This window comes from Spodoptera frugiperda, chromosome 20 (assembly GCF_023101765.2).
Source record: "Spodoptera frugiperda isolate SF20-4 chromosome 20, AGI-APGP_CSIRO_Sfru_2.0, whole genome shotgun sequence".
Classification (NCBI taxonomy): domain Eukaryota; kingdom Metazoa; phylum Arthropoda; class Insecta; order Lepidoptera; family Noctuidae; genus Spodoptera; species Spodoptera frugiperda.
The window spans coordinates 4,769,743-5,346,458 of NC_064231.1; the positions used below are offsets into that span (position 1 = coordinate 4,769,743).

Genomic DNA, 576,716 nt, shown 5'->3' on the forward strand with positions numbered 1-576,716 from the left:
TATGATTTCAGTAGATTTACGAATGTACTCCTTTTATGGCTTAGTACCCAGTTAAGGATCTCGTAAATAGAGTGGTATTAATATCTGTATTAAGATGGATATTTATGGGCGTGTATTTGTGTACTTATATTTTAATACTAGCTGATGCTCGCGGCTTCGCTTGCGTGGATTACGGATTTTGTGACTAAAACAAAATATTGCATTTTTGCTATTGTATGCTGACCAAGTTACAGGTCAGCATACAACTGATTTATGACATGTTTAATACTGTTTTTAAAAATATGAAAGTAGCCTCAGTTACTCCTTAGTACATCAGCCAACTGTCAATAAAATCGGTCCAGCCATTTCACAGACTAGCCGGACCAAACAAACAGATATACAGACAAAAATATAAAACATAATATTTTGGTGTCCGGTGTATGTATCGTACGTATACAAATGCATGTAGTAAAAAACTATTAAATTAATATTACAAAGAGACACTCCTATTGTATTTGTTGGTTTAGATGCATTTTCAGATTCATTTCTTCTTTCATTTATTCAGATTTCGGATGAAAATTACATGGTTTCATAACCATTTTACATTTAAATAACTTTACAAATAATAAAGACAGGAAACAATATTCACCTATATTCTTATTTAGTGTTGTAATGTTGTATGTTCACACAAAAGCGACAAGAACGGTTAAGCTAGGAACTCGCTCACACAACTCTACCGCACTTAATCAGAGGATGAGACTCATCTAGTAATTGAGTTTAATAAATTAAGGATGTACCATGTATCACCATGTACGTACATACTAACATACATCATCTCTGTGTACCGACTACTTAATTGGTAAAGCGAACAAGAGATCTCTGGGTTTTTTTTTAGAGTTTAGCAGGCTTTTTCGAACTTTTCAGCCATAGGACATAGTTTAGAATCGTAGCTGGTATATTATGGCAATGAGATGACTCTTGAAGAGGTTTTAAATAATAGTAGCTTCTGCTAGCTTTTCGTTCCCGTGGGATAAAAGATATCACCCAAGTCAGCTCATATCCTGTCTGTAGGTATACAAAATTCCATCAACATCCGTTCAGAGTTTGAGCGTGGTTGGCGAACAAGCATTCAAACAAACAAACTTCCAAAGTTATAATATTAGTCAGTGTGACATTGATGAAAAATGATTGTTGAAAAATCGACGATTGAAAAGGAAATATTACATCTACTCATTATACCGACACCAAGCACATCAAGCTAACCAAAACAACCCAAATGATTTAATTAATTAATTATAAGATCTTAAGGTTCAAAATCGATTAACAAAATTTGACTGATTAGGTTATCTTACGTGCTCTGGGTACATCTTGTTTCGTAATTTCCTTTAAAACCGTGTTATATTATGAAAATAGGATGTTACGAAAATATTACCTTCGCTTGATTTGATGAGTTTAATTTGTGTAATTAGTAGCATAATTTGTGATCACTTTAGTTATAACTGCAATCTTAAAGGGCAAGTCTGCATATATTTAGATTTAAATTGCTAATGAGGCGTTTGGATTTTACACTTCATTTTATATAGGTAGGTAACTAGGTATCGATTAGTTTATGACATCGAGATCTTCTAATTATTAATGAAAATAATTATGTATAAAAGTTTTTAGATTCGGTATATTTATATGATTCAATAGAATAACATCTTATAAAAACAATCAAATATTTTCAGTACATATAGTATTAATCTTGCAAAATCGATTACTTAAAAGCACTAATGCTTCCATTGTTAAAATCGTAATATCCAAAAAAAAGTCGTCAGCACAGATTTATTTCGAACTGGAGACCAGTACTTCAACATACCCCAATCTACCAAACTTTCTTCATTACATTTTGAGCTTTATCATTCTAGCAATAAAGCCGAATCTCTATTGAACGTAAGAAGTAGCAAGACGTGCTGGTGTTTGCAAAATATATCCCCTATTCGTGGCCACCCTTGCTTTACGGTCTTTGGTCGTACCACCCAGGGCGTCATAAGTGGAGACGCGAGGATTACGTCAAGTGGATGAGCAGTGTCCATTGCGCTAATACCTTCGTACTAGGGAGAGTTAAATGCTGTGAGAGATGGAATAATGTAATAACTTTGTTTTTGACAAACTAGCCAGAACAGCAACATTAATAAATTATTGGAAAAATTACTTGGTAAAAGTTGATAAAAAATCTTAAAAAAATTGGTTGGAAGTTTGGAAATATGCTGGCTTTATTGTATAACTAGGCTTCAACAGAGTGTAAACTTCATTGAACCCAAATTAAACTTTTATCCTCAAGTTCATTGGAAATAAGGATTTTCAAAAATCTTGCAATAAGATCTTGACATAAGATTTTTTTTTAACTTCAGTAGGAATGAATGAACTACTACTGAATTACTGTTACAAATCTATATCGATCCAGAGATTTTGTATTTAACTGTCGTACTCAGGGTCATTACTGATGACTTAACAGCAATTGTTTTCGGAACAAAATTGTTACTAAAGAATATAGTTTAAACCATCATTCAATGACTGTGAATAGTAGTATAACGGCTATAATTTCGAAAGTATCAAAATGATAGTTCCAATTCATTTACAAAGTCAACTTCAAGGTGGCCGTTTGACCAAAACGAACACCTATAAATAGAATTTATCCAATCTCCATCAATAAACGCTAATCCATAACTGGCTTACATTCACCATGTGTCACCAATATGAATGAAAATATGGAATGTACGTACTGCTTATTATTCTACGCGAGTATTTGTACGAGAGGACAGGTTACTACGCGTAACTGATGGACTCACATCCTGCCAGTATCTGAGCCCAACGTGATCGCACTCCAGCTATGTGAGCTATGCTACCAGTGATATCGGCGAGGTGTGTGGAGTATGTCAATTGTGGCTGTTAGTTTTAGTTTTAATGGGTATAAATCTAGGTGTAGTAAAAAAATAATTATGGGGCATTATGGATGGCCTAAGAATAAGAGGATATTATGCTTTTTTTTGTTTATCGTTTTGTGTAATGTGAGTTAGGCTAATGGAGGCTCAATTACTCCCTTCCCCAATCTTCCCAGTCCCTGATTCCCCAACAACCCTTAAATTCCTAACTACTAAAAGGCCGACAACGCACTTGTTACACCTCTGATGTTTAAGGTGTCTATGGGCGGCAGCGATTGCTTACCATCAGATGATCCGTATGCACGTTTACCGGCTTATACCTAAAAAAATAACATTGGGCCAAGCAAGCACTTCGGAACAACAGTTCAACGTTTCAGCTCGAGCACACCAACCGATCAGTCAATTAAGTTAAAACTAAGTTTTAAGAACAGCTTTCATTCAATTAATTGACTCACACGATCCATCCATCTCCTAACACGTTCCCCTACTGTTACAGTTCTAAAAAAAACTATTCCGAAAAGTGAGAAGTTTTAAAATAAATGGGATTAAAGAGGCATTGTATTGTGTCTCCTATTATACAATGTAAGTAAGTACGTGAAATTAGAGTGTTGCAGGTGTATGGGTACTATGGACAGCTGCACCACACAATAGCTGCTCCGGTTACCGTCTCTTCATCCGAGGGGATTACCGCTTTATCTCCTCAAGCCTCATTGTTACTGTGCCAAGGACCTTTGTTCAGCACCAGATCAGTATCTGCGGGTCTACGTTGCATCATAATATTAGCAGTTCTCTTACTTTCTGGCTAACATTCAATAATTTAAAAAAATAGAGTTTTCCTTCTATGGCATTGTAAGTTGTGATGTAATAATATTTTTAAATGCCAATTGATGATGTTTTCTGATACTAGAACCAGAAACACTCGTAATTCAACATAACGTATCCTTAGAATAAAGTGACTTAACTCAAAATTTCTGTAACATTCGATTTAATCATAAACTGGCGTTATTAAATATGCTCTACAATCAAAAAACTAATCCATAAGAACTTGCAATTTTTGGATTCAGTCACTTACATTGTAAGGGTGCAATAAGATAAGATGTGGGTAAACAGTTAATTCTACGAACAATTGACTACACAATTTGGGCCATTGTTACGAAGGTGATGTGATTTGATGGGACAATTATTTTTGTACCGTACTTTACTACAGATAGTTGTTCCGATTCTAAATATGATGTGCAATTTTCAATATCAATCTAATTAATACTGTAACAAATGACATCAATGACAAAGTAAGGTAGGTAACACGATTGTCTATGTATCCCACCAGTCATTGCTCCATGCCAATCAAACGAAGTGACTAAGTATCCCACTATTGTCTTTTATAGCCTAGACATAAAACAGTTGATACTAAACAAGCAAGTATAAGGTTATTCAATAACCCATACCTCAGCCAATATGAGTCATCATGAAGTAAGTACTTATAATAATGTACCGGATTTGGTTCCTGGATAATAATATAATTCATAATGGCAGTATATTGATGGGTGCGTCGGAAGAGGATGTCTATAGGCAAAATTATAAGTGCCTATAACCGGTCAACCTGTTAGGGATTGGTGAATAAGGAATTACACATAAAAATTGGGATTGGATATTTCGTAGTCTATTAACTCTGCTTTTGGTTATAAGAGGAAATCTTAATCGTCCAATAATACTTGTCCAAAAATCAACTTTAAAAGATAACTAGTGGCGCCATCTCTTGGCGAGCCATTTCCGTCATTCGTTTTTCTCAAAACTATAAAGTAGTCTTATAGATTGACAGATCAATATGATTGTACTAAAAATGTAATACGAATGTATTAAAAAAGTAATTGTTACGATTAATTTACGAAAAAGTCCGCGCTTATTGGTTTTAATCCTGTGTAAAGATATCAAATAATAAATAATTTATGATACTATAAAACCTTTATCCTAAACATTTAGCAATTAATAAATTATGAAAAATAAAATAAATTAAGGCAATAAACAGTTAAACATAAGTAACGACCAATATTTCCTACTTAATATTAATGTTAAGCTAAGTAATTACAGTTAATACAGACATCCTCCACGTTATAATTAGATGAGTTCAAGTGGTAATCGATTCAATTAGTGGTCATAATCTCTCAGCCACTGTTCTCAATGGTCCGTGCAAGCTAAAGGCGAAGGCATTCACGGATGATTAACTAAGTACGTATTTTAATTGCGCTCCAACTATTAATAGTTATAGACTACACTATAAGTGCCTATTAGGCACATTCGTATTAATTTTTTGTACTACACTAGTCTTTTGACCTAATGAAGTGTAAAGTAATTAAAAACATATCCATAGCACTTTATACGTTACAAAATCTGTGTTAAAAGTAAAAAATAATCCACAAAAAAGCAGGTAATATGCAAAAAAGCGCACTAAGTCTTCAATAACTAAGTCCAAAATGACTCATGCAACATAAAACATAGTTTTAATCATTATTATTAAAGTGCTTGTTTAACAAACAGCTGTGCGTAAAGCCCATATGTGACTCAAACGGTCAAAGGGTTACAAAAGCACCCCTTAAAAACATTGTCCCGTATATTATTCCCACATTTTATAATCTGATAACATATAATAACACTTACCTCCATTCATGACACTCTTCAAAAGCATGACATTTACGAACAAAATCCAGAAAGTCTTTTTGAAAACCATCACTGATCAACTATTCACTAAAACTTCATACAAATGTTACAACGCGATGTTTTTTCGAAATTCGAGGAGTAGGACGAACGTGCGCGCGACGCGGCGGTCCGCGGGTTACTGAACAGTGTAGCCACCCCATACATCATGGTGATACATTGTATCGTACGGGCCCGAACATGGGATGCGCGCTCCCAATTAATATTAATTATGTTTCTTCCTTTAATTTTTAGTCTAATAAGAACAATTGAATAGTAAACAGTACATTTAAAAATGGCTGCTGATGGAATTAGCGTGTGAAGTTTGTTAATTCTAGTTTAATTATTTGGTGCTGTTATGTCAAAGTACACAATACCAGTATGTGAAGAGCTTTTAAATTAAATACCACCAATCAGCACTTACATTTGATGAGAAACAGTTTTATGTGTAGTATTTTACTGATGTATGTACCGACTCTATTTACATCGCCATAATAATTTGATAATTGATTTCACTTTAAGGAAAATTGAAGTAGCTCCGATGTATAGGTAAGGAGGTAATAATAATTTTAGTTTCTACTATTTTTTACAATGTCTTCGATACTATCACTTGACTCTGACCTATCTATTAAATATTACACTGAAAATATGAAACTAGTAAAACTATATATGTAAGTCATTTACGCAACTACTATACGAAAAGTGCAACATTAAATGTTTAATTATGATTACAAGATCGTTAGTTTTGAATCACTCAGTACTATTCTTTTGTTTTAAAAAGACAAACGACAAAAGCTCGACAGCTTTAAATAGTTATACACCTAATGCCATCTATACTTTACACACACAAAGTTCCCGACATTGAATTCAAAACCGAAAGCTCACTATGTCAGATGCGTACGAAAGCTCTGTTCAAAAGCTCAATGTGTTAGTAACTTACAATGGTCTCCATAGAGGGCGCTGTTCTTAAATTAGTTTTAGTTTACGTAGTTGATTATGATTTGCTAGATGGCGTTGGTGTATTATTGTGAACAACGCTCTCTGTTGTCGTTAATGCAAACTTTGGTGTTAGGGTTTGTATGAGTTTTATATAAGAGGGGAATGTATTGTGGGGTTCTTTTCAGTCGTGACTCAGATTTCCGATTCCGTGTTTTAGTTTAGGGCGAATAGATGGCAATAGGGGAAGAATTTGTTAACTTTTCATGGTGGAGGTTTAAACTGTGAACTTGACAGATAAAAATCCAAATTTATCTACAGTCGTTAGAGATAGCGTTTGGCTAGTGACTCGTTATTGGTAACTACCAGTAATTCAGTTGGTATCAAAATATAAGTTGTAATTATTATCAAATTTCACAATTGCCACAAGATTGAATATAATGCATACCATAAGTAAAAAGTCTTTTGATCGATTACTAAGTATTATTGGGGTATTTGCAGTTAATAATATCGCAGAGTAGGTTTGAGTAGGTAAGTAGTTTAAGATTATTGCAATATACACCCTCAATTATAGAGCACTCATAAAGTATCACCGGTGTTTTTTCTCACATCAAAGTTGAACACTAGTAAGAACAATACACACTAGTTTAATAATATTTTTTATTTAAACTCTTACCGTTACAATCAATTATTGAATGCAAACCATGATAACTTTATCGCAAATACATTGAAAATTGCAAAATCAAGAGTACTTTGATCCTGCAATTTTCAAGACACTATATTCACACGAAACACTGAAAATTCATGTGATTGATTTCAAATTCAAAGTTAGAATAGCAGTGTTGCCAGCATTGAATATTGATTGCACAAAAGGCGTTTGGCGCCAAAGCGTATTCTCAATTCAAAATTATTCGAGAACCATCGACTCCTTTTGATGGCGCAAAAATATGTAAGTAGCTGAATTCGTCAGTCACATTTTTATTCCGAATAACATTTTCTATTTCGCTTTCCCCCCGTCAAATAAAATCTTCCATCCCTCTCTTAATTTGCGGTACGGAAATTCAAATTTGACGGGTTGGCTCGCCTTTCCGTTGAATTTCGAAGTATAATGAGCCTTTAAAGGTGGAGCAATCAATAAAAATATCAAAGGTTTACTTATTTTACGGAAAGCTTTGACTTGCCTGGAATATTTCACATTTACATGAAAAATTCAGAGGTGAGTGAGGGTAAGGAATTTGGAGATAGTTCTAATTTTCATGCAACCAATATGAAGCTGACTGATAAATCCGACGAACTGACGGACATGTTAAATCAAGCCTTTCATAACAACGTGCAATTACAAGGATAAATAAATAAATACTAATACAATTAGGGCCAATACCAATAGCTCGTAGTCTCCGAAAATAATATACAAACTGCTATCCAATGGAACCGATTATCATAATAGTTTAGCGAGCAAAGTGGATAAAATGGACAAACTTAAGTAAATCCGTATTTGCGGACCGCGGCCGGTTGTTAGAGACACTTCGACAGAGTTTGTGGTGAGCCGCTCAAGTGGTGGGGACTTTTATACTGCACGAGGGAAAATATTGCATAAAGATATTTATTCTTTAGTTTTTTTTGTAAAATCTTCTATGCAATTCTTTTACCAAACAGTTTCTTGGATAACTGACCATAGACCAGAGGATTTTATTTTACTGTGATTGTGCCATTTGAATAGTAATAATTAATTCTTCGGATCGAGTTCATACAGTGTCGGTAGATGTAACTACGTAGATCAATTTGGCATCTAATTTCATGAAACCATGTTAAAAAATGTTATTTAATTCTTTATGATTTACAGTGAACAATATTTCCAATAACTCAATAAAAATACCAATAATACCTTCTTAGAGTCATTGTGGATATAATATTGGCCACCGGACATTTTATTCAATTGCAGTGATAGCATTTTTTGCTCCAATTCCTACTCGATCGTGTCGTCTCCACCCCGGACACATTGAACACCGCACAATTGTCAGCTTGTACCTCATCCAGAGATGTTCCAGTTTAGCACCCACGTCACGTGCTGCAAACGAATGCGGGACGACATCGACGCGTCTCCAATTGTTCGAATCTTGGAGCTTAACTCGATCAAGCGGGTTTAGTTGCCAAGTGATAAACCGCTTACAGACCGCACTTTTTCGGCTCACAATTGATTGAGAATCGATAGCACGTTGGATAGTCTGCTTGCTTAAAGAAAGGTTTAAGTGATTAAGGTGAATGTGTGAGTTGGAATCTGTATTAAGTGGCGGATCTTGAGTACCCATGTTGTTGCGTAGAAACACTCTTGAGCGTACTAAGCAGCTTATTATTATGTGGTTGATCAAACCCTTTACTGTTGAAGAAAAATTAGTCCCTAAATAAAAGATATTTCAGAATCAAAAAGTTTTATATTGGTTCCTAGTAGGTCAGTTTACCAATAACCTTCTATGGGAAAGCAGAAAACAAAAGTATAAACAGCGTTCCTTCTCTCTAAAACTAGAGCGAACGTCTTTTGTTTCATAAAACCCGTGTTCATAATCCTTTCTAATCTGCATTACTTGTGTCATTCCAACTTATTTTACGAGAACATATCTTGCGTCTCTTTCGCACACAACTGTCAACATTCCCACAGACTATGCGCGAACTTCATTAATTTATTTTTTCTCGTCGAATTAAAACCTTTATCTGATTATCTTTTATCGGTTTTTCGTTGTGGGTAATAAATAAAATAAAATAATTTTATTATTTTCGTTCGTACAGTAAGCTGATGTGTTTTCACGCTGCAATGGTTTCGAATGAACGTTTCATTTTTTGACGAGTGATGTTCATTTCGATAAAGCATTATTTAATTGAATATGACCTTTTTGTGGACACAGGTGTAGGAAGCTATGGAACAAGTGTTTATTGATATGGTTGATTTTTAATTAAGATTAATAAAGAAATTCTGTATCTCTTCTATCTATTTATTTATGTTTCTGTGTATACTGAGAGAAGCGGTTATTCTATTTATTTACGAAGTAACTTATATTCAATTTTCCATAGTAACATTATATGAGTACGTCAATGTTCAAAAAATTTTAATCACCCTAAAAATCTGACTCATTTTTACCATATAATTTCAGATTAAGAAATAATCTTAAGGGTTGTTTAAAATAATTTCTAAAAAACACAACTAATGTAACCCATGTGACGTAAAATAGATTTGAAAACTAAGCTCCGTAAGGGCAGTGGTAATCCTATAGATAGGCTAACTGATATAGCATCGCGTTTGAGCTGTGAGCTACGGATATAATCCGCGAACAAGCCCGCCCTACCCTTTAACCAATACGTGACCACAAGCATCATGTGGCCCGATGTCCAAATAATTGGATGTGGTTTTCAAATTTTAAAGAATATAACTATGCTACTCTACTTACTGTTTTCTAACTAATAGTAGTTGTTTACTGAATGGAATATTTTTAAGTTAAGTTTATGGCTTATTAACAAAATTCACCGAAAAGATAAGTAAGCACTAAGAATGAGATAGTAAATAATACATAGTAAAATTTTGTAAGAATGAACCGATCAATTATTATTAAAACAACTGCTTATTGTTAGTCTTGTAAAATAAATCTTTAACAAAAAAAAAATGTTTCAGTAGAAGACGTATCCATAAATATACCACATCCAACATTTCACAATTCGCAACGGGCAGCAGGCTTGTCTCTTGTCTCTCACAATCGGCTCAGTGTCCACCGCACCGTAAAATTGTATTTGACGTTCACTCGGACGCAGGGAGCGCGGGCAAATTAACGCGGCTTAGGAGAAAATCTCCGTGTTATGATATTGTGGCGTCCGTGAGGCGATCATCGCTTTAAGTATGTTACGGGATTTATTAAGTGGATTTTTTGGACAGGTGCGTTTGGGTAAACGGTGTTTTGTTAATGTTGTATAGTTTCACATTATGTGGTAATTGATGCGTCTAGTTATTATGGTATGTTCGTAAGCCATGACAATATAAATCTATTTAATCTTCTAGTAATCTCACCTGAAGATTTTGTATCTTTATGTAGGTAGGCATTGTTTTAAAAGAGATATACTGCCCGAAGCTTTTCAATTATTTAGTAGTCACAACTTACACCATTAATCCGATCATACTGATTGGTCTACTGAAAACAATAGGAACTTAGTGGCTTTATTGATTAAGTATCGAATACTGTTGATTAGTGACATCTGTTTTGTTTCTTCTGAAATATCACTATGTACAGCAAACTACTGAGTACGAAATCTAATGAGCAATAGTCGAAATTTACAATATGTATTAGGTTTTGTATAAGTAATATTTTCTCTCCTTTTCTCCTACCACCAACTAAAACATAGTAACACTGAACTAAATATTCAGCAGCATAATTTCCACGTGCAATTTGTACCGGCTGCATATTTCGCGGCAGTCTGCAGCCGCCTCCCTGGAGGGTTGACAAAAAGTGACGCTAAAACGTCTCTCATTCGGCCGGAGTGGGAAAATCATATTCTGTTAAACTCGTTATGTGTCCACGACTCGCCTAGTGCTGACCTAGCAGCCGTGAGAATAGTGTGGATCTGTTACTACGATATCTTATTTTTAAAGTTCTTCAATATCACAACAAAATGTTTTAATACGGGACTTGCAGCAATGTAAATGATTTGATTGAATTTATGTGTGATAGTAAATTTATAATCATAATAGATACAATGAGCAAACGCATATGCAACGTATATCGTTGCATTGTTTTCCAAACCTCAAAGATTACTTACTAATTCTTTAGTCGTTCTACAAAAACACTGATATTTAGGCCATAAATAATTAGTAGGTAAAGTACCTAGAACTAAAGGTACCCTAGGTAAATTTACAATCAATCTCTTAAATCTTAATCAATCAATTAATCTGAGCTAGAAGTCAATTTAGTTTTTAACCCAATTTTTTAGGTTTTACAGCATTTTTCATATACTATTTTCTACATAGTAAGCTATGATAAATCCGTGTTAGTCCCAACACAGCCACTTCGCTGTGAAAGCAATACTGTATTGAGTTTTTAGCGCTCGCAGGGTTCGAGTGTCGAGCGATAACAGAAAATATTGGGTACGGAACCTTTTTACCGGCGAATGTGGCCGATGATTGATTTTTTGATTGGACTACTATCGTGCCCTACTTAGCCGGCTTCTGTAGGGTGGAAAAACATGTTGTGTTTTCGTCACACAGATTTGAAATGTTGTAACAATCCAACTTTATTTTTTGTATAATTATTCTGCATATATATTTCCAGAGGAATATTTGTATGTACTCGCAGACCTGAAGTTTAAAGTTAGTTATTAATAATTGATTAATATTCCTTTATTATTTAAACGACGAAATTCAACGAGATTTGTCGACTCTATTAATAAGGACGTAAAATCCAATTCTTCGTAAAACATAATTGAACATAATTTCGCACAATCTGGCTAAAACTTCTGCTCTCAGTACAAAACGTACTCAAAACCAATATTCTCACAGGAAAAAACCCGACAATGACCACCGCACTTCTGCGGGACAAATGTCGGGAAAATTAATAAAAAAAACAATACGAAACTCTCCTGAAACCAGTGAGCCGTTATCTCTTACAATTATAGAACATTTTTATTCATTTATTTTGATCAATTCAAGTCAAGCACCTATCGCATTGCACGGGTTGAAAACTTTACCACCATTATTTGCAGCTGATTGAACCTATACTCAACTCTATCGTTACAGCTTTAGGGGTCATAATGCAGTGTCCAAAGTGCTATTATTATGTTGGTATGGGGTGTGTAAGTGGTTATTGGAAAAATGGCTTTTGAAGAACACTTAAAATATTGGTTGAGAGGTTCTCGTTGCAAGACGACACGATTTCGGTATTAATTTAGAACAAAAGAGGTATTGTGTAAGAGGTTTGTTTGTGGGAATTATTTACAGGAGTGGGTTTATGACCCATGTACTTATGTGATATTTAGAAATTATTATTTGTTTTTGATTTTTCTAGAATAATACATTATTTATGCGATTTATTTTTCATAAAATAATAATTATTATGTAGTGGTAGGCTGCCAGTGTTTTTTTTTTTTTTGTTATTCGTATTTAAATGCTTATCTTGTAAGGCAGAATATGCAGTATGTAGAAAGAAAACAACAGTATGCTATGCAACGTCGACGCGTCTGCGCACGCTGCTCATCACGAAGAGTCAGTACATACATATATCTGTGACTCGAAACTAGTAGAACTTTTATCCATTAATGTTCGTGAGTAAACCGTGATTTTTTCAAGTAGAAAACATTACTAAAACAACGAAGGGCTATATCGTTTGCGAAGTTCAAACCACTATTTTGAATCGCCAAACATAATAAATTAAAAAATATTTAAATCGGCTAAACAGTAGCAAATCTCAAAGAAAATTCTAACATTAGCAGGTATAATCATTAGCAGCATACTAATGTCGTTAGATAACTAAAAAAAATTCTTAACAATTCTCACTCAACATGCCCGAAGTATATAAGAAAGATATCCATAAATACGTTAACACAGCGGGAATGGGCGACTCGTAAAATATATCTCGTTAATAACACTCGCCGGCTGCTGGAGTGTGCTGTATGGGAATATTATGACAAACAGTGGCCGGTATGATAACGTGAGATTGGTGGAAGAAATTGTGTGACCTAGAAGTGTATAATACATAAATGATGTATAGAAAAGTTCTTGGTCAAAGTAAGTCAAATTGTATTCTCTGTTCTCTTGTATTCTCTTACTGGAGTTTCTCGCTCGTTCCTCTCCATTCGAAGCTACACTTTGGAACGAGCAGCTAGCTTCACAGATAGACAGACTGACGGACAATTCAATTTGACGTTTCAAACGTGCCTAATTTAGGGTTATATATCAATATGTTAAAAGTCACAAATTCTAAAGCATTTATTTCAATTAACACATTAGACGCCATGTCGGACAACGTTGTCCGACACTAGTGGAGGAATAGCCTTTAACAGTTTTTTGTTGGCAGTGAGAGGCTTTTACCATAAATGGTACTTTTGTAATGACAAACACAGTTATAAAATAATACAATTCTTCTTACAATAAAACTCCATATGTATATATTTAATGCAGAAACATCTAAAATCGTACCTATATAATGATGTGACTAACGCCCGAATACTAAAACACTACTCAATTTTAAGTTGTACATATCGTCTTTTATAAAAAAAAATTATTGACAGAATTATTTCTGAGAGCGTCTTAAAATTTAGTAAAGTTTTTTTCTACTTCTACTAGATGAATTGAACTTCTAGAAGGAAACTCAAATTACCCGTAACAACACAAAACATTCCCAAAAAAATTTCATTGCCATAATATCCTCTCAAAATACACACTAACTACAATAAAACACAAGGTATATGCCCTGCAGTATATAAAGACACCACCAAAACAGCTCCCAGTACGCTAGTTATTAATAAGGTATATATTTTACGGCCGCGAACATTCGAGGGTGTCGGATTTTCGCGCTATCTCCACCGGCCGTGGTTTGACCGACATATTCTTAGCGCTTGCCTTACGAACCCTGGCACAGGACTGTGGAGTCGAATGGAAACTTTATAAATACGTAGGTATATGAATTGGTTTCGCTTTAAATACTGCTGGTTAACGTGTGAATTTTTCTCACACGTTAACCGGTAATCTATTCTTACTGTATAAAACAGTAGCAACGAAATAAAACTTTAAAAAAGTAAGAGAACCGCCTTCAAAATTTAAAGTGCGAAATACCATTTTTTTATTCGAGTAATATACCGTAAATGTTCTCCTTAGTCTGAAAAATACCATCCTAAACAAAATAGGTTTCGTCAAATGTGAGATAATCGCGCACAGATAACAAAGTCATGGACAAAATGAGGAATGAAATGAGGGAATTTTATGCATGTGGCATGCCTTGTGGCAGAATTCAGTATAGCCCTTTATTCAATATTCAGGACACTTTTGGGATATTGGTCGGTACTTATAAACCAAAAGATGAAGGATTGCGGTGCGTGCGTCGTGTCTTGTCTCACAGAATAATTTTTTAATTTGAAGAGGTTAGAAGCTGTTGTTAAGCGAAAAATATGATAGGATATTGTTTCCACGCGTTCCATGTTCAGAAAGAAGGAATATATTTTTACGATTGCCACGCCATCACACTCAATCCGATGAGTTAGTGTCGCAGAGCGCGCGCGACATACGCTGTTCTATATTCAAATTGAACGGCGCGCCGAGACCGTCGCCATTTTGTCGTCGTCACCCGAATAAGATGGCGGACGGTAAGAGGCTTAGAGAAAATGTGCTCGGTATGTTTATTGAGATCTTTTCCAGTTTATTTAAAATAAATTGTTAAAGACGAACTTGAAATGCCTTAGTTGAATTAACATGGAGATTTTTGTTGTCCATTTTTAGCGATTTTTGTTTATTTCTTAACAATTTTTGGTTTAGTGTTTGAAATCATCTTGATATGTTAAATAATATCAATTCGTATAGAGCTATCTCTCTTTCAAAAGAGAAATGAAAAAAGGCAATCACTAAATCTCTTTAAATAATAGTTGTATAACTACCATAAGTATTAAAAAAATAAACTTCAACTTGTATCTCCATATTACACCAGGTGTCAACTGCAACCACCTGAAACATCAGGGTTGTCCGCAACAATATGATGTCATACATTATTAGCTGAATAAACAAAAGCAACGAGGGACGAATGATTTGATGACCCTAATGTTATCCTTCGCATTAAGGTCTTCGTGTTCGATACTCTTGTATTAGATACTTGATTGACAATCGTGTATACCAAAATACATATTAAACACAATTTTATTAAAACGATGCAGAAAAAGTGTAACTGAAAATTGTAAAGAAAGTGCAAGGAGGATTTTGCAACATGTTATCAATAATGGTAAAAACGACTTAGGTAAGTATAAGTTGTAATTCATCTTAAATGAAGATAAAATGTAAGTTATATTTAAGTCTTTATGTTTTAACAAATACTTAGTTTAGGTAATAAACTGAGAGTACCTATTACTCCAACATTAACGAGTATAGCACAAAGGGCGCTAAACAATCGCTTTGTTAAGGCAATGAAGACGTATTAGGGCTGAGGGTAGCAAGCGCACAATATGCAGTGCCACTTTACAATGAGCTACGTTGCAATGATAGAAAATGGCGTTTTACATTTTTTTTTAATATTTACTTAATATTGAACATGGTTGTTACTTTGAAAGTTAGTAATTGAAAATCTAAAACATTCGCGTGTTTTTGTCTGGAAACTAATTTAACAATCTGAAAAAAATATAAATAGAGCTAAGATGGAAATAAAACAGATAGAGAAGAAAAAGAAACAATTATAATTATGAGTAACTATGAACCATTTTCTAAAAAACACCAAAAAAGACCCAGTGATGTAACAAAGATTGTCAACACATTATGTCATTGGCCATTAAGCTAAACTTTTGGACAGCCCTAACCGTGCGTTGAACGTGACAATGGGCCGAGTGAATAGTTATCTGTTTAAACCTGGATTAGCACTCGATAAACCATGATTAATAGTCGCGCCGACGGACCGTACCGTCCGCAGACTAACTTGGAATATTTATTGAGGCTGATCTTAACTTCTCGAGCTATACGTTGGTTAAAGCTTGCTGTAAAACCTACCAATATTAATACTAAGTTTATTTGGCATGAAATGAAAATTACTAATTTGCATTTCTTTTTCTATTTAGAATTTTTCAGCAGCTTCTCAAATAAATCGATTACTTTACCAGTTGAAAGCAAGCTTGGTTTCGTAAGAATCGTATATCAAATTAACACTGAATTGACTTTATATTTTATTTTCGAATAAGCTAGGAAACGAGCAAACGGATCACCTGATGATAAGCAACCGCCGCCGCACATTGACACCCGAAAGACTATAAAGACGTCGGAAGTTTGTTGCCGGCCTTTTGGGTGTTAGAAATTTATCCGTTGTTGTAAATATTGTAAAAGATCTACGCAAAAAATAAGAACCAAATAAGTTTCTTAATCATAAAATAAAAATTAATACCTAAATGAATACCCAGTAACACCTATGTAATTAATTTCCCCTTTAAGAGAATGGTTTTGTTCTCAGTACGGAGTGGTGCGTTCTGGTCGAAGCGCGGAAGGTTGCGGCGTGCAGCAAACAGATAGTGGTGGACCGCCGCAAAACTTGGGATTAGCCGCGCGCGGATAATTTATTGCGCGCCGCGGACATGTGCGGATATTCTTTGCGGAAATTATTATCATTCCATTTCATAATTTGTGCAGTAATTAAGTGGTTGGTGCTGGCTTCTTCATTTGTTTGTCTTAAATTCATATTGCTTTTAACACATTTATTGTTTGATTTTGGTCCCAAAATCGAATGATCTCAAAATTATCTCAAAACAAGTCTTGGAGAAACAAATGGGCTACAATTTACAAGAAAAATTTATTCTTTTTTTGAGAATTTGAAGATATTGTAATGTATCTAATATGCACCCGAAAATAAACAAAAATGAACATGCTACCACATCAAACTTCAATTGGCAAAATATATATTATGTATAGTTTTGTTGGACATTACTCTAGTTTATAAGTTATACAATGTACCTTTTAATATATGTATAAATAAATAAATAATAACCCACATTCAAATCCAATCTACTTTATGTAGTTAGAATATAATAGGTTGATGTGATTCAGAATAGGTTCATCTAAATCTTAGACATTAAATGTATCCTAGACCAACCCTTACTCTGATGGATAATACTCCGGCGGGTAATATTCAATAGGAATCAGTTCAATATTCAACATGTTAATCTTAGATTGAATTACAACGTCGTGTAGGTGCAGGTTCGGAGTCTGAGCTGTTCCTTCGCATATGTATGGAGAAGTACAGCATGGTATTAATATCTCGTATTTTATATGTTTGAGAATTTAGTTGCTATTTTTCTTTGTGTTAAGTATGTTTTGTTAGCCAACTGTATGTATTTAATACAGGAACCATAAAAATGATATTAGAACCACTTTGAAAAAAATCAAGATCATGTCTGTAAACTGAAAATGTATAAATTCAGAATTATATAAAAAATACCAAAAACCATATCTCCTGAGACTAAAAAGTAATAATTTTGTAAAATATATTTATAACTAACCACTAACGACTTGTGAATATATCAAGTTGATTATAGAGGTGATAGAAGATGATGGAGAAAGAGAGAGAGAGTTTAACAACTGATTAGTGATTATGATTGGTAGTCATTCAAGAAATAGTTAATAAGGGTCATTGATAAACTTATTTTAATGATGAATTTTGAAGTACATATGTACTTCTATCACCTCTATAATCAACTCTACCAGCAACCTATCAAAATCCAACCACCCCGTATATCAGAAGACACAGAGCTACACCGGTTTATGTAAACTCAGCCGGTGGGAGCCACATGTCGACCCACACCTGACGGTCGAACACACCCTGTATAATCCTAGCCTTAATTAAACATAGTGTTAATCTGTTTCTCCTGTGGATCAAGCGAATACGTAATTATTTTGTATATGGTTATAGCGTATTAAAGTTTCCGGAGCTGCGGACTACCTAGCGGGTTTACCGGGGCTTCGGGTCGAAAAGCAGGAGAAGGAACGGGGTGGTTTTTAGTCAGTAAGAGTCTGACACTCCCTTTCGCCTTGCCCAAGGCGGGAGAAGTCATTGGATGATTTTCCCCCTCAAAAAAAAAAAAAAAAAAAAAAAAGCGTATTAAAGTTACATCTGATATGTATAACTCGTATCAGAATTGTGGCATAATTTCTGTTAATGAGCCTGCTTTACATAACAGGGCGGACCCACATAACAAGCACGGCTTTGGCACGCACTGGCTTCGAATTGTGGCTACCGCTAGCTGCCAGCGTGCTTACGGCGCGCCGACTACGAGCTGCAAGCGCGCGATGCGATGATGTTTCACTTGCACCTGGCGGGTGGCTCGCCGCCACCCGACTCGCTGTCTGCGAGCAATAAGCACATGGCCCGCGAGTTTACCACTAATCGAGAGGACCACGCGCTGGCCACCTACCGTCGGCTTTTTTGTATTGACGTTATGAAATATATCATACAACATAAGATGACAACAACATAAGATAAGATTTAAATGACAAGATAATTGCTGGTTTGGAGCCGTGCTTATTAAGTGTGTACGTGTGACCTCTTAGTAAGTGTGACCGTTATTTAGCAGGCAGGTTGAAAAATCATAAAATGAAATCAGAAAACGAACATAACTTTCAATCAAAGTAACGATAATACCAGTACCCAAGCACTAACCATAAAACTCATTTAAAAACAACTATTAAAATAAAAATTCAATTTTCAAAAACACATTTAGTATACGATACGACCACCGAAAATCAGAATCGATTGGAAGCACCATTCGTTATAAGTAGATCGCGCGAATGTTCTCATATCGATATGGAATCGAATTAAAATCGTTATTGAATTTGTAAGTATCGAGTTATTCGAGTTCATTGTCCAATGGAGCGTGGAATAATGGCGGTATTATACGAATGTGAGGAACAACTGTTCGGAAGTGAAGAGGACTGAGAAGTGTGGTACACTTGCTTTGAATTTCCTTATTGGATTATTGTGTTAGAAGAAACTGAAGTTTTCAGCACATCCTCATTTGTTCTTTCTTTTATTTTTTACAAAGTACATATAATGGTTTCTACACCTTTGGCTAATATTTCGAAGTCGAAAGTGATGATAAATCTCAATCCACTATTTTACGAAAAGATTCAGCTTTTCGGAGTTTCATCTACGTCCGTTGTCTTCAATACTACCTAAATATCTAACTGCACTAATTAACTACACAAAAATTACGAATATTCCTAGATGACGTATTTATGATAATCGAAAAGTTTTCTATAAGTAATTGCCACCACATTTAACAGTTAATAATTGTACAATTTCAACGTTTCAATTTTGATCGACTAGTTTTTATAATTAGTTAAATAAATCGTTATATTAAGTACCTACTTATTTAGGTTAAAGCAACCACTACAATTCATAAATACTTTCGTGAAATCTATTTGTTCCGAATCAAATGTTCTAAAAACCCTTTGCGTGAATAAATCATATTTAAAAAAAAGTGCCTATCGCTTCATTTGGACCAGTGCATGCCGCTAAACGCGATCAAATCTAACAAAACATAAATTTAAATTTAGAAACGTAGGGTGTAAACCCTTTGTGTTTCAAAAATCAAGCGGTGTAAGCGACAACAGATCAACCAAGCCAGTAATTAAGTCAGAAGTGACAAAATCCCTTAGTTATAGTTACATTGAAGGTTTAAACCTGAATGAATGAACAAAACCTCATACACGCTGAGCAATGGATCAGTAACAACTGAGTGTAGCCGGTTGTATTGCTACGAGACTCGTAGCGGGCTACGTCCGAAGGTTGTGAGTTTAAAACATTTTCAAGCGACGAATCCGCTTCAAGCGCTGTTTTTACAAAAAAGAGTTTAATAGAATTTGGCGTATCTTACTAATGGAACGGTTGCCGTAATGAAATAAGGTATTTCTGCTCGTAATGGAGAATGTTCGAGACGATTTATTAAAAAATCGCTCGTTTTTCAATATGCGGCTGTGATTTGGAATCTGTTGCTTTATTTTTGTTCGTGTTCGATTTTTGCTGTACTAATTGAGCAGGGAATTCTGATTGCTAATTGCAAAAGTTAAATGTCTGTAAGTATTTACTTCTAAGTTTTTTATACTGTTCGTATTATATTTATTTTTAGCTTTTTTATGGGTTTTAGCTTTTTAATGAAATCGACATAATAATATCTTTAGATGTATCATAGAATTTCTCAAAGCAAGTGCTTTAAGACAAAAATAAGATAAAGAAACAAACAACCTTCGACAGCACACCACAACATTTTCTTAAAAAAGCAAAAAAAAACCAAATACGCAAACCCCGCCAACAGGGAATCAGTGGAACAATAAAATTAAGCATTATAAAAACACCTCGACCGAATTATCTTAATCTGCTTCCATATACCAACTGTCAAGTTTAAAAAAAAGAAAAAAATCCTAAAGCTTTATCGGCAATCTCGACGAACAAAGGGGGGAGGATACTTAGCATAATGAGTGACATTCCTCGCACCGTTTAGAGAGAAAGAGATGGGGAGATAGAGAATTGTATAAGGGAGAGAGGGATGGGTAAAGATTTAGAGAGAACAATATCGCAATCTTGTTTCTGGGCCATTTCCTTTAATTAGTAGAGGACAGCAGGATTGCTAGCTTGTGGTGAGTTACTGCCGGATGCGATGGTTCACGTGTGAAGGGTTGACTACTGGAGTAGGGGGGGGAGCTAAGTCACCGATCATATTGATAACAGTAAGTAAACCTGATGTCAATCATTCTTAAGAACTCCTATTGAAGGTAAAAATTATGAAATGCAGCTCGCATTTTTTACTCACTGATCAAGAATTAGATTACAATAGCTTCTAGCTTTCAGCATCCTTTAAAAAACTAAAATATATGAGAAACCACAACAAGTAGGGAATATGTTAAACACTCCCAAAGTGATATGAAAAAAATATATATATTCCACAACTTTGTCGGTTCCAAAGTTTATACAACATAAGATGTAACTCAGCCGTGATTCATGACACCAGTTCATTGGAGACAGAACGCTGATGTGTCAACTGAGTGCGAATGCAAAGCTGTTATGGGCTTATTTATGAGATGTTACAGTGTGGACTTTAACATGAATCAACTGTTTTATGGTTTCATTGCTCTATTTATTATTGTAGGCTTTTGTTCCTGCAGAAATTGCGAAAATGAGATAAATATGGACGTGCCATTATTGAACAAATTTAATGAGTATTTGGCAGGTCCAAATTTAAAGCCCCCGAAGATAATTGTCTATCCTCCGATTACCTTAATAAGTAGAATATTTGTGACATTAACAACCTAAAAGAAAATATAAAATCTGATCCACCTGCTTTAGCCCGAAAAATAAATAGTAGATATACAATAAAATGTATAATCACTTTTCGTTTTCGACGTTTCAAATCTACTTAAAATATAAGCTTCATTCTCTTTACTTTTCAATGCTTTGCAAAATAAAATCTGTCTGCAACAATACAGAATGGTGGCACACAGAGTATCTATCACAGACGATATGTCCCAACATTTTCAACCACCATTAATATTATTAAACAAAGACAACCCGTTTACAACTGCGCGGTTAGCGAGAATCTTTCCATCGAATTAACCCTACAAAACCGACTGTGGGTCATAACGACCGCACCGAGAGGGCGACGCGGTTGTTACATTAAATTGAGACATTTAACATTGAGAGCCTTTTGTGTTAATGGTTAACACGGATGACACCGAGCTTGATAAATACAGAACTGTGTCTAAAGGATATGGATGGGTTGAAATGTGAGCATAATCAGCGTTAAGGACACACGTCAATTCATGCTGATAACTCATGTTAAAGTAGCGGAATATCTACGGCTGTCTAGAATAAATTATTTGTAGTTAGTAGTAGTGCTGTAGTAAGCTATTTTGGGGTAATTTATATTTGTACTAAACAACCATCACCTAGGGTTGAATGATAATCATAATACTATCATGAAAGTTATGATTAAAGTAACACGCAATTTCACTTACAAAAATGAATTCAATATAATAGAATAAGTATACAATATACATACAGATAGAAAATATAAATTAAATAGATCCAACAGTTACACAGCAATGACCATTCAACACAAAGTTGGCAGTGACCAAAAAACTCACCGCCAAAAACTGCAGAATTAATTAACTCAGTTCTATCAATATGCTTTTACATTACTTGGCAGAGTTCAGAGTCTTGGCTGGAGTGGGGAGAAAATCAACAAAAAATAGTTCATAAATCATAACGGGCAGACGGGCGGACCAAGGATTCTGAATACGTAATGAGCTCCCATTCATTTGAGGGTTACCGGCCACATTTTTATCGTTTCGTATGGATTTTTCGCGTTATTTGTGAAAATTATTATGTGTTTTGGCAGTTCTAAGCTGGCATCGCTGCTTATGGGATAAAACATTTTTTATATCACGTAAGAATATGAATTTAATAACATAACATACATAACCTCACACCTGTCTCCCATAGAGGTAGGCAGAGACTATAAAACGTCTATTGTTACGATTCTTACATACTTCTTTCGCTTCATCAACAGTTATCAGTCGTTTCATACATGCTTGTCGGTTAAGGGTACTTTTAATTTGACCCTTCTTTAATATATTATGTCCGTCTAAAGCACCCTCTACAGACTAATTCTAGTTTCGTAGAATCTTTTTACATGTTCAAACCATTCCCGTTTCAATCCTTCTATCACAATAAAAGTATTTGGCCTCGATTTATTAAGCGAGCTACAATATGAGCAAGGATATAGATATAAACTAGCGTTTTTAGTACAAACACACACAGTACACAAGGCGTGTCCTTCTACTCCATTACAGCAAACACTCTTAGCAGGTAAACATTCTAATTACAAATGATCAACAAAAGAAAGCGACCTCCCTCCTTTCCTGTACAATGGGGGGCACTTATTCACGCAGTGTTTCCTGCCCTGTGTTCCGAACCATTGTATTTTTTCCCAGGGAACTTTTTCTCTTCATTTGTTTCCCTTTTTTTCAGCTTCAGGATTTCTTGAACCCATATTTCACGCTCATATTGTCCCCAATTTGCATCTAGACTCTGTAAGTTTGTTTGCTTTTTAAAGGTAACATTTTTAGCTTTTTGTTCGTGTTTTTTTTTTGTCAAGGTTTCCTTTTTGCTTTGTGCGGTTTGAAGAATATTCTATTTAAAAAACAAAGCAAGGAGTTTCTTTCAGGAGCAAATATTAATTTAATCCTTACATAAGACTTTATACGCAACCATTCAATTTCAAATTGCGATGTCAGCACTTTGAACTAAGATTAAAACAGTTTATAGATGCCAATGCAGCACAAAGTAGGAATTCTGCGGATCCCTCGAGCTCAGCATGACATACAAAGCGAGTATCCCTAAACACCACATATGCCTAAGTGGGTCGTCATAATTAAAAGCCGACCACTCGACTTGGGGTAACTTAATGCAATTACAGCTGAATTTTTCGCGACATATGGCGGTAGATGCGCCTGCATAGGGTGCAACTAGTCTAAACGACGTCAAACGAATGAGTGGAGCACGTTCAAGTTTTATGGTTTTTTGATATTGATTTTATATTTTGTTAAATGTTATCTTGTGTGACTTGCGTGTTGCTTTTTTGTTAGATACTAATCACATTTTCCAAAAGATACCAAATCCGTCTTAACAATCAAGGTAAAGAAATATTCGGACCGCATATTTTTAGGAATCGAATGTTTCTTTAGGAATCTTCTGTACACAAAAAAATAAATAAAAATTGTGCTATTTCTATGGTATTTTTGTGTGACACTAGTCTTGTCATTACTATAATAATAGGTATTTCATATGGAACTTTGACACCAACATCCCAAAATCCCAAACATGCCAAAAACAAATGCGTAAAGAACCATAAGGCACAAACCGTATGAATAAAAACTACAAGTGTAACAGTGTGCTTCGATCATTTGACGATATTAAAAGTTCTACTCCATTTTCATTAGCGTAGGGCGTTGTCCCTAGTGGCTTTAAGCCCAAAGGTACATATGGCGTGTAAATGCTCTTCGAATTGAGTAGCCCCCCTCGAGAGGTTCAAAAAAATATTGATGCGGTTGCAAATTGTTGTACAATGTTATTGTGGTTTTTCGATGTATGTCAGTATTTTATCTTATGGCTTTTTGAAGTATGGTGGAAGTAAAGATTTAATAAGCATGGTGTAACCCATTCTCTATAATTAATTTTTACCTCTGGGTCTTATTCCTTTTATTCGTCAGGCTATTGACCATCATCATCACTACTGTCCTATTTTTAAATAACTAATTCATCAAAATATCCCGTGTCAAGTTCTAATGGTATTGTTAGTGACCATGCCAGTTTTAAAACTCATAATACATCAAAAACGTTCAAAATCTGTCTTAACACTGTATTTATAGATCAAATTAAGATTAACAAAAACCAATACCAAATAATGAATTATTTACGCAAACCAAGTCCAACGATAACCTATTTTTGTTATAATAAAAGAAAATATTGAAAACCATTCATGTGGACTTGGAGACCGAGCTCCGGTTGCAATGGTAACTGGCCTGAGGGATGCTGCGCTCCGTGATCATTACACTCATTGTGATCAAATGGCAGCACACCAGCGCATATGTTGACTCGTCGCAACGTGTATAGAACCGATGGGTAAGTGGTTTTGATACTTTATTGCGAATACTTTTGTCAGCAATATTCAAGCTAATGGACTATGCAGAAACTAAGTCTGTAACTGTTTTGAAATAATATTGACCTTTTTCACATGATTTCCAAAAGATTATTTTTATTCTAGTTCCGAAAAATCATATAATTTTATTTAATCTATATCTGCTAAAGTAATAGTAATTTATAGCGTTACAAATATACTTCTTTTCTTTCTAGTATAATAAAAAGAAATATTTAAAAAGATTCTTGATATGAAGTATCAAAACTGTTTCCCTTTGCGTGACTATTCCCCTATTGTCAGAGCATACAATATGCATTATTGCAGCACATTGTCCAAAATGTTGTTTATTTGCGCACGCGCACGTAGCGGTGCAAGTCGACAAGTGGCCACATTATCATACATTGATGGTATTGAAAATGTTGATAGAGGTCAGCTGTTGCTATAAAACTATAACATTTCTAAATATAAAAAGAGCAAGAGAAAAATTAGGTAGGTAGTTGATAGATAGACGGATTAGAATGTCATCTGTTGGTTAATTATAAATGATAATTAAGGAATTTGCGAATAGTAGAAACTGATACTAATAAGTGACTTCATTGAGAGAATTTATTCATACTTTGTCATCCATCGGTTGATTACAAATGATAGATAAAAAAGTTGTGAATAGTAGGAACTTTCACTAATAAGTAACCTTATTGAGAGAGTTTGTTCATACCAATACAACAACGTCAAGAGACCTTACAACCAACACACAGTGCATCAATAAGTCAATGCAAGTTTAACTATAAAAAACCTTTATCTAAAACTTGTTCTACAGAAAAATGAACTCACATCAAACATCTAATATCGATCGCCAACTTTTAAAGGTCAGAGCAATACGAATCTCTTGAAATACGTATTTAACGTGTCGCATATGGTAATGGGGTACCACCATGGGGGCGTATTGTCCAAGTCGGCTCTTACACCATATGGTCCAAAAATTTATAAACAAGTGTTCGCAAAATCCCACTTTAATGCTCACCGATCATTCATTTGAAGCTTTTGAAGACCACAAAACACGAAATGCAACTCTAGTCTATGGAAATAAAGTTGAAAATAAGTTTTAATAAGTATTGAACATTTCATTAATCAAACAGACTAGTGTCCCTGATATAAACCTTAATAACAAGGCGATTAGATTCAAAATAACTAACACAAGTCTAAACGAAAATACAAAAGCATTGAACGCAAGTTTTAAACGCGACAAAACTACTATAAACGCCCTTGTCAATAACTAAACTTTATACGAATGTGAACTTAGAAATGACTGTGATAAAGTTTAGATTAGATTGGGGGTGCAAATAAAAGAATTTTACAATTAATAGGGTGAATGATCCTAAGACCATTGAGAGTACAAAAGGGATGATTACGCAACAGGGCTAAGCAGGGTGGTATTGTTGGTGATCAGAACACCATATGGTATGTTGGTATTAGAACTGTTCAGTATTATGAGGATTAAACTGAGCATATTTTATATGCAGTACAGGTGCTGTTTTGACATTTGAGGTCGAAGTTAGCTTTGTGCATAACACGCAATGTATTGTTGACGGGGCTTACAAGAAGATTATGTATAATGTAACGATATTTTATATTGGTTTTCATTATTTTTTACTGTAAATGATGTTTTATTTTATTTTATAATGGAATGATGTGAACAGAATATCGCTGTGTATTTCACTATTAATAAATACCTACTATGTTTTCACTTTAGCTATCAAAGTCAAATATTATCCGTCCACGTCTTATCCGTTTAACATTTCCATAGTTTGAAATGTATCAAACTTTTATAAAAATTTCATTGCATTGAATTTAAGAGGTTTCGATTTAAAGATTGTTAACAAAAGACAAATAATCGCCAACCTTCTCTTCAACAAGACAAATGCTACAAGCTTCGAAACAAAACAAATTGAAACAAAAGCAATACTTGGAGATTCACACCCACTTCATCATTGTCTGGATGGAATCGACTCAGGTCCTAAGGGACGCGTCACATCGTTCAATCGGAACAGTATTAACAGTGGCGACTAATCTGTCGGGACACGTCCGAGGACCGATCGCAATCAAACTTGCACATGTGAACTTTGCCTCTACATCATCCGTCAGGAATCAGAATTAATTTCTGCGAAGATTTCCATCAACGAGTTAGAAAAGTCTTTTGTTTTTTTATTGGTTATGAAAACGTTTTTGTCAGAACGTGTTATGACAATTAGTTGTAGGTTCATTTCTGTTAGAAAGCATGTTTATCAAAAGCTCTTTCTGGAACTTTTTTCAAAAAAATTCTCGCAGTCCTATTTAACAGACATACCAGCTCAAAGTTCAAACCCCTTTAAATGTTGTATTCAAATCATACATAAAAAAGAAATCATATCATCCTTCCACCCTTACACTCATTTATTCAATTTTAGTTATAAATAATCTTCTAATCTGTTATTTATCATCAAATAGGATTATGTCGGTGCTAAAGCGGTTCGTCTACAAATCCTGGAACTCTGCCGTCCCTCATGGCACGTGTCAGAATATCCGCGGCGTGTGTCCACAATTACTTATCTTACTATTTGTTACCTCTATTGATAAACCATTTAAAGCTCAATTTATTGTTATTTTGACTTTCTATAGTGATATGTTTCGTTGTTTACTACAGTGTGAAATGGCTTAACTGTTGAATGCTTTTTATCCACTTTTGATTTATCATCATCAAAACACTAAATATCAATAATAATATTTCATCAATTGCCACTTTATTTTCTTGTTTAAACTTTAACTTTTAGTAAAGTCTTTATTTCTACTAAAGATTTTCACAAATATTCTACAACATTGTTGCCTCCGTTGTTTGTTCCACAAACAATAAGTGGTTGCAACGTAGAAACTCAAGAAAGTCCATCTTCTTGTAAAGAAAACATCGTTTGCCCCGAAGCCAGTGCTCCATCAATCTCCGTAACAGGCTGACTCGTCATTGACATCTTATTAGGAGTAAACACCGACAAATGTCCTTCGGGTAAAGATTGCTTTACTTGGGAATTCTTTACTAATCAATAGAATATCAAAGTTGTTAAAGTATTAGTAAATCTGTTTGCTCTAAATTTTTAACTTTAATATTATAAAAGATTGTTTAGGGCTTGCACGTGAATAAACCTTAATTACCGGTATACAATAATTGTAACATAATATTTGGCAGGCTCAGAGTCAGTCAGTTTCAAAAAGAACGAAAGTCTTTTTTAAATCATTTAAAACTTATTACCATGGACTAGTTCCATCAGTACATAATACCAGTAACTTATTTATAGAACCACTAGAATATGTGTTCCTTACAAAAACCTCTGCAACACCAGCAAATACAAGCATGGTGAGAAAACATATTATTTTCGCAAAAAAGCTACTCATTTTTAGCTTACGAATCAATTTTATTGTGGCACCGAAGACAAATGACTCGCGAGCCTGGCCGACTCTCGCCGTCTATCGCAAACACATTTTTTACTTGTTCTTTATCATTTTTATACAATCTGTGCACAATGGGTGAATAAAGCAGCTTTATTGTCAGGGTTTTGCGATAACATTTTATAATTTATCATAAATTTTGATCATTTTCGAATGATATTATTTTTTGTGTGGATCAGAATTTTTAACATAGACCTCTTCATCTTGAAACTAGATGTTTAATCTACTTCAATAGAGGAAGAAATTCTCAAATAAAACTAAACAAGATAGCCAATACCACAAAATATCTTAATTTTACTATTTAATTACCCAAAATCACCATAGAAATCCAAATAAAACAATATCCAATACGAATCCTCACTAATCCTCACAATATTTCTTTAAATTTTCTCATTAACGCGCCGCGCAAAATAAATGGAACAGATTTTCATTGAGAGCCAACAAATGGCGAAAAAAATGGCTAAAATCTGACAAATGGTTTTCCTTTAACGTCTGCGCCCATCTTATTATCGTTACCCACTACCGAACAGAACTCATTTGGGTCTTCTTTTAACTTTTCTATACATTGCCCATCAAACGAATTTATGCCCTGTACTCTTATTTTTATGACCGATTTTACTTTGGCAATTTTTTCAGTATTAGCTTCAACGATAGTTACAGGATTTACGGTTTTATTACTTTCGTATTTGAGCTCAATTTCGCCTGTAACATCTTCGAGCATGATATCAATTTGAGGAGAAGCGTCTGTGTTAATAGCATTATTCGCAATCTCATCTATACAGTCGGGGGTTAGGCCGACTATATGAAGTATCATTTTTTATGCGACATATAAAACATATTTATTGCAATCATAATCGTTTCAGCTTCTCGAGTGCCATGTTTGGGTAAGATAAATAGAAGATAATGGTTAGAAAAACTTTTTTATTGATGAACTTAGTTTACCTATTTTTATTTGTTAGTCTACCATTATAACAACTTTATGTTTTACATATTTCGAAAACAAGTTATTAACCAGTTTTTATTTGTTGCCAATTTTCAAAAAGAGTCAATAGAGGCAACATAATTGAAAAGTCAGTGATTTACTCACTGAAACAAAGAACTAAAATTTCAATACCCATCGTAAAGAACAAAATTTTGACAATCTATCGTAAGACGATAAAGGTAATAATTTTGCTGACCGTACACAATGAATAGCGAAATAAACCACAGTTTTCAATATCGCACCGCTATTGTCAAGCTGACCCTACCACAACTCAATGCGCTCTCAATTCACAGCAGTTATTATTATCTTGACCTGGTGATTGAGCTCTCCTGCTCTCTATCGTCGTAACGCGCTCTCATTGGCCGTCCGATTCCTTTCACGCCTCCCGCTCGGCGTTTATTGGTCCGTCTCGCCACGCCTTCACAACTTCAAACGCTCTGTTAAGGGTAGTTCAAAACCCCACTTATATATTTTTCACCCTTATGTTACTCACATTCGTATTGTAGCCGCCGGGTAGTACGCACGCGTCTTCTCCGTGTAACCGCGATATAAGTGCGAAAAGTTTCAAGTTCGTGTGCTAGTAATTAATGACCGAACAATGACAATGGACGTTCAAAATAACTATCAAAATTATAAAGAAACGTCGCCCGACTCCAAGGACACTAATTTAAACATTGAAAGTGCTAGAACTTCACAAATTAAATCCGAGATGCAGTCAACTGTTTTGAATCCTGCGAAAGCTTCCAAGAGATCGTTCGATGTGGCTTTTCTGATGATGCCGGACGAAAAGGTACGACCAAAACCTCCAGAAAGACAACTTAGAGTATCAAAACAGCTGTTCCACAACGAAGAGTGGGAACAGGTGCCGAAGAGGATGCCCGACATTTACAAGCATACTGATTACTCCAGCGACAACACGATGGACCTCAAAGACCACGACGACGACCGGATTGGTGCGAACAATAATATATCGCCGAGCTTCGGGTCAGATATCAACATTGACGTCGGCACAGACGAGTACCCGAGTAAATCTATGTATTGTAGTGATTCTGACAATTCGGAGCGATCACGAAGTCGTCCAAACTCCAATGAAAGTGCCGCCCGCCAGCCGAAGTTCTTACCGGAATATAAGAATAAAATTTTCGACGACCCTACTCTAATTACCATGCAGTCACGTGCAAGGTATGAAAGATACTCCGAGAAAGCAGACAACATGTCACCAAAAAGTGCGTTCACTAAAGTTTCAAACTTTTCAATGAGGTCACCTAATCCTTCGGTCAGCCCCGATAATCTTCTTTACCAGAACTCTGTAAGCCCGCCGCTCTCTGCTGCCAGTCCACCATCAAGCTCATTCAACAAGACGCCAGGGTTCAACAATCTCCTCACTCCAGCTCACCTGATAAACGGTAGCAACTTTTTCAAAGGTCAGAATGTTCCGTCTTCATCTCCAAACTATGTAGAGACATCTATGAGCCAGCGACAGCCCGGATTTAATAAAAATTTGGAATATCAAGACAAACCCGAGACGAAAACACCGCAAATGTCACCGAATAAATTGAATTTTCTGCCCTTTAGACCTGAGATACCATACCTCCAAGCTGGATCATCCTATCCTTTTGGGGTTCAAAACTTCCAGTCCCCTAATCCGGACTTTATGAAATTTCCTGTACCGCCGAGGGAGAATCCATTGATAGCCAATCCAGCGGCGGCTATACTAAGTACGTTGTTGCCGCCAACATTAGCCGCGTTTTCTCTGCCGTCGCAAAATGTTTGTGCGAAGTGCAGCATCAGCTTCAGGATGACTTCTGACCTAGTTTACCACATGCGTACTCACCACAAGAGTGAGTCGGCCATCGACCCGCACAGAAGAAAACGAGAAGAGAAATTGAAATGTCCCGTTTGTAACGAGAGTTTTCGTGAACGGCATCATCTGACCAGACACATGACAGCTCACCAGGACAAAGAAGGTGATTTAGACGAGGTGCCGGCTGGCCATAAGAAAAGTAAACAATTTTATCCTCACAACGGTAGCTCTCTTTTACATAAATAAAAATGTTCTTATGTATTTAAGTGCCGAAACACACGAGTAAAAACTGTTCAATGTATATCTTGGAAATAATACAAGTGAGTCTAATAAAACTGAATGTGTTATAAAGTTAGGGTTCTACTTCGGGATGAGATTCCTCCTACTGCCGCGGGCTTAGTATAAATATTCCTTGTTGTTTCGGCGCTACTATTTCAACAAAATGTATTTAAATTAGTTTGAATATGAATAGGGGAATGCGTGAAGTTCGAGTTGGTTCTATTGTTCGATAATGTTAATTGTTGTTATCACTTAATCTACGTGCAATATTAGTTGTTAAGTATTTATTTTGTAAATATTAGTTATAGTAGTGAATCATTAATTACAGAGATTTAAACGTCGACTATGATTTTTATTTTTCTCTTTTCTAGTGACCACACAAAGTCAAATAAGTCATAAAATATTTCGGTTATTTTCAATAGCCAACTAGAGAGCAATCTGAATTTTATTCAGCACAGTAATTACATTTTAGTCATTTCAAAACTAAAATGAGCCCATGAGGGTAATTAAAACACTGCAAATAAAAATTCTAATTTCCTTTATAGCTGGAACAATAAAACAATTTAGTACCAGCCTCTCTCTCAGCTATCCCGAATGTATCTAATGTTGGGCTCCCCATAACATCACGCTTGCTAACAGGCCGGAGCGTATCGGATTTATGCGTGGGGCGACAGATATAGACGTCACCGAACCCCTGTTTTGGCTGATTTGATTTAAAATAATATTCCATTTGGTTATCTTTACGATTTTATTTCTATTTTGGGGTAAGTCTTAAAGGGTAGTTATCATTCGCAATTATCACAGATGCTATAAATATAAAATAATAAAAGCGTCTTGAAAATACAGTGTTTTGCCCGATTTTTTTTCTGAGACACAGATATTTTTTTTAATTTTTGAGAGCTCTAAGTAAGAGTACTGGAAATCTAAGCCAGATAGGTACCTATTTGGTTTACGGGATCAGCAGCATTAATTAGACAGTTTAAATATTACATCAATTTTGCAATAAATGTTTTAGATAGCGAAGCTTGACTAATAATACGAAGAAAGTTCAATTAGGTTATTAAAACTAAAAACTATATTTACTACAAATATTAAATAAATGTAGCTCTAACAAATCAAAAACCAATAACAAAAATATAAAGAAAACAGAAATAACTAAGTACACTAGCCGCAAGCTAAACAAAACAAAATACAAATTACTCACACACACACATGAAGTTTCCCATACCAACCCTAGTTAAAGACAGTCTAACAAAAACCATGATCAATAATGACATTCATCATCACATCAGTGCGCCCAATGACGCCATGAAAAGTCACATCCCTTCTATAGTTCTGTGGCGGAACTAAAGAGCTGTGACCAATTTCTTGCGAACGTGGCGATTCCCATGTGTTATGGAGTTTAGAACCAATGTAGGTTAGTCCGGTCCGTTGACGGGATAGCCGTGGATAATCCATGGGAAATGTGGACAGATTCTTTGGTAGATTATTAATTTCTGAATAAATAGGATTGGGAAATTAAGGACTTGTATTCAAGGGTAAAAATGAGGTTCTAGTGACGGAGTGTAATATAGTTCTAGGCAGGATAATGTCTTAAGAAGAAAATAATTTTATGAAATCAACCATTAATTGTTTCTGGGTGTCTCCGAATTATTAGTTAGGTTACAAATAAATAGACGTGTTTCACCGTCGAATACATACAGGGTGTAGGCGGAACGCTCCCGAATAACGCCACAAATTGTTTATGTTTTTATAATTTTAATCGTTTTTGTGTTTGTATTATTCATGCTATATTAAAATTCAGCATTAGATTACAACTATTATTACTTAAAATAAACATTGAATTCTTTTTTTTTTTAAATAATACACGTTTTTTACCATCACCTGTTTGCGACGTTTAGGAGCGTTCCGCTTACACCCTGTATAGTGGCTGAGTGGTGCACAATTAAATCAGAACTTTTAAAAGAGAGTGTTCCTTTTGATTTTACATCATCAACTTCTAACAATGTCTTGCACAATATACAAAACAAAAACAGCACTAGACTAACACAACAGCTCAAAACATACATATACAGCTAAAAAGACAAAATCTTGTAACACCAATATTCACCTGCAATACACACAGTGAACTCCGAGACACTCTAACACAGAAACATGACAATAGGAAAACAATACTGAACTTTTTATTCCGACCAATGTCCGAATAACGTGGGATACAAAAAGTTGACAAACATGCACTTGCAAGTACATCTGTGTGTCGTAAATGTGGAAACTTTGGTGTCGGTGTGAGAGGACAATATTTTTGGTGGACTGCCGAAGCGTGAGTAATTCAATAGAAAATATTCATACTGGGGACTGCGACCGGCGCCCTTTGCACGAAGCTATGGTGTGTTGTTTTATTTAAGAAGAAACGATTCTGAATTAAGTTATTAAGTTAAGTAATTTACACTTCCAAAAAACTTGTAACTATTCCTGTTTGTTAGTATCTAAGTTTTGGGAATTATAAAAAGAATAAGACACAAGATATTGCTTGCTAAATTAAAAGCTACGGACTACCTAGCGGGTTTACCGGGGCTCTGGCTTGACGGGCAGGAAGTAGGAACGGGATGGTTTTTAGTCAGTAAGAGTCTGACACTGCCTCCCAAGCCGCCGAAGGCGGGACAAATCATTAGATGATTTCCCCCCTTAAAAAAGCCACCATGATACTCACTTAAAGTCTTATACAATCTAGATTTCCCCGTAATTTAGACTAATTTGTTTAAAACCACATGCATATCATTTTGTTTACAGTAAATGTCATTAAAATTCTCTTTAACATCATCTGTACTTACATAAAAAGATTAGATTTATCTAACAAATTCCAAACAGACTATTTGACTCTTTGTACGAGTATTTCTTTCTTCCCTTTCACCATCACCCTGTAAGTGCGGTGTTAGCAGACGCCAGCAATAAGACGGATGGCTCGCGTAATACTCGGATACATTTGAATACGCTCTGCCCTCACCTCCCTCACTTCCAGATATGTGTGCAGCTTTGAACTGACTAGGTCCTTATGACCAGAGACATATAAAACTTTTTGAGTGTGTTTCCAATCAGAACTTAACGTAAATATTAGAGATATTCAACCACGAACCATTTGCTGGGAATTTGTTGGGAAGAACTTCTAAGCTGTTGTTTTACCTTCAACTTACCTTGGCCTTAATACAATACGCTTAAATGTGTATCTAGTTCGTTGTTGGAATTAAATCATAGAAACGCTTACCGCAGAAATACCAACAGATGGATATAAATGACTAGACAGCTACATGAATCGTTCAAAACATTAGACCGTCATGCATAATCAATGCAAAAGCAATATTTTCCACTCAAATAGCTACACAGAATACGAAAAATAATAAATATGTATTTTGCTGAACGCATTTACAAGATTACAATATTAGCGAGCACGTCCTCACGCTACGAACGCGTCATTACAAATGATAAATAGTCGGCACACTTCGATAATCAAATTCTAATTTCGAATCTGTTCTACCCTCGCGAATATTTTTTTCGCAGCAAGGGAAAGGCGGCAGCCAGCCTGTTTTGTATTGTGAGAAGATTGTGACTTTATTAACCGTGAACGAATGGTCTCTTTAACCGATTCACCACGGAGGCCACGTGACCCGGAACCGATTATGGTTCCGTACCCGATTTGTATGTATTTGTATGTAAATTGGTGCGTGGGGTGACGAGATAACCGGCCGTGCTTGATACGGATCTCTGTTATTGAATTAAGTGTTGGCGTTTAGTGATTGTTTCGATAAATGTGTCTCGTCATTGGAGTTTTTTTTTCTGTCGTATCCGGGACGCATCCTGATGAGCCTTAATATTTACTTGTTTTAGTTTTTCTTTTTCAATGGTAATCTTCTAAAATACTTACAATTTACACACAATTTATTACAACACTTACAGTTCTCCGGTTAACATACAATCGTAGTCTATATTTTTGCCTAGGTAGAACTTACTTTATTAGCTGCTGCTTTTGATTTCAAATAGGTGCCACATGTAAGATTAGGTATAGATAAGATGTTACAACAATCAAACGAGCAATTATAACAGAACCAGTCTTTAAAGTAAACCAAATACAATATCAAGGGAAAAACTAAAAACAATACATTGTATTAATCCAACAATTTACAATTTAAAATAAAATGTTTAATTATTCAAGAGGATGGTACCAGGCTATCATAAGTAAGAGGAACAATAGCAATGAATACTTCCTATGCAGACATAGGGTGGGCAACAAGGCAAGAACAGACGGAAAGCATTGGACACGCTCGCCGAACATAAGATACTGTTCTCCTAGTATTGTTAGGGTACTAATTTGTATGTGCTGTGAGGAATCGTGATATTGTGTAACTATGTTGTGTTTGTTACTGTTTCAATTGCCAATTGCGGTTTTCAGTATTTATCAATTTGCCTAAAAAGAAATATGTTAGGAGTATTCTTGACATTGATATAAAGCTAAATCTTAATGAGAAAATGTTTTATGGTATGCAAACAAGCAGACCTGGTGGAAGGCAACACCACAGAAGCCATAAGGGCGTTACAAACCTCCTAAAATAGAGTCAACTCTTTTCGTTCTTATCATCTATTACTGATATTACTTAGTCAGCGCTTGTTGTTTTACTTGAACTTGATTTCAAAACGGATTACTTCACCCATCTTATACATTGATATAATTTCATATATTGACAAAACGACAGAAAATCACTAAGATATTCAATTGCAATGTTTCCTCATATTTTTGACTTAAATGAGACAATGTTAATAGGTATATTATGTTACTTCAGCTAGTAACTGCCGTACTCAGAGTCCTTTAATGGTTACTTACACTAGTTCTCAGCAATTGTTTTCGATACAAAATCGTTACTAAATAATAGTTTAAGTAATCATTAAATGTGTGAGTGCGGCAGTTACACTTCCTCTTCCATAAAATATTTTACGAAGCATTGTTTTCATGAGCACTATGACTATGAACACCCAATAAATAATTTTTCACCCAACCCTTAGTACAAAGAGTCACCTTACCTACCACATACCTTTCCTAAACCTTATAAGACAAAAGGTTATCGTAAATAAGAGCAACTAACGCACTTCCGTATCCGGTGTGACGTAACTAACAATAGAATTAAATATTTCGGGACCTTCCGATGTACTTCATTGTACACTGCCCTTTATTTTAACTTCAATTTGGGTTAGGAAACTATTATAGTGTTATGGTATGATCATGTGAAAAAGATAGAACGCAATAGAAAATAAAATATTATACAATGGCTTCATAAACCTGAGCTTATAATTTCTAAGTATAAGTTGGTGGTCGTGTGGTGATTAATGCTCAAACCTTCTCAATGTGAGAAGAGGTCTTCAGTCAGCAGTGGTCACTTACAGGCTTTTGATGTGTGATGCTTGAACCTAACAATAATGTGTGTCTTCTTTAGTTCCAGTTGTGTTATGGATGTATGACCTACAAAGCTGTGCCTGATTCTCAAAATACCCACTAAAAGCTTGTACGGGGTACCTCATAAGTATGAAAAATATTTTTAATTATTTTCACTCTAATAAAATTCCACAGAATATTCTCCAAAATAGTATAAATAAATTAGAATATAACGTAGCGACTGTTTTCACTGAATTAGCAGATGGTTGGCTCGGAACGGATACTGTTCAAAATAAACCTGATTTATAACGCCTTATTTACATTTTGGTGGGTCTACATCTTGGAGTAGGACATAACAATATCTTTAAATAGTTACAGTACGTTATTCTATTGTTGAAATACATTATACTGTTTTAATATTTTCATGAATGTAAAGAAATGGTCTAGGATTTTTTTAAGCCATGTTGAAATATATATTTTAGAGCACCTATCTTTGCTTACTAACCCAATGATTAAAACGTAACTAAGCCTGATTATATTTTATATAAGCAATGTCTACGAAAATACATAACTAATTAGATTAAAACATACATTTGGAAAAATCAGCAATTAAATAGTGCTGATTTTTCGAAAACTAGATAACTTCAAACGGGGGAAAAATTAAAATTGAATGAATAAATAAAACGATGTATAAAACTTACCTGTTAATTGAAAAATCAGCCCTAAAACAGCCACAACCTCTAACATATCTACAAAATATTACAAGTACCTTAATTTACACATTAATTTAGGAACATGTCACTCGCAAAACAAACGTGCATCATAACCAAATTAGCACAATAACCGTGCAGTTACTGGCAATTTATAAATAATGGCACTCAAAATAGCGAAACAATAAAGTTGGTAGCGAAATAGCGAACGGTTGACAAAACACCGCATCTATTTAGCATATGAATTAAATACGGTGAAATATGGTTAAAATTAATATGGATGTATGCCGTCGCGTGAAGCTCTCGTGGTGGGCTTCGTTTTGTACCCAGTTTTGTTGGGAATTGATGGATAACTTGTTGTTTACATTGTATTATTTAAAAAATGAAGATACAAAATGAAGTAACATAACATGTTAACACTGTGTTACTTCTCTTAGAAGAGATTGAATAACCAAAACAAGTCGCCTTTGAAAGCATAAAATAAACCATAGATTGCTTTTGTATTCGAATTATTGACTCAATAGGTATTTTTTTATGGGTTAAGCCCGCCACTAACTCCTAGAAACGCTGCAACTCCTGTAAGCCAGTATCTACAGTAGACGACAACCATGAAATCACTGGATAACTGAAGTCGCGAGTATCAGGGACATGAATGACCATCTTGGCAACAAAATAAATCAGAAGATATTATTATAGAAGAAAAATAATTCTGAATAGGTTACTTAACATTTTCATATGCTAAAGAATTTACTAACATTTACGACTGATGGAAAACTGGAATAGCGATACATTTATAGTTGTAAAATTATAAAACTAGACACTAGAACAATTTCAAGCAATTAATTTACTTCACAGCACAGGTGTGATTGTTAGAGGGGGACAAGTGGAACATATCTGAAAGTAAGTCGAAAGTAATAAGCGGGTTCCCGCGAACAATATTCACTGAATACATTATATTCTGTCTTGCTCTACGGTGGAACTTGTAACTATAACTCTTAAGTGATTATTTATTACTAAATATTATAGCAGTATGTGTATCGGTGTCGAAAACGGATGAATAGCTATAGGAAAAATTTCCATTGAATTGCGGAATGTAGACCTATTGACTAACATTTGTTACACATAGAAGATGTAACTGATTTAACATTTTAAATTGTCATCCAAAACGGCCACTCAAGGACAAAACACATATGAGTATTAACCCAAAATCTGTGGATTCTTTTCAGTTGATAAGGATAAATTTTTGAGAGAAAGTCCAAAAAGTAGTCAAAAATCGATCCTATTCCACAGATTTTGGATGGAGTTAGGTAATTAATTTCGACCATAAAATAGGGGCATATAAACGAAGAAGATCCTTACTACCTTTGTCTATAAAAAAACAGAAGTGATAGATAACCATTGCTAGAAAAAGTTAATTTACTAGAAAACAAAGCTTAACTTTAAATCGAACAATCTTCCAAATAGTGCGCGGTGTGAATCGCTCACAAATTCGATGGCTCCTATAAAATTGAATTTAGTGTGATCCATTAAGGTTCGATTTCGGATCGTAAATCGGATATCACATTAGCTTGATGTATGGAGTGACGCGGTGTACTTATATCGGGTGTTAAGGCTATGATTATTCTGGCAGTATGTGAGCGAAATATATGAAAAAGAAGGTCTGTTGAAATGTTGCAATCTGAATTCAGAAGACTCATAACCAGGAAAGCGCATGGTCATATATTTGTCGATTAATTCCATTACTTAAGAAAATCAAGAATGTTAAATTTTAATTGCCTACGCTGCACTTACTATGCAGTTTCATAAGTATGTTGATTTTTCTATACATTAAATCTAAGATTCAAGTTGTAATATTAATACTAATTTTTCTTTACTTATTTTTTTCTAAGTCCTTTATTCGAATCTAATTTCTTACTTCGAAGAATCTCTCCCTTAAATAAAAATATGATTACTAGTTGTCAAACGTTCGCGATGTCGTCTGATCTCTGATTTATAGATTAGTGAGAATGTGCTCAAGTTGATTGTGTGTTTGATAGAGGACGCTGGGAGGCTAATATATCGTCTTGGAAGAAATAATTGGCTTTTTTAGCCATTACTCTTAGAGTCAAGGAAAGTTTCGTGGAAACAGAGTGTTGTACGCGATTGTTTTGTCTTCTGATAAAGATCTGGAATAAAGATATTGAATTCGTCTATTAGGATTAATCTTTTATTACCTGATAAAAAATGAATTTAAGGAAGGTGTTGTTTTAATTATTTAATTAAAAGTACCCTTAAACGACGCGCATCCATGAAAAGACTGTTGATGAAGCGAAAGAGTAAAGAAAAGTAAGAGTCGTAGCAATTGGCGTTGCATTGTCCTACACCCATGTGAGACAGATGTGTGGTTACAAATATGTAAGAAAGTATTGCCAGTGGATTTTGTATCACAATATACTGACTGGTCTAGTTCCTATATATTAATTAAAAAATCATGATTTACTCACGGAAATTAATGGACAAAAGCTCTACTAGTTTCGAGTAAAATATTTAGTCTGTCATTATGAGCTTCTGTGGACGCAGTACTACTTATACGTTTCATGCCTAACTGGTTAGACCGTGCCACCATTAATTTACGTCAGTAAACTTTGATTATTAGTTAATACTGTATGTCCCACGATAGTTATTACAAAAACAAATGTTGTTGTAGCTGTATATAGAGTTTTATTTACCTTTCAAGTATTAGAAAGTTCCGTACACCGTGCCGTATATAACAGTTGACATAAAACAAATATATTCAAGTATCGTGTGGCTATAAAACCAGCGGGCCGTCACGATAGCAGCGTGAAATATTGACAGCCGCCATGCAAATATTGCAACACACTGAAATACTGAAATAAAATGCCGATATGCTGGAGAATCGGAATGTCTTTGTTTGGTTTTATGTGTAGGTACTTTATAGGAAACTGTACTTTGAAATTGGTATCTAGGTTCACTGAAAAATAGGCCTTATTTTCCTAATACATAACATTATTTTTGTCGTTGTAAAAATCACACACATATCTGATGTGCAGTCATTTATAACAGTCAAATCACTGTTATCATTTATCATAAATGGTTATAATAATTTAATAAGCACAAAAGTGAAATCTAACTAATTCAAACCGTATTGTATTCTTAATATTATTATCTACCGATCATAACTGATTTGGGTGCATCAAAAATATTTATTTATTTCATCACAAAAATATCCTAAAAGCCAATAAAGATTGTAAATAAACAAAAGACTCCCATTAATCTCATGCAAAAAGGTGTAATACATTGCTGAAAGCTTTTTTCAGTTGTCACCGGACAGGCCGAGCGCCGGCGGAAACGGCCGAATCGCTGCACTGACGGGATGGCAATTGACGAGTTTTGTCTCACTCTAACCTGTGATGTACGAGAGGGATGCAGTGATTTTAAAGCACAAATTGAGAGAGGTATCGTTGACGATGGCCCGCAGGAAACAATACTCGATTCGCTGAATTAATGACGAGCAGGGGTGTACAACGTGTCGTGTTGTTTTATTTGTTAAAGGAAAGAAAAATATAATGAATATTGTATGGTTACGTTTTCAGCATTAGCATTAAGGTCAGGAATTGTGCAATAATTACCAAAAGAATCGCTGTTCTCACCCACTAAACGCTGATCATGACGCGCGATTTTTATAATATCATAATACAACTATCTTATGCGGTGAATATCGTACGTAAACTGGCAACTCATAACTACGAGTCCCCGACGTAGTGAACAGTTGTGCAATCATAACTACGAGTCCCAATAATAAATTCATTTGTTATAAAAAAAAATTTAACTGAATTATAAATAAAACTATAAATCTACTACAGTTGAGTTACCTCGACAAATAATCTCGTGAACCGAGAATGTTAAACTTAAATGTCCCACATGTGTTGTACCTCTGCATCGCAATATTTCAGTAAAACAATGGCGGCGATACAAAGCGACCGATGCGTCGCTCGTTCGAATCAACCTGCGGATATTACGGCTCGACCTGTAATTACACTACCAACGACAAACGTCACGGGTTCGATTTCCATGTCAGACAATAGTATTGTCTCTGTTGTTATTTGTGACGGCTTCCTTTCTTGTGGTTGTAAAAATTAATAACAGCTTTAAATTAACGTTACTGCAGTACTTGTGAATATTTTTACAACAATATATGTACGTAATTGTGTGTGGTTTTGTAATTTACACACCATCCCCCTTTATTTTAAGAGGAAAATCATCCAATGATTTCTACCGCCTTGGGCGGGATGACATGGAGTATCAGACTCTTTCTGACTAAAAACCACCCCGTTCCTTCTGTTTTTGGAGCCAGTACACCCACGAAATAAGTATGAGCAATCTACAACCTAACATCACCTTAGAATGAAACCGCGAGACGAATCCAATAAAATTAGATAATACATTTAAAAAACTTCATATCATTATGATTACTTAGCATTTATCCTTACATACTTTTTAAGTGTGCCAAAATGTTTAAACAAGTCTGAGAAGCCGTCTCATATTCTTCTGGAGTTTTAGCTACATTTATAGCATGGGCAAATAGACGACAAATTGAAAGAAACGTCTCTCAATAGTAAACACAGTCTGCTACAATGTTAAATATTAAAAACAACCAAAAGTGAAGCTACCTAATACGAATCCCCGTGATTAGCGGTTCGTTCCGGCACGTGTCCGGTGATCGGAATTAGAATGGGCCACCGAACCGTTCCGATCATTACACGTTCCGGACCGGCGACGTAACGGCTAATTGTTGATACACCTTTTGTTTGGCTCGGATATTAGATTAGAATTATGTTCGGCCATCAATTGTTTGCAATGTTTTGTGGCTTCAATTGTTATGGTTATGTTACTGGAAGCTGTGCCTCGCTTTGTGGTGGAGGAGTAAATAAAATTTCATTAGCTAGGTATTACTAAGCAAATTATTTATTTATTTCTTTGTTTATGCCTGCATGAGAGTGCTTTTCCACCAGAGATGTGCTATGTGGCTATGCTTCGAAGATGTAATAGCTAAACTGTGAAACTATGTGACCGTTTCCACTGATACTATGCGGTGTAGCTGTGCGAGGAAGATCCGCAGCTCAAGTTTGCAATGTATCGATAGTAGGGAATCCATAGCGCACGTCAATAACAGGCATCTTACTATATAAAACATAGCTTAGCTGAGTCCGTTTCCACCGATCCTAATCAATGCGCATCCACAGCAACGTAGCACAGAACATCGCTGATGGAAAAGCATCCTGGTCATTTGATGGCAATTGTAATTATGACATGATCGTAGTTTATGTGAAAGATAAAACTCTTCATACAATTTATAACAACTACAGGAATAAAAAAAGTATGTCTCCAGCACATTAGAAACGAATAAAACTAAACCTGTCCCAACCACTAACCACAACAAACATCTTTCTTACCCCTCTCCTATCTCAAAATTAACCGTCCAATAATAATTAAAAATCGTACTAAATCGTCCGAAAGTTAATCAACACTGAACTCGAAAGTTTTCGAACAGAGTCTCGTAGCCCACAAATCACGAACAAAATTGTAACTAGATAAAAACATCATTCGGGAACGAAACCCGGAACTTTCCGCAGTGTAATAACTGCTGAGAGAGTTAATGACTTATGCCGGTGGAGTGTGAACGCACTTTCAATGTTTTTGTGTTCGCCTACCCCTTTAATTTTTGGTTACGTTTGTAGTTTTCTATTAATTGTAGGTTATTTTTTAATGATTCATTGAAGAGAAGGTAATGCGGTGAAGAGGTCATTATAATGTATTATTTTGATTCTTTTAAGTTATTTGAGGAGGGAAAATATGTGAACTGTCACTTAATTTTTTCTGACAAACCATAATTTTGATTTTTTTTTTTGCCAAGTTGCTGGTACTCATAGCTTTGACTAAAATTTTATTGAAGTTTTTTGACACAATCTGATACAATCTGATTTCTGACACAAAATTTATTAGCAAGATGACTTAATCAGGACACAAGTTTACTATAACGACTAAACCACAATCAATAATCTTCGTCAATAACTTACAAAAACAATACCAAAACAATCTTCACATTGCAATAAGTATAAACAAATCCGCAAAGGAAACAGCGAAACATTATGTACTTAAATCGCGGCGAACTATCGCGGTAGGCGGCTCTGCGGCCATTATCTTATCGAACGCGCAACGAATCAGTGGGCACGCGAGTTACGACCGTCGCCGAATGCCACCGAACTTTGGCGAGGGAAACGTTTCAAAATTCGAATCCTAAAAACTGTTGTTAAGGAGAATATGGTGTTTTGTTTTTGGTTACACTAGACAGAGTTATTAACCAACGCTTTCCCATGATGAGTGTGAAATTTAATGAAGCATCTAGCAATCATGCTTTAGCAGAAGTAACGCTCAACGACCTTTTTTTTTCAAGGGGGAAAAATCATCCAATGACTTCTCTCGCTAGGGCAAGGTGAGAGGGAGTGTCAGATTCTTACTGACTAAAAACCACTCCGTTCCTACTCCTGCTTGTCGAGCCAGAGCCCCGGTAAACCCGCTAGGTAGTCCGCAGCTCCGGAACATTCAACGACCCTTGGACTTAAAAACATTCTTAGGTTTGTCTGAATAGTTTTAAGAATATCAAATAACTGATTAGGCCCATAGTAGTATCATGAAAATATAATAGTCAATCGTATATTAACAAATGTTTTCTTCTTACATAACAAAACTTATGAAGTTACTTCACAAAATAATATCACGTACTGGTACTAACTTCGGCAAATCTTTCTACACCACACAATGCATCGAAAAATGCGACCCTCAATATGAAGGAAAATAATGCAAGGATGGAATGTCTTCGCCTTAACCAGTTCACCTGGTAATCGTCACACAGGAGTCCCAACAGTCGCAACAGTCGTACGAGTCGTACGAGCGGAGTGTGTCGACGTGTTAAACCAGATACCGTAATGACTCGAACAAATGGCACGGAACGATTTCAGTTCTTTTATTCTAATGTGAGACTGATTAGTATGCTCTCAATCGTTTTGGGAAATTATGATATTTTACGAAAGTAATCGCAAATCCGTTTAAATATATATTTTTCGAACAGTTACGGCGGTTTGTTTGCAACAAACATATTAAGTGCAACACTCACTTACAAGTTATGTTACCGGGTTCCATTCATTAAGTGGCCAGTTGCCATTCATTGGTTATACATAAGTTACTATTTACTTGCTACAATTTCGAACACCTTGCTTTTTACTAAGAATTTTGATATTTTCAAAAATAAAGACAGCTGAAAACATCGATTTGAGACTACTCGACGAGTCCCTCCTTAGTCTTGCAAAAAAAAACATTTACAACAAAAAAAAATACTGAATTAAATGACATGTGAACGATTTCTGATTTATGTTATAGAATCAAGCATATCAGGTGTACGGCAATTTAAAACTCATTTTGGTAATACAAAACAGTTCAGTGCGTATGATTTCTTTTACTTAAATGTTTATTTTTGTTTTGGTGATTATTTTACTGTCTAGTTGGTTGAGTAGTCGCTCGGTAATTTTCGATATTCCAACTCCATACAAAGTATTTCATTTTGGATTAAGCAATGTGTTTTAAATTGAGAATAATCTTGACTGTCTATCTGTCTGACTACTGGCCCGTAACTTCTCTTTATGGGAAATAGGTCTTCTCTAATTTTTATATTAGACTGTTTGTATAACAAGTTAATAATTCTCATAGCAGGTGTTATTCTAGCCCATAATCTACCTCTGTTCCCAATTTCACACCGATTCCTTCAGCCGTTTAGATGAAATTGAGTAACAAACATATAAGATTACAACACTAAAAAAACTATAATTTCTGCAAACTAAGATGACCATTTTATCTTCGTCCAAAAGTGGTTTAACTGCCGCCAAGTACAGCGGTAACGTGAGCAGTAGATCGTTTTCTGTTTAATATTTATGAGTTTCGCAAAACGCATCATCGTGCGGTTTGTTTAATAACGTTGTTTTTAAACGACTATTTGACGGAGAGAGAAACCCTTTAGGCTATAACTGGGGAGCTGTAGGGTTGTCACCGTGCAGTTTTAAGAGTTGCTGGTTATTCTTGGTTGAATCTGACACCAAACAACTCTTATTAAATACAATCTGACCATCGTTTTTAATAAATTAATATGCAAAGTATTTGTCTATAGATCAAATGCGATCAAGGAGCTTGTTACAACATGTTCTCTCGATAAGAATGGACAATGGAAAGATCTATTCTTAAAAGTGATGTCACAAAATTACATTTACTAATATTTATTACATTGAAATAATATCAGAAATTTCTCATATACGAGCATAAATAAAAACATCGTACCTCCTAAAAAAATTATATTGCACCAGATACAACAAAACAGTTTTAACACCATTACTACATTTCATCACCAATATTTCTAACAGCACAAACAATTGAGAGCCATTACCAACTCCGTGGCAACCCTGTGCACACCAGCGGTGGGCGCTAAACGGTAGCGTACCCGCTGAAACCGCGTTACACTGTCATCTTCCGACACAATCTTCTCTAACTGATTTACACAGCAATTGATATCGACACTCTTTACACAACTATGTTACCGAGTGTACAATACAATAAATATGATGGCAGAAACAAACTAATGTTTGAGAACTTTCTATAGCAAAATCTGTAAATAGATTTTTAGGTATAAGGATTTTTGAGTTTCGGATTTTAGGTAACTTGTCGGGCTGGTATTTTAATATTTCCAAAAAACTCAATTATATCATGAAATTTTATATCAAGCCTCATACCAGCCAATATTCTAGCATTATAGCACTTTCACAAACTGCGTATACCATAAGCACACGATTCATTCAAATAGAAAACAATAATAATTTTTTGCTTCAAACCCTAAAATAAAAACATTGTCAGTCATAGTGGAGCACTTCCATTACACTGTATAACAGGTTAAATAACATCACAACAGTTGTCTAAGTTAAAACGGATCTGCTATTTGCATATTCCAATCTCGTAGCGCCTCGGGCTACGCGCTACGAAGTCCCCGGCTACGCGCTACGCGGCTACGAAATGTATAGCCAGAAGTTTTATCACTATGAGCCTATGTTGATGTAATAATTTGTTTGTGTGGTGTTGTAAATATGATTTTAATGTTGTAGGTTGTTATATAGTAGAACAGAAAAAGTTTTTTTAGTAGTATACAAAACGGTATGCGTTATGGAAAGTAATGTTTAATTATGCATATATTAAATGAATATATCATCCGTCTATCCTCTATCTACCTGCGTAGAGTGCTTGAGTTCTTTAGTCATATGGCCAGAAAAGAATACCATTTAGAAAAACTCACGGTTACCGGATACGGTAACGTAAGAGTGTAATACTATTAATAAGAAATCCCATAAAGAAGCTGGCACTATTTCTTTTGTACTTTTAGCAGTAAATTATTCCACAAACCACAGGGAATCACGACCCTCAGTAATTAGGAACACTATGTGAAGAGAAGAATTCTTTCACTTTAAAACGTTGTATTCACTTGATTAGAACGTTTTAAGAGTGTAACAATATTAATAAGATTTACCATTAGGAAACTGGCAGTATTTCTTTCGTATTTTTAGGCGTAATTTAGTAAGTAAAAATACGTATACCTTGTGATATTTTGCACGCACTTTTTATTTTATTGTTACAGCAATGCTTTTTAACAATTTTAATTGTGTGCCCACTCTATAAGACGTATTCAACAATAAGGATACCATTAGGAAATTAACAGTATTTCTTTTGTACTTTTAGCAGTAATTTAGTAAGTAAAATAAAAATACGTTTACCTTGTGAAATTTTAACATATTTTTAATGTAATTGTAACAGCATTGCTTTTTAACAATTTATTGTATTTACTTTTTAAGACATATTCAAAAACAAAAGCAAGATTAAAAACTTCTTCCTATGTACCATACCGATTACTCTCACTACAACAAAGTACTCAAAAGCCCGCCACATAGTACAAAGGCTGCATGCAATAAACCGCCTATACCATCACGTCAGCCCGCCCGCCCGTTGGGCGCCGCCCTAACTTTTCGTTTCAGACCATTAACGGAAGGGTTTGCCAATTAAACAGTTTTACATGGCTTTGCCTTGATTTTATTGTGGTTACATTTGCATGAAAATAAGCTGAAATGGATTGAGGGTTTGCTTTTGTTATCGCACGATTAGCGGGATAAGTGGAGGGGTTGTCTTAATAATCATTTATTTATTGTTTGGATTCTGAATAACACCACCATTTCAGTACAACTAAACTATAATATTTATAAGAGCCCAGTCCGTGTGCATCCACAACTCTCACGAAGCTATAAATCAAAAGCAATCAAAATATGAAACGTAGTGTCACTGGACTAAACGTCTTCTCCGAATCAGGGGGCAGCACTGAATCATATTTTGTTGTGTAATGAAATGCGGCGAACACCCTAAATGTTCTACGCACTATCCCAGATAAACGTCGGTACGTTACTCTTTGTTTTAGGTAATATCTAATAGTATCGAATTTGAATATCTTTATAAATTCTTTTTAAATTAGCATTGTACTCACACACTATTATTTTTTTCCAAATTATATAAATTCTTCTTCTAATTAGCCGAACGAGTGTAGTTTAGCCAATTAGAAGTATTGATCATTATTATTTTTGTCTGTTTTTATTAGATTTAAGTTCTCCATCGATAATAAATACAAAATACGAAAAATCTAATTTTGAATTTCTTGTATCTCGAAGACATGTCTGCTTAACTAAAGACCGTTCGCAGCTTAAACAATAAGTAAGTCCGGACCATATTTTCTGTTTACTATGTTATTTTATTTATTTATGTAGTAATAGAGTATGGAAAGTATTACTTAATATTTGTTCTATCTCAAACACATAACAAAAAAATATAATTCACCTATAAACTATTAACTTCCTTAACCATCCAAAAACCGCTGCGTTGCACTCGCCCAGTGCGTGTTCCCATTAGCGAATGATGGTAGCAGCGCATCAATCATAGCACGGCCAATTCATTACCACCACTTGGCGCAGATTGCCCGTAAGCATTACCATTATCTACCACTGTCCGATTATGTTCATGGACACTATTTTATTTTTATTCGAACCCTGTGACGTTATAGGCAATATGAAAAAAAAATACATATGTAGACCGTATTTAAAAAAGGAATTGAAACAATGTGTGTTAGGATTATTTAAATTAAATAATAGTGCCAGAGCTGCGTACTACCTAGCTGGTTTACCAGGGCTCCGCTCCGGCTCGAAAAGCAGGAGTAGGAACAGGGTGGTTTTTAGTCAGTAAGAGTCTGACACTGCCTCTCGCCTCGCCCAAGACGAGAGAAGTCATTGGATGATTATGCCATTAAAGAAAAAGTCTGAGATATCCTGAAAGTAAGAAAACCTTGAAAATCCAAGTGACATGTCCAATATTTTCTTCCAAATATTGTTATATCAGAACATGATCGATGTCGGTCCTGACGTATCGCTGTGTTCATATTGTGACGACAACTTTGGCGGCCGCATATGTGAAGGCTCTGACGTCATTGTGCAATCTAGTAAATGGTCAACATGGAGGTAGGAATATACATAGACACTGTATAGATAAATGTGGAGAAAGTCTGGATAACCAACCAAAAACTAAATAATTATAGATAATAAATTATTATGGCCAATGATTATTATAGGCACATACATAACCAGGTGCGATACTCCACAATTTGGTTGTTCAATATGAAATCATTGTCTTATCATTCCACACTAAAAAAATACACATAAAACTGTTTTTGGCTCGTCTTATTTAGGATATTTTTTAATAAATACATATGTATAACTAAACAAACAAATAAAATGTTCATTAGGCGTCAAAGTACTATTAGTACTTCCTCTTATTTCATATCTCAAAATACCTATAAATTACTTTCTCAGTTACCCAAATGAGAAAGTTCAGCTCTTCCACATTTCATTTAAGAACATAACCTAACCTAAAAAATCCTCATGCCACATCCAACAAGCATTTCTCCAAGCTTATCAAATCAGTTGACAGGTCCACTGCGTTCCGTTGTCCAATTTAATTATATTTGTCGGTTCGCCAGCCATTTTTAATATTTCCTCGCATGTCCTGACGCGTACGTATTGTGGAACGTTTGCCAAAAGTTATGTCTACTTTGAAGACAGACTCTCCAGGCTTGGCTATTTTTTGGATCATATTTTCTGGGTCCATATTGAATTAAATTGCAAAATGCATTTGGAATTTTCAGTCATAACTGTTAGGCAAAACGTACAATGGTAATGTCAGTAGCAACAGCGAAAAGCGATTGTTAGATGTCACTTGGTAGATGATGAATTTATTACTTTATGAAATTTTTACTCCTACTCTACAATAAAAATGTTCATTACCTATGCCTTAAAACACACTTAACCATTATGGTACTGGGTCTGATTAACACGAATTTATTAATACAAATAAGAATTTAAATACTTTTCTACATGACTAGTGACAAAATACCTTAGCATCTTCTCTACGCAAGCAAATAGATATTTTCTTCGGAGATGTAAATCACAGTGTACACTAAACAATACGTTGACTACAATAGCTCCATTTAATCACGAAGTAGCTTATTGCAGTAACGTTATTACGACGCGAGCGCCCTCTGCCCCACTGCGATGCAGTAAATTTCAATCAAAATGATGGTAACTGCCGGACGGACCGAGTGGCAGATTCTGGTGACTGTTTGCGATGTAGAGGCGATGTTGTTCAGAATTGTTGCAACTTTATTTATATTTCAGTTCGTAGTTATTAATGTTAGTTAATATATTACCCGAAAGTTTATTCGCTCTTCACCATTAGACTTATATAAATTGGTCACTAGTAACCGCTGCATATAAAAACTATTTCTTCTAAAAAGAAAAAGTTTACAAACGTTCCAGATTCCTACAAATTTTTATTTCAACAATTCCAAATGATTAGTTAAAATTAGGAACAATACTTATGTTACAGCTTTCCAAGACGTAATAAATGTTTTTCTATCACATATACACTTAATTAAGTCACACTACCTAATAATTGTTTTGCTAAAACAAGTTTAACACATAATAAGCCTTACTGCAAACTCTCTACGGTTCCATATTACATTCAGAATATGCCGTCCGGCGGGCGGCGACGGGCGCATGAAATATGCGGCCCGTGTCTACCAGAGAGTACACGACACGACACTTTAAAATATTAACACCCTATATAATATACGAATAACCGGATTATCTGTTTAGTTTGAATCAGTTTAGTTGTATGAAAAATTGTTGTTTTGTTCAGTAGAAACGGGGGCAGTGTTTTTCTTATGTGATAAAAATATTTCTTAAAAATGTGAAGAGCAAACATTTTTTTTCAAAGTTTCATAATATGCATTATGTACCAAATATCAGATCGAGACTCGGGTTATTGTTACGTAGAATTTTCTATTTTGATTTTGAGTCCGTTGTTTCAAAAGTTAGGTAATAATTCTTAACTATGGACTGAATATAAAATCTGAATACATCATTGCTTAAAAAAATATGCGTGTAATCGGAAAACACCAATCAACAAATTATACTTTCCAGTTCCTACCTAATAAAATTGAGACTCAACCAAGCTCAAAACTCCAGCTTATATACTCGTATAAAAAAGCAAATAAACAATATAACAATGATGGAACAGTTATGTGGAGCGCGTATAATGGCGAACAGTTTGTCGGTAGCGCGGCCGAGACATGGGCAATAACTTTAAGAGTTTGTGTTGTAAAGTAGCAGGCGACAATACGCCGCTACTCAGAGGTACACTGCGGTTGACTGGACATTCCAAACATTTCGCCAATTTTGTGAAAAACTGATGTAGTAAGTAGTTAATCATTAACACCACTTGTCTCACTCTTGGTTTTGATTATAAAAATTGATAGTATGTTTTCCATTATTTTAAATTAAACCAACAATGCTTGTTAATTTTTATTGGTATTTTTTGTATTCAAATACATTTATAATAACTATCGTGAGACATAATAAATTAACTAAAATCAGTAGGCTGCGCGACGTCACCGCATTTGCGCACAATGCTCATGATGAAGATTCCCTCTATGACTCAAAACTAATAGAGTTTTCACCATTAATTTGCGTGAGTAAACCGTGATTTTTAGTAATTAAAATGTCTTCTTTCGGTCTAGCTTCATTCAACACTGAGAATGGTCAAACATGACGGTATTAGAAGTTAATTAAGTTCTATTGTTTACAGAATATGGGATTGTGTGAAACTAATTCAAATACAAACTTCTCTATACGCCTTGTTGAAACATATTTCATGTTATAACATATAAGGCATAAAATAGACTCTTTTTTCTTCCCATTCGTACATCGTTGTATAGTTTGGCAACAATATGTGAGAACAATCGGACGTAAAAGCCTGTCCGTATGCTCTCATGTGTAGTAATGTAGACGGCCGGCCGAGGTAACGCATTCCTTATAGCTAAGTAATTGAATACCGAGATGGAAATTATACTCGCACTCCGTACAAACGGATGGATAAAGAACTTCGGAGACATATTTTGGAAGTTTATTTTTCACACAAAGGTTTATTTATTCGTTTTATGGATAACGTTTCATTTACTGTTTAAGTAAAACTGTGTGATTGATAACATCGCAATTCAGTTTAATTACTAAAAATAATACTTAGTTAACCATCCATTTAGTTAACAACTTTAGTACATGAAGTTGTTAGTCATAGTCAAGTAGTAGTCAAGTCATACAAGTGTCAGATAGTTAGAGAATCAATTGCCAATCGCGGCTTTGGATTTGAACGAGAATATAGTAGTTACGATTACATAGAAACAAGTATGTAAAATCAATATTTTTTTATTACTTGACTCGATATTTACGAGAAATGTCGACTTCTACTTTTACATATAATCATAAATAACCCCACAGTATATCCCTGTTACATAAGAGGTATATAAGGCTGAAAATTCGCAATAAACAAGTTTGTGTACCTGTGCCACACATCTATAAAGCACGTGCCGATTCGAGTTCCGTTCCGCCCACGGTTCCGGTGGGGCCCGCGTGGGGCCCGCGCCCCGTATGTAAATGTAACGACTCCTAGATGCCGACTTGTTTATGTGATTTAATGGCGACTCCGTTTCAACGGGCACGACATCTTTATTGCCTTATAATAATGGTACGTTTTAATTTTTATGTTCAAAGAAATTTCGAGGAAAAATAGTTTCTTCGTGACAAACTTTATGTGTAATGTTGCATGTAGGTGATGTTTAATGGCACATGTTTCTTCGAGCTAGCAGTGTTAAAGATCCGGAGCTGCGTACTACCTATTTACCGGGGCTCTGGCTCGAAAAGCAGGAGTAAGAACGGTGTGGTTTTTAGTCAGTAAGAGTCCGACACTCCTTCTCGCCTCGCCCAAGGCGGGACAAGTTAACGATATTGATCACAACTGACACTAAATTCGGACTACTACAGGTAAAGCCTCACAAAACCTGCACGTAATTTTACAACCCTAAACATTGCAAGAACTATTTTCACCTAGAACTTCTTTATACCTATTCACTATTTATGTGGCTGTAGGAAGCCAAATTTTCCTGTTTTTCTCCTGGCAGTTTGTGCTGGGAGAACAAGGCCCTGAAATATGTTATTATCATATTCAAGTCGCGAGCAATGAGATGTCCGTGGTATAGTTTTACGCCCCGACTCCGCCTTCCTATTACCTCTCCGCCCGCGGCTCTTTGGTTACTACGAAATAATACGCAGACGTAGAAAAACTGAAATCGTCAGTAAAACATGGAGATCTAATAAAGATAAAGTAAAATACACACAATTTAATTTAAAGCAATGATTTTCCTGAACGATTTCGGCAAACGTGTCAATTACAACAGTGCTTTGTCATAAAAAGATCCTATAGAAAGGTAAAATTGCATCTAGTACAGCTTTAGTATATAAAAAACTGAAAATGTACTAGGTAAAAGTAGGATAAAATATGTTGCTTACCTTATTTATCATAATATGTACAAAATATCTTGCTAGGAGGATCTTTTGCATGGGGGGTTTAAAACTAATACGTTTATTAGTTAAACAACCAATTACCCCCATTAGGCCTAATTAATCCCCCTTCCCAATTCTAGATTCCCCAACAATCCTTAAACTCCTTACCCCCAAAAGGTATTTCGGGTGTCCAGGGGCGGCGGCGATTGCTTACCATTAGGTAATCCGTCTGCTCTAACAAGTACAATAAATAACAACTCATCTTTAGCAATTAGAACTTAGAAAATAAGCAAGAAACTAATACTTTGGCATTTCCAGTAGTTATATACATATAACCGCTAAGACCCGGTGTGCAAGATAAAAAATAGGAAGAGGTCTGTCGGACGTAAAATATGTAACTTACATATTGGCAGCGGCGGAGCGGCCATATTGAGTGAGCGGTCTACTGATGGCCTTGCCTGGTGTACTTCGTTATACCTTCATATACTTGAGAATAGTTACGTTTTGGGTGAGATATACAAAGAAAACTATCAAAAATGACGTGTTTCTAATCCTGATATCATTTATCATATCATATCACCTATGGAGAAGAACGAGCAAGAATCTCCATAGGTAACTCTTTTTCAATCAGGTCACAATACAATACTTGGTTACATTGTTTCGTTGGTTTAATTATTTGAGAACAATGTAACACTAATATTCAGTCAAAGAGATAGAAAAAGAGATTAACCTTACACACACACGGACATAGGAAAACATTTTTCGCTCAAAGTTTTTAGCATACACTTTTTGATTTTTCTTGCTTGCCTTCCGAATCATGCTTGTAATTAAGTCTTGACTAAATTAAAATTTAACACTATCACTATATTGACTAACATAGGTATCTAAAATATAAAAACAGAATGAAAATGAGCCAATAACTGTAACAAAGTGTTTTCGAAGGACAAGACAAGGGGTCACTACGGATCCAATTTATGCACAATCTTACCTTCCTTAGGATATTGAATATTTTTCGCGAAGCAAATAAGATTGTTCGAACTTGGGGGTCCAGTGATCCCTATTTTAGGATATGACTTTCAAACTTACTTTCTATGTACTATTCTATTATTTTTAAATCAATCCAAATCTGGTACGTTTAGGTAGTAGCCTAAACTTTTCAATTAATGACAGAATTAAGTTTTATGTTTGAAGTTTCCTGTATTTCGATACTTTTGTAAATATCATGATCACGAATGCTAGTTTAGATAATTATGCAACTAAATATTCTGTTCTTAGATCAAATGTTCTAGTGACCAAGTCAATCTCGTCAATATTGGCGATATATTAAAGAAAGACCAAATTAAAAGTACCCTTAACCGACGAGCTTGCATAAATGACTGATGACTGTTGATGAAGCGAAAGAGGTATGTAAGAATTGAAACAATTGGCGTTCCATTGTCTCTGCCTACCCCCATGGGAGACGATTATATGTGTCATGTATGTCAATCTCGTGTTTTTACATAAAAGATGACGTTGTCTTTTTTAGTGTACTTATCATATATTTTAAAAGTAGGTAAAACTTGACTATAAAGTACATAGTCAGCATCTACCTCCAGAACTCGAGTCTTGTTCACCCCAAATACGTATAAATTAAGGCAGAACTCGGAATATGCATAATAATATATGTTATATGAGCTCCGTACAAACAAACAGTTGTTCTAGCGAGTATAACGCAGGAAGTGTGGTAGCGCACACAATGTCTTATGTTCACCCGACTGGATGTGCGAGGAGGTGGGAAAGTCGCGGGCGTTGGAGAAGGCAGTTTTTACTTCTTCAATGTTATATTTTATATGATACAATGAAAGCGTAAAACCACACATACTGCGATGAGGCAAACGAATAAACGAAATGCTAGATTTGCGCTGGTTGTCTAACCAAGCGTGCAACACTGGAGGAGCGTGTCCCCGACCTCTGGAAAAAAGAGGTACGCTCGTCTCTGTTATTGTAATTCAAAAGATGGTTTGTATTCGATTGTTAATTCTTAATTCCTTTATTACATACCTAGCGTTCATTACAGTCAAATTATTAAAATAAACGAACCTGTAAATTAAAGATCATCTTCTGATACGCAGCAAGAATTGGCAATGATTGCCTTGCTTCGATTTACCTAAATGATAGTTTAATTTTCCTCGCAAAGTAACCTTCCTGTCCTTCGCCGTATGGCACTCGTGTCTTAAAAATTTATTTATTAGCAATGCCCTATACCAAACAAAGCAAAAGTAACAAGCAAACCACCACATCCAAGTGTTATCTATGCTCTGTGTCCGCGCCCCACCGCCGCCACTCACATGGGAGTTATGCAGATTCGCTCGGTATTTATCGTGAAACTTCAACAGATATGAGCCGACACCGCGAATCTGATTCCGTTTGTACTATCAACCAGATTTATTGACTGTAATAATGTTATTGGACGTTTGTTTTCTGCCGTACTTTTTCTGATAAACAATAGGTATGGCTGGCGTGTATCAGATTTGCGTACATGATATGTAGATGTGACTGATATCTCCTAATACATATTTGGCCGATTTTTGTTTTTCTCGTGCGGTTGTGTGGTAAAATGGGGGTATGTTAGAAACATTTCTGGTAACTATGGTTTATTTGTGCATTTTCTTTTCTGTTTCATTGCAAAAAGACATCTCTATCTTTATTAAATCCTTTGGTATAATTGTTATGGTCCTTTCGTACACCTATTTAATAAAATTTGAATTCAGGATCCTTATTCCTACCGTAATTAAAAAAAAAAACAATATTTAGGTACGAAAACTAAATAAAAAAATAATTTATGCTAAGGAAAATCTTCCTGAAAAGTGTCACGCCTTTATCAGTGAGCGTGATATTTAAGTTGCTGCGTAGGTACTGTCGTGCTGAGCCCTCTCTCGTATTCAGAAGGTGTTGCCAGTCATTACTCGCGGCAATATAGATGTTTAAGTGAGCATTTAATATTTTATTAGCAAGATTCGCGGAGAACGCGCTGTTCGGTAGGGTTGACGCTAAGATGGCGTGAGACCTATTTTGTCTGATCCAGACAGCTACTCGGTGTCAGTATCTTCACCCTTGGGTAGCTCTGACCACTGTCCCAGAGGATCTCGGCGGATGTGGCGGTACAAGTCAGCAGATTGGGATGGGATGCGATCCTTTTTTGCATCCTATCCTTGGCGGCCTGTCTGCTTCTCTACTGAAGACCCGTCAGCTTGTGCGGATGCCATAACAGGGGTGTTGCGTCAGGGCATGGAATACTACATTCCATTCTCTGACGCGACATCTTTCGGTGGGACTCGTCCATGGTTCGATGCCGACTGCAGACGTGCTGAAGCGCGAAAGCATGCGGCATACTTGGCATGGGCGGATGCCAGGCGTCGTAAGGCTGACGACACTCTTCAGAGGAAGAGAGCCTATAACAGGGCTGCCAAGTCATGCAAAAAGGCATTACGGATGGCCCGGTTCAACCACATTGGCCGAATAGGGAACAAACTGGCTTCTTACCCAGCGGGTAGTAAAGCATTCTGGTCCCTGGCCAGGGCGGTTGAATCGAACTTCTGCCGCCCTTCACTCCCACCTCTCCTGGGGCCTAACGGGACGCTGGCACACACCGCGGTAGAGAAGGCAAACCTGTTTGCTTCTCTATTTGCGGAATCTTCACGTCTTGATACTGGTGGCGCTATACCTCCTTCTCTAAATAACGTATGCGAGACGAAAATGTCGAAAATTCGCATCCGACAGAAGGAGGTGTATAAGACGTTGCGTAATCTCGGAGGTGAACAAGGCCAGTGGCCCCGACGGCCGGCCGTGGTTTTAAAAACCTGTGCGCCTGAGTTGTCTCCAATCCTGACACGCCTGTTTCGACTTTCCTTGGAGACTGGTCAAGTGCCGGTTGCATGGAAGCTGGCCAACGTGCAGCCTGTGCCCAAAAAAGGTAGTCGTGCCGACCCTAACAATTACCGACCAATCTCGGTCACGTCCATACTCTGTAAGAGTATGGAACGTGTACTCAACAACAGGCTCCTGGCATACCTTGAAGGTAACGACCTCCTCAGCGATCAGCAGTATGGGTTTCGCCGCAACCGATCCACTGGGGACCTTCTTGCGTATGCCACCCACATTTGGAGCGAGTCCATCGAGAAGCACGGGGAGGCAATAGCGGTCTCTCTCGATATATCGAAGGCCTTTGACAGGGTTTGGCACGACAGCCTTATCGGCAAGCTTCCTGCATATGGACTTCCCGCTGATCTGTGCAGATGGATTGCAGACTTCCTGAGGGATCGGTCAATTCGAGTAGTCATCGATGGCTGCTCGTCTGACCAATTTGGTATCAACGCCGGAGTCCCTCAGGGGTCAGTACTTTCAGCAACGCTCTTTTTGCTGCACATCAACGACCTGCTTAAGCCCGGTATCTTTGGGTATGCAGATGACAGCACAGTTGTTGAAAGGTATGTGTCCGATGCGCGGACTAGCGGAACACAGATCCAGTCTCTAAGAGAATCCATGGTCGAACGGTTGAACTCGTCCTTGAAGGCGGTCTCCGATTGGGGTGACGCCAACTTGGTCAAGTTCAACGCTACCAAAACCCAGGCGTGTCTATTCTCTGCCAAACGGAGTCAATTTCCGCTGGCTCCTACTTTCCGAAATGTATCCGTTCCAATATCGGATCATCTAGAGCTTCTTGGCGTAACTCTATCGCCAACGCTAAACTTCGGCTCTTATATAGAGTCGAAGGCGCATCTGGCTGGTAGGAAGTTGGGTATCCTCTCGAAGGTGAGACGGTACTTCACACCGAAACAACTGCTGAGCCTGTACCAAGCGCAGGTTCGGTCATGTATGGAGTACTGTTCTCACCTTTGGGACGGCTCGGCTAAATGCCAGCTAGATGCGCTCGAACACATTGAAAGGCGTGCCAAGAAGCTCATCAACGATGATGCGCTTGTGGAGGCCCGGCTTCAAAGCCTTGAACACAGGCGCAAGGTCGCAAGCCTTTCCGTTTTTTACCGGATACATTTCGGAGAGTGTGCGGGGGAATTGCACAACTTGATTCCCCCTAGTCCTTTTCATCATCGAACCACAAGACAATCGGCGAGGCGTCACCGCTTCATGGTAGATATCCCACCAACTCGCACGAAGCGCTTCGCTTCAAGCTTCCTTGTGCGAACTGCTAGGGAGTGGAACTCCTTGCCGGAGTCTGTGTTTCCTGATGGGTATAACCTGGGTGTCTTCAAGGCCCGAGTGAATAGGTTGCTTATGGGCAGACGTGCTCCACCGTAGGCCGCATCATCACTTACCATCAGGTGAGATAGCGGTCAAACGTCGACCCATTAAATGTAAAAAAAAAAAAAAAAAAAGAGTAAGAATTTCTCCTTTATGTGGATTATTTTTCAGGACATTTTCCTAATAATCAAATGTTAAAACGACTGAAATAATGAAAACTGGGGAAAAGAAGCCACTGTTCACTCATAACATTTCGAATTCAGCATTCATCAAATGACCAGTTTCCTGTTACTATTCAGAATTTTTGATCCAAAAGCCTGAGAAGCAACTCAATACACTTCAATTCTCGATTTTGTTGCTTTAAAGTGTAAACCATAATATACTGGCAGCATTATAATTTGTCACTAACGAATTGCGTATAGGATCACCAACAGCTTGGAAGTGCCACTACTCAACAAAAGCCTCATCTCACACGGAGAAGATTTCAGCATTATTTACCACGCTTGCTGAACGGTTGGCGATTTCAAACTTATAACTAGACATTATAAGCCCAGGTTTCCAAATAATCTTAAAATATGTTGAAATCAGGATATTACCAAACTCTGAAGACAATGCCAGGTTACATGTACTTACAACAACAGTTGCTGCAGCCCTGAACCGCAAGAAGCGTACTCCAATGTTATCTAGATCACGTAACGCGGATCGGGCTCGCGCCTTGCATATTCCTCGCCTTTAAACCTTATCGTTTTATATAAATTAATTGCGCGGAACAGAGATTTTGGTGGTTACAACGCTCCCTGTACTTACTGCCGAGGGTCCTAAAACAGCGTATTTGGAAACAACCTAAATAGCATTCATCATCATCATCATCAGCCGAGAGACGTCCACTGCTGAACAAAGGCCTCCCCCTTGGTCCTCCACGTGGATATTGTATGTAATTGTAATTAAATAGCATTAATATAATTCAAAAAAATGATGAGTACTTTAATTTGGCTTTGAAAACGAGCGACATATCAAACTCTTATCTCTGCTCCAAGAATTTTTGTCATAGAGTCACAGAATATAATTATTAAGACATTTTTTAATGAATACAAACTAAAAGTGTAAATCAAAGAAATATTAATTTACAAAACCGTCTCATAGTGTTACGATCAATAGAAGAAATTATAAGTAAACTGTTAGATTGGTCACATGCGCTGATTTCGGTACCACACAAAATTTCTTAGTTATCTAGCTTGTTGGTTAATTGAAACCATTTTGCGTTGATTTGGAGGGACCCTAAAATTTAATATCTACTCTTTCAATTTCGAATATCGAAGTTTGATAGTGAATAATAATAAATTATTTTAAAATTGAAGTCTTTTTTTTGATGGGAGAAAATCATCCAATGACGTTTCCCGCCTTGCGTGAGGCGAGAAGGAGTGTCAGACTCTTGCTAATTAAAAAACATCTTGTCCCTACTCCTGCTTTTCGAGCTGGAGCCGTGGTAACCCGCTAGGTAGTCCGCAGGTCCACGAAAATTGTAATGTAGCTTCTTCATGTAGACTTAGTTTCCAAAATGTTAAGAAATATTTTGTATCTGCTCCTAGGCTAGAGTTTAGTTTACTAATTATAATTGTCTGTTCCTCCACAGCTTTTATTCTGCATTTGGAAGAAGAATTAAAGAAAGATACTTCACAACCGCTAACATCGACATTTACAGATAAAATTATCATCTACCAAAACTGAGAACATTAACATAATCTAAAACAAAGACCAAGGAAACATAAATAGTGAAGGGAAAAATAATAAGCAAAAAGCGATCAAAGTTTGTCACCCCAGCGAGGCAATATCGCGTTTATTGAGAGAGAACAATCCCGCGGGGATGTTATAACTGGCCAATGATTATTTTGTTTCGCTGCGTGAGGGTGGATTCTGGTAGCCCTTTACGAACAACAATACTTATCGGTTTGTTTTTTATAAACAGAAAAGTTTGAAGACTAATAATGTCGCTCACGTCGTTATTGTTTAAAAAATTGATGTTGCAAAGTAACATGAAACGATTAAGCCAACACTTTGTTTTCAAAGAAATCTTTATGTTCATCATATTAAGATAAAGCAACACTTATTATAAATGTGTCTTTGAAGCTAACCACTGACCATAGAAGAATTTATTGGTATAACAGATTGGTTTTTGCCAATACAATGAAGCAAGTAACATCTTAATAAGCCCCAATCTCAGAAACTTGCAAATTAAAAAATTGGACCACCACCAGTTTTTAATATCACATTTAGACATCCGAAACAAATAGACCTAATAACAAAAAGTCCCAAAAGGAATTCGATCAACCCAGAATAAGGACCTTATCACCCCCTACCCCTCTTAAGATGCTCATAAACATGTTTTTGTCGCAATAAAAATGATAAATCATCCGGTTTTTTATATGGTCAATCAGTAGATACAGTGTTTTCGCCATTGACAGATAAAATCTATGGAGTCACAGTTTTTCTTTAATGGAGGAAAAACTCGACGGAGTAATAAGAAAACTCCGATTATGATTGATGGTGTTATGATAAGGGGTAGCTCTCTTTTTATTGGTAAACAGCTTTCGTTGAATTATGATTGTATTTCGAATAAATCGGATCGTGATTTGCAAAAAATAAACAAAAAACTAAAAATCCGTAGCCTGTTTAAATAAGTTCAAATCAAAATTAGATATGATGATTAGAAGGATTTGATTGGATGAAAGTGACGAAGATCACGGACTAAAATAATAGAGATCTCAAACCAAAGGATCAGTATTTTTTTTTCAAAATAGCAGCAAGTTGGTAGGTACTAAGTTACTTCATACAGAGCTAATACTTTTTTTATTACAATAAGCTCATGAAACAGCGTATTCTTTATACCAAGTTAGAAGGTCGCGTGTTTTATAGCCTGCCTATCTCATTTTTCCTAAGGACAATAGCAATAATGTATTACTTATTATGATTATAAATTATGCCGCCGGGCTATTCTGCAAGCAAAGCTTACGTTATGCCTTATTGAATATGCGACGAAAACAATCGATGAATTATTGCAGAATACGACCGCAAATAAGCCTTATATCATATTTTCTTTATTAATGTTAGTCATGGAAATGGAGTCACAAGGTACTAAAGTTTACTGTTTTTTCAAAGCTTTATATGTAGATTCAGAATATTTCCAATTGCCTAGAAGAAGAAGAAGCATTAACTTTAGAGGTACCTATACTTATACTCCATTAAAAAGGCATATAAAAAGGTATACCTATACTTAATTAAGTACATGCTGTAGAAAATAAAAAAGACAGAAAAATAATTGCGAAGTACAATAAACTCGAACAGTTCCAACCGAATCAAGATAAAATGTTTACAGCCAATATAAAAGTAAGACAGTCATGTTTTTTCGACAGCAAACACTAAAACATAATATTTTCGTCCCCCAACAAAAACTAGTTAAACAAAACGATACAATAAGTCTCAACAATAAACAGATAACAAAAATTAACTTTACAACTACTATATAGACATTCCGTTCCTTATTATTTATGCTCCACACAGTTTTCCAAAATACGGCACTGTGTCTCTCTGTGTAGTAATTGTCGGTGCAAATTTTAAAGTAGAGGGCGACACTGTGTTTTAAAGGGGACTGTGTGTGTTTGTAGAAACAGTTTACATTATGGTGTTGGAATCGGCGCCAAGTTTTGATGATCATGGTTTTATTAACCAATATTGGTTGACGGAATGTGGGAGACGTTGGCACCGTGGGGAGTTTGTTAATCTGCGGTTTTAAGTTATTTTCTTGAAGTGGCATTGGTGGTTTTAAGTTTCGTATGATTTTGATGTCTGTAAATTATGTAGCTTTTAATATCAGTAAATTATGTAACTTAAACACAAATTGAAGAGAAAAGTGGGTGTCTTTGTAAAGTGGCATTACGTGTCATAATGTGCCCCTCTGCCTACACCTTTTGTGTTACACACGCACACCTTTTGTCTTGAACAATAAGTGCACAACACCAAAGCAACCTTAACCTTAATATGGCCAGTTTTAAAAAGAAAGTAATCCATTATTTTCATTTTAAGAACAAAATTCGATAGAGAATTAAACCGCCAAGCTAGTACAGATTTAGCGTTAGGTATTTGGTGGAACCGAGCGTCATAAGGTTCCCAAGAGAGCGGTAGTTAGTCGCAGCGTCGCCTCTTGATTGGGATCGTCGTAAACCGATCCTCGCCAACAACATCCAGAGAGATTCGGGACGCTTGTCGATGGAAATGCATTTTTATGATAAAAAGGACATCAGAGATTTATTTATTTATCTTAAACTTTAGATCTATCTTTACAGGCACACCTAATAATTATAATAAATGCAGTATAAATATTTTTTTAAATATCAAATATATAAATATCTGTATGAATATAAATAACCTTAACATTAACATTATCCTAATACTTATGAATTACGATTATACTTACCTAAATAATAGATGCAGATTTTACAGTTGAAAAGATAACGAATCACCTAGGTTCGCCTGATGATTAGGCTTTTCGTAACTAGAAATTGAAGAAATTTATTAGTCTGCAAGTAAGTGCTAGAAAAAACATGTACAAAACATGCGGAAAACATGTATTTTCACCTGAAAAAGTGTAAATAATCATCAAGATCTAGGGCAAGTGACCCGGTTGTGGCCATCGACCCCTTTGTGGCCACTTGGGACTTCAAATATTTATAACTAAGGCATGGACAAATAATTTACTCTGTGATGTACGGTATTTAAAATATTGAATATTGGAGACACTGATACCGTTGGCAGCTTTGATGTGTCAAACTTTACTTCGATGCAACAAGTCATTCTTTTTAGTTGAGGGTGAAATTGTTAAGATCTTAACAAAAAGGCTAAGGCGAGCGGGTGAGGATTCGGTTTTTATTTTTTTAATCTTTGCTTATTGTTTGGATGTTTATGTTAATACTACATGAAGAATATATTGTCTAAGTGGAACTAAAGTTATTTTGTGGCCATATGTTTCTGAAGTGGGATTATTAGAAGGTGGCCACTAATGGAGATAAAACTATGAATTTCTCCATCTTTGGCCACATGGCTGGCCAAAACTTTTGTACATAAACGCCCCACTTCTAGTCATTTATCGTAATTTATTTATTATTTTTCCTTGGCTTTACATATCAACAAATACATATTTTTCATTTTTAGAGATGCAATAAATTGCCTTCACACAAAGGGAGGTCAGTTTACTTTGCAGCTTTTACCAACATCATATAAATGTTGATCTCTTTATTTGTAAGTTAAATTCAAGTGAGGTAATAATATTTCATATTTTCCAGACTAAATGAAAACCATTGTTTCTATAATGTCAAATTTATTAATACATTTTGATTACTTTTATTGTATTTTTTGATGGCCAGAACTGGCACATGACCGTGGCCAGAAATGGCACGAATCTGGCCAAAAATGGCACGAACTCCCTTTTTTTTTTTCTTTTTTATACCGTTATTTTTCTATTGGATGTTCTTTAAAAAAAGGGTTTTCTAAGGCAAGATTAATACATGTTAAATGACTTTTTACAAGAAATATGTTCGTGATAACAAAAACTATAAGTTAAGAAAGCCTCAAAGTCGACAAAATTCTTAAAGTGGCCACAACCGGGTCACTTACGATATTTGATATTTTCGATTCAATCTGGCAACGCGAATTTTTTATGTGTATTTTTTTAAATATGCTAAATGGTCTACTGCCACCCATTTTAAAACAACACAATGATCGTAACTTCGGTAATGAAACCATCGACACCATTCGCAACACTATTCACAGCTTCGAATTCAACAGAGACTAAAATTTTCACCATATTTATACTCTACGACTTTTACACCAAGTTTCTTTTGTTCTACTCATTTTACAACGTTCAGCCTTCTACTAATCCACGTCAGGATAAGTAATAATTATATTGTATTCAGATAATAGAAGTTACTTATATTCTCTTTGTTAAACAAGTCAGACGTTCGTTTTAACAAGATCATCAACAGCCCACATGTGGCCATTGCTGACCAAAGGCCATATATTCTCGCACAGAGAATGTTTGAGCATTAATCACCACGCTTGCTTAATGCGGATTGGCGATTTCAAACTTATACCTCATCAGAAATTACAGGTACCTAAGCCCAGGTTTCCTTACGATGTTTTCCTTCACCGTTAGTCAGTGGTGTCTAAATAAATCTTAGAAAGTAGGTAGGTACATATAACCCAGAAAAAATCACATAGGTAATTATTTTGACGTTGGTAGGTTTCGAAACCGCACCATCATGCAGGAGAAGCGAGCGTCTTAAACCTCCGGGCCACCATGACAACAAGATCCAATAGCTAAATTAATTAAAAGTCCTGTAAAGTCGATAGAAATACTTAGGCATAGTAAAATATCCAAAGTACGTCGTGAGTTGGATTCCCGCACGAAACAACACCTTAGTGCTATCTATTAATTATTTTTCCAGATCTGGATGTGATGTGTACCTACCTATATGATATTAAGTTTTTGTGAACATACCTACAACACTGAAGAAAATCTTAGTGGGACATTTTTTTAATACAAAAAATGACAAGTGACAGTAAAGATTAAAATAATGCTAAATACCTATTTATAAATAAATCGTCTCGTACCCGCATCGTTCCCCATCGCTGTAAACATCCCAGAATGAAATTCTCAAACCGTGAATATTCGGAACAAACCTATGTGTTTTGTTTGACAACTTATTGGCGTAGAAACTGTTGTTGTTCACATTATTTGTAGCGCTTGTTTTTGTTCGCCTGTAAACGATTATGATCTTTTGTTGTTTTGGGAGATAGGTAAACAAGTTTAGTCTTAATTTTAATGTGAGCTTAACTAATAATATAGGTGTGGGTGATTTTTATAAAGTTGAGAGTAGGTAGCTAGGTACTAAAAACTTTAATAAATTGAAGAAAGAGCCTCGAAGTATTCGATTTTGAGCAATTTTCATTTTAGATCATTAAAAATTATTTACGAGTAGAGGTAGCAAAGTATTTTCACTAACTTTATAGGTAGATAAGTTTTCGGTATGCGTAGATATTCCGAGGTTCACAAGTTCGATATGAGTGAGAATTAGTTTTTTTAATTTGTTGACGGATCTAACTGAGATCTGTTCCAGGAGTTTATGGACTGAAATAAGTTTTGTTCAAGTACAAGTTCATATCCTGGCAAGTCGTGGTCAACTATTATTTTGTGAAACGACTAGCTCTCTCTACTGGGCATTATGTGAAACTAACGTTTTACCGCCATCTGTTATCTAATCAAGAAGTGTATTTTTTAATTCGTCAGCACTTTGTTTCACCACTCATCAATAGATGGCGCTGTACAAAACTTCAAATACGTTAGCTTTACACCCGGTTTATAGAAAAAAGTAAAAGCAAAGCAGATGATGTTCAATAATATAATTGTATAATAGGGTAAAAATTATAATAAAATAATTTTAAACATTCAATGAAAAATACGACATACAACACAATCTAACATTTAATAAATTTCTCAAGTATCCTAACATACTGACACATTAATTCTACACAATTATTTAAAATAACACATTTATCAATATTGCTTACTTTGTCTAATGACTCTTTGATACTGTTCAACTTAGTTCTAACCATCGGTGCAATAATGTCATTGAGATTATTATCATGAGAACAGATAGCCGCAGAGTATATCAACCTGCTTACATCCGTACTCTGATCATAGTAGTACTTCACAACTAGTAATAAACCATAGAAATTGTAACTTAGGCCTTTACAATCAATGTACAGGTCCTTGCGCAAACCATGGTTGTTTATAAATGAAATCTGATCCTGAGACAACTTTATTGATTTAGTTTTCAAAAATGCGACCACTTCGTCAAACGTAAATGATACATAATCCAAGTCATTATCGGGTAGGAAGAACCCATATTCTGTGATCAATTTCAAATTATGACTGTCTCCATAACATATGAATACTTGTGTATAAGGATCAAAATCGTTCTTGGTGTATATAGAAAAATGCACATCAGAAAATAATTCTTCACTTAAATTATTCACATTAACATTTGTTATGTTCTTGCTAACCAATAACTTGGTCTCATTTCTCGCATTTGGACTGTGATTAATCATATCTAGGTACGGACATAATGATATCTTTGTATTATCACATATAAGGTTTATAATTGAATGTTCTATATTTTTCAAATCAACCACTTTACTTAAATCCATAAACACACATCTTGTATTCACTGTAAAGTAGGCCCACTCATACGCTGCCAAGGAAAAAGAGCTCTTAAATTCTTGTATTGCACTATCATCACTAATATTACTTACTAAAACATTTTCAAAAATATTAAAGGAGGAATCAATGATATCTTTTTGCTTCGAGATCACAGATAGAATGTCATTATCAATATTTTGTTTCACATCATTTGGCAGAAAGTAAGGTACAGAGTATTCCTTTGGCAAACTTTCTAAATAAATATGCCACTTTGTTTTGCCACTTCGTAGTTTTAAAAATACAAGGTAAAATGCCATCAAAGATTGAAATGAAATAGATTGCTTATATTCTACCAAACATCGTTTGGAGTTTTCGAAAAATATTTTACAAAATAAATTGTCCATCAAAATTGTTGTGACATTGATAGTTAAGTTTAGGGGTAAATTCATAAGTTCCTCTCCGCTCTGTATTTTCTTCTTCGTGAGAACTCCTCGGCCTGTGTCGTTGAACACAGCCAGGGACAACTTGTCGTTGCGTCGCATGCCATGTTTAGAGAGCCAGGAGTTTAGCAGAATGATTTCTTCTTGATTATCGCAAGCACAAAAGTCGCGCTCTTTTTTTATATTCCTTTTGCGACGAGTTCGGCCCATTGTTTACTTCAACGTGCGGCACTCATGTTGATGATAGACCATGAATAAGAAGCTCCAGCTTCTTTGGAATGACCATGAATTACATTACAAATATTTTTCACTGATAATCACTAAATATATTTATTGTGTTTGTTGTCATGGAAAATACTGTGGGTTGCGGCAATCCGCGGTGTGGTGTGTGGTGTGGTCGATTCGATTATTTTTGGATCGTTTTCGTTTACGTTGTCAAAATAAATTTTGACATCTTTACTTGACATTGATGACATTAATTCAGGCATTCAACTTGACAGTTTAGTGTAGTGTTGCCTACAGTGTATGCGTATGCGTATAATAAACAAAACGCATCATATGCACAGAGGAAAGGAGCAGGACTAGACAACAGTTTATTTCCTTTAGTAGCATATATTATCTACCTTAAAAGTAACCTTAATATTTATTTTTCTTTAAGTCCAGGGTCATATTCTCACTTTCTTCGATCAAGACCATATCACATCATATCGGTGCAACATTCAAGAACACGACAAAAGCGCAAAACGGGCAGTGGGGCAGATAATTGTAACTGCCCTGTATGGTAAGGCTATAAGGCTACAAAAATAGAAACTAACATAGGTTAAGTGTTATTAATGTTACTAACCAAATCTATGTAATAAATTAATTGAATTGAATTCCCAAGAACCGAGGAGTTATATCTACCGATGGTGACAAAATTAATTGACAAACCACGTTACGTAACATAACGACAGTGAGGATGTTGAAAAATATGTATTTCCACAAGCTTTCTTTAACTTAAGCGAAATTTAAGATTACTTTTTTCATCAAACTGCGTTTCAAAAAACTAAACGTAGTAGTAACGTTTAGGAATAAGAATAAACAGAAAAAATATTTTATCTTTTGATCAATATTATTGATAAAATATAACTTCGTTAGATCTGTTATTTATATTAATTACTTAATTAAATTATTAGTTTTGTTTGAAAAGACACTAAATAATAAATGTTACGCTACGATTATGACTATTTTTCTTGAATTCGTTCAGAAATATCGGTCGAATGAGATTTCAAAATTCAAGTCAACAGTCAAACGGAACAACGTTCGTTTTTGTGATCGGCTTTTGTTTATTTCAAAAGTTTTGTTTTATAAGATTTTGATCAAATTAACTAATCTTGTTAACTTTTCTAACAAGAGAATAAGTTTTAATTTCATTATCAATTTCTTTGTCGAAATATTTATTAAAAGATGTCTCAACAACAAACTAAAAATTGTATAACTCTGCGAGGATCGGCTCAAATTATTTGTGAATATCTCAGTAAGTATTCATTAAACTAATGATTAAAACAAATTAATGTTGCATATATTTTGTTGGTAAACGACTTTGTTGGTGTTCATATCTTTGAGAAGGTACCTATTTAATATTTAAACATTTTACAGAATTCGCTATCAATTCGGTGCTGTTCCAAAGAGGTTTATATCCACCAGAAACGTTCAAGGCTGAGCAACAGTACGGCATCACGCTGTTAATATCAGAAGACGCTCAAATCAAGAACTTTTTAACAAATCTATTGACTCAAAGTGAAGGTATGTGCGTTCACATCTTTACTACTAAAATAAATAAAGTACTTATTGTGCATTATTCATTAGGTAGGTAGACTCTCATTAATGTTATTGGTTTTTACATTTTATTTTGCACTTTTATTAGACTAAAATGTTATAAAATCAAATTAGAAGATTTTTTCATTTAAAAATATAATTTTAACTCTATTAGATGCAGTTAATTGTTACTACACCTACCTACTTAATTAGTTAAAAATATCGCCACCCTCACCTTCATCACCCTTAGTGGGCCCTATCTGGTCTTATGGCTCTTTGAAGTGCACATGGAATAAATGTGTAGCTACTTACTGAACACCCTATCTTAAAATTTTCAGAATGGATAATAAACAAGAAAGTCAGTAAACTATCACTCATCATCATCAACGTGGCTAATAAAGAAGTCCTCGAATGTTGGGACTTCAACGTGCAATATGAAGACGGTGACGTAGCATTATCAAAAGAGAAAAACGAAACCGTAGGAAGCAAGGACTTGAAGAAAATCCAGCAGGAGATCCGCGACGTAATGTTGCAGGTAGCCGCCACAATATCATACTTACCATTCTTAGACTGTAGGTGTTCATTCGACGTACTAGTTCATGCTAAAACTGATTGCGATATTCCTGACAAGTGGGCGGAAGCGAAACCAGTAGAGATAGCGAACGCACAAAATGTTCAACTTAAAACCTTCTCCACTAGTTTACATAAAATGGAAACTGTTGTTAGTTATAAACTCGTAGATTAGAGTAATATTTAGATTTACCATTTTGAAATATTTCTTTCATACAAGAATACAATGCTGCATGATTTTATTTTCTCTGACATCATCAGTATTAACTATTTGGATGTTATTTAAACCAAAGCTTTCTTTTCTTTTTGTTTAATTTAATACTTTTTATAAGCCTTTTATTCTTTACATCAATTTATTTTTCTTATCATGATATCATGTTGCTGAATAAGAATTAGCTCCATAACTAATTCTTATTTTCATAATTGTATTGCTTGTAAAGTAATAAAATAATTATGTTTCTGTGCAGCTGATAAATTCAAAGATATTTTACCACAGTTTTATTTTTCTGACTACTATTGAATGCATTGTCCGTCACTCCAAACAATGGTTTAATTGAATATTTTTACTATTTATACATACTGTGTATGTGTCTGATTATTACATGTTTGAATGGATTTTTATAGTGAGTTTCAAAGTAATTTTTTGAAGTTGAAATCAGATAAGATACTAACGCCTATATCTACATAATGGACAATCCATGGCTTCTTTCTTACTCCCAAAAGCTTCTTTTCATAAGTCAAAAATTTCATCTGATTTCAAATTTGGAAAACATAATATTCTTATTGGTTAATTTTACCTACATTTAAAATTTATGCTCTTGGGTATTGTATACTGTACATAGTGCATTGTCTTAGTGTAGTAACTGTCGTGTAATAGTAAGATTACCATAGCTTGACTGTACTATAATAGATACTGGCATTTGCACATAAAGTCACACCATAGAGTTCACTATTTATTTTCAACTTTAACTACTTGTAATAGAATTGACAATTGAGTAAATATGTTAGGCACTCTATTTTCTAGTACCCTTCTTGCTTTATTTTATGAGTAGATGTTCAATACTGATTAACTGATGAATACTTTGTAGCTCATTATAAAACATCCATTCACATTGGTAGAAACTTAAGTATAAGTAGTTTAAGTTTTTAGCTGTTGTACATTCCTTTATTCTGTTGTAGATGTTTCTGTACTTAGTAAGTGGTTTTTAATATAATATTAGATTTATCTAATTAGTTTTTGTTTTGCTAATGTTAAATACCTTGTAGTATATTGATATACTGTGGGTATCAGAGTAAATACCATAGTACCTATAAAAAGTATTGAGAATTGTTTTCCAAGTTTGGAGAAGGTAGAGCTTACAGAATCTGCTTTAGACATTGACTAGCAAAACATTTAATAGTTTTAATTTTCTAGTGACTGTGTCATCTTTCAACCAATCAAAATTAATTTCACCATGAAAACAAAACAACAATATTCACATTTCGTTTATTATATAACAAAGCGCTTAAAATTAGCAGTTACAAGCTACAATAAATAACACCTAATCAGCAAATAATACTGTACATGACTGTTAATACAACTTAACATTTTTATAAAAATCCCCTATCGATAATGTAGTCACAACTCAAATATCTAAATACAAATTAAACAAAATTACTAAATGAGATACCTATCTATTGAGTTTGGAGTAGGAGTGACCAAGGGTCTTACTCTTGAATTCTATACTCTTCAATTCCGATCGATGGACATTGATATCATTGTAAAACATACTCTTGAGTTTCAACACTAGCGCTTATTGCATCCGTATTGCGTGGATATTTAATAAACTAAATGTTATTGAATTTGGCTTTATTATATTCCGTACATCCGTACGCTGAATGCTATTTTAAAATTGGGGTTGTATAGTTTTGACATCGAATAATTATTGATATTTTATTAGAATGAAATTGCATTGACATTGAGATTCATTTCAAGAGTAAGCGCCTAGGATCGGTGGTCTTATTAGACAAATTAATAAACTAAATATGAACAATTTTAATTAATGTGTTAAAGAGAGGTGACATTAGCTTTTTTTGCCATCGATCGTTAAATGAATTAGACCCAGTTACAACCAACGTGTAAGACAACCAACCCCAGTCCCTCCTAAGGAGATTATTCTTCTTAATTATAGTATAGAAATTTATTAACGACTTCAAAGATCTTTTTGAAAATAAGGCAGCCTTCAGTTACTTCAGGTCATATTCCTAAAACCTTGTCCTAAGTTTGAAAAATATTTTGCTAAAAACCGCATCAAAATGGATCATGCCAAACGCGAGATAATTGCGCACTATCATGCAGGTTCCTTTTTTGAAAAAAATAACAATATTTCTCAATATAAATATTTCATCACTTTCAAGACATGATCCCTTCTAAACCTAACCGAAAAAAAAAATGTTCGAGTCCTGCTCCTAATTAATAAGAGTATAAAATAAAAATAAATACCTAAATGATAGTTAACATTTTGGATAGTGGTTAAAACTTTTATTTTTGTAGAAAATATTGTGACTTACCATTTGCGGTTACCTGTTCTCTAATTAAAAAATATATCTATCATAAAGCATACTATAAGCTGTTTAGAAAATCATAACTTCTATTGTTATGCCTGCAGTCTTTAGTTTTATTGTCATTGTCGCTAGTTGCTCCATAATATTTCTGGACTCTGAATTGCCGAGTGATTTTGTTGTCGAATTGTCTTGGATTTCAGCAATTATCATTTCCCTACCTTGTCTTCAGATAAACAAAAATCTTATAAAACTAAGCGTTCAAAATTTAGGAACATACATTGGAATCAATTTAGTTAAATTCGCATTTTCAAGCACCACGATATTCTTAAAACTAGATATCGTACAAAATGTAGTACAAAAGTAAGCTTATCTAAAGCACAATACATAATATTACATAGGTACGTGCCTGTACCTATCGGCTGGAGTCCTGTATAGACTGGCAATATTATTATCCAAACCTTTCTTGTTATTTAGTTAAAAATACAAGCAGATTATGGGATACCTAATTAACATTAACGAAGTTCCCTTCCTGCAACAAATACAGTGAGTTTTCTTGCTTTATCTTACCAGTATATCTTATTAAAATAAATAGGCAGTGGGATATCGTGTCTCTAGTTATTGTCCATCGTATTTATAGGCAATAACACGAATATTATATAAACAATTCGCAAAATATCACCTACATCCGATGACATTAATATGCAGGAATGCTTTTTTCCTAATTAATATTTTATATAAAAGTGCCAAAATAACCATATTTATTTATCATTTCAGTCGCACCATTTCGTTATGTTCATCACCACAGTGGTTCGCCTTTACCTGCGTGCAGAAAAAAGAGCGTTATTGATAATGTTAATAGTAACTTTTTTCGCATGCAGTGTTATACCTACAAGTTATTGTTATCTCACAACAAATAGTAAGTGTATAGAAGAAACATGCATTCTGCATGCTTTATCCCTGTATTAGTACCCACGTACATATAAAGCATTAGTAGGCCGTGAGGATATTTAAATGAAAAAATGTAACAACCCGAGATGTGTAGGTACGGTCCAAAATACTAGTTACATTTTTCCATTCATAGAAAATGAGTGCGGACTGTTATACGAGTGCACGACATAAAATAAATTTCGAATATACATACCATTTCAGATTTTCTAATTCCCATGTTCATTCCGTCGCGGTTTAAAGGATTTAGGTGATTGCAAATAAAAAAATAAAAACAGAACATTGTCGCCTTTCTGTTAATTCCAACACTCATTCTTTTATTGTGGTTTTGGTATATCCATTACATTACATGTTGTTCGCGCCTTAATATTTGTTGTGAGAATACAAAAAACTCATGTTAAAAATGTAATGACGTCATTCAAAGGAAATACTGACGTATTTTCCAGCATCTAATACCAATAATGAAATGAAAAGCTTTAAGTACTCTGCTTTACCAAAGTGAATGTGGAAATTAATATTTACCGACGAGTTCAGAATTTTCTCGAACGACGCCATATCATTTCAGACGTATAAATGCCCTAAAAATCCTCAAAATTTTATTAAAAATAAATAGTCGGTTTTCTACTTTAATTACATAATATAAATAGTGAACTTAGATCATTAAGAACTTTATACAAAATGAAAAAAAAAACGAAAACAATTAATTAAAAATGGAAAACTATTGTGCAAGTTTCGGTCCCATATAGCGAGTTAGAAAAAAACAGAGAAATAAAAAAAAATGTTATCGCTATATCCACAACCATACGTCCAATTAGACACACTCGTAAAATTATATATAAATTAATTTATTTATTACTACCTAGCTATAGTTAAAACTGGTATCTGACTAGGTGATGTAACGGACCGGTGAAAATATGGAAATTGCCTTTTTGACTACGATTTTGACCGTACTTGTTATGCCATATTAGTCCTTTTATAGAACTATTGTGTGCTCTGCAAGTTGTAATAACAATACTCGCCTCAAATGTTAAGATACCTAAAGTATGTGAGTAATAGCTCTAAAATCTTTAATTTGTATTATTTTTCTTTGTTATTGAATACTAAGCGATTAATAAATGAGTGCCTATGTATAAATTAGAGAGTCAACCGCATAACAAGTACGCAATGCTATTAACCAGAATTGTATTTTTGTAAAAAAACCCTTACCCTAATAGATATGTACAAAAGTTGCAAGTCTCTTTATCATAATATTACATACTACTAGTTATCAAACCTTACAGTTAATAATAACAATAATAAATTGCAAATATTACAAATAATGTTTAAAATATTTACATCTTCAATAACAGAAGAAATAATGGATTGCAAAAGTCAGCGCTTCTAGTAAACGTTAAAGAAGTAGCACTTTTTGCAATAGTACATACATACAATCTTCAAGTCTTACAATAGACTTTCTGCTATCACGAAAGAAAAATAGATGAAACTTGTGAAATGTTACGAAAAATCAGTTCAATTATGAATAATACAAGTAGTTAATATAAATAATTGTTGGTACATACTAGTAAATGGAAATATGTACTTAAAATGTGTAAAATCTCATCGGGCTGTAGTGAATAGTAGATAATTTAAAGCTCCGTGCAGTTTAAATGATCCTGATTTCAAATAAAGTACATAAGAGTGATAGATATAATAACAAATATAAATGAATAAGTTAGTATATTCAAATCAATTTTCAGACTCGAGGTTCATAAAAACAGATTGATTAAATTATTATTTACAAATGCCACGCACGGCTGCCTACTATATCCTAAGTATTCAGCATACACTGTCACAATATTTATGACAGTTCGTATTTGCAATCATTATTCTCGTATTTTTTCCTACAAACGTTCGCGATGGAATCACTGGGCTTTAGGGCTGTGAAAACTATAAAACTGTAGTCATAAAACAAACTGTAGCATACCAAATAAAAGTGCGATGCCATTAGTATAAATTATAAAACATATAAAAACGTATTTAACATTGATAATTTTAAGAAATATTATGTAAATCTACAAATAGATGCAGATATCTGTCTCGTAAAACGTAAAAGTTTTCTCAGTCCAGCCGAGTGCGTCGGAAAGTCGCGAGCTAAAAATTTTAAATTTAAAATTGGAACGAGGTGGGTTATGCGCCTGCGCTTCGCTGGCTAACAGTAGTACGTGATCGAGAGGCCCAGTTTACATGTGTAGGAATGGGACATACTGCTTCTATTCGATATATCCTTGTTCTCGCAACGCTGCCCGTTGAAGCCTTCCGGACATCTGAGTTCAAACAGAAAATTACGTCAGAAAATGTTTATGAAATTCGTATGTAAAACAATAATGTTTTATTGCTCTCCTCTCTGAATCTAGTAAAATATGCGGTATGTATGCTGGTACTTACTTGCAAGCTTGTTCCTGGACGATTTCGAAGAACAAACAAGTGCCTCCATTGAGGCAGTATGACGACGGGTCGGGCATCGGACATGGCGAGCCCAGCGTCGCTGAAAAAATAATGATATCATTGCAATAACATGATCGACGCGATAGAAATAATTAAATCACAATAACAAGTTATCAAGAACAAACAGAATATTACGATAAAATGTTACTTTGACACAATTCAAAAGTCATAGACTGCTTTGGCAGTCACATACAATAGTCATCCGGTTAGGTACCCAACAGAGCACATACAAAAACGGATGATACAACAAACTCATTATACAATGTAACTGATCACCCTATTGGCCTGTATGTAGACATTGTTTTAAGCGAGATTCGCGGAAGAAGCAGCGAGTTTCCCAAGTGTTCCCAGTACAACGGTATGAGCATCGGTAAACAATGTGACATGGTTTGATATTTTCCTTTGTTTACCTATCGATACTGTTGGATCAATGTGACTACTTGGACTCGAGAGTAGCTACTCAAATCATGCATTATCCATTGACATTTGAACCAAATTAGCAAACTACAAAGAAAGCTACAGAAGAGCATGTTTAGACGTTTGAAATCGACTCGTGATTAGATGTAAATTGTTTACAATTTTGCTTTAGCGTCGATTTGGATATTTGTAGCAAACATTATTTGAAATTACAGTCTAAACAACGACGAGCGTTACTCTCATCGGGAGTCATTCCTTAATTCTGTATTAAAGGATGATTGAAAATTAATTTTCAAGAATTGGAAGTTAATAGATCCGCTAATTAAAGAGGAAACTTACTGGCGTCATCAGGCGCGGCTGTGACTGGAGGTAGAACGCTGACGTTAGCACTGGCGATGGCCGGTGGGCCTACAGCGCCTTGTGCCCTGCATTCGTACGATGCGGAGTCTTCACTGCGCGCATGCCTTATCACTAGTACCGAGCGCCTCCTGAAATATTTCGCAGAGAGTTGAATAAAATGTTCAATTTCCACGATAACTTAATTTTGGTCATTTTATAAAGTAGGCCCAAAGAATAACTTAGTTATCTCTAGATGCTTTTGATCAGGCTTATGTAATTGCTAACAAAGCACCATTAACATGTGCCATATTAGTGTAGACTTAATTTAAACCGTAGTCTTGTGCAAAATATCTAAATCATCATCAAAATGGCCAACGGTCCATGAAATTGTCCGTAGCGCTCAATCATAATAATTACTCTAACGTCCACTTTGTTCGCTAAAGATGTTGCAAAAACTTTAAAACTTCTCTCTAAGGTTGATTCTTGCGTGATTGGGCAGCAAAAGTATTTGAGGATGCACTTCCAGGTCGGTCAATGACAGCTGTCTGCAGTTGCGATTAGTGGAGTAATCGTTGCGTTTAATGTTAGCACCATATGAGTGCATGCCTCATTTGTTTGCAAACAACATTGTTACTATTTAGCTGGAAGTGAGTACTTCTCTAGTACACAAACATGCTCTCATTTTGGATCAAGATCAACATTGCTTAAAGTCAACTGGGTCATTATGGTAGCTGTTTAATAGATAGATACTTTAGATTTAATATGCGTTTACTGAGTATTAATGGTCATTATTATGATTGTAGTTACGAGAACTAACACAGGCGCAGACTTTGCACAGATGATGTGGTTAATGAAATGCTTGGTACGTCTGATGTTAGGTATAATTAGAAAAAATACATTATATTGCATAGGCAATAGGAATAAAGGGAATAGGCTTCAGTTTAAAACGTTGAGTAATTGATAAATAAACGTTTTTAAAATCAATCTCTCTCACCTGAAATTCTGCACCCGGAATCTCCTCAGCGCGATATCGGCGACGGGTTTCCCGTCCTTATACCATGAGATGCGTGGGGGCGGCCGTGCGCTTGCCTTGCACTCCAGTCGCACCCGGTTGCCTCGTGTCGTCCGCACCGACTGCATTGGTTCTACGCGTGCTGGGCTACCTGGAGAAACATTTTCACTCTTAAATGATGTTAGACACTACAGAAATACCTGAAAAATACCAGTAAGACATAAACGCAATATATTAGTACCAGACATTAGATTAAAACATCATGACAATAACGATCGTAACCACTGGTTTAGCACTTTTCCCGAAAATCTGAGTGGGATCTAATACATTTTTTTAAACATTCGTCGTTAATCCAATTCCCAGAAGTCGAGATCCCAGTATCCTACATTCAGTTGCAAAAAATTATACGCTAGTGCAAAACTGAAACAGATAGAGGAATTGGAAAAGTCCGTATCTCCACTCTACTGACATTAAGCATGTCGCCTTCAAAAGTCCCGAACTAAAAATAAGCCGCTGTCATTAGGCCAATGGCCTTATTATTTTGTGTGACGAGTAACATATGTAAGAACCAAAATAAACCCGTATTATCTAAACGGGACTCGTTTGGACAACATCCCATCCACGGGCGACGGAAAAAAAATTGGCTGTGCTTCAGTGTGTAACGCGAAAAAAAACGAAAGCGTTCGTAGTAAATCATTAACTATTTCTTTAGGATGTGTCATTCTTAATGTCTGGTCGGAATAGATAGGATTGCGAAACTCCAAACGCATTTTGTGTTGGACACATAGTTTTATATGAATTCAACTTCCAGGCGTCTCGCGGTTGATGAAAACTTTATAGATATGTCACGGTTTTGTACATTTTGACCAAACATTAACACGTTTTGGCACTGAGCCGCGTTACGTAGAGTTTTGTAACAGCTGCATCTCTTCCTACAATACTACAATTAGATTGTATCTAGGTTCCGATAAAAAGATATCTATAGGTAGACCTTGATTGAATGCGGACAATGTCATTGTTATTGAGCTTCTGCCTAGTTGACGAAGTCAGTGATCAGATAAAAATATTATTTGTAAAACTAAAAGTCATATTAATAACTTTGCTGAACTGTTAATTCAGCAATATCTAATTTCGAAGATGATTATTGAATTGATTGATTTGTTTATTGACAATTCAAATAAATTCCTCCAAAGGTTTGTAGTAGATCAGCCTACGTGGCTTGATGATTAAAAATACCCAACGATACAAATATTCAGCACTATAACCCTTTGACCTCATCATAATGACGTCACCTATTCATTCTCAAGCATACTCACTATTTCATTCATAACTTGTGAGTTTCCAGATTAATGGTATTCTCTGATCGCTCTCTTATTCAAGTGGTTGAGCTAGTTTTTGATAAAACGTTTAGTGATATTTCGTAGAATACATTAGGAACGTGCTCCCCGTTTGTTACTCTGTGCAAGATATAGCCATTAAGATGATCTTCAAGTACCTTCAGTATGATTAAAGACACCGATAATATACAACCCACCTGCTTCTGTCAAAGAATAAAACTTGTACAAGGTTGAAAACGCTATTTCCGAGATTTTCTTAGCGATTGTTATCTCTAGATTTTACCTTTTTACGTGAAATATTTTCACGATTTACGGTTTTATTTTTCACTTAGTTACAATACACAAATCTTAAAAATAAAAAACCTACCCTATTTTCACTATTAACCGTGTACGTGTGTTTCTTCATTGCGTACCGCATTCGCAAAAGTAAAATCATACATTTTCTTCAATGTGACATTAGCACTTTCCATTCAACATTCTTCAAGTTCCTTTTTTACTCAAACTGAATGTAGGCGTTACGCAGTAATTCGGTAACGTTCGTCACGAGTGAATGAAATGCCATAAACCGATATGAATGGGGGATCATTGACATTCATGCCAATCCTACCACCCACGCTAAGCGACTAAACGTCACAGGTCTTTAACCAGTAGTTTTGGATTTATGAATGGGTATTTACGCCATTTCTACCGACGAAAGTGGCAATTACGTCAGATGAAAGTAGCTTAGAGCTGCCAAAGTAAATAGGCACGTCTTAAGGAAATGCGTCACATTTCAGAAGTGCCTACTTACAGACATGTATGCGGACTACTTTTAGATTCTTCACAGGTCATTTTGCAAGCTTCGAAGCCCACGTTGATAACACTATCGTTGTTACCAGTCCAGACAAAGCAAGCGTATTTTCGAGTAGAAAAGTGTGACACGAGTGAATACTTGAAAATAATGCAGAAACCATCGGCATAGATCACCATGTCACCTCAAGTGCCGATTACATCAGACCTCGGCAAAACACCTACTAAAAATCAGTCTACGAGCATAGACCGTGGCTAATCAAATACATCGTCACCTCATATAAATAGTCTGGGAGCTAGGGACCACATCCTGAACGGAAACTGAATTGGAACATCACAGGTGAGGTGAACTGGCTGGCAGCCAAGTGACTCAGAACAGTGTCGTTGGAGACGAACGAATGACAAACAATTATCCAATAATGTGAAGAGCCGAAGGTCGAAGATTCATTACCTGTTTCGTCTTGAGTACTCTTAAGCAGTATTGCTGAGCTGAAAGAAGTGTGGCTAATTAAGAATATGGATGAAGCCGATTAAAAGTTTTCTGCGAAGCAGTGAGTCGCCAGAAACCTTGATATCGTTTTAGTATCTACACCTACTGACTTAACTTAATCTGAAACAGGTGAAGAAAATCTTGTGATAATTAGTATATACCACACAACAGCAGTTAAATGACATGATAAGAAATCTGACCTTTTTACGTCGATATCTATTCATTTAAAACTAAGAGTAATACAGAGATTGGTTCTGTCCGAGGTTCTATCGAATTTATTAAATGACTTTCACTAATACAAATTAGTGTTTTACAAAAATAAATCGAGAAATTAGTAATCTACAAAAATATGATTTTAAATGTTTCAAAGTTAAGGCTTTCGTCACTCAAGTTCCACAGGTCAAAAAACAGATGGCGTTACGTATACGAAAAACAATTTTACCGACTGCATAACCAATAAGTATTTCACTCGAATAATTAAGAATGTTTATGAAATAGGAACTTATTAACAGATAAAAATAAACATAACTGAATTATATTAAAATAACGTCCGCAACAAAGTAACAGCTGAAAATTAATCACAGATTGATATGTTATCCGAATCAAAAGAAACTATAAAACAAATTGTTTACCCAGCAATGAAAATAAGGAGCGTTAGTGTGCTTGCCCGATATAAATATCCAGTGGTAATTAAAGACAGCGCAGACGGGCCGACAGTTTCAAAATAAACGGCTTTTTATTTTTAACTGTGCAGCCACAATAGGTGCAGCTTAGCTTGAGTGTTTAGGTATAGCTTTGTTGATAATCAATTATTAACAGACTTCGAAAGAAGTCGAGATAAAATAGCGTTGATGTACAGATTTATTTCCCTTTTCGGGTATTTGAAGTGCAAATGGGTCAGATCAGGTGCATTTATACCACGTTAAAGTTACATGTTGCAATCTTGTTTATTCAATGATATTTACCTAATTAGAAAATCTTGAATTGATTTTGATTGAATTCAAGATCATGATAATCAATATTATCATGCGATTTATGTTTTTATTTCCATACCAGTAACACGCGGTATTGGAGTCCTTAAACGGATAGGTATTAATTTATTACAGCTTACCTAAATAATGTGTCAATATAAAGTCTTTAATTAAATAATAAAATCCAATTTAAACACCAAGTACTCAAAAGCCTTTAAAGTATGAGATAAAATCTAATTGTCTGGAAGCATCAATACAAACGATCTTCATAATGCTACTTGGTGTTCACTTTTTCTCCCACATAATATAATATCGACAGCAATTTATATTTTACTGGGGATCCGAACCAATCTCCACCTACAGTGGTGGCATCGTGTGTGTTCCGTCGAGAAATTGCGTTACAATCGCCATAAAAACATGTGTTTATATCTTCATTGGGATGATCGGGTGTGAGGGCTCTCTTTATTGCTAATTCACAGTTTTACAGGAGGTAGTTTGTTATCCTTTTAATGTTCAAAATAATAAATTAATTGAAGCACGAAGGCTTTGGTAGTAGATTATAAACGTAAATGAAGTCCTTAATTACTGGAGATCACAAGTTTAATAATTGATTTATAGAATGTAATAAATAGGTACGGAACACGGCTTAAATTGCTCATCAGTATCTTTGTATTTTTTGTGTTTAATTCAAATCTTAAAAGCTAATTGACTAGGTGTCAACTATCTAAAATAATATTAAGTTTTAATGAGCCTTATAATATCTTTTGTTAATCAATATAGGCATATTGAACTGCATTTGCATTCCATTCGTCGATATCTGTCGATAGATTCAGGTTACGTCTTCATATTAAATGCGTCGGTGGTCGATCAGGAGACTCGTCGTAAAAATTTAAGTGCTTCAGTAATAATTCCATAATAAAAAACATCATTCAATCATGGAGCGGCTTGGTTTTCATTATACTTATATTTAGCTTTAAATGAAGGATGGACATTAAAATTCAGGTGGTTATTATACCTATTTTATTAGTATTTTCTCCTGATATATGACTTTCATTAATATTCAGGACACACACGTGGGAGTCGATTAGTAGATTTTAAAGGCCTGGTTATTCAAATGTGTAGTAATAAAAACAGACAATGGGGTTGCTTTGATTAAACCCACATATGTAAAAGTCCCAATTAATGCTAAGAACATTTAAATCAAATCTTAACATAATTATTTACGTAACATAATGATTTAATTTCATTATTTATCAATTATTTATCAAAGTATTCAAACACATAATACAACACGACACACATATTCGCAGATGTCTCAACTACCAAGCCGTTTTTCTCTTCCGAACATCGTAATTACAGTAGCCTATTGCTGTCGGAGTGGCGTTCCAATTTTTAAATTTTAAAATAGTTCACCCACTATAGGTAGTTCCCAAATGACACGAGTGCCGTAAGTCGTGTGCGTAAATTTAAACGTAACGATCGCAACAATAAAATACGCTTCCCTGAGTCACAGGTTTTCCTCGAAGCGCTAACATGTATACTGAAATCTTTCACGGATTCAATGAGCCCTGATTTTCCAAGATCATTCGGATTCTACCTGTATTTGCAAAAAAAAACAGAATTGGACTTCCAACTTGTGATCAATTGTGTTCAGGGGTTAGTCACAACAATAAGTACATTGTATGCATTTTTACATTTATCACTGTCGTTGTAAGGATTTACTTTTTTTCCGAAATATCCCAATGCACAAAGGTCAATACGCTGTAACGCCCACAGAAAGAAAACATCAATGTTTCAAAAAGTAATTACGTACTTAAAAGTTGGCAAATACGCAACCCTATTAATTTAGTGAACGCCCACTTGTAATTTATTAGTGAAAGGGCAAATAATTGAGGGTTCAGATTCAATTGAATTACGAAATGAGCTGTTTCATTGCAGATAGGATAAAAATGTATCCCTGTGGCAATTTTCATCTTGAATAATTATCGTTTCCATCACAAAGCTTTCTATGGCAAAAATTCTTACATAATATGCTTCTACCATCATAATATGTTAGTGTTACACCATCTCGAGTTCAGTCATTTGTCAAAACTCATTCGAACCAAATTGGCACCGTCTTCTCACGTTGATATATTTACCAGTCACAAGCGTCATGTGGACGTCGCGACGTTCTGAGAAAAATAAAGTAAAACATCGTAGTGTAAGGTTTCTAATACTTGGAGCTTTTGCTTCGATACAATTTTATTTTTTCTTTACTAACAAAATAATTTGTGACGAAAATATTATAAAAAAGGAATACGGGTTAACTATCAAATCTAAACATTCGTCTAAGAACTAAAAACCGCACAACAAACTTAGTTGCGATTGGTTTGTTTACGCTGCGTCCGCGCAGGCGAAAAAAGCACGTAGTACGCATGCGCGACGTGCGGAGAGGGGAGGCATTCTACTACGCTACGGCGGCGATGACTTCGTTTTTTACCACAATCGGGTTTCCTTTTGACTTGAGCGCCTGGTTTTTTCGTTAGCGCCCAGTTTGGCGTAGCAACTCCATATACAGTTACACTGGAGAGGCAACCCCGCAGAATTGTTTTTAAATGACGACTGCTTGCGCAGACGACGCGACGCGCGATGCTTTACAGTGCGTCCCTTGTGTGCCCAAAAATATTTTACTTATAGGTACAACAGCACGAGATCATGAGCTTTTTAATACCATAGTGAACACATATCATTTATATAATCATGTATTTCAATTCCAAACTCACTATGTGTCATAAAATTCAAAACCCTCTATTTTATTAATTCACCGCTTTATTACTCAACAACATCGTTAAAAAACCTATAATCGCTATTTTTAGTAAATGAAATAGTACCTTATGTATAAGTAGGTTATGAATTATTATAAGTTACAAGGCTATGTTAGTAACAATTAAACGACGTCAATAAAAAAAAATACAGAAACATTATAATGAAAATGATACGACAACGAAAGCTAAAGAAGTAAAAATTGATACATAGATAGATAGACAATTCAGTTGCAAGATCGCACTGGAATGACGCGCGCGGACTGTAGTCGGCAAATAAATACAATCTTTTGTTCATCCCCACATGGTTCGGAGTTACGATAAGCGAGTCCATATCCCATCCCGGCCGAGGACAGTAAAAGTATCCATTTATTGTTGTTTTTTATTTATTCCATTATACTTGCGTTTTTCCTTATTTTGTGTCAATACGATTTCAAATGTTATAACAGAGTTGCCAGCAAGAGTTTTCACACGTCGCTCGTTGCGGTGTTTGTGTAGCGCGAATAAATTACCGAGTCTATAGAGGAAATGTTGCTGAAAACTATACCGTACGTTTGAAAGCTTCTGTATTAGATTTAAATAGGGAATTACAGGAAAATAGAGGGTCATATTGATAACAATAAGTGAAAATAATATCATAGGATAATTTTATGATTAGTTTAATTTAAAACTTCAATTCAAACATTCCGATTGAATTACGAACGTTTAAGAAACCGATTATTTTAAGCATTCACTTGAAAGTAAAACGCAAGCTCACATTTACCAAATTATCACTATTATAACCGTATAAAAATTCGTATGAAATCATCAGGCCATCGGAATATCTTAAATTCACGAACAATACCAGCTTTAGGCGGTTTAACAATTTAAATATTTATAGGGCACGCGTGGTAGCGAATTTTCGAATAATTTCACTGGATTCCAGTAATCTTATTGTGTATTGATTGTGATCGCGTGATATTTGGATACTAAGGGGCTCCATGAGTTTTGGTTGATTCGGAATGTCTGAACTTAATAATGAATTTATTTAGTAACTAAAAAAGAACAAAATTCCAAATTATTTCCAAATCAATAAAAAAATATATACTTTTAAAATTTTCATTACTTACAAAGCTTTAATTTACTAATATTATCTATAGTTTTCCTTACTTCTAATATTTATTTGTAATTGATGAAAGATTTTCAATGGATTATCTCAACTTTTTAGTGTATTAATCTAAAGTACCAATAAGCAAATATCTGTTACAAATATTAACAACTCTTCCATATGAAAATGTGGCCACACTACCAAAGCGCAGCCCACAGTCCATTCGCACCCTAGTAATTGGCAACCCATTCGGGACGTTAACCGTTTTAGGAAATATTTTAAGGTTCGATGACTCTGGCTTAGAGGTCATGTTAGGTTGCCATGCAGAGGACAGGATGAGACCAATCATGGTGATAGCATGAGACACCTGCCTTTCTCTTACTAATCACCGAATTACTTCGATGTAGAAGATTAGTAGTCTGGAATTGTTTGAATACGTCATGAATTTGTTACTGTCTGGCCTTTCTTTGTTCGTATAACTCTATAATGGAAATGCTTCTATGTGCCTCGTGTATTTATTTTACGTACAGCCAAATAGATATCTGATATGAGCATTTTTTGCTTATCAACTCCATTGATAGTTTCGTTATATTAATCGTGAAATTAATCATGTCACTTACGTTTGTTATCATTTGTTTGACAACCCTTTGAACAAAACAAGCACTCACGATAAACACTTATTGAGATTTTAGAAGCTTCGTCCAAGATATAAATAACATGTTTTAGCTTTACAACGTGTCCTAATTTACACGAATTAGATGCGTAGCTAACGTGCTAGGATACATAAACTACGTGTAATGATTGTTTCTGCTGTAGTGACAGAATATATTGGCGGTATAGATAGATATAATTATGTGAGAAATTGTTTCAGGAAAACATTTTAAAGAATATAATTAAGAACAGTTTCACACACATTTTAATGCTGATAAATAAAAACTGACATTACAAATAAACGTATTTTCTTTCTTTCTTTCTTTCTTACTTCTAAACTTATCTGGAGGTGTCACAAAGATGCTATGAATTTTTAAAAGCATTATTTAAATACGCATAATACAGATGTCATCGAATCTATGGAATGCAGTTTAACCAATTGAACAAATAAACAAGAAACATTAAAGAATACCATATAACTCACCGGTAAACATAATAAGTAGGCGGTTATAATCAAAAAGCCGAAACGTTCCCAAAACAAATATCGACAAATTGTTGAAAGGATACCTTTATATGGCGATGTTTAAACAAAATTTAATTACAATACTGAAACTACTGTTTGAAAACAAATATGTTTTCCACATGGATTGGGCATATTATATAGAAAGGGATGCTGATACAGAATTTGTTTAAAACGAAAAAGGAGAGAAGATAGAAACACTTGAGACCACAGCGGTCTGTGATGAAAGGACGGACAGAATACAAATGAGAGCTGGTGACAATGCAATGGAATCCAGAGCCGGCAACAAGTAGGTTAAAAGGTGAACATGGCAGCTATTACTGTAATTAGAGGTGTGTTGGCATAGTAATGCAAATAGCGAGGCTATGTGGAGCTAGCTTGAACTTCGCCTGGCTTATTGGAAATGTTCCACTGGTTATTGAATTATTCCTACGACTTTCTATTTCTCTACATGACACATGGTTTGTAAATGGATTCTATCTCTCTATATTGCAGTTGATTTAAGAATCACAGACCCATCAACGTCATTTGACAATCGATAATAATTATCCATTTAAAAATTAGTGTTTGTTTGTACTCGTATACAAAACAGTTGTCCATAAAATCACACATTAAAGCTAATAACGATACAAATCGTAACTGATAATACTTAAATGCAATAACAGGCAATTAATTTTACAGACCAGTTCTCTGAACTTACTGAAAGTAAGCCTTTCATTTAAATAATTGTTTTTAAGAAGCCAGAAACCTTAATCCTAACAAAGTTTCTTATTCGGATGCATTTGAAGACATCGGAGAGGTCTAATTAAACAGTTTCGTGAACTTTTTACTGGGGAAGCCATAATCGGCCTTAATCGGTCGGTAATTAAGGCGATTGCTATCGATTCGGCCGTAGGAGATGCCAGCACGACGTAACTGTCTGTGAGGCCGATTTCTTTTAATTTTCCATGAGTAACACGAATTAGCAAATAACTGAAACTTAGACATAAAAGACTTTTGTAGAGATCCACATCATGCTTAATTCTTAACGCCTTGATTAATTGTATATATTATTTATTCCAAAAATATCAATAAAATCAGTTATTTTACAGATGACTCAGACAAACTGTTACATAAAGCTACCTTCAGTGTTTAAAAAAAAATCATATCAATATGCTTCAGGCAATCTGTTTTTCTGTGTTATTTCTTGTAGTTGCGTGACAACTCAACTGTAATATTTTCTCTACCTGTCATTGCTAAATAGGTAGGTTATCTTTAAAATACCTAATGTTTGTCCGTTGTCACGCATTGGCAATTTGCAAACAATTTATTATGTGAATAGTCTTGAAAAATCCAATTTACATAAAGCATACCAGAATGTCACATCTTTATGTGACAATATTATTAGCAGATGGTTCATTATCTGTTTTACTCTACTCATAAAAGAGATGGATAAATGAAAGATAAATATTATTCTAACATTAAACTTCAGAACATTAAACGAAAATGCAATGGAAGTGGCCTCGAGGAATCTAAGAAAACCTTCGATAAACATAATAAAGCTGGAACTATTGTGAAACAACGGAAAGTGGTGAAAACATGACACGTTTTATTTAAATCTCTCATTCAAAATAGTGCGGCGTGGCCTCAATACTGGATGGACGACTATACCAAGTGGGCGGGAACCTTGACACTCTGCATACTGCATTGTCTTCTGATCTTAGGATCTTTGAGGAACTTCGGTTCCTCAACGCACTGAAGAATTTGTCGCCTCTCCAGTACAAACAAATATTTGAATTAACTGCCAAATAGATGTTTCTTACACTTAAAATCTTTTGACGAATTATTTCTTGCCTCTGATTTGAAATCTGCTGACTTGAATTAAGGCACGTGAGTCTTACGTCTTACAAATTAATATGTTAGCAAACGTAATCATAAATTTAAGAAGTAAAATCCGAAATAACTTCAATTGAAACACCCGAAAGAGTACCTAAATCAAACCATTATCTTTATAGAGGCACCGACTTCTCATCCAATTATTGACACTAAATGCGTCAAAAAAATAATAAAAACGAACACAATAAAATCGTTTATCTTTATCGCTGAATCCCTAAATCAAACCCTGGGTTCGGACATCAGACAAAATAAAACCGAAAAGCAATGGATAAAATTGAGATACTGTTAGTTCAGCAAAAAGCATTCCGTTAGTCCTTGCCGGAGGCGCCTTCGCACAAATTCGAGAAATTGAAAGTTGAAAGTGATTTTAGTGCAGAAGGGCTTTGTTATTAAACACTAATGTGGATATAAACTATTTATTGTTACATAAAGTTCACCTATTGTTATGTATGTGTTTTAGTTTTTTGCTGCCAAGGATGGATGCGTTTGAAATGTTTAGAAAAGCTAGGATCGTTAAACTTATGCTGGTGTAAGGTAAATATTCCAGCGAATTTACTTAACCAAGTACATAAGCCCAAGTGCGAAAGCGTCACAACCCGAAAAAGAGAACTTTCCCCTCCCACGGTTTTTTGCCAACTCACATTGTTTTTGGTCGATGGTTGCTGGCATTTTCGGAATTCAGCCATTTACATAAATACCGAGGAGTCTTTGTTGAGCCGCTAAGGCGCCGCAGAGGGAACGGGTTGCGTCGTAGTTGCGTACGCGCCGTTGTTCGTAAATGGCCAACACTGTTTGTTTTCTGTTTTTGCCAGATTCAAAAGTTGTGACATTTGTTTCTCGATATAATATGCCTGTGTTTGTACATGAAAGTTTTCGAAAGTACAAAATACTTATGTTTCCATAGGTTTTCATCAGCTATACTCTATAGGTACATAAAACATATAAAAATCAGTAAATATTTTCTTTTCAATTAAAGCAAAATTTATATTAGTTAAGGTATACGTAGTTCAGAGTTCGATATTAAAATTCTTGTTCATCAAAGCATCTGTCTGCTTAAACTATAAAGTTGAGATATAACAATCGAAATTCTAATTAGTTTTCAATATATTCTGCCCAGGAGTCGAACCCAAACAGGTCATCAATCTTAAAGAGCCATGGCGCCGTCTTTTCACTGACCCAAACACTCGATTTTGGTTTAAAAAAAATCGACCGAAGCTACTATAAAGAATGAACAGTAAAAACCATAATATTCTTCACAAAATCAAATTCGTGTTAGTTGACAAAAATGAACTTTATGTGCCTAAAAATAATGATGAGACTGTTGGCAAAATGATATCGTAAGTTTGGTAATTAGATTCTGACAGTTTGAAATCGGCAAAGAGGCCGACTGTCAAAAAGTCGGCGCCAGCATCGGCGTGTTGTAAATAAAACATTGCAATTCTAAAATTTACGATTCTTAGGTTTGGCACGTTTTGTTTTTAGACGGAGAGCATTAGGCGTATACATAATCATTATATTCACGCGTTTTTATCTTTTGGAGATAAACACAATATTATTGTGAATGTTTATAGGTGGAATGCAATATTTCAATGCATAATTATATTTTTCATGATTTAAATGAATGAATCAGATGAAAAGCAAGCACCTACTAATAAATTACAACTTTCTTTTGTATTCTAACAGCAACTATTGGCACAAGTTGCCAATGATTTTATGGGACAATATTTTTTTCTATTAATACGAGAATCGATTCATCCAGTGCGGTGTTGCCCAGCCTTAAAGCCCACGTAAATATATTACTCACACCGGCTCAAAGAATATACGATTAGTACTATTATTTTTTTCAATTTTAAGATCGCGCGTATATCTTTCTTCTTAGGCTTGTTTAATTTATGTATTTTTAAATCGTTTTGGCGCAATGTCGTCACTAAATTGCTTACATTATGGGTATTTGTGTTATATGTATTATATTAACGTAAATAGACTTAAATAAATGGCTTATGTCCAATTTTTGCTTTACTGGTACAAGGCGAACGAAAAATTAAAACAAATGAAATTGAAGCTTTTTACCATAGTTGAATCTATAATTTATCACTTACTCTTTTAAAAACATATGAAGTTTAAAATCTGGAAATCTGTCAGACATTATAAAACTGTTGGCACCTTTACCCTCAGACAAATCGATCATTTACTAAACTTTCTTCTAGTTGTTATATAAAATTATGAAAGTAGGCACATTATAGCAGTCGTAAATCACAGACCTATGTATTTACAAAACGTTTTCTTGAAGAAAAAAACAATTTGCGAAATTGATAGATGTTTTGTGCTCTGTAATGAAAACGGTGGCTTTGTAATAAATATGTTTATAACACTACGACTATAAATCCATGCCTGATTCAAATTCTTGTTTGAGTTTATAAGTTAATAAAATTATGAGAAGAACAGGAAATATAATTTTACCAGAAAAATATAATTATAATAGCTTTTTAAGTATTTTTCTTCCTATTGTAAAATATAATTTGATTGCTTCATAAAGTAAAGGAACTAGTTGGAAACATGAACGAACTTCATATGTACACAATACAACTATTCGTATAGTATTAGAACACGCTATGACTATTATAAAGTACTACATGCTAAATAGGGGTTTTGAGTTAAGATCAGTTTTAATAACAGCCAATATAACAATAATATAATGTATACGAGTATTTACATACCATATACTAAATTACCTAACAACACAATGAAACCACCACATTTCTGTAGCATACGTATCTAGAAATGCATCGGTCTTATTAATGAACTATACTACAGCACCTGCCTTTGTCTACGATCACCGTTACACTTGTCATTTACCATGTTTGTAGTAACAGGTGAACGCCGTATTGAACTCCCTTTAGCCTTAAGGGATGAACAAGAAAGGAATTATTTTGGTGTTACTAATATTTTTAACTTAGACGATTTACTAGAAGCAAATCTATCTGAATAAAATGTAAAAGCTATCGATAATGAATGAGAAGGTTCTTGTATTGATAAAGAACTGATTCACTTTATCCCCTTTGTTAATTATGGAAGGTAAATGGCAGTTCTGTTAGTATTGATATACAGTCGATTCTAGTGAAAGTAATTGGGAAATGCCTCGGAGAAAGAAAGAAAGATGATATAATCCCTATTAAAGTTTGTGGAGTTCGTCGTTCTTAGATTGTTGTACACAACATAAAAGTAGTTATAGAGCAGTGTGAGTCAAAAATCTCTGCATCGTTAAACCAGGTGGTTATGAAGAACTATAATTTTCTCAAACTTTTATTACCCACTGCAAGTATTTTAGATATGAATTATGTACAAGAATATGAAAATGTATCGTGTTTACTTGTGACTCACGAGCTGACAGCTTACGCAAAAATTGTAGTAGTAAAAAAATGTTTTATACGAGTTTCTAGGTGAAACACAATTCAAAACTTGGTTGCTATGAGAATTGTTTGTAAAAGATTTTATAGCCAAAAGCTAAAGGGATAGAGCAGAATCTCTAATAAAAGATTGTAACACTAAAAGGCTTATATTCAAATTACAATCATTTTTAGGTTATGGAGTAGATAAATACTTTCGTAGCTTAGAATTATATGATGGAAAGGGAAATATGTAGTCAATTTGATAAATATATTAAAAGGACTTGATCACCAAATTCCTTTCATATTCATGAAAGATATCTATAAGATAGGATAAACAGAATTAGATATAATAAATCAAAGAAGACTAAATAAAATAGGATGAAACGGTTCTAAATCTGAATGTAACCTGTTTGTATTTTGTCTGTGAGTAACCACTAGTCATAATTTTCGTTTGCGGAAAACTGACTCAGAATGTCAACTTACACTGTAACGTAGAGCTAGGGTATGCTTTAGTCTTATAGATGTTGATATTCATGTTATTTTAGCTAACTTTATGTTAACTGTACTCTTGATCCTTACGTAGGAATTGATTCATGTTAACTTTAATTTATTGATGGTCTCATTCACTTGACCGTACCTATATTTTTACCTAGTGTTATTGATGATATCGCCATATTCACTCTATTGAACCCTGATAGCTAAATTATTATAAAAATAGATTAACTTCTATTTGTTCAATACCAAAATATTTACATAACCATTACGATTTACGACATCATTCCAAGTCTCTAAAAGCCATTACCAAAAGTCTCGCGCTGGTTCTCCCAGAGAAAAAACTTACATAACAATAATAAATTTTCATTCATAAACTATTCAGCTGCAGTTCATATTCCGTTAAACGCTGGCTCGCTCGTCCAGACGTATTATATTTAGACCAAGTGACTTTTTTCGTCCCGTCGAGTATTTTGGTTGCAAAATACCGTTCCGACTCAAAGTGAGAATGCCTGAGTTATAATTTATAGTGTCATACTATTCCTCAAAATTAATGTGCAATACAGAAAATAATATAACAGAGACCAATAAACTGCTGAAAATGTTTTTCTCTCAGTTCGTGTCGATTCATATTCCGCTGTAATCATCATAATTCCATTCTATTTCAGAAACTGTCTCCAATAAACAATTATTACGTTAGATATCTCCCTACATAATTATGTGTTTGTGTTGTTTTCTCCGTTGTTTATTAGTTCGTTATGTAAAACGATGTCAATAACTCCTGTCTTGAAGTGAATATATTTATTTGAAAAATCTGCTGACAGCTGTTAAAAAACTTATGTCACTTCATGCAATCATCGAGTGCGACATTTTTAACGTGTATAAAGTTATTTCCCTTCCCGTACAACGTGACCCGAATTTTTCAATTTATTCCGAGAAGACGTTGGATATTCTGGAAAATCAATGACGTATTCTTTGAATTATTAAGATGCCAAATATATCACTTGTACACATAATTAAGAAACCTAAATGATGTCATATTCAAATGAAATATTTCTTTTTATATTTGTAAATTGACGATGAAGGAACACTAACAACCCATTCGCGGTCATCAAGACGATATATATTTATTGTGCTATTTTGTTTTTTATTTTTGTTTCATATCCTGGTTGTGCTTTTTCATTATGAATAAGAATAAAGAACATTTTGAGATCGTTATCTAGACTATATAGTTAATGGAAATAGTTATAGGTTTTGAGAAAGCTGACGAATGCGAAGCATTTTTGCACTTTACATCTGTTACAAGTACGATAAGACATGCATAACAATAGAAAAAAAATGTATCCATTTATAACAATTCTATTAAATCTATGATCCGAAATGACACTCCATTCCTCTCAGTCATTTCTAAATCTATGCTTCCTAAGTGCTAGTTCAAAGAACTACCCACTAAATCATGCAACCAAAGTGGCGTATTTACACGCAATCACACTCAAGTGCAAATGTTATGATTTCAGTGATACGGCACGGAGGGTACTTGTTAAAACTTGGTGTAAGGGGACACCCACTAGCCGAACGTTTGTATGGAAGCACGTAATGTCTCAATTTGAATGTGCACTATAAGGAAAAAGAAAGAAGTTCGGTAGAGTTCGCAGAAAAAATTGGAAAACTGGGGTAAAATGGCCATTTTAGAGATCAACCACAGGAATGCTATATATTAAGGCCTGATTAAAGATATTGATTGAATGATGATAATGATCACAATCGCATTACATATTACCGTGCACAATACATAATTAATACATGACTGAAGCTCAATTAAAACAGTTATTAACTCAATGTATGTGCTTGCTAAGTTAAGTCAAGTGATTAACCATATTAGGGTAAATAATAACGTTCGATAGGACATTTCCTAAAGTTTCCACAGTTTTCCTTGCCGACGCTATCGCTCCGACGCGCCGTCTCGGCCGCGCTATTTCGGTCCACGCCCGCCCTGCCAAGTTTATTGACACGACTTAACGCGCTATACTATGCCGGGATTTAACTGCTAATACCTCACGCTGAAGTGCTTGCTAGTGCCGTGCTAATATGTGGTCCCAACTCCGAGTTTGATGTCCTTTTGGAGACAGACTTTCAGACGTAGATATAGCTATGGGAACAGATGTATTTCGAGTACTTTATGTCTGCGTTTAGGATTGCAAAATGAGCAGCAAAGTGAAATAGAAGAAACTCCAAAAGACTGAAAACTCTTTGCGATGTTTTTGAAAAGAATTGGGCACTCTCTAAAACAAACAGTTTGAGATACTGAAGAATAATAAAGAATAAATAAACACAAACAGCAATTCTGATCAAGGAAAATTGGTTGTGCTGAAAATGGAATCATCTTATTTTTCAAGAGATATTGTTGATGCAAACATAAAATGAAGTTTGTTGATACACGTGCGTCGTATATCTACATGCTTTCATTGTACTAGAGATCACATGGAAATGCCTAGAAGTAAGTATCATGTAATGGATGCGAACATTGTTCTTTCACGTGCAAGTGTTACTATACGTTTTTTTGCAAAGTTACCTACGTCAAACGTTTTATTAATAAAATCATGAGGAATTGTTTGTTTTATAAAAGTTTGATGTTGTATATTCACGCAACCTATGTAAATTAGCTGCTACATAAAAATGTTTGGAAACAAAATAAGTAAAATTTATCCACGTAAAATAAATACTTTTTGTATGTTCTCTAATAAAATATTCTCAGACTGAAGTGATATAAGTTTACGAGTCATGGTGTAAGTTCAGTGCACAGAGTCACTGCCCGTCTGCTAGGCAGAGTGAACTGTTTGTTAAATGGAAATAGGAATAGGTTAGACACTGGTTTCAAAGATTTTTAGTAAGGCAAAAATGCCTCCTTTGTAGGAAAAAATTCAATTTACTAAAATTTCAATTATGCCTAAGTGACGATCTTGTTTTAAAGCAAGCTGATTAATAGTTGCTATATCCTAATTTTAATAATAAGATACCTTTAGCCTTAAATCAAATAGAGAGTATCCATATAACAGTTAACAGGCTGGAGATAAATGAACTTAATCCATCATATACTCCCATCCGTTTAGAGGCCAGCTAACTTCACTCGGTCACAAGTAGTCGCGTGCACAGGGCAGATGTTCAAGCAGCTGCGCAGGCGACTCGCGAAATGTAACGAGATCGCGTCAACGATGCGCCGGTGACGTCATAATTATGTTGTTATGACCGTTAATGTTTGTTCTGTTTGTTTAGGTATACTTTTTGTTACGTGTTTTAGTGTGGCGATTAGAGGTGGGGTTATATTTAACTCACACTCATTCGTATAGGCGTATCAACCTCGATATAAATATTTATTTTTAATATGGATATCCGCATAGTTTAAAGGTTTATAATTTATTAGGTCTCAAACATGGAAAAGCTCTACGTTAACTGGCCAAATTATTAAAAACTAAGCTAAAACCTAGGTCATCTCTTTACAAATTAAATTACTCGTATTGTTCCAAACAAATTCGAAAGTTTCTTTATTTAAGTGTATTTATATTAATAGGTATATGCATAAATAAACGTCTATCCCTACTAACATGCTATAGTATACAAGTAGGGCAGCTCGCCGCCAGGTGGCGCAGGTGTGGCCCCGCCCCCCGGCGCCTGCGCATCGAGCTAACGTAAACGATTCACTTTTACGCTAATCATGTATTGATCTTTGTTTAGTTTGGATAATGTTCTCTTTCGATAGGTAAAAGAGAATATTATGGTTTTGGTGAAATGAAGGATATATTTTTGATTATATTAAAGTTAAAAACAAAATCTCTTTTTGTAATATAAATACCATAATAAATATCGGTGTTAAAAATGTTGTATTAAAGAATATGAATGAAATGACTAAAGTCTATTTTTTTCATTGCACCGATTTCCACATCAATTGTTATGATACTGTGAAAATCTAAACCCTATTTCTCTATGTTTATCAGTAAAACGCATTCAAATCCAACGGCAACGTGTAAATCGGTCTCATCGTACGAACTGAGTTAATTAACACTAACCAGTGCAAGGCAGTTCTTGCCGCCATTGTGCCAACAGAGCTATATTCCCACGACCCGCACCACATATACGTACATACAAATTATTATTTATTTTTTATAGTTCCTTTATCTTTCTAAATTATTCTAGGAAGAATTTTGTTTAATTGCAAGATCTCACATGACCGAAGATGGTTCTATTGAACTTGAGTCATGTGGGTATGTTGCTTTCGAATAGGTAATTGTTTCATTTTTTTACAAATTGAAATAAGTTCTAGATATGTTTGGAAATGTCTTTATCGAAATTTTAGAGCAGCTAGAGTTCTGCATAAAACATATTTCATGAACATTTCCCTTAACACCTTAGTATTTCCTATACAAAGAGAGCAAACGCACAACTTCTTCTTCATTCATCAATTAACAATTTAGACATACACCTACGCAAACCTCAGACAAAACTATCAACTAATTTGAAACGAACGATTAAACACATGATCATCCCTTTCTTCTCAGAAGTGTTGAAGCAAGACAAGAGCATGTATCACGTAACACGATACAGGGAGTAGAAATCGCTTCCACGTATTCCATTGAACGTTAAACAGTGTATTTGGGTAACACTGCCAATAGTAATTAGTCGTTAGATAGGTCAAGGTCGTATGTATCGTTTTGCCAACAAACTTGTTTGCTTCGGATATTTGCGGCTCATTTGAGACTAATCGGGTGTGAGTTTGAGACTAATTTATCGAGGGTTGGTCTGATAAAAAGCTTTTATTTTGGACCTGTGATCTTCATATTTTGTCATAAATCCGAACTGTGTCAATCATTTAGTGTTATTTATGTTAAAGGTTATTTGGTGTACGCATAAAATAACATAGCATTCTTCCTCAACCTGGTGAAATGAGGAAGGTGAAAGATAATAGTGCGCCTATATAAATTAATTATTCTTTTCCATAATTTTGTCAGAATTAGGTACTTGTAGTTGAACATCACACAATTTCAAACTGTTAACTAACAACAGTTTTTGGCACTGGTCTCTATTCTCACGCTAGTCAATTCGCAGGGCATGCTACGGTAGGCTACATTTTACCTATGAATGCGGTCTGTTTGTAATTTAATTTCACGGTTCCTTACCGTCACACAATACCACTATATATTATGTGTAAATGTCTATATGTATGTTTACTGTCTAGACTACCGACAGACAGGAAATCACGGTGTGTCATTCAAACCATTTATCTCGTTAATATGATACCTCGACACAGTGTACTGTTTACAGTAGGACAATAAGAATTTTCAGGATAACGAAGTGTATTTTACTGTAAAAGCTTATATTCGAAATCTATCTCTAAGTTTAGGAGAAAATGATTTCTCAGTAGGTGGTATTTCAAAGAAAGAAGTTAGTTACGTACGATGCTAATTCTAAAAATATTAATTTTCTCCACAGTATAAAAATAAATCTCAATCAAATATAGGTTAATGCTGCTATTAAAACTACATTACCTTCATATTTTTAGAATATATATTCGTAGTATAATTTTTTATCGTAAATTTAGCACTAGTTAGGTTAAGTAAATAGATGTCATGAAAAGTTCAGTAACCTAGTCATCCATTACTATTTTATTCTTAACATTAAATTAGTATACTGACTAATCTGCACTGTGTCCTCATCAACGGACACTCGATATGCATTCTTCGCTTTTGTTTATAATCTTTATCGTGTTCCGGAAATTTTGCTAATGCACATGGTAGCAGGTATGCCTACATACATATTTATATAGTTCTTATTTTACATACTACTATTGTATATTTAAAGTACGAAAACTAATATAATTAATTTAATGAATCAAAGAGTGATGGTTTTTAAATATTTTAAAGAATTGGGAATGTCAATATTATTAATTTATCACTGAAAACTTACAAATAAAATGTAAAAATATCATATCCACTATAAAACCGCAAAAAGGAAATACTTATTGCAATAAACTGTTGCATTTATTACAACCATCAATATTCCATGGGAACGCTTCAAACGAATACTTCATGTAAAATTATTTATTTCCAGTACTCGTATGTTTACTTCAACTGACAGTTATAGTTACAAATATGATAGAGATTGTTTGTTTATTAGTTGTGTTGATATGAAAAAACTCGAGTATTTTACAGTAGAGTTCGTTAGAGAATCTTGTGTATGTCGGAACCAAGACTATTCTCCATACCGATGATTTTCTTATATAATATTCACTGTATTGATATATAATTTTATCAGATATATATTTTTTCAATTTTTCATTTCAGAAGACAAAAATAAAATATTAAGACATTACATTACAATAATAGGTACTTATACCACATAACAACAATTACGGAAACAAAATACCAAATCAGTTTCCACAGCGATTTTCCCACAAAGTTCACCGAACTCTAGCGACTTTAATGCCTAACATAAATCGGCCTCACCGATGATAAACACATTTACACCGATCGGGAAAGTAGTTTGTTGTTACCCAATTGTGTAAATCTTTACACGGCGGTAACGATGTAACATTACGAGAGTGTCCTTTGATGTGTCTCATTTGTTTGTGGTTCATTAATCAATGGTTTCTTTGTTGCTTTTTGTTTTAAGAGCAATGGGGAGAATATAGCCGGATTTATCTAGTTGAAGTCATGTGGTGTATCGACATGACTTCGAGTGATGTTACACCTGTCTATTCTTACATTGCGATGCGGAAGTACAATACTTGTCTTCTATTCTTTACAAAATGGATGTAGATTATTTTATTCCATCTTACTATATTTTTGTAGTTGTTTTTTTATGGCTTTCAAAATAGAATTTTTATATATTTTGTTTAGAACGCATGTCTCTTATTAATAAATACTTTTTTGCCGGAGCCCCGGTAAACCCGCTAGGTAGTCCGCTGCTTCGGATCAGGCATCAGCCCTGTTGCGTCTGGTGGCTCTTTGAAGCGCGCGCGGAATGCGACGCTCCGCACGCACGGGTCTGGTTCTGTTCGGGCGTTGAGCTACCCTTGCTCGCCGTCCGCAGGCCCGCACTTACGGTGGCCGGAGATCGTCTCGGGATCCCCTACGCCCGGAGTGTCTTTCGCGACGGCTGGGGCGTGAGGAGGTTTGTTCTCTCACGCGCCCCGCCTCCTCCTTAGCTAGCATGACTGCTTCGCAGAAGGAGGAGACGGCATCCCAGTCCCTCTCGCTCCGCACCATGGCCTGAACCAGTACCAGGCGCAAGAGGTCGCCGTCGCCGACCACATCCCTGAGGACTTGGCGGTGCTCAGCCCACGCAGGGCACACCGCCACCGTATGTTCTACCGTGTCCTCCGGGCGGTCCTCACAATGATGACACCCGGGCGTTTCCTCCCGCCCAATAAGGAACAGGAACCTACCGAAACTATTAATAAATACTTAGATAGAATATACCTATAGGTTGTTGAAACTGTTCAATAGAGAATAAATAATCTAACATGATTTAATTATTTCTCCTCAAAAGTTTTTACCCCACACAATACATTCTTTTATATCCCATACATTTCATTATTACGCACTTAAGATTTGAAGACGTATCGCCTAACATAAAAGTTATTACCTAATTTACGATCTCCTTTACAGTATTTGGATAATATTAATTTGAAGTATTCTTTTGATAGCTCATAATGTTTTTATATCGTGATCAATAAGATTATCTTCGATAAAGTGTGTATAGGTATTAATCCATTTACAGTCTGTTCTGACTGATGACTGGTCTGTAGCCCGTTTAATATTATGTGTAGTGATGGGCGCATTATACGGCCTTGTGGTTAGTTACCAATACAACCATATTTGCAAATATTGGTTATCTTATGTAAATAATTTAACTTTTTAAATATGTAATAATTGGTTAAGGTTGAGTGCAGGTACTAATTAGATCAATAAATAAAAAGGCTGAAGTTTTGAATAAGAGAAAGATTATTAATTACTAAGTGCACGGAGACTAGTTCAGTCTTCTTTAATACGAACAAAGTCTTAAATCTTAAGTTTTCTATACTAACTGCCACACTCAGAGACATTTAATGATTTTTTTTTTTTTTTACATTTAATGGGTCGACGTTTGACCGCTATCTCACCTGATGGATGGTTACTTAAACTATTACTTAGTAACAATTTTGTTCCGAAAACAATTGCTAAGGACTGGGTTTAATAACCATTAAATGACTCTGAGTGCGGCGGTAAGACATGATTTTATAAGATCGTAAAATCTAGTATATATCGTGGACTGACTGTTTCCCACGTGTGAAACCGTTATATAAGATAAATATCTGTGAATTATATACTTGGCAATGTGTTTTAGTTCCGGATTTATACGGGGATTTTGTTCGGGACTCTTTTGATACCACATGTTATTGATATAGGTAATTAAACCTAATTTTAAACATCATCATTATCGGCTAAAAGTTTTCATGTTTCAAAAGCCTATTGCCTCTCAAAGAAGGGATATTAATCACCGTGTCTATTCAAGACAGATTATAATTTTAAAGAAATTAACACTCCAGGTTTGATTGTGGACACATACGTATTTAAACACAAAACACGATGTCAGAGAGATTGTTAGTCTCATTCAGGGTGAGATTTGGAGCTTTCCGAAACTGGAAAAATGGATAAGTTTTTTATGGAAAACTGTGTCTACGTTTGACTATTACACATTGCAATACCCTTTCATTTCATTCATATTTCCACAGTTTCTCAATTTTCCAACCTCATTAACTTACTAGTACTAGTAGTACTCTTATTTCAGTAAGTACAGCTTTATTCTAAGGGTATCCCTATTTCCATCGCTCAGCCACTCGAACGTTGCATGATTCATGTTTCAAGTACGCGTCGGCTACTCATCTGTTATTAGCAGTTTAGTGAAGCGCGCCATCGACAAATGATATTCGATAATATTATTATGTAGTGCCGCAACGCGAGCTCGAGTGCTGCGATGAAAACTGTTATCGATATTTAAGTAGTGTTGTGGGTTTAAAGTGATAATTTGTTCATATTTAAGTAGATATTATATTTTGTTTGTTTCTTCATTGATTTGATTGATCTGGAGATTTGATTTGTGTGTTTTAAATGTAACTGAATTATGTTTGAGATGTTCTTTGAGAAATGAGTAGAAACTGATAGATTCTAGATGTTTTCGCTACGTATTAAAACATGATTAAGAAGACTGTTTTTATTCATGTATTAATTAATATCAATAATCTCAACACTAAAACAGTGATAGTGACTAAGCTCTAATGAATTTAACTACCTAAATATAATTCTTCTGTATGTAGGTACATCAATTTCGTTAAAATACCCCTTTCATATAGGCGCCAAAATTCCACAGTGGACAGGAAACATATCGATTAATCAACAATTAAAATTGTTCAGTGCTTGCCTACCATGAAATACTTACAGACATTCACAAACTTCGTGTTAATAAAAAACAAGAAACTATTAATTACCGTGAACCATTAGTAGTTTTTGTAAACAAAGCGTTGCCAGCTATTAATATTAGTTATCAAATAGACTGACACTGTTTGTGTTGCTAGTCTCAAAAAAGTTGACGTGAGGTCAACGGTCCGTTTAATATCATTTTTCAAAAACAATGATATTAAAATGTTTCATCATAACCAACACTTGAGAATTGTTACATAACATAATGAAATAATTTCAAATTTTCAGATCAATAAGTTTACTATAGAATTAAACATAAACGACATTAGACTGATTAACACAATAATCACTGCAATCGAGTTAAACTAATTCACAACTGGTGGTTAGTCAATTAAAATCATAATCATTAGTGTAGCGCCACCGCGGGGCGGCACTGGCAATAATTAGTGCCGACCGGCTGACTCGGTAGTCAGCGACTAGTCACGGTCGTTTCCGTCGAAAAAAACACGTCACAACAATGTTATATCATCAGACGAGGCGATGGGACCTGGCTTTGGATGTAGGTGGGCTCACAGACAGACTAATTGCTGAGTTAGCTGATGGATTGGGTGTTAACCTCTAGGCCGTACACTCATCCTCTTTTTGTCAGTCTTCGTCATAGTTTAGCCTTTAAACCTGGAAATATCGATAGTATTTTTAACACTACAAAATCTTTTTTAAATTTATTAAACTATTACATTTTTATCGAGTTCCTTTGAGCCTAGAAATCAGAATCGCCATGAACAATACGAAACTATCTACATTTTACTTTATTACTCTGGATTAGTATCTATCATTGTATGGAAGTAGCGATTAATATTGATCGTAAACTATACGACCAACCGATACGTTCTTAATATGTGTTGGCAATAAATGACTCAATAATTTTGATACGTTACATTTAACCATATTACTACGCCATGTCAAAACTTACTTCTTTTAGTTGTACATGTGTTTTTGATACATAAAACAGATAGTTAACTTGATCTAAGTAAACCTTTACCTAATAGCATGTACCAACATTGTATTGTTTCACAATAAATATCTGTATTTTTTACAGAACTGTATAATTAGCATTGATTGTCGGTGTGAACGAAATCGATAGTTAATGCAGTGGAGCGTGGCAACACTTTTTTGCTATTAGTTCCTGCAAGTTAGGGGCGAGTGGTGTTCTCTCAACTGACGTAAATATGCTGCAAGATCATTAGCTTCTGTAACATGCACGTGTATACTTCGTTAATGAAATAAATTATCTCATAGTAAAGTAAATTGTCCATAATAATTTGAAAAGGAAATATTTAAAAAATTGAACTGACGTATAACCGGATGGAAATAATAAAAAATCAAGCAAAAAAAGGAAAAATGTTAGTGTGACATCATACTATTTAATGTAATTATTAGACACAATGACCAGTGGTCTTATAATTAATAAGCTTTAATTAGTTATTAAATTCTTTGAACCTTAACTAATCCTCAGAGCTACATAACTGTAGCATACTTTAATAGTTTTTGCTTGAACAAAATCAACTTAGACATTTCAATGAAAAAACTCTAGTTTCTTAGAAAATCTTTATTAAAATACGTAAGCATACAACTAATGTTTTTTGTTTCTAAGTTATTCACATGGTTATTAAGTTTGAATGAGAATAGCATAGAATGTTATACCTATAAGATATTCGTATAATGTTAATGATGTAACTACTATTGTGTGTAATGGAAAATGTGCAATTATTCTTAGTCTGCCTTTTTAATTCAATCAGATTATGCACTTACAATTTGTGTAATAAAATATGTATGAATTAAAAATTATCAATCTTTTGTACATACCCAAACTAGAGGCTTTTCTCATGATTATAGGCTCATGTGCGATCTTAAGTGATTTCTTAGTTTCCATTATACTCATGCATCTGTCATGCAAACACGTCAGTAACACTGTCTTAATTTCATTAATCACAGTAAAATACTTTAAGAAGTAAATCGTGCGTTATAAATAGCAAGGGCTTTCTTAGTGATAATGTGAGAACTATGTGAAAAGTTTGTCGACATAGGAGCACGTGGTGGCATGAGGTTAGGAATGTTCAGTTACGCGCCTTACGCACAGCGCTCCCGCTCTTTGATCCGTCGGCAGCACATAACTCAGGGAGGTGGGCGGGCGTTAGCATGCGCTTCCAAAATGTTCTAACACATCATCTATCTGTATGTATTAACTGAAACTTGTGGCTGGATTGTTATGCTATTCTCTACTTGGATTAGTCCTTTGTCGAGTAGTTTTATAGTATTTCTTCATCAAAGCAGTGTTTGGTTCCAATCCAATGTTTAATAAACATAGAAAACTTCCACAGTAAATGAAGCTAGGTCAAATCTCAAGTTTTCCACATTTCACTACGTACCTATACAACTGTTTCCAAGCGGAGTGCGCTGAAATACTACAAAATCGAATGTTATTGTTTAAAATGTTCCTGAAGGTCAGTGTTTAGTGGCACCGACAGTGAAGTTTATATAACAAAGAGCTCTATCTCCTGTTTACCTTCTAGTTTAAACAAAAAAGTAATAGTAGAGCACATTCATCTACCTGGCAGCAGTTGGATTTGACTTTTGACTGCTCCTGACCAGTCAGTTTGACGTTAATGAGATCGGGCTGATGGTTACATGTGATTGAGTATATGGGAGAACATAATAATTCACGGTTGAGTGGAACACGATCGAGAACTTTTGGTAAACCAGCAAACGTTTGCAAAAGAAGAATATAACGTCTACATTTATAGTACAGAATTACTCTTAAGTCCAAGACAACAAGGATCAATCGCGTCCATAATGAGTTTCTGTGAGTGACGTCATTAAGTATTAGTAATTATATCGTGTATAGAAGCACCGACATCACGAACAAGACATCTGTATAAACAGACAAACATCTGTCGTATTAGTACGATCGATTCGTGTGATGTAACATTTACACCAAAAGATCACGAGTTCAGCGTATCGACAGGTGTTCTCATTTATACTTCCTAATTATAACAATTCTCATTCAGGTGATAACGACAAATTTAGAACATGCAATCTTTTACAGCTCACATTTTTTAACTAAACTGCTTATAGATTCAGTTTAGGTTCAAAATGTATGTACCATAACCAATTCTGGTGTAACATTGAATGACGACTCAGTGAGAAGTCGATGCACTGCATGCTAATTCTATATAAGCACCAGACAGACATTTCTACGTAGATTATTTCTCGGAAAATGTTAGCCTAGAGATCTTGTGAGCACCTGAGTAGGTGTCAGACTAAATAAAACGCCGTTACGCATGTTTTAGAAAGAAAAACAATATTAGGCCTTTGATTGATTTTAAACGATACATTTTAAGTATCACTGGTATCATAGGCAGTGAGTTAATCAGGATTAAAGTTCATCAGCAGCTCGTGACAGCCAACTGCCGTACTATAGGCCTCCTGTGTATAATAGGGTTTGCTATTGATTAGAGTGACTTAGAACTATTGTTTAACACGTCTCTACTGGCTTTGTACCTTTGTAGTTTATTTATTACAAAGCTTTTATTATAACCATGTAGAGATTGATTTTGTATCCATCGTAGATTTTGAAGCTGCCAAAATTAATTTAATTATAATAGAATATACCGCACAAGATAAATGTGGTTTACATTTCTCCAACAAGATCCTGTAAATATGGCTAGCAGTGGAGGTATACAATAAACACTGTTCCTTCGTTTAGCCATGTTGCCGCTTGGACTACTACCGACTCCGTTGTGTTAAGCGGTATAGCGAACGTCTAAACCAACATTCTTAGCTAAAAATACACGAACGCATCTAAAGCTACTACTGACTGGATCTAATAATAAGTCTAACAAGTCATTCGCTAGGCTGAGTAACTCATCTATTGTTGAATTTGCACTTGCCAATGTTTTAGTTTTTCATTTGGTTTGGCAGCAGCGTGACTAATGTCATTGATCACAAGTACTCTCTGGCGTTACCTACGGCAGCTTTCTTGGCGACAAATGCATGCAATCTGAAGAAACTTCAAAATTATCTTCTAAGTGAACATTAATTTTTTATGCACAATATTATGCATGAGTAGTTCAGTTGGTCGATATAAATTTTAATTTTCTGTATCAATCTACCTGTAGAAACATAGAACGGAAATAGCGATACTGAACTCCACAGCTCGCTGTTGAGTTCGAACACGTGGTTTCATTAATTCAGAATTTTCTTAACACTTACCTACTAACGTAATCGACTATTATAAGATACGTTTATTTATTTAATGAAAGGATGTGCCGAAAATTTCACGAATGTATCTGAATATTGTGATGAAATGTTAAGTAACCTACTCATATTCTAAGTGTAGTGTATTTATGTTCTTGTGTTCGTTTCCATTATTGCTTGTAGGTGTAAGATTTAAATGTTTTATGTTCTCTTATGTCCCAAAGTGTGACGATTGCATTACGTTTTATTACAGAGATTGACATTTTCATATGAATTTTCACCTTATAATGCGATATATCTTCACTTTAATGGTAAATTGGTCTGGCATAGCTCCAGTACGAAATAAAAAAGCGTCTGGATTCACGTTTAGTTTGAAATGTGTGCAATTTCATGATCATGTGTTTCTTTTTTTGGAATTTTCCAACTTCTTTCACCGTTTTTTTCATTTTGCTGACAAAATGTGTGAAAATGTTTTAACTATTTATTTTCAGTTGCGCTTTTAATGGATTGTTTTCAGCACATCGGGCTTTAATGAATTTTTTTATTATATCCAGAAAAAGCAACCTCGGGATTAATCTATTAATTACGTGCTTAAAAATTGTCTTTCACATATAACCCGTTAAGTCTCTCTGTATCTACCTTTAACATTACTCATGTAGATGAGTGATCTTGGATATTGAGCCTTTAACCTTTTGCTCAGCAACCTTCGCCTACTTCACCGGCCGTGTCATACATCACACATCAAAATTACCCCGCATTATCTTGTTTACATGATTTTAGATCATTTATCTTTTCATTTGAATATGATCGTTATCGGAAAAACTGTAAATTGCTCTATTGTTGTATCTATCATCACTTGGGCGTTATATTTGTACTACATTGTGTAGTATACCTATAAAGTTTCCTAAAGAACTAACTATTCTATGGTGCCTTTGCAAGAATTAAGAGTTTTATTTTGTGGAAATAATCAGTTTCTATAACAGGAAGCCCAGCTAAATTGTGGACTGTCGTGTTTTACGCAGTCCAAAACTTCATAATTTCCATTTAAAAATCATGAAATCTTGAACCTACAAGTAAATGTACAGTTTACTAAATTACCGATGTACAAAAAGAGGTAAATTCAGTTGTTTGTACTTATTTATATTTGTCATTATGCATCTCCATTATTGTTTTCCTAAAACTAACAGAATCTAGCAGACGAAGATCAATTAGTTACCAGCGGACACCTGTCGCCGGCTGCCACCGTGCTCAAATATTACGTCACCAGTGCGAATGTCTCGCAAACGTCTTTATAATAAACGTAAATAGACAATCAGCCGAATGATTTATTTCCTTTGTTTCACGGCCCACGGCTCTATGAAAAATAATGGCCTTATAAACGTACAGTTAGTATAGGAAGGTAATGCGCGTAGTAATATTTCTATATACAGATAAATGGACATAAATATGGTTGGATTGTGTATCTGCGATTTGTTTTATCACATTTTTCTTTTATGTTTTGTTTAGTTCCCACGATGTGATGTTAGAATGATAAATTCTATGAACATGATTTAATATGTCAGTTGTATTTTTGGAAGGGTTATTATAAGCTTTGTGAATCTGGGTAGAACGGCGTGGTCAATCAAGCTATTCTATTTTCATAGGTTACCACTGAAAATCCTGCAAGATATTCAAAGTAAAGGGTCCTAGTAAACATTACATAAAGCAAAACTTGAGTACAGTTCTTACTATGTCAAAAGGAAGTAACAATAGTATAAAACTAATCTTATATTTTTAGACCGAACAACAATAAATTATTGCTAACCGCAAATTGTGGTTTTGCTGATAAATAAACGGAACGTATTATTTACACTTTGTAGTACCTTGATCACTTGTATGTAAGTCAGTCAGATTGATATTTAAATAAACAATGGTTACGAGGCGGAATTAAAGTGTATTTCGATAGCTTATTTAATGGTTTTAATTAGACATTGAACCATAGCTTCGCATTAAGAATTTCTTGGTATAAAAGTATACCCTATGCCTGATAGTTTTACACCTATTTTTGTTTAATGCTAAAACTGGAGAAAACATAGGTATGTCTTGTTAGCTAAAATTGTTTTTAATTTAACTATCAAAGATGTCATATCAATAGAGACGTGGGGATAGCTATCTAGTTATCTAGCAATAAGACTTTACTAACTAGTAATCACCCACAAATTCCCATGACATTATTACGCAAAATCAGTTCACCTAAATATTATATAGTCTAGACAAGTAAACTCTAGTATATACGGTTATCTACAGAGCATTATAAAAATGGGTCTGATCTAATGTAAACAGACGGGTCAACGTTTTGTGGCGCGTTGGATTCCGCGAATACTAAATCTTCCGATTCGATATGTTTCTATTGAGCCACGATCAAGGTAAGGAGTCGGTCTATAATTGTTCCATCATATTACGTCACACAGGATACGAGAAACGTTTTCTATGTATAAAGTTTACGTGGGTATTTGTGAGAACATAGGAACGTATGTATGAAAGCTCAAATGTGTAATTCTGGCGCCTCCACGTGCAAAATGGTGTAAAGTTTTGCGGTTGTGCGTCTGGTGTTACTTTTTTGTCTAGTTTATTTAATTTTGAAAATCTGAGTGTGAAAGATTATTTGGAATGTGAAGTATGAAAATTACACATGTATTTTTCTTGTGTTATTTATGTTAAATTAGACAAATAAATCCAATTCAACTAAGAACATCAGTCTATCTAGTTTTAGTACCACGACAGCTCAGTTGAGTCTAACAGTTAATAAAACATTTAATTTATTTATCAAGATGATTTCTTTGTAATTTAAAATTCATAACAAGATAACGCTTCAGTTATGTTACTGCGTTTTCTTAGCTTATCTAATAACTTTTATGCTTAAGTTTTAAGTTTTATGGCCGGTATTTATAAACAAGATGTAACTAGGATCATAAATCATTATATTTTTATGACTATGACGGAAAGTACCGAGTGCTTTAAAATAGTGCTGCCATCAGTCACCCTTTTGAATTTATTACCTTTAATAAAATTATTATATTTAAGGGACAAGGAAATATGAACGAACTTATCTATAGCGGTTAAATATAAATAAACAATGGCTTTATAAGGGTATTGCGCAAGAGTTCAAAGTTACAGAAAAGGATACCAAATATGGTTGCGGTTATACTTAGTCATATGAGTAAAGTCCTTAAGGAATAAAATCGTAATTAACACAACATGGGATTTCCCTGCTAACTAGTAAACTATTTCATAAAACACATACTCATGCCTAAAGAAAATCCCATATTAAAACGTACTTTCCTAAAACATGAGTAACAAACTTTTCTCTTCATATAAAACTTCACCTCAAAGTGTTGCCCACCTTTTATCTGCGCCGAACGCTCAGTTCATTCATTGTTTACATCACTAGTCAGAATATTGGCGCCTATGAGCCAAGATTCCCAGAACATCACGAAACGTATCAATTATTATAAGTTTAGTTCAGAAAGTAAACACAAGAACACCGCTTTGTTTTGGTCCGTCACTGAGCTGAGAATTTATGGGGTATCCTATGTGTGTATTTGGAATGATTTTCGATACCACATGCCTTTAGTTTCGTGAACACTTATCAAGTATTTATGTTAGATTCACTAACGTAAACTAACTCATATGTAGAACATAATCTAGAAACCAAATCTCAGACTGTTCAAAACAAAAAGAAAGCGTCTAGGAAAATAAACGAAAGCTACTCTTTATTGTACTTGCTCTCGTAGTTATTATCTGCCCGTAACCGTATTTACACCTAACACGGTATCCATCTATTTATGACAGTGTAGACTAACATTACGCAAACTTTCAATTGGGAGCAGTTAGAAAGATTAATGAACATGGCGTAGTTACTAACCATTCATAAAATGTTGACTCCGAATACATACACGCTACGATGCTTTGAAGAATTCCCTTCAAATGTTTACATGAGCGCAGACAGAGCAGGGCCGGCTGTTTAGTCTAGTGTTTTGTGAAGTCTAGATGTCAGGTGGAAGGAAAATTATTCGAGAAATTTCTAGAACATTTATCGTCGTATTTGTTTACTTGTTTTGTAAAGAAATGAATTTCCGTGGAAGTTTATGATCTTTGAAGATATTAGGATGCTTTTAAATTGCAATTGCATTGATTTCTGATATTTGTGCGTGGTTATTAAACGGAGAATGATTCGCATTCGCTTGTTTTAGCAGCTGACGTGTCAGATTTATCGAAATCGTCAGCTTATATTCCTCTGCAAGAGCCACGAAGACCTATTTCCCCACTTTCCTAAACGTAGTCTGAAGCCGAGTTTCTGAGAAATACATATTATATCCACGTACAATACATAAATATACGAGTAAGTGACTCAGATGTTATAATATGATACACGAGGAATAGGTGCCAAAATGTACGGCGCCACCCACGATACCAAGAAGTGCTGTGCATCAATTTATCGATTTCTCATCTGCAACGACCCTTGGAAACCGTCCCGGGACAGATTTTGGAATGTTTTGCTAATTACGAACTGTCACCATGTGCTGGGTGTATTTATATTTTGTGAGTTATCAACAGCAGTGTTGATGTTACATTATGCATGAGTAACGCTTTTTGCACGACTTTGGCAGCGGGATTTCCCAACTTTCGGTTTTCTTGACCAATCTTTTTCACCTGTGGCCTACTTACCTAGCTATTCTATAATATAGAAGTTCTCATTGGTATATGGAACTGTGGTTCCGTCTGTTACAGATTTCTAGTAATGCATAAATTACAATTAGACGCACACTGTTACCAAAACAGCGAGCGAGGATATCAACAAACTATATCCACTGTTTTGGTTTCCGAATAGAGGAATGTAAAGTATGCACTAACTATCTGCTTATTGTACCGTGTCTCTGTGGAAATAGGTTACATTCGATGAACTGCGAAGGTAAATCCTGGATTATATTGTAGTGGGGTTATTGATAGTGTTGAAAACTAGCTGATCCCTGGGATGTAGTGGTCGCTATAAATATTGCAAACAAACATAGCTCGGTTGGAAGAGCTAAGTGGCTTTGATGATTTGTGTATATAGTGCATTGTGCATACAAAACCATTTTTTTTTATTCAAACTTAATTTTATTGTCGTCATCTAAAACGAAAGCCATTGCTTTAATCCATTTTCTATCATAAGTTATTTGATACTTGAATCTATAGGTACCATTTAGGTAGTTTTCTATTCAACGAACCGGCCAGCAACGTTAAAGAAACCCTGCAAGTTACCTTAAGTATAGACCAGGATCCACTGAATGTGAGAAGCAGATCATTGCTTAACCTATCCCAATAAAAATGATAACCTGTCAATCAGTGTGAAATAAATAAACCGTCAGATTGCCGGTAAGATCAGTCAGCGCTGACAAATAAACGGTACTTATTTATATAAAAGATTAATGTGTTAATGTCAGCTTGTAACTCTATAAACGTTAGATTGATTGGGACGTGTGGTTGTGGTCCAAGTGATAAGCAACGACAATTATTTCATCAAGAAGTTGGAAATAGAACATATGTGTGAGTCATACGGGAAACAATACAATTAACACGTTAGACATTAAATAATGCAAGTATTCATCTTAGTGTTACGGTTGTCACTTCTAGACTGCTAATTAGTCTAGTGATTACGTAAATTAATTTAGTATTTTTACGTGTTTTTCTTTTGCTTTTAGCGTCATACGTCAGTATGTCCGATTGCTATCGTAAAATAATGGCAAAATGCAAAAACTCTTTAAATAAAATAGTCCACAATAAAATATATTCTTAAAGTAATTGTAATTGGATAGTGTTTATAAGAATGTCGTTTTTATGCTGATCCACTCAGTGATCTTATTTATGTAAATCCTTTGTCCCATCTCGAGTAGGTAAGTATTTGTAGGAAGTACATTTTCCTTCACACTATTAATTAAGTATGTAAAGTTAATGGCTATTATGTGTATATTTGTTTCGAATCCGGATGTTTTTGTTGCGTGTGCCTTGTATTTTTGTATTCTCTGCACGTTTTCTAATGCACTGTGATTCACATCTCACTGGCATACACATGTGCTTGTTAACACCAATAACAGTTTATTGAATTCCAAGTTCCAATTGCCTCAGTTGTCTTAACCATAAGTACCTAGTCATTAATACAATATTATCTAACTATATGAAGCGAAAGAGGTATATAAGATTCGAATTAATTGGCGTTCCATTGTCTCTGCATGCTAGTGCCTTCCTTGTCACTCCCATGGGAGACAGGCGTGATGTTATGTATGAATAGTGTTGTGATTTTTAGTAACATCTATTTCTGTCTAAAGAAGATCTAATTTAGAATATTGGGTATTCTAATAAGAAAAAGGTAATCGCGTCCCCTTTAGTTTTGCACCGCGGCTAAGTGCGACCGAGGTCGTCCATACATATTAGGCACTGGTCAGACTATGTGACGCGCGTTAGCAATGAGCACTCGCCTTACTACTAGTACTACTAAACCTACTACCTACTAGCCACCGAGTACTACTTCCAATCACTATCTTATTTTGCTATCTCAAGGAACATGGTGATATCGAGGACTGTTCAATGTTCATGCGGATTTTCCGATTTATCATCAAAAAGAAGTAATTTTACTTTGCTTATTTTCTTAAATCTGTTAAATATATGAAGTGTTTCATTATGTTGTACGTACGTAATTCGGTTTTTACCCAAATAATAGTTGGTGCGAACTATGTGATAAGATTAGCGAAAATTAATCGAGTTTATTTTATTTTCTACCTATGCAAAAATAGAATGCAATAAAATATTCCAAATTAATATACAAATAGCGTGATAACAAGAAATTTACATTATTACAAATATTTACTAGATGACATAATATTTAATTGTGGGTTTTAAAAGCAGTTGACATCACAAACTATTCCAGTAACTATGTATATTAAAAGGTCCGTCTGATATCAAATAGCCTAGTTGCACGAGATGGATTGATAGCAGAACACTTAAATGTGGTAATTGAATATGTATCATATTTAAGTGCGTAATCAGAAACCAGTCGGTAGTAGTTAAGATGAATTACTTGAGCGAAATTTAGACTGACTTATCGGGTGACTACGGACAAAGGGCGACGTGGTAACAAAACGTTAGAGACACATTATTTTTATATCAGTGATGTGTGTAAGTACGTTTTGACTGAATAGTATTTTTATGATAGCTGTGTATTTCATAGTTATTTATATGTAGTAGAAATTTATTTTGATAATAAGTGTTCATTCGTGGAGTCATTTCACTGACATAAAAGTGCATATTCGTGTTGAAAATTGTGATTGATTTCATACCATAAATTATAATGCGATAATTCTGAACTTAATAATAATTCGTTTGATAAGTATCTCAATGCACCAGGTCTATGTTTGCCGTCGTCAGTCGGTAACCCCTAATTACAAAGAGATTGCACTTTCGTCGACATTTTATTATTTCGGTCGACATTTTCACCCGTTCGGCGCGCCCTGCAATTAATTCTAAATGTCATATGAATCGGCCACTTTAATTTTAACTTAAGTTATTTACTGACAGCGGTTATCGTGGGAATTTGTGTCGTAACGGACGAACATTTTATTTATGTCCGTGTTTTAATTTTACACGTAATATTTTTGTGTGAGTTTCTTCAAAGTGATTCGAAGATAGTTAGTTGATTGTAGGTTATTCATTACTTATATTGCAAAGTTGTATAATAAGTGTTATAATGTTTGTTCAGCGAATTCTGTACTTTATTTCCTTATGTCAATAAGTATGTTTTAGATAAACTAAATATTACATTACGGGTTTAGAACTTAAAAAGACCTAATCATCTTACACGTTCAATAACACTGCAAATGATGTTCCCCGCTTGAGCACCATGCTTGCACCATACATACTCGCCCTCGACATTTGCACGTGGTAAATTTTACCGAAACGAGCTGCAACCCGGTCACCGGTTATGCAATATGTCGGGCATAAGATCGTTCGAGTTCATTATGGAGGGAAAAGTGCACCCGATTTATAGTGGACGGTTCATTTTCCATGTTTTATTGGTTGATCCTTATCATACGATTTGTTCGTTGATTTACAACCAACTTTACAAGTGCTAAATAGCAGTGCAGATGCAATCTCAGTGAGGAATTTGTGTTTTTTTTTTTTTTTATGGAACAAGCCGGCAATCGAGCAGACGTATTACCTGATGGTAAGCAATCGCCGCCGCCCATGGACACTTGAAACACCAAAGGCGTTACAAGTGCGTTGCCGGCTTTTTGGGAGTTAGGAATTTAAGGGTTGTTGTTCGGGAATCGGGGATGGGGAAGATTGGGAAGGGGGGAATTGGGCCTCCGGTAACCTCACTCACACAACGAAACACAACGCAAGCGTTGTTTCACGTCGGTTTTCTGTGAGGCCGTGGTATCACTCCGGTCGAGCCGGCCCATTCGTGCCGAAGCATGGCTCTCCCACACTTAAGAGTACTACAAATGTTACTTACATGACAGCGATATTTTCGTTGAATCCAACGGTTCATTGCTTTCTGATCTTGTCAAAGAACTGTGATAATGGCGAAAAATGTATTTAATTTCGGAGATTATTTAGAATTGCTCAAAGCAGTACCCACTTCACAATCTGTCCAGCTTTATATTAAAAATCGCCGATACTTGCAATAAATGACATAATAACTAAACGCAAGAGTACCCGATGTTTACTGAGGTCGATTACGCATGCGTACAGGTGCGCGAGCCCTCATTATAGTACGCGGGTGGCCACTAATGTCCCCTGTATTACCATACCTCCCTGAATTTAACTGGATAGATAATGCAACTACCTAATGTCTGAGATTGCCAAGCTATATCGACTTTGTTATTGTTAATCAAAATAGCGTAATGAATGGAGATGGAGAAACTGACAGATGGACTTATACAAGATTATTAACTATGAAATCTCTTTTTGTCTACAGATTTTTTATTTCAATAAAAAAATGCCGATAATAAACAGTCGAAATGCGACGCCAGCGCATAAACGCGGTCTAACAGATATCTATAAGGAAAAAACTTTAGCAAGTGTATAAATTCTTTCGTTCCCAATTCAGTATTGTAAACACAATTAGTTTCCGCAAATATCCATATTCAATAATATATAAACAGGCGGCTCACGTCTTACTGATCGTACGATCAGGTAGGCGCCACTCCATAAAGGGATCACGGTTTTTCTAGCGATTCGAAAATTAATGTCTTCACCTTAGATGTAAGTAAGAGGGAATACGTAGCTTAAGAACCGTATATAGACACAATTTGCTGTATTTTAAATATGATTATATCTGAAACAATAACCGTAATCTCCAACCCACTTGCAAAAGGGGATACGGTATGTCCCCAATCCAATATCGCAAAAAGCTCCAATTAGTCGGCTGTTTGTTATTAATAGATATTTTTTTTCTTTCGTCACTTTTTGATAAATCGGGTTAATTCGGTTCAGATGTTCACTTTGGTTTTTCGAGTTCATTATGAATATCTTAATTGCTTCTTGTCTGTACTAGATTCTAATAACTAGGTAACATATTATTTTGACATTTCTGTAGTGACTGTTAATGTCTTCCTTATTGCAGATTGGTACATCTTTATTATTAAATTACCTAGCTTTTGATACATTGTAACGAAAAACGTTATGGTCTTTTTCAGTGAAAAGAATGAAGGAAATTCAGAAGGTTGATGATTCGTAAAATGTGGTTTCGAAAATAAACCAAATTCTCGGTTATTTTAAAACGTACCAGTTTATCATCATAGTAGTTCTAAACCCCATTCCCTGCTCACCTCAGTTTGATGATCAAACGGTCGATTCGCGTTAACTTTGCCTTAAAACTTCGTCCTAGCTTTAATTATAACGTGAGTTGCGTAACATGTGAGTGGTCCGAAGTGAATATTATTTTAGGAGTTCAGAGACCGTGCTCTGCCTTTCCCATCTGTTGCAATACCGACCTTGTCTCCTCAATCATAAAGTTTATTTTGTTCCGTAAAATATGATGGTATTTATGTCCTTTAAATCTCAATGTACCGTCACATGTCGCATATCACTCAACGGCCCGCTTCCTTTTCGACAATAATAAAGAAAAAAGTTTGGACGCGTGAGATTGTAGCCGTTTCAATGAAATTAAAAGGTGATAGATCGATATTTGACGAAACTTTGAAAGATACGTATTTACTTTTCATTCAAATACCTATTGCAAGAAATTAAGAACTACTTTTAGGTACTGGTCCTTAGAGTTTAAAACGGGTTTTGACCTAATTTGGTGATTTAATGCAAAAGATAGTTGTTAATTTTAATAATGAAGTATGTGATCTGGTCTCTATCTTCCCTGAACTGGAAATAAGCTTTTATCTTTCCCGTCAGCTCGCTCTAATAGACCAATAACGTGGTTTTGTATGTTTTTGTATATTAAAGGTGAATCCGATTTATACTTGAGTTTCTTCGCACAATTCTATTGACCTCGTTATAGCGCTTAATTTATTTAGGGAAGATCTATTTTAGAGTGGTATAGTAAAGTTTCTCATCTAGAACGAAATTGGCACTTGCTTCTGTGATCCTGCTTGGATACAACGCATTGTGATTGGATTGTGGTGTTATTTTCATGGATAGTCGCTGTCAAAAACCAAATTCTTTATTTCAATCTTTTCTAATTTGAAAATCGGCCAACGAAATAATGTTTATGATGTGGGAAACTTCCAGCATTATATGCAGCGGAATCAGTAACATGATGGCGCCTAAATAGTGACACGAGATGAACTGACTCATTTCTTAATGCGAAAGTATGCGAAGTATTTTTGAAAATCTTGATTGGAAAGCTTTTAATCCAGAAATAATTATAAATTTTCAACATTCTTTTGTGTATTAGACATCAGGAGAGAATGTTCGTATTTACATCGATCAAATTCCACATAGGTACATTCGATTTGTCTTAACAACGTGTTGGTAGTCATGTATTGAGATGAAATTGTAAATGTATTAGCATTTTTGATTAGACATTTGTTTACATTTTCGTATTAATGTTAAAAGTGGACTGTATTTACCTTGTCATAGTTGTTTTGTATAGCAAACATATTATGACTTGTGTTTAAAGAATAATTGGTTTAATAATCTCCTTTACTAGATCTATGGGTTGTTCTGTTGCAATAACTTTCGTGATATTAATGCTTAACTTTATTAATATAATGCTCTAGATCACGTTTACTATTTCACAGTATAATAGGTACCTTACATTTTCTATCTAGGTATATGAAACAACTGTTTCTTTGGTCTTTTACCTATATCAACGTCAGAAATGGCGATAATTAATACCTCTTATGAGAGGTTTGAGATATTCTACACCTAATCTATACATATAATAAAATCGTAGAAAAGTGCTGTCTGTACATTGAAAATAAAAATAAAAAAAATAGCAGGGGTTATTGTTATGTCGATGTCGAACCCAAAAATGTAATTAACTTTTTTTTTGTCTGTTTGTCTGTTTGTCTGTTTGTCTGATTGCTGTTTGTCTGTGCGTCTATGCGCGCTAATCTCAGAAACGGCTGATCCGAGTTGGATGCGGTTTTCACGAATATATTGTGGTATGCTTCAATTTACATTTAGTGTTTGTTTCATATCAATCGGTTCATAAATAAAAAAGTTATGTCAAATTAAAGAATCACGTCGAACACTATTCTATGCTTATACCATTAATCTCCGCAACTATTAGACGGATTTGGTTGAAATTTGGTACAGATATAGTTTAGAACCTTAGAAAGGACATAGGATAGTTTTTATTTCAAAAATCAAAAAATAAAAAAGAAAAAAAGTAAATAAATAGTAAAAAGGTATGAAAAAAATAATATCAATATAATAAAACTTTTAGTACAAAGAAAATGCCCGAACAGAGTATAAATAATTCTATGTTGATCGTTACACGACTTCGGTTCTATTTGAACAATTTGTCTGTAGAGGTCCTGCTGTTTCGTATATTCTAAAAAAAGGTTTCGTTGTATTTGTCAATTAATAAGTTTATTTGTTGGGTTTTCTGGTTAAATTATTTAAAGTAGGTTTAGTTTGATATCGATTATTAGTAGTTACTGTAGTTAATTTTTTTAATAAAATTGTAAGTCTAATTTATTAATTAATTAGATAGATTAGATTTAAGTCAATTCTTTTAAATTATTTAGTTTAAGCTTGGTTATTATAGCTCTATGCTATAATAACCAAGCTTAAACTAGATTAGTAATAGATTGTAATATAATTTCTTTTTTAATTGTTATAAATTCGTAATTCGTAGCTTTCTTTAGTTTTAAGTTAGTTTTCATCTTAAGTTCGGAAAGATTATAATATTTCTTTAGTTTAAGTCCGTTTTTAAACTATTTTTTCAATGCCCTAAGTGAGTATACATCTATTAAATTCAAACGCAGAGCTCATTATGTTGATTTTTGAAGAGTTCCCTGGAATATCATCTACATCTCATTTTTGAAGAGATTCCGCGAGATCGGGAACTATGTGGTTAAAACCAAAAATTTGCCGGAAGTCACTATTCCACGCGAACGAAGTCGCGGGCAAAAGCTAGTTATAAATAAAATAGATCCAACAGTATAAATGACAAGACATTCATTAAAAGGTAAGACAATTTGGCTGATTCATACCGAATTTTCAAGCCTTTTCCCATTCGAAGACAAAATTAAATATAAAGTTTTTTTATGAATACTTATAAAACGTTATTTCTGTAGTGACCTATCAGTACATGAGTGAATCTGGGGTAAAAAGCCTATAGTAATAAAATGGCGAACAGTAACGGGCCTCGACCGCGCCACTATGTGTGGCAGACGCGTCCAGCAAAAAGTGGGCCTGTCAGTGTTGCCATATTCGTTGATAACGATTATTATGCGGCCAGCAAGCGTTATCAAATGATCGCTGCGACGACTGTTTTGATTTAAATGAAGACTTTTTATCTGGGTGTTGAAAGGAAAATGCTATGGATACTTCTTGATAAGTTGGATGAGGAAAACGTTGGTTGGTCCTTGGAGGCGGAGTTAGAACGTACGGATATCTTGAACAAAGGAATTGCGTTTGGGGAGGTGCTAAAAGCTAGGAGTCATCCACATTTCAATGCTAAATTGAGAACTATTGGAAAAACGGATGCATCAGTCAGCTTGGTAATCTAAGACTAATCCATGTACAAGTTTACATGAATTACGAAGTTGTCAAAGTGCCGAACCTCATGTACTAATTAAAATTTCGAACTCGTAGCAACACGACACTAATTGCATCATACTAAATTCTCCCAGCCTCCAGGAGTTTCCAACAATTACGTAACCACGCAGATCGTTGTCAAACTTTTTGTAGACAGAATAGAGACATAGATAATAAATAGCACTGTTGAACCTGTCAATTGGAGTTAATGGGTAAATTGGACCAAAAAACGTCTCCCAGGGCAATTGTGTAATGTCCAGTACATTTTATTTGCCATTCAGTTTGTATAGGACCAGTGACCTACTCGTTACTTTAACTGCATAGGGAATTGCAGCTTAGAGCAGTTATTTAACCAAACATGTGCTAATTATTTTAACTTTAACTATTTGTACCACTATCATAGCAAGCATGCTGTTTGCCATACTATTGCAGATGTCCACATTTGCAACATTGAATTGGAATTGAATTGCATTACTTCCAACTTTTACGTTCTACTCTCTATTAATCTAGCTATTATCTACCTACTTACATTGCATTGTAGTACAATCAGCTTATAGTGTAGCGAACTTGTCAATCGTTACATTTTAGAATGTCAACTAGTAACACACAATTTATTAGATTTGTCTTCGATACTTCATACATACCATTGAGCCATAACATTTTATTAGCTACTTCTAGTACTCAGATAGACAATAGTCTTAAGAGGCCGCAATGACTGTGTATTTCCTAGGTTAGTTACCCGTAGTCATTATGGTCAATTTAGACATTTAAGTATCAACAAGACTGCTACTTTGTTTGAGTTGATGTAGGTATTAGGTAGGCGTGTATTTTTTGATATTGAGATAGTCTACAGTAAAATGAAACCTAAATTATAAAGCTCGCTCCAATTATACAAAAATTAACACGTCTGTTGCTACAGTGTAGGTAAAACTATCTATATTTTATATCCTTTTCCAATAGCATATGAAAGTAAAAAGAGCCGTGCGTGCGATACAGTTAGATAAACCAATAAGTTCTGACGTAAATACAGAAAAAACAAACGCAAGCGTCGAACCGCACAGACGTCGCGCCGTCTAATTGGACCCGACGAAATACCTAGACGACGTTATGTGACATATAAAAATTCCACAATTTGGATATATCGCCCAGTCTCTGCGGTCTGATAGTAAAACGAATGAAATGTTCTTTTCTTTTCATCTCGTGTGTGTACAACATAAAACGTGATTGCATTTTAAAAATAACAGTGCGGTGCTTCGCGATAACCTAGTTGAAAATACGTGGAGGATGAGAGTATTATAGGATTTGACTGCATTTTTATTTCTTGATAGACAATGTGGTGGGAATTTTATACTACACTTTTGAATATTGTATTTGTAGCACTAAAATGTAATGAGAGGTGATGAAATCATGGGTGATAAAATAAATCTGAAGGACTAAAGGCAAAATGGGTAGTCAGAATGCAAGAATAGAAGTAGATACGTTGCGCGGATCTTAAATGATTTAGGGGTAGACATGTAATATATCGGGTGCGTAAGTCGGAACTGGCAGGAGTAGGAACGGGATGGTTTTTAGTCAGTACGAGTCTGGTACTCCCTTTCACCTCGCCCAAGGTGGAAAAATAATTTGATGATAACCTCCCCTTAAAAAAGTATATGACTCAACGACAAAACCCAAAGTACGCAATCAAAAATAACTGCACTAGATAAACGGAGTCTTTGCTTAAACATAAAAGTAAATGAGTACCTACTTGACCAAGTCATAATAGATGGCTGAGACAAATTGATTCCGACTATGCTAAATTCTAGGGCCGACAACCCCATACTATTAGCTATGGACTCTAAAAACCGATATGTTATTACCAGCTTACCTTTGAAAAGGCGCCTTAAACAATTTATATTCCTTCAACATTAGCTAGGCTAGTTAAATGTAATGAAAACTCGACACTTGTTTCTGAACAAGTGTATTCTTTAGTATTGACTTTGGTTAAAACAACAGAACTAACGATAATTTAAAGGATTTATAGGGCAGTCAGTACGCTTTTGTTTCGAGTAATTTCAAAGAAACAATGCGCCTAGATGTTAAACCAAAGGGGACGGATTATGGGGATGTTAGAGTTAAAATTAAATTGTACCTGATTGCAACCCTACGTTTTAAAATCAAATACACCCACCGAATAAGATAACATTTTTCACAGGCAATGTGGGAGCACTATAAAATTTGTAACAATACCTAGTTATGTCTTACAAAGGCTGCCACAGCAAAATCTAGCGAACTGTGAAAAGTACATCACTTAAATACACATAAGCTGCTGATCTAGCCGAGTGATGCTAGTTAAATTAAGTCTTGAGTTAAAATATTACTAAGAAAAATGCTAATTTATCATACAAACTGCAAAAAACAGCTTGAAAATAGTCATCTAAAACAAAACCTTAGTTCATAACTGCGTAAGGCTCAAAAGTGACACGAATAAATTGATTTAGTTTAATAACTTGACGATACCTTGATACGTTTACATTACATTTAGAAGTGCACTCTATGACCTTATCATATCGTATCTGATGCATTTTCATTACAGCTGTTCATTACGTGGGCTTAGCTACCAATGACACACAATTAATGTAACCGGACAGTAGGGACGCCATGCATTAAGGATTGGGCAGGATAACTCCTAGACCACTTGGATGTTTTAAATATTTATGTGAATGTGAAAGTTTCATGCTTAAGGAAGAAACCGATATAATTATCAGTTCCATAATATTTTCTAATAAGACTATGAATACAACCTTACAAGACTTGAAACTTATTAGAAAAACTATACATATTGGAGTTAATCGATACTCATTAGAATCATTACCTAAAAGACAATGATATACAAGCAGCAAAGGTGTTTCTTAATTTTAAAAAATGTGTATAAATAAATATAAATCAAAAATCCTTAATCCATGGTAGCCCTAAGTTAGGAGGGCGGGTGCGGATATACGCGTTAATTGCGAGGCCACCGTGCCCATAGATCGATCGACACCATTGTCGAACTCCGACCATCGTGTCGCGGGCCCCATGGATCAAACCATCGGTATAGCTAAACCAACTGTTGCTATGAAAACTGCAGTTTTTATTACCAATTATCTATAAGATAGCATACACAACTTTTGCAAAAGAAATTAAGGAGATTTTTTAGTTATTTCTTGCTTTGGTATGCTGGTTTATAGCTTATAGTAATTAATTCAGTCGTTGCAATAAACTTTAGACGTTGTGAAACATGGTCTAACTAGACTAACACAACTCTCATTAAACAAGATGACTAAGTTTGTGCAAGATAAAATTAAATTTGACATCCAAGTAATATAAAATATTTTCGTTTGAAAAACTAGTTAATTCTGTTCTCGACATACAGTAATAGTCATCATAAAAGTTTTACAAAGATATTTTTGTCTTGGGAACACTAAAACCTAAAAATACTCGTTTATTATCATGTCTAATGCACAGACATAGCTTTCCATTATAAACTTTTCCTATAAACACCATTAAAAAAATGGTCGACTGTTAAAATTCCATGGAGTGGAATCCTTGATGCAAAATAATTGTGGCGAACCTACACTTATAACTAGGATTCGTTTCAGACTGATTAGAGAGGTTAACAACAGGTGGAATGCCCTATATACGGATTGTAGATTTTTAAGCATCAGCTTATTTGTGCATCGCTTGTGCCATCATAGACTTCTGATCATGTCCCTGTGATAGGAACTGGATAATGAGCGCTTGTTTCGGTACTTTTATGGTTTGGTTTTTGATTGGTTTGTATTAAATCTAGCAAGAATGATGGATTTATACTTAATAGGTCCATTCATAATTATAAGTGTAATTAAATTACAAATCGTGTGCTTTACTCCGTAAGCACTACATACAAATGAATAAAATGTGTCTTGAATTCTTGATATCTCATTTACAGCAGCAAATGCACAATAACCCCGTGATGATACTAACGAGTGGTGTTTTATAAAGATAGCGGGCGTCGTAAAATATAATAATTTTACGTATGTTAATATATAATAGGACAGTAAAGCCAGCCAAGTGAGACGCGGTAATGGACGTGTGGCAGGGCGGAACGGCGTGTTAACAGCCATAGGTCTTGTACCAAGGAGTTTTAGCGTTCAATTGTCGTGGATTTTTTTTATTATATATTTTATTGAAAACGTATCACGATTGAATTTTGAACTTGTATTGTTTTATGGACCACAATAATTTAAAATAATTAATTCAAACCGATTTTTTATAATTGTGGTAACACCAGAATTTACTGCAATGTTCTATAAAATTAGTTTTTGCTAGCATTATTCATATGTTACTAAAAAATATTTGCATTAAATGCATTAGTAGTGTTACAGTAAATAACGTATGTATACCTAATGCATTACTAATTTACTATTGCTGTATCAACATGCATTCTACATTTAACTTCATCTCACTTTTAAAACAAAATGAAATGGTGACTTAAAGCAGAAAATGCAATAGACATTATGTCACGACGAGGTTGAAGACAAAAAGTTATAACACCAGTTATTCATGTATGACATGACAGGTGCAAATACTCATGCTATGTTAAACTTTACTAAGAAAACGTGGGACTCAAATTATATTGAAGCATGATTAATCATTGAACCTAAGCGGATGATACATGAATTAGACGAATTTGTAAAATAAGGGATCTGAAAATTGTGCTAGTATTAATAAATTTAGAATAAAAACAACTAATACTTTCAGGAATAGTGATTCATAATTAGATGATTAGTAATTGATCTATTGAACTCAGGTACAAGTTCAATATTCCTCAAAAATGTTACAATTTGATTGTGTTACGGATTTTCCTTGTGTACTCATTTTTGCGACATTAGCCATTATTTTAATATTAAGGGGTTTTCTCTTTAAAACACCCAATAAATCACCGAAACGAGGTATAAATCAATAGTTTTGACAATAAAGCAGTAGCCAAAAGTTCACGTAAGAGATCGCAACTGGCAGCGACAAGTCCGAACTAGAGCGTGCAATGACGTCACCCCATTCAGTCGCAGCCGCAACGGATCATCAGTTTATCATTATTGAATTTATATCTTTACGCTCATTTTTATTTCGTGTCATCGGAATTTCATAAAACGTACCTAAACGAGTTTTAGAACATTATGTTCGCGCATTTTCACATTTTTTTGTTTTTCTAGTACCTATTATCTTTTCAGGGCATCCTTATCAGTCATCCAATGTTTTGATTGATTCAATCGTCTGAGACTGATTACAAAAATGTCAGCTACCTATCTAAGTGATATTTTAGTGTTTTACTTCCGATTTCGTATTTTTATTCAACAACCACGTGTTCTATAGTGAACAGTTAATAGTTTTGTGACGGTAGTGAACTATGTGGAATTAATTGATTTGATTGTACACATCTTTTATAGTCGTTTGGTCGTAGTGTAATAATCTTTATTTGTAAAATTTAAGTAATGTTGTCAGTGCGACTGTACCCAGGAAGTTTGTATGTACCTCTACGATAATGAGCGTACAAGATCAAAAAGGTATTTGTAGAAACAATTTTAAGGTAATTAGATAAATGTTCTCCTTTACGAATGCAATTAATTTGACTGTGTGAACTAAGTGATAATTTTCACATGAAAATGATACTCATTGACGTGAGTATCAGTTACGTGGTATCTCGTGCTACTATTAGTGGAAAAGCTTCGCAAAGTGGTATACCTAAGTACAGAGATAAACTTGTCGTACCCACAAATTACAATTAGGTAGGCCATAATTTATTACGCTGTTGTTTTCGATCGGTCTGCGTTTCTACGTTGCTTCTTTGTTTTATGTAGTGTTCTACTTAAAAAATAATTTCGTACCCATTTCGTAATTTTTGAATCTCATCTCATTTTTTTCGTGTTTCATTTCATAAACAAAATGTGTCAAGGATTTGTTAAGAAAAACAACTTTATGGAACTGGAGGTGATTATGTTTCATAACATATTTTCATTGTACTCACAATGAATGATGTAAGTAAGGTTTAAGTTTCGCTTGTGTTATCTGTTTCCTATCCACCTGACCGCTTATGAAGGGTGCATAAATGAGGTCCGGCTTTGTACGAGTAAGTGGCATGCGCTTAGTATGTTTTGCAGCCGACCACGTTTGCCGACCACTATTCACTGCTGAGCCTAAAATGGACTCATAATGGCTACTTGTTCCTACGATACACCTGCTGTCATCGCATATTTGCTGGCAGTATTATTCGTTTTAAAGTTCTATGTACGGCTAATGATATATTCACGAATCGACGCGACTTATTATAGCATGCATGATCACATGGAATCTGATAGAACGTTTGATCGTAAATTGAATTAAAAATTGTGATATCTGTATACCTTTGTACGTGTCTTCAAGTTCCATATGACCGCGCGGCTCGCATCACACCACGTCCTAATAAAACACTGTTCACTCACTGTAACCCGGCTTGTAGACAGCACGAATCCTCTTAACCAACTTGCCGGTCCTCTTGATGGGCGGGCCGAGGGCGACGGCGGAGTGGCCGCGCCTCTCGGCGAACACGATATAGTTCCGTCTATTTTTCAGAGGCACTTCGAACCGACCCGAGCAGTCGAGGTGGTCGGGCGGCAGCTTGAGGCGGATGACGGCGTTCTCGTGCGGCCAGTGGCCCTGGTGGCGGAAGACGCGCTTGATCTGCACGGTGGCGGCGTCTTTGGCGAGCGACTGGACGCGCGCCTCGAAGGCGGCCGGCGCGCGGTAGGCGCGCCAGGCGACGTCGGCGCGGTCGCAGTAGAGGCGGCGCGGCGCGGCGAGGGCGGCACAGCACAGGGACAGCAGAGCCCACAACGCCGCGCGCCTTTCTGTCTTCATCGCGCCATCGCAACAGCGCTCGGTGACTCCCTGCTCGTTCGCGGTGCGCCTATGTTCTCCCGAGAGCGGTCGGCGCGCGACTGGCCCCGACTGAATCATTCCCCGCCCACACCGAAATAGTCGCGGTACGGACCGAGCACGCGTCGCTAATTTATCTCGTCTGATGATTAATTTGCGCTTGTTATATGTAATTAGTGGGTACCATGTCGATTGTTTGATTGGGCTGCTATTGATTCAGGTTCAGTGAAAGTTTTCACTACGAAAATAAGTTTTTGTAAAAGTTTTCAAGAAAGTAGTTTAGTAGTTATTGTTTTTTTTTTAATTTTATTTACGTTATGTTTCTTTAAATAATGCACTATAAAAGAAAGTTAGTTCTTGTCAAATAGTTTGTATGAAAATTGACAAGGTAGTACGTAGAGCGTGTTGCCTAGTACCTAATAAGTTGTTACCCTCTGTAGCCGAGATTTTCAACTAACGACTTTCGCTTCGTAGCGCTGTCTACGGAGACGCTGTAGCGCCGCGTAGACGTACCGTAGCTTTGACCTCAAGCGTAGACTCGCGACCTTGTTGCCGTACTTCAAAATATTCATTATCCTTATCACTTGTATATTATTTAATATTTTGTTATCACTTATTTTACGGCTCTGGTTTTTATAACATTTATTGACCTGAGTCAATAAAAAAGGGCCAATTTTCTTCGTGTTTCCAATTTTTATTTGTAAGGTGCTATTTATTTTTAGATTAACCTCATATTCCAGTTCGATAAAATGGTCCAAGTATTTATTTTACTTTATGACACTGTTCTAAAAGTTTCCTAACAAAATGCCACACGAATGATACGATCACTTCTCCTAACTTCAACAACCACTCGATATACCAGACAAAACTTTACTCAGTGTGTAGACTTTCATACACATGACGTCAATATCACTCTATAGTACAAAATCACAAATTATCCATCTATATTTAAAAAAAAAACCTTCACTTTTCTCACACCACTAAGTCCCACGGGTACGTTTAAAGAGAAACTGAGAATATTTCACCAAGATCTCCATGGGAGCTATTAGCCATTGCCTATTAGCAGTAATTCATTTATAAACGAAGGCCGCCTTCACACCGTGACGCACGTGCTTCTCTCAATAGTACACGACAAAAGGTAAGTTCCGGCCACCAGGGATGGAAGTTTTTGTGTTCGGTGTAAAAAAATCGAGTGCACTTTTGATGTCGGGTTCTGTATTGATTCAATTAAATGTTTGATAGCTAGCAGAAAAGTCATAGATGAAGATTAAAGTGACGTAACAGGAAAATATGTACCTATTTGAATGTCTCATAAAAAATAATGTAAAAATTGTATTTAAATCGCATCATTACCATCACTACATCAAAATTAAACTCTTGATTCGTTAATTTTCTTTTATCACTTTACATTTCATTCAACAAATACAAAATCAGAAGCATTGCCAAGTATAACAAAACAAAAAATTTAATAAAAGGGTCACTTTTTTCAATGACGTCTCCAAGGGACCCCTAAAGGAGCGGTCATTCATAACCACGATGAATGAGATCACCTACCTGAGAGTGCGATCACCGCACAACAACATAGTGTTCACACTGTTTACCTTTTTTTATGTTTCTTACCGGATGTGAGGCAATTGGTCTCAACACCGTTAGGTCTCAATCATTCATCCTTCCTGTGGGAAACGAAGATCCTGATTCCAGGTATTAAGGATATGATTGGAAGCCTTAAATATCGTCTATTGTTATTCGTGTATTTAAAACGTATAATCTTCAACATTGTTTGTCGTTGGTTGTCATACGAATCTAAGATGTTACGGGTAGTTAGATGGGAAAAAAAATTGACAAGGGATTTTACTGATGTGTGGTAGCATTTCTAATGGGTTGTTATTTAAGTCTCAGTACTGTGTAGTTCGCTAAATGTTTGTGATTGTATGAAACAAATATTTTTATTTTTTACAGGGGTGGTTGATTCTTATGTAATAGTGAAGATGTAAAAAAAGATTTTTACACCTCAGTCTACGCCTTTACTTAGTTTTTTGACCAGGTTTGTCGCCTGAACAACTTGTAAGTAGCACATGATCGGCAGACAGCTTATGGCAAAGGGATGATGGAACGATTTTTCTCACACTATTTTGTTACTTGGCTTATTTCTACTTTAAGGCAATTAATAAAATCATATCCCGCGGCATTATAAATAGGTAACACTATTTAATATAACACAAACTAATAGAAAGCAATTAGAGAAAACACAAAAAATAAGAGGGCGCTGCACTAACCCAACAAAAAGGAATTGCTGGCAAATCCGAAACATGTGTTACAAATCTACCTTTCAAATAGTTGGACCTAAGCCTTACTAATTACTAACAGGTGGGAATATCCTTTGTAGGTAACAAAACCCCGAAACTGTTCAAAGGTTTTTATAAAACAATAATATTCAGCTTTAAAGGTGTTATAAAAGAGTATTGTTTGACAACACGTGTTTGTAATTACTGTTGTGGGAACGCCAAAAACAATTGTTTGACAAAAACCGTTTTGTTTTATTTTGTTTTTATGCTCTTTTATTTTGTAAAAGATTTCGGTGCGAACTCACTGTTTATTCTCATGCAGTTGAGTAATTTGTTCTTTTTATGTTTATTTTCTTCCGATTTTGACATTTTCTCGAATTGTTCTGTATTCGTTTATTCACCTTTATTTTTAAATAGATATTTATGTTTCCATCTTTAATTGATACGAATCCGTTAATGCTCTTATCGTGTACACTAATTATATTTAGTACAGTACCTACCTATAAAGTACTATATGCATCAATTAAAGTCTTTTACCTCAAAACCTCCACAGTACTTATGAGACTTCAATAAAAGTTTCGAGTTCGCGTAAAATTGTCCAGATGGTCGAATTTCGTGATGTCTTCATTGCAGCCTGCCTGCGGTAGTAAGTCATCTTAATGCAAAAATGACAAAATAAATTATAATGTTGGTGCGCGCGCAAAACGCTAACATTCGGTGGGCGAGTACGGGTGAAATGTAGCTCTACTTGATGTTATAATAAAGTATTTTGATGATGTCTAGACGTCGTCTGGCAGTGGGGGATCATGATATAAATCTAGACGGGGAATGCACTTATGCTTAGATACCGTCGTAAACCAGACGTATGTATGAACCTAAGACGATATGAAAAAAACATCGGCATTATTTTTGTAGACATCCCAACGTATAGATTTTCTCGCTTGCGTCATTATAGTAAATAGATAAATGTAGGACTTTATAATTCTAGATTTCAATCCCACACTTTCCAGACAATTAAAATCCTTAGATCCCAGGTATTTGACCTAGACCAAGACGTGTGCAACTTATATAATTAAAATAACTCAGATTAAATCTAGATGGGTATGTATGTGAGCTAATTAAGAAATATTTATTTCAAAAATAAAGTTGTAATTAATCTATTTAGTGAGCTATTTAGAAAATTATTTGTTACTAATTTTCGTTAATTAGGTACTAAAAGAATTTTAATAATATTCATATGATAAAATAGTAACAAAATATTAAAATCATTTTAATTTAATTGTATTCTTAAAATAGCTATCGTGAGACATGCTAAATTAACTAAAACTCACGGTTTACTGACATAAATTAATTGAGAAAAAGTTCTACTAGTTTCGAGTCACAGAAGGACTTTTCATCATGAGTGCATGCAAAACTTGATTTTTAGTTTTTTTTCTATATTGTTATTTCCTATTTTTGTAACTACATTATCCCGGTTTAACGTGTGGTGATTGATTTTTAACCTGCTTTTATTTATTTATTTAACACTTTATGTACATTGAAACAATGGTGGACTTAATGTCAATTTTGCAATACTTTTATTTACCTGTAACAGCTTACTTACGAACTACAGAGCATGTAGAGCCACCTCCCAGCCTGAACCTCTCGGCAGGCCACCCTCAGTGACGTTCGTTTCTCGTTAACCGTATAATTGTTTAAATTGTCATAATTTCGCCCGCATAATGTTGCCACATAAATATTTATTTATCGGCCCACTACTGATAACCAAATTGCTGATGACCACCGCTCCTCACTTGATTTAAGACCTTCATAACTGTTCTGCTTTTATTGTGGGAACACGTTATTTAACTTTGAATTAAAATCCAAATAACCAGCTAAGGATATTATGAATTACCGACCTGCCATTACAAAGTAGCAACTAAACTTGATAGTGGTTTCTAAACGTGTAAACGCCGGTGAAATATTGCGACATCGTTGAATTTATTGCTAGGATTAGGTGTAACGTATGGTTTTTATAAATCTCAAACCAATATAATTACTTCAAACATTTGTTTAGAAAACAGTATATCCAATGCACATGCAATATGCAACCAAATTTACACTTCGAAGTCTTCGTTGTACTTTAATATGATCACTTACTTCTACTAATGTTTTCTAACTTTACCCGGGATGACTATACATTATATTCCAGATAATTGCTCGTATATTGGATCCACTGTCACAATCTTTCTCGATGCTTTAACATAGACCATTCTTGTAACTCTAGTAGAAAAGAGTAACAAATATACGTATAAGTACATTGAGCATTTGCTAGTAGCATAGTGAAGTGTAAATGAATAATGATAGTCCTAGATAGCGTAGCATAGATACAAAACGATGTGTATCACCATTGGTAGTTGGTAAGCAGAGCACCATCGGCCGCCAAAGTAACCATCGCATCGGTAGGTCGCGTGTGGTTTATTTCTCTCGCGCCCCGGAGTAAATATAACTCGCATGTAACGGGTGTTACCGCTACTATAGGTGCTCGATTGTACTCGTTCGAAACTTTTAATGTTCTGTAGTGTGTATGAAATTAGTAGCGAAATGTAACACGTTTATGTGATGTTTAGTTTTTCTTATGTTCAAAATAGCCACGAGATGTCCCTAATTATTGTCTCATAAACTTCTGTGTCGACATAATAAAAATATGTCGTTTCTGCATGCAAATTAACTGACTTTCTTAGACGTTAGTTTGGAAAATTTTATACGGGAAAATGAAGCAAGCCACAATATTAACCTTTTTTGAATTCATTATAGAATTAGCTTCTTTGAGCTGAAGAGTCTCACTTCGCCTATTCATCGTAGAGTTAGCTTCGAGTTTATTGCCATTAGTACGGGCCGGTGCTCTCACCTTAACCACGTGACTGAGTGACGTCTATTTTCACTACATTTGTTAGCCATATCAGGGTATTACAGGAGAAACGTATTGGACTGAAGTCTTCAGCCCAGAAGTGAGGTTATGAATTGCAAGTGCACTGGCATGTCATTAATATTCGTAAACACGTGTTTGATAGTTTCTCAACCGTCTTGCGAAGAAATCAGAAACTTGTATACATACTACTTCACTACAAGTAGATTATGTCATATGTGTAAGTAGATTTACAGATAGAATGCAGCTTTTAAATTACATAATACTTAGTTTGTCGTAGATCTCTTTTTATTTTTATATTAATTTTATATTTTTAGTTTTGTGTTTTTGGGCCTCTCGCAATTTTTATAAAAATCTTACAATAAGTGACTATAAACCTCGTACCGAAGTACTAAAATAAGCTAAATAATAATCAAGTTATTTATTACCAAAATATTTTAAACTCCAATGTTACAATAGAAATATTGTACCTACTAAAACTTATAATAAAGTTGAAAAAACTGACAACCCCGCGTACAGAGCTATAGAACGTCTTAAAAAATCGTCTGTCGTTCCAGACTGGCGTTTAATTAAAAAATAAACACCGTAAGGGCGTCTACAGGCGAGCGGCGAGGCGCGGCGTGGTGCGCAGGCGCATCTGCGGCCAGTCGCGTGTCGCACTCGCCCGCCGACTTAATTAGATACCACCTTACTACAATCGTGGAGACTACGCTTATGTTTTATTTTATTTTTGCATACTTTTTTAATATTATTTAGTTTTGATTTTGGTTTTTGGTACTAAAATCAATTAATGAAAAAAAAAAAATTATTGCAGCAATCAAAAAGCTGAAGTGAGGTGAAATATAAATGTGTTATTTTAATAAAAAAAAGGTGGTAAACACTGTGAATTAAAATTAATGACTACGTTTTTATTATGACAAAAAAGTACCGTAGTACAATGAGTAGCGACGAAACTGTTCTTTCTAAAACAACCGCACGTCTTTACCAATCTATCTATACATATAATAAAATCGTAGAAAAGTGCTGTCTGTACATTGAAAATAAAAATAAAAAAATTAGCAGGGGTTATTGTTATGTCGATGTCGAACCCAAAAATGTAATTAACTTTTTTTTGTCTGTTTGTCTGTTTGTCTGTTTGTCTGTTTGTCTGTTTGTCTGTTCGTCTGTGCGCGCTAATCTCAGAAACGGCTGATCCGAGTTGGATGCGGTTTTCACGAATATATTGTGGGATGCTTAAATTTACATTTAGTGTTTGTTTCATGTCAATCGGTTCATAAATAAAAAAGTTATGTCAAATTAAAGAATCACGTCGAACATTCTATGCTTATACCATTAATCTCCGCAACTATTTGACGGATTTGGTTGAAATTTGGTACAGATATAGTTTAGAACCTTAGAAAGGACATAGATATATTTTTATTTCAAAAATCAAAAAATAAAAATAAGAAATAAATTATTTATAAATAATTCTATGTCGATCGTTACACGACTTCGGTTCATGTTATTGTTTTAATTTATCGAAAAAAAGTAAATAAATAGTAAAAAGGTATGAAAAAAATAATATCAATATAATAAAACATTTAGTACAAAGAAAATGCTCTAACGGAGTATAGATAATTCTATGTCGATCGTTACACGACTTCGGTTCATGTTATTGTTTTAATTTATCGAAAAAAGTAAATAAATAGTAAAAAGGTATGAAAAAAATAATATCAATATAATTAAACTTTTAGTACAAAGAAAATGCCCGAACGGAGTATAAATAAATAATCCAAGTTGTCTTTATCCTCGATAGATGGCGTTGGGATCGAAATAGATCGCGCTATGGTTTCGTTACATTCATTTGGTTGGGTATCGGCCGAGCGCTTCGGTACTATCGTAGAAAAAGTGTATTATCAGTCGTATGATTATTTGTCTGTAGTGGTCCTGCTGTTTCGTATATTCTAAATTGGTTTCGTTGTATTTGTCAATTAATAAGTTTATTTGTTGGGTTTTCCTGGTTTTTTGGTTAAACTATTTAACGTAGGTTTAGTTTGATATCGATTATTAGTAGTTACTGTAGTTAGTTTTTTTAATAAAATTGTAAGTCTAATTTATAAATTAATTAGATTAGATTTAAGTCGTTTCTTTTAAATTATTTAGTTTAAGCTTGGTTATTATAGCATAGAGGATAGGTTGTAATATAGTTTCTTTTTTAATTGTTATAAATTCGTAATTCGTAGCTTTCTTTAGTTTTAAGTTAGTTTAAGTCCGTTTTTAAACTATTTTTTCAATGTCCTAAGTGAGTATACATCTATTAAATTCAAACGCAGAGCTCATTATGTTGATTTTTGAAGAGTTCCCTGGAATATCTTCCACATCTCATTTTTGAAGAGATCCCGCGAGATCGGGAACTATGTGGTTAAAACCAAAAATTTGCCGGAAGTCACTATTCCACGCGAACGAAGTCGCGGGCAAAAGCTAGTATTAAATAAAGGTCTCATTTCATTTGATTGTACTACCACCATTAATAGGTATGTTTGGGTGTGTGATGTGTAAGGTTTCGTGCAAAAACGAAATCTAAGCCACTTTTAAATATCAAGTTGCTTATAGCAAATAATATTAATATAAGTCTCCTATAATAGTAATAAAAAATCAATACTTAATAGTAAAATAATATTTGTAAGTCTACTCCACGCATGTAACTGTTCAAACGGTTTCAGTACACCTGTACATTGACGTCTTTAATCGCAAAATTGACTTGTTTTTAATAAATACTTTTTTGAATCCTACGCAAATCCAATTTAAAGGTCCCTGCGACACGTAAAGTTCAAGTTTTCCGGTATTTACATTGCAATCACTAGGTTTGTTTTTTTCTTCATTATTCATTTTTAATATCATTAAAGATTGACTTTTGAACTTAAATCAGTTATTATTAGAACTTATGACGGGATATTTACCATGTTTATTCACTTCGATGAGTTTCCGATATTTCGGCACTGTTGCAAGCGCCATGATCACGAATTAATTTCAACACGTCTATTTCTATTTGTCATTAATGAAATGTTGAAAGTAACTATGTATGTTTAATATGAAAACTTAATACCGTATTAGTCTCTACATATTCCTGTGTGTTCAATGTTCATACACCTGTACATTGAATGATGACGGTTGGGAATGTACCGAATGTACCGAATGTACGCGCTGCTCACATACTTGCATACTTATGATATCAGACGTTATTTTCATAAATTCAGCGGACACTGGTACTGCTGCCCCGGGCTATACGGCTTGAGGGAGGGCACACTGAAAGCTAACATAATATACTGAGATATTTTTTCTTGTGGTAGCAGAAAATTGAAACTGAATATGAATGATTTTATTGTTTTACTTGATTGGCTTTTTAAGTTAAATTATTCTGTAAGCAGTTAAGTAGCTGTGATCAATAGTTAAAGCCAAAGTCAGAGCATTTATTTCAAATTTTCTTTAATTAAGTATGTACTTGAAAGGTCAAAATTAAATTGTCCCTCAGTCTGTCTGTCAGTAAAGTTAGGTGTTATCTATTTGAACAAAATGAACTAAATGTCTATTTTGTTATCAGTACTTAGCTACACCTAATAGGTGTCAGTAGGTATTTTAACCATCTTAATAATTATATCTTCTAACTAATTTGTCACATGAATTAATTTTTAATTTTCTACACTACAATGTAAGTTTCTCCCATTACCTACCTAAGTATGCTTATTTATAAAAAAAATCTGGGAGAAATATAAAAGTAGCTTAGCTATAGCTTTTAGTATGCAAATTCTTAAAATTTCGGGAGGTCATCATTACTTTAGATAATAATCGGGCGGCGATTCGAATCGACATTTAAAATTGTTAAATTCGATATCGTGTAAACTTATCGTTATTCGAATTTCGTATCGATTTAAAGTGTGATGTTGAATTTCGACCCAAATAACTTCACTGGGTTTTATTTATGAAATCTTTTAAATATCTACTGAAGAAGCTTTTTGGATTACAATTTCATGTTTTGATTTCGACAGTTAACAAATAAATTATCTTAATAATATATAAAGACTAAATCCATATTCTTTCAAGAAAAGAGCGTATTCTTTATTAAAAGGCCGACAATGCACCTGTTCCTCCTCTAGTATTGCGGGTATCCATGGGCGGCGCTGATCGCTTACCATCAGGTGACCCGTCTGATTGTTTGCACACTAATCCAAAACAAAAAATGTTAGGTCGAGACTAGGTAAACCAATCGAAACAAAAAGAATAGACAGCGTTAACAATACATCAAGCATGAGTCACAAATACAATAAAAACTAAACAAATGAAAATACAATAAAACATAGTTAGTTAAACCCACATCACTCTGACACTAGCCACTAATTAAAATACTTCTTTGTAAAGAAACATAACTTTAGCGGGCTAAGTGAAGAATCCCAAAAAATATACAAGCTCTCGACTTAGGTGGCAATAGACTTTTTGCTTTTAATCATAAATTAAGAATTTAAATGGTTAGCCATCCTAGTTATGTACCTAAGCTTCTTCGGCCGTAGACTTTGATAGAATAAACATGGTCTACAGATTCATTGTTATGTTTTTCGGCTTACTAACGTAATTATTTGACGAGGAACTCGACTCGAGCAAGTAGCAGCACGACCAGTCGCCGCGTCGTCGTGTGTCGCGGAATGCTGCTCATGAATAGGAGCCTCTGGCATGGCTTGAAACTAGTCGAGGTGCTTGTCAAATAATTAAGTGAGTAAGCCAATAAACATAATAATTAATTTAGTATCACGAAAGTTATACCATAAACATGATCTATAGAAAAACGTGACATCGAGTCTGGTAAAAGTCATGAAGTCTACAAAAAGTATAAAATTCATACCTTTTCGATTAGTTACACAAAATACATATAATCGTGATAAACAATAGTTTCTTTAACACACATAAAACATGTGCTACACTATTTCAACTTTTGTGCAAAATCTTCGAAAAATAATGTGAGATAGGTAATGTAGCCGCTATCTAAGTACAAATTGTTCACCTTTAGGCTCTCTATCTACGTTTTCGTGAGCACCTTTAGTTGACACATTCATAGGATACCTTCGTAGATGCGCTACGCATGACCGGAATGCGTACAGAATGGATTTATCTACTATTTCTACCTGGTCTTAATCAATTGTCTACACTCTAAACGCCTAGTTTCTTGTGTAGAACCTAAGACATGTTCTAGGTTTTCCTTGTAGAGGCCTGAACAATATTGCCACGTAAGTCATACATACATACATAACGTCACAATTTTAAATAAGTATAGGGTAGATCGAGGTGCATCCACACTGTGGACATCCTCATTTCACTATTATGTTTGTCCCACGTAGTAGGGGATGATCTTGGTGCCGTAACATCAAGATTCCAAATCTCATGCTCAGTTTAAGGTAAATTAAAATAACCACACTAAACAAAGGTTTAATTTAATGTGGTTATTTCGGTAAACTACATACCCCTTTACGGCAGTCCTAATAGGTATTGTCCACTCGACCAAGAGTCACCACCTATTTACCACCTACACCAATACCTACTAGTAGCAGCTAGCTGTAACTTGCATATTAATTATGTCTTTAGCCAAATTCCAGACAAACAGGGTCAATTTAAAAGTAGACTTTATTATTAAGCTATAAATCTCATTCTTTTACTTTTTGCATGCATCGGTAGCTATTAAGGGGAAGACTCTTGCAGCGCTTAAAGAAGATGAGATGGTGTCAAATACCTATGTCTAAGATAAAATTAATATAAGTTTTACAGAATAATCAAGTGATCTATGGGTTTTGAGTAACTTGATCATCCACATCAAAGAGGTATGTAAGATTCGTAGATATTGGCGTTCCATATTAGTCTCTGCCTACCTCTATGGGAAACAGTCGTGGAGTTATGTATGTATGTATGATGAAAGCTTCAAAACACATCAACAACAAATATTTAGTGTAGTTAAGGTTACTAGGCACCTTTTAAATATTAGATTTATTTTACCAATGTCTGAGATAAATGCCGCAGAGAACATCCCCTTAACAACAAAGGCTGGATCAAGAACAAAATGCATATAAAATGGGTACAAAAAATATTGGAAAAATGCGACGGGAATGCGTGGGAGTCGGATCAATGCTGTGCTCTGACTCATTTGTATTCGACACTCAAATAGGATGAGTTTTAGAGAGGATTATTCATAGAGACACCTCATTGTATTACAGAAGGATAAATACTATACTACCTTAGTTGATACCTACATTGATCTTATAAAAATTCTGCGTCATCAACTGCGTGAGTAGTCACAAGTGTGATTGTTCACAGTCACAGCAGAAGTTTGGTTCGGAAAAAAGTAGATAATAATTATCTTGCAACCTCTATCTTGTTACCGGAGGCCCAATCTTCCCAATCCCCGATTCCTTAATAACCCTTAAATTGGCAACGCATTTGTAACGCCTCTGGTGTTTCGGGTGTTCATGGGCAGCGGCAATTGCTTACCATCAGGTGATCCATCTGCTTGTTTACCGGCTTATACCATAAAAAAGGGATAAAATAAACTTTAAGTATGTGCCTAACTACCGATGTGCACTTATTTTAATGTATCTCATGTCCGTAATCTCTGATGAAAAAATGTTAATCCTCAACTGAAACCTGGTTTGTAAATCAAACATAGCAATTATGGAACGATTATAAAGATCGGTGGTATCTTAAGATACGGCGTTAGGGTCTGGTGAGCACGAGGGTAGATTTGCAATAAAGATAGTTCGCACAATGGAACAATTCGGGGGAGGGAGCTTTCACTGCACTGTGTTTCACATTGAAAATGTTCTTTCTAAACTGCAGAATAATATTCGAATGACCTTGAAGTGTTGGATGAATTTATAACGTTGATTAAATTCAATAGCTTCCATTTAAGGGGTTGAGGATAATGCGTTACGCTAAAATGATAACCACACTTTCGTATACCGAAACTGATGAGCATGTCTAATAATGAAAGAACTACCATTGCCCTACAGATAAAAATATAGTTGTGGCACAAAAAGTGAATGTGTTTACAATAGATACCAGATAAATAAATAAATAATTGAGAACCTTCACTGTAAGAAGTCTCAAAACAGCATCGCAATTTGCAATCCAATCCAATAACACAGCATTTTTATCCTTATACCGTTCTTAAAAAGGAGTTCCATTACTCATAGGCACTCTAGATCTAAAACAAATAAGAACCTATCGAGATGTAATCAGTACAAAAAATGGCAGAGGTTCGCGTTCACTCCTCACCTCCTCACCTCCGTAGCCCCGTGGCTCCGGTCACACGTCGCGACCTCTCCACGCTCCACGGCACACGCCCCCAGACGAACTAATTACAAACGATAACATCCAAGTCATCCAACGCGTAGAACGCATCCACCGCGACGGCCATCTTGATCGCATGAGAAAGTGGGACTGATTGAAGCTTTTATTACTTTTTAGTTTATTTTTCTATTGTTGCTGTTGTGGTTTTTGCAAGAACGAACTTTATTTATTCTGGGCAAAACAGTAGCTAAATTAATTTGAAATGGATAGGTAGCTTACTCACATGAATTAAGGAAGGAAAACTATCTACAAGTTTTAAGTCATATCGGGATTCACCTTCATGTAAGTCGGATATTTCAACTTATTACCTACCTACTATTCTTGTGTAACAGCTACAGTTTTGCTGTCCAGAATTAAAGTAAATTTGTAGCTTTGTACTGGTTGTGAAATAAACTGATAAAAGATGTGCAGAGTCTTAGTTAAAACAAAGTTATTGAACACTTTAAATCTTACTACTTCATCATGATCATAATCAACTGGCAGACGGCCACTATTGAAAAAGGTCTCCCTAAAGTCCTTCACTTACTACTTAAATTGCCTAAAATAATGTTCAGTATTTTTGTGGCTTTCCTTGAGTGTTCACAATACCTGGTTATTAAAGGCTGGTCCACTAAGAATCGTGCAGACAATGAATTGGTCCGTAAACCTATGATATCATACTTGGCGTCATAGTAAGAGGTAATGGGTTAAATTAGCCTCACATTTAACAAATTACTTTAGAATTATTATTATGTCGATTTGATACGATTATGGCGTGATTGAATTGTTACCTAATCTAGCTATATTTATTGTTCTTGTTTATATTCGCGGGTACGGTACCTATGTAATGGAATAAGCAGAAATACGAGGACAAAATATTTACTATTTACTAAGCAAAGAGGTGACATTACTATTAACTAATTGTTAGTGATCAAACTCAAAACAAAAATTTCCCATTCTAATTTAATTGGCAGTGTTCAGGACCATACTTATTTAATCTATGCTAATATGCAAACAAATTATACCTATTGTATAACCTATTTAAAGGATATAAACATCCCTATTTAACGATAACACACTCACAACACACAACTTCCCACAAGATCTAAAAATAATTAAATTCGACTCAACTATTTTAACACCTATCTCGTTATCTGGTGCGATCAGTTCCCATAGCTCCTAGCCTCCTAGTAGCCACAGAGCAGATGGTAGCCTGTAGGTACAGACAGCGTGCCAGCCTCCGTGGCGCCGGCGGTTACCTAGCAACCAGGCGCCGTAGCGACGCGACCGTCTTTACTATCCACGCACAATGATAGTGGACTCTAGAAGTGCTAGCGTAATTAGTCATTGATATATTTTTTTTTTTTATTTATTTAAAGGGCTTTGTCGCTTGGCGACATTGATATATTTTGATGTGTCAATTTTATAGTATATGAATAATTTCAGCTTGATATCAATTTAAATCAGAAAACATAGGAGATTTACATTATCAATCAATGGGTGTGGTTAATATTTCTTAGTAATGGAATTCTGCAAGCAGCTCTGAAAGAGAGTACTGTTTATGCTGTTGTTAGTTTCTTAAAATATTCGTCACATCATATTGTTAAGTCAACTTTACATTACAACCAGAATTTGCGTCTTCCTCATAAAATACTTTCTAGTTACCTACAGACGTACATACATAATACATTAAAATGTTCGCATCTGCATCTGTTCCATAAATGTAAATTAAAACAGCTACAGAAATGAGACACTTCCAGCAAACTTCTATTGCCAAAATCGTTATGGCTAACATTATAGTGAATTTAAACAGCAACTTTATATCCCTACGCATTGCCCATAATATTGGTCGTCAGTTTACTGGCGGCCATAACGATTTGCCTGTGTGGCGACTTTAACGATACTATCGTTAAAATGTTTCATCAAATTAGTTTTGACAACTCAATGCGCCAGTTTTATGGTCAACTTTATAAGTTGGCCGACTGGTGACTAATGTTTTGATGGTGTTCGATATCATGAGCTCCTATTGATAGCTGAATTGGATAATAGTATCTACTTACATTGGGACAGGTTCATCTATGATCTACTAATAATTAGACACTATTCATGAAAGTGTAACAATAACCTATAGCATTACACCGCACAGTTGTGTCCTGCCTCCCTTTAAACTTCGCAACCACAGTTCTGTACTCAAAGTCCGACTTCCCACGGCACAACGTCACCGTTTTTCACCCCTTCATTACTATTCGCGGCTCCCATACAAGTATCAACCGTATTTCCCTTTAAAACGAATTTATATAAAACCTAAACTTTCCCACATCTGTATACGCGTATGTGGCGGTGAAATGCTCAAATTGGGCAAAGCTGGAAATGGCCAGTGGCCGACCACCCAACGCCATTGTCCAGTGTCGGTCGACCAAGCAATTTACACTTGTGTGCGTATGCTTATTGGCGGGCTACCGGGTGCCCTGGCGGTGTTCGATAGCGCATGCTTTATGGAAGCGAAAATGGTAACTGGCATTTTATTCCTAGTCATAAAAATTCAAATGGTTGTGCTTTGAATTTGTGTAATAAATCCTCATAGTAAAATATATTTGCATTGTCCGTTACGGCATACACATTAGGCAATAGACTATCTACATTACCTAAGTCATTTTCAATGAACATCCCGGTAGACCCGAGAAATTCCATGCATTCAATCTATCAATTTAGATCCCGTAAATTAAAAATCATCCTCAGATTAAACTATAAATAAGAATAATAAAAATTAATACTTAAATTGTCAGATAGAGGTATAGGTTTATTCTAATTATTCTAGAACTCGATGTTTTGAAATTCAACCCTTGCGTAGCATTCGCGCATTCGTATCGAAAGTCATCAGCGCCTACCAAGCTTCGCGGGCGACCGTGGGAACTCGCAGATTCCGTAAGATTAATCCATCGGTCGATGCTTCCCGCCACTTTGCATACTTTATTTATGTCTTTGAGCTGTTTTTGCTTATAACCAGACTGTCGCATACTATGGGAAGATCATTAAGAGATTATACCACGATTTATATGTGCAGTTAGAACAAAGATCGTCTAAATTAATGAGAGCACTTTGTTGTTACGATAACATTAAATGCAAGTCTTACTGCGTGAGTGCTCGACATAAAAAATAACGACATCTTAATTAATTCCTTAACACAACTAACAAAGGAAAATTATTAACTGTATTAGGTTCACAAAGATATCTCTTTTGGTCGTGTATTCCAAATAGAGCATTTAACAACCGCAGCTACAGTACTTGGTGTTAATGGTGACAATATAATTGATACAATATTTATATAAATCGAACTGCTACGTTTGTCGTGGTTGTTATGCCATAAGTTCTGACAGTTATTATGGTCAATACATATTGAACATTTTAAATTCTAGTAGGTTAACTGCGTGCTGTTTAATAAGATAAGTGATGCCAATTGGTCAGTGCTGAAATACCTACTGGTACTGATTGTGGACTTAAAAAAGAGGATACAAAACATTCTATTTTTTACCTTGTGAAGTAACCGCATAAAGCTGATAGAGATGTACCTAGTTCTAAACATCTTAGCCGTGACACAGAATACAGTAATTCTAATGGTCGCAACAATCTTCGAGCATTAGTAACATCAATCCCAATGATCGAACAGTAGAAATATGTGGACACATACGTCACTGGTAATGTGGACGTAATTACTGCGTTTTAAATCTGTTCACACACACAACGTACGTGGAACCGTACGATACCATAATCCTTCACTCGTCCGCGACGCTATTTAAAGTCGGCCCTTACACCGTAGAAGCGAATATTGCATTCTTTGCATACCTGAGAGCCTGGTACAAGTTACAAACTGTTAGACGAAGTTCTATGTCTGAGAATGCTGCAGACAAAATAATTGGAATTGTTTAAGCAGGTTTGTGAAGAGTCAGTGGTAATGTTAACATTTTCTTAACAGCCATATTACCTGAAAAAATATTTGGATACAAAATCGGGGATTATAAAAAAGTTCAACTTCCAGCTAGCCTCAAGCAGTATCATTAAATACCAGACCAGTTATTAATTAGTTAAATCGAAAATATTTATAATCTACTAACTAATGTTCATCCATCGTTTCCCAATATTCATAGATAGCAGTAGAATAGCTAAGAATTGGAAATTTATTTTGGTAACAAGTCTTTGTTGGCGCGTGATAACTAAACAATCTTCATTAAAGTATAAAATAACTCATCGTCAATCCGCACTTATTAATCATTCCCTATAACCTCCTCTCCTCTATATCTTCTAGTTGGGGCCGCACCATAAAACGGCCGATGTGAGAATTTGCATCGAATGGAGTTGGGACGCGGCACAGCCTCTGCTGGGACGCGGTTTGTATGTATTGTGTGTCGTTTTATTATCTTTGATACGCACCTAGATGTTCCACGGATATTGGGAATGCGCTTTACATTTTTTAGTTAGGCACTTATTAGGTACTGTAGTAGGTATTGTTTGTTTGAGTAATTTTGTTACATGGTGTATACAGATAACTATGTTTAGCATCTATCTACGTCTTTCCATCTACAGAAACAATTCGATATAGGTAATGATTAACTTAATCTACTTTTAAGATACTTCTGTCTCTTACGTTTATTTTAAACTATCTCCCAGCAACACATACACAGCAATCGGCATACAAGCAAATTAATAAGCAAATAACAAATGAGCCGCAGCTGTGATGACGGATGTCCCCTAATTGTGCAGTTATGAGTGCAATAAATATCCACGAGGAGATAATATTTCCACTAACACCAATGTCACTCACTCAATTTCACATTCCATAGGATCGTTTAAAAATAATTAAGGTGCTATAAAAGGGAGCTGAGAAGCTACGTGAGTGCCAGCCGCAACCCAAAACGTGTCTTTACCGACTTTTAAGGGATTAAAAAATAAAATTGGTCCCACTACCGGGAACCACCCCATGTCGAATAATACCTTTTGCATTAAACCCTGGCGGGAACACGTTTGTATGGGCTGTCATTGATGATCATTTTTTTGGACGCCACTCCGTTTGTCGGAAGTCACGAATTGACTGCAACGTAATGTGGGAATCGTAGCAAAAGTCGACCGGTAGATTTTTTTGTTTTGTTAAGGTAGGTCCATTTAACCGTTCTGTAGATTTTAAACTATCGTTGTGAGGATATTTTCTAATTGATATTGCCTGTGCGGTGATGACAAAACGAAATAAAGTTGACAACGTAATTGACATGAAATCATGGTATTCCTACCTAGTTGAAGCAATTTTAATTGTATCTATATAAATAAGTTTTACCCATATTTGTTGTTTAAATAAATTAATACCTTATGAATGCAAGGATTAAGAGTCAATAACATACTTACTCCAGGAAGTGAAGCGAAGTTTTAATTAGACACCGAAGATTCTTAAAATAAACATCCAAAATAAGACATCTTGTTACAAGAAAGTAATCCGTCATTACCGTCCAGGAAATGTCGAATGACACCTGTGAATGTTTCAAGTAAGAACCTAATTCAAAACGTATGAACCGTCCTGCCTTGGATTAAGGCCTAATCTCTATATTCTTCTAAGAAATATGTAACAAAGAAGTGATATAGACCAGTATGCCCCTTAATCGGGCGAGACAAGTCCGGCAAATTAATCGGAGTTGCGCAGTGGGTCTCGTTAGGTGCGACGCGCAGGGCGCGGGGAAGACCACCGCTGCGCACGCGGCTCGCGACCACTGTAATATGAACGCAAGGCTTTTGCGCAGGACCTTTATTTGTGTAGCACAAGGGATTTTTAATTAAGACACTCAAACGATGGTTGTTTTAGTTGGTGATTTAAAAAATAAACAGGAGGATAGTCTAGTTCACAGTTTCGTTTTCTATAGCTTAAATTCAAAGTAAAATGTCTATTATTAATTTAATTATTGATCAATGCTTTTTTTAATACATAATCATAAATAAAGCGTGGAATAAAAGGAACGGCACATAACTATGCATATTTAACATCTAATTTTCGTCTATTTTAACAATAGAAAAAATATATTTTATGTCATGAAAAGCTCTAAGCTGTATTTTGACTCCATAATTGGCGCAGTAGTTAGGCAACTGGCTGCTGCGCAACGTGACTTGGGTTCGATTCCCGCACGGAACAATTCTGTGTGATTTACAGATTTTTGTTCCGGGTCTACATAAGTGTCATATGTATGTTTTTAAACGCACCTACGACACAGAAGAAAATCCTATTGTAGGGCAACGTGTTTTTTTAATAAAAGATAAGATTATTAAAGTACTCTATCAAGACATTAAAATAAAATTGAATTCGCGATACCGTTCCCGAGCACACTAATAAAGACCCGTACGACTTTTTTTAAACTTTATTTCCATCGCGCTGTGCCTCCAAAATTGAGTTGTACGGCTTTCGCGGACTTTTTTTGTATTTTTTTCGACTTTTTTCAACTCCCCGGCGGTCGTCGGTAATCACTTGTATGTTTATTTATTTATTAACCGACTTGGAAGACATGGTGTGATGATTTTGACGATGTCGGAGCAGAATCTTATTTTTAATTATTTGTTTTATTACTTATGGAATTGTCTTTTTCGATTACATTAGTTTTAGGTTAGGGTACTTGATTATGTTAGTTGTCTAAAAATACCTTTATAATAATTAGAAAGAGCTATAAGGAACGGCACATGTCTTGAGCCTTCGATAGAAAGAGGAGACTGACACCTACCTTAACAATCATTGATTGTAATTGTCCTGATAATCTCACAAACGGGGCGTTTCATTTATCCTCAGAATACAAAACTCCCAAATAAATCCCATTTCTCTATCTGCCGGTCCAAATGAAAGGCCTGAGACAGTTGCCTTCATGAATAACGGCAAAGCTAAATTATATCGAAGCAGATAAAAAAATTACACAGACTTATCACCGTAACAGTACTGCGATGTTGGTGGCATTCGAGGCTTTTTTTCTCTCCCAAACACCATGTACTGGGGCGAAGAGAAGTGATTTGCAAGGTTTAAAGAACGTGCATTTTTAAGTGGGAGAACCACTTCGCCCTTATAATCCTGATTCACTTTTTTGATAGCAGAGTAGAAAGCTACTGAAACTAACCTAATGAAATTCAACAATCAAGCAACGAATTATTATGTTTCCCAATATTTTCACACAAATAGGTAAAACAGAAGATGTAGAAAGTAAACTGCCAATCATAGAACTTGTGTTCCATTTAATGGGGCTGCATAATCACCCTTTTATACTGACCTTTTCTAGATCCATAGAATACTGTATTGGTTTTGAGAACTAGAAGCAATACCTAATAACTAGACTAAAATGTATGTTCATAGGAGTACCCCAGGGTTCTTTTCTTGGCCCTTTGATTTGCCTGATAATGTGAAACCATATATCTGGTGGCCTTTGGTAGGTACACGAAATATATTATTTTGCGAACACTTATGTACGCGTAAGTACATTATCGGCAAGGTAAAAAGTGGCGGGTAGACATGCTCCCTCCCCGCACTAAGGCAATAAATCATATGTGTAGTTAATTATTTTGATTAAAAGAGAGGGCGCAGTGAAATTGTACCGCCCGATATCTGGGCCACATACCTTACTCACAAATATTTTAAGGGCAAGATTCTCTTGGTTTTTGGTGTTTATTGTGGGAATGTTTGGCATTGAAAGAAAGATGAGCTGGACTTAGCGATGGGTTAAATTGTTTGTGCTAGTTTGAGGTTCCCAATACTCTATAGCAGGTCAGATCATGAGTTATTTATCTTCTGTATTTAAATAAGAAGATAGCTAGGTATCTAAGTGACCTTTTAATTACCACTAATCGTGTCCAAGACGGGCCACACAGGCGTGACAGCCATCCTCATTACGCTTATAATCTCCCATAACAAAAATTTGAAGTCATTAAACACGAAAATAGCGTTATACCACTATAACACACTAGGTACATCGTTAACGGCTGACCCGATTCGCTATACCGAGGTAGGAGCGTTGTAAATAGAACAACATCCACCTGTATTGTGCTTTGTTGTCAAAATATGGTGCTTTATAAGCTGCCTTTTTGTTTGTTGATGGTAACAGATCTGTATTGACAGCGCAATTACTAACAGCTATTACATGCGTCTTTATCGCTTGTAGGGATACAAAGAAAATTGTCTTGATTTGTGTTGTGTGTTGTGCATACTATGGAACTACGTTAAGAAATTAAAAACTGAATTTAACCCTATATTCATTGGTGTATTTTCAATAGAGGTAGGATCCTTATACCAAAATAATTGCATTTGGAATATACCGACCTGTATCGCGGAGCTGCGGACTACCTAGCGAGTTTACCGGGGCTCCGGCTCGAAAAGCAGGAGTAGGAACGTGGTGGTTTTTAGTCAGTAAGACTTTGACAATCCCTCTAGCCTCGCCCAAGGCCGAAGAAGTCATTGGATGATATTCCCACATTAAAGAAAAAAAAATCGCCGTCCTGGCAACCATTCAGTAGATTAGATTGATATTCCTTACCCTTAGCCACCGCACTTAGATGAACACACTAACCTGACGATAGTCTGACTAATATCACATGTCTCAAAAATCTAGGACGTCATCTAAATATAACGCTTACGATCAAAGGGTATTACGCGGATGCGGAAGACTATTGCATATAGATATTTTATCGAGTCGACAACGTAACGGGCCATTAGTGTTTTGGGGTTCAGTCTGTGCGATAAAAAGTTGGATTGCTTTTTGTTGATCAAAACTGTTACTTATAAACTTTGTTGAACCAGTGAGTGGTCGCAAGAGCGAGTGCTTAACGAAAGGTCACCCAGCCTCAGGTTGCATTTTTCGGTACCCTAATAAGTCTATAGACTAGTATTCGACTACTCACTAACTCATCTGGTGGAAAGTGATAAGGTGGCTAATTGAGCATGCCTCATTATCTATCCCAGAATAATACCCTATAATAGGAGGTAGATAGATAGCTATTTTGTATTTACTTTTTTATACTTACATTTGATGAGTCGATGTTTGGCTACAGAGCACGTGCATAAGCAATCCATTTACTCGATTTGTTAAATTAATTAGATTTAAATGTTTTAATAAGTATTGTAAAATTTTGTTAATTATTTCTTATTAGATGCTTTAACTTCTGAATCCTCATATCTTAAAAAAAATCTTCTATCTAACTAAAGCATGTGTAGTTATTCTAACCAGAACCATTTTACTTCGACGAGAATCACACTTACCCCTTTCCGATTTGGATCTTACATTTTTATTGTTAGTAACTACCTAAGTTAGTAAATATTATGATAGTGGGAGATAAAGCTATGAGAAATGATGGTTTTTAGGATTAATACCTAAATATGAAAATATTAAGAGGATTACTTAGGTATTTTAGTGACGAAAGAAAAGAAAAGGTCAAAACTAACAGTATTTAAAAAAGCCAAAAACCATGGATTAGTAGGTACTGAATATTAACAAAAACGAGTACTAAGCTACAAAAACTAATGATTTTTCATCGATATTTTTTTTTTATTACAATCTTTTCTCTTATTATGCGAAATCTTTTGTAGAAAGTTTTTCTGAATCAGAAGCACATTATTCCTGCGACACTTTTTTTTTACTCGATAAATATTTTTTACTTTATTTCAGTTTAATTTGGCAACATTTGGTCGCTGTCAAATCTAAGATCGTTTGACAATCAACGAGCTGTCAAAGGAGTTGTCAGTTTGCCACCATGGCGGCCGCAATGCTGTCAAACAAGAATTTGAGCAAATTAATTCGACATCACATTAAATTCGCCAAATCTTTACACAGTAAGACATTAATTATAGTAAACAAGCCACCGTTAAACGTAACATGTCAACAATGTGCAGCTGCAAGTCATTACAGGGTAATGTTTTGTGTGGAACAAACCCATATTTATTTCGTTACATTTCTTGTTGTTTTAAAGGGTTTTCTGTGAAGAAATGGTGTTCAATGTTAAACTTATTTATTGTAGCATTATTCTTCGTCAAGCCCAAGTCCTCCTGGTGGGCCGGACACGGCGAAAAATGTGTTGGCAGCAGTGTTGGCAAACAAACCTAAAACGGGAAAAATACCTGTTGGTAAGCATAAATAAACAATCTAAACATAATTCTATTAAGAACATACATAGGGAGTTCGAACAGAAAGAAATTGTTCGTATAGAAGTTTCGGGAAGTAAAGTTACATAATATTTTTGGTAATGACCTTGTATGGAGTGCTAATTTAATCATTAGACTACATTGTTACTGTACTTGAATGATAAGCACTAAAATTAAACTTGTGTTAGCTCATATACCAATACACAGTGCTACTACCCACTGATAACAACTCCAGAAGAATCCGACTAGAATTAATAGTAAAACAATATTAATATGAAGTGATGATTTATAAAAGGTGCTTATTATCTCACTTTTATGAATATCAACAGGAGATTAAAGAAGGTCCAAGTCCTATTTATGGAAATTTTCAAATTAAAAGATTAGATATTGTATCTCCTGTCTGTCTACTTCTGATAAAGAATATAAATTCTCGCAAAGATCAAAATTTTATTGGTTTCTATTCTGTATCCTTAGTATGAGTTTAATTTATGTTTAGAGTAATCGAAACGAGAGCTCATTCTACACTGAATGGCCAGCTCGTATACACCAACCAAACAGCGCTGCATGCGCTATCATTACTTACTTTAAACATAAAGTAAACTTGTACTAAGAGTACTGCTACTTGTTATAGTTTTTCCACTAGGATGCTAGGAGCATGTTCAAAATACTTATATTATCTTATATGATCTCTGAACAAACCAATAATAATTTAATGCACCAAAATTATCTGTATGGATCATAAATATTTTACTTTAGTGTAAAAAATATATTGCAATGTCATGTTAGATAATAACTCATGTATCTCATACCTCTATCTAAATGTGTGTGACTTTGCTTAAGATACTGATTACCTATAAAAATGTCTATTCATACTTATTTTATCTTTGCACTGTTAATTAGGAAGATTGCTCTAGAATATGTGTTACATTGTTATCACTGTTTTGTTTGTAAACATTCATTAATTATGACTAGTTTTGTATATGAATAGAATAGAGCATACTTCCGTTATGATTTCTAACTTCTGCGTAATGTTGCATTATCATTGTGAATGTTCATTCGTTAACAATTCACGTAATGCCTGTATATTCTGCTTTCAGATTAAAATGTGCATTGACTACTGTTCGCCATTATTTCGTACTTCGTAGTTTATAGAACTTGCACATAGTTATCAGCTTAGCAAACTGTTGCTACTGTTATTTTTGTGTATTTTTTGTCACTAATACTTGGTTGGAACGCAGCTCTTTGTTTTTCCCCTATGTCCTTTTTGTCCCGCATGTGTCCTGCCCGCTTGTCACCTGTCCTTTCACACATAACCCACATGTATCCTGAATCTTCCTCATTATATTCTCCCCTTCCTAGGTATCCAAAAAAGAGACTGCTTTCACCCAGGTGCCTCTGTTTTGTCTCGTGAAGATATAAACCTGGGGGATGCGAAGCCGGTCTCCGGAGTGGATATGATCCGCGGGATGCTGGAATATGTATGGCCTAAGGTAAGATGTGACATTTATTTTATACACAGCCAATTAAATGGAGCAGCTGGTTCAATACATACAAAGTAAATAAGCCTTGAATATTAATTGGTAACGCAAGATTCATTATCATAATCATTGTGTAGAAATGGAACTTATTACTTTTCATTAGAAATGTTCTTGGTTAAATCATACTCATGATGTACTGATAATTTATTATGAAGAACTTTCATAGCATGGTCAGTTTTAGTTGGTTTAGTTATCACTATCAGAGAGTGTAAAATAGAAATACTTACAACATTCAGTATCACACCTCCATCCAGCTAGATTCTTAACTATTCTTTATTACAATCATATATCTAATCAATCCCTCAATAAAATTACAGGACAACAATATGATCAGAAACCGCGTGATGGTCTCCCTGTCCCTGCTGTTTGGGGCCAAGGTGGTGAACGTGTCGGTCCCGTTCCTGTTCAAGTACGCCATCGACGAGGTGAACGCGGCGGCGGCCACCCCGGCCGGGGACGCGCTGCTCGGCGTCGCCACCGTGCCGCAGGCCGTCGGGACCACGGCCTTCGCGCTCCTGGTTGGATGTCAGTATCTTATGATTTCATTGACTTTAGTAGGAAAAAACCGTTGACCGCTGGGGCGGAAAGGTTCTCGAGTGGAGGTCGCGTGCAGCAGACGTCCACCCACAAGGTGGACACACCACGTGATTAAGGTCTTAAGGTGATGATTAAATTCACATTTGACAGAGACCAGGCAGCAGTGCTCTATAAACTGATCCTTTGAACTGCGATGTCTAGTCTCTAACTCATCAGTGAAGCGTGGCCATTAGTTATTCCATTAGTTTGTTTAATGTGAGAAAAAAAATACATAATTGTTATTTGTTTTTCCAGATGGTATAGCCCGTGCGACAGCTGCGGGTTTCAACGAGTTGAGGAACGCAGTGTTCGCGAAGGTGGCGCAGCACTCCATCCGGAGGCTGGCCTGCAACGTCTTCATACACCTGCATAACCTGGACCTTAGCTTCCATCTCGGCAGACAGACTGGAGCTCTGTCCAAAGTGAGTCCATCATTCTTAATTCTTAATACAAAGGGTTGAAATTGGGAATGTTCATTAAGCTTGCCAATTATTGCCATATAACAATTCCAGACTCCATCCTATTACTGAGAAATTTTCGAAAAGCCTTAAAAAGACCAGTAATACTTTGCCCGACACAGGAATCGAACCCGAGACTCCTTGTCCGGTAGTCGCACTTGCGACCATTCGACCAACGGTCTTGTTGGTCAATTCAATTATCAATTTAATTTACTTTTTTTTCAAATATTTTATTTATTTATCTACAGACAATAGACCGTGGTTCCCGCGCCATCAACTTCGTGCTGTCGGCGATGGTGTTCAACATAGTGCCCACTATCTTCGAGCTCATCCTCGTCTCCACCATACTCGGCATCAAGGGAGGACTGGCTTTTACTGGTGAGGCTTAATATTACTCTACTAATATTATACTGTAAGTACCTAAATATTGTATTTTTATTGGGTATAGCACCAGACTGAGAGACATCTGTAGGCAATTTGCGCCACCCATGGACATTGGACACCCACAACACTCGAGGAGTTTCTAATACTTGTCGGCTTTTTGGGTTGAAAAGGAAAGATAAATTAGGCCGTCAGTAACATCTCTCACATAGCGTTTTGTTTGTATCACGCCGGTTTTCTGTGAAGCCGTACTATCATTTCGTGGGTTAAGAACTAGAGTAGCGTAAGGGCAAAAACTCAAAAAATTTTTTTTTCACCATTCGCTTTTTCAATCCCCATATTTGTATGTGCCGAAAAATTGGAACGATATAGTGTGTAGATTGCTTAGTACAATAACAACGCTTGCCAAAAGGAAGTGTTTCTACTTACAATAATCTTGACATTATTTTGTCAATAAAATTATGAGCACAACGATCGTAACTCGACTTACGATCGGATAGGACACCGAATTATGATTGTGTAGCCTAAATTTGTTTCGTGCCAAATAAACGTAAGGAGCCGTTACTGCTTATGGGTCCTTGTTTTGTACGCGTCTGTAATTTTTCTCCGTGCCAAAAAAACGTAAGGGTGGGTTACGCTACTATTGCACTAAATAATTAAAGTAATGCAGTCCGTTATTATGACGTATGTCAACCAGTTTTAGAAAAATATATATTTTTTTTTTAATTTAACCGTTTTTTTACCATAAATTTACAGTATTCTGTAGCCAATAAATAAAGCTTTATTTTAAGTAAAAACCAGATATACAGATACTATAGATTTTGCCATAAAAGACCTACAAGTTGACGGTAGGTAAATTTGAGTTGTTTTTCGGCTCTCCTGAGAAGTTGTCATTTTGCCCTTACGCTACTCTAGTTCTTAACCCACGAATTACGGTCACCGGTCTATTCATGCCAAATCATGAATAAATATTTCCCATGTATAAATGCTTTTGCAGCTATAAATATATCCAGAGCTGCGGACTACCTAGCGGGTTTACCGGGGCTCCGGCTCGAAAAGCAGGAGAAGGAACGGGGTGGTTTTTAGTCAGTAAGAGTCTGACACTCCCTCTTACCTCGCCCAAGGCGGGAGAAGTCATTGGATGATTTTCCATCCTCAAAAAAAAAGCTATAAATATGTGTTAATAGAATACAATAGCATAGCAGCAATAAATAAGTGGAGGTAATTCACACCGTGGTGTACGATGCAGGCCTGGCGTGGGGCTGCGTGGGCGTGTACGCGGCGTTCACGCTGGCCATCACGCAGTGGCGGACCAAGTTCCGCGTCTACATGAACAAGGCCGAGAACGAGGCGGGGAACAAGGCCATCGACTCGCTCATCAACTATGAAACTGTTAAGGTAATACTTAATATACACGATGTTCTAAAAATTATGGAGGTAGTGTTATGTTTGAAGATAACAATACAAAAATGATTGATTGCAATTGTTATCATTGACGAAGCGACAGAGACAGTGATAGAGAGATAGCTCATCTCTTTTACTGTCTCTGACAACTGTCACTGTTTCATAACAAAAGAACAGGTAGTGGCCTTAGTCTGCTATTACAATTGTGTCAGAATGATCAGTGATCGACCATTCTGACACAATTTTAATAGCAGACAAAGGAACTGGTAGATATTTTTTTATAAAAAGTAAAATCGTGATCAATAATTTATATTTACTATTGTAATCTTCAAATACAACACTACCTCTTGTTTGAGAAACATGTTTATTATGCGTTTACATACGCTTGAGTTTATTATATTTTGAGATTCTTGAGGTTTTTGTGTTTAGCTTTTGAGTTTTGAGAGTTGTTCGTTTCTGGAGGTTTTGTTCTGCGTGTGGCTACAACCCGCAGCCGGCCGCAGCGCCGGCTCCTGTCATGGCGGGCGCGCAGCTGTGTGCGTGCGCTTGCGTTCCGATTCACGTAGAAAATTGTTGTTTCGACACCTTTTATTAAAGCCGTGGCAAAAAAAATTATAACCTTAATATCTCTGAGTAAAGTATCCTCTTATTAGATTGGCCAATCATCATCCAACTTGTAACATTTCGTTTCCAGTACTTCAACAACGAGAAGTACGAGCTGCAGAAGTACGACGTGAGCCTGAAGAAGTACGAGGACGCGTCCCTGAAGACCGCGTCCAGCCTCGCAGTCCTCAACTTCGGACAGCACGCCATCTTCAGCGCCGGACTCAGTATGATCATGATCATGGCCGCCAACCAGATTGCTGAAGGTAATCAATAATAACAAGTTATTTAATTCATATTGCTGATGGCGGGACGAACTCAACAGCTATAGCAAGGATTGACCGCAAAAAGGTTTAAACAGAGAGGAGTGGAAGGAATGTAGGGAGGCCTTTGCCCTGCAGTGGGACGATCATGGCTGAAATCTAATCTAATCTATTTAATTCTGTCTGAAATTTAGTCAGGTAGTGTATATGTATTTGCTCACCAGATGACTCAGTGTAGCGTGAGGTCCTAATACTGAAGGTGTCAAAAATATATTATCCAGGAGACTTAGTAATTCTCATATAATTTTTTGTCTCTATAATATCTCGAATGTTAAGTTTTTGCCTTGAGAGTAGTTCAGTTGTTAAAATGTGACCTCTAATTGAATGTGTTTTGGTCTGTTTTAGAGTAGTCAGATATTTTTTTTTTTTTTTTATTCGACAAAAACTAATGCTTGACTACATCCCACCTGATGGCTAAAAAATGCTAGTCTCAGAAATAAATATAATTTCATAATGTATTATGATGTTGTTCGCAGGTAACATGACGGTGGGCGACCTGGTGATGGTGAACGGTCTGCTGTTCCAGCTGTCCATCCCGCTGGGCTTCCTCGGCTCCGTCTACCGCGAGGTCCGCCAGGCACTCATCGACATGCAGACCATGTTCACACTCATGACTGTACAGTCTAGGATTAAGGTAAACTATTTTGTATACGGCGGCGATGCGAATTAAGAGAAATAAAGGCGCTATATAATACATTTTAACCTGAAATAAAATGATACTGATATACCTAAATAAATAATGAATAAGTGATAATTATTTAGCTTCTAGCCTGATACAGAAACATTAAACAACTAAGTGTTGAATAAAACAACTCCTAATATCGCGTCGCCGGCTTTTTGTGGGTTAGGAATTTGAGGGTTATCGGGGAATCGGGGATCAGGAAGATTGGAAAGGGGGTAATTGGACCTCCGATAACATCACTCACATAACAAATCACAACACAAGCGTTGTTTCACGCCGGTTTTCTGTGAGGCCGTGGTATCTCTCCGGGTATGAGCTGGCTTATTCGTACTGAAACATGGCTCTCCCACACTTAATTGAAATAAATGTCTCATAACGAGTATAATTTCATACTATGAATATTACTTTTCCAGGAAAAAGAGAAAGCGCCGGCTCTAAAATGCGACGCGAAGACAGCGACGATAGAGTTCCAAGACGTGAGCTTCAAGTACATCAACGGCAAGCCTATATTCAACAACCTCACGTTCTCCATACCCGCCGGGAAGAAGATCGGCATCGTCGGTGGATCTGGCAGCGGGTGAGACTGCTTGTATAGTAATAATAAACTTCCTGCTGAGTCAATTCTTTCCAATTTGTTGGAAAACGTTAGTTCAGTATGTGCAAAGTATAGATTTAAATCAGGACAGTGCAAAATAAAGTTTGTGCGGAATTTAAGATGACAGTATATTAAAGCATTGCACGATAAATTAAGCGTGTAACCATGAGCTCCTAGCGTGCTTGAAACTAGTCAAGTAACTTCGAGCTTGCAAGCAAACTGTGCAAAACTGACACTCCCTCTAGCCTCGCCCCAGGCAAGAGAAGAAGAAGTCGAGAGAAGTCATTGGATGATTTTCCCCTCTTAGAAAAAGCGTGGTTAAAACTAGTCAAGTTACCTCGTCGAACTGTTGCTAGTAAACTGTACAAAACAATTATTTTACTAAATTCAATAATCTTGTATATTGCAGTAAGTCAACGATGGTGCGCCTACTGTTCCGTTTCTTCGAGCCCCAGTCGGGCACCATCAAGGTGGCCGGACAGAACATTAAGGACCTCGACCTCACCAGCTTGAGGAGAGCTATCGCAGTTGTACCACAGGTAAATAGTTATTCACTGATTTAAATTCAACAATGTCAAAAATTATCAAAATATTTTTATTCGTTTCGGCAGTAAAACGTGTAGTTTGTGAGTGGGGCCGTCCATTATTGAGATTCTTATTCAGTGTTAACTGTTAAATAAATCTTTAGTTGAAGATTGTTCATACTTTGAAATCTGATTTTAGCTTTCTACAGTACCTAGTTTTAATGTGAATAAAGATATCAAAGACTGGCTTTGTCATCATTCCTCTTGCAATGTTTACTTCTATAAGCCATTCATTAGGAAATGTTATTATTTCCAGGACTGCGTACTATTCCACGACACGATATTCCACAACCTGCACTACGGCGACCTCAGCAAGTCGCACGAGGAAGTCTACAAGGCCAGCAAGATGGCGGAGCTGCACGAGTCCGTCATCACGTGGCCTAAGGTAACACTTCCTTGATCATCATCCCACGTTATCACAAGAAGTCAACTGTCTCACACAGGCCTCGCCCAATGGGTTCTAGATCGTCCGGTTGGAAGTGACCTGCATTCAGCGAATGTCTGCAACCTTAATCACAATAATCATAAGTGTTTCATAGTTTTAACTAACATATTTATTTTATGAATCTTTCCCGATTAGACCTGATGGTGGCTTTTTAGATGGTGGCTTTTTTTTGTGTAGCTAAACACTTCAACCAGTTCTTATTGCACTCAATCACATTCTGAAGAATGACTCAATTGCCAATATTTCCAGGGTTACGAGACACAAGTAGGAGAGCGTGGTCTGAAGTTATCTGGCGGAGAGAAACAGAGAGTGGCCATCGCACGCGCCATACTCAAGGACTCACCCATCATCATCTTCGACGAGGCCACCTCCAGTTTGGACTCTATTACAGAACACGTACGTTTATTTTGCTATGCTCATAAATACTCAAATTACACTACAAAATCGGCTTTTGATGCGATTTCCATATTTGACTACAGTGATTGTTAAAGAGTGTTTGTGCTTAATGCGTAAAAGTTTCGAGTAAAGTCAAAGTCAAAGCATTTATTTCAATTAATCCTAAATTAGGCACTTTTGAAACGTCAAATTGAATTGTCCATCAGTCTGTCCGTCAGTGAAGCTAGGCCTAGCGCCGCTGTCCAAAGTGTTGCTTCGAATGGAGAAGAACGAGTAAGAAACTCCAAACCAAGCAAACCTGTTGTTGCATAAAATTAATTTGTAATGATTTTTAAATTCCAGGCTATCCTACAAGCGTTGAAGGCAGCGACAGTGGGTCGGACGTCAATCTGCATAGCGCACAGACTGTCGACGGTCGCGGACGCGGACGAGATCCTGGTCCTGGAGAACGGGAACGTGACGGAGCGCGGCACGCACGCGCAGTTGGTGGGCAACCCGCGCAGCCTGTACGCGCGCCTGTGGGAGCGCCAGAAGGAGTCGCCGCGCCCCGCCGTCCCCGCCGCCGCACCCACGCCCCCCGCCGCCGCCGCCGCCGCCTCCACGCCCCACGGCCTACCCAAGTGAAACGCACCCTACTCCACTCCCTAGACAATTTCTATCGAAGACCTTTACTTCCGTGATTACTTACTTTGTAAGTGAGGATCACGCTGTTAGATAGTTCAATCACTGACTATAAAAACGTGTCTCGATTACCTGCTACTACGAACTGTGAAGTGCTGGCTTGTTTCCTTTCAAATAAATGCCAAAAATCTAAGTCTAAAAAGAATTGGGTCTGAAATAAAATTGATTTCGTTTAATGATGACGACTGGGATCAGTGCTATGTTTATACCAAATTTATTTTAAGCGCGCCGTCTAAAAGACAACTATGATTTTGTAAACGAATAGCTATATATGGGATATATTTGCATAACATGAAGAAATTCTATAATTTTTGCTTGTGAAAACTCAGTTTTTGTTCAGCAAATGTTTATTGTGTAGCCAGACTTTAACTGGATTTTGAATTTTAGTCTTGTAACCATCTTACTGTGGCTTACGACACACTGCGTCGATGTGTGATGTTCTTGTGATGTTATTTATTGTGTATGTCCAACGACCGTGTGTTCTAAGACCACTATATTCGTAAATTTCGAAGACGACCGTCGCAGATTCGTCCAAAAGTGGCCTTAAAATTGTCTGCCTATTATCACAAGGCAGAGTTAAAACTATGTCCATCAGCGAATTAAACACCTATTTCATGGTTTTAACTCATGTTATTTTTTATTTATATTTTTATTTTTGTCAAACAATATTTAATAGTAAGTAGCATTTATTTTTTCTTAAATAAGGAGTTAAAAGTACAATGCTTATAAATCTTTATTGATTTGACATGTTTAAACTTGTTTTATATTTATTTATTTTATTGTATGAGGCCATTTTTGTGACGTTATGTCTCAGTCCCGGACTTAGCAAACTGACACGAGACAAAAATAAACAAATGTTGAGAATTGTGAAGTGTTTATGTATATAAAAAGTTGATACGATGTACAGTAAGTGACTTGTTGATTAAGTATATTATTTTGGTTACATTTGTTGTGTTTTATTTTAAAATACTTATTAGTTAAGCTGTTAAGCCCATTTTGTACTGTGAAAAGCCGCTAAACTATGTTGGACCTTAAAAATCCATGATGTAAGTTTGGGATGTATTTCTGCCAAATGTTACAAGTAATGAACCATTCACCTACATATTTTAAGTTTTATCTTTTTGACATTCCGCAACTTTATTCAAAAGTTCTTCGCCAGTACCCGTAAAAACAATTTAAAACGTTCACAATCCACAAAACAATGTACAAGTTACAAAAAAGTTACATAATTTATGAATACTGAAGCACTGCAGACTTCAACCACCAATTTTATTGGTAGTCAAGTCGTCAAGCGGATAAAAATAGAACCATAACTAAGTTCGATCTATTTCCACCTCATTTGACACACATACGAGTCATCGACACACATCTATCTATAATAGATAATAGAAATCCAAATGTCGCAACCTGCCAGTATCATTACGAATTTCGAACATATCGATTGACATGTTATCGGTTGCCATAGTAACCAGAGTAACAACATTTGGCTGTCGATTGAATTTATTTTTAGCAATAAATAATTTGCTCGTTTTTCGAGCGTTTGTTTTGTAAAAACATGGTGTTTTGTGTGTGAAAGCGAATGATGTCAGTGCTGAGTCTGATTCCGGAGGATAAACGTAAAGATCAAAGGTAAGTTAGTAAGGAACTCTTTCCTTCTTATTGAAGTTGTAAGGGAATTGTTTTGTTCAGTTATTTCTAGTGTTATTGAGGCGGGGGTTAGTTATTTATTATGTTAGTGATGTTTATTAAAAGTGCAGTTTATTAGGGTAATTCATTGTTATTCTTTATGAGAAAATGTCAAATATTCTGGAACAAGCTGCGTTTTCTGGAATTTACAGAATACAATTTCTGAATGGATTCTTGCGTGGGTTAGGGATTACTAGGTATGATTGAAATAGATAAATGAAAATAGTCACGAAGTATAGTTGGTAGGTATTATTATAAGTCATACATACTTATTAGAAAGCATAGAACCAATGCCATTGTAAAAATACCATGAAACGATCAGTAGGTTCCTTATCGAATATCTTTGAAGAAATTTTACTATATCTACTAAATAGATAGATTACCCACTGACCAAACATCAAGCATTTTTTAAACAGCATTCAATACCAGTTCGGAAATGGAAAATATGTACGAAAAGAGTTTGAACATAAAAGTTTTCGCTCGTCATTGGTAATTGTTATCAATACCTTATAGTAGGTACCCACCCACGATATTTTATACAGTTCCATACAAGCTACCTTCCAATGCTATCTTGCTTAGCGACTATCCTTACACTCAAAGCTTTTGCGTGCTAATGCATCCTATTTGCTCATAACCTTAAGTAGATAGGTTAAGGTTACCTACTTAGATGTCTATAACAGCGTGTTAGAGCTCAATAACCTATGTACATACCTGTCTAAATATATTTTTAAAAGCGATACCTATGTAGGTGTATTCTTTTCTCTCCTGTCTTTTCTTTCTAGGATTTTGAGATACCTAATGTTGCCTGACACTGATGACTGCACGGTTGGCGTAGAGGCTGGGCAACCGGCAGCCTTGCAAAGTGTAGCGGGTTCGATTCCCGCACGAAACAACACTTTGTGTGATCCACAGACTGTCGTTTCGGGTCTGGGTGTCACGTGTATGTAAACTTGTACGTTTGTAAACACACCCACGACACAGGGAAAAAATCCTAGTGTGGGGCAAGGTAAAAAAAAACAAACAAGCTTAGTTACATTATTTGTAAACGCATCCACGACACAGGAGAAAATCCTAATGTGGGGCAACGTTTTTTTTAAAAAAAATTATAGGCAATCTTTGGATCTATCGGATATGTGCATATCTGCCTACTCCTTCGATAATTAACAAAAATAATTTTGACATTCCTATTCCAGAAAAGAATCCCTGGAGAGCGTATACAGCAGTAACTCCCGTTTGAACTTGTTGCACAAGCGCAAGCGAATGAACCCTCTGACGATGGACGCGTCCAACACGTCGCTCGGCAAGTCGGGAGACAGATACGTGACGCAGCGCGTGCTGTCCGCCAAGACACACAGGGTCAAACAGCTGCAGAATCAGCTCTCTGATGCGCATTATCACTTACAGGTATTGTGTTTACCAACATCATCATCATATGATTGCCCAAGGATGCCATAAAGCACAGGCCTTCTTTTTTGAGGAGGATAATCATCCAATGTCGTCTCCCGCCTTGGGTGAGGCTAAAGGGAGTGTCAGACTTTTACTGACTAAAAATCATCCCGTTCCTACTGCTGCTCTTCAAGCCGGAGCCCGGTAAACCCGCTAGGTAGTCCGCAGCTCCGGATCAGGCATCAGCTCTATTGGGCCCTATCTGTGGTAAACCACAGGCCTGCTAGTTCTTTTTGTTTTATGAATTGAATTAATAAACATAATGGTTTCTTTATTTTCTAGGAACTAAGCAACGAAAATAGAGTACTACGAGCTATTCAGAAGAAACAAGAAATTGCATTGCAAAGGTAAGCTAAACAGACAGTTTCATAAAACTAGTCAATTGATATCTTGGTTCTTTCGTTTAAAGATTATATCATAGTGTTTAGTAGATAACGTTTTACCTTTTTCATTCATTGGTAGCGTAAACTTTTAATGCATTTGTTTCATTATAGCTTCTTAGGGTACCTAAAATAATCTCACTCGGCCTCACAGAAAACCGACGCGAAACAACGCTTGCGTTGTGTTTCGTTGTGTGAGTGAGGTTACCGGAGGCCCAATTCCCCTCTTCCCAATCTTCCCAATCCCAGATTCCCGAACAACAACCCTTAAATACCTAACCCCCAAAAGGCCGGCAACGCACTTGTAACGCCTCTGGTGTTTCAAGTGTCCATGGGCGGCGGCGATTGCTTACCATAAGGTGAGGTTACCGGCGTATTTCATAAAATAATCTTTTACCCCAAACAGATACGAGAACTCGAACGCGGAACTGCCGCAAGTCCTGAACTCTCACAACGAGGAGATGCGGATACAGCAGTCGAAGTACAAGCAGCTGAAGCAGCAGTACAAGGAGGCGACCATGAAGCTGAAGGAGAGAGACATGCAGCTGCAACAACTCAAGGATGAGCACCAACACCTGCTGGAGCTCAGTAAAGACAGGTGAGGGTAAAGGTAGATTTTGGAGATTAGACCTAATTTCATATTGGTATAAGGTTTATAGCCATGTGTAGCCATTTAGGGTGCTTTTCCATAAGAGATGTGCTATGCTACGTTGCTGTGGATGCGTTTGGCTTCCACCAATCATATTCATTGGTACACATAGCTTAGCACTGATGGAAACGGACTCAGTTAAGCTATGCTTTTCATATAGAAAGATGTGTGCTATGAATGCGTGCTATGGATGTGTGCTATGGATGCGTGCTATGGATGTGTGCTATGAATGACTTCCCTAGTATCGATACATCGCATACTCGAGCTGCGCATCTTCCTCGCACACCTACATAGCTTAGTATCAGTGGAAACGGTCACTTAGTTTCACAGCTTGGCTATTACATCTTCGTAGCATAGCTGCATAGCACCTCTGTGGTGGAAAACACCCTTAGACTGGCATGTTATATAGATGATTCTCCATCTCGTTAAGGGACTTCATTTTATTAATTAATCATTATCGTACTTATTTTGTGTATTGGAGAACAAAAGTTGATTAGTCGAGTGTTTCGATTACGGGCCAAATATCAGATAAGATATTTTTATGCTAATTTTCCTCCACCTTTTTGCGGAATTGTTGGCAGATTTCCACTTGTATACCCTCCTTTAGTCATACCGACGTAGGTACTCGAAATAACTGATTACCGTTACCCGATTACATTTACAAATAAAGAAATAAATTAAATACTTACGAGACCAATTAGTTAACTGAATGTTACCATATAGACGATAATTGGTCGCTGACTAACGTATTATTCACCCAGGAACCTCCTCGAACGTGAGAAACTCCAGGCACAAGTGACAGACTTGACTTCTAAAGTGCACCAACAAAACGAGACGATCACAATGCTGCAGCGGCGCATAGCTCTCGAAGCGAAGAACTTCAGGCACCAACTGCAGAACGAGATCAACAAGCATAAGGACACGAGACACGATCTGGACCTCGCCATCAATAATGCTGATAAACTTACTACTATTATTGAGGTAAGGTATACATTTTGTCAACTAGTTTATGGACTTAAAACGAGATATCATTAGAACTTTAGAACAAAGTAAGTAGAAATGTTATTAGAACTTAAAACGGGACATTTACGGATTGTCGATTAGGATGAACTGATAATGGCGCTTGCAACAGTGCCGAAATATCGGAAACTCACAAGAACTAATAAACATGGTAAATATCCCGTTTTAAGTCCTAATGATATTACTAGTTACCATGTCAGTTTAAAAATTTATATTGAAATAAGATTTTCGTTGTTTGGACTTGGGTCCTAAACTGCGAATTTTCAATTGGGTACTTAACAGTGTTTCTCAAGCCATTTGCCAAAAATATGAGTTAAAGCAATTCTTTTCCTCGATTTTGTGATTTGCTGCTCAGACATCGGATACTCAACTAGATAGTTCGTTAAATGTCTTAAAAATGTGTGTAGTTCATTCACCATTTAAGTGCAAGACATAACAAAAATAAACACAGGAACAAAGAAAAATCATGGCCAATCGGCTATTTAGTACAAAGGGAAATGTCAACCAATAGATACATATTTAATTCATTTGTTCCTTAACACAGTGAATAGGTTTCTCGACATGTTTTGTTCTCGCCACAACGTCCCGCGGAATCATCGCCTGTCTTATAATGTAATTATTCATTTCACTGTAACTAATTAAAATGTTCATAATCATTGTTCTTGGTTCGCGTTTCGCTTGCTCATTGTTTGTTGAGAATTTCTTGTTTTTGAACATCGTTCTTTTTTGTTGTTGTTATTTTTCCTTAAAGTAGTCATCAGGGTAGGAATCTTGTTTGAACTTATTGATTAACTTATTTTAACCGTAACTGGAACGTAGTATCATTCTTAGTTCGAAAAGACTACCTATACGATATGTGCCTACTGATATTATAGTTTTGAAATTCTCTTTAATAATGTAACACGAATTGTAAACGTTTAGGATTGAGATTGGGCAACGAGTGACCTGTGAGTTTAACTTAAATAGGTACCTACTACATAATAAAGGGGTTTGTCTGGTAAATAACAATTCTGGAATCAAATTTAATATGCTATCATTTGAATACTCAAAGGGTTTAGTTAGGCTACGCTGACCGCTACCATCACGCGGGTCGTACGCTTTGCTGCTACAGATAGTGCTCAGTATAAAATGAATCTTTTCTTGCCAGATGAAAGAGAAGATGCTGAGCACAGCAGCGAGTAGATCGATCAAGTCTCCGGTGAAGACTGCGTCAGGAACCAGCATATCTCTGCCTAAGCAGTCGGTCAAGACCAGGTCGGAGACTGACACCAGTGCCACTAGGGGCAGAGACGAAAGAAGGGAGGACAGACAGATTGTAAGTAGTTGGTTAATTTGGAATTAATTATATTTTTGTCGGTAGAATTTTTATATTGGCTTAGTTTTTATGCAACTTAATTATGACGTTGAATGTCAAAGTCAAAATTTTATCTCCAGTAATCAATTCTACAGGTTCGACGCTCTCATTGGCCGGCTGGGATTTAACAAAGTAACAACCAATCAGAGCGCCAAACGCACTGTCGTTTCAATCTCATTAAAAGTAAAACAAACTCGTAATAAGCTCTGTGCTGTGTATAACTGGCAGACGTAAAACGCAATAGCCTGATTTTTTTCTAATATTAAAAGAACATGGTTTATGGATTTGAATAAAGTAGGATAACGATTCTTTGTGAATATCTAAAGTGCGATTCAAGTATTGTTAGATTTTTATTCTGAAATGAATAAAATTTAATGTAAGTAAGTGGCATTACTAATAAATTTTAAAGAAATGGAATGGACAAACTATACTTCTTGGGAGATCGTGTTATATTTTATTAATCCTATTTTCATTAAGGTTAAAGTTTAGGCCTAAAAATAAAGTAAAAGTTTTCACAGTTCCATGCATAGAATTATACTAGCGTGGATATTTGAGCTGCAAATAGTATAATCCTTGTTAGTTTAGACCCAGATTCTAGTGTTTGTATTGAGATTACGTTGACAAAATCTGTCTCGTCCAATTTACGAATGCGTACATAAATGTTTGCGCGTATTATTTCCCCGGAGAATCCTTTTGTTCTGAGCACACCATTGTTCAATTCTATATGAAACGTGTATCTATTGTCTTTTCTGCCTACTTAGATATTTATTCATGTATTCAAGAGAACCAATGTGACATTCAAGAAGTTGATGTTAGACCATTTATAATGAAGAGATATGATGAAGAGTTACCCTTACAGTGTAAATTGTAATATCGTTTGTATTTCAGGTGGACCAAAACATAATGGCGAAATTATGTGAGAATTCTCGCAGTATCAGCAGTGCTCTGTCTCATGATGAAGAATCGTCGTCTTCCACTGAACCTCGCTCTCGATACGCAAGGAGTAGGACCAGTTCCACCATTTCAAGATCTACTCCTAACCCCGGAACTAGAAAGAGCTCCAAAGAGTCTGATGAAATTATGGAGTTGGCTAAAACAGTGCAGGATGGAATGGCAGACCTCACCATATTTGACGACGAACTAGATTTCAAATCTTCCCCCGACGAACTGCATATGAAAATGGAAGCAATGAAGACAGAACTTATGAAAAAAATAAAGAGTAGTAGTGACGAAGCTCCCTCTAGAAAGACGAGTGCATTAAGAAGAAAATCTACAGAAGAATCTATAGAAGAACAAGTGGAGTTAGAAGACACAGAGCGACCCAAGTCGAGAGGTAGGAGGAACTCTAATGTATCTTTCTTTGAACAGGCAGCCGTTGAGGACTCCATCACAACTGTAGCCGTACATCATGGAGAAATGGAAGTGAAAACTAAACGTGAAAATAGTTCCTTAGAACGAAGACTAGCCGGCAAGCCTTTAGAAAAGTATTGCAAAGATATCATTCAAGACATAGAGAAGAGCAGCAAAGTCATTGACAAACATATGAAATGTTTCAACCAATCCAGATTTGAAAGTGATAAATTAGTACAACAGCTAGAGGCCGTCGATAAAATAAATGAGTTTGTTAACGCGAACGTAGAAATTCCCGAGTCGGCTTTAAATGAATTGAATAATAACTTCAAAATGTTGACGGACCAAGTATTTACTGATGTCGTTCCCATGGGAAGGAAACGATCGATTTCTGGTAGACGGAACTCCAAGACGAATCTACTGGGCGACGTCAATATGACCAACCAGGAGATGTTGGACGACCTACTGGGGAAGAAATGATATACGGCCTTAGAAACAAAACTATTACATTCGGACTGACATTGAGCGCGGCAAATCTCGCTCGTTTGTACTTAGAAAAAACGACTTGACTTGCCGAGAGATTCGCTTCAAACTAATTGGGTAGTTCAGTCAACGCCCGGCGTTCATTAGGCTAAACCAACATTTTTCACTTAATTAACTTGAGTTTTATTCTGAACAGAACCGCCGCTTTTCATAGTAAATTGGAGGTCTCTTGTGATTGTAATTAGAAAACAACTTTGTTGAGAGATTAGACGACGGATTTGTGAGTAAATTTCGCAGAAGTTCTGTAAACTACGAACCCAATAATGTTACATAAACGTCTCTAATTAAATTAACCGGTCACGTAACAGATTTAGCTGCAAATGATGGAGGTAATTGGCTGTGGCAAACTTCAGCTACGCATTACTTTAATCCGACATTTTTGACTAGGTAATCGCTTTTGTTTTAGTACTTATCAAATTAGTTCATAACTTCGGAATTGGTATTTTTGAAAAATTACAGTTAATTTTGCAATTTCTTACGAATGTTACGCTTGCGTAGGAAAATTATTTCCTAGAGAATTTTCAGATAATACAATGCTACATAAAGAGTTTAATCGAAACAAAAGCTTTAGTTACAAATGGAAGGAGATTTCCATTTAAATATTTGAGTCTAGAGACTAGATAGCGCTAGTAATCTCTTTAAATAATAAATAAAATTACTAATCTAACTTAGAAGTACAATGCCTAATTTAGGTAAACCATTTCCCTGGCTAATTCCACTGAAAGTTTTAAAACATTAAATGTCACTTGGAAAACCAAATTAAGGAGTTTGTAGATATTAGAAAACTTGAGAGTACCTAGGCCTAGGTACTTGTAAACATAATCATTAATATTTTCTAGAATTAGACATTAAATCTAGGAATTATTGATATTTTGAAAAGGTAAGGTAGGTATGATTTAAGTATTTATTTTGTCTTATACAATTAGCAATGTGTTCAGAAGTAATTCGGGAATATATGTACGTTGCATTAAAAACTATTTAATTTGTTTTGAACGATTGTAATAAATTATTTTGATTGCTTTTAAAGGAATGTTGGTTATAAATAAAAAGATAAATCATGGTGTAGGTGTAATAAATAGTTTGATTGCAGAAGCGAATACTTATAAGTATTCATCGAGGCAAATTGTGTGTAGATTGTGGGCTTTGCAGAGATCACATTTAATAGGAGTAATGGCTAATTCTAATAACCTATTTGCTAGTAAAGTTTGGGTACTAGACAAGGAATTTTGATTAACCGACTTCAAAAAAGGAGTCCCTAAGTGTGTTTTTCCGCGATTATCTCGCTATTAGCAGAACCGATTTTGCTACGTATTTCAGAAAAAAATTCGTTTCACTTAGGCCAAAAGTCTTTTCATTTTGTATCATGTATTAATATATCTAATTAAAATTGTTTAATTATACCAACAGATAGGTTATTGAATTGACTGTCAGCAGTTATGATACCTATGTATTAAAGAATTCTTTGCCGAGAAACGATAAATATAATTATTATGTACGTACGTACGTATGTATGTATTACAAAGATCTCTTCATCAAGAAAAGATGATGTTTTTATAATAACTATCGTAAATTAACTAAAAATCACGGTTTACTCACTTAAATTAATGGAGAAAAGCTCGTGTTGTGGTGTGACTCGAAACTAGTAGATCTTTTCTCCATTAATTTACGTGTGTACACCGTGATTTTTAGTTAGTGGATGATGTAATGTATTTATAGAGTATATGAGTTATGTGTGATTGTTTCGTGTGAGTTTTTGTATATCGATGTATATCCGAGCTCTTTATATTAATTGTTATTCAATATACCTAACATGTGATTGAATGATGAATAAATATTTTATTTTTGAATATTGTTGAGTTTCTTTTCCTATTTTGATTGTGTTTGGAGAGTTAAATTACTTGATTTTGGTTGATAAGATTTGGTTACTGACCTTTTTTATGGAATTAGCCGGTAAACGAGCAGACGATGAAAATGATAAGCAATCACCGCCGCCCACGGACATCTGAAACACCACAGGCGTTACAAGTGCGTTGTCAGCCTTTTAGGAGTTAGCAATTGAAGGGTTGTTGGGGAATCGGGGATTGGGAAAGGGAGTAATTGGGCATCCGGTAACTTCACTCACACAACGAAACACAACGCAAGTTGTTTCACGTCGGTTTTCTGTGAGGCCGTGGTATCACTCCCATTGTTATACATGCATGTATAATGGTGCTCCCCACAGCAGTTATATAACGTTATACAACATAACAGCATGTAACATACTCTACAACCACTGTTATAAATTGTTTAAACACAAATGTTATTGTTACACATTGTTGTATAACGTTATAATTATAACCGCTGTGTGGGAGCACCATAAAGGTGCTTCCCACACAGCAGTTATATAACGTTAGAGACTGACTTAACATTTGTGTTTAAACAAATTATAACAGTAGTTGTAGAGTATATTACACTCTATTATCAATGTTACACAATGTTGTATAACGTTATATAATGCTGTGTGGGAGCACCTTAACATGTCCCATTGAGACTCATTGTGTCAAGCACCCATTTTAAAATAGTGATAAGAGTACGAACAATATTTTTGAAAGTAATATTTTTAGCAATAGCAGCCGAAACGAAATCAGTTTTAGAAATCTCGCTCCCTGAGTGCCTTCCATTGATCTTATCAATTTTATATTTTTACTTGTTTGAACTTGGATTTTGGACAGAAAGGATAATTCAATAAAATATTGGCACTTTTCGAGTAGAATTGTACCGTCGGAAATCGATGTTGGGCCTTATACAAACCTACTCGCTATTATTTATCTACTTCCTAAGGGCTTACTGGGGCTCCATCTCAAAGCAGGAGTAGGGTTCATATTCCAGGGAGGGTAGATATCCCACCCACTCGCACGAAGCGCTTCGCTTCAAGCTTCCTTATGCGAACTGCTAGGGAGTGGAACTCCTTGCCGGAGTCTGTGTTTCCTGATGGGTGTAACCTGGGTGTTTTCAAAGCCTGAGTGAATAGGTTGCTTATGGGCAGACGTGCTCCATCCTACGCCGCATCATTACTTACCATCAGGCGAGATAGCGGCCAAACGTCGACCCATCAAATGTAAAAAAAAGGGTGGTTTAGTCAGTAAGACTCTGACACCCTCTCGTCTCGCCCATGGTGGGAGAATGGACATTATACAATGCGATTTCTAAAACTATGCCAAGTCATCACCAGTTTATTTCGGAACGATTTTATTATAATTTCAATCCCAAACTAAATTACCAAAACTACTTTCAACAAGGATTTAGTTCAAATTCCATTGATATAAACTGAAAGGTCTGAAGCACTTGAAGTATCAATTGTCCGCATGAAAGCGTAATGGAAAAAGGTTTCAGATTTCAATACATACTTTGAATGTTTGCGTACATTCGTAAAAAATGACTAATGTGTTAGTTTTGTTTGATATATTTGATTTAGGTACACGAGTGGTATGCAATTTGCATAATCGAGTGCTAATGTATTTGTTAAGTAACTTTGCTTTAAAGAAACTTGATATGGAACAAACGTTATAGAAATCTATTAAATTAAATAAATTGTAGGCGTTAATGGTGTTTACTAAATAATATTGTATAAGTTGAAAAAAGATATGAATGTCGCGTTTAACGAAATCGAAGTCACTTTATTTTAATTATTAACAAAATAGATTGCATGTACCTCTTATGTGTAATATCAGTCATGTTAATGCAAATAAAAATATCTTTATCTTTAGATTTGTCAGCGAGTCAGTACCTACATCTGTAAAGACTGAGCAGTGAGAGGAGAGCGAGAAGAAGTATCAGACTCTTAATGACTAAAACCACCCCGTTGCTACTCCTGCTTTTTGAGCCGGAGCAAAGACTACACTGGGTACTCGTTCCGAGGCTAAAACATACATTTTGCACAACCAAGATCTTTCAAACTTCTTAACTTCAATTTTTATACTAAGCACGAGAATCGCTTAGCCACTTTCATATACCACTTTTACTTTGATATTGGGAAGTTGTTCAAGTGGAGGTTCCACTCCATATTTCTTTCACACAATCCTACGGATAGAAAGCAAATATTCCGCATTGTATGTTTATTCGAGGCATGAAAACATACATTGTGTGGAATGAGGTCGCTCAGTTCAGTTTACAGTTTGGCCTAGCTGTAATGAGCGGCTGCTTAGTTGAGGAAATTGTGGCTGATTCATAGTCGTGTCTCGTATGAAGAATTTATTGAATAGTTTTAAATGGGACGTTGGTATTATTAGTTAACCAGGCAATAGGCAGTCGATTGACTTTTTTGATAAAGGAATTACAGGTATCTAACACAACCAAAGATTTTTTTTTTTTATGGAATAGGGCGTAAACGAGCAAGCGAGTCTCCTGATGGTAAGCGATCAGCGCAGCTTATGGACACCCGCATCTCCAAAGGAGTCACAAATGCGTTGCTGGCCTTTGAAAAAGAAGTAGATAATTGTGTTGTTGTACTTATTTTAAGGTCCTCATCGGGGTTATTTTTTAAACTTTAAGGTATAATTAATAGTATCCTCGATCGACGTCACTTTCATTGATACAATCGACTTTAAATTCTCATATCGACGGCTATAAGGTAGTACAGGGACAGCTGTAAAATAAAGACGTCGATATGTGAGAATTCAGCGTATGATAACACGTGCAAAAACTATACCAAGTAAGTGACACTAGTAAAGACTCTAAATCAATTTTATATAGTACTTAAATCTTCCTGTAAAAAACATCTGACTTGTGACAAATTCTAAAGAAAGCTTCTCTCTTTCATTTATCGTATGCAGAAAATTCTTCAAGCAGAAAGACTATGCATACAACGAAATGCATGGCGAGTTCACATTCCACATTGTGCAGATACAGAAATGCGAAGATTTGCCTCGAATGTTTATTTTGAAAGTTCGCCGTTTCAGTAACAGTTGCTAGTTTTAGTTTTAAAACAATACAACGATGTTGCAGTGCGCTGCAGTTTTATTACTATTCAGGTAGAATTTTCGTGAGTTTTATGCATGTGAGAAATATGTATAATACGTTGTTAAAATAGTTACGTTAGTCAGCATCATTTGTAATTCAATGTATATTTTATAAAAGAGACAGGTAAAATGAAACGTAGACATGTACAATGGTCCATAAATATATCTTTTCTTTGTATGTGTGAAAGAGGCCAAGCTTTAGCTGATCTGAGAACTCAAACGATCTTACGTTTGTACTCTATACGCACACACCCTGGAAGGTAATAATATAAATATGTCGGAGATAGGAGATCTCTCACTTTCGATATGTCGGTGAAAGGAGAATCTCACTACTCATGTCAGGAATACTTGTGGGCGTTATGACGAAGGTAGCAGTAAAATAATAAAGTCTTCGATATGGAACTATTGTTTAATTCTGTACATTGCACTGTTACTTTACTTAAGCTACTGATGGGGCCGGCATTTCCTACCGACTACTCTGAGAAGAAATGCCGAAACAAACTCAGAGGTCTCAGTCACTCTCAAAGTGCAAACATGGTTACAAAGTACATGAAAGATAATTAACTGTTACAATATCAAACTAACAGGTTACAGACTAGGTATACAGTTGAAACACACGACGGTTCAATATTCGACCGCACTGGTCGGCTGCTGCACGAGAAGTGATCAACACGCCGCTCAGCCGATGAATCCTTGACTCCGTCGAGCGCCGAGGGTGGACGCCTGTGTTTCAATTCTACCCTCGATCCCGACACGGCCATCCTGCTTGCACACGTCCTCGTGTGACAGCTCATCTGTGACAGAAAATTACACGCAAAGTATCATATAGCTCGGTCATTCCTGACCACATTCCACACACAATTACAAAAACATCAAACTGTTAGGTTCACGCATCACAGCCGTTCTTATCAACAAAAATTACAAACTACTCAGTACAACTCTAGAAACTCCCGAGTAAGACATCTAGTGCGCCCCGGCTCTCTAGCCGACCAGCAATCACATTGCTGACTTCCATCACATGGCCCCTAGCATGCCCTTACTCGAGTCCACGAGCAAGTCACCTAGTGCCCCGGCTCTCAAGCCGACCAGCAATCACATTGCTGACATCCATCACATGGATCAGATCCCTCGGATCTCCCGTGTGTCACCCTCCGGCAACCACACGTATGGCCTCTACAGACCCCGACCTCCGTCAGAGCCAAACGCGTATCGCGCACCGACGGACTCTCGAGGCGACACTCGGAGATTCCGTTTATGACCGGGTTGCGAGTACGTGACCGCTACTGAGGTGATCGAACACAAAACGAACACATACAACCGCCGACCCCCGTCAGAGCCAAACTCGCATCGCGCACCGAACGGACTCTCGAGGCGACACTCGGAGATTCCGTTTGCGACCGGGTTGCGAATACGTGACCGCTACTGAGGTGATCGAACACAAACATACCGAACACAGACAACCGCCGACCCCCGTCAGAGCCAAACTCGTACCGCGCACCGAACGGACTCTCGAGGCGACACTCGGAGATTCCGTTTGCGACCGGGTTGCGAATACGTGACCGCTACTGAGGTGATCGAACACAAACATACCGAACATAGACAGCACAAACACATAATGGCTTCTAGAGTCCCCTTACCCGAGTTTCTACCGAACTTCATTAACTTCATCAAAACCAATCTCGGCTGATGCGTGACCTTCTAAAACTTCTTCATAAAAATGTGACTTAACTCGTTACTATGAATCGAAACAAACCAATAATATCAAAATTATTGTTTAACTACAACGTTCCAGTATCAAAACCAGTAAAACTGACATTTCACAAACATAGTTACTCACAAAATAATTATTCTAACAAGAAACTTAATGCATTCAAGCTTTACAAGTGATCACGGCTACGCACAGTTCAGTACCACACAGTTATTCTGTCTCACGTGAACCCCACATGGGAACACCGAGTCTCTGCTAGACTCCATGGTTTGCACTGAAACCCTCATTAACAAACATCTTTTAAACTACGATCACCTTGCAAACTCAAACACAGGTTCTACTACCTTCAACTACTCTAATAATCTACCCTCTAAGGTATCTGCTATTTGAACTACTTTATCTGAATTATGTCAGTTTAACTTTAATTCGTCGGCATATTTTTCTAAGTACCTACGTGTATGTGAGTGTGTGTACATGATGTAAGTGTGAGTATGTGCTTGTGAGTAAAGACCCAACAGCCATGTTCTTCACGGGTGCGGTCTCAATGCGAGTTTGTGCAGACCCATCGCCACATGGTCCTCATGCGTGCGGTCCGAGTGTGAGTGTGTGCATAAACCCATCGCCTCATGTTCCTCATGAGTGCCGTCTGGTGTGTACACTGACCATCGCCTCATCCTCCTCATGAGCGCGGTCCATTGTGCCAGACCCATTGCCACATGTTACTCATGGGGTGCCGTCCACAATGTCGAGTGTTTAGGGCATGAGTGTGAATGATGAGTGTTGAGTACAAGTAGTAACGATGTGTATAGGAAATTCTACCATTTACATTTCACAAAATTCTCGAGGAACCTGGTGATCAGATATCCTCCTCGTCCTTATTCGTCAGAACTGTACTGTAACTATTCAAAACTATTCAATTTAGATGCACAATCAAAATAAAATGCCGAACCACCGCTTAAACAACCAGTTACCCACAGCTACAACTACAATACTCATAATGGTAAAAAGGTAACAAATGTCGGTAACACCTTTTAAAATAATTTTCAATGTACCTACTATCTTACATACAAAATTAAAGTAATCATGCTCTTACTATGAAATCAATTCTCAAAACATGAAATGTCTAATATCTTTGTACCGTCACTATAAAATATAGACGCACTATGAAATTGAAATAGTGAGCCGTCTCATAACTCCGCGGTTTTCTTTACTACGCAAAACTCGACTTGATCGATTACATCTGGACTAGCCGTCTAACATTATCTACGTACTAAAATCTACTTAACGGAAACGTATCTTATGTCTGGGTACCCTCAATCAAAATCAAATTAAATGATTAGTAACCAACATCGATCGCTTCAAGGTTACCACATGATAGTCACTCGCAAGGACTCCCAAGCCACTACAAGTCAGCTACGACTTGTGTTATGGACTCGAGCCCCTGCCGCAGCAACGATAAGCATTCACGGTGCAGTAAACTAAATCAGAATGTTTGTTCCCTAGACTTACTACCTATAATAATAATTAAGGCTCTAAATATAACACACCAATCCCAAAAATTAGATCACGGTAAACCGATCATGAGTTTGCTCAGGACTTCAGAAGACGTTTCGCATCTAACTTCAATCACGAATCGCTAAGTGAGCAGCTTTTAACCCTGCTTTGTTAAGAACTAACCTTCTCAATGTTCTGTACCACGCTACACCGCAAGCGCATATTTAAATCTACCTCACGTCGCGGAAATCAAATTTCCAACTAAACAAAATCAAAGATTATTTAATTTTGAGATATCACGTATCCTAACAATACACAACACAGAATAACATTACCCAAAAGACGCCATTCTAATGACTCTTCAACTGATCTCGGTTCTCAAACATCACGACTAAGTTTTTATTATGACTACCCGACAAAAGTAAAATAATACTTCTGATCGCAAAATCAACAATTGTAAACTGGAAACGCTGACTCGTTTTCATCCTACAAAGCATTTGGTATCAGAATCATAATAAAAGGAACAAAGTCACCTGAATATTCCCGATGATGGCAGTGTCCAACTGCAGACATCAATACGCTTCTCACCATACGCCGCGCTTACGCTGCGTCACCTGGCCCGCTGTCGCTGCCGCCGCGTTCCCTGGCCCGCTGCCGTCGCTCGTGTACCGGATGACGATGTACTGCGCTTGCCTTGCATCGCAGTTTTTTTTGTTGGGGTCGAATGTAAGTAGTTCTCGATGAATCAGCTCCGATGATTTCAACATCTTCAATCGTCCGGGTCCATCTCACTTCTGATGTCGGAGATAGGAGATCTCTCACTTTCGATATGTCGGTGAAAGGAGAATCTCACTACTCATGTCAGGAATACTTGTGGGCGTTATGACGAAGGTAGCAGTAAAATAATAAAGTCTTCGATATGGAACTATTGTTTAATTCTGTACATTGCACTGTTACTTTACTTAAGCTACTGATGGGGCCGGCATTTCCTACCGACTACTCTGAGAAGAAATGCCGAAACAAACTCAGAGGTCTCAGTCACTCTCAAAGTGCAAACATGGTTACAAAGTACATGAAAGATAATTAACTGTTACAATATCAAACTAACAGGTTACAGACTAGGTATACAGTTGAAACACACGACGGTTCAATATTCGACCGCACTGGTCGGCTGCTGCACGAGAAGTGATCAACACGCCGCTCAGCCGATGAATCCTTGACTCCGTCGAGCGCCGAGGGTGGACGCCTGTGTTTCAATTCTACCCTCGATCCCGACAAATACATGAATCATGGCAATAGGCTCACCCCCTATTACATAGGACTTATAATACAAGTGGGGAAAAGTGGGTGTACATTGTATGTGCCATAATGTGCATCTCTGCCTCTGACGATACGAGAAGAATGATTAAGAAATACTAAATATTAAAACGCAAATCAACTCTATGCACACAAATGCGGAACAAGTATGTTCACGTGTATTTGTTTATAACAATAATTCCTTTCTAGTAAGTAGCAATTAGTTAATGAAACAATACGTTTTATTCTATTATATTACTATCACAAATGGAATTCCTTGCCGGGTACAAACCGGCTGCTTTGATAAGATTTATAGAAAACGATAGAAATAATTATTGAATCTGTAAGCCGGCCTTTTGCGGATTCCCATTGAGAAATCCTTTTAAAGACCAATTAAACTGAATTGCCTGTCGGAAAAGTGATTGGAAACACAAGAAAATTAAAGGGGAACGTGCCTGCTAGTTGTAATTATCTTAAAACAGTAAGTACCGGTACCTACGTAGGTAAGTGTGGGAGAGCCATGCTTCGGCACGAATGGGCCGGCTCGACCGGAGTGATACCACGGCCCCACCGAAAACCGACGTGAAACAACGCTTGCGTTGTGTTTCGTTGTGTGAGTAGGGTTACCGGATGCCCAACTCCTCCCAATCTTCCCAATTCCTGATTCCCCAACAACCCTTAAATTCCTAACCCCCTAAAGGCCGGCAACGTACTTGTAACGCCTCTGGTGTTTCAAGTGTCCATGGGCGAGACGATTGCTTACCATCAGGTGATACGAATGCTCGTTTTCCGGCTTGTACCATAAAAAAAACGTACCTAAGTATTACGTAGTCGTAGTGTAGTTGTGTTGTTGTACCACACTCGGTCGTATTCAGTCACTGTACAAAATAACTAAAATATTGACTCAGGATTTTGAAATTTCCTAGTTTAATAACTACTTTTAGGTCCGAAGCTGCGTAATTCGCTTGCAATCTGCAATGAGATGACAATAAACATGACTGATAAATTTTCACAACCTTAAACTAAGACATGTTACCTTTACAAAGCCTTAAAACCCGTTTTAGCAACACGTTGCCTTCCCTGTCTTAGTACAACATAGGAGAATGCAAATCTATGCAAATATATACGTCATATTAACTGCTGTACCTACATACATGCAAAACAGTTGAATTAAGTCAAAGTCGAATTAACTTTGTGGAAGTAAAGGCGAGAATAAACCTTTTAATCTCGAAGGTCCTATAGTTATCATGCATTTTATATCACGTACATAGGTATTGTTTTTGTTTGTTGAGGTAATATCAATACGACTATACTTACTTGATGAACAATATATTTTATTGCTGTATATAACATTTTTAAATTGTTTTAAAATACATAATTTCACACATCACACTCAGAGAGAGACCCAGAATAATAATAATTTGTCTGAAGATCCTGGTACACAAAAATAATTATGTTCGCAGGGAACAAACCCACGACACGTCATCTAGTCACTGCGCTAACGATGTAGCCATAGTTAAAAAACTTACTAATTTGCTTGTAAAGAAAGCGCAATCTATTGAATCGTGTGTTTCTAAACAAAACCGTCCGCTCGGACTCCGGTACTGGATTCGTTATAACTTTATTAATCGATAGGATTTTAGATTTACACCGATTTCGTGCTACGAAACTTCCTGGTTCAAACTTTAAGGTTTTAAAATGAACACAACCATATTTCTGTATACACTTTGAGTTATATTTCTCAGTAATACTTCTTCGACCAACGAGGCAGAAGTTATCACTCTCATGATTTTTGTAGTAAGAACTAGAACCTTAATTTATCGTAACATCTAACTACCATTGTATTCTTAAAATATGTTAAAATAAATAACTTAAGTTTCTAGACCAAATGTAGCAACTTTTAGTAAATTAGTCTACATTTACTACTGACATTTGACTGAGACTAGCTCTCTAAATTGTCGCCTCTTAATGACGTCGCCTCCACAGACTGTGTAGTACCGCTACGAATTGCTACGAGTTTTTATTTGCTACGACACCGTGCTACGCTGACGCTACGAGGTTATTTTTCTACTTTTGACTTAAATGTTATGAAATCGTTGTTTTTTTATTTTTGACTACATTTGGAACCTGTGAAAAGTATACATGTACGAAAACTATGTTATGTTTAAATGTCAGGCGTACAATGCGACAGTTAAAATTATATCCATACTTTCATAATTTAGATATTATCCAGTAGACCTCTTACTTGCTACGCTAATGGTATATATACATTTTTGATAATGAGTTATTTTTTTCATACAAAATATTTACGTGGTCGTTTCTTATGAAAGTGCTATTTCTTTCACTGTCTCTGTCGCTTTGTCAATGAAAACAATTGCTATCAATCGTTTTTATTGAACAAGCAATGCATCCTGCGAATTTGGGAACCACTTCATGCAGAGTAGTGTCAATGTTTATTTAACTTCTTTATGTTCTCAAATTGAATTAACTGGTTCGGGGTACGAAATTTCTTCACTATTGTAATCTTCGAACACAACACTACCTCCCATTAAAGCCGTGGCAGATACATTTAGAACACCTTATACATATAGAACTTACCTAAGATAAGTTTCAGCCCTAATGACAATTACCAACCCTATCTAAGTTTACCTTACTAAGAACCAATATCAATTTCCTTCTATGTAATTACCTATAAAGTTGTACGCACACACACATGAGTAAAATTAACTAGGAATTAAGATTTTAATAATATAACTTACGTATGTATATGTGTTTTACTAAGATGGAACAAAGCGTTGAGTTTATATGTTTACACAAACCACAGAGCGCCTACTACGATCCTTATGACGCACTTAATTGGCTTTTCTTCATTTCTATATTTAACCTTCTGTACATCTTTAGATTGTTTATTTGAGAGTTTAAAATTAAATACATTAGTGGTGACTCTACCAACTTAAGACCTTAGTCTTGTGTTGATGTCAATATATATCACATCATTACTATATGATATTTACATTGTAAAGTAAAGTTTCAGCGTGTTTGGCGGCCAAACACGCTGAAACTTTACTTTACAATGAAAGTTTCAGCGTGAAACTAGTGAACGTATTTTAATGAATTTGGTATACTACACAGTGTATCCGCTAATTTACGTGATAGGATACTTTTTAAACCATGGGAACGCGGGTGAAGCCGCTGGTAGAAGCTAGTATAATACATTTATCACCAACCCTTCCCACAAGTGACGTAAGAACTAAGGGAAATAAGGGATTTCATATTTGACAGAGAGTGAAGTAGCGCGGTAAGATAAAGGAGGCTCATACTCCGGCAATGAACTGTTACGGGAGCTTATTGTAAATATAACTTATCGTAAGCCATTTTACTCGGAGGCAACCTTGTGACACCACGTGCCGCTCTGGAGCAATGATCCGCAAAACTGATTGTGTCAACGACCTTAATTCCTAAATGTAATTTCTCCGATTTACTTCGAGGCTTTCCTAATTGTTTAAGGAAAACTTTGTTTTGCGTTTGTTCTATCTGGTTTTGGTATTTTATGTTTTTTTTTGAAGGGAGTATAATCATCCAATGACTTCTCCCACCTTGGACGGGGCGGGAGAGAGTGTCAGACTCTTACTGACTAAAAACCACCCCGTTCCTTCCCCTGCTTTGAGCCGGAGTCCCGGTAACCTTTTACGTTGTCCGCAGCTCCGGAGGTATTTTATGTACGATAAATATTTAGCTGTATGAGAAATGATGTGTCGTATTTGATAAACGTATCCTGTACAGTGTAATAAAACAACTATTCCCTTACCACAATATGTTACTATGGCTATTTATTCGCCATAATTGTGTATTTATCTGTTCTTATAGTCCGCTACATTCTTCGTGCGAGTGAAATATGGCGGCGAGCCAACAGTTTGCTCTCGATACTGATTTATATTGTTTATGTTTTATTCGAGAATCGATATATGTTCGATTTGTGTTGCGATTTGAAGACGAGGATTTTGTTGTGTAAGGTTGCGTGCAGAGAGACATATAGCTAGTTATAAATTATTAATTCTCTTGAAATTTGACGCTGTACAATTTTCAGTGTTTTAAAAAAGAAAATTGTGCCAGTTGCAACTATAAAAGTAACGAAAATAAAGTGAGGTACACAACCATTAATATATTATGTGAAACGGTAATAGGTACCTAGGTAACATTTTAGCCACATGTCATTTCAAGGAGGCTAAATATATTATGGAATAAAAGCAATCAGCTACAATTTAAAACATATTATTATCATTTATTTTCAACATCACGTACTAACAACGTACGTAATGGGGCTACAAAACAAATAAATAACTTATCACCACTGCGCCTGTGTGTACCATGCATTAGATTATATTAATACCTATTATAAATGCCTAGGAAGTTGATCTAATATTACAACGGATATGCCATTCAATCGAATATTTATTTGCTTAGAATAAAATTAAAGTGCCATGTACATTGTGATGTTTATTTACAAACGGACAGAAAGTTTTATATAGTTGCTGTATAAATATTATGTTGAAAGTATTGGTGAGGAAATCGTACGAGTATTTATTTTGGTGAATTGCTTTTGTTGGTTTAGTTTAGTCGGTACACTTATGATTGGTAACTATAGGGTGTAGTTCTATTGATTGAGGAAACAATAGTTTTCGGAGTAAATTTTAGAAAGTTTTCGTATAGCATTAAATGTTTTTGTAGGCGACAAACTTTCACATCATATCAGCAGCCGCTGCTGACCAAAGGCCTCTTCTCACATAGAAAAGGTTTGAGCATTAATCACCACGCTTGCTCAATGCAGGCTGGCGAAGAATTTTATTAACTAGCAATAAGTAGCTGAAAGAGTACCTCATCATACATAATATTAATCTGTTCTTTGTAAAATGTGATTTTATCATATTATCCGGCAAACGAGCAGACGGATCACCTGATGGTAAGCAATCGGTGCCGCTCATGGACACCTGAAATACCAGAGGCGTTACAAGTGCGTTGCCTTTTGGAAATTTAAGGGTTGTTGGGGAATCGGGGATTGGGAAGATTGGGGAGGGCCTCCGGTAGAGCGGCACTCATTTTCGTCGAAGTATGCATAGTCCGCTCTACCACGCTCTCCCACGCTCTCCCACCCTTAAAAGATGTACCTAAGCAATATATCTGTGTACACTAATGTATTTATTTATTGAGGTTTTTGAAAATTCATATCGTTCTCAGAAATATGTCTACTTGTCTAGTCCAAAAGCTTATGTTTCTGAAATTGGATATTTTTCTTAGAAAAGTGTAATTTTCAGTAATTGCAGGGGATCCCTGGAGGCGAACAGACATCCAGCTTGACATTTTATTTATTGTTTCCAATTGCTTTATCGTGAAGAATTTCAAAATGATATTAATAAATCATATAATCTTTTGTCAAATAGCCTGAAGAGAAATATAACTGAAAGAAATTTTAATTTATTAGAAGCTTATTCAGACGCCTGGCACAGCATTTATTTGCTTTAATTGACCACACGTGCATTGTGGGTACTGTCACCATACCCACGTACGCCCCCAACATTTCTAGGTAGGTGTTAATTTAATTTGACTTAAGATAAAACTGGCCAGACGAACTTCAATCCTAAGTGTATTAAAAGAAAAACCATTTTATATTGAAACACCCACAAAGCTAAAGCATAATACACACTTATTATATTCTTTCATAATAAATACTTGTGTACACATATGTATGTATAAAAGTAACAAATTAATACTCGGTTTATCGCGAGAGACACGTATCGGCTGGATAATCCAACACAGCGAGTATACTGCTCGTTGTAAGCCTGCTTCAGATTGGCTGAACACGACATTGGGAACGATGCTCGCCGTAATACCCTAAAATCCCAATCTACCCAGTAATTCAGCGTTGGGAAATTCCCAACGTATGGATTCTGGGCTATGAAATAAAGATTTATTCACGCTCAATGCCAATTTACTTGATAACAGTACGGTACGTCTTATACGTGTAAGATTAGCTAGAGGTATACAACATATGGAACAGAAGTAGGTATTATTTGTAAATGAAATATGACTTATAAAAATAAAAGCCCCAACTTAGAACTTAGCCGTTTGTTGACTTTTTTAACCGACTTCAAAAAAAGAACGAGGTCCTCAGTTTGTCCGTGATTATCTTGTGACTGGTTGAACTGGTTTGGATTTAGTGTTCAGAAATGTGTTCAAAAACAAACAGATCAACTTGAAAGAAAGAAATAGGTGAATATATATTTTTTGAAACATAGTTTATTTTTATCTTTAATACCGACGACCGACGTCAATCACGTCAAAACGGCTGAAGGGATTGGGATGAAATTTGGAATGGTCTGGAATATCACATACACACTTTTGATGTCACGTGAACGGGGGCGAAGCCGCTGGAAGAAGCTAGTTGTTCATATGTTTGAACCTTTGAAAAGTTAAATACTTAGTTTTTAAACTAAATGAAACAAGAACGATGAGAAATTGTGATGGTTTTGTTTCTCTAGTAAAAATAGTAGTTATTTTTTACAACTATTTGTTTACTTTTTTGTATAATTAAAAATATTCATTCATAAAAATTCTTGAAGAATTTAGATTAAAATGAGAGACAATAAATAGTGCATAGTACGAGTATTAACGTTTTACTTATTTTTTATTTCTCTATAATATATTGTTCTTTCGAAACGTTTTGTTTTATTCCACTGTAGATAAAGTTGTCTAAACATTAATTTCAATGTATCTCATAAAACTGTAGTTGTAATAAATGGGTAAATATAAAATATAGTTATTAAAGTTCAAGTCTCGAGCGAGCAGTTAAAAAATCAAAGTAGCTGGCGTACATTAATTAGTTCAACTTCGTAGAGAACAGCTTTCAAGTATTCCTGATATTTTTAATTTTAATTAGCTCTAAATTTTTTTAAAGTGAGGAAATTATATCGGTTTATTTTTTGTATCTAACAACACCACATTGTAAAATACAGATACTCCTTTTTAAAAAGGGCCGGCAACGCACCTGTGACTCTGGTGTTGCGGGTGTCCATGGGCGGCGCTGATCGCTTACCATCAGGTTTTGCTCGTTTGCCTCCTATTCCATAAAAAAAATAGAAGAAAATCAAATTGTTAGATTATTCAGTAGAATTTGTGGAAAGGAAACAATAGAGCGACTTGTCGTTCTACGTGGAGGACTGGGGGGGAGGCCTTTGTTCAGCAGTGGATGTCGTACTGCTGATGATGATGATGAAACAATAGAGTTGAAAAGATATAAAAGAAAGATAAAATTTTAATTCGTTTACTGATTACACATATATTTTTGATCTTAAAATACTGTATTAATGAAAAATAACGGTTTACTCAAGCTCTTGTTTTTCTCAATATATTTCTTTTTATATTCTCAATATTTACAAAGGAACTGTTTCCCAGTGGCGACGTCGCGTCGCCTCGACCAGTCCGTCCGACAGAAAGTGACGTCTCACGTCACTTTACTATCTACTCAAAAAGTTACTTTCAATTATGAGTACCTACATACCTATACTTTATTGGCAAACGTAGGCACGTTTATATTAGTACTAGATGTGTGCAATATAAATTGTACGTAATTCACCACGTAGGCACCTAAATTCAGTAGCTATGAGGCAGGTGCGACTATTTGTTGCGTATGAAATGTTTTTATTAAAACAAAATTGAGACAAGATATTACACCAAATGAAATTTTTAAAACAAAAAAATATGAGGGCCTTTTTTAGAATTAATTTAGTTTTAATTTGTAATGCCGACTGTCTCGTTATTAAAACTAGTGGTCGCCTAGTGGTCGATAATTCAAACCATATGACGATTTAATTTACAATACCACTTAACATACGTTCAAGGATAATTTTTACGGGTTTAACTCAAACTCAAACAAACTCTTTGTATAAAACTCTTTTCATATGAGAATGATATTCACTATTATCTGTATCGATTTTGACGTTTTGTCAAATACGATCAGATACTATGCATGTGTGTGTAATCCCAAAGTTTTATTTATTAATTTAAAAAAAACTTTATAAGCATTATTTTTGACAAAAATATTAGAGTGCTGCACTTCTCCTACACATAAACTATAAGTTACCAAATTTTATGCTATTTACGTCCGCGCAATTTTCGTAAAAAAAGCGGTACCAAATTTTATGCATCTTTCACGTATATATAGATGCTAGCAAGAGTGTCCACCATATATGCGATGTCGGTAGCTTCCTACTAGTCTATTGTTTATATTTGTTAAGTTAATACTTTTTACGAAACGTCAATATATTTTCTGCGAATTTGTTTATGTGAGATATTTTCTATTAAAAGAAAAGAGTATTACAAATGTGTTAAATATTGTAACTTATCAAAAAGAAGATATTGTATGTACTATTATTGTTTGTAGGTGTAGTACCCGTAGCTGTGGACTGCAGAGGGGTTTACATGGGCTCCGGCTCGGAAAGCAGGAGTAGGAACGGGGAGGTTTTTAGTCAGTAAGAGTCTGACACTCCCTCTCTTCGCCCTAAGTTGTCGCATAATAATAGTTAAAAGAAAATAATCATAATTTCTTTCGTGAGAAACCAGTAGCTAATTAGGTACTTACCAGGAACTCATAAGATGTAGGAGATACGATACTTCATTATCATTCTCGCTCACTTTATACACGCTGACGATGTCGAATACAATGGATGAGCTCTTGACAAGTTCTTTAAGTAGGTATGGGTAAAATAAGTTAAATAAAATTTTAGATTTATGATAAAGACTTAAATCAACACCATTCGTTTAAAATTAAGATCTTTTAAAAATATTTATGTCATCTCAATTAATTTGTCTACGATACCTAATTATTTATCTTAACGTGACTGTCAAGAACAGATTAGTTTTAAGAATAATTAATTCATTACTTAAACAAAAAGAATTAGGTTGATTGATTGGTTTGATTTCAGCAAAATGCTCATTTGTATCCTATATATGTACCGAAGACTGCATGAGCATGAAGCAAGTTAAGATTCCATTCTGTTATTTAAAAAAAAACACGCAAATCGGTCCATATACCTCGACGTAATTGGTATGTAATTGTCTAGTAATTCAGTCATTTAGGTATGTTTTTAAGCGTATGCTACTGAAAGATTACTAATTGATCTCTAAAACAGGGCTGGGGCTTTTTAATCAAAAAATACTTGTAATTACTAAATACTTCATTAAATTAATTGATAAATCTTACCCATAGAAAACAAGACGGCATCAACACATTTAAGTCTTTTTGTTTGATGGGGCAAAATCATCCAATGACTTCTCTCGCCTTGGGTGAGGCGAGAGGGAGTGTCAGACTCTTACTGACTAAAAACCACCCCGTTCCTACTCCTGCTTTTCAAACCGAGCACATTTAAGTCTGCACTTACCCTTTGCCTCAATTCATTTAGTTCATGACTCCTAAGAGTACCTAACATGGTCCAAATTAGAATGAAAATACCAAACTAATTAGGGCAAAATAATTATAATAACACCATCAAAGACATTTCTAAACCACATTAAGTAAACTTTTATTGCATTATTATTAGAGCTGCTTACATTTTAGAGTGGCTGTCGTGACGGGCCTTCAAAACTTAGTCCAAGTTTGTAGCACTTAAATATAATTGTGTACCAAAATAATTTTGTTAAGTTAAGACTGTAGCTTGGTTCATAGTTAATGAGTGCAATAGCTTTTTATATCGTTATTATTATACCAGTTATGGCAAAGGAAAAGATACTTAAAACAAGTTTAATTTTGACTGGTTGTTAAAAAGCAAGTAAGGATGCTTTTCCGCCAGAGATGTACTGTGTAGCTCTGCTACGAAGACGTAATAGTAAGTTGTGAAAATATACGACCATTTCCACGGAAACTAAGCAATGTTGCTGTGCGAGTAAGATGTGCTATGAAGATGCGCCGCCACAAAGTGGCTGTGTGAAGAAGATAGCCACCAGTGCTAAGCTATATGTACCAATGAATACGTTTGTTGGAAGCCAAACGCATCCACAGTAACGTACATAGCACATTGTTGGTGGAAAAGCACCCTAATCCGCCACTGTAGTAGAATTGTCTGACTAGTACCAAATATTAAATATTAGATGTTGTCTATTAAAAACAATAAGGTTATTTTACAAGAAGTGTAAATACTTAAAAATTACTTTAGAATACATTAATTTATATGTTCGTCTAGTTTATGGAATATCGTTGATGACATCCATTTGATATACATTATTGTAACTTTTCTTTGTATCCTATAATATATTCCGACTATATTATTAAGAAGTAGCATATATAATAAAATGTAGTATCTACATGTGAGTAACGATCGCGACAGACAGACAGACGCACGTAGGCTCGCCAATTAAACTGCAATGCGTTGTTGGTCACGTCCACATTCAATGTACGTACGTGTCACTGTGGTATCTAGCGAAACTGTTGTAACTTTGTCATCTAAACGATCTAGGTATTACTTATGTACCTTTTTTAAAAGAAAGAATTGTATGCCAAGGGCACGCACCAAGAGTCTGTGCCCTTGTCTTCTTCCTCGCCTTTGGTTTTAACTATTTATGTTATACATAACTTTATCATAACTGGTTGAGTAAAGAATTATTGGATTGAAATTCCTATTTAACCGACGTCAAAAAAGGAGGTTCTCAGTTTGACCTGTATTATGTATGCTTGTGCGCGATTATATCGCGTTTGGCTGAACAGATTTGATCAGATGATGCGGTTTTTAGCTTAGTTGTTTCTTTTAAAAAGTTGAGGTTTACAATTGAATTTAAAAGACTAATATTATTACATAACATATCACACTACTTTTAATATTATAAATATCTAAGTTTATTTGTTTGGATGTTTGTCCGTTAATTACGCTGATATTACTGAACTGGTTTTCATGAAATTTGGTATACTTTTTTATTTTTTATTTTTCATTTTGAGGAACAGCAAACAGTTACATTATAAAATCTTACAACTAATATAACAATGACTTGTTGTGGTCATAATGTAACCCACAACGCTATCCACAGGTAAACATAAATATTTAGAAATGAAGAATTCTAATCGCTAGGAACATTAATAGCAGTACGTGTAACAAATAATGAGAGTATTGTTGTGTAAACATGACTATTAGCATAATGTATTTATAAAGAAAGAGGAGTTTGAAGATAAAGACAAAATGAAAAAGTTAAAACTGCTATTATAAAGTGGTTTGGGTATTAAGTAGGGAACTGTGAAGGAGACTTTTGAACTTATTTATGCTACAATTAAAAATATCTATGTCTACAAAGGTGACGTTATAAGTGTCAACCATACGGCGGACAGGTGAACGTAGGCCTGAATTAGTACGACAGGTGTTCAGTGCAAAGAGAGTGCCTGCGCGTACCTGTCGCCTGTGAATGGTTCTAGGTACAGCGTAACAGATCATGTTAGTCAGGTTTGTACAATTAAATCTATTTCTGACTATATTATACAAGACAGTCGCTTCAAGGTACTTTCTTCGAGAGCTAAGGGAAAGGAGCTTGTATTTACTTAGTAAATTAGGATACGGTAGGTATGCTTTATGGCATCTATAATGCATAGCACGCAAAAATTTGTACTGGACATTCTCTACCATCTCAGCGTATTTTTTGTAGAATGGATTCCATACCGAAACTGCATACTCCAGTTGTGAACGAACAAGAGCTTTGTACAAACATAAATACGATGTGGTTTTTTTGAAGTCAAGAGTGGACCGCATGACAAATCCGAAAAGTTGAAAAGCTTTGCTAACAATTTTGTTGATGTGTAAGTCTAGGCATAGTTTGGTGTCGAATATTACACCGAGGTCGCGAACTGATTTCAGTTGAGATAAAGGCTTATGAGAAAGGATGTAAGTGTACTTGATTATATGTTTATTTTTAGTAAATGTGAGGAAGTTGCATTTGGGTATACTAAGCTTAAGTTTGTTTCTATGGCAGTAATCAGACAGGGTATGAGCTGACTTGGGTGATAGGATACTTTTATTTCACGTGAACGCGGGTAAGGCAGAAGCTAGTTCATAAAATTATTAGACTACATAGTGCTTACTGCGAATTATACATGTCTTAAAATAAAATAAGTAGCTTTAAGTAAAAAGTCAGAGGTCGTAAGCAGGCTACAGATAAGCCTAGAATTATGTTCCACCTTCCGCAAAGGCTTTTGTAAAACATTTTTCTATGAATGCTTTGTTAATTTATTTTGTGGTCTTATCATGGAAGTGGTTTTTCTTAGAATAATTTTATACTTTCATCTATGTGGGCGAGTATAATTAACAACAGTTACTTAATGTTACACATATCAAGACAGATAGGAGATATTTATTTTACTAATGACATTATTAGATTCTAGTTTATCTCGTTACCAGCGACTCTGGCGCGGTTTCACCTGCTCTACTCGGCTCCCATTGATCGTAGCGTGATGTTTTATAGCCTATAACCTTCCTCGATAAATGGACTATCCAACACAAAAAGATCCTTAGATACAGTAATGAAGGATGTAGATAGGATGAGATGCCTTCCAACGACGTGATTAGGAGTTAATTTCCTCACAATATAAGTATAGCCATCTTATCGAAAATGAGGGATTGGGAGAATGAAGTATCATTTATCATTCTGAGAATGTAGAAAGACTGCCTGAAACTTTTCTCCTTTGGGGTTGAATATGAGTTAAATTTTGGCAGTTTAACATGCAATCGCTCAGTCGATAAGACGATTAAAAGAAAACTGTTTGCCCCACACTAGGATCTTCTCTTATGTCGTTTACAAACGTCTTCCAACAAGTTCAAAAAAAACAACAATCTTTAACTAGTTTTAATATTAACAGTAGATAAAACGTGTAATAAGTACTGCGGAGTTTATTTTCTTTTAAATTATAATCCTCCGTTTTATCATTTACAAAGCCAAAAGCACAAAGGAGATGAACTCCACAGTATAAGACGTTTGTGTAGGCAGTCTTAATTTAAGTTTCTCATAATATCAGCCGTGTTATAATGAACATTTCTTTTTAGTCTATCTATATTAAATTTGAGTTAAAAATAAGTTCACGGCTTCTGTAACTAGTACGGATATTTTTATATATCTTTTTATTACTTATTTCATTTCAGATTTACTTTATTATCATGTTGTAAGATCGAGAGTAGGTCACAAAGTTTAGTGTGAATTTTATTAACTAAAGTCTAATCATGATTCATTTGACTGCACGATTGACACGGTGTTTCGGCAACTGGCTGCCGTGTAACGGGTAGCGGGTTTAATTCCCGCACGGAGCAACTCTTTGTGTGATCTATAAATTGTTGTTTCGGGTCTGGGTGTCATGTGTAGGAGAACTTGTATGTTTGTAAATGTACTTACGATACAAGAAAAAATTCCAGGGCGGGGCAATATTTAGAAAAAAATTACGTCAGTTTTGTTTTCAGCAAGTGACATATAGCCACCATCTTCATCTTCATCATCAGCAGTACAAGTAAAGGCTTAGTTTAAGTGCTTCCTCGCCCTAACTTTTAGTTAAGTGACAGTTTAGGGGTCATTGGTGTAAAGTTCATATATTCAGTTGTTTTAAATTCCCTCTCTGCTCTCTCTACTGTTTTACTTACAATGAAAAGTAAATAACAGGATTTATGAGTAAAATAGTCGGAGTCTGTAGTTCGTTTGACAATATTACTGAACAAACTAATGATTGGACCCTACAGAGAAGTAGCTTGGCTTTGATTGGACCATTTAATTGGCAAGTTTACACAATTAACTAACAGTCTCTGGTGTCTTGCCTTTGAAGTGACAATGGTATTTTATAGTGGAATTATTGGAGGTTACTTAGTCACGTTTAAAAAAAGAGTAAGGTTACTATACAATTTATTATGCTCTATATTCTTTGAGGATGAGAGGAAGGGAAGACCGAGGCATTGATAAAAAAGTAACATTTTTTTTACTAAGTTATGCTATGTAATGTCATGTAGTATGCAAGCAATACTGACATACAAAGTAATTGAGACATACTAAATTATTATGGTTTTCGGCTTACTCATCTAATTATTTGACGAGGAACTCGACTAGTTCCAAGCCATGCTAGAGGCTCCTATTCATGAGTTGCATTCCGAGGCCTACGACGCGGTGACAATGCTAAACAACTGGATTTTTGTAAATCATCCCGGAAAAAAATACCAATACCAATAAAGTTATTGTGATACTCCAAAAACTTTCAGTTATTTTTAGTAACGAAGTATTATACCTATCTAGCTATATAACGGCACCATACGTTTCTGTTAAATTAATCTGCACTTTATAACAAAACTACAAAGTTTCTTTATTGTATAGCTCTTCAAATAATATGTCTGTTATTTCGAGATATTCTAGTTATTTGTCTACGTTGGTCGACTCGATTGAGACATTGTGCTCTTGAGGCGCACAAGGTCAGTCCCAGTGATATTACTTTATAGGTCTTTGCAAACAACTCCGTGCCTGTGATTTTATCAATCTCATGCTTACAAAGATGTATAGTAAGATGGTTATAGATTATTTAGCATTTGAACACAAAAAAAGAAACTTAATGTGCTATTAGAAAAGCCAGAAAACAGGCCAACAATGACTAAAAAACTTTGCCCCACATTAGGATTTTCTCCTGTGTCGTGGGTGCGTTTACAAACATACAATTTCACATATACATCACACCCAGACCCGAAACAACAATTTGTGGATCACACAAACAGTTGCTCCGTGCGGGAATCGAACCCACTACATGTTGCACGGCAGCCAATTGCCCAGCCACCGCACCAACCGTGCAGTCAGTCCTGTTGCTACGTCCACGGTCCCGTGGGATAAAAACCTATGTGTTATTCCAGACCATAAGAATATGTCACTCTTCTTTCTTCTCTATAAGGACTTGTACTTGTAATATAATTAACAACATCATATGTTTCTTTTAAACCCTACAACGCTTGAGAGATTTATTCGAAGACAGAACAAATTGATCACATTTGGACTTAATGTATCGGTTTCAGATAATATGCGGCTCTACTGCTATAAAACTGCGAGTCATTGAACTTTGAATGTTAGTCTATCGAAGTTAAGGTGCATAATTACTTTTTAGGTGGTACTTGACATCTGGGTAGATCAAGAATGCTCTTAAGGCTTCAATTTATATGTTTTCTTAATAAGTTTTTAAGACGGCTTTAGTTAATGTATTAATGAGAAAATCTGCTCGCGTCGTAGCGTAGACATTATTGAAGGATCTTTCATCTGTATTAGTATTATACAAATATTTATTTTTAAATGTTCAAACCGAATAGGATTTGTAGCTGTTGGAACAAGGTAAACAGTTTCTGCATGACAGGACAGAACAAAAAGTAACTTGTAAGTTATTTTTGTAGTAGAAATTTATTCTGATATTTTGATATAACTAATTAAGTTTTTTTTTATTTAGCAAGAATGCCTATGGCATTAAGCCGTAATTAAAAAGTTAAATAAGTAACTTTAGTGGAACTAAAGTCGTTTCTTATCTCTTATTCCATAAAAAAACTAACGTTATATCGATTGCGTTAAATCCTCTTATGTACAGGAGACCCATTGTTCAGCAGTGATTATCATCGATGATGATGGTTACTATGATAATAATGATTTGTTATTTGAAATGAAACCTTCAATAAGTGCACATAAAGTTTGATTTTCTATACCGTCAATATAGGTACTGCACTTTTTAATGAATGCTCGTTTTACAGTGTCAACATAGTCTCAATTAACGTGCCAATGTTTTATGCTTTTTCGCTCATTAAGAATGACATCATTTAGTGAAAGCTTATATTTTGCTGAAACTGAAATACTGCAATACACTAATGGGTTATGATGCAACGTGAAATGGTGCTATATTTTGTTTAGAACCACTACCTTATTTACCTTCAATCTATGTTCTACCTATATATTTGTGATCAACCTTTGTTATCATGTTATTATTTACCATTTGTTTTGAGCATTAATCACCACGCTTGCTCTGTGAGGGTTGGCGATTTCAAACTTACAATTAGAAATTATAAGCCCAGGTTTTCTTATGAGCCCAGTGTTTATAAGTATGCTATGTATAAGTTGTCTTACTGCCAGACTCAGAGTGATTTAATGATTAAATCAGTCCTTAGCAATCGTTTTCGGGACAAAATTGTTACTAAGGAATAGTTTAAGTAATCATTCAATGTCTCTGAGTACGACAGTTACTAGACTATTACTTGTAAAAATAGTGATATAACTAATTCATAAGACAAAACATTTAAGAATCATTTAACTATTGCATACAGCTCGCGTTAATTTAACTGCAGAATACTAACATTAGGCTGGAGTAGTAAACAGAGCAGTTAAACCAATGGATTTATTACATAAACAGCCACTAAGAGTTACCTATTAGGCCGTAAATCTGTTCAGCCATGTTCCGTGTGAATATTTATTAAAATATAATTCCGTCCATTACGAGTATGTGATGTTATTGTTGCAATAATTTGTTTTCTCTTGTCGGTATGTGAAGTGGAATTATTATTCGTTGATGAGTTGTAGTTGTTTTTAAACGGTTTTGTTTAGCTAAACAAACAAACAGGGGTTGTGTTTGTTTGTTTAGGTCCAATTTAGTAATTAGAATTTTACCCCTTCTTGTCAGATCTGATATTTATTACACACTGTTAATCTTGATGTGAAGGTAAAGCGGGAAGCTCAAGACCGGTCGCGTTGGAGGACTTCTATGGACGCCATCTGACCCCTTTTTTATGGGGGGAAAATGGACGAGGCGAGGCGAGAGGGAGTGTCAGACTCTTACTGACTAAAAACCACCCCGTTCCTACTCCTGCTTGTCGAGCCGGAGCCTTGGTAAACCCGCTAGGTAGTCCGCAGCTCCGGATTAGGCATCGGCCCTACTGGGTCCCATCTGTGGTGGTCTGATAGCTCTTTGAGGCGCGTGTGGAACGCGAGGGACATAGAACATTAAGTCAAGTAAGGCAATCTTGATGACCATAATCCTACTTAATATTATAAAATGCAAAACTTTGTATGTTTGTTTGTTACTCCTTCACGTCAAACGGCTGATGGGATCGAGATGAAATTTTGAACAGGGACAGATTATGGTCTAGTACATATAGGCCACTTTTATTCCACGAAAACGCAGGCAATACCGCTGATAGTAGCTAGTATAATTTTCTTCTAGTATTATCTTCATTATGGGTATTAAACGAAAGGGCTCATTACAATCGTTTAACATAACTGACTTTTTTGTAGTAAATACATATTATGTAATGTATTATGAGTTTTAATTAATACGGACATTGTTACAGTTAATCCTTGTGGGCGTATGTTACAGCTGTGTTAGTTATGACATTAATTCTATTGTAATGAGGGCGCTCCTACCGCTACACCGCAGGCACAGAAATAAAACGTCACGTAGCTTGAGGGCCGACCTTGGAAACCTCAAATCTTACTTCTTACTAATATTATAAATAGGAATGTTTGTGTGTTTGTGTGTTTGTTACTCAATTACGTCAAAACGGCTGAAGGAATCGGAATTAAATTTGGAACAGGAGTAGATATTGGTCTGGAATAACTCATAGGTAACACTTTTTATTCCATGGAACTGCGAGCGAAGTCGCTGACAGAAGCTAGTTTATAATAATGGTAAATTATAATAAAGATGATGACACGGTCAGAATTTATTTTGCTGACTTCAATACTCTTATGTATATTATAGATTTGTAGGCTATCCCTATGTTTTTCACATTTCATTTCGATTCACGCATAGCTTATCGACTATCAATTACTCACGCATTTTTATCAGACAGGTATTTCCATTTAGAAAATATTCGAGTCATATTTTCTTAATATTTCACGTACTTGTGATAGTTGTAGACAGAATCGTTTGAAAAGAAACTTGTAATTTTGAATTCCAAAGTACATTACCTATGTAGGTATGTTTGAACATATTGTAATTTTATTCGTACCAAATAATTTTGAAGTTATCGATGTTGAAACGTTAACTAAGATAGAACATTTATCATATGAGTAGATAATTTGTTTAAAAAAGTTTAGGAATTTAAAATTAAATTTAGTAGTTTGCAATTTAAGCAAACGTTTCTTCAGTAGTTTAGCAGTTATAATAGAGAGAAAGAGATTATTTTTAAATAGCTGACCCAACAAACTTCGTACCGCCTCAAACATATTTTTTCTCACTAACCTTTTAAACCTTCCCTGGACTTCCACAAATAATTCAAGGCCAAAATTTGCCAAATCGGTCTAACCGTTCTCCAGTTTTGGCGAGACTAACGAACAGCAATTGATTTTTATATAAATAGAGATTCGCGACCAAAACAATTTATTTCAATTTCGAAATAAGTAGATAGTAATCAATCTTTTTCCTTCTGTAACGTTTGTAGGTAATTCTGTCTATTCAATAGATACTTCTTGTATTAACTTCGTTGCAGGATCCAAGAGAGTTTATTCAGGCATCGGCTTTAACTCTTAAGTTTGTTGTTCTTTAATCATCTCTTTACATTCTGATTTATAGGAACCGCAGTACAAAGCTCTGTCTAATCTTTTGGCCAAAACAATTGAGGTGTTACCAAATAATCGGTTTTAGTACACAAGGTACAAGTTCTATAAAGGTTTAAGTATGGGAGAGCCATGTTTCGGCACGACCGGAGTGAAACCACGGCCTCACAGAAAACCGACGTGAAACAATTTGCGTTGTGTTTCGTTGTGTGAGTGAGGTTACTGGAGGCCCAATTCCCAATATTTTCAATCCCCAACAACCCTTAAATTCCTAACGCCACCATGCGCATCCGACTCCAGGAAGAGACTACGAGGCCAATCCAGTTGCGGAAGGGCGTGAGACAGGGAGACGTTATATCTCCGAAACTGTTCACGAACGCACTGGAGGACGTTTTTAAGCTCTTGGACTGGAGCGGACGCGGCATCAACATTAATGGCGAATACATCACTCATCTCCGTTTCGCCGATGACATAGTCGTAATGGCAGAGTCGCTGGAAGAGCTGAACACCATGCTCAGCGACCTCAATACCGTTTCCCAACAGGTGGGCCTTAAAATGAACATGGACAAGACGAAAATCATGTCAAATGTCCATGTTGCACCTACACCGGTTGTCGTTGGGAACGATATACTCGAAGTTGTAGACCACTACACATACCTGGGTCAGATCATCCAGCTAGGTAGGTCCAACTTCGAGAAAGAGGTCGCTCGAAGAATCCAACTCGGATGGGCAGCATTTGGGAAGTTGCATGAAGTCTTCTCGTCAAAAATCCCGCAGTGTCTGAAGACCAGGATGTACAACCAGTGTGTGTTGCCGGTGATGACGTACGGTACCGAGACATGGTCCCTAACTGCTGGCCTTTTGGAAAGGCTCAGAGTCGCCCAGCGCGCGATGGAGAGAGCTATGCTCGGAGTATCTTTGCGCGACAAAATCCGAAATATGGAAATTCGCCAAAGAACAAGAGTTACAGACATAGCTCTCAAAATATGCAGGCTGAAGTGGCAATGGGCAGGCCACGTCGCTCGGAGGACTGATGGCCGCTGGGCTAGGAAGGTGACTGAGTGGCGACCGCGGACCGGAAGACGCAGCGTGGGCAGACCTCCCACTAGGTGGACCGACGACATCGTCAGAGTGGCGGGGAGCCAGTGGATGCAGGTGGCGGCTTGTCGTTCTACGTGGAGGACCAAGGGGGAGGCCTTTGTTCAGCAGTGGACGTCTCTCGGCTGATGATGATGATGATGAAAAGGCCAGTAACGTACCTACTTGTAACGCTTGTTTGTAACGGTGTTTCAAGTGTCCATGGGCGGCGGCAATTGCTTCCCGCCCGTTTACCGGCTTATTACATAAAAAAAATCATCTTAATACATCTTAAGCTATACAAATCCAGGTCTCGCGTTTTATTTCTGCACTTTCAACGATCTATTCATATTGGTTATGCATAGCTTGAGGTATAGCCGAGAATGCAATTACAATAGTTACAAAGGTCATTAACCCACGCTGAACGGTCAGAGCGGTGTGTCGAGAACTAAAATTAAAACCGTGATTACACTTGCAAAGAATTTTCGACAATTTACATTAAGGCTTATTGTATGACCACGAATAATTACATTCTTCTTTTAAAATTATTGCTGTTGAAAATTGTTGAACTCCAATGGAGAATATAAAGTCGTCTTTTTATTATATTAATTGCTAATTAGGTTAAAAGGTTTGCTTATGTCATTGTTCGACGTGATATCTTTACTTAGTTTCAAAGTATGATTATGGAACCCTGGCGTGGTTCGAAATGAGTTGAGTAACGAGCAGTAACATGAGTAAACCTTATTTACTAATTAAGTTCATAATATATCTCACGTATATAGGATACATATTCAGTGCAGACTGCTCTTCGGATAACGATTGGGTAATATTCACCCAAACTGCATTTATTAATCAGAATAGTTAGAATGCAAATATATATTAACTGCGCATTGCTTTTCGGATAATGATTAATGTTCATCCAAACTGCGGGGGATTATTCAGTCGGGTGGTTCAGATTCTAGGTTAATTATTTCATTTACGAAATTGTACCAAGTCTAGAACAATAGCTTCACACTTAATTACACTACACTCGGCACATAAAAGATGAAAAGAAGTTACTAGAGCCTACAAAATCAGCTGCATTTTAAAAGGGAATACAGAAACCCACGTACATACTTGTCTGCGATTAATTCCCGCATTTTCATGGCAATCGCATCTATTCTGCAGTGCGCTGAGCCAATCAACCGCTTGCTTGGATCGCAGCCCAGCTCCGAACGAATCTATTCGCGATTGCTGCATTGTGTTCACGAATTAATAACTAGACGTACTCGTGTACGGTTTGGTTTTCAATTATTTTACTTTTCCAATGCTTCTGGTTTGATGGATAAAGTTTCGTCTGAAATTGGGGTTCCCAACCTTTTCCTGGTCAAAGACCACTTTAGATTATATAGATTTACCGGCATGGAATGAGACACTGAACTGAGAAGTGTCCCTCCAAGATATTAACTATAAGCAGATATTGACTATATCAAGCAAATTAGTGGCCTATTGTTGTGAATGAGAGAAAATAAGAGACCACTTTTATATTTATCGTTAAGTTAGGGACCACTATCATTCATTGTTTCCGAAGCTGCGTCAGTGGCATCCTGGCAGGGTCGCCATGCAATGTGGGGACTTTGGGAGCGTAATAAGGAAACGTGTTGTTCTTATGATTACCTTTAATTAACTGTCTTATACAACTAACTTACGACACCACGAGCACCTAGCTTCACTGACAGATAGACTGACAGACTGACGGACAATTCAATTTGACGTTTCAAAAATGCCTTATTTAGGATTAATTGAAATAAATGCTTTGACTTTGACTTTGACCTATTAAGGCGAAGTGTCGCACACACTACACAACTATTACTTTTTCATGTGGTTTCACACTCTGATTTTCTGATGCGATCATAGCAATAGTATCTTTTGAAACATTGAAATCAGTTGCTCCTCTCAGTCCTTTGATGTAAGTTAATTTGAGCTTTAATCGTGGTATTTATTGGATACATGTATAGTCATGTGTATTTGTTTTACTTTTCGCCATTTTTTGTCTTCTGCGGACCACCAGGGGAACCACTGGTCTTTTACTGGTACTACTACCAAATAACATATTAGACGGAACTTTACATTTATAAACTGAATGGTATAAAAACTAGTCTAATCGAGGAAATAGAAAACTGAATGTATGTCGGTTATAGTGAAAACGTAAGCAAGGTTTACCAAATGTCATGCTATCACAATCACACAAACATTTACAAAGCAGACGATAAATCATTCGCTTGTAATCCTTACGATCTTCGTGACCAACCTACGTTTTACAATTCGTGAACAACATTTATGCCATACGAATTTGAACCTAATACCCATTTAGATTACATGTTTAATAGAAAAATATCGCTTAAGCACTAAGATTTGAGCAATTTATTTTTACGTAGGATGTACTAAAGATTGACCTTTCATATCAATTTGGGCGTGATTACATAATATCATGTTTGTTTGTATGTGCGCACGTATCTCGTAAATATTTTAGTACGTTGTCAATAAAAGGTATTGGCTCTGAAAACAATCGTTTGCCTCATCACCATAAACTCGCTGTGATATGTTTGCGGGCCGAGTAATGGGGCGTACACTTGTGAACAAACGTGCTTTCAATTAACTATTTTTTACAATGCTTACATAGTTTATGCTTATTTGTTGGTTGCGAAGATAAATGATTAGACAAGGAAGAACCCGGGGCCTTAGTACGAGTTTGTTTTACGTTTAACGAGATAGAAACGAGAGCGCGTTTGGCGCTCTGATTGGTTGGTTCATTCGCACCGGTAACACAGTAAAGTTTCGATCTCGTTTTCGGTAAACAAACTCGTACTAAGTCCTCTAAAATAGTGATTTAACACGTTGACTGTCCGTGCATTACATGTAAAACAATGCTTTTCTGAAAAAGTACTTCGAATACTGCCATTTATAGATCTAATTATAAAAATAAATAATTGTCCTGATCTTTGAAACCTTTTCTGGATTTTTGCTAGTCAAGAATTTCGCTTACCTAAATCTTTGAATTTCTAAATACAAATACTAGAAAAAATACTGTTTAGCATTATTTACCTTATTCCATCTTGATTTGGTACTACAATCGCATATCAATGTGTGATCCCTAATAATCCGTTCCCTGGATCTCGTATCGTGTTCCTCATTATTGAAGGTTTATCTTCCAAGGTATGTTACCAAAAACACCAGCGCATCAACTTACACTAATCTGTCGAATTTCTGTATTAGATTTTCTGTCTTTTGACTTTGTAATAAAGTTGACATTCCATTAACACAGCAACACAAATACAATACTCAAGTATCGTCTTAATTTTTTCTTAACCCGTTTACAGTCCACGTCTTTTAATATTTTCCAACCAGATGTTACCAATTTGCCAGCAGTGACGTCACTCCTCCGCAGCGACTTTTTCAAGGAGTTCACAATTTTCTCTCGGCTTTTAAAAAGAATAAAATTTTCTCCTTAATTCATAAAAGCTTCCTTTATCCTTTTAATCTGCATTCCATTTCCGTACAATAGGATGATGACGGGGTATGAAAATTAAAAATCTATTAGTCTGTCAGTTAGGTAATTAAAAAATATTAGACAGGATTTTTTTATTTTGTCATATAAGATAACAATACTTAGATAAAACGAATAAAAGTTTACGTAGTGTAAGTGCACTGCTGACCAAATACCTCTTCTTACACAGAGAAGATTTAATGGTGATTAAACCTTCTCTGTGTATGAAAAAGTAAGAACATTGAGCAACAACTTATAATTAGAAATTATAAGCCCAGGTTTCCTCACGATGTTTTCTTTCACCATTTGTCAGTGGTGTCTCAGTATTCTTAGAAAGTACATATTACTTGGAACCAGCCATGCATGAGAAGTGGGCGTCGTAAGTCTCTGGGCCACCACGACACACCATATAATAACGTACATTTAGTAACAGTCTCATTTAATAACACTTTTGTACACGTCAGTACTCATGAACGAAAGCTCATTAGCACTAGACTATGTGATAGGTACTCGTAGAGTAATTCATAACAAACAGGATTACGTAGTAATAAGTACATACATTATTAATATAGTTTTACATCACCGGTCGATTGCTATTACGTGTCACTTATTACATTATTAGCAGACTCTCGAAATAATAGGTTTATTTAATGTCAAAAGTCAAATTGAATCTAATAATATCTAAGAAAATAATGGAAATGGACTCAATCCCTATTAAATGGGGCTCATAACTTGTGAGAAGTGGATTTTACATTGAGTAACTACACTTTTAGCCTCTTTCTCGGATTTAATCCGCGGAGAGGTCGGTCGCAGAAGTTTTAAGTATTTTACTTCTTAAGGTTTTTCTTTGTGAAATCATCGTAAATAGCTAATAGACTATCTTGTGGATATTTAGTCATATCGCTTACCTTTTCAGTTGCGTACGCAAATCCTCCATTGTACTTAATTAGACGAAGTCGGTCAGGTGCGACTTTTAAACGTGGAATGAACTCGTTGTCGCCTAATGAGACTAGTCACAAATAATTCTTATTTAAACCTCACGGAATACAAATAAATATGTAAAACGGTTTTCATGAGCACCACTAATGTAATAGAACATAATCATTATATGAAGACATTAACAAAGATATAATCAGAAATAGGTACCGAAAAATGAACTACAAAAGAAATTTAATCTCATAAGGTCTTTAAAATTAGCATTTTAATAGCTAATTGAAAGAGAAGAATATACTTTTATGGCACGATCCTTATCCAGTAAGCCATCAGTCTGTTCTAGGACTAAGTAGGAAATAATTACAGATTTTATTACTTTAGTACTTATTTTTCACTTAAAACTCGATTTGGAACGAAAGAAATTTAAAGAACGTCGAACTTAATGATTTTTGGTCGTGATACAATAGGTATTTTTGTAATAGTAATATAGAGGTAGTAATGGTCTATTGTAGGTGCCTTATTATTGTACAGTTTTGTTAAGCTAGAAACTTTTCAATTATTTTGTTTCGGTGAAGCGATATTTGTAGTTTGTAGGCATCATTAGTAGTAGTGTCGTGTTCATTAACCACCTCGACATCGACAAAAATAATTTCTATTCATTTCTGACATTAGTTACTTAGTGTATATGGGTCTTAGTCAATAATCTTTTTTTTTAAGGGCGGAAAATCATCCAATGACTTCTCCCGCCTTGGGCGAGGCGAGAGGGAGTGTCAGACTCTTACTGACTAAAAACCATCCCGTTCCTTCTCCTGCTTTTCGAGCCGGAGCTCCGGTAAACCCACTAGGTAGTCCGCAGCTCCGGATGTATAAGGGCATCTAAACTAACCCTTTAATTGTTCTGTTAAATGTCATTTAAAGGTTGGTAAAAACAAAAATGTATTTAAGTGTCACCTATATTAGTTTAGGGGTTCTTTAAAATTTAAAAGAAGTTGGTGAAAATGAGCGGACATGTTGTATACTTCACGTTGTCATATCTTACTTCCAATTTTGAAAGTGATTGGTGTGTCTCGGAAAGCACGTACCTAAAGGCGTTGGTCCTGCACCTGACCTCTTTCTGGTCGTATTGGTCTGCCATCCCATCGGATTTAGAGAGTTTAGGTACCTGTGTTTGCACACACACTTGTGCACTCTATTATATCCTAGTCTAGTGAAACTTGTCACTATTATGAAATCGATCGGGAGGTTTTATTTATTTATTTTATTTCCAAAAAACGTATCACAATAATTATGTCTCTAGATGTTACCAGAATTTTATTTCGTCTAGTAGCAGCCCACTTACTTATTGCTACACTTAGGAGCAAAGAAGCGGAGCCACCAGGGTTTATTCTTTTCGTTGCTTAATAAATATTTCCTGATAAAAGTATTTTATTAATTGGTAACTTATGTCTTATGAGAGACTATTTAATTACCTTTAAAATAGGAGTGTTTGTTATAAAACAAATATTTTTTTAAAGCTTAAGGGTGCTTTTCCATCAGAGATGTGCTATGCAATAGTTAAGCTGTGAAACTATGTGGCCGTTTCCACTGATACTAAGCTATGTAGCGGTGCGAGTAAGATGTGCTATGAAGATGTGCCGCCGCAAAGTAGCTGCACGAGGAAGATGCGCAGCTCGAGTATGCGATGTATCGATAGTAGGGAAACCATCCATAGCACGCATCCATAGCACGCATCCATAGCACGCATCCATAGTAAGCATCTTTCCATATTAAAAAATAAAAAAATCCATAATTATCTTAATGGGTTGGCGGAAGCCAAACGCATCCACAGCAACGTAGGATAGCTTATCTCTGGTGGAAAAGCACGCAAAGAGGTTTCTTTAATATGAGAAACAAAAATCGCTAGTGCCTCCGTTTCTTTGCTCCCAAGTGTACTTATACTGCCATTCCCAAAGCAAGTCGGTGTGAAGTTATTGTCACACACTAAGTACAATATCATACGCCGTGTGATTTCTCAGAATTTTCAATGTCAACACGTTTTCCGACATGAAAATCAAAGTGAGATATTATGTTGAGATGCTAGCAGGTGAACTTACTACTATCTGAATTTCTGTATAAGATTTTCAACTTTATTGTTTTGCTACTATAAAGTCGAAAATCCAATGAAAAAATTTACGGATTAGGGTAGCTTGATCTGCTGCCGTCTGTTCAGAAGTATGAAACGACAAAATGTTTTCTTTTTTAAAGACAAGTCCGGAGTCTAGACTGATTTTCAAGAAGAGTAATAGCTTCTTAGAGAGTTAGTCTGCAACTATAAGAACAATTTATTATTTTGTGAGTTGTAGACGTATTGTGGTAATAAATCATTCGCGGTCAAACTTGTGATGGTCACAACTAGACATACCATAGAACTTTGATGGATGTTCAGTACAACATGATAATAGACATGTTGTAGTAAGAATCTTACGTTATTTTGTGTATTTTAATTTCGTAAAATTGGAATTCTTTTAATCAAAATTAAAACATTAAGAAACATCTAGACACACGGCAGTGTGTCCGCCAAGTTCGAGCAAAAAAACCGACACACCGGCCGTGGGTTATATTACACGAACCATTTCGGGCCAAGTTCGACCCACCTATAACTCAAAATCTATTTTATCTACGCATATGAAATTTCTAGTATCTGTCGAGATCTACTTACTTATCTAAAATACAAAATTTCATTAATGTACCTATTGTAGATCTTAAGATATTGACGTCAGAAAATCGCTATTTTTACTATACACTCACTGACTGACTGATTGACTCACTCATTCACTCATCAAAAACCTAGACCACTTCCAATGGTCGTATTGACTTGAAATTTGGCATGGAGGTAGGTCTATAGGTCAAGGTAAAGGAAAAAATCTGAAAATGGCCAAGTGTGAGTCGGTTGTAAAAATAATGAAGGTGTAAATTCATACCCCTAAGGAACTAAAACAAAAAAATTATCTATATCTTCCAATGGTCGTACCGACCTAAAATTCGTTAGGATTATTTGTATTTAGTCAAAGTAAAGTAAAATAAGAAAAAAAGAAAATAAACCTTACAAAAATAAATGAAATCCCACCCAAAACATAAATGTGAAAGGCTGCCAAGTTCGATAATATTGGAATGCTTCGCCTATAAAAGAAGTGAGATCTAAATAAGTACCAAGTTCCATACACAGACCTCAGTTAAAAATGATATAACTTGGCAAGTTTTAATAGAAAATTATATACTTGACTCATTGCGTTTAATAGGTTTATAACAAAGTGTGTGAAAACTTGCCAACTTGTTATATCATTTTTAACTGAGGTCTGTGTATGGAACTTGGTACTTATTTAGATCTCACTTCTTTTATAGGCGAAGCATTCCAATATTATCGAACTTGGCAGCCTTTCACATTTGTGTTTTGGGTGGGATTTCAGTTACATCCACAATCATTATACATACCTTGATCCGAAACCTCTAACTTACTCTTAGATAATTATATATGTATAATTACAAACAATTGATACGAAAAACTTTTTTTCTTATACGATTTTAATGTGTATGGTCATCAATAGAGTGTGTACCAAAAATCAGATTGATCTGTAGTCAAAAAGCGAGAGAAATTCCAATTCCAACAAAAAACATATATGAAAATTCAAATTTCCAGTAAGTAAGTATCCAGAAATTCTTAATTCCTAAAATAAGGAACAGCCAAAAAAAATAGTAGGTTCATCAACTTCGCCAACAGATTTACTTCAACCAGTTGTGAATTTCAGATGAAACAGGGATTTCAGGTTTACGTAAATGACTTTAAGCTTAAGCTTGAGCTGCATTGCTTAGTTGTAGCCGAGCTGAGCTGTTTATTTGAGCCTTATTTTAATATTATAAACTCACTAAATATTATAAGCAAAGAATATTCCTGTTTTGAAACTTTTTAGCCTGTCACATCTTAGTGGACTGATAGTCCTTACTTGCTCTGTTATTAAACACATTTTTTATATTTAGATACGTTCATCAAATGAAAATTTTATGATAATCCCTACTATTACCAAGTGGATTGAGGATTACTGTTAGATCACTGAAAATTTCAAGTGCCACTCGGAGGTGGGTTGCAGTTGTGAGACGCAGCTGATGGGTAATTTTTACTTATATTGAAACAGTAAAATTACTATATTTATTTTATCTACACTTCTGTATATTATATTATAACATACGATGAAGGACCTACTGCCGGGTGGCATTCTCTAACAACCATTGAGTGATGTGCAACAATGCGTGTACTATAACTTTTTCTTCTGGTGTGTTGATACAAAAATACCAAAGGTCAATATAATATTGAATAAAGCATTAAAAGTATAATATGATCCTATGCACTATAATATATGGAATCTAACTACAATACTAAATCTTCCCTTACAGCTATTCAAGGCTCACTTCCATTGAATAAGTCCAATGTATAGAAGATTCTATTGTCAGTCCGTTTGTTGTGAGCGAGGCAATATTTCCAGTGTTTGATTCTAGACTGAATCAATTGTCAGCCTTTCGGTAACTAAGCTACGGATCATAATGTCTTTGAAAGCTGGTATTGGGATTTTGATTTCTGAAATACTGAAAAGATACACTACATAATATAAGAATCACGTATCGCATAATTGATAAATTAAATGGAGCAAGAAGTACAATTTTTTTTGTGGGGTTAAAAAATAGAATATGATTGACGAAAGAGCCGCGGACAACTTAATTAACCGGTTATCGGGGAGAGTCAGACCACTACAGATGGGGCACAGTAGGGCTGATGCCTGATCCGGAGCTGCGGACTACCTAGCGGGTTTTCCGGGGCTCCGGCTCGAAGCAGGAATAGGAACGGGGTGGTTTTTAGTTAGTAAGAGTTATGACACTCCCTCTCGCCTTACCCTAGGCGGGAGAAGTCATTGTATAATTCCCCCCTCCCCCCAAAGTGTTGCATTTCAAAGATTGTCAACCTTCGTAGATTAGAAGTGTGATATGATATGTATTATGTATTAGACGAAAATATTTATGTAAGTTCAATTTTTTTCCAAACTTTGAAATTGCCCGTCATACAGGGATTCCATTAAAAAGTTACATAAAAGCGACATTCGATGAATAGTAGTTTTTAACTTTGAAATAATATTAAAAAGTTTTGACATTTCTCTATAAGATTGGATCAATTCATTTCGCGTCCCATATTGGTCACTTTGGTATCGTCACATTTCAATGAATATTTTGCGAAAATGGACCTTGCAACTTGTTGATAGAACATTAATCACATTGTTATTAGTCAGAAAAATCTCTGATTCAATGCATTCCAGACTCAACAAAAATACCTTTATATTAATTACTGTCTAAAATCTCATATTTATATATCTGTTGAAAATCTAAAGTAACGCCTGTGTTTACATTCAATTGCTAAACAAAACGTTATAATAAACTATATAGCCTTCAGTTTACTACAAAATTAAAATGTAAGAAAACTAATAAAAAAGCACATAAAATGTTCACAATTTCTCCTGCACTGAATAAATAAATCATCAACGAAAGCGTTAACAAAATGCACGGAGTCGTGAAAGCTAAGAAAATTTAATCTTTCAAACATACACAAATCTAGGAAGTAAATACCGTGTAATCTAACAAAATATTTGCAAGAAGCATTCACAATGAATACAAAAATACATTTAAAATACATAAATATGATCGTAAAGTCATGTAAACAAGTTTCAGTTTCGTTTCAGCGGCTTTCAGTTGCTCGCGAGCCAAGCTTCAGTGACGACGCATTCAACGTACGCGCTGACGTCACAAAAGTTTACGTGCGAGAAAAAAAATATAGAAACATATCTAGTGCTGTGAATACGAATATTGTGAAATATGGTTTTTGGAAAAATTAAATAATTTCGTGATTTATTTTCGGCATTTTTTTTTGTTTTCAAAAATACAGTTCGCGTGTGAAAGAAAGTGATTTTAGTTTTGGAAAAAGTGTAACTGAAATGCTTGATAACTTTTACTAGTGTTAAAAATAAAGTCAAATAGTTTGCACAGTGGTCAAGTTTTAAGTTACAAAGAAGCTGCTAAAAACTTTTGGAAGGTATTTATCTTATCTTACTTATTTATTACTTACTTATCAATTATGAATTGAACACTTAAAACTATTTAAAAGTATTTGAGTCAAATACAAATTTTATTAAACGCCAGTCACTGTCAACTATTGGACTATGTACCTTCTCTATAAAACAGGGATAGCAATAAATAATTTCCACGCTTGACAAAAGGAATACTGATCGCAGTTTAAAAGGTTCAAGTTTACTGGAAAGCGCTGCTGTTCCGTCCCTGTTAAATATATTATAATAAACTTAGTAAGATATATTTTATTGGGTTACATAAACAATTAACTGCCGATTTTAAAGTTAGTCAGTCGAAATAATTATGTTAAACGACCACAGATTATTTATAAATTTTAATTAACTCAGCTGCCACTGCTACTGCCTTTACCTTTAGCCACTAAAGGAGTCTTTACCTTTAGCCACCGCGACGAGACCATAAGGGTACTTTTCGACCAGACATGTGCTAAGCTAAGTTGCTGAGGATGTTTGGCTACCACCAATCAACTGAGATATTTATTTATTTCGATATTTTTGTACAACGTTATTAAAAATATGTTTTTTATATGGAAAGATGTGTAAAATGGATGCGTGGTATTGGTGGTTTCCCTACTATCGATACATCGCATTCGCATACTCGAGCTGCGCATCTTCCTCGTGCAGATACTTTGCGGCGGCACATCTTACTCCTACGCTACATAGCTTAGTGTCAGTGGAAACGGTCACATAGTTTCACAGCTTAGGTATTACATCCTCACAGCAACGCCACTTGTAAAAGAAAATATGTGAGAGTCGCACATATTTTCTTTTAGAAAAACTTGTACCTACCTAAGTTTTTACCTGCCTAGTTCTTTGCCTTTTTTAATTTGGTAACTTATGTGTAAGTATGTCAAAGGTTAAATTCGGGATTTTTTACTTTTGCATGTGGACTTAACGTCTTACACTTTGAGGCGTAATCTGCTAAAATAACCTTTAGAGAAATACGTAGGCAACCCGTAGATTTATTATGTTGGATTATAAGATTTCTAAAATAGGTAGGTAAGGTGTAAGTTAAGTGAAAGAGTGATTTTTTTATATAATTTACAAATTCTTTAACATTGAAGATAATAATATAATTATGGTCCGGACCAACTAGTAAGACAAGTATGAATAAAAATATCAAAGAATCTCACATTTGACAATCTGACAATCTCATACTATTGATACGAATATAATGGTTTTCATTTAAAAAAAGTTCACCACACTAGGCTTTCCTCCTGTGTCTGTGTGTTTACAAATATACAAGAAATAACAATTAGTGGATCACACAAAGAGTTATGTCGTGGAATAGAACCCTGCGCGGCACCCGGTTGCTGTGTTCATTGTTATGAGTCGATCTCTTGTTAATTACATGATTTTCATATCTACATGTAAAGATTGCTAAAAAGTCGAATATCTATGATGAGACGCAAACGAATTTAACAATCGAAAAAACATTTTGTAAGTTTATTGTTATTAGAGTTTCTATCCACATGTTAATACTCAAATGCTTACTATACACTGGTGTGAATCAAATTTCTCAGTACCACTGTTTTTCTAATAAATCTCGATTCTAGGTATAATATTTTAAATCTTGAGATACTTTTCCTCGTTAGTTTCGTAATAAGGAAAAGTTGTGGTTTTCCGTGATGGGCTCCATATGTTTGTAAACCCCCAATCACTGTCACTCTATAGTAAATCACACGGTACTAAGAAACTTACTGTAGAATAAATCATTTTCTTTGTACAAAATCAAATAATTTATACCAATTAAACTATAAATAGGTTTACCTACCTACACTGAAACATAACAAATAAAGAAATAAATAATATTCTGTTCGTCAATGAAGTTATCGATCTCTCGGATCTCTTTTTCATGGAATAAGTCGGTAAATGAGCACACGGATCACCCGATCCGTAAGCAATCGCCGCCGCCCATGGACACTTGAAACACCAGAGGTGTTACAAGCGCGTTGCTGGCCTTTTGGGGGTTAGGAATTTAAGGGTTATTGGTTAATCGAAGCTCAGTAAGATTATTAAGGCGGGTAATTGGGTAATCTCTTTTGTTTAAACAGTTTTAGTGCGTGTTCGTTTTAGCCTAATGACCTGTTTATTATCGACTGCTAGGGCTTGTTTATGAGGCAGTAATGGCAACTACTGAAGAAGAGTCTTTGATTGCACGGTTGGTGGAGTAACCAGGCTGCTGTGGAACATGTTGCAGGTTCAAATCCCACACGGAGATTGTTGTTCCGTGACTGGATGTCATGTGTGAGAAATTGTACGTTTGTAAACGCATTCACGACACAGGGCAAAATCCTAGAGTGGGACAACGTTAAAAAAACAAAATCGTCTCGATTCTCAAGTTCAAAAAGGTAATATGTACTAGATTCGGTTTCCGAAACTTTCGAGTCCGTAAGCTCCGGTAAACCTAGTAGGTTTCGACTCAAAACCAGGAGTAGAAACGGGGTGGTTTTTAATCAGTAAGAGTCTGATGCTCCTTCTCACCTCGCTCATAGAGAGAAAAGTCATTGAGTGATTTTCCTTCCTTAAAAGAAAAACGGTCTTTCGGTTTTCCGAAAATTTCCAATAGTAGCGAACAGAGAAAATGTACCTCGTTTATAGCAATAAGCTCACTTTAATACCGGCCTCTTTAACATAACTGGTCAAGAGTGGGTGTTACATTAAACACCTGAACCTGTGACGTTCACACAATTTGCACGAACTTTACAGAACGACAAAGGACTCGTCATACTTTACGGCAGTGTATATGACAGCGGACCATAAGTTCTCAAATAGAATTTCCTGGAAGGCAATGGCCGACAACACTAACATATAAATGAGAACCTTTAAAGTAATGGTATGCTGTTCCTTATTACCGATTGCTTTGTTGGTCGAAGGGTCGCAAAGAATCGATTTTTTTTTGGATCCTCTCCTTTTTGGTGGTGCATTTACAAATATACAAGTACACATACACATCACACCCAGATCCAAAACTATTTGTGGATCACACAAAGAGTTGCTCCGTGCGGGAATCGAACCCACTACACGTTGCATGGCAGCCGGTTGCCCAGCCACCGCATCAACCGTGCAGTCAGTCAAAGTCAAATTACCGATTGCTTTGCTTTGATTTTCTAACATGAATGTTCATATACACATCACACCCAGGTCCGAACCAACAATTTGTGGATCACACAAAGAGTCTCTCCTTGCGGGAATCGAACCCGCTACACGTTGTGCATCACGCCAATCATGCAGTCTGGGTCTGGCATATTTTGGTTTTCGCTTTCGCTTATTGTATTACAACAGACTTGACTTTAGTAAGGGGTAACTTTAATGAGTCCTATGTAATCTACAACTTATTTCATAAGTGACAAAAAGATGTCGTGACATTCCAGTACTATAAGCCAGACGGTATTAAAACGTTTGCCTTCTGTGTTTTTATAGGTTTCAAAAAATATATAGCGGACCCAACGCTATGTGATGTTTGTTATCCTAATGCTATGAGGAGCGTGTAAAAATGTTGATCCGACAATTCCGACGAAGATTTACGACCCTCATTATGAGTAGGTACAAAAAGGTCTGACAACTTGTCTAGCCTAGCATGTCGCCGTGTCCTCATACGTACATTATGTATACCTAAGCTATAGTAGCTTCATGAAAATGTCCAAGCGTTAAACGACTCAACTTACTCAGTTACAATGTACCTAAGGATTTTTTAAACAACACTTAAAATCTGATTTTCCGGATTTCTATTAGTTAATTCTATTGACATTTTGACGTTAAATCTCACATAAGTTAACAGCAACTTAATACGTCATTGTGAAACAAAATCATATACCTATTTATGCCCGGTTTACATTATTCCAGTCCAGCGATCCAGTCCAGTACTGGATTGCTTTCTGGACTGGATATGTTACGTCTACATTATTCCAGTTATTTAGAAGCCGTTGAAATGAACACTACAGTGACAATGATTTCAAGAAGAGATCAGTTTCGAAAATGTTTTAAACGTGCTCAATCACTCTTGCTACAAGAAGTTATTAATGAGGTTGATAAGGAACTAAAAAAAAAGGAACGGATTTGGGTGAGAAATTGGATCAGCGAAAGAGATCAAAAAGGAGGGTCAGTAATGCTTTTGCAACAACTGAAGGTAGAAGATCCCAATGAATATAGACTGGCACTGAGAATGACAGCAGAAAACTTTGAAGAACTGTTATCATTAGTTTCTATTAATATCCAGCGTAAGAATACGTTGTTCAGAGATGCTATACCCGCAAAAATAAAATTAGAAGTCACTATTTCTTTTTTAACTATGTTAGCCTCAGTCGTATGTTTCGATTGCCAAAACTTCTGATAACTTCTTCACCATTGTTAAATCCTTTTTCTTCGCAAAAAAAGTCTGCAAAAACCACCAACACGTGTGTACTTCGTCAGCACTGGAATGGCACTGGATTGGCCGTCTACATTATTCCAGTTGCACTGGATTGATCGCACTGGACCGAAAAGTAGACCGCGAATCCAGTTACTGGACTGGAATGCTTACTGGATTCAGTTCATTCCAGTGCCGGTTTACATTTTTCTAGTAAGCAATCCAGTACTGGACTGGATCGCTGGACTGGAATAATGTAAACCGGGCATTACTTCCAAACGCATTATCATCCTATCTACCGATATATTTACATAAACAAGATCAATAAGAGCTACAATAGCTTGGCACTGGCTCCTAAGTATTATCCAATAACAATCTAGTTTACGCCAGTTCTATCAAAATGATATAAACAGACGTCAAACAACCTTGATCTCTATAAATTTTTGTTCCAGCTGTAAAAGATTAAAACTTTCTTTTAAATCAATTTAATAGCTGCGCTGTGTTTAATTAGTTTCCCATATGCTACGGTTTAAACAATTAAACAATTCGTCGATATATCTAGAATTAATGACGCACGGAACTGATCGCGTTTGATATATTGTTACTATGCTGATTTGGGAACGCATTTGTATAGTCAGCTAAGCTAGTATGGAGGTAAGAAAATAAAAGATTGATTCAGAGACATTAGTAAAAAAGATGAGGCTTCGTTATAAAGCCTATTTTTTTTTGAGGGGGTAAATCATCTAATAACTTCTCCCGCCTTGAGTGAGGCGGGAGGGAGTGTATCGTCGATGCGTATCATGATCGCATATGTGGACGGGGAATGATACGCGTATCATGATACGCGATCTCGATACGCTGTTATGATACGGCCCGTCCCATGTCATGTCGGTTTTTGTCCGATCATCAAAGGTGATACAGATACGGACGTGGGTCAGTCTGGACGCGTCATTAGGTCTCTCATCAAAGCTCTTCCTCCAAGTCTGTATCTGTTTCTAAATAATTCCGTTTGCCACCATCGTCTCTGTTTTGGTTTTGAAGTTAGAATATTGTGAATGACAATAAAACAGGCACATGAAATTGCTAAATTCTCGTACACTGCAACCATCAATATGGTCAGTCACGATATCCTTTTAGCCATCCTATCCCATCTTGCGATCTCTGGCAAATCACTTGAATGGTTCTCTTCCTATCTTCAGGAGCGTCAGCAGTCGATCAAGCTGGATGAGACTTCATCTGGCTGGTGCGAATTAAAAACTGGCGTTCCTCAAGGCGGCATTCTATCTCCTCTTTTATTTTCCATCTTCATCAATTTCATAACTTCCGAACTTCAGTGTGCGTACCATCTTTACGCTGATGACTTGCAGCTTTACTGTCAGGCTGGTGTTGACGGTTTGTCTGACGCCATCTGTAAGATCAACGGTGACTTGGCAGCCATTAAGAATTGGTCTGAGAGGTTTGGCATAGCGGTGAATCCACTGAAATGCCAAGCCATTATCCTAGGAAGCACCCGTACGCTGAGCGGGATTGACAGGGCCAATCTACCGGCTGTTTCCTTTAATGATGTGGCTATCCCTCTGAGTAGTGAGGTAAAGGATCTGGGGCTGTGCATTGATTCAAATTTGAAGTGGCATGCACAGGTCACTAACGTATGCAAAAGGGTCACCGGATCACTGCGGGTGCTATACAGACTGAAGAACTTGCTTCCTTCCGCTACGAAAGCTATGCTGGTGCAGGCCTTGGTTTTTCCTATTTTTTTATCGATTATGCTGATGTTTGTTACTACGACCTGAATGCAGATCTCCTCAATAAACTTGACCGACTTCTGAATAACTGCATTCGATTCGTATTCAACCTGCGTAAATATGATCATATTTCTGTTCGCACCACTACGGGATGTTAAAATAAGTGGACTGTATGCTGTTGATAGGCGCGGTTTATTCGCTTCCCAATTACAAGTTTGGATAATCCCGGACAAACAAAATGAATTTAAATTAACGAGTGTCGACCGTCGTCCGGTGGAGTCCGAGAGCGCAAGATGTTCTATGCCCCTCTCGCTGCGCAAGACCTTTTATGCCCCACTCGCTCCGTCGCCCCTCTCGCTCCGTCGCCCCTCTCGCTCCGTCGCCCCCCTCGCCACACCGCGCTCCGCTGCGCCGCTCACCACGATGACTCAGCCGAAATAGGCACCGCGCCGCTAGCGCGGCTGCCGAGGCTATGTTGGGTTTGATTCCCAACATGCTCCCCGGGTTGAAGTGACTTCAAGACTCTGGAAGGGGACAAATATTATTAAAGGCCCTCCTGACAGTGCCCCTTTTCGTTAGGACCTCTGCGACTCTGGAAATGCCGTCGCTGCCAGGATACACTTTGGTCACTCGCCCTAGGCTCCAAATTGAAGGAGGAAGTGCTCTATCCTTTATCAAGACGAGGGAGCCTAGCTTAAGCTCCGTCTTTGTCGAGTGCCATTTTACTTTTTGCTGAAGAAGAGCCACGTATTCTAGGGAAAAACGGTCCCAGAAATGTCGACGAATGCATTCGATTCTCTTGAAGCGTTCCAGGCGGTTGATCTTCCCAATGTCTACATCAGAATCCTGTGAATGAGGTAGAGCATTAAGTTGTCGGCCAATTAAGAAGTGGGAAGGTGTCAGTGCGGAAAAGTCAAGAGGATTTGAGGAAAGAGGAGTAAGAGGACGGGAGTTTAAAACAGCTTCTATTTGAGCGAGGCATGTAGCCATTTCCTCATAGGTAAAATGAGTGGTATGTAACAACCTTTTTAAATGGTGTTTTATGGAACGAACGGCTGCCTCCGCTAAACCGTTGAAATGGGGACTATATGCAGGAATGAATTTAAATTCAATTCCCTCAAGAGCCAATTGACCTTCAAGGTCAGATCTGGCAAGAACCTTTGATAGTTCACTCGATGTTCCGACAAAGTTTGTGCCATTGTCCGACGTGATACTTTGTGGTTTCCCACGACGTGAAACAAAGCGATTGAGCGCGGCTATATAAGCTTCACTGGATAAAGCCGTAACGAGCTCGACATGACATGCTTTAGTGGCATTGCAGACAAAGATTGCCAAATAAGCTTTAATTAGCTTGCAACCTCTGCCTTTCCTGTCCGCTATCATCACTGGTCCTGCGTAATCAACGCTGCAATGTAAAAACGGATATAATAATTCAGACCGTGAAGATGGTAATTGCCCCATGATAGGTTGAGCACATTGCGCCTTGTATCTACAACAACGAACACATTTTGCCACAATGTTCTTGGCAAGGATTCTACCGCCCAAAGGCCAATAACTTTGTCTTATATTTGCTAATAAGAGCTGGGGACCAGCATGTAAATATTTTAAATGATAATAATGAAAGATTAGTTTGGTAAAATGATGCTTGCTACATAATAGGATGGGATGCTTAGTATCGAAACTATACGGAGAGTTATCAAGCCTACCACCCACGCGTATGAGGTTGTTTGAGTCTAAATAAGGAGACAAGGAAATAAGTCTATTCTTATTTGGTAAGGATTTCTTGGCTTTGAGAATAGCATATTCTTCAGGAAACATTTCCAACTGAGCTTTGTGCAACAGTAAATATAATGAGGTTTTAAGTTCAGTGACTGAAAAATGACCGGTTCGTTTGTTGGATTTGTTTCTAAAGTTATAAATAAATCTTTGTAAATATGCTATTGTTTTTTGTAAATAAATAAGATTAGATGTGTTCTTAATTAAATTACAAATAGGATCTACATTAGTACTACAACACACGACAGAACATGAAATTAACTCCGGTAGATCGTGTTTTTCTTTTTGATTGGGCATTTTTGGCCACAATACTTCATCTTTCAACAAGAAAGTGGGACCAGACCACCACAATGATGAATTGCTGATGGAATCGGCCTTCAGCCCGCGGGAAACAAGATCCGCCGGATTGTCTTTCGACGGTACGTAGCTCCACAAGTGACCCTCTGTACTCTCCTGAATTTCGTGAACACGGTTGCGAACGAAATGTTTTAGCTGCATTGGTGATGTTGTTAGCCACCCCAGCACAATGGTAGAGTCACACCAAAAGTGACATTTGTCAACTTGGAGAGTTAAAGAAGATAATACCTTAGTGCACAACCTTGCAGCCAATAAAGCTCCGCAAAGCTCCAAACGAGGTATCGTCATGGGCTTTATGGGCGCTACCTTACATTTAGATGTAACAAGTGTTACATTTACTGACCCTGAACGCTGCACGGACCTTATATATAAACAAGCGCCGTACGCGCTCTGTGACGCGTCTGAGAAAACGTGTATTTCGTACCGTTCACAGTTATCACTGAGAACCCAACGTGGAATTTTCAGCTGATTTAGACAAGGTAAGGTGTCAGAAAATACGATCCATGAGTCCAATATGTCTTTAGAGACTTCATCATCCCATTGATATTTATTTATCCACAATTTTTGCATGAGAATTTTGGCTTCTATCACGCACGGGGACACAAGACCTAACGGGTCAAAGATCTGACTTATGACAGAAAGAATGTGTCTTTTAGTTATGGTTTTGGCGGGATGCTTAATATTTATTGAAAACGACAAGATATCAGAATCACAAATCCAATTGAGACCTAAAGTTTTACAGGTGTTAACTGTAGTACTGTCTGAAAGGTCTAAAATTTGATTGGAATTATTTGAAGAGGGAGAAATATGATCTAAAATTGTTTGATTATTGGATTTAAATTTTCTTAAGTTAAATTGTGCTGATTTTAATACTGAAATGACTCCCTTGCACATACTAATGGTTTGATTTAAAGAAGTAGAGCCTCCTAAATAGTCATCCACGTAAAAATCTCTCTGAATTGACTGTTTGACGTCATCATCAAGAGCATTAGACGCTAAACTCACAAGACACTTAGTGGCCAAGTATGGAGCAGATGCCGTGCCATAAGTCACCGTATTGAGAGTGTAAGTTTTAAGAGGTTCGTTGGGATTAAAGCGAAAAATAATTTGCTGTAAATGCCGTTGAGATGGATTGAGCTCTATGGCTCTATACATTTTTTCTACATCGCCAGTAACAACATATTTATGTTGGCGAAAACGTACCAAGATGGAATATAGGTCATCTTGTACAGTTGGTCCGACCATTTGTATGTCATTTAAAGACAAACCTGAAGAAGTAGTGGCCGATGCATCGAAGACTGTACGAAGCTTGGTTGTAGAGCTTTCCTCACGGACCACGCCATGATGAGGTAAGAAGAAATTGACATTGTCACTACGGCTAAATGAAGACGGCATGTTTTCAGTCATATGACCTAAACGTTCATATTCATGCATGAACTCCATGTATCTATTTTTAAAGACAGGGTCTCTTTGAAATTTACGCTCTAATGACAAGAACCGACACTTCGCCTTTTGATAGGAATCGCCCAGGACTGAAGGATCCTTCTTCAGCGGCATAACAACGACGAAGCGCCCGTCGTCCTTACGAAAGGTGTTTTTTATGAAACTCTGTTCACACGCCTGCTCCTCAGGAGACAGGGCGTGCGTGGTTGCTACGGAATCTAATTCCCAGAAACGAGCTAAGTCTGGATCGGCCTTTTCACTCAAAAAATTACAAACAAGAGGAGAAGTGTGTGACTTATGGCGGGCAACGTACCCTGACACCAGCCAACCCAGTTTCGTTTCATATAATTTGGGTTGATTTTTCCCCAAATCAATGGAATTATTGCATAAGACGGACCAAAATATATCGGCCCCAAGTAAGATGTCTACTGCTGACGGAGTATTAAATGAAGGGTCAGCTAGACTTATTCCTGATGGGAGGGGAATATTATTTATGTTAATAAAAGAAGACGGTAAAACTTTGGTAACGTGAGGTAAAATATGACAGTCCACTGGAAGTCTATATTTCTCATCATAATTGGAAATAATAGTAAGGCTGCAAGATTGTGAACTATGCGAAGTATTATTATTTATACCTGTCACTGTGGTGCTCGTAGCACGTCGTGACAAACCCAGCTTACCGCAAAGGAATTCTGACACGAAGTTGGCTGTACTGCCATTATCGAGCAGTACCCGAGCTGTGTGCACGTTGCCCTTGCTGTCCACCACCCTCACGAGCGCTGTGGAAAGCAAAACAATCGGAGGAGTAGTCGTGTCCAGAACATCTGTTGAGCTAGAAAAACTATCTAAATTGCTAACTGGAAGAGATGGTTGAACGGTAGTTTCTGCCTCATGCATGTGAAGCAGCGTGCTATGCTTTTTCTTGCAATATTTACAAGGAACTAGGTTACATCTTGTTTCAATATGCCCTGGTCGTAGACAATTGAGACATACCTTAGCATCTTTAGCCTTCTGTCTACGTTCTTCAATTGAAAGAGATCTAAATGCTTCACAACTGAATAAGAAATGATTCTGATTACACATTGGGCAAGTTAAGGATTTTTTATATGTATTGTTATGTTTTTTATTTGTATTATATTGTAAATATGTATTTTGAGTGTATTTTGTAGATGTAGGTTGATTGTAATGATTTTTTATTGTATCTAATGAATTTTTATTGTGTATTTTAGTTTTACTTTTATTTTCTTGTAAAGTTTCCAATAAATCTGCTTTGTTACTAAGAAAAGTTATGAAAATTTCTAAAGATGGAGGATTATTTAAGGTGTTTCTATGTTCTTCCCATTCCCTATGTGTAACACTATCTAACTTCTCCGCCATCATATGAATGATAAGCGTGTCCCAGTACTGAGTTGGTTGATCCAACGTCGACAACGCACGTAAATTTTTATTAGTTACGTCTATAAGATGGCGTATTGCTGAACATGATTCATGTTTTATGTGTTCAACATTAAATAATGCGTGAACATGATTATTCACGAGTAACCTTTTGTTGTCGTACCTACTGCACAATAAATTCCAAGCGGCCTCGTAATTTTCTGCTTTAAAATCTAAATTATCAATAATTAATAGTGCACTACCTTTAAGTGAAGCTCGCAGATAGTGCAGCTTATTTATGTTATCTATGTCTGACCTTAAATGTATCAATGACAAATAAGTGTCCCTAAACTCAAGCCAGTTTTGATAGTGACCATGAAAAGAGGGTAAATTAATTTTTGGCAATCTAACGCAATTGGATTTGAAACCACCTGAGCGTCCATCCCCGCAACTCGCCACGGATTCATCCGGAAGTTGAGAAGACTGGTGAGGGCGAGCACCGAGTAGTCTCCGCGCCGCCGCCACGAGCTTGTAGTACTGATTCTCGAACTGCTCACGCTCCTCGCCTTCATCGTCGGGTTCCTCCGACAACATCTCGATGTCGCACTGTAATTTGTCGAAATCATCGTATAAGCTACCAAATCTGTTGAACCTTGTTTCTAAGTCTAAAAGCTGTAAACTGCTAAGTTCATTGCAACTTTCTAAAGTATGTAGGTAGTTACCAAATACTGTCAATTTAGACTTCATACAGCTACGTCGTTTAACTAACTTAGCAATCTTTTCGTCAGCCATGTTGATGGAAAATAACTGATTGCAATGAAGTTTAAATAATACCGGACAGTAAAAAACCGGTTACTCTGCAAGCAAGGTATAAGCAAAAAACATGCGCAAAAAATATACGATGCACTAACGACTTGACGCCGAGAACAATAGATCACCTGTTGCACGGCTAATGACCCTGACAGCTGTTATAGATAAGACACTGCAAGTATGTCTTATTTAGATGTATTTGAAAAGATGAATAAGCTTTGTAAGCAGAAGCAGTGAATGTACGGAAATATATGGCTTTGAAATGAAGAATTACAAACGTAATTGAAAAAAATATGGAAAGAACTCACTAAATATTGCTTTTTAAACATAAACTAGTGAAAAAAGAAAGGAAATAATTGGAACGAACTCACAGAATGTCTAAACCATACACAGGATAAACGATGATCTGCAATTTTTCGTCCTTCTTTGTCTTTGAAGATGACTTGTCACTTTCGATGGGTCCAAAGTCCGTCCAACGGTCAATTCTCCGTTTCTCGAAACTTATGTATGCGGTTGCGTTGCGAATAGTCTTCGTCAGGATATTGATGACTCCTGCAGGAACTGTCGCTGCTGAAGACCGCAGATGAAAAGGGCTTCGAGACCGAAGTAGTAAGATGATCCCGAATTCTTCAAACCTCGTAACTAGGCTGGCGAGTTCCACAAAGGACCATGTTCGCACCACTACGGGATGTTAAAATAAGTGGACTGTATGCTGTTGATAGGCGCGGTTTATTCGCTTCCCAATTACAAGTTTGGATAATCCCGGACAAACAAAATGAATTTAAATTAACGAGTGTCGACCGTCGTCCGGTGGAGTCCGAGAGCGCAAGATGTTCTATGCCCCTCTCGCTGCGCAAGACCTTTTATGCCCCACTCGCTCCGTCGCCCCTCTCGCTCCGTCGCCCCTCTCGCTCCGTCGCCCCCCTCGCCACACCGCGCTCCGCTGCGCCGCTCACCACGATGACTCAGCCGAAATAGGCACCGCGCCGCTAGCGCGGCTGCCGAGGCTATGTTGGGTTTGATTCCCAACACATAGGTTGCAATTAAAGTGGTTGCCCATTCGCCAGCGCAGGGAGCAAAGGGCGCTAACCACTCTATTCTCCTTTCTAGATACTCCTTCTTCGCCTAGTTATCTATCCCCCTATTTCCAGTACATCTGCGCAAACCACAATAAACAACTCCGTTCGTCCCATAACCGTCTTCTCCAATGTCCCACTCATCGCACTGACTTTCTCCACTCTTCCTTTTTCGTGCAAGGCATTTTTCTGTGGAATGCGCTCCCCCGGGATATCAGGATGGTGTCAAGTCGTTTAACTTTTAAGAGGAAGATTCGCGAGCTTTTACTAAAGAGGTTGGCTGATTCATCACATTGACTATTTTCTGCATGTAGTATGTATTATTTATGTGTATATATATCTTTATATATATTTATATATATATATATATGTATATATTTTTATGTATGTATCATATTATATTATATCACTATTATAAATATATGTTTATAGGACTAGTATGTATTATTGCGTATATGTTCGATATACATCGTATCATTTCTCATTTTAAATAATCTATCATGTTCCATGCACCCGCCTGTTATGTTCTCTGCACCACCCAAGGGTCAGACAGGTAGAAAATGCCAACGGCATTATGTCCACCCATGTACTTGTGCATAAAGCTTTAAATAAATAAATAAATAAACTGCGACGACATGTTTAATCGAGAGCAGAAACTGAACTAAGCAATTTGATACGCGATCATGACTATTGTGAAGATACGGATACGGAGCAAATCGGAGGCGTCCAAAACTTGATACGGGGCTTGATACAAACGCAGATACGGATACGGTGATCGGATACGGTGATCGGATACGGTGATCGGATCGGGCAAATGATACATGTCTGGACCCGCCTTAAAACCCACCCCGTTCCTTCTCCTGCTTTGAGCCAGAGCCCCGGTAACCTTGTACGTCGTCCGCAGCTCCGGAGCATACTTACATAAATAATCACATTTTAATATTAGTAAGAAACTCCGAGCATAGCCCTTTCTATGGCGCGTTGAGCGACCTTGACCCAAATAAAAAAACTAGGAGATCCGCAAAAATACAAAAGTCACCGACATAGGCCAGCGGATAAGCAAGCTGAAGTGGTAGTGGGCAGGGCACATAGCGCGGAGAACCGACTGCCGCTGGGGCAGAAAGGTTCTCGAGTGAAGATCGCGTGCTGGCAAGCTCAGCGTAGGATGTCCACCCAAAAGGTGGACAGATAACCTGATTAATATCGCAGGGAACTAGAATGGGTGGTTTTTAGTAAGAGTCTGACACTCCGTCCCGCCTCGCCCAAGGCGGTAGAAGTCACACACACACACAGATTTTACGACACACAGAGAGATTTTTTTCGAAAATCCGAAAAAATCCCAGTAATACCTACTTTGCCCGACCCGGGAATCGAACCCGAGACCCCTTGTTCGGCAGTCGCACTTGCGACCACTCGACCAACGAGGCAGTCCATGATTTTCCCCCTCAGAAAAAAGGGAGCCGCTGGATGCAAATCGCTTCCAACCGGCCTATCTGGAAGTCATTGGGGGAGGCCTATGTTCAGCAGTGGACGTCTTATGGCTGATATAATGAATATTAGTAAAGCTTTCAAAAACTGACAACAGTTCTAAATTATCCAACATTTTCATTAATTAATTATTAATCATTAATAATTACGTAGCATTCAGGTATTAATTAATTCATTGACGGATTGCCTGTTATACCCTTTGTAAGTCATAATCCCTATTAATTATGACCAAATTGGAAATGCATTGTACATTATACAAGTTTCAGTTCAGTAGGAGAATCCCGGCTTATTAGTCCGGCGAATAATACAATAGTATTCTAAATGTAGAACTGAAATATTAACGTACAGCGTGATATTTTGTGTGAAACCAATACAAGTGCGAGTACCTGCAAAACGGAATTAAATCTGGGTTTATTAAACATTATTAGCAAAATGTTACTAGTTAAATGTTACTACTAAAACGGGGTGAATAGATAATTAGATACAGAATATAATTTAACACATTGAACGCCGTGGTGGGCACCGGTGACCGATGTTAGCGGAGGATTTGCCTTCAACAGTTTTCTATTAGACTTAAAGATATCATTTATAGAAGAGGGATGATTGATTTAATTTTGCATGTGTTGCAGGCGTTCATAGGCTGTGGCCTCAATGGCCATCAAGTGGGCCGTAGGGTTTTTTGCCACCGTAGTGATACATAAAAAATACTTCTATTCACCCTATTCCTGTATCTATTCATTCATTGAATTCTATTCATTCCGTTTGATATCGTATTCGCACATTTAAATCTAAATAAAAGTGCTGATAAAAATGGCGATGAGTTATGACTCGTATCTATGCTAATATTCTTGCTCTAACAAAAGTAGATCCTATATTTTAGTACATTGACCTCTATTGAGAGAGCTTTTCTACCAAAGATGTGCTATGTAGCTATCCTACGAATGTAATAGCTGAGCTGTGAAACTGTGTAACCGTTTCCACTGATACTAAGCTATGTAGCTGTGCAATGAAGATGAGCCGCCTCAAAGTATACGATGTATCGATAGTAGGGAAACCATCCATAGCATGTATCTCTCTATATAAAAAAAAACATAGCTTAGCTGAGTCCGTATCCACCAGTGCTGAGCTATGTGTACCAATGAATATGATTAGTAGATATCAAACGCATCAACAGCAGTAGCATAGCATATTTCTGGTGGAAAAGCATCCTTACTTCGAGGAATAAGAAATATGATATTATGTTTTATGTTCATAATATGAGAAGAATAATTCATCAAGTATTACAATAGTCGAAGTGATGGGTTCTCATAAAATGAACTATGTAATTTGCTCGCTATATAAACTTGGAGATATTTTTAATTTCATTCCTTTATGTAATTTTTATGTGTAATATTTCTAGCTTCATAGGAATTTTGTGATAAATAACTTGTTGACAGAGTTTAATATCGCTTGCAAGATCGTCCTTACTTGCGGAATTTTGATGTTATTTATTACGGGGTTTTTTAATAAAATCTGCTTCGCGACAAAAGGAATCCATCCTAACTTTTTTTTTATTTTTTATTATTTTATTTTTTTTTTTTTTTTTTTTTGAGGGGGGAAATCATCCAATGACTTCTCCCGCCTTGGGCGAGGCGAGAGGGAGTGTCAGACTCTTACTGACTAAAAACCACCCCGTTCCTTCTCCTGCTTTTCGAGCCGGAGCCCCGGTAAACCCGCTAGGTTGTCCGCAGCTCCGGATCAGGCATCAGCCCTACTGGGCCCCATCTGTGGTGGTCTGATGGCTCTTTGAGGCGCGCGCGGAACGCGACGCGCCGCACGCACGGGTCTGGTTCTGTTCGGGCGATGAGCTACCCTTGCTCGCCGTCCGCAGGCCCGCACTTACGGTGGCCGGAGATCGTCCCGCGATCCCCGACGCCCAGAGTGTCTCTCGCGACGGCTGGGGCGTGAGGAGGTTTGTTCCCTCACGCGCCCCGCCTCCTCCTTAGCTAGCATGACTGCTTCGCAGAAGGAGGAGACGGCATCCCAGTCCCTCTCGCTCCGCACCATGGCTTGAACCAGTGCCGGGCGCGAGAGGTCGCCGGCGCCGACCACATCCCTGACCTGAGGACTTGGCGGTGCTCAGCCCACGCAGGGCACATCGCCACTGTATGTTCTACAGTGTCCTCCGGGCGGTCCTCGCAGTGATGACACCCGGGCGTTTCCTCCCGCCCAATAAGGAACAGGAACCTACCGAAACTCCCATGTCCGGTAAGCACCTGCGTCAGGCGGTAGGTGAGGACGCCGTGGCGCCTCTCTAGCCACTCCTCAAAGAGGGGACTTACCGCTGCAATGACAGCGAGCCCAATCCATCCTACCCTGACAGGATGATGGCGCAACTTAAAAAACTTTATTCTTTTATTCATCTTCACGTCTTTGATCCTTGAAGGGGTAGGCAGCGGTGCACATTGCGGCACATGATGCCGCTATACAATGTACATCCTCTTTTCACCATTTGTGTTATAAGTCTCATGTAATAGGGGGTGAGCCTATTGCCATATACTGGGCACAATTCCAGACTCCGTGCTAGTACTGAGAAATTTTTGAAAAACCGAAAAAAGCACCCGAGAAAGTCAAACCCGAGGCCCCTTGTTTGGCAGTCGCACATGCGACCACTCGACCAACGAGGCAGTCAGTCAGCAGTAAATGGTCCGCAATTTACTTATGCCACGTTTGGTGGAAAAGTCAATGACACCGTCAGTGTTAAAGAATTTTAGAATATACGTCATCTTTGAGCGTGAAAATGTTGCGTGCTAAACATAAGTGCTACTTTATTACCTAAGTACTTACCTACTGAATACATACAACCACTTAAGCAATGTTTCAGGTAATATAAATTCTAGGCATTAAAAGATCAAATAAAAATAGTTATACCATTTCTCGAACACAACTTCAAATATAGAACACTCGCGAACGTTTTCCAAATTCCAAATGAAAAAAAACGTTTAGCAATTAAAATCGTAAAGCGAATATTGCTTGCTGTTGGTATTTAAAATTTTAAAAAGAACGATCGTTTATTCCATATTCAAATATGAATGATAAAAAAATGGCTGGCGTTTTGCTATACCACGTCAACATACCTAAATAGGTAGACAGAGATGTACAATAAATGTAATATCACGGAATACAGAAACTAGTAAAATATTATATACGCATTTCAATAGTAATGGTATAAGTGGAGAGTAAGTGGCGAGTCTATTGCCATATAGTAGTTAAAATTCCAGATTCAGTATTATAACTGAGAATTTTAGCCGGTAGACGGACGCCACCCATGGACACCCGAAATACCAGAGGCGTTACTAGTGCGTTGCCAGCCTCTTGGGGTTAGGAATTTAAAAAATAGGGAATCGGGGATTGTGAAGGGGGATATTCGAGCCTCCGGTAACCTCACTCACGCAACGAAACACAACGCTAGCGTTGTTTCACGTCGGTTTTTTCAAGAGGCTGTTGTATCACTCCGGTCGCGCCGGCCCATTCGTGGTGAAGCTTTTAGCACTTCAACACAAATCTTTACCCAACTAGAAAACTGGAGCTAAAGATCCCCTTGCTTATAGATCAACGTAGCAATTCGGTATTTTATCCCGAACAAAAGGCAATTATTAGTTAATCCAATCACTTTACTGTTAATAAACAGTAAGTAAGTACCTCTATTACTGTTGCTCGGGAACTAATCGTACGTTCAGCCGAATTATTGGACCCGTAACGATTCGGATAAGCATCGCTTTTGTTCAATGATCTGATACTAGCTAATTCTCTATTAGACGAAAAACGAGAAGATCACACTAGCGCCATCAGGTGAGCAAAAAATAAGTAGGACCCATTCTTATAACAATTACGTATATGATTAATTGGGAGTATTACTTCGATCCGGAGATCGATACACCCTAGGACTCATGGGGCAGTCTGCACCAGCTTTATAGATATTTATTGTATTATTTTTACTTCACGGAATGCTATTTTTAAACTTATTTAGGTATAGAAAAAAACATTTATCAGTTATTATATTTCATTTATTTTATTTAGAAATAAACTACGACAATAACAAAAACATGAATAACAGGACAGTTCTTCTGAATTGCGCAAACATTTCGGCAATTCTTTTTTATTAATTTTTTTATAGACACAAATTGTATTTTTATACGTTTTTATAATTCAGTGTTATATTCCTTCTGTACCTGAAAAATTCCATTGATGTTATTTTTATGCTTTACTTTCAGTACTGGGCTATAATAATATGACTGAACTACCTACATTCTACTATGTGTAACATAATAAAATACGATAGTAAACATTTTAAATGGAATATAGTGAGGAACTTTATAGTTACAGCAAATTTCTTTTCACTGCTACGCTATACGAGTACTTATTACAAAAATGCGTACTTACTGAGATAAGTAGAGCAACCGTGCATCCACACAGCCGTTAACTTTACTGGAGCAACAAAATCTGTAACTTATGTGGCTTATAAATAACTTTTTGCTGTCGGATGTTGCTGAGTAACATTTGGAAAGGTTGATCTACAAAAAGTAACTGCGTTGTGGATAAGGTTTTTCCTACGGTACGGTTCCTACGGTAAGGGCTTTTCTAATATATATATTTCTATTAAAAGTTATGACTGGATAGTGACATTTGTACAATAAAAGTTATCTTGTTGCCTAGGGATAAACATCAAATTACGTTTTTATTGAAAAGAAATAAGACATTTGTTTCAAACTAGATGTACGGGTTCCAAGGCCAGTGTCTGACACTTAAGCACCTACTTAATTTCCCCGATCGAGCACTATTTTACATTCGATATTAAATAGCTCGGTCTAAGTGGGCGGTGATACTTGACGGTCTCTCAAGGAAAAAGTTTGACCTTATATTGATAAAATATTTTCAAATATTACAATATTTCCTTGTTCATTTTCTTGTTCGAAAACTTTTTGATTGCCATTGAAAATAACCTACTTCCGCACTCAGAGACATTTAATGATTACTTAAACTATTCCTAAATAACGATTTTGTATCGAAAACAATTGCTGAGGACTGGGTTAAGTAATCATTAAATGACTCTGAGTACGGCGGTTAAGGTTACATGGCAAACGTAGTTGAAATACTTAAATATCTACAATGGAAAAGGTCTTATATTTACATATGAGTGACGTAATAGGCCTATTACAAATAATAAGTATGAGTAAACAAAGATTATCCCGTCCATTAGGCGTCGGTCGTCAAAATGTTTGACAACCTTTAATAAATTATGCAGTCGCTGCTTAAATTATAATCTACATTTTAAATAATGTACGTTTAAAATTGTTGTAGGGTTATATTATTCAAATGTAGTTAAAATAATATTGTTTTAGTATAGACCTTTGATACCAATGATGAATTAAAGCGAAATGAGAGCTAGGATTGATCCACAAAAGCATACTCTTTAAAAGGATATCTTAGTTATTACAAACTTACAAGTTTAATAGAGAGTTTCCAAAAACATACAATATTACTAACATATACATATTTAACCTGTGACTTATTAAAAAACAAAATACCTAAATAAATCATTGATCCCCTCTGCTCTTTTGTACATACCAGATTGAAAAGTTATAATAACAACGCGAAATATTTTCCAATCTACCAGACTAGACACTAAATAGTGCTCAAAATATAGACTTATTAGTACACAGTTTGTAACCCACCTAATATTTTATAGGCCTACAAATCCAGAGCAACCAATAAACTCTGACCACAAGTGCTCATAATATTTGATCTATCGCCGATTCAAGATTTATTATTATTGTGGTTTTTCTTTCATCTAACACCAGATGCTATATTAGATACCTATTAAATAGATACATATGGAATTTTTGAATCGCATTCGTATATTCCATGTAAAAATATTTATTATTATTATATCGTCACGCCTTTTATCCCCGAAGGGGTAGGCAGAGTGGCACATTGCAGCACTTAACGCCGCTATACAATGCACACCCACTTTTCACCATTTACTTTGTAAGTCCCATGGGCACATTTCCAGACTCCGTGCTACTACTGAGAAATTTTCGAAAATTCGATAAAAGCCCAGCAATACTTCGCCCGACCCGGGAATCGAACCCGAGACCCCTTGCCCGGCAGTCGAACTTGCAACTACTCGGCCAACGAGGCAGTCCATGTAAAAATATTTTCGAATAACAATTTCGAGAAGGATTTGTTTGGTACAGCAGGTGCTTGCCAAAAAGATTTATTATTTAAATCAAATGCAGTTGTTATTGCTTGGTATTTTGTGTTATTTCTTTTTATTGTGTTTGGAAAATAATATCACGTAGAAATTGATGAATGTGAACGAAACGACAGAGGTTAGTCGTACGCAACATTTTTTATCTCTTTTATACACAGCTACGACGGGTTTAGCTTTAATGTACTCGTAATGTATACGTATGTAGGTATATATGGACAATGGTATTGTGAATCTAATTGAAAAAGAGTAACCTATGGAGTTTCTTGCTCATTTTTCTCTATAGGAATCTACACTTTGGAATGAGCAAATAGCTTCACTAGAGAACTGACAGACATTTTCAATATGTTGTTATTGTTAGTTATAAGTAATTTTGACTTTGAATTTAAATTCTACGTTTTGTTGTTATTCAGCTAAATTAAATTACTCAGAATTAAAAGCAGCTTTGTACATCAAAATTCTTTTTATTTTGAAATTCTTAGAAAACGTATTTAATTCAACTTTACTTTAAATCTATTAGTCCGGATGTTCTTTATTAGATAAAACCTCGTTACGAATTACAATTAGTTTATTCATGTGACATGGAAGCAAGCTGATTTTGTTTGTGTTAAAGAAGTTATTTGTTTATCTAATCTTTACATGTTTATTGGACTTATTATATATAAAATAAGAGTTTAATTTGAATGTTTAAAATCCTGAATATGCCTAAGGATTCTTTTTTTTGTAAAAGTCAAGATTAAAAGAAGTCTCGAGGTAATTGTATAATGGCAATGAAAAATAAATTATAAAACCAATAAATTTGATCGAAAAAGCTTTTAAAAATAAATTGGGGATCTATACGAATATCCTGTGGAAATTTGTTCTCGTCACGTTGGGTGCGAATTCTTGGAAATATTCGCGTCACGTATCTCTGGTACCGACTCAGTGTAGATTTTTGTTCATTGGGTGAGAATTAAACATTCTTCGAGGTTTGCTGTTCTGCATGAAGTTGGGCGAATTATACGAAGGAGAGACAAGTTGTTGACAGTGTTTTTAGCGTGGTATTTTTTCTGTGATTGCGGAGTAGTGGAGAGATTGTTATGACGTCATTATCTGAGTTACCCATATAGATAACTTTGAGTGTCGGTTATACGTTATTATGTCTTAAGAATATTTTAAGGAATTCTGGGGGAACAGCGCGAACGCAGTTCCCACTACCAAAAATTACGCATCCGAGTTATCCACATTAGGGATAATCGCAGGGGTCAACCCAATCGCAGTGCAATGAGAGGATCTCGCCCTGGGGGAACCGCCTTCTTGATCACGGTATCCCCTATGCCAGGTAAGTATGAATTCACTGCGGCGCGCGGCGAGGGTCGTTCAACGGCGGAGAATCTTAACACCGCGATTCAGAAAATGACGTCACGGCATAGTGACATCTGTTGGCGAATTTTGTAAGCTGTTTACAAAGCGACCCCTCGCGGACTTGGTCGTAACTAAAAATGAGGAGGGGAGATGCCCTGTTAACTCTAATTTTGCTTACATTAGAAAGGACGTAAGTGAGTACAATACCACGGTCTCTATGACATTGGAATTGGAACTAATAAGTATTTAGGACTTAAATCTTTCGTCAGTCAGTCCAAAGTGAGTTAAGAATATGTAATTCCAAAACAAGGTGTCATTCACATTTATGATTGGACACACATAAATATTTCCGGTTGATAGCAAGACTGTTGAATTTATAATGTATAAATTCATTATTATTTTTTAACAAATGGGTTTAAAAACTAAATGAGAGAGCTCTGTCCATCTTCTTTCACAGTTTACAATGGTAAACACCACTAGTCTCTTTTAATGTTCCGATTTTACTGCGCAATTTGTCTATAAGCGTTCTTAGGATTTTTATTGTACTTTTATTTATTTCCAAAGCAAGCATTAAAAGCCAAATCATTATTAATGATTTCCTGTTGTTAGTATTTTAAATTTAAAAACTTCCAGTAGCAACAAGTTAGTGTATGGAAAAATATTTAGGATCTATTCTTTCTTTAATCCGTACGGGTACTAATGGAGTCTTCGAGAGAATTAAAACTAAATATTTATATCATAGTAATTACGTGTATTATACATTATGTAAAGAGGTTTTAGAGATAGGTTAACCTCTGTTGCAACTCTGTTGCCTAATAGGAGCATAGAGACTACTCTATCCAAAAAAGTATTTTTGTATCCTAAACCTCCGTCCTATTCAATACCGTTGCGACTTCTGTGAGACCGTGTTTGTATCCTTAATGGCTTTCCTCCTAGTAGGGAAGCCATCCAGCTATCCATCCAGCACGCATCTTTCCATATAAAAAACATAGCTTAGTTGAGTCCATTTCCACCAGTGCTAAGCTATGTGTAGTAATGAATATGATTGGTGGATGCTAAACGCATTTACCAAATTCTACCATGACATCGAAATTCTCTGAAAATAATAGAACGTGTTAACCTAAGCATTATATAAAAACGCGACGTGTAAGTTACAAAAGAAATCAGCTTACATAATAACGTTAAATATAGCTCACAGGGAAACTTAATCCAATTTAATTGCTACACGTTACTTTGATTGGAAAGTGTTAATTAGTATTAAGCTTACATCGTGGCGCGTGGTGTTTTATAATATAAAGGAGGTAGCTCCTATCAACGGATTCGCTCACGTTCCCGGGATAAAAATTGGCCTATGTTTTATTTCAGATTATACTTAATCCATCTCTGTACCGATGATCACCGATGATCCGTTTCGTGGAAGAGTAAAAAAAACATTTTTTTTTATAATAACTTTCGTAAGACATAGATACTAAATTAACTAAAAATATAATGGTTTACTCACGTATATTAATGGAGAAAAGCTCTACTTGTTTCGAATAGACTGTGTGATGTCGCCGCGTCTCCGTACGCTGCTCATGATGAAGAGTCCCTCTGTGACTCGAAACTAGTAGAGATTTTATCCATTAATATATGTTCGTGATCGTGATTTTTTAGTTAATTAGTAACAAATATACGTAATATACATTTATAAAAAGTAGAATATAAGGAACAAATTATACCGTGTGTATAAAAATTGTTAGTCTTGTTGGTCGAATGGTTTCAAGTACGTTTGTCTAGAAAAAGACTTAGGGACTCTGTTCTTAGGAGAGACTTTAGGTAGGTACTGAATTTTTCAAATTCTTTATCGACATACATAGATTTAAGTCGTGAATTGTAGGTACTCGGTGCAATACCACCCAAAAGTGCCAACACTTCGGGGAATAAAACAAATGACTAAAATATTAGACAAGGATCCACTTGGCTTTGTACTTTCTTTACTTTTTTTTTTTGTTTTAGAGTCTCTTGTTGTACTAGAAAACTTAATGTCATCTGAATATATGGATCATAGATAGGTGATAACACCCAGGTTCCTAATACAGGGGTCTCATAACATAATAGGTGAAAAGTATGTGTATCTTTTAGTACGTGTTTTTTCCTACTCCTTCGGGGATTAAAAGCATCATGTCTTCTATTCTAAGTCGAATTCCTTAAATGTATTAACCTAACTATACCTTTAAGTATGACATCGACAGCCTATAAATGGCCACGACTGACCAAAGGCCTCTACTCACATGGAGGTACGAGTATTAATCACGACGCTTGCTTAACGCAGGTTGGCGATTTCAAACTTATAATTAGAAATTATAAGTGGGTGTCGAACCCGCACCCTCTTGCATGAGCAGCGGGCGTATAGTTAACTACAAAAGTACAGATATAAACAAAACTAAAGCACTAGTTTGTTGATCAATCCATCAGTCGAATAGTAAATGTGCTGCATGTCACAAATATTTATTCTATCGAATTTTAAATTTCGCCGAACAAATATTTGTGAGTTTGGCTGTACCTCGCTACGAGTTTAGCTTTATAATGTACTGTAAACATGTTTTTTTTTATGAAATTCTACTATTTTAGTAATATTAGGGAGCCTAGTCAATACAAGGTTATGCCCGTGGCTTCGCTTGCGTGTATTACGGACTTGGTATCTAATAAAAGTATTGAATGGATTTAAATTAAAATAGCGATAAATTATAGTCAGTATTAAAACGAGTAGAGACATACATAACAGTTGTTACCTTAGGTCTTATGTAAACAGTTTTTTTTTCTTATTAGCATATCATATTTTTTTCTGACATCTATTTCTAACGTAATAGGGTCGCTCCCTAAGTCAGCATTTCATGTTAGAATATTTTCTACGTATTGTAAATCCAATATATATGTATATGGGAGAGAAAAGACCATTGATAATAATTATTTAAGTTTAAGAATATGTCACAGTCAAAGTCAAAGCATTTATTTTAATTAATCCGTACGTTAATTAGGCACTTTTGAATCACATATAGGCACATCTGTCTGGCAGTGAAAATAGGAGCTTATTCCAAAGTGTAGTTTCGAATGGAGAAGAACGAGAGAGAAACTCATTAGTTACAGTTTTCAACAAATGTTAATAATCTCACTGATGCATTTGATCCTTTGCTATCATTCATTACTATCCACAACTTTAGCCTACATAATATCCTGTGTTTAAGTAATCATCTCATCAGTACCCTTAGTATGAGTTTGCGCGTTCGGCGCTCTGATTGGCCGGCTCAAATAAACCAACCAATCAGAGCGCCGAACGCACCCTCGTTTTGATTACTTTAAACGTAAAGCAAACTAGTACTAAGGCTTACAGTACCAAAGATTTAAACTTTGAAATAGGCTAATTAATTCCTAAGGTTGATTAAGAGAACTATAACACAAAGCCAGGCACAATTAATGAACGTTAAGTTGTTTTATGTGGTTGCAAATTGAACCATTTGTATTACAGTTTAAAGTTAACAATGCTATTTCACTTGGCAAGAGTGCTGGTAACTTAAGTTATACTTACGGTTTAGGTTTTAGAATATTTATTTTGTAGTCTTGTGTTTAGAACTGATCCTGTGAATAATAACAATATTAGGAAGATTTCATAATTAAGATCTTAACTTTGTTAGTACTGCTCTCCACTGTAACAGAATCCGATCAATCCGAATCAAAATCACATCTGTACCCTTAGTACGAGTTTGCCAGTACGAATGAACCAACCAATTAGAGCGCCAGACGCGCTCTCGTTTCTATCTCGTTAAACTTAAAACAAAATCGTACTAAGCCCTCTGAATATCTGCATTTATCGAACACTTCTATCGATTTGGTAATTCTGTTCGACTTAATATGAACCAATTTAAAAACACACGTTGTCTACCTACATTCGTAGTACAGTTTTGGTTTTAAATAGTTCTAAAAGTACAGACAAAAACGGGTGTTTCCTTATCACGCACACACCCTGTTTTCAACCTTTTTCTGAAAAGATGCGTGATATAATCTATACTATTGACGTGCCGGCATCAAAACTGATGGTCACAACATCAATGATTAATGGAACTGCGAGAAAGAAATAAACTAGCGAACTCAAATAAATCGGGTTATTTGGGATCAAGGTCGCGTTATGTGTTGTTTTTATATTTATTGCATCGTTATATACACATTATATAAATACGTTACATAAAGATCTATGTCTCTGATGACACTTTTATGATCGAAGATGATGTTATCGTAGTATGTTTACGTAGTATCGCGAGAAAGTGATCCGGTTATATCAAGATTTATCCGGATCAAGACTTGTGAAGTTGAAATTAATTTTTGTTTATAAAATACTTGCCTCAATTTCTGAGTCACTGGTGTTATGAGTCAGCCAAAAAAATTGTTGGAATTATAAATGATAAATGATATTTATTTCTGTAAATAGGTTATAAAACAACACTTTTACACGTCAATATTTCAAATAGCTAGATGAGGCCGGCAATATATAGATTTTAATGTTTGAACAACCCATTTTTTTTAAGTTTAGAATATAGGGATTCTTATTGGGTCACTAAAAAGTGTAAGAAGTCCGAAATTATTAAGCGTGTCACGGTGACTGGTCGTATTTTTACGAACGAACTTGAGTCTACTACGTCATGTAGTACAACTCACAGCAAAGTTTAAAATTTCATAGGTTTGTTTTCCATCACGTCTAACTAATAGCCTAGTGAAAAGTATTTGTTCCATTTCTTATTCATTTTGTTAAAGAAACTATTTAGCTCCGATAGGAAATGCCAGCCTTATCTAGTTATTTAAGAGATTGACGTGTAAAAGTGTTATTTTATAACCTATTTGCAAAATAAATATCATTTATCATTTTGCATTTATCATTTATCATTTATCACTTATAGCTCTGCTAATATACACTTTAAATGCTATATACTACGGTATATAGCTGAGTATTTCATTATAACGGACTGATGGCTATCTCAGCTTAGTACATGGTACACAAAGTGACCATATTCAACAATGTATAGTTTAGCTCGTGATATCGTTAGTTTTGGCGAGTTTGCCTGTATGCCGAGCCAAAAGTTCACAACGATAACGACTGTTGGATACTATTCGTCCGTTTATTGCATGAAGTTTAAACTGGTATCGATGGATTTATTTAAAATTTTCGGTTTTAGTTTAGTAGGCAAGCTGTTATGGATAGTAAGTTTATACTAGTATAAGTAAAGCTTATAAAATAGAGAGCATCCATTTGTATACCTTTATCTTATTAATTTTCGCTGCGCGTTGAGTTTATTTCAACCTTTGTTGTTGTTGCGTTGAGTTGTACCCTTAGTGCAAGTTTTCTTTACAAACTTTTCACATTCTTGTTCCATAAAAAACCCTTGCTGTCGTTACGATCTCGTTAAACGTAAAGCAACCTTGTATCAGCAAGTATCCTTGTAGCAAGCATCTGTGTATAAGACTTTATGCTTTTAATTGTTCTATAGAAAATGTCCTTCGAATATCAAAGCGTGTATCTATCAAAGAAGTTTGAAACAAGACGTCCTCAGTACAAATTTAGACCCTTCCGCTAAACAAAAGACAAAATTCTATTCAATATCGTACAATTATAGTATCACAAACAACTATGACGTCATTCTACAGAAACTACAAACCTTCGTATCATTAGGGTGACAACCCTATGTAGGTTGCCGTTGGAGCTTTATTCTAGGAACACAAAAACAGATGGCAGGACAATCGCTTTTCATAGTTTCATAGTTGCTACCATTTCTATGGAACGGTAGCCTTGTAGGTACTACAAAGGTACAAAGAAATATGCTCACTTGTAGGTCGGGGAGGTGAAATAGGTAGAATCTCACCCTCTAGTCTCTCTCTTCAAAAGATAGGCTATACCTTTTGAAGGGTTTTCTCCCATTGTGTCACGATAAATTATGTGATCTTATGTGAACTTATTAAGGTTCAAGATTTTTATCAATTCAAGTTACATGTATTTCTTTTTTATAACCAGAAAAAGCATTAGTAAATACGCATCTAATCTATAAAAGCTATGGCTGCCCCGCGTGTCGAGTGAACGAAAGTATCGCTGGGCATATTTTTTTGCTTTTCTCAGTAGTGGCACGGAGTCTGGAATTGTGTATATATGGCAATAGGCCTCCCCTTACCCTCTATTCCGTGGGACTTATAACACAAATACTGAAAAGTCAGTGTACATCGTATAGCGGCATTACATGTCGTAATGCGCATCTGTGCTTACCCCTTATAAAATATAAGGTAGTATACTCAACATAAATAAAAATTAATCGTAATTTTCATTGCAGGTACTAAAATAGCAGCCATGTTTCCCGTCGCGAACACTTGAGTGAGATCGAGCCAAGATGAGTTTGAAGAACTTGAACTCGACTTTTGAAGTGGGTTGGAATGAGTCGGAAGTATGGGGGGTACCGCAGCTGGACCTCGATGTGTTCTATAGACCCGATGTGGTGATTATTGTGCTATATGTAGTCGTGTTGACTGCTTCGCTGTCCGCAAACACACTACTCATCTTCATTGTGATTAAGTTCCAGTATATGAGAAGGTGAGTCCTTATTTCTTTAAAGTTAAGGTCTATTTTACTGTGTACTTTTGACATTGGCGCGGGTGTAGCTCCTATTCCATTATATTTTTGTTATTTTTAATTAAACTACTAGACAAGCACATTCTAGACATTGGTCACCTAAATGATATTGAACCTTATTAGCATATAATTGAAACCTATTTTCTATTCACAGCGTGTTTTGAAGATCCGATTACAGATTTTTGTTACAACATAAATCCATTAGGAATTTGAAAGGTAAAGTCGATTGGTCTGAAGGATTTAAAAATAGTTGGTTATAGATAAAAGTCGGTTTTGTAAAGCTAATCGATTTTTTTAGATTTATTTTACAAATAAACCTTTCTGTCTGTGTGTTATATGAATACATTACATATTGTAATGCCTTTAATCCCCTAAGGGGTAGGCAGAGGTGCACATTATGGCAGTTAATGCCACTGTGTACACCCACTTTTCACAATTTATGTTGTAAGTCCCATGTGGTGAGCCTATTGCCATATACCGGGCACATTTCTAGACTCCGTGCTACCACCATGAAATTTTTCGAAAAACCGAAAAAAGCCCAATAATACTTCGCCCGACCCGGGAATCGAACCCGAGACCCCTTGTCCGGCAGTCGCACTTGTAACCACTCGGCCAACGAGGCAGTCCTAGGTATATGAATGTGGTATAGAATATGTTTTAGAAGAATGATTTACTCACGACGTTTTAATAGTGACCTGTATTACATTGGACTTATACCATAACTGAAGAAAAGTGGGTGTTACGTGCCTACCTCTTCAGGGATAATTATGTTAAGAAGATTTATTGAACGTGAACAACTTTGAAGCGCCTTCTGTGTAGTCAAAAATATATTTCATTATTTTACGTGTTAATTCCGGAGTCCGGAATTGTGCCCTCCTATTACATGGTTTTATAACACAAATGGTGAGAAGTGGGTATACATTGCGTAGTGGTGTTAAATGCCGCAATGTGCAACTCTGTCTACCCTTGCGTGGATAAAATTTGTGAAGTTGCGTTGTAAACCAACAAAAGGAAAATTAACACGTTATATCACGAACTCAGTTAATTAAACAATCATTGAATGGTTACACAAATACCGCTGTTGTCTAAACAATTACCGTTGTTGGTTGTTGTTTCAACAAACTAGTAAACAATTGGTTATTTTGTTTGTTCACTTCTATTTAACCAATGTCAATCGTTGTTAGTTTAACATAATATAGTTAAACTAACGATTATTATTAGTTTAAATGCTGATTTTTCAATCCAAAGACAGTTACTAGTTTTTAGGACAGCTAAAAATCAGCTCTGATTTTTTCCAACGCCAGATAAACTTTTTCGAAAGATTTTTTAGCGTATATTATTACACAAGTGTTTACTCGCGGCTTTGCTTCCTGTTTTTTTCGCGGTTTGTAGTAATTTCAGTTGTTGAAAAGATAAATCGTAAACAGGTAACTACCACAGAAGCTTACTTTCGTATTTGTTGGGATTTATGTACCTAAGTGTATTTATGACTAGCTACTTCCGCGCGGTTTCACCCACTCTGCTTGGCTCCTATTGGTCATAGCGTGATGTTTTATAGCCTATAGCCTTCCTTGATAAATGCACTATTCAACACAAAAAGAATGATTCAAATCGGACTAGTAGTTCCGGAGATTAGCGCGTTCAAACAAACAAACAAACAAACTCTTCAGCTTTATAATATTAATATATATATTATACTAGCTACTTCCGCGCGGTTTCACCCGCTCTGCTTGGCTCCTATTGGTCATAGCGTGATGTTTTATAGCCTATAGACTTCCTCGATAAATGCACTATTCAACACAAAAAGAATTATACAAATCGGTCCAGTAGTTTTGGAGATTAGTGCGTTCAAACAAACAAACAAACAAACTCTTCAGCTTTATAATATTATATTATATAAGCAATAAGCAATTGATTGCGTCACAACATACCTAGGGTCCGGGTTCATTACCCGAATGTTTATATAATCTGGTAATAGGTAATTCTAAGTTTATACGTATACACAATAACACATACAAGTAAATATATGTAAAGTCAGTTATACAAGAGAGAAATGTTTACAAGTTCAATTTGTAAAATTTACAAATAATATTTTAGACTTTGTCAAATTCAAATAAGTCTATTGTTAGATGCTTGCTTATATTTATCAAACATTTTGTACATATAATATACGTATCCATAAAAACACATTTTAATATTGATTTTTTTATCCCAGCAGTTACGAAGCTGCACTCAATTTCTGTTTGCCAATCGAAATTCAACCTAACAATTATTGTTTCAAAGTGCATATTGGAACTAAGCAAACGATCTTCTATCAGTATTGTGAGTACTCAGTTTAAGTTCGAGCACTGAACGACTCTAGTTCTGACCAAGTTTCTGTACAGACTTGTTGAGAAGGCACTAGTATCATCAAAGAACGCAAGAAGTTTGGTAGGTATTCCTATATTATATAAGGAGCTTCAAAACTATCACTACCTCCCATTAAAGCCGTGGCAGATAATTTTAGAACACCTAATAGATAAAACATAATTTATTTCGCGTTACTGTCAAATAATTTATATCTGTATCTCATTCGAAATCAGTATCTTTTTTGTGAAAGAGAAATAATTATAGGATATAGGATTTTTGAAAATTAAACCAAACTTAGAGTAACATATTTTCATATAATATCAAATTTATTGCTCCCACTAGCTTTAAATTGACTTCAAAATGGGACAATAGAATTTGTCAACAACTAAAAATTAATGACGTCTTAGCTGACATCTGACATTCAGTAGACATCGAACATTAGGTAGACTACTGACATTAAGTAGAGAATCTAACTAATCAATCAAGTCTGTCAATCGACATCTGCTACCAATTAGAGATAAGATGCGTAAAGTTTCTATTGTTAATTTGATAATGATAATCTATTTATGTATCTTTTAGAAAATAATATCAAGATAACCAGAAGTTTTATAGGTTATCATAGTATACTAGTTATTAAATTAAAGCACGGCTTTATTCTCACAAAATACAAATTGTGTCTATAAAAATATTATTTTTTTTTACTAACCATTAGCTATATAGAGTAGAATCAGGTGTTACTTTGCGGAAATCCACCCTACACTAACAATACAATAAATTTTTAGTCTTGTAGTACACCTAGGCTTGTAGTATAACCGGAATAAAACCTTAAAATTAATTGTATTGTTAGTGTAAATCGTTGGCTCCAAAAACGTCCATTGCAAAACAAAAACCACGTCTAAGGGCTGTCATGGCAACCACGTTTAGCCGGGGTCGGTACAAAGTTTGATTTAGAGGGTCCTGTTTGTCACAAAACAGTTGCTACCCATCTCCCAGTGGTTCTTGTGGATAGCCTCCGAAAACCACTAAAATTTGCTACTAAGCAACAACTGTACCAGCATCGTAATCGATTCAATAAATAAAGGATACGCTTTAGTTAATATCACTCACATATATTTGATTAAAATTGTCCAAAATTATATTTTTAATATTATATACTTATCAAATACAAAAAAATAATATTTAAAAATATAAAAATAGGAGCCGACCCGTAGCGGGAGCATGGTCCAAGCTACCGGTGGTTAGGGCTCCAGAGATAGAAACCTCCTCACAATACGTGCCGTTTTGAGGAGTACTGCCTTCTGCTTTAGACCCTTAATCCACCCGCCCAATGCCAGCCTCCTAAGATGGATGTCGAGGCTTTTAGGGATCACCCCATTGGCCGACACGACTATCGGCACAATGATAGCCGAATCCACATTCTACATGTCGACAACCTCGTGAGCCAACTCAAGATATTTTATTTGTTTATCTTTCTCAACTTTTATTATCACTATTATTATCTTAGCTTTCATATTTTTTCTATAACATTATTAATAAAATATTGCTTCTCAATTTTCACTGAAAGGTTTCCTTTAATGAAAATAATGTGAGGTGAAGCTATTGTATTTTGGATAAAAACAGAATGGAAAATTTGTGGAAATATAAAGCGTATTAATAATAATCAAACTTGTGTTCGATAATTATTAATACAAGGAATTGTCAATAAGATATTCTAAAAGGTTTCTTATGTTACTTTTTTGCTTACAAATAGTCTAATAATGGGTTGGCTCTATCGGAAAACACACATGATATTTTTTAAATAAATACGTTGCCGCACCCTAGTATTTTCTCTTATGTCGTTGTCGTATGTTTAGTTCCAGATGTGACCGGTAGAGGCGTTGCAAAATTTGACATACAAAAATGTCGTCACTAGCGACTATCGACAAATACTATAGCTTAGCAAATTCATGGTAGAGGTTCTATTCTAATTCAATGAAAACAAACAATACCGCAAAACTATCAGTGGCTTATCAAACAATTATGGCGGCCATAATATTGTGTCACAGATAACCAACATATCCGGTAATCCTCATGAAAACTAATAAAGCATGCCTTGTGATTTAGTGTCATATGATAATGTGACAATATGATACAAATATTGTAGTGACGTCATCAGCAATAATTACTGTTTTGTCACTTGCATAGATTATAATAAAGACTGATTTTTTGGACTTTTGTATCTCCCATGGTCATTTGTGAAGGCCTTTTTCAATGAAAGTAGTTAAGGATCATTAATGAGTTGAAAATGTCTGAATTATTGTTTTCTTTCTATAATGTATTCATCATCAAATTCGTTGAATATTTTATGTGAAGTGTAATCTATTTTATAGAATTAGCGGAACTCCGCGAACTTCGCTTTAGAATCATTCGTTAACTTGTTCTTAAATAAAAAGCTTCTCCCAACAATAACAAACCCAATAGGAAAAGAATTAGCGAAATCGGTTTAGCTGTTCTCGAGATTTGCGCTTAGCAACACATTAAGCGATTCATTTTTATATAATACACATAGATTAATTAATAGGTAGAACTACGCGTGAAATTTCAACTCGTCTGATGTCTGATAATAACAAGATTTTGAATGAAATTTTCTCTGTATTTCACTTTATTCCTATAAATAGTTCCATAGTTAAATAGTAATTGTATAACGACGGAAAACTGAAGACTGAGAACTTACAATTTTGATATTTACGACTCAAAACATAAAGTTCAATATACTGAAATCGAAATAACTTCTTCGTATTTTATGATAAGACAAAACTATTTATAACAGGAGAGTGATCATCTCTTAATTTGAAATTAGAAAACGTTTGGAAAAATGTTTAGCACCTGCGTCCGTTCTCAGATGCGGCCATTAGATTAAACGGTTCATACGAGAAAAGTAATTTGAAAAAAGAGGTTTTAAACATTTCAATTTGGCTGAGAAAAGTAATTTTATGTTTCTTTGCTATGTGTTGGTTTTGCGATAATAAGCTTGATTGATGAAGCTTTAGACTCAATGCCAAGATGGAGTAAAATGTTGAAGTCTATATAGACTTTATATAGAAATTACAATATTGTAATCTCATATGATTATTTTTCGAAAACAAGCTCATATACAAATTATTATTTTCAATCTACGAAATAATAGCGATGAACAATAAAAAAAAAATAGAATTGAAATATCTCCATTGAATATAACAATACTAAATAATTATCTATAGAACTATATATGATGAATTAGGCCATATTCTATGACACAAAGCATTAACAGATGAAATATTAGTTACTGCAACTATACAGACCTCTTTGAAGACAACAAAACAAGAGTGATGTTATAAACAGCACGGCCAGCGCACGAGGAATTTCACGTGCAACGCAAACGTAAACGTATACAAACATAAATCTCTGATACACTGGCGGATAGTCACGCATCTAGGCCCTACAAATATTTGCGCGCAAACAAATTAAGCCACATACCTTACAGGCTAGAGCAGGGTTTCCCAAACTATGGGTCGCGACCCATTGGTGGGGCGCGAGCGATTTTTTAGTGGACCTTGTCCGTAGAAGGACATTTTTTTTCAAGGAGGAAAATCATCCAATGACTTCTCTCGCCCTTGGTAAGGCGAGAGGGAGTGTCAGTCTCTTACTGACTAAAAACCACTCCGTTCCTACTCCTGCTTTCCGAGTCGGAGCCCCGGTAAACCCGCTAGGTAGTCCGCAGCTCCGGATCAAGCATCAGCCCTAATGGGCCCCATCTGTGGTGGTCTGATGGCTCTTTGAGGCGCACGCAGAACGCGACGCGCCGCACGCGCGGGTCTGGATCTGGTCGGGCGGCGAGCTACCCTTGCTCGCCGTCCGCAGGCCCGCACTTACGGTGGCCGGAGATCGTTGCGCGATCCCCGACGCCCGGAATGTCTCTCGCGATGGCTGGGGCGTGAGGAGGTTCGTTCCCTTACGCGCCCCGCCTCCTCCTTACCCGTAGAAAGACATACTAACCAACCGTTCTGTATTTTATTTTTCATATTGGTAACGATTTAATTCCCTGAAGTTAGGTCCTGAGTTTAGTTACTTAATTTAGATATGTCGTAGTCCAGATAACTTTGGGAAGCACTGGGCTAAAGGCTAACATACCCCACTTCTGGGAATCTAATTATATCTATGTACTGTTTGTTATACATTCAGCAAAAAGCTATTAGGGTCAGTGAAAAGATTGGCTGTAGTATGTGTTTGTGAAGATGTGTGCTTTGATTATGGCGTAGTAAACGAGAGGTCAAAGAACAATTGGATGAAGAGGGGATTGATGAAGTCAATAATTCAATTGATTTAATATATTCATTCATTGCTTTTAATTCAAGTAGGTAAACATCAACATAATATCCGAAGTTAAAACAATGAAAACACATCCTGCTCCGGCATCAAATGTAAATACATTAAAATTGATATTTTATTAAAAACATGCTTTTATTCATTTACGTTCATACAAATTAAATGTTTTAATTTATTTGGTTGAAGATATATGCTTCAAAATTCAGTAGCAAGATTCCACTTCATACACATATATACTTTACACTGCAAATTAAATAAAAGCTTATAAAAATAGTTATTTTTATGATATAAGCCGGTAAACGAGCAGACGGATCACCTGATGGTAAACAATCGCCGCCGCCCATGGACAACCGAAACGCCGGAGGCGTTATAAGTGCGTTACGGCCTTTTAGAGGTTAGGAATTTTAAGGTTGTTGGGGAACCGCGGATTGGGAAGATTGGGAAAGGGGGTAATTGGGTCTCCGGTAACCTCGCTCACTCATAACGCAAGCGTTATTTCACGTTAGTTTTCTGTGAGGCCGTGGTATCACTCCGGTCGAGCCGGCCCATTCGTGCCGAAGCATAGCTCTCCAATACTTGCACTAACAATCCCTTTTAATATTGCATTACCAAAGCATCATTTTCATTCTAAGAAAACTTGATTACTTTTTTCCTACTAGGAATATTAAAGTATAATTTTCTTTATCTTCTTTAATGAAACTGTACACTAACGCCACTAATACTAACATGAATAAACGTAAATTATAAGCTTGTGTAAGAAACTGACAGTGTAACGACACGGCGCGCGCTGAAACTGAATGCACTGATTATCACGTCTCGTTTTACATTAATTATTTTGTAACACGATAATACTGTTATTAAATCCATTATTAGCTATGATAAAACTGATCCATGGTTAATTATAGTTTTTCTGTTTTATTTTGTTGTAACAGTATTTGCAACTAAACTTGGAACCAAATGGTTTCGGACGCTAAGATGGTAAGACCTGATAGTATGTCCTATATTCTTTGGAATTTGGGAAAGTCTTGTGTGTGAAATGCAACCCGGGTCGACATTAAAGACGGATTGTGCTGGTTCGACTGCGGCTGCTGTTGCAGAAGACCTATAACGGCGCACATATAATAACCATTTACCTGGGTGTCTTCAAGGCCCGAGTGAATAGGTTGCTTATGGGCAGACGTGCTCCACCATAGGCCGCATCATCACTTACCATCAGGTGAGATAGCGGCCAAACGTCGACCCATTAAATGTAAAAAAAAACCTTGCTGGTAATTATATTTTTGAGCAGTTTGGGAATGAGACTTTAGGTACGCGGGGTCCGAGAGCGCATGTAGTTTATTTAAAAAAATATCTGTAAATGCTTGACCAGAGGATAGATCTGTTGATCTGCCCTCTGGTCAAGCATTTACAGAAGATGGTTAACTTCTGATCGAGGAACACCTCGATCAGAAGTTAACCATCTTGCAACCTTCTGAGCACTTTCCCTATTGACATCGATGCGGACTTTTTAGATTTTTTTTACGCTTTGTCTATTTTGTGACTAAAAATTACATACTATTTGTATGCAACTTTTAGTTCCCTATTTAAATAACATAATGTCACGTGTTTTTGTTATTTCCAGTAAAGATAGAACCTTGTTTTTTTTTAATAGTATAAGCCGGTAAATGGTACATTACTATTCAAAACTAAGTTAATTTTTCTTCTACCTTTGTCTGTCTGTTCCATGTCGGGTGGCACGGTATAATGCTTTGTTAGACACTTTAATTAATGACCTATTGCCACAACTTTATAAACCTTCAAATTAAATGGTGTTTGTAAGTAGTTGGAAAGTCTAAGAATACCTTTAACATCTTGTAATTTGGACAGTTTCATTATTTATGCCTGTTTTACATAAAGAGCCTAACTATTAATGATGGTCACGTATACATTACTTTTGTTTTCCCGCTTCATTTGTAGTTATTAAAACTAAATATGCTAATATAATAACTATTCTTACGTATTGGAATGGACAAATTTACGTAGATAATTATATCAATTCGATTTACGATTGATTGTTTAGACGTAGCGCGATCACAAATTGAAGTACTATGATATTTTAACTGAAATTTAAATAGAAAATTGACTGCACGGTAGATTCAAGGCAACCGACTGTCAGGCAATGTGTAGCGGGTTCTCTTTGAGCGATCCAAAAATTGTTGTTTCTTGTCTGAGTGTAATGTGTATGTGACCTTGTATGTTTGTAAACGCATCCACGACACAGGAGAATATACTAGAGTGGGGCAACGCTTTAAAAAAATCAAACCTTTTTGTAGTTTAGTAGACTAATGATTTCAAATAATATGAAGCAAGAATTAATTTATGGAAAAAATGTGCACATTACAAATTTACATAAGAAAATTGGCAAACTTTTTATTAGTGACTTCGATAAAAAACTACAACGTACACATAAATTAAAAACAAGCAATGTTTATTTTTTCCTTAATGTAATAAAGTCGACTTTGCAACGGTAAACTAATTAAGAAATTACCAGAGCTGTTGGTAATTAGCGCGGTACCTGATACCCTCATTAGTTGAGGTCGGCAAGGCGTTGCTACAATGTAGATATTTAGCTAACTAACACTTCATTAAACGTGTGTATAATTAACTGTTACATTCACCTTGATACCATCATCATCATAAGTTGCCACTGCTGATCAAAGGCCTTTTCTCACACGGAGAAGGTTTGAGCATTAATCACCATGCTAGCTCAATCACATAATAAGCCTATAAGTGACCGCTGCTGGCCAAAGGCCTCTTCTCACACGGACAACGTTTGAGCATTATTCACCACGCTAGCTCAATCACATCATAAGCCTATAAGTGACCGCTGCTGGCCAAAGGCTTCTTCTCAAACGGAGAAGGTTTGAGCATTAATCATCACGCTAGCTCAATGTGGGTTGGCAATTTCAAGTGTTTGAGTGCGACAGATAGTGTAAATCTTGGCTTGTAGAAGTGACAACCGTTGTGTTTGGCACTTAATACTATTTAATGAACTGTTATCAATTTATGCATTTTAAGTAATTATTTCAAAGTCAATGACTTCAATAGACATCAAACACAGTAGCTACTGATAAATCAGCAGACAACATCATAAAAGTTCATTGAAGATAAGCGTAATTAACTTAGGTACCTAATTTATGAATATTAACAAAAATTTCTAGTGTTACTCGAGCCACGAGTGTCAGACACAAAAACAAAGCTGATTACTTGAAGAGTTTGTTAAGGACTAATTTACTTAGATGTAATGTTTTAATTACAAAATGATATTAATAAGTTTATAATTAAGATGAGACGGGAACCCGACGCGGCGTTGTTAAGCTTATTTTGTTATGAAGTGGAAAGCGTCACTTTATTTTATGAGGGCGTAAAAATGTTATCGCTTTCTCCTCCTTCGTTATCTGCCTCGTTAGTGAAGCGAAATAAAATGGCAAATTGATTTCAGAATCATACATACATAATATATGTATGTATACATACATAACTGCCTGGTTAGTCGAGTGTTCGCAAGTGCAACTACAGGGCAAGGGGTCTCGGATTCGATTTTTGGGTCGGGCAAACAAAAACGGGGATTTCTTTGTCTTTTCGAAAATTTCTCTGTAGTAGTACGGAGTCTGGAATTGGGCCCAGTAATTTGGAAATAGGCTCACCCCCTGTTACATCCAACTTATAATACAAATAATGAAAAGTGGTACACCCATTGTACAGGGGCATTACATGCTGTAATGTGCACCTCTGTCTACCTTTTCGGGGATAAAAGGCGTGACGATACCATAGTGTACGAACACTAAATGCCATAATTATTTTTATATACATATTAGTTATATAATTGTTAACTCTTTGACTTCTGTAAGCTATGCGTATTTTTGTAGTTATAATTTAATAGTTGTGGTAAATTGTAGTGCGTAAGGTAGATACCATATTGATAATATTTATTGTAAAATTAAAACAAATTGTATGACAAGGGCACGGACCAAGAGGCCGTGGAGAACAAATGTAAATAAACATTTAAAAAAAGAAAAAAAAACACTGAGTGAACCTGGCATTTAGTGCAATTTGCATTGCTTCACTGGTCAATATATTTACAGAGAACAGTGCTATCATTACAGTTCTCCAATTTAATGAAATAGTTTGTATTTATTCAATAGTTACGCTGGATAGTCGTAGTTATATATATGGAGTTATCAGATAGCTACGCTGATAAAGCTATCAGATATAGGCTAGATAAAGTGTAATATTTTTTTTATTTGCGCCGTTGGTCGAGGAGTCTCGCGTTCGATTCTCTGGTTGGGCAAAGTATTACTGGGCTTTTTTTAGCATTTTCGGATTTTTTTCCTATTACATGGGACTTATAACACAAATGTTGAAATGGTGAAAAGTGAGTGTACATTGTACAGTGGCATTACGTGCTGTAATGTGCACTAAAGTGGTAGGGACATCGGGGATAAAAGGCATGACGATAAAAAAAAGATTTCGATATTAGTGACAAAACAATTCTCAACTTATGTTGTGTGCTTGATTTTTGTTTGGTTTTAAATTCTTTGAGACTCTTTCAATGTCTTTACATTGTTACAAAGATATTATCATTTTATACTGCAACGTTTAAAGTTTATTTTAAGTTGAACCAGAGATAAAATAGTGAGAGTACAGAGTACCCACTTCTATAGGGGTCGGAACTAAAAGCTTTCATATAGAGCACGTACATAATTGTACTTGGAACACTTTGACATTTTCATTTCGTAGTATTTTGTTTTGTGACGTAACATAACATGACGTCACGGAAATGGTCTTCCGAAGTGGAAGTAGGAGTGTACATACACATACAATATGTCATGAAGTTTGCCTGTCATTGTTGTAGGTAGAGATAGAGATACGCCAATGAACATGAATCTAAAATATTATACTTATTTAAGTTACCGATCTCTTTATTTCTCCTTGTCTATAAATATTTTCTTTTTAAAAGGCTGGCACCTGTAACTCCTCTGGTGTTTCGGAGTATCTATGAGCGGTGCTGATCGCTTACCATCAGTGAGCAGCACATCAACGTACACCAATTCCTATCAACGGATATTCAACTAAATTCTTAAACAATAAAGCTGAAAATACAATGTAATTACATTATTTGCACGTGTTTCTATACAATTATAGTAAAACAGGTACACAATATACTACCTGCGACCTTAATGACGTTGTTCATTAAATATTTCTACTTAAATCCTTTGTTTAGTTTTGAAAAGCATTTTACCTAAGACTGCTACTACAATTAATATAACAAAAGCGGTTTTAGTCTAAATAGGTAAACACGTTAAACGTGTTGGACGTTTATTTAAACGTGACCCTATTTCTTAGTCAATAACATATTTAATGAAACAAAGCTAATACTAATTGCACAACTTGATTCCCCCTAGTCCTTTCCATCTTCGAACCACAAGACAATCGGCGAGGCGTCACCGCTGCATGGTAGATATCCCACCCACTCGTACGAAGCGCTTCGCTTCAAGCTTCCTTGTGCGAACTGCTAGGGAGTGGAACTCCTTGCCGGAGTCTGTGTTTTCTGATGGGTATAACCTGGGTGTCTTCAAAGCCTGAGTGAATAGGTTGCTTATGGGCAGACGTGCTCCATCGTAGGTCGCATCATCACTTACCATCAGGTGAGATAGCGGCCAAACGTCGACCGAAAAAAAATACTGATTTATCTTCATTTATCATCATCATAACTACCGTGTGACAGTCGAATGCTGCTCATAAAATATGAGTCTCTCCGGAGCTGCGGACTACCTAGCGGCTTTATCGGGTGTCCGGTTCGAAAAGCAAGAGTAGGAACGGGGTGACTTTTAGTCAGTAAGAGTCTGACACTCCTTCTTTCTTTACCCAAGGCGGGATAAGTCATTTGATGATTTACCCCTTTTTTTTGAGGAGGGAAAATCATTCAATGACTTCTCCCGCCTTGGGCGAGGTGAGAGGGAGTGTCAGACTCTTACTGACTAAAAACCAGCCCGTTCCTTCTCCTGCTTTTCGAGCCGGAACCCCGGTAAACCCGCTAGGTAGTCCGTAGCACCTTACTACCTTTAAAAAAAGTGGTGCATTGTTGTGTCGATCAGAATTTGTTTGTAATTATTATTATAATTGAATCGATACGCGGATATTCGGTTATCCTAGTAGTAATTTGTCATTATTTATTTTGATTATAGAATTTAGAATCAAAATACTAAGATTTTCACATTACTCACTCTTAACCTAAAAGCCAGACCATCAATCAAACATTTTGCTGAGCATTACTTTATTTATTTTAAAAAGTCAGCATTTGATTTAAGATATTTAGGTCACAAAATATGTGTGTATTTTGGAAGCGAAAAAAGATTGAATTTTCAAATGAAATTCTCTGTAATAGCAAATGGAACTAATAAAGTTGTTGGTAAACGCGAACACTCCAATGTAGTCTACAAGTAAATCCTTTTAAAGCCAAGCTTAATCATTATCAAACAAATAAATAGCTTATTAATATAAAGAGGAGATGCCATAATGTGATGCTGTGACGGTGCACGACATAAAAATCTACCCTGCTCAGTGATATTATAAGTAAAAAGTGTGTAAATAGGTTAAGCGCTCAGAAAGTGGCACATTAAAATGTGGACAACTGGCAACGTTTTTGTAGTATGGGACCGCTCGATGGAAAATAGAGAGGGTTTTGTTTGTACGTCTCGCGCTTCCCGTAAAGTGTCACGCATTATGTTAAAGGGAAATCCAGTTATGACATCTCCTCTTTGTTTTTGCTTCATAGTCACAAAACATTCTCTAGAACTGAACATAGACCTCCCATAATGACTTCTAGGAAGGTTGGTTGAAAGCGACCTGCATTCAAAGGCTGCGACTTTTATACAAATTTTAATGATCTTATTCAGTTATGACTGCCTCGTGGGTCGAGTGATCGCAAGTGCGACTGCCGAGCAAGGAGCCTTGTGTTCCATTCTTGGGTAGGGTAAAGTATTACTGGGCTTTTTTAGGATTTTAGACAATTTATCAGTAGAAGCACGAAGTCATCGTGCCCAGTATATAGGCAACAGGCTTATTACACAAATTATGAAAAGTGGGTGTAAATTGTATAGTGGCATTATGTGCCGTAATATGCACCTCTGCCTATCCTTTCGGGGATAAAGAGGAGGCGTGACATTACGGGAGATCTTATTCAGTAAAACAACACTAACTTCAGAAATCAAACATTATTTCGTATAACCTAACTCCCAGTCTGATACGGTTCTACGAAAACACTCATGTTTGAGCTCCACCCATGTTTGTGATCAAACAGATAGTTCCCATTGTAGACTCGAAATGTGGGATTCCTAATTGAGGTCACGTCTTGAGTCGAACGTTGTAGGTTCCGTTCATGGGTGTGGAAATATGATAGTTGTTGTATTGTTGCTTCCTGAGGTACACGTTTGTGGCTGGCTATATTTATATATCAGGTTTATCAGAGAACGCTGTTACCCAGTACGACATAGCTTACACGACGCCCGAGGGAAGAATAGGGATGGTGACTAAATGTGTTCTACTTTACCTTCACTAGACAGCAGAAATAGTAAATATACACGCAAAAATAGACTTTTTCATAACAAATACAGAGCTTATTGTTATATTAACTTTCTGAAACTACATCTCATCTTTCATCTACACCATATTTTATTATATCTATTCATAAGTTCAGCGTTTACTCAACAGAAAGAAAAACAAATAACTTAGCCTTATCTGACTGCGTGTGTGTGTGTGTGTATGTATGTGTTGTTTATCGCGAACCGTATGTTTGAGTTCATTGCATAACCTGGCAGAAAATACTGACAGTTATATTTGTTGATTTGTTTTTGTGTTTACATGTGATTGCTAGTTTTGATATTTGTGCTGTGATAATGGCAGAATATTGTGGGGGATTTAATACTCGGTACTATATTTATACTATAAGTAAGATCAATTAATGTATCAGAGAGACTGTAATTTTTTTTTTAATAGAGTTACAATGGAGTTTCTTTCTCGTTCGTCTCCAGTCGAAGCTATTCTTTGGAACGAGCACCTAGCTTCACGGACAGACAGACTAACGGACAATTCAATTTGATTTAACTGAGGATTAATTGAATGAAATGCTTTGACTTTGAATTTAATTTTTTTGTATTGTTTAAATAAAGTTTAAAACGGAAGAAAGCTTATAACCTGGCAGGTAATTTTTTCTATCTGTAAAATGAGTTCCGGTGTGTCTCGAAACTAGTAAAGTTTTTCATATCAATACATATAATAACAAGCGAAATATACCAGACATTTTATTTGCCAATAAAACCCATATTATACATTAAATTACATACATACATAGGAGTCATAGAGGGCAATGTATGTTTGAGCCGAAAATGTTTGACAACACATAAATGTTTGTACATGATAATTTCCATAGATTGTGATGTTCAAATTAAAGCTTGATGGTGGATCGTAAAGTGTACTCCGCCTGCTCGAACCTTGGGCTGAATTGAGAACATAACGCCCCCATCACTGACGGCCTATGATGTCATTAGATGCTCATGTAGATACGGATAGATAGAAGGTCAACTATGGGTATTTTTCTCTGGAATTCAAGATTTTTGTTCGTTTTATTTTGGTACTTCTTTTTGTGGATTTTGGTGTGGATTGGTTTTGAATATATTTTTAAGAAGTTAAAGTATAGGCTCATTTTTTCATTACATAATTGTTGAGTGTAAATCAGATTTATTTTCATATATAAAAATTGTTCACAAAAGTTTAAAAAACCAATTCTATTCATTTTATTTTATAGTTTGTTGCCTCACACTAGTATTTTTTCCTGTGTCGTGGGTGTATTTACAAATATACAAGTTTACATACACATGACACCCAGATCCGAAACAACAATTTGTGGATCACACAAAGAGATGCTCCGTGCGGGATGGCGAGAAACAAAAATAAAGAAAATACAAATGTACTCTTGTTATCTTTGAGTAAACCGTTAAAACCATTGTTTACTTCCTTCATAATGTTAGGTTTCGAAATTATATTAAAGAACCATAGTATTATTTTTAGTCGGGTATCGATTTTGTGATATGTCAACACGGGTCACATGACCATCGGTATTTTTGAAAAATGTCAGTTGGGGATTTTCGACTGTCAACTCGGCCTATTTGCTCGCGGGCAGCATCGAAGACGGACGTGTTGTATAGTGTACCAAGGTAAATAATTATAATCTATTCCAATCAATCTGAGTTTTATTACATTTCAGAAGTGGGATCTACCTGCTTACTGTTAATATTTTCTTAATAATAGTCTTATAATATACTAACTGCTTGTTTAGAATTTTGATTAATAAGCTGATAGAAATAACCTCACCGATATAAATTCGGAATACCCACCGCTTATTTTATTACAGTTTATCAGCAAAAGCTAGTTTCTTGTTTTAGTAAAGTCGAATAGTTACATGTCTACGTTTACAAGTTCCAGAACAACGATGCCACGTGCAAGTGAAACCTCTACGCGCCGGTGTTTGAGAACGCCTACCCGCGAAGAAGTAGAACGGAGTGTGGAGTCCAGTAGGAGAAGTCGCAGCCGCACGCGCCGCGACGAAAACGAGCACCGCAGCCGCAGTCACGTGCGCACCCCGGAACACGAGCACAGGCGTGACAGCGCCCGACGACTGGAAGCCGAGTTGGATCACCAGCGTGCCAGACTACGTGTGTTGGAAAGCCAACTGAGCCGGGAGCGCAGCATGCGGCAACAGTCTACCCGTCGATCTGATGTCCAGCATCGAGCGACGAGCGGCGAGAGGTCGCGTGTTGGAGATCGAAGTTTACCTCGAGAACGCAGCCCCACACCGCGGAGTAAAAGGTCAGACAGTCCAATTCTTACTTCTAAGGATATTATGAAGTTTATTAACTCAATTAGTAATATGAAATCTCAATCCCAGCCGCAAACAATGGCATCTCCAATGTCAAGTGCCAGTAATATTAATCACAAAAATATCCTACCCGATTTTGACCCTTCTTCCAAGAGTCAGCGCATAGACATTTGGCTCAAAAAGGTCAACGAGTGTGCCACTGTTTACGGGTGGGATGAAAGAACTATCATCCACTTTGCTATGCAAAAACTACAAGGATTGGCCAAAACGTGGTATGAAAGTTTGAACTCCATCCTATTTAGTTGGGATGAGTGGCAAGGCAAGTTGTTGAGTGCTTTTCCGTTTGAACAAAATTATGGCCAATCCTTGGAAGACATGATTAGGAGAAAGAGCAAATTTAGTGAACCCCTTGAAGTGTATTATTATGAAAAACTGGCTCTCCTGAACCGATGCGATATCGAAGGCAAGCGTGCAGTGGAATGCATTATCCATGGTTTGAGCGACAAGACAATGAAGTCTAGCGCCAATGCGTTACGTTGTACTCAACCTGATCAGCTATTACAATTTCTTATGAGCAATAAGGACCCCTCACAATCTTTAGATCGCAGTAATTTTAAAGGTCAATATGCTTTTACGTCAGAGTCTTTAACCAATAAAAGCTCATTTAGTCGAACGTCTAAAGTTAATAACAACAATTCTCACTATGAACTGTTTTGTTTCAACTGCAAGGAGATAGGACATCCCTATCTGAAGTGCCCTAAACCGTTGATCCAATGTGCGAAATGCCGTAGGGTTGGTCACAAAACCGAAAATTGCGCTATCAACCTTGGAAACAATAACAAGACTGATAACGTTCAGAAAACAATGTGCATTTTAACATCGTCGCCAAATTCAAAGTTCTTGAAAGATTGTATAATAAATGATATACCGGTGAAATCCTTTGTAGACTTGGGTAGCGAAGTCACGCTTCTTACTCACTCTTTAGCTGCCACCTTAAATCTAAAATACAATAGCCCGCCCTTGCCTTTGAGAGGATTTGGTAATGACATAGTGCACTCCTCGGGAGGTGTGGATGTAGAGTTGAGTGTAGATGGTGTGAGAGGACGCGTGAGGTGTCAGGTAGTCGATGATAGTTTTCTTGACTTACCCTTGTTGATAGGACAGTCGTTCACAGAACAACCCCATGTTATTGTTTACAAAAATGCGCTGGAACTGAAGTTCCTTAACGACAATTATGAGTTTGAATTTCCCAGACTTGATTTCGATGACAATAAACCTGTCACTATAATAGTCCCTTTCGATGTTGACATTTACGGCCCCGCCTTAGTTAAGGCTCACGTAGATACCGTCACAAATGGAGATATTTTGGTAAGTGGTAAGGTTATCGGGAAACCGAATCAACAATTTAGTATTAATGGAGGGGTATATCGAGTTACAAACAGTTTATTTTACATATACATAACACCATTATCAGAGTTTTGCCAATTGCGAGGGGGGCTTACCATAGGACGAGCTACCAAGATCCAGATAGTTAGACAAATATTAAGCACATCAATGAATGCGCCTGTGGACGAAACCAGTACTATTGACGAGAGTCAAGTGAAAATAGGCAGTACGGTCAATGAATCACAGCGGCGACAGTTGATGAGCTTACTCTCTAAGTACAAACATTGTTTTGCCTCAAGTCTGAAGGAATTAGGATGCACGACCATAGCTGAGATGAAAATCGAACTAAATAGTAAACGTCCGGTTGTTTACCGCCCCTATAGATTAGCGCATAAGGAACGCGGACAAGTGAGAGAGATGATAGGTGAGATGTTAGAGTCCGGTATAATAAGGGAATCGGTCTCGGATTTTGCGAGCCCTATTATATTAGTACGTAAAAAGGATGGTGGACAGAGATTGTGTGTTGACTATAGGCTTTTAAATTCCATTACGGTCAAAGAGCGATACCCGATGCCGATTATAGAGGATGAGATTGCTCGTCTTTCCGGCCAGGGTTACTTCATAACTTTGGACCTTTTTTCAGGGTACTACCAGGTCCCTATTTCTGAATGTTCCAAATCGTTTACTTCGTTTGTAACCCCGGATGGCCAATATGAATTTAATCGTATGCCATTCGGGTTGGCAAATGCACCAGCTGTTTTTCAGCGCATGATGAATAGAGTTCTAGGGTCTGCTAGGTTTACCGAGGCTATGGTCTACATCGATGATGTCTTAATCTACGGGAAAAGTGTGGAAGAATGTTTGGAACGGTTTGAGAGAGTGATACAGCTAATAGAGAAGGCAAATTTATCCCTTAACTTAGCGAAGTGCAAATTTCTCCAGGATAAAATTATTTATTTAGGATACGAAATAAGCACCGCTGGTGTTCGGCCCGGTGATAAGAAAGTCCAGTCTGTCGTAGATTTTCCTTGCCCCACTAATGCACATTCGGTTCGCCAATTTCTCGGATTAGTAGGGTACTTCAGAAAATTCATCAGAAATTTCGCGTCCGTCGCACACCCTTTGAATAAATTACTTAGAAAGGGTGTTGAATGGGTCTGGTCCGAGGATCAGGACGAGGCTTTTAGGGCACTTAAAGGTACCCTAGTCGACAGACCGATTCTGGCGATTTATGATTCAGCTGCAGATACAGAATTGCACACCGACGCAAGCAGAATAGGAATAGGTGGGATATTACTTCAGCGTACAGGCACTTCTGACCCTTTCAGGCCTGTAGCATTTTACAGTAGGCAAACTTCTCCGGAAGAGAAAAATTTCCACGCCTTTGAGCTTGAGACACTGGCAGTGGTATGTTCTCTTAAGAAATTTCGGGTTTACCTATTAGGCCAAAACTTTAAGATAGTTACAGACTGTAGCGCCTTGCGTTCAACGTTCTCAAAACGTGATATGATCCCACGTATAGCTCGTTGGTGGCTACTGTTACAGGAATTTCAATGTACAGTAGAATACCGAGCTGGTACCAAAATGGCACATGTAGATGCCCTGTCGCGGAATCCGGGCAATTTGATTGGTGACACAGACGAGTTTGAGCAATATCCATGTGTTATGCAGATTAGTAGCGATGACTGGCTTCATACATTGCAGATAGGAGATTCGGAACTCCGACGAACACGGGATATACTTACTAGCGATATAGACGCTGACAGTTTAAAACATATAAAAGAAAACTTTTTGATTAAGGACAATAGATTGTATAAATGTTTGAATGGCGATAAAAATAATTTACGCTGGGTAGTACCAAAGGGTGCAAGGTGGCAACTTTGCCGCATGAACCACGATGATATCGGGCATTTTGGTGTAGAAAAGACATTAGAACGCATTAAGAAAACTTATTGGTTCCCCAAGATGTCTCGTTTCATTAAGAAGTATGTTCAGGCATGTCTCGAATGCGCCTACTCAAAGAAAACTACAGTTGCTGAGGGCCATCTGCACCCCATCACAAAAGTAGAAGTGCCTTTCCATACGCTCCATGTTGACCACCTTGGACCCTTTGTTCGTTCGAAATCCGGGAATTCCTACTTATTAGTGATAGTGGACGCCTTTACCAAATTTGTTTTTGTTAAACCGGTGCGAAACACTAAAACACAAACAGCCGTTAAAGTTTTTGAAGATATTTTCTGTACATTTAGAATACCCGATCGTGTGATTAGTGATCGAGGTACCTGCTTTACGTCCCATGCATTTAAGCGTTATTGCATAGATAGAGGCATTAGGCATATTTTGAATGCGGTTGCTAGCCCGAGAGCCAACGGTCAGGTAGAACGGTACAACCGAACAGTACTGAATTCCCTGACCGCCCAAAATCTAAACTTTGATGAGAGGAATTGGGATGATAAGGTAGGCAAGGTACAATGGGGAATGAATAATACTCGCCAAAAGACGACAGGCAGAACGCCGGCAGAAGTCATGTTCGGATTGAAAATGAACTCGGAAATCAGACCTATGCTTAATGAACTAGTCCGAGAAAGTAACGAAGAATTAGACACAGAACTATTGAGAGAATCTGTCAAGGATAGGATTGATACCGAACAAGAAAAACAGAAATCCGCTCATGACGAAAACCGGCGCCCTGCGCGTGTTTACGGAGAGGGTGATCTTGTAAAGATTACAAGAACTTCTTTTGCAACTGATGGCAAAAGCAAGAAACTGATTCCCCCTTATGTCGGACCTTACCGCGTAATAGAAGTCCTAGGTAACGACCGCTATAGACTGGCTGCAATACCCGGTTTGAGCAGTACCAAAAATAAACGCAAGACCACTGTAGCTGCTGATCGCATGTTGCCATGGGTTCATGTAGCCGCCTTAGATGTCAATAAGGATAGTGATAACGATGATACTAGTAGTTTTGATGACGAGGAAATAGATGAATGAAATATTTGTGATTTATAAACACGGTATTATTAAATGAATTCATATAGTAATTTATACACTTGATTAGTAGGTATTTTTGGATATTTTATTGATTTTGTTTATGTGTCCGTTGAGATATTATATTTATATTTTATTTACAATTGTTAAAATCTATATATACAATGTACATTAAGTATAAAATAATTACGTTATTGTTTGGATAAATACAAAATACTGAAGACTAATTTGTAACTTCAATGATATTTATGTGATACCGTTATGTTATGATTGGAAATGAAATAAATTGTGTTATTTTAAGTTATTCGTTTTGTCGTTTGTGAGAAGGAGGGCTTACTGCTTCCGTGACCTGAGTATGATTTTATATGTATGTATTTATTGTTTGTGAGAAGGAGGGTTCACAAACACAGGCACCTCGGTATGTGAGAAGGAGGGCTCACTGCTTCCGTGACCTGATGATGATTTTATATGTATGTATTTATTGTTTGTGAGAAGGAGGGTTCACAAACACAGGCACCTCGGTATGTGAGAAGGAGGGCTCACTGCTTCCGTGACCTGATGATGATTTTATATGTATGTATTTATTGTTTGTGAGAAGGAGGGTTCACAAACACAGGCACCTCGGTATGTGAGAAGGAGGGCTCACTGCTTCCGTGACCTGAGTATGATTTTATATGTATGTATTTATTGTTTGTGAGAAGGAGGGTTCACAAACACAGGCACCTCGGTATGTGAGAAGGAGGGCTCACTGCTTCCGTGACCTGATGATGATTGTATATGTATTTATTTATCGTTTATGAGAAGGATGGTTCACAAACACAAGCACCTCGGTATGTGAGAAGGAGGGCTCACTGCTTCCGTGACCTGATGATGATTTTATATGTATGTATTTATTTATCGTTTGTGAGAAGGATGGTTCACAAACACAGGCACCTCGGTATGTGAGAAGGAGGGCTCACTGCTTCCGTGACCTGAGTATGATTTTATATGTATGTATTTATTGTTTGTGAGAAGGAGGGTTCACAAACACAGGCACCTCGGTATGTGAGAAGGAGGGCTCACTGCTTCCGTGACCTGATGATGATTTTATATGTATGTATTTATTGTTTGTGAGAAGGAGGGTTCACAAACACAGGCACCTCGGTATGTGAGAAGGAGGGCTCACTGCTTCCGTGACCTGAGTATGATTTTATATGTATGTATTTATTGTTTGTGAGAAGGAGGGTTCACAAACACAGGCACCTCGGTATGTGAGAAGGAGGGCTCACTGCTTCCGTGACCTGATGATGATTTTATATGTATGTATTTATTTATCGTTTGTGAGAAGGATGGTTCACAAACACAGGCACCTCGGTATGTGAGAAGGAGGGCTCACTGCTTCCGTGACCTGATGATGATTGTATATGTATTTATTTATTGTTTGTGAGAAGGAGGGTTCACAAACACAGGCACCTCGGTATGTGAGAAGGAGAGCTCACTGCTTCCGTGATCTGATGATGATTGTATATGTATTTATTTATCGTTTGTGAGAAGGATGGCTCACTAGTTAAGTTACTTTAATACAATGTTATTTAATGTTCAATGTTTTGAGAAAGAGTTTAAGTGGATTGTAATTTATTCAATTATTTTTTTTTCCTATTTGTTTGTTTGTAAGAACCTTGAGTTGATGATAATTATATTTTGATGTTAATGTGCAATGAATTGTGAGTCCGAATTCGATGCTAGCCGAGTGTTAGGTTATACAGAGCAGTTACTTCGTCTGCGTGCATGGGGACATGCACGACGTCAGGATGGTCGAGTGTTAGGTTTCGAAATTATATTAAAGAACCATAGTATTATTTTTAGTCGGGTATCGATTTTGTGATATGTCAACACGGGTCACATGACCATCGGTATTTTTGAAAAATGTCAGTTGGGGATTTTCGACTGTCAACTCGGCCTATTTGCTCGCGGGCAGCATCGAAGACGGACGTGTTGCATAGTGTACCAAGGTAAATAATTATAATCTATTCCAATCAATCTGAGTTTTATTACAATAAAGTAAATATTTTCACAAAGAAAATGTATTTGGAACTCATCAATAAGCTGTTGTTCATAAATCCAAGTTATTTCCCTATGGGGGCTCACGTTCGAATCCCAGTTAGGAAACATCAATCTATTCACCTTAAGATGCGTTTATATAAATGCCTTTGATGCTCTGTGAAGAAGAATGAACATATTTTTCTAAAACACGGTTATAAATTCAAAGAAAATAAAGTGATGGATTTATAACCATTTCAGAAGTTTATTGGAAATAATCAAGAATATTGGTACAGCGTTGTCGATATATATAAAGTTCTAAAATTATCTGCCACGGTTTTAATGGAAGATAGTGTAAACAATAATGAAAAAATTTCATACCCCGTACCAGTTCATCTTATCTATATTTATATAATATAGTATATCAATTTTCATTACACACATAGTCTAAAATTGAGTTCTGTTCATAGCAATCCTTCGGGAGCTTTCATTCCAATGGCACCGCCATGCTAAATAGACAGCTATGGGAAATACCTCATAAACCTCACTATCTATTAATGCTACGTTTATCTGAAGCGCTGACGTCACACACGTCAGTTCAAGTTTAACAGACGATGAATAGTGTTAGTAATTACGTTATAACAGCAAAACAAATTGAAATGACAGAGTTATTAATGACTAGCTATCCCCGCGCGGTTTTACCCATTCTGCTCGGCTCCTATTAATCGTAGCGTGGTGTTTTATAGCGCATAGCCTTCTTTGATAAATAGACTATTCAACACAAAAATAACTATTCAATTCGGAACAATACTTACGGAGATTATCGCGTTCAAACAGACAAGTAAGCAAACAAACAAACAGACAAGTTTAATTCGCATTAGGCAAGCGTTGTGATAGGCTGTTGATGTGATGTATTGATGCGAATACTCCAAGACGTAGGCAGAGCCTGGTATTGTGTAATTTACAAACAAATTGAAATGACAGATCTATTAACGATATTGTGTTTCTAGTACATAATGGATTTTGAACGGCTGTCAAACGAATAGATGAGGGTATCCGATAGATGCCGGATGTACGCAAATTAATTGCTATAATTTAACATCTTCGTCAGCCAATATTGGTGGGAATTAATGCCGCTTGACGCTTGTACACGCGGCTACAAAATAACCTATACAAACCAGTGTAAACTGGCCGTGAAATGCGCGGAAAGATTATGAAAAGCGAGACCATGATAAACTGGTTTTGTATGGCTTGATGTTTAGCTGTATTCTGTTGAGTATCGGAATGGATGATTTTAATGGGTTTTTGGCGTGACGTGGCGTGATGTGATGTGACGTCACTAATTTGTGATGTACTTGTATTTTTTATTTAATTAATGGTGGATTGATTGAATTGAGGGTTTTGGAAGTAAATGAGTGCAGCTCTATTTTGATGATGTAGTACTCAAGTCTGTAAGTAGTATGCATGTAGAACATTGTTTATCTAATTTTATTAGAATTGCCATAAAAAAGATTAAAGTTAGTAAAGAACAGTACAATTATTTTTGAAAAGCTGGAAGTCTTAATCTGTTCTCATCTACATAATTATGTAGTAATTGGCATAGCCAGTCTGCTGTGCCAATTACTACGAATCTTTCATACTTCTTTTGCTTAAAATCAAGTCACATCTACTGATAATTTAAGTTACTACAAGTACCTCATTGCCTCATATTAAGAAGAAAAAAAACCTGTTTTTTAATCTTGTTAATTTTAGAAGCTAGAAAAATTACCTAATCGGCCAATAATATAACAGCTATTACCAGAAAACAAAATTAAAAATCCGACGTCACGGTTCCTACCACCAATTAGCTTGTGGAGATCCGATGGCCTTACAAACTGCTGACTCAAGTCAAATGGGCTGAACACTGAACTGTGAACAAAGCGCCGGCCTCGTGGACATCTGCTTGTGACATCCAATTATTCCAACTAAAGAAAGTACACACCGAATACTTTGTGTTAGAACAAAAACGATTGCCAGAATATTCTTTTACTTTTGTTATTAGGTTTTTGTTATTAAGTTCTTTGTGTCAAATTACCTTTGAATTTCGGCCGTGTACTTTTATAACCAATCTTTTTTTTTTAAGGGGGGATAATTATCTAATGACTTCTTCCGCCTTGGGTGAGGTGAGAGGGAGTGTCAGACTTTTACGGACTAAAATAATCACCCCGTTCATTCTCCTGCTTTGAGCTGGAGCTCCGGTGACCTGTTACGTTGTCCGCAGCTCCGGATCGGGCATCAGCCCTACTGGGGCCCATCAGTCGTGGTCTGACTCTTAGAATTCATAATGAATCTTAGTTGGGGCATATTACTGCATTAAAATTGTATTGTAGACTACACTGTACACTATGGATGCATTAAAGTGATTTCATTTGACTCGATCTTTCAAAATCTTTGGATCAATCCAAGTTTTAGACAAAACAACTAAAGATTTTGGATTGACTTCGGTTGATTTTAGGCCATGCAAAAATCGTTAGGGGCTGACTTTGAATCCAGCTCCCTGGCTAAAAAAAAACCTTATTTGAAGTGGGTTAAAGTTTTATTTAGTTTTAACTGTTTCTCAATTAGATCTTTGGTATTAGATGTTTAATAATTTGTATGTTCATCCCTTGTGTGAAGCAAAAGCAATCACAGCTGACCCTTGACCTTCAATTACCAAGAGATATTAAAAAGGCTCGACATGTGTGCGACATTTAATTATTATGTAAATATTTGAGAATGTTGTTTTCATGGTTTACCACCATTTTATGTATAACTAGCTACCCGCACGGTTTCACTCGCTGCTCGACTATTGATCATAGCGTGATAAATGGACTAACCGACCCAAAAATATTTTTCAATTCGAACCAGTAATTTCTGAGATTAGCGCGTTCCGATAAACAAACAAACTCTTCTGCTTTATTTATTAGTTAAGATGACATTAGGCGTTTTATTGTTTTCTCAGTAAGATCCGAGTCAGTAATTGTCCTTAGGGTATGGCATTAAACATACCCCCTTATTAAATATATGGGACTCATCAAATAACTGCTAAAACATGGGTGTTTCATGTATATTAGTACTTGCTGCCTTCCTCTTCTGAGAATAATGAAGATCGCCTTTATGTCTGTTCAGTATCGCTGTAGATATGTCTATTTGATATTCCGTCAAAGTGAGCGTACTTTTGCAATGGTGGAGCCTCTTGGGTACACATCGGTGAAACGTGTGGGTCCAGTAAAGTCTTGATTAAAGGCACGTTTGCAGTAGCAGAATATAGCACGTTCTATACAGTGTAAGACGAATGAATATATATGTATAAGATGTATGATATATTCACTTCAAACAAAATTCGGTTTATTCGGTATTGGAAATTAATTTCGGTTTTGCTATCATAACTTATGTTATGATAGCAAAACTTATGTTTGTATTTTAGTGGTATGGGTAACTTCTCTAATTTATTATGACTGCAAAAAGTCTTTCTAAGACAAAGGAGGTGAATGCAGGTGCTTCGTCCAATTTAAACATTTTTAAAAATTTTCAGAAAGGAAGGTCCAATCATGGTACATGGTCATCAGGTCTGACCATGTACCACCAAAATAGAACCAAACCTAGAGCACCACATCTTTACAAGATACATCATTTACGCATTTTTTTATTGTCCCACATTAGGATTTTCTCCTGTGTCGTACATTTGCGTTTACAAACATACAAGTTCACATGCACATGACACCCAGACCCGAAACAACAATTTGTGGATCACACAAAGAGTTGCTCCGTGCTGGAATCGGACCCGATACCCGTTGCGCGGCAGCCAGTTGCCCAGCCACCGCACCAACCGTGCAGTCAAATCAAACATCGTATTTTACAAGACAAATTATACATATAAGCATACAAATATAAATCCCCACGTATGAAATCTCTTGCGAATACATTTTCTAATTTGCAATGAATATAATCATGTCTATTTTGTCACCAAACTAATTGGAGGTCTAATACTAACCGAAACTAATTACAAGAAAGTCATTAAATTGTCATGGATGTAATCTTGTGGTGACTGAGATTTTACGATAACCTTTTTGGATGAAACCGTGTGTTCGATACGGAGTCAGAACCTATACACATATGTACATACGTATAATTCTACACATATATCTTGGTATTTCGATCTCATACTGGATTGGAATACAATTTAATTTCGATTTTAAGATAAGCTTGACAAGGTTTTTATTAGAATTTATTTAGCGATTAGTATTGTTTTAAAATACAATATTACTCACGTTTAATGTAGACATAACATAACGTTGCATTTTTTCAGACATTGTAAACTATGGTAGCTACTAAGAATAAATAGCAACTGAAAAAATGCAGAAGATACTATATTTAGCTAGAAAATTCCACCTAGGACTTCAAGGTCAACATTTGACATCAAGCTTAGAATTATAAGGTCAATGAACTACTGAAGTATAATTCCCAAATGATACAAATATATTCTCCTTATTTAACATTTAGGTAGAAAAATTACAATTATTTATTATCGAATATGACAATTCGTACTCAAGTCTTATTTGACAATTTTCTATATCAATACACATAGGGGATTATGGCGTCCATACAATTACATTCTCTTGACATTTTCATAATAGTTTACTGACATTATAATTGAAACTTCACTCAAATGTCAAAATATGAATATTCGAATCTATACCAAAAGTGAAGAGTTTGGTTGTTTGTTTGAACGCGTTAATCTCCGGAACTACTGGTCCGATTTGGATAATTATTTTTGTGTTACATAGTTTATTTATCGATAAAGTCTATATACGTAGGCTATAAAACATTATGATATGACCAGTAGTTCCTTTATGTATTACTATATATATGTTAGATTTTTTAACTAGATGAGTATGGCATTATATTATCATATCTGAGAAACAAAACGTGATTCCTAAAGGTCGTAGTCTCTTTTATAGACCAGACATGAACATTAGGGGAGAAAATATATTTCGACTTTATTCACTAGGATCAAATATTAGAGAGATTACAACTCTAAATTAAGAAAATCTTAAACTCGCTGTACTTAATTAAAAAAGGGGTTTAATGCAGTAATTAAAAATGAAGTTTATTAATGTTTTTATTCAGCTCCTAGATAATAGAAGTTTCAGTCGTTAAAAAAAAAAAACTGACAGTCTGACTCATAAGATACAATGAATATTCGTAAAAAAATAATGTATAAACAAATATTTGTTAAACCATTAGGGTGGGTTCATACGTCGCGTATTATCGGTCGTGTAACGCCAGAACAGACAAATGTATAGAAAACCAATTGACCGTTCACACTCAACGTACTGACGTATCATCGGTCGAGTGTGAACGGTCAAGTTGATACGCGACGCATGTTCAAATCAGATGTGAACCGACCCTTAAGTATCATTTATTAAACTTATTTTTTTTATAATTATTAAAAAAAAAAAAATTAAATTTTCCATTGTTATTTACTATCAAATACAATTTCAATGTGGATATATCAGGGAACCATAATAGAATATAATAAAACTTGTCGACATTTTTACCAAATTTATAGTATGTGGCATGAAAAAATACAGCTTTTTTTTACAAATAAATGTACGTTTCATAATACCCATTTCGTTTGGCTTTTCAACATTTATCGTGCGTTGCATATGAAATGCCTATTCACTGACAAATTGTAAGGCATTGAAAGCAATTTCGGATTTATAACGCGTGAGATTTGAATGACTTTAATGAATTGATATTTTTTTCACATCAACTGTTAAATACAGAATTTGAATGCTTTTGTATAATTTCTTTGTGATCAAGGAAAGTGACTTTGGCATTTCCATTAAATTCGTTTTCCTGAATCCTTCTATGACCACCTTCTATGACTTGAACAATAACTACTCTGTTCCGAACAAAATTACATAGTTCGAGTTTAGTCCATAAATTTTCTTTTCGTTCACACGACATATGTAAGTGACATTGATACGCGCAGCTGTGAACAGCTCGAATTTTCAACATCGTAAATCATTAGAATTGTATTGGGCAGTTTGGGATAGTATTTTTCCATCCAAAATTGATTGATTGTCCAATGTATGTTATTTCATAGTTTAGGAGGTTGAATTGAGTACTAGTTGGCGAATAAAATAAATTGAACAGTTTTTATTCCCATCATAATTTGATAACTGTTGAGTTGTTGGAAAATGAAAGGTGATAGTCGATGAAAAGTAGATGTGTACGCTACGATTCAATAAAATAAAAACAATTATAACTCTTAATCAAAGGAAATACGTTAAGTTTTAGAATGCAGTTTTTAAATATCTAGATTCAATTTAGAATGGCAGCCATCTTGACAAGATGGCCGCGGGCGGGAAATGCAGAAACACATGGCAGGCATTATTTCGCTCCCGTTCCACTTTTAAATCCTCGCAGATATTTTGCAGTGCAAGGAATTGCTGACACTTATACTAGAAAACTTTTATAAAAGCGATGTCAACTTTAAATAGAATGCGAGTGTTCAGTTTCTTTTTTCATTTAACTGGATTTTTTTTGCCAGCCCTAGTTATCATGCCTTATTTTCATTATTTAAATATATTCTTTTATATTAGTATATTACTAAATATTTATATTAGTTTTGATTTGAGACTTTTACTATTTGACTTAGAACTATATCTACTAATCTTTTTTATATTATTTTTGTTAATCCGATATTCAGAGTACGTTACTAATAAAAGTGTTAATCAGCAAATATAATTCGCAGCTCAAATTAATATTTTTATAGTTCTACTAGCGGATCCGACAGACGTTGTCCTGTCTACACGTTAATTTGAAAATTTTATTCTTTTTTTAATAAGCTAAAACATTCTGGACCTTTTTGATGAAAATTATTATTCAAATGTTATGACAATATCTAACGTCATTAATATTTGACACTGCGATGGTAGCGCCGTCCGTCGAATCCGATGTAAAACATTCCAAAATCAACAACTACTAATAAATTAAAAATTAATTAAAAAAACATTGTCCAGCGGACAAAATTGTGAATATAAACCATTCTCAGATCCTCTTGAACACACACAAAAAGTTTCATAAAAATCCGTCTAGTCGTTTAAGAGGAGTTCAGTGACATACACACGTACAGAAGAATTATATATATAAAGATTGAATAACGTTTATCATTTATTTATTGCATGACTGTTTTTTACACTTAATTAACAACACCAGCTATAATAAATAACCTGTGTACTTGAACAATTATTGTCTTTCTGCGTTCAATAGTCATCCCACACGGAACGTGACACTGTGACCCAACAGGATTGCAACTGACACCCCCAGGGTCATCCCTGGCGTCACTGTATTCTCCGTCTCGTAACTCTACAGGTGAATCAGGTTGCAATTTTAAATTAAATTTAATATCTGGACCCTTAAACTAATCTATACTAATATTATAAAGCTGAAGAGTTTGTTTGTTTGAACGCGCTAATATCCGGAACTACTGGTCCGATTTAAATAATTCTTTTTGTGTTGGATAGCGCATTCATCGAGGAAGGTTATAGGCTATAAAACATCACGCTACGATTAATAGGAACCGAGCAGAGCGGGTGAAACCGCGCGAAAGTAGCTAGTAGAATATAATTAACAGCTTTATAATATTAGTATAGATAAAGACTTTGTTTGTTTAGTCCTTTAGGGAAGGTTCATATCTGACGTAAAATACGTCGAGCGTATCATCGGTCGTACTATCGTATAATCGGTCGAGTGTGAACGGTCAAGTGTTTTTCTATACGTACATTATGTCCTTCCCAAAATCTTTGAAAGTACTTATCGTATTTTAGTAATTCTTTTTGCATTTCATACTGAATGTGACCATACTGGGCAAAGCATATTTTTCTAGCCTTAGTCGTATTTAAAAATAATCAATTGCATAGCAGTTTCTTTGACTTATCCTCTGACACTTCTTAGCATTACTGGTGAAATGGGATTTTCGTTTTTATGAGCATCACTTCATAGCTCTTTGGAGAATAAGAGTGATAAGCTATGCATAAATTTCATTATAAATTACCTACTACGACGACACACATACATAACCTGCCTGTCTCCCATGGGGGTAGACGGAGACAATGGAATGCCAATTGCTACGAAGCTTACAAACCTCTTTTACTTCATTAATAGGCATCAGTGTACTACGACATTTAGAAACAGAGTACTCGAGTAAAACCTTCGGTAACCACTAGTTTAACAATAAAACTCTACTACAAAGTAAAGGTACTAAAGATGGCTACTGTAAATCTTCCAATATTTTTAAATTAAGGGTTTTGTGCCCAACATTAGCGAGTAGACTCCTTTGGTCCCTTCCCTTGGACGCCCTCTGTCCCAGTCCCGGGGATAATCCTAAATCCCCTAAAATCCTTTGTTACCTGCAATTTTTCACAGACGTTTTATGTAATTTATTGCGCATGTGTATGTGTGCGTGTGGATAGAAGGACAAAGTTTGGATGTTTTCCTTGTAAGTTAAGAAAGGTTTTTTAAATAAAGGACAGTCTAGATGACTAGTGGTTTATCAACAAACCCTTCAGTTTTAATTTATGTTTTTAACTTGTATTTTAAAACCTAATAATCTTATGACAGGGTTCTTTATCCTTTAGCTAATTCATAATGTTATTTAGGAAGTACAAAGTAAGAAATAAAATATGACAAAATGAATTTTGCACTAAATTACTCTGCTATGTTACAGCTGGAAAAATCTTTCGTTCAGTGTGGTTCAGTTGATAATGACGTCACGATTCCAGGTCATTGCACACAATTCCAATATATTAATTAATAGCTGCCGTTTACAAGGAGGATTCAAGTGATATAAACTTTAGCAGAATGTGCCCATGAGTATATTAATATGCATTGTTTTTTCAACATACATACATATACTAATTTTAATGTAAGCCGAATTATGTAATAAACAATGAAATTTTTGAAAAACATCAGAAGATAATCGTGTTAAGCGGAATATAAACAGACAAAATTGAGCTCTGTCGGTGCAAACCTAATTACAATAAAGAAACCAGAACAAAGGGATTTGTCACTGTCCCAAGCATCATGTAATAATCAAACAACGGTATATTTCACCTTCCCAGAAACGTCACAACCATACAACGAGGAAAACTAAACCAAACATACAAATATAGTCTTTTGATGTTATTCCACAAGGCCTCTTTTTCTTTGACAAGTTGTTTGATGGCTTCTCTGTAATCCTAGTGGTTTGAAGGGGCCTCGTTGCATCTAGTGTCCTCAAAAAACTCGAGTAGATAGTAGATAACTGACCCATATTTAATTTGAGGAAGGAAAGAACTGGCAGATTTTTTACGGTACCGTAGATACGAATTATGATTGCAAAGACTATGGTGGAAGCTAATCTAAAATTATATGTTGCAGATTTCGACTCATTATTTGTATATGTAATGGTAGAGAGAACATGAGGACTCCTCCAGCCTGCGATTATTTATGATTTTTTTTAACCGACTTCAAAAAAAAGATGACTTTTAATTTTTACCCGTATGTATGTGCGCGATTATCTCACGTTTGGCCGAACCGATTTTGATGCGTTTTCAGAACTTTTATTGACTGTATTTTTCGGACTTAACAGAAGGTTTTAGGTATATTAACCGGCTTAAAAAATGAAATATCGCACTTTAATTTTTAAAGGCGGTTCCGTTCTTTTTTAAACAAAAATATTCAAGTAAGTATCATTTTTCTATTGTTGTTCGGTGAAAACACAGAGTTCCAGGTGTGTATTTAGATTTCAATAGTCTCCATTATCTATATATTAATACGTGAAGCAAAAACTTTGTGACAGTTTTAACGAAAATTGCGCGGACGTTGGAGCATAAAATTTGGTACACTTATAGTTTATGTGTAGGAGAATTGCGGAACGTAAATATTTTTCAAAAATAATGCTTATAAAGTACATTAAATCAATAAATAAAACATTACACACACATGCATGGCCGAGTATCCGATCGTATTTATGCGGTGTACAAAACGTCAAAATTGACAGACATTGCGATGATATTCTCACGTCTCATATGAAAAAAGGTTTCTAATTGAAGGAGGTTTGGTTATTCATGCACAAAACTAATAGCAATTCGTTAAATACAAATTATCCTTGAACGTATGTTAAGTGGTATTGTAAATTAAATCGTATATGGTCGAATTTCGACCACTAGGCGACCACTAGTAAAAATAAAATGGCCGGTAAAAATAGACACATCTTTTGTTGCGTACAGTTGTGTAGGACGAGGGTCCTACACACCTGTCGTGTTATTTTTTGGGCAACTATTTATACATTTTACTACTACAGCTACCAAGGGATGGTACATCAAAACCTACGCTATCAGTCCGTCACTGCATTACCAGTTCGGGAATATATGTCCAGATGTCCACGTCATATTATGCTCCACAAGTCCATTGGGATCCAAGCCTCGTGTCGGTTAGTTTCGGATAGAAATATAACGAGCTATTCAAGAGCTTTATGGCCGAGGAATATTTTATGCGGTGTACGGGAGAATAGTAATATTTCGGTTTATTGTTACGATGTTACTTTTTGATATTGTTTTCTTTTTATCTATATATAATAGTTGTTTTTATGCTTTGAAGATTGAGTTCAGTAGCTAGCTATTGGTGAGGGTATATGATACGCTGATGACGATGATTTGTGTAGACATTAAGACATCTACAAACTGCTAATTAGTAACAGAAGTACAACTAAAACTAGTTACCTACTGAAAGAGTAGTATATTGCGGTGGAGGAAGTGGCCCTGAAGAACATCCACATGTTTTCATTAATTTGGATAAGTCTGGGGACCAATCTGTGAAAAAAGATGACCATTACTAAAAGAAAACTAATTACACAAAGTTTTTTTTACAATTTGGCAACAAGATTACCTTATTATTTTTCGAAGATATAAATACCATTAAACTAATCAATATCTAGGAATCAAATTAAATACTTGGTACTCGATAGTTGTTCGCACTTTGAAAATAAGAAAAACAGGTTTTAAAACGAAATCTTCAAAGGAAATCTTACCCAAGAATCTGGAACAGTACTTAAGGCGTTACGTTTTATCAGGCTTAGGGCTTACCCAGATTTATTTATGTCTTAAACCTAATATTTATATTTTCAAAGAACTCTCTGTCTTATGCTACTTATAAAACAGACCTTTTTATTTTAGCAAACTATTTATAGGTCGGTTTATTTGTAGCATATTATGTTCTATTTTCATTATATTATTTCAACCCTCTTAGTTTTATATGTATGACGGTCAAACTTTGAGGTCTTGGGGACCGTGTTCATAAATATTTAAATAATGTTGATGTTACTGTTTTGGGTTAAGAGTCTTATGTGGTAATTTAATTCAGAGGTAGGATAAACTTTGTTAAATAACATTCGTAACTCGGTTGAAAAAGTCTTAAGAAACGAGGATTTTTTGTTTGAGGAAATAAGTCTTCCTTAAGGAGAGAAAGGTAACTGAATACCAAATATTGTTTAAATCACATTTCTTTTATTGGTAATGGCCGGGTGAGCAACTCTTCAAAGTATAAGATTCTTGTATGAAATAATTACTTTTACTGAGACATACTAAGTTAAATAAAACAACGGTTCTCTGTACATATATTGAGAAAAGGTCTACTAGTTTCGAGTCACAGACGGATTCTTGGGCCGGTAGATCGGAATGATACCACGGCCTCATAGAAAACTGATGTGAAATAACGCTTGTTTATTTTATTTTTATTTACCGAGGTGACCAGAGGCCCAATAACCCCCATTTCCAATCTTCCCAATACTCGATTCCGCAACAACTCCAATTCCTAACCCCCAAAAGACCAGGACCGCGATTCTAACGCCTCTGGTGTTTCGGGTGTACATAAACGGCGGCGATTGCTGACCATCGGGTAATTTGTATACTCGTTTACTGGTTTATAACAAACAAATCTGTAGTTTTTGGTAAACACGTAATTAATAGGTACACTTCTTCCTTTTTTATCCTGATTACGATGTAAATTACAAATGGCAAAAAGAGGGCGGAACAGGGAACTACCAAAATTACAGCTTTACTTACCTAATCAGAGGATATTTGTGTCAATGATTCTCTTAAACACATAATCAATTGTAATTCTATAGAACTTTTACACCGTTGGGCGAAGGCGTGGGCAGGTAATGATGTATTAGTGTAGCACTGTAGGGTCTTAATTAGCAAATTGGTTTGTTTTATTACAATTTTATCATTCCCAACGTTGATTGAATTAGCATTTTATTTCTTTCACTGTGAAAAACAAAGTCATAAAAATGCCTTACTTCGTTTATTGATCAAATGTCAGGGTATCAAGTGTTTCGTAATTTTTAAACTGAAATTTTGCTGTGATTTGTTTGGCTTTAATTTAATTAAAAGTGTTTGGTTGATAAATTATACAATTATGTAAAAGTGGGTCTAAAAATAATATAAAAATTATCTAACATTAGAATGAATTCGTTGATTTTATACTGAAATGAAATCTAAGTCATGAATTATTCATTTCAACTGATGGTAATGTGATTTGAATTTTAACGTTCAAATAACAAAGATTTTTTTACCATACATTTTACAGCTATATTTAACTGTTAAATTGTTATCATTCATAATCAATCAGAATCATTATAATAGGTAATAGAGTAGATGACTAATTATTTTAATGTCCGTCTAGTAGATTATTTTAAAACATTAGACACGTATTTTTTATTGTCTGACGGAAACAAAATTATAATTTCGACAATGTAAACCAGATTACAGATTTCGTTATTTCATCTCACTAAGCTTAATTCTTTGTATTACATTTATTCATAAATAAATTTTCTTTTTTAAGCACGTTAACTGAAAATAATAATTAAACGAACGGTTAAAGGCTATTAACATACTGTCACAGTCAGGTACAGAGTGGACTGACATTCAATATGCGGAGGAATGAGTGACAAGATGAGATGAACTGTAAAGTTCAATTCATTTTGCTATTAAAATATTTTTTCATGGTATTCGGCGCAACTGTACGACGGGGAACTTGACTAGTATCAAGCTATTATTATACTAGAGGTTTATATTCATGAGCAGCATTCCACGGCACACAATGCGGCTACTGTCATGCTGCTCTTACGTGAGAAAGCTGAAATATAGTATAATAGTGACATGTAGTTGAATTAATTAATAATCATTATTAAAGTTTCAGCTTTTTCAATTAATTATAATTAATGAAGTATAATTATCTCACGAAAGCTATAATTCATTTTGCAATCATTACATGGAAAGAATAAAATTAAATCGACGAAATATGTTATTTTAGTAAGGTTTATACGTACCTCATACCTAAGTAAAATAAACGAAACACTTGTAGAATCTCTTTGATGTTTGTATGTCTGTCAAGATCTTCTCACTCTTTTGTTATAAGAGATGTTCGTAATCTATCAATAACTAGTTTTCATCAGACGGGCAGTAAGTTTATTTGCAACATACGAGGCGTAAAAAGGCACATAATACTAATATTAATTCCAAGTCACAACTATGGCTGTTAACTAGAACTTTACTGTTATGCAGAAGGTACCTATGCAATCAAGTACACTTCTGTCAAGAATAATTAAGTCTTTGACTGCCAACAGAAAACTGTTGAAGGCAAATCCTCCGCTAACGTCGGTCACCGGTGACTATCACGGCGTTCAATGTGTTAAAGGCCTTCATATTATGTTATGAATTGTATACAACTGGATAGTGCTGAAAATCAGCGTAGAGGACTCGAGCCGTAGTACTCGGGCTACGGTATTTTAGCTGAGCACTGGCCTTTTTGCACCGATTTTCTTACCTTTAAAACGGTCCAAATAAATTGTGTTTCTTTCTTTCTATATTATAAAGTGCTGTCAGGTAGAGTCTAAAAACACATTAAATATGAATATCATCACTTAGCACAGCTGTTAAATAATTCCATTAATTAATGAGTATTAAAGCGACCTCGCTTTGAAGTTGTAAAGCACACTCAATTAAAAGCAGTCATTATGAGACGTTGTAGGCGTGCAATAATTCAACAAATCGTTACTTTTTGCTTATTTATTATTCAATGTACATCTTTCTGAGATTATTTGCTTTCACTTTTTATGTTTACTTAAAATATGCCTTTTCTTGTGATACAGTTCCTTGTAAGCCGACAGAAAACTACGTAAAGAAATATTGAATTAATTTTGTTCTTGAAAATGCCTCCGTTCATTATTGCTTTTGAGCAGCAATTAGTTAAGAACTTCCTGGAACAAGATGTGTTTTAATGATCGAACAACAATTAAATATAATCATTATTTGTCTGTTTCACACCCTAAAAATAAATAAAAAACTAAATGTCCGGCAGCGAAGTAGGTCACCTGCTTGATGCAGAGTCCCTCTGTGACTAGAAACTAGTAGAGCTTTTCTCTATTAATATATGTAAGCAAACCGTGTTTTTTTAGTTTAGTATGTATCACGATAGTTATCATAAAAACTAAATGTCGTGAACCACACATACACAAGAAAATAGAAATCTAAAACAGAAGAAAGAAATTAATGAAGGATAACATTTTTAACCCATTTCTGAATGCAAACGAACACTTGTAAACATTTCGACGAATATTTATAGACGTACGTGATTGTTTGTAATCGCCATTGAACAATATTAATGGAAGCAGCAATGATGTTTCCGATAACAAATTGAAGTAAATTCTCACTTCCAATGCTTATTTATATTGGTAATCGGCTGTTATTGAGTGATCACTATTTATATTCAGTTTAAAGTCGTATAATGATGCAGTATATTGTTTTGCTTTGCATTTTATAGGGACTTTCGTTGCTTATTTAGTTTTTTGTTGCAAAATAATACTTATCTATTCTATACATATAATAAAATCGTAGAAAAGTGCTGTCTGTACATTGAAAATAAAAATAAAAAAAAATAGCAGGGGTTATTGTTATGTCGATGTCGAACCCAAAAATGTAATTAACTTTTTTTTTGTCTGTTTGTCTGTTCGTCTGTGCGCGCTAATCTCAGAAACGGCTGATCCGAATGCGGTTTTCACGAATATATTGTGGGATGCTTAAATTTACATTTAGTGTTTGTTTCATGTCAATCGGTTCATAAATAAAAAAGTTATGTCAAATTTCACGCCGAACATTCTATGCTTATACCATTAATCTCCGCAAATTTGACGGATTTGGTTGAAATTTGGTACAGATATAGTTTAGAACCTTAGAAAGGACATAGATATATTTTTATTTCAAAAATCAAAAAATAAAAATAAGAAATAAAATATCTATACATATAATAAAATCGTAGAAAAGTGCTGTCTGTACATTGAAAATAAAAATAAAAAAAATAGCAGGGGTTAGTTATGTCGATGTCGAACCCAAAAATGTAATTAACTTTTTTTTTGTCTGTTTGTCTGTTCGTCTGTGCGCGCTAATCTCAGAAAGATCCGAGTTGGATGCGGTTTTCACGAATATTGTGGGATGCTTAAATTTACATTTAGTGTTTGTTTCATGTCAATCGGTTCATAAATAAAAAAGTTATGTCAAATTAAAGAATCATAACATTCTATTTATATTAATCTCCCAACTATTTGACGGATTTGGTTGAAATTTGGTACAGATATAGTTTAGAACCTAGAAAGGAATGATATATTTTTATTTCAAAAATCAAAAAATAAAAATAAGAATCCCTCTATTTATAAAAACTATGTCGATCGACGACTTCGGTTCATGTTATTAATTTACAAGTAAATAAATAGTAAAACCGTATGAAAAAAATAATATCAATATAATAAAACATTTAGTACAAAGAAAATGCTTAACGATAATTCTATGTCGATCGTTACACGACTTCGGTTATGTTATTGTTTTAATTCATCGAAAAAAAGTAAATAAATAGTAAACAGGTATGAAAAAAATAAATCAATATAATTAAACTTATAGTACAAAGAAGAACGGAGTATAAATAAATAATCCAAGTTGATCGATAGATGGCGTTTTAGATCCGCTATGGTTTCGTTAATTCAAACCGAGCGCTTCGGTACTATCGTAGAAAAAGTGTATTAAGTCGTATGATTATTGTCTGTACTGTTTCATATTCTAAATTGGTTTCGTTGTATTGTCAATTAATAAGTAATCGTTTTCCTGGTTTTTTGGTTAAACTATTTAATAGGTTTAGCAGATATGATTAGTAGTTACTGTAGTTATAATAAAATTGTAAGTCTAATTTTTTTTTAATTAGATTAGATTTAAGTCGTTTCTTTTAAATTATTTAGTTTAAGCTTGGTTATTATAGCATAGAGGATAGGTGTATTGTTTCTTTTTTAGTGTTGTTATAAATTCGTAATTCGTATACTTTCTTTAGTTTTTTAGTTTAAGTCCGTTTTTAAACTATTTTTTCAATGCCCTAAGTGAGTATACATCTATTAAATTGCTCATTTGTTGATTTTTGAAGAGGGACTTTCGTTGCTTATTTAGTTTTTTGTTGTGAAATAATTATAAACATAAATCTTGTTTTTTTTTTAAAGGAAATTCTTTTTATTTTTTTCTATACTAGTTTCATTATTTAAAGTCAGGTTATATCCCTAAGGTCTTCTCCTAGGTCTGAAAAATACTATACTGAAAACCGCGTCAAAATCGGTTCAGCAAAACGCGAGATAATCGCGCACAAACATACATACATATGTGCGCGATTATACAGAACAAACTAAGAACCACCTTTTTTCTGCCGTAGCACCGAACCCGCTCTTGTTTCAGGGATACAGGATCTTCATCATCATCAAATTATGTAAGGGCACAGGTTAGTTATAATTATTTTTGTCCAAACACACTCTAACCATTAGCTCATTTAGGACTGATCATTTCATGAAACCGTTTATTTTACCATAAAATGAAGGAGTTGGTTTTAGAAATTATTATTGTGACGTCAAAGGGTCTTCCTTAATTATGGTGAATTGGGAGACAAAGTTAGGAAGTACTGTTAACCTGTTATTTCATCTTTTGCCGTTTGTTTTAACGAAACACGGAAACGCTTTTAGAAATTTTCTAATTGTTATATTACTGCTAACAATTCAATATAAGATGGTGATTGTCAAAGTATATGTATTTTGTTTTAAGTACAATCGAAACATTTGATTCATGACCCCCATTTCGAGTTCATTTTCTTATCTAAAGACTTCCAAATAAAATTAGGTCGGCATTTGCATTAACGCATATGTAATTTTCTTTGTAACGGTTTTAGTATTTGTTAGTAACGATATTTATGCCTATGTAGCGACACATAACAAGGGACAGGTGACAGTAGTCGCACATAGACTATCACCCCCGGAGCTGCGGACTACCTAGCGAGTTTACCGGGGCTCCGGCTCGAATAGCAGGAGTAGGAACGTATTGGTTTCTAGTCAGTAAGAGTTTGTAGTAGAATAGTATTTGTAGTAGAGTAGTAGGAAAAAGTATCTGTAGTAGAGTAGAGTAGAGGGAGAAGAAATTGGATGATTTTCCCCTCTTAAAAAAGGCACAATTACCACACCTGGTCGGAAGATCCTCCTTTTCTTAGGGAACTTTACTCACTGTTCCCTAAACCTAAAACAAACAAGTCTGAATATCTTAGCTCTGTGTACATTTAAATGGGAATATACTTAGGTACCGACTAAAATGTACCTATATCTGCCTAGATAGTCACCCCAACTGACCCTACTCACTTGGTTACCCTGCAATTTGTTATACTTTCTATCTTTATTGGGAAAGTTACAAATTATGGTTAATGTTTAGTGAAAACTAGTTTCCAAGGTACAGTTGTTAACAGCGGCTGTTACAAGCTATTAATAAATTTCCTTTCTATACCTAGGTGTGTAACTTTTTATTATTTCTTTTCTTTTCTTTATTAATAACGTTGCTACACACTACGATTTTCTCATGTGTCGTGGGTGCGTTTACAAACATACAAGTCCACATACACATGACACCCAGACCCGAAACAACAATTTGTGTATCACAAAAAGAGTTGCTCCCAGCCAGGATCGAACTCACTATACGTTGCGTCACCGTACCAATCGTGCAATCAAATTCTTTCTTATGTTCTTTCTCTTCAACTACTCTCTCTGGTCGTTCCCTCATGACTCAGTCAAGTCAAAGTCAAACTCAAATCATTTATTCCAATTGAACCATATACTTAGGTACTTTAAAACGTCAACAAAGAAAGAAATAAACAATAGTCTGTCTGTCAGTGAAGCTAGGTGCCAAAGTGTGGATTCGCATTCGAAGCCGTTACTCTTAAAAAATATATGTTGTAGGATCGAGATCATCCCGACATCACTCTGGATCGAACGAATTGTCTCTATCGGGGCTCCTGTCTACGGCCATTTGTATTGTGGTGTAAAACCTCGACGCTAGGTTGTCCTTGAGCTGATCAGTCACTACAACTATCAATGATTTAGCAAGTCAATGTTATACGTCAGTTCAGTATAAAAGGAGTACTGAAATACGTACTGATCAATCAAATGAAGTAAAACTCGGAATAACAAGTATTTCCAGGTTAAGAAGAACTTTTCTTTACGGTTAATTGGAAAAGTTCTGTTAAACTGAGTTTAACTATTAATATAAGCATGCGGAAGCCGAGAACATTTTTGATTAAGAGGAATTCATTAGGAAGGATTGAGCAATCGGTTCGTACTTCCATTCTTTATTTAACCGACTTCATCCATATTTATACGGGAAGTATAATTTTTTTCATAATTTCGGAATGAATGGAAGAATATAAAATTAGACACAGTGAAATTTAGTATCGAGGAAGATAGCAAACAGTGTATATCTTTAGTTTTCCATTCGAAGCTATACTTCAATTTGACGTATCAGATGTGCCTAATTATTTTTTTAATGAAATAAATGCATTGACTTTGACTTAGTTATAAATTATACATCGCATAATACAGTTGGCCCCTAAACCCAGAACAACGAATCACATTCATTCGAAAAACTTTTAATAACCTAATAGTACAAACAGTTAAGGTTCTATTACCTAACACAATTTAATTTCATAAAATATAGAAAAATCGAAAACACAATTAAACATTTCCTGTCTATTAAGTCTAAATGTGGGAGAGCCACGCTCCGGTACGAATGGGCCGCCTTGACTGCACATGGCCTCACCGAAAACCGACGTGAAACAACGCAAGCGTTGTGTAAATGAGGTTATCGGAGTCCCAAATCCCCCCTTCCCAATCTTCCCAATCCCCGGTTCCCCTAAAACCCTAAAATTCCTAACCCCAAAAGGCCGGCAACGAACTTGTGACGCCTCTGGTGTTTCAAATGTCCATGGACGGCGGCGATTGCTTACCATCAGATGATACGTCTGCTCGATTACCGGCGTGTTCCATAAAATTAATATAATTATATAATTAAACTCGATGTTTTCCTAAACGAACACATAAAACCTAATTATTTAACGTACAGATTTAATTTGAAGGCCTGATGATATGATTATGACGTAATCAAGTCGCTGTGTCTGTAATTATAAGTTTACGATGGCGTAAAATGGTCCATGAAGATGTAGCAACGTAACATTTAGTACGGTACATAAAAATAACGTATTATTTTGGTTTGTATCAAGATAATGATGTAAAACAGAAAGCCTGAATCATTTGGGCACTGATCAATGTTTATTTGAATTGACAATGTAAACAGAAAAACGGTAATGTGTTTGGTTACCATGCAGTAATGCTGTAAATGACGATTCTATAACTGCGTTCTGCAAATATTATTATTTTATTAACCGAATTGCGTACTGCCATCAGAACGAAGGCTTAGTACGAGTTTGTTTTACGTTTAACATAATCGAAACGAGCACGTTCCGCGCTCCTGATTGGTTGGTTCGTTCGCACCGGCCAATCAAAGTGCCGAACGCGCTCTCGATTCGATTACTTTAAACGTAAAGCAAACTTATACTAAGGGTACGCGTCCGCTCCAACTGTTGTGGCTCTTTCCTTAAAAGAACGAACTTGCATCGTTCTCACACATCACTTTTTAATATTTTGTCTGGACAAGAGAGACAATGAAGAACCTCTGAGTTTATTTCGGCATTTTTCTTCTCAGAGTAGTCCGTTAGGAAATGCCGACTACATCTAGATTTTGTTTTTGTATAATAAATTTGAAGTTTAAAAGTGCTCTTCTGTAGAGCCTATCTACAAAAACTAAATTCATTGTTTCATTATAGTCCGTTATTTTAATATAGTTTTGCAGTATTCATTTAATTTTAACAGTAGACGATGAAAATTAAATACCTCACTTCAGAAGAAACTAATTAAAGTTGTTTACTTGCAAAAAACCAAAGTGAAACGTATAAAAAAATACTTGCTTATCTGTGACTCGTGACACGCGACCCGTGGCAAAACCCTCCGACGATTCCTTTGACGTAAAAACTCGACAGAGATTGAAATATTCGCCAAAACTTTCCGAAAAAACCGTTTTTAATCTTGTCCCGGCCTTCGTATCAACTGCTCTTTATAAAAATGTCACAAAACATTCACAAATTAGTATGTTTTAAGGTTCATATTGCCTCAGTCGGTTTCACAAAGAGCCATGAAGATTTACGAACCCTATATTTATGTGTGCAACTTTGAATATGGCCTTAAAGCAACGAACCAGGTTTGACCTTGAACGACCTTGTCCAATTAAAATTATAGCTGCAAAGGGAACGAGGTTTTTAAACGTGTTGATTTAAAATATTTGATGTGGGAGCGTTTTGTAAATAAAATTAGATTGATTCATGAGATTCTTTGGTTAGTGTAAACTTTGTAAATTACGTTTGAGCTAAAAAATATTTTTACCATTTTTTTTTTAATGTAATGAATCATTCGATTTTCTTTTTAGCTTTGAAAATATAAACATGGACATGTAGAAACGTTAATTTCATTACTAATTAGGCTACACTCGTTCGTACATATACAACGTAGTATACAACTCTATGTAGTTCCATCTTCAGAACGCAATATAAAAGTTAACTCATCGAATCTTCATCCCATTGAAAGAAACAAAGTGAGTAGAAACTCGTCTGAGTATCGAAGTCAGATGCTGGTTGAATAATTACGAGCCCTCCTCTCTACTACAGTACGACACTAACGCTATTACTAGAGAAACTCGATATAGCTCAGAGAAACCGACACCGTTGGATTGAACCTGTCGTAGTGTAAATGTGGTTTCTGTCCTATCGTGGTGTCAAAGATCCTCTCACAATTCTCAGGTACAGAACGTAGATTTAGGTTAAGGAGGATTCATTGAATTTAGTGTACCTATGTCCCATCTAAAATCTACATTTATTAGTTCGATACTATATTTGTTTATTTTTATGGTATAAGCCGGTAAACGAGCAGACGGATAACCTGATAAAGTTAGTGTAAGGTTTGTGTACGTTCGTGGGCGGCAGCAATTGCTTACCATCGTAAGCAAACGAAACACCAGAGCCGTTACAAGTGCGTTGCCGGCCTTTTGGGGGTTAGAAATTTAAAGGTTGTTGGGAAATCGGGGATTAGGAACATTGGGGAGGTGGGTAATCGGGCCTCCGGTAACCTCACTCACACGACCAAACACAACACAAGCTTTCTGGCTTCTGGCTTTCTTTCACGCCGGTTTTCTGTGAGGCCGTGGTCTATCACTCCAGTCGAGCCAGCCCATCTGTGCCGGAACATGGCTGTCCCACATTTTTGTTTAATTTTCATAACAGTGAATTATGAATTTTCAAATGTGGATAATTTAAGTTTTATGTTTGCTTTTCACAACTGCTTTTTCATTAATTTTCAAAAATTATTTAATATTTGTATTAATATTCTTTGTATTTATATTTTTCTAGTAACACAGTGTAAATACACTCAATATTTTCTTGATTTCTAATATGAGTTTTCTTCACATTCAAAGATTCAAAATTCAACAAGTTTATTTCACAGCACTCTGGCACCGTATAAGGCTTTTACGAATAAGATATTATTTCCTGCAAAAGGCTTAGACCCACAAAGGAAACCACCAGCCATAAGCTCCTGTCAACTGCACTTTAACTAAGAAAGCCTATCTCTATGTGTATGGTTACCGCAGACACGATTTTAGACTCTAAAATAGAATAACATAGAAAATCTTTTCCAATACCAACAAAAGCGAGGATAAACGGTTTGACAGTTTACATGGGTAATCAAAATATTAACCCACGATTTGCAACGGTGATTACTTGAGTAATCACTGTCAAAAAATGATGGATTCATGCTAGTCGAGCCATTAAAGCGAGGAGGTCGATGGAAAAATTAATAAATAACCCTTCTACAAACATATTACATGCATGTCATGACTTCAGGAAGGGGTTTTCAATCAAAAAACTGCAGTGGAAACTTTCATGGCTTTTTTTTTGAGGGGGGAAAATCATCCAATGACTTCTCTCGCCTTGGACGAAAGGGAGCGTCAGACTCTTACTGACTAAAAACCACCCCGTTCCTACTCCTGCTTTTTGCTGCTGAGTTTCATGGCTAGCGAGGCTTTTGTGAAGAAACCTTTTATTCCCCTAAGGCTTTCTAAAGGTTAAATAAGGTCACGAGTAATCAAGACCCTTCCTTCTAATTTCGTGGTTGTTGTTATGCCAAACACAATATACTTAGATGCTAATGTGCAACAGAACGCCACGTCACGCCTTTTATCCCTGAAAGGGTAGGCAGAGATGTACATTACGGCACGTAATGCCACTATACAATGTACACCCACTTTTCACCAATTGTGTTAATAAGTGCCACGTAATAGAAGGTGAGCCTATTGCCATACACTGAGCACAATTTCAGACTCCGTGCTACTAATGAAAATTTTTCAAATAACTGAAAAAAGCTCAGTAATACTTTGCTCAATCTGAAAATCGAACCCGAGTCCCCATGTCCAGCAGTCGCAACTTACTGGAATATAGGCATATACTAATTTGCATATAGGAGTATTGTCTAGAGACAGAGACAAGCTAGAGGCAAGCTGGACAAGCTAGATGAATGTATTGATAACTAATGACTCTGTAGACAAGATTGGGAACAATAGGTCTTTATCATGTACAAACAATTTAACAATTACCGTTCAATGCGAGACCTAATCGACAGATCTCGAAACCTTCCATTACAACTAGTCTAACGCCTCACAAAGGACAAAAAAGGATCCTCAACCCAAATGGATCTGTTCAAGGTCACTTAAATTAGGGAGCTATTGTCGATCCGTGTTACTTAGAATCCATCACCGCCATTTATATTTTTTCTTGTCGGCCATTTTAAATACGGTTACTGAAAAAGGTTTTAAAAGACATGGTTTCGTTACTGAGAATTGGGTAATGTTTAGTGTTTTAATACTTTGATTTTATAGACGTCTGACCGTGATATGTTTTACTATCGATCGAAAACTATTGTCGTCAATTTTTTATAGATTTTACTTTCTTCATAATAAAGTCGAAAATGTATTGAAGAAACTTGGAAGTCTTGGAGAGTTTATTGTGTGGACATCTGTATTGGACGCGTTTTGCATGAGCTACTTTTTGTAACTGATTATGTAAAGAACAAATACTAAAGATACGAAATGTTTTTTTTTTTAATTCAAAGGAACTTTTAATTCTGTCCTGACTCAGAATCTATGCCCTGGTTTGTCGTTAAAAGTTCTTGTATAAGTCCATCAGAAGTTTAGGAGCACATATTTCTTTTTTTTTATACAAATCTTTCGTCATTTCGTATCTGTACCCGAAAATTGGAGCTTACTGAGATCCCCAGTAAAATTTGCGCCTGACGTTTGGCTAGATTTATGTGTGACGATTTGCGATATATCGTATTTCGATAAATGAGTCAAGGCCATCTAAAAATGTATGTATGTGGGTAGCTATGTACGTTCACTACGTAACACGTTATATGAAACTAATGACCGTTTTCAAAGATACTTAACTAGAGTTTGGTTTTGCACCGATCTGTAATTGACACTTACAGGTAAAGTTTAGGAGTAATTTAGGTACTCCCTTACGCAAAGTATCCCTTAGTTAAGAAAAAAATGATTTACTACCACACTCAGAGACATTTAATGATTACTTAAACTATTCCTTAGTAACGGTTTTGTTCGGAAAACATTTGCTAAAGACTGGGTTCAGTAATCATTAAATGACTCTGAGGGTGTTAGTTAGAGGTGGTTGATGGAAACAGATATTAGGTAGTGTAGCACACACTACTGTTTTTATAGCTATTTTGATGGTGGAATTATTCCCACTCTTATCCTGTTTACAATGTTCCGGAAGATTTCGTCGTCTAGTTTCATTTTACGGCATAAATAATAAAACAATACCTCCGGGTGCCGGCACGTCGGTGGACGTGACTGTCGACATATTGCAGTAACTTTCCGACATTTAGGGAAGTAATGAAGGAAAGTTCAGATTTACACATCACTTCTCTAAGTACTATTAACATTTTGTTGTATCGGATTTCTCTATTTATTTCAAGTTGTCTATAAATATCTCAGAATAAGGCTCATTCTGGCTTATCATTATACAACTTAATATAAGACAGACAATTTTAAGTATTTGTTACACAAAAATGGTGAGAATAAAATTCTCAATACGTATTTTTATACTCCTTCTATTCTAAAACTTTATTTTTAGTATTCTCTCAACCGAATAATGAGAGTGTTAGAAACACCTCCGTATAACCTTTCTAAAACTATTTTCGAGGTGTCTGCTGCCCTATAAACTGATATCTATGAGTTAGTTTTAGAATTAGTATCAAATTCTGGTCTAAGTTATTCTTGGCTTAAAGTGACAAATGGGATCTTTGTGATCTCTAACCAGATCTATTTTAGGTTAAGTAACATGCACGTATAGGGCTGTGGAAGATATTATATAATTTCGATATATATATGTATCGATGCCGCCTTAATCTTTAGATTAGACAACCTAATTTTAACTGTTTCTTCGCTTTTAGTGCACTTTTCAATTGTCCACCATGGATGCGTGCTATGGATGGTTTCCCTACTATCAATACATCGCATACTCGTGCTGCGCATCTTCTTCGCACAGCTACATAGCTTAGTATCAGTGGAAATGGTCACATAGTTTCACAGCTTAGCTATTACATCGTCGTACGATAGCTAGACAGCACATCTCTGGTGAAAAAGCGCCCTAACGATTTCCTGGAGTAGTATCTACTATGTCAAGATTAGATTATCTACTTGCGTCAGCGTCAGCGATGGGATTCAAAGCCTTCGTCTAGTTTTCCAGGTAGGAGTATAAACACTGCTAATCTAGATTTCACTAGAACTGTCTTAAAGCACCAATACAATACTTGGAATTTTCTATATCCAGTGCACAGTCCAATAAGATTTCGGATTTGGATGAATTATATTTGTCCATTACTCTGTATAAAAACCATTTACACGTTCCTTCACTTAGGTATAATTTTAATACGAAGTTTGATACTTACCATACAATTCTTTTACCTGGAGTATTTGTTACGGCTTCCTTATTACACTCACAAATACCAGTCAGTACTGTTTTATCAAGATTTTCTTTTTTCGTCCAATCTTCGACAATGGCCCCCAAAGTTGCCAGAATCCAATCGACGCGAAAAAGGTTCCCATAGCAAATGAAATTGGCGTTGAATCTGCGCGTACTTTGGTACCAATGCCGCATTCTGATTTTTCAATGCAAAAGGATTCATTTCTTTTTTCTTTTTTGACGTTATTTTATTAAACTATTATACCCATAATGCTTTATTTCTTTTCTGTTACGTTGAAAGTCTACAATGTTAAATTGGTGGCTTATTGCCAGTTAAATTTGAATATGAAAACAGTATGATATTAGATGGTAATATAAGGACTACCATCAAATATTATCATACTGCTTTCTTGGAGAAACTCTTTAATGCATAGTAAGACATCGCTTGGATCATACGCATTTGAATTTATATGAGACGAACGTGGTTCATCATTTTTTCTTCTTATGCTTGTGGTTTAATTAAGAAAGAGCATCTATTTCTTTCTTTTTTTTCTCAGTAATGTTTCCTCTTATCTCTAGGTACGTTAACAAAGAAACAATTTTACATGCACATGACACCCAAACCTGGAACAACCATTTCTAGATTAAACAAATGATTGCTCCGTGTAGAAATCGATACCGCTACACGTTGCGAGGCAGCCGGTTGCCCAGCCACCGCGCCAAGAGTGTAGTCTTATAAAATATAGGTGCTTTTTACTGAGGTTCAGGTTTAATGTAATATTAATATTCATGAACATTAAATGTCAAGACAGTGGTTGATCACCACCAAAGTGTGTTTTTTACATAAATAATGAGTTTGTAGATGGTCAGTCCCTTTTAAAGGAACTATTAACCCTTGAAAGTACATTAAGGCGGGTCATTCTCAATAGATCAGAAGTTAATCTTCTTATTAAGTGCAAGTTATAAGGGTCTCTTTCTAAATTAAATCAGGGTAGAATAAGGTCATTATAAGATGATAGCCAAGGAGCTCCCAAAATGGTTTTATGAACTAATTAAAGCCTGGCTTTTGGAGCTGTTCTGACGTAATTAGGACGTAGAAATGTTTGGGATAATGACTGACCTTGATATTGTTTTTGCTGTTTCATCTTCGAAGTTCCTCGTGCTGTATACTTGGCCATTTGGTCGCTAAAAGCTGTAGGAAGTTTGAATATTTTAGTCACAAAGTAATGTGATATTTATGCGATTACAATAAAAATGATGACAAGCTTAAAAATCTATTTAGTCCGTCAGTTAGGTAATGAATCGTATTTTAATTTTTGTCATATCAATACTCAGATAAAACGAATCAAAGTTTAGGAGTGGGAGCAAATACGTAATTTCTACGTATAAAATGGATATTTCTAATTGGTATATTATGTTCAAAAGTATATTTTATTTCCATAAGAAAATAAAAATACGTGTCTAATATTTTAAAATAATCTACAACACGGACCTTAACACAAAATTTAGTAATCTACCCTATTGTATCATCATGAGATTCAATATTAAGGCAAAGGTGAGTAAAAAACTAATGGTGACCAATACTTGGCAGCGTTCAAACCTTTACTTAAATATGTAAATTCAAACATCCTTCAAATCATAACTCAGGAGCCACGGTGCAGTGAACATAATAAATTCTCAAAGGTTCACATTACTCTGATTCATAGCAATTCATCGTATGCATGATCGAATCCAATAAAATGGAGTTATGGAGACCCCAAAGTTTATACGTCTATTTTAGGCTCCAAAGGATCCAAAGACCAAAGAACTTTGACGAGTGACGCGTAAAGTCAAACAGACGTTTTTTCCTAACTTTTTGTATATGGAATGTTAATTAACAGCTAGGGCTGTCACCGACAGTGCTGTTTTGTTTTATTGGAACAATGAGGAGTATTTTTTTTGTCTGTGTCAGAACAATGACCTGTTAGACAAAGTCAATTAACAGGTCAGATTGTCGGGCCCTTTGTGGATCCGCGGAGATTTAGTTGCTATAACGATGTTCATTAAGAATAGAGATGAAATGATTTGGCATTAAATTTATTGCGTCTTGTATATTTTGTAAGTCTTTGAGGTGTTGCTGCGTGAATATTATTTAATGAGTACATTTTGCATCACCTGTTATACTTACTAATTTATTATTATTATTTAGCTCTTAATGCATAAAATATGTATGTACAAGGTGCGCTTAATGCCGTAGGCATTTTCTACCACACTAACCTTTAGGTAATGCAGAGACAAAGCAGTGGTCATGAGTTCTACTAAAATATTTTACGGTATAAACTGGGAATATATTTGTATTCCACATCTATCAAAACCAATGTAATCAACGAATTAATTCTCCAACGTAAACTGAACTAACAATATAGGTAGAAGTTTTGTCCTTAATAGATAAACTTTCCAATTTAATTCCATTATCAGAAAAGTGGATATCGTTCTCTAATTATAGATAGGAGGTACTTTTTTATGACTTTCCGACAACACATTTCAAGGAAATGCCAATTAAATATAAACTCGGTTTTACAACAGCCATTTATCAAATGGAAAGTAATTTTCTAAGGCAAAGGTATATAATACTAAAGAAAGAGCTGCACGATGTAATAAATTGTTTGTTAATTAAAATGCAACCCAACGTCTCCATTTTATTGATTTACGATCCAAGCTTGAAACGTTGGAAGAAACTGTTTAAGATATTATATTTTTCACTACTATAAGTTATTACAATATATCATAATGTTTTAAAGCTATGCCTATAGGTAGAGTAGTATATATATTTAAAATAAATACCTGTTTTTTACCAGTCAAAGTCAAAGCATTTATTTCAATTAATCCTTAATTAGGCACTTTTGAAACGTCATGTTGAATTGTCTCTCAGTCAGTCTGTTAGTGAAGCTAGGTTCTCGTTCCAAAGTGTAGCTAGATAAAGCCAAATGTAGGTTTATAGTTACTTGTCTAATATTAATACGTTCATACCGGCATTACCCGAAGGCATAGTTAAAAAAATCCATAGTTCATCGACAGAATATAAAATTCACAAACGAGCCCAATTAGGCTGTGAATTCTACCAGAATAAGCATAAGCATACTGAAATTTCCATCCGTAAACTGAAGCGCTGAAGCGTTGAAGCTGAAAAAATCATAAACACAATATTTTGTAAACTTCTTACTTCGACTGGATGAAGGCTATTTCTTACAGCGTCGCAAGGGACCACTGAGGCCTGAAATCACTGAAAAGGTATTGTGAATTTATGAACTCTATTCAGAAGGCACCTGTAGGACGTTTGCTTAACAATAAAAAGTTCAGGAAGTTAAACAACAAGACTGTTTTTTTTTATGGAACTGATAAGACTATAGAAATATATTTTTGTTCTGATATTATTCTATTGCATGGCCAGTAATGTAAAAACGTAACTGTGGAAATATTAGCATTGAATTAAATATAACATACCTACATACATTGCATTATTTGGATCTATCTTTCTGGTATTAAAATGTTCATCATAATGTTATCTAATTTTATTACATGTAAACTGATATTTATTATTACGTTATCGGCTAACTCACGTATGTGTTAGACTAGGAGTCGACTAGTTTCAAGCCATGCTAGAGGTTTAAATTCATGAGCAGCATTCTGCGATACATGATGCGACGCTACTGGCGACTAAAGTTTTGCGCGCATCGCATTCTCTGCACATTTTTGCGTCCGGGAATCGAACCCAACACCTACGAAGCCGCTAGCGAATGAGTTTAACGTGTCAACAGCGTTTCGCGCGCCTAAAAGTGCGCGTGAATCCAAGCAGATTGGGCTACTGCTTTTTATATTTTTAAATGTTTTATTTATTTTTTTTTAATTTAATATTTAAAAATGTAACAACCAAGTAAAAGAAATAAATGAATGATCGAAAATTAATTTATATGCCTCACGAAAGTTATAATGAAAGTAAGTAAACTGATAGTGTATTCTCGCCTTACAATTTTGATCACAAATAATTTTATCTAAAATTTTCACCTCAAAGGAACTTTTCATTAAAAATGTAAGCCAGAATAAACGGGATTCATTTCAAATCTTATTATAATCGCTTAAATTAAAACGTATTTCGTACTCAAGTGGATTTTATTCTTTGACCAAAAACATTTTAATTATTTTTACAAGGAAAATTTATCTCAATTCGTGAATTATTAGGTAGGTGAAAATTGCCCAAAGATGGTTTCCCCTGGTGAAAAAATAATCTCTATAATTATAGATAGTACAACTGTTGTAACGTGTCAATAATACAAGAATTTCGGTGAATATGTTTGAGAGAATTTGTGTATAGGGATTTGTATAGAAGTAGTAGCTAAACCAGAGGTACGAGTTTGTTTTACGTTTAAAGATGTCGAAACGAGAGCGCGTTCAGCGCTCTGATTGGTTGGTTCATTCGTGCCGACCGATCAGACCGCCGAACGCGCGCTCGTTACGTTTTCGATCAACGTAAACCAAACTCGTACTAAGGGTACTGAATTTTTGTGTCTACTCCGTCGAGCCAATCATAATTATATCGGACACGAGCCCTTCATCGGGTTTGGTTTTTGCCTATTGCCATATAACGACACATTTCCAGACTCCGTGCTACCACTCAGAAATTTTACCAAAAAAAAGCCCAGTAATGCTTCGCCCGACCCGAGAATCGAACCCGAGACCCCTAGCCCGAGTCCCACTTGCATTGCAACCACTCGGCCAACGAGGCAGTCATTTGAAATGTTTATCAATATGTAGGTACTATATTAAACCATCAAATGGAACCCTGTAATGACGTAACGTTACATTTTATTTTTATAAAATAAAAAAAAAGTAATTTGATGGCTTTTTACGAGTTTCGTTTCGTAACTTTTGCAACCCTTTTCTTGTTTACGAACATTTTTGATGAATCGCCTAATTTCTCTCGCTTTAAGTAGACCCTTATTGCGTGAGGTACTCGGTAATAAATCAGAATTTAAATGTTAATTTTGAGGGATAAAAATGTCTTCCACTTAAAAGAAGTGGCTCTTTTTCTGAATCGTTTGTGGCGAGTAAAAGAGGGTTATTATAGCACTAATTCTAGTGAATCGACTGAAAAAATATCGATGCAATTATTGTGTTGCTACACCAGTTACAAAATGAACTCTATTTCTTAGTACTTTGTAGCTATTTCACAGTGGTTGCTGCACAAGTAAACTGATTGTGGAGGAACGATATAAATGGATTTATTTACATTATCCCGAGTTACGATATAATATAAAAATAGGTGAAAATACTGGCAAGAATGAAATTACGAATGCACAAATAGTATGAAAAGAGCATTTTGTTTAACATTCAGTTAAATTTGCAATCACAAATAACTGACAGCGACAGGATTGTTTATTTCCTTTAATATAAATGCAAATAATTCCAACCGCCATGCGCCCGCTCTAAACCGGCGCGAACCAGCGCAAACTGGTTCAAACCACTTCAAATTGGATTTTCACCTGCTACGTATATTTTACATACGCTAACAGTTTTAAAGAGCTTTGTTCGTGTTGATATGGTGTTTTTGGATGATAAACTTATATTATGCTGTAGGTATTTATGTGTGGTTAAAATGAACTTATATTCTTCAAGAAGTGAAAACTTTAAAACCTAAGTTGTGAAAAGTGGGTGTACATTGTAAAGTGCATTACGTGCCATAATGTGCAACTGCCTACTCCTTCGGGGATAAAGGGTTTGATGATATGAAAGCTTTAAAAAGCAGTATTTTCAGTATTCAAGCACGCATGCAAGCATTCAAAATCAAGACTGTCTTACTTTGTTCTGAGAATTCCAAAATCTCAGGGGAACATAACTCTGCAGCCCAGCGCAGCTCAGTCAACTTCAATATAAAGAAAATGATTCATCTTCTTCACATATTTTTATTATTATTATCAGATTCAGGTAAACTTATTACCTCTTGGGACGAGACGGGATAGTATGATTGATGCGAGAATCCTATGATTTATCGGTATACAATGGAATGTCCCGTAGTCTGCACATATTTATATCATAAGGACATTCGTTTACATGTTTTTTTTTATATTTCTAGCTCTTGTTAAACTAGCAAAAATTTTACTGCCCCGTTAGTCGAGTGGTCGCAAGAGCGACTGCCGGACAAGGTGTTTTGGGTTCGATTTCCGGGTCGGCGAAATAATTGCTGGGCCTTTTTTCAGTTTTTTGAAGTTGTAGCACTGATTCTGGAATTATGCCCAATTGTGCCAAACGAGAACGCGTTCGGCGCTCTGATTAGCCGGCTCGAATAAATCAACCAATTAGAGCACCGAACACGCTCTCGTTTCATATTTGTTCAACGTAAAACAAACTCGTACTAAGGGTACAGAACAGATAAATGTGTAGAAAAACACTTGACCGTTCACACTCTCAACCGATGATACGCTCAACGTATTTTACGTCAGATATGAACCTAAAATTAAAATAATTGTTCCAATTATTGATACAACACTTTTATAAGTTTCCAAAAAAATCTAACCAGGTTCCACTTATATCCTCACGAGACGTTACACTTTGATAATAGCCTGTCAAGCCTCGTTTGATCATGTTACGTCACCATTTTGCCGTCAGCGTCTCACAGGATGAATGAAAGCAGAATATAAAAAAAAAACTTCACCGAACCTCGACGAAACTACATCTCCCCGTCAACCCTCATCAAGTAACGCGGAAGTAAGTTAAAAATGCTCACAATAGAAATTTTTATTATTTCCATAAACTTTCATGAACATGTTAAGAACAAAAGAAATTCAGATTTGGGTTTATGACTTGCTAAAGAGTAAGAACTGGTTTGGGTCCATAATAAACATGAGAGATTTGGAAAATCATCAAATCAGGTAAATACAGTACAGTTTTAAGTGCGGGAGAGCCATGCTTCGGTACGAATGGGCCGGCTCGACCGGAGTGATACCACGGCCTCACAGATAACCGACGTGAAACAACGCTTGCGTTGTGTTTCGTTGTGTGAGTGAGGTTAGCAGAGGCTCAATTACCCCCCTTACCAATCTTCCCAATCCCCGATTCCCCAACAACCTTTAAATTCCTAATCCCCAAAAGGTCGGCAATGCACTTGTAACGCCTCTGGTGTTTCGGGTGTCCATGGGCGACGGCGATTGCTTACCATCAGGTGATCCGTTTGCTCATTTACCGGTTTATTCCATAAAGAAAACACAACTATCGAAGATACTAAACATTTTAGCAACATGCTAAAGGACTTGAATAGCACGCTTTTAAAATAAAAAACAAAATAAAATCCGTAACATCTACGTTGAAAAAAGGATAAAATATCGAGCTAAAGCTATTACAGCGTCGAAGAAATTCTACTTGGAACTTGAAATATGCTGTTAGCTACTCTTACATAGTAAAAATTGTATTGGTACATTTACCCAGGTTTCTGTTAATAATACAGACCTTTTCTTTTACATATTTGGAAGAAAAAACCTTCTCATCTTTATATTAAAGCTTAATATCGTATAAACGGATTACCTCAAAATTTGTATTAGGTGAGAATGCGTAAGGAATTGACTAAACGTAAGAACATTTGACAATTCTACAGATTTGATTGTAGGCCGTGAAAGGGTACAAAGTACATAGTGCAAGTTTGTTTTACGTCAACGCGACCAACAGTTTAAGGAAATTGGGCGCTCTGATTGGCTGCTCCAAATTAACTGACCAATCACACAGCTAAACGCAGTAACGCTTCGAAAATAACTCGCACTCAGTACCCTGAAGAATGATTAGGTAAAATATACCTTTTCTGTGAGTAATGTTGAGTGGGTAGTGGATGCCAGCTGTATTAGTTCATCTGGCAACGGAGGCTGGTCTATTGTTGTGGTTCAGTAGATAGATTGCAAGTCAGTGCAGAACTAATAGTGGACGGCTAGAGAAGCTGAGATTGGATATTAAGAAAAGTATTTGATTTCATTCACTTAGTTTCAATATTCTGTAAATGAACTATAAATAAATATCTCAATTACTGTGAGTAGCACCCGATTTGTTTACATTAAGTTTTGTTCAAAATCATCACTTTCATAATACGTCTCTCTCATTCATATCATCCATCTATATCTACAGCACATACTTGTCACAACAAAGATAAAATAAACATCGTATGGGAGATCAATTTTGTGTAATAAACACCATTATTAAAATGAGTACCAACGTATCGCGAGACATCGCTCCACACCGGGTGAAAATTTGCTTCTCCGGCTCAAAGGTAGAAGTAAATACGGGGTGGTTTGTAGTCAGTAAAAATGTGACACTCCCTATCGCTTCGCACAAAGTGGGAAAAGCTATTGAACGATTCCCCTTACCCTTAAAAAAATATCTCTACTCTTTCAAATATGCTAATTAAAATAAGTGATTCTGATTCCGATTTTGATTTGCATCAATGATTAAACAGCGAAATTCCTGTCCTTTGATATTTCAACTACGGTTCGGAATTAATGGTATAACAATTTATTATTCCAATCGTAGTTGGTAGATAGTCTCAGAGCGACGGGCCGAAATGTTTTGTACCAGATAACGTCAGTTAGACAGTGACACAGGATATAAGCTCTTCTAAGGCCTTAGATATTTATAGCAGCCTGGCCGTTCACTTGAATCATTGTAAAATTGGTCTTCTTCGGAAAACCTAGGTAAAATGTTAGTTTTTAGATTTTAGGTTCATCTTATACTAGTACAAATATACGACTCATATCTTTGTAAAATATAAATGTTAACATGTCATGTCTATATATGTCATTTATATCCAGTTCTAATAATAGTGTTAGTGACCATGTCAGTTTATAAACTTATATTGTTAACATGATTGCAATATAATTTACCAATGTCATTAATTACTGCATAGCAAAACAGACTTTATCATGAATTCAACAAGAGTTACTTTCACTTGATTTTAACTCATAACATGTTTTGAAAATGCATTTACCGTTAGATGATGTCGTCTCCTTTGAAAATTATCTTTGCATACATTTTACAGCTCGATGGCTAGACAGACAAGTTCCTAACGAGTACGAACGTTTCGCTTTGTTTACGTTACATCGCTCGTTTTGTTTCTATCTATAATGAGACCTATTAATAGATACTCGACGATGTACTGCTTGTTATTTCTTGTGACGGAATAATTGTTGTTAATTTGATACTACTAATTGGTGCCTTGTGATTAATAAAACATTACTTTTAAAAAATGAGATTGGTACAAGATTCATCTCTATCGATAATTATGAAAAAAAAATAATTAAATAAACAAATAGTCTGTGTTGTATTAGGCTTACCGCTAGAATTCTTACTAAGAATTTCTTAATCTAAAAACCCTAGAATAGATACATCGTACATAGATACTCAAATATTAATAACACACACACATAAAATTTCTCACAAATAGTAAGCGGAAAGAAAAGCATGATTTAGTTTAAATGCCAGCTAAAATTGCTTTCTTTATTTATGATATAAGGTAAACAAGTAGACAGGTCACCTGATGGTAAATAAACGCCGTCGCCCATGGACCCCGAAACACCAGGGGCGATACATGTTGCTGGCCTTTTGGGGTAAGGAATTTGAGTTTTTGTGGAACCGAAGATTGGGAAGATTGGGGGGTAATTGGGCCTCTGGTAACTTCACTCACACAACGCAAGCGTTGTTTCACGTCGGTTTTCTGTGAAGCCGTGGTATCACTCCGGTCGAGCCGGCCCATTCGTGGCAAAGCATGGTTCTCCCACACTTAGACTTAAACACACTTTACTTCGTTACGAAATCAGCATTATGGTGATATTTTGGTTTGAATGAATTCCAAACTTTCCTTTTTATAAAACCCACCACACAAACTGAACCAACATATTATATACTTAACTATACTATATAGGGACATGTCCAAGCTATTAAAAGAAATAACCTGAATAAATCCCACCATTTAGGAACCCCACCTAAACAAATACGCTGAGCCATGTGTGTGCAGACACCAAGTACCTACGTAGGTACACATTGAAAATTGGAAATTCAATTTATCGGAACTGAGTCATGCCTTTTGTTATTTAGTACCTAACGTACGTACGTAATAATGTTTTAAATTAGTTGAATCATGGTATTCGGTGCTTATATGTTTGTTGGTACTGATTTAATATTTGTTACACATTGTTGAGTATAAGGATCACCTGATGGTAGACAGTCGCCGCCGCCCATGCACACCAGAAACACCAGAAGCGTTGGAAGTGCGTTGCCAGCCTTGTTGGGTATATTATGGAAGTATTTTTCCAATTTTTTTTGACAAGCCCGTCACAACTTCCCCATGGGCGGCGGTGACTGTCTGACTGATCAGTAAGCCAGGATCTACAGTAGATACAACAAAACACCGGAACACTGAAGTCCGGCGCGTCCCAGGGAAATTAATGTCTGTCTTGGATCCCGCAACGAAACAAATCAGGAGAAGTTATTAGAGGAGAAGAAAAAGAAAACGATAGTTTCCACTTCCCTTTCCTTTTTTTCATTTATTAAATGACCTTGTCTCTCAGAGAAAACATGGCCCCGTGCCGTTGAAATCATAATAACTTAATATAATATAATAACTAAATACAAATACAAATGTATATTGTAGAAGTGAACTTTATGCCTCGTGTTATTAAATAAGCGTGTTATACGCTAATAGCCTTCCACCGAGGTACCGTAGAGTTCCACAGTCACTGTAGATATTACAAAATGTGCATAAAATTGCATCAAAACTAGCAAATTCAAATTCAAAGAGGTGAAAAGTCGGCTTTGAGTTCCTCGCATCCAATGGAAGAAAATAAAAATAGAAATATTTATTTAAAAATGTGCTCTCAATTTGGGAAGGTCTCGCTTTTCTAGTAAGTATACAAAGATGAAACTGAATATCTAATCGCATCTACATCTATTTGCATATTTCATAAACACTTTTTATTTGATTCGTTAAAATTAACATTTTTGACATTTAAAATACAGTTTCCACTTTATATTCTGTATATTGTTTTAATGGACGAGCTTCGTTGGTAGAGTGGTCGCAATTGCGACTGCCGGGTAAGGGGTCTCGGGTTCGATTGGCGTGTCGGCCAAAGTATTACTGGGTTTTTTTCAGTTTTTCGAAAATTTCTTAGTAGTAGCACAAAGTCTGGAATTGTGCCCGGTATATGGCATTAAACTCACCCTCTATTATTTGGGACATATAACACAAATAGTGAAAATTGATGTACAATGGCATTACGTGCCGTATAGTGCACCTTTGCCGACCCCTTCGAGGATATTGCATATTTTTTTAATGGGACTAGTAGTTGCTTTATTTAAAAATATTCAGTAACATTTTCCGGTTTTATTTGACCAAGTTACTTTGAGTTCCGCATAGTACAATGTCTTCTTTCCCTGTTCACATCAAACGTTATCATATATCGCTGATACTATGTCTTTCATCTCGTTTCTGACACATTCCATCCATCCTTTTTTGTGTACCCTCTATCGTACCATTATGTTGATCACTTTCTTTGTCACATGATTTTTCTCCCTTTTCTTAACGTGCCCATGTCAAGATGTAAACACTATCGATAACTAGCGTTTACCTACGACTTTGTCTGCAGTGTAAATGTAGCTTATGGAAATGTTCCTCATTCAGAATGGTGCCTTTCGGTTCGGAATCGGTACCTAATGCAAAATTTCCAGAATATTGTTTAAGTACCTAAGCATAAAATGGTAACAACAGTGTAACCAAGTTATTATTAGTTCGCATTAGTCACTATTGCTTTTCTCAATTAGATCGAGTAGTAACTGCTTTTGTTTTTTGAGGGGGAAAATCATCCAATGACTTCTCCCGCCTTGGTTGGCCGGAGGGAGTTTCAGACTCATACTGGCTAAAACTACCCCGTTCCTTCTCCTGCTTAAATCCGGAGCCCCGGTTACCTGTTATGTTGTCCGCAGCTCAATAGTGACTGCTTGGCAAGACATCGTTGGTTAGTTGTAGGTACCCACGTAGATATCAACAGCAGGACAATTATATGAACTTTTATATTAAAGGAGAATGCTCACGAAGTATGGGGAAAATACCCAGGCCCGGCGCAAACGATTTGTATCTCAGTTTATCAGTATAAATGTGTAATAAAATCCCGTATAGTTACCATCGTCGAAAACGATGGCTAAATGTAGGAAATTGCTATTTGTTTTTTGTCAGGGACTATATTTAAATCGATCAGTAGTGGACGTCTTTCGGCTGGTATGATGATGATATTTAAAGGATATTACGAGTAGAAAGTATTAAAACAAATGTATACATTATCAAAACATCATGTATTAGATTATTCAAAGTTCAATCATTTTCTAATATTACATTTTGTGGTGAAAGTGCGGGATTTGCAAAACCATCTTAGTGCCTTGCCCACCCAAGGCAGTATATGATGGACATCACATGGGCACAACAACCGAGCGTCCTTTTCCCATGTATGCATGAAAAATAATATTCGCCAATTGCATTTCTCCCGCTACCTCTATTATATAAAACGTCTTATATCACGCTGTATTGATGAGGAGGTGATCTGTGATTGATGCTCACTTTCTACTCGTAATATCCTTTAAATATCATCATCATACCAGCCGAAAGACGTCCACTACTGATCGATTTAAATATAGTCCCTGACAAAAAACAAATATCAATTTTCAACATTTAGCCATCGTTTTCGATGATGGTACCTATACAGCATTTCATTACTCATTTATACTGATAAACTGAGATACGTATAGTTTGCGCCGGGCCTGGGTTTTTTTTGAGCATTCTCCTTTACTATAACCAAATGCTAAGAAAAGCTCAAAATTCGTTCCTAATTAAGTTTCTAGAACATTTTAAACCCGATAACGAAGTTAATTGCTGAACAGGGACTCACTATTTGGGCCTTTATAGAACGGTTCAAAAGATAGTTGGATAGTTTTGTTTAAACTTGTTGTTTAAATACAATTGTGAAGATTCCAGTTTGTTGGCGGTACTTTGAAATGGTATAAAAATAGATATATTTTTTTTGGTATCGCTAAACGAGCTGATGGATCACCTGATGGTAAGCAATTGCCGCCATCCATGGACACCCAAAACACTAGAGGCGTTACAAGTGCGTTGCAGACCTTTTGGGGGTTAGGAATTTAAGGGTTGTTGGGGAATCGGGGAATGGGAAGATTGGGAAGGTGATGAGATGAATTTTGATAATGAATAATCCTAATCACATTGTCTTTAAAAGGAATAAAAAGTAGAATCGCAATAGAGCTTAAAACTTGCAACAATTTAACCCCAGAAACTGATTTGTTTCTTTACAATTTATAAATATTTAGTCGCAACGACATTTAGTTAAGAGTATACATGCAGGTCATATGTCGCCACCACCAATTACTAATGCTAGAATATAACTAACATTAAATAGACCATTTCTTAGCTTAATAGTGCAATAAAATGTGTTGCTTTTGCCAGTATGTTGGTTACGTATTAATTAGACATTAGTTATTTTACGGTCCTTATTTTGTACTCAAGTGGTATTCTTTTTATTAAAGAACTGATTTATTGGGATACGTTTTCTTTTTCCAGAGGGAATAATCATCCAAATCTTCTCCAGTTTTTAGCAAGACGAGCGTCATACTCTTACTGATTAAACAGCACCCCGTTTCTACTCGGAGCCCGAGTGGGAAACCTCGGCAAACAGTTAGGCAGTCCGCAGGGGATACACATTTAAGGAATAATTTTTTTGCGGTTAATCATTCTCTAAGTAATTTTCTTGGAAAGGGAATGTCTGACTGACTAAAATCCAATTTTGCCAACATTACAATACAAATGCAAGACGAGAAGATAATCACATACACATCTAACTTAAATAAATATACGTAATTTAAAAGTAGGATAAGAAGTAGGACTGGGTTACACGTACGTTTCCCAAAACTTGAATCCAAATCTATAGTCTTGCAAATGGATCACTCGGATACATTCATGAAGAACAACTAAAATAAAACAAAGTTATATTAAAACAACGTTTACCCATGCATACACGCACAAATAATTCGGGCTAAACTTCATCCAATGTTTTTAGGCCCCGATAACAAGTTTGAAAATACTTTTTAAAAGTCAAAACCGCAATCCACTCGCAGTACCTTTGTGTTGTGTCAGTGAAATAACGAATTTATATATATACGGTACCTAAACTTTTTGTATATTTTGTTGTTTGTTAGAGAGTGTTGTGATACGAGAGTATTTTTATATGGATTATGAAAAATCTATCTACCTCGTTAGTAGAGTGATCGCCAGTGAAACCGAACCGGGCTTTCAGGGTGAGGGCCTTTTTTTTAATGGGGAAAATCATCCACTCACTTCTTTCACCTTGAGTGAAGCAAGAGGTAGTGTCAGACTCTTACTGACTAAAAACCTCCTCGTTCCTAGTGCTTTTCGAGCCGGAGCCCCGGTAACCCGGTAGGCAGTCCGCAGCTCCGGAGGCAGTCCGCAACTCCGGAGGCACTCCGCAACTCCGGAGGTAGTCCGTAGTTCCGGAGGGTGAGGCTTAGGGTTCGTATCCTGGGTCAGGTAATATAATACTAGGGACTTTTTCCATCTCTTGAAAAAAATCATTGATAGATAATACGGAGTGTGGAATTGTGTCCGATGTTTGGTAATAGCTGGTTGAAATTGAGTGTTCCATTTTATAGTACGTTAAATAAAACCAAGGTAAAGTTTTGTAGAAAACTAAGCTAAACAAAAATAGAAGTTTGCTTCTAATTAATTTACATAGAGACTTAATAAACGAATATGAAATGTTAAGTTCAAGTTCAAGTAAACTGTGGAACTGAATTAGTTTATTACCAACCTTGACTTACTTAACTTTTACTTTAGTTTTTAGTTCATTATTACTTAAGTTTCCACTTTTATTGAACTTGACTGGATTCATACTGCAGGTGCTTAAGAAATCCGTACTATGCGCCGCATTCCGCGCGCGCCTTAAAGACCTATCAGACAGATAGCGCTCTCTGTGGTGGTCTGATGGCACTTTAAGTACTCGCTTTTTTAAATACTTATTTGGTTTCAACATATTGTTTTTTTTTATGAAACACGCCGGTAATCGAGCATACGTATTACCTGATGGTAAGCAATCGCCGCTGCCCATGGACACTTGAAACACCAGAGGCGTTACAAGTGCGTTGCCGGCCTTTTGGGAGTTAGGAATTTAAGGGTTGTTAGTAAAACGGGGATTGGGAAGATTGGGAGTAATTGGGCCGCCGATAACCTCACTCACACAACGAAACACAACGCAAGCGTTGTTTCACGTCAGTTTTCTGTGAGGCCGTGGTATCACTCCAGTCGAGCCGGCCCATTCGTGTCGATAGGTATATTATAGTATATAAATATATTACAAAAAGTAGCTATATTAATAATAACGTAGGTATCGTTTATCGTTATAAATAAAAGTGCTATGGGTAAAATAAAATGTTTGGACCAATTAGTAGACGTGAACGTGTACGTTTACGTTTAGTTGTCCAGCTAACGATCGTTTATCTTTTGAATGCGTTTGGAATTCATGATGAGAACGACTTTTCATATTTTTATTTTATTTTTAAACTATTTTCATCGCGGTTCAATTTATTTTTCAAAAATTTCTTTTACGTCTAAAAACAGGATGGATACCTACAGGTCACTGGTCAATCAACCGTTCTTAAAGTTCTTGTGAATCTCTTCCGCAAACACACGATACGTACTTCGCACAGAGCCAGTAGCCCATACCCACTACGCTAAACGAGTTTTCAAAAACAGTTATTTTCAGTACTGAAATTATATCTAAAAATACCTCAAACAAGGTTTATATGAACCCAAGAATAGGAAAAACGAGTACTTAACCCTCATATACTTAACATTTGAGGTAAAGCCTCAAGTAGGTTTCCCTGAATTCCTACAGATATATGTATATTCACACATATAGACTTCATTTACCAGGAAAATGATAAGTAGGTAGCATAGCTTTATTTCCTTTGTAACAGAAACCCTTTGGATATCTTTTCATACATCACCTGTAGCTTTAGTACGACTTCACTTTTTGTTGAACGAAAACGAAACGAGAGCGCGTTTGGCGCTCTGATTGGCCGGCTCGAATGAATCAACCAATCACAGCCCCGAACGCGCTCTCGTTTTGATTACTTTAGACGTAAAGCAAACTCGTACTAAGGGTACAGCCTTTCTGCTATTACAATTGTGTCAGAATGGTCGATCACTGATCAGTGCGAGAGGGACGGAGCTATGTAGGTTGTATAGCTCCGTCCCTCTCGCACTGCTCAGTGATCGACCATTCTGACACAATTGTAATAGCAGACTAAGGCCCCAGGAAAATGCCAATGACTTGTGAAAAACAAAGTTCATTGAACTCGAAAATTTTCAAAATGGTTCTTTGACAAATTGGTTACACATACGATACGTTGTAAAGAAGTCATTAATTTTGTATATTACGCTTGTCATACTGCTATAATATGGATTCGTTAAGTCAGTATGTAATATTATAATTTAATACCGCATCCATGACGTGGGTGGATTCATTGATCGTTAAATTAAATAATAAACCTTTTCATAAGAATAACTGGCTTATTCAGAGACATTTAATGATTACTTACACTATTTCTTAGTAAAAATTTTGATTCAGAAACGATAGCTAAAGCAGTCTTTAACTATTAGTTAGTTAAGTAATCTTTAAAAACTCTGAGTACGGCGTTACGGGATACTGATTGTTTGTCTACTCATTTGCTACCCACTCCAAGAAAATTTCACTTATCATTATTCTTTAATACAAGGTTAGCGAAGCGAAAAGACGGGATTTAACATTATATTCATTGAAAATATTATTTTTTTTTGTCCTAGGGCCCATTAGGGCTTAGGTCGACCCAGAGCTGCGAACTACTTAAGTACCTAGCGGGTTAACAGGGCTCCGGTTCGAAAAGCAGGAGTAGAGACGAGGTGGTTTATAGTCTGTAAGAGTCACACTTCCTCTCGCCTCAACTTAGGCGGATATTAGATGATTAACCCTTCTTAAAAAAAGAAGTCTAATAATGTAATGCTGAACTTCATTTTAGCCACTTCATAAATATCTAATACTGTCGTGAAAAATAATACACAGGGTACCTAGGACTAATATTTCATCCACAATAGTTCGCACTGTGAGTTGAAAATATGGAAGATAGTATTCAATAAACATGAATCGTGTGATTTAGTAGAAATCTTTAAGAAATGTAGTTTATGTTGTATCATGATTTATTTACATTTCAGAAGCATTATTTATATTTTATTCTAATATCGAAAAATGGAAAGTTCAAGAATATTCTCTAGTGAAGGTTAAATACATATATTACGCACCTAATAAAGCTAATTTTGTAAACCACTCTTTTCGTAATATAGCCATGTTTTAAAACTCAGAAAATATATAATTAAGAATAGCTCAACACTTTTCTGAGAACTGTGTGCGGGTGAAATTATGCATGACAGAAATAGGACCCTTAGTAGACTTGGATTTTTAACCGACTTCAAAAAACAGAAGGTTTTCAGTTTGATCTATATATATGTATATTTGTACTCGATTATCTTGCGTTTTCTCCTCGAAAAGGTGTTAGGGATATTACCTACCTCCTTTAAATAATTATTATTTACACACTGTTCAAGTAAATTTTCCCGAACCTAATAATTACCGACTTCTATACTAGTAACGTAATTTGTCGTAACATAAAAAGTAGAAAGAATAATGCTCGACTTTCTATATATTAAATCGAAGAAGTATCTTGGAAAAAAAAGCATTATTAAGTTAAGGGTATCTTACCTATTACAGTGGGTATACTACGACGTTACTGTCAACGACATCGTCCAGACAACTGTCACACGGATAGAATACTGATAAATGTTCTAAGTGAAACTGCAACAGAATTGTGAAACAGACTTTTAAAATACAAAGCATAATGTCTACAGAAAATAAAATTATAAAGACGAGAAAGTACTTTATCCTTTTTTAAGGTATAAGCTGGTAAACGAGCAGACGGATCAGTTGATGGTAAGCAATCTATGTACACCCGAAACACCAGAGGCGTTACAAGTGCGTTGCCGGCCTTTTGTGGGTTAGGAATTTAAGGGTTGTTGGGGAATTGGAGATTAGGAAGATTGGGAAGGGGGGAATTGGGCCTCCAGTAAATTCACACACACAACAAAATACAACGTAAGTGTTATTTCACGTCGGTGTACTGTGAGGCCGTGATATTACTCTAGGAGAACCGGCCCATTTGTGCAGAAGCATAGCTCTCCAACACTTCTCTCCCAAGCTTCATTGTTACTAAATTAATTATTATGTTATCGGCTTACTCACGTACTGTTTTGACGAGGAACTCGACTAGTTTCAAGCCATGCTAGAGGCTCATATTCATGAGCAGCATTCCGCGACACACGACGCGGCGATTGTCGCGCTGCTACTCGTAAAAACAGTACGTGAGTAAGCCGATAACATAATAATTAATTTAGTATGTCTCACGAAAGTTACAATAAAATTCATTGTTACTATATAAAAACATGTAAATTATATCCTAAGAAAGACCTCGTTTATGAAATATGAACAAGTACATTGACTTTGGCGTCAAGCAACATGTGTTATGTTCTTCCTGAATATTAATAACACAGCTACATGACAGACACCATCGATCATCGCCGGGGCTTTGACACTGCCATCTCGACTTAACCTCAAGCGAACCCAATATTTATCTTCTACACTACATATATGTACTTATACGGTATAGATAAGCTACAAAATAGTCTGGCAAAATTTTATTCGTCGAAATAGTAAAAGTAACATACTCAAAAATATTCGTATTTTTGTTTTATTATAACTTTCGTCATTCGTGTCGCGCGACAATCGCCGCGTCGTGTGTCGCGGAATGCTGCATATGTGCCTCTAGCATAGCTTGAAACTAGTCGAGTTCCTCGTCAAACAGTTACGTGAGTAAGCGATAACATAATAATTAATTTGATTACTTTGTTATTATTTTTATAATAACTATCGTCACACTAATTGACTGCATGCTTGCCGCGGTGGCTGGGCAACCGGCAGCCACGCAACGTGTAACATGCCCGATTCCCGCACGGGACAACTATTTGTGTGATCCATAAATTATTGTTTCGGATCTGAGTGTCATTTGTGTGAACTTGTATGTTTGTTAACGCAGCCGCAAGACAGGAGAAATACCTAGTGTGGGGCATCGTTGAAATAAAAAAAGACGGGTTTGTCATAGAGCTGCGATACACGCTACTCAAGAGGAAATCCCTCTGTAACTAAACCTGAGAGAGCTTTTCTCAGTAAACCGTAAATTTTAGTTGGTTGCTTTGATAAAGTAGTCATAGGGTTATATTTTTTTCAGTCATAACCACGGACTCTCACTCTTATATTGTGGCACTATGTATGGCAATAGGCTAACCCACAAAACCTGGGTGATACTTTTAATAACGTTCAATTCTTTCTTCCCCATTCTTGGAAAACCATAAGGCGTAATATTTTTATTTCAAGGTTAGCAGGTTGTTGATATTATGTGAGATTTGTGTTACCTTTCTATACGTTTGATGTCAGCAACCATAAATACTTTCATTGCCGTTTCGTTGATCCTTTCGTCCTAAATCCATTCTTTGTTGATTTCCAGTTACCATGGCAACAGTTTGAAACCTTACCACTGCGTTTGGTAAAAAGATTATGTATCGACACATCGATATATGGAATGAAAATACATATAAATATGAGCGTGAGTTAAAATATAGTATAACCTCGGATCAAGTTTAGAACATAAAATTTTATTTGAAACCTAACGTAATATTTCAGTTTATAAATAAAAACAGAAGCATGAATAAATTTTCTGTGCAAATGTTTTTAAACTGTACTGAAACATTGTATTTTTTGTTAGTGTAGTAAATAAACATGAAAGCATTATTTATATATTAATATGTAAATAATGTACTAATGTAAAGTACAATTTTAATAATTTAATTGTACTTGTTTATGGTATACGAGCAGACGGCTTACCCGATGGTAAGCAATCATCGCCGTCCATGGACACCCGAAACACCAGAGACGTTACAAATGCGTTGCCGGCCTTTTGGGGGTTGGAAATTTAAGGGTTGTTGGAAAATCGGGGATTGGGAATATTGGGAAGGGGGTAATTGGGCCTTCGGTTACCTACATTATTATGAGTACAATCACACATTTTTACTTAAAAAACCTTCTTATTTTCAATCAGCAACCTCACATACAAATGTAATTTAATTAAATCTTCCAAAATACCTCCAAAAGTTTCGGTAACATTCCGGCTGAGGACCCAAGGGTCACATTACGTGTTTCTTTCTGTCCCTCAATTAATTAGATTAAATACTTTAATTAAGGAATCAGGTCTACCTGAGATTACCAAATGCTAGGGACAAGTTCAACTATTTAAAGACAAGTTCATGGCTAACGAAATGTGAAACTTTTCCATAGAAATCAGACTAACTACCGTACTCAGAGACATTTAATGAATACTTACTGCCGCTCTCAGAGACTTGGCAAACGTGGAGATTATAATATCAAACCTTCTTTATGTAAAGGTACAAAGATACAAGAATTGAAAATTTCAAACACACGAGATTTTGTTGCGCTTGGTTTACCCAATAGTTTAAACTAGTACAGCGCATATTAGGTTCAAAATCTATTGATGAAAAGGTTTGCAATAATTACATTAAGGTACTAGTATTTATATATCTCCGGTCTTTCCTTCAGGCTATATTATGTTCCATCGCTACATTGTACAGTCAATGAAAATTGAGCCTTAGATATCGAACACCCAATAATAATGGAACTCAATTAGTTTGATGGAATGAAATTGAATTGGTTCGGTAACTAATGGTATCTTTGACAAAATATCATAAATATGTAAATGGTAGAATGGTGTCATTGTGATACTATTTAAATAGCAGTCGTGGTTTTGGTGTCATTACTTTTATATGTCAGTTGACACCGTTTATTTATAAACGGGATTATGATAAGTTTTAAGTGTGGGAGCGCCATGCTTCGGCATGAATGGACTGGCTCGACTGGAGTGATACCACGGCCTCACAAAAAACGAACGAAAAACAACACTTGCGTTGTGTTTCGTTGTGTGAGTGAGGTTACCGGAGGCCATCTCCCCAATCCCCGAATACCCAAAAACCCTTAAATTCCTCTGGTTTTTCAAGTGCCCATGGGCGGCGGCGATTGCTCAGGTGATCCATCTGCTCGTTTACCGGCTTATTTCATAAAAAAAGTTTATACTAGTGACATCATCTTAGACAATGTAGGTTACCTTTCAAATGTAATCTAATAATCCTAGCCTTGATAAACATCCCAATATATGTATGTTAATAGTCCAAAATAAACAATGGTTGAATGAACGTTGTAGCCTCTTAAAAACCATAATATCTTAATCTTGGATTCGAAAACAAAGAACATATTTCATAAAACATAAAAATCTAAAACCATTACGAATGACAAAACCGATGAATCGGAAACATTTCATCAATTTTTCATTTCCAACCGATTCAACACCAACAAAAGCTGACTAAATGGGATGGAAATTAATCATCAAGTCATTTTTAACTTCTTCCTGGTAACTTAAGGAAAGGGGAAACCAAAATTCTTTGAAATCAATTTAAAAACGTGTTTTTAAGGCATCTTCTCGAGTTAACACGGATAAATAATAAATTCGTTTTCGATTTTTAATTTTAATACTTATTACATTAAGAATAAAATATATTTTTATGTAGCTTAGCTAGTTTTCCGCTAATAGCTGAATAAAAAAAAAACAAGCATGGATTTCCGCGAAGTAACGCCTGATTCTATTCTATATGTTAATACTTATTGTTAAGCCAACGGCACCTTGATATCCGGAGCTGCAGACTACCTACCGGGATTACTCCAGCTCGAAAAGCAGGAGTAGGAACGGGGTGGTTTTTAGTCAGTAAGAGTCTGACACTTCCTCTCGCCTCGCCCAAAGCGTAACTGGATGATTTTCTTCCTCAAAAAAAAAAATACACCTTGATAGCCCGGTTTGATTTAGTCACGTCGTAATTTTGCTAGACATTAAAATAGTGTGTATGTACTCCCGTATATACTCTTACTTGAGTTTGTGAAGTGTCAATACACTCGGCTTGTCTCCAAGCTCTGCTCTTGAGAGCATACATTGCGGTGTCGTCACGTCTGACTTGGAATGTACTGAGCAAACGTGGAATGGTTCGTCTATATCTATTATTTGTTTCTGATATATCATCTTTTCTTTATATATATTGACATTTTCTTGTTCTTAAAATAATATTTTTTAATGTATTGTACTTTCACTTATTTTTTACTGGTAATAATCATTCATTTATTGTTTGAAATTTATGTAAACTAAGTATGGAATGTATGGAATCTAAGTACTAGGCTATACTCGTAATATGTCTATATATTCCTTTTTGATGAAGTACAGCTCCAAAAAGAAAAATATAATATAAACAACTACATAATATTCTTTATAAATATGAAACATTACCTGTACCGCACCAGAAGATTAACGAAAATATTTTATTTTATTCTTAAAAGTTTTAAAATACTGTCTCAATTCATCTCTATTAGTGGCCCATAAATAGCGTAGTAAGTTCAGGCTACGTTAAAACTAAATAATAAAAATATTTCACGTCTGTCAGTTTGCTCATGTCTGTATATTGCAGTCAGCTATAAAAGACGTGCCTTTATATTTATTTGTTCTAAAACTGAGAAACGTAAGCCAACCGTATATGCAAGGATTCATGTCGAGTAAAAAGTGCTGAAAATACCTTTTGATAAAGATTATGAGAAATCTATTGATAGATTTTTCGATGCCATAGAAGTGTACCTATGCTTTAAAAAGTTCAAACCTTTATCTTTTTTGATGGCAAATCCTGTAGAAGAAAATAAGCAAAATGTTAAGGTTTTTAACGAGTATAATTCCTCAAATGTAAGTTTAGAATGATAACCTAGATGGACTACTCAATACTCGCACAAATAAACATATTTACCATATTAAAATAGTATCCATAATAGGGATGATTAGGTCAAAAATAAATTATCACAACTTTTCAATACAATAAAATATTCAAAAATAATCACACTCTCATTCAAAAATTTGATGAACTACTTAATTTTCGATTTTTACTAGCTAAATTTCTAGAAATAAGTTTGGTGTTTTGACGTCAAAAACGTATGACGCCATAATAGAGTATTTCATACAAAGTTCATAGAAAAATAACTTTTTGACGTTTCGAAAAAAGTATTGAATTTGGACTAGTAGGAAACATGCGTATTTGCTATTAATTTTATAACTTCTGAATTTCAATTGAATATAATGCTCTGTTTGTTTAAAAACCTCGCCCTTAACACATGGAATTAATTTGAGAAACGCGTTCACAACCAAATCTTGGTATTCTTGGAGTACCTTCTGTTAATTAAAGTTTACGAAATCCCTTCATTGATTCTACATACCAATCAAACCACATACGCATCAATTACCAACCATATTCCCATGGCATGAGAGTTTAAAATCTATTGTGAGATCGTATCGATTAACTAAACCCCTTGAGGTCTGTGACTGACATCTTAGAGGTGAAGGGATTAAATTAATTAAACATTCCCCACTATTTTGTTAAGAAAATTAATTCTTTATAGTAGGTTGTTAAGTAATTTTTCAGTGTTTAAACTAAATACGAACATCATTATTAATTTGAAACTTCGATTGATGGATTCAATTTACTTTTAAATCTTTTTTTCTGCTTCATTGATTCATTAGTTGGCAGCTGGGTTATTGAATACCAGGTAATGTTGTTGAGTTGATCGATATTAACCTATGTATTTGAGGTTTTAATACGAAAATTGCCGTTTTCGTATCAAAATTTGCACGAAGTTTGGTACTGTATCTATTAAGTTTTAAATTAGATGAAATATATAGAGTAACTGGTAATAAACATAAAACTAATGAGTATACAAAAAGTTTCTTTGGGAAAGTTGTTTGTAAACATGAGTACAATCTCGTGTTTAAATATCGTTCACTAATTACTATTCACCCTATATAACTATCTATTCTGAAAATCTAAACCAAGTTCAAGGTGTATACAGAGTGTCCGTAAACGTGATAAAGTTTCTCCCCGAGGGCAGTTGATACGGCGCGCTGTTAGCTTAGAGGCCACTTGACCAATATTCCCTCACCCTGTTGACTAGCTACGTCTAGTATTAGAATGTATTGGCTTTTTCAGTGTTTCGTAAATGTAAGGAACGGTGTCGATGCTCCGTCGGTCATTCACCTCACTTCGTTTGTGTGGTTTCCAGAAAAAGACCTTGTATATTGACATTAGTGGGATTCTAGAGAGATCAAATGCGTTGTATCTTGAACTGTGGTTTTGATCGTATTTTTATAGATACAATATTTCTGGATATTTCATGTCTTAAACCAAACCATGAAGGAGTATATCTACAACATATTATACAGTAGGAGGATAGGATTAGATATATAGGAGTAGATATACATCGAACATACAAAATGAAATACATAAATACACGTGTACAAACAAAGCATAAGTAGGCATATAGTTATGTATCTTATAAAGGTGAAAATAACAGGAATAAGTTAGAATATTAACAAAAAAATAAACAAACCAAAATGCAATGAGTCGCATACAAGTCACAAATTAATAAAGAAATATTATAAAAGAATGGAGTGCGAATAACTTCTCATTAGTTTTGCATGAGTGAGCATTATTTGATGAAACTCTTTTATTAATATTACTCCAATGACTTGCTGTTTATCAAATAAAACAACTATTTATTGCTTTATTACATTTTGTATGTTCGATGAATTTTATTTGTTTTCCAATATTGATTTCATGCATAAAAATGCCATTGATTATTCACTGATTGATTGAAATTTGAGAATAATTTTAAGAATTTTTCATATTTTTATTGTATTGTAGTGAATACATATATAATGATCAGATTGCCGATATAGAAGGGCCGAATTAAAAGTACCCTTAACCGACGAGCATGCATGAAATGACTGATGACTGTTGATGAAGCGAAAGAGGTATATAAGATTCGTAGCAATTGGCGTTCCATTGTCTTTGCCTACCCGCATTTATTTTTAAGGTGTGAAAATCATCCAATGACTTCTCTCGTCTTGGGCGAGGAGAGAGGGAGTGTAAGACTCTTACTGATTGGGAGAGAGGCGTGAGGTTACATATGTGTGTGTGTATGTAAAAATATTTTTATCTAGCTTCAGTGACTGACAAAATTAGGTCGAAGTTTAAAAAAGTAAACACTGATTTAATTAAATAAAACATTAGAACTCAAAACACTTGGAGTAAAATGCAAAGTGTGGGTAATAACATTAAAATTTAAACAAAGCGGACTTAATTAGGGACTGTGTTCATTTTTTGTGGTTCCTAGAAATGGTTCACATGAATGTGAATTGTTTATTTAATGTGATGTAATATAAAACTGTAATGGCGTCTCCATTCCGAATGGAAGAACAATAATATGTCCGAGTGATGTACCACATTTGGTGGTACTTCATTATATCATTGTTTTTGTTTTAGGTAGTTTTGTTTAGGAAGCTGTGTTCTTGTAGTAAGGGGAAGAATTTGTTGTGTGAGAATATTAAAAGAATTTTTAAACAACTGATGTATTGGGATAGATAAACAGCAAAAATATTACTTCTTTGATCAAATGTGACCACAGAACATAGTCACGAAGCTATGTTCTGGTTTTCAAATTTAGAATTTTTATCAACTATCAACTTCATATTTTTATAAGGTCAACATCAGTACTGTTTCGCTAAAAACTTAAACCAATTTTAATTGAATCAAACTTATTAAAGAGGTGATTAGTCAAAATATCAATTAAATAAGCCATAATGACTTTTACTGCTACGGTTATAAAACTTATAACTGCTTGATATTTAAGCTTATAATTTTATCGACGGCCATTTGCAACCAACGCTTACGTAATTAGAACACAGAAAGTCAACTCATCATTGGGTCGTTTAAAAACATCGATTAATTTTGTTTAATTTTGTCTAATTTATAAAGATTTATGAGTATTTTTTTATTAAAAAATAAGTCTTTTGATTAGTTCGGTATTAGAATAGATTGTCATTAAAACATAAAACAAAATGATTATAAATGAAATAGACTATAGATACCCTTTCTAAAAGTAGTTTATTATACGTACTAAAAATTTTATCCGATTTATACAAAAGCGCCCTCGTTAAAATCTGCCTGTCCATCAAAACTATAATCCTTAAAAGGTTTAATGGGATTTAAATCCTTTTTTTAATATTCATACAGTTTTGTGTATAGAAAAATGCCAAGTAAATATTATGTCCAAAATAGACATTCCAATATTAGATATATAGAATGCAGAGTTTGAAAAATGTGAATATTGGATCGTACTTTTTTATAGTATAAGCTAGTAAACGAACAGACGCTAATGGTAAGCAATCGTCACCGCCCATGGGCTTCCGAAACACCAGAGGCGTTACAAATGCGTTGCTGGCTTTTTGGGGTTAGGTATTTAAGGATTGTTGGAGAATCGGGGATTGGGAAGAGGGTAATTGGGTCTCCGGCAACCTCACTCACACAACGAAATACAACGCAAGCGTTGTTTCACGTCGGTTTTCTGAGAGGCCATGGTATCATTCCGGTCGAGCCGGCCCATTCGTGATTCAGAAATCTTTAATTTTTTTATGAGACATGCCGGCAATCGAGCAGACGTATTACATGATGGTAAGCAATCGCCGCTGCCCATGGACACTTGGATTAATGTTTACGTAATATTCAAATCTATATCAACTTCAGTATTATTAACATTTTCAATACCAAAATCCTCACGTGATTAAATGTTTTTCACAATCCCTAGATACCGAACTAAGAACCAAAGTAAATACTAGTCTAACAACTTATGTTTTATAGTAGTGCTTTCAGCTTATCTGCCAAGCCACTCAGTCAGTAGAACGTAATACAAAAAGATTTGAAAGGTTCACCTTTAACGTTCGCGTTTTGTACCTTCTTCATATAATTTGGCTTAAGTGCAAATAAAAACCGTGAGAATTTGCTAGCAACACTCTGGTACACTAAGCTGAGATAAATGGTTGCTGACTCGGCACTTACATTGGCTCTATTGCCGTCCTTATCTAGCACGTTAAAAAGCAATTGCGCAGCTGTGACAGTGATATAGCTAAGTGATATTGTATGTTGAGATACCGAAATGGCAAGCTACAAGTTGTGGGAATTTATTCATTTTTTATGGTGCTCAAAATTGAGGTGATTGCAAAAATATTATGGTTATGAAATTATTATTATTATATTCATTTGGTTTCACATATTTGGATCTAAGAGAATATTAACAAATCGTATGTTCAAATGTCAAGTTTTAAGATTGTCAAAATTATAAGGATTTTTAGCTAGGTAATGTGATTGGCAGGTGATGTAGAATTGGGCTCAAAGTTTCGTCATTAAAAAATGTATGCAATTTGGGGTAAATCGTACGATAACTCAAGTTTGATGCTAAATTCAAATTCTTTATTTGCATGTTTAAGCTTAACGGCCTTTTCAAGCGTTGCAAATTTGAGGGCTATCACTCACTTATCATAAACTACTAGAACTTAACCTAGAACATAACATAAAGCTATAGTAGTACGTATTTCTTAACTTACTTTAAATATATAACTGTCTAACTTTCTACTACACGTCACATTACAATTTCCCGATGGAAATCCGAGTGTAATTTGTTACATAACAACTCTGAAGTCACCAAGGTCCACCTGTTCTATGCATGTGGCACTTCGCCAACACATTCTCCACTCTCTAAGATAACAATCCTTCTTGACACTTGATTTAAGACGGGCCCGGCCTATTTGTATTGCTTTTATAACTGGACAAATATTAGTTGAGTCATCTGTTGTGATGGAAATGATTAATGACTCTTTAGCTGAGTAGGAAAACAGGCAAGGGTTTTAGGTATCGATTCTCAGAATGCATTATTATTTTTAAATAATCGGGATTGTGTGCGTTTTTATGATATAAGCCGGTAAACGAGCAGACGAATCACCTGATGGTAAGCAATCGCCGCCGCTCATGGACACCTGAAACACCAGAAGCATTACAAGTGCGTTACTTTTTAAATTAATTATTACGTAAGTGTATTTGCGTATCATTAAGATGTAATTCCTAATGAAACAACAACTGGTTGTCCAAATAAATAAATAAAATTATACCTAAAATGCATATATTGACATAATTAATTACAAATTCAGAATAGATTAACAAAATGTACTTTCCAATTACAGAGATATGTTGCATGACATAGCAATTACTGATGTAGGGCGTAATATGTTAAGCCGGCTATTCAACCCGCGGCCTGCTATTCACTGGCCGTCAGCTTTCATTGAGTGCACAATTGCAATTTTGCCAATTCAACCAGATTAGTATCTGATGACAGGTTTCAATATTTAACGAGGATATGTTTATTTATGGCATTATTTCTAGTAGTGTGAGTTTTGCTGTTTTTGTTAGCCATTTGCAACTTGTTCGTTTTTTATACCTAATAAAATTCGTTCATACAAAAGTAGTTTCTAAACATCGGTAATAAAATGTATAATTGAGTGAGAGAGAGAGGACATCGGTGTTCTCTTGAGGTACGTTGCTCCATACTAGGTTTTTCTTGTGTCGTGGGTGCGTTTACAAACACACACACAGACACGCAGACACGGGACAACAATTTGTGTGTACTTTGTTATTTGTATGTTCTTGACTAACGGCGCATTCCAAAAACCTACCTATCGGTAGATTTGCCTACCAGAGGTAGAATATTGACACATTTTGTATGGAGCTTATGTCAAAATTCTACCGCTGGTAGGCAAATCTACCGATAGGTAGGTTTTTAATGCGCCGTTAATGACTTTACTCTTTTTATTACGTAAATGTGTACAAATGTTTTAATGTCCGCACATATTTTTAATTGTCTGTCCTATGAAAAGGTGAACTATTTAATAAAGGTAAAACTAAGCAAATCAAGACCAAAACAAAATACCGTAAAACACGTAATGCTACTTATTATTATCAAAGAGTAAAAGTCTTCATCGCAAAGCAGACTTTAAATCTCATGTCATAGAGTCGTAAATCCATTGTTTCAGATTTGTTATTCTTTTCAGAACTGAAGCATTGGATTTCAGATCAGATCTGAACAGAGAGGCTTTGCCAATAAGTATTAAGCTTTCTACGTTATGTTAAATCTTTTCGTGAAACTTCAGTAATCTTGTGTGTGGAGAAATTTCAGTATTTTACACCAGTGGCGTAGCATGCCTTGGCGGGCCCCCGTATATTTTTTAATGGGAAAATCATTTAATGGCTTTTCACACCCGGTCTCTCCAGCTTCAAGCAAGCAAGCCTAGGGGACTTAGCAATGCTATAACAGCGAGCCCATGTTTGTTGATGGCCCATACGATGACGTTAAATTTCATAAAAATCCTGTCTCATGCTTTACGCGGAAAAAAAGGAATTGATTATTTGGACTTTTCTAATTTGTGACATGAAATTAAAAAAAAATGATTTTTTTTTGCTTACGCACGTTCAGGGCCCCATTAGTCCAGGGGCCCCGTATAATTGCTACGGCAGATACGCCCCTGTTTTACACGAACATCTGTTTAGGTAAAGCCAAACTCTAGTTGAGATCTGCAATATAAAGTTTCTGGTTCTGATCTCTTTTCTGATGTAACCTTTGAGTTAAGACGAAGACAAATAGAACTTTGTGGAACTCTTTTGTTATTATTGTTTGTGCGTGTGGTTTTACCCGGATTTGTCTGAAGTTATATTACGTACTATTAAACGAAAAAATGGAGGATTTGAACTGTATGTATGTATGCATGTATGTTTGTGCACGATTATTTCGCGTTTGGTTGAACCGATTTTGATGCAGCACGGTTTTAAATATAACCTGATCTTAAAAAAAGAAGGCGGGAAAGAAAATCTGTAACAAAAAGACATTTCAAGACATCATCTAAAATGTTTGTTTTGAAGTATTTATTATCCACGTACGAACCCATGACCGCTTGCCTGGCAGTCGAACTTTAAATGATATTACTAAAGGACATAGCAGTAAGCAAAGCCTTAGTAACAGGGCTCATTAGCATTGATTACAGATCCAAAAAAATTGTGACGGGTAAATAACGAAAGCAATTTAAGGGTTCACAAATTTGAGCCCACATGAAATTTGTCACGATCAAATTAATCAAAGTTTGAACCTTTGCCCGAAATACGAAATTAGTTACAAAGCACATTATTACATCACATTTTATGTTCACAAATACGCCTACAGCTACTATTGTTGTATTTACAATAGGAGTAGGCGTTAGATTTATGAGAACAAATTAAAATCATCCTGTGGGTTTAAGATTTAGGCTGTTGAATACAAAATCACTTACAAGGAACCTCCCTGTAAGTGAAATACCTGACCTTTATGGATTTTTAACCTTTTCGTTAGATCTAGTAGGCAACTACCAGGTTGTCTCGATCTTTTTTAAGGGGGGAAAAATCATCCTTCTCCGGTCTTAGGCGAGGTGAGAGGGAGTGACAGACTCTTACTGACTAAAAACTACTCCGCTCCAACTCCTGTTGTTTTTCGAGCCGGAGTCCCGGTAACCCGATAGGTAGTCCGCGGCTCCGGGTCGGCAGCTCGTCATCAACCCTGCTGGGCCCCATCTGTGGTAGTTAGATCTAAAATATCACAGATTTCCACTTCTAATATTTTATCATTTACGTATTTTCATCTTATGCAAAACATCATGCTGTGTCTATCATATCATGTTAAAATAAATTTCAGTTTTATTTCAACACTGATTAAGTTCAAAATCTAAAAAACATGATAGGATTGATGTACTTGCGCCTGTACAACTACTGATCAAGATAAGAAACGTTTTGTAAGTTAACTTCAACCTAAGTTGGAAACCTACGCAGTCAATTAGTCTTCAAGATATTAATTCTCCCCGAACTTCTTATGTGGATTAAGGGCTAAAAGTAATTTATTATTCGTACTCCCTTTACATTATCGTTATTAATGGTAGTCATAAATCACCTGGAACTTATCCAATTTGCATTTTTGCTTCCTCATTGGCTGAAGTAAAATAAAAAAGTAAGATTCTGTGTGAGTTTGTAAATGAACTCGTATCGAGAAGTGACGAAGATAAAGGTACTTTTTAATCCCCTGTACTTTGGGTGATCATTTCGGCTTTACGAGTATTGTATACCAGCTGTGCCCGCGACGTCATCCGCGTGGAATAATGACTTTGGATAGTTTTGCCGCGGTCTCAGCTCCTCCCCGTAGGTGATAGCGTGATAATATGTATATGTGTTACCCGGCCTGTTCTTAAAATTTTGTTTGAATATTCAAACAATTTCACTTCAAATTGTTTGAATAGTAATATTCAAACAAAATTTAAAGTAAATCTATGAAGTACTTTTTAAGTTAAGCCCGGACATGCAAACAGATAAAACATTTAATATACAGTTTTGATTTTTCTACGATTTTATTTATATTTAATAATATGCAGATGAATTCAGTCATAATTATGTTAACACGGTCGCAAAGTCTTCGTGGTTTATTTAACTTTCGAATTATATTAACCTAGATTATAACTATGATGTGACTTCATCCCAAATTTGATAAACGCCTCAGATATTGGTATTCATTATAAGTATGAACGCCTGTATTCGATTCTTGGAAGTATACTCAATCAATTACTAATACGATCACTTCTAATTACTTGAGCCTTATACCTAGTACAAAGTTTACAAAGGTACACAATATGTCAACTTTACTAGAGCAAACTATGTATATATTAGCGCTTAATATCACTAGTATTTATAACTTTATCACCTAGTCTTGTTGCTAACTAATCGGCATGTGTTGTATCGGAGTATAACATATCTCTCACCATCTTAAGCCTTAGTCAGTAAGAGTCTGACACTCGGCTCTCGCCTCGCCCAAGGCGAGAAAGTCATTGGATGATTTTCCGCCCTAAAACAAAAAACAATCATCTTGGTTAAAAAACCAATGATTGTTTGTGCTTGCACTAATAAAACATCAGCTTAGGCGGCGCATGCACCCATTACTGCCTGGCTCGGCAGCCCGAACAGTCGCGCATATAAAAATTCTCCATTCGTTCGAGCATTGACGATGATCAATGCTCTCTTGACGTCCGCACCAGAGTGTGATTTGTTCGCAGCGAGATGGAAGGATGTATGTCGTGAATGTTTAAGATTTTGTGAGAAGATGGATGGCTGATGAATTAGTTTTAAGTAATTAAAATTATTATACTTTAATATCACTTTAACTGTATAATGTATTGGCTTAAGTAGTAACATGATGCTAGTTTTTTGTAAAAAAAATAAATAATAATAAACCAATTTGCTGTACGTCTCCTTCATTTCTTTCCGTTTCGTCCTATTTTAGGCTGTCATTATGCAATTTTGTCCCGCCACCTCTTTGATGTCATCTTTCCATCTCATCTGCGGTCTACCAACAGCTGATCTTTGCACCACGAATTGCGTTTCTCTGGCTATATATTATCCCGCGCATTGCCACGTTAGCTACAAATCTAGCTAGCTAACAAATATCTACCACATTCAAATCCGTTCAATAATAATGATTGCCTGAAAGAGTCACAAACATGCATCCTCACAAACGTTCATATTTACAATATTAGTATGATACGAAACAAAACAATTTAAGTTTTAATTCTACCATAATAAAGTCCTGTTTCCATTGTTGCAGTGTGACGAACATATTCCTGGTGAACCTGTCGGTGGCAGACCTGTTAGTGACGCTGTTCTGCATGCCGGTGCAGATCGCCAAGTCCGTCACACTGCTGTGGTACTTCGGCGAGGTTATGTGCAAGACTGTCAACTTTTTGCAAGGTAAGATATTTTAGTGGTTTATATATTTTGGCACATTTTATAAAGGGATGTAAAATAATAATGCCGTTGCGTGTGGCTAGGTCTCTGTCATAGGGTTCTGTTATAGGGGTGAGCCTATTGCCATATATTCGACTCCACACTCGTATATGTTGTCATACATTGGACTCCACTTTAGAATATGTTATTAGGGATAAATTATTGAATACACGTCAAGATAATACTTTATCTGTCACGGGAATCGAACCCGTGATGACAACTCGACCAAAAATTGAATGGTGCTGGTGCTGCAGAACGGTGGCTGGGTAACTAGCTACTGTGCAACATGTCGGAGCAACTCTTGTGATTCACAGATTGTTGTTTCGGGCATGTGTATCATGTGTATGTGAAATTGTACATTTGTGAAGGTTACCACGACACTAGAGAAAACGCAGCATAGTGTGATGCAACGTTTCTTTGTTTAAAAAAGAAAATAATCGTACGGCAGTAGTTAATATACTTAATAGAAAATTTACTAGCAAAAAGATAACATTTTAGCACAATGTTTAACTAGCAAAATATAAAGGGTAATTTTCCTGTCCGAACAAAGACGAGGAGATGGGAACTTCATGCCGCACCACAAAACTAGCCAATTATAATAATTGCCCCAACTATTACAAAGGTATTTTGTACAAGCAGCAAGCCAAGCTACTACTGTCATTCAATTTTAGACTTTATATTAAAACTAAACAGCTGAAAATGTAATACAGGAATTTGGCAGGAATGGGTAGGTTCACCTGAGAGAGTGCAGCAGCTCTCTGTAGTTTTGGGCTATACAGTTATTGCAGTTATGTATAGAATTGTTAGTACTAAATTATATCGAGAATAGTTGCATTCTAGAACGCATTGTTGGTATTATTAACCTGAGGGCACGGCAGTATCCACGCCAAGAAGAGTGCGAAGTAAACACTACCGTACCATCCTATACTGTAACCATTTATTGGCCTTGATCGTCGAGTTGTACACATATAATAATGAATAATATATCATCACGCCTTTAATCCCCGAAGGGGTAGGCAGAGGTGCACATTATGGCACATAATGCTACTGTACAATGTACACCCACTTTTCACAATATATGTTGTAAGTCCCATGTAATATGTGGTGAGCCTATTGCCATATACTGGACACAGTTCCCGACTCCGTGTTACTACTGAGAAATTTTCGAAAAACCGATAAAAGCCCAGTAATACTTTGTTCGACCCTGGAATCGAACCCGAGACCTCTTGTCCGGCAGTCGCACTTGCGACCTCTCGACCAACGAGGCAGTCTGCAGATAACATTAATAAATAAATATATCGCAATAAGGAACCTTTAACCTGGCACGACTTTGTCTAAATTTAATTACTTTTTAGAGATAAACAAGCAGCTCCATCGAGTCTTGGCTAGTTTTTACAAAATGTTTTTGATGAGACATTTCAATTTAGTTTTGGAATTTTGAAGCTGTATAATCTAATTTGGTTACAACTACAATAATTGTAGGGTCTTAGATTGCTTGTTACAGTTCCTAGAAACTCCATACAAACGATAGTCGATAGTTTATTGCACTGCACATAATTTGTGATATCTATAGAGTTGCGGTGATTGCTTCCTATCACGTATGTACTACACTTAATGCTATAAATATAATGTATGAGAAAATAAATAAAACTCAGCTCATTTATATTTAAAGGAGTCGGTGGGTAAAAGTTAATTAGCAAAATAATATGTCTGAAAATAACCTCCCTGTAGTAGGTGTGTTGTGACAAAAATAGGGCTAGCAATAATAATGGTATTTGTTTGTTTTCATTGTCACTAATTAGTGCATGTATGACCAATTATAGCTTGATCGTTTGATAATAGGCTTATTATTATTTAAGGAAACCTGCGTGGGTACGATAAAATGTCAGATGTATGAATGTAGCTTTAGGTACTGTAACTTACCAATTCGACTACTGAATAACAATATTCTGACAGGAATCTCTACATCTACAAAGCCTTAAAATCCTACACAGAATACCTAGGTGTCACTTGAGATTTAACAAAATTTATTTATGAATTCACTCTGTAGAGTTTTTACACAGGTTCGAAACACACCTGTGAGTTGATGTTTATTTGATAGCCGAGCTGAACCGTTTTATTAGAGGTCGGTAAATCCCTATTTGGGTTCCAAGACAACGACTGCGTTAAACAAAATTATGTGGTTTTCCGCCGTGATAATGGTTATTGTTTACTCTCTGGGGTTTAGTTTACTCACCTCTCTCTTTTGAAAACATGTAAACAGTTGCCATGTGTTAGTACAAAGCATTTTGGGTCACTTTTAGACAGAGGAATGTACTATATGATATGTTTGACTGCACGGTTGGCGCGGTGGCTGGACACCCGGTTGCCACGTAACGTGTAGCGGGTTCGATACCCGCACAGATTAACTCTATCTGTGATCCTGTGTGTGTGAACTTATATGTTTGTGAACGCACTAGCGACACAGAAGAAAATCCTAGTGTGGGGCAATGATTTTTTTTACAAATAATACCTTTTCTTAAACCTGCAAAGAGTAACATTAAAAATTTACCAAAGAGAACATACAACAACTGAAAATACAAGAACTTATCAATAATTTCAGCTTCATGAATTTTTATTCTTTTTTTACTTACCTTTCAAGTATAAGTAATAGTGTTGAGAAAAGACACTCGAAACGTTAGGGCCTATAAACTAAGATTTATGTTCCACGTGACTGAGCCCATGAGATCAGCGGAGGTCGCAAACAACTTTCGTTTTGCCAAAATTAAATTTGTTAACGCATACTTCAGTATACACACCATTGGAATTTGTGATTGAAAATTTAAACTTTCATTAATGAAACATTTTACAGTGAGTAAGTTTGAGTTACGTGTAATCTAGACCGAGTACTTATTGGAGTTAATTTCACACCTGTCATTGGCTGGGATTAACGACTAATAAAGCTAATCTATTTGTGCAAAGTCGGTTAAAGTACGAGAAGTATAACATGAATGACGGCGGGGACGAAAGCCGGCAACAAGCTTGCTTCTTCTTCAATGTACTTTTCCACCTTTTCATGTAATACCTGAGCTGTGAAACTATGTAACCATTTCCATCGCTACTTAGCTATGTAGCTGAGCGAAGAAGATGTACTATTCATAGCTTCTTCAGATGCACAGCTCAAATATGCGATGTATCATAGCAAAACACACGCCCATTGCACGCATCACCTTTCCATATATCAAACATAAAATCTTAACTGAATCCGTTTTCACCAATGCACCAATGAATATGATTGGTAAAAGTCAAACGTACTCACAATAACGTAGCGTAGCACATCTCTGAAGAAAAGCACCCTTAGTGTAGCAGATCTTTTAGGCAGCTGGTGCCTTGTTTGATTTGCCCACTTGTAAAAATAAGTCATGAAAGTTATAGACGTAACATTTACTCCCAACTGCTTTTTATGTCAATTGCAACTATTAAATCCTTTACGCAAACACCGAAAATATTATATACATTAGTTATACTACAATAAAATACTATCGTCTGTTTGTCTAACTTTCTGAAAGAACCCAGCGCCTTATAATCAATGTTCCTGTTTTACTAAACTAACGCTATTTAGTGTTTGTTCTAGAACAAAGTAAATACAATTGAAACTCAATCAAATTGTCAATTAATTTAGTTTCGGTTAAAACAAAGCGGAATGAGAAAAATTGCTTTAATTAAGATCAGAGTCTGGTATTTGGTACAAAGTAAATTGTTATGCGGAGAAGGTTTATAAGACTTCTTGCAGTTTGATATCTTAGTTTTATATTACTTATAAACGAATTACGCGCCACCATTAATATGTGCAACTGACAACAGCAATGCAATGTAGCGAGCCGCCCGCGACAAGTCTCAAACATTAAAGTATTGTGTAAAATCAGTGCAATAGTTATTTCTCCGTCATCATACAGTCCACTACTCAAGGACCCAATTTCGGGTGCATCGAGGAACGATTAACAGCCTGATACCTCCGAACCGTACACTCGTATTGACTAAAAACCAACCCGTTCCTACTCCTGCTTCTTGCACTAGAGACCCGGTAAGAAATGTGCAAAGTTATAGTAGTAATATTAAGTTTGTAGTTAAGTTTGGAAGTTTACGTCACGTCCAAAAAATATAACTTACAAGAATAAAACCTCTTCAATACAGAGATTGCACTATTACTCAACCGCTATGCGACGGAGTTACGTCAACGGTAACAGTGCAATGAAAGGCACTCGGATCTCTCGATTACAAGCAAAGGTGTACCTTCCGTAGATATTCCGCACTTTCAGTTGTATAACTGACTCTTACGTAACGCCTATGTCCATAACATTGATCGGATTGAGTTCTGGAAACTAAAAAACGATAAGTCCAGATACTCGTGTTGGTCTTGTGTTTTTGTATTTATATTTTACATTGTTGCTGTGAATTTACGTGTAAACGTTTGTAACACAGAAAAAAAAATTGCTTGGTAATATAATACAGTATAAATGTGGGTGAGCCATGCTTCAGCACGAATGAGCTGGCTGAGTGATACCACGGCCTCACAGAAAACCGACGTGGAACAAAGTTTGCGTTGTGTTTCGTTGTGTGAGTGAGTTTACCGGAGGCCCTATTCCTCTCTTCCCAATTTTCCCAATCCCCGATTCCCCAACAACCCCAAATTTCTAAACTCTAAAAGGCCGGCAACGCACTTGTAATTTAATTGTAATGCCTCAAGTGTTTCAAAATATGTCCATGGGCGGCGGCGATTGCATATTATTAGGTGAATCGCATGCTCGTATATATATATATATATATATATATATATATATATATAAAATAATGCTAAAAATATCAAAACCGAGTAACTGAGGACTCTTGTTACCATATCAAGCATATACCTACAATGAAAATCAGGAAACAAAGAAAAATATATACCTATAAAAGCAATTGCGAAACTCTTTCAAGTCAATCAAGTGAACATCTCACGTACAAGGACCTTTGGTCATCAGATATTCCGGGTTCACGTATCAAAAGAAAAAACCTCTCGTAAAGTGGTCCTTCTGAACCCAATAATTTGCGGTATTAAGGTCTGAACTTGTATAATATCGGGAGTATAAGACAGTAGGACCCGGTTGATAACATTCAGGGCTGAGAGACGGTTGATTAAATTTTGAGGAGCCAACTTTGGTTATAAGCTGATTTGTTTCAAGAAAATTTTCTGGTCCTGTCCCGTTGATTGCTTTTATTTTGCGTTGGATCGGAAAATGGTTTGTTAATTTGGTTGGATATTCTTTTTTATTCGTTATAATTTTTTGGTCTGTTGTAAAAGAAAGAAAATGTATTCTGATCTTGATAACAGAAAAATATTCTAGTAATAGTTCGTTTGAAGCATTTTATCTTTGCATTCAAGTATCTGTAGAATGGAGAAACCTATTCTCACTTAGTAAAGTCGACACCCATAGTGTGATAGTACCGACCACTTTATCGACTTAGAATCTGTGCCAAACCACAGAGTATGCGAGAGCTTAACACAATCTAAGGTCATGATGCTATAATGGGTGCTACCCTCATGAGGCTTTAGTGTACGGACTAAGTAAAGTTAACGTTTTATATAAATATATACCTTTTTGTTCGGCATTTTCTTAACCAATTTTGGTTTAAGCTAGGGCAGCGAGTAGACGTCGATTTTTTAACCAAAATAAGGATTATTGTATGGCTATCAAAATATTTTTATTACTTGGAAACATAATGTATATGTATCTTTAATGTATATGTATGTATCTTTAACTTTGTCCACACACAGGTTGTGATCTTGACTTTCTAAGTTGCTTTTAACTAGAACAAGACCCAATTTTGTCACATTTGATTTTCCAATAATAATTCTATTTACATTGTCCTCAGGAGTAGCAGTGGCTTCAAGCGTGTTCACCATCACAGCGATGTCAGTAGACCGGTACCTGGCCATCACGCAATCTCTCCGACAACCCTGGATGCCATCAAGACGAGGAGCCTGTAGTCTGCTAGCAGGACTCTGGCTGGTAGCCCTGGCCATCTTCGCCCCACTTCTAGCAGTAGCTACAGTTGAGAGAGAATACGTTCCTTCATTGTCAAGGACGCGAAATGGATCGGTGAGTTTTGTTATTATGTTTAGAAATTTAAATGTAGTCGCTAGTGCGACTACCGGACATCATTTCGGGTTCGATTCCCGGATCGGGTAAAGTACTACTAGGCTTTTTTCGGTTTTTCCAAAATTTCTTAGTGGTAGCACGGAGTCTGGAATCGTGCCCAGTATATGGCAATAGACTCAACCCCTACATGGCAAAGTTGCATGACTTTAGTTCTGCAGTATTTATTTCATTATGAATTACATCTAGCTGTATCGTATAGCTAGAGTGTTGATGCAACCGTAGTTTCATATAAAAACATCATACTTCGGTGCTGTCTGTTCAGTGTAGCAGGATTAGTCTGCATTGAAGAGATCATTACCATACTCCTCGAAAACTCCTGATATTTTGATATTGAAAATGTAAAATACATACTCGCAAAATGTAAAGTATAAAGCATACTCGGAAAATACACCTCAATTATGCTATTCATATATGTATAGAAAGAGAGTTGCATCAAATTCAATTGGAAGAAAGAATATCAAGTATCATCTTTCAACAACTTTATATTCAGATAGTCGGTTAGATATGATCTTGAATACTAAACCGCGCGTCTCCCGTCTCCCGACTCCATTAGTTCATTGGGCAAGCAAGGAGACGATTTTATTAAGATTTGCATGGAGATTAAAAATCTTCTACGTCATATTATTATTTCAAGGACTAAGGATACTAAGAATACTAAAGGGAGATTTATTTTAAGTTTTGGACAGTATAAATGAAGCAACGATGATGAACAGTTATTAGTTAAGAAAATATGATCATATAAATTTGTAAACTAATTGAGGTGTTTTAAATGGTACAGGGTGACATCATATTCCACTGAACTATTTTGAGCTGCAGTTACACAAAATTGTTTACTACAAGAGTTATAAAAATGATCACAATACCTAATCTTCGATCATAAAAAAATATCCCAACTGTTTGTTTATTCAATCTACAGTTCATTCAAATATGTAGAATAAAATTTACATTCGACAGTATTTAGTATGTAATAATTGTCAAGTATTAGATTTTATTCCTTCGATAAAAATTTGGCATTGGCAAAATTGGCCCTTAATCAAACAAGAACAAAAGCTATTGAGTTGATACAGTGACATTTACAAAACCTTTTTGACGGTTCGAAGATAAATACCATAACTTAAAGACAATAATGCGACTACCAAGAAAACCGAATATTATGCTTCCCACCCACAAAACTAACTAAAAATAGATTCCGGGTATAAATTAACATCATTTACAATTCAATATCAATACATTTCCTTTGAATTTACGGAGCAATTTGTGTGTTCTTAAGCTTGGAAGGGTCAGATCACAAATCCTGCCACCATCTTGGGAAGGTTGCCCTTAAAATATTAATCGTAGTGCCTTAAAGTACGGTAATGTAAGCAGTTACTTTAATCCCTGAAAAGTTAATTGGGCCTTATCTTAGAAAGCCACTTAGGTACAGACGATTGCCCCGAGAGTGTATTTTCTTTTATTTTAGAAGTAACGCTTTTTAAATTTTCAAGGTCATTGAGTGACGTAATGGACCTTTGATGTTCTAGTTTTGGATGTAAAAATAGTAATAAATAACGAAATAGTATTTTGCTAATTACATGTTTTTTACTATCCTTATTATCTTATATCTGTACTCTCATTATGCTTATTTAAATTTTTATACATTATAAATGTAATTATTTCCATCAGTGAATTCACATTATGATAATTCTCCTATTGTAATGACATTAGATAGGAAACCGTTAATGATTTTATTTATGGAACCATTGCATAAAAAAAATCAATGTTTATTTCATGTAATGTTGTATGAATAACGCGAAAACAAAAACGATTAAAATAAAAAAAAAATAAAACAAAAATTTGTAGCGTTTTTCAGAAGCGTTCCGTTTACACTCTACATATAAGTATACAAGCTGTTCAAATAAAATGATATCAGTTTGCCTACGAGCATAATTATAATGAACATTATTACCGACTACCATCCGCCGCCACTTCCTACTACCGCCAATATCCGCACTATCATGTAATTACTTTGTTAATATCGTTAAATACGACTCAAATTAAACTATTTCATGATTAAATAGTAAAAAGCAATATAAAATTAATAGTGTTGTCCAAAATTGTAGAGTAACTATAAAAAAAACAGTGTCTCAATAGGTATGTGGTCATGGGTGTGAATACTCAAATAATGTCTAGTAAACTCCTTGTGATCATTGCTTAAAGAATGAGTTTTAAGTCGAATAATATTTGGTTAAGACCCAGTGGTGATAATATACCTCTAGAAGTGATATAAAAGGCATATAATATATTATAACTCACATATAAAAAAGTATCCTATCACCGAATTCAGCTCATGCCCTGTCCGTATAATTTCATCAAAATTCGTTCTGTAGTTTCAGCACGGATAAACATTCAAACAAACTTTCACATTTATAATATTAGTGTGAAGTGTGATTGTGTGATAACATCATGTTATTACTCAAGAAGAAAATTGAAGTATGTTTACAGTACATTAACCCTGGACTCACCCCCACATGGAGAAGCCCTACCGCCAAATATCGGCCACGCTTTAATAAAAATTGTTACATTTCATCAGAAACATTCTTAGAGTATTTATGTTATTGTAACACCTACAACAAGAAACCCACTGTCCAAAATAAATAGCCCCATCTGCCTCCCACGGCGGAACTTTATGTTTCTGACACTTTACGCGACCCCTAAATGTGTCAGACGAAGATAAGTGACGTCAACTGATTCAGAAAAAGATTTTCAATGGACTGAGAAGTATTGTACCCGAAATATCTTATATTCACCCGAAACGTTTTATGTAAATCACAAAGATTTTCAGGAAGGCCAAGGCTTTGTTGGATCATTCGTTCTACACAAACTGTTTTTATTATCTTTCATGTTTCTTTTAATTTTGTTGGTTGTTACAAGATTTGAGAAGTGTTTTCGTGGTTTACTTTTTATTAGACCACTTTGTGTATTTTTATTGCTACAAATAGTAACTTTATTATATTGTTTCCAAGTACTTCAACACAAAAAGACAAAAATGTACACTTTTACAAGTACTTAAACAAACTCGTAAAACAATTCCACAAAACTTGCCGTGAAATTAAAAAGCAAAATAAGTAAGTTGTGAAGTAAACTAAAGAAAGTTTTTGAAACAATTGTTCCGTAGAGATTTTTTCTTCAACTTTTTACTTACTAAAGCGGAAAAATGTGGATCAAAATTTTCCTTATGTAGGCGGACCTACTACTGAACAAAACAATAAGTTTATTGAAATAAAAAGTATAAGATTTGAATAAGAAACTTTACTATAACGAAGAAACACTTGAGTGGGTGTATTATTTTATATACGAGTATATACTAAAGCAATCAAATAGACTAGGGATGATGACGGGGTATGAAAATTAAGCAAAGGGCCTCGGGTTTGTTTCCCAGGTCGGGCAAAGTATTGCTGGGCTTTTTTCGAATTTTCGTAAATTTCTCAGTATACGCACGATATCTGCGATGGTTCCCAGTATAGCAACAGGTTTACCTCCTATTGTAAAAAAAATATTAGGAATTATGACTGTATGTGGTATATCTACCACAACTGCCGGAGCCCGAAACCAAACCAAATAGTTTTACATAAAAATCATTATCTACGGCTTATAAATCTAAAAAGTCAAATAACATGTTATTCAAATCACGTTCGAAACACCTTGCACCGTTGCCACACTTCTGTTTACTCGAACAATATAAAACTGTTACTACCTACTAAATAAAAAAAAAATACTACGTCTCAATTTCACAGCTTAAATAATCCCCTAATGCAACACTTTAGTGGCCAACTTCGAGTAATAATGTAGCAGTAAATCTTCGCTGTAATCCCCTGTGACATCAAACTGGCAACAGTCCAGGGTTGCAGACCAATACTTAAGAGAAATTAATCCTATTAGTGACTCGACTTATTTCAGCCAATGTATTAATATCGACTTCGCTACTTGAATTTGAGATCAGGAATTATGTGCAACCCGTTCAGTGTCAGGTCATAAATATTGCACACAGACAAATATGCAAATTATGATTATTTATTTGTACAAAAATAATCATTTTCCACATAATAATATTTGTGATTCAAAGAGAAGTGTAGAAAGGAAAAGATAAAGGTTGATTTTAAAACATATTTATAAGGGGATTGCATTTATATAAACAAAATAACTTGAGTTTAAAAAAAACCAATCCCCGATTCCCTAACAACCCTTAAACCCTCAAAAGGCCGGCAACGCACTTGTAACGCCTCGGGAGTTTCGCCCATGCCACAAAAAAGGCACTTATACATACACAACCAACAATACGGCCATGTAAATGCTTTTTAATGTAAATGTAGTAAGTTTCAGTTGCTACTTTTAAATCCATTTCTAAATTGAAATGTTTATTCAAAAAGTTACGCTCTAATATTCATCATAATGAAATTACAAATGAATTTATTAAATTTAAAATGAATATTTAGTAGAATCTAGCTCTTGATAAATATACAGCAATCTATTTTGTTTGAACGTCTCTCTCACGTAATCAGCGATCATCTAGTTAGCTTTTCACAAATTAAACTCGCGTGCAAATAAATAAATCGGAGGCTAAACAGTTTATTTTTTTAATCAATTACTTTTTTATGTCTTAATCTAATTTGGAATTGAGTGATGAGTCTCTAGGCATGATTGGTAGCCTGATAATCCAAGGAATATTGTTTGTTAAACTATATGATACATAAATGCTATAGTAGACGAAGTTAAGTAACAAACGTTGAAGACTTCGAATCAAATCCAGTTAAGTTTTACATATGAAGAAGTAAATTCAACTGTACCTGTGATTCTGTATAGCAAGCCTGAATAATCTTGACAAGCATTGAACCTGACGAGGCTCTTATTCAAATAACTTACAAAAAGATACCTCTATAGTACTTTGGCGACACAAGACAAATGACAGAAGTCGCACATAGACGATCGACGAAATAAATCAACGGATGACGTCACAAATCCACACGATTACATCGCACATGTGAAGTTTACATGCGAATAAACACGGAGAGAAAATCCCAATGATCAAGTGTTGGGCAGAAAGCCTGCCAGACATGATCACTTAGTCTGGTCGGAGGGTCTTCCTTTTTTAGAAATCTTTACGTACCTACTAACTCAGTAACACGTATCGCAGCTCTTAATGTGCGGTATTTCGTTTCAGCCTTTCGTTTAATTTCAGTTGAAGTTGAAATTATTTAAGAGTGATGTAATATTTCAAAAACTTATAAAATGTGAAATGAAATTGTTGACCAAAATAAATTAGTTTTATTGCCTCTTCCTTACTAAATACCATTTAATTACAAAATAATTAATAATTATTTCTCTTGAGAAATTTACGATTAAAATGCTCAGATTATTATTTAAAACGAACAAGAATGCTCTTGAGAATTGTATTAATCTCAAAAATCGTTCTAGAAAATTGTACATTCCCATTGTAAATGTGGTCAGGATTTCATATTAAATCTAGAAGTATTTTTGGTTATAATGGAAAAGCGTACGTGCTTCAATAATATATATTTATTTATCTACATTTAAGTTTTGTTCAGCAAATAATTTTAACTTGACTTATCTATACAATGTGATAGGCTTGGGACTTCTAACCCGTTAAGGCTGAGTACTACATCTAATTTTATCGACAAAAGTCGGGGGTCGAAGGGGTCGAATCCCCTCCCCTAAAAGTTATGACTATTTTAATCTTTTTTTTACTTTTGTTGATATCAAAGGTTGTATGCGTCGTAGAAACAAAAAAAACGACAAACGGTAGCTAATAACCTTGGCTAACTAATTCATTACTTTTTTCATATGTTTGATAATGTTTTGGTGAGCCAAAAAAATCATTTGTGAATTACCGAAAAAATCACAATTTTTCAATATTTTCAATTAGGGGTTCAACCCCCATAGCGTTGTTTTTTGTCGATAAAATTAGATGTAGTACTCAGCCTTAACGGGTTAGAAGTCTCACCCCTATCACATTGTATAAATAACTTTTCTTAACTCTTCATCATGAGCAGCGTGCGCAGACGCGACGACGTTATGCAGCTTACTCAGACTGTAGGCTACAACCTGAGTGTGCTTTTGTAACTCGAAACTAGTATAGCGTTTCTCCATTAATATAAGTGAGTAAACCGTGTTTTAAGTAAATACTGAAAATAATTCAATCTAAAAATAAATCATACCAGTTTGGTACAAATCGAACATTTCCTATTCGTTCTGAAATACGATAACCCTAAACCATATTCATAACTCCAAGGTATTCTCCATGTAGGAGGCTCTCGTGTTTTTATTGGTTTTTCCACGATACACGAATGTAGGGACGGCTCGCATTGCTCGCTAGATTTAGAAATATGACGGTCGAACGCTCGTACAGTCGAGATATGAAATGCTTTGCTCTGTGACTTATGTACTTCGTCATTTCATTTTGCTGAGAGCCTTTTCTTTGTCCGGAAAAAGAAGTTAGACTTTGAATGCTCCGTTGTCGCGGTGGTTGGGCAACTGGCTGCCGTGCAACGTGTCGCGGAGTCAAGTCCCACACGGAACAACTCTTTGTGTGATCTGATTGTTGGTCCAGGTCTGGTCTGTCTGTCAGGTGTATGTGAAATTGTATTTTTGTAAACGCACCCACGACACAGGAGAAATGTGAGGTAACGTTTAAAAAAAAAAGAAAAGAAAGAAAAAAAAAGGAATGAAGAGGTGTTTATTTTATAAGTGCGTTTTAAAGTTTAGGATACACAATTACCAAACATATTTAGCAGTGGATCAGTGCATGTTGGAATTGTATTGTTTATATTCATTAAGTTAATAATCATCAAAAACTAAAAGTAGCAGATCACATTGAGCAGAACATTAAAACATAATGAAACACCGTCCACTGGAACATTACAGTCTCGAATATACTCCCAATACATTATTTATAAATCCTCGTTGACTCGTTAAAATGTTCTCAGTTCCGATGTCACGTACGAGCAACTTGAAATCAGACCTCCTGTAAACTGATTACGTACACACAGCCTTTAATATATCGTAAATGAAACAAGAAAAGGCTTTTTAGACTGAAAAATGAGACACAAATTATTCGGATCACGTCCCAATCGGATCTCGGGTTCAAATTCTATAGCACATAATGATCTTTTCATAGTCTACTGCGGTATTTACTATTTATCCGTTTACTTGTGTAATCTAATAAAGAATTATTAAAAACTAAGAGGGTATAACTGAAGTTTGGTCCACTTGGCTGCCGTGCAAAGTGGGCGTTAGATTCTCGCGTCGGGCAAAAACCTGATAATCAAAATTTTCTAAGTAAAATGACCATTACTAGCCCGGAGTCAGGAAGTTCAGCAGTTCTCGCCCCTGTGCTTAGAAAAGTACGTAAAGTCGTGGACCCTGCGCCTGACCTCTCTCCAATCGTGAGGCGACACATCGGGTTGAGAAACAGGTAATAGAGTGCACCAGTATTTGCGCACACATTTGTGTACTATAATATGTCATGCGTAGTGGGCTAGCCTAGTTAGAAATGGACCTCGCGATCGAAATTGGTCAGAGTGGTTTTTATTGTAACGTATTGATATAAATTGAAATGGTACTGGTGCACACTGATTACGTAGTAACAGAAGCATTAATTATCGTTACAAAAAAAACGAAGAAAAGGCTTTTTAGAACTGAAAAAAGAAACCAACAAGCTCGATAGTTAGAGCTACTTAAGGCCACAATCGACACAATAACCAAAAAAAGATACAAACAAAACTATCTTTCAGCGAATATTCCAAGTAGGCATTCAAAACAACTCCTTTGAAATATCCTCGAGTAAGCTTGTTTTGCAAACATTTGGAATTTCAAAAAACAATTGTATTACAGTCATGACACAGACAGGTTTTGTCGACACGCTAAGCTTGGCTCGGGTCTACCTCGGGTAGGATTAGCCAGATAACAAGGATTTCGCTTTACTTTACCACTTCTTCGCGTCGGGCAGCAAACAAAATTAGGGTTACGCCTTATGTACATAGATAATGTTATTACTCTCCAAAATTTCTAAAGGTCAGCAGTGTCTCACCTCTATACTTAGAAATGCACAAAATTTTAAAGCCGTTGACGGAGGTGCCTGACAACCTTTCCAATATGTGTCTACCGACAGTCAATCGGGTGCTGAGAGTCAGGTAACGGAGTGCATCTGTTTTTGCGCACACACTTGTGCACTATAATATCTCCGGTGTAGTGGGCTAGCCTAGTTAGACCGATGGACCACCACGATTGAAATTGGTCAGAATGGTTTTTATTGTAATCGCAGTGATATAAATGGAATGGTACTGGTGGCACACGTTGGTAGTAAAGACGCATTACTTCACGTGGTTACAGAAAAAAAATTCGAGAACCTATTTACCAAACAAAAACCAAGTAAGCTCGATAGTTAGAGCTACTTAAGGCCACAATCGACACAATAACCAAAAAAAGAATACAAACAAAACTATCTTTCTGTTAGCGAATATTCCAAGTAGGCATTCAAAACAACTCCTTTGAAATATCCTCGAGTAAGCTTGTTTTGCAAACATTTGGAATTTCAAAAAACAATTGTATTACAGTCATGACACAGACAGGTTTTGTCGACACGCTAAGCTTGGCTCGGGTCTACCTCGGGTAGGATTAGCCAGATAACAAGGATTTCGCTTTACTTTACCACTTCTTTGGGGGCAGCAAACAAAATTAGGGTTACGCCTTATGTACATAGATAATGTTATTACTCTCCAAAATTTCCTAAAGGTGCAAACACATAATTTATGCGTTTGCGTAGGTAAATGACAAAATTTTAAATGTGTTTACGGAGGTAAGTTAGGCCCAGGTTATAACCAAGTTGGTCGTTTGTAATGGGTTTTCCGAAGTGTATGTCTAAATAAGTCAATCGGTGGTAGTTACGTTTCATTTTTACTAAACTCTATGTATGTATTGGTATTTATAGTGCTTTCATATATAAATTATTTATTTAAGTATGTATAAATATCAGTAGGTACACCGCGGACTACCCTTCTCTATGTTTTCCCTTACTGTTTATCCATCCAAAGGTTGTCTATAAGATATCGTTCTTTAGTGATAACACCGCCCATTGTACTATCAATTACTGAAAGTTTGTCCTTTGTGATTTTATGGTTTACTGTAAAGAATATTCTAATCGAACATTATATTTTTTAACATAAAACACGTCAAAGCTAGCTTAAACACAATGCCAAGTTTTATAATATTTGTATGTGTTTTTTATTTTATTTATGGAGTTTGCTAAACAGACTGCGGACCCCTATATTTTACAAGTTATCTTCGGCCACAGATGTTTCAAACACACATACATGGACACTTTATAAACAAATTACTTAAATATACGATATGTTTATATTTTCAATCTCTTGTGGCATTTCCATAGATGTTGACTAAATGTAGTTGCTGTTGATGATGTTGGCTAGTTAAGATTTTGAATGAAGTATACGTAATATTTAAGTTGTCGCTCATAGTCAGATGTGGCGGCTTGTTATTCTACGTGGAGGACTAAGGGGGAAGCCTTTGTTCAGCAGTGGACATCTGTCGCCTGATGATGATGATGATGATACGTAATATTTGGTTAGTCAGCTGATATTTACACACTTTTACATAACACAAGTTGGTTTCATCTCGAACTCAAACTTAACTGCCACTCTTTAACAATAGAATAATACTCATCATTTAAAAATTTCAACAAAGAATTAGGTTTTAAATATAAATTCTAGATCTTAATTGTGGTCTACTAAGTTACAATTTAGGTTGAAGTAACTAAACGATTTTGCAAATTTCATCTTAGTAGAACAACGCTTAATTGAAAATTATGAATCGCTATAGTAAGCGAGACGTGAACCTAACTATCTTGCCCATGTAAAAGTTTGGGAGTTGCCCAGTCAATCACTATTATCCTTAATGGTTGAATGGATTTATTTTCTTAACTTATTTTCCTTTTTTTACTGAAATATTATTTAAAGTTATCTTTTGTTTAGGTAAGCGTTTTGTAGCTAATTATGATGAAGATGTATGTTTTAATAAAATTGTAAAAATTATTCCGTGCAAAAACAATTCTAAGTGATACAATGGCTATCTGTCCGCTTCTCATGCATGAGAGTACGGTGTGTCAGCAGTAGTCACTAAAAGGCTGTTGATGTGTATATGTGTGTGAAATATAAAAAAGAAACATTTACAATTTTACTGCATACTTAATTTACAAATGACAAAAACAAAATATGATACCGTAAAATAAAACTACGAAACAAGTTTTACACAAACGTTTTATGTCAAAAAGTACTGAATTTACCGTTTTATCCTTTAACATAACTTCAGTACACAATATTTAAAGCTCATAATAAATATTTGGCAACAGCTCTGTTGGCCGGACTTGGGAATTTATTACTGAATCGGCAACTAAAATGTGGACTAGTGAATTTAAGGCTATTTATGCAGCCTTTGGTAAGCTTTTAGCAGTGGTATAAATATTTACAGTCGTTTTACAAATAGTATCCTTAATGTATGTTGATTAAGCATCAATTTGTTAAATCATCAAATAGTACAGTTAATTTTCGTAAATTGTGAAATGAGCTTGCTCTACGTAGGATATTATGCCAACTACTTTGATATTCATATTTCTATCATCAATATTAAATAGCGAGTTAGACTATACATACATATCGTCACGCCTATTCCCATTGGGGTTGGCAGAGACCATGAAGTAGCAAGTACAAGTCATTAAGGGTAACTGGATGATTATCCCCCCTTAATAAATGGTACTAGAAATAATATACCCATCCTATACAACCTATCAGCCCTTTTCATAGTAAATATATACTCTAGGTCCCTAAATATTTAGATATGCCATAAACGTTGCGCAAACATGTCCCAGGGACCACAAATTCAAGTCTAAACAATGTCGTAAAAGGAAATGGAGGGTAAAAAGAAGGAGTTTTTTCTTAGAAAACAATTTATCTGTATACTTGGCATCTTGGGTGAGATATAATGATCTTTCAGTATAACTTGAGAAGACTTTTGAATATTTTTTGGCGTAAAAGTTTGGTGTTAAAGTATTATTATAATATCGTTTAAAACAATATCGTGCTTGTTAGTTGTTGCTCGAGATGGCGTCTGTTTTACATCATTATACGAGTTTTGTAATAGGTCTATAGTCAACACATTTTTTTTTAAACCAAATACAATAATATATCTATGTATATGGCAGAGTTCTTGCAATACCTTCCAAAACGTGTTCCAAATCATGTGTATAATCCCATACCTGACTAACGCTTCAAAGAATAACCAATGCGATGTACCTGACATCGGTAATAAACATGGTCTAAAAACAATTAGATTGTATTAATTAATTAATTAATTATTTATACCGAAAATGAAACCAGAACACAAACGCGACATTTTTATTTATTCCTTTAATGTTATTATTTTGAATAAGTTCTTTAGATTTTATAGGGGCTCGTTGCCTATATCTCTCGTTGGTCGAGTGTTCGCAAGTGCGACTGCTAGACAAGGGGTTTCGGGTTCGATTCCTGGGTCGGACAAAGTAATACTGGGGTATTTTTGGTTTTTCGAAAAAAAAAATCAGTATTAGCAAAGAGTTTGCAAATGTGCCCAGTATAAGGCACACCACAAATAGTGAAAAATGGGTATACATTTTATAAATGCAATACGTGCCGTAATGTACACCTCTGCCTACCTCTTCGGGGATAAAAGGCGTGTCGTTGCAGATTCCTTAGATTTTATGCTCTAGTGATTTTCACTAGTATTAATTCAAATGAAAAAATCGATAATTTTTGTAAAAAAATTATCTGAATGGTCTGCTATTCATAAAGTAGGAGCGAGTGTACCTAACAGCTCTTTGAAAATAGTTCCAACTAATTTTTCATCACATTAATAAGTACGTTCTTATAAATTAAAAATTATTTTTTAATTATAATCTCTGCCATTTGGAAAAGTTGTAATGAGTGCAAGTTGACAGAGGTCGCATAATGTGAAGTTAGGTGGTTTGTGACCGACAACCATTTTTTATTTGAAACAAAAGTTTGGTATGATCTATTGTGGTGTAATTTTGACAAAAGATTGATGATCAAAATGTTTCTTAAGATGCACAGCATTAAAGTAGTAGTAGATTAATTCGTGTGTCAATTTTGATCAATTAGGTAAGACGTACAATACGTACATATTTTGATTTACTGGAATCTACAAACATGTTAGCTCTAAAACTGGTACAATTCACGTTTCACAACGAATATAAATTACAACTTTGACATTTATAAATGGATACTCACTTCAACTTCTACATGACATTACACTTGCTTTCAAAATGTGAACAGCGACAGATGCATGGCACCGCTTTCGCCTTAAAATAAAATGTAAAAAATACCAGAGTTTTTCAACCGACTTCAAAAAAATTAGTTCTCAGTTTGACCTGTATGTATATATGTATGTTTGTACGCGATTATCTCGCGTTTGGTTGAACCGATTTTGATGCGGTTTTCAGCATATTATTTTTCAGACTTAGGAGAAAGTTTTAGGTAATTTCCAAGTTTATGGTAATTATCTGGCACTTCGAACTTCAACTTCTGAAGGCAGTTTCCTTTTTTTAGATTATTTGTTATTAAGTTTGTTAAGTTGTGGTTTTTTAAATGTAATTCTTGGGTAAGTACCCAGGAACTTTCGTTACATAAACTTTGCGCCTCAAAGTCAACGTCAAAGCATTTATTTCAACTAATCCTAAATAAGGCACCTTTGAAACGTCAAATCGTCCGTCAGTCTGTCTGTCAGTGAAGCTACGAGCTTGTTCCAAAGTGTAGCTTTGAATGGAGAAGAACGAGAAAGAAACTGCATCGTTACTCTTGTCACCCATGACGCCTGTCACCCACGACGGTAGGCAGATACTATGGAACGGCAACATATATATCCCTATAAGTATATACATATAGGGATATAACAAAACAATCTTTACTCTTAATTTTCCCAAAACGACATACATAACAATGAAAACCAAATACCTCATAAATAGCGAAATTAAATCCATCAAAAGGAAAAATAACAAATATTAACAGCGGTGACCCCATAAAGTTCTTTATATGGCGACGTTTCAGAATGGGCGAGTAAAAATCTATGTAACACCAGTATAAACTGACCGTGGAATGTGCAAAAAGATGATACAAAGCAAGACCAAGATAAACTGGTTTTATATCTTGATCTGTGTCCGTGTGTAGGACCCCACGCACTCTATAAACGTCAATCGTCAAAGATATGACGTACATTCATACGGATTCTCTCTCTATTGTGTGTTGGGTCAATATTTTAGGACACAGAACTTAAATAGGTATAAGTTTGAGCTTGAATGCCTTCCATGTTTGTCTTTAAAGTCAATCCGTGGTTTTTTGTGTAAACAAAATAATTTTAATAATATAATTCAATATCGATCTCGTCTGTAAAGTTTCAACAACTAATGGAAATATTTTTATTTTTATTAATAAGTTATCCAAAATTACAAAACGGAGTTCACAGAACTGATTTAAATGCAATGAATGCTAAATAATTCTGGGAATGTTGTGAAACCTCCGTTTATTTTACAATTAAGACTACAAATCCAGAGGCTTTGGATGCAATCTTTGGACCAAATACATTACCATTTTGTAATTCCATCCTCTTCCACGAGATTAATTCAATCTTGACAATACAAGTAAGTAGATGAGAATTGCCATCAAGTTCCTTGTAAAGCCTTAAGTACTAGAACTTAGTAATTAAGGGTTTAATTTGTCCCTTACTTAGACAACAAATTTAAGTGGGTGTGTACACTATAATTTATAGCTATAAAAAATTATAAAGCTTAATACAAGTTAAATCAAATGAAATAAATCTATCATCGCAGGTTCTACGAACTTGCTACGCCGTAGCAATATTCGCTACGAGTGCTACGCCGTAGCAGCATTGTTAACTCACTGTAGTATTTTGATTTAATTAATGTAGATACCGTACTAATATTTTCATTCGTAAATACTTGTGGTTATTACCACGAAAACAATGAATAACAATAAAATGAACATTTTAGATAGTTTCACGCGCTCCACTAAGCACTAGTGATCAAATAACGCTGTTAATTAAAACCGTTGTGGGATCTGTGGTCTGTCTGTCAAAGATATCAGTCTGGCAACTAGAACTAGTTTTACACACTTTTATTCATTTCAAAATTAAATGTGTCAATAGGTTTTTTAGACGTTGTCCCATATTAGGATATTCTCCTGTGTCGTGGGTGCGTTTACAAACATACAAGTTCACGGACACATGACACCTACAGCACTTTGGAACGAGCGCCTAGCTTCACTGACAGACAGACTGACGGACAATTCAATTTGACGTTTCAAAAGTGCCTTATTTCGGATTAATTGAAATAAATGCTTTGACTTTGACTTCGACTTCGAAACAACATTTTATGTATCACCCAAAGACTTGTTCCGTGCGGGATTCGAACCCAATGTACGTTGCATGGCTACCGGTTGTCCAGCCAACGCACCAACCGAGCATTTAATAAGATAGTGTCACTACATTGCTAATTTTAATAAATTTAGTTGGAGGCCTTTTAAAAATTCAATGTATGACTTTAAATAATAGAAGTAATTAGTAAATTAATAAAAGCTACTATTTCCCGATATGAAGAATATTGTACATGTCTAATATGGATGTCGTAAATGAATGATCGCTCCTTTTCTGATTACTATTTTCTCATAAGAAGATTGGAGTCCGGATTTAAGCTCAATACTACACGTACATATATAGAAAGCAATAATGCTTGCTTCGTATTACATTAGATTAATTCTTATTATTTAACGTATTGGGTATATTATGGAACAAAGAGGCATTTTTCTTGAGTCGCACTATTAATATGATTGGCGAATTGATATCTTATACATCAATAAATCTGATTTTTCATACCATTAAGTGCTTCTACCTGCTACGGACCGCCTAGCGGGGCTCCGGCTTGAAAAGCAGGAGTAAAAATGGGGTGGTTTTTAGTCAGTAAGAGTCTGACACTCCCTCTCATTTCTCCTATGGCGCCAACCGTGAGAAGTCACCCAAAAAATATGTTTTTCCCTTGAAAAAAGGTGCCTCTACTTATTTTAGCTAGAAATAAAAGTCATGATGTTAAAAGAAAAACTTCTGTTAAGTTCAAGATTAATGCATTACGTAGTCATGCCAAGAACTCTTTCTGCAAAGTTATTTAACTTGAACCCTTTGATGAAGTCTCGAGTTATCTTTATCTTTTGGATTGAATTTGTGAGTGTATTACGATGTCCTAGCTAATTGAATTAGCGAAGTTATTATCTGGTATATCGGGCCACGAGACCGATGTTTTGAAGAACTATGTCAGACCTAGTCATTGAAGTCGATAACAAAGTTTTATTTTATCTTCTGTCTTTGCTTGGGATTTTGGGAGTTTCTGACTTGTGTACTAATCAAAATTGTTTGGTGATTCATACATTGATATTACCTCAGATCTCATATTTGTTAAATAAACGAAGCCCGTTTACTCTATACCAAAAAGCTAATAGTTTGTTTTTAGCAGCTACCAATTTATCCCCAGTACTATATTAACAACATAAACTATTTTCAGCCCCAAAAATATACAGGAAAATTGGTGACATAGTTAGTGGAATTTAGTGCCGTGATGAAAATATTAGCCTGTCAGTTACGTGGATGCTGTGCAACGAAAATAGAAAACTCATAGTCGGAAATAGAAAAAAAAAAATATTTTTTAAGTCAAATAGAGTTAACCCTACTTTTAACTATATAGCCAGTATAATATAGCATACAATGCATGTGGTTGAATCTATACCAAATATGGAGCATAATTTTATAAACTTAGATTTATTTCTAGTCTTGTTTCAAGTCTTACTATTGACATTGTAATAAACAGTATTTATCACATTGACTATTTATCATTTTTGCTGCCCATTTAACCTTCACAGATCATTAAGGTTAATATCTCATTCTTAGTAAGATATAATTTTATAGAGTTTGACTTGGGGATTGACTTTAATAGATTTTTGTATATTTGTCAATGACTATTCAAACTGAATAGAGATAGCGGTTTGTTTACTTTTATTTAAAATAAAAATATAAGTACTTATTGTAATATTTTTAAAATCGGTTTTTTATTGACACTTTTTATTTACAAACTGAAATTAGATAAGAGTGAAGACTGGTTACGTTTTGATGATAAGTCACGTACAATTCTTTATTTTTCTACGCAATTGTATTGTGACGTTGAGAGTACTGTCTGGCAAATATTTTTTTTGTACAGAAAATACCATTTCGGACAAAAAAGTGATAAACGTAAGTAATAGAAATGCTTTAGTAAATTAATATCTACGATTGAGCCGTCAACATTCGCCCGAGTACACTCTCCACAGATTCCAAAAAATGAACAAATAAAAACATATACGGTAGCATATTTTGTTTCGTAACAAGACACGCATTTTTTAAATAAATAAATATTTTTGTTATTCAAATGTATACAATACCGAAGCTCCAATTAAAAGTTATTTTTTGTCAATCGTATTTCCTGTTTATTTTAGTGTATTTTCATTACTTTTAAGTGTAATATAATTTACTTGTGGATATTTTGTATTTGACTTATAAAACAATTCGTATTTGGATGATTTTCAACCTCAAATAAAAATGTTTTCGGCTTACTCACGTTCTGTTTGAAGAGGACAAGTTTCAAGCCATGCTGCTCATGAATATGAGCCTTTAGCATGACTCACGAAAGTTACAATAAAACAATTCGTATATTCTATGAAACCTGACTTCTTATTATACGCGGGCGTATATATACCGAATGTATAATATATAACCAAAGATTTTACGTTCTACACATTATTATTAATATACATATTATTATTTAAAAATACTCCTTTTTAGCTTCTTATCTAAATCTTGCATCGCAATCAGAATTTCAGATCTTACGGAAAATACAAATTCTATAAACTTAGCTCATTATTTTTTTATGGAAAAAACCGATTATGAAGCACTCCTCACTAAAAATACTTTCTAAATATCCTAAAATGAATTCCCAGTACACATCTATTATTAAAGTAAATATCCTCATAAGTGTTAATTATCGTGGCCAACCCTAACAGTATAACTACTTGTAGGTTAAACGTTTATACTCAACTATAAAAGAGCGGAGTGGCTTTTGTATGGAGAGGGTTGCTAGTCACCGCTACACATGGAACTATACAGAACCAGTTTATCTTGGTCTCACTTTGTATAATCATTCTGCACATTCGATGGTCAGTTTATATTGGTTTTGTAGCTTGATGTATTTCCCTGTGTACACAAACTTTCGTTTTACTACCTTTGGAAACGACTGTGTAATATTTCCCTAAGGTGACTGTTCATACTTATTCATAAGTACATGCATAATGTATGACGTTGCACTGCAGAATAATACTCTAGTACGAGTATAGGTACACATTGAAGCATTTCAAAATTCTATGAACGAGTATGTGTAAGCTGAATGGGTCATTCTCATTGTTCGTCATAAGAGTATTAACGATTCATTGTTTAATAATTCTCTCTATATGAAATTTTAGTTACATTATCAGTACTCAATTGCTGTTCTACTAACTACTAAAATAGATTTTATGTATTTAAGTATCGTCACACCTTTTATCCCCTAAGGGGTAGGCAGAGGTGCTTATTACGGCACGTAATGCCACTTAAAATGTAAACCCACTTTTCACCATTTGTGTTATAAGTCCCATGTTATAGGGGGTGAGCCTATTGCCATATCTTGGACACAATTCCAGACTCCGTGCTACTACCGAGAAATTTTAGAAAAATCGATAGAAGCCCAGCAATTCAGTGGCCGACCCGAGAATCGAACTTGGGCCCCCTTGCTCGGCAGATTCACTTGTAACCACTCGGTCAACGAAGTAATATTATATTATAAATTGTACTGACCCTGTTTCCATTAATTTGACTTCATACTAAAAGTTTTATAGGAATACATTTAACAATATTTCTAATTCAAACAATAACCAATATGTTTGTTTAATCAGCGAGAGAATACATTTTAGTTTCAATGTTCGACGGCTTGCGAAAGATCCCTCACGCTTGAATGAATGAGCTCGTCAGAGACCATTCACACAATTCAAACCTTTTTGTTTGTTTGAATTTGCATTTTAAACCAGCACTTTGTCCACACAGGTTTGGGTCGAGCGCAGCATCGAATTCTGCACAGAAAAATGGCCGGACTCGATAAAAAAAGAATTGTTTGGTGCGTTCAGTTTCGTCCTCGTGTATGCAGTGCCCGGTGAGTGTTAAATATTCAAGTGTTCAAGCAACTCTTGATTGTCTTACTTAATATTATAAATGCGAATGTTTGTGTGTATGTTTGTTACTCAATCACGTCAAAATGTTTAAAGGCATCAAGATGAAATTTGAAACAGGGGTAGATTATGGTTTAGAATAACACATAGGACACTTTATATCTCACGGGACCGCGGGCGAATCCACTGGCAAAAGCTAATGTATTATAGTTTTTAAACAAATGGAAGGAATTAGTGGTATAATCTGATTTAAATGAATCTTATTTTACTTTGAATTATTAATTTCTTTTACTGGGTTAATGTATTAAAGAACCTGCATGAAAACAAAATAATGTATTCGGAAAACTTTCATAACTTGTTTTGAGGTAGATACATTTTACATTGAGTTGTAAAACAGCTTTTTGTTTGAGAGTTTATGTTACGGAAATATGAAATGGATATGTTACGAGTACATTCTGAAAGTAAAACAAAGTATAAGTATTTTACTTTATAAATAGTATTTTAGGTACTTTATTGATATTTGTAGAAATGACCATGATATTGTTTTATTCCTGTTACAACTAGACATTGTAAGGCTTCTACGACACGTAGTGAATAAAAATATATATCGAAAAAAATCTAGTACCTTTCTCATTTTCCCGTAAAGATAGGCCTGAGGGGACAAGAGTAGGTCATTTGTCACACGTTATTATTATACGGCCTGGTGGGCCCGAATATGTCGGAAATTTCGGAAATTACTTCTGCGTGTGAAGGGAGGTAAAATTAATTTTACTTTTCCAATTCGATTTATCTAACTCAATTCGATTATAGGGTTAGGTGAGCGTACGATTCTTTCAGTTATATTTATATCTCTTTTATTTTGCGAACAACAAACGATATAATAAATTCGATATAGACATTCTCGTCCAAATATTTTTCACGGAAAACCTGGTGTTTTGTGGTTTTTCTTCGCTACCATTTTATAATAATGATATCACGAAATTCGTAAATTATTGACAATACAAAATCGAAGAATTCTAGTGTCGTTCATATGACTACTAAAATATACAACAACTCAGTCATCTGCAGTGTGATAGTAAATAATTAATGTGTTCACATTTGTTTTTATATGTGTTTATTCCATTTCGATCACGTTTCAACAATAACTCCATTATTCTCTGTTTTCTAACAAAATATCTGTAACAGCGAAACTGTAACTAGTTTATTTCAGTGCTGACTTCACGTAACAGCTGTTCACTGAATCTTATTTATTTTATTCGAATCACTTAGTTTGCTACGTGATTTCGTAGCCCGTAGCCCGTAGCTTGTAGCGGACGTAGGCGTCTACGAAATTCAGAGCTAGTCTGTTGTCAAGGCGTAGTGAAGTTAATTAATTTTACAGTTCAGAGATTTGTATTATACTTTATATTGAAGTTCTATATTTTATTATCTCGAATATTGACAGCCTTTTAGGGTTACTGATGAGCTAAATTCGAACTCTAATGCTAAAAATACGTAATTCGGTTATCATGACAATCTGTCTTTGTCTATAAGCAGATTGTATATCATTAACCTTAATAGTAACTAAAAAAAATGACAACCTTTTATAACTTCACAATTTTAATGGAAAGTGATACGTCAAGCGAAATAAAGATTTATATTTAGTTCTATATAGTACTCGTATGTATGTCACCGTTCACATGAAGTAAAAGTTGATAAATCGTATTTTTCCATGGCATTGTGTTACAGGCATTGTCATAAAACAATAAGACTTTTTAAAAATATATTTAGTACATAGAACATAGATACATATTGTGTATATAACAAACACAATTGTCTGTCTTTGAGTAGGGATCATTAATATCTTTCACGTGCTTGTATTTAATGGTCGTGAGCTTAATGACAGGTACCGGGTTCCAATATGGCGGCGGCATGTGACCGTTAAATTCAAAATGTCATTCTTTGGAATAGATAGTTAACCCTCAAAACGAATACAAAGAGGAGATGTCATAACTTTTATTTTTCTTTCTTTCTTTTTATAACTGGATTTCTCTTTGACATAATGCGAATGACACTTTTTGGAGAGCACTGGATGTTACAAACCATGGTCTTTTCTATTTTCCATTTAGGTGCCCCATACTACAAAAACGTTGCCAATCATCCAAATTTTAATATACCACTTTTTTGGCACTAATAAACTATCTACACCTTTTTACTTATAATATCATTGGGTACGGCATCACCCATCATCAAGACGAAATATGTAACATAACATTTTATAAAAAGTCATGGTAAAATATAATTCTATACACATTAAAGTCAAAGTCAAAGCATTTATTTCAATTAATCCTAAATAAGGCACTTTTGAAACGTCATATTGAATTGTCCGTCAGTATGTCTGTCAGTGAAGCTAGGCATTAAAATGTGGTATCAATTTTTTACCACTTATGCTTTGTTACTACCTACACTGGTCTCAATTATACGCTGGCGACCTCATAGTCCATGATTACCTTGAACGAGATAAGTAGATTTGTGCAACAAAAATGAACATACACTCACAGGTACAATTAACCGCCCACCTTAAAAATGCGTCACCACGTTAGTTTGCGATAAGGAATGTTTATTCCGATGGCTGTTATGTTTTAAGTGGGTACATTTAACACTCGATTTAATACTAGTAGTTTTCTTACGAGTCAACCTACGTACAGTGAGAACATAGTAGGTGAAAAAAAACGGGTAGCATAAATAACATTGTATAAGGCCAGCGCCACACATATGCGAACTTGTTTGTTAACAAATGTGTTTACATTGTGTGGCACGGACATTTGATGCTCTTTTGTCTGTGAGACACAATATGAACAAACGAGTGCGCACATGTGTGGCGACAGTATAACAAAAATACAATACGAATCGATACCCTCGCTACCGAAACTCGTGATGACGTCACACCAGTCTTGTCTACATTAATATTTCCTAACATCCGACTTTGTTCACTCAACTTTAAGTAATTTGTTTTGTTTTGAAGTTTTACTTCATGGAATAAGTGCGTTAATAATATAGATAGGTACTAAAATACATTTCATTTTTGTCTGTCTACAAAGTTAATGTTTATATTATGTATCTACTGTTATAAGAAGGGTATTCTCCAAAAAATGGAGTTTAAATTAATGAATTTTAAATTAAGTTCCAGACTAAGTAAGTTTTTAGTAAGTTAAGAATAATAACAAAAAATCTCTAGCATTACGGCTGATGTCGTAACTTTGACGATTTACTATACTTAATAAAACTTATCTAGGCGACGTACAACTTTGACAAGGAAATCCTCGGTAAATTACCATTTAATTTCAATAGTAAGAAATAATTTTCAGAACATTTCAGATTTAAATTATATTATTAACCTTTTACATAAATGAATGATCGGTATTTCATATTACATTTAATACAAAACGTTATATTTAAATCTATTCACACTGGTTATATTTATAGCTATTCAATAGGTTCAATAATTAAACACAGGATGATAATTCTGAAATGAATGTAATTTATTTTTGGAATTAATTCTGCTGCTTACTTACTTGAGCATCCTTTGAAGTTCTGATTAAACAAATAAGTGCTCATTAGGAAATACTCGACTCGGAGCCACCGTTCCGTCTTTTATATTTCAGAACGAACATTTTGCTTACATTACTTGTAAAATTTTGATTAATTTTACTGAGCAAATTTTGAAGCGAAATTTAAACAAAAACAAAGTTTCATTTTGTTCCCGTTAAGTATCTTATATTACCGTTAATTTATTGATCGAATATTAAAGTAGGAAAGATGAAAAAGGTAACAAACAAAATTATGACTTCAAAACTAATTATGAGGCAGCAATACATTAAGTTTTTTTTCCAGAAGAGCTATACATGCTTGCTATCTTTCGCCAGATTCAGTAGATCGATTTATCCTTTGGCAAACGAGTTAATTAACTCGGGAATGGTAATTACCATTGAACACACTAAAAGCTGCGACTGAAATCGTTGCACAGTGCAATTGAAGTTAAAGGATTTCACTTACCGCTATAATACAATTAAAATACTCTTCTATAGCCGAAAATCACCATTTTCAGAAGTCACGATAAGAGCCAACAAACGGTAGTAAATAATAAAATAACATTTTGTACAATATAGGTATACAACTGAGAACGCTTACATGATTTGATATTGCGGAATTTAGACGTATACCCCGGATATGTTGTGTTTGTACATCGCTCAAATTATGTAGAAATGTTTCCAACGAAAAAATATAACTCTTCAAAGAAAATATGTGTGCATATAGTTTTTCCTCCTAGAATGAATTATGTCGTATTGTAAATAAAGAAGTTGTAATTTCAGCCTTTTCGTGATTCTTGATTTATGTGATTTAATGGTGTTATGATTGAGTCGTAATTTAAATTGAAAATGTATGTCTTAAGATTTTTAGGTTCATTTTTAAAAGGAAGATTAATAATTTTACTTATGTCAAACTTCAGGATAGGAAAATTACAGGAAGAAAACAGAAACTGTATACAACATCCACTATTCACTAGTCATAATAAATATAAACGAAGAATCTGGAACACATCTAGAAATTAATTAAGTTAGTTTATTTGGAGCCTCGAGTATTAGCCGAAGTCAGAGTAACCTAATTTCCTAAAATAACATCTTGTGTCTATGAAAACACAGACAGGCATCATGTATGTTTCTCTGTGTAGAACTTAATTTCTTATCGTAGAGGTACACAACTACTTAATATTAGTTTATACCGTCGCTTTGATGAATTAAGATTGAATATGGATTAGGATTCTCAAGATTAAGGTTCTCATATAGTTCTATTATTGAAGCTTAATTTGTAATTTAATTCAATATGATTCTTTTTTAAACCTAAAACCTAGGTTTTGACCCAGTAGGTTACAATATGGGGTACTTCGAGAAGGTAGTAAATAGGTTTCTTCAGGGTCGGTAAAGCGCATGTAATCTTCCAAGTATTGCAAGCGTTCATAGGCCACTGTAACCATTTACCATCAGGTAGGCCGTGTGCATTCTTGCCACCGTTGTGATATAATAAATAAACCTTGTTAATTAATATTTTTGTTAATGGCTTGCTACTTAAGTCTTTGACTGCCAATAGAAAACTGTCAAATCCTTCGCTAACGTCGGTCACCGGTGATCAAGAAGGCGTTTAATGTGTTAATATTAGTGTTAATGTCGTGGTTAAGTTGTGATCGATAGTCGCTGACAAGCAACTTGTTCTACTAATCAAATGTAATGAAAAACTCTTTGTAATAGACACATTTGGACGTGTAGTCAGATGTATTTATTATAAGGAGTTTTAACTTTAATGTTTGTACTTCTGCTTCTGGAAATAAAAGATACTATCGAACCACCGGCAATGCACCTGTGACTCTTTTGGTGTTGCGGGTGGCGGTGATGATTTACCATCAGGTGGCCCTTTTGCTCGCCTAGGAGGCACTCCTATTGCATAAAAAAACATATTTAATTTTATCTTTGTCAAAGTTACATACTTTTACTATCGACTCAAAATCTAGCTTGGTTTAGAATTGCTCAGTCAGTAAATGTTATTAGTGTTGGGCTACATGGCCTTCACACAAGCATGACTCTTCCTTACATAACACGAGATTAAATGCCTTAGCCATTAGTTTGTGACGAGGGACCTCCTTATATCTTTATGCCACAATTACTACTTATTACCATCTTTCCTGGAATAGGAAGCTTTGGTCTCGTAATTAGTTGGTGTAATGTCGTAATATTACGGGTCCCTAAGGAATAGCCCGAGGTTTACTTATTGAGTTCGTTATTATTAGCAGTATTTAGATAAAAACTCCGAGTTATATCTACTTTTTAAGATTATTTAGCTACCACTGAAAAACGGTGAAGGAAAACATCGTGAGGAAATTTGGAATCGCCATCGCATTGACAAGCGTGGTGATTAATGTTCAAACCTTTTCCGGGTGAGAAGAGGCCTTTGCTCAGCAGATGTGATGTGATGGAATTATTGATATACGATCTATAGGGATTTCGAAATCATTTAATACTTTCTCTGATTTGAAAATTTAACCTGAAACTTTAAAGCTAGACGGTATTATTTACATGAATAGATAACTTAAGTTTGTTACTTTGTTACGTAGTACATTAGCTACCTGTCAAGAAAAGTCCTGCCAAAATCCATCCAGCCATGTCAGAGATTAGCTAGAACAAAAAGACAGACAGATAAAAATAGTAAGACATGTTATTTTGATATAATATGTATCGTATGTATATTCATATGCATGTAGTAAAAAGCGATTATATCAATATTATAAACAGACACTCCAATTGTATTTATTGAATAACGAATATTAATTTTTGGTTAAACCGGTTATTGGTCAGTGACGTCAAGGTTATCATAATAAAGCTCAACAACAATAAATAATACAACATTACAATAATTATTATTATAAAATAAAGCATAAAAGCCTACCTATTTACCTGAAGGAGCCAAGGTTAGAAGCACTAGGTCGAGTCACAAAATATTACTGTTTGTTCAGACTAAATCAAAATATAGAATATTCGCATTACTCATCAATACTCGTACAAAGAAATTGCTTCGATTTCGTTTTCATGCAAATTTATTTAATATCCGATGTCAATACAATTGTTTTCTTTGAAATATTATTGTGTCAGCAAATAAATATGGATTGCAAGTAATGGTACCTAGCTGTGCGAATTTGTCATACATAGGTTTTATAGAATTTTATAAATGTTTATATAATTCTGTTTTGTTTGTTTGTAGATTTTTTCTTGTTAAATTGTTACGTTTCTGGGAAAGATGGAATTGGAATTATTTAGGTACTATAATGTAAAAATATTATGTAGGTACGGAATACCATGAAATTTATTTATTTTTTTGTTTGATAATTGGGAATGTAATACATAATGGTATTTGTCAATGTTCCCGTTTGATGTCGGTTCTAGAAATATTCCGTTTTTCGTTGTAATGATAGATTAGAGGCTAAAATGAGAATAAAAACTAGTACGGGAAGATTATCACAAGAATTAGAACAACCAAGTTCGGAATAAGGGTGCTTTTCCACCAGTGATGTGCTATATTACTATGCAACAAAGATGTAATAAGCTAAGCAGTGAAACTACGTGACCGGTTTCACCGATATTAAACTATGTAGCTGTACGAGTAAGATGCGCAGCTCGAGTATGCAATGTTTATATCGATAGTAGAAAAGCACACATCTATAGCACGCATCTTTCCATACAAAAACATCAGCAATATTAATTGAATCCGTTTCCACCAGTGCTAAGCTATGTGTATATGTGATTGGTAGAAGCCAAACGCGTCTATAGCAACGTAATATAGCACATTTCTGGTGGAAAGCACCATAAAAAGTCAAGGTACGCGATTGACATTCGACAGACTATGTCAAAGCCCGTGCTCATTTTTCTATTCTTCTCTTCATTATCGTTTAAATGCCATTTATTGGGGCAATAGGGTGAGCACTAGTCACCTAAATAATAATACAATGTCATAAAATGACTGATGATGTCGACTGCACGATTGGCACAGTGGCTAGGCAACTGGCTGCCGTGTAACGTGTCGTGGGCAAGATTCTCGCACGAAGCAACTCTTTGTGTAATCCACAAATTGTTGTTACGGGTCTATGTGTCATGTGTTTGTGAAGTTTTATGTTTGTAAACGCACCAACGAAACAGGAGAAAATCCTTGTGTGGGTTTTTTTTAAACAAAAGAATAAATGAAAAGTATAAAATAATCATTTAATTTTCCAGGTTGCATAGTGGTGGTGTCATATTCTCTGATGGGACGACGGCTGTGCTCCGTGCTACCTCCATTCGATCAGACGGAGGGCAGTGCTAATAGCCAGCAGGTATGTAAAAGTAAAAAAAAATCTATTCATTTAAACACATTAACTAAAAATTAACGGTTTACTCACGTAAATATACTGAGAAAAGCTCTACTAGTTTCTATAGGTAGTTACAGAGAGACTCTTCCTCATGAGCCGCAGGCTACGTAGACTGTGACTCGAAACTAGTAGAGATTTTCTCAGTATATTTACGTAAGTAAACCGATGTTATTTTTTAATTAAGTATATTTCACATTTAAATACATTTTCCAGTATGTTATTTCAATATGAATAAACGTTAAGCCTTTCGATGAAACTGATGAATATGCAGTTTCAAATTACCGTTACGATCTTTCCTACGTTCCGTACGGTCGATTACTTTAAACACAAATAAAACTCGTACTATGGGTACTGATGTTAAAAATTAGGTCTATTATTATGAAACAAAATACATCCCTGTAATCATTATTAAGTGGCTACAAAATATAATCCTCCATCGTGAAAAGTACTATCATTGAACACATTTCGAAATCCAATTCCGAAACGTTGTTGTCTGTCGCCACAATTTAAAATATAAAACAATATTCTTCATTTAAATCCAAAATTTCTCATAAGAGGCATTAGATCCCCTTGTCAAACACAAGATATTTAAAACAAGACGTTTAATATCATCGCCAACGTATGTTTGCATGTTTGGCAAACATTTGTTCACAAACATCTGAATACGGCTCATAAAACAATATTACGTATTTGTTTTTGCTAGATACTGAGACTGTCTATGCAAAACCAGTAAAAATGAACCGCCGAATGTACGGAAAGATGCTGCAAAGCGAGACCATGGTAAACTGGTTTTTATAGCTTAATATGCAGTATAAACTGACTGTCAAATGTATGGAAAGATGGTACAAAGCCAGACCATGATAATTTGGTTTTGAATAGTTTGATGTGTCGTGTATAGTACGCCCCAACTCCCCATTACAGGACATTCACACATCACATCATTAGCCTATAAGTAGCCTCTGCTGACCAAAGGCCTCTTTTCACATGGAGAAGGTTTGAGAATTACTTACCATGCTTACGCTCGATCGAACCGGGTTGGCGATTTCAAACTTATAATTAGAAATTATAAACCCAGGTTTCCTCACGATATTTCCTTCACCGTTTGTCAGTGGTATTTAAATAATCTTAGAAAGTACATATAACTCGGAAAAAGTCACATTCTTACTTGCCGTTGGTAGGTTTGGAACCCGCACTCTCATGCATGTGCCTGAAATCACCGGGCCACCACGACATTTTTTTTCACAGGACATTGAACTAAGATCAAATAAATATTTTCTCAATACAAAAATGTTTGCAGATTGCGTTCTTTAATAGTGATTGTCAATTTTCAAAAACCTAAAATCTGTTTGACTTGCTCCTTCACGTGTTTGTTTTCGATAAAAGTTTGGAAAAGAAAATGGACACTGTCTTTGATATTAAAGTAATTGTGACCTTTGTTTTGTCTCCAATTGTACATATATGAAATATTTAATACAATTTTCAAAAATACCTATAAGTAAGTAAATAATTATTTTATTCTCAATTTCAATAAATTATATTAGAAGCTGATCTGATTTATACTACCTATACCATACTTTGCCCGACCTTGGAATCGTACCAAAGACCCCTTGCCCGGCAGTCACACTTTCGACCACTCGACCAACGAGCAGTCGAAACAGCAAATAATTTTATTTATATTATTTTTCTGTAGATCTTCGTAACTGACACTGCCATGTTAGGTAATATTTTAGCATAAAATTCAACATTATATGGGACCAACTAAAAGTCATTAATTAAAACCTTCAAAGTTCACACCGCTCACAGGACAAATGGTTCAATCAATGACAGTTTATTAATTTACAGTGAATTAATTAATTTTATTGACAATGGCTGACTAGACTACCGTTTATAACATTATTTAATACTGCACTTATATGCCATCGGTGATTGTATGCATATTGTATATATTTGTGATTAAATCTAATCTATCTAATTAATTAATAAATTAGACTTACAATTTTATTACGCAAAAAACTAACTACAGTAACTACTAATAATCGATATCAAACTAAACCTACGTTAAATAATTTAACCAGAAAACCAGGAAAACCCAACAAATAAACTTATTAATTGATAAATACAACGAAACCAATTTATTTAGAATAGGTATACGAAACAGCAGGACCACTACAGACAAATAAATCATACGACTGATAATACACTTCTTTTACGATAGTACCGAAGCGCTCGGCCGATACCCAACCAAATGAATGTAACTATCCTATGTCCTTTCTAAGGTTCTAAACTATATCTGTACCAAATTTCAACCAAATCCGTCAAATAGTTGCGGAGATTAATGGTATAAGCATAGAATAGTGTTCGACGTGATTCTTTAATTTGACATAACTTTTTTATTTATGAACCGATTGACATGAAACAAACACTAAATGTAAATTGAAGCATACCACAATATATTCGTGAAAACCGCATCCAACTCGGATCAGCCGTTTCTGAGATTAGCGCGCATAGACACACAGACAAACAGATAAACAGACAAACAGACAAAAAAAAAGTTAATTACATTTTTGGGTTCGACATCGACATAACAATAACCCCTGCTATTTTTTTTATTTTTATTTTCAATGTACAGACAGCACTTTTCTACGATTTTATTATATGTAAAGATCAGTAGAATATATAATTGAGTTGCTAAGCTATGAAGATTTTTTGGAAATGTCGAGTTTTTAGTATTTAACTTGAAATGTATGTGTGTATAAATGTATGTACTACCAATATATCGCATACTTGAGCTGCGCATCTTCCTCGCACAACTACATAGCTTAGTATCAGTGGAAAAGATCACATAGTTTTACAGCTTAATCACATCACATCACATCTTTGTAACACATTTCTGGTAGAAAAGCGCCCTATTTTTTGTATGAAGTAGATTAGTAAAGTTGTTACATTGTACTTAGTATATAATGGAGGTAACAACTTATTTGTAGGTGTAATGGACTTCTTGTTTCGTACAGAAACAGTTTTGTTGCTTGTGGCTAAGTGCGGGATTATTTTTTTCCTCATTACTTATAGGATTGTGATTAGTTATCAAAGTTATTAGAAGTAATTGGAGTCCTGTAATTGTAATTTAAGTAACGTTACGTTACTTTCTGTACATGACTAGTAAGTAAGTTACTTTTCTTTGTTTTTACTTAGCTTTCAATTAGTAGGTATATCTACATCTACACCTATAAATCAAGCTGAAGAGTTAGTTTGATTGTGTAAACGTGCTAGTCTCCGGACTAATGGTCCGATTTGAATAATTATTTTTTTGTTAGATACTGAATTTGTTGAGAAAGTCTTTAGGCTACAAAACATCACGCTACAATTAATAAGAGCCGAGCAAGCGAGATTTGCTAGTACATATATTGCTCTTTCTAGACACTAATTGATCTGAAATCTCAATAGATTAGATATTTTTATTATTACATTTGTGAGACGTACTAAATTAATTAATAATTAGATTAAATATTCCTATTTATCTTTTGAGACGCTTCAAAGATAAATAAAAAATATCTAAATTGAAATTCTAAGAATACAGTTCAAGTCAATGGGTAAGAAAATAAAATTACTTTCATTAATAGAATTAGAAAACAAAATGATTAAAAAAGCAACCGTATTGTGATTGTATTAGGTTTTATTTTAAAATGTTCACCATGTTGTTGTAAGTATGTATGTACGTATGTATGTACGTATGTATGTACGTATGTATAAAAGATTGTTTCTGCGAATAAACGAATGTGATTTAACTTCGACAATTTGCGAACAGATTTCATTTGGAGGCACGAAATAATCGAGTAAATGCTTTGCGTCGGTAATTTTCTTTTCTGTAAAATTGTGTCACCTTGACTTTTGTTTCAATTACTTGTTCATACGTATGTAGGTGTGTATTTTATTTATTTGTAAATGACGATCGAAGATGGAACATGCGTGGCTAGAAACATGTATGTTTATTATTAATTATATTTTAATTAATTTGTAGTAGAAGTAGGAAGTAGATACAAATCGATAGATTTATGTTTTTAAATGCCCGAAGTCTAACTGCCTTACTCACAGTCATTTAATGGTTACTTAACTCAGCCCTTAGCAATGTAACGATCCCAAAACACGCTATACATACATAGCTATCAAGAAAACAGATCAAAAATCTCGTTTAAAAAACTAATAAAATCTTCTCGCCAACAGACGATAACGTGTCTAGAAATAAACGCAAGATGGGGCATAACAACAGTAAATTAAAGAAGATATCCTTTATTCAACAGGTTTATGTGGGCATTATTGCCGGCCGTTAAATCTGACCCTGGGTGAGGCAACAGGTGAAATGTTGGGAAGTTCGACGCTCCGATTTCTGGTCATGTTCCGTCGGGGATTGCAATTTTTGCTTTATTGATACACGTCACATGCATGATGATTGTAGTCAAAGGTTTTCTTACAAAAAACTTAACGTTTTAAAAGTAGTTAAGCGAAAATATGCCTGCCTGTATCGCCAAACCAGTATATAAGCGTGTGAAACAACAAGAACAACAACACCCCAGCATTTGTAACGCCTCTGGTGTTTCAGGAGACCATGGACGGCGGCGATTGCTTACCATCAGGTGATCTTTCTGCTCGTTTACCGGCTTATACCATAACATAAAAAAAACATTATATGGTACCAATCGACCTATAGATACGGCGTTTTAAAGAACTGATGTTTTTCAAAACAAACTTTCTGTAGCTCAACAATCAGTTGCAAGCAATTGTGTGTCATAGTTTATTTTAAGGTCCGACTCATCAACCAATAAAATAATGACTCGGAACTCGGCACGTCCACACGGAACTCTAAGAAAATTCATGATGACGTTTATAGCTCATAAAATTCTTTGTTTCGGATTTCCTCAGCGAGCAGCCTAGGTTTATTCGCGTCAATGAAATTTTAAAATTTGTGTACCTAGCGTCGATCGTAATCGTAAAACGTGCTGAAACGTCTTGTTGATATTGATTTAAATGTACATTAAATCTTCTTGTTCCTTCCCGGCTGTTGAAATTTGCTTTGGTTTAGAAATCTGGCTCTTATATGACATGTTCCTTATAAACTACACGGTTAGCGCAGAGGCTGGGCAACTGGCTGCCGTGGAATTTGTAACGAGTGCGATATCTGCGCGGAGCTATTCTCTGTGTGATCCACAAGTTAGTTGGAGATAAGTGCTTTAAAATTAGTTGCAGGTTTCCACTTCTCACACATGCTCACTTCTCTCAAAATATTATATCTAGAGCCATATTCCAAAATAACGGAGTCTCATAATTTGTAGAATCAATGCACAAATATTGATAAATTAAAACAACAAAATTAATCTCCGTGAAATTCAATAAACCATTGCACAAACAAGATTACCAAAACAGTTAATTTAATAATAACACTAAACGAAAATTAATAGTTCGACAAAAGCAATATTTACGATCTATATCAATTTAATATATACTTTATTGACTCGAGATAAAAGCCACATTTATATAACAACAATGAGCACACGAACCAAAAGGGTTATTCAACAATTCTCTTCGAATGTTTCAAATTGTATTACTTACTTACTTCGGAAAATAGCTTCAGAAAACTATTTCATGTATAGAGAACCGTTTTATGCCTCAATGCACTGTTTGATCCTTGCCAGAAACTTGTATTGGTTAGCCTGAATTGTTATTATGTACTTTCAGCCGAAACGTAAATAGTTTTTCTATTAGTCTACTTATGGACTCAAATAAGATAGATTTGGAGTTAGATAATTATATTTTTAATTAGCTACTATTTGTTTGCTATGTATAGCTGTGGGTGGTCCAAAATATAAATAAATAAATAAAAAGTAATTAAAAAAAATGTTTTTATACCTATCACTCATTTAAATAAAGTAAGATCCTTCTATTTGAGGTGATTTTTCCTGAAAGATTTTAACAATTCATTTTTACCCTGATCTATTTGACTTTGACTTTCCTGCTGTTATGTTTCGAAGACTTTAGAAAACCCTTTTTTTAATCAAGTTATATTTTAAAACAATATTATGTTCTTAAATGAAATCTATTTATTTGCTGTTCGTTATTGTTGCTAAAACTCGAGATCGGCTGGACCGATTTAGCTGAGTTTGGTTTTGAATGATTTGTGGAAGTCTAGGGAAGGTTTTAAAAGTGACAACAAAATGTTTGAGGCAGTATCAAGTCAGCCGAAGCAGCTAGTCATATTTATAAATAAGTTTTAGCATTACCACGAACTGAAACTATATTAAATTTTCTATCGGATATTGAATAAATCTCGTAGATTTAGAAATGACGTAAATCTGTTGCGTTTTATGAGTTTATTGGCATTATACTACATCGAGTATTTTCTAGCAAATATGTTTCTACGTTTTGCAAGTTTTTGTATATGAACATCTAGAGAATGAAGTCTCGAATTGTACTCAATACTCAATGAGTACAATTTGATAACATATCAATAAAATTATTACAGTTAAAATTAAACATAACGTCGCACCATCCTAATCGCTAGGGTACTATAATAGGGCAGGCAGAGATGACTGCCCTTTAAAAATATATAGTAATAAAGATAACTAAACGATTTTATCTAGCTTCATCAGTTTCTTTGTTTGTTTGGGTCTAGTTTGGTAATTGGAAGTTCTCCACCTGCCTGACGACAGATCAATCTGATTTTTGGTACACACTCTTAGTCTTAATGACCATACACATTAAACATAAAAAAATATGTATACTTATTTTTAAGCTATACTTATCTTTAAATTCCAGCGTCTCAGGATCGTGAGGGAGAGGAAGAGAGTGGCCTGGATCCTGTTACTCCTGGCAGTACTCTTCGCTCTGTGCTGGCTGCCGTACAACATCCTGCAGCTGCTGATTGATGTCAATGCCGTCAATGTGGAGTCCGTGTCTGCGATACTGCCGTATACGTTGCTATTGGGTTAGTATTCATTTCATTTCATTTATTTAGATGTTTCAAAAAAATTAAGCTTGTTATACATGGGCACAGTGTTCATGCCTAAAAAGATATGAAAAATCAACATACATATATATACTTAACTTCACGCCTGTCTCTCATGGGGTTAGGCAGTGAGAATGGAACACCAATTACTACGAATCTCTTCAAAACTCTTTCGCTTCAATGGAAAACATGTTTTTATTGATTTTCGAGTGTAGCTAATCTTTTGATGGTTTTATCTTTAATGCAGTTACAAACTTGTTTTAAATATTTGATAGTTTACAGCATAGGTACTTCGAATCAATAGCAGTTTATTGATTCATTCCTTAATTCAAAGATAAATATTTTTTTATTAAAACGTGTTCTGCAGTGTTTTTTGGCTGTATAAACTTTATTGGACATAAACGAAAACACTAAACATAATACCAATACGTAATAAATAAGCTGTCAGTGGATAACTCGAGATCATTAATTTCGTGACTGTAATAAGGTATTAGTTCGCATTGTCCACTAACCGGATTAACTTAACGCATGATTTAACCGCGGTACTACTGGATATCGAATGTGATATAGCCCTTACTATCACACACATCATCAGCCTATAAGTAGCCACTGCTGACCAAAGGCCTCTTCTCACACGGAGAAGGTTTGAGCATTAATCATCGTTTGCTCAATGCCGGTTGACGACTTCAAACTTATAATTAGACATTAAGAGCCCAGGTTTTTTAGATTATTTAAACACCAGAAACAAATGGTTAAGGAAAACATCGCGTGGAAACCTGCGCTTATAATTTTTTATTATAAGATTAAATTGCCAACCCATATTGAGTAAACGTGGTGATTATTGCTCATCCTTTCTCCGTGAGAGAAGTGGCCTTTGGTCAGCAGTGCCCAATATAGACTGTTGATGGTGAGTAATCAACTATTCAACTATTCTATTCAAATAGACGCCTATTTATGGGAAGACTATAACTCAATAGATTTCAATTAAACACCTATTCGTCTATTTTGTATTGAAAATTACTAGCGTATTGTGAAGCGAAGAGATTTTAATTAAATTCTACGATATGGAAGTGTGACTTCATATCGAATTACTCTGATTACTGAGTTTTGTAAAGCAGGATCCTCGAGGTATTTCAGAATGTTTTAGTTTTAAAGTTTGTCGAATGTTCTAGTTTCTACTAAAACTAGTACTGACGATTTTCGGAAAGTTTGGAATCTCTTTTGGGTCCTCTTAAATAGGATTTCAAATTTAGAGCTGGAATCCTTTATAGTTAAGCTCCCTTAGGTACTTAATTACATAGGACATAACATTACACAACTGGTAACAAGTAGGTGTGCAGTTATTTTTAATGTTAATCATTACCGATTTTTTGATTCATGAATTGTTTTTTGTCGTAACTGTCGATCAGTTTTAAGTGTGGGAGAGCCATGCTCACAGAAAGCCGACGTGAAATAACGGTTGCGTTGTGTATTGTCGTATGAGTGAGGTTACCGGAGGCCCAATTCCCCCCAACGTTCTCAAACCCCGATTCCCCAAAATCGCTTAAATTCTCTTACCTTGAAAAGGCCGGCAACGCACTTGTAACGCCTGTGGTGTTTCGAGTGTTCATGTGCGGCGGCGATAGATGACTATCAGGCTTATACCGTTTACTGGCTGATAAAAAAGTGTACTTCTGTTTTATCAATTAGGGTACTTAAAGAAAATGGTGAAGTTTTATTTATATTACGAATACTTTTCGTAATGTTTAATAAGCGTGTGGTGTTTTGACCTTTACAATATTAAATAATTCCTTATAAATCAGGAATATATTAATTATCATTCTTTCTTTTTATTAAAAAACTTGTATTAACATATAAATATTTAGTGAAAATATGTTAAGTAAATTAGATTCCGCCTACGCTTATATTATTAATTTTTGTTGTTATATCTGAATAACTGGCTTTGTCAGATAATTTAATATTATTTTATTTGTTTTTTTTTTTTGGAACAATGAGTAAAGTTCCCTAATTAAAGGAAGATCCTCCGACCAAGGGAGATGATCTTGCCTGGCGGGCTTTCTGCCCAACTATTAAACCTATGTTGCCCAACGAACAACCTTCTATCCATGATTATTCGCATATAACTTTATTATGTGTGATGTAGGATTTATGACGTCATCCGTTAATTTGTTTGTCGATCGTCTATGTGCGACTTCTGTCATCTGTTAATTGTCTATATCGTGTGTCGCCACAAATGAAAAGACTGAGTCTTTTAAATATATTTTGTTTGTAGATATATAGCCTTATTTATTTTATTATTATTTTATTTTACTCTTAGTCTAAAATATAACATGTAGTATTTTATTTATTTACTTTAATTAATTTGGTACAATTTCGTTCCAGAGAAGTAGTTTGAGGTACTCACACACTGAATTAATTATTAAAAAATTGCACCTCCGTTCTTTCTGCGTGCCTTAATACAATAAAAACGTGGCAATAAGTATGCCAATTTACTTAAAGTTTTACATTTTGTCCTAAAATAAAAGAAATTTAATAAATTAAGTTGCCATAATCTGCACCTCTGTCTACCCTTTCGGGGATAAAAGGCGTGACGACGATAATAAATTAAAAACATTAACAAGTTTGTTCTAGATGCTTCAAAGAGATAGAAAACTTTACAATTTGAAGTTACTTATAAAACAAATTATGTTTTCATTAAGTAAGTAGTTTGTATAACTATTTACTTTAACATGCTTTTATTATTCATTTAACCTAATTACAAAAAGTACGAAATTATGCAATTAAAATAGTTTTAATTATTTGAGACTAAAGTCTAGTAACACAGTTTCTTAGTAGCACAAGTTGTCTTTTTATTATGACAATAAACAGCATGATAGTACCAAGTATTAATTAACTGTAAGACAAACTTCTATTAAGTATATTATTTACATATGGTAAAGATCTGCACACTTAATACGACTTTGCTTTACGTTTAAAGTAATCAAAACGAGAGCGCCCTCACCGCTCTGATTGATTGGTTTATTCGAGCTGGCCAAACAGAGCGCCGAACGAACTCTCGTTTCGATTACTTTAATCGTAAAGTAAACTCATACTAAGGGTATAGATTACACTGGAAAATATGTACTTTAAAATATTATCTTATCTTCTTGGGTAAAATGCTCTACTTTTAAAATTCGCACACATTTTTTTTAGTCATCGTACTTATATAATAGTACAAACCTAACACATTACATTTTAAACTCTACCCTCACAAACTTAAAGTACATTTCCTATAATTTCAGGGCACACGAACTCAGCGATCAACCCCATCGTGTACTGCCTGATGACCCGCAACTTCCGCCGGTCCCTGCGCAAGCTCATCTGCCACGATCCGGGTAACATACACTCTAGTACTCATTTCCATGTAAGTTTACAGAAAAACATCGATAAAGTCAATATTGAATAGCCCCCAAAGATAATAACTTTCTGTCTTCTACACAATCTTTGACTGATACCCATGGACAAACCGTCTGTTCTATTCCTACTTCCACACTATTTTTTTTTAAAATGTCTACTCAATTTTGAATTTTCTTAAATCTAACTATGATTGGTTCTTGACGAATTCCCTTAGAAGGAAGAGAGCAAAACCCATACAGACGTTGGTCTCTTTTAAAATTCATAGAATGACATACAATATACATCTGAATCAGAAATATTCTTTTAAAAAAACACAATTCTTTATTTCAAATTTCAATACCTACACTAAATAATTGAAGTTTCTTAGTAAAATGAACAAACTTAGTATTGTGTAGTAGTTGCTTATTTAACCTTTTTAGTCTTTTAGTATTTATTGTATAGTAAACTTTTTAAGATAAGGCTGTAGTTAGTTTTATTTGTTAAAACTTAAATTTTGTAGCAAACTCACACTAATTAGTTTATCAAACATTTTGCTATTTTCATTTATTTTATGAAACAGCCAACTAAAATAGAGCTAGCAAGATAACATTGTTATCACAAGCATACAAAAGTTGATCTTATTACTTTGAAAATTAAATTCAATTTGCCATTGCAGAAGCTTAAATAAATTGTTAAGTCAATCAGAAGTGAACTTTGTTGTATAGCTTTAAAGATGTTATTTGCAAAATGTTTGTAAATATTTTGTAGCTGGTTCTATTTTAGTTTAAAAAATTAAGTATCCGAATACTATATCTTTGTGCATTAAAAAATTGTCATATATACCAAAAATAATTTTATTTACTTTTTGTGTTCAATATTAATTTAATACCATTTTTAAGTAGTATCAAATAAGTAGTTAGTGACAATGTATTGTAGATACATTTTCCACTAGTACTTTAGTTACCATGCTACAAAATTCAGTGTAAATACCACTTATACTGAAAATCTTACATCTATCGATACATAACAAAATTTTCTTCTTCCAGATGCAAGGTTTACGTCAAAAATCCAACACGTCTAGCATGAGGACCTGTACTACTGTAACTTTCAGGAGCAGTAACAACCAGATCGGAAGGATTGCTACCGGACCTCCCAGCATACAGTACGGCAGAGCCAATAGGACCGCGTCCTTTAGAGATAACGGCTGGAAGGACCGATACCAAAAGACCCCACAATTTTTGTAATAAATGACATTTTATGTGAGAATTAAAGTAATATTTTAAGCTTAGTTTTATAATGACAAAAATGACAGACGCGTTAGTTATGCTTATTTGCAGCTCTATAAAGAAAAAATGTACTCTTGGCACTTTATGTCAATAATAAAAAAGTGCAAAAGTTTCTCACTAAAATTTATAAAATCTGCTGAGTTATGATGCAAAATTTTCCCTTCTTATTTTTTCTTTGCAACACACTCTAAGCGCCATCTATATTCAGCATTTCGACTTATACTTTCAGTAACTTAGTCTTTGTATTCGCCCCTAGGTGGCGTTATAAGAAGGGTTGTTTTCAGGCTCGACAACTGACCTGACTGCTTAAAAATTTTGTCGCTAGATGGCATTGCATACAAAGTCATCGAACAGCTTTTAAATACAGGGAACGCGCTAAGTTAATTAAAAGTTGAGATAATTGTAATTTTAATCTTAAACTTAGAAGTATTACGCTTTTGTGTTTTCTTCATAAAATAAGTCGTAAATATAATTTTAACTTTAAGAACACGATCTCGGAATGTAAGAAAGTATTTCTATGGGGATTTTGCTGAAACTAAAAGCTACCTCAAAGAAAAATGTAGATGTCACTTTATATTTGAAATCAACGCCATCTGTTGGTAGTAAAACAGTTTATGATACAGTGACAGTGATTGAAATGAATCTGAAATGTAAAGTAAGTTGTGTAAGTATAAAAATACTTTTTTTTCAGCCTAGCTTTTCTTAAATATTCAGTGTTGTAAAGATTTTCTAAGAATGTAACTAATCTAGTCAAAATAAAGTCATAATTGTATTCTTCTATTATTACCGGTAATTCGTTTATTCGGGTAATTTATAGTTATGTGTAAACTATGTAATATATTTAATTTTGTACTGTAGTATGGAATAACTTATATTGTTTGTTAATCATAAGTTTGTATATAATTAATGTATATAAAGTGAAATTTCAAGCTACTTGGTATTTTTATTACACTTTATTTTCATTTGATATCTATTGTTGTCATTGACATAACATAACACACTATTATATTTTACAAAGTAGATATACTCGTATTTATCGAATAAAATGTACTGTATTATATTCATCACCCGGTAGTTCTCAACTTTTACCAGTGGTGATGTCGTAGTGCGTATTGCTGGAACTTAGTACTAGAACAGGGTATTGACTACAATTCTCCAAAACAAATTTCTTTCACCGGAGATGTAATCGACCTTGCGGGTTACGAAGGCTCCGATTCGAAACAGGAGAAGTTTTCAGTCAGTAAGTTTGACACTCCCTCACCCAAGGCGTGAGAAGGCACATTTTGATGATTCTCGCCCCCTAAAGAAAAATCGTTGACCTATTTCGTGAACGAATTAAATGAAAAAAAATTGTAGGTACATAATATTTATTGCTAGGCACAAGATATTTCGATGTAAAAGCTTCGTTTCGTAGAATCAGAAGACATCGTAGGTCTCAGTTATTTAAACAAAATTGTTTATCATCTGAATACTTATCTGTATTCGACTATACTTTTGAATAATTTGTCATCGCCACTGCCTGAGGAGTGAAGCGACAATTTATTATGTTTATTTATTCCACAAGGACAAAATATCAAATCGTTTGTAGAGAAATCTGGTTGTTTTACATTGCTGTAGGATTCATATAACCTTTCAGAATCTTTAGTGAATTCGACCTGAATTTGTTGGCTCAGATGTACAACCACATTGCACGTTGCAAGCTTAACAATTCTTCTTAGTAACCTGGACTACCGACTTCAGTGCATTCATGCGAATTACTAGTTCTCTTTGATGGAATGCAGATATGTGAAATGTTCGGCCTGAAATGAAGATAGGCGAGTATCTCAGGTGGGTATAACAGGTGTATGTGGGTAGGCCATTTGTCTGTGCTATCTCGAGTGAATGGTAGCTTTACTGCACGTTCGTGAGCAGTAAAGGGTAGGCAGGGGTACGGAATATCCTCTTTAATCCTTCTAACTATGCCATCACGTTTAAAATAACAAACATCGGCTTTGTTATGTATAATTTTAGTAAAATTATAAATGGTACAGTTTTTGTCTAAGCCACGTCTAAGCAGCCCAAGGGCTCGTAATGGAACAAGAAGAGATTATAGTCTGGAATAACACATAAACTACTTTTACCTCCCGAGACCGCGGGCAAAGGCGCTGGCAGGGGCATGAAAACGGATAGTTATCACAATTTAAGTTGTAAAATAAACCAGTAACGTATAATGGACCTGCGTAATGAATTATTCTTATGTTTTTAATCGACCGATACTTCAACGTTTGACCACTATCTGGACTGGTGGTAAGCAATGATGTCGCCATTAATGGTACACATCTACTTATAAGTAAAATATTTACTCGAGACTTGAAGACTTCTGAAAACACAGAATTCTAGCAATATTATATGCATACTAGCGGACCCGACAGACGTTGTCATGTCTACACGTCTTTAATTTGAAAATTTTAAACTTTTTTTAATACTCGTAAGCTAAAACATTCTGGACCATTTTGATGAAAATTATTATTCAAATATTATGACAATATCCAACGTCTTTAATATTTGACACTGCGATGGTAGCGCCGTCTGTCCGATCCAATGTAAAACATTCCAAAATCAACAACTACTAATAAATTAAAAATTATTTAAAAAAACATTGTCCAGCGGACAAAATTGTGAATCTAAACCATTCTCAGATCCCCTTGAACACACACAAAAAAATTCATCATAATCAGTCCAGTCGTTTAAAAGAAGTTCAGTGACATACACACTTACAGAAGAATTATATTATATATAAAGATAGCTACAAACTTAATGCTTCGTATGCTTAAACGTGTCTATATACGTAATTTAGGATACCTAGAAACTTTAGCTGAGCCAGGTAGCTAGGTTACAATACTAGCTCAAACAAACTTCTAGCACAAAGTAATTCATCAGCACGTGTTGTTCCTCTGCTAAGGTAAGTGCTTACGATGTCAAACTTGTTAAAGCAATCTGAGTTCCTTCGTGGCAATTTCAACGTCAGCTCTATGTAGTTGCTAGTTGCTAGCAGAACTATGGGATATGAATTTAGGAGTGATAAACAATCCAGTCAGTGAGCCTACATATATGGGGTATTATCTTTTGCATAATAAAACAACGTTTTTTAAAGCCGGTATTACTTACGTTAGGTTTAGGTAGTTAAACAATACTCCCTGTGAGAACGAGAAGTTTGTGGAATAACTAAAAAGGCTGACGATATTTCGGCTAACCCAGCTGTGATGTAGATTTTTTTTTTGATATTCCTTTAAGCAGTAAACAGAAGTGAAATCTACATACTTTTATTTCACTAACTAGCTATTCCCGCGTGGCTATCGTAGTGTGACATTTTATAGCCTTCTTCAATAAATGGACTATCCAAAAGAAGAATTATTCAATACGGACCAGTCGCTCCGTAGATTAGCGCGTTCAAACAAACAAACATAAACTCTTGAGCTTTATACATTAAGTATAGATGTAGACTATGTCATAGTTAGTTCAGTACTCGTAATAAGACACGTGTGATATGAACAATAAGACGTGGCGTGGGCAGGCCTCCTGGTGGACTGACGAGATTCTCAGTCGTAGGCAGCCGTTGAATACACACGGTTGAAGCGGTTGTCGACAGTACAGTTCTCCCATCTAATGAAGATAATGACACTTGAAATATCTGACAGATAGAATGAACCATCTAGTTTTAATGCTGAATATATATCTTTAATTGATTTAACGCTAGTATGTATCTCTGTAACATTTTTACTTTCAATGTTCTATGTTTCAATTGTTGATATGCCTTAATATAATAAATAAATAAACATTCATTTAATCATTTTGAAAATGAACATAACCCTATTGTATAAAGTGCTCATCAACAGGATGAGACCATGTAACGAATCTTATCGATAATAGAAATAATAAGCATAATGAGGGTATTTAAAATCCACGTATTGTTAATAAAGACTAGTACAATATTATTTTAATACTTAATTTATTTACAGAAGGTTTATTATTCCATAATAAACATAGAAAAGTATGTAATCATGTCTTGAAGGCAGAGTAAAGCATTTTCTATATTAAAACCGCTGCTAAATTACACAGTTGTAACTCAAGCGATATTAACTCTTAAAGACGTGAGTGTAGTAATATTTTTTTGTTATTTTTGCTTGGGTGAACATTTGAGGTTCCTTTTCAAGTGCGATTACTCATATATTACTAGGATAATAATATGTGATTTCACTTTAGTGTACTGAGCGAATCTTTATTGCTAATAATGATCGATAGCATTGCTTGTGATAAGTGGTCTGGCATTTTGCCCAAAGATAATAATCATTGTATACTTTTGATGTCTCATTCTTAAATTGCCACGAGGTGGAAGTTTGGAAGGCGGTTGCAGTCCGCTTTTAACCGATCGAATTGGAAGTCATTCGGGTAGGATTATGTTCAGAAGTAATAATAATAATATTGACGTATAATATAAGATACAATAATAAGATACATACATTTTTATTTCTATTCGGACTGCCAAATCCTATACAAAATTATACTCCTATGTAAAAACACTATCTACAAAACGTCACCGCTGTATGGTAGATATTCCACCCACCTGAATGAACTATTTCGCTACAAGTTTTCTTGTGTGAACAGCAAAGGAGTGGAATGCTTTGCCAGAGTCTGTCTTTCCTGAAGAGTACAACCAGTTCCTCAAATCTTGAGTGAATGGGTTGCTTATTGGCAGGCGTGCTCCAACGTAGGCCGCATCGTCGCTTACCATCAGGTAAGATAGCGGTCAAGCGCCTACCTACTACTGAAATAAATACACCTACATACATGCAGAAATAAACACAGACCTTGCTTACCACTTTATCTCTAGCTTAGGTAACCGAGATCAGATTAATGAAAGCCAAGATGACGCATTCGAACACAGTGAGTGAGTGGGAAGGTATAATTAAACCACGACACCACCTACTGACTACACTAACCTAATCCTTCTGCTTCCCCCTACTAGGCACAATTAACCAGACACGTGTGCTAGTTATAATCTACATATCACATAATTAAAATTAACACACACACACAACTTCACGCCTTTTATCCCCGAAGGGGTAGGCACAGGTGCACATTACGGCACGTAATGTCGCTATATAATGACACCCAATTTTTACCATTTTATGTTAAAGTCCCATGTAATAGGGGTGAGCCTATTGACATATCCTGGACAGAATTCCAGACTCCGTGCTACTACCGAGAAATTTTTCGAAAATCTGAAAAAAGCCCAGTAATGCTTTGCCCGACTCGGGAATCGAACCCGAGACCCCTTGTTCGGTAGTCGCACTTGCGAACACTCGACCAACGAGGCAGTCAAAATTAACTACCTATAGTTAATTATTCAGCACGCAATTTTAAACCGTATTGGTATTCAAATCAACCCTTTTTCAGTCTAAAATGTTATGTATTCTGTTCACATATGTACGTAATGTACACAAAATGCGTTTACCCAAACCTTTCTTTTGCTGGTGAATCATTTAATTTTCGATTAAATTTGAATTGACGACGCATTTTATTTTACGCAGTTTTTCGAATTGAAAGTGTAAATAGTAAAATTATAGAAAACTTTATATGCTCGTTCTCTGTGAGTTTATTGTACAATCAATAAGAATTTTATTTCTACGGATTAAAAGGTTAAATCGTCATATCATCACGCCTTTTATCCGCGATCGAGGTACATATTATGCACTTAATGCCACTGGACAAGGTACAACCACTTTTCACCGTTTGTGTTATAAGTCACAAGTAAAAAGTGGTGAGCTTTCACCATTTGTGTTATAAGTCCTGTATAATAGGAGGTAAGCCTATTGCCATATACTGGGCACGATTTCAGGCTCCATACTACAACTGAAATTTTTTTAGAAAACTATTATACTTTGCCCGACCCGGGAATCGAAACTGAAACTCCTTGCCTGAGACGGTAGTCTTACTTACGATCACTTGGCCAATGAGACTGTCAGTAAAAAATACAATGAAAACTAGATTTAATTTCAACATTTGTGATTATATTTATTTATATTATAGCTTTTGCCCGCGACTTCGTTCGCGTGGAATAGTGACTTCCGGCAAATTTTTGGTTTTAACCACATAGTTCCCGATCTCGCGGGATCTCTTCAAAAATGAGATGTGGAAGATATTCCAGGGAACTCTTCAAAAATCAACATAATGAGCTCTGCGTTTGAATTTAATAGATGTATACTCACTTAGGGCATTGAAAAAATAGTTTAAAAACGGACTTAAACTAACTTAAAACTAAAGAAAGCTACGAATTACGAATTTATAACAATTAAAAAAGAAACTATATTACAACCTATCCTCTATGCTATAATAACCAAGCTTAAACTAAATAATTTAAAAGAAACGACTTAAATCTAATCTAATTAATTTATAAATTAGACTTACAATTTTATTAAAAAAACTAACTACAGTAACTACTAATAATCGATATCAAACTAAACCTACGTTAAATAGTTTAACCAAAAAACCAGGAAAACCCAACAAATAAACTTATTAATTGACAAATACAACGAAACCAATTTAGAATATACGAAACAGCAGGACCACTACAGACAAATAATCATACGACTGATAATACACTTTTTCTACGATAGTACCGAAGCGCTCGGCCGATACCCAACCAAATGAATGTAACGAAACCATAGCGCGATCTATTTCGATCCCAACGCCATCTATCGAGGATAAAGACAACTTGGATTATTTATTTATACTCCGTTCGGGCATTTTCTTTGTACTAAAAGTTTAATTATATTGATATTATTTTTTTCATACCTTTTTACTATTTATTTACTTTTTTCGATGAATTAAAACAATAACATGAACCGAAGTCGTGTAACGATCGACATAGAATTATCTATACTCCGTTAGAGCATTTTCTTTGTACTAAATGTTTTATTATATTGATATTATTTTTTTCATACCTTTTTACTATTTATTTACTTTTTTCGATGAATTAAAACAATAACATGAACCGAAGTCGTGTAACGATCGACATAGAATTATTTATAAATAATTTATTTCTTATTTTTATTTTTTGATTTTTGAAATAAAAATATATCTATGTCCTTTCTAAGGTTCTAAACTATATCTGTACCAAATTTCAACCAAATCCGTCAAATAGTTGCGGAGATTAATGGTATAAGCATAGAATGTTCGACGTGATTCTTTAATTTGACATAACTTTTTTATTTATGAACCGATTGACATGAAACAAACACTAAATGTAAATTTAAGCATCCCACAATATATTCGTGAAAACCGCATCCAACTCGGATCAGCCGTTTCTGAGATTAGCGCGCACAGACGAACAGACAAACAGACAAACAGACAAACAGACAAACAGACAAACAGACAAAAAAAAAGTTAATTACATTTTTGGGTTCGACATCGACATAACAATAACCCCTGCTATTTTTTTTATTTTTATTTTCAATGTACAGACAGCACTTTTCTACGATTTTATTATATGTATAGATTATTTACTCTGGAAAGATAATGGTAATTAGTCTGATAAAATCTATAGTACGTACATAACAAACACTAACGTCTGTCGCACACACTAGCACTCGATGCCAATCCTACGCCAATCTAGCTTTGACATGGTGGGCACGTGTGTCTGCCTAGTCACACATCAGTCAGTGTTTCTACCATTCATAGACGCAAACAATGCAAGACGATGCGAACGTGACAACTAACGTCAAAGCGACATTGGTGCAGTATCGTGACCTAGTATAAGTATAGGAATATACGACGTGCGTTAAGAGTTATACGTTTACGTATAAAATCCCCCTTCCCAATCTTCCCCATCCCCATTCCCGAACAACAACCCTTAAATTGCTAACTCCCAAAAATCGGTAACGCACTAGTAAAGCCTCTGGTGTTTCAAGTGTCTGTGGGCGGCGGCGACTGCTTACCATCACTCATAAAAAAAAATCTATATAGTTTTATACAATGAACACCTACTTTTCACCATTTATGTCATAAGTCCCATGTAATAGGGGGCGAGCCTATTGCCATATACTGGGCACAATTTCAGACTCCGTGCTACTTACTGAGAAATTTTCGAAAAACCGGAAAATGTTCCCAATAATTACTTTGCCCGACCCAGGAATCGAACTCGAGACCTCTTGTCCGGCAGTCACACTTGCGACCACTACCCGATACTACCGTAATTTGCACCACTGCCTACCCCTTCGGAGATAAAAGGCGTGACGTTGCTGTATAGTTTTAAGCTTCATCAAAAGCTGCTTACGTATATCTACTATAGTAAATTTCCTTCGTCGACCAAGCGATCGTGGAGTACGAGTACCACTCCTTCGCGAGATCCAATATAACTTGTTGTTTGTCTTCGGATACTGGTCGCAGTCAGGAATGATTGGACGAGATTGCGTTCATATAAGTAGGTACTTATAGTGTCAATACTTAGTAGAGATGAGATGCTTCAAAATGTGAGAAAATTGAAAATTATAATACTGTTTGTTTTTAGTAAGAGCAAGGTTTTTAGAAGTCTTATTTTCGGTCTCCGGGGCAAGCGTTTTATTATTATATAGTAGAGTATTTAATTCGCAAAGGCTGTCTGTCTGTTTCTTTATTCCGGCTAATCTCTGAAATAGCTGGACCTTTTTTGTCGGGATTTGACGGGATCTTTACTGGTAGGTAGCTAATGTACTATTACTCCTTAGTACATTAGCTACCTACCAGTACTTAGGATACTTTTTTAAATATTTAGTTTCAAAGGTTAGACACAAAGCTCATAATCTACGCAAGTGAAGCTGCGCGCATCAACTAGTTCAAGTATTCAAGTATTTATTGTTTACAAAATATAAGTAACGAACTTCCAGACAGACTTTACTAATACACTTAGATATTTTCCTTTTACATTATAATTCAGAGATTGAATAATCTAGGTTTGATTTCTCGTCTATTTTCGATATCTCTGTTCGATGTGAATGTTATTGTATTCAGAATAAATAACAATGAAACAGCTTGCGCTCAATGGAAACCATTGTAAGACAGATAAAGAAAGATATGTAGGGTACATTGATGACCTAACATTATAACCTATTTCGAATTGATTCGAGGACACGTACTTTTGTTAAATATAATATTGTATTTATTATCTTATAATAGAGGTAAAGTAATGTTTTTAGGTTAACTGCGTTTTCAAGAAGTGCCTACTTACAATGAAATAAACCTTAACACCACAACTAATATTATAAAAATTATGAAAGTTACTTTTTTGAACTTGAAAGTAAAAAAAAACATTTATTTGTTATAACTAACCATAGGTACTTCGAAGCAGGAGCAGAGTGACAGTCTTCACATCGTGCAACGCGAAAGTTGGTCACTTTTGAAATTTCAAAAAAAGTTTTGTACATATGGCAATAGGCTCACCACCTATTACATGGGACTTACAACATAAATTGTAAAAAAGTGGGTGTAGGTGCACAGTGGTATTATGTGCCATAATGTGCAGCTCTGCCTACCCCTTCGCGGAAGGCGTGACGATATGTATGTATGTATTTTGTACATTACAGTTGTATTGGTTAGTAACATTTAAAGCTTTTTTTTAAGGGGAAATATCATCCAATTACTTCTCCCACCTTGGGCGAGCGAGTGTCAGACTCTTACTGTCTAAAAACCACCCTGTTCCTACTCCTGCTTTTATAAACCGCTAGGCAGCCCGCAGCTCCGAGTCAGGTACTTTTGAAGCTAAGCACTCATTCTAAAATATATATTCGGAATATAGAGTTTAGTGAAATCAACACCGTGAATATTCCACGTAAAACTTCACCTCTAAATCATTTAGCTGTACTGGAAAAAGTCGCTTTTTTATAAAAACATATTTTGAAACGTTGCCAAGAACAATAGTGTTTTACGACAAGGCAATCTGTTCCCATTTATTTAGTCGTCAAGTGTAATTTTCACGTGGCATTGTGAGCGGCCAATGAGTAATCAGTTGTAGCCACCATTAATTTTACGCTTGGAAAACAAAAATAAAATATCTACAAAGAAATTATTTCATACTTTTTTACTGGTTTTTGTTCCAACGGATGTTTTTACAGTTTTTGAAAGAGTATGATGTATTAATTGTGTTTGAATTTATTACAAGGCATATTGTTATGGGTCCGAATTCCATAGTTAAAGTTTTGTTTAATATATTTTTAGTATGCATCGTTACGCCTTTTATGTGTAAGCAAAGGCGCACTTGCACATTACGGCACGTAATGCCATTGTATAATGTACACATACTTTTCATCATTTTTGATGTAAGTCTCATGTAATAGAGGGTGAGCCTATTGTCATATGCCTTCTTTCTGTCGTTTCGCTCTTTGCTGCGTGGTCGTGGTCACAGAGAGGTGAGGCGGCCGTATTTGTATTGGAGGTGAATGCTGTCTTTATTTATTGTCATATACTTTTTTACTAGATAATAGAAATAATTTGTGGATATCTATAGTTACTGTTAATATTGATATCGCTTTGCTTTGATTAGTCTTCCTTGTAGCATAATTTGGCGAAAAGGTGATGAACTGTAAGTGGAAATTTATCAAATGAGATAGGGAAGCATGATGTTTTATTTCGATAGCTCACTGAGCTATCAACCCTTTGAACTATAAAGACAAACTAAGAAACCAATGAAGTGAGGAGTCTTAGTAGTACCTTGGAATAATGAGCTAATAGGAAATCAAAGTAAAGTTGTGTATGTTTTAAGTATGTAATGTAATAAGTTGGTTGTCTATAAATACGGATATATTGGTATGGCACTGGTTCGCATTCTGTATCTACTTATGTATTTCTCAGTCAAGCCAATGTAAATAGTTTATGAGAAATAAATGTCTTAAACCATAATTAGTAACTATTAATTTTCATCATCTATCGACTCTATCATTATATTTATTAAAAGAAAATATGTATAATATGTCCGTATGTTCGATGATTGCTGTTTGAATTACTTGATTATTATTGACATTCTAATAAGAGTAAACAAACTTTCTCCAAAGCTTTTAGTCACATTGAATATTTGAGTGAACGGCCAAACTTTATGCTTTGATACCTGCATAAATTGGTTCACGGCTGATCGTCATACTATTTTGGGATAAAGTTTGCGTCAAGTAAAAAGAGGTAATTAATAGCAGTTTTGCTTCTAATACATATATCTTTGTATGGTGTTCTCATTAACCTAATGTATCTATCTGGTGAAATACAAATAATATAAACGAATTATTTAATAATCCCGTATTCCATACATATATCTATACATATAATAAAATTATAACAACTCCATGTCTGTACATTACAGATATTTAAGAAAAAATAAGATGGGGGATCTTTATTCAACCAATAGAAGCGAAAAACATGATTTAAAAAATTTTTGTCTGTCTGTCTGTCTGTTTGTTGTTCGCTTTTCACGCAAAAACTACTGGACGGATTTTGATGAAACTTTTTTTGTTATATAGCTATTAGTCCTCGCTAACATATAGGCTATCCTTTTTTTGGAAATTCGCCCTTTAAGGGGGTAAAAAGGGGAGGAGTAAGTTTGTATGAAACTCCGTCAGTTTTGAAGCTAATTCGATTAAAATTAATATTCGGCTATTTGGTTACAAATTAAGAATGATGCAATGAGGATTTTTGGAAAATATGCCTAATAGGGGCTGAAAAAGGGGGGTAAGTTTCCATGAAACTCCGTTAATTTTCGCTTTTTACGTGAATTGCCCTTCGTTTTGTGACATTTACCTGTTTAAAGAATCATAATAACTAGTGGTCGCCTAGTGGCCGAAATTCGACCATATATGATTTAATTTACAATACCACTTAACGTACGTTGAAGGATAATTTTTATATAACTCAAACTCTTTTATAAAACTCTTTTCATATGAGACGTGAGAATATCATCGCAATGTCTATCGATTTTGACGTTTTGTCATTTTATTGTAACTCATCAGAATAGATGCCTTCGGGCTTATGTTGTTTTGTGGTTTACGTATAATAATTTGGAAGTAGCCTACCCGGTAACGCAGGGGAGCAGCCAACAAAATCTTATACTCTACAGTTCTTAGTCCAAGTAATATTGTGACAAGAATCATTATGCCTAGACGAAAGAAATCAGGTCTTTCTCAATATTCGAGAGCCTCTAAACGCCAGAGACAAGTTAGATCTCAAGAAACTGAGGAAGAACATGAGGCACGTTTAGCTGCGAGGCGGGAATATTATGCTGAATTGGTATCTTCGGAAACAGCTTCGCAAAGAGAAGAAAGATTAGCTACGGTTCGAGAACAAGTAGCTGGTTCACGCGCCTCAGAAACGATGAATCAGCATGAAGCACGCCTTACAGCCGACCGTGAGCGTCATATCGTATCTCGCGAGTCCGAGTCATTCACTCAACGTGAAGAGCGTCTCACTGCTGACCGTGAGCGTCATATCGTATCTCGCGAGTCCGAGTCATTCACTCAGCGTGAAGAGCGTCTCACTGCTGACCGTGAACGTCACGCCACATCTCGCGAGTCTGAGACATTCACACAGCGTGAAGATCGGCTCTCAGCTGACCGTTCTCGCCGTGCAATCTCACGTTCTCTAGAAACAGATGAGGAAAGAAGTTCACGGCTGTCTGCGGATTTTAATAGCGAAAAGGCAAAGATTCTTGCAGAGTGCAGCCTAATCGTTTGGGACGAGTGTACGATGGCGAACAAAAAGGCCGTGGAAGCCGTTAATCGCACTCTACAAGATATCCGGCGAAATGATCACGTTATGGGAGGGGTTACAGTTTTATTTTGTGGCGATTTTCGTCAGACTCTACCCGTGATTACCAGAGGAACTAGAGCTGATGAGGTCGGGGCATGTCTAAAACGCTCCGTGCTTTGGCCTCGGATAGAAAAATTGAGCTTGACGCAGAACATGAGGGCTCACTTAGGTGGAAACCCCAGTGCGCAGGAATTTTCTGGAGTTTTATTAAAAATCGGCGAAGGCTCATTTCCCGAATCAAGTAATTCAGTAACTCTACCCGACAACCTATGTAAAATTGTTGCTTCGGTGGAGGAACTCATTGATTTGGTTTATGGTGATGTTTCCCAATTAATAGGTCAAGACAATTCATGGCTTTGTGAGCGAGCAATACTTACGCCCAAAAATGACCAAGCCGCTGCCATCAACCAAATTATTCTAGAGCGAATTGAAGGAGACCAAGTTGTATACTGGTCTATAAATACAGTGGTAGATCAAATGGATGTTACAAATTACCCGGTTGAATTTTTAAACTCTCTCGCTGCACCTGGACTCCCCGCACATAATATTACTTTAAAAGTAGGCATTCCCATAATGTTGCTTCGTAATTTAACACCCCCTAAGCTGTGCAATGGAACTCTGCTAAAAGTAATTGCACTTCGAAGTAATATCATAGAAGCCGAAATTCTCACGGGTTGTGGATCTGGTGAAGTAGTATTTATACCACGCATACCGCTAATCCCAAACCATTTCCCATTTCAATTTAAGCGCGTGCAGTTTCCCGTTACTCCATGTTTTGCGATGACTTCGAGCCGCTGGTGTCGATCTTAGGACGAGCTGTTTTTCACACGGACAGCTTTATGTGGCTTTCTCGCGTGTCACTAGCTCCGATAATTTGTTTGTATTGGCTCCTACAGGTAGAACATCAAATGTGGTGTATAAAGAAATTCTTTAGGCTTATTGCGATGTATTTCGACGTTCGGTATGGTGGAAGTACAAAGTGTCCTGATCAACATATATGAGAAGTGGTTATTTAACTGGCATGCAACACCTTCACTTTAAAAACATACGGAAATGACTCTATTATAATAGTTTTTTATCTTCTGTTGGCGCATTAACATCTATTGGCGAAACGGAGTTCGCGGGCACCAGCTAGTCATAAATAAAAACCTTCTAAGTAATCAATTTTCGAACACGGTGGCCAGTCTGTCTAACTAGACTGGATGCAGGAGATATTATAGAGGACAAATGAAGAATAGCCAACTACACAGGAGATTTACAGAGCACGAGTGTAAAGCACATTTCTACCCAACCTCTGCGCCAACCGTGCAGTCATGAAGTCAATCAGTCAGTCCATACATGTAGTGCTAAAAAAACTATATTTAGCTACCTACATGAAAAAATTGGTATCATTATCAGGAGGTATTTACGTAAACAATTTTACACATCTGTCACATTTTTTTCAATCACACATGAAGGTGTAAAACCCAAAATATTTCATTTAAGCTGTATTTAGGGAGACGGATTTGCCAATGAATTATTGGCAATCACGATGTCATTACCGCAGGCGACGGCAATACGACGATTCCTTCAGATAAATGTGTGTGTAAGCCATCTTTTTATATTAATGGGTTCGTGTATCAGATATTGATGTCGATTTTCGCATTAGATGGATATAATTTATACGTACTGATGGATGAATGAGAAGCGTGGAGTGAAGCAAAACTATAGCAAAGCATTGTTATTTGGAACATGTATAAAGTAGAGCATTTTTGTAAACAAATCTACGCATACAATGGAAAAATATACAGAGACTTTATGTTCGGTTAAGTATGTGTTAAATATGAGCACACATATATATTTTTAACCCCCGACGCAAAAAGAGGGGTGTTATAAGTTTGACGTGTCTGTCTGTCTGTCTGTCTGTCTGTCTGTCTGTCTGTGGCATCGTAACTCCCGAACGGATGCAGTGATTTTAATTTAGTTTTTTTCGTATGAAAGGGGACTTATGTGCGAGTGTTCTTAGACATGTTTGATGAAAATCGGTTGAGCCGTTTTAAAGTTATGGGCGGTGAAAGTAACGTAAGCGGGAGATTAGCCGAAGGTCTGCAAATATACTGGGATGGGGTCTCAAATTAAACCGCACTGAAAGAAGATATTGAAAGATATAATTTTTTCGTATTAACAAAAATAAATAAAAAATAAAAAATTAAAAAAAAATAATTAAAATTTAATAACAAAATTTAAATTTTTTTACTTATCGTTTTAATATAAAAAAAAAATCTGGCACCAATGTCATCTTTAGCCTACTTATAGAAACAAAAACTAGTATTTAATAAGTAAAAAAAAATTAAAGCGAACAAGCTTGACCTTAGATGTAATCTTTACCTTAACAAGAATTGAAATTATAGTAAGTAATCTACTTAGCCTAACTTAATCTAACCTACCTATAAAAAGTATAAAATAAAAAATTAAATTAAAAATTTAAAAAACCCCCGACATAAAAACTTAGTTTCCCTTTAAAAAGTAAAAAATAATAGAAGAAACTTAATCTTAAAGTACCTAAGAATGTACAAATAATTCTAAAAAAAAATACGTCTCGTTGGGGGACCGCATGAATACGGACTGCACACCGTCGCCCGAGCCGCTATATTTCTATTTTCTGCGTTATAGTTAAGTACTTAAACATCAATTTACTTTAATGTTAACACCAAGCATGTGATATTTATGAACAAATTGTAGATAAGTAAGAAATAATTAGGAGCGGTCCCCACAACGCGACGTATATTTATTTAGAATTATTAATAGATTCTTAGGTACTACTTTAACATTGAGTTTCTTCTATTATTTTTTACTTTTTGGGAAACTAAGTTTTTATGGGGGGTTTTTTACTCTTTTTAAAAACGTCGAGAGGGATTCCATACAAACGTGTGGGTTTTTTTGTATTTACTACTCCATGTACAATTTCTGGCCACAATATTAGACGCGTCCACGTGTTTGGTTGGTAATTATTTAAAAGTTTAAAAGTTTAAAGGTTTAAAAGTTTCGTATTGAGCGTAGCGTGATTCTTATATCTCATACCTAACCTTCCTTGACAAATGGAGTATTCTGGACAAAACTGTTTTTCAATCGGAACCAGTACTTTTGGAGATAAACATTAAAATATATATAATAGGCTCACCCCCCATTACGTGGGACTTATAACACAAATGGTGAAAAGTGGGTGTACATTGTATAGCGGCATTACGTGCCGTAATGCGCACCTCTACCTACCCATTCGGGGATAAAAAGCGTGATGTTGCTTAAACATTGAAATACATTTAAAATATTAATTTGTCTAAGAGAAAGACCAAATAAATTTTGTGAAGCTTCTAATTCGTCAGTCATTGTATAAGAAGGCAGTATAGTATTAAGTATATATGTATTTGTATATACCCTTATCTTTAGGCTCTATTATCATACAAAGCACGTCAGTAGGCATTCGTATGTAGATGATGAGAATACAAACTAATGTTCACTGTGTTTGTTGTAGGGAGGTTGCGACTTGCGAGTCAGTTTGGAGTTCTTGTTGTGTTTAATAAAGTAGGATCTGTTTAAAGGAGTACCTAGGGAAGGGGTTACCTAGATATCGTGATAAAAGTTAGAGTGTAAGACTCGTTGGTTATAGCGACTTACTGCATAACCAATGCGTGAAATTATGTTTGTAGTATCAAGTAGGAGTTAGTGATAATAAAAATAGTTTATAAAAGTATGTTTATGTGTGTGTGTGTGTAAACTTTAAATAACACACACAACATACCATGTTTTTTATTTCGAATACAAACTTATATTACGACATAAATCGATGTTAAAAACAGTAAGCTTGATGCATTACTCAGCAAAATTGATGAACACAATTTTAGTACTTTATTACTGAAATATCCTTGTTTAAACAGTTTAAAACTAAGTAGTCTTCGCTCAAAACTATTAGAGGATCGATAAAAGTAAATTTTTATGAAGTCAGGATTAACACGAGATATAAAATAAATACTCCGATGTTTACGTTACCCGCAGCATACAGTGATGTCATGTGTCTGAAATAAATCATAGCGCTGTGAAACACTATTAATACATATTTATGACTGAAAGAAAAACCGCAATGAATCAGCAGCTGAATGCAATTAATTTCCAGTTTCTAACGCATGTTCGAATTATGCTGATATTGATGACGTAAGAAAACAACATTATGTAATACTAGTTTCTGCCAATGGCTTCGCCCGCGTTCCCCTGAGATTAAAAGTATTATATCACCCAAGTCAGCTTATACTCTATATACATACCAAGTTCAAAATCGAAATGTTTAACCAAATGAATGCAATAGAATCTAAGTTAAAAAAAATACTGTGTCTAAAATAATGGTCTTCTTTAATTTTGACATCAACATTAACGTTTTAATATATATCTCTTATTTTCAGGGGCTTTTAACCAATAGGCAACGTCAGCCCATCATCTTAAAACGATAATAATTGCAAAACTCTAACACATACTTACGATAAAAGTAAATACTCATGCAGGTATTATTACTCATCTCAACGCATAGTTCCCAATGAGCAACATAGTTCAGTAAAACTAGTTTCAGCACTTCTGAAACGTCTTTATCAATGAGTGGTCTCGCTCACTCTCTACTCGTCTCGCTCGCACGCGCTGCCATTCAGTGAGCTTCGAAACCTTCCGTATGACACACGTCGGTTCTGAAAGCTTCAGCCAGTTTCACGATCGCGTGAACTTTTGAAACTTGTGATTTTATCGAAATTTCATATTTCTGAGTGCAGTTTTCAGTTTTTCTAAGTGTATATTTTGTGAATAATGTGTATTTAAGCCAATGGTTACAATAACAGTGAGAATGATATCAAAAAGTGTAATAATTAATTCTGAAGTTGGATAATTACTTGTTTAATTTTCCAAAATGTTTTCGAATTTAAGTTTACATGACTTCAGCGCGTTACACGGCTTGAACATCAGTGGTTCGTTGAACGGGAGTTTTCAGTTTGGTTCTGAGTTAGACATATTCTTTCAGCCTGAAAATGTGTTGATTACTCTGTATGTGCCAGTTATTCTGTTGTCCATGGTGGCAAATATACTCCTCATCATTGTTGCAGTCAAGTGTAACTATACAAAAAGGCAAGTTTTTTTATAGTATCCTTACATTTTATTTTATTTGATCTTAATAATAAGAGTTTCAGAGGAAGGAGGACTTTCCTTAAATTCATGGACCAATCACCAAATCTCGTTTAAGATACCAATCTCTTAAATAAGATTTTATTGGAAGCCTTTTTATTCATCCAAAACAATGATAAATATGTTATACGTTTACCTTTCTTTTAGTTTTGAGGGGTAACTGTATGAGGGGTGTGTGTAACATAGTACTGTTAAACGTAGTTTTGTTAATGATGCCCCTCAACGAGGTTATCTCCTGTGTCGTGTGCTAATTAATTATTTCAAATATACGTTACACTGAAACCCGAAACAACAATTTGTATGTCTTTCAATATTGTAGATATTAAATTAAGTTTGAGGTAAAGATAACGGATAAAACAATAAAATTTATTTGATAAAAACATCTGAGAAAAACGTGAAATACCTTTTACTCAGATTTTGTTATTCTGGAAATTCCCAGTGACATAGATATACGTAGTTAGTAGGCACTTTGGACCTAATAATAAGTTATTTCTTTGACTCTTGAACCTAAAATAACACACCCGAAGTGGCAGGCAGTCACTGTATCCATATTATGTATGTATCCATAGAGCGTTCGAAGAAATCGTAACCTTTTCGTAATTAAATGCCCTGAAGGTCTAACTCTGAATCGACTAACACCTATTACAGTAACTACGATAATTACAAAGTTTAACAAACAAGATTTGAGTCAGCAGTTAAACTATTAAATTGCAGTTTAAGAGATAACTAGAGTTATAGTTGGGTTTGGTTGCTTCGGACTAACTGGTCTGAGAATCTTTGGGGAAGAACATAGGTTAAGATGTGGGCGTTTTGTAGCTGAGATGATGAGATTCGAATTCCTTATAACGGTTAATAAATAGTTGAGATATTTGACTGCAGAAAACGTATAGAAACATTGCAATTTTTATTCTCAGAAGGGTTAGTTTAATCGAGGTACGGATCTTTGTCATGCCATTAGTATAAGATTATTATAACTGAACATTTCAAACTGGACTAGTACAGCTACTAGTGACGAGTTGAGCGAAAATATATTATTTTATTTTCAAGGAATTGTAGACAAATTTAAATGCTTGAACTTCGTAGATGATTATATGACGTATACGTTACTAGGTACTCAAATATGACTTATTCTATAAATACCTTCATAACATAGACGTTTCTTTTAAACGGAAATATCAGTTCTTGTCATCATTTCTACTGGATGATATGAAAAACCGTAGTGAGAACGGTTTGGACATCAACGTGAGATTCGCTAGTCGCTTAGCGCTACGAACAAGATGTTATCGTAGCTAATGTACCGTACACACGTTCGTAAATGGGAACTGCAGAAGCACTGGTCGTTTCATGAAGTTAAAAAGCGTCACTTGGACTGTACAGTGCTTGGACTACTATGTGCTTTATGCATTTGTAATAAAAACCATTATTCAATAAATAAGTATATTCCAGTCCCTTCCCCTCCTTTAATTTCTTTACTATTGGATAAGAGTTCATACGCTAACGTGGGACGGAATTGTATAATTTCTCTACGCATTTTGAGGAAAAGTAACGGTTATGTAAATAAGTGTTGAACTTAACTTAAGTTACGCCTACTTCTTACAAGTTTAGGGAAATGCATATTTATGATAGATCCTGACATTTAAAACTGTAAACACTGTTTAAATGAATTCACAATTTGACATTTAGGTATAATTTTATTGTAACTTTCGTGAGACATACTAAATTAATTATTGTGTTATCGGCTTACTCACGTATTTGTTTGACGAGGAACTCGCCTAGTTTCAAACCATTCTAGAGGCTCATATTCATGAGCAGCATTTAGCGAGACTAATCGATTTTTTTGTCAAACCGTTAATAATTAATTGACATTTAGGTGCCTACTTCCAAAGGAAATGTTTTAGAAAAAGTACACGTGCCTGAATAGCTAGTTAACAGCATCCTACCAGTTGGTTGTTCCGATCACAATATAATTGGAAAAAGGTCAAAGAAAGGAATAACAAGTTTGTTCAATGTTTTGTTTCATAACAGAACTCAAAGGTCTTTTAAAAATTAGTGTTGAACTGTTGAATAAAACATTTCTTTCCTCGTGTAAATTGAAGAATGGTTATATAAGTTGGAAGGTGGCGGTCAGACTGTCTTTTTGGTCTGAATGTTAAATATTTGAGATTTGAACTCAGTTTGCTTTAAGTTTTATATCAAAATGGCTGCAGACTTAAGTTTGGACTAGGCTTCGTGAGTTGTAGCTTAATATTTTGTTGTAAGTGGACTTTAGATGGATTATGTAGAAATAACTTTATTGGGTGCCTGATAATATTTTCAAGTATCAGTGAAAATTAAATAAACATTAATTATAGAAGGTTTCGGCCTATCTCGGGATGCTGTGATTGTTGAATTGGTGGTATCATTTAATTATGTTTAATTTATATTGTAAATCTACACTCCTGACTTGACTTGACTGCCTCGTTAACGTCGAACTGTTTTAATAATAAAACTCATTCTTTAAAATATATTTATGAAAATAAATAATTAATGTACCAATACCAACATCACGTACATATGAGCTTTTATAATGGGTGAGGGTCGTTTTAATCTCTCTGGATTCATCGTACATACAATATCTCACATATAATACTCATAGTATATATAAACTTATGTATATGTATACATATAAGTTCGTATATACCCAATGTAATCACGAAGACTGACCAGGATTAATGGGAGGGCTTAAAACTTATCCGGGCGTGTTCCCTTTCTGGTGTTCTTAAGTTTTTCTATTGAATGTATTCAGATAATCTGCGGGAAGATCCAGAGATGTCCTTTTCAGGGTCAAATCTTGCTTTCCTTTTCTTTTGTTTTGGGAATTAAAATAGTAATACGGTAAATACTAATATAACTTCATCAGACGTCATTATGCAGTTTCTGTTTGTTTAGTAACTATTAACATACAGATAAGGAAACTTCTTAAAATTCTTGAAATTGAAATTGCCAATCCGCCTTGAGCATGTCACATGGTAATCAAGGCACATTCTTTCTTCGTTTGCGTTCCTTTGCCAAGAAGTGGGATAGTTACCAGCGTTGTTTTTAAACCAGTATTCTGTGATGTTGAATCATGGTTATTTGATGTCATAGTAATTTTTTATATGGTATAAACCGGTAAACGAGCATACGGCAAGCAATAGCCGCCGTCTATGGACACCCGAAACACCGGAGGAGTTACTAATGCGTTGCCGGCCTTTTGAGGGTTAGGAATTTATGGGTTGTTGGAAAATGGGGGATTGGGAAGAGGGGTAAATGGGCCTCTGTTAACTCACACAACGCAAGCGTGGTTTCACGTCAGTTTTCTGTGAGGCCGTGGTATACTCCGGTCGAGCCGGCCCATTCGTGCCGAAGCATGGCTCTCCCACACTTAAATATAAATTTCTTAACACGGAAATATTAAACTTCATCCTTAGAGTTTTACAAGCAAGCGCTGATTGGCTGAGACGTATGACGCTCCCCAACAAATTAGGAGCGGTACATTGGTAAATTTATTAAGTACTTACACGAAATTCGTTTAAAAAGTTTGTTTGTTTTGGCAGAACATCTCCAGACGACAATGTCTTCAATAATATTACATTTTATGTCAAATTAATAACAAGTCAATTAAATAACTTTCTATGTAGCTTCTTGGAACGTTAGGAACTTTTTATTTTGACATTTTTTCTTCAATTTGTACTTTTATTAGATTTATTTTCCGTCTGGTGTTTTAAAAGAAATATCTAATATTTTTATTTTATTGTATTTGAAGTAATAAAAGTTTAGTAATGTAAAAAAGTTATTTAACTACATTTTAAAAGGTTATTTACTTCTTTGGTACTTGTTATTATAACTGTAGAATGACGTCTCATCTTTTATTAATCGGAGGAGTAGGAATACTGCCATTGTCATTCACCGACCATATTTCCAGATTATTTTAATAGTGATTTGCTTGAACTAGGAATTGTGTCAATTACCTTTTTTATTTGTTGAAAATTTATTCAATAATATACTTAATGTAGTTATGAGAGCAACAGGTATATATTGAATTACTTTTTTTGGAAGTATCTGTATTTGTTGAGTATAATAATTATGCTAAATTACGTAAATATATTGAGAGAAGCTCAATAGTTTCGAGTTAGTGAAGGACTCTTCATCACGAGTAGCGTGCGCTACTGTTAATTAACTATAAATTATGCTATTAAGATACGATTTCAGTCGTATGCTTTCAGAGAGGGCAATATCCAACACTAGATAGATTCAAAAATATTATGCACAAAAGAGTTTCCAGGACATTTTTGTAAAAATAATAATGGTTACTTCACTTCATTTCATTGTATGAAGTCTATCTGGCGTCAGAAAAGGCAATAAACATTCTTATGTCAACACAATACGTTCACCAAAATAAAAGGAACCTTATACCTAACTATACTACATGTAGGAATACCTCCTTGTGTACCAAGACATTGATCCAAGTGTCTGGGCTTTCACAACTATTGGTTCAGGTTTTGGCTGTAAGCCAGTTGGCTACGATCACTCTATCGGCAGAGATGTCGTAAAATACCTGGAGTACTATTAATATTGTTTACACTGTTACGTCTTTCACCCACCTCTTTAATTTAATCATCATCAGAAATGAACCCCAGCCTTCTGTATCCAACTACTTAATTTCAAAATTCACAAAGATCGAGAATTTTGAAGTATTTAACAACTGCGTTGCTTGATATATTCATTTCACTCAGACTTTTTTTAAGGAAATTCAATGACTTCTCTCGCCTTGGGCGAGGCGAGAGGGAGTGTCAGAATCTTACTGACTAAAAACCACCTCGTTCTTACTCCTGCTCTTTGAGCCGAAGCCCCGGTAACGAGCTAGGTAACCTGCAGCTCATTTCAATCAGACTAGGCTAGATAGAACGTCAAGTTTTTATAGTTACGTATACAATTTTAAATTGAGTGTGATCGAATAAAACTTTCTATTCGCAGTAGTCTTAATATGTAAGCACATATTAAGTAACAAATATAAATACGTCAAATAGTAGAAGTAAGTAGTAGTATATTGCTGTAGCCATCATGAACATGAGTTTATTTGACAAAAAAAATATTATTTATTTTTGGAACGGTGGTCTAGGCATATTATATAATGTAATACAGAATTTCAGTACGACCAGTGTAAATGTTTCTAGTACATAATATATGTATTTAGGTCTGAAGTAGATATTACCTAACATATTGAATTCATGATATATGCCTGAATATTATGCCTCTCTGAATTCCGAAAAAGTAAAAATAGAAAAATTCTCAAAGGAATCGTGAACCAATTTTGTTACAATATTTTAAAAATAGAAAAAATTGCGTAATAATTTTGTCACTCCTTTTTATATTTGTGTGTGATTTCTATTTTCCTACATTTTTGATTTTATTTCTGCTTCGGAGAAGCTCGTGACTCGGTGGCTTATACAGAGATTTATTACTGAGAAGTAAAAATAAACTGCCTGCCTCGTTGGTCGAGTGGTCGCAAGTGCGGCTGCCGAACAAGGGGTCTCAGGTTCGATTCCCGGGCCGGGCAAAGTATTACTGGGATTTTTGCGGATTTTCGAAAATTTCTCGGTAGTAGCACGGAGTCTGGAATTGTGTCCAGTATATGGCAATAGGCTTATTACATGGGACTTTAATACAAATGGTGAAAAGTGGGTGTACATTGTATAGCGGCATTACGTGCCGTAATGTGCACCTCTGCCTACCACTTCGGGGATAAAAGGCGTGAAGTTGTGTGTGTGTGTGTAAGTAAAAATAAAATATCAATTGGAGCTTAATTAATTATTATGTTATCGACTTAATCACGTAACTGTTTGACGAGGAACGCCTCGAGTTGGAGCTTAGTTTGTAATAACACCAACCTTACGTGACCGTTGGTTAACGTTTACTAACTTATATTTATATTATAATTAACCAAGTTCATGTTTACTTTTAATTCTTTCATAGGAAGAAGGATTTTTTCTAATACAGTATGGAGACACAGAATACTAATGGAGATCACTCATATGACTCAAATGAAACTACAAGTAGTACTCGTCCACAGAAGCATAATATAACTAAATATTTCAACGAAAACCGAAAAAGAAAATCAATCAAAATAATTAAATTAATCTAGATTTAAATTCTATGCGAACAGCTTTATGTTCTTTGATAACAGAAGAGCTGTAATGTTGTAGGTTGTCTAGGAATGTTACGGACATGCGGCGCGACTGTTATAATGCCGTATTTGTAAGGAGTGTTCAAATTAATTCAAAGAGAATAATGCACTTTTTGGCTTATGTAATGAACCTATTTCGTTCATTGTTCGTATATAGTCAGCCAAGATGATAACAAATATGTGGCTTAAATTAAGTCATAAGAGGTTTCTCTATGCGGTATTATGAAGGCAGACAACAGACGTGCTGTCTTATTATGTAATGAAATATTCTCGACCCATATTATGTCGATACAAAAGTACGTCGGCACAAACAGACTTTAATACCACATTGTCCTCCAAAGAAAATTAGCTCGGCATAAATCTGATCAAGACAAATATTAATATTGCGGCTATTTGTTCTTCCTCGTGTTTGTTCACATAATTTGTTTTCCTAACACCCACGGTATGTGCGTAATATATTGTCTTATAGTAATTGTTTGTACTACTTAGATTATTCTACGAATAATAACTTTTTAGGGTTATGGTAGGGAATTGTAAAAAGAACAAAACAGTTTCAGTTTTATATACTTGGTAAATATAAGAGTCTAGTTTTATTGTAACTTTCGTAAGAGATACTAAATTCATTATTATGTTATCGGCTTACACACGTAACTATTTGACGAGGAACTCAACTAGTTTCAAGCCTTGCTAGAGGCTCATGTTCATGAGCAGCATTCCGCGGCACACGATGCGGCGACTGTCGCGCTGCTACTGACAATAGCAGCCGGCTACTGGCACGGCTTGAAACTAGTCGAGCTCTTCGTCAAACAGCTACGTGGGAGAACTTACTTGCTCCGCTGTAGGAGTTATTAAAGTGTATATTTATATTTCCATATATTTAAACAAAATCCACGTATAATTATCCAAGGACCCTATTTGACCTTATTAAGAAGATTAAACGTACGTAGGTAGTACTAGTATTTATTTAGCAACAAAACAATAGAAAAATATTTACGAAAACCACAAACTAAACAATACATCAACATCTAAATTGGAAATGTCACAAATTTTCGAAACAATACAATAATAATTATTATTATTTAGTTTTAATTTGTGAGTCTCGAGTCTAGACCGCACGTCCATTGTGTTAGATTAATAAATAAACATGCTTTTGACACAACCTCATTAAAAAAATAATGGATTATGTCAAGAAACATTTTCTTGAACTGAGGAAATTTCAATTTAAATATTGATTTTAAATGCAGAAGCTGTCATTATGTCTTACTTGTGGAACATAATAATATTATGGTGATTAGAATAATCAAAATGGCGTTCAAAGAATATTTTTGATGAAAAAATTGTTTTGCAATTATAATGTTCCTTATTTATGGTCCTTAAAATGTTACCAGTTTAAGTGCATTATTCAACAAGTGTGTATGCTATGGTCTTGCACTAGTATGTATTTATCCTTTATTTTCCCCCCTCCTAAAAAAAGTACCTGTTCTTTACGACTGTTCAAGTAGCTTAACGCTAACCTATTCCAATTAATCTTTATAATGTGCTAGCTACTTTCGCGCAGTTCTACTTGCTCTGCTCGGCTCCTTCTGGACGAAGCAAGATATTATATAACTTATAATCTTCGTCAACAAATGGACAAAAAGAAATATTCAAATCGGACCAGTAGAGGATAGATTCTGGAGAATAGCGCGTTTAAACAAACTCTTCAGCTTTATAAATTAGCATCTATTTGATAACAGATTTTCAACTTCATAGTTTTGTGATAAAGTCTAAAATAGAGTAGGTGGATGTGCTGTTTCATCCAGCCTACACGCTCTTTATTAACAACGCACTTACTTAGCGCAATGGTGATCAATCCACGTTCATATAATTAGGTAGCGTGGGACTTTATTCGAATGTAGGCTATTTCGGCTTTTATTATCCTACGTCTGCCTACGACTGCCTCGTTGGTCGAGTGGTCGCAAGTACAACTGCCGGACAACGGGTCTCGGGTTTGAACGTTCGTTCGGCCAAAGTACTACTGGGCTTTTTTCAGTTTTCCGAAAATTTCTCAGTAGTAGCACGAAGTCTGGTATTGTGTCCAGTATATGGCAATAGGCTCACCCCTTATTACATGAGACTTATAACACAAATAGTGAAAAGTAGGTGTACATTGTATAGCAGCATTACGTGCCATAATGGGCACCTTTGCCTACCTCATCGGGGATAAAAGGCGTGACGTTATTTTTTTTTATTCTACACATGAGCTTCTACCATATCTTGAGTTAAATATACGTGCACTATAAATTAGGGTGTCATCCCAGAAACGATACGATGCTAATAAATGAAATAGCGTTAACTGTATTTTGTATCCGTTATTTAATATTGCTTTAGACTCTGAAGCCATAAAAGTTCTCAATTTTAGGGCCAAAGATATAACGTTTTATGACATCTGTAATGGTTTAGATCGAGACAATATTACTTTATTTGTACTAATGTTCAATTTGTATTTATGTAATAGTAACTACGTGACGATCCGGTGAATTAAGATAATTTAGTTCTTGGTACAGAGCTTCTTTATACATTCTTAAATAAGTGCTGTAATTAAATAAACTAAATGAAAGGTGAAAAAAAAATACAATTTAAATAATGTACCGGTACTATTGGTAACTTTACGTGTATCGTGATCGGTTATACGGGAAAAAGGCTCAAAGGCAGATCCGTGACCTATAATATAATTACCTACCTCATCCACCTCAAATTCTGAATATGTGATGTCGGCCGACCACAATTAATTTCTTTAGCGGAAAGAAAAATGCACTTCACTTTGTAATACATGCCTAGTATGCCTACCTCATTGGTCTAGTGGTCGCAAGAGCTGCCAAACAACGGGCCTCGGGTTGGAATTGGACAGAGTATTGCTGGACTTTTTTCAGTTTTTCGAAAATTTCTCGTTTGTACCACGGAGTCTGATATTATGCCCAGTTTGCAGCAATAGAATTACTCCTTATTACACGGGACTTATATAACCCAGAATGTACATTGTACAGTGGCATTCGTTGTCGTAATGAGATTTGAGTTCGCCTACCACTTCGGGAATAAAAGACGTGACGACAATATACACACACTTTTCAACACATAATAGCAAGGAATCCAAATACCATCGCTCACACAACTTTCAATACAGATTAATTCAAGCGAGAATTCTTATTGCGTTCCACAATGTATTTCTATCGCTTTGCTTCGCCTTGTCAGCGGAAAACAGTCTTTATGACAATAACATTTGACTACATTTTAATTTAGTCTAAACATAGGCATAGGCAATGAATAATGAAATTGTTATTGTCTTCTTAACATATAGATACCTACTTACCAAATTAATTATTACGTTATCGATTACTCACGTAACTATTTGACGAGGAACTCGACTAGTTTCAATGCCATGGTAGAGGCTCATATTCTCGAATATGAACCTCAATAACAACAGTTACGTGAGTAAGCCGATAACATAATAATTAATCTACTTACCTTAGTAAATATCAAACAAAGATGGGACCTAAATATTTGCAAAGAGCACAGACACTCAGGAATTTTGAGATAATAATATTTAATATCACAAACAATCGGATGTAAGGAATACTTCGTCTTTTGTACCTGCATAAAGAGTCGGTATTGCCACCACAATACGGGAAAAATATTTCCCATAAATATTCATTTCGACAGTGAATGCGGTAGGAATTTCATTTAGTCTCTCTTAGATTTTTATGATATTTCTGCTATTCATACTCAACTATACTATACTAGTATTATAAATGTAAAAGTGTGTAAATCTGTTTCTTTGTCCTAAACTTTTAAGTGCGGGAAAGTCATGCATCGGCACGAATCGACAGGCTCGACCGGAGTGATACCACGGTCTCACAGAAATCGTCGTGAAACAACGCTTACGTTGTGCTTCGTTGTGTGAGTGAGGTTACCGGAGACCCAATTCCCCTCTTCCCAATCATCTCTATCCCCGTATTATGTATTATAGAACCTTATGTAATTATTTTGTAGTATTATTTTTTACCGTTGTAATTTTTTTTTATATTGTCAAACCTGTTATATAGAGGCATGTAACTTATGTTTGAAGAAACAAGAGTAATCTGAAAGGACAAACAAAAAGAAAGTTTAGACCATTAATGTGTTACTTTTTTATTAGTCTAGACTTGAGAACGAATTGTTTACAAACAGTTTATTTGTTTGTAGATTAGTGTTTGAATGGACGTTTACGAGTTTAAAATATTTTCAAAAATACCTTCCAACACTATTGATTTTATGAGTCCTAACAAATACAAATATTCGATTTTGGAAGCTCTTAAACACAATAAATATTATTTAACGTTCAACTTTTTTTTGACGGGGAAAATTATTCAATTGCTTCTTCCACTTTGAACGAGGCAAGAGGGAGTATCAGACACTTACAAAAAACCACTCTGTTCCTACTCCTTCTTTTCGAGCCGGAGTCTTGGTAACTTGCTATGTAGTCCGCAGCTCCGATTCATGTTTGATTTATAATATTTTAGATGGTTTCAGGAAACACATTTTATTTTAGTAATTTATCTTATATAAACTTATTATACAAAGGCGGACATAATGCCACAGGCATTATTTCTGGTTAACCTTTTAGGAGACAATACAATTGAGTCTGACATTTTAGATAGTACATAATAATTGATCATAAATAGATATAATATGGTACAAATAGGTACATGAAATAATATGTTATTATAAATAGATATTTACTAATGTCTAACAATAGAATAGAAACATAGTTAAAGTTAAAAGAGAGCTCATTTCCTAGTAGTAATAATCATGTATTTTTATGCTAAAACCTATTGTTTCTTACAAACTAAAAGCGCAAAGTTGTCATTCGTGGAAAGTAGCCATAGAATATGTAAGTACTGTTATTTTCATAATTAAAGACTTGTGTATTTAAATTATAAACCGCTCTTCTTTGATACACTTAGCCTACTACTGTACTAAGTAAATTCTACGAACCCTGTACTGTACTCTAAATGTATTCTAAGAAATTAGTCAACTGGAAGTTGATTTAATATCAGCGTAGAATAATACTACCTTTTCATAATATTCTCTTTGTTGAAATACTAGTAAAATAAATGTATGTGTATGTGTGCAGATACTTATTACCTCTAAACCAAACAAAGGGACATGATAAAGGTGTTTTTCAAAGAAGTTCTATATTTGTGAACATGACATTTTCTCTAAACCGAATAATGAAAGAGAAATATTCAACAACGCGTGAGGACGAACAAATTTATTTTTCTTGATAACAATTTTCAATTTTCACGATACAAACCAATTTTTTAAAATGTTTTTAACAAAATTTTCGCTCTCGGTTTTAAAATGAAGCGTACTATAAAATGCAGTAATTTTTGTTTACTTTATTGTCAGCCGTGATTGTCCCACTGCAGGGCAAAGGCCTCCCTACCCTCCTTCCACTCTTCTCTGTGCAAAGCTTTCTGTCGCCAATTCTTATAAAGCGCAGTAAAGAGGTTGATTTTAAAAGTTTTCACAAAGCAATATAAGTAAGAGAGTAAACAGCCAAACTCTTAACAAACACTTGGCAAAACAAACACTTTCTATATAGACATTTTAAAATTGATTCTAGAGAGTCGCAATGAGTTTTCTTTTATAAAAAGAAATAAGAAAGCTTAAGAATTATTTTGGGATCAAAAATAATGCATTTTGTAGCTCAAATATCTTAGCGACTATTTTCAGAGCTTTCTAGAGCTCAAGGTTCAATTTTATAATTAAAAAGAAAAAATTGGTTTGTCTTGAAAAATTCTCGTCTTTTTTTTAAAAATAACGTTGCCGCTCTGAAGCACTCCCTCTTATGCCGTGGGTGGGTTTACAAACATACAAGTTCACATACACATGACACCCAGGGCCGAAACAACAATATGTGGATCACACAAAGAATTGCACCTGTGAGTCATCTGGTGTCGCGAGTATTCATGGGCGGGTATTCATTAACATCAGCATGGGTCCGCTTATTTCTCTCTATTCCATAAAATAAACTTGCTTCATGATTTAATATTACTTGTATTAGAACTTATGACGGGATATTTACCATGTTTATTCACTTTGGTTTTCGTTATTTCGGCAAATATCCCGTCATAAGTTCTAATAATTTAAAAATTAATATTACTTGCTCGGCTAGTATCGTATCCTTTTTCAAAGTCAAAGTCAAAATTATTTATTTCTAATAGACCGGGAAGGCACTTTTCGATAAAGCAAATATTCAGTCGGTCAGTCCTCTAGTGAAGCCATTTGCTCGTTCTGTAGTATTGACATAGCAAACTTAATTTATACCTTGAGGTAGTGCTACACGCGATGACTCAATAATTTGTAACTATATTATTTGACCTTATTTGTTATTTCTATTTGATTAAATTAATTTCATAGATTTATTGTAATCAAGGTCGAACGGAAAAACCTTTGTAATGCAGTGAATTGGTTTGTTATAATATTATTAAAAACCGTTATATTATTAAAATTGGATTTTCAATATACAAGTATTCTGGGCTTTGTGGCATTGGCAGCAGAACGAATAACATGACTATAGTAAAGTAAAATAAAAATAATAAATAAAATTCTTTATTACCAGCTTAATGTAGGTATATATTTTCCAATTTATACAGTGACAATCGCACTAGGCTCAGCCTGTATCGCGGCTGTCAATAATACAGCGTTTACCTTAGGACTAGTCTAATAGTAATTATCAAAGAAAACATAAAATACAAAAAAGAAAAATATAACAATTTCAAATAAAATTAGGTAATTAGGTGAGTGTGTGTGAATATGAGTGTATGCGTGTATGTATATGTGTGAATGTGCGTGTATATGTGTGAATGTGCGTGTATGTGTGTGTGTGTATGAATCTAACATTATGTTTATATAAGTATTGTTTATATAAACTTTTTGTAGCAAAGCATTTGGAGAAACTGCATCTTGCTATCTACATCTCATCACATTATCAAAAACCTGCATAACTTCACATCAATCAGTCATCAGTACTGGAAATGAAATTTCAAATAACGTTCAATGTCTATAAACAATAGCACGATATCGCTGGACAAGGAAACGTTACGCAAAACGTTACGTTCGACTAAAGACTAAACACACGTTACGTAAACTGGCATTTGTTACGTTTACACTGAAACGTATTTGTTTGCGAGTGAAGGCTGCAGATTGCAACGCGATTTTCCTCCAATAAAAAGAAATTGTATCGGGCTATACATTTTGCGCATTAAAATGACACGGCCGATTGTAAATTAAGTAATTTTCAACTTTATTGCTTGTTTGATAGAATTTATATTCTATTAAAAAACGTAAACTGGGTGAGCTTGATAATTTGATACTTAAAGCGTGAGTTTATTTTCCGATATTGTTTCTCGTTTTTAGTTGTAGCTTGGATATTTAAAGACAATTTCCAAAGTTTTATTTTGTGTAGCTATTTCATTAAAACCATCTTGAAAACCACAAAAGACGCCATTTATCCCCGAAAGGGTAGGCAGAGGTACACATTACGACACGTAATGCCGTTAAACAATGTACACCCACTTGTCACCATTTGTGTTATAAGTCCCATATAAAAAGGGGTGAGCCTATTGCCATATACTGAGCACAATTCCAGACTCCGTGCTACTACCGAGAAATTTTCGAAAAACCGCAAAAGCCCAGTAATCCTTTGAACGACCTGGGAATCGAACCCATACTTCTTGCCCGGCAGTCACACTTGCAACCACTTGACCAACGAGGCAGTGGAATAAATGGAACAGATTAAAATGCAAACAAAAAGCTGGAACAATGTAACTGACCTCCGATTCAGAGGTGCGAGTAAAAAATATTGCACACTGCAAAACCTGTCCGATTCGGAAATACATAGCTACGAACATTGTGTCCGAAATAAAAGCTTTATTAAAAACTTAGCTTTAAACATAAATGTTTCATGAATGGAGACATTTTTTTAATGTTTAATCCAATTGTAATACATTGAATGATAGAGTAAACCATCCGATGTCTCACCATGACTCGTCATCAGATTGTCATTTGTAAATGTCACACAAACGATTGGTTCGATCCCGGAGGAACATCGGAACAAAAAGTCACTTAGTAATTGTTCCTTACTCACAGTTCCGCTGTCAACAAAGAAATATATTGAAAAGGTGTTAGTCCTAATTTGTTCTAAAATAATATTTGTACCAGCTTTTTCTAAAATCACCCAAGTCAACTCAGACCCTATTATGTATGTTAATGCCAAATTTCAGCAAAATCCGTTCAGTAGTTTCAGCGTAATTGACGAACAAACGTTTAAACATCCAAATGGACCGAAAAGTTAGAATTCTGGACTTTCCCATTCATGCATTACTGTGTATAAAATAAAAATTACCTTTTTAAACTGCGATCTCCAACTGTTTGCCACGCGTAGATTTATAGAGTTTCTGAGAGACCTCTTTTGTAGAGGAGGCTCATAGTCCATTAGTGGACTCTAAAATAATTGATGATCATGAACAATCGAATGTACCATACACATTTATGCTTGGCATTACCTTCTGTACAATCCCTAAATAGAACACTTCACTTCATAATAAATGGAACACGAATTTCGTAATTCGTAAACAATTAAAATTTTCCAAAATACAAAATGGCTGACAAAACAAAGGAAAGGCATTTGTAAAAGGACGCCTGTATCCAATTGTTTGCCAGATCCTTTGTCCTAGTAAGAACAATATTAATTAGCCCCAACATTCAAGGTGTACAAAAGAAATTCCTTGCATTTGAAGTCTCCAATTTTTAACAAAAAAATATTTCTGTTTTAATCATAATCTTGCGAAATTAGTAATGAGAATGGAAATGGAAGCATTACGAGCCTGCTTTTTGATTTGACTGACTTTTCGCATGGAAGCAATATGAATCTGTGTAAAAAAAATATTAATATTTTGTCAGTCTTTATGTATGTAAACACTGGTTAGATTTAAGTTCTATTTTCAGACCAGTAAACAAATCCTGGCGTGTATCAAATGCTTACAAACGTATAACCCTTGGGGACTTTATTTTTAAATCCTTAACCTTGATGTATGGTGGTAATTAATATGTACGTATAATGAAAAGGGTCCGCCAAACAGATCCCTTTACTCTATTTATATTACAGACATTTTTAAAACAAACATTATTAAAATGTTATTGTCATTTAACCAAGTTTATTCTGGGAGGAGATTTATAAATAAAAATAAAAACGTTTTCATTAAGCCGCCTTAAAATTTTATCGTTGCCATGGAAACCGAGTGTTTCGTAGCTTAAGCTAAATCACAAAGACGGTAAAGAAATGAGCCCTACGTCCTCTTAAGGTGAGTATAGACTATAACATTCACTTGTAATAGAACAACCGGCAACCAGCTGCTTTATGATGTTCTACTGTATCATCCTTTTACGAACTAAAATGTTTTAGAAACTGAGTTTTTGCTTGTATTTTACTATTCGTAAGGACGTTACATTACACATAAATGCTCCAGAAAATGTTGTAGTGATTTATCCCCAAAGGAGAAGGAGTAGGCAGAGATGCACATTACGGCACGTAATGCTGCTATACAATGTATGTACATCTACTTTTCACAATTTGTGTTATCAGTCCCGTGTAGTAGGGGGTGAACCTATTGTCATATACTGGGCACAATTCCAGACTCCGTGCTAATACTGAGATATTTTCGAATAGCCGAAAAAATTATCACCTGTGACTCCTCTAGTGTTGCGGGTGTCCATGGGCGGCGCTGATCGCTTACCATCAGGTCACTCGTTTGCTCGTTTGCTTCCTATTCCATAAAAAAGCCCAGTAAGAATTTGCTCGATCCGAGAATCGAACCCCAGACCCTTTGCCCTGCAGTCGTACTTGCGATCACTTGACCAACGAGGCAGACAGCGTTTATACGTACCTTTAGAATAAAACGTAGGATATAAGAAAGTTGCGAAGTTAATGTATGGTGTAATGAAAGGGAGATACTGGTATAAAATATCATAGTTCATAAATAGTGTATCATAGGCTTCAGCAATAAACTTACTCTCTGTCTCTTGTGTACAGACTTGGCAAGCTGACAGGGCGTTTCTAATAGATGTTCCTTTAAGTAGACAGTCATGCCGCCCACATAAAAACTATCCTATAATCTGAATGCTATGCTATAAATCTTTATTGTAATCTATCTATACTTATTTAGTAAATTAATTTGCAATAAAATAATCGAGGAGAAACTTGGATTCATAATTTCAGATTATAAATTATACGTTTAGTGATTAATACTTTCCAAATATTACGGACAAGAGGTCTTTTCACCGCATTGCGTTACAAACTGATGATGATAGTGTTCCAATATTGTTAACATACATACATAACCTCACCTCACGCATGAAAGATTCATAGCAATGGAGAGACAATTGCTACGAATCTTACATACCTCTTTCGCTTCATCAACAATCATCAGTCTTTTCATGCATGATCGTTGATTAAGGGGATTTTTATATGGCTCTTTTTTAAAATATTTAGCACCAAAATAAAAATGGCTGCTCGGGTAACAAACGCAATAAAGCCAGTCCAATACGAATAAGTTGCATTCTGGTTTAAATCATTGCATCGGTGCTAGCTTTAAAACATTTTCGAGTTTCACTACCCGCTAGTGCTAGAATATTTCTATTTAGTATTTCGATCGCACAATGCGGTTGTGGTTTTGTTTTAGCTTTCAGTTTAATTTTAGTGGAAACCATTTTGGGTACAATTTGTGTAATTACTTTGACAATAGGCATGATGACGGGGTATGAAAATTAAAAATCTGTCTAGTCTGTCAGTTAGGTAATGAAAAAAGATTTAACACGTATTTTTCTATTTTGTCATATAAGGTCAAAATAATTAAATAAAACGTATCAAAGTTTAGAAGTAGGCGCTAATATGTCATTTTTGTGTATAAAATGTATTCAGTAAGAAAATAAAAAATACGTATCTAATATTTTAAAAAATTCTATAAAACGGACATTAACATACAAATTAGTCATCTACCCTATTAGTAGTATCGAATTCAATGGCAGTTTGCAAAAATTTTTGATTGAGCCTTTTTGGTTTTTCATTTTATGCTTCGCAGTTCATAGCCAGTTTGATGATAAGAAACTGGTTTCAGTTGCAATTTTGCTTACATTAGCAGAATAAAATCATGTGAAGCTTAATCTAAATCTAGTCCGAAAATGTGATTTAAAAATTGTGGAATAAATTGAGTTTGATAGTTACTACGTAGACTAAAATTAAGGCACATATTCGGTAAAATGAACTTGCTCCTTTGAGGATTATAATGTCAAAAGCTAATGTACGATTAGTCTGGTATTATACATCCTAAAATCCCTCTGAGGAATAATAACGGTCCGTTCATTTATCTAATTTCCAGAATATTTTTGTGGTAGCTTCAACTTTCAACATCCTGAAAGTTTAATTAGTCCAATGAAAAATGGCCTTAACTAGTTTGAAAACTCGATTGAACGCAATTGATTGGATTTCAAACAATTCAACATTGAATTTTAATTTGATTTTCTGAATTTATTTACTTTTAGTCAGTTGGATTAATTCAAATAAGGGCTTATGTATTAATAGCTAGGTAAGTAGGCATCATGCTATCACTACTAACTATCAAAATATTATAACATATTGCTTTATGCGAATCTGCAATTAAAAACACAGCGAACATGATCATTGCAACGATAGACAAAACCATAAAATGAACATTTCTATTATATTTTTCCACTTGTTTCCTATTCTAACATTTTCCGATTCAACGACTAATCTTGCAGACCCAAATGAAATGCCATTGCCATACAAAGTTCTAACAGAAACGCGAACCAATCTAGAACTTTCTATAGACGTTACATACAGCGGACCTTACAATACAATACCTTTTCCGACAGTTGCACTGAAGTTTTTCTATGGAGAATGAAACTTCTGACAATCCAATTAGAGTTGCAAATCATTCAACTTGAAACTGTTTCGTCAACAAAGGATAATCAATACAATTAAAGTGTAATTCAATCGCTTATTGTGCCTGTTTTGTTACAGTGGAGTTATTTAAATACAATACCTTATTGTTCAACCGTTAAGTAGGCCAAAAGTATTGATGAACTTTTCGGTTCTCATGTCAAAATCGACGCCATTTTCTCCCCATACAGACTCTATTGAGACGTCAATATAGAATCCGGAGCTGCGGACAACATAACAGGTTAAGGGAAGCAGCAGGAGTAGGAACAGGGTGGTTTTTAGTCAGTAAGTGAAAAGATCATTTTAACACGTCTGAATAAAATTGAATCGTCAACAGGTTTATCCGTCAATTAGTCAAACTACTGAATATTTAAAAGTAAAGATCGGTATAAAATAGAAAAAGAATTAGCAAGAACCTCAATCTATACCTGATTATGTATTGTGTTACAGCTTACTCACACAATAGTTTAACGAGATAACTTGACTAGTTTCAAGCCACGCAACGGGCTCATAGTCATGACCATGGTGAAGTTTGTATAATGATTACACCATTGTGTTACAAATGAGGTAATATTCTCGTTTAACAGATTACAGGAAAGTGGTATACAGTTATGGCTACAAACCCTTTGGGAAACAAATGTCATGGCGGTACATTTGCTTTGGTCAACCGATTACAGTACGCCGTAAAATTTAATGACCGTAGCATTGGTCACGCGTCGCTTATAAAATGGTGCATTTTTCGGAAACAAAGGGTTGGGTATACTCAGTTTTATTCGGATATTCGGGTAATAGTAACACTGGATCCATTAGTGTAACTACTGACAGAACATTTTAATATCTATTCATAGTTATTTTAACACCAAAACTAATTTATTACACAAAAAACAATTTAAATAATTTTCATCAAAGTACGTTTGAAAAAATCTACTTCAGCCTCCTTCTTTTTTAAGTCGGTTAATAAATTAAAACCTGGTCCTGTATCAGAAACATAACATTTCTGAAAACGACATCAAAATCGATTCAGCATGTCGCGAGATAACCGGGGACAAACATATATACACCTATAAACATTATGTACATAATTACATTCAGGTCAATCTGATAAACATTTATTTTATTGTCAACAGTGCCGAAATATCGGAAACTCATAGACATAAATAAACATAGTAAATATCCCATCCTAAGTTCTAATGTTAGATTAATTTAATTTTTTTGAAGTCGACATATAAAATGTATACGTAATCATTTAGGAATCCCCTGAAGCAAATGAAGTAGGTAAAAACATGTTGCTGTAAATTTTTCCTGTATTTTAAAGGTTTCAAATATTTGCGTTTCTTGTAGGTTTTCATTGTTCTCTATTGTTGCTTTTAAAAATTCTCCTGGAAAGATCAAAGGTTTAACATTGGCACATTCTTTGTATTTGAAATAAAGCATTTTATTATGTGAGCAGGGGAGAATTATTTTCTTTTAGCGTATAATTTTTATTAGTTACTTATTTGAGCTGAAAAGTTTTTAACACTGTGATAGGTAAACTAAGACTAATCTAGGCTCTGTGCAAATACTAATATTAATTGCTTAGTAATCAAAATCATACTATTATTAAAATTTGTGTATTTTTACATTTTCAATAGCAGTTTTAAAATAGATTTTAATTAAAAGTGAAATTAAATTCAAATTGTAAGCTAACATTTCTTCAAATACTCAATTAGCAGTAAGAGCAGACTTTGGCAATTTGGGATGATCCGAATTATATTAATCATATTAATGTACGAATTTGTGGCCGATTAAACATGGGATATTTTGAAAACTAATTTGATTGATGTGAAATATCACATGTACATTATACAATCTGATTTTGTTGCTAGTTATTAATCATCCGGAGCTGCGGACTACCTAGCGGGTTTACCGGGGCTCCGGCTTTTCGAGCCGCAGCAGGAGTAGGAACGGGGTGGTTTTTAGTCAGTAAGAGTCTGGCACTCCCTCTCGCCTCGCTCAAGGCGGGAGAAGTCATTAAATGATTATCCCCCTTTAAAAAAATAAAGTATTATTAATTGATAATTTTATCTAAAGAATATTATTTACGAATTCTGTGCTCGCCTGTAATTGGTTGTAACATTTTACTTACACATAATGGAATGTTTTTTGTGTACAATTGTTGGAGAGCCAATAAATATAAATGTTACAAGTATTTTCCAAACGAGACATAGTACTCCAAAACGAGTGGAAAATTTTTGGAACAACAAATGGAACATGAAAACATTCCAACGTATTGTATCTAGTAAAATAAGTTTGTTTTGAAAATAAACATTATGTACGCAGACCGTAGAAGGTCCGATACTCGTATAAAATAGAATAACAAAACTAATTGTGTAGTAAATACATAATTATTACAACAAAGTTCATGGAAAAGTGAGTACAGTTTGACGTTGAAACCACATGGACCACAAGCGTATCGTGTTGCTGATGGACATAATCAGCTCATTATTATCGAAACAACCACAAACCTAGTACAGCATAGTGACAGGCAATTAAAATTATATCGGACAAAAGGAGGAGAGTTTAAAACAATATTGCAGTAGGTGCAGGTACATATACTATACTAAAACAGCAAGCCTGCAATAATAAGTTGTTAAAAGTCTTCTTTAACCTCAATTTGCTTAATACAATAATTAATCTTTCATCTTGAAACTTATTAAATATTCTTTATGAAAGAATATTATGTTAATCAGGATTAAATTTTTACGGTAATCTCATTATTCATAATTAGTAGAAGGTGAAACCTAATTCAATAATATTAACTGAAAGTATTTAAAAGAACCATGAAGTGACGGAAAATTAAAATACGACCTAGATTAAGTATCATCACGCCTTTGTATCCCCGAAGGGGTAGACAGAGGTGCGCATTAAGTTAGCTGTTCACTATTTGTATTATAAGTCCTATGTAATAGGGGGTGAGCCTATTGCCATATACTGAGCACAATTCCAAACTCTGTACTACTACAGAGAAATATTGCAAAAAGGCCCAGCAATTCTTTACTCGAGCCGGGCATCTATGCCGGGAACCCTTGCCTGGCAGTCGCACTCGCGCCCACTCGACCAACGAAACTGCCAACCTGTACGTTTGAAACTACGATCTCTAATCCACCAGCCAAGCGTGGAGATCACAAAATAGGAGGTAAACAGTCTACGTCGGTATTGATGACTACTAATGTGTACCGTGAATGACTACTAAAGTCGTCAATCAGGGACTATTATTTTATTTCCTTATATTTGGTAAACGTTTGTTGTTTACACAGTTCAGCTAGTACTTCATTTAATACCTTTTTGAATTTCAATTTAGTACGACGGTCATTGTACCAAATGCCAGACCCACTTCTAAAGATATTTGCATGAGATTCATTGCTTTAACATAATTCGTTTCTTGTACATTTAGTAACGGGGTTGTTTGTCTAATTTTTAGATTTTAGTAATTTCGTAAATGAGACGTGAAAATCTGATTCTGTAATAATTGATTAAATGTAAATAAGGCCTTTAAAATAATTTAAATCCTATAATTCTTGCCTTCGTCTAGTCTATTCAAAATTACTGCTAAAATTTACATTATATTAAATTCAATTTATTTATTTGACTCCCAAGTTACATCTCATATAAACATGGAATTAAGGAACGTTAACATAAGTACAAATGCGACAGTGATTTAAACGAATAAATTAAAAGCATAAAAAACTTCTCTACAATTTTTAATTTTTGGCTCAAACTGTACTTCCTAATGATATTCCCATTACAAAGCCAAAATATATCATAGCTTTAAATAATTTATCTTAAAACCATGTGAGTGAATCAGCAATTTAATTTCCATTAGGAGAGGAGAGTGTATATTATGGTTCGTCGAGACCCAAATCAGAATTACGTGGGTATATAGAGGGCAAAATAATCTCTACTTCTCAATATAAATGTGAGTTCACTTTGAAATAGAATTATTTGCTCCTACTCTTGAATAATTTATTAACAAATCAGTCTACAGATATTGAATACAGTCTTGTTTATTTGGGACAAGCTTCATACAGTTATTTTTCTTCATTCTTAGTTCGTTATTTATTGGGTCATCTTAGAAATATGACCTAGTTTTATGGATCAGCTTTAAAATAAGTCTACTTATATAGATTTATATTGAAGAAGAAAGGGATATGTCCAAAATTATTTAAACCGTAAGTAATCATTTCTATTTTACGTGAGACATCATACCTTAGATTAGTTGTTTAATTGTTTGTAGAGTGTATAGAAGGCTTAGTATATTAATGATTAATTTTATTCGAAGTTCTATTTTAATGAAATCTTTACTATGTATTACTGAAAGTACTTTATTAAGGATTGATTGAAATAAATTCTTTGACTTTGACTTTATTCCAACAAAAAGAAAAAGAAAAATAAGACTTAAGGATTAAGAAGAGTCTTGATATGATATTACAAAATTGCAAACAAAAATATTACGTATAGATAATCGTATTTTCTGGATTCTTGGTATTGGGTAAGTTAGGTAGATACACTTCTTGGTAAGAAAAATGATAGCTACTTCACGAATACTCAGGTAACATAACATTCTTGGTAATAATATCAAATAAGATTTTCCTAGTAAAAATAATTTCACCGAATCTCCGAAGTCAGTTTTTTGACAATTGGTCTCTTACCCGTCGTATGTTTGCCCTTGGCAAATGTACTGTCTTATGCGCCGACGGTGGGTAGATGGGTTAATGAGGCATGAAATTGGAGACGGGTTTTTAAGAAAAAAAAAAAAATATTTAGTATAAAAAAACATTTCCGCATATTATACTGAAATGATTTATTTCAAGGTAGTCACAATATCCAGGCTTGGCAGCCAGCATACAAGCTTGAGACCGAATTTTAAAAAGATAAATTCTATCAGAAAGAATTGCTGCCCAGTCTCTGTTAAATGTGTGCTCTTTTTTAATGAAAATCTTTGCCCTACACTAGGATTTTCTCCTGTGTCGTGGGTGCGTTTACAAACATACAATTTCACATACACATGGCACCTAGACTCGGAACAACAATTTGTGAATCATACAGAATATTTCTCCGTGCTGGAATTGAACTCGCTACATGCTGCCTAGCTACCGTGCCCACCATGCAGTCATTAGTCAGCTTTTATGACATAGCTGGAAAGAGTAAGAGTGATATCTAATATAGTATTCTACTTTACAGGTAAATAGTGTTAGAAAAAGACGACCTAAATTCCTAACTACATAGATACGAACAAATACATAATTTAATAAGTAGTAGTAGTATAATTTATACAATCATTGGCTTAAACTACACGATTTATTCTTCTATTATGTTAGGTTTCGAAATTATATTAAAGAACCATAGTATTATTTTTAGTCGGGTATCGATTTTGTGATATGTCAACACGGGTCACATGACCATCGGTATTTTTGAAAAATGTCAGTTGGGGATTTTCGACTGTCAACTCGGCCTATTTGCTCGCGGGCAGCATCGAAGACGGACGTGTTGCATAGTGTACCAAGGTAAATAATTATAATCTATTCCAATCAATCTGAGTTTTATTACATTTCAGAAGTGGGATCTACCTGCTTACTGTTAATATTTTCTTAATAATAGTCTTATAATATACTAACTGCTTGTTTAGAATTTTGATTAATAAGCTGATAGAAATAACCTCACCGATATAAATTCGGAATACCCACCGCTTATTTTATTACAGTTTATCAGCAAAAGCTAGTTTCTTGTTTTAGTAAAGTCGAATAGTTACATGTCTACGTTTACAAGTTCCAGAACAACGATGCCACGTGCAAGTGAAACCTCTACGCGCCGGTGTTTGAGAACGCCTACCCGCGAAGAAGTAGAACGGAGTGTGGAGTCCAGTAGAAGAAGTCGCAGCCGCACGCGCCGCGACGAGAACGAGCACCGCAGCCGCAGTCACGTGCGCACCCCGGAACACGAGCACAGGCGTGACAGCGCCCGACGACTGGAAGCCGAGTTGGATCACCAGCGTGCCAGACTACGTGTGTTGGAAAGCCAACTGAGCCGGGAGCGCAGCATGCGGCAACAGTCTACCCGTCGATCTGATGTCCAGCATCGAGCGACGAGCGGCGAGAGGTCGCGTGTTGGAGATCGAAGTTTACCTCGAGAACGCAGCCCCACACCGCGGAGTAAAAGGTCAGACAGTCCAATTCTTACTTCTAAGGATATTATGAAGTTTATTAACTCAATTAGTAATATGAAATCTCAATCCCAGCCGCAAACAATGGCATCTCCAATGTCAAGTGCCAGTAATATTAATCACAAAAATATCCTACCCGATTTTGACCCTTCTTCCAAGAGTCAGCGCATAGACATTTGGCTCAAAAAGGTCAACGAGTGTGCCACTGTTTACGGGTGGGATGAAAGAACTATCATCCACTTTGCTATGCAAAAACTACAAGGATTGGCCAAAACGTGGTATGAAAGTTTGAACTCCATCCTATTTAGTTGGGATGAGTGGCAAGGCAAGTTGTTGAGTGCTTTTCCGTTTGAACAAAATTATGGCCAATCCTTGGAAGACATGATTAGGAGAAAGAGCAAATTTAGTGAACCCCTTGAAGTGTATTATTATGAAAAACTGGCTCTCCTGAACCGATGCGATATCGAAGGCAAGCGTGCAGTGGAATGCATTATCCATGGTTTGAGCGACAAGACAATGAAGTCTAGCGCCAATGCGTTACGTTGTACTCAATCTGACCAGCTATTACAATTTCTTATGAGCAATAAGGACCCCTCACAATCTTTAGATCGCAGCAATTTTAAAGGTCAATATGCTTCTACGTCAGAGTCTTTAACCAATAAAAGCTCATTCAGTCGAACGTCTAAAGTTAATAACAACAATTCTCACTATGAACTGTTTTGTTTCAACTGCAAGGAGAAAGGACATCCCTATCTGAAGTGCCCTAAACCGTTGATCCAATGTGCGAAATGCCGTAGGGTTGGTCACAAAACCGAAAATTGCGCTATCAACCTTGGAAACAATAACAAGACTGATAACGTTCAGAAAACAATGTGCATTTTAACATCGTCGCCAAATTCAAAGTTCTTGAAAGATTGTATAATAAATGATATACCGGTGAAATCCTTTGTAGACTTGGGTAGCGAAGTCACGCTTCTTACTCACTCTTTAGCTGCCACCTTAAATCTAAAATACAATAGCCCGCCCTTGCCTTTGAGAGGATTTGGTAATGACATAGTGCACTCCTCGGGAGGTGTGGATGTAGAGTTGAGTGTAGATGGTGTGAGAGGACGCGTGAGGTGTCAGGTAGTCGATGATAGTTTTCTTGACTTACCCTTGTTGATAGGACAGTCGTTCACAGAACAACCCCATGTTATTGTTTACAAAAATGCGCTGGAACTGAAGTTCCTTAACGACAATTATGAGTTTGAATTTCCCAGACTTGATTTCGATGACAATAAACCTGTCACTATAATAGTCCCTTTCGATGTTGACATTTACGGCCCCGCCTTAGTTAAGGCTCACGTAGATACCGTTACAAATGGAGATATTTTGGTAAGTGGTAAGGTTATCGGGAAACCGAATCAACAATTTACTATTAATGGAGGGGTATATCGGGTTACAAACAGTTTATTTTACATATACATAACACCATTATCAGAGTTTTGCCAATTGCGAGGGGGACTTACCATAGGACGAGCTACCAAGATCCAGATAGTTAGACAAATATTAAGCACATCAATGAATGCGCCTGTGGACGAAACCAGTACTATTGACGAGAGTCAAGTGAAAATAGGCAGTACGGTCAATGAATCACAGCGGCGACAGTTGATGAGCTTACTCTCTAAGTACAAACATTGTTTTGCCTCAAGTCTGAAGGAATTAGGATGCACGACCATAGCTGAGATGAAAATCGAACTAAATAGTAAACGTCCGGTTGTTTACCGCCCCTATAGATTAGCGCATAAGGAACGCGGACAAGTGAGAGAGATGATAGGTGAGATGTTAGAGTCCGGTATAATAAGGGAATCGGTCTCGGATTTTGCGAGCCCTATTATATTAGTACGTAAAAAGGATGGTGGACAGAGATTGTGTGTTGACTATAGGCTTTTAAATTCCATTACGGTCAAAGAGCGATACCCGATGCCGATTATAGAGGATGAGATTGCTCGTCTTTCCGGCCAGGGTTACTTCATAACTTTGGACCTTTTTTCAGGGTACTACCAGGTCCCTATTTCTGAATGTTCCAAATCGTTTACTTCGTTTGTAACCCCGGATGGCCAATATGAATTTAATCGTATGCCATTCGGGTTGGCAAATGCACCAGCTGTTTTTCAGCGCATGATGAATAGAGTTCTAGGGTCTGCTAGGTTTACCGAGGCTATGGTCTACATCGATGATGTCTTAATCTACGGGAAAAGTGTGGAAGAATGTTTGGAACGGTTTGAGAGAGTGATACAGCTAATAGAGAAGGCAAATTTATCCCTTAACTTAGCGAAGTGCGAATTTCTCCAGGATAAAATTATTTATTTAGGATACGAAATAAGCACCGCTGGTGTTCGGCCCGGTGATAAGAAAGTCCAGTCTGTCGTAGATTTTCCTTGCCCCACTAATGCACATTCGGTTCGCCAATTTCTCGGATTAGTAGGGTACTTCAGAAAATTCATCAGAAATTTCGCGTCCGTCGCACACCCTTTGAATAAATTACTTAGAAAGGGTGTTGAATGGGTCTGGTCCGAGGATCAGGACGAGGCTTTTAGGGCACTTAAAGGTACCCTAGTCGACAGACCGATTCTGGCGATTTATGATTCAGCTGCAGATACAGAATTGCACACCGACGCAAGCAGAATAGGAATAGGTGGGATATTACTTCAGCGTACAGGCGCTTCTGACCCTTTCAGGCCTGTAGCATTTTATAGTAGGCAAACTTCTCCGGAAGAGAAAAATTTCCACGCCTTTGAGCTTGAGACACTGGCAGTGGTATGTTCTCTTAAGAAATTTCGGGTTTACCTATTAGGCCAAAACTTTAAGATAGTTACAGACTGTAGCGCCTTGCGTTCAACGTTCTCAAAACGTGATATGATCCCACGTATAGCTCGTTGGTGGCTACTGTTACAGGAATTTCAATGTACAGTAGAATACCGAGCTGGTACCAAAATGGCACATGTAGATGCCCTGTCGCGGAATCCGGGCAATTTGATTGGTGACACAGACGAGTTTGAGCAATATCCATGTGTTATGCAGATTAGTAGCGATGACTGGCTTCATACATTGCAGATAGGAGATTCGGAACTCCGACGAACACGGGATATACTTACTAGCGATATAGACGCTGACAGTTTAAAACATATAAAAGAAAACTTTTTGATTAAGGACAATAGATTGTATAAATGTTTGAATGGCGATAAAAATAATTTACGCTGGGTAGTACCAAAGGGTGCAAGGTGGCAACTTTGCCGCATGAACCACGATGATATCGGGCATTTTGGTGTAGAAAAGACATTAGAACGCATTAAGAAAACTTATTGGTTCCCCAAGATGTCTCGTTTCATTAAGAAGTATGTTCAGGCATGTCTCGAATGCGCCTACTCAAAGAAAACTACAGTTGCTGAGGGCCATCTGCACCCCATCACAAAAGTAGAAGTGCCTTTCCATACGCTCCATGTTGACCACCTTGGACCCTTTGTTCGTTCGAAATCCGGGAATTCCTACTTATTAGTGATAGTGGACGCCTTTACCAAATTTGTTTTTGTTAAACCGGTGCGAAACACTAAAACACAAACAGCCGTTAAAGTTTTTGAAGATATTTTCTGTACATTTAGAATACCCGATCGTGTGATTAGTGATCGAGGTACCTGCTTTACGTCCCATGCATTTAAGCGTTATTGCATAGATAGAGGCATTAGGCATATTTTGAATGCGGTTGCTAGCCCGAGAGCCAACGGTCAGGTAGAACGGTACAACCGAACAGTACTGAATTCCCTGACCGCCCAAAATCTAAACTTTGATGAGAGGAATTGGGATGATAAGGTAGGCAAGGTACAATGGGGAATGAATAATACTCGCCAAAAGACGACAGGCAGAACGCCGGCAGAAGTCATGTTCGGATTGAAAATGAACTCGGAAATCAGACCTATGCTTAATGAACTAGTCCGAGAAAGTAACGAAGAATTAGACACAGAACTATTGAGAGAATCTGTCAAGGATAGGATTGATACCGAACAAGAAAAACAGAAATCCGCTCATGACGAAAACCGGCGCCCTGCGCGTGTTTACGGAGAGGGTGATCTTGTAAAGATTACAAGAACTTCTTTTGCAACTGATGGCAAAAGCAAGAAACTGATTCCCCCTTATGTCGGACCTTACCGCGTAATAGAAGTCCTAGGTAACGACCGCTATAGACTGGCTGCAATACCCGGTTTGAGCAGTACCAAAAATAAACGCAAGACCACTGTAGCTGCTGATCGCATGTTGCCATGGGTTCATGTAGCCGCCTTAGATGTCAATAAGGATAGTGATAACGATGATACTAGTAGTTTTGATGACGAGGAAATAGATGAATGAAATATTTGTGATTTATAAACACGGTATTATTAAATGAATTCATATAGTAATTTATACACTTGATTAGTAGGTATTTTTGGATATTTTATTGATTTTGTTTATGTGTCCGTTGAGATATTATATTTATATTTTATTTACAATTGTTAAAATCTATATATACAATGTACATTAAGTATAAAATAATTACGTTATTGTTTGGATAAATACAAAATACTGAAGACTAATTTGTAACTTCAATGATATTTATGTGATACCGTTATGTTATGATTATAAATGAAATATATTGTGTTATTTTAAGTTATTAGTTTTGTCGTTTGTGAGAAGGAGGGCTTACTGCTTCCGTGACCTGAGTATGATTTTATATGTATGTATTTATTGTTTGTGAGAAGGAGGGTTCACAAACACAGGCACCTCGGTATGTGAGAAGGAGGGCTCACTGCTTCCGTGACCTGATGATGATTTTATATGTATGTATTTATCGTTTGTGAGAAGGATGGTTCACAAACACAGGCACCTCGGTATGTGAGAAGGAGGGCTCACTGCTTCCGTGACCTGATGATGATTTTATATGTATGTATTTATTGTTTGTGAGAAGGAGGGTTCACAAACACAGGCACCTCGGTATGTGAGAAGGAGGGCTCACTGCTTCCGTGACCTGAGTATGATTTTATATGTATGTATTTATTGTTTGTGAGAAGGAGGGTTCACAAACACAGGCACCTCGGTATGTGAGAAGGAGGGCTCACTGCTTCCGTGACCTGATGATGATTGTATATGTATGTATTTATTGTTTGTGAGAAGGATGGTTCACAAACACAGGCACCTCGGTATGTGAGAAGGAGGGCTCACTGCTTCCGTGACCTGATTATGATTTTATATGTATGTATTTATTGTTTGTGAGAAGGAGGGTTCACAAACACAGGCACCTCGGTATGTGAGAAGGAGGGCTCACTGCTTCCGTGACCTGAGTATGATTTTATATGTATGTATTTATTGTTTGTGAGAAGGAGGGTTCACAAACACAGGCACCTCGGTATGTGAGAAGGAGGGCTCACTGCTTCCGTGACCTGATGATGATTTTATATGTATGTATTTATTGTTTGTGAGAAGGAGGGTTCACAAACACAGGCACCTCGGTATGTGAGAAGGAGGGCTCACTGCTTCCGTGACCTGAGTATGATTTTATATGTATGTATTTATTGTTTGTGAGAAGGAGGGTTCACAAACACAGGCACCTCGGTATGTGAGAAGGAGGGCTCACTGCTTCCGTGACCTGATGATGATTTTATATGTATGTATTTATTGTTTGTGAGAAGGAGGGTTCACAAACACAGGCACCTCGGTATGTGAGAAGGAGGGCTCACTGCTTCCGTGACCTGATGATGATTGTATATGTATTTATTTATCGTTTGTGAGAAGGAGGGTTCACAAACACAGGCACCTCGGTATGTGAGAAGGAGAGCTCACTGCTTCCGTGATCTGATGATGATTGTATATGTATTTATTTATCGTTTGTGAGAAGGATGGCTCACTAGTTAAGTTACTTTAATACAATGTTATTTAATGTTCAATGTTTTGAGAAAGAGTTTAAGTGGATTGTAATTTATTCAATTATTTTTTTTTCCTATTTGTTTGTTTGTAAGAACCTTGAGTTGATGATAATTATATTTTGATGTTAATGTGCAATGAATTGCGAGTCCGAATTCGATACTAGCCGTGTGTTAGGTTATACATAGCAGTTATTTCATCTGCGTGCATGGGGACATGCACGACGTCAGGATGGTCGAGTGTTAGGTTTCGAAATTATATTAAAGAACCATAGTATTATTTTAGTCGGGTATCGATTTTGTGATATGTCAACACGGGTCACATGACCATCGGTATTTTTGAAAAATGTCAGTTGGGGATTTTCGACTGTCAACTCGGCCTATTTGCTCGCGGGCAGCATCGAAGACGGACGTGTTGCATAGTGTACCAAGGTAAATAATTATAATCTATTCCAATCAATCTGAGTTTTATTACAATTATATTTATCAAAACTAGGCTAATTTATTTGCTTTTTTCAATATCTTTGATAGTCATAATTTGTTTGGAGAAAAACAAGAGTTCACTGTTATAGAGAGAGGTTGACGACCTCCAGGAATTCGATTTCTATATGGAGTATTCATAAATACTGATTTATTTATAGGTAAGTGCAATCTTGTTACTACCCACTTGAATAATACAGTAGTATTATATTTTTTTTATGTCTGTCTGGTAGATTGTGTTAAACATTAGATACGTATTTTTTTCTTACTAAATTAAATACTTTCATCCTGCCAAATGTAACTAGTTGAAACTAGAAAAGCATTTAAACATACATCAATTTCGTGACCTTGAACGCCATCGTAATTTGTTCGCTATGTATTAAACAATACGGTTGTAAACACGTCTGCATAACTGTTACAATTACAAGTAACGTATACAGCAGGGATGGCAAACCTATCAACTAGGAACTGATGCTATTTTTCCAAAGGCAGTTTTGTTTAGGACTTTAATGAACACTTTTGTAAGTGATCTTTTGATTTATATATAATAATTTGATCTTTTAGACTACTTTTGCATTAGGTTTGTTCTATTGACACAATAATATTGAGCTTGTTTGGCTTTTGAAAATTAAGTAACAACAGGAGTTTTAAACTCCTGTTGTTACTTAATAAATTTAAGTATCAGAAAAAACAAAACTTTTAGCCAGCCTGATGGTAAGCTGGCATAACACGTTAAGTCTAGGGCCATCACAAATACATATGTTACCTGAAGTAACTTACCCAAATATGTACATAGTATTGAGTGCCTTTCGCCCCAATACTGAAATGCTACTTATTTTTTTATGCTCTACTTAAATATCGTGCTATCTCTGTCATTTTATAAAGAATTGAAAGGCCAGAACTAGTTTTTAGAGCGTTTTAAAATTGAGTAGCGTTTGAATATTCGGACATTTATCTTGTATGTGGTTCGCCACCCCTGATATACGGAATGTACCGTACCTATATGTTATGTTTATTGTGCAGTTTGCGATACTGCGCCGCTGTAGCAAGGAGCGATTGTTTGTCTAGTAATTACGTCTTTATCGCGTTATATAAACGGTAGAATGAACTGTTGTGTATTTATACCGTACGTAGAATGTGTGTGCCTATGTGGAATGTAATTACAAAGATGTGTTAATTTATGTTTGGGTGCATTTAGGCCCCTTATTACTTTAAGTTTATATTTTAGTTAAGTAAAATACCTAAGTACACTTTTGTTCAATATTTTCTCGTACCTATTCAAGTAATAACAACTTTATGAAAACTTTGTCAAAGTCAGTTGTAAAACGTAAACGTAGGTAGTCGTAAAGGTTGCGGACAACGTAAAAGGTTACCGTGGCTCCGGCTCAAAGCAGGAGAAGGAACGGGGTGGTTTTTAGTCAGTAAGAGTCTGACACTCCCTCCCGCCTCACCTAAGGCGGGAGAAGTCATTGGATGATTTTCCCCCCTCAAAAAAAAAAAAAAAAAAGGTAGTCGTAAAGGTCAATCAAGTCAACGAATCATAAATAATTTTACAATTTTCTCAATAATTTATCTACATTTCATAATACATAATATTCAAATGTAGCCTATGTGTTATCCTACACCTCAATCTACCCCTGTTCCAAATTTCAACACGATCCATTCAGCAGTTTTGATGTGAATGAGCATTTATATTATTGCATTTAAAATATTGGTAAGATCAGAATGAAGACAAATTCCTTGTTTTTACTATCTCTAACATAAATAGGACTAAGCTATTCATAATCTACCAAAGAGGCTGAAGCTGAACCCCAGCCAGATTTATGCAAAATGTTCCATTTTCATCTTTATGGAACACCATCTAGAGTCCTCATTTGCATATTAGACACTTGTGATGACACTTCGAGTATACTCCAAAGGATCCTTCCACGTTCAGAAGAACACTATAGACGGCCTCGTTTGCCAAATATTTTTGGGTCAAGTAAACTTTGAATTGTAATAGGGATTTATTTATATAGTTGTTGGTCGGTGCGTTTGCCTATATTTTATTTATTACAATGATATGAATATTGAATAATTTTTATTTTTGTAAGAATTGTGAGCATTTTTTTTAAAACATTATCACACACCTATTTCTATTGATCCTAAATTAGACACTTTTGAAGCGTCAAATTGAATAGTCCGTCAGTCCGTCTGTCAGTGAAGCTAGATGCTCGTTCCAAAGTGTAGCATTTATGTTCATGAAAACTAAATACATATGTATACAATATTTGAATTCAATCAATTAAAGGTATTTGTTTCAAAATACATTAGCACACATATATTGCAAATTAAATAAAACCTTTTAAAAAAGTTATATAGGATATATACATTCATCTAAAGGCCGTAAAAATGGCGTGAACGTAAAAGTAATCTAATTTCCTTCACGGTAAGGTTAAGTTTCACTTACACTTTACTAGCTTTCTATTCCCAACTTGTAAACAAGAAAACTTATGATAATCCCAATCGTCTGAAGTTTCATATAGTATAGGAAAATAATTATGAAAGTTTGTTCCTAACAATATACGGAACGTTTTGTAACATTTGTGATTGTTATGTACTTACCAGGCAATCAAACAATCTACAACTTTATGTTTCCAGTAAATAGGTTGTTTGGGTTGGCGCCACTGTCGCCAAAGAGGTTGAAGTAAAACGTCACACACTCGAACGAAGACAAATATATTTAGACATTTTCTCTAGACTTATACTATTCCTTGTAACGTAACCATAGCTCGAATTTAAATCGGCGAACGCCATCTATCGAGCTATGGTACAACTCGTAAATATAAATAATTTATTATATAAAACTGTACTACGCCTGAACATACCGCCCACCAAGGACTTATAGTCCTTAAAACAAATAAAATTAAGAATTAATTACTAACTATTATAATCTACTACAGTTCTTGGTGTTTGGTTCTTAAATTACTAAAATATAAAGACGTAGAAAAAAGTATAAATCTAACAAATTAATTAATTGACATTGGTTAAAAACACAAAATTTCCAAGCTGGACGTTTAACTCGGGAGCCCTTATATTCTATTGTTAGCCCACTTATGTCTTTGCAAGAACATTGTCAAATACTCCCGAGACCAGTGTTTGTATCAATATTAAATCATTCTTTGTGTCAATTGCCAACGTCTTAAGCCACCTAAGTTGATAATAATACGGTACTACCTATGGTTGACTATCACAGAAATGTCCTGGAGTCAATGAATTTACATCAGAAGTGCTTACACTAAACTCTGATGTACCTACAAAGGTAGTACGCTTACCAAATATGATTTTGGTACCATACCTCAAGAAGTGAGGTCCTAAACTAGAGTGTGAGGCTGGATTACCTTCTATAATTTTAGAGGTCCTATTCTACAATTAATGTTGTTCATCGCCCTGGGTGATAAACCTCTGAGCCAGCACGCCTGTCGAAACCATCTAAGAAAGTAATAATTTCCTTTAAAGTAATTTCCTAAAAATAAAAGTAATAATATAAAACAAACTCTAACTACATCTACAATCTAATATCTAAAACTATGATACATTATGACTCCAATCCTAGTAAGTATAATTAAATATGTTATATTGGAGCCACCTTTATTTTTAAAAGTGACAAGATTGCAGTGAACCCGATCCTCCTCTTCTACTACTACCATGTAAATAACCTAGGTTTGTAACCTACTATAATAAGACTGCTACTTTGTACCTAGATGTTTAGACCACTCTTCATCGCAATCTAAATTGATCAAGTTTTTTGAGATGAAGATTTGAGCGGTAAGCGGTAAGTGAAGTAATATGCAGCCAAACCTAGCAGATACTACAAACGTTGTATTGCAGTGGACTGTATTAATTTTAGTAAGTAGTTTCAGTTGGATCAGTGATAGCTGTGACTACTGCGAGGTAAGTAATTCTTGTAATGGAATTGATTTGTGTTTGAAGGTAAGTCCTTTATCCTTTATTTCCAGACTCACTTCCATTATCAAGCCTAATATTATGTTCCTCGTGTGAAGTCAGGTAAGTTCGACTAGATGTTTGAAGTTCTTCAGGACGAATGATTAAAATATCAGAGCATTAATACCCTGCCTTAATTTCCTGAAACTTTTTATGAATACTATTTTCTTCGACCTTAGCGTGCATGTTAACTAAATTATGATGTCTCACTATTTGAATTACTGACTTCTCCAGATATGATCCAGCCGAGGTAAGTATCTTGAGCCATTATTTTACCCGTAGGGTCCTTAATTAAGCCATTTTTTAAGAGTTTGGCATAGGCTCCCGACCCTAACAAAATGTCAATTTTGTTAGGCCTATTAAAATTTGGATCAGCTAACGTAATATTTCCTAGTACTGGCCAATCCAGTAATGTAAATTTCGTTTCAGGTAAAATTGCATTTATCTTACTAAGCACATAAGCTTTCGTTTCAAAGGTGAAGTTAGGATCCTGCATAGATTGAATATTTACCCTAACCATAAATTTGGATGTCAGATTGCCCTGACTTCCACCTACACCTGAAATAGTGGTTTTAACTGCTATTTTTTTTAACCTGAGTTTCTGAACCGCAGCTTCCGTTATAAATGAAGCTTGAGAACCCTGGTCTAACAAGGCTCTCAAAACTTTTGAATGCCCATTACTCGACCTAGCCTGAACACGGGCTGTAGCCAGTACGACCTGACTATGAATGTTTCGAGTATGATGGGTTGTAATATGAGGTTCAGCCGTGGCCTCGTCCGGTGGTTTCAGTTTAATCGGAGATGCGGAGGAGCGTTTCTCCGTACCTGAATCCGATTTCTGATGCAAGAGTGTGTGATGTCTTTTTTTACAAATCCTGCATTTGGTATTTGCACGACAATTAATACTTATATGACTTGAGCGAAGGCAATTGAAACACAAACCCCGTGATTTTATAATGTTACGCCGTTGTTCTACGGATTTCTGAGCAAACTTCTTGCAATGACATAAGAGATGTTCTTCGGAACAATGAGGGCAGGATATCTTTGAAATTACATGAAACGTTTTAGAGGTACCTTTAGACTTGCTACTTTGTGGTTCTACAAATTCCAAGGCTCGAAAACGTTTGTCTAAGAAGTCTTGGAAATCTTGGAAGGTAGGAAGATCCTCACAAGATTGACTTACCTGCAATTCCCATTGCTTCCGAGTCTCCACGTCCAACTTGGAGCTAATTAAATAAATAATAATAATGTCCCAGGCGTCTACCTTAACCCCTAGACTTGATAATTCGTGCAAGCAATCGGTTGTTGTATCTAAAAGTTCCTTGAGTGCAACCGATGACTCACCCGCCATTTGATTTTGGCTAAGTAAACGCCTGAGAATACTATTAGCTAAAAATCTCTTATTGTTATATCTGTTATCTAGCATAGACCAACATTTCTTATAGTTAGCATGTGTAATGGGAATGTGTTTAATGAGTTGTGCTGCTTCACCTGACAACTGTGACCGTAAGTAATGTAAACGTTGAACATCATCCAAAGCTTCGTTACCATCAATTAATGATAAAAACAAATCTCTGAACGATGACCATTGTGTATATTGACCACTAAAAGTTGGGATACATATTTTAGGTAATTTTGTGATTGACGACTTATTTGCTTGCATGTGATCAGGTGAAACATCACTCGGTACAGAAGTCTTAAGTTTGGGTAAAGCGTTTTTTAAATCTACTTTGTATGTTATAAAAGTGTCCATAACATCCTCAAAAACATCGTCTTTTATGTAACTGGTAGAGCTCAATTCCTTTTCTGTATAATTTTCCAAAAGTTCGTCATGTTTTTGTATAAATTGTTGATATTGATTTTCTAGTATTTCCAACCTCGAGTCAATGTATGCCTGATTGATTCTGTCATTCGGTGACTTTTTAAAGTTGACATATCCTTTTTGAATACGACTTTTGAGGTCGTCTAACAATCTCAACTTAGCCTCCATGGTTGTAGACAAGATATCCGAACTTTTCCTTGTACGTAATAAAACCTTTTTTCAAGTCCAGACTGATGGAATTCTTCTATGTCTTTTACCAGCTGAATTTTTCTAAGTCTTTGAATTTATTGACTGTTCTAGGCAAAATCGGGCATAGATTCGGGGTCTCTTCACTTTTTTGGAAATTATTCTAAGTCCCAAGTAATTTCTTCTAAATTTTACTAAGTCCTGAACTTCTTCCGAATTATTCTAAGTCCTTAATTTTTTCTAAGTCCATGAACTGACTAGCACTTGGGACGTTTAAATAAGGCAATGTACTCACAGTTTTTATGGCCACTTCACAAACACTATCTCACTTTACACAACTCCTTGCTCAGCTCTCCTTGGACTCCGCTCGGTTTTCTTCCTCTTCGACGACCGTTGGTTCTGATTTCCTCCACTAGAGGCACTTGTCACTGTACTTTCACTATACTATCCGGCTCGAAGGACCTTATGTTTGGGTTGGCGCCACTGTCGCCAAAGAGGTTGAAGTAAAACGTCACACACTCGAACGAAGACAAATATATTTAGACATTTTCTCTAGACTTATACTATTCCTTGTAACGTAACCATAGCTCGAATTTAAATCGGCGAACGCCATCTATCGAGCTATGGTACAACTCGTAAATATAAATAATTTATTATATAAAACTGTACTACGCCTGAACAAGGTTTAGTTTTCTTTAATGTAGTTATCGTGTCGTTTATTTATCGTCGTGCTAAAACTCTGCTGAGGTGGATAACCCGATATGAGCAAACATAACACAACACAGAGGTAGGCAGAGGTGCACATGAGCGAACATTTTTGAGATTTTTGTTGAAATTGAGCTCGCGGTATAATAGCGTGTTACAAAACACTTTATAGTATAATATAGCTTTTGCCCGCGACTTCGTTCGCGTGGAATAGTGACTTCCGGCAAATTTTTGGTTTTAACCACATAGTTCCCGACCTCGCGGGATCTCTTCAAAAATGAGATGTGGAAGATATTCCAGGGAACTCTTCAAAAATCAACATAATGAGCTCTGCGTTTGAATTTAATAGATGTATACTCACTTAGGGCATTGAAAAAATAGTTTAAAAACGGACTTAAACTAACTTCAAACTAAAGAAAGCTACGAATTACGAATTTATAACAATTAAAAAAGAAACTATATTACAACCTATCCTCTATGCTATAATAACCAAGCTTAAACTAAATAATTTAAAAGAAACGACTTAAATCTAATCTAATTAATTTATAAATTAGACTTACAATTTTATTAAAAAAACTAACTACAGTAACTACTAATAATCGATATCAAACTAAACCTACGTTAAATAGTTTAACCAAAAAACCAGGAAAACCCAACAAATAAACTTATTAATTGACAAATACAACGAAACCAATTTAGAATATACGAAACAGCAGGACCACTACAGACAAATAATCATACGACTGATAATACACTTTTTAGGGTTCCGTAGCCAAATGGCAAAAAACGGAACCCTTATAGATTCGTCATGTCTGTCTGTCCGTCCGTCCGTCCGTATGTCACAGCCATTTATTTCCGAAACTGTTGGGCCTACATAGTTGAAACTCTGTAGGTTGATGTATTTTGATAACCGCTATTCGAATTTTGAATAAAAAATATTAAATTTAAAAATTAAAGGGGGCACCCCATACATGGAACTGATTAAAAAAAAAAAATTTTTTCAGCTAACATATCCGTGATGGGTGTCTATGGATAGGTCTTTATAAAAGGCATTAAGGTTCCTAAAACCAAATTTCGTCAAAATCAACCGTTTGAAACTTAGACGCTTCCAAAGTGGAAAAATGAGTGTCCCCCCAACTCTAACTTTTAAAATAAGAGAGTGAGAAAACTAAAAAAAATATATGCTGTAGATTTCAATAGAAACTAACAACGAAAATTGGTTTGAATGAGATATCATTATTAGTTTTTAAGAAATAAAACATTTTCAAAAAACGCAAATATAACTTTGTCGTTCATACAAACAAGTTATTTTGTAACTTTTATAATATGTCATCTACTTGCTGTTACGGAACCCTTTATGGGCGAGTCCGACTCGCACTTGGCCGGTTTTTTTCTACGATAGTACCGAAGCGCTCGGCCGATACCCAACCAAATGAATGTAACGAAACCATAGCGCGATCTATTTCGATCCCAACGCCATCTATCGAGGATAAAGACAACTTGGATTATTTATTTATACTCCGTTCGGGCATTTTCTTTGTACTAAAAGTTTAATTATATTGATATTATTTTTTTCATACCTTTTTACTATTTATTTACTTTTTTTCGATGAATTAAAACAATAACATGAACCGAAGTCGTGTAACGATCGACATAGAATTATCTATACTCCGTTAGAGCATTTTCTTTGTACTAAATGTTTTATTATATTGATATTATTTTTTTCATACCTTTTTACTATTTATTTACTTTTTTCGATAAATTAAAACAATAACATGAACCGAAGTCGTGTAACGATCGACATAGAATTATTTATAAATAATTTATTTCTTATTTTTATTTTTTGATTTTTGAAATAAAAATATATCTATGTCCTTTCTAAGGTTCTAAACTATATCTGTACCAAATTTCAACCAAATCCGTCAAATAGTTGCGGAGATTAATGGTATAAGCATAGAATGTTCGACGTGATTCTTTAATTTGACATAACTTTTTTATTTATGAACCGATTGACATGAAACAAACACTAAATGTAAATTTAAGCATCCCACAATATATTCGTGAAAACCGCATCCAACTCGGATCAGCCGTTTCTGAGATTAGCGCGCACAGACGAACAGACAAACAGACAAACAGACAAACAGACAAACAGACAAACAGACAAAAAAAAGTTAATTACATTTTTGGGTTCGACATCGACATAACAATAACCCCTGCTATTTTTTTTATTTTTATTTTCAATGTACAGACAGCACTTTTCTACGATTTTATTATATGTATAGATTATGGAATTTAAAAAAAACTAACAGTCTATCTAGTACGAGAACATTGTACCACGTTTACAAGTTTTACTGAACCCTTGTCAAAATTTAATGTCTTGTAAGCATTTTTAAAAATAGATATCCATCATTAAATTTACTACTGAAACTGGTCGTAAAAGAGATGTTTTTTAAACAACAAATTGAATGTTGTATCCAATCACCTTCATAACTGACACAGGTAATTGTTATGTCTGCAATATCAAAAGAATCACGTATCATTGAGCAGACAATTTCAAGGGCAAAGCATGTGCTCCATCAACAAAAGAGAGGAAAAAACAATCCATCTCGTTCTTTTCATCGTTATAATAATTCTTTGAAATAGTTACCCTTGGCGTGTCTTCAATCAAACAGCTCCCAATTTGTATACAGTATCATAAAGTGAGACAGGTGCATATTGAAATGTTTACACATTTTTATCGAGGGCTTTACTGCCCGTTAAATTGATTGGGTTCAGCTTTTATTAGTTAATGGCGTTCTATATTTGAATTGGTCACTTTTAAAATGTATATGAGTCATGTGTTTTTAGATGGATTTATTTTGTTAAGAATTGAATGGATATACGTATACGGAAAATAGTACCAGATAAAGTCAAAGTCAATAATCCAATTTTTTCAATTTGACCAGGAAGGTTCGACTGCACGATTCGTGCGGTGGATGGGCAGCATGTAGCAGGTTCGATTACCACACGGAGCAACTCTTTGTGTGATCCATTAATTGTTGTTTCGGATCTAGTTGTCATGTGTATGTGAACTTGTATGTTGTAAACGTCTCACGACACAGGAGAAAATCCTAGTGTGGGGCAAAATACATACAAGCAAAATACACATGGGTTTAAATACATAAAAAGGCAATTGAAATTTCCAACAAAGAAATCTATTTAAAACATTCAATCTGTCGTCAGTCCTCTAGTGAACCTATTTGCTCGTTCCACAGTATAGATTCCTATAGAGAAGAACAAGCAAGAAACTCCATACTCCTTTTCAATCAGTTTCACAATACATTTCTTAGTTAGATTTCAAGAATTCAATTTGTTAATATTCTTCTTTCTAGCTTTAAGAAGTAAAACGTAAGACTTGTACGCCTACAAAAGTTTTGGTTAAAGAGTAAAAGTTCAACCGTTGGTTTATTTTGCCTCCACTTCAGAGAGAAACGTCATTAGTAAATTAGTCCGAGCTAATTTATGGCCACTTTGATTTTTGTTTCGTTTTAAGTCTTAGACGAAAGAATACTCGTTAATCTTACCTTAATAATTGAGTGGCACTGCTTCTTTGGTCTAATAGCTACACCTTAGTTTAATAACTATACGTTGAAACAAAAACTAGTGTTTTCGGAAAATGAATCTTCTCTTTTGAGAGTCAAAGTTGCAAATCGAATCTGCCAATCTTTCAGGCAGACCACAGTACTTTGACCTGCTTTTATCTGTACCTTTACATATATTTCCATTGTAGCTATTTTTGAACATGACAAATAAAGAATCTTTTGACATATTCGACAAAAGACATGTGTCGTATTGTGAATTGAATATTTTTTGAACAGTTTAGCACCTTCCTGGGGCACGTGCTATTTATTCCTTTCAATTCTACCTGACAACAAAAAGGTCATTGAACCCAAAGAAAGTATTTTCATATATCGATGAGTCAACGGTGAAGTAGTAGCAAATGATGTTGATGAATAGAAAAATTTCGTTCGATAAGAAATTTCTATACATTGCATTGGTTTGCTGAGCACAACACACAATGGGCAATGTGTCATGTTTTCGATTCCTGCTTGGAACGATTCTTTGTGTGGTCTACACCACAGATTGTTGTTCCAGGTCTTATAATGACTTAGTATGATGTGTTTCTGAATTCAAGAATACCACACCACACCAACGATACAGGAGACGATTTTTGAGTGGAGGCAATTTCAACTTTGTTTGTAAATCTTAAGTCTTCATTTTTGCAATTTTCAATAACTAATAGTGTTGTTTTCTATGATGTAACTTCTAAAAAATGTAAGAAAATATTATGACTACAATAGACAGCAATAAAATTATTTTACACACAAAATTGAATAGGCGTTTTAGATTCAAGGTTAAGATGAAATAGTCGTAAAATTTAAACTACTCCTATAAACATCAAACGGCCTAAAACAAAGCGAATATAAAGATGAAACAATGTAGTCAGTTAACGAATTTCTTTGTTTCTACGTAAAAGCTAATAATTTACTCGAGTCTTTCACATAGTTTCAAGATTCTCGTAAAGACTTTGATTGTTGTAAATTGTGATCTTACTTCAGCCTTCGTTTAGAACTATTGGGTGTATAATAGGTATTTTTCTAGCATTTCAAATTCGAAATTCTGTATTGGTTTGAATAGTAAATTAGACTTCTAAATGTCGAAATGTTGAATGTTTTGAAAGTTTCAAGGAATTTGGTAATTAGGTATATCGGCCAGTTTGTTATTAGCTATAATAAATATATCGAGCTATATATTATAGTATAACTAGCTATCACAGACAGAAACTATACTTTAATATATTATATTCTCGGTCTACGATTGCATAGCGATATAGATCTATACTAATATTATAAAGCTGAAGAGTTTGTTTGTTTGAACGCGCTAATCTCAGGAACTACTGGTCCGATTTGAATAATTCTTTTTGTGTTGGATAGCGCATTTATCGAGGAAGGTTATAGGCTATAAATCATCACGCCATAATCAATAGGAACCGAGCAGTGCGGGTGAAACCGCGCCGAAGTAGCTAGTATTTTAATATAACAAAATAAATTTCGTGGATATATTTTGGTAACGCCATAGAAATATGTATATTATTTTAGCTGTGATACACATACCTGAAATACAAAAACAATGAATTGAATCAATCTTACTCATCTCTTTAGACACATAAAAGTATTTCAAATATTTGTTAAATGCACATAACTTATACACTAACGTCATTGTTTATTTTATAAAACTTTTTATTTAAATACTTTCTAACCAAAGCCGTTCCCAAAAGGAAATCTCATTACAAATTACAGTCAGTCAGTGAAAAGACAAAGTGTGGGAGAGCCATGCTTCAGCACGAATGGGTCGGCTCGACCGGAGTAATACCACGGCCTCACAGAAAACCGACGTGAAACAACGCTTGCGTTGTGTGAGTGAGGTTACCAGAGGCCCAATTACCAAACTTTTCATTCCCCGATTCCCCGACAACCCTTAAATTTCTAACCCCCAAAAGGCCGGCAACGCTCTTGTCATCAGCGGCGGTGATTGCTTACTATCAGATGATCCGTCTGTTCATTTGCTGGCTTATAGCATAAAAAAGATTTCATATATCCGATAATCTTGTTATCTCCACTTGGCGATGCAAAATTAATTAGTGCACCTTCTGATTAAGACACCCCTCACTTCATTGCTGTGAGGTATAATTAAAAACCCTTAAAGATCTATACAGAGCGGATGGTAGTAAAACTGTTTGTTAGTTAAATATTGTACTTATAATGGATAGAAAAATTATCTGAACATCTATTAATAGAGTGGTTTCAACATCATCATTAATAGGCTATTAACTGGCCACTGCTGACCAAAGGCCTCTGCTAACGAGGAGAGTTGACCACAACCCTTGAGCATTAACCACAACACTAGCTCAAGACGTAATCAGAAATTATAAGTCTTGGTTTCATCACGATGTTTACCTTCATCGTTTGTCAGTAGTGTCTAAATAATCTTCGAAAGTACGTATAACTCGGTAAAAGTCACATTGGTACTTGGCATTTTTAGGTTTCAAACCCGCACTTTCATGTGAGAAACGGGCGAGCCAACCACGACTTACGGTAGAGTGGTTTATTTGTTTCAAATATACAGTCGTATACAAATACTTTCAAAGTAAACGTAGTAAAAAAGTCACAAATATTTTCTTTCACTTATACTTGTTTATATTCGAGTTCAGTGGAAAATCTTCTACATTCCTCACAGACTAGAATACACAACTATTGAAATACGAACATATTATGACAAAAAACTCACAAATCTTTTTACAAGTAAACAAAGCAGCTTTTGTAAATACAAAAGCAAATAAAACATCTTCATCTTTCTATATAAAAATACATATTTTAGTTGAGTCCGTTTCCACCAGTGCTAAGCTATGTGTACCAATGAGTATGAATGGTGGAAGCCAAACGCATCCACAGCAACGTAGCATAGCACATCTCTGGTGGAAAAGCAACCTCAAGTCACTTCAGAATGCATTTCATATCTATTAGAGAGCGCTACTACCCGGACTCTGTCCAATGTATAGACCCTTACGAGACGGCCTCTTAGGGTCCGTTCATACAGACCGGCTCGATATACTGCACGAGTGATAAAAAGCATGCAATCGGAACCGATCGGCTGCTCGAAAAGAGCACGCGATCGGAGCCGTTTAGGCTCTTTTTATTGTTTCATACCAAGCGCCGTCAAGCATTTTTAATGACAAAAACAGTGCACATGAAAAAATAAACCTTAACACAAATACATAAAACTCTGTTTTCAACGTGATAAAAATTTGCTCTCCTCTCCAAGCCGGTCTGTGTAAACGGACCCTTATGGGACCTGCCTAGGTAATGTAAATAAAGCCGCGGTTATAGGTACATGGCTTCGGATCTGCGAACAATAGATGCAGTAGCAACATTGTAAATGAGAAATGGGTCGTTCTTTCTATAATTAGCACAGATTATTGACATCCGAGAACCGACAATATTACAGTCCAAATGTCCAAATGTAGATACAATGCATGCCATTGATCTTTGTTACTAATCTACCGAATGTGGTTGTAGACGCATTGTACGTGAAACATCATGTTATTTGTAGGTACGTACTTATAGTCTAGTCTCTATTGTCCAATTAATATTAGCACTTCTATTGATATAATAATACTGTAACAAGACATTTTTTATAAATAGTGCCATCATTTTAGACACACACACTAACAGCCTATAAATGCCTAGTGCTGACTAAAGACCTCTTATCACAAGAAAGGTTTAAGCATTAATCACCACGCTTGCTCAATGCAGGTTAGCGATTTCGTACTTATAATTGGAAATTATAAGTCCAGGATTCCTCACGATAGCTCCGCACCTGGGCTCCCCGCTGACTCAGAGTCTCCGGCCAGAGGTCGTAGAGGAAGTAGTCGGCGCCTTGTTCCCCCGACTACGGAGGGGTTTCACCCCTCCATCCATGACTCCGCCCCCTGCGGTGCCCAATGCGGGCCACAGTGACGACGACGGCGACATCGTTCCGGAGGTGACCGAGGCAGAAATGAGAGCGGCGGTGCGCCGGATTGGCGCCAAGAACACCGCCCCAGGACCCGATGGCCTGCATGGCAAGGCGTGGGTCCTGGCCTCGGAGGCTCTCGGGCCTCGATTAATAGGTCTCTACAGCGCATGCTTGGATAGGGGCCAGTTCCCACTTCAGTGGAAGACGGGAAAACTGGTCCTCGTGAAGAAGCCGGGGCGCCCTGCGGACTCTCCGTCCGCGTACCGGCCCATTGTGCTGCTCGACGAGGTGGGAAAAGTCTTCGAAAGGATAATTTCGAACCGCCTCGTCGCGCACTTGTCCGGAATTGGGCCGGACCTCGCGGACGGCCAGTTCGGCTTCCGCAGAGGGCGCTCCACGGTGGACGCCATCATGCGCGTAAGGGACCTCACGACGGGGACTGCAGTGTCCAGGGGTAAGGTCGTTGTGGCAGTGTCTCTGGACATCGCCAACGCCTTCAACTCCCTACCCTGGAGCTGCATACTGGAGGCACTCCGGTATCACCGGGTTCCTACCTACCTCCGTCGTATAATCGAGGCTTACCTGACAGACAGGTATGTCATATACCCCGGTCACCAGGGCGAATGGAAACGGCGAGAGATGTCGCGCGGTGTTCCACAGGGTTCGGTTTTGGGACCGCTCCTGTGGGATATCGGTTACGACTGGGTGCTGCGCACCGACCTCCCGAACGGCGTCGACGTAATATGTTACGCCGACGATACGCTAGTGTTAGCGCACGGGAGGTCGCACCAGGCGGCGGCGAACTTAATGGCGAGAGCGGTTGCGACAGTTGTTGATAGGATCCGGCAATTGGGACTCGAGGTGGCGCTCCACAAGTCCGAGGCCATGTGCTTTCATGGCCGCGGGAACGCGCCACCTCCGGGTGGGTCCCAAATAACGGCGGGAGGGGTTTCCATCGGCGTCGAGACTACGATGAAGTATCTAGGACTCGTCCTCGACAGTCGATGGAACTTCGTGGAACACTTTCGACGTTTGGCTCCTAAGTTGGAACGGACGGGGGCTGCGCTTAAGCGGCTCCTGCCAAACCTCGGCGGTTGTACGCGGGGATCGTGCGGTCCATGGCCCTCTACGGCGCCCCTGTGTGGGCGCCGAACCTGATGCGGCGACCAGCTCGGGCGCTGCTCACTTCTCAGAGGGTCATGGCCATCCGGGTGATTCGTGGATATCGCACGATCTCCGGAGAGGCGGCGAACCTCCTTGCCGGATTACCGCCGTGGGATTTGGAGGCGAAGGTGCTCGCGCGCGTCTTCAGTTTGCGCGCCGACGCGTGTCGCCGGGGCGAAACTCCACTGCCGCGCCAGATCAGTGCGTGGCGGGACGAGCTCCGGCGCGATCTCATGGCGGAATGGCAGCAACGACTGTCGCAACCGAGGGCTGGGCTCGCTATCATTGCAGCGGTAAGTCCCCTCTTTGAGGAGTGGCTAGAGAGGCGCCACGGCGTCCTCACCTACCGCCTGACGCAGGTAAACAAACTTGCTTACCGGACATGGGAGTTTCGGTAGGTTCCTGTTCCTTATTGGGCGGGAGGAAACGCCCGGGTGTCATCACTGTGAGGACCGCCCGGAGGACACGGTAGAACATACGGTGGCGGTGTGCCCTGCGTGGGCTGAGCACCGCCAAGTCCTCAGGGATGTGGTCGGCGACGGCGACCTCTCGCGCCCGGCACTGGTTCAGGCCATGGTGCGGAGCGAGAGGGACTGGGATGCCGTCTCCTCCTTCTGCGAAGCAGTCATGCTAGCTAAGGAGGAGGCGGGGCGCGTGAGAGAACAAACCTCTTCACGCCCCAGCCGTCGCAAGAGACACTCCGGGCGTAGGGGATCGCGAGACGATCTCCGGCCACCGTAAGTGCGGGCCTGCGGACGGCGAGCAAGGGTAGCTCGCCGCCCGACCAGATCCAGACCCGTGCGTGCGGCGCGTCGCGTTCCGCGCGCGCCTCAAAGAGCCATCAGACCACCACAGATGGGGCCCAGTAGGGCTGATGCCTGATCCGGAGCTGCGGACTACCTAGCGGGTTTACCGGGGCTTCGGGTCGAAAAGCAGGAGAAGGAACGGGGTGGTTTTTAGTCAGTAAGAGTCTGACACTCCCTTTCGCCTTGCCCAAGGCGGGAGAAGTCATTGGATGATTTTCCCCAAAAAAAAAAAAAAAAAAAAAAAAAAAAAAAAAAAAAAAATTAGATTTCGTTTCTTCTATGATGTTATAATTCAGGTGTAATTAATTCTTACTAAAAATCGATTCGATGAGCTTTGAATGACTCTAACCTAGCAAAGAAAGTAAAACTCTATTTGCAAATCTAGCTACATATTTTTAACAGTATCTAAAAGACCTATATTAACAGAGATCACATTCAGTATCAAATTACTGTATGGAATTTAATTATTTCATTGCCAATCATTCATGAGATTGAAACATAAACTACCGCCCGTTTCAGTTTCAATAATACGTTAAATAATCATTGATTAACCTCATCACTGTAATAAATAAAGTAATTATGTAAATGAGCAGGTAATTGCGCTGTGATGCGAATACGGATTATATATAATTTTTTAAAGTTTGCTGTTCAGTTAAATATTGACTTTATTTTTATGGTAGTAGAATACTTTTTTGTCTGACAGTAATTTACGAAACAGTCATCTTAAACAACGTCAAAGATTATATCTACACGCGATTAATGTGAGGGTGAAAGTGTGGTGAACAATGCAACCAATTTAATATTAAGCAACAATGCAATTGAATTACCCGAACAATTAGACATTCCCGAATCAATCAAGCATTTTGGCTGCTAAAATTAGATCATACCCAATTTTGAACCGCAGGCAATCACCATCGACCTCGGGGAGCATTACATCGATTCTTGCTAACAAAGAGTCAATCGTTAACCTTGCGATTGGGCGGCTTTATGCTCAGATTACCGAGACCGCTGTCAGTTCCCAATCGTATCCCATTTATATGCAGATTTGTTGGCAAAATATAAACGGACATCTGATGTTATGCTAGGGGTCAAACTTGGAACACTCGGCAAGATTGGAGAATTTAGAGATGCGCAAAATCGATTAGAGATTGCTTTCGATGATAGTAATCTTTATATATATAATTCTTCTGTACGTGTGTATGTCACTGAACTCCTCTTAAACGACTAGACCGATTTTGATGAAACTGTTTGTGTGTGTTCAAGAGGATCTGAGAATGGTTTAGATTCACAATTTTGTCCGCTGGACAATGATTTTTTTGATTATTTTTTAATTTATCAGTAGTTGTTGATTTTGGAATGTTTTAAATTAAAGTTTAAAATTTTCAAATTAAAGACGTGTAAACAGGACAACGTCTGTCGGGTCCGCTAGTGTATTATATAAACGACAGGGTGTACCGACATTGGATGGAAGTTCGGTTTTCCTTTAGAAGAAACCGTAAACAAACTTTTTACTTTTGCATTTGACTTACTTTTTGATGATATTCAAGAGAGAACTGAAAATTTAATGCGCAGCGATCGTCACGTTTTTTGTTTTAATATTTTGGTAATTTGCTTTAAAATCAATTTTGGATGATAAAAATATTTATGAAGGTAAAAATGCTCAAATGATTTTTCACTTGCACATAGTTTTAGGTCATATATAGGGAACAAATTCTAATAAATTCGTTGCATCCTGACTAAATTTCAAATTGAATATGAACTGTTATAATTAATTAGGAACAAAGTTTGTAACGAGCAAAGTTTATTATACAAAATAATCAGTAGGTGTGGTTTCCTATGAAATTTAAACAGACATATAGTTAAAATGTGGCGAACAAAATGTAACCATACAGCGAGCTCATTAAAACAAAACCTATATTTCGACACAAAACATAGTAATTGTAGAATGCAACACAACTGTGTACAGACTGCAATTAAAATAAAACCACGAACCACAAAAATATTTTCTAACACATTCTAAGAAGATTTTTACCGTGGAATTTTTAAATTTAAATTGGAACCACAGACGGCTTAAATCTTGAGGGCTCATGTATTTGGGAGACGGTTGGTTCTCATCAAAATGATTACAATTATACCGAGTCTGCAGACAAAGGAGTGTAATTTATAAATGTCCTATAATCACTGGAATTGCGATCCAATTAGAGGAACGTTTCAGCCATCAATAGTGATGAACGGATTGTTTGCAATGCTAAGATATCGTAAACTAATCCAAATCTCAGATTTGAATTTATGTGAATTTAATCTGAGTTTAATGTATATTGCACTTTGGATGACTGATTTATAATATTTATGTTTTCGATTTGTTATAAATGTAACAAACGTGTTTATTATTGTTGTTTCGCATCGAATAGTACTACGAATTGTTGTGGAACAAAGAAGCTGTTTTTTACTGAGAATCATTGAAAACATGATGCAAATAATGTACGGAATTTTTATTTTTATGTCCGTCTTGTAAATTATTTTAAAATATTAGACATGTATTTTTTATTTTCTTACAGAAACAAATACTTTCGAAGATATAATATAGATTTGAAAATATATCGCGTGACATCATTTCTAGGTACGTTTTATACGTAGAAATAACGTATTTGCCCCCACTCCTAAACTTTGATTCGTTTTATCTAAGTATTGTTATCTTATATTATGACAAAATAAAAAATTACCTAACTGACGGATTAAATAGATTTTTAGTTTCATACCCCGTCATCATCCCTATTGTTGTGAAGACAGTAGACAAAGGAGCTGTTTTTACTGAAAATATTTGTAAAACACGCTGTAAATATTCTGCGGAATTTAAGCAGATTTATATAGCACAGTGCAAAATAATATCTGTTATACTATTCATTAATTATTATTGAGTTAAACGTTCATTATATTTGAAATGGAAATCTCCAAAATCTCACAAAACCCTCTTGGTTATTCAATGGAATGAAAATGCTCGAAAATTGTACGAAAATCGCGATGCGGTGCTGCACGCTGAATTAAGCGTAAATACGTATTTCCCGGTAGACTGGGCAGGGGCAAATTCTAGCAGAGTTACAGCGCTACAGCGGCTGAAAGTTCCTATTTTATTATTTTTTATTATGAATGAGGAAGAATATTTCGTGAACCTACGTCTATTTTCTTTCATGTCGAACCAAATAATTGTTGCGAAGTCAGATTGTTTTTTTTCTCTACATATATAGGTATAACATCACGCCTGTCTCCAATAAATTGGGGTTGGTAGAAAGAAACCAGTTTTTTTAGTTTATTTAGTTAGAAAATATAACAGACTATAGAACGATTTTGACATAACTATTTTGCTTCATCGAAATTCTTATTCATTCGTGCATGGTTGTCGATTGACTGTGCTTCTATGTTTTTCTTTCTCTCTCTATCATAATACTGTTATCGAAAAATTACATTAAAAATATAGGCAGTATAAACTTGTTGTTATAACTTCAGACAAGTTATCCAGTTTCTATTTTTTTAAACAAAAGGCCCCAAATATTCTTTGTTCCTTTTTTGAATTGAATTCAGAAGTATGATGAGTTTCAGGCGGCATACGGTGTGAATGGTAAAAAAATAAAGTTGATCAAATATATTGAATGTAGTCACTTTATATAGTTTATATTATATATTTAGATGTCAGATTTTTCTTCATCAGTAACGTCCATCAAACACATATAGTAGATATTTTGCTAAGCTATCACAATTTTCATAGAATTTTCCTACCTATACGATACGAGTTCTACGAATTGACTTTTTTCCGATAAGGAAAAGCTAAGAGCGACCTAGTTCCGATAATTTCCGATACATAAATATGTATTAGTAAAACTTAACAAACATATTTTGCTTGATCTAGTGAATGGATGATTAATATTTTAGCGTGAATGTGGGTTTTCATAGAAATGATTTATTTATAGCCCATTCTTAGTTTTAATGTCTAAAAATATAAAATTAAAAAGTAGCTTATTTATTGTGTAATCATCATCATTATCAGCCGGAAAGGCCTCCCCCTTTAATCATCCTTGATTATCAATAAGGAGAGGTATTTTTTTTCAGGATAACTATGTAATTATTTATTGTACCTGATGTATGGCAGTACGACGTACAAAGACGATATTTTTTTAAACTTTGCCCGTGCTCCACCCGGTTTTCTCTTATACCGTGGGTGCGTTGACAAACATACTATTTCACTTACACATCACACCCAGACCTTAAACAACAATTTATGGATCACACAAAGAGTTGCTGCGTGCGGGAATCGATCCCGCTACCCATCGCGCGGCAACCGGCTCCAGCCACCGCACCAACAGTGCAGTCATATTATCTTACTTTAGAATCTCCCTTGATCACAACCCTACCACAATTATCTTGATTTTGTTCTTAGAATCATCAATGCGGGAGGAGGGAGGAGGGACAATGTCATTAGAGCATTATTGTCCTCACCAGTTCCGTGGGTGACATTTCCTCGAACTGTCCTTATTACGTTTCTTGTGTAGGGTAATTAGTAACAGTAATATGTGTATATGGCGTCAGAATATGAACCTATTTCCATGTTCATTGGAATTTCGACTCTATCACAGAGGGATAAAGTTGAAATTATTTTATCGGAACATTGGTTGAAGTAGATTGACCTGATAATATTTGTTCGTTATACCCACATGTGTTGTTGTAATGCCTCTGGTATTTCGAGTGTCCATGGGTGATACCGATCGCTCACCATGACGCCGATCCGTCTCGTTTCGTTTACCGGCCTACCATCACAGGACAACAAAATACACGGTGTAGTAGCTTCAAACTGAAAATATATTACCTATCTACTTAAATTAACAGTCAAGATGCAATATCAATCCAAACGTTGAAGGATGTAATGACCAGGGTTCAAAGGGGGATCAGGGGATAAGATCGTGAGGAAACATGGGCTCATAATTTCTAATTATAAGTTCGAAATCACCAACTCGCATTGAACGAGTGTGGTGATTAATGTTCAAATCTTTTCCATGTGAGGAGAGGCTTTTGCAGCAGTGACCACTAACATATTTAAAGCTGTTGATATATGCAATGTCATGTTGAAATTGAATTTGTCATGACATAAGGTCTTATATCTACAAAGATTATCTAACAGCGACGTATAAAAGAGGTTACTTAGGGTTCGTGGAAAAATGTAGAACGATGTAAAATGCTGGTCGTATGTAAAGGATAACGCTATTTGCACGGACCCTCTCTACCTCTTTACCTACTCCAAAAGCCCATCTGTTCCTGTCTGTATCTGAACGAGATTTATCTCAAAGCTCGACGTGCCATTTTAGACACAAATGTATGATACCTATACATAACCGTATTGATTTTATATATGCAACGTCACGCCTTTTATCCTCGAACGGTAGGCAGAGGTACACATTATGGCACGTAATGCCACTGTACAATGTACATCCATGTTTCACCAATTGTTTTATAATAAGTCCCATGTAATATGGGGTAAGCCTATTGCCATATACCGAACACAATTCCAGACTCCATGCTACTATTGAGATTTTTTTCGAAAACCTGAAAAAAGCCCAGTAATATACTTTGCCCGACAAGGAAATCGAACCCGAGACCCCGTTGCCCGGCAGTCTCAATTGCGACCTAAAGGAATGAGCACCTCTGCCTACTCCTTCTACAGACACTTTTACGATAGAATTCTCTACAATAGCTCTCCACGCTCTCCTTAATACGTTATAAATCGTTATATTCTGTTCCAATATTCATCGAAATATTGTAACAGATATTAACATTATACTACACAATCATTATTAACCGCTTAATAAACAACAAGAGCCTTATAATTATAATCAAACACAACCTATTTAAGATCGTTTCCGTTCCCCTCCCCCCCACTCACATAGCGAGCGGAAGACAAGCTGAAACTAATACCACGAAGTGAGTTACTTTAAGCCTTTACTCGTCTTGTTAAACATAAATTACTCAATTAGTATTCAGTGGGTAGTACCTAGTTAATATACTTGTATTAATTGTATTAGAAGAGCTAATTAGCTCGTGTTTGTGGTTTAGTTGATGGTAGTACCGTATTAGATTTATAATGGCAACAAGGAATATCAGTACCTATGTTGCCGTACTCAGTCATTTAATGGATACTTAATCCAGTCCTTAGCAATTGTTTTCGGAACAAATTCGTCCCTAAGGAATAGTTTAAGTAATCATTAAATATCTCTGCGTACGACAATTAGTATGAGTTGGCTTTACGTTTAAAGTAATCGAAACGAGACCGCGTTCAGCAATCTGATTGGTCGGCTCGAATAAACCAACCAATCACAGCGCCAAACGCGCTCTCGTTTCGATTTTTTTTTTATGGAACACGCCGGTAACAGTGCAGACGTATCACCTGATGATAAGCAATGGCAGCAATTGAACACTTGAAACACCAGAGGCGTTACAAGTGCGTTGCCGGCCTTTTGGGGGCTAGGAATTTAAGGGTAGTTGGGGAATTCGGAATTGGGAAGTTTGGGAAGATGGGACTCCGGTAACCTCACTCACAAATCGATACACAACGCGAGCGTTGTTTCAAGTCGTTTTCGGTGAGGCCGTGGTATCACTCCGGTCTAGCCGGCCCATTCGTCCGAAATATGGCTCTTTTTAAACGTAAAGCAAACCCATACTAAGGGTATCTACAGTACCCTTGTTGTTCCGATAAAATATTAGATTTTTCGCACGCGCTTGTGTCTATTTTTAGTTAAGTTTCATGATTTAGGTCTCACATTTTTGTTGCCTTACTTCAGACAGGAAAATGAAATATATTGCTTATTCGATAGCTACCAGAAGGTGAAAACCTCTCACTATTACTGATATACTGATGTCAGATACTTATCTTACAAGTCTCTAATGTAATAGGTTTATTTCAGTAATATTTTGTTAAACATTAAACCGTGTATAAAAAATTACACAGACAGCGTTGAGTTTCGGAGTGCTTTTCCACCAGAGATGTAGTTATGTGTGCTATGTGACCGTTTCTACTGATACTAAGCTATGTAGCTATGCGATGAAGATGCGTAGTAGTCGAGTCGAATCGAGTATGCGATGTATCGATAGTAGGGAAGCCAAAGCCATAGCACGCATCCTTTCACATAAAAAACAAGGCTTAGCTGAGTCCGTTTTCACCAGTGCTAAGCTATGTGTACCAAGGAATATGATTAGTAGAAGCCAAACGCATTCACACTAACGTACCATAGCACATCTCTGGTGGAAAAGCGCCCCCTCAAGGTTTCGCAGTGCTATTTTATTTTTACACTGTCCGTGCCCAGCCGCCATTAAGAAACCTGATAGTCATCAAACATTTTAAGGCTTTTTTTGTTAAATAGACAGCTCTTTGTTTACCTGTCTTGTAATTTTATGAAATTATGAAAAAATATGTCTTCTATGGTAGCTGTACGTAACCGCATATTACCTACATTTTTTTTGTTGAATTTGTTTCCTTGTATACAGGGTGTCCCTGAAATCGACGTCCAACGGGCACTAGATGATCAGCAAGGTTCCAACTGTTATCAGAAAAATATAAAAAAAATTCTAAGTCCTACAGTTTTTAAATTACAGTCACTTATGTGTTATCCACAAAAAGTACAGCCTATGCCAGTCTTTTGACTCTCGTTGCTACAAGTCTTTATTTTTTCGTCTGCAGTCTTCCTTACATTATCCTGAATAATGCTCTAGTAATATGGAATCATAAATTCTTAGCCAACTGCTTTAGATTGGAAAACATTGTTAGTTTTAGAGGAACCAAATACTCTGAATACATTTTTCACCTTACTTTAAATGACTGTACTGAATAAATTATGTATTGCGCTAGTAGTGGCAAATTTCACCAAAGTTGGCGCATTTAATAAGGATTCTAAAATGGTATAGCACTTTGCACATTATTTTTTAAAATCGACACAAAAAAAGATTTTTCAACGAAACTCGGTTTCAATTAATTTATTTGAACTTACTAATATTTCTTCTAGTGTACTCAAATCATACGTTATAACCTCGTATGCACTAGACAACACTTTGCACGCGATTTGTTATCATCATGTTGATAATCAGCGAGGATCTCTTGTCAAACAATATTGTCTGTCTACTCATGATTTCGCTTGCAGCTTTCGTTGGCAATATTAATAGACTTACTAGAGGAACTGATGTTGTGTATCATGTTTCACTAAATAATATTGAATGATTGCAATATGATGTTCATAGTGCATCAAACACATTATCAAATGTGTAGTAAAATCAAAAGGAACGGACGCGGCAGATTCATGTACACAGCATATCGACGCGGTAGTGGTATGGTATACATGAACCCTTACGCACAATTAATCGTCATATCCCCATCAAAAAAAAAAGAAATGGGTGAATCCTCCGATTAAGTTACGTGTTCATGCCTTGTGATCAAATGCGGGATGAAGCATCAAATATTCTTTAGTTTGTCGAGAAAGAGTTATTTGCACCGTTACAAGGAATTGCAGGCAAAGCAAAAAATAATTTAAAAAATAAATAATCAATACGGCGCCAAAAAGCCAGTGATGTGTACGATGGCTCGAGATGCACAATACCAGTTCGTCTAGCGATAATATTGCCGACTAATGCTGCAAGCGAAATCACGGGTAAACAGACAATTTTGTTTGACAAGAGATCCTCACTGATTTTCAACATGATGATAACAAATAGCGTGCAAAGTACTGTCTAGTGCATACGAGGTTATACCGTATGATTTGAGTACACTAGAAGAAATATTAGTAAGTTCAAATAAATTCATCGAAACCGAGTTTCGTTGAAAAATCTTTTTTTGTGTCGAATTTAAAAAATAATGTGCAAAGTGCTATACCATTTTAGAATCCTTATTAAATGCGCCAACTTTGGTGAAATTTGCCACTACTAGCGCCATACATAATTTATTCAGTACAGTCACTTAAAGTAAGGTGAAGATTTAATTCAGAGTATTTGGTTCCTCTAAAACTAACAATGTTTTCCAATCTAAAGCAGTTGGCTAAGAATTTATGATTCCATATTACTAGAGCACTATTCAGGATAATGTAAGAAAGACTGCAGACTAAACAATAAAGATTTGTAGCAACAAGAGTCAAAAGACTGGCACAGGGTGTACTTTTTCGTGAATAACACATAAGTCACTGTAATTTAAAAACTGTAGGACTTAGAATTCTTTTTATATTTTTCTGATAATAGTTGGAACCTTGGCGATCATCTGGTGCCTGTAGGACGTCGACTTCAGGGACACCCTGTATACCTACCTAATGGTGAAGTTAGAGCTACGTTGTTAGTAAAGGTAATAATTTTTAGGAGAATAGAATTTACTGGACTATCCATTACAGTCTGTAGGCAAGCAGTAGACAGGTGGTAGCTCGTCAGCTACTTCGATCGGTTTAATGACGTCATCCGCATTGATTTGCTCGTAGATCGTCTATGTGCGACTTCTGTCATCTGTCACTTGTCATGAGTCGCTACTATGAAGCAAATAATTTGAGACATGCTTTATCGTAGATAGGTGTTGGTTTATGTATAATATGTTCCATATTATTAAAAAGATGAAAAGATTTTTGTTACCCTGGATTTATTTTATTTACGATTCGACGTAGTGGAAAATTATTTTGCCAATACAATAGTTTCACAATCTGTTTACATCAGAATGTCATTGCATCCAAGGTACAAAGTTAATTAAAGTTGAAAGTTAATTAATTTTGTTTACACTTCGTAGTATTCGTTATTTATTGGGAAAAACTTTTCCAGTTTAATAGTTACACCAAAAACTTATTATACCACACTTTGAAATGTGGAGGCGGGTCTATCGGGTTCCATAGACATCGACTACAAAATAATCCTAGACAGAATGCTATATATGTGCTATACAATACATGAAACATTACCCAGTCAGCACAACTGAACATAGACTCAATAATTGGGTCTAATCCAAACAATCGACAAATAAAGGTAGTTGTAGTCTCCGTTTCTAAAACTAAATGTTCAATGGAGTAATTTTTGTTGCAGTGTAACAAATATATTCCTGGTGAACCTGTCGGCTGCAGACCTGCTGGTGACGGGCATCTGCATGCCCATCCAGCTCAGCAAAGCCATCACCCTCGTCTGGTTCTACGGGGAGACAGTCTGCAAGATTGTTAATTATATTCAAGGTAAGTTTCATATACATTATACAATCATATCGGTGACAATTTGCCTTCTTCTATCTATCTACCCCATGTTCCAAATTTCATCTCGATCCCTTCAGACGTTTTGACGTGATTTAGTAACAGCAAACACATAAACTCACTCACACACCTTTCCAATAATAAGAAGTTGTAAGATTCTCTAGAGCAAGTCTATTAGAGGACCCGGTGTCCCTTACAGATACTGAGGGTGAAAGGATGAAACCTTAAATGCAGTTCTTATAGCACAAACCATATTTCGTTTAAAATACAACTTACGTCAATTGGAGTTCTCGGGGATGAAATTATGATTATAAATAGTCAGATCATTCATATTGTGATCCGTGAGATAGTACACAATTAATAGACGACATTTTCCCTGGAGCACAGTTAAACGTCTCTCTGTTATTTCGCTAGAGATTTCGGATGGGATGAATAACGATTATCTAGTACAAAAAACAGGCCGAAATATATTTTTTTCTTTGTAATAAAGTTTAGGATTGCAGATATAAGGTTTCTAAAGAAACAGCTGTTTTGTTTTTTAATAAAACATGGCTGACGGTATCGGTTGACGTGGTTCTTTGTGAATAGATTTGAAAAAAGAACTTCTATTTCGGTTGCAAATGAAAATTTTCGGCCAGTGCTTTGGTATTAAAAGACATGTATTCTCATTTTAAATGGAATGTTATTGAAAGCGAACGAATTGTTTGTTATTCAAGTTTGAACTTGACTTTTAAACTACGAATCTTTGAACCCTTTCTAGCGTAGCGTTCATTATCGATGTATGTGTAATGTAAAATTATGCTTCATTAACTGTCTATTTCAATAACCGACCTCTATCTTTAGATCAAGAGCGATTTTTGGCAATAATTCTAAGGAGTTTCTATCAAAAATGAAGATTGATTCAATTGCATTTGTACAATCTGCCATAAAATAACTTCTCGATGCTATATTCCTAATGCCTTATTTTTCCAAATACCTATGTGGGTATGTTTGATACTGTTTCACAGTTGACGTCACCCATCGAAGACTCCCACCAGGAAACACATGTCAGTCGTTCACTTTACGACCAGCAATAAGGACTGAGTTAATAGCTTCTGCTTTTACTACGCCAATCAAATATCACTTGTTGCTATGCATGGACCATAGCACACCAACCTATCATAAAAACACAAAATTCTTCAAAGGATTTTCAATTTTCGTATTTGGGGGATAAAGTTGAAAATGTGTATTTTTTAACAGCTTAGAGGTAGTAGGCTGTCACGTCGTTTGTGATACGTATGGAAGTCAATCCTATCATTGATTGAATGCCACAACTCACATACATTCTACTCGATATTTGTAAAATGAATAGATGTGAACCACTAGTTTTCTTTTTAAGTAACGAGTGGCCGAATACGTCTATATTTTTTTTTTATTTATGTAAGAGATTTAGTTTCTTATTATTTGGTTTAATTTGTACGTCATGCTGTACAAATTATACCAAGTGGAATGGATTTACCAGCCACAACAATTACGATTTAGGTAGACATTATATGCACTGGTTCTGTTTCCATTTCCTCTCTTTATTCGAGAAGATTTGTTTACGTATGTGAGTACAAACGAATAGGGAAGATATTTACGGAGTATCCCAAGGTTCCTCGTGGTAATTAAAGTCACTTGTTGCCGTAATGCTTCGTTTAAGGGCCCCTTGACGTCAGTTGCGTTTTATGAAAGATATTAACTGGTATTAACGATTTTACTACATGATAGTATGAGATGAATGATCGAGACATACTTCCATGTTAATGAATATTGATATTTAGGTTATGGGATAGGATATTGCATTTGGATAGTTTAATCAACCGTGATAGTGTAGTTTGAAGTCTATGGCTAAGTAAATAAAATTGAATCAACAACTATTTTTATTTGTATTATAGTTATATTTTTGAAAATACAGGTTTTTTGAGGGGGAGAAATCATGATCAATGACTTCTATCGCCTAAAGAGAGGCGAGAGTGAGTGTCAGACTCTTAAAAACCGGGTTCCTACTCCTGCTTTTCAAGCCGGAGCCCCGGTAAACCCGTTAGGTAGTCCGCAGCCCCGGATGAAAAGACAGACTTAGTTTTACAACATTTGTTCTGAAAGCAATAAGAGTAAAATGTGATAAAATCTCAAACAAAAATATATTAAGACTTGAAACACATCCACCCAAACCTGAGTCAACAATCGATCATCAAATTGCTTTTTATATGCCCTGTAATAAAAGCCCCTTTAAAAAAGGATCATGTATGTCATGTGTAACCTTTATTCTTTTGTTTCAGGAGTGGCAGTAGCAGCCAGCGTGTTCACGATAACAGCTATGTCAGTAGACCGATGGCTCTCCATCTCCCCTGAACCCAGGCTCCGACCTCCTGGTAGAAAGCAGGCTTTGCTTCTCCTGTTCCTCCTGTGGTGTGCTGCCTTATTGATATTCATACCACTGCTGATGGTAGCCACTGTGAGGAGGGAACCAGTCCCCATCATATCGAAGGCATTGAAAAATATATCGGTATGTATATTGTATAATTTGTTGATTGTATGTTAATGTTATATTATAATCTATTATCATGATTGTTTTTTCGTGGATATTTTTAGATGTTTATGAACCTAATATAATATAAAGCGTTTAATGTACGTAATACTAAACACATCTTTTTAATATTAACAAGAATCTTGTATCCTATTTACCGAAAAAAAGATTGAATCGAATTGAGGAAATACGCGTTACGGCTTAACTTAAATACATTGATTGAGTACGTTTTATGTTAAAACGCGGATAGGATGTTTTAAGCTAAAATACGCTAATATTATTAGTACATTTTGCAGCTCTTTTTTGTAAAAACATATTAATAATAAAGCTAGTAATACATTTTATACCCTTAGTAAAACTCTCGGGACTCTTAACGTAACTTGTTGCAAGTTCGTAACAATAAATATGAGTACAGGACTTCTGTCTACCCCTCCGGGGGATAAAAGTGATACGTAATAAATCTACAAAAAAGGGGTACTGGCCTTTCAATCTAGGAGCCTAGAACGTTTATTATTTTTCTAGGATACTGCTATTGCCTTGGGACAGTTCTGCAAATAATCACGAGGAAAATAAATAAAGCCTAAGATAGTTAAATAAAAATGTCTATTTTTGTTCTCTTTACTCAGACTCCAAGTGTTTTATTTAGCTGACTTCTTTTTCTTTTATGTGGTCCCCAAATATAATCGTATTGCATCCATATATCATTTCATTTTACCTTTCTAACCCACCATTAGGTTCTACTCAAAGTGGTACCACCACTTTTGTTTTCATTCAGTCACCTTCTTGATGGGTTCATCACCTAATCTAAACAAGCAATGCATCTTCTCTGTTCTTAATAACAAATTAACAACGATTACTTAATTAGGAAAAGGATTATGAACCAAATAACTGTTTCGATTTTGAATAAATCATATTATATTATCGATCGATCCATAATATTATCGTATGTTGATAAATGATTATCTTCAAGCACATTGAGACTTAATTACAGAACTAAAACTTTTAATTCCAAACCTTATTACGACCTCGTTAGAGTAACAACTTGTATGAAACGCTAACAACATTCACAACTTTGAGGGATAATTGCATAGACCGACATTAATTTGATAACTTGTGAAATATATTAATTTGTTTTTAATTAACTTATATGATAAATTGAGTGTCGGCAAAGTTCAGTGCTCAGACTAGACATATTTTGCTTTAGATATTATTCTGAAAGTTTTGGCGAAGATAAACAAAGAATTTTCAACTGTCGCGCATAAACATAGGGTTTAATTTGATACAATGACAAATTACTGCTTTGTTAGTGGAAAGTTATTGCTTTTGGCTGATTATTTTAGAATTTACAGAATAATTATAATTCCTCTATATATGATATTTCATTCACTTTATGTATGTATAATAGAGATGATGACGGTTATTTTATCATAAGATAACGATACTTAGACAAAACGAATCAAAGTTAAGGATTGAAAGCAAATACCTACGTCAATTTTACGTATTTTAATATGGACCTAGAAGTGACGTCACGCGACATTTAAAATATATCTTTGAAAGTATTTATTGTCGTTAGAAAATAAAAAATACATGTCTAATGTTTTAAATAAATCTACTAGAGAGACACTAAAATTAAAATTAGTCATCTACCCTATTTAATGTTATGTATAGTAACTACAATTGGCTAAATCGTACCATTCATTCTAGATAGAAACGAGAGACGTCCACTTCTGCACCGAGGAGTGGCCAGGAATGGACAGGAAGAAACAGTTCGGGATGCTGAGCTTCACACTCGTGTACGCCATACCAGGTATGTTTCAAACTACAATAATTTTACATGTTTTTTTTTTTATTATTAAAAAAAACATTGCTCCTCATTATGATTCTCTACTGTGTCGTAGGTGCGTGTTACAAACATTCACAATCACATGACACATTTTTTTTTTGAGGGGGGCAAATCATCCGGTTACTTCTCTCGCCTTGGGTGAGGCGGGAGGGAGTGTCAGACTCTTACTGACTAAAAACCACCCCGTTCCTTCTCCTGCTTTTTGAGCCGGAGCTATGCACATGACACCTAGACCCGAAACAATAATTTGTGGATTACACAAATATATGCTCCGTGCGGGAATCGAACCCGCTACACGTTGCACGGCAATCGGTTGCCCAGTCACCGCACTAACCGTGCAGTCTATAATGTAGAATTCATCATTAAAATTCTGGACTAGGTGCGTGAAATCAAATCTTAAATTTCAACTTTATAACAAAAAGATAAAGATGATAATTAATTCAAGTTTGACTTACCACTGAAGTAATTTTTAGCAGTATTCATAGTACAACCACTAAGTTGAACACAGACAGCCGACCTTTTCATCCAGTATTATTATCAGATAACGTTACAGTTACTCTATCCAACTAGAACATTATATGTTCTGGTATAACATATAAAGAGCACGTAATAACAAGAAAACTGTGAAAAGAGAGGTTTTATTTGTTTTAACATAATTTTCCTGAACATTTTCTTTGATCCTGATACAATTGTTCATCCATTAAATTAATGTTTATTCACTTAGCGCCTTCAATAGGTATTTTATTTTTGCTTTTTACGCGATGTCTAATATTCTATCAACATAAATAAGAGATCGACATTTTCTTAGGACTTAAATAATGTTGAGTAGGGTAGACTGGGTACGGTTGAAACAAAGGACGGTTGAAACAAAACGAATATCTCGCAAACCGTTGGCGGTGCGGCTAGGAGTCCAAGGGGAGAACGAAGCGGACGATAGGTCTAAATACGAATCTTAGTGTTGCGTCACTCTCCGCGCGCTTTGGCTATTTCTAGGGGACCCTATTGTGTTTTGTTAACCAAAAGTAAGTATTTTTGCTTGGAGATTTTTCCAATTATTGTCGTTTTTATTCAAGTGACAGCATTGAGGGTGCGTTGTTGTTTGAAATGAAGCTCGCGGAATATGACATTGTGACTAGTTTTTGTGTATCATTATTGTTACAATGACTAATAACTGAATTTTACCTAAAGTAGGAGTTGGGGACGGTTGAAACATTTTTTTTGGGTACGGTTGAAACAGTGTACTTATTATTTTTTTATTGTTTTTACACGAAATAATATTGTTTAATGTGGACGTGCGAAGAGTGATCTGATTGATCTTTAAATTTGGCTTATCCTTATTGGACTAATGAAAGCCAAAAATTGTTTTCTTTCAAACTTTTTTTAAATATTATTATTTAGTTTGCTATGTTTAAAAAACAAACAGTTGATTTTGGTTTAATTTACGTAAATTTTATATCAATGTTAAGTAATTTGTAGTTACTTAGTTTTTTGATGATTGATAAAATATATTTTAAATAGTGTGCTTTAAAACATTAAAGGCTGATTAAAAATATCGTTTCAAGTATATAAATATTGAAGACTGATTACTTATGTCAAAGAGTTACTTAATTATTCTTAGATTTAAAATAAACAATTAATAAAACGTGTTGTAATATTATATTTTGTATTATTCGCATGTGTTTCAACTGACCCCATTCACTGTTTCAACCGCCCCTGGTATGGGGACGGTTGCAACAAATCCGATTTATTTTTTAATTTGATCTACTTTTAAAAATAACACACCTGGGACTAAAAACATATTGCCTATTAGTAGACAGAAACATGCTCTTTTATTTAACATATCTTCTTCATCGCTCGGGTTATAAAAAGCAGAACTATGGACGTTATAAGTGAAATTGTTTCAACCGTACCCAGTCTACCCTATTTTTCGATACATATAGCATGGTTGAAAGATTTCCATTTTTATGCTATTGAAAATATTGGATACTAGTTTTGGCCCGTGTTACTTATAATTATAAACCTTTCTTTTCTATTAAAAAAACGTCATCAAAATCCGTTGCGTAGTATTAAAGACGTACGCAAACATAGAGACAGAGGGGAAAGCGACTTTGTTTTATACTATGTTCTTATTGAATAAATGTGCAAGTTTAAATAAATAAACTAAGCTGAATGAAATTTAATTTCTAAAAGATTACAATACAGTACTATTGTTTGGGATATTACATACTTAAGTAGGTCAAAATGTATTAGTCCTGTACACATCAAACCGCATACATTCTCAAGCACAACTAGTCTAGAGTACGTAGACTAATATAAATTATTCTTTTTCAAAACAACTCACAGAAGCAATACAATATATTATGAACTTTTCGTTTTTATTAACCGACTTGAGTACTATGGAATTTTATCTACTTTTACTTGAAATATTTTCAGAATACAAATATATTACAGACGTAGGTATTAAAATGAAAAGGAGTCACGTTTAATAATTCACTTATATGTCAATATTAGAAAAATATATAGACATTTTGTTCAATGTTCATGGTTGCGTGAAATACTTCAACATTACATAGGCTCGGCCGGCCAAAAGGTCTACATTATTACGTTTGAATAATTTATTTTTAGTTTTCTACTACAACTAGCAACAGATAAATCAAGACTTCTTTTGAGGTTGAAACTCATCCATTAACTTCTCGCCTTGGGCGAGGAGAAAGGGTGTGTCAGACTTTTACTGACAAAAAACCATCTCGTCTTATTCCTGTTTTTCGAGCCGGAGCCCCGGTAACCCGCTAGGCAGTCCGCAGTGCTGGGTCGAGCGGCAAACCCTCGCTCGCCGTCCGCAGACCCGCACTTAAGTTGGTCGGAGATCATCTCACCATCCCCGTTTCCCGGAGTGTTTCTCGCGACGGTTGGGGCGTTAGGAGGTTTGTTCTCTTACGCACCCAAATTCACCTCGCTCCACACCATTGCCTGAACAAATGCCGGACCTGAGAGGTCGTTGTCGGCGACTTAGATTTGACATTTACTTTCAATTCCATTTTGTTTATCCAGAAACATCTGTTACGTAATAATAATTAATTAAAAACTCAATCCGAAATACAATATAAGGCAATTTACGAAAAAGAAAAAAACGTCTGAATATAATAATGTCGCAAACCAATTAACTGTAAGTCGACAGCTCCAAATAGCCTCCAATCACGTCTTCACGTCTATACAATGGAGAATATTAAACTTGATGTTGTATTACGTCATTACACTACTTTTGATACTAAAACAAGACTTACAAAGTTATAGCGTTAACAAGGGCAAAACAAGGATTATGAAGTATTGTTCTACCAAAAATAGATGAGTACAAAGCTATTAAGGACTTTAAATAAAACATTGTTAAGGACCGCCCTTTAGATCGTCCTCATCAAACTACAGGAAATCCTACGATGATAACGTTAACGTCCTTGGTTTAATAAATAATTTTATTATTCAATCCTTGTTCAAAATTTCAAGGTTCCTTCCTAATAATAGTACATTCAGGATTTTGCATCTAGTAGGTAAATAGAAATGCCCTCTTGCTTGTTCTCAACGAGTCCCATAGGACTCGTAACATAGTTACTGAAAAACAAAATTTACCTTAATTAATATTACATACCACAACATATTAAAGCTATCTTAATTAATATTACATATAAGCTATAAGTCTGTTCGTCCACCCATTTTTTTTAAATAAGAAAAACAGGTTTTAAATTCGATTAAAACAAGATCCCCAGTCTTCAAATCTCAAAAGGCCCGCAACGCAATTGTAACTCCTCCGGTTTTTTAAGTGCCGTTTGGCAGCACAGATTGCTTCCTATACCAACAGGTGATCAACAAGTTTGCCATAAAATAAGTTACACAGGATATCGATCATCTATCAAGGGAATAAGAAAAGTAATAGTAAACTGTCTCCTAAGTCTTAAACAAACTATAAGAAAGCCTCCGATAACAAATACGTCGAGTCACACAAACCGCCGACATTTTCTATATCTCATGGAACTTTTTCAACGATTACTTTCCTTATTGTTTCTCCTTTGTTTACTTATGGTCCCCATAACATTTGAATCGTAATGGTGTTTGTTTTATACTCGGTATTTGGAACGTTTCCTCGTGTCAGCACCCGTTTCATCCGTGTTTATTAGGTTCGAAACTATTCACTAAAAGTAGGTAGTATATTACTTTGGTGTAACATCTAATCTACGGGATATTTGTGAAGAAAATCGAGTATGAAATTGCTGAAATAAATCAATGAAACGTTACTAAAAATATTGTACATTCCATCTAATAACTTTCGAGCAACATTGAGGTATAATAAAATAAAATATTATATTGTATAATATTTTCATTTAACTACACGTTTTAATTAAAAACTCGTTACAGAAATACGTAACAGGTTCACAATTTAATATAATTATTTTTCTTTTTCAATATAATACCATACTTTTCTCTCTTTCAACTGACTTCAAATAAGGAGGTTTGTAATTTATGTTTGTACGCACTTATCTCGCGTTTGGCTGAACCGATTTTGATGCGGTTTTCAACGTAGTATTTTTCTTTATTTATTATCTGAAGTTTTTACCTGACTATTACCTGACTTACTAAAATGAAGGCGGTCAGGAAGGCGGGTTGGCTATTTAAAAAAAAAAACCTTTTATTTAAATCTTCTGGGTGCCGTTGGACATTATTATTAATAAATTAACTGCAATTAGTAATGTTATGCAATAATTAAAAATAACGTTACAAAGAACGGTTCAATACCGTATTCGCTCGAATTTTGTCCAATTTAAATACGAAACTGGTTGTAAGTTACGGCACGTTTAAAAAGTATCAGCAAATAAATATAATTGAATCGAATCAATCAAACTCTTAATAGGTTTTCATTCAGGTCGTAAATCTCTTCTATACGTATATTAAAACTGTAATACACTGATATTTGTTCATTAGAATTGTCGATGAAAAACTAATAAATGGTGGTATTTGCAGGAGAAGGAGGTTTTTCTTCTAAAGAAGAAGTGTGCATTTAAATTTTTGTTTATAAGTCATGTTTTCAAAAACCTAACCCAATATTTTTTTTACCGATATCCTTTTATAAATCTAAATCATAGTTTGAGATCCAGGATTTTATGGACTTTATTCATGTTCTAAGAGTATATAAAGTTACAGGCAAAACCTAGTTCTATAATGAAATAATTTTAGTTTACTTAATACAGTGCTAATTTACCTCTGAGACAGTGTTAGTTGCGTTGCGTCGTTTTCGATATATATTTTTTTATGATTTGCTCCATTTTTCCGTTAGGTTGCGTCGTCGCAACCCTAGTGGGGCTTGTGTTCCGTTGCGTCGTCGCGACAAGTAGCCCACGTATAACCAGTATTAATTAGCCATGATAGATTGTTCTCGAACGACTATAATTGTTCATCACAGTCCACATATCACGATGCGAATAGGTCCATTTAAAGCCTTTTGTGTGGCAAAGTGAGAGTGATGTTCTTCAATAGTCAGTGAGATATTCTTGAAGGTTAGCCTTTGCGATACTTCAATAGTCGCAGTGATATTATCAGAATTACTTGACTATCACAATCGGATTGGTAATGTCAGTAACGGCATTTACTTCAACCTTTTTAAGGATTTTATCTTGATTGCTTTGAAGATACAAATTGGGTTCTTTATCATGTATTTTATATCGTAATTTGGTATATTAAGTACATATAGGTAAGTAACTTTAGCATTGAAAATATCAATAAATGTTGTAGTGATTGTCTTTCGTTATATTTAGCAAATTCCTGGAAAATTCGAAGGGCATATTTAATTGTATTTACTACAATAATTTCCTTGTTATCTTCTGACATTTCCATTTGTCTATCTGACTTTTTATCATTACAAGGATACATTATGTTGGTATTTACCTCATAATAAATGATATTTGCTGTTTTCCTGGAAACATGGATATAACCACAATATAAAATGATTTTAATCTCATTTACTACAAAGGGGAGATTTTGCTACAACAAAATATAAATACGTTGAGTAATGCAATCATTAGCATTGTTTTAGCCACAAGATATCCACAGCTAAACATAAGCCTCTAGATTAGATCCTTTTGATTAGCCTCTAGACATCTAGCGACCCCTCAGAAGCACCTGTTAAGGAAATTTCTTAAATATTATAATTTTACTCTCATCCTACACTTGTAGTCTGGCCTAGTAGGACTGATGCCTGATTTGGAGCTAACGCAAACTACCTGTTTTACCAGGGCTTAGGCTCGAAAAGCAAGAGTAGGAACGTGGTGGTTTTTAACATTGCATGATTTTCCCTTTTAAAAAAAGTCTTATATATTTGTGACTGTCTTCAAATGTATGTATATGGAGCTTAGTACAACAATTTCCTAAACTTGATTAAGCAACAGAAGGCAACTGTCAGAACAGTTTAACTTTTAGCGTATGAAGATGTAGTAGTTCGGCAGTCTGTCGCTCTTTGTTTGAGTAATATCCATATCCTCTCGACGGGAGTTAGACATCAATATGTCAGGAGCAAAACTTCAGTTATTACCATCTACAGAGTACTAAGTTTCGATCCCGTCGTATAGATACAGTGGTGACGTAAAGCTAGTCCTTAAAGGAGTAGATAGATACCTATATACAGAAATATCTTTCAGATCTAGAAAATTCGGAAAACATGATTGATAGAATCAATTAACCTGATACAGAAATCGTACTCAAGAGCTGAGACAGAAATCTGGAGTTTATTAGTAGTAAAACGATCAGTCAGTTTTGTAAAAGTACAAAAAAAAAAGCGTTTAGTTACTCGCGTAAATATAGTGAGAAAAGCTCAACTTGGTTTGAGTCACAGAACAACCTCTTCCTCACGAGTGCGTGGACGAACGCGGCCTAATAATTATTTCAAAAATTAAATTAAACAAAATTTATTTTATAAAACGCACTGCAATATATTTCCTAGTCCCCCCCCCTCCCCTACACATTAATTAAGAAGCGCCACAGATCGAACATGGTGATTGACACTCGATTACGGAGTGACTTCGCATGACCTCGCTGTTTTATACCAAGAGTTGGAGATGACTGCGAGATAGTTGGGGAGCCGTTTGGCCATTAGTTTGTTTTGTTATGTTTTTGTTACGCCTTGTCGTGAAGTTATTATATATTTTATTTAAATTAATTGGATACCAGAAACAAAAAGTTTGTTACACCTTATCTTTAAATATTATTTTTTATTATTCATTATTTGTTGGAACTTAGATCTTAACTAATATAATTGTACTAATATAATATAATGCAACTTCAACATCAATGGTTTCCTAAAACATTAATGATTTACATATTGGAATACATAACTGTTATATAGTCACATAAAATGGAGAAACCCCGGAAAACGACATAGAAAAGCCTTCACAGGGAGGAAAGTTAGTCAAACTATAAATTAAAATTAATTAAATTCGATAATCCTTTTCAGTTAGTAATGAGATAAATCATCTATGTACAATAATTATAATATTGAATGTACCTAATTGTTTAATTTACTCGCGATTGTTTTCCCTTCAGCCAATTGCCGATATAAATTGGGTCATCTCGTCAATTTTGACGAGGGTATATCGGATGGATCGAGACGTGCCTCACATCTTGTTTTATTTACACAAAATATATTATTTTGTTTTATCATTCCAGCATGATAAATGTCTTCTTTGTTGCATAGGTTCGGCGAAGTATTATAGAGTTATAAACTTTAGAAATCTTTGTTTCATAATGTATTTCATGTACAAGTGTGTGGTGACCCTTCTTGATTCCTGTCGTTATATTTTTCACGTATATCAAAGGCATTGGAGTATATTCTCACCTAAGGCAATATTGAGAACAACTTAAAAACATGAATTAGGTATTGTACAAATAACACATTTATAAATTTTTCCTTACTTTTGTAATCACAATATTGTAATAAATTGCTTTAGATAATATGATATTTCGATGTTACAAAGAATTAATGAAATGTAAGTATATCTACAGCAAAGTAACTATACCAAATAATAATATTCGTTCATTTTATTTACATCATCAATTCTATCCATGTCGGGTCTGCATTGAACTATTGTGGCCGTGAAAGCATTGGGCTCGCCCATACAATATCAAATATGCCATAAAAAGTAACATTATAAAAAGTGATCCATTACTACACTAAAGTAAGGCTCGGCACTTTGAGAACTAAATAGATCAATATCAATTTGCTAAAATGGGCAAAATTATTTATAAAAAGTTGTTATAAGCACCTAGTACTAATAGCTACGAACACATCATCACTCCAACTTTAGTACTAAACTTGGTATATGTACGTTACCATTTTTCTCCCGTAGTTGTACGTTGTATAGTACTTTGTAATAGGGAGTAGAATTCATTATTATGTTTTACTGTTTACTCATGTTTTACGAATAACTCGACTTGTTGCAAGTCATGCTAGAAGCTCATGTTCATTAGCAGCATTCCGCGGCGATAGTCGCACTGCTAATCTATAGGGCGTAGAACAATTGCTGGTGGTGTTAAATCAGAAAGAATCAGACACTCCCTTTTACATTACCTAAGGCGGGAGTAGACGTTGTATGATTTTCACCCCATAAAAAAATATATGATGAGTTATTCATGTAAACAAATGGCGTAAGAACATTAATTATTCGGGTTCTTCCTTTTGTTCAACTCCCACGTACCATCGGAAACTTTATATAAACAATAATTTCTACATTATCAAAGCATTTACTGGTTACTCAGTAAATGGTGGGAGTTACGTCCCACCATAAAACTTATGTTTATATTTTTCTGCTACATTTTCTTATTTGAAAGTATTGTATAATTCTGTTCTCAGGTTCAATAACAATAATGTCGTACGCATGCATGGGGCGCACGCTCTGCTCGGTGCGACCTCCGTTCGACATCGACGAGGGCAACGTCAGCATGCAACAGGTTCGTACAAAGATATTTTAATTAACATATTTAATTTTAGTCAGCCAGTGACACTGCCTATACCACTTTAAGACTTGAGAAAAACGCCGTATTTTTATAACGTTAGTTTTCATTTCAACTTCTAATACTAAGGCTACTTTTCCGCCAGATTTGTGCTATGTTACGTTGCTGTGGTGGATGCGGTTGGTTTCCACCAATCATATCTATACATATAATAAAATCGTAGAAAAGTGCTGTCTGTACATTGAAAATAAAAATAAAAAAAATAGCAGGGGTTATTGTTATGTCGATGTCGAACCCAAAAATGTAATTAACTTTTTTTTTGTCTGTTTGTCTGTTTGTCTGTTTGTCTGTTTGTCTGTTCGTCTGTGCGCGCTAATCTCAGAAACGGCTGATCCGAGTTGGATGCGGTTTTCACGAATATATTGTGGGATGCTTAAATTTACATTTAGTGTTTGTTTCATGTCAATCGGTTCATAAATAAAAAAGTTATGTCAAATTAAAGAATCACGTCGAACATTCTATGCTTATACCATTAATCTCCGCAACTATTTGACGGATTTGGTTGAAATTTGGTACAGATATAGTTTAGAACCTTAGAAAGGACATAGATATATTTTTATTTCAAAAATCAAAAAATAAAAATAAGAAATAAATTATTTATAAATAATTCTATGTCGATCGTTACACGACTTCGGTTCATGTTATTGTTTTAATTTATCGAAAAAAGTAAATAAATAGTAAAAAGGTATGAAAAAAGTAATATCAATATAATAAAACATTTAGTACAAAGAAAATGCTCTAACGGAGTATAGATAATTCTATGTCGATCGTTACACGACTTCGGTTCATGTTATTGTTTTAATTCATCGAAAAAAAGTAAATAAATAGTAAAAAGGTATGAAAAAAATAATATCAATATAATTAAACTTTTAGTACAAAGAAAATGCCCGAACGGAGTATAAATAAATAATCCAAGTTGTCTTTATCCTCGATAGATGGCGTTGGGATCGAAATAGATCGCGCTATGGTTTCGTTACATTCATTTGGTTGGGTATCGGCCGAGCGCTTCGGTACTATCGTAGAAAAAGTGTATTATCAGTCGTATGATTATTTGTCTGTAGTGGTCCTGCTGTTTCGTATATTCTAAATTGGTTTCGTTGTATTTGTCAATTAATAAGTTTATTTGTTGGGTTTTCCTGGTTTTTTGGTTAAACTATTTAACGTAGGTTTAGTTTGATATCGATTATTAGTAGTTACTGTAGTTAGTTTTTTTAATAAAATTGTAAGTCTAATTTTTTTTTAATTAGATTAGATTTAAGTCGTTTCTTTTAAATTATTTAGTTTAAGCTTGGTTATTATAGCATAGAGGATAGGTTGTAATATAGTTTCTTTTTTAATTGTTATAAATTCGTAATTCGTAGCTTTCTTTAGTTTTAAGTTAGTTTAAGTCCGTTTTTAAACTATTTTTTCAATGCCCTAAGTGAGTATACATCTATTAAATTCAAACGCAGAGCTCATTATGTTGATTTTTGAAGAGTTCCCTGGAATATCTTCCACATCTCATTTTTGAAGAGATCCCGCGAGATCGGGAACTATGTGGTTAAAACCAAAAATTTGCCGGAAGTCACTATTCCACGCGAACGAAGTCGCGGGCAAAAGCTAGTTCATTAATACACATAGCTTAGTACTGGTGAAAATAGACACAGTTAAGCTATGTTTTTTATTTGAAAAGATGCGTGCTATGTATGGCTTCCCTACTATTAATACATCGCATACTCTAGTTGCGCATCTTCTTCGCACAGCTACATGACATACCATAGTAGGTAAAAACGGCCTATCGGTGAAAACGGTCACATTGTTTCACAGCCTAGCTTTGTAGTATAGTTATGGTGCTACATAGCACATATTTTATGGTGGCAAAGTACCCTAACAGTTCACAATACAAAATTTTTACCTATAATAAAGCTGAAAATAAATTAAAAACATTTCACTTATTAAGTACTTTTTTTTTGTAACATTAATATTATCATAAAATGATAAACGCAAATACATTTGGGTCCTAAATATTACTAAACCAAGCTAATTCATAAAAGTTATTCTAAACATAAATTCTAAGTAGCACTTTTTTTATACACAATTTTCTTTCAAATTTTAATATAAGATTTGTGACAAGTAATAATCTTTTGAAAATTGGTCAAGTTTGAGTCAGATTTCTATACAAAGTACCTTCCAACAAAGTTCCTTACTTTAGTTATTTAATAATTACCTACTTATGTGTTTTAAGTCCCCGTTAAAACGTTATTGTGGTTAACAAAATAGGTGTAAGTCAAAAACAGGTGATGTAATTCTAAATATGGTCACAACTATCAGAACTATTAACTATGTTAAATCAGTGGTTCATTTCGGATGAAAGTCACATTACAGTTCTAGATAATCATTTTTGAAAAGGTAACTGTATTCAAAAGAGTGCGAACCTCATTTTTTTATTCGAGTAGTATCTAAAACCGTCTTCCAAGCCGGAAAAATACTATACTGAAAATCGCATCAAAGTCGGTTCAGCCAAACGCGAGATAATCGCACACATACATACATACAGAACATTATTTTTTTATGACGGTTGAAAAGCTAAATATTTAGAAAATATGAAAACAGAATCCTAAAACTGGACAAACACAATATTTTCCTTGTATACAACTTTTCAGTTTAACGAGCCTTCAGCCATTTATGATCGCTTCTCAACTTACAAACAAGATAATCCATCTGTCGTATTTGTTTACACAAATATCGACTTTAGATGTCATGTTTTTAGACGTATTTGAGAAAATATCGTTTGAAGTCCTTCACGTGTTGCAAATATTTGACGATTTATTTGCTTGTAATTTGTTTCATTTGATGAGTTTCGTCTTGAATAGGAATTTACGAATCTCATCGTGAAATGTTTACAAAGTCTAATGAATTAAAGATTTTTTAAACAGATCCACGTTACGTAGGTAGAAAGCATTTGTATCGTGTATTCAATTTCGATATTTTTTACAAAATAAGTATGGTACATTTTTAAACTATACTTTGTATTTAGCAATTTAATATATCTATGAACACTGATAGTGAAAATAACCAGTGCTTCTGTTCAAAATTTTGAGTATACACCACTCCACGTAGTTACAAAATATCGGGTATTTTATTTAATTACTTAGTTCAACATAATATTTGTAAATATTAAACTTATTTACAAAACAAATTTTCCGTAACACTATAACATTATCATAGCAATAACAACCCAATTACGTTGTTGCGTAGGTATATTTTGCCTTGTATGCTCAAATAACAGTTTCGAGTTGATCTCGTTAAGGTAACACTGCCTGAGAGTGTCAGGTAACAGCGTGATCGTTAAGTATAGTTGAATAAACTCTAGACAGGTAACTACTTGTTAAGTTAATACTAAACTTTTTTTGGGAAACATGGGACTTCTAATAATTATGTTAGTGTAACATGCAAAGGTATATTTTTCACACTAACATTGTACATGTGAAAGTTTATTTGTTTGGATGTTTGGATATTTGGGTGTTTTTCCGTCTACTAGAAACTATTGAACCGATTTTGACGATTTTTTTCCCCCATGAAAACGTGGGCAAAGCTCGTGGTATGTAATTTAGCTGGTTAAATTTATTAGGCACATAGTTAGTAGTAGTTTTTATTGTGAAATATTTTAAGACGCTCTATAGCGCAGCTTAAAACAAACATCCGAAAAAATAGACATAAAATGATGAAAAAATTAAGCACAAAAACCACGTGGTAATACAAAATTTTTCCTGTCCAACCATTTACTTGTCGTTCTATACTAAACAGAAAAGTAATAAAACATTTTACATAGCAACCTTTCAAAATACGGTATTCCTTTAAATAAATCAATAGAAAAAATACTGACATTTAGTCTTTTCAGTTCAGTATACCAAGTACGTGTCACACTACAAATAAGGCTTATCAATATACCTAAGAATATATTTGAGAAAATTCCATTCATTGATAATAATGATACCATATATGAAACAGCTCTCGTTAAAATATAATAGACCTGGTTATAGACACATTAGACGCGCAATCAACAAAATGGTAAAGGTCAGATACAAGATATATAAAGTTGTATATATTCTTACATACAGAATATACAGTATGAACCTTTGTAACGTGCACATAATTATTGAAATATGAAAACTTATGAGTTTAGAATTTTATTCATGAAAAATTTTTTAAGAGCTCTAGTAGTTTCGGGTCACGCGCACGCTGCTCAAGATGAAGAGTCAATCTGTGACTTGAAACTAGTAGAGCTTTTCTCCATTAACGTACGTGAATAAACGGTGATTTTTGGTTAATATACTATGTCTCACGATAGTTATTGTAAAAACGAGTTATTATTGACAAATACAATTATTCTAAATAAACAATTTTTCGTTTATAAACGATGTTTTTAATCAAATCTACACGTGACCAGAAGTTTGGCTATTTCTTCGGTCAGAAAATAAGCATGGCCCTTCAAATAGTTCTGAGAATGTTCCCCAGTAACCGTGATGGGGGCGAGTATTTTGACGCCTGACTTTTTCGTAGCTTTGTTATTAATTGTCAAAGTTTTCGTTTATTTAAAGGTGTAAATAATATTTTCTTTTTAATAAATCCACTCGAACTAAGAGTGCTTATTTCTGTAATTTAAAATCAAAGTCAGTTATTTTAAAAAGCGGTATATTTAATATAATAACTTACTTTTGAACGTCAAAGCAAATATTGTGATATTAAAAAAGATGTTTTTCTGTCAGTCCGTCCTCTAGTGTAGCTTTTAATTTTATAAAGACTTATTGTGCACATTATAAAAAAGAAGACTCACACTGTATACGTTTATAATTTCTCCTTTATATTCGATCTATGGAGCACTCGTTTTTTTATTACCGAGGTGCTTGATTAAAGCAATAAAGATGTATATGGGGAATTAAGTGTAAACACGTGGCAATAAAGGACAAGGGATAAGGGATCATTGATCATAGTAAGAAAATAATAATCTGTTTGGTACAACAACAACGACGATGTTAAACGACCTTCAAACCTTCAAGAAAAGAGTGTGATCCTTCTTAAAAGGCCAGCAACGCACCTGTGACTCCTCTGGTGTTGCGGGTGTCCATGGGCGGCGCTGACCGCTTACCATCAGGTGACCCGTCTGCTTGTTTGCCCTCTATTACATTGTAAAACATTTTATTATCTAACTTAGACCTTCCCAACTATAAACAAGGTCTTTCATTATTATGGGACTAATTACATCTATTGAATAACATGGTGTTAATGTAAATATTCTATTCAACCCATCTCGACATAAAAGGATAATGTTATGTCAAAGTCATTCATTAATTTCTATCACAATGTGACTATTTATACAGCCTACACACGTTCAGTTTTAACTGTGCGGTTTTAATTGTACAGTCGAATTGTACAGTTAAGCCGTATATGTCCACACCATGGCATAGTATTCCGTGGTCCATACAACCTACATACAGTAAGATATGTAGTGTGCATTAGGGGCAAACTCAATCAAAAAATCATACGAATTAAGAAATTGCTAGAAAAATAGAAAGTGTAAACAAAATTTGAAACATCGAAAACTATAAAGAAAAAAGAATCGATTTACATAATAATTTATTGCTTAGCACATTATCGGCTAGACACTTGTTGAATAAATATTGCCTATCTGATGTAGGCGCTGCTAATGGAATCTTTTCACACTAAATTGCTCAAATAAAAAGGTTTCATTCAAAGTGAAAATTAATATTTGTGTTACGTAGACTTTTCGAGTTTCTTTATTGATGTAATAGATACCTATCTATATTAATATATTTACTGATTTTGACTTTATTTATTTTTATATAATTTTCAGTAACATAGAGAGATAACGGTAATTAGTACGGTACAATAATTGTGACATTAGGCAGATGCCATCATAACGGAATCATAACATAAACTGGTGGAAAGTTACATAGATACAGAATTGTGTTTTACGTGTTTATAACAATGAACTATTATAATAAGATATGAAGTAATATAATTAACTTTTTGGTAACTTAATTCCTAGCCATAAGTTTTCGTTCCCTTTCCGTGGAAAAACGAAAAAAATAAAGAAATTAATCTTTACACTGCATCAACCGTGTAGTCATTACAACCAGTATGCATTCCTTAAACAACCAACTACTTTCGGTTTAAAGACACTGGAAACTGATGGCTGTTAAACGACTTGTTAATTTACTAAGTACGGTTTATAACAGTATACCATTATTCCAGGGTCTAAGACTGATGAAGGAGAGGAAACGAGTGGCGTGGATCCTGCTGCTCTTGGCAGTGCTGTTCGCCATGTGCTGGATGCCGTACAACATCATGCAGCTGTTGCTCGACGTCAACCTGGTCAACGCTAAGGACCTCAGCATGGTTCTGCCGTACGCACTGTTTATGGGTAAGATAAAATGTTCATTAAAATTGTACAAAGATTATTTATTATAAGATTCTCTGTAGAGGAGTATATAGTGTAAAATTTTATGCAACACATATATTACGCTCGTTAAATTACTTTCATATGAAATTCTGCCACTACACTGGGTACCGGTAAACTATGGCAACTTTACCGGACCCTTGGCAACTTTACCATACTATAGGTATTCGGTATAAACTCATTTATCTAAAAATCTACCCACTAGAATTCTGTTTTGTAATAGGAGTATTTTTTAGACATTAAAAGGAAATATTTACTATATTTTGCGTAGACGTAAGACTGATATTATGCCAGTAATGACCGTCGCAATGTATGCGTGAAAATGTGCTAAAAGTTAGTTGTTCCTAAATTGTGCTTACAGAGCCTTAATTATTTGTCACAGGTGAGTGAAATTTTGATCTTGTATGTATATTATAGTTGGGATTACTGTCGTAATGTCGGCAATTGCTTTTTCTTTAATTTATTGATAAATAATCGCTTCGGTAATGTTGACACAGGTTAGGTAAAGTTGCCACGGCCTGCTTTGTGGCAACTTTACCTACAGTTAGGGTTGGCAATAAATGTTTTTTTCTTGTTTGTGTGTATGTAACCATTTTCGAATACCTAAATTTCACAGCATAATAGTGAATATCCTGGATGATAAGTTATAATGTATTTAATAATACCTTTTGTTTTAGAGCCAAAATGGCTCCCATGAAACAAAACCGCAGAAAACTCGAAGCTAGATACTATAAAAATTAGCTATGGAGATAATGAAGTCATAAAATTAAAAAGTCAAGGATTAAACATTATTTTGTAGCCTTTTTTTACAATTTTTAACATAAATACTTAAAAATTTTGAACTTAATTTAGTTTAAAAGGGAATAATATATATGTTAGAAATTTGTGCGTTTTTTTTTACTTTAGGTTTAAGTTTATTATTTTTTTTTTTAAATATACATGTCATAAAAAAAATCCTCCTTTTTTGACAACCCCGAGCGTAACAAATTATTTGTATGTAAATTACGATGAAACCCGTGGCAACTTTCCCTACTGTCTCTGTAGCCGTTATCTTTATAGATTTCCTCATATTGTTTGCATTATAATACGAAGTGGTCCTAGATGAAGCCCTCTGTACCTCAACAACTCTTTAATATGCAATACACGATGAATACGGCGCGTAGGTAAAGTTGCCAAAAATTTGGTATCTTTACCCATGTTGTTTTTTCTTTACTACGGCTAAAATAAGTGTTTGTATATAATGACGATTACGGTGAAGTGAGCCAGATAAACTACAATTCTAAATATATAGTTTTGGTTTCTATGCGTCTTATGGTTAAAAATATATTTCGTTTTTTGTTCCAAAATATGGTAAAGTTGCCATGTTTTACGGTATAATTATTGTAGGCTCAGTAGTATGTTTCGGCACGAATAAGCCGGTTCGACCGGTCCGGAGACCGGACCAATATTGCTGTAGATTTTAATGGAAACTTTCAATGAAAATTAGTTCAAACGAGATATCATAATTAGTTTTTAAGAATTGATTAAAAGAATTGAGAAAGTGGAAAATTAAGTGTGTTTTTATTAAAAAAGTATCAATTCTTAAAAACTAATTATGATAGGTATCTCGTTCAAACCAATTTTCGTTGAAAGTTTTCATTAAAATCTACAGCATATTTTTTTTTTTTTTTCTTACTAACTTATTTTAAAAGTTAGGGGGCAGGACACATTCGATAGACCTCATTTTTCCACTTTGGAAGCGTCTATCTTTCAAACGATTGATTTTGAGGAAAAATGGTTTTAGGAACCATGACTTATTTTTTAATGTCCTATCCATAGACAACCATCACGGATAGGTTAGAGGAAAAAAAAATTTTTTGAAGAGATGCAGTGACCGCGCGCTCTCCGCCCTCTATCTCGAAAACGGTTCACCGTATAAAAGAATAGTTTACTCAAAAGTTGTAGAGATTTTTGTATGCTACAATATTACTATTGAATACAATTACCAAAAACCCATAGGAAATGAGATATTTCGAAAAAACCGCAAAAAAAACGATTTTTGGGCCCTTTGACCCTGTTTATTTTAAGGGTTGCTTACACCCTACCATATGTAGGTTTTGAGACAAGTTTTGGGGGTCAAAATACAAGTATATACAAAATTACAGCTGGGTATCTCGAATTCCGAGGTGAATTCCTAAATTGACTGGACTATAGTAGTTAGGTCACGAGTGACGTCACTAGCCACAGGATAAATAGGTTCTTTATTAATGTTAAATTTACAAGAAAAGGTTTTTTCAGTCATAATGATAATAAATATTTTTTTTATATATTTTTGTGTTTACAACGAAAAGAATTGAAGGTATGACCTATATATACGTAGTCTCTGCTTTTATATTTTTTTCGATAAGTGATCTGAGCTTCTTTAATGAATTCCACGAAATAGGTTTGATGAATATATTGTGATTTTATACCCATTTTTTTAAGGAGCGGAAAATTCCTTCTCCCGCTTTGAGCGAGGCGAGAAGGAGTGTCAGAGTCTTACTGATTAAGTACCACCCTATTCCTACTCCAGCTTTTCGAGCCGGAGCCCCGATAAATCCGCTAGGTAGACCGTAGTTCTGGAGCAGGCATCAGCCCTACTGGGCCCCATCTGGTCTGATGGCTCTTTGAGGCTCTTTAAAATACACACGAGAATTTTACCATACCCATATCATCGTATTCCCGAATAGAAAAAGATTTGTGAATATATAAAACCAGGGTAACTCATATGATTATAATGAGGTCGTGTGTATCTTGTATATATTATTCTTTTGTTTTACTCCTGATTGAACAATAATACGTATCACACAAGTAACAATGTCTTTGCAGACAATAATATATGTACTTGGTTTGAATCATTAGGTTTTTATCCATTCCATTCAAATGAATCTCCGTTTTCGATACGAAGAATTTCGTTACGAGCTCATGATTTTCCAAGGATACGATGTTTTTCTGTATTTCTTTTGATGTTTTTTGTATAAATCTTATAAAATATTTGTTATACTACTAGATGAAGCTGATTTTGTTTAGTAAAGATAACTTTATTTTGAAATAATTTTGAGATACGCAATAAGCTTTAAAAAGTGTCTTCAAAACTGTAAGGTCTGATATCAGATTAAATTGAGGATTTTTCTTCATTATTTGAATCTTACCATAATAAGTTTAAATCCGATATAGTTATAATTCTACAAATAATTCTTCTGTCCAGTATCACTACACTTTTTGCTACTCACTACAATCTGCGGCCCTACGAGTAGCATCCCACACGGTGCAACTCTTTGTGTGATCCACAAAAAATATTGTTTTGGGTCTGGTATAGTTATGAACACACCCACGACATTGGAAAAAATCCTAGTGTGGGGCAGCGCTTTTTTAAAGAAATAAAGAAAAATATGGACATACTCAAACATTTCCTTTGCATTAGAAAACTTTATGACGATTCCGAAATGAGTAGACGTAAAGGTATGTGTTTTGGCCTAGATCGCCCTTGACACAGAAACAAGTAACAACTTAATACTTACTTAAGAAGTTAAGCTGAAAATCAGAACTATGTACATAGTTAGCTGTAGGTACTCGACAACCCTTTAATTTGTCTGAGTTTAATTATAAGTTCAGAAGCAGTTGAAGTTACGTCTCCTTGGTGTAAACTCTAGTAGACTACAAACACGACTTCTATGTTGAGAAATTTACCTCACAATTTTTGAAATGTTATATAAGTTATTACTTTTCACTAGCTATGGTAAGGAGTCCTTTAATATACACAGTAGTGAATTGATTAACTTATTGATTACGGTATTTTAAAATAAATTGTTATGCTTTTCTTTTCATCAAAAACTCATTTTTTAATCTTTTATTTTTGGGGCTTTTATTCTCAGAACATGCCAGTCTCGTTGAATCATATGTAAGAAATACAACCACACATTATATTTTAGGGCATAAGTAACAGGAGAAAAAGGCTCTTTATTACGAATATAAACCAAGTCCAAGTATTAATCTTATACTAAGACTAAGTCAATTATAAGATCACACTTATACAATATAAATGTGAAAGTTTGTTTGTTTGAATGTTTGTCCTTCTATCACGCTGAAACTAACGGACGGATTTTGACGAAATTTGGTATACAGATAGACAGGGCTATAAGTTAACTTGGGTGATAGAATATTTTTCATCCCACGGGAAATTAGCTGAAGCCGCTGGCAGAAGTTAGTTAATTATAATTATATTAAGAAAGAAAAGGGGGTTTGTAACAAATCACCTCGATAAAATTACGTCATTGTTCCGTACAATTGTACCTATATACAGAGATATTGACAAACAGTATGGAAGAAAATCTATATGTATGACATATTATGTGAATATTAAATAGGCTGTGGTTATTGAATCTGAGGTATAATATTCTCGTCACGTCTGCTCCACATGTATTGTGTAATATGGCGGCAAGAGGCGTGATGATGCATTTTATTGGAAGCATGAGGTTCTAGGTATTGTTAGTCTTCTATGTAGTATCTTGGTGACAGTGATGTATAAGCTAAGTTAACTAGACTATCCAATGTCTTTACTCAGTCAAAAGAAGAAGATAAAAACGTCTTATGCTGGAACTATCAGTTTATTGCCATTATGTTAGGTGGACTTGTTGCCGTTTTTGAAGTATGGTGAACCTGCCAAAAACTAAGATTATGATTAATAGTATCTAAAATAAATAGGTAAGAATTAAGGCAGAGAATGGGTACAACCTGGGTGTCTTCAAAGCCCGAGTGAATAGGTTGCTTATGGGCAGACGTGCTCCACCGTAGGCCGCATCATCACTTACCATCAGGCCAGATAGCGGCCAAACGTCGGCCCATTTAACATAAAAAAAGAAACTCTAACTCAAATGATTTATTGAAATCATTAGTATGTACATAGATATTACATTAGCAGATTGGTTTGAACATGAAACCCTTTTAGGGCTTGGCAACATGAGTACAACAACACGGAAATGAGAAGACCGATACCAATGAATCATTTTAAATCATTTTAGACATGTCATGATATCAAGTGTGGGAGAGCCATGCTTCGGCACTGCTGGGCCGGCTCGACCGGAGTGATACCACGGCCTCACAGAAAACGACGTGAAACAACGCTTGCGTTGTGTTTCGTTGTGCGAGTGAGGTTACCGGAAGCCCAATTCCTCCCTTCTTAATGTTCTCAATCCTCAGTTCCCCAACAACCCTTATATTCTTAACTCCCAAAAAGTCGGCAACGCACTTGTAACGTCACTGGTGTTTCAAGTGTCCATTGGGCGGCGGCGATTGCTTACCATCAAGTGATAAGTCTGCTCGTTTGATATCATGATGAAAATGTGTAAACTATTGTCAACAGGTCACGCGAACTCGGCGATCAACCCGATAGTGTACTGCCTGATGACCAGGAACTTCCAGCGGTCGGCGCGCAAGCTGCTGTGTGGCCGCGGCGTGTGTCAGCAGACCAACTTCACGGTAACATGTCAATATTTGTCTTCTTTTTTTATTTTCTTTAAAAAAAACATTGCCCCGCATTAGGATTTTTCTCCTGTGTCGTGGGTGCGTTTAAAAACATAAAAGTTCACATACACATCACACCCAGACCCGAAACAACTATTTGTGGATCACACAAAGAGTTGCTCCGTGCGGGAATCGAACCCGCGACACGTTGCGCGGCAGCCAGTTGCCCAGCCACCGCACCAACCGTGCAGTCAACTCTTACTAATTGTAAAGAGCCTATTATAGTCTACTTTTGTTCTTAATTATTATGTTATCGGCTTACTCACGTACTGTTTTGACGACGTCACGTACGTACTTTTGTTCTTGTAATCGTACGGGGATAGTTATGGAGACAGGTTCAAAGCTGACTATTATTCCGCATAAAATATGTTGTAGTGCTCTATACACCATGTTTTCGTCAATTTGACTGCACGGTTGGTACAGTGGCTGGGTGACAGGCTGCCGTGTAACACTGAGCAACTTTGTGTGATCCACAAAAAGTTGTTTCGGGTTTGGGTATCATGTGTATGTGAACCTGTATCTATATATATAAAAATGAATTGCTGTTCGTTAGTCTCGCTAAAACTCGAAAACGGTTGGACCGATTTGGCAAATGTTGGTCTTGAATTATTTGTAGAAGTCCAGGGAAGGTTTAAAAGGTGAGAAAATAATGTTTGAGGTGGTACGAAGTTTGCCGGGTCAGCTAGTGTTTATATGTATATAAACGCACACACGATACAAGAAAAAATCCTAGTGCGGGGCAATGATTTTTTTTTTAACAACATGAAACACAAAATGAGTTCCAGAAGTACTTCTAAGATCTTATAGAAAAATATGAATTCAACTAGATACTAGATTATAGTATTAAACATTAAATAAATAAAGAAACCCCCACAAACACATTTTTGTAAACACTCAACCAAACGATATTCAACCGAAAAAAATAAATAGATAAAATCCGTTCCTAACTTTTCCTTTACATTTTAACGAAGCAAGATTATCAAAACGATCTTTATACAGTTCATGGAGTCGTATTACTTTGATTACAAAGTAAGATCCGAAGTCTGATCATCTATTTCATCTCTGAAGGTTAGGGGATAATATTTCAGGACGGTAACGAAGCACGGTCACGTTCCGTCCCAAATGAAAGAAACAAATGACTGACCACACCTTAGCGTTTGATTTGTATGTCAGTCTAGACGATGAGTACACATGTACCTACACAGTCACATAGAGATATACAAAACCAGTTTATCTTGGTTACCAGTTTGTGTCATCTTTGGCGCCATCCATTAATTACGTCACACTTTAAGAGGGGGAGAAGGTCGACAAAGTGTGACTATATGTGACAAGCGGGAGGGGTTTTAAATTTCGTGACGTCACATTTCAATTATTGTAATCTAACTGTTAAAACACGAACTTGGAACTATTATCGAAAATCTCAAAAAAATCTAGATGTAAAATTATAAAATGTGACGTCACACTAGGGAGGGGGAGATCTCACATAATAATTGTGATGTGACAAGTGTGACAAGAAGGGGGTGACAAAATTTATGGATGGGCCCTTTCCGCACTATCGACGGTCAGTGTATGTATACTGGTTCTGTATAGCTTGATGTGGAGTCGTTCACATCCTGAATCACAGAGTACGAGGGACATAATGTTAATGTGTGCGTAATCCCGTGTTACGAGTACGTAAGTTAGTGGGCCTTCTACGGAATGTGCGTGTTTATGAGAAGTCACAACGTAGTCTTTGTTTGGCAGGTTATGTAATGGTAATTTCGGGGAAGGTCAATCAAGGATTATGGTCCGTGTAAAACAAGGGACTCCATTACGTTATACCGGTCGTTTTTATACACTTTATGCTGTAAAGTCTTTTTATTTAGTATAGCTTTTGCCCGCGACTTCGTTCGCGTGGAATAGTGACTTCCGGCAAATTTTTGGTTTTAACCACATAGTTCCCGATCTCGCGGGATCTCTTCAAAAATGAGATGTGGAAGATATTCCAGGGAACTCTTCAAAAATCAACATAATGAGCTCTGCGTTTGAATTTAATAGATGTATACTCACTTAGGGCATTGAAAAAATAGTTTAAAAACGGACTTAAACTAACTTAAAACTAAAGAAAGCTACGAATTACGAATTTATAACAATTAAAAAAGAAACTATATTACAACCTATCCTCTATGCTATAATAACCAAGCTTAAACTAAATAATTTAAAAGAAACGACTTAAATCTAATCTAATTAATTTATAAATTAGACTTACAATTTTATTAAAAAAACTAACTACAGTAACTACTAATAATCGATATCAAACTAAACCTACGTTAAATAGTTTAACCAAAAAACCAGGAAAACCCAACAAATAAACTTATTAATTGACAAATACAACGAAACCAATTTAGAATATACGAAACAGCAGGACCACTACAGACAAATAATCATACGACTGATAATACACTTTTTCTACGATAGTACCGAAGCGCTCGGCCGATACCCAACCAAATGAATGTAACGAAACCATAGCGCGATCTATTTCGATCCCAACGCCATCTATCGAGGATAAAGACAACTTGGATTATTTATTTATACTCCGTTCGGGCATTTTCTTTGTACTAAAAGTTTAATTATATTGATATTATTTTTTTCATACCTTTTTACTATTTATTTACTTTTTTCGATGAATTAAAACAATAACATGAACCGAAGTCGTGTAACGATCGACATAGAATTATCTATACTCCGTTAGAGCATTTTCTTTGTACTAAATGTTTTATTATATTGATATTATTTTTTTCATACCTTTTTACTATTTATTTACTTTTTTCGATAAATTAAAACAATAACATGAACCGAAGTCGTGTAACGATCGACATAGAATTATTTATAAATAATTTATTTCTTATTTTTATTTATTTTTTGATTTTTGAAATAAAAATATATCTATGTCCTTTCTAAGGTTCTAAACTATATCTGTACCAAATTTCAACCAAATCCGTCAAATAGTTGCGGAGATTAATGGTATAAGCATAGAATGTTCGACGTGATTCTTTAATTTGACATAACTTTTTTATTTATGAACCGATTGACATGAAACAAACACTAAATGTAAATTTAAGCATCCCACAATATATTCGTGAAAACCGCATCCAACTCGGATCAGCCGTTTCTGAGATTAGCGCGCACAGACGAACAGACAAACAGACAAACAGACAAACAGACAAACAGACAAACAGACAAACAGACAAACAGACAAACAGACAAACAGACAAACAGACAAACAGACAAAAAAAAAGTTAATTACATTTTTGGGTTCGACATCGACATAACAATAACCCCTGCTATTTTTTTTATTTTTATTTTCAATGTACAGACAGCACTTTTCTACGATTTTATTATATGTATAGATTAAAATTGGTCTAGAATTCAAATATTAACAAAAAAAATAACCTATGCAATATTTCTTACTTACGAATATTTTTTTAGTAATAAGTTAATTTAAAACGTTTGTGTGATTGTTTATTTATAGTGTTTATGTCCAAGTCGATCTATTTGTTTAAAACGTTAAATATTTTTAATATTGGCATGATAATAACTTATGTAATAACTCAAGACAGAAGGTCCTTCAAGTAGACACTAAATAGATTAACCGACTTGGTATTACATGGATCTCACAACTTTTGACGGTAGAAAGACTGAGCTGCGAGACTTGGGTTTTTTACAGGATGTTTTTGATGGGATCTCACTTCTTTTTGTAGAGCCTTTCTTTTTGATACCATTTACTTCTAACGAATTTTGTTAAAGGTCTTATGATATTTTCTTATTTTTATATGTAGTCTTCCTCTTTTTCTTTTCCGGTACTACTTCCAACCACCAACTGCATAAATAACTTTGTAATCCCATATATTTATATGGGATTACAAAGTTATTGATGCAGTTGGTGTATTTGGAAAACTGGACCGAAATTACAAAATATTTAAGTTTTCCCATGATTAAGACACTAAACTCTATATGTATTCCAAATATGAAGCTTCTAAGTCTGCTAGAAGTGCCTTGGACTTTTGATGATCGGTGAGTCAGTGAGTGACAAAATTTAGAAACTTTAACAAGTTGTCATTCTTAAACTACTGGTTCAAATTGACTGAAATTTTAAATATTCCGTGTTTATACAATGCCGGATTAGTTACTGAAGATTCAGGTTTCTTGCTTTATCCACAACCGAATTATAGGGGGTCGAAAAAGGCCCGAATTGCTTCGAGAAAAGGATGGTACGGCCGTGCCGCTTTTTTTGCTCGACTTGGCGGGGGCACTGCCGTGCCCCCAGATCAAATTCGAAAGATCAACAAAAAATTATGTCTACCTATTTTAGGCAAATCAACATGTATGTATTGAACACACAGCTATATCAAGCTAAACGAAAACAATTCATCATGGACTCGCTTTGTATGATCTTTCCACGCATTGAGCGGTCAGCTTATACTGGTTTCTAGTTGTGTGTACCTTAGTTTCAAGGTAATATCGCTTTATAAAGCTGAACAAGAGGAGCTCATGTTGACTTTAAATTGAATCTCAAAATGGATGGTGCAGTAACATTGTCAATTTAGTCTGAAAGCTATGCAACCACGAGAAACAAGAGGCTTTTACGTCCGTCATGAAATTAAACCTTTCGTGGAAATGTTTACATTTTTCCCTGCCACACTGCCGTACTCAGAGTACGTACGTCATTTAATTACTTAACCCAGTCCTTAGCAATAGGCATGTTTCCTACTAGTCAAATTCAATACTTTTTTCGAAATGTCAAAAACTATATTTTCTATGACCTTTGTGTGAAATACTCTATTATGACGTCATAAGTTTTTGACGTCAAATAGCAAACTTATTTCTAGAAATTTTGCTAGAAAAAATCGAAAATTAAGTAGTTCATCAAATTTATGAATGAGAGTGTGATTATTTTTTAATATTTTATTGTATTGAAAAGTTGTAATAATTTATTTTTGACCCAGTCATCATCCCTATTGTTTTCGCAACAAAATCGTTTAGTAATAGTTTAAGTAACTCAAAGTCAACTTATTTATTGCATTCATATGTACACGTAGATATTACATAATTAAGCACATTTGTTTCAACATGAAACCCGTGCAGTAATCATTGTTAAATGTCTCTGAGTACGACAGCAAGCTAGTTTAATTATTCTTATTATTTAAAAGCGTCCCTTTTTCATAAAGGAATTATATAACAAAACTCTCGTCTTTATACATAAATATAGTAATAAGCTTGTAAAATACTGAGCATCATTTCACTGATGATACTAAAAATCCAATCAGACCAAATCGATTTAATTTGGGATCGCACAGAATTTGTGGAGCGATTCCTTTGGGTGCTACAAATGGAAATGAATATTCATTATAATTTTATGAACATCCTAATAACATGAATACCTAAGTAACCGTTGTATATTTAAGTAGACGATTATACCGTTACATTAATTGAATGAGATTTTCTAAAATAAAATAATGTTCTGTACCTTTAGTAAGAGTTTGCTTTAAGTTGAACGAAAACGAAACGAGAGCGTGATCGACGCTCTGATTGGTTGGTTAATTCGTACTGGCCAATCAAAGTGTCAAACGCGATCTCGTTTCAATCTCTTTAAACGTAAAACAAACTCATACCAAGGCTTCTGTTATCAGTAATTAGCTAATTTAAGTAATCATTAAATACACATTTAAAATAAACCCCCTATATTTATCATTTGCTCCAAGAAGCTCAACGTATAATTTCAACAATATCACGTTTCATCCATTTCCAATTCACTTAAAAGGTTGAATCTATTGTAAGGTCAAATAAAAGCAATAAACTTAGAAAAACAAAGAGATACCGTTCCACAATCTGCATTCTATTTCATTTAAATGTCAGATCTGCATTGGCCACTCGACTTACACAACACTTTAATATTCAGCCTTTCAAATAACGAAACTGATTCAAATATTTTATGCATTTTCCAATACGAAAATGTATTGGGAATTGAATTCACTTTTCGATGGAGGAACTCTTTCGAATTCGGCCCTGGATTTTTCCTAAACATTTTTATTTAGGTACTAGTCGACCCAGCGGAGTTTGTTTCGTGTCGAAATATTTTCTGCGCATTTTTGTTTCTTTTTTCTTATGTAAGAACCTTTTCAACCCTTAAATTCCTAACCCCAAAAGGCCGGTAACGCACTTCTAACGCCTTAGATTGCATGCCATTAGGTGATATGTTTGCTCGTTTGCCGGATTATAACATAACATTATAGATTTGAAGATGTAAGTACTTAGTTGTTAATAGTTTTACTTCTAGTAAATTTAATTGCGATAATATTAACTATAAGTAAAACTATTACTATTATTTGTTTTGGTCTTTGGTATGATAAAATTATTTGGTTATTAAAATGGATTCAATAATAGTAGTAATGTCTGTAATTCCTTGAAAAGTTATTTCAAATTGAACCAATATTGACCAATTCTGTTATATATAGACTGTAGATTCCTAAAACCTCGCTTTGCTGGATCTCCAGGAATTGAAACCATGTTCCTATGTATTAAGGTCATAGGCCAATAAATCACGTTATAACATTCATGTACTGTTCTAGTAGTATATCTTAGCAGCCTTTATGTACAAATAAATAAATCATTATGTTTATTTTAATTGGAATAATAAGAGCTTCGATATATTCATGCATCAAGAGTATAATCCAATCATTAGGGTGTCCCAGCCAACAAGGGCGAAAAATTTTTTTCGATTACTTAAATGCATACCCTCTATATTTTTTCTATTTGACCATAACAACTAAAATAAAAAATATCATTGGTATCGGATAACGGGAACCCGTGCCGACTTGATGTCAAAGTTTCAAGAAATAATTTGTATGGAGATTGTAAGGAAAATCACTTAAAGTTAGCTTTAATGTTACAAATTAATATTTTTTATTATTATAAATATTTATTTATTATTAAAATAATATTATATATAAAATTTCCTCTTTAATGGCATTCTTCTACAGTCAGGGTATTCCAGTCTGTGTTCCTGTGCGCAATGTAGTAACAACTGTTTTTGTTCCTTTTCAAGTGTGATTTTTTTCGTTGAAATATTGCATTAATTTCACTGCTCCTTCATTGTTTGTATCATTAACGGCTTTTAGTATTAACATTGGAGCCTTTACTTGTAGAAAAATAACATTCTTTGACCATGAATAGGACCTAGTGTAGGAAACTGTCATCAATTTTAAAATCATCGAACAAGGCCTTGCTTTTGGAGGAGTTACATATGGAATAATCGTCAATGTTGAGTCCAAGTGCCTCAATAGTGACCGTCTGAAGGACACGTTGGAACATATTGGTGTACAGGTGGCCGTATGGCCTGTATGGGCTGAGCACCGCCGAGTCCTCAGGGATGTGCTCGGCGACGGCGACCTCTCGTGTTCGACATTGGTTCATTCCATGGTGTGGAGCGAGGGAGACTGGAAAGCGATCTCCTCCTTCTGCGAAGCAGTCATGCTAGCTAAGGAAGAAGTAGAACGCGTAAGGAAACGAACCTCCTCAAGACCCAGCCGTCGCGAGAGGCACTCCGGGCGTCAGGGCTCGCGCAACGATCTCTGGCCACCGTAAGTGCGGTTCTGCGGACGGCGAGCAAAAGGTTGCTCGTCGCCCGACCAGAACCAGACCCGTGCGGTACAAAGAGCCATTAAACCACCATAGATGGGCCCAGTAGGGCTGATACCTGATCCGGAGCTGCGGCCTACCTAGCGAGTTTACCGAGGCTCCGGTTTTTGTCCACTCCAGCTAATTGACCAGGCTTGCCAGACTCTTTCTGAGGCTGCAAGAAGATCCTATCTTCATCTATCTTTATTGAGCATCGAATCTGATATGCAATGCCGAATAAATTGTCCAAATTAGAAATAAACTTGACGACGCCGTTTAAATAAGTCTTGGGTTTTGTTCACATTTTTTTGTAGATCTCTCGAAACTTGGTATAAGGTCATTAGCTTCTTAACACAGTTCGGTAATGCTTTAGTTGATATACGGGCTTTTTCCCAATAAATAATGCACTCATGAATAGTTAGGATTGCATTTTCATTGATTATATTGTCTTTGCGAATGTTGTAAAACAAAATTGCCAATTCTTGGCCATTGGAGGGCAATAATTTCGAACCGGTAATTTGATGTTTTACATAAACTATGAAGAATATGTACTTTTTAGAAGTGGGTAATACCCCTGACATCTTAACTAAACGTAAACAATATGATCACTAATAAATAAACAAGTAATAACAAGCACTGCGATACGATAACTCCGACGCGTCAAAATATGCAAGTACTGACATGTATCAAGGCAAGTCGGCACGGGTTGCTGTGCTTCTAGGTGTATGAAACTTTATTTACGTGTATGTTGACACTATTCGAAAATAATTAGAGGGTATGCGTTCAAAAATAACGACTTTTATTTTTTTGGGACACCCTACCAATCATGTTGTGGTTTTTATTACAGGGCAATTATTGCGGTCTTAGTTTTGAAATGTTATAATATTTGTGGTGGAATACTACGTACAAACTACATTTTGTTATAATTATAAATTATCTACATTCTCCAATTAGGCGCGCGGGCTAAGAAAGAAGTAGTTTGATAATGAATAATAGATAGTTTTAACTGTTGGGAGTATGGTTGGGTATCCTGATTAAAAAGTTCTGTAAAGTTATTTAAGTCTATGACTGCCAATAGAAAACTGTTGAAGGCAAATCCTACGCTAACGTCGGTCACCAGAGACCACCACGGCGTTCAATGTGTTAAAATTAGCTTCTGCCAGGGGCATCGCCCTGGTTCTCGTAGGTAAAAGTCAACAAAGTATAAGTCAGCTCAAACTCTGTCTGTATACCAAATTCCATCAAAATCCATTCAGTAGTTTCAGCATGATTGACGGACAAACATCCAAACAAACAAACTTTCACATTTATAATAATAAAGTCTTATGATTTCACCCTCCTCATATCTTCATTTCATAACTCTTGATATTACGTTTACTTTTGTAAATGTGAAGTTAAAGAAGTTTTAAAGTGAGAAATTTAACTAGCAGTGCTATTCATCTTGTTTTACAACTTGATGAATAATATTCTGTTTTAAACCAAACTGACTGCGATGTTTGCTTCAACTTACATTAAAGTTTTCAATTCAGCATTTACTTAGTTATCGGAACTTATACGAATGAAACTGTGAATTTCTAATAAACTACCTACACTCTACTTTTTCTTAGGAAAAAAAGAGTATGAACCTTATATCATTTGATTCTTTGTTTAAAATTCCAAATAAACAATATCGTAGTACGGTACCTACATATGTGTCGATGACAATCATTTAATTATCATTTTTATGCAACATCACGACTTTTATCCCCGAAGTGGTAGGTACACCTGCACATTACGGCAAGTAATGCCGCTGTACAATGTACACCCACTTTTCAACATTTGTGTTATAAGTCCTATGTAATACGAGGTGAGCCGTATGTATACCGTTTACTGGACACAATCCCAGACTCTGTGCTTCTACCGTAACTTTTTTTATAATTTACTACCGTAATATTTTATATATTCTTTTTTGTATGTGCTTATAATTAAATAAATATTTATTGGTAACAATGACTTATAAAATAATAGATTCATAAGGAATAGGGTTAGGAATCATTGTAATGCCTGATAATAAATTATTTTCTTTATTACAATCAAACCTAATTGTATGTAGAAACTATGTTACGAATAGTATTTATACAAATTATTTATAATACCTTTTTTCGGAGATAAACATACGTGATGTTGTGTTTAACAGAATATAAATAGATAACATTATTTTATCTCATAATACTCTCGTAATAGTACGTAAAAGAATCAGAAATGAGATTAGAAGAATAAAATAAGTCATATTTCTGAATATTTTACCTTGCCTGATATATTATTTGGGTCACAATACATTTTTGTCTTAATATTATGAATAGAAACCAATGTCACATTAATGTTGCATAACGTATTGTTGTAGTGAGTTTGTTTTGAAAGGAAGGTTATTATTTTTTCCAGTAAGTATGTAACTATATTATTTTGTTTGTGAGCGTCAATAATTGGATAAGTAGGTACGTTGGGTAGCACAGTCATGTTCTTGTCTGAATTTAACATAAACCAGATTATCCTATTTTTTTCAGCTAGTCTACTAGGTGTGTGAGTTCTGTAAACAAGAATTTGTCTTTAGATTATAATTGTATTATGATTTTACATTAAACAGCCTAGTCGTGTTGCTAATCGAATAAATTAGTAAAATGTGACTGTTGTCTTAATTCCAATTATTGGTCTAGACTGAAATTTAAGCGGATCTTAGAATTTCAAAGTCTCATAATATAATTGGATAAAAATCAAATGACGACATTCAATTACCTTTTCAAGGATCAAGGATAGACTAATAAGTGGGAAAATGACTAGACAACTAGTCTTAAATTCGAGGGAAAATAATACAAATACATTTATTTCATTTCAGTACAAATAGTCGGCCATTGTTTTCATTAATTATGGAGGTTAGAACATATGACTTTGGTTCGTGTTAGCGTGACAAATGAGGTTGGCTCACGACTGGGCTATTAACTATTATTAAGCGTGTGTACGTTAACAAATACTCGGCTCACCTGGTCCAAGTTACAAATGAATATGAACAGGATAACACCTTGCGAAATTACCCTTTGTTGGATAATCGAGTTATTTATCTCTCCCTAACCTTGTAGGGGTATACTGTATTTACAACTAGTAGTAAGTAAGACTTGTTTTGCTAAGGTTATGGATAGCTGTAATAAATTTGGGGTAAAGGGGATCATTACGGCTCCTTACATATTTGGGCCATTCCTGAAAGACCCAGCACTTTCAGGAAAGGCAACAAAAAATGTGGTACTTATCGAAAGAACTAGTCATTTAGAGCAATAGTTCAGACGTTTAGATCTTTTTTAAACATTTCCTATGTGTTTAGCAACCTTTGATAAAATCCTAACATATCAGATCCACACAGATCCGGATTTGGATATGATCTGCATATCCAAATCCGGATCTGTTAGAAAGAGTTCTTCTGTTAAATATTATTTTTCAATACATCATGGTGACTAAACAAGGTCGCGGCCCCACTTAATGTCCGTTGCGCTGCATTTCATCGCGACTACGCAACGGGGAAATATGGGACATGTATATATGGATTTTTCTATACCACCACGTTGGCAAGAAAGCATGGACCACCTGATGGTAAGTGGTGACCGTGGCCTATGAACACTTAGGCATTACATGTGCTTCGCCAACCTTTTTTTTTTTGAGTGTGGAAAGTCATCCAATGACTTCTCCCGCCTTGGGCGAAGCGAGAGGGAGTGTTAGACTCTTACTGACTAAAAAACCACCTCGTTCGTTCTCCTGCCTTTCGAGCCGAAGCCCCGGTAAACCCCCTAGGTATTCCGCAGCTCCGGATCAGTGATCAGCCCTACTGGGCCCCATCTGTGGTGGTCTGATGGCTCTTTGCCGACCCTTAAGAAACTTATGAAATATGAAATGACGCTGCGACGACACAAGTAACAAGTGAGCGTGGGACCTTGTACAGTACAGTACAGTACAGCCATAATGTTTACATTATATACAAGAGAATCATAAACGTCAAAACCATACAAAAACCTCAACAAAACAAATTCACAGAACACTTTCAACTTTCAATAAAGTAAAACAATTTCGTAACAAAATTGTGAAACTATTTGAATTATACAACTAAATGTCGGACGTTTCAGCTTTCAACAACTTTCAATAAATGTTCATACTGAATACTTCAGGGAAATACAACACTTTGAATAGAACCTTCTGGAAGGCTAAAGAAGTTGTCACAATAAATCTTATGTCGTTAGGGAAAAACTTGTAAACCTGTTTTTGAAATGTTTTAATAGAATTTAGGATTTGTTTTGTATACAAAATACTAGGTACCTTTGCGTGGTCCCACCCACTGTGCGCGGAATATTGATTTTAGCGTAATGTTTTATAGCCAACACAAAAATAAATATTCAAATCGGACCAGTAGTTCTGGAGATTAGCGCATTCAAAATGACAAACTCTTCAGCTTCATATAATGAAAAATAGTATATATTCGATTATATGGATTTACAAAGGGCTTATGTTATCCAGGCAAAAAAGTAATAATATTGCTACATAGGCGCTGTAATTAAGCAAGTTATAATTTGCTGATGTATATGAACCGTGCGTTCATTCAGTACAATTTTAAAGACCTGGATTATTATAACTTATTACGGAAAAAACCCTTTTAATCCCACACATGGAAAACTGCGGGTAAAAACCCGGAAATATATAAATGAATCAAGTGCTCCATCAAAACGAACAGGAATAATGTTCAACTTATTATTATAAATATTTATCCAGGAACTAATTGGCCACGTGTTTACCCAGTAACGGTTGAGAAATTACTCGAAGAAAGCAAAAGTAGATGATGTAATTAATACCGAACGAACTAACAACATTAATAGGCCTCGAATATTTTCCTGGAAAAAGTACTTAGAACTTTAGTAGTCAGCTGTACATAAAACTGTCCCTTGTATTACATTTTCAACCTTGTTATTTCCCAGTAAAGTTAAAATTGTACTGGAGAAGATTACAGTTCAGGCTTCTACTTATTTTTAGTCAGGACTAGCTGACCCGGCAAACTTCGTGCTGCCTCCAACATCTTTTCTTATTTTTTTAAACTTTCCTTATACTTCCACAAATAACTCAAGAGCAAAATTAGCCAAATCGGTTCAAACATTTTCGAGTTTCGGCGAGACTAATGAACATCATTTCATTTTTATATATGAGAAGAATGTAGACTTGACCTATTGACTTTATATTTGGATCATATTATTTGCTTATTTTGTGACTATGGAATATTGCGAAAGAGTTATGTAAGATTCCTTGCAATTGACGTTCCATTATCTCTACCCATTGGAGACTGGCGTGAAGTTATGTATGTATGTACGTACTTTGTGATAACATTTTGTTATTTTGTCAACAGTGGCGCTGTGCTCAGAAGCCAGAAGGTTCGTCGAGTGACTACGAGCTGTATCACGAGCCTCACAAAAGATGCTACTTACAGGTTGGTACACGACATATACACGGTGTAACAAAAAAGGAGTATACAACGTGTAACAAAAAGGGGTATACATATCTAGTACACGGTTTCTAGACAACATTACAAACGATACGGTTTTTTAAAGTCATGTTTTCATGGCACCAAGCTATGAATTTTTCCAATCGCGCCGCCGCGCGAATCAAAATTAGGTAGACAGGTACTAGGCGATCAGATTGCAGAAAAAATGTTTCGTAATATTAGTGAGTGATCCCTGTAGTGTTGTGATACGTTTGTATGATTTGAAATCAAGAACTATGCGATACCAAGTATACAGGTTGAATAGAATCTCTACACAGCAATGTAGAGATTCTATTCAACCTGTATTCTTCAGTACTTCTTGATGTATATGGGTATTTTGTTACACGCTGTATATGATTCTCAAAGTCATCCGTAAAGTAAAACAAACTATGTATTAAGCAAGTCACTAACTTACTATTTGTAAGCTTTTCAGTGTGTCTGTACCTTTACTACATTTATTACAGTCTTTAACTCCATTTCTACGTCATTTTTGCTTAAGTCTTTTCATCCCATCTTTTGACAAAAGTAAATGGCAGCTAGCCTTCTATAAGGCAATCAGGCTAAGTAATGATGCTCTATGTTCAAACGAATATTTTAGGCTTAATCTTCGGTATCATTCTACATTTAAAATTCGACCTCTTTAAGAAATATGGCCTCTACTTAGACATTACAACATAAGGCTCCCTACTGCCTAGTTAAACCACGTTTAGCAATTATTTCAAAGGTCACCCCTAGGCTTCATTACTTAAATTTGCCTTAGACGACACCTGATCGCAATACTAGCAAGCACTAGTTTACCTATCTAAATTCCCAAGGTCGAAAATAAATGAACAGTCTTTGGAAACTACGCTTTTAGATTACTAACGTGAATTCATTTAGGTCTCTTATAGAAAACGACATCAATGTACATCTATAAGCGGAATGAAAACTAAAAATATATTGTATTGTTAGTGTAGCATGGATTTCCGCAAAGTAACGCCTGATTCTACTCTATAGAAAACAGCATATCATGCTAAAAGTCTTTTTATACTTAGAAATGAAATGTTTTAGGAAAATACACCTTATTGATACGGAAATAAATACAAAAACAAAAGTCATCATAAAATCCCCGAAACAGCCGCGGTGCACACCGTAACACTACCTCCTACAAAAGATTAGCTAACAAGGATCCTGGCACTTTTACAAAGAGTTGCGAATCAGAGTAATCTTGAGGAAGCCGCTCGTTCTCGAGGTGTCCGGAGATAAAAGTTCTCCAAGTGTACTTAAGAAGTTTCTGCATTCACGAGCCAACTTCCAGGAGATACATCTCGGCTGGGATTTCGTTTTATCTCGGTCAATTTGTAAAATGAAGCCAAAATTGCTTGTTCCTAGAGACTTATACCTACCTACTAAGCGATTTGCGCTTAGTGTATATTGCATGTTTTGATGTTGTGTTTATTAGAAAGTAACATTAAGATAGCTAATATCATAACTTAAATATAATTTTTTTCAAACTCAAACAAAAAATATTTATTTGCACGTTAAGGTAGGTATTACAGGTGTTAATTTAAATAATTACATGTTGTTAGTAGGTTATTTTGTAATGGTAATGAATTATTTTCTATATGCTTATAATATTATAGGGGTGAAAACTTGCCAGGGTGGATGGTTACTCAATGACATGTCAATCAAATATGGGCCCAATATGATATCGTGGAGAATGACGACACTACCTATTTTCTCGATATTACGTTCCTGTCGGGATTTTCGACAAGCACACAGATGGCACCGCTATGAAACGTTGGTCTATTATGTACTGCACTTTCTAGAGTAACCAATTGATTAGTTATTTTATAGTTTCGGAAAAATAAGGAAATAAATCCGAATGAGAATTATTCACCTCGCTTAGATTTGTTACTAACTTTAGATACAAGCAGCAATTAGTTTTGGCTGTACCACAAAATGAGGGAATGGCCAAATAAATTGCGAGCCGACTATTAATTTGCATGTTACGGGAAACAGAAGTTACTCTTCCAGAACAACCTTTAGTTCGAGATCGTGACCGGAATTCCTAATAAGTTTATTGGTTTAATGTCAAAGTGGTATTGTACTAACTTGTAGTATTGTACTAACTTGTCTTAAGTTACTATTTCCCGGAACTGCGGACTACCTAACTGGTTTACCGGGGCCCCGGCTCGAAAAGCAGGAGTAGGAACGGGGTGGTTTTTAGTCAGTAAGAGTCTGACATTCCCTCTCGCCTCGCCCAAGACGGGAGAAGTCATTGGATGATATTCCACCCTTAAAAAAGTTACTATTTCGACTCCTATAATTAAATGGACAAGATAATTTTGGTTAAGTCACCAAACAAACGTAGACCCAAGTCACAACCTTACTATAATAATATTACTTTCCAACATTATTCTAATCTCTTTTTACCCACAGATGCACAATATGCGCTACAACGGACACGCATACAGCACGCACATTCCCCGCGGCATCGAGACGCGTGCGCAGACGACGCAACTGAGTCACGTGACGCGGTCCTCCCGCCGCACGGCGCCTGCGCACGCCTTGTCAGTAGAGATGCTACAACGACATGGACTTATTGACTTTAAACGTTAGAAAACTCGAGTTAAATGGTCGTGTGTGAGTGCTTGAGTGATTTTTAGATATAAGACTGTAAGATGAACAGTTTAGTCCTCGTCTTCGGTGACCTTAATGCAATGACCTACCAAGGCATAAGGAATATAACCCCTTTTATAGATTGCATGCAACATGGAAAGACTTTGTCGAGGTGCAATTTTGTATTGTGTATTTTCAACACAAACCCCTTTAATTTAATTATAACTGTTTGGATATAGAGGCTCGTATTCATGAGGAATGCTGCTTGAGAGTGAATATAACCCTCTAGCATAGTTTGAAACTAGTCGAGTTGTTCATCAAACAGTTACGTGAGTACGCCGATAACATAATTATGAACAAATTCCTTTTCTAATTATTACTTTAACTTGCATTCAAGTGGAAATAATAAAAACTGAATACTAATAACAAAACTACAACCCCGATTAAATCTTGCCATGTTACGTGCCGAGGGTTTTAAGAGTGAGTGGTCGTTCAGCAGTGGATGTATTCCTGTTGACAATGAAGATGAGTGACTTTTATGTGTGTGTGTGTGTGTGTGTGTAAATAAATGAGTGCATTAAACCAGAGCTTATAGCCTGTAATGTCCGTAACCTTAATTAATTCCGAAAGCTGTTAAAATAGAGTGGGTCGTAATGAAATTTACTTCAGTTTCTACGGAGATATTGGTTGGCCAGGAAACATGTAAAAATTATATCCTTTTAAGTACAAGAAAAATAATCAATAATGACTGTTTACAAAATAGATCGCAATCCACTCCAAAAGATCATATTATTACTAAAAATAAATATTCCTTGCAGTACCATTGTTATATCTATAATATAAAAATAAGTCGGGTTTTCCTTCTTGACGCTATAACTCCAGAACGCACGAACTGATTTCCATTCGTCGGAAAGGTCTCGGGCTCCGGGAGGTTTATAGCAAAGAAAATTCAGGCAAAATTATTTAAGAGAAAAGTAGGAAAACAGGGAAAATCATTGGTTGCGAAACGGAGTTTGCCGGGTTTGCTAGTTAACCTATAAATAGCATAATTACAATAATTTCTTGAATTTTGAATTACATATATTTGTATAATTTATACATGTAATCAATTTATAAGAACAGGCTGGCAAAAAAACAAAAGTTTATGTCGATAACTTTGTTTAAAAAAATTTCAAATTACGGAAGTGCAAAAAAAGTAATCAAATTTTTTAATCTCTCCGGCGACGGCTTGTTAGCTTCTTTGTTGGCTAATTTATAACCGTTTTTTAATTAAAAGTGTGACAAGTCATTAACAGATTTTTATCTTAATATTCTCCCTGCCTGACGTTGCAAGATATTTTGGAAGGAAAAGTTTTAGGAAGTAAAATTTTAATTTATATTTCGTATTAAATTATACTTATACATTATTTTATTTAATGCAATATAATTAAATTAAATTATATAAATGTAAATATAAATAACATTAAGTATCTGAGAGCTTTTTAGATGCGTGAGTTTTTTCATAACTAACCTAGTAACAATATACGAATTGGATTAAGTATTATTAAGTTTTATTAATCTTTGTAATGTCACAGATTAATCCTAAAAGCCTGGTCACAATGACTTTGGAACAAAAGGTTTTTTTTATAGTATAATGCTTATTGTATTGGTAGTATTAGCATGAAAAGGGTTTCAAGAGATTAGTGGTTCGTAAAATATCAGATTTGTCGGACCAAAATGTAAATAGAAAAAATATAAAATGTAAATATTTTTTGTATCTAAATGTTCATTGTATAAGTTAGTGTAATAAATGTTAGATTTTTTTATATTCAATGTGATACTAATGTGTAAAGAATATACGACGAATAAACACATAATTAATATGAGTACTTTGTTTTATTTATTTTGCGTACTATTCACACACTAATGGATGAACGAGGTAAAACATGAAACTAATAAAAACTAATAGAGTACCATCCATTAACCTTCATTCATAAACTGCATTAAAACCAACTATTATTGGAAAAATGCTCCACTTTGAACAATTCCAAGAGAAAACTGGTTCATCTTGAAGCGAGAAGTTATTTCTTTCTCTTTGCAAATAAATCCAATAGAGCGAATAGTTTGTAGTTTGCCGTTCATTCTAAAAAGGTAAAAAATATAACGTTGGTTTCTATATCTGGCATACGCAAAAGAAAGCTGGATTATATTATTTATAGTAAAAAAATCTAAGAAGATGAAAGGTCTTTGAATCGAGAATTAATAATAGATAACGTTTCTTTAACGGAAGAATTAAACTAGGAGTAAACCACGTATTTAATTTCTTGGAAAATCCTTTGACAATCGAGTTAAGCAACACAATGATATGAATTTCACGAATTTATGTGTGGTGTTTTTCCACCAGAGATGTACTATCTAGCTATGCTACAAAGATGTAATAGCTAAGCTGTAAAACTATGAAACCGTTTCCACCGACACTAAAGTATGTAGCTGTGCGAGTAAGATGTGCTATGTGCTGGTTTTTTTTTAATAACGTTACGATTTTCTTCTGTGTCGTGGGTGCGTTTCATACACATTACACCCATACCCGAAACAACAATTTGTGGATCACAAAAAGAGTAGCTCCGTGCGGGAATCGAACCCGCTACCCGTTGCGCGGCAGCCAGTTGTCCAGCCACCGCACCAACCGAGCAGTCACCTAAAGTATACCTACTTTTTTCCACAAAACAATAGTAGTAGGCTACAATATGGGGTACTTCATGAAGGGAGTAAATATGTTTCTTAAAGGTTGGCACAGCGGCAGCGCATGTAATACACCAAGTCTTGCAAGCGTTTATAGGCCACGATAACTACGTACCATAAAACGGCCGTGTGCTTTCTTGCCACCGTCCTGGTATAAAATAAAAAATTAAATTGAACAAAAATGAAGCAAACTTTAAATCAAACAGTTGTAGGTGATTAATCAAACAACCACTATGTACATTGTATTAATTTTATTTCTCTTGGTAATCACAATCGTAATGATCCGCAATACAACAGTTATTATAAAGGAAATGAACAGATATGTTATTTCGACGAGACTTATTATAGATCCGCCGAAACTCAGGGAGAACACACCTCCGTAGGTAGCTGAAAAAAAAGATAATTAATTTTTAATCTCTGAATCCCATGCTCTAAACGTTATAATTACTCCAATCTCCAATAAATTTCCGACTTTATTATACAAAACGATAAAGTTGAAAGTCTATTACAGAAGCTTTTAAAACTGATGCATGTTGATGTGCTAATACACACACATACATAAAATATGGGATTCGAAATTATTATTTCACATTTCAACAACGTTCTACTTTTAAAAGTTTAAATAAAACGTTCAGACTATCGAGTCCAAACCAAAAAAGATTTTATATTTTGTATTTTTTGAATAATGTTCGATAAGAGTTGTAACAACAGATACAAATTTAAATAAAATGTTTAATCTCGCTTAACACATTTTAATCTGACAGAACGATATGTACCATTAGTCATGTACCTACTGACAAAATGGTTTTAACATTAAATAAGGATAATGGTACATGGTAACAAAATAAAAATAAAACAAGGCCAGTTCATTGCTCCATTATTAAATAAAAATACAAAACACATTAGATACTCGTAGAAGTATAATTAATATTAAAACTGACAGTTAAATTAAAGGCAAAGTCGTATGTACCCATGTCATTTGCAATTTAAGTCGTACAAATAAAGTATTATCCAGTAATTAGTGAGACTACACGCGATTAAAATGTCGCACGACTCGTACTACGATTTAGTTTTTAGGTCAGCATGACTTTGTACAACGAACAGACAAATTGTAATTAATTTTCCAATCCATTTAACTTTACGATTGAGGTAGATGGGATGGAAACTTACATAGTTATACAAATACTAAGTAATATATATAGTAAATATGTACTTCTTGATATAGTAAGGAAATAGGTAACTAAATCATTGATTGGTGAACTTAATGATCCGTGCGAGGTAATGGAAGGGAATCGGAACGTTCATGGGTTTCCAAAATGTATATTTGTGCTTCTCAAGGGAAACGTTATGTAATGTACATATGTACTTACGCTACGTGTATGTTCAATTTTGTTCCTTATTCGTTTGGTAAATCTACATATTTTCTATTTAAAACTACTAATAATGTTAATTACGAGGCTGGCATTAGGAGGATAGATCAAGGGCTTGATATAGAAGACAGTTCTCCTAAAAACGGCACGCAATGTGATGATGTTTCTGTCTCTGGAGCCCTAACTGCCGGTAGCTTGGACCATGCTCCCGCTACTGGTCGGCTCCTATTTTTAAATATTATTTATTTTGCATTACATAAGTAGTAGGTATCTAAAAATGTAATTATACTACTCTGTACAAAAACTTAATACTACTCTGTAATCAAAGAGCCCAAAGCCAAAGCAAGCTAAGTAGTTCTAGTCATACTTTGAAAATTACTAGACTAACAAGTCCAGTAAAATAATTTATTTCGAGTACAAAATATGACAGAGGACTTAAACTAAGAAGACTAAATAAGACTGACCTAATATGAAATGAGATTCAAATTGTAAGGCTTCACAAGGAATAATGTCGCTTTTCCTCAAAATTCTAATGAAGTGCGCGCTGCGGCACAAAAGCACCCATCTATATATTTTTATTCTTAAAAAATCATTGCCCTACTCTAGGATTTTCTCCTGTGTCGTAGATGCGTTTACAAACATAAAAGTTCACATACACATGACACGCAGACCAGAAACAACAATTTGTGGATCACATATCTTATTTGGCTATTGATTCCGTTTCACGTTGCGGGGCAGCCAGTTGCCCAGCCACCGCACCAACCGTGCAGTCAAAACTACTATCTACTAATGTATATTATGAGTAGCAATTGATATTATGTGCAAGAACTAATCAAAACTTCTACTCTTTTACCTTCGGAGGGAATCCTTCAAAAACATTCAGTGTTTATGATAAAACTTCTAAGGTTGGTTTTATCTCACTGAAGCCTTATATAGGGTGACTGGTAATTAGTGAACGATACTTAAACACGTGATTGTACTCATGATTACAAACAACTTTCCCAAAGAAACTTTTTTGTATACTCATTAACTTATATTTTTTTACGTGCTTTCGCATGGTCAGCTATTAGCTTCGAGGCGCCCGCTCCCGCGTTATTGGAAGACTAGTAGGTATTTTGTAACTTTACGCGCGCGTGCTAATGAAATTTTGTTGTTTTGTTATTGTGATAAAAATAAAAGTCGTTCACTAATGACCAGTCACCCTGTATATAAACAGAAGCAATGCCAACACATTACAGTAGGATATGGTTAAACTGGTGTGTTGGATATCTTATAACATAGCAGCTTTGCGGTTTCGAATAAGAAAAATACGTACTCATATCTGAATTGTTTCGTCATGCAACTTTTAACACGTCATTCAATTTTCTTTGAGAGATTTCTAACCTTAACACAAAAGAATAAAGTAGAAAATCTGTTCAATCATTGAACTTTGCTAATACTGCAACCTTGTACCTATTTAAAACATAACTATGTATGTATCTACGGATGTGGCCCCCAATTTGTTCAGCTGGGGCGCGAATTAATGGACTAAACAATTCCGGGAACGGTTGAGTGACGGCGGTTCGTGCCACTAATTATGTTAGTCCTATATAGATGCACAATGTACGGGGAATATTAATTGTTAACAAAATAATTATTTCAAAATATTAATTTGTCTTCGTTAATGGAACCACCCAAAACATAAATGTGAAAGGCTGCCAAGTTCGATAATATTGGAATGCTTCGCCTATAAAAGAAGTGAGATCTAAATAAGTACCAAGTTCCATACACAGACCTCAGTTAAAAATGATGTAACTTGGCAAGTTTTCTTGTACATAGAAAGTTAAACAAACTTGGCAAGTTTTCACACACTTTGTTATAAACCTACTAAACGCAATGAGTCAAGTATATAATTTTCTATTAAAACTTGCCAAGTTATATCATTTTTAACTGAGGTCTGTGTATGGAACTTGGTACTTATTTAGATCTCACTTCTTTTATAGGCGAAGCATTCCAATATTATCGAACTTGGCAGCCTTTCACATTTATGTTTTGGGTGGGATTTCATTTATTTTTGTAAGGTTTATTTTCTTTTTTTTTATTTTACTTTACTTTGACTAAATACAAACCTTCGTAACGAATTTTAGGTCGGTACGACCATTGGAAGATATAGATAATTTTTTTGTTTTAGTTCCTTAGGGGTATGAATTTACACCTTCATTATTTTTAAAACCGACTCACACTTGGCCATTTTCAGATTTTTTCCTTTACCTTGACCTAAAGACCTACCTCCATGCCAAATTTCAAGTCAATACGACCATTGGAAGTGGTCTAGGTTTTTGATGAGTGAGTCAGTCACTGAGTGTATAGTAAAAATAGCGATTTTCTTACGTCAATATCTCAAGACCTACAATAGGTATTTTAATGAAATTTTGTATTTTAGATAAGTAAGTAGATCTCGACAGATACTCGGAAATTTCATATGCGTAGATAAAATAGATATTTCGAGTTATAGGTGGGTCGAACTTGGCCCGAAATAGTTCGTGTAATATAACCCACGGAATTGTGTCGGTTTTTTTGCTCGAACTTGGCAGGACACACGCCGTGTGTCTAGATAGATTGAAAAGGACATCGGGCGTTTTTTACCCGATTTTTTAAAAGTCGCGAACATAAACCAAAATATTTTTAAATGATAGTGTTTGCAATCATATTTAATATTGTGTAGTTATTTTGATTCACAATAATGGGAAAATGGAAATAATTAGTAAAATGAAAATGATATTTTAAGTTGACTATTTTTCCTAATTACTAAACGACCGCTCAGTAAGTTAAAATATCACTCCGTGGTATTTTTATAAACCCAATCAGACTAAATCCGTCAAGTTGATGTGCATATTTCGTTCTCACTCTCGCCCATAGTCTTAAAACTGGTATTATGTTGCGCTCGCGCAGGTAGCTAGCTTATCTTACTACATCGCAGTCCTTCGTCATCATCATCGCAGTCCTTCGCCAAAAGTTAAGAGAAAAATATGTTGTTTTAATTATTTTTGATTCCCTTTTTCCTCTTCAATTATTGCCCAAAAACATTTATAAATATTTTTTAAATGTCCAATTTCTCCTTATTGCCACGACCCACAGATATGGAAACTATACCATTGTGAAGTAGATTTAATTGCCTATCCACCGTACCTAATTTTATTTTTGTTCGCCGTAGGTAAGTGTCCCATACAAAAATGCCCGATGTTCTTTGGGATTAATAATTTGATTATAATGTTATGGGCTTAATCACGTATTTGTGTGACGAGGAACTGGACTAGGTTCAAGCCACGCTAGAGGCTTACATTCATGAGTAGCATTCCGCGACATAAGACGATTGTTGCGCTGCTTAATAATATTATATTTGGCATTACTATGCGTTCTACAAAAAAAAAAAGTAAACGAAAAAGGGTGACAAACAGTCACTTTTTGCAACTGCAATATATAGCTATAAAATCTACTATCTGAGAGTCCGAAAAAGATATTTCATTAGTACTACTTTTTTAGGTTTAAAAACTGATTGATAGTTCAAACACTGGCCAGTTTCGACCCGGGCGACGGTTAATCAAGTAGACAATTTAGTTTTTGTGCTAGGACACATCGCGCGTCGGAGCGTTGATCCGAATTTATTTGAGATTGGTCAGACTAGGTACTACATTTTCTTCTAGGTACAAAGATTTTCTTCGATTTTGTTTTCACACGTTTCTATAAAAAGTGATCGTAGTGTTCATTTTTATTGGGTTTTGATGGGATACATGTTAATTACAGGTTATTGAACGATTTTATTCAGCTCGTTCCGTTTGTTTGTTTGGGTTTTTAGTAATTAGAATTTTAACCCCTTCCTGAAGACATTTGATTCACCCACATCGATATGTTGATTGGTGGAATGGAACTTATTAAAACCGTTTAACATAATGTTCTATGTTACGTTGCGCCCTTTAAAAAATCCCGCAAGTAAGAAAACTGCCACTATATTAGCAGTAGTTAGTATACATCTGTTTGATCTTACATGCTTTCAACATCATACATTCATGGCGATATGGACGCGAACTGGTAGGTTAGGACGCAAGCGATTTACTCACATATTACATCACAAGCGTTGTCGTGTTAATATCAACTATAAACTCATTATAGAACTTGTCAAACTTAGTTCGAGGTTCATATGAAGATAATCTCTTCTTCGAAGCTGCCATCTATTGATTACTGGTGACAGGGTACCTCAGGGTAATCTAAGTGGACCTAAGTCATTAGGTTAAGGTCTCTTCTTAGGTCGCCTTGACTTTCAATACTGGCATGGGTAGTATATAGTAATTATTCTTTCCAATCTTCGAAAAGGTGTCAAAAATGATCTATCAGACGGCTCGCTCGCCTCTCACCCCAAAAACAAGTTTACTGGAGCTACATAAACCTAAACAGTATTGTGCACCTAGTTTCCATGTTTTAAATACGGACGTACATCGACTGATTAAAGAATTTCACAATATTAATTAATAAACTCAAAATTGTACAAAAATGTTTTGTTTACATCAAAAAGCTTATTGAAGTCACAGGTATTTTAATGACGTAAATGTATTTGTATACCTGACACAGCGGGTGGCGAATAATTACATAATTATAATAATAATACAACTCGTTTCCACTCGTCTGAATGTCGGCGCTGTCGCAGCAGAAATCTCGTTTGCTTGGGGAATTTTGCTAATTTAAAGGAGTTGAATTAAAATCTTAAGACTCCAAAGGAAGTGTGCGAGGATAAATAGAAAATGAGTTACGTGTTTGTTTATATAATCACGGTGGATATATGTTTAGCAACAGAAGTTTTTGTAGCTGATATAATGATGGAACGAAGGAAACGAAAATTTTAATGTTGTTTTTTCAGACTGCGTGATTCGATACAGTTAAAAAGTATATTTGAGCTTAACATCTATTAAAGTGCGGGTCTGCGAGCGAAGTGCAAGGGTAGCTCGCCACTCGATTAGAAACAGAGTCGTACCTCAAAGAGACATCAGACCACCACAGATGGGGTCCAGTAGGACTGATCTCTGATCTGATCTGATCTGATTTACCGGGTTCCTGCTTCAAACAGGAGAAGATACAGAGTGTTTTTAAGTTAGTAAGAGTCTGATACTTCCTCTCGCCTCATCCAAGGTGGGAGAAGTCATTGTATGATAAAAAAGCACCTATTCAATATGCTAAAAAGCACCTATTCAACATAAGTATTAGTACTATCTAAGACAAAACCGCAATAAAAGTCTCTTCACCCGAGCGAAGGTTTATTTAAATCAGAAACAAACGATAGCGCGCCGTGCCACGTAATATATACCATCATCTTGTTGGTAAATGTAAATGCTGCTCCGGGGAACAGTCAGGGAATGTCACATGAGAAGCGTGAGGTCTCATTACCATAGTATGATCGACGAGTTAATGCTATCAAAGTTATACAGGGCTGACATGTGTGACCTTGAAAATTGTGTTGGTATATGTGACGGTGTAGTTACACCATCGTATCATATACACGGTGTAACAAAAAGGGGGTATACATATCAAGTGCACGGTTTCTAGACAACATAACAAACTACATATGTTTTTATGGAACGAAGTTATGAATTTTTCCAATACATAAAATTCCAGATACCGAACATCAAAATTAGGTAGAAACAGGTACTAGGCGACCAGATTTACAGAAGAAACGTTTCGTATTTAGCGAGTGACCCCTGTAGTGTTGTGATATGTTTGTATGATGATTTAAAATCAAGGACCATTCGACACCAAGTATTTGGTACCAATTTTTTTAAACGTATTTTAAGCTGAAACTTTGTGTAGAGATTCTATTGAACCTGTATTCTTCAGTGCTTCTTGATGGATATGGGTATTTTGTTACACGCTGTATAGGCAACTGCCTAATGATGTAATCGTATACGAGTATTTTGATTTTGTAAGTCTTTGTAGCGTGCGAGTTAGGAAATGTGTTGTATGTTATCCAAATTTTTAGTTTATTTTTATAGCGTGACGCCTTTTATCCCTGAAAGGATTAGGCAGAGGTGCACATTTTACCACGTAATGCCACTGTACGATGCACATTTTTCACAATTTATGTGGTAAGTCCCACGTAATAAGTGGTGAGCTTATTACCATACACCGGGCACATTTCCAGGCTCCGTGCTATTACTGAGAAATTTTCGAAAACTGAAAAAAGCCCAGCAATACTTCGCCCGACCCGGGAATCGAAGCCGAGACCCCTTGTCCGGCAGTTGCACTTACAATCACTCGGCCCACGAGGCAGTCAATGATTCTATGCATACTAATTATATTTTGTTTTAACTTGCTTCTGTTTTTAAGTAAACATCAAACAATCCATACCTGGTAATTAACCAGGAATTGAATTGAATTCTATTTGACGTCAAAAACATTTTATTTAGTCAATTATTTCTTAATTATAATATTTTTTAGAATTTAATATAAAACATTTTTAAGTATGACATTGTTTACGGTGACTAAGTGGTATGACTTGAAGATATACGTGTAATCTGGTTATATTCAAAGAGTTATTTCATTTATTAGGAACAATTTTTTTCCGAGAATTCTGTATTCCCGGGCATTCAATCCACGTGTCGATCAATACAGTAACAAAAATTCCAGAAAATTGGAACAAAAAATGTTTTTCTTGTTTTTGAAATAACACGAAAGAGTTTTTTCAGGGCGAGGCCAATATTTTCTACACAATTTCCGCGAACCAAAGTTAATGAACTGCTTTAAAACAGTCTAAGAATTATGATTGACGTCAATATTACAACCTCTTTATAAACATTCAGCTTCTGGACTCTATTTTAATTACCTACCACGGTATAATAATTAATAAACAAAGAGTTAATTTAATTTAAGCATTCCCTAGAGTTTATGTTCAAGAATTTAAGAGCGATGAGTAATTATGAAGGATTTGAGTTGTTTTCACAATAATAGTGATTGATCTGGTAATTAGTAAACAGTGTTGTTTGGTTGAACAACTAATTACGACTAACGCTCTGATTAACAATTTGGAAATAAGCCTATCAGATGTCGTGTTTCTGGGTAACTGGGCACATTGTCAACAGATCTCTCTGTGAACATTTACTGATTTTGCGGTCGAAAACCCAAATTGCACTTTGGTTTAGCTAGTGTACAAAACACATGCTCAAATAACCTGTTCTAGGTATTTAAATACTGCGGACTGCCTAGCGGATTACCGGGGTTTCGGCTCGAAAAGCAGGAGTAGGAACGGGGTGGTTTTTAATCAGTAAGAGTCTGACATTTTCTCTCACCTCGCCCAAGGCGAGAGAAGTGATTGAATGATGTTCCCCGCTCAAAAAAAAATCAAAAAATAAATATTAGTATATTTGTGTCACAAATATTTCATACTGAAAACATTTAGACACTAGTAGATTAACAAAAATATTTCGCTCACTGCTTCACGTGTATGGTATTAGTAGGATTTGTTTGAACAATGAATATTTTATTTTTTCCTGGCCGTAGTCCAAATGGGATTTCGCATAATATGTGGGTTGGAGTTGGCATAGTCTCCTATGAGGATTGAGTCTTAGTACTGAATCATATAAAGCCTAGACCACACACATTGCTATGACATGCTCAATTTGAACCTTAGATAGATGTAGGTAGATATATTTTGTGTATTAGGTATGAACTTGTCTTGTACTAAGTAAGAAACCATGTAGGCGCTTTGAGGATCTAATATTTGGTATAGACACAATGTTCAATTGTCCTCATTTATTAATAGCCTTTTTCTAGATAACAATAAATGAAATTCAACTAATTGTACCTAATACAAGTATTCTAGGGATTTTAATACCCTTAAAAAGGACAATGAACTACGACTTACTTGTTTTCCTATAAATATTCTTTCAAACAATGGGCGACAAAGAGATCATTTACCACCGAATTTCCGTCTCTTTGTAATCCTTAAGTTTTTTTGTGAACCTTTTACTGAGAACAAGACCAATAAATAATAAATGCCGGCTCTAGTGTTGGTATTCTAAGATTTTGTTCACTTATTTGGTAACTGACGCCACGATCCGAATTCCAGACGAACTTCTACGAATTTTATAAAACCTCCAACTTTGTAGGACTTCTCAAAAAGTAGGTTTATTTATCAAGTAAGTACAAAGAGACTTTGGCACTACTTTTGTAGCTCTTGATTCTTTGGTTTTAAAGGAGTTCAGTTATAAAGTGAGTTCTAAGTTTTTGGGTATTCGAAGGAACTTTATTCATTTACTGTATTTATATTTCAGAAGTATTTATTACTACATCCGTACCTTAGTACGAGTTTGCTTTACGTTGAACGAGATCGAAACAAGAGCGCGTTCGGCGCTCTGATTGGCCGTTGCGAATTAACCAACCAATCAGAGCGTCGAACGCGTTCTCGTATTGATCTCGTTAAACGTAAAACAACGTACTAAACGCTCTATTCTTATATTAATTAGGTGAACGTTTGCTTCGTCTTCCAATCAGCAGCGATGATGAGGCCGATATGAAGACTTCCAGTTACCTTTTGTACTTCTTGGAACACAGATTCTGACCTCTTTTGACTTTATCAAAAGAAACTATAGTACAAATGTATTACACAGAACGGTATTGACACGAAAAAATTACTTGAGGAAATTAAAGGGGCCTATTTAAGGAAGATAGATCTAACTGCTTACAAATAAAAGGCATTGTGCTCGAATATCAAAACAATGCTGGATACACAATTAGTAGAATTAATCAATTAATTATTATGTTATCGGCTTACTATTTGTTTGACGAGGAACTGTTGGCGATTGTTTGGCGATTGTCGTGCTGCTACTGCCTGCAATCGCCGCGTCGTGTGTCGCAGAATGCTGCTCATGAATATGAGCCTCTAGCATGGCTTGAACTAGTCGAGTTCCTCGTCAAACAAATACGTGAGTAAGCCGATAACATAATTATTAATTTAGTATGTTTTTAAACTGACATGGTCACTAACACTATTATTAGAACTTATGACGGGATATTTACCATGTTTATTCATTTTGGTGAGTTTCCGATATTTCGGCACTGTTGCAAGCGCCATGATCACGGATTAACTGGAGTAAATGCGGGTGGGTGTTTACGAGCAGACAAATCGGTCTACCCGCTTTCTCGTTCGTTTTTTGCTGACACCGGTAATACCACTACCATTGTCGGAAACAGTATCGGAAACTCACCAAAATGAATAAACATGGTAAATATCCCGTCATAAGTTCTAATAATTAATTTAGTATGTCTCACGAAAGTTACAATAGAATTAATCAAGTAATAACAAACATACCAATAAAGTAGCTCAGGTCTATGAGCAGTGTCAACTTGTAACAGTTGCAGTTTGACTTGCTGAAGTACACCTGGAGAGCTGCCAGCTCGCTTATGTTTCTACCGGCGCTGAAAGAGGAAGACAGATTAAGACTTAAGATGTGGTTGAGCAATTTCGTAGTTTTTTTTTTAAACTTTGCCCCACCTTAGGATTTTCTCCTGTGTCGTGGGTGCGTTTACAAACATACAAGTTCACATGCACATGACACCCAGACCCGCAACAACAATTTGTGGATCACACAAAGAGTTGCTCCGTGCGGGAATCGAACCCGCTACCCGTTGCGCGGCAGCCAGTTGCCTAGCCACCGCACCAACCGTGCAGTCTAAGTTACCATGGTTTAGTGACTAAATACCGTACCCAGAGATATATAATGATTACTTAAACTATTCCTTAGTATTGATTTTGTTCCGAAAACAATTGCTAAGGATTGGGTTAAATAACCATTAAATGACTCTGAGTACGGCGGTAAGATCTTTTATAATTAGTGAGAACAGACAGATAAGATAGATAAACATTGTAAAAATGTATTCATTGGTTATTTCAATATTACAAACAGACACTCCAATTGTATTTAAAAGTTTATAATATGTCTTTACATATTATTATAAACTTTACATCTATCTCTTTAGATGTATGGCAATCACTAACTTTTTCATTCAATTGATCCGTACTCCTGAAAGGAGATCCACGCGAGATACAATGTATTTTCTATCTTGTCTTAAACGTATACCCTGCCGGTAGGAATAATTAATAAATAACAAGTCTAGGGAATCGATCCTACACACATATTGTTTCAGTTGTTCTAAGACCTTTGCTAAAATAACCGTACGATGTAACATTTACTTATCTAAGACCACTTAACTTGAACTTTATCGCTCACCTTTTACCTAACTTAAATAGTTCTGTTATAGTAGTTACTTGGCGGTGTATCCTCCGTGGGGGTTATAGAGGTCTATAATGTAAGAAAGTGGATATTGGTTAGTTACTATAGAACTGCAGGGTTTGTATTACGTGTTTACATTCGCATAATTATTATTGTAATGAAGTGTCGCAAAGCGGCGGTTAGGCTCTGGCCTCTAACCTAGGACACTGTACTCAACCTTTAATAAATATATTTCTATGTTTAAGTTTGACGTTTTATCATTTATCTTCACCACCTGTAGGTACCAAAGCTAACTTACAGAACTGAATATTTCGGATTTATATTTAGGATTTTTTTACAAGTAAATTATTGTAATATAATATAACGATTAGTGATTGTCTACAAATTACAGTATAAATGAGCAATTTTGTTTAGTTATTTCCAGGAGTTTTATTGTGATGAAATATAGTTTAGAGACACCTGTTTCAAATAATTCTTTGTTTATTAAGCAATAATACAACTTATTACATTTAGGGAATATAATTTAAAATCGCTTGAAGTTTGAGATATCATTCTTTGAGCGCCCAGACCATTTAGTATAATTTCCTTAAATTTCTATTCAAAGTATGAAATTGGTTCACTCTTTGACATTTGGAGCGTACTCATTTTGAAAATAATAACTTTTTTATGTACTACGAGGCATTTAGTTTATCATTTTGTACTGGTTTACGAAAAGAGAAATAACGAGTTTTATGGGTCAAAATGCATATTTATAATTTTCAAAATACTTATATAATCTTATTTTATAATTTTAAGAAATAAAATTTAATATTCAATATCAATTTCAAAATTAAATGACGAACACTAAGACTTGAAATGTTTGCAACTATGTAGTTTATAGCACCAAGCAAGCAACCAATAAACTCTCAATTAATTGCGGATATTGAGCCAAGGAAACTCACGAACAACGCTTGCGGGTTGTTTACGAAAACTTCAACTTATATCTTGTTTTGACGTACAAACTTTAGTATCAATAACCTGTCAGAATACAATTTAAAACTTACAGTTTAGTAATAAAGTTTAAAATCGTCAGCTAACTTACACTTGTACCTAATAATTTCACCTAAATTTGATGATCTGTCCCCAAGGTAAAAAGCTAGTCCCGAAGCTGCGGATTACCTAGCGGGTTCCCGGCGCTCCGGTTCGAAGAGCAGGAGTAAGAACGGGTTGATTTATAGTCACTATGATTCTGACACTCCCTCTCGCCTCACCCTAGGCGGGAGAAGCTATTGGATGAAATCCCCCCTTGAAAAAAAAAAAACGTATAAAGCTCGTAGAGTCAAAGGGAATATAAAAGTTTATATACTAGTATGGGCTGCCATCGCACGATCTCCGGAGAGGCGGCCAACCTCCTTGCCGGACTCCCGCCGTGGGATTTGGAGGCGAAGGTGCTCGCGCGCGTCTTTAGTTTGCGCGCTGACGCGCGTCGCCGGGGCGAAACTCCACTGCCGCGCCAGAATGCGTGGCGGGATGAGCTCCGGCGCGATCTCATGGCGGAATGGCAGCAGCGACTGTCGCAACCAAAATTGCAGCGGTAAGTCCCCTCTTTAAAGTGTGGCTAGAGAGGCGCCACGGCGTCCTCACCTACCGCCTGACGCAGGTGCTTACCGGACATGGGAGCTTTGGTAGGTTCCTGTTTCTGGTTGGGCGGGAGGAATGCGAGCACCGCCCGGAGGACACGGTGGAGCATACGGTCGTGGAATGCCCTGCATGGGCTGAGCACCGCCGTGTCCTCAGGGATGAGGTCGGCGACGACGACCTTTCGCGTCCGGCACTGACTCAGACCATGGTGCGGAGCGAAGGGGACTGGGATGCCGTCTCCTCCTTCTGCGAAGCAGTCATGCTAGCTAAGGAGGAGGCGGGGGCGTGAGAAAACGAACTTCACGCCCCAGCCGTCGCGAGAGACACTCCGGGTGTCGGGGATCGCGCGACGATCTCAGGCCACCGTAAGTGCGGGTCTGCGGACGGTGAGCAAGGGTAGCTCGCCGCCCGACCAGAACCAGACCCGTGCGTGCGGCGCGTCGCGTTCTGCGCGCGCCTCAAAGAGCCATCAGACCACCACAGATGGGGCCCAGTAGGGCTGATGCCTAATCCGGAGCTGCGGACTACCTAGCGGGTTTACCGGGGATCCGGCTCGAAGGGCAGGAGTAGGAACGGGGTGGTTCAGTAAGAGTCTGACACTCCCTCTCGCCTCGCCCAAGGCGGGAGAAGTCATTGGATGATTTTCCACCCTCATTGCGTAAAAAAAAAAAAAAGTATGGGCTGCCCGATGAATAATCCCTCTGTGACTCGAAACTAGAAGAACTTCGCCCATTATTGTACGTGAGTATACCGTGGTTTTTAGTTAATATAGGAATGACATACTTTGGTGTAGTTTATTGTATGGTGAGCAATCACCGCCGCCCATGGACACTTGAAACACCAGAGGAGTTACAAGTGCGTTGCCGGCTTTTTGGTGGTTAGGAATTTAAGGGTTGTTGTTCGGGAATCGGGGATTGGGAAGGGGGGAATTGGGCCTCCGGTAACCTTATTCACACAACGAAATATAACGCAAGCGTTATTTCACGTCGGTTTTCTGTGAGGTGTGTGTAGTGATATACTTCCTTGCTTCTTGTGTATGGTATATGGTAACAAGATTTGCTTCATTAATATTCAATTATTTGTCATATCAATACAAATTTAAAAGGCGACTCTTATCCTTCCATTTCGAATTCTTAGTATCCTTTGAAAACAAATTCTCGACTATGAATAATATTAAATGAAATGAAATGGAAATGTTTCTGAGAAACTTAATACATCTTTTTATTTGAGTTGGTGAAGCGTGGGAGTGTTTGAGTACCTACTATGTAATCCAAACGCGAATATAAAAATGTCTATCTATCTATCTAGAATTGGGATTATTGTCTAGATTTTCCAGAATAAACATAAGCTTACTTAGCTTTTGTGTCGTCAACGTCATATTAGTATTTGTGGTTATTAATAATAATTAATTTAGTGTTCGATATATTTTTTTATCATTATTCGTTTACAAACAAGCGATTGCCGGGCAAGGGTTTCGGGTTTGATTCCCAGGTGTGGTGCAAGTGGTGAAAAGTGGATGTACCTTATACAGTAGGATTACGTGCCGTAATATGTATCTCTGCCTACCCCTTCAGGGATGATACTCGTTTACAAAATAATATAAAGACATTATAGCTTCTATCTTGTGCAAGGATAACAACACATCTGTTACCATACACAAAAATGATTTCAAAAAAATGTAATAAAATGCTGCTAATATTGTAATAATGACAAACCAAGTGGTTCATAGCGTAAACAAAAAAAAATCCATATTCTAGGTATGATCACCTAGTTTGGTGGGAAGATCCTCTTTTATCCGAATTTAGGGGACATCACATCTTGTTCCCGGTATATTGTAAGTATGTAGTATGTATAGGACCTTTAATGAAGGAAATGTAGTGTCATAATAGGCATGTTTCCTACTAGTCAAATACAATACTTTTTCGAGACGTCAAACAACGATATTTTCTATGTATGAACTTTGTGTGAAATATCTATTATGACGCCATAAGTTTTTAACGTCAAAACAGACTTATTTCTAGAAATTTAGCTAGAAAAAATTGAATCGAATCAAATTTATGAATGAGAGCGTGATTATTTTTGAATATTTTATTGTATTGAATTGAATTTTATTTTTGATCCAGTCGTCATCCCTATTATTTACCCGAAATACATAACTTGGAACGAGCACCTTGCTTTACTGACAGACAAACTGACAGACAATTCAATTTAAACTTTTAAAAGTGCCTAATTAAGGATTAATTAAAATAAATAAACTTTGACTGTCAAAGTCAAACTGTAAGTGACATATTTTATAATAACTATCGTGAGACGTACTAAATTAATTAACTAAAAACAACAGTTTACTCTCGTAAATATACTGAGAAAAGCTCTACTAGTTTCGAATCATAGAAGGAGTCTTCAAACGCTGCTCATGATGAAGAGTATCTCTATGACATTTTATATTTAATTAATGTAAGAGACTCGTGATGATCACATGTTTCATGTACACAAAAAGTGTTTTTCCTGTAAATTCACTTACCGTTCATTATACGTAGAAAAGGATAATATTGAATTTGGAAATTCGCTAAAAGGTTCTTCATCTAATGTTTCCAAGCAGACGTGGAGCGTCAATTATTGTACGAAACACCAATTTAAAAGTTTGCTAGAGGCAGTAAAGGCTTTGTTTTAAAATTAAATGAATATTAATGTACAATGTTTTGATCCGGGTCGGGTATCATTTTCGAAAAACTGAAATGTTTATTCTAAAAGGATTTCATAAGTTAATTCTAATTCTAGGTACTAATCTAGTCATTTATCAATTTTAAAGGACATCTTGACAGTTAGTTTAATTACGATATTTAACTGATCAATAAATTTTATTGCATCGGAACGTCACGCCTTTTATCCCCAAAGGGGTAGGTAGAGGTGCAAATTACGGCATGTAATGTCACTGTACAATGTACACCCACTTTTCACCGTTTGTGTTATAAGTCTCATGTAATAGGGGATGAGCCTATTGCCATAAACTAGACATAATTCCAGACTCCGTGCTACTACTGAGAACTTTTCGAAACAACGAAAAAAGACCGAACCGGGTCGGAAAAAAGACCAACCCAGCAACAGAACCCGAGACCTCCTGTCCGGTAGTTGCACTTGCGACCACTTGACCAACGAGGCAGTCACTGAAGTTTAACGAATTAGCATACTATTGACTTTTATTGTGCTAATGTAACACGGAGTAATGTAACTTTTTTAAAAAGCGGAGTAAATAATTCATAACTTGGTAAAAGCTAGTTTTGGTAAAATGTCTACCAATTTTTGTTAAATTAATTCTTTCCTTATTTAAGTTTCTTATATAGAATCTTCACCAGTAGGTACATAACATTGGCCGCTTATACAAAAATATTATTAAACTTCCCTACCAATAATTAAAAGTTGTAAAACTCAATAATTGGCTCACTAGGCTTACCGGTTTCTTTTTTAAATTGTGTAGAAAATATTTTTTATTTGCTACCAACTAATAATGAGCTGTACTTCAAATAATACGGGAACTACACTGTACAGCTATTGTGAGCTATTTCCAACTTTTACCAAATCATTGAACTTTTATGATATAAGTACCGTACCTATATAAGTATTTGTTTATTATTAACTAGCTTTCTGCCCACGGCTTTGCTAGCGTGATCAACCATAATAAAAAATACACGCCTAAAGCTATTAAGTATATCATAACCTATACTATATTATAAGCCTAAACTTGTCAAAAAATCTTCTGTACCCTTAGTATGAGTTTGTTTTACGTCGAATGAAAACGAAACGAGAGCGCGTTCGGTGCTTTAATTGGCGAATGAACCAACCAATCAGAGCGCCGAATGCGCTCTCGTTTCGATTTCGTTAAACATAAAACAAACTCATACTAACCCTGATGCTGATTCTGATTGCTTTTGAGTTTATCACTTTCTATGATGAGACCAAACTTAAATTTGGTGGCCGCAACTTAAACTTTAAGAAAAAGTTGTCAGGCATATGTTTATTTTATTATCTTTATATTAACTAGTAACTTGAGTTTACCTAAATATATTATTTAAATTTGATATTGATACCTTTCTAGTTTATAGCCTACGAAGTTGGAGAACAATAGAACTCTTAAGTTTTGTACGGCAAATATTTTTATTACAGAATTTCGCTTTAGGCTTAAGGCAAATTATTGAAAAATTTGGTAAAGAAAGAAAAAAGATAGCACTGAAAACTTCAGGAATTTACATGGCTTTGTTCCTTTACTAGGAGAAGTAAATACTGATCACTTACCATACTGCACTAAAACATTAGAATTTCAGGTTCAATATCTAACATTAGCCTTTAGTTTATTAACATTAGATTAGATTAGTGGGTATATTTAGGTGTAGAATAAAAAATCTACATTAATGGAAACTGACAGATGGCTGTACAATTCGACTGTTTAGTTAAAATTGCAAGGTGAAATCGAAGGTGTGTACATCTTAACTGTACAGTCCAACTGTAAAGTTAAAACTGAAAGTGTACAGCAGATAGCCTGCATTAAACATATGACTTGTAAGATATTGTTAGATACGTACGTGACTTCCTCAGGAAAGTTGTCAGACAAGAACGGAGTCAGATCACTAGTGGCAGTGTACTTCTTGTCTCGGCACTCCATGTAGCAAATAGGGTCACACTGCATCTCCTTCGTAGATTTATGTACTGCAACAAAATTATATTATATGTACTGTATGGTAAAGGCGAATAAGCACCACTCCTAATCTTACCATGACTGTTGTACGGCCTGATCTAGGAATTACACATTTCAAAGAAACATAGGGGCTTACTCTTGAATCCAATTCCGATCAATCAACATTGATATAAAAGAAGGTACATTTGCAGGCCGAAAATATATTGTATAATCGTATAGCTCGTGTCTGTAGTAGCTAGCTATTCTATAATATATGGCTCGACATATTAATATACATTTTTTTAAAGGGAAATTCATCCACATGACTTTTCTCGCCAGGGCGAGGCGGGAGAGAGTGTCAGACACTTACTGACTAAAAACCACCCGATCCTACTCCTGCTTGTCAAGCCAGAGCCCCGGTAAGCCCGCTAGGTAGTCCGCAGCTCCGGAGTCAATACCAATATACATGCAGTGGCAGCCCTATGAATAATCCAATAATGATTATTATAACTATTGTATGTACATATACACAACAAACAAACTAGATAATTAAACTGTAGGTACATTGTTATATTCCACTAGCTAGGTCTATAAGCTTTTATGTTGGTTTGCTATACAATAGTATATAGTACAACTGTTCGGTTTATCGCGGTTATCTCAGAACATGCTAGCCTATTCAGTAATTGTCAATTCGAAATGTTCAGTGAATCCGATCGCATTCTCGCCGGCATTGGTCGAGATTATTGTCACAACCAATGACACGTCGGACCGCAATCGAGTCAATAAAACCAATACTTATTCTTGGGCATATTATTTCAGATTAATTAAAACCAAAATATGAATAATCCAATAATGATTATTATAACTATTGTATGTACATATATAACAACAAACAAACTAGATAATTAAACTGTAGGTACATTGTTAAATTCCACTAATTGGACATAAGCTTCCATGTTGGTTTGCTATACAATAGTATATAGTACAACTGTTCGGTTTATCGCGGTTATCTATAGAACATGCTAGCCTATTCAGTAATTGTCAATTCGAAATGTTCAAAGTGAATCCGATCGCATTCTCGCCGACATTGGTCGAGATTATTCTCACAACCAATGACACGTCGGACCGCAATCGAGCTCACTCCGTATATTTCGGATTCACAATTACAGAATAACTTAGTTGCTCTAATACTGGGCATATTATTTCAGATTTACAATTATAGATAAATTATACATGTTTTTTTTTGATGCAGATGAATGTTTCCTGGAAACAATGTAACCAAGACTTGTGTTGTGAATCTGATTGAAAAAGAGTAACCTATGGAGTTTCTTACTCGTTCTTCTCCACAGGAATCTACACTTTGGAACGAACAAATAGCTTCACTACAGGACTGATCGACAGACAGACATTTTGTTCTTTTTAATACTGTAATATTTGCTTTGTCATTCAAAGGTGCCTTTCTGGTCTATTTGAAATAAATAATTTTGACTTTGATTTTGTTTAACCGATATTAAGTGATCAGCTCCTATCAAGAACAGCCGCAAAACTAGTCGAAGTCACAAGTGCGTTGCTTGCTTAACCAAGATTGATGTTTAACGTACCTTAAATACTATTCACTAAATTACAAACCGCTGGCACACAGCTGTGTGTGGCTGATTCTAAAGTAAGTACTTAATATTGATGTTGTTTATTATAGCCATCACGATCTAAGCCTCCCTAATATTTTACCGCCCCTTAATAGCCTATTATAATTCTCTAAATTCCCTCGAGGATTCTTAGTTCAAGAAAACATCATAAATATCTAAAAAAAAGCTATGATATAATTATTATAAGTCTATCTTTAGTTTTAGCTTAACGAAATAAAATAAATTACTCTCGTCCAAAATTTAAGTGGAGATAAAACGATCTTAAATGAAATATTTGTGTAAATATTAGACGAGATTTCAAGAAAATAATATGTTTGATAAAAAACTTTAACATTGATATTTAAATGAAAATTATTATCAATTTTTGCCCTTCTAATTATCAATATTGTACTTGGATCAGATTTTTTTTATTTCATCTATTTGTGTAATGGATGGATAGACTATTTGCCGAGCACAGGGTGAATAGTTTAAAACACATTGATTCTAAGAATTTTGATCGAGACAGTGTATTAGATCAAAAAAGTCAGCCTTGATCTTATTTATTAATTACTGCCATTGATGTATTCGCGGTTCCATTTAATTATTTATATCAAAGCCACAGTCTAGACGTGAAATTGAATAGAAACTTAAATACGTTACTTAATCAATCTGTTGTAATGTCAATAAACCGTACATCGATTTAAAATTATTTCACAAAAATACTATGACCCAGAAAATAAAAAATAAACTACTGGAATAACTGAATTATTCCACAGACCGGCAAATAAAAAAAAACATATTGAAAACGATTCGGTTTTTCATGTATGTTATTTTAACATGGAGAGGCATTTTATCTATATAAATTCAATAGATGTTTTCTAAAATAAGTAAGCTTTCGGCCTTTTAGTGTTTCCCACTCGTAACACGACACCTAATTACACATCTTCTTACCCAATTTACCTGTGACGTTATTCAGGCACTTTAGATCTTCAAAGTCGCAGATTCTCGTCGATTTTTCTGGAACAAAATATGAGGCTGAATAATTAACCGTTGTTAACTTGGTTTCCAATATTCAAATTAACACCAACTAATTGCTTTGATTGGTTCTCGACGTTTTTGGTTACAGCGGCTGAATATAGAATATTTAGGTACTTGGAATGTTGCCAAGGTCTTTTAGTGATATTGTTTTATATAAGAAAATATGTTTTATACCAATATATCCACAAATATTTTTTTCTAAGCTCCAGCTCGTTCTTTTCCATAGGAATCTACGCCTAAGAATAAGAAAATACTTTGCTAAATGATCTTCAGACAGTCTTTTAAATTAAATATTGATGTCTAAAGCTTTAACTGCAGTAAGTTTAGCGGAGACCCAATTACCCCCCTTCTAACCTCCAAAAGGCCGGCAACACACTTGTAACGCCTCTGGTGTTTCAAGTGTCCATGGGTGGCGGCGATAGCTTACCATTAGGTGATCCGTCAGCTCGTTTACCGGTTTATTCCTTAAAAAAAATACAAACATACCTCTCGGATATTTATACGGTACACAGTCACAAGCATCCATATAGTTCTTCATCTTGCACTCAGTAACACAGGTCTCATAACTGTAGCGATTGGTGTGGCTGAGAAGCGCTTCATCATGGAACCAGCAGCCTCTGTACTGAGGCTCCACTCTCCTCACGTTGGAGTCACTCTGGAAGACCATGGGCTCCACCTTGATGTCCACGGCCTCCCCAAAGGTGACGTATCGGTAGAGGACTGTGGTTTCTGGGTAGTCATTCGGATCGCTGAGAAGGACCTAGTGATGTGAGAAATATTCGAAAGAAATGAATTACAATATAATATTAATATTGTTCATTATACAAAAAATACTGTTTTGATGATTTTCAGATAATTATTGTATCACCAAAATTTCCACTAACATTTTACGAGAACACGAAAATAGCAGCACTTAGTATCTTGATCATCCATTAAAATCTAAAGATTACCGGCCTTACTTATAAAAATCCACTAATCAACAGCTAAGCAACTAATTAACTAATAACTCATTAACTCCTTAATTATCAATTAACTATTTCTTACTTATAAACACTGTTTACACGTCACTTAACTAAGCAATGGTTAATTAACATTTTTATTTTAATATGGGTGCAATCTATTGCACCGGTAATATGGGGAAACCCACAAATTGTTTCAAATTTCCGAATAGTTTCAGTCTCTTCTCTTAAATTTGAAGGCATTTTAATATAAATGGAACTTTTCGAAGTTAATGCAATAGCAACTGTTTTAGCAGTTCTTGATAAAGTCTGTTGGCTCATGCTCATGCAGTATCTTATAGCTGCCATTACTTGCAACTCCGCAGGTATACTGCCGCCCCGGCTATCCATGAACAAGTCGTTTCTTAAGATATTTATAATTTTTACCATATCCTTTACTGAATCTGTAGCGATGCTTGAAGTCGCTTTCATTCAATTCCTCTATTGGGTTCGATCTTGAATTATACATATATTTTTACTCTCCCTCTTGAACCAATATTCCTGAAATTTCTTATTTCTTCTATCTCGTCACGGTATGTGCGTAATTCATTATCGTCGTCAAATATATCCATTTTATATATTTTTTTTTTATTTTTATTTATCCACTTCACTTTCCTAAGTAGCGGAACAAAGCCCAGCAAACAGAACTCAATTCAATGCGAAGTTTGCATGTGGTGTTATTGTTGAGATATACCACAGCTGTGACTTTTACGAATTTCGGACGCCATTTTGGTAATTAATGTCTTTAAACAAGGGTCCGACACTGATTAAATTGACAGCTATTTAAGCAGTCGCTAAGACATTAGTTAGCGTTAATCATCGTTTATGAGTTAAAATATTTTTTAATAGGTAGTTTAACTGTGTCTTAACTTTAGTAATCGTTTATAAGTAAGACCGTATGTAATTAAAACACTCTATTTCTATTAAAAGGTACTGTTCATAAATCTTCCGAAATGATACTTCCTCCCGAAAATAACTAAATGTTAATGGGAGCCTCTACTAATTTGAACCGTAGAGATTAACTATAAGTATTATGTAATACTACTTACTGCCTCATTGGTCGAGTGGTTGCAAGTGCAACTGCCGGGCAAGGGGTCTTGGGTTCGATTTCCGGGTCGGCCAAAACATTGTTGAGCTTTTTCGGTTTTTCGAAAATTTCTCACAAGCAGTATGGAGCCTGGAAATGTGCCCGGTATATGGCAATAGGCTCACCACTTATTACATGGGACTTACAATATAAATTGTGAAAAGTGGGTGTACGTTGTACAGTGGCATTACGTGCCATAATGTGTACTTCTGCCTACCCCTTCGGGGATAAAAGGCGTGACGATGTATAATACGATGATTACGATTTAATAACCGTATTCTATACACAAGACCCTTATAATATCGTATCATAACCTCTAATATATTAATGTATCTAAGCTACCACTAACAAACAGCTAATATTCCATTATCTACAGTATGTGTGGATTCTACACCGTTATTAGTTTTACACTTTAGACATACATTTTTCATAATTATTACCATATTTTGCGTTGTGCAAATTATGCCAATTACATGGTCAAATACATTTTGAATTCATTAAGTGTGTAGATGGACCTTTTATTTACTTGGTCCTTATGTACTTATATACATAAGTACTATGTATTGTATAGGTCTTTGGTCTTAATTGAGAAAATGTTTTAGTTTAAATTTTTATTCATTTTCTTTTTATAAAATCTATCCTTGAACTTGAACTTTTGCGGATTAAGCACTTTTAGTCTAAGTCCACTTGAATTTTAAACAAAAAATCATTTGTTGTTAATCAACTTTTCAGACTAGTCTTCAAAATTTTTCCTAGGAGTACTTAAAGCGATTAAATTTTGGATGTTGAAAAATAAAAATAAATTAGACTCTAGAGAGCCTCTTAAAATATTGGGAAAACAGCAGAAAGTACGGTGACCGCTTAAATATGATCCGGCTCGAAGAGCAAAAGTAGGAAAGGGGTGGTTTTTAGTCAGTAAGAGTCTGAAACTCCCTCCCGCCTCACCCAAAGCGGGAGAAGTCATTGGATATTTTCCCCGCCCTCAAAAAAAAAAAACTTTTGGCATTTATAAGATGAGTAAAATAAGGTTTCGATTCAAGACTGAGTAAAACCGCATTGACTGTGAACACAGGGCTGAATCAGTGACCAGTTGAACATCACAATTAAACACAAATCGGCACACAAATATCTCTACCAAAGCTTTTGGTTTGGAGCCAAAATGTACTTCAGTTATTTACTTAACAATAAATTATTCTGTAGCGGTTTTACCAAGAATTAGTTCTTATCTGACATTTTGTATCAAAATAATGATTAGTGGAGTAAGCTAATGGCTCGTCGGTTTACCTCTTTTCAACGTAATACGTTTGTAAAGATTTACTTCTTCATAGAAAAAGGTTATTTGGTATTTTTCTAAGTATTACTAAGTCTCTTAAGAGTTCTTAGTATTCCTTTTGTCTTTTCTCGTTCTTTCTATTATATATGTTGTCTTGTAAATGTGGCTTATTACAGAAAATGATGATAATTACGATAGATTGAGGCGTAGGTATGTCGATCTCTGTTTGGCTAGAAAAACTACCCCTTCACCTTGAAGTGGGATTAGTCTCATTAACCCTTAGCTGATAAAAGGAAATTCGTTTCGTATCGTCACGCCTTTTATCCCCGAAGAGGTAGGTAGAGGTGCACACTACAGCAATTAATACCATTGTACAATGTATAGCCACTTTTCACCATTTGTGTTATAAGTACAAAACACCCATAGCAACTACTAAGAAATTTTCGAAAAACCGAACAAGCCGAGCAATACTGTGCCCAACAGACTGACAGACTATTATTTATTTCTTTAGTTGTTGACGTTACAAAAGTTTATGTTTATTAAAGTTTTTGGTATAATTAAAATAAATGCTTTGACTTAAAAACAATAGTTACCTTCACACCATAATAGGGCACAGGAGACCAGCTCGGGTAGTCGTTTGGTTCTATATTGAGCACCACGCTTAAGCCTGACCCTCTGAAAACATATAACTTAATTTTTTATGTTATATGGAGTTAAGAGATGGAGCATGGAATGCTTTCCATGACCGCAAGCACCCCATACTATATGGAACTGGTAACACAACTACTGAATGAAAAGTACAATGTAAACTTGAATTCGAATTTATAAATTGGATTCATACGAAACTCTTGACGTAGTAAAGATTAAGAACAAGGATAACTTAGCAGCCTTGTGTAGCTACAAGGCTATAGATATACTTCTTATATAAATATTAAATATCATTGGTTTGATGATTTTCCCCCCTCAAAAAAAAGAAGTACACATAATTACACATTACGGCACATTATGCCACTGTACAATGTACACTCACTTTTCACCATTTGTGTTATATGTCTCATATGATATGGAGGTAAACCATTGCCATAAACAGGAGACAATTCCAGACTCCGACTGCTACCGAAAAATATCCAGTTAAACTTTGCTCGACCCAGGAATCGAACCCGAGACCCCAAAAATAAACATTCATCAATATTAATTTCGATGCTACAACAACAAGTGTGATTGACCCTTTTCCCTGATAGGAAATACTTATATATGTATTGGAGATAATTTCAATGAAATAGTTCAACATGTTTACTTCGGCATTCTTGGAAGTTGGTGACTTTGATGAATGGACTATAACTGGGTCGAACCGCCAACGAACTTACAAATCGACACCAGCAATTTATACTGCGCTAACTCAAAAAGCGTACTTTACAGTAGAGGCGTTTAAAGGGAAAAACGTGATAACTTTTACATTAATTAAGATACTTTTTTGAAATTTGGTATGCTTAATATTTAATTTATTCATTGTAATATCTCATATTTATATTTCCTTAATTATTTCAATTTTTTTATTTAGCGCAAGTTAGCCGTATATAAACGTAATTCACCAAAAAAGAATTACATCTTATACACGTCTAACTTATGTTAGCGTAGTGTAGTACGGGACGTCGTAGTGCATGATCAATCATCTGATGCATATTTCAATATTTTATAAAGAACATGTACTTACTTACAAAAAGAATAGTCAGCGTACCATTAATAAACTAATTAATACGTTAACTAACTAATTAATACGTTAACACATAAGTATTTACTATGTAAAAGTCGCTAAGTCGTTCATTTTACAAACGAACAAGTATACACACGAACGCACTAAACAACGCTAACTATGAGTTAGTGCAGTGTTGCACGGACTTTGACCAAAGTGATCCCCGCGCACACTCCGCTAATAATAGTTGGCGTAATATAAATCGAGTGATTTCAAAAAGTACCTTTACTTAGCGTTTTATAAGATTTGTAACTTTCTTATTTTTGCATATTTCTTCTCAATTTTTTTATGACGTATGTAAACACACATTTTAAGCAACTTGGCATAAAAAAAGTTTTTTCCAAATTTCGAGTTAGCGTAGTATAAATTGCTGGTGTCGAAATTACAATGCAAGATGAATATTTATAAGAGTTGGTCGTTTTTATCGACGAAATGCTTGCTCACTTTGGTTTACTTGAGACAAGTACACTATCAACAACTTAAAGTTTCTTGAATACTGATAGACAAAACATTAAGTCCTTTATTTTTATACCGATTTTCATCTGTTATAATAAGTATTGGGCATGATTCTAAATAAACTTCATACTGGCTTTTATGACATCATAGTCGCCTAGAAGTGAGCTGCGGATTGCCTAGCTACCAAAGGCAAGTACCAATGTCAATTTTTCCGAGTTATATGTACTTTCTAAGATTATTTAGACAACACTGACAAACGATGAAGAAAACATCGAAAGGAAACCTGGGCTTATAATTTCTAATTATAGTTAAGTTTGAAATTGTCACCTATATTGAGCAAGCTTGGTAATTAATGCTCATGCCTTCTCCGTGTCTAAAGAGGCCTTTGGTCAGCAGTGGCACTTATTGGCTATTGATGATAATGATGATTATGACATAAAAAATCTAGAAAAGAAAGCTTGGACCTTACCTCCCGGATTCTGAAGTGGCTATTATGGTTGGATTCGTAGATATTCCACCATCAGGATTTTGATCGTCATAGTATTCTAAATCAGGATCTGGCTCTGATGGCAGCAAGGGTCTAAAATGGAAATAATTTATAATTACTCACTTAATCTCAGTGTTGTTTATATTAAATCGAACAGTTAGGTTATTACTCGGATGTAATTAAAAAAATGTACCTATTTTCGTGATAGGTAAATGATATTTTTAATTCAAAATATAACTAGCCGCGTTCCCATGGTATAAAAAGTATCCTATCATCCAAGTCAGCTCATACCCTGCCTGCATACAAAATTCGTCAAAATCCGTTCAGTAGTTTCAGCGTGATTGACAGACAAACATCCAAACAAACAAACATTTATAATAATATAAGTGCGATGGATAAAATCTTTTGGACCTCCCATTACCTATATCTATAACTAGCTACTTCCGCGCGGTTTCACCCGCTCTGCTCGGCTCCTATTGGTCATCGCGTGATGTTTTATAGCCTATAGCCTTCCTCGATAAATGGACTATCCAACAAAAAAAGAATTATTCAAATCGTACCAGTAGTTCCGGAGATTAGCGCGTTCAAACAAACAAACTCTTCAGCTTTATAATATTAGTATAGATAAAATTATCCCATTACCTGACTGACGTAATCATAACTTAATTATCGTTATTCCCATTACTAACCGCAATAAGTCACTAATGTGCCCCAAAATAACAAATACGACCAGTAATAAATCACAGTTTATTAACCTTGATAATAATGGGAAAATTGTTACATTAGTTTTATTTTTGTAGTCCAGCCCAATTACCTCAGCGGCACAGTAGGACTCCTTCATAGTTTGATGAGTTCGCGACGTGAACACTACTCGAATAGTAACAAATGTTTCAAATAATGTTTATATATTATTATTGAGCTCGGTTTAAGGACAAAAGCTGTGTAATTGGGGAACTCCTACGCTATATAATTTGGGTTTCCGTATTGTTGTTGCTTAGCAACTACAATGAGAGATGTCGAGATATTACCACAGTCTAAGGCATCGTTTACATCAAGCAAATTGTCCGTCGCTGATTGTGAGTATTCTTACTGACGACAACGCACTACGTAGTAGCGTATAGACGGTTTGGTGTGAATGAGATGTTAAATATATTATGTATATGGAAAAGCGACTCAACGTCAGTGGCCGACAACACGTTTGGTATGAACGATGCCTAAAAATCCGTAGGGATTTTTTTGTATACAATAAGATAGTAAAAATGTAATGTATATTGAATATGTATTTAGTTTTATTGTTTGTTTTTTTTACCAGTCATTTAAATAGTGAAAGTTTTGTGAATTAACTATTGTATCACTCCTTCTTAACATAATAATTAATTATACTGCGCGGTTGGCGCGGTAACTGCCACGTAACGTGTAGCGGGTTCGATTTCAGAACGGAACAACTCTTTGTATAATACACAAAATTATTGTTGTTTCGGATTTGGGTGTTTGGTGTATGTGAACTGGTATGTATGTAAACGTACCCACGACACAGGAGAAAATGCTAGTGTGACACAATTGACTTACGTTTCACTTGCATCGTTAAGAGCAGCGTAGTTGAAAGTGCAGCAGTGTCCTTCGTAGGTCTTGACCAGCGAGAACATGTCCTGGCAGTCTTTTGGTTTCCTATTGAACGTGCAGTACAGGAGCAAAGTATCACACTTTTGGTGGACCTGTCAAATAAGAACCATTTACACAAACGTCCATACTAAAATCTACACTTATACAGCGATATTATAATATTCTCATAGGTTTTTATTTAAGTCGCCAACCCGCATTGAGCAAGTGTGGTGATTAATGCTCAAGCCTTCTCCATGTGAGAAAATGTCTTTGGTCAGCTGTGCCCACTTATAGGCTGTTAATGTAATGTATTTATTTAAAGTTTTTAAACTGACATGGTCACTAACACTGGTATTAGAACTCGAAACGGGATATTTACCATGTTTTTCAATTTCTACGAGTTTCCGATATTTCGGCACTGTTGCAAGTGCTATGATCACGGATGAACTGGAGTAAACTATAAGTTACTCCAGTAGTTAGTTCTAAAAATCTATCACAATTCTTTGAACCAACCTCTTCCATAATGGTGTCTACAGTAAAGACGTGGTGTTTCAATATGGCCATTATTTCCGAGAAGTTCCCAAGCCCTCGACTAGATTTGCCATAGTTCTTCAAAGCAGGGAGAGCGTTGAAAAACATTTTAATTTCATCTTCAGTTTTATTGTACTGTTTCCTGAAAAAATAATAAATAGAATGTGTTTCAGAATCTATGTTATCTATTATTACTTATTTATATATAGGTATAGCTGAAGAGTTTGTTTATTTCTGGAACTACTGGTCTAATTCGAATATTTATTTTTGTGTTGCTAGTCCATTTTTCGAGGAAAGTAGAGCGGGTAAAACCGTGCAAGTACCTAGTTCATAATAAATAGCATTCGTGGTCGTAAGTGTGACTGCAGAAAATGTGGTTCGATTTCGACTAAACATTTTGATAACAAAATAATAAACAGTGATAAATAATGGTGAAAAGTGATTTTACTATTTACAAGACCTACTATTTGCGTAGTACATTTCATATATTCGATTTTATCAAAGTTTTTCAATCTTAAAATGTGTAAACCATTTCTAAGACTTCTGTTGGAAGTCGTAGATTCTTCTTAATTCCTGAAAATGACACATCTAAAATACGTTTTTGATTTATTTTATTTGCTGGCATTACTTAGAAGTGCAAGCTGAAGTATGAAGATATAGGCTACTATTTTTCCTTGACCATGCGGGCACAACTGCGGGTGAAAGTTAGTGAAACATAACTTTGCATTCCAAATATCTGGAACCGTAATAATTACGTTGGAATGCTCGGAAGGCATCTTCCTTCCAAAATTCCAAATAACTATTATTGTCCTTTTGAACGACGAAATATACGTACGGAACGCCAATATTAATCTTGGACCTTTAATTAATAGCTTTTATTGGCAGGTCCAACTGTTTGATACAAATAGTCAAATCTAGAATATACCACGTGGGATGGTGAGTTCAACACACTATCATGACTTTTAATGACGACCTTTAGTAATATTATATGGTCTTCCAAAGTTAACTTTTGATATTATCCAAAACCACACAGATTATGGTAATTAATTTGTTAAGTAATAATTATAATAAATTAAACTATAGATAAAGGAGAACTCCAATAATTTTGCTGAACTTAAACTTATCCATAACATCTTGCTGTTTATATTATAATTATGTACAAGTGTGTAATTATAACGATATTTGGAATTACAAAGAGGTTTACTAATTAATATTGTTGTCTTGATATTATATACAACTGTATTCGACTTGGAATTAAATCAAAAATCTCATGGAACTAATATTTTTAAAAGTTTTTATCTACCGTATGTCAATTGCGACTTTAGTTTCACATCCATATTGAAAAAAAACCTTTTTCTATTTACAACTTTGAAGGAAAAACAACCAATATCTGATATCTATTTTCTAGCTACAATCGTGACGTATCTAATCTATAGGCTGAGTAATAAATTATCTGGGGGCAATGGCTTTAAGACTTTAAATCCGCCCATCGACAAGACTCAACGCTGTCAAAATTGGGTCAAACTAAATCTGGCTTTGACTAATGACTGGTAGAAAAACTTTCGAAAGGAAATATTTATATGTAGATAGGAACCGAGCAGAGCGGGTGAAACCTTATAACAAACAAGTTTTGTAACAAAGTACTTTTTTATGTTAAATGGGCCGACGTTTGGCCGCTATCTCGCCTGATGGTAAGTGATGATGCGGCCTACGGTGGAGCACGTCTGCCCATAAGCAACCTATTCACTCGGGCTTTGAAGTTAGTACCAAGTAGTAGTAGTTACAATAGTTAATAGCAATTTTAAGCCTAGTAATTATCATGCCGCGTACTATCAGCAATATGCTAAGCACTACAGATCATACATTACTCATTTTACAAAAAATATGCTGACGATTGCCACCACGAAACTCAAGTTTTATTTGTTAATAATAAAAATATTTTTTAGCTTTCCAACAACCTATCAACGAGGTAACATTAGTTTCTAGAATGACAAATGACACTTTGCGATAACGACACAGGTGTTTGCAAATTATTTATTATGTGATACATAATGACTGGTAGGTTCAAAAAAGAACGTTGAACTTCGGTTATGTATAATGTATAATTTTCCTTAACTTAGAATAAAAGAAGATAACACAGGACTGTCACGGCTAACAAACACGGCTTCGGCACGCCTCAAGCACGGCGTTGTTTTGAATCCTGCTTACGGCGCGCCAATGACGAGCTGCAAGCGCGCGATGCGACGTTGTTTCGCTTGCGCCTGGCGCGCGCTGTAGGCGAGCAGTAAGTACGCGGCCCACGCGCTTCCAACGCGCTTGCACCGCAAATACAACTAAAGAGGACCGCGCACGGGCCACCCGCCATTAGCTTTTTTGAATTGACGTTATGAAATAACTATATCATACGACATACGATTTAAAGTTCAAATTTGTATGGCAAGGTAATTGTTAGTTTGGAGCGGTGCTTGTTAAGTGCGTTTCTTTAAAGGAAGAAAGAATAGAAGAAAATACCTTTATCATTATATATTAGCATCGAATATAATTACACTAACAATGCAGTGTAAAGAAGAAATAGTAAGATAGAAATCTCTAGCTAATACCTAAAGACTTTCCTATTGTAATATGTATTTCCTTACTACTTAATATACTCCTAATAAAAGAATCCTACAAAGCATATAAACTTTAATATGGAATGTGGTTTCCTGGTACCGCCACTTGGAATTTAATAAAAACTTGATAACCAGTCGAGCTACTTTCCATGAACATTTTATTCATTCATACAAAATGTCACGAGATAAGCAGGAAATATTCTAATATTGTAGTCTAAAATGTTATTTAGAATTAAATCATTTAACAAACTATTCTCAGTAAATTCTCAGTGAATCCAAACATTTCACAATTAATTATATCACTACTCTGCAGAGAAAGTGGTCCAGTTCCGTGAATTGGGATGTTTTTCTGAACAATTATAATAATTCGTACTAGTTCCCCGCTTGCTGCTTCGCCTAATGAAAAGGGGGAGCCATGGCAGAATTAGGTGAAATGGCTGCCTATTCAAATTTGCCGGAAAATGTACTCATATTTTTTCACTTTTGTACAATATACTCTTTAATCCCACTACCCCTTTTATCTAAAAGATCATTTTAACTTTTTTTACCTTAGAGTCTGAAATTAAGTATTTGTTTGCATTCCGCTTCGTTTTTCGACAAATTCTTTACAGTACTAGCTCCTTTGTGGAATGCTTTACCGATTAAAGTGAGGCGAGCTCAAACTATATCACAATTTTAAAAAGTCGGTAAAAAGTTTTACCTGTATGTATAGATTTGTGTCCTATTTAACATGGACAAACACACGTATACACATACTAAGTAGGTATTTATATATATTTTACTTTATATAGTATTTCATACTGTAGTCGTAGTTATATACCTATTAAAAATTGTACACTAGACGACCCATATCAGACTCCTATTTCAGCTCCATCCAAAGGTTAAAGTCCCCTATTCCGATAAGACCGCCCACTGTACACTATGCATATTTACGTTGTTTTATGTGTTTATGTGTTGTAAAATAAAGTAATAATAAATAAATAAGAATAAGGAATTAAGAAAAGCTGCACTATTACTGAATTGAATGTAGTTTTTGGGAAACTTTGTCTACTTACAGAAGTTTGGCAATATTCTGCGATTCTCTCATGGACACCATGTTGTAGTTGCAAATGCTGACCGCCGGGAATGGAACCTGGTTCACTTTGCAGTTTGCGTTGATCTGTACAATACAATGCAGTGTTTTGAACAATATTACGGAGGTTCGGAAAAGACAATTCAATTTTTTTTTAACGTTGATAAGTCTGCGTTTGGCCACCAACCCGCTTACTGCCAATGGAATTAATTTTACGAAGTAGATTACAAGTGATTTTTTAGCGAGAAGGATATTTTAAGAAGAATATGTAAAGTACAGTGGTATTACATGTCATAATGTGCACCGCCTTTTCCATTGGCACTGGCCATTTATTGACACATCAATTGCTATGTCAAATAAAATGTATTTATTTTATATTTTAGTTAACAAGTCTTCCTCGAACAGTTCCGAGCTTGATCGAGAAGTCTCGAGTTCTGCTGAAATAGTTTTCTAAACTATTTTTTATACGCAATCGCCTACCATTTTGATCTCATCTAAATACTCACTTCGTGTGAGAAAAGGTCTTTATTCAGCAGAGGTCACTTATAGGCTATTCATGTTGTTATTATTGATGTTGGACTACCATCTCGCCTGGTGTTATGTAAACTATGATGCGGCCACCGATCTAGGACGTCTGGCTAAAACCAACCTATTCACTCCGGCCTTGAAGACACCCTGGTTATACCATTCCGTGTACGAGTTGACCTTTTCAAATATAGATACTCAACTCAAAGATAAGCAGATATAGGATACTTTCCTTCATTGAATATTACATCAATGCTCAGAAAATATCGTTTTTTGAACAGGACCATTGAACAGCACCCTTTTACCAATGATTGATTCTGAACTAAAAGATTGATATGAGAATATCCATTAAGTTTTTTACTCTCATATTTTATTGGAACGAAAAAATCTAAGTCCGTTTCATGATTTTTATATTACTCTATACAAAATCCTTGAACGCTTTGAAGATTACTCTAAGCTGTGAAATAAAATAGGTACATATTATCATGTAGCTAAGTAAATTAATAATAAGTAGTGATTACAATTTACGTGTTTTATCATTTTCGAACTTCTGCGGCGTGGCCCACGTTCCCTTGGATATAATTCTATGGCTCAATTCAGCTCATATCCTATCTGTATACAAAATTTCATCGAAATCCGTTCAGTAGTTTCAGCGTGATTGACAGACAAAAATCCAAACAAATACATTTTCACATTTATAATATTAGCGTGATTGGCTTATTGGTATTACATTAAGCAGAAGGGAGGGTCAAATGAATTACCTACTATTATTGATAAAATAAGTACAGTTACTACGTATGAGGTGTCAGCTTAATTAAGATAGAAATTGGACCATTATATCAGTGTCTGTAAGATGTAGCCTTATCTTATCACAATAAGATGATTAATAGTTATTAAGAAGGGTCTTCTACTGATATTCTCCACTTGGCCTTATAAGAGGTTCTATTAGAGGTGTTTCTACCTAGTTATATACCAGATGCAACACGGTAGAAGAATAATATGGAGAGAGAGACTACATATCTACTTTTTTAATATTTCTTAAACTTATGTTCGTGTGTCGTGTGTCGCGGGATACTGCTCATGAAATTAACCTCTAGCATGGCTTGAAGCTAGTCGAATTCCTCGTCAAATAGTTACGTGAGTAAGCCGATAACATAATAATTAATTTAGTATGTCTCACGAAAGTTGTAATAAAACTTATATAAATTATGATAAAAAGAAAAACTTACAACAGTAACAATTTGGTTCTCATTGAATTTCTGTTTGATGACCATGATGAAGGCGATGGTCAGTACCATGTTGCCGACCACTGCCAAGGTCCACATCACTAGGGACCTTCCAGTCCTCGAGGTGAAGTGGCTGGTGCCATGGAGGGTCGTGATCCTCTCAATCAAGGAGACGTAGTAGGCACTGTCGATCTTCTTCTCTTTTTTCTTTGACATTTCTACAGAAATAAAAAACAATTTTAAAAAGAGTCACAATGGACTTTCTTGCTTTCATTCGAAGCTACACTTCAGAACGAGCGCCTAGCTTCACAGACAGACTGACGGACAAATCAATTTGATGTTTCAAAAGTGCCTTATTTAGGATTAATTGAAATAAATGCTTTGACTTTGAAGATAATGTTGTTATTTTATAAGGTTTTTCTTAAGACAGCTCATGTCCCTAAATCTTCTCCTAAGTATGAACAACTATGCTGAAAACCGCATCAAACACGGTTCAGCCAAACGCAAGATTATTGCGCACAAACAAAGCTGTCAAACTGAGAACCTCCTATTTTGAAGTAGGTTATAAATCGACTACTACACAGTACAGTACTATATACAATAATTGTAAGTAAGACTATTTATTTTCAAGCAAATTAAACTTTGTATATAATGTGGTACAATATCACCAATTACGAGTAGCTTCCGATAACTACCAAGTAAAGCCCTATTACAAAACAAAATTATACAAAATATAAATTGCTATCGTTATACACAATACACTAATCAGTCCGATTCTTTTGATGTTGGACCATTTCATTCTGACATTTAATTTTGAGTGGCGATTATCCGGTAAAAGTATGCTGACCTCATTGGAATCGGGCAGTACGTGGGTGTGCTCCACCCACACGCAAAGATGATCAGACAAAACAATGTAAAATGACTTGTACTTACTTATTTAAGTACATATAATCTACATAGTATATAGAAATCCTTCTGTGTACAGCCTGATTTTTTTTATCACTTCCAAAATATTTTTGAGAGTTACGGATCATTCAAACATTCTATTTTTGATATAAAGAAAATGTTTTTACAAAAAATTTGCTGACTTTACTGAAGAAAGATGATTTTAAAAAACATTAAAAGGATAAAAATGACTTTGATTTCGAAAGTCGGTGTTTCTCATTATAGTTTATTTCTTATTTAACACCAACTTCTGAAATAAAAGTATTTTTTTTTTTTACTAAGGAAAGTAACGATTTCGTTCCGAAAACAATTGCTAAGGACTGGGTTAAGTAACCATTAAATGTCTCAGAGTAAGGAAGTAACTATAATAATTTAATAATATAAATAAGAGAATAATTTCAGATCTCACCTTAAACCGTCTCCTTGTATCTCAGGAAATATTTTAATTCTCTTGCTTTACCAGAACTGTGATATGATACCGAGGAACGTGTCTTAGCTCTAATTACATTTTAATTCAAGCTTGAATCATTTATCATTTCCCTAATCTTTACTTTACTTACTTACTTATACAGAAGGTAAATTGTATTTATGTTATTTCGTGCTACCCACGGAGGAGTATTCTCATTATCTTTTTTAGAAGCCAAGTCTTTTACAGACACACAAAAAAGGAGCTTGTAAAATGTCTTTATCTATTGTTGAATTGAGATAATTTAAGCAGTACATGTTTCGCCACCTACACGTGTATCTATAGTCAAAAATAGTAATTATTTTTGGGATGTATTGAAATAGAAGACATCTAGTATGTAAACGCCTACATAGAAAAATAATATGTCTTTGTTCACCTATCAAAACCCACGAGACATAACTAGTCAAAACAAACAAAACTTAAACCATCAATAACTTTAATCAATTAAATCGTGAACTTTTTCTCGAAATACATAATAATATACTTAGTTAATGAAATGACAAATTGATTCGAAATTAATTGGAGTTCTTAGACAAGTACAATTCATTTTAATTACAAAAATGATAGTTGTTCCAATATTGACGCGTTCTTTACTTTATTGTTTAGAATATCTATCAAATAAAGTGGCCTTTTATTAACAAATAATTATTTTCAAAGAGCCTGGCAAAGATAGTACAATGTAGACTTTTCATTAAAATATTGAATTTAAAATTTCGACTCTATTCAAGATACTTAATTAGAATCAAGTGCTTACTTACACCTAATTTAATTACTAATCGAATTACGAGTAATTTGGCTTCTAATTTGTGTAATTATTATAGTTTAATAAAAATTTTAGTAATTGCTAATCTGGACTTCATAATATAAAATCCAATATTTATAAACATTAGGTAACCTTTTTTTCATCATTAATCTGGGTTTCTAAGTTAAGTAATTATTAGGTACTTACTAGTTTTATTGAACACCATCAACTAATCAAAACATAAAGGTACTATCATCAAAATGCCAATAGATAAGGAATTAAAAAGGACTCTAGTCGCGAAAACCAGGTCGTTCTGCAAGCACTGCACACTGCACGGAGTGTACTACTTCTACAAGGCGTCCAGTTGGACCGCACACCTGCTGTGGGCCGTCATCATCGCCGCCAGTATGGCTCTGTGCTGCTTCCTCGGACACATGATATGGGAGAAGTTTGTCATCGATCCTACTTTGACTGTGGTGAGTAACACAATCAAAATTATCAATTCTTTTTTATTTATATACTTACTAGTTTCTGCTAGCAGTTTCGTCTGCGTTATTGGGATAAAAAGTAGCCTATGTAATACTCAAGATAATAAATCTATCAATTGTAATGTTCATCCTGTAATAAATTTGTTGATGGCACAAATTAATGAATTGAATCGCCTGGCTCTAGCTGCAAAGTAAAATATTGTAAGTATTTATTCCTTAGCTGATTGTATCCCACTTACTTATGCCCGACGGATGACAAAATAATCAGATCGCGTAAGACGAACTAATAACAAACACAGAACAAAGAGAAATAGATTTCTCCAGAGACTTAAAAACCTTTTTATACAAGATGAATTTAGGTCGGAATTCCTGTAGCCAAGGATTTAAGTAAAATAGGTAAATATTTTGTACAACACAGAAAAAAGGAAAACAAAGTATATTTCTAAGGTAGCCCCAATTCTAAAGAAATCTAAAAATATCGTAGTCAAAATTGTTTACATAAAGGACTGCTGTTATTTTAAGAATTTAACCCTCTCTTCTTACACGAGGCTCTAGTACCTTCGTCCTTTTGTGAAAGAAAAATCGCTGATAAATATATGATCGCAATCAAATATGGCTGCTGTGTAATCCTGCGGTTGCCAGTCTACACCTTTTTAAATTTAAATGTCTATTCTTTTCTCATATTTTTAGTACAGCTTTTTTTGTGTAACTTAGCTGAAATGAAGTAGAAATTATTTTGTAAATGTACTATCATTTTAGTTACTTGATACAAATGCTAATCTTTCACACGATTCTCGTATTTGTAATTATTATTATTTAATTGTTTGTATGATTCCTAAATATTTTTATCATCAAAAAAAAAAATTCTTCCAAGAACCTTTTTTCTGTGATTAAGTTCATTTAAAGGACTTACGACGTATTATTTGTATATATAACAGTTTTAAAAACCCTTCCAGTCTTGTAAATAGTAAAAAATCACGTGTTAAAAACATGAAGTTAAAGGAGACGTGGAACAAGCGTATCTTAATACATTATGCAAGAAGTGGTACTTTGTAATGTTAATGAACTTCGCTACATGCTTGCTTAGCCTTTCTAGTGCACTAGTCAGTTGTGATAGAGACTGGCTAATGAATTTCTTACTAGAAAATTTATTCCTGCACGATATTACATTATATGGTTCGTTACCTAAAAGCTTTGAAAATATTTAGTGCTTCATTTCCCCTTTACATGAAAATTAGGATCTATTTTCAAGTTGTGCATCAGTTTAGTAACACAGTCACCAGTAACATTGATTATAATAAAACTTGAACTAGGACATAACGACCGCGACGTCATCAAAAAATAATAAAGTCATTTACCTACCAAAAGTAGCAACTGGACCTCACGGGTCCAATTTTTACATTCTCCTAATCAAAAAAAGGGTTCTTTGAAACAAAAGTAATAAACGAACAAGTTCTCCGAACACCTACCCCATGTAACATGTTACGCAACACCTTCCTTGTAACATGTTACGCAACACCTTCCTTGTAACATAGTCATTTGAATGATCTGTCATTCATATTTCTTTCTACATATATTTGCACCCGACGGTGTTTGGCAAAATATGGTTTGAAGTTACGCTGAATACATATAAGCATGGCGCAGGATTACGATTTATTGCGAACAGTTTGACACAATTTTTCGCGATATAATGTGACGTGTTGAAAGGATTGGCAGTTATTCGGTGTACTGTAGAATGGTATTTAGTCACGTCGCGGTTCCGCTTCGATAGTCTTACTTATATTATAAATGTGAATCTTTGTGAGTTTGTTTGTGTGTATGTTTGTTACGCACCTGTGACTCCTCTGGTGTTGCGGGTGTCCATGGGCGGCGGTGATCGCTTACCATCAGGTGACTCGACTGCTCGTTTGCCACCTATTCTATAAAAAAAAAAATATCATGTCAAAATGGCTAAAGGTATCGAGATGAAATTTGGAACAGAGCTGGGTTATGGCCTGAAATAACGCATAGGACATTTTTCATCGGGTGAAAATGCTGGCAGAAGCTAGTTTCGTATATTATAATAAAAATAACATCTTTCTTTCAGAAAAAATAACGTTGGAACATTATTGTAGCAATGTATTTTTACAATGAAAAATACAAGATACAGACAGAAAGCATTGTATTTTTTAAACCATTTGAAAACCAGTGGTTTTTGTATCACACAAAGAATAATTTTATTGTTGAATCAAACCCGGGTACTGAAATACACGACATTGAATAAATAAGTTTGAAATAATCAAAACAAAATGAAAATTATGTCTACATAACAATTTTGTAAGTCTTAAAATAGACCCCTGAAATATTTATAAAATTTATGGAAAACAAACAATAACAAACAAAGTATTGAACAAAGCCACAGTAACTTAGTTTGAGAGTTAATTTAGGGGAGGAAATTGCGGAGGGCCGGCCCTCCTCAGCAACTATTGCGGAGTGAAACAATAGTTAGGAATGTTATAACCAAACGTATAATTCTGTTAACTGTTATAATTGTGACGATGTTTATGTCATTATGGAACAACGTAAAATAACTTAATCCTAACTTAGACATAATTGTTAGTTAATCGATTGATTTCCAACCAATGGGATTCAGGTACGATGCCAAGATGGCAATCACTATTGGAGGAATCGGTCGGCTTGACCGGAGTGATACTACGGCCTATCGAAAAACCAACGTGAAAAAACGCTTGAATATGTATATAGTATAGTAGTAACCGGAGGCCCAACAATCCTTAAGTCCCCCTCCCAAAGGTAAACGCACATGGTAATGCTCCTGGTGCTTCGGGTGTCCGTCCATGAGCGACACCGATTGCTTACCAGGTGATAAGGTCACCTCGTTCACCGGCTTATCTTATAAAAAAAAACAGTTTACGTAAGAAATATTACCCTTACTTTTCAATAAGGAAAACCGATTGACTAGATTTGTAGAAAATGTGACGTACAACTGAAACGTGACCAGGGTAAACAAGGGCACATCTGATGGTATTTGTCTTAGAGACACGTGCCTAATGGCGTGGACGGATCGGTGGGAAAAATAGAAACAATTTTATCGATCATCGCGAAAGAACGCACTTTATATTCTAGATGGTTTAGGCAGAAAGTGAAATTGTACGTTGTAATCATAACACCCATTTTTTACATTGTATACAAATCGATTTTGCAAGGAGATCGTTCAAAAATTACATTTCAACCGACTCATATCATGATATTCTTATGTATGACTCTGTATGGTATTTCGAATGAATACGGGAGAAAAATGGGTGTTACTATGTTACAACACCTGTATATATGTATAGTATTTCGAATCATGTAATAATGGATAAGCCTATTATCATATACCTGTAAATATTCTAGACTTCATTCTGTAACTATAATTTTCGAAAAATAATCGTATGGCTGGTAAAAACCACGGTATTAAGCCTACCTATATAGGTACACGATTGTTTTGCATGAAGCGTTATAAAAATGTATTATCAAAATCAAATCAAATCAAATCAAATTTTATTTCAGAATTGCTTCCATAATTTGTTAGTAACAATGTTCTTAGCCTATGTTAGTAATGTAATAATAACAATAAAACAAAACAATGAAAGAAATTTAGGCACTTGCTTTCGTGTGCAGGCCTATACAGTGCGCCACTACTATGCAGTCCCATCGGTCTGCGCATGCAGCCAGGATGGCTCTGGGGCTGCCGCGCACCCGCGCCATTACACACGCACTTTGCTTGCGTATGACGGCGTGAAAGCCGTCCACGCGCGCCTCTGCGAACATACCACTGTTATTATTTACCAGTTATGAGATTCGTGCCCGAGGCCCCTAGTTCCACAAATTGCACTAAAACTTGGCTGTCAATTTCCATTAAAATCATTCCGGTAAGCTTTACTTTAGCCAAGATTGAAGGAAATATCTTTAGTATTATAACAAAGTTTGTACTAACCCCTAGAAATAATAACGTAACTCTCGGACTTTAGTTTGGATAAAGGAATTAAGCAATAATTTGGTTATTGGAAGCTTATACAACAATATTCATTGTGAAACCTTCGATACACAGAAAGTTACAATAGAGTTACCGACCACAAATCCAATTTCAAGGTTAAACTTTCCACAAGTTGATTTCTCTTTAGCTAGGCGGTAGTTTCGGAGTCTATTTAGTGCCAAGCAATAACCAAACCTTTCCTCTTTTATAGTCCAACGCGAGATTTTTAGACGTTTTCCTACCTAAAAATGTCACCTTCTTGTATTATGTGTATTAAAAAATACACGTGACATTTGGGATTAATCTAAAACCTCATCACATATCACCAAAGGGGAGTTGGAAGTCAAAAAACGCTTAAAAAACCTGACATGATTAATGGACAGCCCCTATGATACTGGTATCTTTGATCAAATTATACCATGAAAAACTGAATGTGTCCTTTATTAGAAAACCTAAGAAATAAAAACCTAAAGACCGTAATGGTCGGAAGATCAGCCACGTGTTTACCGTGACATTTCTCACGCCCTATCTCACTGAAAATAACCTAAACCTACTCTTTGTCCCAATAATAGAAGTACACAGTCATCACTTGTATCAGAAAGCGTTACTCTTAGGCCACGTTATAAATATTAGGCAGGCGTGGGAAGTCACCTACTCATGTAGCATGATACATTTGAGAATTGCTTAAAAGGTACATTGTGGATACGCCTACCGCAGATCGTGATCCGAAAATAAGGTACCCAATGGTACCTAGAATTTATTTCAATAGATGTTTTGTTTTATTCAAGAAGTCGTTAAAAATCATTACTTCATTTTAGTTGTCGGTATTAAGGTTAGATTATAGATTTTTAGTTTTTTATGGTATAAGCCGGTAAACGGGCAGACGGGTCACCTGATGGTAAGCAATCGCCGCTGCCAATGGACACTCGAAATACAAGTGGCGTCACAAGTGCGTTGCCGGCCTTTTGGGGGTTAGGAATTTAAGGGTTTTTGGGGAATAGATGGATCAATGTTCAAAACGGGCGTATTCGTGTACTCGCTCCGCAGCTTTCATCTGAAAAGCGCCTATATCTATAGATATTTAATGGTAATTATGTATCTCATTGAAAATAACAAAAAAAATACAATTTGAATATCATTCTTTTCAATGACCCAGATATGACTCGTGCTAACGCTTTAGTCAAATCAATATACCTCCTTAAAATTCGGCACGGAAGAATGATATTGTAACCAAATCATTTGGTATTCTTAATCATCCTTAATAATACCAAAAACATAATAAAACAATAAATACATTTACCTATGAATAAAGTTCAAATTACAAATTCAAAGCTAACAAGATTTTCTTAAAATAAATTTATGAATCACGCCATGCAAATAAATGCAAATTAGGTACAGACGAATTAATAGAGTATAATGGAAACATATCAAGAAAAGAAATAGTCCATACCGTACTAAAAATAATAAAAGAAGCTTATTATTATGTAACAAGACCTCTAAATATAACATGAAACCTATTTTCAGAAAGAGCACGTACGTTGTAATAGAGATGACTCATTAGGAATATTGGTAATGGTAATGAGCCTGTATTAAGGTTGCTTTTCCACTAGAAATGTGCTATGTAGCTATGCTACGAAGATGTGTTTCCACTGATACTAAGCTATATGTAACTGTGCGAGGAAGATGCGCAGCTCGAGTATGCAATGTATGGATAGTAGGAAAGCCATCCATAGCACACATCTTTCCATATAAAAAATATAGCTTAGCTGAGTCCGTTTCCAGCAGTGATAAACTATGGTTATGATGGGTAGAAGCCAAACACCTTCACAGCAACGTAGTATAGCACATCTCTGGTGGAAAAGTACCGTAATACTGACATCTCTAATCAGAACAATAACACAACATCCCTAACTAACTAGGTGGTTAGAATTACATTATGTAACATTGTTACCGCCGACGAAGGCTACACATGTTCCTGTTTTTGTTCAGTCTTGTTTTTGCTCCTGTTACTTAATAGCGAGATAAATACCATCTGTTTGTAAACTCTTTCTTATAGACAACATTTTTGAAGAAAAATAAGTAAGTGTGGTTTATTAAACTATTGAAAGCAAATCCTCCCCTTTCGTAGATCACGAGTGACACCTTGAAGCCAGTACAAAGAAGAGGATGCCATAATGTGATAGTGCACTGTGTCACAAAAACGGCCATACCCAATGATATTATAAGTTAAATGGTGTAGATATGTTATAAGCGCTCAGAAAGTGGTACATTAAAATATGGACAATTGGCAACGTTTTTGTAACATGGAGCCGGTAGATAGCGGCGTGGTTTGTAACATCCAGCGCTCCCCGCAAAGTGTCACGTATTATGTTAAAGGGAAATCCAGTTATGACATCTCTTTGTATTTGCTTCATGGGTGACACATGAGTGGTTAACATGTTAATACCTTATCATATACCCATTAAACAGGTATTTATTGTTACAGTATTTTGCGAAGTAAATAGAATTTGTCAACAGGTGGAAACCACGCACTACTCCATGGTAAACATTCCCTTCCCTGCTGTGACTATCTGCGACACAGACAACGTGTTTTTGCCGAAAACAAAGGAAATAACCGACTTACTGTAAGTGACACAATACATAATAACTTTAATACAACCCTGTAGTAACACTCATGATGATGAAATCTATGTGGTTGTGCATTGCACTTCAACATAATTTTCTAATATTATCATTCACAAAATGTTGAAAGAAAACAAACACGAATTAAGATTTTATTTAAAAATATCTATAAACGCCTGGTCGACGTATCTTGTGACCAGAGGGCTGGTACAGACCAGCCCTCTGGTCAGAGGTCAGAGGAACAGTCCTCGATCAGAGAATAAGCATTGCCATACAACGTGGCAATACTGTCATTCTTTTGGCCACCATTGCCACGTTGACGTCGATGCAGACGAATTTTTTGAAGCTTTATAAATAGTAAATAATAATTTTCTTTTATTTTCTACTTTTAAAGTTTTCTAGTTTAGTTGTAAATATTATGAAGTAGTATATTTAATGTTCTTACCATTCATAAATTTATTAATGACAGTGAAAAAGAAGAATAAGGAAACATGTTTATTTTGTTAACCAATCCAAAGATAATCCGGTGAAATTTCCCTTTCACCTGTCCCAAAATCTTGTCAACATTTCAAACAGAAGATTAAATCAAATCAATTTATTAAAGTCACTCTTAATCAAGCAATTTTACTCAACGTAATGTATTGCTCGTAGCAAAGTTCATTGACTCAACGAATACCATGTTTGTCAGAGCATGATCCCTACCCGGGCATTCAAGTCTGCTGATTTACGAGTCAAACCAAATAGGCTTCTTTAAAAGCTAACCAAATACCTTTTTATTAAAATGTAATATTCTTTAATGGAAGTTGATGAGAGTGAGCAGGTGAAGCAGGTTTTATAAAATGTGTACTGAAGGCCTGAAACATTTTGTTAAGGTCCAATAAACTTTGCTATCTAAAATGAATTCTGTGTTTTTGAATATTAACGATGTTTGAAATAGAAGTTTAAAATTTTATGCAGCCTATGCATACCTAATATTGGTAAACTATATTTTTGTCTCGTATTTTTCAGGCTTGATAACTATACCTATGTATTGTTCTGGAGTAGGTTTTGATTCACAAGTATTTTGAGTCTCAAGTCGATTTCTATAGACCGGGTTGAATTCCAGCCTCTGTGATAGTAGTAAGAATTCTGAAGATTGAAAACTCAAATGACCTCTGCTGGATACCTACATGCCAATGCGATAACTCGACCAATCAAATAGTGTATTAATTTTTCAGTTTATTATTGCCAGAGATACAACACCATATAACAATCACTTAAAACCACCGTCAACCTATATGTTTAATTGATTATAGACTTTAACAACAGCTATATACGTTCTAGAATACTTCGCGGCTTCAACAAAACTGAAATAAATGACTTCTACAAGAGCTTCACTGAGGTGAAAAATAAGAACTACGTGCCAGAACCGTATGTCAGGAAGATGCATTCTCTGCTTGAAGACCTCGGATACTCGTTGAAAATTCTATTGGATATGGTAATGAAATGTTTTAACTATAGGAGTGTTTTACTATAAAAAAAACAGCGCAGACATACTTGCACCGATCGGTACCGAACCGCACAGATTTGTCTGTACTGGAAACTTGTTTCTTTATATAAGCACCTTTACTCAGTAATTTCGTAGGAAGCTCTTTAAGTAATTTTTACTCGTAATATGCTTTATTTTTCTAGTTATTTCTTCTTCTATTATTGGGGGTAAAGTAACCATAGGTAGATACACTGTACACTTTGAACCACTTTGTACTTCTACTCAGCACTTAAAACCAAATGCTATTTAGCAGTTGCACTTATGACCACTTAAGCAAAGAGGTAGTTAGATGTGCTATTAGTTCCATTAAAGTAAGGACCCTCACTTGTGATTCCTAAGTTCATTATAAAAAGACTCACATGATTTGGAGCTCAACTTTTACCCAATTACTTCATATGCTGCTTGAACATAATATGTTCATACAACTTTCATAAAAGTTGTCGATACTGTTGATGAAACCAAGAAACGGTTGGCTAAGCGAATTTAATCAAGTGTAAGGAGCTATTGAATAGAAACTGAATCGATTGAAACGAACGTTCCATTGCACAATTCCGAGTATTCAATTTCCATAATCATGAATAAAAGATATAAAACTTTTGTTTTTAACAAAAAACTAATTTTGTTGTGAAAATATCATCAAGAATATTTTGTTCAATTGTTTATTATTACTCTTTTGCGTGACATTGGATACATGTTAAATGTCTAATCAATACTTATTTAAACAAACAAATAACTATAGATTAAACCAGTGCATGTGAATGTTGTAGGCATGAAATAAAGCTCATTTTCCACAATATTTCATTCGAGGAATATATACATTCATAACATGACAATGGGCGGCGGATTTGTCCCTACCGCATCCGCAACCGACAGTTTTAACTGTTTCTAAGCAAGATGCGAGCATTTGTCATTTGTAGGCGCCTATTGCCATAGGACGCACTGTGAACAGTAGGCTTAATACAAAATTAAATGCAACATAAATGTAAAATATGTATCTAAATTAGAGTAAGTAAATTGGAATAAGCAATATATTGTATGTATGGAAATTTATTATGCACATCTTGTTGTGAAAGAGCCGAACATAGGCATATCTTGCTTAAATGGGGCCTCCAATCACATTTTATGGGTATCGAACTCTGTTTTTGCAGATAAACTTTTTTTTTACCTAATATTTGTTTTTATGTTACAGTTCAAGAGGCCCTGCAGTAACATCACTGTGGAATGCAATTGGAGATCGAAACCGTTCAACTGTTCGGAGATGTTCCATCCGCTGCTTACCATAGTGGGGCATTGTTGTCAATTCGATATACCTTATTTCATGTAAGTTTCTATTTTTGTAGTCAGTTACTGACAGTTCGCCGTAAAATTTAATAAACAATTACTATATTTAGATTTTATTAGATAGAGAACAAAGGATTGATGATATGATTAGCTTATTTTTTTGACGGTGATACTAAGTAATGGTCTAAATGTGACACGTAAAGCCTTTTAGTACGTTCATTATTTAATTATTTGTAATAAAAACATTACGGAATCCTCAGAACATAAAAACATGATAATAGTTAGTAGTAAAATATTGCACAGCGGAGCAAAATCTATTCATAAATACGAGTGCGAATCACAAGTTTGATATCGATAGCAATAACATTTCAAGTCCACTATAAATCAATAGAGACAACAAACAAACTTATCGCTTTCAAAAATGAACAATGAATTCAGATTTATGATCCAAACTTTATGAATACGAAACAAACATTTATTCCCTTCAAGTAACTTTATATTGGGACTAAAATAGAATAGTTATCTAAAAGACAAGCTGACTAATTGAACAGACGTGGGTTTATGAGTTCACTCGTGTTTCAGGGAGCAGGCAGATAACCAGACGAACTTTATTTCTGGTCTGGACTCCACTGAGGCTTTGGACATTGTCGTCAACGGACAGAGCTCTAATGGACATTCTGTTGTAAGTTATTTTGGAACTTTTACGGTTTTTCTCTTCTATATTTTGAAGTTATTGGCATCAAGTTCTTCTTCAATTGGCGTTTCATAGTCACTGTTCATCCCCATGGGAGACAGGTGTGAGGTTATGTAAGTATGTATGTTTGTGTTCTTCTTCAATTTTATTATAACTTTCGTGAAACATACTATGTAAATTAATTATCATCAGCTTATTCACGTCATTTTTGACGAGGAACTTTATTAGTTACTAGCAATGCTAGAGGCATTCTTGAGCAACATTCCGCGACACACGACACAATGACTGTCGCGTTGCTACTGCTATTGTCACAGCGCCAGTGCCACGTATGAGCCTCTACCATGGCTTGAAACTAGTTGAGTATCTTGTCAAACAGTTACGTCAGTAAGTCGATGTCTTCTTCAATTGCATTGTTACCGAAGATCAAACGGGTTCACAAGATTCAAAACTAAATTAAAAATGATACAAAAGTTGCAAGATTAATAATATAATCTTTCGACTACAGATTAGTTTGAAAATGTTGAAAAACAAACAAATTGAGATATCCACTTAATCCCATAAACTTTATTGGTTATCTATAACTTCAAAGGCCAATTTTCGAAGCGACCTGCTCTGTTATATTAAGGGACTAAGTGCCCTTATATCTACCTCATTTGTATGACAACACAGTCCGATGGCTTTTCGTGTGTACGTGAAAGAATTATAGATCACACTTCAAAATAAATTCCAAAAAAATATTTCATCACGATTAAACCCACTTAGTAACCACTTATTTTTGTTTATGTCGCCATTTTCTTAAGTTGTCTACAAAATAAACTAAACCTTTTTCTTTTCTTCCCTAACACGAGCCTATTTAATAAATACCGAAACATCAACTGGCCATTAATCAAATATTCATGGATTGCTCTGACACTTTGTTTCGCACCAATAAACATTTGTATTTACCCTCTGAACCCACTCAGTACTCACTTCTCCGTCCCTTTCAACAGAGTACACAATAGCCGGCAAACAAAAGATATATCGAGCCAATATTGCTACCCAGTTACACGTTTTAAAAAATAAAATACTTTCTGTGACAAAATATTCTCGTGGAATAAAGGAAAACCTCATAGCATGTAGCAGAGTAATCCAAATTGCTTGCAGGAAGAGAGAAATTTAGCTGACAATAAAGATGATATAAACAGCACCTGACAAATACTTTGAACGAATTCGCTGACAGAAGGGGAATGGCACTGAAATAAAAATGCTGGTGTATCTACATTGAAGAATGTAAAAATAGAAAGAAGTCTTCTTTGTTTCTTATTTCGTATTAAAAAATGAAACCATCTTTGATCGTTTTTGTGTTCTTAATAAAATGCTTTATAAATCAAAATATTGAATAAAGTGTTAAATTTAAATATAGAAAAGATTTTATTATGAAGAAGGTATTTATAAAAGAAGAGATGGCTATATACCGAGTACTTTATGGATTGAAAATAGAATGCAGCCTCTATATAATTGCAGGCAGTTTAGAAACACAATATCTGATAATAATTTACTGAGCGCAAGCGACCTGAGATAGTATTTATAATTTTAATGCAGCCAAGATAGTAAAGATACAATAACGTACAATCGAACATAATAATTACGAAATTACTTTACACTGTGGAGGACTAAGGGGGGGAGGAACATCTCTTGGTTTTTGCTCAACCACTGTTGAGCGACGAACAACTCTTGGCTGATGATGATGACACTGTTCATATATAAAATCAAACACTATTCTAAATATTATCATCTTTCATGTTATTCTAAACAACCAAAATTACTATATTTAATTACATATCATCAACAGTCTATTAGTGACCACTGCTGACCAAAGGCCTCTACTCGCATGGAGAAGTCTTGAGCATCAATCACCACGCTTGCTCAATGAGGGTTGGCATTTTATTTATTTTTATATTATTATGTCTATATTCTTTGTTCCAGCTATACGTGTACGATTATAAAGAAAAAGTGACCCTGGTCGACAGCTTTTTCAGTCTGACGCCGCAGTCGTTCTTCGACGTCAACATCTACGTGTGGGCCATCGACTCCTCCAGCTATGTCAAGGCACTGCCCCTGTCTGCGAGGAAATGTATCTTGGATACGGTACATTACCATGACTAATGTTTTTTTAGTTTTTTTGTTTATATTCCGCTCGCATGCTGTGTTGCATGTGTGAAGCGATGTTGCTATATACCCAAAGGTTGTCGTGTAGAAATAATTTTCAGTGAAAATACTGCTTTTGTGCACGTTATTTTAATTATTAATAGTGTACAATAAAGAGTAATCTGTCTATCTATCTACATGTAGTATGTAATATAAGTAGCATTGTAGGCGTTTTGCTTAAAACGAGTAATAATTTTGATCAATACTTGGGTGAGATAACAAGTACTGAAAAAATCCATAACCTAGTACTGCTTTAAACAACCCAAACAAACTTACGCGATAGACAGACTACTAAGGATAACAATGTGGATTTGTTAAACAATCAATTTATACTTTGTGTTAGATATTACTTGTCGTGGTGGCCCGGAGGTTTACGACGCCCGCTTCTCATGCATTAGGGTGCGAGTTCGAAACCAACCAACGGCAAGTACCAATATCACTTTTTCCGAGTCATATGTAGTTTCCAAGATTATTTAGACACCACTAACAGACGGTGAAGGAAAACATCAAGTTGTATTAGTTTTTGATTATAAGTATGAAATCGCCAACCCGTAAAGAGCAAGTTTAGTGATTAAAGCTCAAACCTTCTCCGTGTGAGACAAGGCTTTGGTCGGCAGTGCACACTCATAGGCTGCTAATGATAACGATGAGATATTACTTTTCATATTCTTTATTGTGTAAAATGACCAAAACAATGCCATTCTGTTTTAAATTCTTGTAAAAAATAACAAAGAAAATATTAATTTATACCGGTCAACTTTTAATAAAATTCTCGTTCATCGTTTTTGTATCGGCGCGGGCCAAGGGACTGTGTTGAATTTAATTGAAACAAATATCATTAATCATTCACTTTTGTCGTCCAATGACATGCGAGTCATTGGCGAATCTCCATAATATTATATAGGTCACTAAGTCAAGTATAATTAGCTAATATTATTATCCTTACTTCACTTTCCTTATACATAAAATCAACATCAGATTATGTTTATTTATTTGTCGTAGAGGAAACTAGTTATGTGTATTTTGCGACATATCTCTATTTATGTTTATATGATGACTTTCGTGAAACAAACTAATTTAATTATTATGTTTTCCGCCTTACTCACGTAACTGTTTGACGAGAAACTCGATTAGTTTCAAGCGAGAGGCTCATACTCACTTCTACTTAGTTTTCTTCTTGTTTTGTCTTTAGAAGTTAAGCAGTCACTACAAATATAACGACACATCAATAGTCTATAAGTGACCAATATATGCTGTGTATTGGTCATAAGTGACCAATACACTGCTGACCATAATTACTTGTGATGACAGTGTGCACTGCTGACCAATTACTACGCTTGCTCAATGCGGGTTGGTAATTCCAAACTTGTAATTAGAAATTATAAGCCTAGGTTTCCTCACGATGTTTTCCTTCACCGTATGTTATTGGTGTCTAAATAATCTTAGATAGTACATACAACTCAGAAAAAGTTACATTGATACTTGCGGCTAATAGATTTTGAGAAGCGGGTGTCTTAAACCCGCGGCCCGCCACGTTACTGCATACTACGATACATTAATTCTGTGATATTTAAACTTCATAAATGTAGTTTTTGATAAACTTTTGTTCTGTCCACATTTATTTTATTTTTACTTTTCAAATAAAGTCACTTGTTTTTATTGGATTTATCCAAGTTCTTAAAACTCAAGGGATTATTGTGTCTGTTTTAAATTGCCTCAGAAAAATAGTTTCTCAAAACAAAATCGTGACCAATTTATGATTTATATCTTTTGATTGTAAACAAGGTTAATCTAATATTCTATTCTCTAAAATAGAGAGGCGATTAACACAAAATAAACCTAATAAAATACGTATGTGCATACGCGTATTTCGTTGTGTTACAAGTACATGTAAATTTATTTAAACAAAACTAAAAGGTGCCATCTACATCTTTTGCAAAAACTATATAAAATCCTCAAAAACTAGATATTTTATACAACATAATCCCCTTCACTCTGAAAATATAATACTACGGAAAATAAGTAAAAATATTACAGTACCAGCAGCGAATAAATTGCAGAATCAACTGAAAAACAGTTTTCAGACTGAAGTGAAAACAGTATGGAAATGGCGATAAAAAATTTCGCGTTTTTGCATAATTGTTTGGCAAAGTTTTAATGTAATCTGGAACGCAAACTACGAAAAATATGTAAAAATGTAAAAGAACTAAGATCGTGAAGCGTTCAACTGCGCTGCTATCCTGCTACATATAGAAAATTACATCTAGATTTTTTTATGTTCCACACAGCATCTGAAGTTCTTGCACATTGCTATTTTTGGTTTAGGTAATTGTTTCCATATATTCGAAATCTTAAAAGCATTTTCTTACAATTTAAAATACTATCAAGTGGTGAATGAAGTATAAAAAAAAAAGTGACAAAACAACACTTCGTATTAAAAATTATTTCTTACATTAATGTTATAATTTAAATTGAATATATGAATTTTGTATGTAACTTTTCGAGGATGTTGCTCGACAGATTTCAAGCGACAATAGGGGCTCATAATCATGTGCGAGATGTCGCACAATGTAATATTGCTACAAAAATTTTAAAATAGTTTTCTCCTCATAAGTTAATCATTTGTTTTATACCTATTCGTTCTTTAGAGCTGTGCTTACAGAGTAATCGAGAAACCTCTAGCTCACCACATCAAAGTGAAATACGAGAATATCAAAGTGATGTGCTCTTGTAAGGACAGTACAATTATCGAGGATAGTTGAGTCATGTTCCACTGTACAATGCTTTGATGCATCAATTGGAATGCAACTACTGATAATTGTGACACTCAGATGTAATCAAATCTACTAATCATGTATTGTGTCGACGCTAACACATGAGGTTAACTTAAGTATTAATGCTTTATCATAGACTTCAGATTTATTTTTCGTTATGGGTCCCTAATGTAACTTGAAACTACTTGGCGTTATAATTCGTCGAATAGTCCGTATAACTTAACAAATTTTCAATTTTTAACTGTATGGTTTCGTAAAATATTGGGACTTCATTATGTATATTTTTCTAAAATAGAATCGAATCGGTTCGTCGAATTAACTTGTTGGTTGTAATTGCAACGAAGAAGTTATAAAAAAAAACGACTAGATGAAGTCGAACAAAGGTAAAAGGTATATCTGTCACACAAAGGCATGGATTAAAAAACCTTTGCAAGTCCGGACTTGCGTAAAGACTTCCAAAAGAAGTAAGTCTTTTCAAAAGATCAGCGAAAATTTCGTGGTATCGTCGTCTCGATTCGACGTCGAAATGTCGAAATTAAACAAAGATGGAGACTGGGCATCAACCCCAGGCACATTTCAGTGCACAGAAATTCAATTTCATAGTTTACAGACTTCCTTCAATCTGAAGATTAAAAGTTTCACAAAACAATACTGAAACTCTCAAGATATTAGATTACAGATCAAACATTTTTAATCCTAGCTCCGTTTGGTATAATTTTACTATTTGGTTTAGGGTTTAGAATTTTCCAATTAAAACTAAGTTTTCATAAAACAAACAGAAGTAATGAGATTTATGAACTACCGAACGAAATCCTTCAGCGTCTCATTTCAGACCTTCTTGTTTAGTTTTGGTATTTTAATTTATTTCTGTTTACTGAATATTTATTGGATTTTTAATATTAAAATCCCGTGAGGTTGAAGTACCTTGATTTTTCTTTTGAGATTTTCTTAGGGCTTTGTTTGTAGAATTATAGTATTTGCATAATGTCAATATCGTGTAGGTAATATGTACATTTCAGCAGGTGGAGGCTAAATATTAATACGTAGGTTGGTGTAGGCGCAATATCGAACAATTCAATATTTTTGTATAATTCGTTTGCATTAAAAGCAAAGCCGTTTAGATTATTTTATGTACTTTTCTTTCGTGTTTCATTTGCCAATATTTATATAGGCAATTTAATCGAATTAAATATGTAGGTAGTAACTATTCTAGTTCAGCGACTCCTGAACTAACATTTTCCGTGTATAATGAAGCTTTGGTTGTTGTGAATCTATAATATAAAAATAAGCCTTCCTGACGCTATAACTCCAGAACGCACGAACCGATTTCCACGGTTTTGCATTCGTTGGAAACGTCTCGGGCTACGTGAGGTTTATAGCAAAGAAAATTCAGGAAAACTTCATCATTCATAATTCATTGGTGACGAAACGGAGTTCGCCGGGTTTGCTAGTCCTAAAATAAAAAAGAAACGAGATAAAATCTACGCTAAAATAATTCTTAATTCCAGTGTTACACGGTATTAATTAGAAACTACGATTAATCTTCGCCGCACCCGTTTCAACACTATCTTTGATCACGGATTAATAAGATAACTATCGAGTTTTCATCGATGCAGGGATTTACGTTAGCCAATAAATTATAGGCAGCTGGACTAAAATACCAATACTTTACAAGTTTGAGGTTTAAACTTTGACACTTTAGTTTTAAATCAAGACTAAGTACTGTTTTAAAAAGTGATAAAAGATACTAACTTTAAATGGAATTAAATGGAAGATATTGAAAAAGATAATTAAAAAAAAAAGTGTTTTTTGTTACAGTTTATAAAAGATTTTATATTAAAAATGTCTTCATAAAACACTCGAAGTATTAAATTGTAGCTTTCTTCATACTAAACAATATTTTCTAAGTTTTCGTACGAACCGTTGTCGTACAGAATGTTACAATTTAATACCTATTTTGAGCACGGGTACTTAAAGTGTCGCTGTCAAAATTTATTTGGAACAATATTTACATTTGATGTAAATTATCATAAAACATTATAATACTACTTCAATTGAAATTGTTTGTTTTCTCTTGTCTTCCTTATTTCTCATTAAAAGCAATTAATTTTCAGGACCAAGGAACATTTGCTGGGTTTCACCAGGGATGTATGACGCGTCTGATTGTGAGGAAAGTCGTCAATCGCTGCCGCTGTCTGCCTTTTGATTATACTTGTAAGTTTCCAGTTATAACATAACATTCCTTTACATTTATTCTATGTACCTATGAATATTACAATAAAAGTAAACTTGAAATTTTTCTTAGCACAAAAACAACATAAAAAGTCGCCTTAAAACTAGCCAGATAAATTGCTATCAGTAAAAATAGTAGCTAATACCACGGGGAGTGCTCTGAGGAATTGTTTAGTTTGATACCTCCTCTGGTGTTGTTGTCCATGAAAAGTGGCTGACAAGGCTGGTAACACTTGAAGCTATTATCTTTTTGAAATTGGAATTATCCATTGCTTCCCTTGCAACCTGTATTATTTGAAGATCAACGTCTATAGTATTTTCTGTTCCTCTTACTGCGAATTAGAAAACTCGCGTTATAGCGATTAGATCTTTCTTTCATTTACCCGTATGCAGAAAGTGTTCGATTCAAGCTTATTTTTTTCGTTTTATCGACTTTCATCAGACTTTCTATACAAGCTACTCGATTGTAGACACTTTTGCTTGTTTTTCAGCACTCTCTCATTTGATCGTTGCTGGCGCCCTCTGTCGGCATTTCCATGCTATTAAAGCACCAATATGAATGTAGGTACCTACCGCTTTTGTTTACACAGAAATCAATTTATTAATGTAGACAGTTCTTGTAACCCTGAATAAATATTTTACAGTGTAAAATATTGTTAAACGTTAAAAATGAAAAAACTAGAGTTACTAAAATTTAATTATTTTTAACGGTTTTTACTGTAAAACGGTTTATCTGGATTGGACGTCAGTATAATTAAAAACAAATGCTTTACAAATTTTATGTACGAAACACGTCACTTTTCCTCGAATATGAATTAGACCATTTGCAAAAACTGAACGTTTTAATAAAACTTTTAGATTGGAATAAATTCCTTTTTAGTATTATTGTGCGTTGTGTCTGGAAGAATTGATTCAACTTATAAACTAGCGATGAATATTAGATTATAAGCTTACAGAACTAAAAGAAAGAAACGTTTTATCAAACTTTGACCCATTTCAAAGTTTTTGTTGAAATGTCATGATGACCTTTAGTGGTAAAAACATAATTATTTTATATTTCAACTTCTACAACAATTAAAGGCAGTAAGTTACATAATAAAAACTCACGTTAAAAAGTAAAAAGTTATTACTTATACTATTCTTTAATAATTTATTTATTCTGAAAATAATGAAGTACACAAGGTAAGCGTCCACAGGCCCGCATCATACGCATCGTATGCATCCCGTATGACATCAGCGCGCATGGCATGTGCATATTGCTGATGATGCGGTCCGTACCGTAATGAGTTTCTATACAAGACAAACTAAAACCCGTTGAGTGCGATGCGTACAATGCGGACCTGTGGACGCGTACCTTAAAAGTAATATGCGTTAGTAGGGACGCTGTCGCATTTTTAGTAAATGCCCAACACCATCCCTGCCAAAAGTCACCATGGGTGACGACCCTAAGACATCTTAAAGTGGCAGAACAAAAAACTAGGTCAAAATGTTTCGGCCTTTTTAAAATAGTGCCGTGATATTTTTTAAGTGTTTTGTTTAATGAATATTTTAACATCTTCTTTTCACAAGTCAGTTTTAATACATCTTTTATTACTACACAAATAGTATTTTTCTCTTCTGTGACTGTGTTAATAAAAGTAAAATTTTTGAGAGTAAAACTGCTCGCAAGAACACAATCTTTCTTTTTTGTGTTAAGTCTTAAGTTATTCTTTCTGATTTTAAAAGTCGCTTTTTTATTAGACTTTCACACCTTTTGATTTTCTTTTGACGCGTGAATATTTTTCTCTTATCTTTATATTCTCTGTTTATTCATATTTCAGCAAAAGAATTGGACGTAGAGGACTTTAGTATTTGTTCGTGGGAACACTACATCTGCATATATCAAACAATAGGTAAGTCTTGCTTCTTAGTTTGTTTTAATAATACCACTCATTAAACGGTGTAACAAAATTTTTTGTGGAACAAAAGGTTTAAGGTATTTTATTAAATGTCTTATCTGTATTGGGTGAGGCGAAAATAAGTACAATTTTACTGACTAAAAACTACCCAGTTCCCACTAGGCAGTTCGCAGACTCCGTCGGCATAAGACTGAACATCTGTGGTGGTCTGATGGCTCTTTGAGGCGCGTGTCGAAAGTGATTCGTATTGGTCTAGTTCTGGTCGGGCGATGAGCTACTTTTACTCCGTCAGCAGAACCGTCAAAGTTACAGTGAGCAGTGACAGGGGTAAAAACTCTGTTAATTCAAACTATGAGGCACAAAAGCAGTTTAATAGGGTGTTTTATTAAATTCATCGGGCATTTTTTGTATGGGACACAAGGTAGCCTACGGCGAACATAAAATAAAATTAGGTACGGTGGATAGGCAATTTAAATCTAGTTCACAATGGTATAGTTCCTAATATCTGTGGGTCGATGGCAATAAGGAGAAATTGGACATTTAAAAAATATTTATAAATGTTTTTAGTAAATGGCAATAATTGAAGAGGAAACCCTAAGAATCAAAAATAGAACAAAACAACTAGGTATTTTTCTCTTAACTTTTTTACTGCGATGATATTGACGAAGGACTGCGATTTAGTAATATAAGCTATTTCTCGCAAGCGCAACATAATACCAGTTTTAAGACTATGGACGAGTTAGTGAGAACGAAAATGCACATCAATCTTGACGGATTTAAGTTATTCTTTCTGATTGGCTTTTTTACAAACTTTCATACCACGGAGTGATATTTTAACTTACTGAGCGGTCGTTTAGTAATTCAGGAAAAATAGTCAACTTAAAATATAATTGTTCATTTTACTAATACATTTCCATATTTCAAACATTATTGTGAATCAAAATAACTACACAATATTAAATAGATTGCAAACTACGATTATCATTTAACAAATATTTTGGTTCTATGTTCGCGACTATTTAAAAAAAAAACGCCCGATGTCCTTTGTTATATGTATTGATTGAGACTTCCTAAAATAAGTACAATATTAACTTCACCTCAATTCAAGATATAAAGTATTTTCCACCCGATAACCAGACTCAGATCCCTAAATCAACATTTATAATATTTTTAACCTTGTATGAAGTGCTTAATAAGTCTGTTCATATAATTTCTATGAAGAATACAAATGAAATGTTTTGTTTCTGGAAATAGAGATACTTATGTAGCTACCAGATCTGAATAAATTACATGAGACGGATGAGCACGGCAACAAACACTTAATACTGAGAGACATCGTTACGCAGAATATTACCATTTTGTACAAAAATATTTTTTATTCACAAGTCATAAGGATTTTTTTAGAATGCCGTCTGTACAAAAAATTCTTGACTAAAGATAAACTTGTGTAGGATACTCGTCTATTTTTAAATCAAAGCTAAAATAATTTTATTCAAATTAAATCATTAATGGAAGCTCTTTGAATGTCTTAATAATTATGAAAGTAAATGTCTAAATGTCCGTCAGTTTGCCCGGCATAAGATTATAGGATACATAGTGTCTAAGTATGAATATTTTTTTGTTACTATGTATTTTTTTTTCTTTATATCTTAAAGATTTCTTCAACGAAACACCTCTTGGCACTAACTCGTAGTAACAAAATAGAAATAAATGGCAGTATTCATCTTCGAGGGAAACTTTTTTTCTATTGCTCTTTCATTAATGAAAGGCGTATTCATCAGTGTTAACACTGGCACAGCAGATATTATACGGAACATTATATAAAAATATTTACTAACACGCCTACATTATTTTAAGGTACGATAAAAATAAACAATTTGTCCGTCTTTTAAAACATAATTCGAGAATATTCTTAAAACATCAGAGTGATACAAAAGGCGTGCTTAAGTACTCGGCCGTCATAGCTCAGGGACTTTACTTATGTTTGACAAATTATTATGTCATCTTTTTGTGCATGAGAATTATAAAACACAGTTTAATAATACGAATAAATGAAAAATATTTTAAAAAACAAACTCAGAGGTGTCAGTCACTTTTAAAGTGCAAACATGGTTAACAAAGTACATCAAAGATAATTCACTGTTACAATATTAAACTCACAACACTGATTCTAATGATTGCAATCACTGAAGACTAATCAACTGGCCATATTGCCAGTAAGCAGTTGTTCGCTCTCAGTCCAAGACCAGAATGTCTGTCGTGGCGCAATGTTGAACCGTCAACTGCAATCTCACAATTAATTATAGAAGCGCGCTATCCTTGCTCCTTTGTTGTCATCCATTCGTTTTGGAGTAAATTGAAGTTCCATACTAATGACTCTTCCGACACATACTAATTTAGATCGCACAGGTGAAAAAAGAAATTTCACCTATGAGATCTAAATATCATTTAAACACAAAAGTGAACTTTCCTCTTACACATAGACTAACTTCCAAAATGTATGAGCAATCAAAATATACCATGTATACGATCAGATAAATGTGTATAATACTGTCAGTACCAGTTAATAAAGCCACGAAAAGCCGTAACCTATCTTTAGTTCAAAGGCTCTGTAATCGGGATTAATACCCGTGATTATAATCTTGGGTAGGCCTGAAAAAATATATATTTCTTAGTTTAATACAATAATAATATTTTCTTTGGTTACAGAGATGATTGAAGTTGACATAAAGGATATAATATCTGATAGTGAGTGCTACCAGAGATGTGATTACGTGGAGTATGATAGTGAAGTGGAGTTTGTGAAACATCAAAGGCATTTGACGTGAGTATTAGATGAAGTATTTAGTATTTTTATGCCTGTATATCTGGACTGGATTTTGTTATATTGGAATTACCAACAATGGCATAGGATATGACATATATGCCTTAATTACGTATTATGATATCGTAGATTGATTCTGCCCATATACAAATATCGAGTCTCGACTCGATTACTTTCCTATTCTTTGATACGACTGCACGATTGATGCGGTAGCTGAGCAATCAGCTGCCGTACAACGGGTAGCGGGTTTGATTTCTGCACGAGACAACTCTTTGTGTTAGTGTCTGGGTGTCATGTGTATGTGAAATTGTATGTTTGTAAACGAAACCACGGACTAGTGTGCGGCCAATGTTTCAAAAAAAGTGGTACCAGTAGTAGGTACCTCTAAAGAACAACAGAATAAATTATGTCGATAAAACTGAAAACTGTATGTACTCGTACCTAGGTATAACAAAAAAATTAAACATCACCCATGTCATTTCACTAACATAATACCAATAACTTAAAGGAAAGTAATCCTTTGTTGCCTTAAAAACCTTCAGCAACACAACCCATTACTCCGACATGTACAAGTAAACATCAATTCCCGAAACTGTTATAATAGTGAAATTGATTCTGAGAAATATCAACATCGAATTCGTCATAGATCTAGAAGGTAGTAAGAGTGCTTTTCCACCAAAGATGTGCTACGTAGCTATGCTACAAAGATGTAATAGGTAAGCTGTGAAACTATGTGACCGTTTCCACCGATGCTAAGCTATGTAGCTGTGTGAAAAAGATGTGCTATTCTGTTGCGCAGCCGCAAAGTGCCTATGCGAGGAAGATGTGCAGCTCGAGTATGCGATAGTAGAGAAGTCATCCATAGTACACATCCACAGCACGCATCCATAGCACGCATCTTCCCATATAAAAAAAGCTTTATCTTAGCTTGCTTAGCTGAGTCCATTTCTACCAGTGATAAGCTATTGTACCAATGAATATGATTAATGATGAAGCCAAAGACATCCACAGCAACGTAGCATAGCACATCTTCGGTAGAAAATCACCCTAATACTTTAGGCTAGCAAAACATAGTAAATCCTATTTGTCCCAAAGGACCGATACCGACGGTACCAGTATGTTTAGTGTCCCATAGGACTTTAAGACAAACATCTTCCTTGTACCTTTACTTGGAATACACAGGAAGATTTCCTGTCGTGTCCTATACTAATATTGTAAGCCATTTGTTATTTTGTTTATTAATTAACAACATCGTTCCATCAACATTATACTAGCGCCTTACTTCGGCTTTGCGTGGGTGATACAATAATCTCTGATTTCTTTTGCGAGTATTTCTTTCATCTTGAGAGCCTGGCTAGGATAACAATAAAATAACATTTTTTTTATAATTTTCATGTATAATGTGAGCAAAAGGAAATACATTTTCAATTATAATAATAATTTATACAAGAGAGCAGGAAATGTATAACAGCAAATATTATATTATTTGCATTTAGTATCGTGAATAGTCAAAGTTAAAATCATTTATTTCCCTTAGACCAAGAAGACACTTTTGAACGTCAAAGCAAAAATTAAAACTCTCGTTCCTGTTGGTCGCTGGCCCGTGTCAGGTCAGTCCTCATTTCACAAACTTTACTTTCATATTATAATCATTTTATCTTGTTTTTAAATTTCAGTGCACTGAATGGAACTTACAGCCGTGTTTTAGTACATTTCAGTCAGAACACTTGCATGAAGTATCGACGAGAGGTGCTCTACACTTGGGACCAGATGTTAGGTGAGTTTGTGACGAGACCTCAAACTTTTTTATTGATCAATTCTGCAAAGAATGTTGGTAAATATTGCGATGCTTAGCAACAAGCTTACTGTTTTCAGAAGTAAATTTTATTTAGGTATAAAACTAATTACGGGAATAAATAGCTAATAAATTGTTTATGTAGACACTTCTTTAAAAGTAATTATAGAAATCTAAGTTGAAAATTTGCTAGCAAAATCCGTTTAAAAGAAAAGGAGAATTCTTAAAAATACGGCCTTACTTTTCAGTGTAATGTTAATGTTCGACAATATTTTCAAACAAAGTATTGCAAGAAAAACAGAACACAATTTTATCTTTAAAAAATACTCAAATACCAAGCTAATTAAAAGTCCTTCCTATAACAAACAACAAAAGCAAAAAGTCTTCACCTCACTTTAAAACACGTAAGCCAAAATAAAATGAAGCTTATTTTCCTTAAGTTTAAAGTATAAAATCGCTTGTTGGTATATTGTGAAGTAAATACATTATCTGGGTTGTTAAATAAGAGGGCTACAGTATAAGAGGTGTTGCCTCCGTTTACAAGTAAAAATATTAATGCTTTTCCTGTCATAACGATCGTGAATTTAGCTCATTAAAATGTACTCGTACTACATAAAATGGTTATAATGAATAAGGAAAGTCGTCGTTTACATGAAAAGATTATGTAAACATAGTAATGGATTTTGAAGAAAATATTATTTTTTATAATTACCGTGATAGTTAGACATCGATATACTAAAGTAGGTATATAAATAGGTATGGCACCCACTTCTAACCTATCTGTGGGTGGATAACCTATCATTACAAACAATAGTCATTTTTAACTTTAAGTCAGTTTTTTTACGTTTATCTCTTGCATTGGCAAATTGTTATCGATTTACTCTTTAAATAAACATACATACCTACATAACCTATGAGGTCTCCCATGGGGTAGGCAGAGACAATGGAACGCCAATTGCTACGAATCTTACATACTTCTTTCATACTATCTAAGTAACTTAAAGAATTCTAATAATGATGATGACTTTAATGTTTACATTTAATACTTTCTTCCGGCATATAAAAATCTTGTTTCTGTATTAATCTGTATTAATTAACTGAGCATTACATAGGTATAACACTCATGCATGTTTCGTAATTTCAGCGAACCTCGGCGGTATATTCGGACTCTGTCTTGGTGGATCTGTGATCAGCGTAATTGAACTAATCTGGTTCCTTCTAGAAGTAATCTACGCTGTTCTGTGTTCCTTCTTCAAGAACCGCATCGCACCAAAAGAAAAGGAGAAGGAAAAAGAAAAAGTATTCGTTATTACTCATAAGGAAATGTTATCAAAGAAAAGTTCTGGAAAGAAATTTGGAAAATATAAGTTTATGAATTAAATCATTAAATTATTAGTTCACAAGTAGCGCAATAAATAGATATATAGCACATAAAACCAATTTAATTTCGTAAAAAAACCTCTATATTGCTTCCATTGTTCTCTATTAGATCCAAAGCCCGGATTTCCTTGCCACTAATCCCATGAACGTGTTGGGACTTAAATTATTTAAGACCATCGAAGTAACATCCACGACTGTTGTATCGATTTCAACAGTATTTGATGATTTGAACTTATTAATGAGGTTAGTTCCACAAAGTTGGGATTTCCTACAATACACAGATGAACGGGAAAATTGCTATTTTTTGTTTAAATAAATGTTTGCCAGTAAAAGAATAAACAAATATATATTATGATTACATAACGAAGCTGTTATCACACATCGGCGTTAATCCCTACAAATAAGCTTTAGCCAGTTGCCAATAACCACAATTTTATTCGGAGTTTGTGTTGTCACACAGGTTTTAACGAATTATTTTAGCAATCCGTAGTTATTTAGAACTACTATGTTATTATAATGTATACTAGTTTTAGCCATATGTAATATAATTAAACTCCTAACTATGAAGAATGTATATCAATCTCCTAATAGTATTATTTATTAACATTTTGTCACGAAAAATGAAAAATAATTTATTGAAAATCGAAAATTATATTTGATGTGTTGACGTTTGGCCACTATCTCGCCTGGTGGTAAGCGATGATGCAGTCTGTCAATAGGCAAACACACTCTAGCGTAAGCAACCCAATTCACTCGAGTCTTGAAGATACCCAGGTCCTTTTTGTCATGACCGAATTTTTGATTAATCCATTTGGTCATGTTATATCCATTTTGTCACTATTCGAATTTTAACGCATTTTATGCTACGTCCTATGTCATTAGCAGTGATGCAAATAATCAATTTACTTATGTAAATCACCCTTCAATAAATGAATAAACAATGAACTATTTAATCAGATCAACCGGGTTTGGTAGAATAAATCCGTTTGCATTGAAACACGTAATCCGTGCAATTGATTGTTTGTTTACTGTGCACACAGTTGCCACGTACTTATACAATGTAATACTGAAACTGTAACAGTTAATCGTACTTTAAGGATAATTTTATCTGGATCACGTAAAACTACGCAAGGGGATTATTTTTTTACTAGCTGAAGCCCGCGGCTTCGCTCGCATGGATTACAAACTTTGTGGCTAATAAAAGTAGTCTAAGTTACTCCTTAGTACATCAGCTACCTACCTTAAAATAAGCCAACAAAAATTCTGTTAAATACGTTCAGAAATACCAAACTATTCATATAATGAAAAAAATAGCTTTCAATTTTTTCTGGTTCTATTGGTCCTAAGGCACAACAGATATAACTATGATGTTATTTCCTCACTAATGAGAAATTCTTTGAAAATTATATTTGGTTTCTTATAGAACTTGTCTTATTTGCGAAGTTCAAAAATATCTCTATTATAAGGCAAACATCCCTATTTTTCATGTAAACTAACTTGTTTCAGGCACATTGGCAATTACCTGTAAGGCTGTCTATGTACCTACTATTTACTTAAGATTTCAATGGAAAATTCCCAAAATAAATTCTACGTGTGTCAGTTTGTAATATGTAGGATTTAAATTTTTATGCGTATAAGCCGGTAAATGAGCAGATGGATCACCTGATGGTAAGCTATCGGCGCCATTCATGGACACTTGAAACACTAGACGAGCAGGCCCATTCGTGCCAACGCACGGCTCTTTCAAACTTCTTATATTTCTAAGAAGATATCAATTTTCTCGTGTCACGATTGGTTAACTTATTCCGATAACCATTTGCGAAACATTTACATTTTCCTCTTCGATAAGACTTTAAATACAGACACTTTAAGGGTATGACAACAGTAGGTGGTATCATTTAAAACATCTGAGTTCACCTTTAAATCTTATTTGCCCGTAAATATGAAAGAAAACAAAGAATATACAGGAAAACCTCATATTCACGAAATCTTAAATATCTCAGGATGAAATCTTTATGAAGAAAAAAGATTTAACTTTTATTTTTGTCTCCCACAGATTTCTGAGTGACATATGTACGTAGATTACAGGCATTTTGTACATAATATATGTGACTTCCTTGATATTAAATGCTTCCTGAAACATTTTTTTCATAAAAGGTTGCTGTAAAACATGAATCTTTTAACGCTTGACATGTGCCGTTTGCAATTATTTAAGGCAGAAAGTAAATATTCATCATTCATAAGGGATATACTCGTAAAAGGGTACTTCTAAGTATTATATGGAACTGACGATAAAATAAACAGAAAATCCATCAACATCACACTTACTTAGTAGTTTGTAGTGACCCGTTCTCAACGACAATCAATAATAGACCTTACAGACAATAAATAAAACCACAAGATACCATCAATATTCCTGTATTGTCATAAACCTATACGCATGTAGGTTTATAAGGTTTACATTCAATCGCAAAAAATTTGAGAGATAAAGTAAAATCTGCCTGAAAGAAATGTGATACTGGCAACAATATTTCCCAATTGATACGAAGCTCTTTCGGATGGAAACGTGAACACATGAATACGTGTCTGGTTACGTTACGTTACGTTATGTATACTAGACAGATCGAATATCATACAATGTTTTTATGAAACAGAAACGGAGTATTTTTCGGTTTTGTTGCTTTCGAAATGAACCAAAGATTTAGAGGGGGATTAGCTCAAATTTTGGAACTTTCTTGTTAATTATATTTTGACTTAGTCAAATTTATTTAGGACACAGCGGCTATCCAGACATTGTGAAATGGACCCTTCGTCAAATGATATTGTAGATTCCTATTACGGAGACCGACCAAAATATTATGACGTGTTTTCAAGCCAAGCGAAGATGCCCATGATTCTGCTAAATTTTAACACCATCATGGGCAAAATGTTGTAGCAAATAAAGCGTTTAACAGTTAAACGCTTTATTTCCACGAGTGACTGAGTCAGCGAATAATGATTGGACTAAATGAAGTGGTGTATGCAAATTTGTGTCCGTTCATCACACTTCTCATTTGGAGAGCAAGGGGAACTTTTATTAAGTTATTTAATTATTTTAGGCTTTTGCCTTGTTTTTATAGAAAAAACACGTCAAAAGTTATTTGTAGATACCGTTTGCTATGAATTATACGTTTTAACGTATAACGTTGTGTATGTCATAAATGTAAATGAATTAGAGCAAAAATAAATGTCACGAATTTGTGTAATAACTATCGTGAGATATACTAAATTAATTAAAAATATTGATTTACTCTCGTAAAATAATAAGAAAGCCTCTACTTGTTTCGTGTAACAGAGAGACTAACGGGATATTTACTATGTTTTTCAATATTTATGAGTTGACAATAGTTTGAAGTTGCAAGCGCCATGATCACGGATAAACAGTTTATCCGTGATTATGGCGCTTGCAACAGTGCCGAAATATCGGAATGTCAGTTTAAAAACTTATAACAGAGAGACTCTCCTTCCTAAGTATGCGTGGACGTGACGCCCACTGGTAAGTGAGCTGTGTGACGTCGTCACATCCCTTCCGGGTTCTTCCGTGACTCGAAACTAGTAGACATTTTCTCAATTTAGTATTTTTTTCAATTTTTTCTAAATTAAATTATATTATAGGTAGAGAGAGGTGTTTTGCAGACACTATTCTAATTTTGATTCAAAGCATAGATTGAATGTCGAGTAAAATTAGAAAGACATTTTTAGTATTAGACTTTTAGAATTTTAATAATACCTGAGAGCAGTAACAATAAATAATTTGTTACTGAAATGGAATTCAAATAACTAGTGATTTGAAAACGAATTCTTCTTCAAAATGAGCAAAAATACTTCGTTTTTCTTGCAAATTAATAAAATAACTTTTAACGTCTATCTATATCGTCACGCCTTTTATCCCCGAAGTAGTAGGTAGGTAGAAGTGCAAATAAGACGTAATGCCACTGTACAATGTACACCCACTTTTTACCATTTGTGTTAGTGAGCCATTATTGTTGTATCGAGGGGTGGGGTATGAGCCCATTGCCATGTTTTTATTGCCACTCGAAAAATCGATAAAACCAAGCAATACTTTGCCCAACCGGGGAATCGAAAACGAAACCACTAGCGACCACTCGATAACTGAGGTAATATCTTTTAACGTCTGCTGTATTTAACTATGAGATACGAATAATCCATATAGATTCACTCTTTAAAACAATAGAAAATCATTGTACTATATAGTCCACCACTTACTGATGCTTAGGTGCACAACTACAATAACTACATTAGGCTCCAAATACCTAATCTCATTAGGAATCATGTGTACTTGTATAGAATTAAATCTTGATACATATGCCATGTGCTCATTGAGCAAGCACTAAGACTCTTTGAAGAAGATTTACTTGAAGCTTATTCTTGAGGCTTAAGAAGAGAAATTAATAATATTACCTGACTCACATACTTAATTATACCGCTTGTTTATTGCAGAATATACCTACCCATAAAATAATGGTCCTACCATTATCTTTTTAATTAAGTAAAATATTTAATTGGTTTAAAATAAATCAGGCCTAATTTTAATTTTATTATAACTTTAGTGAGACATACTAAATTAATTATTATGTTATCAGCTTACTCATGCAGTCGAGTTCCTCGTCAAACAGTTACGTGAGTTAATTAATTCAGGCTTTTATTTTTATATTATAAGCAAAAAAACAAAAACGCTTAAAACACAAACATACTAAAATATTCGAATGAAGAGTATTAACTAGTAACTCAATGAATTTGATATTATCTTGATCCTTCTCTAAAGATCATGTAGGATATTTTCGTCAAAGTTTTACCACTTAAACCCACTTTCGGGCTCTAAACTAACACCCACGTCAGCACTGTGGCGACTGAAATCTAGAATCTTATAACAAATCTCAAACTTGTCCTAGACCGCTTATCGAGGTCTGACCTTGAAACTCTACTTAAGTAAATATTTCAACCAGTACATATATTTTACTAGAAAAAACATACCCAATAAAAACATGGAATTCAGTAATACATGTTATTTCAAATAGGTGATAATATTTATGTTCCGTATGTTAGAGTTTACGACATCACACTAAAATGTGGGTCAGTGGTTAAAAAAATAGTCCACGAAAGTGCCCTTTTATCTATGTAAACACAACTTCAGATCGAGTCACACAAAACCAATTTATCATAGTCTCGCTTTGTATGATCTGTCCGTACTTTCAGCGGTCCGTGTATACTGGTATTGCTTAGTTTGGCGTGACCCCGTGTCTACTTATGTCCCACAGGGTAAGATAATGGTACAGTAACAAATTGCAGCCGCTGTTTCAGTCGACATCTTGAATTATGCTGCGGGTTCCTTACTAGGATAATATATTAAAAATAAGTGGGGATACCTTCCACAGGGACTCCGTGTTCCTTTGATGTCACCATGAAGATGATGAAACGTTGGTATTGCATATTTCCTTTAAAGAATATTTGAGAATATTTGAAAGAAAATTCTAGAAATTGCAAATCTTAATGACAAGACTACAAAATTATACATTTTATAACAACTGAAGAAAACAATAGCGGAAAATGAGGACAAAATATATAACAATCTATCTTAAAACTTAGCGAAATATAATAAATCTTCAACAAAAACGAAAGCTGAATCATTGTTACCTACAACGTGTAAATGGACTCCACAATCCAATAGCCGTGACGCAGCTGTATTAAAATGTAGAACAATATGATTTGGGTTTTACCTAAGCACAGTTGTACCCTAAAATAAATGAGTAAGTCTACTGTCACGGCCAGATACCTGACCCTAACAAAAGACACTCAATTTGAGTAGATGAGAGCCAGTTACGTAAGTACCTGTAGCATACAGGTTTATCTGGTCACCGTCAAAAAATATTCTAGTGTCTTTTTTTTTTGAGAGGGACACAAATCATCCAATTTCTCCTCCCGCCTTGGGTGATGTGAGAGTGTCAGATTCTTACTGACTAAAAACCACCCCGTTCCTAGTCCTAGTCTTCAAGCCGGAGCCCCGGTAACTCGCTAGGTAGTCCGCAGTTCCAGGTCGGAATATTCTAGTACTTAAACTATTATTTTATTTATAAAAAAGGTAACTTTGAATTTGAACTTTATTTGTTGGCGCGATGGCTCAACTGGCTGCCGTGCAACGTGTAGCGGGTCCGATTCCCGCACAGAGCAGCTCTTTGTGTGATCCAAAAATTGTCGTTTCGGGTCTAAGTATTATTTGTATGCGAATTTGTATGTTTTGTAAACGCACCCACGACTCAGGAGACTATCCTAGAGTGGAGCATCGTTAAAAAAATAACTCTAATAAGTTTTTAAGGAGCACTATGTAAAATATCACCTTTTATTTGTAGAAAGGCATTATACCTTTCGAATAAAACATAAAAGTCATATTATTACTTATCGGGTTTCGAACTCACGTGCTATGATACGGACATTTACCTACCCCATACCACGACTATGAGAGTCAATTTCCCTAAATTGTACATGTAAAACCGGGGCTTATAAGTCATTTATAAACATGAATATATCTCAGGAGAGATGTAACAAAATCAAAGCTATGCTAATATATTTATTGTTTCATGTGCCACGAAATAGGATTTCGATTCGTTTATGTAAAATATTGTTACATTTGTTTGATCTGCAAACAATAGATCCGTTATATTTTGTGTATCTTAGAGATATTTCCATATAATGCATTCGATAAAGAAGAAATTTGATGTGTGGGTGTTTATAAGAATATCCAGATAATGAAGAACAAAATAAACAACACAATGTGTAATATTTTCTTATATCTAAATATCTACAAACATTTAATTTCATAAAACACGACCATGTACTGACATCTATGGGTAGCGTAGGAAGGATCGCAATATTTTACTTCATGACTTCCACACACATTATTTTCCAAAGCACTGCCATCTATGTTTCAAACATGTAACTAAAATTGCTTCACCGAAAAAAGCTCGCCTGTGCTCCCAACTAAACCATACACGTGAGCTCCTGAAAAGCGGGACTGAGCTATCGGAAAATGACAACAGATGTCGCTGATTTTAACAAGTCATGTCTTTAGTTCTAAGTTGAGAATAGAGATAGCGTCAGCCGTTACATTTTCTTATAGATAGTTACAAGCGATAGTTCAGATAACTTAATATTTTCTTTAAAACTTACTAAATGTTAAAAATAGGATTGTCTATTTCATAAATTAAATGATAAGGTAATGATTATGATAGTGTTTAAATATAAAGTACTTAGGTACTTTATAAATTATCCCATTTACTTAGACACCTTTACCAACAATCTTAGAACTTAATTGTTTAGTACGTAACGAGCGACGGTTTAACATAACTATCAATATAAAACTTCAAGCACCTAAAACTACAAGGCACTAAGCACAAGTAGCCTAAATACTACCATAAGTTAGAGGACTAAGTTGTTGCCCAAGTAACAGGATATATCCTAAGATATAATCTTTATATACAAATTGTCTAAGAGTAGGAGAAAGAAGCCGTACGTAGCACATACGGTGCACGTTACACCACGATGAGTTCACCTATCGAGAAAACTCAGGTGTACAAAGATGTATAGATGCTGGAAAAGTTAATTGAAGTTGTGGCTATAATTGGCGAATATTTTAACACTTCAAATTTCAGATATATGTAATTTTAGATATAGGTAATTAAACATTTAGAAAACCTTTTATAAGTTTTAATTCAAAGTCAAGTCAAAATTATTTAATTTAAAATAGACCAGGAAAGCACTTTTGAACGTCAAAGCAAATATAATAATATTAATAACGTCTGTCTGTCGGTCAGTTCTCTAGTGAAGCTATTTGCTCTTTCCAAAGTGTAGATTCCTATGGAGAAGAACGAGCAAGAAACTCCATAGGATACTCTTTTTCAATCAGATTCACATTCAATACAATTCTTGGTTACATTGTTTCGATTGCTTCACTAAATTGTGTACTTTACTGCTATAATTCAGTCAGACTTTTCATAATTATGAGGCCTTTATTTCCATGCTTAACTGAAGGATTGGAGATCTGATTTCTGTGAGATGTACACTATGTACAGTACTGTAATCGGCTCTCACTACATCTGCAGGAAAAGAGAAGTAAAAAATATTCTGTTAAACTCTAAGTTGATGTCACTTCTTGCAGTCCTAATTCTGTGTTTTACACACATACATACATACAAAATATATTATAATGATGCTTAGGTTATTAGTTACATGCGGGCGGCGTTAGACGCTTGAGATGCTGCGGCAGTCAAATAGGAATATTTTCATAATATCTATAGAAAAATGAATAGAAAATAAAATATGAGATTTACTAAATCCGTCATTGAAATCAGATTTATATATATTTTTTATATTTTGTTATAGGTACTGTTCGTCTGTATCCTAGTTAAAAGAATTCCTAACCCCTCTCTCCCCGCAAAAGGCCGGCAACGCACTTGTAACGCCTCTGGTGTTTCGGGTGGAGGCGCCAATTCCTTATCATCAGGTGATCCAACTGCTCGGTTACTAACTTATATCATAAATAAAAAAAATATAGAAAATAACTCACGAGTATTATATTAAATAAAACTGCTTCCAATCGTCGTCATTTCTTTGAGATCTAAATACGAATTTCTTTGAAATCTTACAGAGAAAATTACCCAAACAGTTTCAAATATTCTATGAACCTGCTAGAGTATAATTATTTCAATATTTTCTTAGAGTTTATATAAAGACAAGAATTTAAATGTTACACTTGAATGTCAGAGTTCAGTATTGCTAACAGCTATGTAAAATATGAGATTGTTTTTCGTACTTAAGTTGAGCATAAGTAAAATATTGATACGTATGATCAAATTAATGTCTGACAGAAAAAAAACAGTTGACATAGTTCACTACAAATAATAACAGTCTGCAAAAAATGCATATTGAATTAAAAAAATACATTGTTTTAAAAATACCACAAAAATTATTGAGCAAACAAAACAATTGTTATACTCACATTGGAAACGAGCAAATCACGTAGGAACGGATCACGTCCCGCGGAGCCGGCGGGCAGCGTGTTTGCGGGCATTTGAATTAAATTTTCACGTCGCGAGAACAGGGATATGTGCGTGACAGGCCCGAGATCGCGTGACAACTACTACACTCTTCGCAACTATACATCTTAATTCCTCCGGTCACTTTCTTACTCCTAGTTGAAATTTATGAACACCATTTTCAAAGTACGTTTGCATAAATAACTGAAGTTAATGTCAAAAGCGAAAGATAAACTTTACAAATGTATTTTCTTTTTTAAAAATAATAAATTTGCTATTTATTAGAATTATGTGCATTACGCTTCGGTCGTAAACTGTCAGAGAATAAATTTAAATATTAGATTTTATAAATGGTATGAAGTGGCGCGAAATTTGGTGGCGTTCTAAGTGTTAGGGCGGCTTGCGCATCGTCGTTAAAGAACAGTTTAAGGCCTCGGCCTCGAATTTTGCGGGCAGCGGGGCGGCAGCGGCGGCGGCGCGGCAGCGGCAGGATCTTAGGCCTCGGCCTCGAATTTTGCGGGCAGCGGGGCGGCGGCGGCGGCGGCGCGGCAGCGGCAGGATCTTATGCGTATAATCAAATGGACCGGTTTTCGAAAACAGCGGCGGCGGAGCGGCGCGGGAGCGGGCAACGAGCGGTGCACTCCAGTCAAGCGGTGACCGCCCGCGTTGCGCGTCTGCATTGTAGTATAGTGTTGTGTACCTACATTTTTTTTTGTGACGTATCAAAATGTCCTCGGACGTGCAAGAGCAAATGATTTCGGCAATCTTTGAGAGGACACCCATACGGAACAGCAAAGATGTGAACCATAAAAATAGAAGAAAAATTAACCAATTATGGGAAGAAATAAAAAACGAACTGAATATTGAAGACTAAAGCAAAAACTGAAATCACTCTTGATAGTTTCAAGAATATAGTCAAAAGTTTCTACACTCATTCTAGTGTAGTCGTAGAATTTGTCGGGATTTTGTCTCTGTTCTTCATAATTTCGATAAAACTCGCCATTTATTTTCCTTGCCCTATAGTAGGTCTTCTTCTTTTGCCCACAGTAAATCGAGCGTTAGGAATAAATTTGAATCAAAAAGATTTCGTTCGCTAATAAAAACAAATATCTCGACAACACAACCACGAACACAACACTACACCGCTGTAGTGCCGCGCGATCTGCCCGCTAGTTTCGAGAACGGGTCCGCCGCCGCCGCCCCGCTCCCGCGCCGCCGCCGCCGCCGCCCCGCTGCCCGCAAAATTCGAGGCCGAGGCCTTATGCGTATAATCAAATGGACCGGTTTTCGAACACAGCGGCGGCGGAGCGGCGCGGGAGCGGGCAACGAGCGGTGCACTCCAGTCAAGCGGTGACCGCCCGCGTTGCGCGTCTGCATTGTAGTATAGTGTTGTGTACCTACATTTTTCATTTTTTGTGAATCAAAAAGATGTTGTCGCCGTTTTTCACACATTTCGTTCGCTAATAAAAACAAATATCTCGACAACACAACCACGAACACAACACTACACCGCTGTAGTGCCGCGCGATCTGCCCGCTAGTTTCGAGAACGGGTCCGCGATGCCCGCCCCGCTCCCGCGCCGCCGCCGCTGCCGCCCCGCTGCCCGCAAAATTCGAGGCCGAGGCCTAAGAGTGACGTAAACGCATTTAGTCGGCTAATTACATTTAGCGTGTTGCACAACAAAAATTTAGGCACTAATCACGTTTAACGAACTGTCAAAGTTAAATACCCAAAGATGGCTATTTAACTTCGCTAAATACGTTTAGTACCAATCGCGCGTCATCATATTTAGGTTATAGACATTTTACTATTATTTTATAAAAGATTGTAAAGAGGTTGGTAGGAAGTTTGTAAGTTGGATTTGTGGGAATTGTATTCTGACGACGATGAGGAGATTATAGAATATGTTAACAGACCGAGGGAATTGTTTAAGAGAGCAGACTTATTTGGAATGTATTCGGACCACAAATTGTTCAGATGGTTTCGTCTAACGAAAGAAACCACAATATTTTTATTACAGCAAATAGCCCCACATTTAAAAACCAGCAACAAGCAAGGAAATGTACTTTTATTAATGGATATGGACTGCCTCGTCGGCCGAGTGGTTGCAAGTGCGACTCCCCCGGGTCGGGCAAAGTCTTACTGGGCTATTTCGGTTTTTCGAAAATTTCTCAGTAGTAGCACGGAGTCTGGACATGTGCCCGGTATGTGGCAATAGGCTCACCACCTATTACAAGGGACTTACAACATAAATTGTTGAAAAGTGGGTGTAAACAGTGGCATTACGATATATATGTATTAATGGATATTCAATAAATAGTAATAAATAAAAACTAGCAACACATAAGGAAATGTACTTTTATTAATGGATATTCAATAAATAATAGCTTTTTTTGACCTAGTCATTTTGCTTTTCACTCTGTTTAATATTTGGTCGGTCTTTTTGCATTCAATAATATGGGCGTATGGTTCCATCGCTGCAATCAGTTATATCTGTTCTTCTTTTGTAAAATTAGGCCCCCGGGCCCTAGAAGAAACACTTTTGTTTGCCATGGTAATTATCACTCAACTAAAACAATTAAATCAATAAAAAATACCACGAGAATACTTCACAACAGCGCAATGTTTGACTTGACAGCTCGGTTGACTTGATGTGACAGTCAGTTGAAAGCTCGACGGTCCATATCACGCATTTTTTTTTAAGAAATGCAATCATTTTGCTCTAAATCAAATCTACAACGCACGAAAGTGTAAAAAGGAACGCAAGAAACTGCATTACCGACTCTCTAACTATGATTAGTTAAATTACCATCCAAACGGACATGAGCAAGACCTTTTTAATTGTATTTAGACTAAACATATTTAGCAAGATAAACACATTTAACTAAATTCTGTTTAGATCAAATGTTGCGCAAGCCGCCCTTAATGTATTAAAGAAATTAGTTTTTTAAGCCGTTCGGGACTGGTAAATATCATTTTCAATATAATGTAGTTATTTTAATCTTTTTTGACATAATCCAAAGCAGCACAGTAAAACTGTATAACGAACAGACAGTGTAATACAAATTATAATTATTCCCTCTCTCTCTCTTTTATTTTCTTTCTCTTTTACACGAGTTATTGTTATAGTTATATTGACAATGAGTACCCAACTTGCAACCTATTGACAATTATTGGCAATCTGAGATGTAATTACGCAGGAACTGAATGCAACCGTCAGCCATTGCCGTGCATCTGACATTTCATATTATTAGGTGCGTCTTTGCAATATATCGACATTAATAATATTATCAGAACTAGATATTATATGTATGAGGTTTAAAGTCATAATCAAAGTCAACATTATTTATTACCATTCGGTCAGTAGTTTCACCCGTGTTTTCGTGGCATAAAAAGTGGCCAATGTCTATTCCAGACCATGTTCTATCTAATCTACACCTATTTCAAATTTAATCTCGATCTCTTCAGCCGTTTTGTAATGAAGGAGCTATAAACAAACAAACGTATGGACTTTGGCATTTATAATTTAAGTACGATCTCTTACCGAGTAACAGAAAATAGTTATCACAAATGGACGTAAATAACTATAAGATTTTTTTTTGAGGGGGAAAATCATCCAATGACTTCTCCCGCCTTGGGCGAGGCGAGAATGAGTGTCAGACTCTTACTGACTTAAAACCACCCCTTTCCTACCCCTGTTTTTAGAGCCGGAGCGGTAAACCCGCTAGGTAGTCCACAGCTCCGAAATACCTATACATAGACTTGCAAAATGGATAGGAATAAATTACCTGCTACTCATAATTTCCTAACAAGTAACACTGAGTGACTTTCCTCATAGAAAATCATTAAATCAACGAGGAAATCAATAGTCTTCAGACAATGTGAAACTTAGTGAAAATAAAATGTAAAAAAAAGGAATGTACAAACCCGGCTAAAGAGACTTAACAACAGTCGAGTAGAATTGAGTGACGGAATAAAACGCTTTGTTTACTGTATTGAGATTTCGAGGGAATAAATCGTGGCTCAGTACGCACTCGTCCCATTCACTATTAATGTACAAATTTTAAGTACCGCACGTCTGTGCCATCAAGCCGACAGCCACTGAATAATTAAATCTGGCCTGTTCTCAAGAAAAATTGATAGCGATCCGAAGCCAATCGGAATATTGGACGCGTGACTAGCTTCCCCAAGACGTTTTATTTTTTTACCATTCGTACGATGCCGACTGTACTCGTGCGCGTAAATATTTTTTATACTTCGATATTTATTTTATGTGAGTTAGGACTTTTTTGTGAGAAGTGTACATCATTTTTATAGCAGTACTTTATAAGCTGCAGTGGTTGAGGTTGTTGCTTTTTAATATAAGTATTGGATTTTATAAGTTTTACATGTTTTTATCATATTTTAAATTAATGTATAACTAACTAGTATCGTTATTTTCACTATGTAGTATCTACTGATGTTTGACTGCGTGGTTAGCGCGGTGGCTGGGCAACTGGCTGCCGCGTAATGTGTAGCAGGTTCGATTACCGCACGAAGCAGCTTTTTGTGGGGTCTGGGTGTCATGTGTATATGAACTTGTATTTTTGTAAAAGCACCTCCGATATAGGATAAAATCCGTTAGCGTTAGGCAAGGTTTTTTTTAATAAAAAAACTACATGTGTATGTGTTATGGCTACCTACTAATTAACAACAAATATGTACTTAACTCTATTGCTTTGATATTTACATTTCTTTCTTATGAGAATTCCGTAGGTCGATATGTATCTTTGGTCTAGAAATCGTAGGAATAATCCCTAGGTAAGATTTTCTAAAAGTATCTTTGTGTACATAGACACTAGCAATAATTTAAAAAACTAAAAAACCCGACTGCGTTTCTTGAAAATGAAAAAACCCTAAAAAAGAAAGTAATCGTAGAATTTAAGCAGTCGGGACCCATTCTAAATATGAAGACTTTGTGAGGGCACATACGGCTGGCTTTCTAGAATGGGTCCCGACTGCTTAAATTTTACGATGACTTTCTTGTTTTAGGGTTTTTTTTAGAAACGCAGTCGGGTTTTTTAGTTTTTTAAATTACCTTTTTTTATTTAATTTTTTTTAGTTTTATTATTTTTGTATTTTGATATATCTAGTGTCACTCTCACAGTAAATACGAATCAAACAACCCCTATCAAGCGGAAATCCATCGAGTCGTTCAGGCTAGAGAGTGAGAAATATTCGAATTTGGCGCCAAAAATCCGCCATTTTGTTTTTTTATTATTTTGATATATCCAGTGTCACTTTCACAGTAAATACGAATCTAACGACACCTCTCAAGTCAAAATCCATCAAGCCGTTTAGGCTAGAGAGTGAGAAATATTCGAATTTGGCGCCAAAAATCCGCCATTTAGTTTTTTTATTATTTTGATATATCCAGTGTCACTCTCACAGTAAATACGAATCTAACGACACCTCTCAAATCAAAATCCATCAAGCCGTTTAGGCTGCAGAGCGTGCCAAACAATTATACATACATACATACATACATACATACTCTCGAAAAACATAACCCTCCTTCTGGCGCAGTCGGGTAAAAAGGGAATGTACAATAATGTACATAGATCATCAACCACCTATTACTTACCGTAAACTTAGACCTTTTTCCTTCTGGGAATAAAAGAAAACCTATAACAATGTTAGGATATTCTATAAGATATAGTTCAATTCAGCTCAATGCCTAACTTGCGTGGGACGAACATGTTTGAAAAATAATCTTTCTATTCCTTGAAGGATGTATACGCCTACAGAATTAGTCTTAGAACGCTCAGACTATGTATACTTTGCTAGACCTGTGTGATCTCAATTCTATTTGCGTTTGAAAGATAAATATTTGTTTAAGACCACACCATCTACCTTAATCGTAATAGATTAAAATGGCAAGCATAGATATTAAGGAAAGAGTTATAGATTCAGTGGCTAAACTTGGCTCTCTATTACATTATGAGCTCATAACACCAGTGTTATATCTTTGTTTGGGTTCCTTAAAAAGAGAATTTGAATAAGAGACAGTGAAATAGTAACTTCTGCTTTCAATCAAAATCTATTTAAAAAAGTAAATACAAAACCAGACAGACATCCGACTATCAAAGTGCAAATCTCTCTTCAATCACAAAAACACGTGAGTTTCATCGATAGACAAACGCCACAGATTAACCCGTTACCAGAGTTCCAACAAAAAAAATAAAAACAAAACATAACGCAACGGTTTAATTCCCGCCGCACATCAAACCGCAGATAGCTCACGGCGCCTGCGTAATTTCGCAAAAAAAGCGTTTCCGGAAAAAGAGGGCACTCAAAAACAGATAAAATAACAGTCGCTATCAGTAAACATGGAATATTATTAGGGCACATAAACGCTACGTAATAAACGTGCACTAGATTTTTATGTGTTCGTAATAAAAGTTCTGGTTCTCAGCGAGACACGCCGGGGGTGTATTCTGTTTGCTTTGGAATCGATACAATTCCTTTATTCATTCTTCTTCTGTGTTTATACAAGCTTTTTGCTCTTCTCCCCTTTTATTAGAATAGCTTAAGCTATTGTGAACTGTTATTAATATTTCTAGTTTGCTTTATAACTGATTTCTTACTATCACAGGGAACTAGGATACTAAAAACTTCAATAGACTTTAATTAATTCAAAACATTGAACTTTTAACTTTAAAACATAATTGAATCGCGTTACATATCTAAAACATGAACGCTGCTACTAAACTTCTATCACAACAAATGATAAAACTTAAACAGGTTTGATCAGATTAAGCAATGACCTTGATGATCACAACAAGATAAAATACTCCAGTAAACATTTTTATCAGTTACCAACAGTTTCCCTCTTTGGCTGTCGGCACCAGAATACCGGCAAGGTATCGCGAAAAAGTGGCGGAACGGAAGCAACGGCTGTATTCATTCGGAATTTCAATGTCCTTTATCTGAGAGGAAGAGAGCCATAAACATAGTCGTAAATTTGATGTTATTTGTGAAAAATTTTGTGGGACACACTTTATTTATACGCACTTATTGCGTTTAGTGGCGATGGATTGTCTCGTCTCGGGTTCGTTCACTTTTGTATTCTGACGTCTGTGGTCGTTTTCTTGATAAGAATTGAGGACAATTGTCTGGTGTTCTCAGATTTTCTGTAAAATCTGGTTGTTTTCAATTTATATGCTTGTTTTACATTTGATTATTTTATTGGACTGTCGTTCATGTCGTCATCCTACACTGCGTAATCTTCAACATGACAAAATCAAAGTCAAGTCAAAATACCAAAGGCACTTTAGAACGTCAAAGCAAATAGTATGGTATAAAAAAAATGTCTGTCGGTCAGTCTTCTAGTGACATGACATCACCTCTTTCAAAGGAGCTCCACTGAACCGCGACAAATGATCCTGTTTATTAATCACAACACTCCACCACTCTGTCCACTCTCCTTCATCAGTCAATTCAAGCTACTATCAAAGTTAAGCTGCAGTAACAAGTTGAAGCTATTCATCGGCATTTTAATATTCACCAGGAAACCGATACTCGTTCAACTTTGAGGTAGTTGTTAACTATTTTTACGTGGGTTCACTCCACTTTGGAAAACTTCATAGTTTCACACAGAGTTTGTATTTAACTTAGCTACAATACCTATCAAGTGCTCAAAGTTTTTTAGAGTTTTACATTCAAAATATAAAGGTTTTTTTATTTACATTTTTTTTCGTAGCTATTTTGAAACAACCGTCTAAGTAATAAAATGGATTAATTGGAAGATATTTTACCTATTTTATTTATTTATTTAATTTCAGCCAACAACTGTTTACACATTAAATTTTATTAACCGACTACCAAAAAAGGAGGTGGTTCTCATAAATCAGTTAACAATTTACATTTGTCGGTGTAACAATCAGTTAAAGGCTACAGCTAACACAGCATACACGAAAGAAAAGTCATTAGACAAAACTGAAGTTATTAAATACAAGTTTTATATAAACAAGCTATTTAAGCTGACCTCATAACTGCAACAGGTACATACATTTGAGTAACAAAGATGTGCAAAAAGAAAATATAAGAGAGAAGAAATACTTAATGCAACACATGTTAAAGGATATGCTTTTTATACAATAGCCGTCAGGAAAAAATCGAGCCAAAAATAAAAAAATATTACAAGAGAAAGTATTATATTTCCCAATAAGATTTTCATCGAATACATGCAGCGTGCAATGCAGGCAATTATTTTACAACGAACGGTTTGCTCGCAAAATACACGACACAAATAAACGAAAAACAGTATACTCGTATAAATAAATTAATAAGAAGACTCCATCAGTAATCGTAGTTCAATTAAAAGTAAATAAATTTCATATTGCAACGAGGAGGGAAAATGTTACACACTTTTGTTTTTTGGTCCTTTTAATCAACGGCGTAATGTTTTACAGTGACGTACGAGTACGCCAGTTTCCGACGAATTAAAATTATGTTTTCCTCCCTTAATTTATTCAAATATTAATTTGCAACGTTCTGTGTGGTGTGCGATGGATGTTTTATTTTGTAAAGTTTGTGTATGTGTAGTGGTTTACAAGATAAATAAGTTATGAAATAGAAAACTAATCGTTATTTGGGTTCCTCGTTTTGATTGGATGGGTTGATCAAACGATCACGGAATTTTTATTCTTTACCAGGAAAGTAAATTTTAAGAAAATATGTTTTAGATACAAATTATAAGTAGTTTTATAACCTCATTTAGTTTGTATGAGTATAGCAGCTACCAACATAAACTGGATTAGCGCAAAGTAAGATGCATGAAACCAGTTAGACATTAAACTTTTTTAAAACTCTAAAGTCAGCTAAGCATGCAAATATCATAAACGAGACAGATGTAAGCAAAAGGACAAGCAAAGCAACAAACTGATGCATTTCAACTCCCTCATAAACTACAGTTAAAAAAGTAAATCCTAATTAAAACCACCATAGCCACTCAAACTAACTCATTACTCAAAAAAAGCACGCGATATATTTTTTAAAGGGGACGCTGCAGCGCTTCGCTCGCTCAGTTGCGCTTGGTGACCCCGTTCCGCTCGAGTCAAGCTCAAGAGCGCTTCAACCGCTTCACAGCTCCGCGGCAACGCTTAGCATGCATGTCGCTCAAATATCCCCGTCGTAATTATTTTTGTAATTCAATTGTATGTGGATTAAACTTTATTTTGTTTTATAAAAGCGGCTTTATTTTTGACTCGTTCATTTCGTGCTATGTTTGTAGAACGAACTTCAATGTACAATTCTATTTTTATTTCCCCAACTTGTTTTTTACGAGCTAATTGCAAAGTTTTTGTAAAAGGAAACCTTTCAGTGTTTCAACGATTCGATCCAGACAGCTTAAAGTTTGTGCTCAATGACACTTCTAATGGCAGTCAGTTACGAGAAACTTGAGTCAATCAGATATGGTTTCACGATTTTAACGGAGCATGAAATAAATTTACTGAAATCTATTCATTGGAACGGTACATTTTCTATGGGCCATTAAATGCAATCTTACTAAGATACACAAAGCATATTTGTTAAAAGGACAAATAACTCACAATCTCAGTCAACTCTATACACTAAACAGGTATTAAAATTACAGTCACATTTGAATAAGTAGAAAACAAACCACAACTACGTGGTATTATATGAGGTAATACATTAATTACAGCTGAACATTACTAGTAAAGTTCCCAGTTAGCCAACTTGCAACGTACGCTGAATTTATACCAGTTGTATCAGCAGTTACTGTACTAAACACTGCGCAATGTATTCGAGACTTGTTCTGAACATGTTCCACGTATTTTATAATTCACCTCTAACATTTCTTCCAGACAATTAATTTACAAACCAACGAGAAATACGGAGAAGTCAAAGTCTTTATTTCAATTGTAAACAATAACATTCCGTCTGTCTTTGAGTTGGAAGTTTCATTTAAACGCGTAAATTTACTATTGAAAGACTTCTTGGTATAATGGTAACAAACACTATCGTACAGCCAGACAAAATGCAACACGTTGTATTTGCAAAATTCTCAGTTCTATTTGAGTGTGTGATCAGGGTGAAATAGACACACAGCTTAGGTAGAAGAATTCACAATAAACACGCACAATTCCATGGTTACCCATAAAAATCAAAATAGACACCAACTTCTACAAATGTGACATATAAAATTCAGAATAGACATAAAGTACGGACGAATAAAAAAGCACCGTATAGCGTATACAAAACAGGCCGCCGTTGTAATGAAAAGTAAAATTTTAAGCATCTGCGCTACGACGGCCCCGGGATAAATTCCAAGGGTCATAACAATAAAAACTTTTGGACTTCTCACCTCCTTAATTTAGCCACGGCAACTTTACACCGGCAACTTGGTTCACTGTTTCACGGGATATTATTTTGTTAAATATTTGAAAGGAAGCCGGTACGGCAATTATAATTCAATAAAACATCTTGAATTTGTTTAAAGTATCTCCTGCTGAGATGAAACATCTGCACTCTGTATTATGTTACTCCGTGCCATCGAGGCCATAAAAAGTATTTACGATTCTATTTACTTATCGTAACGTTTTTCAATAAAACTGATTTATATTAAAAGTATTCTATAAATCATTTCTTCCATGAAATCATGTGTCACAATATTTTATTTAATCATTTCGTGAAATTAATTATTTTAATTAATAATGAATCACGACTGACAATATACAGATAAATATTTTATCATGTAAATACCAGTGGAAGTTTCAATGAAGTGTAAATAAGCCCTAGGACACAATTCAGTTGAAAATAAATATGTACACGTTTCATTTTGCGAAAATTTAAGAAAATGTTTGGTGCAAAGTTTTTCTTTAAATGTGAAAGTCCTATAGGTACAGTTTCCCTTTAAGCTAAGCTTTGAAAGCAGTCTGCGAACATTACGGGAGGTCCAAAAAAGCGTGTGTCGCGGACGTACCCGAACGGGCTCCGAGATAACTTTTGCCCTGTTAAATAAAGACGACAGTTTTATTGAAAGTAGGGCCGTTTGCCTTCTGTAATTTTCTCGGGATACCCTTGTTTTGTGGTGCAATTCTTAAACTGAACGCGGGAGTGGTATTATTCTTTTATCGGTTTTTAATAGTGAAATTGAATAGATTGTAACAAGTCGTGAAAGAAGACTGAGAATATGAGAAGACATACATTACTTTATTGTACTGTAATAAAGGCACTAAAGTAATGTATGTCAGGCAACAAAGTACTTTATTGTAATTATATGAGACTCGCTTGATTCATTAGATGAATAATTATGTATATTATCATTGATTCAAGCTACAAAAAAGAACTGAATACCACTTCTCATTACATACCACAGTCATAAGTAAATATAGAAATATTACAGTAAGCCGCTAACACTCCTGCCTTACACCACCCGCGAGAGGAGATAGAGACATTTTTCGCTTTTCCACAAAGTTAAAAACTCGTTATTCGCGGGCGAAAAGTTAAGGGGAGCGAGCATTGTGTCTGGCGTCGAATTTATCGCTCGAGCCGTGATGACGACGGCCCGATTATGACAACAACTGGCAAATGTTAATTGGGGCATTTACTGTTAGCTGGAATGTTCTGGAAGGATGCGGTGCGCGGCCGAAGTAATGTGTCGTCGCGGGCGTGAGATGTCGTCAGATGTCGCGGGCGTCATATTGAAGGAGATACATTTTGTCTGCTATACAATAGTGCTGGTTTGTAATATGGTAGCGGATTATTTTGTGTATAATAAGACATGATTATAACATATGATAATGGATATTTTAATATTTTATGTAGTAGTAAATTGTACAAAACAACAAAAACCCAACTTCAATGTACATAATGTCTAGAGTGACGTAAACATATTGTTGAGCGACAGCAAAGTTTGATATTTTTCCCGAACCTCCATAAATAAAACAACAACAATATGTCTCCCCGGCGCCGGTTGAGCCGAAGTATTATTTACCTCATAAATACCTGCACGTACGAACGTTTTGCTCGAATTATGTATCAGATAATAATAACACGAGAAATAAGCGAAAAAAATAACGAAAAGCTCTCGTTGGAGACGCACTTTATTCTCACAAATAAAACACGCAGGAACACATGCCAGCAACTGGCTACAATATATATAAATATGTAACGCTACACCCATCCACTGCGCTACGGCCATCGACTTCAAAACGGAATATAACATACCCATCTCTCTTTCTTCTTTGAATAAAGACAAGGATGGAAGTTTACATTCGAGTCGAAATTTTCGGTGACGCTAAAATACCCGTTCACTCGTTCCCCCCACAATATATTTTATGGAGAGCGCAACGTTCTTTTTGCAATAGCTACCAGAAGGTGCTCTCGAACCCTTCATATTTACGATTAAGTCGTGATCAGAAATATAAAATACTAGTGTTTTTTGTCGATAGGCTCCGATACAGAGGCTAGTCAAAATACGATTTTTGTACATTCTGCTTGTACTACTGGTATACATTATGTAGAAGGTGTCGCTGCTTCGTGTTAAGATTTGAAGAATATTCGCTCGTGTGCCCGAGAGCTTGTTTAAAATATCACGCGGTGGCCGGGGGACGATATTACATTTAAATTTCGTTAAAAAAAATATATGTGTCCACATACGGTCTGAAAGTCATAAGGATCCTTTTAGTAGACAGACATATGTAACTTTAATAAATATTGCCTAATATTATAACACTGGCACGATCTATGGAATACTTTCAAAACAATCATTTTAAAAAATACTTTTTCATAATACATTAACTTTATTAGAAAAAAAGTACTATGTAGGTGTGTGTGTGTTTCCTCCTATTATTAGCTGAGAGGACCCTAAGACTATGTTTTCCCTCTTCAAGCACCAATCAGATGTAGACACGCTGGGACAGAATAGAAGTCAAGCGTAGATGTTTGTTTGATAAACAGGAAAAATACTTACTTGTGTACTTTATGTACTCAGATCATATTAATACACTTATAAATATCACATTAGCTACAAGAAGTTCACAGCTGAGTATAGAGTGTTTTGGAAAAATAAATGTTTTTTACTACAAATCATTGACTACTACGCACATGTTATCCTCTTTCCAATCTTCCCAATCCTCGATTTCCCAACAACCCTTAAACTCCTAACCCCCAAAAGGCCAGCCACGCACTTGTTTTGCACACAGTGTTTCGGGTGTCCATAGGCGGCGGCGATTGCTTACCATCAGGTGATCCGTCCGCTCGTTTACCGGCTTATACCATAAAAAAAATGTTTGTAACAGTTTTAATATAAACAGCTACGGATTTTAATCTTATTAACAAAAATCAAAAACATGTCACAATTTATTAAAAGATCAAAGAAATCCCCTCAACAAATAGGTATTTACTTTAATCCGAATCCATTTTACAATATCAATCGGATAAGAAACCGTATTAAACTAATACACTAACATAGAAAAGTTACTTGGAAAAATATCGAACCTTTCTGTCTATTAAAAATGTAAAAAACTCGATGAGTTTTCGAATCACGAACTGATCATAAAATGTGGATCGGCCAGCGCGATATTTGATTTGAACTCGACTATATAATATAGTATATATGTATGTAATATGTATATGTGTGTGTACGAGTACATAGGTAGGGCGCAGATATCGTATCGGATCTAATTGATATGCAAATGTTGGATTGAATTATATCATTTCGATAGATTTTGTTATTTTATTGTGATTATTATAATTCTGACGTTTTAGTCTAGTTCAAGAAAAGAGCTTACTCCTTTTAAAAAGGCCGGCAACGCACCTAGAGGCAGTGTCTGTAATATATTCATAGATCGGGAGGGTCAGGTATCGAATGAAATCAAAGAATAAGATAATCGTTACAAATTGCGGCGGCCAGCCCGGGCGCTGCTCACGTCCCAGAGGGTCATGGCCATTCGAGTGATCCGCGGATATCGCACGATCTCCGGAGAGGCGGCTAACCTCCTTGCCGGCCTACCGCCATGGGATTTGGAGGCGAAGGTGCTCGCGCGCGTCTTTTTTGCGCGCCGACGCGCGTCGCCGGGGCGAAACTCCACTGCCGCGCCAGATTAGTGCGTGGCGGGACGAGCTCCGGCGCGATCTCATGGCGGAATGGCAACAGCGACTGTCGCAACCGAGGGCTGGGCTCGCTGTCATTGCAGCGGTAAGTCCCCTCTTTGAGGAGTGGCTAGAGAGGCGCCACGGCGTCCTCACCTACCGCCTGACGCAGGTGCTTACCGGACATGGAAGCTTCGGTAGGTTCCTGTTTCTGATTGGGCGGGAGGAAACGCCCGGGTGTCATCACTGCGAAGACCGCCCGGAGGACACGGTGGTCAGCTTGCGGTCTGCCCTGCGTGGGCTGACCGCCGCCGACGCCCGCACCGCCGCCACATTCCATAAAAAGTCCAAATCAGTTCGTCATATTTTCATAAATTTCAAAATAAAAATATTTTTTTGCGCGCGCCTATCAGACCACCACAGATGGGGCCCAGTAGGGCTGATTTCCCTGTCGAAAGTGACAGGTATCGAATCTGAAATCACTTGGTTAGCAGTCACACGTGACCAAATACAAATATTTAACCAACTTCATATTATCTAACTAAAATCAATGAAAATGGAAAATTTTAAGTGAAGGGGACCTTAATATTTTCTTTGTAAAGTTTATTTTTGTAATGATAATGAAAATATGAATCTCAAAAGGAACCTTATCTTAGTGTTATTGTTGTAGAAGCATATCTATGGAAATGTACAGTAGGAATATTTTAATTAACTCAGACTTGTTTCAGAATTATTAATTTCAGAACTAAATTCTTAGTAGACTTCTTGTTGATGTTGTAATGTCTTAGGATGGGGTTGAAAAATAAAAGAAGTTAGTATTTGGTATTATTTTTATTTAAGAACGGTAAGAAATAAATTTTATTTGAAGCCGGTTTTGTGTAGCAGTGAACTAAGCTGAAGAAGCTTACAATGGGAAAATAGTGTAAACAAAAACCTGTCATGTATCGCTAATAACATAATGAGGACATAACACAGTTATTAAACACCGCTCCAACCCAGCAATTAAATTGTCATTTAAATTTAAACTTTAAATCGTACGATATACAATATATTTCTAAATGTCAAAACAAAAAGGTGGTAAGCGCGCTGCAAGCCAGCTTGCACCGTGCCGGAGCCGAGCTGGAGCCGGGCTTGTTAACTGTGTTACATATACTACATGTTCTTTTCTCATTAATTATTTATAGAAAAGTGTTTCTTTATAATCCAGGTAAGGAGATGATAAAAATATACATGATCGATTGTAACTGAAGGAAAATTACTATAAAGATATAAGTATAAAAATATTACATACGAACAAAAGTTACAATTTCCTTACACAGCCTCATATCTCAGTACAACACAAGCAACGTGTATAATGAAAGAGAACAAACGGACGAACAATTAGACAGTTTATTTCGCTCAATTAAGTAGCAGTAACAAATTAAGAAACGCGAACGAAAAGCTCGCTCGCAGTTAACAGATTATGTAAACACGGTAACGAAGTAGATCGCTGGAGGTGGTAGGCTATGGATGCGGTATTGTAAAACTATTTTACTGTTAGAAAATATACACGTAATATAAAATGTTTTTTAAATTGTTTCAAGTACCCAATTCCAGCTTTGTAACATTGTAAAATTGATGGATGATTAATGATATTTGATATTTAAAATTTGTACATAATTTAATTCTTTAGTCAAATTAGGATTTGACGTTTGAATTACAGGCAATAAAGGAGACACTGAGCTTCATTTTCGCATTTCAATTGTGATGTGCAAAAGGCATCAGCATAATAATATTATAAAAATATAAGATGCTAGAAAGTTCCACTTTATTTTAAAAATATATTTAATGTGAAAAAAAATATAGCACACTTTTCACACGCTTTTTCTACCGACTACCACATCCACAGTTTCACGGCGCGGCTACTGGTTGTCGCCCCATGTCCCTGATTACAACGACACCTGACGAACTGCGCTCGAAGCTAATTGTTTGAAAAATTGCATTCAATTCAAGTAAGAGCCTGTGGCGAGTGCATTGACCTTTCAATATGTCCGTTTTTGTTCCAGCGCCGGTCAGAGGGACATTGTGGATACTTTTTTGGTCGTATGTACTTATGTGTCACGTGAGATATGGATTATAAAGTTTGGGTTCAAGAGTATTATTATTATGAAAACATTTTCATTTTCAAGTTAAGCTCAAATGACAATTAATATAGAAGTCTGAAGTAATAAATATAATGATCGTTGAACATTTAAGAAAATCACTACCCTTAATCACGATAAAGAGCTACACAAACTACTACCAGAAATTATCCCCAGATTAAGTTTTAATACCCACAAAGCCTATAACATAAGAAGGCTAATAATAAGTAAAAATCTCCACAATAACAGCTCCAATTCACGATATTATAACAGCTACATACGATGACTGTTCACGGTATGGACGGCCGCAGTAAACGGTGACACCATACAAAACTGTCTGGCCCGCTGACCTCATAACACTAACTACGATTAATTCCTCAACAATCCAAGTAACCGGCCCACTAGCAATATCTAACTCGGGTCAAGTGTACCGCCATAACTTGCGGGAAACGACCGCACATAGAATATTTACTCGAGCTCACTCAAACACCTTGCTACACTTTGATCAAAAGTTACGTTACCGACTGTAATCCGCGGAGATTAAGAAACGTACCTGCAATTATATTAGACTATTTGTTAGTTAACTAGAGTTAGCGTTTGGTGGAAGCAGGCTGTTAAATTAGGAAGTTGCTTGTTTATGCTTATAGTTTGAGGTTATATGTTGTGTGTGCTTTTAGTGTTTGTGAAATTGAGCTAAATAGTTTAATATACGAGTGTTTGTACGGCTCGCTTCGTAATTATTAGTTAGAGTTCACATGAAATGTGAGATAAGATCGTAGTGTAATTATATAAATGTGTAAAGAAGATTTAGGTGTAATAATAACATAAGTGATATAACGATGTCTAATAGAAGTGGTATAAATTCTGACTAATGAAGGTAATCGTAAAAGTAGTCATTTCTGCGTGATTTTAATAACAGTCCTCTTCTCCGATATACATGGATGGCGGTACCATCGTTCACTCAGCAGACGATGTCATGCAACACCTACCGTATACAAAATATCGAATTCACTTTCAGCCTCCACCCACACATAGACGACACTACAAAACCATATTTTGTTTGCTTCACACCCAGGACACACTAGCAAAGAAATTAAAAATTCTACATGTTACCGAAACTCATGGCTTCATCCTTATTCAGATATTCACATAAAACCATTTCTATTCGGCAGTGGGTTGTAAATAGTGTCGAGTCGCCACTCGTGGTACGTAGCACGTAGTGCCTTGTAAAATATTCAACGGTAAGGGGGTGAAATAAAACCCGCTGCCGTCTACCAGACGGAATGCTGGCACTGGTATTAACTTTTCCAGAGTAGGTGACCAGGAAATGTGTGGCCGAAATTGAAGGTATTATCCTATAGATTGGCTGGAGGTATCTAACCCGTTTACTAAAAGAAATAAAATGTTTATGTTGGTTTGTGCGTTGGTGGTATCTACTGAGTAAATTGTCTTCATAGTTTGTGCCAATTAATGTTTGAATTATTCACAGCTTCTGAATTAATTTTTTTTTATCTATTAACATCATTTTTGAGTTTGAATTACTCAGTACTAGCTTGGACAAAATGTTCTATAAGTGACATATAACAAATACATAGGAGCGTCACTACTATTAAAGCAATCTTACACATTTATAAATCTCAACACAGTGAAATATATTATAACGAAATACAGGCGTGTGGAGTAGTGATTCAAGAGAATTGATCGTGTCGATTACTTAGATTGAGGCAGCAGCATGAATGTTTGAGCACGGACCGGTCATCACCATCCATCCTCACTCGAAGGCCGGACCGTACTTGCAGTAACTTCCAATTACTTGTATATTTCTATTGAGGAAATTTCTTCTTAAGTTAATCATATAAATACATTATGTTTATGTAATGTAGCTGGAGGGAAACTTTCGGAAATCTTTGACTGGTTTTTGAAAAGTTTGGATTAATACTAGGATTTTGTCTTGTGAAGCGGCTGCATTTACGATGAATTTAGTTATATTACAATTAATTATTTGTTTTATTTTTAATTATCTATTACTAAGACAACGCACTGGTGGAGAACATTTTGTTTTTGTATTTTGGAATCTCAAGTTAAACAAATTATCGTCACAAAAATATAACAACATTTTTTTCAGAATAAAATAAAATTTTAAGTAAGTTAGACAAACAAAAATAACTCGTATCTAAAAATAACTCCTCCACGAAACCAATACCCATTAAACGAGGAAGAACGAAAAATTTAATTCAAACAAATTTATTTGCAGCCGCAAGAAAGAAAAAACTGCAAGAATACCCTCAACCAATTACTTCGTTATCTTGGGCTCTAACTGAATAAAACTCTGGAGCGTTTCATCATTTTCGCGTGGCGAAACTTTTAGTTAGTTTTTGTGCTAACTTCTGATTTATGACCTCACCGGCCATCCCTCACGGCATACTCTCTAATAAAGGAATTTACTCGAAAAAAGGTCAAGGAATTATTATTTTTTTTCGCTCCCACTTGATGAAATTTAAGCTGGGTTTGACGGGAGACTGTGTGTAATATTTTATAAGGACGAGGGTTTTTTGTCAAGACTACAGTCCAAGTATACGGTTCAGAATTAAGGTGAGGATAAAGGGTGGTCGCGAGGGTGTGGATCACTTACCTCTTCATTATCTGATACGTATTAGTTATAGTACGATTGTTTCGCTGATTGCGCACTGATCCATGTCGAAGTCAATTTAATTGAATCCATATTGATTGCTTATATACAATAAATAACTAAGCCTATATAGTTAGTACAAACTTTAACTTTATTTTAGTTTCATCATTTCTTTACCAACAACAGCAAATTATGTAACTCGTGGCACGGTAACCTCGCCCTGGATTTCTATGAAATTACAAAATACATGAGCTGATGAAAAACCCGATTTCACGTGTTACGACCTGCACGTTTTGTTAGCCACGCGAAATCCCCAAAATTGGCTTCTTTAATGTATGGCACGCGCAAATGTATGAAAAAATCGTGTGCAGATGTACTACTTACACAGCGAAAGTTTGGCATCAGCCAAACGTGGGTAGATGAGAAAAAATATTATTTTATGAAGGAAATATTTCAATTTTACAAACGTTGATTTTTCGACACATACATATTATGTGATACCCCTGACTCACCTTTTGGTAATCCTTTGTCTTAATCTTTCAGCCACAACAAATACATGTTTTAAGTAAAACTATGATAAGTATACATACCAGCTTTATTTATGTATATCGATGAATGACCCATTTTTATAACAAAGTACTTGTTTAATTTTAACTCCGAAGTAAACGTACTTGAAATATTTGATCTATTATTTAAGTTTCAATAGTACCCATAGGTAGTTAAGCAATTTGAACTACTTGAATAACTCGCTAGTAACCGAGTTAATTAAAATTATATTTTCGTTCTCCGCCTACGTAACAAAAGTTTCTCGTCGACACGATGAAGACTTCTAAAATAATAACGGGTAACATTTATAAAGCATTATTTTTAAAATAGGCCTTTTTAATATTTTGAAATAAGTTACCTAGTTGTTACTTTTTCACTATCGAGAATTGCGTAAAAGTTAAAGTCAATGGTTTCTTGGAAACTGATGAACTCTGAAATGTCGTTTCAAGTTGAATTTGTAAAAGAACAAAATATGTTTCTTGGCATGTTCACAAAAAAATTAGTCATCGTCTCACGGATTGCCGATGGCGAAATAATGTATCATAAAGGCGGGTGCATAATGTCGGCGTTGCACGCGCCACCTGCGACGCTAGCGACACATTTTATGACCCGCCCGTGGCGCGAATTGCAACTAACTGCCGATACGTTTGGGAATATACGGGACTATAAGTTGACCGAAGCTACGGTTCGAGTTTGGGTATCCTGTGGGAAAGAATTTTCGAGTTAAATTGTGTGAAATTATAAGTTAACATTAGTTACAATAAGTAGAATGGGTGTTTGTAATTTGTGCTATAACATATAATGATTGTGAAATAAAATCTGCTTCAATAGGAAAAAGCAGATCTCTTAATTACACAGTGACTTTAAAATTGTGAACTTCGACTCGGAATTAGATATTGATTTAGATTTCAATTACAGCCATGATTGTCCCAGGGTAGGACAAAGGCCTCCTGAACAAGATAAAATTAAGAGAATTTCATAACTAACAAAACAGATGCGTTCTTGCTTAAAATATCCTTCCCTGTAGGATCTCCATCGGCTGCCAATAACCAGTGTGTTTCTGAGCAAAACTCGTGTAGTAAGCTATTTATTGCCTATTTACAATCATTCGGAGTCGCGCGACTGTGCGATTTACAACATAGTCCGCTATTGTACCCCCCGCTTTGTTACACGCGTGAAGTTGCTACTAAAGAATGAGAAATACCTCGCTTATGTCTGAAGAAATACCCGTTGTTTTGCGATACTGCTGTTTATTCCGTTTTGAGTATCTGGTTTTCATTGGTTTGCGTTATTTATTAGAAAAATAATATTAAAGAATAATTGATTGAGTCTTATGTAACATTTAAACAAATGTGAAACATTATTTTATTGTAACTTTCGTGAGACATTAAATTAATTATTATGTTATCGGCTTACTCGCGTACTTGTCTAACAGTAAGCCGATTTAATTAAATGTGAAACATTTTCAAATAGTTCAGACATGATATATAATATAGTCAGATCACCTAACGGCATTAAGCCCACCTTTGTACGCATTGATGTGTATAAAGAGTATAATAAATAATAAAAAAATAAATATATAATATAGTCAGATTAACAGCTTAAAAAATGGCTTTGGGGCTTCTCCTAATTCATTCCGAGTCCCAAAAGGCGACTAAAATGGATCTATTCTTTGCAGTTCCAGCGTTTGAGGGCCTAAACCCCGATGAGGGAAGCCTTAGTTCGTACTAATTAATGCACCGGTCACACAGACTGGCTCGGCCTGGTGGATCCACCTTTGTATAGGTAAAAGATTGTTATATTGTGCACAGGAATTGACAAAAAGTAATAGAAGAACGTCACAAAGAGAATTTTTGTGGAGAGTTTCATGGTTTGCATTTTGTGGACTGGTCGTAATTGGGACTTGAACATACAAAGGGAGATTCAAAACCAGGTAAAATAAATTAAGCTTTTTTATGTTATTTTTCTAACTAGCAATTTATGTAACCCACATCGCAAGGGCCAGGAAACATAATATTTTGTTCTGCAGTAGATTTTTCTGCAGCTTACGAATAAATCCATAGCGATGTTCCATTACAGAATGAAGCCTGCGATCTGGTGGGTCTGACCAAACTGATTAGTATTCGCGCGGCACCGCAGAGGTATTGAGAGTTATGACGGCCTCCTCGGAAGCGCGAGATGCAATAAAGTGAATTATGCACACAACTGCGATACTTTGTTCTACACCCTCGAGGATTGGGACCGAGCACAATGATAAGCGGCGCGACAGCGGGGGATTACACTAAAAGTATTGTCGATGATATTGGATCGTATTTGGAACATTCTTTTATAAACGAATAACGAATAGTTATGTCAAAGAAAAAGTAGTTAGATCAAGATATTCTAAGTTTTTATCATTTTTTTGTTTTGATTATTTTTCTTATTATTTTCATGAATTAGTCGAAATGAAAGCTATTGCTTACCTAGCAATAGTTTTAGCGTTTCAAAGCTAGTTGGCCTGGTTGCACGTAGCGATGGTTCTATAGGTACAGAGAAAAACGTAAGAGCCGGAGCACGGCACGGAGTGTGCACTAAGCCATCATCCCGACACTCGCATACCCACGGGACTCCTAATGCAGACTTACACAGAGCCGCAGTGTTCGTTCAATTTAAACTTTAATATGCAACCGACTACCGCGCCAAATTGGAAATAATGATCTGTGAGACTACTATTTTATTTTTCCCGACTGTATTGTGTTCGTGGTTCATTACATTAATGCACTACCGATATTACAGATCAAATATCGCTTTAGTTTTGTTCGTAAATTTTTAAGTCATCGATAAAAAATTGGATACCAATATTTCGAAATAGGTTTTTAAAAAATGAATATTTTACGTATATTTTGCGAGTTATTTAGATTAAAATATCAGGTGCAAAATGCAAAAAATAAAATAATATAATAATACTATGTACATCAATTACTTTAAATAAAAATACCAAATATTGAACTGAAGGATTACGGTACTTTGTTAAAATAGACTACGGTTTACATCGTAGCGTCGTAGCAAGCTACGCCGTAGCAAGACCAACGTAGCATGATGTTGAAGTAATGTAGCGGGACGCCATTTCTTACATTTTACAAAATCTCACTTGAATTTTTTGGTGTATGATGGCATAGTGATCGTAACAAATATTTATATTTTACTGATATACGCTCACCATAACCGTAATGGGTATATGCCAGATCCATCGTCAGATTTTCACGCTACGTGTTTTAGAGCTATATTTACTCCACAGATATATACCTGAAGTGACCCGAATAGCTTGAGAAAGTGTATCATCAGGAACATTAAACAGTTGTTTCAACAATAGGCCTCAACTTTTATAGGCTCACTGATAATTTCAATCGCGCATTACAACACATTTTATCGTTCATCCTTCGGAACTATAAAAAATATATTACAGCCATAACACCATAGAATCAGCGGTATTTTGGTACGAGATACAAATAAAACATGGCGATAACGTAGCACGACAGGCGATAAAAGTGATATACGTTGTAAAAATCACGCTGGAAGCACCGTGTTTGCATAATGTAACTTTTATTTTGTGGCGTATTGAATATGTTTATGAGGTGTGGTCTGCAAATGGTGATTTGTGGAGATTGTAAGGCTGCCGTGTGGTCGTCTTAGATATACAGATAGGAGGCAAGGTCGATATGAAAAACTGTGTCATACATGTTTTATTTAGCAAAATAACTAAAAGCTTAAACTGCATGTATTTTGTTACTGAAACTATGTCTGAAGACGTTGACAAATTGGTTGCAGAATCAATATTTTTATGAGCACCTGAGTACTAATACGACGAAATCTAATATTCTATATAGCTATAAAGTACCGAGCTACATAACAAATTATATTAATAAAATATTTTACCCACACTTCAATGAAAAACTTGGAAACTTTCATGCAATCAAAATCCACAACGAAATTCATAATTTTTCTTTTCAATTTAATTTTGACGAACAAGTTGCAGCGGTAAAGAATATTCGCTGCAAGGGACGCTCTGATGCCGCGATGTTCCGTCTTGTGATTTGCCAAGCGAATATAAATCTTAATTGCCACATTTTAAGGGCCCTAGTCGCGGTGGTTTTTTGCTGCGGCCCTCCACGTGATGCTAGAGGTGCGGTGTGCTTGAGGTTGTGGTATGCCACAAATGAGAATGGTGCAACAGTTACCTGAGAATAAAAAGATTTGAAATTAGATGGATTAGTAATAATGCTAATTACTTGCTTTCTGTTATAAAATGTATGTATCAGGCTTATCAGGACAGTACTTAATTTTTGATTGATATCAATTGCTTACTTAATTGTACATTATTATTAGTCACCGTAGATAGTATTTGTATTACAGTTAGTGAAACTATAAACAATGAGTTGGGTCCTCAGAATTATTAAAATGTAATAAAAAAAAAAATTACAGGTTTAATTTCAATTAGTCACTAGTCTTGTATTCAATCGAAAAGTAAGCAATAGTGAAAAAAATGTAGTTGTAAAGTAAGTGAGGACGTATTTAAGAAAAGTTGTTTTAAAACCTTGCCCGCTATAATTTTTACTTGTACCACAAAATAAGGTGAAAAAGTAAGGTTTCCTTGAGATGCTGTCGCGGAAAATTTAAGCCAGCATTTATGTTAGTTTATTTTTCGAGTGTTAGGTAATTCCTACCATGTTTTATATGAGTATACTTTCTTTGTACGTGTATCACGTGAGTGATAAACTCTGTCAGACACTGCTTACTTTCCGGCGCATTGTCGTAAAATGGAGGCGATAGTTATTTACGAATATAAATCTTCATAACACAAATACCATGTTTTCCTACCAACATATTACATTTTCATAGTTTGCAGGAAATCATTGTAGAAGATAAAATATGTACATACATATATATTAAGTGATAATATTTGAACTGAATCGGAATCTAGGCTAGATTTTAATAACTGAAGCTGTCCGAAAATAGGCTAACTGCTATCCGACAGCTGGACAAGTCAAGGCGAGGCCAAGTAGTTGGCATTTATAAATCCAAAACTAGTTAATAAAATAGTTCAGACTTTCAAATTATCTTTCAGTTTACAATAAAGTAAAGGTTAGTTAACAATGGCCTGAATTCAGCTGTTGCAAATAACTGAAATGTATTTTTGATGGGTTTATTCAGAAGTGGTTGTATTTACCGACTACCCAAAGGCAAAATGTAATAGAAAACCGAACTCTTCGGGAAAATTTGTATCCATTATTCGAGTTTAAGATAAAAATTTTGTATTTAGATCGACAGTTCCAATTATACCGTATCTACGAAGAATTGAAATCTTCCGTTAAAAATGATACAAATTCACATTTTGCTGAGAAAAATAATCAGGAATTTGAAAATGGCTGTTTGCTTTTAATGTTGCGACTTTGAGCTCAAAATTTAAAAAATATTGTTGCTTAACAATTGCAGTTCCAGAGTATCAAATAATTTACGGTCTTTAGTGTACTGCTAATGATATCTTAAAAAGGAGAAACCATGGCAATTTCTTTATAATATTTATCCAGAATAATTTAGTCTCCAATTTAATTAAATCTTAGGAACAGTAAGGTTCCAGAGATATTGGACGGGTGTCAATATATTGCACTAGCCTGACGTGGTCTGACCGCATTGATCAAGGTGCAGTACAATTTACACGTGCCCCTAATACCGGCCGGCCGGCTTTGTGCACCACAATGGGGGGTTAACGCAGTCCCTATTGTTTATGTGTGTGTGACGTCATTTGTTATGGCTATAACTGTAAATATTGCGCTTCGTTACCACTAATATAGTAGCAGGATTAATATAGTTTTGAAAGAAGAAGTTTCGTTACTCAAAAGAGTTAAAATATTATTGAATAAATAAATCAGCTTGCAATCTTTTGTGTCAATAACTTAATATATTATTTAATCTGATGCATATTCTTTCTATAAGTACCTATACCTACTTATAACTTTTCCAAAAGACTAATTCAAATTTAGAATTCGCATGCTTAATCACACCATAACTGAAAGTCAACTAAAACATACATCGTTCTCCTTCTTAACATTATTTTTACATGTAATAACTTGATGTATACGAAAAAATGAATTGGCTTGTTTCGTTTAAAAATATCGCAATAAAACAACACTAAAGTTAACAAAGTTCACTCTAAGCGTAGTATTCATTTCCATATTTTGTTGAAATCACCGAGTAAATGGAACGTCAACTGTAGTCGCGACAATTCGTTGCCGGGACTAACAACATTTTGTCGCCTCACAAATTGGTCGCTTGCAATATAATACCTTCGCGTCCTTCACAACAACAGCCTTCTCAATTAATATTCAGCTACAGTAGCGCTTCTTGAATAATTAAACTTTTTTATGGAAAATAAGCGGAGACTTGTACTTATTAGTCGCGAAATGAAGTTAGCATAAAATAATGTTAATTAGCCATTTGTCTGTTAGATGACATTAAGGGGCTAAAACATCACAAGTTTTATCAAAAAGCTTTTTCATATTTTATTTTTAAGCCTGAAAATAACTTGAATATTAGAATTTTTATTTTTAAAAACGTTTACTGTAAGTTTTGTGAGACAATTATTATGTTATCGGCTTACTAAGGTAACTGTTTGACGGGGAACTCGACTAGTTTCAAGCCATACTAGAGGCTCATATTCATGAGCAGCATTCTACGATGCACAACGCGGTGAAAAGTTACATGAGTAAGCCGATAACATAATTATTAAAATACGTCGATTTTCAGAAATTAGTTTTTAGAAGATTGTGTTTAAGTTTAAGTGTGTATGAGGTCAACAGTCAATCACCTTTTAACATAATAATATGAGTAAGGTTTTTGCAAAGACGTAGGTTGAAGTGTACGCCCACTTGTAACTGTG

The 576,716-nt window shown here is 35.4% G+C and overlaps 12 protein-coding genes, 3 long non-coding RNA genes and 1 other non-coding gene across 29 annotated transcripts in view; 8 read left to right on the plus strand and 8 right to left on the minus strand.

The window, feature by feature from the left end:
• LOC118282283 (netrin receptor unc-5) overlaps positions 1-5,727 on the minus strand; it is a 16,596-nt gene extending 10,869 nt beyond the window's left edge. For both annotated transcript variants that reach the window (XM_035603278.2, XM_035603277.2), the window contains exon 1: positions 5,559-5,727. In XM_035603278.2, coding sequence (XP_035459171.1) covers positions 5,559-5,628 — 70 coding nt within the window. In that variant the 5' untranslated portion in view covers positions 5,629-5,727. The remainder of the gene's footprint in view (positions 1-5,558) is intronic.
• A 24,171-nt stretch (positions 5,728-29,898) lies between these two features.
• Positions 29,899-31,809, plus strand: LOC118282424 (uncharacterized). Its single transcript, XM_035603500.2, has one exon. The coding sequence runs from the start codon at positions 29,984-29,986 to the stop codon at positions 31,433-31,435; it is 1,452 nt and encodes a 483-aa protein (XP_035459393.2). The 5' UTR covers positions 29,899-29,983; the 3' UTR covers positions 31,436-31,809.
• A 34,618-nt stretch (positions 31,810-66,427) lies between these two features.
• Positions 66,428-68,067, minus strand: LOC118282224 (SET domain-containing protein 4). The gene has a single exon (XM_035603193.2). The coding sequence runs from the start codon at positions 67,810-67,812 to the stop codon at positions 66,439-66,441; it is 1,374 nt and encodes a 457-aa protein (XP_035459086.2). The 5' UTR covers positions 67,813-68,067; the 3' UTR covers positions 66,428-66,438.
• Positions 68,068-68,876: 809 nt separating this feature from the next.
• LOC118282359 (mitotic spindle assembly checkpoint protein MAD2A) lies at positions 68,877-71,194 on the plus strand. Its single transcript, XM_035603404.2, has 3 exons — positions 68,877-69,118; positions 69,241-69,387; positions 69,738-71,194. The coding sequence occupies exons 1-3, from the start codon at positions 69,049-69,051 to the stop codon at positions 70,142-70,144; spliced, it is 624 nt and encodes a 207-aa protein (XP_035459297.1). The 5' UTR covers positions 68,877-69,048; the 3' UTR covers positions 70,145-71,194.
• Positions 71,195-71,439: 245 nt separating this feature from the next.
• On the minus strand, positions 71,440-126,555 carry LOC118282217 (protein vein). 2 transcript variants are annotated; one of them, XM_035603185.2, is made up of 6 exons: positions 125,543-126,555; positions 77,693-77,861; positions 76,699-76,847; positions 75,883-75,982; positions 75,703-75,761; positions 71,440-73,332 (listed from the first exon to the last, which is right to left on the minus strand). In XM_035603185.2, exons 1-6 carry the CDS (start codon positions 126,054-126,056, stop codon positions 73,310-73,312), a joined length of 1,014 nt encoding a protein of 337 aa, XP_035459078.2. In that variant the 5' UTR covers positions 126,057-126,555; the 3' UTR covers positions 71,440-73,309. The 2 variants fall into 2 exon arrangements, with proteins under 2 accessions (XP_035459078.2, XP_035459077.2); XM_035603184.2 differs by having other exon boundaries at positions 71,440-75,761; positions 125,543-126,547.
• A 21,677-nt stretch (positions 126,556-148,232) lies between these two features.
• LOC118282276 (iron-sulfur clusters transporter ABCB7, mitochondrial) lies at positions 148,233-158,264 on the plus strand. Of its 3 annotated transcripts, none has more exons than XM_035603268.2 (14): positions 148,233-148,421; positions 148,530-148,635; positions 150,013-150,143; positions 150,509-150,716; positions 151,023-151,189; positions 151,474-151,603; positions 152,856-153,004; positions 153,705-153,879; positions 154,413-154,570; positions 155,032-155,195; positions 155,623-155,752; positions 156,054-156,182; positions 156,492-156,638; positions 156,981-158,264. In XM_035603268.2, the coding sequence occupies exons 1-14, from the start codon at positions 148,266-148,268 to the stop codon at positions 157,260-157,262; spliced, it is 2,232 nt and encodes a 743-aa protein (XP_035459161.2). In that variant the 5' UTR covers positions 148,233-148,265; the 3' UTR covers positions 157,263-158,264. The 3 variants fall into 3 exon arrangements, with proteins under 3 accessions (XP_035459161.2, XP_050557659.1, XP_035459162.2); XM_050701702.1 differs by having other exon boundaries at positions 150,043-150,143; XM_035603269.2 differs by having other exon boundaries at positions 150,067-150,143.
• A 490-nt stretch (positions 158,265-158,754) lies between these two features.
• LOC118262001 (lebercilin-like protein) lies at positions 158,755-167,036 on the plus strand. Its single transcript, XM_035573084.2, has 7 exons — positions 158,755-158,948; positions 160,199-160,409; positions 160,734-160,798; positions 161,238-161,429; positions 162,242-162,461; positions 163,648-163,815; positions 164,743-167,036. The coding sequence occupies exons 1-7, from the start codon at positions 158,899-158,901 to the stop codon at positions 165,682-165,684; spliced, it is 1,848 nt and encodes a 615-aa protein (XP_035428977.1). The 5' UTR covers positions 158,755-158,898; the 3' UTR covers positions 165,685-167,036.
• A 4,103-nt stretch (positions 167,037-171,139) lies between these two features.
• On the minus strand, positions 171,140-172,191 carry LOC126911981 (uncharacterized). The gene is made up of 2 exons (XR_007706554.1): positions 172,043-172,191; positions 171,140-171,931 (listed from the first exon to the last, which is right to left on the minus strand). It is a non-coding gene; the product is annotated as an uncharacterized LOC126911981 (long non-coding RNA).
• LOC126911982 (uncharacterized) lies at positions 171,911-174,871 on the plus strand. Its single transcript, XR_007706555.1, has 2 exons — positions 171,911-172,032; positions 172,172-174,871. It is a non-coding gene; the product is annotated as an uncharacterized LOC126911982 (long non-coding RNA).
• A 30,238-nt stretch (positions 174,872-205,109) lies between these two features.
• LOC118282249 (neuropeptide FF receptor 1) lies at positions 205,110-360,900 on the plus strand. Of its 2 annotated transcripts, none has more exons than XM_035603237.2 (9): positions 205,110-205,451; positions 233,862-234,118; positions 315,629-315,771; positions 321,700-321,926; positions 340,269-340,374; positions 348,187-348,284; positions 355,128-355,296; positions 358,599-358,720; positions 359,739-360,900. In XM_035603237.2, exons 2-9 carry the CDS (start codon positions 233,919-233,921, stop codon positions 359,934-359,936), a joined length of 1,263 nt encoding a protein of 420 aa, XP_035459130.2. In that variant the 5' UTR covers positions 205,110-205,451; positions 233,862-233,918; the 3' UTR covers positions 359,937-360,900. The 2 variants fall into 2 exon arrangements, with proteins under 2 accessions (XP_035459130.2, XP_035459131.2); XM_035603238.2 differs by having other exon boundaries at positions 205,126-205,451; positions 358,599-358,691; positions 359,739-359,923.
• LOC118270442 (uncharacterized) lies at positions 211,770-218,390 on the minus strand. 2 transcript variants are annotated; one of them, XM_035586032.2, is made up of 2 exons: positions 215,853-218,390; positions 211,770-212,120 (listed from the first exon to the last, which is right to left on the minus strand). In XM_035586032.2, the coding sequence occupies exons 1-2, from the start codon at positions 217,336-217,338 to the stop codon at positions 212,113-212,115; spliced, it is 1,494 nt and encodes a 497-aa protein (XP_035441925.2). In that variant the 5' UTR covers positions 217,339-218,390; the 3' UTR covers positions 211,770-212,112. The 2 variants fall into 2 exon arrangements, with proteins under 2 accessions (XP_035441925.2, XP_035441924.2); XM_035586031.2 differs by having other exon boundaries at positions 211,770-212,442; positions 215,853-218,385.
• On the minus strand, positions 227,338-227,499 carry LOC118262165 (U1 spliceosomal RNA). The gene has a single exon (XR_004782465.1). It is a non-coding gene; the product is annotated as a U1 spliceosomal RNA (small nuclear RNA).
• Positions 255,478-408,485, minus strand: LOC126911978 (uncharacterized). 8 transcript variants are annotated; one of them, XR_007706545.1, is made up of 7 exons: positions 408,141-408,485; positions 407,935-408,037; positions 407,729-407,831; positions 407,420-407,522; positions 256,490-256,592; positions 256,074-256,382; positions 255,696-255,863 (listed from the first exon to the last, which is right to left on the minus strand). It is a non-coding gene; the product is annotated as an uncharacterized LOC126911978 (long non-coding RNA). The 8 variants fall into 8 exon arrangements; XR_007706547.1 differs by having other exon boundaries at positions 256,074-256,176; positions 256,280-256,382; positions 407,935-408,485; XR_007706543.1 differs by lacking the exon at positions 255,696-255,863 and adding an exon at positions 255,478-255,554 and having other exon boundaries at positions 407,935-408,485.
• Positions 377,409-477,670, plus strand: LOC118282236 (neuropeptide FF receptor 2). The gene is made up of 9 exons (XM_035603217.2): positions 377,409-377,918; positions 435,131-435,273; positions 437,589-437,815; positions 439,541-439,643; positions 448,567-448,664; positions 454,983-455,151; positions 460,568-460,683; positions 473,795-473,875; positions 476,351-477,670. Exons 1-9 carry the CDS (start codon positions 377,704-377,706, stop codon positions 476,528-476,530), a joined length of 1,332 nt encoding a protein of 443 aa, XP_035459110.1. The 5' UTR covers positions 377,409-377,703; the 3' UTR covers positions 476,531-477,670.
• Positions 477,671-479,471: 1,801 nt separating this feature from the next.
• LOC118280583 (pickpocket protein 28-like) lies at positions 479,472-513,661 on the minus strand. The gene is made up of 11 exons (XM_050701510.1): positions 513,449-513,661; positions 511,678-511,781; positions 507,996-508,155; positions 507,450-507,595; positions 505,863-505,973; positions 503,778-503,859; positions 500,313-500,586; positions 499,749-499,805; positions 497,072-497,195; positions 489,953-490,059; positions 479,472-479,638 (listed from the first exon to the last, which is right to left on the minus strand). Exons 1-11 carry the CDS (start codon positions 513,659-513,661, stop codon positions 479,472-479,474), a joined length of 1,545 nt encoding a protein of 514 aa, XP_050557467.1.
• Positions 513,662-525,464: 11,803 nt separating this feature from the next.
• On the plus strand, positions 525,465-541,317 carry LOC118280574 (uncharacterized). Its single transcript, XM_050701708.1, has 8 exons — positions 525,465-525,571; positions 526,115-526,214; positions 528,192-528,353; positions 533,302-533,401; positions 535,240-535,311; positions 538,027-538,141; positions 539,818-539,918; positions 541,081-541,317. Exons 1-8 carry the CDS (start codon positions 525,510-525,512, stop codon positions 541,314-541,316), a joined length of 948 nt encoding a protein of 315 aa, XP_050557665.1. The 5' UTR covers positions 525,465-525,509; the 3' UTR covers position 541,317.
• Positions 541,318-576,716: the final 35,399 nt, after the last annotated feature.

Bases quoted from the DNA above. Each gene is read 5' to 3' on its own strand.
- LOC118270442 (XM_035586032.2), bottom strand. From the start codon at position 217,338: ATGGCTGACGAAAAGATTGCTAAGTTAGTTAAACGACGTAGCTGTATG.
- LOC118282276 (XM_035603268.2), top strand. From the start codon at position 148,266: ATGGCGGCCGCAATGCTGTCAAACAAGAATTTGAGCAAATTAATTCGA. The intron at 148,636-150,012 runs GTAAGCATAAAT...TCCCCTTCCTAG, and splicing joins AACGGGAAAAATACCTGTTG to GTATCCAAAAAAGAGACTGC. The intron at 150,144-150,508 runs GTAAGATGTGAC...ATAAAATTACAG, and splicing joins TGGAATATGTATGGCCTAAG to GACAACAATATGATCAGAAA.
- LOC118282249 (XM_035603237.2), top strand. From the start codon at position 233,919: ATGAGTTTGAAGAACTTGAACTCGACTTTTGAAGTGGGTTGGAATGAG. The intron at 321,927-340,268 runs GTGAGTTTTGTT...TTGTCCACACAG, and splicing joins CAAGGACGCGAAATGGATCG to GTTTGGGTCGAGCGCAGCAT. The intron at 340,375-348,186 runs GTGAGTGTTAAA...TTAATTTTCCAG, and splicing joins CCTCGTGTATGCAGTGCCCG to GTTGCATAGTGGTGGTGTCA.
- LOC118282224 (XM_035603193.2), bottom strand. From the start codon at position 67,812: ATGGGCCGAACTCGTCGCAAAAGGAATATAAAAAAAGAGCGCGACTTT.
- LOC118262001 (XM_035573084.2), top strand. From the start codon at position 158,899: ATGATGTCAGTGCTGAGTCTGATTCCGGAGGATAAACGTAAAGATCAA. The intron at 160,410-160,733 runs GTATTGTGTTTA...TTTATTTTCTAG, and splicing joins ATGCGCATTATCACTTACAG to GAACTAAGCAACGAAAATAG. The intron at 163,816-164,742 runs GTAAGTAGTTGG...TTTGTATTTCAG, and splicing joins GAAGGGAGGACAGACAGATT to GTGGACCAAAACATAATGGC.
- LOC118282359 (XM_035603404.2), top strand. From the start codon at position 69,049: ATGTCTCAACAACAAACTAAAAATTGTATAACTCTGCGAGGATCGGCT. The intron at 69,119-69,240 runs GTAAGTATTCAT...AACATTTTACAG, and splicing joins AATTATTTGTGAATATCTCA to AATTCGCTATCAATTCGGTG. The intron at 69,388-69,737 runs GTATGTGCGTTC...TAAAATTTTCAG, and splicing joins TCTATTGACTCAAAGTGAAG to AATGGATAATAAACAAGAAA.
- LOC118282424 (XM_035603500.2), top strand. From the start codon at position 29,984: ATGACAATGGACGTTCAAAATAACTATCAAAATTATAAAGAAACGTCG.
- LOC118282236 (XM_035603217.2), top strand. From the start codon at position 377,704: ATGTTTTCGAATTTAAGTTTACATGACTTCAGCGCGTTACACGGCTTG. The intron at 439,644-448,566 runs GTATGTTTCAAA...TTCTGTTCTCAG, and splicing joins ACTCGTGTACGCCATACCAG to GTTCAATAACAATAATGTCG. The intron at 455,152-460,567 runs GTAAGATAAAAT...TATTGTCAACAG, and splicing joins GCCGTACGCACTGTTTATGG to GTCACGCGAACTCGGCGATC.
- LOC118280583 (XM_050701510.1), bottom strand. From the start codon at position 513,661: ATGTCAAAGAAAAAAGAGAAGAAGATCGACAGTGCCTACTACGTCTCC. The intron at 511,782-513,448 runs GTAAGTTTTTCT...TGTATTGTACAG, and splicing joins AGAACCAAATTGTTACTGTT to ATCAACGCAAACTGCAAAGT. The intron at 479,639-489,952 runs GTATGTTTGTTA...CTTTTTTTTCAG, and splicing joins AGACCTGAGCTACTTTATTG to CTACCTACGGAGGTGTGTTC.
- LOC118280574 (XM_050701708.1), top strand. From the start codon at position 525,510: ATGTTCCATCCGCTGCTTACCATAGTGGGGCATTGTTGTCAATTCGAT. The intron at 528,354-533,301 runs GTACATTACCAT...ATTAATTTTCAG, and splicing joins GGAAATGTATCTTGGATACG to GACCAAGGAACATTTGCTGG. The intron at 538,142-539,817 runs GTGAGTATTAGA...TTTAAATTTCAG, and splicing joins AAACATCAAAGGCATTTGAC to TGCACTGAATGGAACTTACA.
- LOC118282217 (XM_035603184.2), bottom strand. From the start codon at position 126,056: ATGATTCAGTCGGGGCCAGTCGCGCGCCGACCGCTCTCGGGAGAACAT. The intron at 76,848-77,692 runs GTGAGAGAGATT...GAAATATTTCAG, and splicing joins TTCCGGGTGCAGAATTTCAG to GAGGCGCTCGGTACTAGTGA. The intron at 75,983-76,698 runs GTAAGTTTCCTC...TTATTTTTTCAG, and splicing joins AGCCGCGCCTGATGACGCCA to CGACGCTGGGCTCGCCATGT.